This window comes from Lissotriton helveticus, chromosome 7 (assembly GCF_964261635.1).
Source record: "Lissotriton helveticus chromosome 7, aLisHel1.1, whole genome shotgun sequence".
Classification (NCBI taxonomy): Eukaryota; Metazoa; Chordata; class Amphibia; order Caudata; family Salamandridae; genus Lissotriton; species Lissotriton helveticus.
In genome coordinates, this window is record NC_136068.1 from 1,774,158,853 (window position 1) to 1,774,696,523 (window position 537,671).

A 537,671-nucleotide genomic window follows, 5' to 3' on the forward strand; every position below is an offset into this window, starting at 1 on the left:
AAGCCTTCACATCAAACCTAGAGGGTCAGGGAGGATCTTCTATGCCCCCTTATGGTCATTTCCCCCTTTGTTTTGGCCTCCTCTTGTCTCTCGATCCTACCGAGAGACAAGATGTCGGCCGCTGCAGACTGTTTAGAATGTTGACAGACACCGGAGAGCCAATCAGCTTCGCTTCGCGAAGTTCCGTTACGTGTCAGGTACGCGAACCGGGGCGCTGCCCGGAGCGCGCTTACAGATATATATATTTTTTTGAACGTTAATTTCTCAAAATCCACTGGAGCACATATATTGAGACCTAGCAAAGGCACATCGGGCTACCAGTCCCTACAATTTTGCCAAGTTTCGTGGAAATCCATTCAGCCGTTCGAGCTAAAAGTGAGGCCAACCGCCCTATGGAAATTAACATGGGAAAAACGCGTTTTGGGACCCCCCTTTTTTCTCGGCTCCCCCTTGACGAACCCCCCCCAAATTTTCAGTGGCTGCTCAAAAACAAAATGTTCCATTTTCCTGAAAATTTCAGCCAATTTTGTCCACAAACGCCAAAGTTATTAGACATAGAATTTTCAAAAATCCCATAGAGAAAAAATCCTAACTATATATACCTACTGGCGACCGCCAGTAGGTAATATATATATATATATATATATATATATATATATATATATATACACACACACATATTACCTACTGGCGATCACCAGTAGGTAGTTATAGTTAGAACCTAGTTTCCATAGGAAAAGCATTTTTGATTTGCTAATAACTTTGGCGTTGTTTGACGAATCTTCGCAAAATTCTCACAAGAAAAAAGTCTATCCAGGTCAGCTCTTATCCTGGAAGTTTTGGGGTGATACGTCAAGCGGGGCTGAGAAAAAAGGGAGGGGTCCCAAAACGCGTTGTCCCCATTGTTAATTTCCATAGCAAATTTTGAGACGGGCTACAGCCCAAACTGCTGAACGCAATTACCCCAAATTTTGGAACACGGTAGAGCTTGGTTGAGAAAGAGACCTTTTTTTTTTAAATGGTGTAAATCAGTTCAGTAGTTGCTGAGAAATTAAAAAAATAAGAGTCAAAAAATTAATTTCCTATAGGAAACTTTGGGCAAGGCTACAGCCGAAACTACTGAACGGAATTACCCCAAATTTGGCAAAAAGGTAGTGCTTGAACCAGAAAGTGATCTTTTTTTAAAATGATGTAAATCCATTCAGTAGTTGCTGAGAAAATAAAAAAATAAAACTTTTGATATCTGGGGCAGCGGTGGATTCGCAACCCCTCCCGACCACAAGCTTTATTCTAATTGGCTGTCAACACTCCAAACCAGGATGTGTTGGCAGTCATCTTGTGACTCCGTAGAACCGAGTCAAAAGAAAACAGAAAAGCAAAGGTGAAAAAAAGAAAGGGGGGCAGGGTAGAAACACCCTGACCCCCTAGGCCTGCTCAGGTGGTCCCACAAGGACCCCCAGGGCCCAAAAAAGCATTACAAAAAAAAAGATTGCCCGAATTCGTGCTGGGGTCGCAAATCCGTCCGCGAAAATGAAAAAAAACTAAGCGCGGGGTACTGTGCTTCATTGTATTTAAGCCCCTGGGTGGGCCAGGTCCAGGGGGCACTGAAAAAAATGTGTGGGGAGCCCCAATCCCCTCACACTGCCCCGGGGACCGCCACCTCCCCAGGGCAAGATTTATGAGTTGCGGGGGGCACACAGCCCCCTGCAGCCCCGGGGACCGTCACCTCCTCTAGGCTCATTTCAATATTTAAAAATAAAAAAAGCATGGGGGGCCCCCAATCCCCCCATGCTGCCCCGGGGACGCCACCTCCCGGGGCAAGCGTTATATGTTGCTGGAGGCACACAGGCCCCTGCAGCCCCGGGAACCGCCACCTCCCTGGTGCTCAGTTTTAATATTAAAAAAGGTTCGGGAGGGCACAAACCTTCCCACATGCCCCGGGGACTACCACCTCCCCGGGGCACTGTATATTTAAATTTGGGGGACTGTTACGGACCCCCAGCCCCGGAAACCAGCCCCTCCCCGGGGCTTTTAACTTCTAGGGAGGGGGGGGCGTGGAATGTAGATGAGAGCTGAAGAATTCAGTTGCATCTGACTTGATCCATCTGATGGATGGGACATTTCCTACCTCTTAATAAACTTATCCTTTACTCATCACCTTTTGAGATTCTTACTTGATTTTACACTGGCGACAATGGTCTGAAACCTACCCAGGCATTTCAGGATATTTTTCCTTCAAGGATTTGTCTCAACATCATATTTTACAAGATCTGCAAGTCTTAACTCTGCTCTACAAAGGAACTAGTTTCTTCATGTGAGTAATTATTTTATCAACTCCCTGAGCATCGCCACATGTCTCACCCTGACGAACTTTCATATATAGTTTAAGGGTTGGGAGGCTTCGATGTGGGCTCTTGCTGAGTGCTTGGATTTTAATCAACTTGCATAAATTACTTACTAGTTTCTTGGATATTGTAGTTGCAGCAGTGTCACACAGAAATGTTTCTGTTGTTTCTTGTCCATTGAGATATCTTAATTAAAAGCACAAGCGTTTGATCCTGTTGAAGCTCTAATCAAAATTGCACCAGCTTGGAATTAATCTCTTTAACAGGGAACTCCTTGGCAATTTGAACTGGCTCATAATTTTTAAGGAATTGTTATTTGCTAAACCATAACAAGTTATGGATTACAGCGTGTTTTTATTTGAACTATTTAGTCTTTCCAGTGAGCCTCGATTACAAGTACCTTTGTTGTGATCCATCGTGCTCAACCTGTGTTTTTCCTTGTTCTGTGTATTGTGGGCAGATGAGAGAAGCTAGAATTCAAAACTGCTTGCGCTAAAAACTTATTATTTTTGAATTACATTGATGATTTATATTCCATACTAAAGCACCACTGATACGAACAAGCTACTCAGTAGAGTGTGAAGCGTGAACAGCTGGGAAATCTTCTAAGACTGAAAATCCCATTTCGAACGTTTCATCGTTTCCTCATGATTTGTGTTTAATTAAGGGCTTGAGACTGACTGTGGAGTGTAATTGGAGAAATTACGGTGACGTTATTTTTTTCTTCTTGAAAGTGTGCTGTCATCTCAACTTTCCATCCTCTCGCTCACACTTTGAAAATCAACATGCCTCTACTCACCGGTTGCCATGTCACGGCATTATTCCTTCAATTTCACTGTCCCCGTTCGCGCTTCATTTGAAGTTGGGCTTCTAAAGATTCTCTTCACGTCACTCAATAGTGTATGTCATTGCACTCTGTGTACGTGCGTAACGTCACTGTTATGTCGCGGGCCCTAGGCCCTCATTATGGTAATGACTGCACACGGACACAGGCTGGCTGGTGGGTTAATGAGACTAGAGCACGTGCGCTCGGCTCCTTTTATTATCTGTGTCACGTGCCTCGTGACATCAGTGGTGGGTGGGTGTTTAGTGTAGGCTTACACTTTTAACAACTAGACTGTGTCCACTAGGACACAACATTCCTCCCAAAATTTGATAAAAATTAAGGAAAGACAAAAGTCCGAACCTGTGGGAGGAAGTACATGAATATACAATAATTACAAATTTACAATGAGTCTCTTCAGCCGCTTGCTTGATGACGAGGGTGGAAATTGCTGCTGAAACGTTAACTTCTCTTGGGCTCAACGTCCTGGTTCTCGGTGGGCGTGCTCTTCTGCACTTGCGCCGTGGAAGTGTGTTGGTCAGTCCACTGAAATATTGCTTTTGAGGGTGACGCCAAACAGGATGACCAGATGTTAGACTTGAAGGATGTTGTCTTCTACTGGTCTGTCGGTTTCTTCACTGTAGGCAGCTTGGCTTTACATTACAAAGGATGGAGTGTTTGAAGGACATTCTTCTCACTAGGACGCCCCTCTCTCGGGTGTTCTCCTGCCACAAGATGTCCCAGAGGCCAATTTCATCAGGTTTCCACTGGGCCGGGTGTTCTTGACAGCGTTGCTCCAACTCCACAGTCTGCGTGTGAATGGAGGAGACGATGAGAGTACTACCTCACAGAGTCCGTAGTTCCACCTGAAGGGTTGTTGTTGACTCCTGCCTTCGCGCACAAGTTCCTCTTCTTCCTGGGATGTGCAGGTTAGATGGCAATGGATCCATCTCTCTTGTCGGGACCCTCTGCCACCGGTGTCCCTGAGGCCTTTGCCCCTTGGATCTCCACGGGCTGGTGTGGATTGTTCAGTTCTCCTTGTTCAGGTCGTCGGAGCTCCCTCGGCATCCAGGTTTCCGCTCGATCCCAAAGGTGGGTGTTGTCAATGGTCCGGCCTGTGCTCTCCAGTAGTCGACTGGTCGTCGGGGTCTTGTGAATAGGTGCCTGTTCTGTTCCTGGTGCCATCAGTGTTCTCCTGGACGTGTGGGTCACTGTACACGATGTTGTGATGTGTGTCACCTCTTCTTCTTGTAAGTGTGGAGACCTCTCCTCACCTTTTCCAGATGTTGTTCTTGGCGTCGTGCCACATGACTTCTTTCTTCATTTTCCTTTTCACGACATGGTGCTGTCACCTTTCTGTCTTTGTCTTCCTGACCAGGCTTCTTCAAGCAGCGTGTTTCCCTCTGGTCTTGTCCTGGCTTTCGGACACTATCTTCTTCTCTTCTGTTACTGGACCGGTCGTTACGATCTTTTCTCTTGCCTCCATTTTACTTCTTTTCTTCAGGTCGGTGTCATCAGACTTCTTCGTGGTCCCATCCCTGGACCTCTTCTTGATCTTCACATCGGACCTTCTGACATGACATCTTCATCCTGACTTCCTGGCAGAATACCTTCGCTGCGCCTTTATGGCGGGTCAGCATTCCGGCGACCTATTGGCAAGTCGGCTTCTTCTTTTCCTTTTCAGGCAAACATCTGACTGGTCGGCTTTTTCTGTGTGTGCGCATCTGGCTGGTCGGATCATCCTTTTATTCTTAGGCGATCTTCCTTGCTACCAGATGGGGTGGACAGCTACCTCTTCGTGAGTCTTCTCGCTATCCGCGATCATTGGGATCGCTATTTGCTTCTGCTGCAGTGCTTTTGCGTTGGCGCAGTTTCATCTGCGCTCTTCGTGTGCTCTGCTGTTTCAGGAGGGTTACTTCACTGCTCCATGGACCTTCTCTGGTGGGTGCACTTCTCGTGCACGCTGCTGGTGAGGCTCTTTAACTTCTTGACTCTCCACTATTGCGTCTTGTGTTTGTTTGCTTCTTTTGGATTTAATTCCAGGGTGTGATTCCTTGGCTTGTCACAGGCTTGTTTGTATCCCCTCCTGCAGTACCTGGTACAGTCCAATTTCTTTTCTTTTCTCTTTGGGGCAGTAGGGCACAACAGTGTTTATGGTGCGAAGGGGGGGGCAGACTCCTTGCATTGTCCCCACCGCTTTACTTGCTGCTGCAGGGCATTGCGTGTATACTTGCAGGGGGGGCACTGCTCATTGTTAATGTGGGTGGGCTCCACTTCCTGTTATCAGCGCCCGGCAGCTCTCTGAATCTCGGCGTTGGGCTGGCCTCCTGCTGGTTCGCAGCCACTCCGGTTGTACTGGGGCCACCCAACAGGCTCTGTCCTTGGGGCGGGCACCGTTTGTCAGGAGCTGCTCCTCTCGGCCACACTAACGCCCGCGGCTGCCTCCCGGGGCGTTACTCCTCCATCGGCTCTCCTCCCCAGCAGCCTCCCTCAGTGTTCATGCTGTGCAGGTGGCAGGGGTAGATTCGCTGTGCACCGGGGCCTCTTTTCGTCTGCTGGTGAAGGGCTCACCTCATGCCTCGGCAGTTCAGCTCACGGTCACTCCATACAGCGGGTGGGCTCCGCTTGTCATGCTCTCTTGCCCGGCAGCTCCCCACACGCTGCGGGCGTTTCGCGCCTTAGTTCAGTCACCCAGCCCGGGCGGCAGCCTCAGTCACTCGCTGCACGGCGGGGGGACAGGGGATGCTTCGGGCAGGCCGGGGGCAGGCTCCGCTGGCCCTGCTGCACTGCACAATTAGTTTCAGCCGCATAATCATGCGGGTGGGCTCCGCTTTCTGTGACAGCGCCCAGCAGCTCTTCACACGCTGCGGACGCTCCCTTTTAGGTTTTTTCACCCCGCTGCCACAGCCTTAGATTACACACGCTGCGCGGCGGGGGAGGGGACGCTGCAGGCAAGCCGCGCGTGGGCTCCGCTGGCCTTGCTTCGTCCATGGGCCGCCGCTCCCACACTGGCTCACCTTCGGCCTGCGGGCCTCTTCAGGTGGGGCACGCTGCTGGGGCCGACTCGGGTGGGCTCCGGTCGGTCCGCTTCATTCGGGGGCACAGTTGCGGCAGGTGCAGGTGGGATCTGTCCGGTCCGCTTTCTCCGGTGAGGTCGCCGGGTTGCGGCCACCGCGGGTGGGCTCCGCGTGGTCAGCCCTTTCTCCCCTGGGACGGACTCACCGAGGGGCAGTTCACTGCAGGCATACGAGGTGCGGGGTGGGCTCCCGGTCACCTCTTCATTTGCATAAAGGCCCGGGGCACAGCACACGCCCCACGGGCTTCTCGGCGGCCGGCGCCGATCGTTGCAGGGGGTGCCCCTAGGCGGGCAGCATTCTCTCCCCCTTCATCTTTGGCTGTTGCACGCTGGGGGCACAGCCACTCCTCATCGCCATTGTTATGTCGCGGGCCCTAGGCCCTCATTATGGTAATGACTGCACACGGACACAGGCTGGCTGGTGGGTTAATGAGCCTAGAGCACGTGCGCTCTGCTCCTTTTATTATCTGTGTCACGTGCCTCGTGACATCAGTGGTGGGTGGGTGTTTAGTGTAGGCTTACACTTTTAACAACTAGACTGTGTCCACTAGGACACAACATTCCTCCCAAAATTTGATAAAAATTAAGGAAAGACAAAAGTCCGAACCTGTGGGAGGAAGTACATGAATATACAATAATTACAAATTTACAATGAGTCTCTTCAGCCGCTTGCTTGATGACGAGGGTGGAAATTGCTGCTGAAACGTTAACTTCTCTTGGGCTCAACGTCCTGGTTCTCGGTGGGCGTGCTCTTCTGCACTTGCGCCATGGAAGTGTGTTGGTCAGTCCACTGAAATCTTGCTTTTGAGGGTGACGCCAAACAGGATGACCAGATGTTAGACTTGAAGGATGTTGTCTTCTACTGGTCTGTCGGTTTCTTCACTGTAGGCAGCTTGGCTTTACATTACAAAGGATGGAGTGTTTGAAGGACATTCTTCTCACTAGGACGCCCCTCTCTCGGGTGTTCTCCTGCCACAAGATGTCCCGGAGGCCAATTTCATCAGGTTTCCACTGGGCCGGGTGTTCTTGACAGCGTTGCTCCAACTCCACAGTCTGCGTGTGAATGGAGGAGACGATGAGAGTACTACCTCACAGAGTCCGTAGTTCCACCTGAAGGGTTGTTGTTGACTCCTGCCTTCGCGCACAAGTTCCTCTTCTTCCTGGGATGTGCAGGTTAGATGGCAATGGATCCATCTCTCTTGTCGGGACCCTCTGCCACCGGTGTCCCTGAGGCCTTTGCCCCTTGGATCTCCACGGGCTGGTGTGGATTGTTCAGTTCTCCTTGTTCAGGTCGTCGGAGCTCCCTCGGCATCCAGGTTTCCGCTCGATCCCAAAGGTGGGTGTTGTCAATGGTCCGGCCTGTGCTCTCCAGTAGTCGACTGGTCGTCGGGGTCTTGTGAATAGGTGCCTGTTCTGTTCCTGGTGCCATCAGTGTTCTCCTGGACGTGTGGGTCACTGTACACGATGTTGTGATGTGTGTCACCTCTTCTTCTTGTAAGTGTGGAGACCTCTCCTCACCTTTTCCAGATGTTGTTCTTGGCGTCGTGCCACATGACTTCTTTCCTTATTTTCCTTTTCACGACATGGTGCTGTCACCTTTCTGTCTTTGTCTTCCTGACCAGGCTGCTTCAAGCAGCGTGTTTCCCTCTGGTCTTGTCCTGGCTTTCGGACACTATCTTCTTCTCTTCTGTTACTGGACCGGTCGTTACGATCTTTTCTCTTGCCTCCATTTTACTTCTTTTCTTCAGGTCGGTGTCATCAGACTTCTTCGTGGTCCCATCCCTGGACCTCTTCTTGATCTTCACATCGGACCTTCTGACATGACATCTTCATCCTGACTTCCTGGCAGAATACCTTCGCTGCGCCTTTATGGCGGGTCAGCATTCCGGCGACCTATTGGCAAGTCGGCTTCTTCTTTTCCTTTTCAGGCAAACATCTGACTGGTCGGCTTTTTCTGTGTGTGCGCATCTGGCTGGTCGGATCATCCTTTTATTCTTAGGCGATCTTCCTTGCTACCAGATGGGGTGGACAGCTACCTCTTCGTGAGTCTTCTCGCTATCCGCGATCATTGGGATCGCTATTTGCTTCTGCTGCAGTGCTTTTGCGTTGGCGCAGTTTCATCTGCGCTCTTCGTGTGCTCTGCTGTTTCAGGAGGGTTACTTCACTGCTCCATGGACCTTCTCTGGTGGGTGCACTTCTCGTGCACGCTGCTGGTGAGGCTCTTTAACTTCTTGACTCTCCACTATTGCGTCTTGTGTTTGTTTGCTTCTTTTGGATTTAATTCCAGGGTGTGATTCCTTGGCTTGTCACAGGCTTGTTTGTATCCCCTCCTGCAGTACCTGGTACAGTCCAATTTCTTTTCTTTTCTCTTTGGGGCAGTAGGGCACAACAGTGTTTATGGTGCGAAGGGGGGGGCAGACTCTCTGCATTGTCCCCACCGCTTTACTTGCTGCTGCAGGGCATTGCGTGTATACTTGCAGGGGGGGCACTGCTCATTGTTAATGTGGGTGGGCTCCACTTCCTGTTATCAGCGCCCGGCAGCTCTCTGAATCTCGGCGTTGGGCTGGCCTCCTGCTGGTTCGCAGCCACTCCGGTTGTACTGGGGCCACCCAACAGGCTCTGTCCTTGGGGCGGGCACCGTTTGTCAGGAGCTGCTCCTCTCGGCCACACTAACGCCCGCGGCTGCCTCCCGGGGCGTTACTCCTCCATCGGCTCTCCTCCCCAGCAGCCTCCCTCAGTGTTCATGCTGTGCAGGTGGCAGGGGTAGATTCGCTGTGCACCGGGGCCTCTTTTCGTCTGCTGGTGAAGGGCTCACCTCATGCCTCGGCAGTTCAGCTCACGGTCACTCCATACAGCGGGTGGGCTCCGCTTGTCATGCTCTCTTGCCCGGCAGCTCCCCACACGCTGCGGGCGTTTCGCGCCTTAGTTTAGTCACCCGGCCCGGGCGGCAGCCTCAGTCACTCGCTGCACGGCGGGGGGACAGGGGATGCTTCGGGCAGGCCGGGGGCAGGCTCCGCTGGCCCTGCTGCACTGCACAATTAGTTTCAGCCGCATAATCATGCGGGTGGGCTCCGCTTTCTGTGACAGCGCCCAGCAGCTCTTCACACGCTGCGGACGCTCCCTTTTAGGTTTTTTCACCCCGCTGCCACAGCCTTAGATTACACACGCTGCGCGGCGGGGGAGGGGACGCTGCAGGCAAGCCGCGCGTGGGCTCCGCTGGCCTTGCTTCGTCCATGGGCCGCCGCTCCCACACTGGCTCACCTTCGGCCTGCGGGCCTCTTCAGGTGGGGCACGCTGCTGGGGCCGACTCGGGTGGGCTCCGGTCGGTCCGCTTCATTCGGGGGCACAGTTGCGGCAGGTGCAGGTGGGATCTGTCCGGTCCGCTTTCTCCGGTGAGGTCGCCGGGTTGCGGCCACCGCGGGTGGGCTCCGCGTGGTCAGCCCTTTCTCCCCTGGGACGGACTCACCGAGGGGCAGTTCACTGCAGGCATACGAGGTGCGGGGTGGGCTCCCGGTCACCTCTTCATTTGCATAAAGGCCCGGGGCACAGCACACGCCCCACGGGCTTCTCGGCGGCCGGCGCCGATCGTTGCAGGGGGTGCCCCTAGGCGGGCAGCATTCTCTCCCCCTTCATCTTTGGCTGTTGCACGCTGGGGGCACAGCCACTCCTCATCGCCATTGTTATGTCGCGGGCCCTAGGCCCTCATTATGGTAATGACTGCACACGGACACAGGCTGGCTGGTGGGTTAATGAGCCTAGAGCACGTGCGCTCTGCTCCTTTTATTATCTGTGTCACGTGCCTCGTGACATCAGTGGTGGGTGGGTGTTTAGTGTAGGCTTACACTTTTAACAACTAGACTGTGTCCACTAGGACACAACATTCCTCCCAAAATTTGATAAAAATTAAGGAAAGACAAAAGTCCGAACCTGTGGGAGGAAGTACATGAATATACAATAATTACAAATTTACAATGAGTCTCTTCAGCCGCTTGCTTGATGACGAGGGTGGAAATTGCTGCTGAAACGTTAACTTCTCTTGGGCTCAACGTCCTGGTTCTCGGTGGGCGTGCTCTTCTGCACTTGCGCCATGGAAGTGTGTTGGTCAGTCCACTGAAATCTTGCTTTTGAGGGTGACGCCAAACAGGATGACCAGATGTTAGACTTGAAGGATGTTGTCTTCTACTGGTCTGTCGGTTTCTTCACTGTAGGCAGCTTGGCTTTACATTACAAAGGATGGAGTGTTTGAAGGACATTCTTCTCACTAGGACGCCCCTCTCTCGGGTGTTCTCCTGCCACAAGATGTCCCGGAGGCCAATTTCATCAGGTTTCCACTGGGCCGGGTGTTCTTGACAGCGTTGCTCCAACTCCACAGTCTGCGTGTGAATGGAGGAGACGATGAGAGTACTACCTCACAGAGTCCGTAGTTCCACCTGAAGGGTTGTTGTTGACTCCTGCCTTCGCGCACAAGTTCCTCTTCTTCCTGGGATGTGCAGGTTAGATGGCAATGGATCCATCTCTCTTGTCGGGACCCTCTGCCACCGGTGTCCCTGAGGCCTTTGCCCCTTGGATCTCCACGGGCTGGTGTGGATTGTTCAGTTCTCCTTGTTCAGGTCGTCGGAGCTCCCTCGGCATCCAGGTTTCCGCTCGATCCCAAAGGTGGGTGTTGTCAATGGTCCGGCCTGTGCTCTCCAGTAGTCGACTGGTCGTCGGGGTCTTGTGAATAGGTGCCTGTTCTGTTCCTGGTGCCATCAGTGTTCTCCTGGACGTGTGGGTCACTGTACACGATGTTGTGATGTGTGTCACCTCTTCTTCTTGTAAGTGTGGAGACCTCTCCTCACCTTTTCCAGATGTTGTTCTTGGCGTCGTGCCACATGACTTCTTTCTTCATTTTCCTTTTCACGACATGGTGCTGTCACCTTTCTGTCTTTGTCTTCCTGACCAGGCTTCTTCAAGCAGCGTGTTTCCCTCTGGTCTTGTCCTGGCTTTCGGACACTATCTTCTTCTCTTCTGTTACTGGACCGGTCGTTACGATCTTTTCTCTTGCCTCCATTTTACTTCTTTTCTTCAGGTCGGTGTCATCAGACTTCTTCGTGGTCCCATCCCTGGACCTCTTCTTGATCTTCACATCGGACCTTCTGACATGACATCTTCATCCTGACTTCCTGGCAGAATACCTTCGCTGCGCCTTTATGGCGGGTCAGCATTCCGGCGACCTATTGGCAAGTCGGCTTCTTCTTTTCCTTTTCAGGCAAACATCTGACTGGTCGGCTTTTTCTGTGTGTGCGCATCTGGCTGGTCGGATCATCCTTTTATTCTTAGGCGATCTTCCTTGCTACCAGATGGGGTGGACAGCTACCTCTTCGTGAGTCTTCTCGCTATCCGCGATCATTGGGATCGCTATTTGCTTCTGCTGCAGTGCTTTTGCGTTGGCGCAGTTTCATCTGCGCTCTTCGTGTGCTCTGCTGTTTCAGGAGGGTTACTTCACTGCTCCATGGACCTTCTCTGGTGGGTGCACTTCTCGTGCACGCTGCTGGTGAGGCTCTTTAACTTCTTGACTCTCCACTATTGCGTCTTGTGTTTGTTTGCTTCTTTTGGATTTAATTCCAGGGTGTGATTCCTTGGCTTGTCACAGGCTTGTTTGTATCCCCTCCTGCAGTACCTGGTACAGTCCAATTTCTTTTCTTTTCTCTTTGGGGCAGTAGGGCACAACAGTGTTTATGGTGCGAAGGGGGGGCAGACTCCTTGCATTGTCCCCACCGCTTTACTTGCTGCTGCAGGGCATTGCGTGTATACTTGCAGGGGGGGCACTGCTCATTGTTAATGTGGGTGGGCTCCACTTCCTGTTATCAGCGCCCGGCAGCTCTCTGAATCTCGGCGTTGGGCTGGCCTCCTGCTGGTTCGCAGCCACTCCGGTTGTACTGGGGCCACCCAACAGGCTCTGTCCTTGGGGCGGGCACCGTTTGTCAGGAGCTGCTCCTCTCGGCCACACTAACGCCCGCGGCTGCCTCCCGGGGCGTTACTCCTCCATCGGCTCTCCTCCCCAGCAGCCTCCCTCAGTGTTCATGCTGTGCAGGTGGCAGGGGTAGATTCGCTGTGCACCGGGGCCTCTTTTCGTCTGCTGGTGAAGGGCTCACCTCATGCCTCGGCAGTTCAGCTCACGGTCACTCCATACAGCGGGTGGGCTCCGCTTGTCATGCTCTCTTGCCCGGCAGCTCCCCACACGCTGCGGGCGTTTCGCGCCTTAGTTCAGTCACCCGGCCCGGGCGGCAGCCTCAGTCACTCGCTGCACGGCGGGGGGACAGGGGATGCTTCGGGCAGGCCGGGGGCAGGCTCCGCTGGCCCTGCTGCACTGCACAATTAGTTTCAGCCGCATAATCATGCGGGTGGGCTCCGCTTTCTGTGACAGCGCCCAGCAGCTCTTCACACGCTGCGGACGCTCCCTTTTAGGTTTTTTCACCCCGCTGCCACAGCCTTAGATTACACACGCTGCGCGGCGGGGGAGGGGACGCTGCAGGCAAGCCGCGCGTGGGCTCCGCTGGCCTTGCTTCGTCCATGGGCCGCCGCTCCCACACTGGCTCACCTTCGGCCTGCGGGCCTCTTCAGGTGGGGCACGCTGCTGGGGCCGACTCGGGTGGGCTCCGGTAGGTCCGCTTCATTCGGGGGCACAGTTGCGGCAGGTGCAGGTGGGATCTGTCCGGTCCGCTTTCTCCGGTGAGGTCGCCGGGTTGCGGCCACCGCGGGTGGGCTCCGCGTGGTCAGCCCTTTCTCCCCTGGGACGGACTCACCGAGGGGCAGTTCACTGCAGGCATACGAGGTGCGGGGTGGGCTCCCGGTCACCTCTTCATTTGCATAAAGGCCCGGGGCACAGCACACGCCCCACGGGCTTCTCGGCGGCCGGCGCCGATCGTTGCAGGGGGTGCCCCTAGGCGGGCAGCATTCTCTCCCCCTTCATCTTTGGCTGTTGCACGCTGGGGGCACAGCCACTCCTCATCGCCATTGTTATGTCGCGGGCCCTAGGCCCTCATTATGGTAATGACTGCACACGGACACAGGCTGGCTGGTGGGTTAATGAGCCTAGAGCACGTGCGCTCTGCTCCTTTTATTATCTGTGTCACGTGCCTCGTGACATCAGTGGTGGGTGGGTGTTTAGTGTAGGCTTACACTTTTAACAACTAGACTGTGTCCACTAGGACACAACATTCCTCCCAAAATTTGATAAAAATTAAGGAAAGACAAAAGTCCGAACCTGTGGGAGGAAGTACATGAATATACAATAATTACAAATTTACAATGAGTCTCTTCAGCCGCTTGCTTGATGACGAGGGTGGAAATTGCTGCTGAAACGTTAACTTCTCTTGGGCTCAACGTCCTGGTTCTCGGTGGGCGTGCTCTTCTGCACTTGCGCCATGGAAGTGTGTTGGTCAGTCCACTGAAATCTTGCTTTTGAGGGTGACGCCAAACAGGATGACCAGATGTTAGACTTGAAGGATGTTGTCTTCTACTGGTCTGTCGGTTTCTTCACTGTAGGCAGCTTGGCTTTACATTACAAAGGATGGAGTGTTTGAAGGACATTCTTCTCACTAGACGCCCCTCTCTCGGGTGATCTCCTGCCACAAGATGTCCCGGAGGCCAATTTCATCAGGTTTCCACTGGGCCGGGTGTTCTTGACAGCGTTGCTCCAACTCCACAGTCTGCGTGTGAATGGAGGAGACGATGAGAGTACTACCTCACAGAGTCCGTAGTTCCACCTGAAGGGTTGTTGTTGACTCCTGCCTTCGCGCACAAGTTCCTCTTCTTCCTGGGATGTGCAGGTTAGATGGCAATGGATCCATCTCTCTTGTCGGGACCCTCTGCCACCGGTGTCCCTGAGGCCTTTGCCCCTTGGATCTCCACGGGCTGGTGTGGATTGTTCAGTTCTCCTTGTTCAGGTCGTCGGAGCTCCCTCGGCATCCAGGTTTCCGCTCGATCCCAAAGGTGGGTGTTGTCAATGGTCCGGCCTGTGCTCTCCAGTAGTCGACTGGTCGTCGGGGTCTTGTGAATAGGTGCCTGTTCTGTTCCTGGTGCCATCAGTGTTCTCCTGGACGTGTGGGTCACTGTACACGATGTTGTGATGTGTGTCACCTCTTCTTCTTGTAAGTGTGGAGACCTCTCCTCACCTTTTCCAGATGTTGTTCTTGGCGTCGTGCCACATGACTTCTTTCCTTATTTTCCTTTTCACGACATGGTGCTGTCACCTTTCTGTCTTTGTCTTCCTGACCAGGCTGCTTCAAGCAGCGTGTTTCCCTCTGGTCTTGTCCTGGCTTTCGGACACTATCTTCTTCTCTTCTGTTACTGGACCGGTCGTTACGATCTTTTCTCTTGCCTCCATTTTACTTCTTTTCTTCAGGTCGGTGTCATCAGACTTCTTCGTGGTCCCATCCCTGGACCTCTTCTTGATCTTCACATCGGACCTTCTGACATGACATCTTCATCCTGACTTCCTGGCAGAATACCTTCGCTGCGCCTTTATGGCGGGTCAGCATTCCGGCGACCTATTGGCAAGTCGGCTTCTTCTTTTCCTTTTCAGGCAAACATCTGACTGGTCGGCTTTTTCTGTGTGTGCGCATCTGGCTGGTCGGATCATCCTTTTATTCTTAGGCGATCTTCCTTGCTACCAGATGGGGTGGACAGCTACCTCTTCGTGAGTCTTCTCGCTATCCGCGATCATTGGGATCGCTATTTGCTTCTGCTGCAGTGCTTTTGCGTTGGCGCAGTTTCATCTGCGCTCTTCGTGTGCTCTGCTGTTTCAGGAGGGTTACTTCACTGCTCCATGGACCTTCTCTGGTGGGTGCACTTCTCGTGCACGCTGCTGGTGAGGCTCTTTAACTTCTTGACTCTCCACTATTGCGTCTTGTGTTTGTTTGCTTCTTTTGGATTTAATTCCAGGGTGTGATTCCTTGGCTTGTCACAGGCTTGTTTGTATCCCCTCCTGCAGTACCTGGTACAGTCCAATTTCTTTTCTTTTCTCTTTGGGGCAGTAGGGCACAACAGTGTTTATGCTGCGAAGGGGGGGGCAGACTCTCTGCATTGTCCCCACCGCTTTACTTGCTGCTGCAGGGCATTGCGTGTATACTTGCAGGGGGGGCACTGCTCATTGTTAATGTGGGTGGGCTCCACTTCCTGTTATCAGCGCCCGGCAGCTCTCTGAATCTCGGCGTTGGGCTGGCCTCCTGCTGGTTCGCAGCCACTCCGGTTGTACTGGGGCCACCCAACAGGCTCTGTCCTTGGGGCGGGCACCGTTTGTCAGGAGCTGCTCCTCTCGGCCACACTAACGCCCGCGGCTGCCTCCCGGGGCGTTACTCCTCCATCGGCTCTCCTCCCCAGCAGCCTCCCTCAGTGTTCATGCTGTGCAGGTGGCAGGGGTAGATTCGCTGTGCACCGGGGCCTCTTTTCGTCTGCTGGTGAAGGGCTCACCTCATGCCTCGGCAGTTCAGCTCACGGTCACTCCATACAGCGGGTGGGCTCCGCTTGTCATGCTCTCTTGCCCGGCAGCTCCCCACACGCTGCGGGTGTTTCGCGCCTTAGTTCAGTCACCCGGCCCGGGCGGCAGCCTCAGTCACTCGCTGCACGGCGGGGGGACAGGGGATGCTTCGGGCAGGCCGGGGGCAGGCTCCGCTGGCCCTGCTGCACTGCACAATTAGTTTCAGCCGCATAATCATGCGGGTGGGCTCCGCTTTCTGTGACAGCGCCCAGCAGCTCTTCACACGCTGCGGACGCTCCCTTTTAGGTTTTTTCACCCCGCTGCCACAGCCTTAGATTACACACGCTGCGCGGCGGGGGAGGGGACGCTGCAGGCAAGCCGCGCGTGGGCTCCGCTGGCCTTGCTTCGTCCATGGGCCGCCGCTCCCACACTGGCTCACCTTCGGCCTGCGGGCCTCTTCAGGTGGGGCACGCTGCTGGGGCCGACTCGGGTGGGCTCCGGTCGGTCCGCTTCATTCGGGGGCACAGTTGCGGCAGGTGCAGGTGGGATCTGTCCGGTCCGCTTTCTCCGGTGAGGTCGCCGGGTTGCGGCCACCGCGGGTGGGCTCCGCGTGGTCAGCCCTTTCTCCCCTGGGACGGACTCACCGAGGGGCAGTTCACTGCAGGCATACGAGGTGCGGGGTGGGCTCCCGGTCACCTCTTCATTTGCATAAAGGCCCGGGGCACAGCACACGCCCCACGGGCTTCTCGGCGGCCGGCGCCGATCGTTGCAGGGGGTGCCCCTAGGCGGGCAGCATTCTCTCCCCCTTCATCTTTGGCTGTTGCACGCTGGGGGCACAGCCACTCCTCATCGCCATTGTTATGTCGCGGGCCCTAGGCCCTCATTATGGTAATGACTGCACACGGACACAGGCTGGCTGGTGGGTTAATGAGCCTAGAGCACGTGCGCTCTGCTCCTTTTATTATCTGTGTCACGTGCCTCGTGACATCAGTGGTGGGTGGGTGTTTAGTGTAGGCTTACACTTTTAACAACTAGACTGTGTCCACTAGGACACAACATTCCTCCCAAAATTTGATAAAAATTAAGGAAAGACAAAAGTCCGAACCTGTGGGAGGAAGTACATGAATATACAATAATTACAAATTTACAATGAGTCTCTTCAGCCGCTTGCTTGATGACGAGGGTGGAAATTGCTGCTGAAACGTTAACTTCTCTTGGGCTCAACGTCCTGGTTCTCGGTGGGCGTGCTCTTCTGCACTTGCGCCATGGAAGTGTGTTGGTCAGTCCACTGAAATCTTGCTTTTGAGGGTGACGCCAAACAGGATGACCAGATGTTAGACTTGAAGGATGTTGTCTTCTACTGGTCTGTCGGTTTCTTCACTGTAGGCAGCTTGGCTTTACATTACAAAGGATGGAGTGTTTGAAGGACATTCTTCTCACTAGGACGCCCCTCTCTCGGGTGTTCTCCTGCCACAAGATGTCCCGGAGGCCAATTTCATCAGGTTTCCACTGGGCCGGGTGTTCTTGACAGCGTTGCTCCAACTCCACAGTCTGCGTGTGAATGGAGGAGACGATGAGAGTACTACCTCACAGAGTCCGTAGTTCCACCTGAAGGGTTGTTGTTGACTCCTGCCTTCGCGCACAAGTTCCTCTTCTTCCTGGGATGTGCAGGTTAGATGGCAATGGATCCATCTCTCTTGTCGGGACCCTCTGCCACCGGTGTCCCTGAGGCCTTTGCCCCTTGGATCTCCACGGGCTGGTGTGGATTGTTCAGTTCTCCTTGTTCAGGTCGTCGGAGCTCCCTCGGCATCCAGGTTTCCGCTCGATCCCAAAGGTGGGTGTTGTCAATGGTCCGGCCTGTGCTCTCCAGTAGTCGACTGGTCGTCGGGGTCTTGTGAATAGGTGCCTGTTCTGTTCCTGGTGCCATCAGTGTTCTCCTGGACGTGTGGGTCACTGTACACGATGTTGTGATGTGTGTCACCTCTTCTTCTTGTAAGTGTGGAGACCTCTCCTCACCTTTTCCAGATGTTGTTCTTGGCGTCGTGCCACATGACTTCTTTCCTTATTTTCCTTTTCACGACATGGTGCTGTCACCTTTCTGTCTTTGTCTTCCTGACCAGGCTGCTTCAAGCAGCGTGTTTCCCTCTGGTCTTGTCCTGGCTTTCGGACACTATCTTCTTCTCTTCTGTTACTGGACCGGTCGTTACGATCTTTTCTCTTGCCTCCATTTTACTTCTTTTCTTCAGGTCGGTGTCATCAGACTTCTTCGTGGTCCCATCCCTGGACCTCTTCTTGATCTTCACATCGGACCTTCTGACATGACATCTTCATCCTGACTTCCTGGCAGAATACCTTCGCTGCGCCTTTATGGCGGGTCAGCATTCCGGCGACCTATTGGCAAGTCGGCTTCTTCTTTTCCTTTTCAGGCAAACATCTGACTGGTCGGCTTTTTCTGTGTGTGCGCATCTGGCTGGTCGGATCATCCTTTTATTCTTAGGCGATCTTCCTTGCTACCAGATGGGGTGGACAGCTACCTCTTCGTGAGTCTTCTCGCTATCCGCGATCATTGGGATCGCTATTTGCTTCTGCTGCAGTGCTTTTGCGTTGGCGCAGTTTCATCTGCGCTCTTCGTGTGCTCTGCTGTTTCAGGAGGGTTACTTCACTGCTCCATGGACCTTCTCTGGTGGGTGCACTTCTCGTGCACGCTGCTGGTGAGGCTCTTTAACTTCTTGACTCTCCACTATTGCGTCTTGTGTTTGTTTGCTTCTTTTGGATTTAATTCCAGGGTGTGATTCCTTGGCTTGTCACAGGCTTGTTTGTATCCCCTCCTGCAGTACCTGGTACAGTCCAATTTCTTTTCTTTTCTCTTTGGGGCAGTAGGGCACAACAGTGTTTATGGTGCGAAGGGGGGGGCAGACTCTCTGCATTGTCCCCACCGCTTTACTTGCTGCTGCAGGGCATTGCGTGTATACTTGCAGGGGGGGCACTGCTCATTGTTAATGTGGGTGGGCTCCACTTCCTGTTATCAGCGCCCGGCAGCTCTCTGAATCTCGGCGTTGGGCTGGCCTCCTGCTGGTTCGCAGCCACTCCGGTTGTACTGGGGCCACCCAACAGGCTCTGTCCTTGGGGCGGGCACCGTTTGTCAGGAGCTGCTCCTCTCGGCCACACTAACGCCCGCGGCTGCCTCCCGGGGCGTTACTCCTCCATCGGCTCTCCTCCCCAGCAGCCTCCCTCAGTGTTCATGCTGTGCAGGTGGCAGGGGTAGATGCGCTGTGCACCGGGGCCTCTTTTCGTCTGCTGGTGAAGGGCTCACCTCATGCCTCGGCAGTTCAGCTCACGGTCACTCCATACAGCGGGTGGGCTCCGCTTGTCATGCTCTCTTGCCCGGCAGCTCCCCACACGCTGCGGGCGTTTCGCGCCTTAGTTCAGTCACCCGGCCCCGGCGGCAGCCTCAGTCACTCGCTGCATGGCGGGGGGACAGGGGATGCTTCGGGCAGGCCGGGGGCAGGCTCCGCTGGCCCTGCTGCACTGCACAATTAGTTTCAGCCGCATTGCACCCGGCCGGGCTCCATAATCATGCGGGTGGGCTCCGCTTTCTGTGACAGCGCCCAGCAGCTCTTCACACGCTGCGGACGCTCCCTTTTAGGTTTTTTCACCCCGCTGCCACAGCCTTAGATTACACACGCTGCGCGGCGGGGGAGGGGACGCTGCAGGCAAGCCGCGCGTGGGCTCCGCTGGCCTTGCTTCGTCCGTGGGCCGCCCCTCCCACACTGGCTCACCTTCGGCCTGCGGGCCTCTTCAGGTGGGGCACGCTGCTGGGGCCGACTCGGGTGGGCTCCGGTCGGTCCGCTTCATTCGGGGGCACAGTTGCGGCAGGTGCAGGTGGGATCTGTCCGGTCCGCTTTCCACGGTGAGGTCGCCGGGTTGCGGCCACCGCGGGTGGGCTCCGCGTGGTCAGCCCTTTCTCCCCTGGGACGGCCTCACCGAGGGGCAGTTCACTGCAGGCATGCAAGGTGCGGGGTGGGCTCCCAGTCACCTCTTCATTTGCATAAAGGCCCGGGGCACAGCACACGCCCCACGGGCTTCTCGGCGGCCGGCGCCAATCATTGCAGGGGGTGCCCCTAGGCGGGCAGCATTCTCTCCCCCTTCATCTTTGGCTGTTGCACGCTGGGGGCACAGCCACTCCTCGTCGCCATTGTTATGTCGCGGGCCCTAGGCCCTCATTATGGTAATGACTGCACACGGACACAGGCTGGCTGGTGGGTTAATGAGCCTAGAGCACGTGCGCTCTGCTCCTTTTATTATCTGTGTCACGTGCCTCGTGACATCAGTGGTGGGTGGGTGTTTAGTGTAGGCTTCCACTTTTAACAACTAGACTGTGTCCACTAGGACACAACAGTCACGTCAGCGCCATTTTTTGTATCCACTTTCAGCATTACCAAACGGAAAGTGCCGCTGGATTCTCTGTGAGCCTCGATTAAATGCTTGTAAGCATAGTACTTCTCTGAGAGAGCATCGTAAGGATATTAATAGCACTCCTTGTGCTTTAACTCTGCTTTCAAGTAAGATTTTGTTTTTCTTCAAAGAACAAACTGATGAATTCAACGAAGATTAGAAGCATCTTGGCATTTTGGAACTCTTTTACAACATCCTACAGTGCCATCTAGTGTCTTGTTGTTTTATAACCTTTTACCTTTTCTCATAGACTTTTCATTAGCAAGTTTCTTCGCAGTTTGCATTTATGTTTTGAGAATTATTTGGCCATTTTATTCTTACGTTCCAAGGTTATATACGCTATTATAATTGTGTAATAGTCTTATTTAACTGTTATTTTCCTTTCAGGTGGGAACTTTTGCATTTGATTCTGGAAAAACTACTCTGCTTATCTTACACTTTAAATTATCATAACTTTTAGATATTAAGCTACATCTTAAGCTTTTGAAGTGTATTTGTTCGTACTTTACATTTGTTTTTTTTTAACCTGTAAACATGAAAAATTTTGCTACACCACCTTTTTTCCTTTCAACACCGGGAGATCCACCTATAAATTGGCAAAAGTGGAAAAAGGTGTATTAAAGATATGCTAAGATGTTTGGTACCAATTTAAGTGCAGAACGTAGAACAGCACTTTTGCTTCACTGTCTAGGTTCTGAAAGGCAGGAAGTATTTGATCATCTCCGTGAGGTCAATGATCAAACATTGAATGAATATGAAGTGTGCATTGCAAAGTTGGATAAGCATTATTTGCCTAAAGTGAGCACCATCCTGGAGAGGTATCACTTTGGGCGGAGAACGCAAAAGGAAGGTGAAAGTGTAGAGAATTACATTACAGCTTTGCGGAAGTTGGGATCCTCTTGCAAATTTGATGCGCTCCTTGAGAAGAGAATTAGAGACCAGTTTATGCTTGATTGCAACATTCAGAAAGTAAGAGATGATATTTGGCAGAAAGACGAACCCACCCTAGATGAAGTAGTTAGTATAGCTTAACAGATTGAGCACTCATTGAAATGCGTAGAGGTAATAACTAAAGAAGAAAATAAGGGTGGTAGTTTACAAGAAGTTAAGGTCTCTAAAGGGAAGAATTACAAGAAAAATGCCAAGCCAAGTGGTGGTAATCAAACTTTGAGTAAACGTTCTAGTTTTCAAGGGAAATGCTTCCGTTGTGGGAATAGTGGTCACTTAGCCAATGATAAGAAATGCACAGCATTAAAAGCCACATGTACTAACTTTAAAAAGATTGGACATTTCACGTCTGCTTGTCATGCAAAAAAGAATAAGGCAAAAGTGAGTTTGGTGTCTCCTCAGGATGTGTCAGACTGTGAGTCTGATTCAGATGTAGATTGTGGTCAAATAATTTCACAGGTATCTGATAGTGATAAGAAGGGACCTGTTGATTGTATACTGGTAGATGGCAAGTCTACCAGTGTATTGTTTGATTCGAGGACAAAAATAGCAATAGTTTCAAAACACTTTTACACTCATCATCTAGAAGGTAAAGTAAAAATGTTGAAACCTGACATTAAACCCAATGCATATGGTGGAGAACCTATCAGACTTGTTGGGTACTTTCAGGGTCTGATTGAGTATAAAGGGAGGTTAGCTTCTAGAAAAGTTTATGTGTCTCTCCCCCTTTTCTGAATCGTTTTGGCCACTATAGGAGTGGAAGGGTATGCTCAGACATGAGTCCCTTGCTCACTGCACCATCAGGATTCAAGCAAGCCGGGCCGAAGACGGCTGTAATGCCAGAAACAGGTCCCCGGAAGCTTGTTTCCTTTCCAGTAAAGAATTGGCTTGGTAGTTTGGTCTGCCCTGTTCCCATGATGCACTGGGCCAGGGTCGGACTAATTTGCATATAGCCAGGTTCTGAGCTGGGATGGTGCAGTGAGCTAAAAAACGGTGATGGATCAAGCCCTGATCTTTTGACTGGGTAGAAGTGTTCTGCTTGATTCAGATGCTCTGTCCATCACCACCCCCTTTTCTGAATCGTTTTGGCCACTATAGGAGTGGAAGGGTATGCTCAGACATGAGTACATTGCTCACTGCACCATCAGGATTCAAGCAAGCCAGGCCGAAGACGGCTGTAATGCCAGAAACCGGTCCCCGGAAGCTTGTTTCCTTTCCAGTAAAGAATTGGCTTGGTAGTTTGGTCTGCCCTGTTCCCATGATGCACTGGGCCAGGGTCGGACTAATTTGCATATAGCCAGGTTCTGAGCTGGGATGGTGCAGTGAGCTAAAAAACGGTGATGGATCAAGCCCTGATCTTTTGACTGGGTAGGAGTGTTCTGCTTAATTCAGATGCTCTGTCCATCACCATCCCCTTTTCTGAATCGTTTTGGCCACTATAGGAGTGGAAGGGTATGCTCAGACATGAGTCCCTTGCTCACTGCACCATCAGGATTCAAGCAAGCCGGGCCGAAAACGGCTGTAATGCCAGAAACCGGTCCCCGGAAGCTTGTTTCCTTTCCAGTAAAGAATTGGCTTGGTAGTTTGGTCTACCCTGTTCCCATGATGCACTGGGCCAGGGTCGGACTAATTTGCATATAGCCAGGTTCTGAGCTGGGATGGTGCAGTGAGCTAAAAAACGGTGATGGATCAAGCCCTGATCTTTTGACTGGGTAGGAGTGTTCTGCTTAATTCAGATGCTCTGTCCATCACCACCCCCTTTTCTGAATCATAGAGGAGACAGCATTTTAAGCTGGTTCCATCAGCGAGATTTGGGGGTCATGTTGGACCCCAACAGCAATCCACCTATAATTTTGAAAGAGAGAGTGCAGGTGAATGAGATTAATGGGGTGATGATACAGCATACATTGAACATCTTAAGAATATGTTTCCCAGTGTTTTTCAAAACAAGTTAGGTTGCTTGCGTGATTACGCTCATAAAATTAAGTTGCTACCTGATGCTGTGCCAGTTACCTGCAAAGTTCGTGGTGTACCTTTTTCTGTACGAGAAGAGATGAAATGTCAATTAGATAAATTAAAGGAGGAAGGCATCGTCGAAGAGGTTGAAGGTACGCAGTGGTTGGCACCAGTGGTCGCCGCCAAGAAATCGGACGGCAGTCTCCATCTATGCATAGAGTTACGCACACTTAACAAACCAGTGGTTCTGGATAGGTATCCCCTTCCGAAAATCTCACACATGCTTATGTTACTTAAGGATGCCAAGATTTTCTTTACAGTTGACTTAAGGTCAGCCTATTATCAAGTACAACTAAACGAGAATTCTAGAGACCTAATCTCTTTCATCACTCCTTTTGGAGCTTTCAGGTTCCTTAGATTACCCTTCGGTCTTGTCTCAGCACCGACAGTTTTTCAGAAGGCTTTAGAGAAAGTACTGAAGGATGTGAAAGGCGTAAAGATATATCAAGATGATTTCTTGATTTTTGCCTGCGACATGGAGGAGCATGATAACATTGTGAAGGAGGTTTTAGGAAGGTTCTGTAAAAGTAATCTTACAGTTAAGATAGAAAAATGTAAATTCCGGAAGACCTCCATAGATTTTTTGGGTCACACCATTACTGGAAGGGTTGTTGAACCAAAACGTGAATTAATTGAGACAGAATCTAGCGTCACCAAGCAATAAAGAGGAAGTTATGAAAGTAGTTGGTACGACAGAATACTACAGCAAGTTTGTAGAAGGTTTTGCTGAGAAAACAGCCAACATTAGAAATTTGTTACACAAAGGTGTTGAGTTTCATTGGTCTGAGTTGTGTGAGAAGGAATTCATCTTTTTGAAAGACAGCCTTAAGAAGACGCCAAAACTTCTGAGCTTTGATCCTGGACAGAAATCTGTACTTATTACAGACGCAAGTATGAAGGGGCTGGGAGCTCTGTTACAACAAGAGCAAGGTGAAGATGTGAAGGTTATTTTATTTCTCTCCCGAAATTTGAAAGGTGCAGAGCTGAGATACTCTTTGATAGAAAGGGAAGCTTTGGCAGTCCATTGGGCTATTAAGAAGCTCAAGAATTTACTTTGGGGTACAACATTTTCTGTGAGGAGTGACCACAAACCTTTGTGTGAGGTCTTTAATAAGAAAGGTTTTGATGCTATTTGTAGCAGAATTTCAAAATGGATTGTAAGTTTGCAAGCTTATGATTTTAATGTTGAATATTTGCCGGGGGAGCGTAACTGTATTGCTGACACGCTTTCCAGATTGGTCAATTTGGATGAAGGTGAAATAGACTCCAAAGAAGAAGACATGACTGACTGACTGAACAGAAGACAGAAGATGGCTGCCTGAGGAGGAGCTGCACTGGGAAGCTCCTGGTTTTGGGATCACCTTCGGGTGTAAATCCCTGATAAACCATCCAGCCTGCCCACCCTCCGTCCAACTTCCTCAACCGGAACATTGATATTGGCGACACATGACTACAAATTGGAAATTCGGAACGATTCTTACTGCGATCTCCTGTCTGGTCACTGGGCAGCTCGGCATGCGGCGAGTTTGCTGTGGTCAAGGGGTCAGCCGAATGGAGTGCTGAGGAGCGGCTCTGAGACCAGGCGACGGACCACTGATGCATTTACGAAGCTGGTTGCGGTGTGCCGGGAAGCGGGACCAGAGGAAAAAGACCTGTGTTCAGTGGGGGTGAATTACGGCATGAGAGTGCCGCGACGGGGGACCTGGAGCAGGGCTCGTGACTGGAGCGGCTGTGCGGGAGCAGGCGTAGGAGCAAGGGAGCGGCGCGAGGAATAGTGAGTGCGCCACCGGAGCGGCGGGAGGAATACTGGTTACGCTACCGGGAATCCGGCACCGGAGAGGAGCATGGACACAAAGGACGGACAAGCGATGGCGAGGTGAGAGAAGAGTGAGCCCCTTTAGAGGTTCTGGATCTCCCAGTCGGTGTTTCCAGCAGAAGGGAGGGCAGGACAGGGAAGGTCTCCCCATTCTGACTACACACGGATGCCGGGGAATACTCATAAAACAGAAGTTGTGAGACTGATGCGGCATGCCTGACCCTAAGATGGCGGCCAGATCAGACAAAAAGTGACGAACAGCGAACTGGCAACTGGAGATTTTCACAGAGAGGCAATAAATAGAGAAAGGAATGTCACAGTCCCTTATCGGAGGAGGAAAGGGAAGCTGATAATTGAGGGAAATTGAGAAAGGACAATCGAAGCTGATAGTTGAGGGAAACAGAGAAAGGACAATCGAAACCGTGGACATATTGGAATAACTAAAGTTGCACCAGAATACCTAAGACTCAGCTTAAAAAGAGCGATTAAACTAACGAATCAACAGAGGAGAGTCACTTCAAGTCCACTTAACGCGGAATTAAGATGGATGAAAGGCACCTAGCAGCGGCTGGCTCCAATGCCTTGAACATAGAATACCCTGCTAGACTATCCAAAGCTGCTGCAAAAAAATTCAAACACAACACCCTGAGAAAAAATCCGGACACATTGTTTTACGACCCTTATTTTAATATAGCTAAAGGCATAATATTGAACGACCTGATATTCTACACAAAGAAATCTGCTCAATGGCGTAATGCCATCACAAAAACGCTCTCCATAAAATCTACGAAAAACATCCCACATGGAACAAAAATAATGACCGCATCTACAATAAGATGCAGAGCAGACCTATGCATAACCATTTACAAAACTGGAATAGTGCTAATACAAGCTGGGAACAACGAACTAAAGAAGTTTGAAAAGATATTTCAAACAGTAAAAGAATCACTGGAGGGGCCAAGATATCCACAACACCAGTCACCAGCAGGAGACACCCCTGACAATAACGCCTTTAATACGGCCTGGGACGCCAATAGATATGAAGGCCTACACGAACAAACCAATAGCCCGAGAGATATAATCGAAGATGACTTGAGATTACCAGAGAATGAGGTTGAAGGGACAGAGGGAACAATTAATCATGCAATTGAAGAGCATGACCAGCGCCGAAAGGAAGAACAAACGCCACCGCCAAAAGATGAGACATCACGTCTAGAGCGTTCACGGACCCAGAGTGATTCAATCTATGGGAACCGAGAATTGAAGAAAACAGAAGAAACCATCACTCTGCCACATACCTCAAGCACAATACTGGAGGTTTGTAGATTCTCTCCAACAAAAACATCACCACTGGCTTCACCACCAAAAGATGAGACATCACGTCTAGAGCGTCCACTGACCCAGAGTGATTTACTCTATGTGAACCGGGAATCGGAGAAAACAGAAGAAATCAACACTCTGCCACATACCTCAAGCACAATTCTGGAGGTTTGTAGATTCGCCCCAATAAAAACATCACCACTGGCTTCACTTAAACCTGAAACCACTCTTGTCATCCCAAATAATCTCGAAACTAGCAGTATTTCAAGGGAGAGAACTGTGGCTCGGAGTGCTGATCTGAAACAGAGAAGAACAGAATACAAACCCCGGATACGCAGGCCAAACATACCTAAGATATCGGCCCGAAACCTGAAAGATAATAAAGAGCTCCAGAATCTGGTTAGCAACCTAGCACTAGAAGCTAGTAACACCTCCCAAGCAATTAGAAGAATCCTGGAGATAACGGCAAGCACCCACTCTAAGATCACGAATATCCAGAATGTCCTACACTCCTCAAATATAATGTTTAATGGGAGGGCCTTGGCACTAGCGACCACATAGGACGAAATCCTTGACACAAGAGGAAATACTTGCGCTACTCCAAACATATGAACCATCTGACCCCGGGAGTGAGGAGATAATCAAAACAGTAGCAATCGATCCCAACAGAACATCCAGAAAGAACAACAGAAAACCCAACCTCCTCAATTTACAACAAGTCCAGTTAACAACAACTGAATCCAATGATAGGGACTTCAGTAACTCAGGGAAACCCCTGTCGTGCCTCCTACTCAATTGTCGATCGGCAACAACTCATGCATCAGATATAGCAGCCCTCATCATCAATAAGGAAATTGATCTGGCAATCCTGACTGAAACCTGGTTAACGGAATCATCTGCTCCAATCATGGATCTGTTAGTACCACCACAATATAACATTGTGAGACGAGACAGACCAAGAAAAACAGGAGGAGGTATAGCCTGCATCCACCGCTCGGAGATTGAGGTCAAAGAAATTCAAGCTGACCCCTTAGAATCATGCGAATACCTAGGGCTTAATATAAAAGCGGCAAGCAATCAAACATGCAACTTGCATGCGTTTTACCATCCACCAGGTGACAACGCAAAGTTCTCAGAGCAGTTAATGGAAATCATAACTGCCTACCCCAATACTGATGTCAATAACATATTCCTAGGCGATTTCAACCTACATTAGGACGACCATAATGACAAGCTGGTTAATAAGCTTAAAGATTTCCTTGACGAGCTAAACCTAACTCAAGCATGCGCGCTACCTACACACCTGAAAGGATCGACCTTAGACTGGATTATTGCAAGAGACAAAAATGCATCGATCCTCTCAATAGACCCTTGTGATTGGTCTGATCATCACGCAATATCATTTGCGATACCCACAGTGAGAAAGGGCACGACTGTGCAACCCTTCAAGTACAAAAAATGGATTCGTGACACGAAAGAGGCTAATACTGAGCTACTGGTTGAAAGATGTGAGAGAGACTTAAAGCCACCTAACCATCTACAGAATGTAAATGAGCTTACAGATCACTACCTTACATCAATTGAAAATATCGTCAACAACACCATGCCACTAAAACTGAAAAGAGTCACAGAGAAGACAAAAAATCCTTGTTTTAGTGGATCACTGAATGAAGACAGAAGGAAACTGAGAATGGGCAAAAGGAAATGGAGACAACACCCCTCATCCCCGGAGCTGAAAGCTCTCAGAAAAATCAGAAGCCAGTATAACAAAAAGATCATCAATTCCAAGAAGGAATTTATCCGATCAGAACTGGACAATGCCAAAAACAGACCACGAAAACTCTTTGAAATCCTTAAACAACAATCAAACAAACTAGCCAAATCCTCTCAAGAGAACATGATTACTCCGTTAGGCTGTGAAGAATTCTCCACATTTTTTACAGAGAAGGCAAAAGCGCTGGAAGAAGAGCTCACAAATGTGGCGACCAACCTCACTATACATTCTTTGCCCCCGAACGATGACATCCAGTCATTAGAATGTACCAAGACAAAAAATTAGGCAAACTGGGACACATTCAAACTATACGACGAGTATAAGATCGCCAAAACGCTCTCGGAAATTAAACCTAACAACCACTACCAAGACCCTCTACCCGGAAAATGTGTAAGAGATATCAGCCACATCCTGGTTCCAATATGAACCAAAATAATAAATGCATCACTATCACAAGGGATCCTCCCTGACTGCCTGAAAACAGGTCAAGTGGTTCCCATAATCAAAAAACCTACAGCGGACGCAACAGATCCGAATAACTTTCGCCCAGTGACTAACATTCCTCTACTGGCCAAACTAATCGAGAAATGTGTGCAGGGTCAACTAAGCCAACACATCACCAAGTTCTCCTTACTAGATGACTGCCAATCAGGATTCAGAGCAGGACATAGCATGGAAACGGCTATACTACATATTGTGGACGACGCGCTACAAGCCCTAGACCAAAATCGAGCGTGCCTGCTGATTCTCCTGGACCTGTCATCTGCATTTGACACGGTAAATCACGAAGCCTTACTGGCTAGACTTCGAGATAGGATGGGATTAACTGGAAATGTGCTGAAATGGTTCGACTCTTTCTTACGGAACAGGACACAAAGATTCCTGGTCAATCATTCTACCTCAACTCCATGTCCCAACTCAATAGGAGTCCCGCAAGGATCGACACTCTCCCCAGACCTGTTTAATTTGTATGTCGAACCACTTACAGAAATTCTCCGAGAATCACAGATATCCTACCACATGTATGCGGATGATACGCAAATTTACATAAAGGTCGCCTCCGTTGAAGACATTGATCGGATGAACGAGTCATTGGGAAGGGCACTGCAATGGTTATCCATCAATCACTTGAAGCTAAATGCTCACAAAACAGAGTTCCTACTAATCTCACCACCAAAGTGCCATTCGGAAATAAGGGAATGGACCAAACTAGTGTCTGCACTAAACTGCACCCCAACACTAGTCGAATCAGCTAAATCACTTGGAATCACCCTAGACGAGAACCTCGACATGAAAGCTCACATTAATGCAATGGCTAAAAGTGCCCGCTTCCACCTTAACTACTTAAGGAAAATGAAACCTTACATCTCTAAAGCTGATCTAAAATTAGCAATCCAATCTCTTGTTATCTCTAGGATCGAATATGGCTGCTCCACCTTAGCAGGTTTACCAAAAATGTCTACAGCCCGCTAAAAGCCTGCCTCAACGCAGCTGCAAGACTGATCACAGGATCAAGGAAATTTGATCATATATCCCCTCACTTGAAAGCATTAAACTGGCTTCCTTATGAAGCCAGAATACAAATGAAGTTAGCATGTATCACCCATAAAGCGCTTCGCTGCAACACTCCTAGATATCTAGCCAAGAAAATTAAGATATCTGGAGGTGACAGACCAGCTCGGAGTGCAGTTGAACTGCTATTGCGGCCAGCCAGATTCCGAAAGAAAAAGACTTACGACAGAGCGTTCTCTGGAACTGCCCCTAGAATCTGGAATTCTCTTCCTCCAAGCATTAGGAAGATTCGCAATATTGCATCATTTAAGCGGGAAGTGAAGAGCCTCTTGATGAGCAAATACCTTGCATAGATACGCTGACCTGATCTAGGGCTGCTCTCAGAAGGAGAAGCTCCAACTTGAATAATATGAAAGCTAATTGTTGGCTCAAGACTGGCGCTTTATATAAGACGCAGATGTACCCTTACTTAATGCCCTGAAGGGCGATGTGATAATATATCTGTATCTCACAGTCTAAACCTTACCCTTTCCTACCTCACTCCTGTCGGGGTATTTGACATATGATATAAGCCTTACCCCACCTATTAATGTGAATTGCATGATGTCTGTGTTTCACATATATATTGTCTCACATAATCATAGCCACACTATTATCTACCTCTTTACGGTTTTGTTCTTAGAAAGGTTAACATTTTGTTAAGCCAAATCCTGACCATCGCCTACCTCACTTTTGCGATGCATATGGCATATGATTTAAGCTTAGCCTTACCCCACCTCTTAATGCGATTTGCACATGTGTTTCTGTTTGCATATATATTGCTCACACAATCATATTCATGCTATTATATACCTCATATCTGTTTCTTCTTTGTAATGTCAACACTTGTGTTAGTTAACTATTCCGATGTTAAGCGCTCTGATACCCACGGGTCTTGTTCGCGCTATATAAAACTCTACAATAAATAAATAAATAAAATGGGTATGCAATATACATCACTATGGGATGAAAGAGGACAAATGGTGTGAAGTAAGTGATTCAGATGTAGACTTTGCTGAGTTGCGCCTTTTAGTCAGGAAAGGTTGGACATGTAAAACTGGTGGGAGCGTGGATGATTATTGGAATGTGAAGGATGAATTGTCTTTAAGTGGAAGCTTAGTATTTAGAGGACCAAGGCTAGTTCCACCTAAAGTGCTCCGTGAAGAATTAATAAATCTAACACATGAAGTCCATCAGGGTATTTCAAAGACTAAAGAAAGGCTTAGGCTTAACTACTGGTGACTGGGGTTAGAATTACAGGGGTTGTATGTCAATACAACGCGGTTGTTACACCGCACTACCATTACAACGTGGGCTTTATCACGACTTGCGCTGTAGGGTGCTGGACTTAGGAATAGTAAGATTTACTATTCCAACACCAGCCTACGTACAGTAGGGAAGGTGTTGGAATAGTAAATCTACTATTCCTTAGCCTAGAGCGCCCTCCAGCACAAGTCGTCGTAACAACTTGCGTTGTATTGCCCGAGTTGTAATGATAGCGCGGTGTAACAACCGCTTCGTAATAGATGTTCTCCCTTACAGGTTGACAGGGTTGTTAGAAATTGTTTGCAGTGTGTTTTGAGTGAGAAATCTTTAAAGCCTCGGGTTCAACCTATGATAATTAGAGAACGACCTCAAGGTCCATGGTAGGAACTTGCTCTTGATATATTAGGACCTGTTATGTTTAATGGATGTGAAATGTTTATATTTGTCCTTATAGACATGTTCTCGAGATGGCCTGAGATAAAATTTACAAAGTTCATTGACTCTAAATAGGTCATAATATTTCTTAAGGAAGTGTTCTCACGGGAAGGTTTACCTGGATCGCTTTTGACAGACAATGGTGTCCAGTTTGTATCTTGTGAGATGAAGGAGTTTTTGCAATCCTGTTCTATACACCACAGTTATGTGCGCTTTACCACCCAGAGTGCAATGGTATGGTGGAACACTTTGTACGTGTACTCAAAGAAACCATAAATATGTCTAAACAAAAAGAACTAGATTTAAAAAACGAGATGGTGAAAAAGGTTGAAGCGTATAGGTTCAGTCCCCATTCCACCACAGGATACAGTCCTTTCATGCTTTTGAAGAGCAGGCAACCTAACACTTTGGTGGCTCCATTTTGGGTGAATACAGCAGAGTCCAAAATAAAAAATGGTGTTCCATCTCAAGAAAAGCATGAAGCAAATGAGAGTTTTGATTCCAGAAAATCTACAAGACTACAGTGGTCTAGGTAGGAGACTTGGTCATGATAAGGGCTCCTGTGGGAAGGAAAAATCCAGGGTTATTTGCTAAACCCCACAGGGTAATCAAGATCTTTAGAAATGCAATAAAGACTGAAGATACGTGTATGTGGAATTTGAATAGGGTTGTAGTTTTGAAAAATAACATTGTTTGATGACAAAAATGACAAAAACAATGTTGATGTGACTGAACCTGGTACCACATCTGATGTTCCCACTCATACTCAAAGTAGCACCAGGGATAGAAGAATACCTTCTAAATTTAAAGATTTTGAGATGAATATTTAAAAGAGAATGTTTTTTTTTCTTTTACATGAGAAATTGTAACCTTTATGCCTCACACAGAACTGAGGTAGCTCATATTTATTTTTTAATTAAAATGTTTTTTTGTGTAAGTGTATTCCCATGGTTTTATATAGAGGGAAGATGTGTAGTATTGTGTAGTTCACTTCTTGCTTACATTATTGTTTATACCTATTTCTTTAAGAGCTCTGGTTATTGTTTAAGTAGCTCCATAGCAATAGAATGTAGATGAGAGCTGAAGAAGTCAGTTGCATCTGACTTGATCCAGCTGATGGATGGGACATTTCCTACCTCTGAATAAACTTATCTTTTACTCATCACCTTTGGAGATTCTTACTTGATTTTACACTCCCCAACCCCGGGAGACTGCTGTTTGCTATCGCAGGGCGGGAGCCGTGCGGCTCCCGCCCTGTCATAGCAAACACTGGTTTGGATTTTGTAAGCGAGAGCAGGTTTCTGTAGTATGTTGATCAGCCAGTAAAAAAAAAGTCCAAGACCAATTCAGATGAAATTGTCTGAAAGACTGATTTAATAAGGTAGAAGTAAAAACCCACGACAGGCTTCACAAACCATCCACGTAAAATGCATTATACAAAACACATTCTAGAATCAACTATGTCATTAAGGAATATGAAGAGCTGAACACTCTTTAAAGAAATATACACGAATAGTAAAGCTTACTTACATGCATACTACACATCCTCCTTTTATCAAGGAAAAGAAATTAAAAAAACAACTAAAAAAACAACCTAATACAGGCAAACAAGCAAATAACGTAATAAAGAAAAAGTAAAACAAAATACATTAATTCATAACATAGTTTTGAAAACGAACAGGAGCATTTCTGATCCTGACTGAATTCCTTACTAAATTATTAACATAACCTCCACCCTCTCCTTCCCCTCTAGTAGGAGAGACAAAATGTGAAGTAGGTTGAGCAGAAATGTGCCCAGAATCACCACAATCCGTCAAAGGATTGGAAACAATAACAGCTTGTGACTGACAACAGGTATCCTGATTGGTAGGAGCAGAACAATTAAAAGGAACATCCAACCAATCAGAACACGAATTATCACAAACATTATAATTATTTTTAGTTTTACAGATTATGGCCGCTTGTTTATCAGTAATTTTAATAGGAGCATTTTTATTCCACCAACCTCTGTCTTGTAGCATTACAGACATACGAGCAACTTTTTAAATTTTAACTGGAGAAGAAAATTTAGACTCTCCTTTAGTAACTTTTACAGGTTTTCTATTGATGACCCAATCACCTGGAACAAACTGTCTATCAGCAACATGCATGTGTTTGTCATAATTTCTTTTTAAACATTCTTGTTTTTTACCAACAACATCTCTAATTTTGTCCACATCAATTAGCTTTTGATTAAAATTTTCCAATAACCAAGAAGGATTAAATTTGGAAGTAGGCATGCGACCTCGCAATAAAATAAAAGGCGAAACACCTGTAGTAGTCTGAGGTGTACAATTATAATTCCAAATTTTTTGACACAAAAATAAAGGAATGTTCAATCCACTGGCAATGGCTGTTTGAACAGCATCTTTCAACAAACGGTTAGCCCGCTCGACCAGACCATTTGAAGAAAGACTGTACAAAGCAACTAAAGTGTGCTTTACATCTATACTTTTAAGAAACGATTCAACATCTCAAGCTACGAAATGTGAACCATTGTCAGTAACGACCTCGTCTGGAGTGCCTTCATTGCTAAATATACTCTGTAAAAATAAGATAACAGATATGGCATCAGCTGACTTAACAAAGGAAAAATAAATCCATTTGGAAAAATAATCAATTGCTACAATCAAAAATTTATTTTCAAAATCAAAAACTGAAAATGGACCTGCAAAGTCAACACCAATCTTCTTCCAAGCCCTACTAGGCCATTCTAGTGGTCATAGTGGCATGGTTTAAGACTTCCAATGTTTGTCTGAACACAAACACTGAGGACATTGATAAATATAATTTTTCACTTGACTGTCTACACCTGGCCACCAATAAGTTTGTTTTATTTTATTGACGGTTGCGGTGATACCAGGATGTTCCTCATGCGCTAAAGATATTATTTTGTCTCTAATACCTCTAGGAGGAATGAATTTATCCTGCCGCATTAAAATGTCATTGTTACAAGACAACTCAGAAGCTACCTGTGCAAAATTATTTTCTTCCATAGACAAACTCCTATCTGTAGGCCAACCATTTATTAAAAATTTCTTAACATTGCACAAACAATCATCCTCCCCAAACTTACTAATCCACTCATTATGTGTGATTTTGAAATGCTGAACGGCATCATCAACAGAAAAAACACACTCAAATTCATCATCCTGACTAACAGTATTTAGATCAGGAAGAGAAATACGTGACAAACTGTCCGCTCTTACATTTTTACCCCCTGGAAGATATTTAATCTCAAAATGAAACTCCTGAAGTCTAGCAAGTAACCTGACAAGATGCGAAGAAGCTTTATTAAAAGAACTATCAGAAAGCATATCAACTAAAGGTTTATGGTCTGTAAAAAGTTGAAACTTCATATCCCAAATATACATGCGAAGATTCTCCACAGACCATGTACAAGCTAACGCTTCCCGTTCAATAGTGCTGTAGTTTGATTCAGCAGATGATAAATATCTAGAAGCAAATGCAATAGTGTGTAGTATGCATGTAAGTAAGCTTTACTATTCGTGTATATATCTTTAAAGAGTGTTCAGCTCTTCATATTCCTTAATGACATAGTTGATTCTAGAATGTGTTTTGTATAATGCATTTTACATGGATGGTTTGTGAAGCCTGTCGTGGGTTTTTACTTCTCCTGTATTAAATCAGTCTTTCAGACAATAACATATGAATTGGTCTTGGACTTTCTTTTTACTGGCTGATCAACATACTACATATTTTGGCGACAATATTTTGGAGTTGGTATGTTTATTTTTTGAAGAATTTAATTTTTTTTAAAAATACGGAGGAAGATTTTCAACAAACCCACCGACCTATCAGGAAATTCTTGTCAAGGAAGTTGCTTTTCACCTTTGGATGTATCCGGTGCCACTGTGAGTGACAACATTTTTTTCCAATTTCTTTTATCGTGAAGTGAACTTGGAAATCCTACCGTTTGAGACTGCTTTATTTCAAATTGCTGTCATGTACGCAGCGCGAGCTTTCTTCCGACTCTGCAGTCTTTGTTGTCATGACGTATGTTTCTTCACGCTGATTACGAGCGCAAGACACGTTTTAACGTCATCTCGTACAACGTGGCGGCCATCTTAACAAGTTGGGAAGTATATTTTTGACACTATTACATTATCACGCATAGCGTGGCGGCCATTGTCACTCACAGTGGCACCGGATATTGAAAATCTTCCTCCGTATTTTAAAAAAAATTAAATTCTTCAAAAAATAAACATACCAACTCCAAAATATCGTCGACAAAATATGTAGTATGTTGATCAGCCAGTAAAAATAAAGTCCAAGACCAATTCAGATGAAATTGTCTGAAAGACTAATTTAATACAGGAGAAGTAAAAACCCACGACAGGCTTCACAAACCATCCATGTAAAATGCATTATTTATTTATTATTTATTTATTACACTTGTAAAGCACGCTATCACCTCGAAAGGCATCCTGGCGCTGGCAGCATCGAAAAAGTAAAAAAAAAAAAAGGACGGCTAGTGGCAGGCTGAGAATTTAAGAAGAGAGGGGAAAAAGACAAGTTTTTAGCTGCCTTCTGAAAGCAATAAGGCAGTTGATTTGCCTGAGTTCAATGGGCAGAGAATTCCAAAGCTTGGTCGCAGCCACACTAAATGATCTGCCTCCCGCTCTAGATCTGGGTACGGCCACCACCCTGGCCGAGGAGGAGCGCATGTTACGGGCCGGTACATACCACGAAAACATCCTTTGTAGGCAGACCGGGCCCAACCCGTGAAGGGCTTTGAAGGTCAGACATAGGGACTTAAAGGTCACCCTCTCCCTATACAAAACACATTCTAGAATCAACTATGTCATTAAGGAATATGAAGAGCTGAACACTCTTTAAAGATATATACACGAATAGTAAAGCTTACTTACATGCATACTACAGCTTCCTGCTCTCACTTACAAAATCCAAACCAGATTGCTTTTCCACAAGGGGAGCTGCATGTCAGCAGCTCCCCGTGTGGAAAAGCAATGCCGGCTTCTGCATGAGGTGGGGAGCCGGCGGGGCCGTTGGGCAATTGGGGTCCCGCCACAATGGAAAGGCCATGCCCCAAGGGATGGGGTCCCCGGGGTCATAAATGGCCTAGGAGGGGGGCCACGCGGCCACACTCCCTCAAATAGAAAGAAAAAAAAGAGGCACAGCCCCGGAGAATGGGGTCCCCGGGGCAAATAGAAGCCTCAGGAGGGGGGCCACGCAGCCCCCCTCCTACATTAAAAAATAAATAAAAATTATGGCCATGCCCCGGGGGATGTGGTCTCAGGGCAAAAATTGGCCCCTTCCCGTTTACATATATATATTTTTTAAAGGTGTCAGGCCCTGAGGGATAGGGTCCCCAGGGCCCCAAATAAGGAAAAAGAAGGGCAGCCACACAGCCCCCCTTCTTATTTTTTTTTAAATAGCCGGCAACACAGCTAGACCCCACTCCCTCCCTGCAGCACTCAGCAAATGTGCCCCCGGGCACGTTGTAAGTTGGGGTATTAATTTCCCTTGAATACGGAGGGTCCCTGGGGGCCAACTAGACCACAAGGTACCTCCAGTATGCACCACGGAGCTGCATTGCAGAGGTGTTCAGAGGGTATGCTCCTTTTTACACCTCTCTGCAACGCAGCTCTGTGGTGCTGACTGGAGGTAGCTGGTGGGCTAGTTGGCCCCCAGGGACCCTCAGGACTCAAGAGGACTTAATCCCCTAATTTACAATGCATCAGGGGGTGTGGTTGCACAGTGGTGCAGGGAGGGGGCGTGACCTGATGTGACAAGTGTGCAAACGACCCCTGTGGCGGGTTTTAAGTTGGGGAATTAAGCCCCCTTGAATCCTGAGGGTCCCGGGGGGCCAACTAGCCCACCAGCTACATCTGGTAAGTGTCACAACCGCGCTGAAGCGGTACCGGGTAGTACGCTAGCTGCGTGATTACCAGGAGAAGAATTCGCACCTGAGCACACGCGAGATGCGGGGGCTACGGCATCACAGAACCCGTAAAAGACTACGTATCCCATGGCGCTTAGCGAGAGTCGCGCTCGAGCACCAGGTGGGAATCAGACGCGGCGTCGCACAGACACACCCAGAAGGCTACAAAAGGCATGAACGCTAAGGAGCGCTGCCGATAATTGTTTCTACGTGCTTTTGGGTCCACAGCGGCGAGTTTGTTCACAGCAAGATTACTGGCGGAGACGAGATTACAGGTCCTCGGTGTCGGGAGAAGGCAATTGCAACCGTCAACTTCTCGGACCTCGTCTCAGGTATCGGAAGGCAACTAGGTATTCTCCTCTGTTGGCAGAGACGCTTTTCCAGCGTACTCGTGCAGAGGAGGAGTGCGCACCTAGGGGCGCTTCGGCAGTTGTTCTCTCTGTTGGCGGAGACCGGCTGGTCTCTTGCAGAGAGGTTAAAACGCCTGCAGTCTCCTCTGTTGGCTGAGTCGCATTTTCCTGCGAACTCGTGAAGAGGAGGAGTGCGCACCTAGAGGCGCTTGGGAGGTTTTTCTCTCTGTTGGCTGAGACAGGCTTGTCGCGTGCAGAGAGGTTAAAACACCCATTACCTTGTCCTTCAAGTTACCTCATGTTTTCAGTTCTTTTCATGACTAATGTGTTATCTAAGGAATATTAGTAGCACTAGGTTATATTTTCCTCCACAGCTGCAACGTATTGGCTAGCTGAGGAGTCCTGCAGTACAAGGATTCCTGTAACTATTATTTCTTTGACACTTGGGATTACCCGAAAAGTAATTGCCACTGTTTGTTATACTTTGATATCGTCCCTATATAAAGTAGGTAGAGATATTGAACTCAGAGCGTTGAATCTATCTCTACATAAGGAACTCCAGAATATAGGAGATATCGTTTTACCAGTAGGTATGAGAACAGAACAAGTCATATATCGAGTGAGCTCAATAGAATAGGGAAGGTTAAGGTGTTGACCGTTTGTTGTCTGCTTTTGTCTCCCTTGCAGGTCTACATCCCCGCAGTCCCCTTCCCTGTTTCTTTTTCCCCCCGCTCAATCGCTCCCAAAAGTGTGTGCGTGTTGCAAACCGGACTTGGGTCGATTCAGAGGTGGGCCCCCATAGAGCATCACACAACCCTGAGGAACGGGATTCGGACGGCTTTGACAGTAAGTGCCACAGAGTTGCATTGCAGAAAGGTGTAAAAAAAGGGCGTGGCCTCGGACCACCTCTCTGCAAAGCAGATCTGTGGCACTTACTGGAGGTACCTGATGGGCTAGTTGGCCTACAGGGACCCTCAGGATTCAAGGGGAATGTGACATGTGTATACTTATGCAATTACTCCGCAAAAACCCATGCACTTATAAATTCACCATGCACTCTAATCATCCAGTCACTACCATGCACTCATTCAATGACCCATGCACTAACTCATGCACTGCTACAGTTTGTATTTCTTTATTTCTTTATGTGTTTTATAGAGCGCGAACTTGACGCGTTAGGGTGTCAGAGCGCTTCACAGAGTCATAGAGTTGTACAAGAGGCATGGGATCACAACAGTATACCATAAACTAAGGAGGGTGTGGGGGGTGCTGAGTAGAAGAGGGATGGAAGTATACAAAGTACAGTTAATACTGAGTGAGAAGTGTGGCTCAATGGTTAGAGCGGCAGACCTTGAGGCAGAAGTCTGGCCCGGGACCAGGGTTCAATTCCTGACGCAGCAGGGTCTTGGGCTCAAAATTCCACTGACCTGAAAATTCTTGCCTCGGTGCCTATTCCAATCATGGAGTCCCACTCTGCAACTCTGGGCGATAGCTTGCTTAATCTCCACAACGGCCCCCACAACGCTAAGGATGCCTGGCCTCCACCTTGGGGGTGCCCAGGAGTAGACACCTCACAGGGAAAGCCAGGATGGGTTCCACAGCGGTATTCGTACAAGCGCCTTGAGACCCTTGCGGGTGAGTAGTGCGCTATACAAGTATCAATTTACGTTAATATTACAGTTGCTGAGGAACGGCCCCAGGGTTCTTCGTAGGGCGAAAGGTCGACAGAGGAAGGCAAAAGTCACTGTGGTGGTTGGGGGAACGGGGTTTAGCCGAGGAATTTACCCATGAGGAAGGATTTGTCCTCCTTTTTGAAATGTGCAAGAGAGGGGATTCTTCTGATGGCAGGTGGGAAGGAGTTCCATATTCTTTGTGCAGATCCAGCAAATGCCCGATTATAGGTTTTTTTCTTCTGAAAGCGTGCAGGCTTCAGTAGGAGGTCACTGGCAGGCCGTGAGTTTCTGATTCCTCCGGATACCACAAGTTTCTGTGCAAGATATGCAGGAAAGTTTGAGTGTAGGGCCTTGTGTGTGATTCATGCTAGCTTAAGTTATATTCTGGCCTCGAGAGGAAGCCACTTGAGCGCTTTCAGATGAGGAGAAATGTGATCAAATTTCCTAGTGCCGGTAAGTAGTCTGGTGGCTGCATTGAGGCAGGCTTTTAAAGGTGCTAGGGAGATCTGCGGTAAACCAGAGAGGGTGGAACAGCCATATTCCAGTCTAGAAATGACTAGTGATTGGACTGCCAGTTTTAGGTCAGGAGCATTAAGGTAGGGTCTCAGTTTTAATAGGTAGGTAGCTCAGGTGGAATCTGGCAGATTTGGCCACTGAGTTGATGTGGTCTCGCATGTTCAAGTTGCAATCCAAGGTTATTCCCATCGATTTGGCCGAGTCCACGATGGTCGGTAGACAATTTAAGGCTGTGATGGCTTTAATCCATGTCAGGATCTCAGGGTCTGTTTTAGGAGGGGAAATTAGAAGAAATTCTGTTTTCTTTGCATTTAGTTTATGTTGGTTGGAGGAGAGCCATTGGACGGTCAGCTTCAGTGCCTCATTCAGGGAGAGAATCTCCTAGAGAGATGAGATTTTGATGTATATCTGAGTGTCGTCAGCGTACATATGATAGGAGATATCTGCGGTGCGAAGGACTTTGGCAAGAGGTTCTAAATAAAGGTTGAAGAGGGTGGGGGACAGCATTGATCCTTGAGGGACTCCAACCATGACTGAAGAGGGATCTGACAGGTTACTGTTAATTAGGAATCTCTGAGATCGGTTTTGGAGGAAGGATCGAAACCATTCAAGGACAGGGCCATCTAATCCCATCCTAAATTTGAGGCGTTTGAGTAGCTTCCCATGGTTGCCCGTGTCGAAGGCCGAGGATAGATCTAGGAGGATTAGGAGACAGGTTTTGCCTTGGTCAAGGGCTTAGAGGGCATCATCAACGATGTGGAGCATGGTGGTTTCAGTGCTGTGTCCAGGTCGGAATCCAGATTGGCAGTCATTGAGTAGGTGGAAGTTGTTGATGTGATGATGACTTAGCTGCAGTTGCACACAATTCTCCAGCACTTTGGCTAATAGAGGAATGTTGGAAATAGGTCTGAAATTGTCTGGAGAGGCTGGATCCAGCTACAGCTTTTTGCAGAATGGGGAGGACTTGGCCCGCTTTCAGGGTGTCAGGGAATGATCCCTGCCAGAGAGAGGCATTAATTATCGCATCCCAGCTAGGAATAATGGATTGGGCGGTGGCAGCTAGACAGTTAAAGGGGAGCGGGTTGTTGAAATGGTTGTTCGGGTTTAATGTCGAAAGGATTTTGGCGATAGAGTCTTCATCGTAGAGAGTGAAATTGGTCCTCTAACCACCTACACAGTACTGATTCACTCCTCCAATTACCCAGGTTGTACCCATGCACTCCTGAAATCCCTCTGTCATTACCCATGAACTCCTCAAATCAGCCATCCAGCATCATGTACTTATCCAATCACTCCGCCAAAACACAAGCAGTTAAAAAATCACCATGCACTGTCCTTGCAGCACTCATCCAGTCACTGCCCATGTACTCATGCAATGACCCAGGCACTAACTCATGGCAAAAACAGAGGAGGTCATGCTAATTACAGGGGTACCCCAAAGCATAGTGTTCGTTAGTGTATGTAGGTGTTTTCACTGTATTCTAAGTGTCTTTTAGCATAGCACTGGCTCCGGTCCTGGTTAGTCAGATTCAGTTACCACCAGTACCCGTCACTAAAACGTTGGGGGCCCAGGAGGACTTTCTACTCTTCTGTTGGTTCTTTATGAACTTCTCTTGCTTCATCCTGAACTTTTCTTCGTCTTTCTCGACTTCTGTAGCCTCTTTATGCATTTGCCTTTCTTCTTCTGCCCTTTTCTTCCTTTTTCTTCACATGTCCTAACTTTGTAGGTATAGTTAGAAATTAGCATTTAAAAAACCATTGAAATTCACTGAAAAAACCATAGGTTTCAGGCACGTTATAGTTAGAAATTAGCATTTTAAAAACCTTAAAAATTCACTGAACAAAACATAGATTTCAGGGACGTTATAGTTAGTTGGACATTTCATTCGTGCAAAACTATAGAAATTCCCCCATTATAGTTGGTTCAGATAACTATAACTCGCGCCACCTCAATGCACTGCTGATGACATCACATATTACATCATTAATGACATGGTCAGTGACATCACTGATGACATCTCAAATGACATCACTCATGACATCATCCACATCAAAATCTGATGCACCTCCTCACACTCTAATTTAAACTTTGATACACCCACTGTAAAATACAGACTACCATTTTCAAAACCATTGACACACCAACACCAGTTACTACATATGCACTCACTGATTCCTAGGTCTACACCCACATCCACTCATTCACCCATACAATCACTCATACATACTGTCACTCATCAATACAACACAATCATATCCACTCATACACCTATACAGACACACACACACCTCCACTCATCCATGGAGGTACTCACACACTAGTCAGTCATGCAAAGAATCAATCACACTCCCATTTCCTCACCTATACAGTTATACACACACCACCTCACTTATTCAAACATATACTAACACATACTTACGCTCATATACAATCACTGATACAAGTGCACACTCATCGTTACAGCCACTCTCGCATTCACTGACTCTCACGTAGAGTCATTTATATACTCCAACTCTCACATACACTGCCTTTTGCATATGTAGTTACTTGGACATGTACTACTGAGACATCCAATCTCTCAGCAACACACCCATACACACACTCACCCGCCCATACAGCTGTTTCCACATGCACTCTTGAACCCATACACCCAGTAAATCAACCACTCACACATATTTGCACAGATTTACACATCTCCCACCCACCCACACACTCAGTCTGCCCTACAAATACCCAGGCAACCAATCAATAATCCATATAGACACTCATGTAGCTTCTGACCAACACATGCAGCAGCTTACATAACAACAGACATACTGATACACACATTCAGTTTAGTCACTAACCCATGCATTCAGTAAGACACATTTAATCACTCACTTATACAGTCAGTCAGGCACCTACTAAATTCTTCATCCAGACACTTATACACCCACTCATTCTTCAATACACCTTGGCATATATATATAAGACATATTTGAACTTTACAGAAACACAGTCACTGGATGATGTCATCAGTGATATCATTTGAGATGTCATCAGTGATGCCACTGACCATGTCATGAATGATGTAATATGTGACATCATCAGTAGTGCATTTCGGGGGCGTGAGTTACAGTTAGCTGAACTAACTATAATGGGGGAATTTCTATGGTTTTGTACGAGTGAAATGTCCAACTAACTATAACGTCCCTGAAACCTATGGTTTTTTCAGTGAATTTCTAAGGTTTTTTAAATGCTAATTTCTCACTATAATGGACCTGAAACCTATGTTTTTTTAGTGAATATATATATATATATATATATAAATATATATATGTGTATATCTATATTATAAAGTACATCCATGCTTCTAAATCTAAAGTAGGAAAGTAGGCACCACACTGCTTCACTCTGTTAACATTTCCAAGTTTGCACCCTTAATTTGTTTGCCACCTTAGCAATCAACATGGATGTCTATACAGCTATTTATATAGCATGAACAGTTGACTAAACTATAACTTGTGTATTTCAGTAGTGTGTGGGTTTTTAAGCTTAGAATTTGAACTTGAATCTATTGGCTTTCATATAGCGTGCAGCGACTGCGTGAGTGTCCCGGCGCTCTGCACAAAAGCACTGGTGAGGAGGGGGAAAATCCCATACGTGACCACGAATCCCTAAAGTTTTTAAAAAAAACATCTTCAGGGCATTTTTGAAGGATGTTTCTTTGGTTATTGATCTCAGGCTGCCAGGCATTTTATTTTTCTTGGATGGGTCAGTATTTTTTTTTTAAGTTAAAGTTTAAAAACTATCAGTTTTAGTAAGTGCTTCTCATTGCAGATTTAAATCTGATATTTTAAGTTACAATGGAAATGGTTCCACATGCTTGCTACCCTGACCATGAGTGAGGTTCCCCCTCTCAGTTGCTTTTTAAAACAGGGGATTGTTAAGAACCCAGCATTACCGGAGCATAACAACCTTCCTGGTCTGTACTCCTTGATCTTCTTATTTATGTATGAGGTAGCCCTGTTGTAAAGGGCTTGAGGGGCCAGTATCAAGGTTTGAAACATTATGCACTTGTGCACTGGAATCCAGTGAAGCTTCTCACTACAGTGAGATACTGAGGAGTGTTTAGGTAGCATATAGATTAGGCGTACTGCCATGTTCTATATTACTTGTAGACACTGAACTAGATAATTGGGAAGACCCACGGACAGTACATTGACACAATCCAGCCTAGATAGGGTCAGTGCCTTCACCACTGTTACCAAAGATTCGTGTGGGAGAAGGTACACGAACATGCGTAGGATCGAGTGACATGATTCTACCACTGCCGAATGGGCATTTAAGGAAATTTGGGAAGCAATCATCATGCCCAGAATTCTATCCACTGCCAAAGAGGGAGGTGTCCCAGAGCTGGGGGCCATTGGGAAGTTTAAGCAAGCTATTGCCCAGAGTCACATGGTGCTGGGCTAACCTGCCACCAGATCCAGGGATCGAAATGTGAACCCAGTGGTCCGGAGTCAGGCACCCTGGCCGCTGCATCACACCTCTTCCACAAGATGGCAATGCCATTGGTGAACACTAAGAGGCTAGTCAGTTGTCATATGTGCCCTAAATTATTATAGGTAGAGCAACTTTATTGCTTATTAAATTAAACGCGAGGTTTTTGTACAATGCATATGCTAAACACACATTTGAAGGTGTTCTCCTATGCGATAATGAAGAAAAGGCATCACAGGGAAATAAAATATTTGCCTAGAATCACACAATTTTTCTCAAATGGGGAAGCCGGGATTGAACCCATGTTTTATATTTTCACGCTGTGCAATTCCCCTGCTAGATAGGAATCTCTTCCTCCTATCTGTCTGTTTTACATCAATGGTTAATGCTTTGATGTTAAATCCAAATTCTGGAAAGCAGAGGAGTTTCCCCTTAAAATATCAGATTATATACCTGCATTGAGGGGCATTTATTAAAACTGATAGTTTTTAAAATTCAGCTTGTAAACATTCCTATCCCTCTCAAAGAGGGCAGTGCCAATACAATGCAAGACTGTTATGATATGTGCCCCTTGTTCTTATTACATTTGGAGAAATATTATATTGCATTAAATCCAACACAATTTTTGTACAGCGCACATCCTGAGCTCATCTATTTTAAGGTGTTCCCATATGTAATGATAAAAATAAAGGTGGCACATTGAAACAAATCTTTGCTTAGGATCACACAATTTGGTCAAGAAAGGAAGCTGGGACTTACCCATAATTTGTAGTTTCACATTGTGCAATTTACTCTCTAGATAGGAATTTCATTATCTCCTGTTTTAAAGCAAAGGTTAATACTTTGACTTTAATTCTTGGTGCCCGGACTTAGAACATGGGGGAGGCAAGCAGCCACATTAAATGCCATTTCGTTTTGATTGCAAGGGTCCAAGAGGAACTCCAGCTGAGCTACAGCACACATCTGGCTTGATCTTTCAGTGGCTTGCTTACACCTATTTTCTCACTTGCAACCTACAGTGGTAGGTAGTGTCACTGAGCTGGTTAGCCAAGTTCAGTCCTAACATGGCTTACTCTGCTGTTTGTTAAATTAGCACCATCTTCACAACATGCTCATAAGCTATTACATATTGTGTAGAGCTATACAAGTGTAGCGATTCAAACTGAGATATTTGCTGGATTTGGTGGTTAATTTGGAAAAGAATAAGTGCTGGGGCTAGAAGGTTTGCTCAGAAGCTCACGAGTATGCAGAGTTCGCCTGTCGTACTCTTATTTTAGAATCTCCCAGTGGGGCTTAGGCCACATTCTATTTCTGGTGACTGTAGTGTGGCAAGGCTTTCAAACCAAAAAACCAGGACAGCCAGTAAGTGTTAGCATAGAAATACAAAGATGAGTCACTGCTATAGCACTATGGTATCACAGAGCTTCAAAGATATTGCTATTGCTGTTGTTTTTGTGGTGATTAAACACTATAAAAGAAATCATAATGTTGGTCTGCACTTTAAAATTGCTCATTTCAGTGCAGACATATGGGGCTGTGAGTGGATCTGGGCTATGGGGATCTACTGATCCTGGAATAGTATGGTATCTGATCTGGCTTGGTGTGTGTTCACATTCTACCGTTTTCGCCAGAAATCTCTCACTTGGCAAGCATTGCCCCTGTTCTCTCTCTGTCTTTCTCTTCTGTCTTTCTTTCTCTTGCTATCTCTGTCTAACCCCGTCTCTGTGTTTCAATGTCTCTCTTCTTCTTTCTGCTTCTTTCTGTCTATATATCCTTGTTTTCCTGTCCTCCCATGTCTCTATTTTCTCATATCTTCTTGACTTCATCTGATTTCTTCACTCCCTATGTTTCTCTTTCTTGTCTTGGTTTATGTCCCAGTCCATCTCTCTTCCTCTCACTCTCTTTCTCCCTATCTCTCTTTTTTCCTCTCTATCCCCATGTTTTCTTGTTTTTTTATCTGTCTCCTTGTCCTTGGACATTCTTAATGTCATTGGATGTGCGTCTTTTGCAGTCTCGTAACCAACTGGACCACATGGGAGGCCAGATCTATTAGGACTTCAAGAGGGCCCTATTAAATGTAATTCCTGGCTCCTTGGCAGTTCTACCAAAGCTAGGATATGCACAACAGCAAAATGATATTTGTTTTAGGTAAAGCATTGTCCAAGTTTTATTTTTTTTAAACTTGTTTTTGGAATTGGTGCTTCATTATATATTATTGAAGAAAGAAAGTAAAATTAAAAGTAGAACACTAGTTACATGATTGTGCTGTATTCTTTAAATGTTTCATGGGTTGAGAAAGTTCATACCTTCCTACATATTCTTGGTCTTTTGTATGCCTTATATTTTCAGGCACTACTTTGTATTCATTTTAGACATTTCATGTGGATGTAGCTGAAATCTTCCTTCAGTTTTCAGGTCATCTCTATGTGCTTGCCTCGATTCCGTTTATGTATTCAATTATAGCCATTGTTTGTCCTTTCTGTTAATTAAAAGAAGACCTTAGTCGCTGGGTGAACCTGCAGGCCTTCACTCAGTCCTATTAATCTTGGAGATTGTGAGCCACGCAGGGCTTAATTTGTGCCGGTGCTTTCCGGTGCTTAGCACCGGCACATATTTCTCAGGGCCGGGTCTACGTCATAAAATATTTCACATTGAATGCCTCTTTGATGCATGCCTTGTTAAGAGGCACATTCCGCCTCCCTGGGGAGGAACTGCCCGAGACAGAGAGCATACAGTGGAGCAGTGCCTGCCCGTGATAATGATCGTTCTTCTCCCAGGCTGTAATCACGTACCTCCTGCCTTAAAAAAACAACGCAGCGCAGCCTCCAGAATAGATCAGCCTTCTTCTCAAACAGGCACCTTCCCCCACGCTCTAACTTCCACCGCCTCTCTGTTTCCGCTTCCTGCCCCTGCCATAGTCCTGACCTTAGGTCACTCGAATAGCAGCAAAAGGCGGGCATTTTTACTGAAGGGAACGTTTGAAAAGAAATAATACTGTGACTCCTGACTTGCTCCTCCTGAACGTCTTGGGAAGGTAATATGAACTTTCCGTTAGATTTAATTTCTGCTCATGTCGGGTGTGATTTGTTTACTTCTGCCTAACAAATGGCCATGCGATTTACAACCCATAGCAGGCAAATCGGATTTAATCCTATTTCAGAGCCTGGAATATTTAGCGTGTTTATAATTTAAAAATGTCTTCTTAGAGCGTTACATATTTGACTTTTGCTGGGTTGGGGTTCTGTTTTTGGAACTGTGTGGGAACTAGAATGAGCAAAGGATGCAGATCACATGTACAGCACGAAGGGCTATGTACAGCAAGGATGATTGCATTTAAAGAATAAATGATGGCTCAAGCCGGAGAATAAATAATGGCTCCAGCCTGTGCCCGCAAAACACCTGTTGTTTGCTAAATTATGTCACCAACACACTTATCTCAAATTAGAAATCCGGCAGGGCTGACACAGCACTTCATCCCGCTAATCGCCATAAAGGAATCCTATTTAGCTTGCAAGACTGCAGCCTCTTCTGTATGCCATACAAATGGTCAGTACCCTGGAGGGCTGTAGAGCCCAACCACCCGTGGCTTGCATTACTCCCAGACACCCAGCTGCTTTCAAAATGCTGCAGATAAGCACTTATTTAAAAAATGCAGTTAATTGTACATGCTTTAAGTCGGTAAACCTCATGCATTGCAGGCTGCCGTTCTCACCTTACATCTGCGTTAAAAGCCCACACCTGAGATAATCAACCAATAAGAAATGTATTTCTCACACAACTTCGTCCTATATTAGTTTTATAGCACTAAATACCCTCACCAAAGTATATTGCCAATTCTGACCTCTTTCAATGTGCACCCCTACAATAATTACATTTCTGCTCGCTGTGGGTTATTTGTACAAAAAGCAAATATATCGTTCTCTACCTAAGGTTTCTTTTTTAACACCTTAGGAGCTTCGTAAATATACCTCCCCAGTGCTGCGCTGTCCATTATCCAGTGCTGAATGGACGTCCAACGGTCGCACGCAGCACTGGGGAGGTAGTGCCCGTGACGACCGTTGGCCGACGGCAGCACTTAAAGGGTTAAGGCAGACTTTAATTTGATTGACATTTTTTTTTTTACATTAGTGCACTCCCTCAGTAGGTTATTACATACATGCACGCTTGCAGGTACTTCCTTTCACCCGGTGGAAAAACCTTGCACATATTATGCACTTGCAGGTATTCGGCATGGTCCTAAACTATAGGGTTTTTTTTACAGCAAGAAATGGATATTCATTTTTTGGATGCAACGACTGTTCTTCAATTCAAGTGCGTGTTTATCACTAACAACATATTTAGTACAAGTAACTGTGCAGCTCATTTGAATACTTTTTATATTAACAGAAAGTTCAACTAAAAGTTAGACAATTCATAAGCTGCATCTCTAACCATACATCCTTAACTGCGGTCAACCAGTCAATAAATTCAGACTATTAGACCTCACCAATTTTTACCAAATATCTCATATTGGTAGTCTTGCCACAGTACATGCCTTTTGTGTTTTTTATCATATTTTAAGCACTGACTTGCTTATTTATGCAACTGTTTTCTAAACAACTGCCTGCTGCCATTTTTAGGCAGTTATTAGTAATTAATATGTTCCCTCTGTACAGTTGTAGGGAAGTGGGTGGCAGACGTTTTCTCTTTACCACCGTCACCCTCGCTCTCTTTGTCAAGATGGTGTAATCGTTAAACCATTATTATGTAAACCTGCTATCTGCCCAAAATCTGATCTTCTTTTTGAAGTAACTGGACCTTTTTTGGGTGAACGCTTTTTGTCAGTCCTGATTGCCGCCCCCAACCACTCTCCGATTTACCGACAACCCTTCCTTACCTTCACCACCCTCACCCGCACTCCCTTTCCCTATCCTCCAGTTCACCTCCCCCGCCTGCCCTTCAGTTCACCACCCCCACCCGAATGTGAAAGGCATTAGTTTGTCCATAAGCGAGACCGATTGGCTTTGTCAATGCTTGTCATCTTTAGTTGTTTAAACTATTGTGCCAGCCAGACATGCTGCAAAGATGCTGAACAAGTTCATAGAGTAGACCGGTCACAGCCAGGGAGTAGTGGGGGTTAAAAACAACAGATAAGTTTGGTATGAGACAAACACAGAACATCTTGGGTAGCTTAGGAAAATATAAGAATGTATGCAAGATCTGTGAGATTTAGGATGGTCTGGTAACTCCTGTGTGATACTTATTGCAGTGGAGCATGTCTGTCTTCCTAGTTGAAATGTCCTCTCTGTGTCCTCACCACCCTACAAGGCTGCTTGTGTATATGTTTTATTTACTTAATTTCTTAACACAGTTTAAAAATGTGACCTTAACAGGTAACGGGCCTTTTGTTCCACTGCCGCCCTTTGACACTGCTAGCTGACATTAAAACAGGTATTCTTAAAATATTGCCTGTGCCGTCTATGCTTTGAGAAACCACTTCAACTTTTCAGACAAGGTCAGCTGGTACAGAATCTTTCTGAAGATGAATCATGTCACCAAAAATGTTTAAAAACTTAACATCTGCAGAAGCCCATGCAGCAAAAATATCTTTATTGACCCTGAAAAGTTGGCTCTGCGTTTTCGCATCTATCGGCCTTAGGATTGCAATGCGTCACTGGACTAAAATTTGCACTCAAAAACAGCAATTAATGTTATGATGGGAAACACATAAAAATTTCTGATTCCATGTCAGGGGAAGAGGATGTGGCATACTAGTCACAGCTGCCCACTTTGGAATGGGTGAACCAGGTCCAGCTTCGAGTCTCGGCTCAAAAGCCTGTGATTCTGGGCAAATCATGTCATCCTCCGGTGCCTATCAAGCAAATGATTGTGTCCTAGGGTAACGTAACTGGTGCTCATGTGAAACCGCTATAATACTCTGAAAAAAAAAAAGGTGAAGACGTGATGGAGAGTAAAGGTGCAGGGAGAAGCCTGGGCCATAATCCAGAGAAGAAAATTACCTCCCAAGTAGTCAGCAGTGCCAATTTAGGATGTGGTTGGAGCAACTACAGTAAGTGGGTGGAGCCACTGGTGGAAGTTGGTGGAGCCGAGGGAAGTGGGTGTGGCCTCCTCAAAAAAATTGAGCACCTGCACTTCATATTTTACAAATTAAGCACTGGAGCCACGGAAGTAGAGCCTCAGCCATGTGAGGGGTGGTGTAATACTGTGGTGCTAAGGCTTGGACATTAATGGTTACCAAACATGATATATTCTGCAAGATGGGAACACATCTGTGTTACCCTCATTTTCCTAATACAAGTTTGGGAGTGAAATGTAAGGATTCATCTGTGTTGTGCTGTACAGGTCCAACGTCATCAACGAAAACATACATAACACACAGTCTATATTTGGACTTTTTAATCATTCATACTATATGGTGACAGAACATTCCCCGTAATGCAGCCAGTCTCATGTCTTTAGTCTCCTTTCTGTAAACATGTATTTGTTGAGATCCCTTGAGTCTGCTCAGAAATATAGGTCATTTGTTGGAGTCCTTGACAAAGCCAACTCAGCCTCTCATCCTTCTGAGGAAGATAATTCAAGTATGGTTAAACTGGGTAATAGCAATATCGGATATTTACAATGCTTTGGATTTGGAACTGCAATATGGATGCATTTCTAAAAATATGCAAACAGGAGAAATCATCTACAGACATCCAGGCACACAAAAAACAAAACATGCATTTTCACCAAAAATCCACTGAGAAGTGTATAGTATAATCATAAAATTCAAATGAAAACACACTGACTGCTTTATGTTTTTGAATCACATTAATACAGCAGATGTGGCTCAAATATTTTAAGGCAGTACAACCAGGCCAGCCGGAACGCCCTCCAGATGTTGTCATTACAGGGGCCATGCCCACCTCAGCCAAATATTCCTGGCTACGGGCCTGTGACATTTAGGGGTCGATTCCGATCCGGTAAAATCGTACGATTCCCAACTGGAGCCGTTTCCGTACGACTCGTACACACACCGTACGACTCGCCGAGTACGATCCGGGCCAGGGTATCAGGACGCGATTCGTACGGTCCACGTCAGGTAAGGGCGATTCGTACGGAAAAGCGCACATTCACATACACACCGAACGGTGCGTACCCCTCCATGATCGCAGGGGTACGCACCAAACCCCTGCGATCATGGGGGGTACGCACCGTACACCCACCGGACAAGGGGTACGGTGCGTACACCATGAGATCGCGGGGTACGGTGCGTACACCCAGTGATCGCAGGGGTACGCACCGTACCCCTGCGAACATGGGGGGTACGCACCGTACCCGGGAGGGGCCGTTCCGTACCTGTTTCGGGGCGAACTCTGCTTTTATGGCTGTTTTCAGCTCCCGTAGGAAAAGGGTCATACGGCACGTACCCAACACGAATCGTACTTGCCGGTTCAGAAAAAGCAGCCGCGAACCGTACAGATGTCGCGTACAGCGGGTTCCGAGGGAGAATCGTACGGGGATTTCATTCGCACGGAGTCCAGCTCCCGGTACGGATCGTACTTCGTCGTACGTATGGGGGACGTAGCAGGGTACGTTTCGTACGGGAAAAACGCTCCGAGCGGCAATTCGGAGCGCTTTTTACCAGATCGGAATTGACCCCTTAATATAATAATTTATTGACGCATAGGCTTTAATACAAAGAAAAAACAATCCACCCCTTAAGTATCTATTAGTCATATGCATTTCATAATGAATCTGTGAGGCCTACTGCATTCACCATAACTTTTCATAATAGGTCAGATCTCGGGCATCGGTAATTCTTTCCCTAGTGAACTAATCAGGACTCTAGCTGTATCACTAGCTTGTCGTTATAGCCAACTCAGACCTACTATGTTAGTTTTAAACCTTCCCACAAGGTAACCATAACGTACACCATAATAAAATCACCATTATGTCAAACATGCAGTTGGACCCTAGTAAGGGTTACAATAGTGTAAAAGTGCAAACCATCTGTTCCAATGGTTTGTTCAGGAGAGTCACCAATACCAACACCCTTGCCTTCTAAGGAAATCTGCAAGATGCCATGTAACAAAATACCTGCCTCCAGGCTTTTGAACAGTGTAATACCAATTTTCTTATTGATAACAGTTCGTAAGATGTCAATTCTAATGATGCCATTAATTCTGCTAAAAAGGAAAACACCCAACTTGACAATGTTACCTGTTGTTTTCTGGCTTAGGATTGGGACTCTGTTTTTCACACATTCCTATTACCTCAACACTGGGATATGAGTTTGATTACGGTGAATATTTATAAGAGGCACAAAATGAAATGTTACTAAAATGTTCTTAATTTATTTTTAGATTTTCAGAACCAAAACCAAACTTTCAATGGTCTCAAGTGTTTCAGCTGTGATGGAAGGGGCACTGATTGTTCCTCTCAGAATCAGACCATCGTCGAGTGCTTCGAACCACTGTCGCATTGTATGGATTATGTGAGTTATGCAGGTGAGGAGATGAGGCAGAGGACTGAGATCTGACTATCAGGGTGCTTACACTGGAAAGGAAGTCATAACCCTCTCATCTCCATCCCTTCCTAGGACCCGATTCACAGAACTAACTTAAGACAATATCCTAAACTTACTACCATTTTGGTATTCATGGAAGGCACATACTCATTTTGGTATTCACAGAAGTTAGGAGTCCTAATTTTAGGACTCCTAAGTGCCTTCTGTGAATACCGAAAGTCTTAAAGTTATGATTTTTCTCAGTTTAGGAGTAGTAAAGTAAGGATTCCTAACTTTAGGACTCCTAAACTGAGAAAAATCCTAACTTTAAGACATTCGGTTTTCACAGAAGGCATTTAGGAGTCCTAAAGTTAGGAGTCCTAACTGTACTACTCCTAAACTGAGAAAAATCCTAACTTTAAAACTTTCGGTATTCATAGAAGGCTTTTATGAGTCCTAAAGCACCCGTAGCACCACCCACAACTTGTCACAGGATACTAGATCAGAAGCTGTTTTTAAATCAATGAAGTACCACTGTTCACCAATATAACAGGACAAATCTAAAAACCTGGTCGATAGTACTTATGTGATCACGAAACCCTGCCTGAAGTGGAGTTAAAATATCATTGTCATCTATCCACTCTTGTAACTTGCCAAGGGCAAGGTATGCCACCACCTTTTGGATATGGTCAATAAGGCTAATGGGCCGATAGTTCCCGGGGAGAGATCTGTACCCCTTCTTGTAGACAGGTATAATCTCCTCCCCCTTACACGAATCTGGAATGGGGGCACCCTGAGAAATGGCATTTGCCAAAAACATAATGTACCTACTCCACTTCTCCTTGTCATAAAAGAAGGCTTCAGCGGGGACACTATCAATGCCCGGGGCTCTTCCTCCAGTAATTGCATTGAGGGCCACCGTTACATCTGCTAATTCAAAAACCAGGCCTGATGGATAGCTAGGAACCTGTACTAGGGGTTCACAGTCCTCGTTGCCTTAATGCAATACTAGAGGGAGAAGTGTTCAACCCATGACCCCCAGGGCCAGATAATTATCAGGGGGAGTGGGATATGCACTCTTACCCCATTTAACAAGAGCCCAAAAATGTTGCAGACTACGACTAGTGCATATGGATTTCAGTTCCTGCCATTTGCCTTCGTCCCACTCTTTTTTTGCTTCTACCTGGACAGTTTTATAGGCCTTTCTGGCGTTCCTAATTGCGCTAAGATGTTTTCTTCTAATAGTTCCCCCAAGGCATTTACGAGCTTGCCCACACTCTTTATTAAAGCAGTTGTGTTGTATTTGGGGATGCTGCATTTACATGGTCTCTCGAAATGTAATTGCATTTTATCAGAAAGAGATTCATGAATTGTGGGTGTTAAACCTACCGGAAGAGTACTAGTCCGTGGGGCCTCTATCGTGGCAACTGCAACATCCACGTCCCTACTGATAGGGACAATGTGTCTGATTATCAATTACTTTGGCCCACTTTACTGGAGATAGCTCCAGCTTTGGGATTGATACTCCAGGCAGCGTCCTCTTCCGCTGTAAGGTCACAATCCTCACTGTCCAGTGGCTCAAAGGTTGTGTTAAAATCCCCATCTAATATAGCTACGGATTCCCCTGACCTTTTGCCTAAAAGTTCATAGACAGCTGCAACGGTGTCTGATGTCCTCCTGCCTCTAACCCCTCTTGCATATATGTTATAGATGTCAATATTGCCTTGGGGGTGTTAGTCAATCAATCAGATTGCTATAATGTCAGAACTCCCCGTCTGGAGGTCCATAACCATAAGGCCAATACGTTAAGACCAATTCCTTGGCGAGTCCAAACAGTCAGCCCCCCCGAAGGACAACCCTTTCCTACAGAGATGGCCGGGGTGTAAAAATGTAAGTAGCCATGACAGAAAACTGGATCTATCGACCAGGTTCCCTGGAATAAGCAAACGTTATTTTGTTCAATAAAGGTATTCCATTTTCAGAGGCAACCTTGGACCTGAACCCTGCACTGTTCCATGACAGTATGGATGTTTGGTGTTGTAAACAATGAACTGTTATGGAATGCAACCTCTGATGTCCAAGATCCCTGAATATGTTCTCGTAAAGCTCCATCTTGTAATGTCGCTTGAATGCTCCGGACTAAGAGTTGCACTTACTGATTGGATGATAGTGCTGCCTGGCTGCACAAGTGGTAGGGGCTGCTTCATAATGCAAGAGGGGTCAATCTATTCCCCTTAACGGTGATGATCTATTAACAGAGGATTCGGGAGCTGAAGGATTAACCAGTGGGCTTTCCTCAGGGAGCGTGTCCTTGATGCAAATGTTAGATTTAGTTAGGTAATGGGTGCAAAGGTCAAAAGCAACCAAGTTCTCAATTATGACTTGGCAATAAAATGAGAATGCTATCAGGTTTACCGAGGCCCCCCTTATTGAGCATCAATTAGCCCCTTTTACATCATCCCTGATGACCGACCCGCAGCCTCTCACCTGTCAGATCCATTGGATACTCTTGTTAATTAAAGAGGTCTCACTTTCTCTCGGCATGTTAGATGGAAGTTTTGGGACACCGGTTAGGAAAATTACCTTGCCATTATCGGGGACCCTGGCTGTGCTTTGTGTGATGTACGGTGGTTTTTCTACAGGAGCAGGGGAAACAATCATGGGTAGGATTGCAATGTCAAAGTTAGGGCGATGCCTTAAGGCACCTTCCTTACTTACAGGCCTGCTCGCGGTAGTAGGTAACTGGGGGCCATGTTGGTTGGATGGTGCCAAGCGAGATGCGCCCTGCCCTTATTATCGTGTTTAATGATCCCCACTGGTCTCCCTTCCCAGTTCACGCTTCGTTGTCTTGAGCAATTCACTATCCTTTTTCTCCCACTAAGCTTGCAGGTATGCTGCTCATTTGTTTTTTCATGTGATGGATCTCAAAAGAGTGCCATAGACAAGGAGTCAGAGGGACTATTAACAAGAGCTTTTAGATCTGTGACTTCCTGGACCAGATCCGAGATCTGTGACTTGGGGAATTTATGAGGGAATTCTTTGTCCGGCTTCCGGTAGTCAAGGGGTTAGGACACAAATCTCTGTCTAAGTGCATAATTAGATCTGTTGCCGGAGAGGTAATACCCTGCCATTGCTCTACGTTTTCAGCTGGAGTACAAATTTCCCCACCCTTAGCTGCCACTAGGCCGCCCAGATTATTCCCTGTAGCCTCAGTGCTAGAGTGGGCCTAGAGTACTATAAATCTATTGCTACAAGGGAAATCATCAGAAAGCGAGAAAATAGGGCTATCATTAGAAGTTGTATTAGTGGGATGTGAAAGAGAGTTTTCCAGCTGGGACCTCTGTTTTTAGCCTTTAACATAGCAGGAGCCCGAGTCCTAACATCAAAATGACTACAAATGACAGGTTGTACAATTGATGTTGTGGATTTGCTCATGGTAGCTTGATTGAGCAGATCCTCACATTCAGTTCACAACGCGATCCTGTCCAGTGCATGAGAAGCCATAGGTAGGGCAAGAAGACATACCCATTTTGTTAATGGGACATAGGTTGAGGTCCGGTCCTTCTCATAGGGGAACTGCCTCCAATATACATTCTGGGTGTCTGGGGATCCCTCTTATTCTGGAATTCAAATTCCTTAGAACATATCCATCCCTTTTTCAATGCCTTTGTGGTCATCTCTAAAATTTGATATGATGATTCCCTTGTGGGGTCTACTTGAATTCTTCAATAGCGTTCTTGAATATGTAATCATCAAAGGACTTCTTCGTGATAATCTTCACTGTCCAATATGACAATTCCACCACCTTTATCTGCCAGTTTGATCGCTATGAACTCATTCTTGGAGAGGTGGTGCAATGCTCCCAATTCAGTTTTGGGGAACATTTTACTGATTACATTCTCTTCTTATTGTTGTGTGCAGAAGAGGGGGTATATGGCTGATTGGTGTGCGCCTAATCTTTTGTTCTGGCCTCTCCTCCTGAACATCCACCTCTGTTTGGCTATTTGAGCTGGAATAGCCTCAGATGGTGGTGATTGCGATGCAGTAGCCGGGGCTAACCCTAAATAGGCTTCCAGTACTTGGTGTTTGAGTGATTGTGGTAGCAGGTAACTCCATGCTTGGCTTCTTAGGTGTAGCTGCTCTCAAATCAGAAGCATCTTCCCTGACTATGGGCTCCTTTTTGAGTTTGTCCAGGAGATTGGTGAGCGTGAAGAGTAGATAGCATTTCAACAATCGGCCCGCAGCTGCAGATCAGTTTTGCCTCTGACTGAGCTTGGGTTGTTAATCAGTTAAGGTTCCCCAACTTCTTGTCAATGCCTGCAACATATAAGGCCAAGGTGTTGAAGAGTGTCAGTTGTGTGCCCATCTTGTTGGACTGCTATTGGAGGGCCTCCCCTGTCTGCTGCATGGTGTTTAGCAGGGAAGACCATGGATTGTCTGTCTGCGTGTGGCTTGGAGTGTCTTGCAACTAATGACCACATCTGGCTCTTCTCTGTGACCTTGGGCCATGGTGGGGGTCGGGGGGCGGGGTGGATCCCTGTGAAGAGTCCGGTGAATAAGATGCCAGATTGTCAGCCCACTCCTGGGTGACCAAGGAAGAGAGGACTTCCTGCTCATCCTCCTGGAATTCTTAGTCCTCAGTGCCCATTTGAAGCTTAGGGTGTTCTCCGTGTTCAGGTGGTAGCGGTGGTGAGCTGATTATACCTTGGGAGGGACTTAAGGGGGGTGCACTTGAGACCTGGTAAGTGGGGTCCACCTGGGTCTTGGCTCTGCTGTCAGACCATGTTGTGACAATGTGGGCCTCTGTGATATAAGTCTGGAGTTCAATTTGGTAGGGTCAGTGTGCCAGCACCGGGCCCATCTCCTGAGTGCCTTCCTTGTTTGACCACTGAGCAGGGGGAATAAAGGATCTTAAGGCAGTAGTCCCCATCCCCTTCGTAGCTGCTTCTGGTACTACATGAGTCACAGAGTGATTAGCAGGCTCGTCCATCTGAACTCCTGCCAGTTTTGGTTGTGGTGGCTGTGCAGGCTGAAGTGAAGTATGTGTACTCTGTATTGGTGGAAGCACCAAACCTCCCTGACTCTGAGATCAGTCCTCCCTCATGTGATGATCTGGCTGCTTTCTTTACTGAGAAATCAAGACTCCTCAATGTTGACCTGGATACCAAGCGGGCTCTACTGCTATCCAAAGGGTCTACTCCCCGCCCATCCCTAACGGACAAGATCAAACCGATGAGCCTGGGCATAACAAATAACACCTCCTGGGTCACGTTTACCCCCCTCGGTTAAGGAGACATTAAAAAGGTTCTTCAGAGTATGAACCCTTTCTAATCACTTCAGCAACCCGTTGCCACCTTCCATCTTCAAAGAAATCAAGGATGTCGTTTCTCCCATCTGGACAAAGATTGTCAATGCGTCTTTGTCACAAGGCACAATCCCGGAGTGCCTAAAAGCAGCTCAAATAAACACCATGTTAAAAAAAAACTACCGTAGACAGCTCTGACCTTAACAACTTCTGCCCTATCTCTAACATCCCCACCCTCGCCAAACTCCTAGAAAAATGCTTCCAATTGCAACTCTGTGATCACATCAAAAATGTCCTTCTCCTGGACCAACATCAATCTGGTTTTCGTAGTGGGCATAGCACCGAATCGGCTCTCACTCATGTTATGGATGACATTCTAAAAATGCTAGATCAAAATTAATCGTGCCTCCTTATCCTCCTTGACCTTTCTTCTGCGTTTGACACTGTTAATCAGAACAACCTCCTATCCATTCTTGAGCACCGGATGGGCCTGTCTGGTTTGGTGTTGCAAAGGTTCTCGTCCTTCCTCCAGCACAGACCCCAAAGAGTGAAGGCGAATCGCTCTCTCTAACATACACGTAGAGGGGTGGAGAGGAAAGGATTACATATAGCGAAGCGTACAAGCAGTGACACGCTAGTGTATTTGGAAAAACTGCCCTCACTCACACACAATGTGTGTGACATGCTTCATCATCGTGTCTGCTGCGATGCCCAGGCGTAGCCACGCACAGGGCGGAGCAAGGGAGGGGGAACATAAAACACAAAGACAAAATACAATGCAAGGATGGAAGTGACAACAGTGTTCACAACAGAATGTGGCAGTCCACGACTGGGTACAGTGATAGAACAAAAAAGTGCAGTCAGAATAGTGAGATTAAAATTGGCTTGTGGATACCTAATTTAGCTTTTTAGTAGGTTCCAAGTTCAGGGTTAAAAGTAAAATACGGATGGTGGTGTTAAAGCAGGAAATTAGGACCCCCTAACACCCCTCCTCAACTGCTAAAGTCAACATGTTTTGACCTAAGCGTGCCCTCAAATAGTCGGTCACATCGGTCTTCTTCCGGACGTCTGGCTGTCCCAGTCTCATACAGTAACCCCCCTTACCTTAGTCTGGTGCTAAAGAGGTACTAGTAGATTTATCAATCCTTTAGGTCCATGTGGAGGGAATTCCGCCAACACGGATGACATATACGAGCTTATTAAGTGATTAAACACGAAATGACATCTGGGGGGTGGAGTTCCAAGGAACACAACTGTTCCGGCGGATAGCTCCGTCACTATTTGTGCCCCTCTCAAAGACGCCGCGAAGGTCCGCGAGGAGGGGTGTTACATTCTGTTGTGAACACTGTTGTCACTTTCATCCTTGTATTGTATTTTGTCTTTGTGTTTTATGTTCCCCCTCCCTATGCTCCGCCTTGTGCGTGGTTACGCCTGGGCGTCGCAGCAGACCCGATGATGAAGCATGTCACACACATTGTGTGTGAGTGAGGGCAGTTTTTCCAAATACACTAGTTTGTCACTGCTTGTACGCTTCGCTATATGTAATCCTTTCCTCTCCACCCCTCTACGTGTATAATATATTGACTTTAGGGGGTTCAGGGTGGTAGAGTAGTGTGTTGACCCTCTCCCCTCCCATGTGTAAGAGAATCACTCTCTCTCTCAGCCATCTCCAGTATCCATGGGTGTCCCCAAGGGTCCTCCTTGTCTCCCATACTCTTCAACTTGTTCTTGGAACCATTAACTAATGCATTAAATTCCATGGACATTCTCTTCCACATGCATGCGGATGACACCCAACTCTACCTGAAAATCTTCTCCCTGCTCAACACCTCCAAAACAGAATTCCTGCTTATCTCGCCTAAAATCACACTCCTAGGCCAGATCTCTGGATGAATCACTTCACCGCCTTCAACTGCTACCCCCTCATTATCGATTCAGCTAATTCCCTCGTAATCACTCTGGACAAACGCTTGAGCATGAAGACTCATTTTGGCAATGTGTGCAAGGGAGCTAACTACCTGTTGAAGATACTCAGAAATCGCAAACCTTTCCTCCCACAAGCTGACTTCAAACATGTGGTCCAAGCGTTTGTTTTGCCAAGACTTGACTATGGCAGTGCTATGCTCTGTGGTCTCCCCAAATATACATTGGCCCCATTAAGGGCCTCATTGAATGCGTAGGCCAGACTGGTTACGGGTACCAAAAGAAATGCACACATCTCCCCAATCTTGAAATCCCTAAATTGTCTGCCCTACAAAGCAAGAATACGGCTAATGATTGCTTGCCTATCGCACAAAGCCCTCCATTTTAAACCCCCAGTTATCTAGCACAAAAGCTAGAACTATCCGGAGGGATTAGACCTTTTAGGAGTGCCAACTCTCTCCTCCTGAAACCTCAGATCTTTTGAGCAAAAAGAGCACATGCCACCGAGCTTTCTCTGGCTCATCTCGGAAGATCCGGAACTCTCTCCGACCGGAAATATGTAGAATCTCCTCCAAGGTTACCTTCAAATTGGAAGTAAAAAATATTCCTTATGAATAAGTTCTTACCTTAATAGGTTGTTGGATCGTCTGCTCTAATGCATTGGACTTACACCTTTAAGCCCTGTGCTGGATGCTATTCCATCTCGTTATGCACCAGTTATTTTCTTATTATTTCGCTAACCCCGTGTACTTGTAATAGTACTTTTCCTGTGAGTTCTATTTTGATATGTTTTTCTGTTTGTATTCCTATTTGACACTTGTTTTGCAACTGTTACCTTCCTTTCCCCACAATTGTAAAGCGCTCTGATATCCCTCGGGATTATGTTCACGCTATATAATACTTTATAAATAAAATAAATAAATAAATAAGGCGGTATTAGATGGAGGGAGGGTGGTTATCTGGTAGGGGGTCTTCTGAGCGTGCAGCAGATAAAGGAGGTTAGTGCAAACAGCAAACTGGGGATGCGGCCCTCTCCCCTTCTGTAGTTGCAGATTTCTAATTACCTTTGCCCTGGTCGCTCAGGTAATGGGGAGCGCAGCATCCTGGAGCACCTGATCCTCTGCTCCGGTCGGGGACTGTCGTGACCACCAAGGGGTCGCCCTCACGAGCAGGGCCCTCATAGCTGGAGCACCGGCCTGTGGTGTCGTGGGCCCAGGGCCCAGATGCTGCATAAAAAAGGCACACAGAGGCATGCTTAGTGTACTGGTAACTTGCCCAGGGCTGGTGCGTTGGACCCATTTTATTAGCTGGGTCACCTGACTTGTGACGCCTGTGATGCATGGGTGTTAGTGTGTGTGTAATACAGAGCGAAACACTAGATCGTGTCCAGCAGGACACTACACGGCCCACCTGCTCGGGCCCTTGCTGCTCTTGTCGCAGCCTCTGGACGCGCCCGCTCCTCTGCCCTGCTGCTGCACGGGATGGGGCCACGCTGGAGGGGTAACACTGCACTTGCCGGCCCACAGAGCTTTCCTTGACTTTCTGGAGCTTCGCGGCGTCCTCATGGCCTCATGGCGTCACGGCGTCCAGCACCAGCTCTCCTGCTCTCCGGCACACCCTGCGAGTTCTATTGTCGTCTGACCTGCCCTCTGTGGAGCAGAATCACAACCTGCGCATGCGTGCACTCACAATCTGCATATGTGAAAGCTTTGCGAAGGCCCACCCCTTACATTCTCATGCTCTCAGTGCAAGTTACTGGAGACGGATGGATCCTACAATGCCTTCTCATCCTCTCTCAGTGCCTGTCACAGGGGAGGCTGTCCTGTCCCTTTGTCCTGGCGCACTAATCCTCAACTTCTTTCAATGCCCACCCATGGGTGTGAAGGCCCAATCCCTTGACTCCTCATCCTCCCCTCCCCTCACTTCCCCTCCCCTCCCTTCCCCTTTCCCCTCCTTTCTCCTCTCCCCTCCTTTCTCCTCTCCCCTCCCCTCCTTTTCCCTCCCCTCGTCCCTTCCCCGTCACAGAGGGTTAACAGCATCCGCTCTCCTCTAGCTCTCTTCCCTGTCACTGGAAGTTTAGCTTTGCCCCTCTCCTAATCTACATCTCAAGTAACACAGAACTGAAAACAGACCACTCTCCTCCTCCGCCATGATGGAATCAGGGTACACAATTACTGCTGAGTAATTCAGAATAAAACAGTGAAACTCCTGCAGTCAGATTTGAGAAAATGGGGGTCAGAATGTAACATTTGGAGACATTGTACTGCTAGAGGGCAGAAGGTTTCATGTTGGGCTAATTAGTCTACAGAGTACAACTACCGATTGGGCAGTGCAGTCTCCCATCTCAAGGGGATGAGGCAATTGGGCTCATAGATTTATATTATTGACTGACACAGTAGTTTGCGGGGTAGTCAAAGAAATAAATACGTTTCAGTGATGTTCTGCATCTCATTTGTTACTTTCTCTTCTATCCCAGGGGGGCAAAGAACCACCGATGCTTTCAAAGGATGTGCGACCCCAGCATCTTGCCAGGAGCAGGCTAAAATAAGTGCCCTTCACGGCGTCCAACATCAGCTACACTGCTGTCAGGAAAGCTTATGCAACGGGCAGGTGGGCAACAGCACAACGATGGAAGAGGCAAGCACCATGTCCACCACCAGGGCCTCAAGCAAGTCCACTGCAAGAAGCAAGACAAGCAGAAATGGCGGCACCTTGGTTCTGTTCCCCGCTGCACTTCTGATGATCTCTGCAAGCTGGAGTCTGATGATGAACCCCAGCTTCTGAAGGTCAACACGCGGGGCAAGGTCGTGGCAGCTGGCCTCAACAAAGAACCAGCTGCTACAATGATGCAGTACTGCTCAACACATCATTGTTATTTGCTAAATGCTTTGAAAAGCGCAATAAAGGTCTGCAGGCATTTGAAATGTACAGTTGTGTCTGGTGGAAACCCCCCTTGCTCTACTGGCCTCAGTGATTGACCATAGGTTTAGGGGCTGGGCCTTTGGATGGTGGTCCTTATTAGCCTATAGGTCTTTATTAGCCCATAGGGTTGTGGTCCAGTGTTTGCTGTCAGGATGCTCTTAAAATAGTAGGTCCAAGAGCAGTAGCATCAGTGCTAGGTCCTAGCTTTCTGGTCTTGCTCTTCGGCTCTAGAGCAGTGATCTCAATGTAAGCCCACAGGATGGTACCCTCAGCGTCAGGCCCTAGCATGGTAATCTCAATGTTATGCAAAAGTGTGGTTAGAGTAGTAATAGAATCCAGTGCAGTGATCTCAGTGTTGAGCTGCAGGGTGGTGTGACTGTGTTAGGATCTAGAATCATGGTCCCTAGATCTGGCTCGTGAAAGGAAAAAAAGTGAAAAGAAGGATGAAAGTGTGAAAGAATGACTGGATGGAAGGGTGAAAGGATGGATAAATGGAAGGTGAAAGGTTGGATGGAAGAGTGAAAGGATAAACATGAAAGGATGGATCGATGGAAGGACAGCAGAATGTACATATGGAGAAGAGCGGACGGATGGAAAATGTATGGTTGGATAGGGCAAAGACTTAGGGGGCATATTTATGACATTAGTGTCTGAGGCCAGTGCAGCAAGCCACCCTGCTGCACTGCCCTGCGTCACAGGGAAAGGGCAAGAATGCTCGGTATTTATGCAATTTGGTCCATTCCTGTCCTTCCCCCTTGCACTGGAGCCATTTTGCCAGCCTAGCGCCAAAGCAGGCACACTTGCACCATGGTGCCAGGGTGCCTGTGTTGTACGCAGGACCGTGTTTGTTGCAGGAAGGAGAATCCTCCTGCAAAAAAAACAATCCTGAGAGGCTTTTTCATCTTTCTATGTCTGCTGCAGAATGCAGCATACATAGAAAGAGGAAAACATGAGGATTAATAAACACATTTCTCCTTGTTACTCCTCCCATGGGAGGCATATCTTTTTGGTGAATTCCCAAGTTTACCAGGTTTGTGTAAATCTGGGAATGAATCATAAACAATGGGAGTTGCATGGGAACGCCCACCTCAACACCCATGGAACACCTCCCTAGCGCAGAGAAAGGCAACACAGCGATTTGTGGTGCATCGCATTACTCCATGTTTCTGTAGCCATTCAAAGCCATGCAAAGTGGCTTTGAGTCGTTTTAAATATATGACTTAAAGGTTTCTGTCACACATGTACCCCATTGCTTAGTGTAAGCATGACATAAAGCGCTCATAAAAATGCCCCTTAGTGGGTTACATGGTGAAGACATGGTGATGGATGGCTGGATAGATGGGAGCGTGAATGGATGGATAGATGCATTGAAGGAGGATGAAAGGAGCTAGTTCAAGGAGGGTTCGCTTTGCAAACTTCTCGTTTTCTGTGTCATTAGAGATATGTTTCAAGTGGGGGGATTTTAATTTTCTGACAACTCCCTTGTGCACTGTGAATAGGTTCCCTAAAAGTATTATAGGGGGTTTGATGTCAAGAACTGATGCAATTATGATGTAGCCTACAATGCAAAGGGGGACAAGATAGTACATTTTACTGAAGCCAACTGTGATCAGTTACTAGCATTTAGGAAGGCCTTGGAAGCTTCTTTATCCGCAGTAGCCTGGTATGTTATCTGTCTATTTCACTTAATTCTGCTTACTTGGGGCTTCTCTCCTCAGGGCCAAGATGCCATTTACTTTTTAAATGTTTTTTACGATATTTTACGTTACAAGAAATGCATCTGAGAGTTAATAAAGCTGGTATGTTGCATGTCACAAAGTGGATATTATTTTAGTGAACTTTTCATTACTATATCGGTCTCACAGTTTGTGCCACATCACAGATGGCTTTGCTCTGTAACAAGAGAGGCCAAGCAGTGAACTAGTACACAAGCAAAACATCTAACACCAACTAGAGAGGACTTTTACACTCTCACCACTATCCTCGCAGAGGGTCATTTCAATAAATGGGCATGAAACAAAAGTCAATTTTACCTTTATATAAGAGTGGTCTCCCTAGAGATAATTGCATGAGTGGCCATGGATACCAGGGGCCTCATTTATGAGCCCTTGCGTCACTTTTACGCAGCCGGTGCGTCACTTTTTGTGACGCACCAGTGGCGTAAAAAATGCGCCTTGTTGTGCCATATTTACAAAGTGATGCATTTACGTAGATGCGTCACTTTGTAAACCCATGCGCCACATTATACCTGCGCCAGGTATAATGTATGCAGGGGGGGGCGTATTGACGCAAGAAAGGTTCGTAGAAGTGACACAGTGAAATCTATGAAATTTCACTGCGTCACTTCTGGACGCCGTTGCATCAAAATCTTGCGCCTGCCTCACAGCAGGCGTAAGACTGACGCAGGCCCTTTCACATGGGACTTGTCCCATGAGAAAGACTGCATTGCTGGAGTTGCGTCACTTTTGCGCTTACAGATACGTCAGAAATACTGTAGCTCCTTGCGCAATAATGCGTCATAATGTAAATATGACACATCATTGGTGTCGCAAGGAGGGCACAATAAAAAGTGACGCATCACTGTTTTCACGCAGCGATGCGTCACTTTTCATAGATGAGGCCCCAAGAGCGCGCATGGAAGCGCAGGTCAGTCTTTTTCCGATTGATCTTTCTAGTTGACCGAGAGGCAAGGGTTTACAACTAATTAGCAATTTAACTTGTTGTGTAACCCATTTGGCGACAAAATGAGGACCTGGAATCAGTAGGTAACGTTTAGTAGATTTATTACAATTTAGTAATCAATCCTAATATAGGTGCATATCAAAATCACATTATAAAGATACAAAATCATAACCAGCAGACTAAAACGCTGGAATAGGTTCAGTTTCAGTAATATAAGGCATTTATAGAATACAATAACGGAAATACAGATATTAAGAAAAAGCAATTGGCACCCCTTAAAGGAACGCTGATCGTCCTTTGTAAACATGAACAAATTTAAGGGTTATTTAATCCGGGCTCTAAGCTAGAATGAGCATGATATAAAATAGAAGATCTCAATGGATTCGGAAATCAAGGAAACAAGGTGTCAGCATAGTGAAAACTCCAGTAAAGGCTTCTGAAAAGGAAATCAGTTTTTTGCATGAAGCTATACACTCACAGATACAAAAGGAAGTGGAGAGGTCTGTACCTCCCTAAGTCAAACAGCCATCTTACTAAAGTCTAACAGTGTGAAAACTAATTAAACCAGAAAATTCCAGGAGTTTCCATATCTTTTTAACAAGTCAGCAGAAACCCCAATTATTCCTCTTTCCCACAGTGTGCGTTGGAAAACATCCGTTGTTTGTCACCTCCCACAGATCTCGAACGACCAAGTTAACCATGAGCACCTTTCCTGACATGCTATGAATAGGAGGCTTCTTCTATTCATTAAATCCTCCTCTTCTTGCCAAGATTTCTCTTGTCAGGTCTCACTATCTCTAATACACAATACTCCTTTCTCCAATTATGAAATTATGAAAATGCACCTGCAAAGGAAAAGACACCCAGAGCAAGGAAAAACAAATTTCCAAGTAAAAAATAAAGGCCTAGTCAAGCTGACTTTAGTTAATCAATCAAAGCTTTATTACAACAATTAAGTCTTAAAGCACATACATATAATAGCAAAAGAAGGTCAATATACATTAAAAAGTCTTAAAATTATAAATTGTTAAAAAATACAACGTGTATATACAAAATAGAGATTAAATATAAAAATATTTAAAAAGATCCGGTCATAATACAGAGTAATTCATTGGGGCTGTTTAATATGTGCAAAAGGATTTGGATATTACTAATTAATTGGGGCTGATTAATATGTGCAAAAGGATTTGGATATTACTCAGCTTGAAAGTCCACCAACATGGCACATACGTATGCAACATAACCAACTAAGGAATTTGGCTATTGCTATGGCGATGAATGGTGTGGAATCAGAGCAGAGTACTCTCATTGCCGGGGCACAGTTTCTAAGGCCCATTGATTTACATATCGGTCTTAACCATGCACGCCGAGGGATGGTATATGCGGGGCAAACTAGTAGGACATGTACTACTGTTTCAATTTGCTCTTGACAAAAGGGGCATTTGTCATATTCAACTTTGCCCCACTTTGCAGTGAAAGATCTAATTGGCAAAGTGCCTGCCTGTAGCCAGGTGGGGAGGGAGCCGACCCCTGATGACTGGTGGGTCGCTGACGCTGAATCCCCTCCTTCCCTCCAGAGAGACTGGGAACCCTGGCAGAGTGACGTCGACACTGCTGAAAAGGAGGAAGGTGCCTTTAATTGGGCGTTCTATGACAAAGACGAGACCACGCCCCCTGATGACGTCCCTGAGTCCGGAATGGTCAAGAGCCAGGAAATCCTCTACTCGTTGTGCATCGTCACCCCAGAGGAAGAAGGCGGTCGGAGCGAGGAGAGCAGAGTACGGAGTTCTCGAAGCGTGAGAAGAGGCGAGGAGTCCCGTGAGCAGAGGAGTGAATGAGAAGACGGCGAGATACAGCCAGGAGGCCAACGTCCCCGCGAAGCGCCGTGCCACACTCCCGAGTGAGGAGTGTGCCTTCAGCAGGTACGACGACGTTTGTCGACCTGGGTGGGGAGGAGAGGTGGCCCTCTTGTGTAGATTTGTAGATATCTGTATATATTCTTCCCCGTACCCGCGTTCCGTTCCTGTGTCCCTTCCTCCCTACGTTCCTACCCTCCCTTACCTGCCTTCCCTTCCCTTACCTTTCCCTTCACACTTCCCTCACGCTGCCCCATCACTGTAGATAGCCTGTAGAGCACTTTTCAGCGGTGTCCCCGGCACTCCGGTCTCCCCCCCCCCCCCAAGGGCAATCAGTGTTAATACACTGAACTAACGGCGGTCCCTCTTGTTGGTTCTCTTTTGGCTGGATGACGACGGGAGGTGAGGAGAAGACTCCCGAAGACCTGCCTACGTCCAGCAAGGGTTCCCCTCACCAGAACCGGCGACACCCACCGCAGCCACGGACCAATCCGGATTCGCCAGGGAAAGACTGGCCTCATGCACCAGAAGAGCCTTGTTAAAAATAAAACCCAGTTTACCCAAGAAAAGTCTCCAGTCTGTTTCTGACCCCGAACCCATTCTACACTGCCCGAAGCTGGAAATATAATTTCCGGTCAAAGGGTTTTGTGATTATGTCCCAGTATTCCTCAAAACGGGGGGACGGTTTAAACTCCATAAATTTACCCGTTAATGATGAAGAGGAATGGCTGCGATATGTGTTACAGAACACCATTTCCCAGTACTTTGCCTTTAATGCTTCTTTAGAGGGAAAGGAGGCATTGGCAGGATCTGTCCAAAGGGCACTCATACCCATCATTTGGAGAAGAGACTTAATTTCCCGAAACCATTTAATTCTGTGTTGGGTATCTGTCAAGATTACATCATAATACCTGACGCATAGTGTTCTAATTCCTTTGTGGTCCATAGCCTCCGTCAATATAAAATCAGACAAAGTCTAGCCAGGTCCACTACGGATTTTCTACCAAGGTCATACAGCAAGGGGCCGGAAGGAGTACTTTGTGGGACGCCTATAATTTTCCTTAAAAACTTTGTTTCTAGGACAGAGATCGACCTAGGATTCTCAAAGGCCCACAATTCTGCCCCATACAGCGTGGAACTCAAACTTTTTTAATCATATATTTGTATGACCGAGCTTATGGGTTTGGTGTATGAAAGCCTATGCTGGGTATTAACAGCGCCAAGCGTTTTGACGGAATTTTAGAGCAGTCATGTCCAATTGACCCTTCCATCCCATATCTTTTTGTAATTTGATGCCCAGGTATACGAAAGACTTAACCTGTTCCAGGGGGACGTTCTTCATTGTTATACCACCCCTGAAGGATCTGTGCTGGTTAAAAGACATACATTTCGTTTTATTGTTATTGACTTCAAGGCCCCCCGATATGCAGAAATCGTTAAAGCACCCCAGGGCACGTTGAAGACCACTGGGGTTTTTTGATAAAATAAGGGTATCATCAGCAAATATTAAAATAGGTGTACGGATACCAGCCACCACCGGGGCATCTGTAGCTACATGCATAAACGAGTCCACTATGCCATTGATATAAAGGGAGAATAGTGTTGGCGCTAGCACGCATCCTTGGCGGACACCTCTGACAACAGGAAATGAATCTGTGACGCTACCCTGATCAGCCCATCCTATGTGAGCAAAGTTATCTTCGTGCAAACGTATAATTAATGTTAATAGGTCTGCTGCCATCCCCAGCTCAGACAGCACAGACCAAAGTTTGCTACGAGGAACTAGGTCAAAAGCTGACCTGAGGTCGACAAAAGCGACATGAAGCGACCCTTTTCCCAGGATCACGGTGCGCCAAAATAGCGTAATAAAACAAAAGATCTGGTCCATTGTGCTTATTTTTGCCCGAAAGCCTGCCTGGAAGTATGACAAGATTGAATGCTCATCTATCCACACCTGGATAATATGCAAAACCATGCGGCCCACAACCTTTTGTGAACAGTCTATCAAGCTTATGGGCCTGTAATTTTCTGGTCTCGACTTATCCCCTTTTTTAAAAATGGGTAACATTTCAGCCCCTTTACATGAAGTTGGGACTTGGGCACCTTGGGCGATGGCATTAGCCAGAATAATGATATACTTGACCCAATTAGATTTATTGTTTAAAAAAAGATCCGCGGGGATTCCATCAATACCCAGAGCTCTACCCTCGGATACAGCTCCCAGCGCTCTCTCTGCATCTACCAGTAGAAAGGGAGCATCTTTAAAAAATATGAACTCCAATACCTCGAATGCCCTCGCACTATCTTCCTTACTGGCGTACTGAGGTTTCAAAAAGTCCACCCACTGGTGTTTGTCAACATAGTTCTGAGGGCGTTCCGGATGGCCCCCATTGCCCCATTTGACAAGTTTCCAAAATGGTTTAGTGTCTCTATTTGTGCACGCCGCTTTTAAGTCCTTCCACCTGTTCTCATCAAACTCTTTTTTAACTAAAGCCAGGGCCCTGCTATAGTTATTACGTTCCTCTCGGACTCTCTCGGGGTTCCTTAGTTTCAGCTCAAACCCTAGTCTATCCCGTGCCACTCTACAGGGCTCATTAAACCATGAAGTCTGCATCTGTGCAGTGGTTTTTATACTTGAAGTTCGTCTAACAAAATGGGTGCGTAGCCTTGAGAAGAAGATATTATGGATTACAGTAATTGCACCCAAAAAGTCTACACTCTTTTGTCTTCCAGCCTCAAGGCTGGCTAAGGTACTAATCAAATCTTCATTAATGGCTGTCAATGTTTCTGGGCTCGCGAAAAGTTTTGCCTATTTCAAATGGCGGGTGTTATTCGAGCAGAACAGAGCAAGGGGTTCATTATGATGGAGGATTTTCCGCATCCTCCGGGCCGGCGGAAGCCACCGCCGGCCCGGAGGATGCGGAAAATCCTCTGCGGACCCACCAAAGACCCACCGCCACATTAGGATGGCTGGTGGGTCCTGGTTTCGGTCCGCCGCTTTTCTGCTGCGGTTGACTTACAACCGCGGTGGAAAAGCTGTAACATGGCTGGCTGTGTCTATCAGACACCACCAGCCATATTAGGATGGCGTAAAAGAGATGCTTTTCCACGGCGGCTTTTCCGCCGTGGAAAAGCATGTGTAACTTCACTGCGGGGGCCCGTTGTGGGCCCCCTGGGTGAAGGGGGGGTGGGGGGTGCACATGGGGGGTACCTATGGTACTCCCCGCATTTGTATGCAGTAATCGGCAGACACCGCACGGTGCCTGACACTTTCTGCATACAAATGCAATGTATGCATTTTTACCTTTGCGGTGGCTGCAGCTTGAAGCCGCACCCGCAGCAATGGTAAAAATAGAGGATGTGACCGCCAGGGTGGCGGTCACATCCTAATTGGACAGGAGGGAACTCCGCAGGCCATGCGGAGGTTCCCTCCTCCACTATGGTCGCAGACGGACTCAAGTCCGTCCGAGATCATAATGAGCCCCTTAGTGCGGTGGTTCTGTCTCCATAATTATTTAGATTATGGTGGGGCTGGAGTTCAAAAGTGGAACATAAAGGGTTGTGATCACTTTCGATGCGATCCTCTACAAACATATCCTTTAAGAGGTGCCAAAATGTAAGATTCACAAACAGATAGTCTATTCTGCTTTTAAATCGACCATTATTAAAGGTGTAAGCTCCATGGGAGTCCGAGGGTGTGCGCCCATTTGCTGCCCTTAACCCTTTCTCTAAACAGAGTCCCTTTAACTGGATAGCTGCATCTGTCCATTTACGCACGTGGGGTAAGTTCAGACTAGGAATACCCCACCTTTCATCCTCATCACATACAAGATCAGATTCTCTAGGGCCCTGTGGTTCAAAGTTTGTGTTAAAATCACCTGCGACCACGACCACTGGGTCCTGGGAATATCCATCAAGTATTTCCTCTAGAAACAATAGAACATTTGAGCTTTTTCCCCCGACCATACCCCTAGCATATACGTTGTAGATGTCTATATTGATTGTAGGACTCACAATAAGACATAGCGCAAGGATATCATTGATCGGGGTAGCCAAGGGATGGATTTTAAAGCCAAGATCTTGCCATACCCAGATAGTGAGTCCTACTGCCGGGCGGCCTTTACTTCCCTTAGTGGCTACTAAGTGAAAGTTGAGGTAGCCTGGGTAATACATTGGGGTGGGTAGCCACGTCTCCTGGAAGAGACATATGTCATATAGTTCTATAAATTGTTGCCAATCGGGGGAGCTCATCCTGCCACTCAGACCAGCAATATTCCATGATAGTAATGAAAGTTTCCTTAGGTTATGGGTGGTTTTAACACTCCCAGGTGGATCAATCACTAGAGGGGGTGCAGATGTAGATACGGCCATAGTGGTGCCTTGTTGAGTACTTAGTTTGGCCTCAGTGGGAAATCCATTAGGTGTGCTCAGTGGACAAGTTGGCTGCAATTTGGGCTCCTGCTCGTAAGCCGGCACTCGCGATTTTATTTCTATGTTTGTCTCAGAGGAAGCGCCGGTCTCAGTGTTACTTAAGTGAGGTGATTTGTGAATATTTTGTTTTATAGGGGGACAGACCAAATGTACGTTCAGCAAAGGACTACAACTCCTACCCGCTGGTAGTGAGTCAATCAATCAATCAAGGCATTTATAGAGCGCACTACTCACCCAGAGGGTCTCAAGGCGCTGGGGGGGGGGGGGTGCCGCTACTGCTCGAACAGCCAGGTCTTGAGCTTCTTCCTGAAGGAGAGGTGGTCTTCGGTCAGGCGGAGGTCGGTAGGGAGGGTGTTCCAGGTCTTGGCGGCCAGGTAGGAGAAGGACCTTCCGCCTGTTGTCGCTCTTCGGATGCGGGGGACGGCGGCGAGGGCGTGGTTGGTCGATCGGAGGTGGCGTTTGGGAGCGTAGAAGTTGAGGCGGTTGTTGAGGTAGCTCGGGCCTTGGTCGTGTAGGGCTTTGTGTGCGTGGGTGAGGAGACGGAAGGTGATTCTCTTGTTGACGGGGAGCCAGTGCAGGTCTCTCAGATGTCCGGAGATGTGGCTGCGTCGGGGGATGTCGAGGATGAGTCTGGCTGAGGCGTTCTGGATCCGTTGGAGTCTCTTCTGGAGCTTGGCGGTGGTTCCGGCGTAGAGGGCGTTGCCGTAGTCTAGTCGGCTGGTGACGAGGGCCTGGGTGACCGTCTTCCTGGTCTCGGTGGGGATCCACCGGAAGATCTTCCGTAGCATGCGCAGGATGTTGAAACAGGACGCGGAGACGGCGTTGACTTGTCTGGTCATGGAGAGGGAGGAGTCCAGAATGAAGCCCAGGTTGCGTGCGTGGTCTGTCGGTTTGGGTGCGGTGCCCAGGGCGGGGGGCCACCAGGAGTCGTCCCAGGCGGAGGGCGAGGAGCCCAGGATGAGGACTTCCGTCTTGTCTGAGTTCAGTTTCAGGCGGCTGGTCAACATCCACTCGGCTACGTCTTTCATCCCTTCGTGGAGGTTGGTTCTGGCGGCGGCGGGGTCGTTGGTCAGGGAGAGGATCAGCTGGGTGTTGTCGGCGTAGGAGACGATGTTGAGGTTGTGCTGGCGTGCGATGGCCGCAAGGGGGCTCATGTAGATGTTGAAGAGGGTGGGGCTGAGCGAGGAGCCCTGAGGAACGCCGCAGATGACTTCCGTGGCTGCAGATCTGAACGGTGGTAGGCGGACTCTCTGTGTCCTTCCAGCGAGGAAGGAGATGATCCACTCCAGTGCCTTCTCCTGGATTCCGATGTTGCTGAGGCGCTGCACTAGGGTGCGGTGGCAGACAGTGTCGAACGCCGCGGAGAGGTCTAGGAGGATGAGGGCCGCTGTTTCACCGTTGTCCAGCAGGGCTCGCATGTCATCGGTGGCAGCGATGAGGGCGGTCTCGGTGCTGTGGTTGGCTCGGAAGCCATTCTTCAAGAGATGATAAGGCCTCAAATCTGTTGCCCAAGGGAATGGCCCCTGATATCGCAGGGGTTGCATGCCTCCTCCCATCATGCCAAAGCTGTGGAATAATATCCCTATTCACTCTAGAACTTTGAGAGATGGAATTATCATGGAAAAACTCTAGTGTTAGGGGGATTATCCGTGAGTTCCTGTGCTGTGGGGGATAGAGATTAGGCAACAAATTGGGCAATACATCAAGATGAGCAAAATTTATAATAATACAGTCACCATAAAACTGTTTTTTTTATTTCCACCCAATTTGCTCTCCTTGCCATGATTATTTAATTGGCCAACATACGTGTCCCCTTTTCGGTGATGTTCATATTGTTTAAAAGCCAATGGAGACATTTATTCATTAGGTTTATAGTAGACTCAGACTGCTCTCTTCTGAGTAGGGGTACGTTTGCCAAAACGAGGGCCAATGTAGCGGCTACTGGAGGAGGGTTGAGAGTCACAGGAGAAGATTGCTCAGGTTGATTCTGGGAAAGATTAAATTTTGCTGGCCTGCACCCATTGCGACTGGAATTGTCAACAACTGTAGGTAGATGGACGTTGGGACCAGTGGTGGATAGATTGGTACTTAGAGCCTTAAGAATATTGGCTTGATCTTGTCCCGGCTGAGTTGCTAAGGGTACATGGCTAATGGGAGCTACCCCAGCTGCTCCCGGCATGTCTATGATCTGGGGACGAGTTTGAAAATCGTGAGTCTGTGGCCTAGATAGGGGAGCCGGGGGTGTATCGACCTGGGATTGCATTGACTTTTATCCAAGTTCACTATCCTCTTCGCAATTAGGCTAAGTTTTTCCAATACAGGTGCCATGACGGAATACATTTTTAATGCAATGTCCGCCCATTTAGATGACAGATTCTGGGGGGAGAGCGCAGAATGTTTTGCCGAGGTAGAGTTGCTAGCGCTTACTGGTAATGTTTTTTTTGTTTGGGCCTTGGGCCTTGCAGCTCGTGATTTCTGGGGCTTGGCTTTCCCAGGCTCAGATGGGCCTCCAGTTCTAGTGTGTTTCCGAGTCCGCGGCGATGTTATTAATTCCTCTGATTCATCTTGCGAGATTGCTACTATGCTTCCATCTGGTACGGCACTAGTTTCCTTACTGATTTCCAGAGAAGCATTGGTGGATTGAATCAAGTCACGAGGAATGCCGGGTGATAATGATTTTGAAAGCGGGGATGGGGAGATAATGGGGGCAGATGATAATCTTCGGTGCACTGATAATTCACCCGATCCTAGTGATAGGTGCCTTTCAGTCATTTCAATTTCATAGGATATCCCACATGCTGCTCTAGTGAGGTAGGAATCCAAAGTTGTGACAGCCCACCGCTGACCCTATCTTTGATTCCCCTTCTCCTTGCCAACGTTCTAAACAGTTTGTGGAGAGGAATAGAAACAGATACCTTGTGTTATGGCAGATAAAAGAGATGTAGCCCAGCCCGGCCTCTTCCGCTGCAGGTGATTTAAGGCGCCCCTTGGCGCAGAGAAGTAACGCAGTGGTGATGTGCCTCCCAGGGGACTCTGGGAAATTGAGTCCCGGGCGCGCGGGTCGCCGAAGGAGCCCTCCGTGGGCAGCAGGTAACGTGCAGGCAAAGGGTGAGATTTCTGCGTCCCGCGGTGCGGGAGTACTGCAGGTGATTTAAAGCGCCCCCTGGCGCAGAGAAGTGACGCGGTGGTGATGCGCCTCCCAGGGGACTCTGGGAAATTGAGTCCCGGGCGCGTGGGTCGCCGAAGGAGCCCTCCGTGGGCAGCAGGTAACATGCAGGCAAGGGTGAGATTCTCTTCAAATACATGATTATATGTGAATGCATAATGTCAAAATAAATGCAGAGTGTAAATAACAAATTCATGATTACATATGCAATGTGCCTTAAATAAATGCAGTATATCTTGAAATACAAATGTAAATGTGAATAAGAACTACAAATCTTCATGTTCGGCTAAACATTTGAATAAACACGTACATAAATCTCTAGTTTGTACTGTGAATACACCTCAAAAATATGTTTTTAGTTCTTCACTTTACATTAACACACAGAGTATATAGTGTCAGGTACACATATATATTGCTACTGTGACATGTAAGGGTGGAGCCTTCAATACGCTTCTCCAATCCCCCCTCTGATGGTGAATTTAGCCATCACAATCAAAATAAGACTCATATCAGATGGACCAATCAAAACCTCATAGGTTTAATATATTTATGGCTGGTCTCTTCCAAATGTTTCAGTTTATCATAGTATCTACTCTGACTCCCCTCTAACTCCATAACCTCTCTTTTTCTTTTCATTCCCCTTTTGCTTGTATACTCCTATACACCTTAAAGATCACAACTCGAGATATTGCACAAACAGCAATTATCACAACAGGTCTCAAGATGAAACCCAATGTTCCACTCCTTAGGTTTCCAAACCATCTACCTACTGTTCCAAATCCATTTCCAATTGCTTCCCAAGCACCAGTAGCTTCTAACGCTTTCAAATCTTCCTTTAGATCAGCAATGTTTTTAAGATATTTCTTAAGTGTTCACTCTTATCAAGGATGTAAATACAGCACTGGTGAAGCTTTAATATCCTGCAGACTCAGCCATTTTTCAGAAGAAGAATGTCTAAATCAAGTTGATTTAGCAAAATCATGGGTCTTATAACCACCATCTCAGTATCTTCAACCAATAAAGGTCCTGCTGTACAGGTAGACAGTTTATCCACTTTGGTAGACAACTTTCTAATCTTCATATTATTTAAAATTACATCTACAGATGGAGTCATTGCACCAAACCTCTCCCACACCAGCACCTTCTTTAGGTCTGGAATTGCTTCCCATACAGGATCATTAAAATGTTCTATATGATTTATTTTCAGGAAAACTACACCTAAATTACATACCCCATGCCATCCTTTGGGCAACTTGAAATATGTAGTAAACTCCAGGAATAACATGATCTATACCTGCCAAAAATTGTTTCCAATTTCCCCTAACCTCAAATGTGTGATCACAGTCACTCTTTTCCATGAATTAGTGTTGAGTGAACATTTGTCTGTAAGTATGCATAATTTCCCTCTATGTTTCTAATTCAAGGTCAATGCTGCATGATATCCTGCGGCTGGATGCTCAATGTCTTCTTTAGCCCACTTGTGTTCATTGGTAATATTATCTCATTTTGACCCAGATGCCATATCTCTCCTCCTGTCTTAATGTAAATTTAGAGATTTCTTCTCAACATCTGGCAAAATGCAGGTCAAATTGTTTTGTTGAGCATAGACACTGTCTAATGGTGGGTTTAAAGAACCTTTCATGTATCCCTATGTCTTTCGCATTAGGTAGGCAATTCAAATGCTCAAGTGTGGGAATTTTCTGAAACAACTAAATCATAATTCGAAAAATAATACTGAAAATAACCCTGTCCATAGAAAAGTATCATCAAAGGACTACAAGTAACACCATACTTCAAAGGGATATGATAGTACGTGATACCCTCAGCAGCAGATGCAGGTAATTGCATGCAAATGTAGCAATCCCTTGCATCCATAGTGTCATAAGCAATTTAGGATAAACATTTCATAAAAAACATATCTTCTAGATGTGTCTACAAGTAATTCTTTATCATCAAGTGAATGCAAACTACTATCATTAGGAAGGAGTGTTTTAGGGGTTATTGTAGGTCTAGTCTCCCCTAAACTAGAAGATGTCGGGGAATACAATCCCACAAGTAAAAAGAACAGTATTACAACTACCGCTAATAACACACGTACTATTATGTACATATCTACTATGGTTATTAGTTTCCATAACTCCTCTAAAATGAGAACGTTAGGCAGGAAATAGCAGCAGCAGAGTGTTCTCTGTCAGTTTCCACCTGTGCAAATGGCAAAACAAAGTTCAAATGATATGCAATTAAATTATTTACAAAATCTTCATGAGTCTTCTCTAACCATACTTGGTGTTCCACTAAATGACAATCTTACGCGCCTTCTTCAGCCTCTGGCTTTTGTAATCTTAACTGCCTAACAACGTCTGTTTAAATGTCTCTAATAAGTGCATCATTCAGATACCACACTACTAGCAAATCAGATCAGTCCATTCAGTGGCAAAATATATTCAAAACACTGTTCAGCCACAATATTCAGTTCAGGGAGGTTCAGTTGGTTTTGCACTGATATCCCAAAAGTACCAAACGTCTCTCTCTCGCTGTCATTGGCAGCAAAGTATGTCCAATCAGATAAAGAGTACCTGTGACAGGGTACCCTTGCTTTTTCTCGACCTCCTTATTGCAGGCTCCTTGTCCTCAATGTCAGTCAGGCCAGGATCCTCAGTATTCTCTGGAATAATGTTGGGCAAATATCCCTCAAGCAGTCTCAGTCTATCTCTCTCCTGCCTTCTTGGCCAGTGGGCTCCAGCTCCCACTTGCATTTCCACAGCAGCAGGCCTTTCCTAATGGGACTCATTCACCACCACAGGACAAGACTCTCTTATTTCAGCTTCAGCTTTTGGCTCATCCAGACCCTCCTCAGGCAGAGCATGTGCTGTTCAGACTCTTCTCGGTCCGCAACAGCTTATCTTACCTGGCTCCTGCTGTCTCTCTGTTACAAATGCCACTTCTGGGAGAGCTGCTGTCACATCATCAAGAGGGCACTCAACTGTGCGGGGCTGATTCACAGAACTAATCTAAGACAAAATCCTAAACTTACTACTTTTGGTATTCACAGAAGGTATTTAGTAGTAGTAAAGTTAGGATTTTGTCCTAAATTTGACTTAAGTTTGACTTAAGACAGACTTAAGACAAACTTAGGACCGACTTAAGACAAAATCCTGACTATACTACTACTAAATGCCTTCTGTGAATACCAAAAGTAGTACATTCAGGATTTTGGCTCAGATTAGTTCTGTGAATCAGGCCCTGCGAGTCTGGACATCATGGATCCAGTTGGGGAGACCTTCATAATTGACAGCAGCAGTTGTCACCAAGATGACCTGGTAAGGGCCACACCAACTGGATTACAAGCATACTTTCTGAACATGCTTCTTCACCAAGACCCAGGTGCTAGGACTGAGGTCATGGCACTGCTCCTGATGTGCTGGGGCTGTGACTGCTCCAACCTGGTGAGCACAGAATGCCCCACGCCAGTCAGTCCTTTTAAGTAATCAAGAATCATGTCATCTGTAATGTTCACAACTACATTTGGAGGTACAGCTGGCAGCCTCATCACTCTGCCCATGATTATTCCATGGGGGGACAGTCCTGTCCTCCGATCAGGAAAACTGCGAAGGCTCATCAACACAAGAGGCAAAGCATCAGGCCACTTCAAAGACGTTGAAGCACACACTTTGGCTAATATGGATTTTATCGTGCTATTCAATTGCTCCACAATGCCAGAAGCCTCTGGCCGATAACTGCAATGTAACCTTTGCTCCACTTGCAGAAGTTGTGAAACCGAACCTGGGGATCAGTTCCCTCAACAACAATGTAGCTACTGTGAGAGTGTCATTCCTTCTGGTTGGGTAAACTTCAACCCACTGCGAGAAGATGCACACAACCACTAGGACATATCTCAACACATTGCACACAAACATTTGAATAATGTCCAACTGCATCCTGTTGAAGGGACCACCTGATCTTCCTATGTGGCTCAATGTCACTGCAGTTCCATACCCGAAATTCATCTGTTGGGACACAACACATCTGTGACACTCAGCCATTAACCTGAACCATGCCTGTCAAAACAGTCTGACCATAGCATCTCTCCCTATATGAGTCAGGCCATGATAATGTCTAGCCATTGGAGGCAACAAACTATCTGGCAACACAGGCCTCCCATTTGCTGAAACCAAATGTCATCTTCTCTTTTGACGCAACCTGCTGTTATATTCTCTGTATTTTGCATGCTATCTCTTTAAATGCTTGGTTTATTTACCCCATTCTGTTCAGAACATTCAGCCTGATTTGCCTTGCTATGTTATGTGTAGAGTTCTAAGTTCCAGTTCAGTTTTTCCTTGAAGCTGTTACTTACATGCTGTGTCGTGCTGGACTTCTTACATTAAAACTATTATTTTATAATAATCTTGCTTACTACCTGGATTCAACATTTTGGTGATGATTGAAGACACTTCTGCCACATTCATCCATGTATCCAGCACAGGAGCCAGTGTCTTCATGGATGAAAGAACCTTTTACTGCTGTTTTCTTGTGTGTTACTACCTACAATTTCTGGATTTCCAGTAACAACACTTCAATTATTTTTTTGACTTCTTATCACGATTTGGACTTTCATGAGTACATTGTTTGAGATCTGAAGGGCAGTTTGTGTTTAGGACTCTTCCACTGATTGACGGTGGTGGGGACAGAAATGTTTTTGAAGATGTGTTACACAGGATAGAGGTTAGATTTTAGCCTCCTTTCAGTGTTGCGTTAATCAGATATACATTGTATACTAGGGCTCAGGAGGAGAGTGAGACATTTGATGACTTTCTTACTGGATTACGTGGTTTGTCAATACATTGTAACTTTGGTCCTTTGACGGATTAAATGATCCATAATCAAATCATCGTACATATTAAAAGCAGGAAAATCCAAGAACAATTTTGGATCATGGGGGATCCTAATCTAGGTGATCTCATAAATACCACTAAGGCTATGGAACAATCAGAAAAAGGGGTCAAGTGTTTACATAAAGAAAGTAAGGGTACGGTAGATGAAGTTCGTGCTGTCAAGGGAGAACCACAGCGTTGGAGTAGATGCATATCAAACAATTCAAAGAAATTTTAAAAGACCTGACAAGGGTTTCCATTGTTTTGGATGTGGAAGCCCAAACCAAGGTGCTTCATTTCCTAAATGTCCTTCTTTGAATAGAGAATGCAAGAAGTGTGGTAGACATGGACATTTTGCCTCTCTCTGTAGGGAAATCGAGACAGTGGAGGTACCAAAATTAAAGTTTCTTATGTCAATTCTGGGAATGAGGAGGGAAATATTGAAGGTTGTGTAGGGGTATGATTTTGTCCATAGGAGCTGATGGAGGAAATATGGATGCTAGTAGTCTGAGACCCCCAAAGTGTCTTGTACATGTAGAGAATATGGAACTGGAACTCATGGCTGACTCAGGGTCTCCCTGGACCATTGTAACAAGAGAACTCTTTTTGGAACGTTTTAAAGGTAAGTTTTCTTTAGAAGATTTGAAGAGATCTGATATTGTTGCGAGGGCATTTGATGGTTCTGTGATTGACATGGATGGTTTTGTTGAGACTGTGCTAGAATTCAAAGGTTCACAGCTGATATCAAAATGTATGTTGCTGTCAAGGGAGTGATGTATTAGGATGGAGAGACCAATGGTCGTTGGGAATAATTCTTAATCCCAGGAGTTTTGATCCTGTTTTATTAGTGTCTCTTGTGAGTGGAAGTCTGGATATTAAAAGTGTAATGGATGTTAAGAATGAAAGTGATGCCATAATTAAACTCTTTCCTAAAGTTTTTTCATACAAATTGGGAAGACTCAACAATTTCTCCCATAAGATTAAATTTAAAGATGGAACATGTCTGGTGAAACAAAAACTTAGGCCTGTTCCTATATATGTGAGGGAAGATTTAAAAAAAACGTTTGCAAACTCTTATTGATGAAGATATCATAGAGGAAGTAGAATCCTCTGAGTGGGTTTCTCCCTTTATTCTCGCAAGAACATTGGACAAAAGTTTGAGACTATGTGTTGATTTGAGAGCGCAAATTTAATAATGGATTGTCATCCCTTACCTAAGATAACTGAGGTGGGTTCCATGCTTGATGGAGCTAAAATATTTTCTACGCTTGATTTGCGCTCTGCTTTTCACCAGATTTTTCTTACAGAAGATTCGAAAAATTGTACTACCTTATTGACGCCCCAGGGATTATTTCAATGCAAGAGAATGCCTTTTGGGTTAGCCTCTGCAGCAGCAGATTTCAGAGAGCTATGTACCATATATTTAAAGACTTTGATGGATTTGTAAGATGTTTTCAAGATGATATTCTTGTGTTCTCTCCTAACCCTGAAAAACGTGCTGAACACATAAAAGAAGTGTGTAATTGTTTAGAACAAAAAGGTTTGACTTTGAAACAAGAAAAGTGCAAAATATTTTGTGAGTGTTGAGTATTTAGGACATACTCTATCTGGGAATGGTTGAGTTCCGAAGAAATCTTTGGTAGAAGCAATTGTTATAGCCCCTGCTCCTGACAACAAAGAGAAACTTTTGTCTTTTTCAGGACTTTGTGAATACTATAGTTAGTTTGTAAAGGATTTTGCCACCAAAATGGAACCTTTGAGAGGGAGCTTACGCTGCACAAAGTAGAATTTTGCTGAACACAAGAATGAAATGGTTAAAGCTCCCACCTCAGTAGAGCGGGTAGGATCAGTATGAATCAAAAATGATATGGGAGGCCATTCACCTCACCATCTACAAAGGGACCACTCTGGTCTACCTCTAGGGTTGCACCAAGCATGCAATCCTCCTCACCCCACAGGCACCATCATTGTGACAGCATTTTGTTGTGACATGGGTGCTTGGGGTACCTGTATTACTGGAGGTTGAGCACATTAAACCTTTGCATCCTAGGTCTCTGTACAATCTATGACTGTACATTCTGTTATTTTTTTAACACATTTTTTTATAGCTACACTGCAAGATATCATATTACATGTCAACCATACAGTTTACTAACGTGTTACATCGCAGCAGTCTACTTCGGTGCCAGCATGGTCCACTCAATATCTGGGCGTATGATAACTACATGGTATATAAAGCCTTCCCAACCCAGGAGAAATGTGTGCAGCAATACTCATTATAACTTACAATAAGAGAATGGAGATAACAAAAAGAACCTTGGCAGCGAATAGTGGGGGAGACCCATCCCATAGGTAACAGAAGTAGGATATCTAGAGCAGGACTATCAAATGGCCAACAGAGGTTTCCAAGAAAGCAGTGGCTGAGTTCTTCTGCCCTCTGGAGAAGGCTATTTATATTAGTGAAAGCAGGGGTTCACTCCATTCTCTCGGTTCGGTGTTGGGGTGGTATGACTCAAAGTCTGCGTCAAGGCATCTCCTCCCTCTCATTCTGGCCCTCTGTCAACAGCAATTCCTCCAGCATGTATCCCTACTCTTCCAGATCACGCTCTGCATTCTCGTTTGTACACACAACTCGCAGACAGCACTCTTCAGCCACACCCCACTCTCGCAAGTCCATCCTCCATATGCCTAGTCATGGGAGGATAGGGTGAGCCAAAGTATTGCAATATGATGTTTAGCCAGGACATGGCCTAGAAGACTGCTTAACTCATGCCTCTATCCGCACAGCTGTAATCGTTCAGAGCACCTGGATCACTTGCTTCCAATGCAATTGCAGGTGGATGCAGGTCCAGGTCATATGTATGAATGTCGCCGTGCCTATCCCACAGTGGGGGCACACCAACGAGGCATCGGTTTGAAGCGTGCTAATTTCTGAGGTGTTAAATAAGTGTGGTGTAGGTAGAAAAACTGAGTGAGTTTAAACGTTGCATTACTGGCTACCTCATGTACTTGCACAAGCGCCCTCTTCCACTCTCCCTCGTTGAGTGGAGGCGGTAAACCTACTATCCATCTGTCTTTTATCATGGATACCTCAACTGTGCGATCTTCTTTCAAGGCTTCTATATGTGAGATTCTTCCTCTAGTAGACCCTGGATCAAGTAACAACACTAATGTCGGTGACTCCTCCGGCTCATGTGGAAACGAGGTCAATATTCCGCAAACTGTGCGTGATAGTTTCGCATACTGTAGGCAGTGACCATCTGCCACTTGAAAACACTCCCTTGCCTCGTCGAAGGACAAGAATGTCCCATTCATATACATGACTCTAGCCTTTGTGCAGACCCCTCATGCCATTTATTGATATCCATAACAGACTGAATTTGATAGAAACCCTGTAGCTACCGAAGTGGAAGTGAGCTAGTGTGTGGAGCACTATTAGATAATCGGAGTGACAACTTGCTCCCAGGCCTTTGCTACCTGCCAGATTATGCACAGGCATTCCCCAGGGGTCCGGGAGCCCATTATGAGATATCTTGGCAGCTCTGTCCTGCTGCCCCAGTCTGCCAGCAGTACCTTTTCTACATTACGGCCCTCGGCGCACCTCTGACCTGCATACTCCATCAGCCTGCAAATTAGTAGAGTCTGAAGTCTTGGAGTCCCAGTCCCCCAAGTTTGCATCTAACTTAAGTATCTTAAGTTTTACTCTACAGCATCCTCGGGTCCACACCAACGATATATGAAGACTGTTCAAGGTATCGAAAGTGGATTTCGGGATACTGCAGAACAAGTTTTGGAGGGCGTAGAGACAACAGAGGAGCATAACCACCCCCGATGGCCACACGCCCGATAACCGAGAGCAGAAGTCCGTTCAAGAACCGGGCTGATTCCCTCAGACCCATAAAAGCCTCTCATATTCAGTGCATATTGTGCATCTGGCGAATTAGCTACCTGAATGCCCAAGTAACAAAAATGATCACTCTCCCAACTAAATGTCACCTCAGGGAGATCTGAGATGTCTCCCCGTTCTGACACTACCAATAGGAATGTGACTGACATTCGGTGATGCTGATCCTAAAGAGGTTAATATGTCCAGGAGCGCTTCCTCTGGTCAGCGAATATAGAGTAGTGCATAGCCTGCATACAGTGCAATTATATGGGTGCGACCATCAATGGTAATACCCCAAAGGTCCATGTCTCTTTATCGTTGAATTGCCAATGGTTCCATCGCCAAGGTGCAAAAAAGCAGGGATAGTGGATACCCCTGCTTTGTGCCCCTCTCAATGGGTATATTCTCTGATACCAGGCCACCACTGCAAACCCGAGCACTTGGCTGATAACAGAGGAGTTTGACCAAGGCCATGTACTCGCTAACTAATCCCATTCTCCTCAGGACCTCCCACATATGCTCCCAATGCAGAGTGTCAAATGTTTTCTCAATATCCAGGGCAACAACTGCCACCCGGATATCTCTATCTGCCACTGAGTGTAGCAGATGTGAGAGGCGGTGTATATTCATGTGTTCCCTTCTCCCCGGCATGAATCTGCATTGCTCTTCATGAACCAAATGCGTTAGCACTCTACCTAGACACATTGCCGGAACCTTGGCGAGTAGTTTAGCGTCTACCCCCAGCATTGCCATGGGTCTGTATGAGCCGGTGTCACGTACATCTCTGCCCGGCTTCGGGTGCATGACAATCTGCGCCCCTCTCATGGATTGTGGCAAGACTCACGATTGTTTGGTCTCTTGCAAAGTTTCCAATAGTTTGGGGAGTAATAGATGGGCATATGTCTGGTAGAATTCCACCAAGAGGCCATCTGGAACCGGGGCTTTACATAGGGCCATACTTTTCACCACCTCGCGAAATTTATCAAGTTAGATCCCTGCATGCAAGTCCGCCACCTGTTCCCCAGTGAGGCGAGGGAGAGGTAAAGCCTTTGGCAGCTTTCGACTTGACACACACTATTTGTTTTATCTGATAATCAATTATGATTATACTCTTTTGTACACATTTTATTTGTAAGCTGATTACTTTTTTTATATGATCACTTTTGCAATGGATTTTAATTATGCTGTACATTGTATCTATTGTATATGGAGTGCTTTTAAGGCCCTGGTCACCGAAATAAAGGAATTTTAAATGAAATAAAATGAAAAATTTCATATGTTTATTAATGTAACATTTTTCCTCGTCTAGTGCATTTTCTGCATATTATTACATGTAATTCTATTTTAATTTTGTTAAGGTGTAGTGCATATGTGTTTATTAATATCACTTATCAAGCTCAAATAAATACACCTGTATGAACACTTTAAATAAAATACAACAAATAGTATTTTAGTATCCATAACATTATGAATACTTGCACCAAATTGTAAATTTCCATCACATTCTTTACTTGTTTATGAACTTCACAAATTAGACATTTAAAAACAATGTTGCATTTCCTGTCAAACTTGTGTTGAAAAATTAAGCAATTCAAATGTTCAACGTTAGCATGAATAATAAAAGAAAAGGTACGTTAGGACAAACTTTGTCAAAATATTGTATTTTTATTAACAAATGGGATACTTATCCATACATTATTTATTTAAAACAAAACATAAAAGGGCAACAAAAAGCCTTTCAAATTAACAACAGGCTGCATCAGTGTTGCTCAAAACCTGCCTCTTACACATACTGCAAAATGGTAACTTCCCCAGGAAAGGCATCCATTGGGCATAGAGGAGGCACTTCGAGAATGTGTCCTGGGAGGGGTGGGTTTGCCAGGGGTTAGAGACAGATAAGAGACACATTTTTCTTGAGGAGTACAGGAAGGAGGGGTAGGTGAGGATTGGGCGTGGGAGCTGGAGGGTGCTGGAGTGGGTGATATGTGTGTATGTATGTTTAGCAGTTGCATGTGGGCCTGGTGTATGTTATTATGTAGTTTAGATGTGTGTTTTTGGCAGGTGTTTGAGTGTGTGCATGTGGTGTTGGTTGGTATTATTTTGACTATAGGTGTGCTTTTGTGTGAGTGTGTTGGTTTGGATGAGTGTGCTGTTGAGGTGGTTTGTGTGGGTGTGGTGCATTTGTCTGTGTGTTTTGCAGGTGCATTCGAGTCTGGTGTATGTTGTGTATGTTTGGATGCTTCTTTTTTAGCAGGTGTTTGGGTGAGTGTGTGTGCATGGGTTTGATTGATGTTGTTTTGCATGTATGTTTTAGGGGGTTGGTTTGGATGAGTGTGCTGTTGCGGTGGTTGGTGTGGCTGTGGTGCTTGTGAGTGTGCTGGTGGTTGTGGTGTTGGTTATAGTGCTTGTGGACGTGCAGGTAGGTGTGGGTGTGCTAATGGTTGAGGTGGTGGTTATGTGGTTTGTGGGTATGATGACGATGTGGTTGTGGTGGTGGTTGTGGGTGTGCTGGTGGTTGTGGTGGTGGCTGTGGGCGTGTTTGTGGTCATTTTGCCTGTGAGTGTAGTATCAATATTATGTGTAAGTTGTTTGTGTTTCTTTGTGTGTTGTTTGGTTATCTGTGTGTGTGATTGTGCTGCAATTGTCTGTTGCAGTAGGTGCCTGCAAAGAAGTGAGTGTGTTTAGGATTGGGATGGCATTTCGGATTTGGGTTGAGGATGGGGACCTGAGTTGGGGCACCAGGTTGGGCTAGTTGGGACGGTGCAGTGAGTGAGGAGAATACTTTTGCAAGCAATCTCTACATGCAAGACATTAAACTGTGATTAGCTCCCAGAAATGCAACCATTTGTTGCCATTCACTATTGCAATCTGGCCTACAGATAATCTACGTAAGAGGTCAATGTCTTCCACACTCAGCACAGCTGGAGTGAGAGGGCCAGGGAGGGAGTGTCTCTGTGGCGAAGAAGACCTCAGCCCTTTTAAGGGATCTGGTTTGTTCAACTTGGGGGGAACAAGAGGGAGGGTGGTGGAGATGGGTATCTGGGTGGTGGGCAAGGATTCAGTTGGTACAGTTCCTGTACAATCCACCACCAGTAGGGACTGGTTGCTTGTGGAGGCCTCCAAAGATGATGAAGACATGGTGGTCTCCATTCCAGTGCCCTTACCCTCCATGCCACTGCGTCTATTGGTGTCCGATGTTTCATTAAACGAAAACACAGCAGCCAGCCACTTCCCCGCCTTTTTGGCCAATGTCCCCTTTACCTGCACTCGAAGAAGCTGAAAAGACATATAAGATAATTTAATTGTATCTGTGTTCATAGAACTGATTTTTCTCAGAACATTTTCTACATTTTCAGATTTCTCCTGCTTCATGGCTTTCAAACTTTGGGTTAATTTCATCATTATCACATGCATATGGGGAACATCTTCAGAAACCATTGGGCCACAGTTTTGCAATTCCACATTATTGCTCCTACTTCATTTTTAATCATTTCTCTTAACCATTTTCAATTCTCTCTAGGAACTGTTTTAACATTTCTAAGTGGTTATCATTGGTTGTTGTGAAAAGCATATTTATGTCACAAAAATCAATATAAAGTAAAAATAGCTTAGTACATTCTGGGGCTCATTACGATTTCAGCTGGAAAGCCTCTGCCTGACAGTCAAAATCTTCACAACTGTATCGCAGCCCTTTCGACTGACTCAGTCGGTTTACAGTCCGACTGTCCGATTACTATGTTTGCGGTCGGAACGTAAACCAGCTGGTTATTCTGACTCGGTTCTGACCAAATTGCGGAGTGTTCCTGTTGGTCGGGACCGCACCTTAAACCCCTATGGACGATGTTTACGCAATCGTGATTACGATGTTGAGTTCAACAGCTTTTCTGCGCCGGCCTGTCTGACACGGAATGGCTGTTGGAAAGTGACTTTGGGGGCACCTGGCAGCGCGAGGGGGTACCTAAGGTACCTCCCTGTGGAACCTTGCACTGTGTGGCAGGCACCATGGGGTGCCTGCTACAGGGTGCAGGGTTTTCCAAACACACCCCATTTCCCCATTGGAGCCAGTATTACAGCTGGATCTCTGGCATTACATAAGCTCTTATAGGAAACAATGGGAATCCAACCGAACAGTGTTCGGTCTCATCATAATCCAGTGGTTGGAACTGCTGTCCGCAAGTTGGGCGGTTCCAAATACGAGACAGTGTGTCCTCCCGACATCTTAATGAGCCCCTGTGTGTAAAAGGCAAAAAAAGCTGAATAATTTTTACTTAAAAAATATATATATTAATCAATGTGTGTAGATATTTACTGCAAAGTTGTAGAACTATTTGTATAAACTGAAAGGCTGTTTTTATGAGAATTTCACAATGGTAACACTTACTTTAAATACCTTAAGTATTTTCCAAATGTAAAAATTATTTTATGGAATCAGTACTCAAGTTGCTGAATTTATAATGCTATATTTATATTATTATGCTGTTGAAGAAATTCACAAATACATTTGTTGGTATTTAAAATTAGTTCTACAGCATATGTAAATGGCGTATCCACTTTACGCTGTAAACGGGGCTTATCCACTTTATTACTGAAGGGAAAAAAATCATTTGACTCCAAAATATCTTAAGCCATTTTTAGTTTGTTTTCACCTTTCTAAAAAAAAATAATAAAAATCTGGGTTTAATTCTAGGCAAAGATTGGTACAACATTACAGGAAATGTAAAACACACTTAATCAGATATATGTTTTTTCAAAATTTAAATACAAATAGAAATGCACATCACAATATGTAAAATATTGAGCCTTGATGCATTTCTAAAATTTTCCTAATGAGTTATTTCTTGTGACTGATTTAGAGTTTTCCAGATGGGATACTCCAACATATTTGTGTATTTTTTATGTATACCTATAAAATAGATTTTTCAAAAACCGGCTGATTTACATGCACATTTGTGAATGAGCAAGATGATGAAAATCTTTCACTTTTAACATAAATACAATTGTATTTTTAAAAAAAACCATATTTTAATAGGTTTTTAATAAAATATTTAGCCATTTATTCCTAGTTTTCTAGTCATTTGGCTCACAGGCTCACTGTTTTTTATTTATAATACCTACTCACAAATGTGAGGTTAGGAACATCAACTGTATAATAAGTGCTTTTAATGCTATGGCTCCTGTGATAGGGCTAAAGTAACTTCCTTCCCTTTGTGACGGAGCATCACACCTGACACAACTATACATTTTGGCCTGTTTGGTACAATTGTCCCTTATCATATCATCCTACACCTTGTGCAAAACTAACACCTTCAAGAACTCTTTTTTTGTGCGTTGGACTTGTGTCGACCTGTATGTTGATGCCATCATTTGTTGCTGTAACAAATTAAAAAAATAACGTACCCCTTTGCTGCTGCTGTTGGACTCTCAGCTGCCTATCAAGATGGGGTATGCCACTGCAAGTATGTGGACCATTAGGGGGTGGTCGAGCTGGTCTTCAGCTGACTTTGTCCAGCGTCATAGGTCCTGCCATCGCTTTCTACAGTGAGTCCGGCACCGCTTGTAGAACCCTGGTATCCACACCTTCTCCGTGATGGCCTTAGATATGTCCTTCATTTGATGGGAGTTGACCTGTATAGACACAATAAATGAAAAAACGAAAAAATAAATTGTGACCTTTTGTTTTTTTGTATTGTTGGAGCACAATTTTGTGGAATCATTGACAAGCATTTTAAAAAACTTACAACAGTAATAATGTTTTTTTAAATTATTATAAAATAAAATAAAATTGTAGTACCCTATTGAGTACCTTTACCCCTTGTTATGTTCTTCTTTTTCGGATCCAGGCTAGTGATATCTAGGCTGAGTTATTTGTAGGATAATACAAACATCAAAAGCAAAAATCTTTGTAATGTAAAATTAGTAATAATATTATAATATATTTTCTAATTGAAAATAAAATTTGTTTTGTAGATTTCACATGGAATTCTCAAATATACATATATATATATTCACTGAAAAAACCATAGGTTATAGACCATATATAGTTAGGAATTAGCATTTAGAAAACCTTATTTTACTCACACAAAACCATTGAAATTCCATATATAGTTAGTTGCACTAACTATATATCGCGCACCCGCAATCCACTGCTGATGATGTCACATATTACATCATTCATGACATGGTCAGTGACATCACTGATGACATCACTGATGACATCTCAAATGACATCACTGATGACATCATCTAGTGTCTGTGTGTTTTTGTAAAGTTTAAATACGTTTTACATATTGAAGAATGACTGGATGTATGGAAGACTGAGTGTGTGTGTGGCTGGCTGGGAGGTGTGTGACTCTGTGCATATCAATGTGTACTTGTATCAGTGATTGTATAAGAGAGTAAGTATGTGTTAGTATATGTGTGAAAAGTATGGTGTTCTGTGTTTAACTATAGATGAGGAAATCGAAGTGTGATTGATTCTTCACAGGACTGACTAGGTGTATGAGTGCATATGATAGTGTTCTAATTATAACTGACTGTATGTATGAGTAATTGTATGGGTGAATGAGTGAATGTGTGTGTAGACGTACGAATCAGTGAGTGCGTATGTAGTAACTGGTATTGGTGTGTCATGATGTCATCAGTGATGTCATTTGAGATGTCATCAGTGATGTCATTTCAGATGTCATTAGTGATGTCATCAGTGATGTCACTGAAGTATGGTGTTCTGTGTTTAACTGTATAGATGAAGAAATGGAAGTGTGATTGATTCTTTACAGGACTGACTTGGTGTGTGAGTAACTCCATGGATGAGTGGCAGTGTGTGACTGTCTGCATAGGTGTATGAATGCATATGATAGTGTTGTAATAATAAGTGACTGTATGTATGAGTTATTGTATGGGTGAATGAGTGAATGTGTGTGTAGACGTAGGAATCAGTGAGTGCGTATGTAGTAACTGGTATTGGTGTGTCATGATGTCATCAGTGATGTCATTTGAGATGTCATCAGTGATGTCATCAGTGATGTCATTTGAGATGTCATCAGTGATGTCATCAGTGATGTCACTGACCATGTCATGAATGATGTAATATGTGACATCATCAGCAGTGGATTGCGGGTGCGCGATATATAGTTAGTGCAACTAACTATATATGGAATTTCAATGGTTTTGTGTGAGTAAAATAAGGTTTTCTAAATGCTAATTCCTAACTATATATGGTCTATAACCTATGGTTTTTTCAGTGAATTTTCAAGGTTTTGTAAATGCTAATTCCTAACTATATATGGTCTATAACCTATGGTTTTTTCAGTGAATTTCATTGGTTTTTTAACAGCTAATATCTGTAGCTGTAAAATGTATTCTTCTTTAAATCCCAAAATATATTTTATATGTTTATGAATAATTTTTTTTTTTAATATTTTTTTTTCTTCGTTCCCGCTTCGCGAATCGGGAAGCTTCCCGTTAGCTGACCTTGATGCCGCGAAATAGACCGCGAGCCGGTAAACGTTTCTTTACCGCAAGTGCCGCGTTAGAAAACAACATCGTGACGCCTCCCGTCCGCATGACGTTTCACGTTGTCGCGTGATACGTCATATGACGTGCTACGTTAGCGAACTGGTACGCGAAGCGAGTCGCAAAGCGCAGGTTTCTGGAAGCAAACCGGGAGGCCCTGCAAAGCGCTTAACGTAAACACAGCAAGTCATGTGACTTGGTAATAACACTTTTCATTGGTTCATTTCACTTTTGGTTTCCTAATGATGTAAGACTAGGTCATATAATCTAAAATGAACACTTTTGATTGGTTGAGAACTCTTGTTTTTCCCAAATGATGAAAATCCCTCCTTCTTTCCTCACTCTGACTTTCATCATTGTGAGAGAAAGACCCTTTGTGATCACTGAGCAATGGCTTCTTTAGTAGCTTCAGCTGGTGCTTCCCCACCACCTCCACCACATCCAAGGAAGAGTGGACCACCTGCTCAAGTTATAATTCAACAAGAAGAGGAAGAAGAGGAACAGGACGACGAGCACGAAGAGAGGCAGTTTTTGCCTGAGCAGCCCAGGACGTCTCACCGGAAAGAAAACTTCATTTGGCAATTTTTTAAAATTCCCAAAGGTCAGAAAAAAGTAAATGCAAGATACGTAACTTGCCTTATATGTCAAGATAGACTGTCCAGAGGAACCGAGAAAAAATACAGTTTCGGAAACTACACAATGCATCGCCATATGACTAGGTGGCATCCTCACAACTACAGTGCTGCACAGTTTCGGAACGACCTAGATAATCTCCCTATTATGGCCAGAAGATCTGTTGTACCGGAAGTAACGGGACCAGAGGGCAGGGAGATGGTGCCAAATATACAAATGAAATTTGGTGAAGTAAAACACATCTGCGTATTTTGCGATGGATTCATTTCCTACGGAGAAAGAAGCATCACTCTGATCAACAGAGCTATTGACTATCATATGCAAGTTTGTACGAAACGCCCAAAATAATAAATACTTCTTTTTTTGTTTTGTTGCTCCTGTTGAGCCCTTTACAATGAATCGTTTTCATTGCCCCCTCCAAGAAAAACCCAAAAAAATATAAAACTGTTCAGAAAAATTCAAAAAAAGTAAAAAAATGTTCCGAAAAATAATAAAAAAAATATAAAACAACAAAAACAATAAAAAAAAAAGTTCTTTTCAGAACTACCTCCCCGTTATTAAAAAATTGGTACAATATTTGGAACTGTGCCAACCTCTATTTCTCTTAGTTCGCTTCCCAGTTCGCTCGCCGGTACGCGAACCGGAAGCGAACCAAAAACAGTAAGTATAAGGGAAGGAAACAGACACTTATGTTAAAAGAAAGACAGCTATAGGGGAGTAAACTAGAGATACTATTACCCGTAATCCACTGCTGATGATGTCACATATTATATCATTCATGACATGCTCAGTGACATCATCAGCAGAGGATTGCGGGTTTTTTGGCAACTTGCCTTATCCACGGTTTAATAACGCTGCCTTTTGCTTTATATAAGTTTTCAAATTGTATGAAATATATACCAATAGGTCGTTATGAACCTTTAGGTAGTGCTTTTCTTCATGAGGTCTGGTCGCTTCCATACACATACAGATGTTTCAAAGATGATCAAGAAGTTTATCTGAATGGAGAGGAATGCACTGAGACGCCAGATCATTCACTAATGTGTAGGCACATACAGTTACACGGTTCATGCAACAAACACCGACCAAATATGGCTTGCGTGTTGCAAGGCACGCCAGTTCCTGCTATCATCCCCACGTTCAAGTTGTTGGAAAATGGTAGTTATTTGATGCTCAATAATGAAGATTGTTCTGAGTTAATTAAAAGTATTCCTTTTATCGTAACAGTAAGTGAACGGGTTATTTGCTGCAGAAATGTTCTATTTTCTCCCACACATGAACATAGGGAGTTTTCAATCTGGCCACAAATACCAACCTTGGGAGAGATTTCAACGGCATGGCAAGAATAAGAGCTCTTTTGTCTCAGAGAGAGGTGGCCTTGAGTTCGGCCCGTGAAACTTTCGTGCTTCACATAGCGAACACCCGTACAGAGGTGCAGACCCTTTTCAATTCAGATTTGCCTTTCAATTTCAGCAAGATGGTTCGGACTATCTTTAACGCATCCTCCACAAAGGCCCTGGCGCACTTTTTTAAAGTTGTTACCAGTGGTCTCGTGACTTCATTTGAGAAAATCTTTGGAGTCATCCCTGCTTTCTTTCATTCTATTTTCTCCACTCTGCTTCGTGGATTGGCATTTTTACTTGCATTACCAGCGGACGCTCTTGTGCTTTTTTACATTTTTAAATATGGATGTCCCTCCTATGCAACCTCCCACCCTGCAGCTGCTGACACTGTTCCGCAATCGCATGCTAGAATATTATGGCACAATGCCGTTGGCGATATTAAGCACGGCATATGGATTATCTTTTCGATTCTCCTACTTCACCTGTGTCCAGCCTGTATTTCACTGCCTGACCTGTGATTTCGATTGGGCCATTGATTTGTGTCTCTGCGGACCGGTTTCTCCTGACGTCGACTTTAATCAGCTGATGACTCCTATCATTACTCACGAGTTGGTTTGTCCTGGCGAAAGGATTATGGCTGTGGCATTGATGCATGGACTAATTGGTCCCTGGAATTTATTGGCGGCAGCACAGTCTTTCTTGGAACAGAGCTTTCTTGAAAACCCACCGAGCTGTCCTCTGATGGTGATAGAGGATCCGGTGCTGGGAGAGCACGTATGTTCTTTTCCGCTTTTAAATTGGATGGCTGAACTGTTTTCGGATGAAGACGGTGACTTCCTATTGGAGGCTGTTGCAGCTTATTTTGCATACACAGTTATGTCATAGACCTTTTTCATGTTTGATATGCTGAGTACTAGCATTTCATTGACAATTCATTGACTTATTTGTCAAGTTTTTATTATTTACCTTGCCTATTGGCTTAAGACTCGATAAAGTACTTGGCTGTTTTATTTTTCTTTAGCATTAAATTTTCCTAGTTTTTAATGCTTTACCTTGCGGACCGTCCACATATAAACTTGCAATCTGCTCTCATGAGATGGCACTTCTATTATCTTATTCAGTTCGTTTCCGGATCATGGGGAGGTGTCATCTAGGTCCTGGATATCTTTACACCGTGTTAAGTTAGCATGGGCTCATTACCGGTTTAAACGCCATTTTTCCTTTTTTGCAACTTCTGCACACGACACTTAGTTGTTGCTTTAGCTTTCCACCTAGTAGTTCATCGTGGTTTACATGAGACTAATATGTTATTGCTCTACTATCTGCTTTGCTTGTTAAACTATATCTGTACAGCGAGTGCTAAAGTTTCAAGAACAACACGATACAGAATTGTTATGAGGTCTGATCTCCACGACTTCATACTCATCACATAAGTGCAACTTCTGCCAATTCTGGGCATGAGGCGGGTTTTATATTGCTTTGCCGAACACACATACACAACAGTTGATGCGGTTCACATGAAGAGAGAGCTGGTGTATGCTGATGTGATTCCTTCAAATCTAAGACACTAAAGTATGGGCACGCCCTAAACCAACACAAAGAGACCTTCTTAGCAAATAATATAATATGTGTATTAGGGAGGGTGAGATATAAGCAGCCGCGGGCCGTGGAGGGAGTTACGGTGAGGCAGGGAGGCGGGGAGGGGGAGAAGCAGGGTGGAGCCCTCTCTACCCTGCCCCTCCCCCTCCCCGCCTCCCTGCCCCACCGTAACTCCCTCCACGGCCCGCGGCTGCTTATAAGTGTTGCTAACTCTTATTCATTTACAGCATGTTAACATACTGTCACCATTCGCTTTTTATGTACTAGTAACTATGCTGGTAATTTTGCTACTGATAATATGTGTACTTGTATTCTCCACCCTGCTTCTCCCCCTCCCCGCCTCCCTGCCTCACCGTAACTCCCTCCACGGCCCGCGGCTGCTTATAAGTGTTGCTAACTCTTATTCATTTACAGCATGTTAACATACTATCACCATTCGCTTTTTATGTACTAGTAACTATGCTGGTAATTTTGCTACTGATAATATGTGTACTTGTATTATCTAAGATACTACGCCTGAGAAGACGGCATTAGTAAATAAACATTTCAAATACACATGTGTTCTTCTTAACTCCATGTTCTGGTTTCTAAGAAATATATAACGACCGACTGTTCATGAGTTCCACGTATCCTGAGGTACTATAAGTTCATATTCTGGATTGTCTAAACATTGAGAGTTTGTTATATCCAATGTGACACTGTACCTAGCTTGCTAAGGAGTTTTTGATTACTAACGTGAGTTTTGGGACACCCTAATTCGCCGAGGTTCCAATCCTCTGTCCACAGTTCTGTGTGAGAACAGAAACCCTGCGACAGGGGCACCCCCGACCCTTGCTGGAGCTTCATCACACTTGCGATACAACTCCAGCAATGCGCCACCTTTACGGCACAGATACATCACGCATCTGTGCTGTTTTTGCCCCATGATGCGCCGCATTGTAAATGCAGCACACCATAGGTGACGGAACAGCGGCACAGAATGACTAACACATCCCTGGTGATGCGCCAGTCATCATAAATGTATCCCTATGCTTCTTATCTTGTTAGAGATGAACCGCCATATGTATCATCAAAGTTTTTTGCATTTCCTAAATAGCGAACTTTAAGGAATAAATAGCGATTCTTTACCATTCCTAGTTTGCGATTAGCTATTTGCTAATTACAAATTACCCATTCATTTCCTTCATTTCCATAGGGCGGTTGGACTCACTTTTAGCTCGAACGGCTGAATGGATTTCCACGAAACTTGGCAAAATTGTAGGGACTGGTAGCCCGATGTGCCTTTGCTATGTCTCAAGATATATGCTCCAGTGGTTTTTACGAAAATTAACTTTGAAAAATATATATTGGGCTACATTGGCCTATATATATGTTGGAGCCCAAATGTAGCCCAATGTAGCCCAATGAAGCCCAATGTAGCCCAATGTAGCCCAAAGATGGCCGCCAGACACACAAAAAAACAAATGTAGCCCAAATATCAGCCAGATGTAGCCCAACTATAGCCCAGTGACAGAATGACCAATCAGCTTCGCAAACCTCCGTTACGCGAAGCGGAGCGCTGTTACAGATATATATCTTTTTTTGAACGTTAATTTCTCAAAATCCACTGGAGCACATATATTGAGACCTAGCAAAGGCACATCGGGCTACCAGTCCCTAATATTTTGCCAAGTTTCGTGCAAATCCATTCAGCCGTTCGATTATTATTATTATTATTTTTTTTGCCCCGCGGGGCCCTTTTAAAACCTCCACATCAAACCTAGGGGGGTCAGCGAGGATCTACTATGCCCCCTTATGGTTATTTCCCCCTTTGTTTTGGCCTCCTCTTGTCTCTCGATCCTACCGAGAGACAAGATGGCGGCCGCTACGGACTTTTTGGAATGTTGACAGACGCCAGAGAACCAATCAGCTTCGCTTCACAAAGCTCCGTTGCGCGAAAAGTACGCGTCCTGGGACGCTTCCCGGTCCGCTGTTACAGATATATATCTTTTTTTAAACGTTAATTTCTCAAAATCCACTGGAGCACATATATTGAGACCTACAAAAGGCACATCGGGCTACCAGTCCCTACAATTTTGCCAAGTTTTGTGCAAATCCATTCAGCCGTTCGGGCTAAAAGTGAGGCCAACCGCCCTATGGAAAACTCAATGTTAAAAACACGTTTTGGGACCCTCCTTTTTTCTCGGCCCCCCCTTGATGAACCCCCCCCAAATTTTCAAGGGCTGCTCAGAAACAAAATGTGCCATTTTCCTGAAAATTTCAGCCAATTCCGTCCACAAACGCCAAAGTTATTAGACATAGAATTTTCAAAAATCCCATAGAGAAAAAATCCTAACTATATATACCTACTGGCGACCGCCAGTAGGTAATAAAGAGATAGAGAAATACACACCCACAAAAAATGCATACGGTGTCAAACACACAACATTTACTAATGCTGTGGTATTGTCTAACTATAATGTGTTTAAAAATACACACCATAACATTTTCTATGTAATTTAAAAATAACTTTAACTTCACTTCCATCAGTACACTTCACCCAGGAACTATAAAGGGACATTCAAGCCTATTTGTAAAAAGTTAGTTAGAATGACATTTTCATTTTAAATATTTACTTGTTCCTCTGGTGAGCCATACAGATAGCTGTACACAGACTGGACCTTAGTAACCAGAAACTCCAGCTCCTCTGGCAAGCTTTTGGGCCCTGGAATTATGGCTCCAAGAGGTAAGAAATAACAGCAAATGTTGAAAAGGTATTGTTGGCTGCAAAAGGTATTGTTGGCTGCAGTGTTAGGAGGCAAGTGAGCTTTTTTTAAACTCATCCTACGTCAACATGACGTGCACGATTGTCAATGGAGACAGACACATCCGTTGGCTTTAAGTCAAGTCAAGTCAAGTCATAAAATTTATATAGCGCACTACATACCCAGAGGGTTTCAAGGCGCTTAGGAAGGGGGGGGGGGTGATTATTTGTCAAATATCCACGTTTTAAGCTGCTTTCTGAACGCTAGGTGATTCTGGGTGAGGCGAAGGTAAGCGGGGAGTGAGTTCCAGGTTTTGGCAGCCAGGTAAGAGAAGGATCTGCCTCCCATGGTGGTCTTGTTGATGCGAGGTACAGTGGCGAAGGCTTGGCTGGAAGAGCGGAGTTGGCGGGAGGGGGTGTAGAAGGACAGTCGAGAGTTGAGGCAGTCTGGTCCGATGTCGTAGAGTGATTTGTGTGCGTGGGTGAGCAGTCGGAAAGTAATCCTCTTATTGACGGGTAGCCAGTGGAGATCTTTAAGGTGACCAGAGATGTGTTCGTTGCGTGGGATGTCTAATATGAGCCTGGCTGAGGCGTTTTGGATTCGTTGTAGTTTATTCTGGAGTTTAGCGGTGGTACCTGCGTAGAGGGTGTTTCCGTAGTCCAGTCGGCTCGTGACCAGAGCATGGGTGACTGTTTTCCTTGTTTCGGTGGGGATCCAGCGAAATGTTTTTCTGAGCATGCGAAGAATGTTAAAGCAGGAAGACGATACGGCGCTGACTTGTCTGCTCATTGAGAGTGAAGAATCCAGGATGACGCCAAGGTTCCGTGCGTGGTCTGTCGGGGTGGGAGCATTTCCGAGGGCTTCTGGCCACCAGGAGTTGTCCCATTTAGTATATGTCCCATTTAGTATATGTTATCCTATGGCTGTGTTCATTGTGGGGTTTCCCACCCACTACACAGTCAACTTCTACCGGTGTTTATTTAATTGCAATTGTCCTGATGGCGAGGTCAGACGCTCGCCATTTTGGAATATGAAATAATGTGTTTGTGAATGTTAAGTCCATCACCACAACTCAGAATGGTGGCTAATTCGTTTAAATATACAAAATTCTAGCGTCATTAATGTGTTTGAAACAAAAAAATATTATGTAATGTGTTACGGTGGTTAAATGCAATAGTTGCGCATTTTGCTTATACTTACATTGACTGACTTGATAAAATTTTTCAAATCTAATGTTCACAAATAGAATGCAATTGTTTGCCTCCTTTTTTCCATTTCATATAGGAGACTCAGCTTATCCTAAGTGAGCATGGTTGCTAATACTGCTGAGGAATCCAACAATGTCAGGGGAAGTCGGCTTCAGTGATGCTCATGAAAAAACACAGGGATGTTGATGTCTGTATAAGACTGATGGAGCCCTCCTTTACTCACCCAAATGGTGTAAAAATCACTATGGAATGCTGCATGTTACACAACATAGTCCTGAGATAGAACATCCCATACATTGCAGAAGAAGAAAACTATGATGAGCCTCCGGGTGAGGATGTTGAAATGCCAAATGAAGATCATAGTAGTGAAGAGGATGGAATTGACTTACGTCAAGATATAATTGACAACTTCTTCATGAGTGTAAGAATATATTCACATATTATTACATTACATTCAAAACCAACTTTTCATCTAATGGGAATAAAAGTCTGTGGTATACATTTTTTTGAAAGGGCAAGTTATAGTAAATCCAGGGCAAAGATGTTTGTTGATCTAAGTTTTGACACATTAACCACCGTGCTTTTAAATTGATTAGCTTTGATTGTCTTTAGAAAATTCGTCCTCAAAATTTCCCACTTGTAATGTGTCTATTGAGTAATGTCATAAAAATAAATATATTTTTGTTTTTATATGTCTTAGGTTCCTTCACCATGTGATTTTCATTTGGAAATTTTTCAATATTGTGACATTTGCAGTAATATGTTGTTGTGGCGAATTACAAGGGGAACATGGGTTGATCCTGTGAAAGACACACAATTTCGATATACATACCTTATACAAAGACAACTTGCACAGTGATTGAACTGACATTTTTAAGATTGCATTAGGCTTTCTTTGTGTTGAATGTTACCACTAAGGCAAAATGTGTGCCATCAATTGTTCCAAACACATGTGTCTTTTGGGGTCCCCCTTCTCCTTTGCCCTCAGGCACAGGTTCTGGGGGGCACCTACGGTGCCCACATAAACATCCCTCTTAGAAACGAGGCTTGTGCTGCAGCCCTTTTTTGGGTTGCAGCACGAGCTTCAATGGTAAGAGGCATGTTTCTGACTGCCTTTATGGCAGTTTAGTTGTAATTTGTCTGGTTGGACCACTGACTCCCTGTCAGCAGGTCTGGTGCCAGACAGGATGGTGGTCAGACGCTCGTCTGACCGCCATCATATTCAGCCCCTTGATTCAGGAAAAGTGCTGGACAATAAAATCTAGAAAATTGTTATTCCGACTTCAAACTGTGAGAGCCTGGCTTAGGATATGGTGCTCACTTATGTAAGTGTAGCACCCTGCACTAATCCAGGCGCTAATCCAGACAACCCTTACGGTGATTTTAGTGGTCTTAGACAATCTTAGAAAGCTCTCTAAGGGGTAGCTGTAGAAAGCAGCCTTCAGACTTAGTCCAGAAGTAGTGTAAAGAGCTTTTTTGCCAGTACTTAATCTTACGGTATGGGTTAAGTGAAAAAGAATCAAACAGTCTAGTTATAAAAATAGGAATGTTATTACAAACACTCACTAACACAATGTATTATGTCCTGCCCAGAGAAATAACACAATACGCACAATACTTAGGAAATAGCACATGTAAGTAGCACACATACACAGTGGTCTCCAGGAGGAAACCAAACCATATACAAAAATAGCAAAATACAAACCACGACTCAAGTCAAGAATAGACCTAGAAGACGTAGAGCAGCTGGGGACACAAGGAACCACTCTAGGTGAGTATCTAGGAACCACACGCAGGTTGTGTGCCAAGTGGGAACATGAGCGCATGCTCAATGTTAGTCAATGGGTAAGTAGTGGTTGCAATTTTACAGAAGAAGGACCCTTTCCAGTGGACCTGTAAGAAACCCAGTGAAAGATGGAAGGTGAGAGAGTCACCCCTACTGTGAATACTCCAGGAACCAGGATACCTACACCAGGGAAGCCGGGTGCATAGGTGTCAAGTGACGTCAGAAACCACGGTAGACCACAGTGGATGACTTCAGGAAAGATGCACTGGAGAAGAAGACAAAAGAGTCCAGTGGAACCCAAAGGTGGATTCAAGATTAGAGGTAAATGCAAGACGAGGGGACAGAGTCTATGCAACTCAGGAGTGACCAGGAGGCACGGAAGACGAATGCCCACCGTTGTCGGAGATGCAGGAGAGGTTGATGGTGCCCTTGAAGTTGCAGCGGTGTGGACCAGGTGATGCTGTAGGAGACCAGACGATGTCCCATGTCGGATGACAAGGGGTCAGTGTTGGGCAGGGGTACCAACATGCCGCAGCAAACAAGTGACTCACCACAAGTAGGTAAGTTAGGCCAGTCCCAAGCAAGCAGGGTAGCCCACTGATGCCCAAGAAGACCCTTAAGATAACCCATGGGCCAATGGCACAGGAGCCGCAAAAGGACCTCAAGCCGCTCACGAATAAAGAAGGGCCACAGTGCAGAGGAAGCGGTGAGGGCAAATAACTTGGCTGCAGGAGTTGCTTGAGGTTAGAGCTTTTGGAACCTGAGGAGAGATTCAACAAACCTTGGCAACAGCAAGTTAATTCAGTGCAAGGGGGTTTTGTTCCAGCATTCTGACGAGGGACACTGGTCTCAAACTTGATATGAAGACAGTGCAGACCTCGAGAAAGTTGCCAAACCACTACCTGTGTTGCTGAACCTTTCCGAGTCCGTGGGAGCTCAGGACCAGCAGACCGGTCAGCTGAGATGCAGTGCCTGCAGTTGCAGGGGAGTGACTACTTCACTCCAAGGGAGATTCCTTCAGTGTTTTGGATGCCACAGGCCTGATGAAGAACCTGTATGGAGCACAGACACAGACATTGCAGAAACTCATGAGGAAAACGAGACCAGGAGCAGCAGGAATCTTTCCTGTTGCATTCTCGGTTCCCAAGGCGAAGTCCAGAGAAGTCCAACAAAGTCCAGAGTGTCCAGATGGTCAAAGTTGAAGATGTGTATGATCTGAATCTTGAATCTTGTCCCCCGTCGAATCTAGGGAGCCACCCACAGGTTAGCCCTTAAGTACCCTGGGGAAAGGGTTGGGATGATTCAGGGGTCCCTCCCAGAAGAGGGGTTGGACAGTGGGGAGGATACTCCCATGTTCTTTGACAAGGTTTGCACCAGAGTGGGAGCCAATGGCTCCCTGAACTGGTTTGAACTGGAGTAAGCAAGGAGGGCAACAAATGTGCCCTTCAAGCAATTTCAGTGGTGCTGGCAAGTGCTCCTATCCTGTCCCAATACACAAACCCCTGTCACACCCCCCTGTGACAGTATACCTATTGTTCTGCCTTCCACTGCTCGAGCTTGGCTCAGTAGCAGGAGCGCTGGCAGCAGCCCTATCTTGCTGTCCTGAGCATTTAGGGCCTCCTGGAGGAGCTTTACAGTGCATGGAATTATACCTCCCACACCGTGGGAAAGAGTGTGGAGGACAGATCCTGATGGGAGATGTAATCAGGGCAAACACTCCTCCTCTCACCAAGCCCTCCAAACCCACCTGGAAGTCTGCTTTCCTGAGAGTGAGTGGAAATGTACTGACAAGATGGCTGACATTGGCGGCTCCTTTTTGGAGCACAAGGCTATTATAGGAGTTGTGGTCAAGTCAGATACCAGGCATAAGTGTCAGACATCTTGATAGTCCATTTCCACTTACTCTCAGGAAAGCAGAGTTCCAGGTGGGCTGGTTAGGATGGCTGGAAAGGTATGTGGGGGACAGGGCCTGATGGGAGATGGATTCAGTACAAATACTCCTCCTCCCAACCAGCTCAACAAGCCCACCACGAAACATGCTTTCCTAACAGTCAGTGGAGAAGTACTGGCAAGATGGCTGACACTGGGGACTGCTGTTCAAAGCACAAGGCCTAGATGGGAGTTGTGGCAAATTCAGACACCAGGCACCCTTGTCAGACATCTTGCCAGCACATTTCCAAACACATTCAGTGTTAGACCTGACACCTTTTGGCGTGGTTTTTCCCCCATCTTTTTGCCTCTGACTCATGTATTTTTGATGCTGTGCTGGATTTCGTTTTTGCTGGTTTAGATGTTTTGCACACTTTGCCACTGCTGATCAGTGCCAGAGTGTAAGTGCTCCCTCTGTAAATTGTCATATTGATTGGGTATACCTAATTGGCATATTTGTATCACCATGAAGTCCCTAGTAAAGTGCACTGTGTGTGCCAGGGCTGGTGATGACAGATGCTACTAGTGGGCCTGCAGCGCAGATTGCGCCACCCACATGAGTAGTCCTAAAATGGTGACTCAGGCCTGCCAGCGCAGGGCCTGTGTGCAGTCAGTGACTGCCATGTCCGCCTGGCCAGTGTCCCCACTGGCTGGGCCTAACCCTTCCCTGTCTGTGCACATCAGTCACCCCTATGGAAGGCTCAAGGTACCCCCCTGGGCAAGGTGCAGTGTATGGATAAGGTAGAGCATGTACTAGTGCAGGTCACATGCTCTGGTAGTGAGCGGCAGCCATTTTGTGTGCTCACTGCTGTAAGGCTATCTTGCTCCTTAGAGTAACATGGGGGAGGCTGGTCCCATTGGATACCAGCCTATCTTCCAATAGGAACAAGATGGGACATAAGTGAAAGATATCCCTGAACTCAGAATTTAATAACACATCTTTTAGTGAAGGTTGTTTTTAAATCCTGTGTTTGAGAATAGTACTTTTAGAAAGTGGCTGTTCTCTTGTCTAACTTTTCTGTGTGCCTGGGCCTGTTTGTGGATTGACTGTCTGGCCTGAGTGTGACAGGGGCTGCAGAGCCCCCAGGGGATTGTCTGAGTCAGCCCGTGGATGAAAGGCAGCATCTGCTGCCAGGGAAGTGGGAGGAGATCACACCTGATAGTGACATGGCTGTGCCTGCCTGACCACAAAGCTGGCTCCACCCCCATGCTGGGCGACTGTCACCTCTGTCCCTGATACTGAAAGTAAGAAGGAAGCCAGGAAACCCCCAGTGCCTCAGCTACACCCAGAACTGGTTTAGACCGGGCTCAGGGCCCACTTGCACAAAGACTTCAAAGACTTTTTGGGGTATAAGAGAAGGACCCCTGACTACAGAAAATTTACATTCTACAATCAAGAGGAACCTCTGCCAGAAGAAGGACTGCTGGAGGAGCTGATGGAAGATTGCCTTGCTGTGTGCTTTAAGGGCTGACCTATCCTGCGATCCAACTGAAGGAGAGGAGAAGAAAGGGACTTTGCTGTGTGCTGTGACCCTGCCTGCTTGAAACTGCCAAGACTTTGCTGTGTGCTGTGTCTGCAACTTGAATCTCCAAGGGCCTGAGAAGAGCTGGCCTCCTGTTTTGCAACCCAGGAACATAAAGGTTGTTAAGGACTACAATACTGCTGTGTCCCCTGAAGCTGCTGTGGGCCGAGGAGATCGTGAAACTGCTGTGTGCAGTGAACATCGGGGACTGCTCGACTAAGCCCTGCTGTTTTGCCCCGGGTAGCGCGCTGGCTGCTCTCTGCTCTGATTGAGAGTGCCGCGCTGACTGCTGCCTGCTGTGCCCCAAGATCGGCGTGTTCATCGACACGTGCTTGTGGGGGCCGAAGGGTTCTGAAGCTTTCCCAGCGCGGCGCGGGTTAGTTCAGCTTCACCCGCATAATCACCGCCGCGGGCCCGGGCCCTGAAATCGACCTCGAGGGTCTGCTCCTAGCCACGAAGGGGCCGCGCTGTGGTTGGCTGCTGCCGGAGGCTGGTCGAGAAGTGCCGCGACCTGATTGGCCGATTCCCCCAAAGCTGCGGTGACGTCACGGAGGGCTCGGCAGAAGTGCCGCGACCGGATTGACCGATTCCCCCAAAGCTGCGGTGACATCACGGAGGGCTCGGCAGAAGCGCCGCGACGGGATTGGCTGGCTTCGCAGAAGCTGCTACGAGAGCCGAGGAATTGCCGGGATCACCGCCGGGACCGCGGAAGACTGACCTGACCTCGCCGAGGGAATCTAGAGCGTCCCGCACCCCCGGCCTGCCGTCCCCCACATGGTGAGCAGCACCACCTCCCCCGCCGCTCGTTGGATTGTCGAGAGCGGGCAGGAGAGGAAAGGGGACCGGCCGGGGCAGAGACGAGCGAGATCTGCTTGGCGCGGTGCGCCTGAGGCATAAGAAAGAGTGAGGCGGTACCGGGGGAAAAGAAGAGTCCCTGGGCCTCGCGAGGAAGCGCATTTGCAGCGCTTGGAGCCCACAGATAAGACTACACGTGGGCAGTGTTTTTAATGCTCGTTTTTGAGAGCACATTTTCCTGAAGTAAGTCAGTAGTGCTTATTTTGAACGCTGATTTCCAAGAGACCTGAGACTATCGTTTATTTAACAAGAACTTCCTGAAATTAACTGCAACCATCAAGATTAAGTACCACATGTTCCTAAAGAAGTGAATATCGTGCAACTGCTTATTTACCTTGCTGAAACTAGATAAAGATATATATTTTTATAAAAATATAATTACCTGTGTGGTCTCAGTTTGTGGTGGATTGGGAATTATTGTTGTGTTAAGTGCAAATATTATACACATTGCCTTGGGGATAAGCCTGCCTGCTAGCGCCAAGCTACCTAGAGGGAGAGCGGAGGTTGTCTACTGTGTGTATTCCTTTACCCTGACTAGAAGCAAGGGTCCCTACTTGGTCTAAGGTACTTACCTCTGTCAACTAGAGACCCCCAGATCTAACATTGGTGGACAGCGGTGCGGATTCTGAACTAATAATTGCACTTGACCTGCAGTGATCTCTTGTACATCACTAGTCTAGTTTAGCAGCACAGGTTGCGCAAGATTTTTTCTTTTTGGTGAAACCTTTTTAGTTGAAAAGGTTAGGAAGCATCATGTCTCAGAAAGCGCCAAGCGTGAGTGTAGAAGTGGAAGTGGAATTTGAAATCCAGGAGTTGTTCATCTATAACAAGGAGCAACTGAAAAAATTCTGCAAACAGCTTGGATGCCCAGCGAAGTGCAGCGCAAACAAGGAAGAGCTACAGAAAGCTCTGAGGGCCTGGTGGGAGGCCAAACATGGTGATCCAGAAGCTGCTATTGGAGAGGGAGGCACACAGGAGAATGCTTTTTTTGTCCAGTGAGTTGCCAGTGAGGAAGCCAGCATCTAGGGCTGGCAGCAACCACTCCAGTAGGATTATTTCTCCAGAGGAGCTGGAGGATAATCAGAGAGCTAGGGCCCATGAGATTGAGCTTTTTAAGCTCAAAGCACAAGCAGATGAGAGGAGACTGTGCATTGAAACTGAGAAAGAGGCGGAGGAGAGAAGAAATGCTCTCGCTTTGGAGGAGAAGAAACTCCAATTGGCTCATGAGGTGAGCATGAGGGAGCTGGACATTAAATCCAAAAAGGTGGAGTCAAGTTCTAATGGTGGCAGCGCACAACCAGTACAGGCGGGCAAGGTATACATACCAAAGGATCTGGTACAGAATTATCAGAGGGGTGAGGATATTTATGCGTGGTTTAGAGCGTATGAAACTGCCTTGAAGATGAATGAAGTGCCTGAGAAGAATTGGGGGGCAGGATTGTGGAAGCATTTTGAGGCCTCTGGGAGGAATGTCTTGGCACCCTTAGAAGCAGCAGGTACTTTATCCTACCCCGCTATGAAGGAGGCTTTGTGCCTCAGGTATGGGCTCACTTCAGAACAGTACCGCCAGAAGTTTAGGAACTTCAAGAAGCTTGATTCAAGTACTTGGGTGGAGTGTGTGAGTATGTACACGCGTGCACTGGAAGGTTGGATAAAGGGCAGCAAAGTTACTGATTATGTGGGGTTGTGTCACTTGATTAGTTGGGAGCACTTAAGTAGTTTATGTGTTCCAGAGCTGCGCCAGCATCTTTTAGATAGCAAGTTAACTGATCCCAGTGAGCTTGCTAAAGAGGCGGACCGCTGGACTAGCACCAGGGTTTACAAGGGGGTGGTAAGTACCCCAGCCAAAGGCGGACAGGGTCCCCAGCAGAAGAGTGGGGGGGACACGGGTAATCAAAAGGAGTCTTCTAAAGGGCCCCAAAATAGTTCCCAGGAGAAGGAGTCTCAACCCCCCAAGTCTAAGAAGTCCTGGCCCCATAAGGGCAAGCAGGACAACAGGCCCCCACCTACTTGCTATGCCTGTAGAGAGGTGGGGCACATTGCCCCCAAATGTCCAAAGAAACCTCCAGCACCCACTGGTGCTCCAACTCCGGGTTTAGCCAGTGTAGCTTTGAGAAGGGATTTCATTTCCAGTGAGGGGGAGGGGTTAGCAGTGATGACCCTTGTCTCTTTAGGAGACCAAGAGATGGCCCAGGAAACCTTGCTGCCCCAAAACACTAAGAAATATGGGCAGAAGGTGACCATCAATGGAAAAGAGATAGAAGCTCTGAGAGACACAGGGGCCAGCGTGACATCTGTCAGGTGTCAGTGGGTGACTGAAGAGCAAATTGTTCCCAAGGTACTCCGGCCTGTGGTGGCATCTGACAGTTCAGTGCGCTACTGCAAGTTGGCAAATGTTCCATTTGAATGGGGAGGAGTCTCCGGTATTTTGGAGGTTGTTGTAAGTTATGCCTTGCCTGTAGATTGTCTATTAGGTAATGACCTGGAGAGCTCTCCATGGAAAGAGGTGGAGCACAGGACTCACTTGGAAATGTTGGGTTTGCCTGCGTGGATCTGTGTGTCCACCCGTGCAATGACAGCCAGAGAGGGCGGTCTAGCAGAACTGGAGCCTGGAACAATGGCCCAGGGACCTGCCAAGAGAGGAAGGGGTAGAGGGCGCGGCAAACCAGCCCCCACCTTTCCCACGGTCCAGGAGGAAGCAGACCCTGAGGGGGATGCCCTGGAACCTACAGGGGAGCAGGTGGCCGAACTGGGGGAGTTGCCTGAGCTGTCCCAGTGGCAGCAAGAGGGTGGTCCCTCCAGGGAGGAATTCTGCCAGGCTCAGAAGGAGTGCCCTTCTCTCATTGGTGTGCGGCAGCAGGCTGCAGACCAGGCAGCAGGCCTGGGGTCCAAGGAGCATTGGATCTACTGGGAGGATGACTTACTTTATAGTGAGCCTAAGTTCGCTGAGCCCGGTGCAGCCCGTGTGCTGGTAGTACCCGAGCGCTTCAGGAACTTCCTACTGGGTCTGGCTCATGACGTGCCTCTCGCAGGACATCTGGGGCAAGACAAGACCTATCACAGGCTTGTCACCCATTTCTACTGGCCCCAGATGAAGAAGCACGTCGCTGCCTTTTGTAAATCTTGCCAAACTTGTCAGTCCAGTGGCAAGAGCGGAGGGAAGTGCGTGGCACCCCTCCAACCCTTTCCTGTGGTGAGCACCCCTTTTGAGCGGGTTGGCATTGATATCGTGGGGCCCCTGGACCCCAAGACAGCCCTAGGCAACAGGTGTATCCTGGTCTTGGTGGACCATGCCACTCGGTACCTGGAAGCCATCCCGCTCAGGACAGTCACAGCCCCAGTGGTGGGCCGTGCCTTGATGGGAATCTTTTCCCGTGTGGGGTTCCCCAGAGAGGTGGTCTCTGACAGGGGGACAAACTTCATTTCTAAGTATATGAAGTCCCTGTGGAGTGAGTGTGGGGTGACATACAAATTCACCACTCCTTACCACCCTCAAGGAAATGGGCTGGTTGAAAGATTCAACCGCACATTGAAGGGCATGATTATGGGCCTAGAAGATCCCATGAGGCGGAAATGGGACGTCTTGTTACCTTGCCTGTTGTTTGCCTACAGGGAGGTGCCTCAGAAATCCTTAGGGTTCAGTCCCTTTGAGTTGCTGTATGGCCACCCTGTCAGAGAGCCTATCACTCTGGTGAAGGAGGGGTGGGAGAAATCCCGCGGGAAAACCCCTCAGGATGTGTTCAGCTATGTGCTGGCCATTCACAACCAGACCAAGCGCTTCAGGAAGCTCGCTCAAGAGAACCTGGAGGCTAGCCAGGAGGAAATGAAGAGATGGTATGACCAGAACACTTCTCTGGTTGAGTTCCACCCTGGTCAGAAAGTGTGGGTGATGGCGCCAGTGGAGCCTTGTGCGCTCTGTGACAAGTGGTCTGGGCCATATGAGGTGGTGGAGCGCAAGAGCGAGGTTACCTATTTGGTTAACCTGAAGACTCCCAGGCAGCCCCTGAGAGAGCTACATGTGAACCGCCTCAAGCCCCACTTTGAGAGGTCTGAAGTGACTATGCTCATGGCTACAGATGCTAGAGGGGAGGAGGATAGTGATCCTCTCCCTGACCTCCTGGCAGTCAAGGAGCAAGATGGGTCAGTGGATGGTGTGGTCCTCTCTCCCACCCTGACCCCAGAGCAGGAAAAGGACTGTCGCCAAGTCTTGGGTCAGTTCGCCCCCCTGTTCTCCCTGACCCCAGGTGTCACCAAATGGTGCGTCCACGATGTGGACACTGGAGATAGTCTGCCTGTGAAACAGAAGTTTTACAGGGTGGCTGAAAAGGTCAGAGCCAGCATCAAGGAAGAAGTTTCCAAGATGTTGGCGCTAGGGGTTATTGAGCCCTCCAGCAGCCCCTGGGCTAGCCCAGTGGTCTTAGTGCCTAAGAAAGCTGCTACCCCAGGTGGCACCCCAGAACTCCGGTTCTGCATGGACTACCGTGGGCTCAATGCGGTCACCAAGACTGACGCTCACCCCATTCCCAGAGCTGATGAGCTGGTGGATCGGTTGGGAGCTGCCCAGTACCTGAGCACTTTTGATTTGACTTCAGGGTACTGGCAGATTGCCTTAACTGAGGGGGCAAAGGAGAGGTCAGCATTTTCAACGCCAGAGGGGCACTTCCAGTTCCGTGTCATGCCCTTTGGGTTGAAAAATGCCCCTGCCACATTTCAGAGATTGGTCAACCAGGTACTGGCGGGGCTGGAGCAATTCAGCGCAGCCTACCTGGATGACATTGCTGTGTTCAGCTCCACTTGGGAGGAACACCTGCAACACCTCACTGAAGTGTTGAAGGCTCTGCAGAAGGCAGGCCTCACTATCAATGCCAGTAAATTCCAGATAGGGCAGGGATCTGTGGTGTACTTGGGACACCAGGTGGGGAACGGCCCGGTGGCGCCCCTACAGGCAAAGATTGATACCATTCTGGCTTGGGAGCCCCCCCAAGACCCAGACTGAGGTGAGAGCCTTTTTAGGTCTCACCGGGTATTACAGACGGTTTGTCAGAGGTTATGGCTCTATTGTGGCCCCTTTGACAGAGCTGACATCTAGAAATCAGCCCAGGAAGGTGAATTGGACTGAGGCCTGTCAAACTGCTTTTGACACCCTCAAAGCTGCCATGTGCACAGCACCGGTGCTTAAGGCACCTGTTTTTTCCAGTGAGTTCATTGTGCCAACTGACGCTTCAGAGCAAGGCGTGGGAGCAGTACTCTCACAGATCAATGATGAGGGCGGAGACCAACCAATGGCTTTCATTAGCAGGAGGCTAATCCCCAGGGAACAGAAATGGAATGCCATTGAAAGAGAAGCTTTCGCTGTGGTCTGGGCTCTGAAGAAGCTGAGGCCCTACCTGTTCGGGACTCACTTCTGTGTTCAGACCGACCACAGGCCCCTCAGATGGTTAATGCAGATGAGGGGTGACAATCCAAAACTGTTGAGGTGGTCCATTTCCCTACAGGGGATGGACTTTACGGTGGAGCACCGCCCTGGTACAGAACACGCCAATGCTGACGGTCTGTCCAGATTCTTCCGCCTTAGTGATGAGGACTCCCAAGAGGTTGGGTAGTTCTCCCCACTTTCAGCTGGAGAGGACACGTGTTAGACCTGACACCTTTTGGCGTGGTTTTTCCCCCATCTTTTTGCCTCTGACTCATGTATTTTTGATGCTGTGCTGGATTTCGTTTTTTGCTTGTTTAGATGTTTTGGACACTCTGCCGCTGCTGATCAGTGCCAGAGTGTAAGTGCTCCGTCTGTAAATTGTCATATTGATTGGGTATACCTAATTGGCATATTTGTATCACCATGAAGTCCCTAGTAAAGTGCACTGTGTGTGCCAGGGCTGGTGATGACAGATCCTACTAGTGGGCCTGCAGCGCAGATTGCGCCACCCACATGAGTAGCCCTAAAATGGTGACTCAGGCCTGCCAGCGCAGGGCCTCTGTGCAGTCAGTGACTGCCATGTCCGCCTGGCCAGTGTCCCCACTGGCTGGGCCTAACCCTTCCCTGTCTGTGCACATCAGTCACCCCTATGGAAGGCTCAAGGTACCCCCCTGGGCAGGGTGCAGTGTATGGATAAGGTAGAGCATGTACTAGTGCAGGTCACATGCTCTGGTAGTGAGCGGCAGCCATTTTGTATGCTCACTGCTGTAAGGCTATCTTGCTTCATAGAGTAACATGGGGGAGGCTGGTCCCATTGGATACCTGCCTATCTTCCCATAGGAACAAGATGGGACATAAGTGAAAGATATCCCTGAACTCAGAATTTAATAACACATCTTTTAGTGAAGGTTGTTTTTAAATCCTGTGTTTGAGAATAGTACTTTTAGAAAGTGGCTGTTCTCTTGTCTAACTTTTCTGTGTGCCTGGGCCTGTTTGTGGATTGACTGTCTGGCCTGAGTGTGACAGGGGCTGCAGAGCCCCCAGGGGATTGTCTGAGTCAGCCCGTGGATGAAAGGCAGCATCTGCTGCCAGGGAAGTGGGAGGAGATCACACCTGATAGTGACATGGCTGTGTCTGCCTGACCACAAAGCTGGCTCCACCCCCCTGCTGGACGACTGTCACCTCTGTCCCTGATACTGAAAGGAAGAAGGAAGCCAGGAAACCCCCAGTGCCTCAGCTACACCCAGAACTGGTTTAGACCGGGCTCAGGGCCCACTTGCACAAAGACTTCAAAGGACTTCAAAGACTTTTTGGGGTATAAGAGAAGGACCCCTGACTACAGAAAATTTAGATTCTACAATCAAGAGGAACCTCTGCCAGAAGAAGGACTGCTGAAGGAACTGATGGAAGATTGCCTTGCTGTGTGCTTTAAGGGCTGACCTATCCTGCTATCCAACTGAAGGAGAGGAGAAGAAAGGGACTTTGCTGTGTGCTGTGACCCTGCCTGCTTGAAACTGCCAAGACTTTGCTGTGTGCTGTGTCTGCAACTTGAATCTCCAAGGGCCTGAGAAGAGCTGGCCTCCTGTTTTGCAACCCAGGAACATAAAGGTTGTTAAGGACTACAATACTGCTGTGTCCCCCTGAAGCTGCTGTGGGCCGAGGAGATCGTGAAACTGCTGTGTGCAGTGAACATCGGGGACTGCTCGACTAAGCCCTGCTGTTTTGCCCCGGGTAGCGCGCTGGCTGCTCTCTGCTCTGATTGAGAGTGCCGCGCTGACTGCTGCCTGCTGTGCCCCAAGATCGGCGTGTTCATAGACACGTGCTTGTGGGGGCTGAAGGGTTCTGAAGCTTTCCAAGCACGGCACGGGTTAATTCAGCTTGACCCGCATAATCACCGCCGCGGGCCTGGGCCCTGAAATCGACCTCGAGGGTCTGCTCCTAGCCACGAAGGGGCCGCGCTGTGGTTGGCTGCTGCCGGAGGCTGGTCGAGAAGTGCCGCGACCCGATTGGCCGATTCCCCCAAAGCTGCGGTGACGTCACGGAGGGCTCGGCAGAAGTGCCGCGACCAGATTGGCCGATTCCCCCAAAGCTGCGGTGACGTCACGGAGGGCTCGGCAGAAGCGCCGCGACGGGATTGGCTGGCTTCGCAGAAGCTGCTACGAGAGCCGAGGAATTGCCGGGATCACTGCCGGGACCGGGGAAGACTGACCTGACCTCGCCGAGGGAATCTAGAGCGTCCCGCACCCCCGGCCTGCCGTCCCCCACAAGGTGAGCAGCACCACCTCCCCCGCCGCTCGTTGGATTGTCGAGAGCGGGCGGGAGAGGAAAGGGGACCGGCCGGGGCGGAGACGAGCGAGATCTGCTTGGCGCGGTGCGCCTGAGGCATAAGAAAGAGTGAGGCTGTACCGGGGGAAAAGAAGAGTCCCTGCGCCTCGCGAGGAAGCGCATTTGCAGCGCTTGAAGCCCACAGATAAGACTACACGTGGGCAGTGTTTTTAATGCTCGTTTTTGAGAGCACATTTTCCTGAAGTAAGTCAGTAGTGCTTATTTTGAACGCTGATTTCCAAGAGACCTGAGACTATCGTTTATTTAACAAGAACTTCCTGAAATTAACTGCAACCATCAAGATTAAGTACCACATGTTCCTAAAGAAGTGATTATTGTGCAACTGCTTATTTACCTTGCTGAAACTAGATAAAGATATATATTTTTATAAAAATATACTTACCTGTGTGGTCTCAGTTTGTGGTGGATTGGGGATTATTGTTGTGTTAAGTGCAAATATTATACACATTGCCTTGGGGATAAGCCTGCCTGCTCGCACCAAACTACCTAGAGGGAGAGCGGAGGTTGTCTACTGTGTGTATTCCTTCACCCTGACTAGAAGCAAGGGTCCCTACTTGGTCTAAGGTACTTACCTCTGCCAACTAGAGACCCCCAGATCTAACATTCAGGAAAACATTCTCCCTGGTGGCCTTGTTAAGCAGGGTGGGAAGAGTGTGTGTAGTACAGGTGTTGTAATTTTGCAGCAATTAGGTTAGCATTAACTGAAGCCATCTTGCTTCTAACGATTATCTTGTCCGTTTTGCGGAATCCATTTTGTATTTCTGTCGGCCATTTTGTTTACCATGTGCTCGCCATGTGCTCTGTCCTACCTTCCTGTTAACTGCTCAGGAAATCTGCCTAGAGACGAGATATATTTAGTCTCCTGTTTCGCACATGCTCAGCAGAACTTACAGCTGTCCCCAACTTGTAACTCTCAGGATGTGACCAGCAAAATTAGTAACTGTTAAGCCCCTCCCACTTATTGACTGTACATTCTCTGTATGACCTCATATGTACCTAAAACGAGCATTTGTGCTTGTACTGCCTTCATTTGAGTCCCTGTGTGGGTATAAAAGGACCAAGCTCCTTCCAGTCAGGGTGCTACGTCATACATTACCGAAGGGTGTTTTGTGAATGTAGTTCCACCTCATGAGGTTTAATAAACTCTGTTTTTTCAATTCCAGTTTCTGTGTCGACTTCTTCCTATTGGTCTGAGGACTCTGTGCAGAGAAGGGCGAATCCCTTGCATCGGTTGGCATGCTGAGGCTCACCACCACAAATTGGTGCTTCCAAAGTGGTGCTCATCGGCGACTCAAATGCCCGAAGGAGTGGTCGAGACGAAGGATTGGAATCTCGCTTTGGACGCGATTGCTGCCTGAGGAGACCCGAGTCTTGGCACCCACCGCGTTTTTCCTTTCTTTCTGATCTGACCAACCAGGTGGCGCCGGTCCTCGACTGAGATCTCTAATGTTGATTCTCCGTGTAATGACTATTTGGTCGATTTGAGAACTTGGCAGTTGGAACCTGGACACCATTTAATTGGTAAGAGCCATTCTGCTGCACTTGCTGTTGGTTTGATGCCTTTGATTGGAAAGGTAGTTTAGTAACACTCGCTGCGGCTTTGTTTGTACGATTGGCCAATATTGAACTTTGTTTGACAATTATATATGTATTGCAATCCATATAGGCAGGTAATGAGGAGATTTTTCTCTATTTGAATTTGTTTGGACGGTGCAACGTACGAAGAGTACCTTAAGCACTTCTTTGATTATAATACCGCATATTTTGCCCTATTTTTGGCATGCCTGTTTTCAGCACACTTCATAGGATGTGTTGCTTTTGTAGTGGTACCAATTTGAGACTCGATGAAGCACAACCGCCCCCCCCCGGAGGGGACGCATATTAGGGTCATGTATATTAAGTGTGGTATTTCTTCCATAATGTACAGCACGTTATGGAACAAATACACTCGTAAAGATCCTGAGTTGCGTTGGCCTATGCATGGGTCCTTTGATTTGCGAAAGATTCAGTATGTGGAGCAACGAATGTTTAAGCAAAAGGCTAGGCAAGATATGTTTGACTGTGTGCGAATGTGGGAGAAAGAAGTGCGTTAGCGAATGAAGTGTGAGCAGGCCTTGATTAAAAAAGGACAACGTAAGAGCATTCTTGCGAAAGCATTGGAAATGTAAAATAGAGAAATGAGAGAAATTAAAGAGAGGGAAGATAGGGAGCGTCAGTTACAGGTGAATGGCCAATGCGCTGTTCCTAGGCCTCTTTATCCAATTCTTAATAAACCACAGGAGGATTCTCTCTTATTAGATCGTTGTCCACCTCCGTATACTCTTCCTACCGCTCCTCATGAGTCGGATGAGGACTCTCCTACAGACCAGGACAATGTTCAAGAAACTCGCAGAATGTTAACTGGCGGACGTGCGCCTGACATTAGATCCGCGGCGCGTAAAGCCGTTCGTAGTACTATCACTACTTCTGAACGTCTAGATAGTATTAAAGATTGGCTGGAAAGGGAGAAAAAATATTTTACCGAGATATTTGCCGCAGAGGCTATTGAACGATACAGGAAATATTCTGTGGAAATAGAGCCCGATGATGTAGCAGCTGATTGTAAACAATTACCTGATGGTCTTTTTGTCCTCTCCCAGGTGGCAGACACGATCAGACGTTTGGTTAAACTGTGCGTTGAAACAGCCCATTTGCGAGAGGAGAAAAAGGCAGCAGAAGCAGCTGCACCAACATCTCAGATCAGCATTGCACAAACTTTTACTCCTGAAACAGATAAGAATGTTGTAATTAATGTGAAACCCATGCGGGAAGCAGCGCCTTTATATGTTCCTCCTAAAGGAACGGGTACAGATGATGATAAGACTTCTACCGATGCGAAAGGGTACTTTATTTATAATTGGGTTTACACTCCTTGGAATAGAGCAGATGTTATGGCCCTTAAAAATGCATTGCCTGATCTGTGAAAGAATCCAGCAGCCTTTTATGAGGAAGTTGAGGGTGCCATTAGCTCTTGTACTATGACTTTGCCTGATATTGATTTGTTTTTTGGACTAATATTACCACCTGATATGTGGAGAACTGTGCGTAAAGTTGATGATCGTGCGGCATTTGGAGCATTGTAGAAAGAATTAGAATGGTTAGACGAAGATAGAGAACCTGCACAGAAACCGTGTCAGTTAATATTAAATCTTCCGGCAGCTATATTGGTTAAGTTAAAGAGAATTATCCCCCCTAAAAAGATAGATTGGACTGTATTAGCGTCTTGCAAGCAAAAGGTAGATGAATCAGTCTCCGACTTCTTCACATGCTTTGAAGAAGCATTCCACACTTTTAGTGGCCAGTCATTGACAGATGACACGGGTAGGCATCTGTTTGTCGATAAATATGTCACAAACATTTTTCCAGGAATAGCTAGTCACCTAAAGGCCAGTGAAAGTTTATGGACTATCTCTTCTCCAGTTTCTCTCTTAACTATGGCTCAGTATTCCGAACGACAGTAATTAGAAGCTAAAAGTAATGAGGATAAAAAGTCTAAAGAGTTAAAAACAAAGGTTATGATGGCTCAGGCTTATGGCCCGCCTTCTAGAGGTAATGATAGAGGTGGACGTGGATCTTATGGTTAGTCCTTTCCTTCCTGTACTCGTTTGAATTTGTCTGTTGATCAGTGTGCGTACTGCAAGAAACTTGGACATTGGCTTACTGATTGTCCAGTACTGCATGCTCAGCAGGGTTCACGTGGTCGGGGGCAAATGAGAAATCGTTCAGGCTATTCAGGGCCTAGAGGACGCACAAATGATTGTGCTAGGTTTGATGCTAATACACGTGGGCAAGATGGGTTTAACACTTTTGATAGACGGAACCAATATCAAATGTCCGACTATGTGCCATCTGATTTGCAAGATTCTACTTATGCATAGGATTGCCTAGAATGGGGTAAGGAATTAGTTGAAGTTCCAGTAGATCAGAGGGGTCCCTATGTTACAGCACAAGCTTTGGGTTCTACTGATCAGTTTCTGGTTGATACAGGTGCTACTTGTAGTGCCTTGTCTAAACACATGGTTCCTAGGGCTCCCCTGTCAGGCTTAACTATTACATCAGTAGGTTTTGTTGGAACACATTCCCTTAGCCCATTGTCACAACCACTTGCATTCCATGTTGATAAGTTTACTGCTCCATGTCCGTTTTTGCTTTCTCCAAACACACCAGACAATATTGTGGGTCTTAACATGCTTAAATATTTCAGGGCTAAGATACGATGTTCTCCGGAAGGAGTACGGGTTATTTTAAATGACAATTACCCCATGATTGAGAGATCCTGTATTGTTAAAGAGGACATTGCATTAGCTTCACTCCCTAGTACCTTGTGGGCTACTTCAGACACCGATGTAGCGCAAATGGTTATTCCACCAGTACATATTAGTGTCAAGGAGGGTGCTTCATGGCCGAGACTGCCTCAGTATAAAATTTATCGAGAGGGAGAAGAAGCACTCACACGTATTGTACATGATTTGATTAAGGTGGGGGATGTGGAAGAAGTTCCTTACAATGTTTGCAACAGTCCGATTCTTCCCATTTTGAAAAGAGATACTGACCCTAGGATTTATAGATTTATCATCGATTTGAGAGAAGTCAACAAGATTGTAGTACCACAGTACCCTGTAGTATCTGACATAACGACATTGCTTACCCTGGTCCCTCCAACAGCAACTACATTTTCTCTAATCTATTTTAAGAATGCTTTCTTCTCGATTTCTATTCATCCTGATAGCCGATATTTGTTCGGTTTCAGATTGAATAATAGATCATACAGATTTTGTAGAGTTCCTCAAGGGTACACTGAGAGTCCGAGTATTTATAGTTAAGCCTTAAAACGACAACTCGATTCCTTTACTTTGTCTGAAGGAGTGGCTCTCATACAATATGTCGATGACATCTTGTTGGCAGCTGATACACCTGAGCAGTGTGAAAAATGTACTTTGTCCTTGCTTTCTTTTCTTGCTACACACCATCATAAAGTATCACGGAATAAATTGCAATATTGTAGACCGAAGGTAACCTATTTAGGTCACCTTCTGTCTAAGGAGGGTCGTGCATTGACACCAGATTGCATTCAAGCAATTTTAGACACCCCAGCACAGAAAGATGTCCGTGCATTCATCGGTTTGACTTTATTTTGTAGGCAATGGATATTGGGTTTTTCACACATTGTTAAACCCCTGCTAGCACTTTTGACTAAAAACACTCCGATTCCCCTTCCATGGACAGATGAATGTCAAAATGCTTTCCGTCAGTTAAGACAAGCTCTTTGCTCTGCACCAGTGTTAGCCACACCAGTTTACACAAAGGCTTTTACGCTCTATGTACACAAGAAAGATGGGTGTGCACTGTCAGTTTTAGTACAGACACACGGTGACAAGCAGAGTCCATGTGCATATTTTTCTGCAGTTCTTGATCCTGTTGCTCGTGCGTTGCTTGGATGGTTCCATTCATTTGCAACGACAGCTGTGTCTATACGTTAGAGTGAAGGGATAGTTTTGTCACACAAACTGTTGGTGCTAGTACCCCATGCAGTAGATGCCCTTTTGAATCAGACTAAGACGCAGCATTTAACTAGTGCTCGCCTGACAGGATACGAATCGACACTGTTAGCACCGCATATTACATTGAAGAGGTGCGCAACACTGAACCCAGCCACTTTGTTGCCATATCCTGCGACTCAGTCTCAGTCAAAGGAGCATCACGATTGTATATTCCTTACTGAGGAACAGACAAAGGGTCGCATCGACTTGCAAGATACGCCCCTTCCAGATGTAGATGGGGAACTGTGGGTTGATAGGTCCTGTTTGAAGTTACCAGATGGCACGACCTCACTTGCATATACAATCACAACACTTGAGACAGTAGTAGAAACAGCTCGTATACCACAGAAGTCGGCTCAAGCAGCTGAATTAATAGCTTTGACACGAGTGTGTGAGCTGAGCACTGACTTGTGTGGGAACATCTACACGGATAGCCGCTATGCTTTTGGAGTGGTTCTTGATTTTGGCCTACTCTGGAAGGAAAGAGGTTTTCTTTCATCCCATGGGATGCAGATAATGCACGGAGAATTAGTGCATAATCTCTTGACAGCACTTACATACCCAAAGTAAGTTGCTATTATGAAGTGTAGCGCGCACAAGAAAATCATTGACAAAATAGGACAAGGCAATGCCTTTGCGGGCCGCGTAGCCCGTGAGACTGCAATGCAGTGAAGCACCACATCCATGTACGCCGTAAAATCACAAGCTGAGCGTTGGCATGATGCTAGAGAAAAGTATTGGATACACAGAGATCTGCCTCTGTGGAAGAACTTGAGCAATGGTCTAAAGAAGGAATGTTAGATGATGAGGGCTGTTGGCGTAACAAACAAATGAATACGTGGAAATTGCCTGCAGCCTATTTACAACCTATGGTCCAAATGGCACATGGGCTGGCACATGTTGGAGCTCTAGCAATAACAAAATTGCTTACACAAGTTTGGGGGCATCCTAAGAATCGCCAGCACAGCTAAAAGAGTAGTACAGTGTTGTTTGATCTGTTGGCAGTATAATCCTGGAAAAGGGACACAGACTACTACAGGGGGGTTTGCTACACCAACCGCACAATTTGAAGTCTTGCAGATGGATTACATCTAACTTGAACGCTGCAATAATCTGAAATATGTCCTAGTGGTGGTATGTGCCTTCAGCAAATGGATAGAGGCATACCCTACAATGGATAATACTGCTCTCACCACAGCAAAGTTGCTTCTAAAATAGGTTTTCCCTAGATATGGTGTTTGTAAGCTTTTGTGGGGTGACAACGAACCTCATTTTATTTGGCAAGTAGCTGGGCATGTCCTGAAGGGTTAGGGATCAAACAGAAATTTTATACAGTCTTCCACCCGCAGTCAGCAGGATTGGTGGAAAGGTATAACGATACTTTAAAATTGAAGCTGGCAAAAATACTGGCTTCCATGTCCCTAAAGTGGCCAGATGCACTACCTTTGGCACTGTTATCCATAAGATCAGTGCCACACTCACGGTCAGGCCTTGCACCATATGAGATGGTATTTGGGAGACCGATGAACATTTTGGGAGTTCCTAAGCCACGCCCCATACATGATGTACCTTGTGTTCTGTTGAATGATTATTTGGCACAGTTAACCGACAGTTTGATCTCTATTCATCAACAGGTTCGAGAAGCACTTCCTGACAGATCTACAGGTGAGGCCCATGAACTCCGTCCCGGCGACTACGTGATGGTCAAGGTCTTCAGCAGATCGAACAGTTTGGAACCGAGGTGGTGAGGTCCAGAGCAGGTCCTCTTGGCTACAAGGACAGCAGTTTGAGTGATGAACAAAATGAACTGGGTCCACAGCACGCATTGCAAACGCGTGTTGCCTGCCTTGGTGGAACCTGCTGTGCTTATCGACCATCGGGAGATTCTGGAGACGGAGAAAGGTTAAGCTATCTCACCTGACGAATCTGCGGAGGTTTTCCCAGACCACACGATTCCTGGAGCCTCACGATATAACTTGAGACCGAGGAAAGAATCTGCAGTGCTGAACGAGACTGGTTGAGTCACCGCCCTGGGTTTGTGAAACGGAGAGCCGATGTGGCAAGGGGGGGATCAGCCGTGAGTAGTGTAGTGACACCCGTCTTGGCCTGTGTTGAAGAAATCAATGGCTGACCAGGGAGAAGAGCTCCAACAATTGTTTTCAATGAGTTTTAGAAAGATCAATCATCGCTGTTGCGGAAATGAATAACAAAAGAATCATTTGTGCTGTAGGGTTTATTATTGCCCTGGTGGTTATGGCAATAATCACCTGGTTCTTTGAGAAAGTGGCTCCTGCTTGACAGCTTTTCGTTGCCACTACTCCAGCTACAGTGAAACACCACTATTTCACGCTTCCCTATCATGAGAGGAAGCATCGACAATCCTACCTGAATAACACATTCATCCAGATGTTGCATCATACACACAATGCCCCGAATACTACCAATTGTTGGGTGTGTGGGATGATACCTGCCCACCAAAAGAAAGGAGAAACACCTTTTATTCCTCTATTGTTTTCCCACAATGGTTCATGTCAAGCTTGGTATGCCCTTTTGTTTGCTTCTGGAAAGCCCTCAGTAGGGGGAATAATTTTTCGGTTTAATAAAGTATGCTACCAAGATGAAAACGATTATCCTCAAGCTAAAGGGACTAAATGGGAATGGGAAGAGTACCAACCGGACAATATTTCGACACCATATGTTTTCACAAATATAAGAAACATTAGGAACATTGGACCCTTTTTTATTTCTGTGACCAGAGCTAACGCAGATTTATGTATTGGCAGAGCTGGGAGAATTCCAGTAGGATGGGGTGAATGTATTTTAACATTAACTATTGAAGGTGCTAATAATAGTAGTTTTACATCGTGGCAGAATACATACTTCGTATGTGGTAATGGTAATAAAGGATACTACCAATTGCCTGTTGGGTGGTCCGGGGTATGTTACGTATCATTTTTGTTACCCCCTGTGTTTTTAGCACCTGCGTCATATCACCTCGACCTAAAGTTGTATAATGACATTTCCAAAAAAAGATACAAACAAACAATAAGTACACATGAGGTTGACCAGACAGATACCCCTTTGCAACAATATGTCGATTTCAATTTGGGTGTGTGCTTCTTTGTGGGCGCTGCATTGAATAGCAGAAAGATCAGGCGGCTGACTTGTGTTGTGGAAGCTGTCACCAATCAGACAGCTATGGCACTTGCGAACATTACCGAGGAACTGCAAATTGCAAGGATTGTAGAACTCCAGAATAGGATGGTGCTTGACGTGATTCTGGCTGATCGAGGTGGTGCATGTCATATCATCGGTAGCAGTTGTTGCGTATTTATACCGGATCATTCACCTTCAGTCTATGATGCAATCTCTAAACTGCATAGGATTGCTGCAGAAATTCACCCAGAGACTGGTGCATGGACATGTTTAAACTGGCTATGGACACTCTTTGTTATTTGGGGCTGGACGCTACTGACTAATCTATGTAGACTACTGGTGATACTATCGACATGCTGTACTTGTATACAATGTGGTCATATGCTTTGCTCCATGTGTATCACTGTTTGTAAACCTGCCAAAATAAATATTGCAAACATGAAGGAACAACAAATGTTGAATAAAGAAATAACTAACATCATAAGCATCAATATACAGGATGCATAGCTAGATTACCCCAGATAAACGAATGTCTTCAGCTAAATGCTAAAAGGGTTGTCTGTTGTAATTTGCAGCGATTAGGTTAGCATTAACTGAAGCCATCTTGCTTCTAACGATTATCTTGTCTGTTTTGCGGAATCCATTTTGTATTTCTGTTGGCCATTTTGTTTACCATGTGCTCGCCATGTGCTCTGTCCTACCTTCCTGTTAACTGCTCCTGAAATCTGCCTAGAGACGAGATATATTTAGTCTCTCCTGTTTCGCACATGCTCAGTAAAGCTTAGAGCTGTCCCCCAACTTGTAACTGTCAGGATGTGACCACCAAAATTAGTAACTGTTAAGCCCCTCCCACTTGTTGACTGTACATTCTCTGTATGACCTTATATGTACCTAAAACCAGCATTTGTACTTGTACCACCTTCATTTGAGCCCATGTGTGGGTATAAAAGGACCAAGCTCCTTCCAGTCATACATTACCGAAGGGTGTTGTGTGAATGTAGTTCCACCTCATGAGGTTTAATAAACTCTGTATTTTCTATTCCAGTTTCTGTGCCAACTTCTTCCTATTGGTCTGAGGATTCTGTGCAGAGAAGGGCGAATCCCTTGCACCGGTAGGCCTTGCTAAGGCTCACCACCACACAGGGCCTGATGGGAGATGTAGGCAGTGTGAATCGTACACTGCTATGGTGACAGTTGCGGGTTTTGTATTTTGTCCGCATCGCATGGAAACCGACGTGGTAAACTCCCATTGTTAATTTATCAAAGTCTTTTGCAGTCCGATATTTTTCAATCAGGCCAGACAGGATGGACTGCAGACCGCCTCTGCGGTTTAGATATAAGGCTATTGGTTCCCTAGAGAGTACACTTGCCAGCACTAACTGCATGATCCCTGGACCTCCCCATCTCTCTGCTGCTGTCCACAGCCTCTGGGAGCTACTATGGCACGCTGTACAGAGCACAGGGCCTCAGCTTTCATCCAGGAGGAAAAAGAAATGCTGCTGGACACACTCCTGCCTCTGTACAGGTAGCTATTTGGCAAACTAGAAGAGCAGGTGAGGGATGATCACGCAGCATTGCGATTTGACATGTCCAATAACCATGCACTACTGGCATTAAGATTCTTATAGACAAACATGTAAACTGTTGTTTGGAAAGTTTCAAAGTGTGTATATGGCTGTTCTTGGCAGGTACACAGCTTTAGAAGTGTATGCACTGGGGTAAATATCATCTTACTGTTCTCATGGGATAGATTCTAAATTGAACACTGGTGAAGTGCACAGAATACCACTTTGATCACCTTGAGACATTGTGGGTAACCTGCTCATGGCCTATATGTACTAGTATTTGTCTCTGTGCATGTTGCATGTGAACTAAGGGCCTGTCACCTTGTCATCCTTCAGGTCTACTCCCATCAGAAGGCCAAGCTGTGGAGGACCATCGCTCAGAAGGTGCACTCTGTTGGGGTTTCCTGTCAGCACAGTCACCATTGCAGGAAACAGTGGCAGGACTTGAGAAGCTGGACCAAGAAGAGCACAAGAGTCCAGCTGGGCCTGTCACCTCCATGCAAGTGGGTTGCGCACTGCACCCTAACTCCGCACATGCTCCTCATCCTTGGAGTGGTCTTCCCTGACCTGGATGGGATGTTGAGAGGCAGACAGCAGCAAGAGGGGGGTGATTATTTGCCTTTCTGAACAACATTTTAACCCATGCATGTTTAAGTATCTTAGCCTGCTGGTCCCTTTTCAGCTTGTATAACAGAGAAAACCACTGTTCAGTGTTAAACGATGCCTATGCACAAGGATAAGTAGATGCATGGTTATGCACCTTTCTTCTGGAACATGTGAGGATAATATAGTCAGGGTATTGACAGTAGTGCAATGCTCATGTGATCTGAATGCATTACAACATGTGCATGGCGATAACCTTCTAGAATATTGTGATTGATCAACATGTGTCAGCACATTGACTAATGTCTGAACTGCTCTCAGTGTGGTCACACCAAATCTGTAAAGTATGTTGTTGTTGGAGCACTCAAGTGTAAAAGCCCATGTTATACATCCAAGTAGCAGGGGATGTCTATATTGAGGCTTTGGTGAGTATTGATTGGTCATTGTGCCAATGTTTGGTCCCAGCCCTGGTGCCCAGTGTATACCAATGTATCACATGGGAAGATTACTGGTTTGCTAACTCATGTCACCTGTTACACTGGCTTTTCACATGATTTGTTATAAGCTTCCACTCTCTCTATCTATCTATGACTCTGCAATAGTGACAACACATGCCGTTCTGTGGCAAACAAAGTTGATCACTGGTGAAAAAAGTGATTTGATTGTAAGGGATGATGTTAGATATACAATCACAATTGTTCCCATGTGTGTAAATGCTCATGGGTTCAATGCATCACTGTTAGATTCATAGATGTCACATGAGCATCATTTGAAAAGTCAGTTAAGAAAATTAGATAATAAGCAAGAAGATTTAAGCTGTACAGAGTGTGCACAATGGCACAGAAGTGAGGGATATTCAGACTCTGACTTTACTAATGTAGACTTCCTGCAGCCTGGACAAAATGGTTCATAGTGTTGACTAAGAATCTGCAAACATGATGTGCCGGGCTAATGGCCTGTGGAGACAATGCATCCAGATGGCTCAGGGGCATAGTGATCCACATGAAGCATTGTGAAGATGCAGTCCTTGGACTTGGCAGTGTGCTGACCACTGTTCACATGTAAAAATGGTGAAATGATTCCAATGTGGACAAAAATCTGATTCATCTTTCTAACACTGTGCATAAATGACACAAGACTGTGGAGCACGTACCTCTCACTCTAGCTATGGCTACTACCTTGGTGTATCTACGATAAGAGTTAGATATGTGACCTGACAGACAACAACTTAAGGTACAGGACAAATGAGCTCAATCAATGTTATCTGTGTGATATGGCCTATGCAATGACTTCGCCAGCTTGATTTATGACAAAAAAGGTACATGACCTATAACACTAGACCTGATGGTTCCCAAATGGATGAATAGGGACTGCAGAATCGTTTCCATGTCTCAATTCAATTGCGTGACTCCTGTTCCTATGTGAGGTCTGAAATCCCTTGCATTAGATGAGACAGGTATGTCATGACACAAGGTCATCAATAGAGAAAGACAACACATCAGCTGGTAAATAGTGAAGCAGTTGACATTGTGGTTGTGGACTTTTATTTTGCTACATAGAATGTCACTGACATCATCATGTGTGAGGGTGTGTAGGTTTACTTGCATACTAATGTGGTGTTTATGGAAAAGTATAAAAAATGTATTGCAGAAGTCCAATTAATGTAGTTGTGCAATTTCGGAAGAGTTGTGATGAAACCTGTCTGTCAAGTACATATGGACAGCTCATGTGATTCATTTTACTTCTTGTCCAGAGCATCAGAACAGGCCAGTGGAGGAAGCAGTGGCAAAGAACTTGGGGAAGCAGCTGGCAAGACTAATTCCAGTAATGAGTCCGAGCAAGAAGGTACCAGTGGCACGGAGGGTGAGGGGAGCCTCACTGCGGGGACGTTAGACTTAACATCTGTCAGATCCACGACGAGCTCAAGCTCCGATGAGGACTCTCATGTGGTGGTTGATGACCAAGGAACCGGATCCACTACATCAGAGTCCCCCACAACCCATACTGTCTCCACCCTCCGAGCTACTTCCCAGCCCATTGTCTGTTGCAGCACCCCTAGAAGGGGAGGTGTCTCCTTTGCACCAGGCACCTCACCCCCTTCAACTATCTCCCCTGCTGCCCTTAGTGTGGAGGCCACAACATCCTAAGGCAGATGTCTGTGGGACAGACAGTGGTGTTGAATGTCCTCCAGGTGCATACCAATCATCTTACACAAATGGTATAATCCCGGAGGACATTAACTCGGACATGTCTTCCCTATAGAGATCCAATCAGGCTCTGGCCTCCACACTGATGGCAGCATTATCCCAGAACCAGCTGCCCCACCCCCTCCTGCCTCTTCCTCATCCATAGTCCCATCTACCCTCCCTGACCTAAGCTCACACAAACATGAGCATGCAGCAACCTCAATAGCCACACGCAGCACAGAAACACACAGAAACATGGAGAAACACACATGCACGTAAACTCACAAGACAGATGTCACACTCATCACCACAGACATACCAACAGATACCACAACAGCATCCACAGACATGCCTCCGACCTCACAACCCTCTGCCTCCACGACCCCTACCCTTACCTCTCCTTGCACACACTCTGCCCAGAAACTTCACCTCTTTGCCCTTGACCTCTTTCATACCCAAACCTACCAACCCCTTCCAAAAAGAAAAAATCCATCCTCCCATCCCTTCCATTCACATCGGACCCCCAGGCCCACTGCTACAAAAAATAATAGCCCCAAACCTCCCACCATAAGAAAATCTCCACGGTCTAAGAAGGGCGGCTAGTTTTTTTAAGAAGAATAACATCTGAATAAAGGAAGACATGAAGACTACTTACTTCTCAAGACTCATTTGAAGAACTGTATTGTCTCTTGTTTTTTATCTCAGGATATATTTTGCTTATTGTAACTTATATGGGTTTGTCTTGACATTACCCATATTTGGTTGTTGGTGGATGGCCATCACCTTATCCTTGGAGCTTAACAGATTGTGATTTTGACTTTATCACAGCTCAGCACAACTATCACTCAACCATCCTTCATTCTCTGTCTTCTCCACGGTCTAAGAAGTTCCAGCCCCCTCCAGAAACCCATAGTTCACCATCCCAGCCCCGTACCTCCACACCCAAGAAATCCAGCCCCAAGAAAGAAACTGCCCTCCCTATTTCCTTGCAGAACCTTACCTATTACAGAAATCCCACTCATCAAGCCAAGCCCATCCCCCCTCCATCTGACCCTCCCTCTGCAGTTGACCCATCCCCTCCATCATCTAACCCTCCCATTGCAGTTGATTCACCAACTCCATCTGACCCTACCACTGAAGTTGACCCCCCTCCATCTGACCCTACCATTGCAGTTGACTCACCCCCTCCTGATTCTATCCTTACCAAAACCCAAACCCAGTCCTCCTTAGTCTTGTCCCCTTTTTGCCTAGCCTGCACCCTAGACGCCCCTCCCATGGGAAGTGTTGCTTTGCAGGAATAGTGCAGGCAAGATCAAATGGGTTTGGCATTTGTGGACCATAAAAACATGGAACATTATTGCACTGGCTTTTGGTCCTTTGAATTCTTTTTTATAGTCCACTTTATTGTGCTGAATAAAACATGTTCCAATTTTGAATTCAGAATTGTGTGTCCCTAAAATGGATTGGCGGTCAACTGTCATTCATGTGTGAGTTGTAATATAAGTATATAATGATGTTAGTATGACATGGATTGCATTTGGTCCATGGAGTATGAGCATTTGGTCAGTAGCTAGTCAAGAGTTTGGTTCCTAAATTGTCTGGGTGTCAATGTCAACATTAGTTTTGGCTATGAGTGTGACATAAACTCACAAACCGTTTTATTTTTTAAACACACTTCCACATACTTGATGCTTTCAGAAGTCAACATAGTGCAAGTGTCGCAAAGTGCATCAGTTGAGAAGAAGCATGCTGCATATGTTAGCAATGTGCAGAAAGACACCTGTCTCATCAATACACCTGGATACATATGGACTTTAATTACATGATAGTGACTTCGGACACACTCATGTACACAAAGTAATGGTACGATACTTGTATGTGACTTGATAGTGGTGGACCCATGTCTGTGTCTTCAATAGATCTGGTAGATTAGTGGCAATGATAACTTTGCCACAGGTGACATGCCACTGTAGGCTAATACCCTTCAACCCTTCATTGCTTTAATTAATATCTGTGCCAGATTGTGCCCCCGATCTCGTCCTGCATTGTTTTGTTTTCACTGTGGTGCCATTTTGTTGTGCCTTCTAGCCCGATCCCCTCCCCACTCTCCACCCCGCTCCCGCCTCCCAGCTGCTCCTCCCTCCCACTGACAACATAAGGGAAGACCCGTGTAAGGAAGAACTGTGACAGACCTGACCTGGTCAGCATCCGGTCGCTCCACCCGCTCCTTGGCTCACTGGTATCGTATCGTCATTGCTTTAATTAATATCTGCGCCCGATCTCTGTGCCATTGCTTTAATTAATATCTGCGCCCGATCCCTGTGCCATTGCTTTAATTAATATCTGTGCCAGATTGTGCCCCCGATCTGGTCCTGCATTGTTTTGTTTTCGCTGTGGTGCCATTTTGTTGTGCCTTTTAGCCCGATCCCCTCCCCACTCGCCACCCCGCTCCCGCCTCCCAGCTGCTCCTCCTTCCCACTGACAACATAAGGGAAGACCCGTGTATGGAAGAACTGTGACCGACCTGACCTGGTCAGCATCCGGTCGCTCCACCCGCTCCTTGGCTCACTGGTATCGTATCGTCATTGCTTTAAATAATATCTGCGCCCGATCTCTGTGCCATTGCTTTAATTAATATCTGTGCCAGATTGTGCCCCCGATCTCGTCCTGCATTGTTTTTTTCGCTGTGGTGCCATTTTGTTGTGCCTTCTAGCCCGATCCCCTCCCCACTCACCACCCCGCTCCCGCCTCCCAGCTGCTCCTCCCTCCCACTGACAACATAAGGGAAGACCCGTGTAAGGAAGAACTGTGACCGACCTGACCTGGTCAGCATCCGGTCGCTCCACCCGCTCCTTGGCTCACTGGTATCGTATCGTCATTGCTTTAATTAATATCTGCGCCCGATCTCTGTGCCATTGCTTTAATTAATATCTGCGCCCGATCTCTGTGCCATTGCTCTAATTAATATCTGTGCCAGATTGTGCCCCCGATCTCGTCCTGCATTGTTTTGTTTTCGCTGTTTTGCCATTTTATTGTGCCTTCTAGCCCGATCCCCTCCCCACTCGCCACCCCGCTCCCGCCTCCCAGCTGCTCCTCCCTCGCTCCGCCCCCCTCCATTCTCCACTTATGGCAGAGTGGCAAACGCGGAGCGTTCACGCGCACCGGGCGCGCCCTATGCGTGCCAAAGGCGCGCCAAAGGTAAGCCCGTCTACGCCCATCCGCGCCTGGACCGCGCCCAGCACCAGACCCCCTTGCCCCCGCAGAGGCCACCCCACCCGCCGAACGTACGACGCTGCCACCCTCACTGCACTAAACACCGGCCGACTCCCCGACTGCCACCGAGCCGCCCCAGGACGCACCCATGGACCCTTCACCTGCCAATCCTGCAAGTTCTGCTGCACCAGTACCTACACTACAACCACAAACAGCAAACAGAGCTCCAACAACAACCACCTGAAGTGCATCCTGCTCAACACCCGCTCGGTTCACAAACACGCCATTGAACTATGGAACCCACTCGACACCACAACTCCGGACGTCGCCTTTCTCACGGAAACCTGGATGAACGCCTCATCAGCACCCGACATCGCCATAGCCATCCCGGACGGCTACAAGATCATCCGAAGGGACCGTATCAACCAAACAGGAGGTGGCATCGCGATCGTCCACAAGAACACCATCCGCATCTCGACCAGCTCCGACGACACCCTCACAGCCGCCGAACACCTTCACTTCCAGATACACACCGACCCCAAGACCACACTCAGGGGCACCCTCATTTACAGACCCCCAGGACCTCGCACACAATTCAGCGAAAACATCACTGACTTTGTTAGCCCACACGCCCTCACCTCCAATGACTACATTCTCTTAGGGGACCTTAACTTCCACCTGGAGAATAACAACGACAACAACACCACCACTCTTGCCAATCTCGGACTCAAACAACTGGTGAACACCCCCACCCTCTACGCTGGACACACGCTCGACGCAATCTTCTCCTCCAGCAAGCACATCTCCTTCAATCACACCACGGGACTCCACTGGACGGACCACAGCTGCGTCCACTTCAGCTTTAGTAAGACCACGACCCACCACCACCCGCAACAGATTCCCTGCAGAAACTGGAACAAAATTACCACCGACCACCTAACCACATTACTGAACCAAAACCCACCCGCCAGATCAACGGACCCAAATCAAGCAGCCATCAATCTCGCACAGTGGATCACCCACTGCGCTGACGAACTAGCACCTTTGAAAAACCATCCCAACAAGCCAAGAAGCAAAAAAGCCTCCTGGTTCAACGACGACCTCAAAAACTCCAAAAAGAACTGCCGCACCCTATAGAAAACCTGGCGAAGAAACCCAAGCACAGACAACATGACCGCCCTCAAGAACGCCACCCGCAAACACCACCAGCTGATCCGCACCACCAAGAAATCAGCATTCAAGGATCGATTAGACAACAACGCCCACAACAGCAAGGAACTCTTCAACATCGTCAAAGAGCTCACCAATCCCAACGCCGGCAACAACGACATCACTCCCTCTCAAGACCTCTGCGACTCTCTAGCCTCATTCTTCCACAGCAAAATCGCAGACATACATAACAGCTTCAGCGACAAATCCACTCCTCCCACCACTGAAACGAAGCCCCCCACCACCACCCTTCGCGCCTGGAACCCGATTAGCACCGAAGAAACCATCCGCATGATGAACTCCATCCACTCCGGATCGCCAACCGACCCTTGCCCCCATCACATCTTCAACAAGGCCGACTCCGTCATCGCACCCCAACTTCGGGATATCATCAACTGCTCCTTCAACACCGCTACCTTCCCGGAAAGCTGGAAGCATGCCGAACTCAGCGCCCTCCTGAAGACACTTTGATACAGCCTATTTTAAGAGGACTCTATTTAAGACCATCATGGCAGCATATAATATTTGGAAGGCCTTTAGTAAAAAATATGGTTTGGAGAAGATTAATAGCTATACAAGAATGAGGAATAACCCAACATTTCCTCCTGATATTTTCTCAGATGCAGTTTTTGCGGTATTTATTTATTTAATTTATTTATTTATTTATAGTGTTTTATATAGCGCGGACATGACCCGTGGGTATCAGAGCGCTTAACATATGGAAAACAGATTGACATAGTGATACCATTTATAACAGCAAGACATATATAGGGGTAGGGCAGTATGCTTAGAAAAGGGATTACCTAAAGACATAGAAGAATTAAACAGTTGACATTATAATAGCAATTATAGCAGCAAAAACAAATCAGGTGTGGGAGGTAGTGTGCTGTCTACGGTGATTAAGGTAAGATATATTCCTAAGGCCTAAGTTGTTAGTATTAGGGTGTGCCTATGTTTAGGTAGTGTCCTAGTCATGCAGTCAAGTTCTATGAGGTAGTATAGTATATTATTAACAAGTCAATATCGGCGTAATAAGCCATAAGAGTAGTATGGGTATCGTTGGGTGCATCAAACATAAATATTAACAGGTTCAGGTATGGGTGATATCTTCCGGTGAGTGGTATGGAATAGATATCACCTAATAATGAGGTAGCAATAGATTGTAAAGCCGATGCTTGAGTGGCGTCAGTCGTTTGTCTAATTGGTCTTCCAAGAGTTCGTGGTGACTCCAGTCCTTTTTGGCAGAGAAAGGGAACTACGAGCGTTGGAGATTTGATGGACTCCCAGGGTATGATGCAGTTTGCTGAGATCCAGGCGAAGTATGGTATAGAAACAAGACATTTTTTTAAGTATCTTCAAGTGAGAAGCTTCCTGGTAAATAAAAGGGGGGGTCCTAGTGGATTTGAGAAAAATACCATACTGGAGGTGGTACAAGAGGGTGTCACTTGTACAATTAAAAAGTTCTATGCTGAACTAATTAAAACAAGACAAGATGATATGGATAAGTGGGGGGAAAGCTGGGCAAGTAAGCTGGAGGTAGAAGTGGAATGTTTTAAAATGCCATTAGAGCTGGGCCAGAATGTTCTGTGTTCTGCAGCCCTGCAGGCACAGCATTATAAGACTCTTTATCGCCTTTATTATACTCCGGCAAAAATTGCACAATGGGGGGCGGTTACTGGAATTAACTGCCCAAGATGTGGAAGTCTCCAGGCTGACATAGTACACATATTCGCAACGTGTCCGCATTTATCCACGATACTGAAAGAAATAAAGAATTTTGTGCAAGGAGCCTTAAAAATAACAGTTAATTTAACTCCTTCGATAATATCGCTGGGGGTGAGTTCAGATGGTATTCAGAGAGAAGGATGTTATTTTATCTTTGTAGCAATGGCTGTATTGAGATTATGTATCGCTTCAGCGTGGCTCGATCAGGCACCACCGACATTCCAACAGTGGTTAGCCAGGATTTTAAATATATGCAACTTGGAAAAAGCAATTTATGCTAGAAAAGGTAAAAGGGGGAGGAAGTTGGGATTGAAAATATGGGAGCCAATATCTAATTGGAAGGAGGAAGCATAAGTTACTATGCTGGTTTAGGGGGATGGACTGATTAGTGGTATATGATGCAGGGACTCGTAGGTCTGTATTAAGTTTAGTGTCTTCTTTTCTTTTATTGTGTATTGTTTATTGGACATTAATTATTCTTTGTATGTATTGTAGATGTTTCTCTGTAGAAAATTATGATTAATGAGGCTTTGTTTATAAAATACGATTGATTGTATATAATGATGTGCTCCACACCCCTGGTTCAGGGGGAAAAAATGTGTCAAAAATTTAATAAAAATATATAAAAAAAAAAAAGGAAAGTCGGGATACAAGATAAGGCATTGGACTGGATCATCTCGTTCCTCGCCGGAAGAACCCAGAGAGTCCGCCTCCCCCCTTTAGGATCAGAGGCCACCAAAGTCATCTGCGGCGTACCACAAGGATCATCGCTCAGCCCCACCCTCTTCAACGTCTACATGAGCCCCCTCGCATCCATCGCACGCCAACACAACCTAAACATCATCTCCTACGCTGACGACACTCAGATGATCCTCTCCCTCACCAAAGACTCAACCACCGCCAAAACCAACCTACACAAAGGGATGAAAGACGTAGCAGAGTGGATGAAGAACAGCCGCTTAAAACTGAACTCAGACAAGACGGAAGTCCTCATCCTAGGATCATCCCCCTCTGCCTGGGATGACTCCTGGTGGCCCCCGGCTCTAGGCAGCGCACCCAAACCAACGGACCATACCCACAACTTGGGATTCATCCTAGACTCCTCCCTCTCGATGACCAGACAAGTCAACGCCGTCTCGTCATCATGTTTTAACATCCTACGCATGCTCCGAAAGATCTTCCGATGGATCCCCACCGATACAAGGAAGACGGTCACCCATCTTTTGTCACCAGCCGACTGGACTACGGAAACACCCTCTACGCCGGAACCTCAGCCAAATAACAGAAAAGACTTCAACGCATCCAGAACGCCTCCGCTCGACTCATCCTGGACATACCTCGACACAACCACATATCCGAACACCTGAGAGATTTGCACTGGCTCCCGTCAACAAGAGAATCACGTTCCGTCTCCTCACCCACGCACACAAGGCCCTCCACGACCTAGGACCCAGATACCTCAACAATCGCCTGACTTTTTACACCCCCACCCACCAACTACGATCGTCCAACCAAGCCCTCGCCACAATTCCACGTATCCGAAGAGCCACCATGGGGGGAAGATCCTTCTCCTACCTGGCGGCCAAGTCCTGGAACTCCCTCCCCACCCACCTCCGTCTTACCCAGGACCACCTCTCCTTCAGAAAGCAACTCAAGACCTGGCTGTTCCATCAGTAACAAACCCCTCTCCCTTAAGCGCCTTGAGACCCTCTGGGTGAGTAGCGCGCTATACAAATTTCTGATTGGATTGGATTGGACCCATCTGATCCATTTCCTGTTCCCATGGAGAGTGTATGGTAGGCGTTATACTGACTGTGTCCCGATCCTCTTGCCTCAATGGGCTCCACTTTCAGCAGATATTCTTGTTAGGCAAGGTGTCTGTGGTCTCTCAGTCATTCCATCCTGAGTTTGTTTGGGGATATCATGTGGATGGTGTGTGTCCAGGACATGTCTCAGTAAGTTACAGTGTTTTCCAGTCCTTACAGAGACACAATTGTTGTAAGTGTTAGTTGCATGTGTACATAGTGTATGGTGCATGGATAGTAGGCATACAGTTAAATGCTATGACATGTGGTGATAGTAGATTTGCACAGTACCTAGCATTGTATTGTGCATCTCATAGTCGCCTTATGCCACAGTTAGAGTGTGAGAATCTGGGCATTTCCCAATTCGGGCAAATGTACTTTGGGGCAGATTTACAATCCCCTGGTGTCACCGGTGCATCACGTTGTGCGATGCACCAGTGGTACAGCCTGCTAAGTAATATTTACAGTTACAGGTAACGTCACCCTATGTGACTTAACCTGTGCTTGTAAATATTGCTGTGCTCACGCAACACTTTGCGTGTTAGGGGTGTGACGTAACAACGCCGTCGTTGTAAAGACCGCGTTATAATCGCATGTGTTGTAAACGCATGCGATGTAAAAGCTATATTCCCCTAGAACAGTCCCTATAAAAGTGTGTGTCACCTATTCGTGTACCCCACTAAAAACCTAAGCACGCTGCCCAAACAACAGCTGCATCCGTATGTTTTGTCTAAGGGCTAAGGACTCGCCAGAACAAAATAACCAGGGGCATTGTTGTTCGACCTTGCACATAATGTTCAGTCAAAATCCCAGGAACATGCAGACAGCATACAAAGCAATGAGTTCTCATGTGAAAGTAGTCCTGGAAATTATTGCAAAACAAAGACGTGTAGTAATGTCTGCAAAGCAGCAGGCAAGTTGTAGCGTGCACAGTCTAAGTTAGTGAAAAACGACAATGTCTCTATGGACCATGTGACAAGAGTTGAATATGTTGCTGCACATTGAGATACAAGTGCAGCCCAAGCCATTAGTGAGGGTAAAATGAGGATGAGAAGTGTACATTTGACATAATACGTTCAACATCTGCTACGGAGGTGATGAGTACAGTACATTGTGTATATAGCATGAATGGGAGAGGTGTTGTGTACATAGTGATGAGGAGTGGTGCTTTGAATGTAGATGTGGATGTAAAAGGAGCAGCACGAGGTTAAGAATGTGAGAGCCTGGGTTGAAGAGTTAGAGTAAAAGGATGAAGCTGGGAGGGCAGAAATTGTTATAAGGATAGCTGCACCAGAGGGGGATTATGAAGAGCTTGTATATGAGGCATAGGTTGAGGGATGAGCATGTACTTTGAGGTGGATGTGAGGGTGATCAGACCAGCAAAATAATATTGAAATGTACACATGCAGAGATTAGGTGGATGTAAGTATGCAAAATCAGTTACCAGATAAAAGTTGAGGATGTAGAATGTGTTAGTTGCAGCTTCCTGTTTGCCACTGATTGTTCATAATAGATTACTGACATGGCCGCTAGGAGAACACTAGCAAATGCAAAACCTATTGGCATTACAGGAAACATTCCCTCCACCTAGCCTTGCCTTGTCGGAGTTCTTTCTGGGCATAATTGCAGAGGTTGCCCTTTATATGTAGATGTTCTCACTGATTGCTTATTCTTTCTTTTGGATACTGCCCTGGGATGGAGGTGTTGATGGTTCATATTTTACGTTCATGATGTAGAAACAATGAATGGCAGTCCATTAATTAGAGGGCCACATAGCCCCCCGAAGTGAAAATGCCAGGAGGTGTGTTGGTGGGCCACATGCCAGCAGGCTACTCCTGAAAGACCTCTCCATGCTTCCCAGTACACTACACACACATGGTTACCCACAGCATTTGGTCTTTGAATGTCAAAGTTATGGGGACACCAAGGGAGAGACACGCATTGTATTGTGAGGATATCTCTGGATGTGCAGGGAAAAAAACGCTGCACTGTTACAAGAGACACATGTGACACTGGAACATTAGATCCAGTTCCAGAAATGATGGCATTGCCAATATTTTTGCCTCTTCTACTCTGGTTTGGCATGGGCAGCTACTCTTTGGGTCCATATGGGGGTTCCATTTAGCCTATTAGACACTGTCATGGAGCCTGAGGGCAATGTCTTTGTAGAAGGTCTCCTTGATGTTTAACAAGATTAGGGGGCAGTGTTTCCGTGATGAATGTGGACAGACCAGACTTCATTCTGCACATATCCCTCATCCTCACAAGGTGTACCTGTATCGCCTGGCTTCAGGATGGCAATGTCAATTGTGTCCGAGAGCCACAGATTAAGCGTCCCGACATCCTCTCCAGTGCTGGCAGCGTTCCTTACACAAAGGGCTGCACACTGGTCCCTCCGACACTGTTGGTGGGTCCTACATCCTGTGACTCATGAGTGCTCCTAATACTCTGCAGCACACAATCTGCACATTCGGAAAGGAATTATTTGTCAGCAGCTCACACTACAGCCTGAGGTGCTGAATGCTGAATGGCTGTGAACAACACTCTCAGATGATAACCTAATACGCATACACATTGCGTGTAGTGTGAAGTGCCCCTCAGTCCAAACATGGTGACTGCATCCTACGTTGTTGTTGACCCATGCATTTTGCTCATTCCTTAGGGATTCTGTCTCAAAATATTTCACAGACTACTGAGAGACAACCACTTCTACGTAGTTTGAGTGGGAAACACTGAAAGCAGGACTGAGTGGCGTGCCCTCGGGGCTTGGGTGGTGTCTAGGGCCAATATCCACAGGGGTTTGCTGTAAAGGCATTACTGGGTCATCAATAGACTGTGGTCCAGTTGCAGGCTGTGATATATCCTACGCTGACAGATGCTCAAACACAACATGACAAGCTGGAATGCATTTGGAGGGAGATAAGTCCTGTCCTGCCTCCTCTGTTGCTTAGCAACAACCCCGAAGATTTTAATGACAAATATGGATTTTATTTATTTATTATGGATCACCTGCCCCAGATTGACAATAGTCAGGCAGCGATCCATGAATCCTTCATGGTGTATTGTTGTGGCCTATAAATTCCCCACTAGTCTGAACGCCAGGTAGATGTTTCTTAATTCCTGTGTGGTAAATAAATAAATAATACCCTATTTTTGACTAAGCATATAGTATAACAGATAGCTCAATAAATAAGAGTCAAGATTCGAGGTAGTAGGAGTTTCTGCAGGTTTATTACAGCATAAGGACAGGATCAGGACAACCTGCATGGGAACAGAGTGACAGGGCCCAGCAGGACAACTGGGGCCCAGCAGGGGAAAAGAGGCCCAGCAGCTGCTGGGGCTAGGTCTGGGATGAGCGCGCTAACTTTTAATAACAATACATTGACTTATATACATAGCGCAAACACATAGCATTACATTGCAGTAGGCGTAACAGTGGGTGGAGCAGAAGGCGTGACGTGTAGCAGTCGCGAAAGATAACAGTAAAAAGAGGTGTAACTGGGCGTATACATAGACATGTGGTGCAAACGTAACAGAATATGTCATGAATGGGCGGAAACATTGGAGGGGGCTACCTAAGGAGCCGGGACCTCTAACCTAATGGTGCGCGAAAATTGGCAATGACGTGTTACTAGGAGAAGCTGGGGCTACGAACTCTGTGCTAGGAGCAGAGACTAGAGTCTGGAGGGTCGGAGCGACATGTACCTAAACCCTATCTGGTATCTGATGTTTAGGGAACATGTTGATATAAACTAGAAGTCATGAGGGGAAAAGCTAACTTGATTCTAAGACTGGACCATGCATTATTCTACATGTAGTGCGTGATGAAGAATATTAAATGACCATTAATACAGTATTTCTCTAACGTGGAGCCGAATAGGCTAGACAATGACGGAAACTATTGATGCAGTTCAGTAGCTTAGGAATGCAGAGAAGAAGGACTGAACTGATAGCTGGAATCATAACAAACTCTTGGCAGACTCAGAGGCAGAGCCAAGCTGCACCGGGCACTGCGAGGCAGGAAGTAAGTGAAGGGTCGAGGATACAGGTGGGGGCTGTACCGCTCCTCAGCGAGGCTTTCAGGAGACAGGAGCTGAATCCAGGGTCCGGGCCCTTTTGAGGCCTGGAAACGGGGACTTTATAATGGAATAACGTGCACACTGGGAAACGTGGCAACATTACTTTACATATGCCTGATATTCGTAGTATTCACGAAGACTGGAAACTAGCATACTAAAGGTGGACACAACTGGAACTGCGTCATTAATCGGACATGGGGAATAACATATGCATATTGGTCATGCACACATAACATATGATGGATGAGGCGTAGGGACACAGAACATGGCAAAATTTACTTTTCCACATTCCCTCCTTGTCACTACGTTTCCATCAGGAAACATCAATATTCATGATACCGTCTATCATTTCATACAGTACCATTTGCTCGTCTCGAATTGTCTTGGAACGGGATTTAGAACGGGGCTTGGGACTAGGAATACAAGAGGTAGCACACATGCTGCAAATCGCAGGGCCACATTGTATACAGAGGCAGCAGCTAAATATGATCGCTACTGCTATACTTAGAAAGGACAGGACTTTCCATCCCCAGGCGGAAATTATATTCCAGAACCAACCGGACCATGTCCAGGTGCCTGGATCTTGGTGTAACAGATGGGCAATTTTATGGAGTCTGGTTATAGCTGAATAAACAGACGGCGCGTTATTTGGAATGAAAATGCAGCAACTAGATCCGATGACTCTACAGGCCCCGCCCCTATCGGCCAGTATGACGTCAAGGACGAGACGATTTTGCAAAACGACAAATCTCATAGCAGATTGTTCTTCGGTTAGGTTACCTAGAGCAGAGGCAGTCTCATTTACTACAGCTTCAAGGGTTCTTGTTAACCTACGGATCAGTTTACTATTCTGGACAGGTCCTACAAAGAAGAAGAAACCTTTATTGAAATCTGTATACTGTTCTAGAGTAGTTTCAGTATAATCGACAATTGGGGACTCCCTTCTATGTCTAATGTGTACTAGATGTGTGTTTCTGTGATAATCAGATGGGGCTAGGAAAACAGGTGGCAGTAGGAAAGCAATGTAACAGGTTCCCTCCCAATCGAGGGGCAGACGGACATATGCAGTTTGACCACAAATAAAATAAGAATGACGTGAAGCTTTGAAAACAGATTTCCCGCTGTTACTATACTTGATAACAGTAGTACAGTCACTATGACCTACATGTATGGAACCATAACTACGGACACATAATTCGCCTTTGACTGGTAATACTGAAATAGCAGGTAAGTCTGGAGTAGTATCAGACTGAACATTCAGGACCATGAAATTCGACGAATAATTACCTAAATTATATACTTCGTTTTCTAGATCTAAACCTGTTCTGTGGGGAAGACCTTGCTTGTCTGGGAAACATGTACTGTTAAGAAAAGACATATCTGTTGAGGATGACGTTAACGTGGACCATGCTCCACACGAACCACTATGTGAGAATGGATAAGGAAAGAGTGGCAGAACTCCCTTCGGTGTCTGGAAAGGGGGGAGTCGACCACACACCCAACAATTAGTGGCATTGCTGGTCTGGTGTGAATAATGTAACATACGGATGAAAGAATTGTTGCGCATAGCAAGGCGGTAAGAATATTCGTGAGGAGGCAGATCACTAAACGTGTGCTCTACTGTAGCATTAGCAGACATATTTACATGAGGAACTGGAAAATACAGATAGAATGCATAGCTGGTGCAGGAAATCATAATACTGATGAATAATACGAAACTCAGAAAAACGATACATCTGATTGAATTTTGACTGACTCTCTCACTATGGGGGTCTATTTTATACATGTCAGAAACAATCTAACCGTTTCACCTAGGGGAGGACTTATACAATCAAACTGACTGACTTATTTTACTAGACCTGAGCTTTAACTTATACTCCTGTTGCGGAGTTTTCTCTAACAAGGGAGGGGTTGTAATAATGTCTTTTGCGGGACAGTCCTTTAAAACAATGTCTTGACAGTTTTTAAAATCCTGGGAATCCTGGGAAATGTTCTTGGAGACGGGTTTCAATCCATTGAAAAGTTTTACATGAGAAAGGTGGACCCACCCCTTCCTGCCTTCCAACTTGACGGCAGTACGGGTGGTCAAGAGGACCTGACGTGGCTCCTTCCAACGTGGTTCCAGCGGACTTGATCTGTCGAAATTCCGGACCATCACTAGGGAGCCTGGAACGATTTCGTGCGGTGCCACCTCGGTATTGTCTGGAAATGCGGCGGCAACCTGTGAACGACATGAGTTGAGGGCAGACATCAAGGAAGCTAGGTAATCTGTCAGCATATTACATGAAACATCGGTAATACTTCGGGGTCTAGGAGTACCCCACATGTTAGGGGGGCGGCCGAATACGACCTCATACGGGGACAGACCTGATCTGGAATGTGCAACCATGCGCATATAAAATAAAGCGACTGGCAGAGCTACTAGCCAGTCCACACCTTTTTCCTTACAGACTTTTGCAATGCGGATTTTCAGAGTCTGATTATGTCTCTCTACGAGACCGGCTGCTTCAGGATGGCGTACACAATGAAACTTCCACTGGTACCCTAACAAAAGGGAAACGTGCTTCATGAGTTCAGATGAGAATGGCTGACCGTTATCAGAATATACGACTCTAGGGAGTCCGTATCTAGGGAAAAATTCACGAACCAACTGCTTGGCAGTGGTCGCGGCTGTGTAATCTGGGACTGGATATGCTTCTGTCCATCTGGACAAAGCGCATACAACTACAAGGACATACTTGAAACCTCGACATCGCTCCATCTGAATATAATCCATCTGGAGGACCTCAAAAGGGTGGTCAGGGGGCTGGAAACCACCTTGTTCCACCGGGACACTTTTACCTGGATTAAACTGACAACATATCATACAGGTACGGACTTTCTGCTTGGCTGCAGCTCGTAAATGCTTGTTGAACCAAATGTTCTGGATACTGTCTAACATAGCTTTTTCTCCTAAATGTGCTGGACTATGTGCGGTATTGATAATGACTTGAACCATAGAGTCGGGGAGAAACCATGTGGCTCTACCCTTCGTTAACCATCCTTGATCTGTCTGGACCCCTCCTTGTTCAGACCATTTCTTGATTTCATCGGGGGTAGCATGTAACTGGATATCTATGACATCTTGTGTAGGGTCCTTAACTGTCATGCATTTAATCGGATCTGGAGTATGTGTCTGATTAACTGGAATGTCTGGAGTCTGTGCTGTAAGCTTGGCTGTGCGGTCTGCTAGATCATTACCTTGAGAAATAATGTCAGTAACTTTCGTATGTGCTTTGCATTTCATGATAGCGATGGATGCCGGTAAATGTATGGCATCTAACAGGGCTTGAATAAGGAGACCATGCTGAATCTTGGTTCCATGAGAAGTCATGAAACCTCTCTCCTGCCAGAGCACTCCGAAGTCGTGTACAACTCCGAATGCGTAACGTGAATCTGTGTAAACATTAACTTTCAGGTTCTTGGCGTGTATACAGGCTTGTGTCAGAGCAACTAGCTCTGCTGCTTGAGCGGACAGGGTATCAATACGGTGTGTTTCAATAATTTCAGTGTCAGTAGTCACTGCATACGCGGCGACTAGTTCTCCTGTACTAGTTCTCATACATGAACCATCCACATAAAGTGTCAGGTCAGGATCTGGTAACGGAATGTCTGTCAGGTCTTGTCTTGGCTTTGTCGTAATATTAACTACTTCCACACAGTCATGTGGGTCAGAATTTGGACTAACTGATGGTAACAGTGTAGCAGGATTCAGGACGTTGCAGCGTCTAATTTCTATGTGTGGCTGGAACAGTGTCAATTCATAACCCGTTAAACGTGCAATTGTCAAGTGCTGAGTTTGTGTTCGGTTTAAAAGAACTTCTACTGAATGTGGGACTTGTATTGTCAGGGAATGTCCTAAAACTATGGAATCACTTTGTCTGATAGCTAGTGCTGTAGCTGCAACTGACTTGAGGCACGCAGGCAACGCCTGGGCGACTGGATCTAATGTGCTCGAAAAATAAGCACAGGGCTTGTATTGTCCTGCTTGATCTTGTGTGAGAACAGATAATGCTGTACCTTCACGTTCAGTAACGAAAAGTGTAAAAGGCTTACTGTAGTTCGGTGTAGCTAGAACTGGAGCTTGACATAGGGCTTTCTTTAACTCGTTGAAACTAAGTGTATGTTCAGATGTCCAAGGGAGGACAGTCGATACGGCTGCCTCCTGTGTCGTTAACTGTATCAGTGGCTTGGCTAGAAATGCATACTGGGGAATCCATTGTCTACAATAAGAAGTAAGGCCGATAAAGGCTCGTACCTCCTTCTGGGTTCTGGGCTGGGGAAGACTCGCTATTAACTGGATACGGTCAGGTGTCAACTGCCTACCCCTCTTGGACAGCAAGTGTCCTAAGTATACCACTTGCTGGACACAGAATTGAAGCTTCGAAGGTGACACCTTGTGCCCCATCTCGGCTAGAAAATACAGAACTGTAAGGGATGCTCGCTCGCAAGCACGTTCAGAACGGGCTGTGATCAGTAGATCATCGACATACTGGAGCAGGGCAGTGTCAGTTGGCATGTGAATGTTGTCTAGTTGTCTCTTAAGTGCTTGACTATAAATACTAGGACTTTCTGTGAAACCTTGAGGAGCGCGTGTGAACATATAGCTCCTTCCATTTAAACAAAATCCGAAAAGAAACTGGCTGTCTGGATGAATTGGAACACTAAAAAATGCATTCTTAAGGTCTATGACAGTGAAAAACATGGCTTCGTAATCAATAGCTGTTAACAGGGAAGAAATATCTGGGACAACTGGGTACTGAGGAATAATACATTTATTAAGCTCTCGTAAATCAATCACTAATCGATATACTGGGGGTGCATTTGGATCAGTACGTTTCATGACTGGAATGATCGGAGAATTGCATACATTGGAGTCAGTTTCTACAACTACTCCTTGAGCCATGAGCTCGTCAATAATTTTGGATAAGGCTGCTACAGCCTCAGGTGGCAATCTGTACTGTCTGATTCGGGGTAACACTACACCTGGCTTGAGAGTCACACGATAGGGTGTGATTTGCATGTAACCTACATCAGTTGGACCTTGCGCCCATAAGTGCTGCGGAACATTAGACAATCTTGAATCAAAATCTCGTAATACATAGTGACCCTTAAAGTCACGTAGGAACAGACGTATTCCCTCTGGGGAACAGCAAATAACTGCACCTAATTCTTTCAGTGTCTTAATGCCTAACAGGTTTTCTGGACATGACTTAGTAAGTAACAGATCAGTAGTACGGGACAATGGACCTACTTCTAGAGTAACTGGCTTTGATATCTCGTTAACTATTGGTTTTCCTGAAAATCCAAGGGAAACATTTCTTGAGCCTGAGAGCGGATCCCCTGGAACTTCGGCATGACTAATTGTGGTCCTACTTGCCCCTGTATCAATCAAAAACTTTCTGTCTTTCCCTAATACTTGACTGTGAACATAGGGACCTTCTTGATCTACAGGTATCTCGATGAGAGGCAAGCCTACCTCCCTCTCTAGGCTATTTCATGAATATGGCTGGTACTCTGGATACTCGGACTGTGCATACTGGTACATCTGCGATGTAACGTGCTGTGTTGCAGCTATAGGCTGCGGTGCGGGAACTGTCTGTTGTGCATTCTGTGACTGAGGAATCTGTGAAACTTGTTCTTGTCTAGGCGGACGTGGTCTTTCTTTAGTCTTACCAGTAGCTATGTTATGTTTCAGAACTGCACACTCATTTATAAAATGACCTGGCTGTTTACAATAATTGCAGTTCCCTTTAACGGGAGCTGCAGGATGACTGGCTTGATTCGGACCCCTCTTCTGACTGTCTTGAGGAACAGATTGTGCAACTAGCACTTTCATTTTCGTGTCTTTCATACGTTTTCTTTCGTGCTCTTGCTCTTCTCTGATTCTATTCTGGTGGTACTGGAGCATCTGGAGCATCTGGGACGGAGTATTTGCTTGCCAGGTGCTTTCGACTTTCAAAACTCGTTTTTTAATTTGTGGACTTGAATTCTCGACTAATTTGGTAACGAAAAGGTGAGGGTATGACTCACTACTTGTCTTGAGACCACTATTGATACTGAAACATTTCTCAAATCTAGAATAATAATCACTAATATCTTCATCTTGTTTCTGTTTACAGGCTGAGATTGCATCCCAGTCTTCTTTTCTCGTTGTCAATAATCTGGGTAAAACTTGAATCAATAATTCTGGTAATTCTTTACATTTATCTCCAAGACCGGTACCTGGTACTCGTGCCTTGTCTTCAGCTTCTAGAGCTGTCCAATCGATCTTTTTCTCTCCCACCTCCCATTCTTTTTCCTTTAACTTTTCATACACCCCTGCGGGTAACAGGACCTTTAACATTTTAATGATATCTGGGTAAGTGTATTCTCCCATACGGAGCATGTCTTTTAATTCTCTATGGAACCCTGCTGGATCTTTGTCATGACAGGGAATTAATTTCTTCATTTCAAGAAGTTCCATCTTTGAAATCGGAGTGTATACAAACACTCGTTGCATTTCGCCACCCGTCCCTCTGACTGGGTGGACTTCTCGTAACGGATTCTGTCTGTCTATGTAAAATGATTTATTTTCTGGAGGTGAGACATGAACAAAATGCGGGTTCAAGAACGTTCTATATTTGTGGCGCTGTTCTAGAATTACACTAATTAAATCGGTACCTAGACCTCTCCATTTGTACTGGAGTAACTCGTTCAGAACATCATGTAACGGACCTGGATCAGAGTGTTGACCCTCATACAGAGTAATGAGGTACTGGATCATATACATACCCACCAGTCATTGCTCGGCTGGGGGCAGTTTCAGAAACATTTGTGCCACTATTTCGTCTGGAAAAGTGGTAGAATCAGTAATCCATCGGACTGCTGATCGGGCTAGTTCTTGTTCATGCATAGTACTTAATTCGCTATAACCGATTCGTGATTTCAGAATGTGATCGGTAGCTTGAAATACTTGTTCTAGAGAACCTTGTTCTGGTGCTGGATGATGAAAAATAGACTTGTGTTCTAGACGTAAATGGCGATCTGGAAATCTAGATTTTCCTACATACGCTATTCTGTCGGAATTCTCGTCTTCCTCTTCAGGATCAGAGATACTTTCTTTCTCGCTTACTTGTGCTGTTTTACGCTGTTCGTGTAACCTTATTATTTCTTTACGAATTTTCTTGTACATACTCTCCATGGCACTAACGGTCTTGTGCTTACCCTCGGCTATATTATCACTCCACCTTGTCAGGATTCTCATTTCGGCGGGATCTTTAGACGGGTAATCTTGTTCTCTTATTAGACAATTGATCAGGAACTTTAATATCATGAGCTGGATCTCGGCTTTCCTTTGAGACATAATCTCGCCAATACTTTCTGGATCATCCCCTGTACGGATGAAACGGTATATTCTGTCTAGATCTTCTTTCATATTCGGTAAGGTGACTAGATACTCGGTCACTCTCCTTACACGTAAGGAATATAAAACCATATTATATTCGCCTGGAACTGGATCATAGACACATTCGTTAAGGGCTTGTCTGATTTCTGTGACAGACTTATTACTTTTAGGAGTACGCTGTGATGCTTGAGCATGTAATTCGAGTGCTGATAAACGCTTGTGTGGCGGCGGGGTTTGAGGAGTAGCTCCTCCTGCGGCCCCTAGACTGGAGTCGTCTACTGAGGCTCTACGTCCTGGCAGAGTGGGAAATGGAACTGTAGGCTGGACCGGGGGTACCGTAACAGGTACTCCGGTGTCTGGAGGAGCGGGAAGTGCCTGATTTGCAGGGACTGGCGGAGCGCGAACAGGATTTGCATATTCTGGGACTGTGTCGTCCAGATAGGACGAAATAAAAATATCAGCTGCGGTCGGTTTGTGACGTAGCTTGGTCGGAACTAATGGTGGCGGGAGATTACTAGATGCCTCTGGGGTCGCTTTTTGCACACCTTCGGCAAGAAGAGGATACATACCCTTAATGAGGGCATGCCTCTGTCTGTCTGACTGTTCGGCTTTGACTTGTTCACCTATCTCGATTAATTCTCTTTCTTGGGCTCGTTCTTGGGATTCTCTACTTAACTCTGACTTTCTGACTTCCTTTTCGGTTCTTTTATGAGCTTCTTTACGCCATAACTCGATGGCATCTTTCTGTGACTGTCTGGCTTTCTTTTTCCATAATGCTTCTTCTACTCGCATGATACATTCGGCATCCCATGTACCCGATACGGGCCATCTATACTTTTCTTCTAACTGTTTGGTATACTCTACCCATAAATTTAGATACAGTATGGCGCTTATGCCATGTTTCTGATACATAAAGTGACCTGGACTGTCCCTAGGTGGGACAGGAACCGCTTCCTCTAACAGACCCTTTCTAGTTTTTAACTGTCGTAATCTTGAAAAGAGCGGCATTGTAAACTTGAATCGGAACACAATACAATACACGAAGAACAATAACAATTGGGAAAACAATTCAGGCATACCACGACATTGGAAATACATTAAACAATATCATAACATAACAGTTCGAACAGAATATTACCTGAAAATACTGAGAACAGAAATACAAGAATTTTCTCGAGAACGGAACAGACTAGAATTACTGGATGCACTGCTGTAACAGTACGGAACATACCGGTCCCATAAAGGGACGCATCAAGACCCGTATCCACCTAGGTGAACACTTCGTTTGTGAGTCTGGGCACCACCAACCCACGGACCAGGAGTCAATTTAGATTGGTCCTGTCTAGATACTACCCCAGCAATGGTACTCACCGGGCAGCACGGAACGGAAAGCCTCGGACGGGACTGGACTGCTACGACGACGGACTTCGGACTTCGGACTTCAGTTACGGGTGGGCCTCCGGATACCTCGGACCTTGGACTCTCGGCTTGGGCTCTGGTCGGGACTCGCCGCGTTCCTCCACCGTCTCGTTTGGATGCTGGACCGCCTCCTCCGTCTCCTCCGTGGGCCTGAGGGATACTTGAAGCAGAAATATCTGCACGTGGCCGGTATGGTTCCGTCACGGCTGCAGAGGGTCAGGGGGTCGGCGTGGCTTCACCGACGCGTGGGGAAAGGGCAAGTCCCTGTTCGGGCGCCATTATGTGGTAAATAAATAAATAATACCCTATTTTTGACTAAGCATATAGTATAACAGATAGCTCAATAAATAAGAGTCAAGATTCGAGGTAGTAGGAGTTTCTGCAGGTTTATTACAGCATAAGGACAGGATCAGGACAACCTGTATGGGAACAGAGTGACAGGGCCCAGCAGGACAACTGGGGCCCAGCAGGGGAAAAGAGGCCCAGCAGCTGCTGGGGCTAGGTCTGGGATGAGCGCGCTAACTTTTAATAACAATACATTGACTTATATACATAGCGCAAACACATAGCATTACATTGCAGTAGGCGTAACAGTGGGTGGAGCAGAAGGCGTGACGTGTAGCAGTCGCGAAAGATAACAGTAAAAAGAGGTGTAACTGGGCGTATACATAGACATGTGGTGCAAACGTAACAGAATATGTCATGAATGGGCGGAAACATTGGAGGGGGCTACCTAAGGAGCCGGGACCTCTAACCTAATGGTGCGCGAAAATTGGCAATGACGTGTTACTAGGAGAAGCTGGGGCTACGAACTCTGTGCTAGGAGCAGAGACTAGAGTCTGGAGGGTCGGAGCGACATGTACCTAAACCCTATCTGGTATCTGATGTTTAGGGAACATGTTGATATAAACTAGAAGTCATGAGGGGAAAAGCTAACTTGATTCTAAGACTGGACCATGCATTATTCTACATGTAGTGCGTGATGAAGAATATTAAATGACCATTAATACAGTATTTCTCTAACGTGGAGCCGAATAGGCTAGACAATGACGGAAACTATTGATGCAGTTCAGTAGCTTAGGAATGCAGAGAAGAAGGACTGAACTGATAGCTGGAATCATAACATACTCTTGGCAGACTCAGAGGCAGAGCCAAGCTGCACCGGGCACTGCGAGGCAGGAAGTAAGTGAAGGGTCGAGGATACAGGTGGGGGCTGTACCGCTCCTCAGCGAGGCTTTCAGGAGACAGGAGCTGAATCCAGGGTCCGGGCCCTTTTGAGGCCTGGAAACGGGGACTTTATAATGGAATAACGTGCACACTGGGAAACGTGGCAACATTACTTTACATATGCCTGATATTCGTAGTATTCACGAAGACTGGAAACTAGCATACTAAAGGTGGACACAACTGGAACTGCGTCATTAATCGGACATGGGGAATAACATATGCATATTGGTCATGCACACATAACATATGATGGATGAGGCGTAGGGACACAGAACATGGCAAAATTTACTTTTCCACACCTGACTGGATTGAATCTATCTGTAGTTGCTCTGGCAGCACATGCAGTGATCAACAACCCGTTGGCTGGTACAAGAGATATCCAAGGTGATTATGCGCACTACCACTTTGACAAATCATGCGTTGGACAGCCTCCCACCCAGTCTTGATAGGGTCAATGATCTTGTACTTGCCCACAGGTAACTGTAGCTCTCTACAGCCACCTTGAGTGATTGGATAGACCCACAATCTATGCGGTGAACTCTTCTGTGTACATTGTTAAAACCCAACATTGACTTAGCTGAACTGACATCCAAAATATCCTTTGTCCATTCTTGCAAGGAATTGTTTAAACTTTAGTACAGTAGTCGTGCCCCGCCTGCTGGTACACATACAGCATCTAGTGCCAGGTATCCAAAAGGTTTCAATCCCTGATAGATCCACAATGCTTAACATTCATATGCTAAATAGGGTTCTGTAGCTGGTCAAGGGGAGGTGTCCCTACATAGCCTGCTTAGTGCTGGAATTTGTGGAAGCATTCAATACAGTTAAATGTGTATACATGTTTACCACTCTGTCAAAACTGGACATAGCAGGGCAGCTGCAAAAGAACATATGTTTTTTTTTATACCAAGACAACCGCCCAAGTTAATTGTCAACCTCATTTAGATTGTGAAGGGGGACTCGTCGGGGCTGTCCCCTTTTCCCACTAGTCCAGCAAATTTGTTAGGTGTGTTAAGCATGGTGCGTTCCACTGGGTGATGAAGTACATGTAGTATCCATTGATGCAGACAACATGCTGCTCTAAATTCAGGCCATCTGCAGGGACATTCCAGATATTTCTGTGACACAATCAAATTTGCAGGGTACGTCAAGTTTGTGTCTTAACTGGGCCAATTGTGTTTATCTCCTCGCTGGGCAGTATCCTCCACAAGAGGTGATGGCGGGTGAGCAGAGTGTGATGCATGAGCTTCATGTTTTTTGGTACTTAAGGATCTGCAACTTTCAGGATGCAAACTATCTCATTGTGTGAGTCTTAGTAGGTCCACAGATGTTTTTTTCATCACTCTCCCAGTTACAGGCCAAGGCTGTATTTTACTTTCTAGGAAGATAATGCTCTCCTGCATCTTGTGTTTTTGCCATCACCTAGCAGTGGCACTGCCTTGTGCCACTTCCAGGGATTTGGACACCACACTGCTAGGGTTGATCTGCAATAGTGGCATGATAAGTGTGGCTTTGTGGAGGCTGCATCTGCCAGAGTGAAGGCTGTCCAGGATATGCATTTTAAGAGGAATGTTATCTGGCAGGACTACTGCAATGGCTGGTGTGAAGTTGTACAAAGTGGGTGTGTTCCCAACATGCAGGGTGCAGGAGATTTCAGAATCAATATTGCTCCCTAAAGCACAGCTCCCTTGTGAAGTTGACAGCGCAGTGAAAGTCTATTTTTGGGTTAATAGGGCCTGTGGCTACTGAGGAACATGAGCCCGTACTCTCCATCTGTTATTCTGCACTTCCTAGCAGTTTTCCATGGAGGCATTGTAAATCATTTGAAAATCATTCTTTTTTTAATTTCCACAAATATTTTGAACTGTTAATTTATTTTTTTCATAAATTCAAAATTTATACATTTTTGTTACATTTTTTAAAAACAGAAATTATTTTTTTTATACATTTAAAATGTATACATTTTTGTAAAAATGATAAAATACACAACTGTATTTGTTTTTCACTTAAAAATATAAAATCTTCGGAAACATTTTTTAAAGACATCAATTTCAACTACTAAACATATTGTATATATATTAGTCATAAAATAAACTTGAATAAATTAAAATATTTAAAATACAAATAGAACCAACATTTGTTTTTATTACAACACATTTTTAAATCATAAAACTAAAATATTTTCATTCAAAAATGTTTTTTTATCAACCCTTCACAACCAAACAAAAAACTATTAAATCCCCAAAATCTTTATTTTTTAATATTATTTATAAATTCTTATTTTTTTTTTTTTTTTAATGAATTGCAAAAATAAATTGAACATAAAATGTTATAAAAATTATTTATTTCAAACAAATATATTTTAAAATACTCTCCACACTTATCCTTTAATAACCCAACATCCTGCTCCTAAAAATATAAATCATCATTTTTTTAAAATATATTCTTTCCTAAAAATAAATAAATAGAAACATAAAATAACTACAAAGAGCATCAACCAAAAAAACTTATATACTATACTTCAAAATAAAATTACCAAAAAATCACTTTATGAACAGCTATATTTTTACATTGATGTTTTTAAATTCAATATTTCATACTTACTCAAATTTCGATATTTTTAAAATCAATATTAATTTACCTTGATATTCTTATTCCACGATATTCTTGATTCGATATCCATGTCACTCATTATTTATGGCTCGATATACTGTCTCTGCACCCCAACTATGATTTAGGTGATAAGTAGTCAAAATTGGATATTAAAACAGAATATTTGCTTTTACATCCATCGAAGCAGTAACTTTCTCATTTGATGGCTTGTAGGAACTGAGGATGAGCTAAACCATTTGTTCATTTTTTGAAAAATATATATAGTAAATTGTTTCTTTAACTTTTCTATTGTTATCGTTTTTGGCAGTCCTAGAAACCAGTTTTTCCTAGTGGCTTTTCTTAATCTTTATAGAGGTGGGTGGGGAGGAGGAGATGTGCTTGGGCCTGTCCTTGGAATGTCACTGATCAAGTATTGTACCAGTGAAGATCCAAGGGCACCTGGGCACTGGGTGGAAAGTTGTGGGGGAGTCAAAGGAAGCATAAGAGGGTGTCTCTGTGTGTGGAGTAAAGATCTTGAACCGCATCTCCCCAGGTTTCTAATTCACTAATGGGGAGCCTCTTTTATTTTGTTGACCGGGCACATGTTCTGCCTCATTCGGACGCTGCTTCCATACAAGTGTGATTACATTTGCAATATTTTTCTGCTCCGCATCGGAATTTGCTCTCATGTACTCTGCAATGAAATAACACTTCTCCCAACCCTATGGCAAACTTTTTTTTTTTAGAGTTTTATATAGTGCGAACTAGACCCGAGACATCGGGTATCAGAGCGCTTTACATGAGCACCAGTTTTGCTACAGAAGGACACATTTATTTTTGTTAGGGGCAGGGAGATTTGGTGATCTGCCCAGGATCACAAGATGTTGAGCGTCCTTCCCGAGACTCGAACCTGGTTCCCCAGCTACGAGGTCGACAGTTCTAGCCTGTTTCCTCTCCTCCCTGATTTGAACTTAAAGCACAGAATTGCCAAGCCAGGCTGAGTGAGAGCTGCTCTGGAGCCATGGATAGCCATGGGGACATGTATAACCAGTGTCGCAAGCTATTTTCACCCCTGTTTAGTTCAAAGTAGCAGGGAGCTGTTCCAGGTCTGAAGTTGGCTGACCGCCTATTGTTCGCCCTGACACCGGGCCAAGTGACAAAGGCGGGCAGAATTGCAGGTGTTTTCATACTGTTTCCAAACCGTTGCATTGCGCAAAATGAGGGATTCCAGATGTGTAACTAGTTAGGTGCAGGTAACAGCTTTTTTATACGCGCAATGAAGTGTCACACACATAAGGGTTTGGAATGAACCACGTTAGAACACTCAAAAGATGGAAAAGTCACATTAAAGTACATGGCCGGCACTAGGCATGCCCAAGAGCCCACGTTTGCCCGCAGCCATGGGACCTCCCACTTTCAAAAAACTCCAGAGTTTGGAGGCCCAGGGGGCCCCCTAAGAGTTTATATTTTTTCTATGTTTATCTCAATCAGGAAGGAACGTGAAAATACAAAACAGATTCATATAATTCAAATATCACATTAGCATTAGTAGAATCAATTCCATAAACAGTCTTCCAGACTGACGTTGTGTGATTCGTTTTCTTTATTCAAATCATATGCTGTTATCAGTCAGCTTTGTATTGGTTTTAAGTACAAAGTTAACAGCCGACACGTTTCGTCCCCATCTGGGGCATCATCAGGGCTGTGGACAAGGAAAAGAACATACAATCACTGTACAATAGTGTTTTTCAGGAAAATCAAAAACTCAACATTTTTACTACTTATACCAGTAGCATGCATTCCTATTGATGATATTTACACAAGAAATATATATGCTCTGCTTATTGAACAATTTAACAGAAAATATCAAGATGCCACATACATCATTGAATCAAATAATCATGTTGAAGTGTGGAGAAATTAGACCAATTGCAAGGACAGCTCAAGATAAACAATAGACCATACTTTTATACATCCTTAATTCAAACGTATCCCTTACTCCTACGTCATCAAGGGACCATCTGTTTAAGAAAATATTGTGCCCTGTCGCCAATCCAGAAAAAGGCAAAAAAAGGTGTCCTTAGCTCACCTTCCTCAACGATCCCCATAGATCAAAATCTCCATGCAATCCTTCAATATCCGCACAATCCTCGGTGATGATCATAACAGTGAATACCCTTCATCATAAGTAAAACCAGATCTCTATAAGGAAAAGGTGAAGATTTTGACTCTAGTGCCCTAATATGAAAGTTTCCTCAAAATTTACTGTCAATCAATCTTCATGACGTGACTGTTGGGCAAAGACCAATTCCCATCCCCAGGTATTAGGCTAGTCCCCCAGTAACATTGTGTAGTTATGGGTATTGATCTAGAGCACCTTTGAAAAGTCTAATACTCATAGAATATCCCGAGGTTAACACCCTGCAAGAATAGAAACCCCAATACAAACTGGGTTCACAGTTTTACTCACCTATATAAGTTAACTCGTAACCTTATGGAGTGCAACCACATCGATTATTCCCTAAATCTTCAATTCTATTCACAATCCTTTTATCCAGACAATACACCGACTGAAAAAGACAATTCATAAAAGATATTATAAGATAAAGTCAAGAGGGATAAGCCCTGTTTACTGTAATCTCCTACATGGGTCCCCTGTTCGCCCAACTGAATCGCTCTTACCCTTACAGGTGTCCATTACACAAACCAATTATATTTCATTTTCAATCAATATTAGCTCCAAATACTCTTGCTCCAACAATGACTAGCTTCAACGAAAAAAATGTGAGAAAACTTGCTTAAAATCCATTCTCCTAGCTTCCCATGGACGTGATGGGACGCTAGCCTTGTACAAGAGAGTGGGCGGATGTTCATATTGGCGGGAGGCCTCTATGCTCATGATTGGTGAACGGGAACTTTGAAAGGACAGGGAAACGGGTCTCCCTTGCATTCTGGAATTATCGGGCCAGGAGCAAGGAGTGCGTCACGGATTTCAAATACTTGAATCCGGTAAGAGACGAAAGTAATAAGGGTGGTGTGAGAAGTTGGCCTGATAGGTGATGTTTCCAATTCTGGAACCACCTGTTATCAGACCAAACAGCCCCTTATGGTGTCTGGTTGTAAGTCAACCTTATTAGACAAGCTATCCTAGGGGTAGCATGGACTAAGCAGCCTAAAGGCTTAACTTAAGAGGTCGTGTTAAGCGAGCTGTTTTACCACATACAATCCTGTAATATCAAATGAAAGGACACCACACAAGTATATATTATAAAAATATATGTATTTATTACTAAAAACAATCCCCAGTATTCTTTATGAATAAAGGGGCACAAGGGTTAAATCAAAAGCACAGTTTAAACATACAAAGTTGCACAATTATGGATGAGGGCGGGGGGCCACTCAAACCATATACTAAACAAGTGGTATAAGAGATACCAATCGAACAGTGGTTAGGCCTAGGGCCTAGGGAATCGCTGGGAGCAGTCGGGACAAGCAATGCTGAAGTCGGGAGAGGCCCATGGGATTCGGGTGCAGTGCGGAAAGCGCACGCATGCACCAATGTTAACCAATGGTGCGTAAAAGTTGTAAAGTTAAAGTTTAAGGACACTTCCGCTGAACCTAGAGGAACAAAACTTAAGACACAGACCCTAGAGATGTGTACCAGTGTGGGAACACCGGCGGAGCAAAGTTACCTCACCCACAGGAAGCGGGTGCACAGGGTCGAAGTTGAGTCGGGTTTCGTCACGCAGGCTCTTGGTGCTTGAAGCTGAAAGGGCTGCAGGCGGGGTGAAAGAGAAGTGTCCGGTGGAGTCCAAGGGTGGACTCAATTCGAAAAGTACCTGAAAGCAGAGGGGACAGAGTCTGGGTCACTCAGCAGTGACCAGGGTGGAACCAGGACGGAACCAGGCAATGTCGGGCGCAATCAGGTGGTGGTCGAGGAGCTTCTCTCCGCTGTCACGTGGGCTCTCGGGCATCTACGACGTCCAGGAGCAAGTCACGATCTGTCCCACACAGGCTCTCGCCGTCGGCGCTGTTGGCTTCAAGATTGGAGCAAACAACACTTGGCAAAAGCAATCCACGCGGAACCGGGAGATTGCTTCTCACTCGAACCACGAGGGTCAGAGTGGGGGCTCCTTTTCAGGGTAGCTGGTGCAAATCTGGAGCAACCAGAATCGCAGGTCGAATTTCAAGTTTCGTCGACACAGGGGCCACAAGCCAGCTGGCAAGTGACCGGGCCAACGCGTTGAGCCAAAAGAAGCAGAAGGGCCCCACGCAGCACTCGTCGAGTGTGGAGGGCTGAACTTTGGTGCAAGTGTGGCTCAGGGTTGGGGCTTCTCAAAGCCCGGTGTACAGCTTCGAGGGTCACTCGTGGGCTGCACGGTCAGCGTCTCGTGGTCTTTCCAAGATGGCATGCCCCACGCTTCCGGTCGCCTCCACGGGTCTCAGCTCTGCAGGGACTGTGGATCGGGCTGTTGGAAGGCAGGCAAGCTTGATCTCGTCGATCTCTGTTGCTCGACTTTCGGCGGGAACTGCGACAGAGCAGACGTCGATGGCTGGATGGTGCCTGTTTGCACAGGGTGGTCACTCCTTGACCACAAGGGAGATTCTTCGGGCTTCTACGTCGAGTAGGATGTCGAAGGGTCCAGAGTTTCGTTTCTTATGTTTCATCAGGATAATCTGAAGTGCATTGGCACTGCTCCCAGTCTTATACTAATTTTGGGGGCTGGATTACCTGCTAGGTCCCCTCCTATGGGTGGGACCCAGGAAGGGGGTGGACACACCCCCTTCCTTTGATCCAGGCCGCCCTGGCACGAGGGCTGGAGTGCCCCAGAACCGGTTTGGCCGGATTATGCAAGGGGCAGCCTTGTGCTCCCCAGGCAGTGTCTGGTTTCTTTCAAACCTCCCCGCTACAATCCACTATCTCCTGTCTGAGGGGGTGTAGCACCTCCCTGCGACAGGAAACCCTTTGTCCAGGCCCCATTTGGCTGAGTTTCGGTCAGCTTCAGGGGGTCAGACTCGTGTCTGTGGCAGAGGCATCCATTTTGTGGATCCAAGGTCCTTTTAGAAATTAACCGCATTTAAGTAAAGTAACATGTCTTACCCCTCTAGAGGGGTGGAATGCTATCCCCGTCGCCAGAACTGGCGAGGGGATAGTATTCCAAATCGTATGACACCTTACACGACATGTTTTGATAAAGCCAAACCAAAGTTGCTATATAACCGCGAGGATTATAAGGCGCTTAAGAGTATATGGTATGGCATTATCCTGAAACAGCTTAGGGAGTTGTTCCCGACAGCTGCAGACAGGCTCAGCTCATGCTAGAGCTCCATCTCACATTAAACCACGCACTCTGCCTCCAGGATTGATGAGGCCTTCCATAGGAGTGGCTCACAGGTTAATATGTGTCCAGATATAGGTTTAGATATAGGTATACTATATCTAAGTAAGGGGTGATTACACCACCTTACCCCAGCTGAGTGATCAGCCAGTTGTGTCAATTTAAGAACCAGCCAGGGGTGGCAAAAGATATGCTGCAGCCCCTGGTAGGCCTTGGTGGCCCCTATGCCCTGGGCACCTATAGTGCATTATACAGGGGCTGACAAGGAGTCCATTTCCAATCCATTTTACAGAGAGAGCAGATGGCCTGGGGCCCTGATTAGCAGGGAACCAGGTCAACTAAGTCAAAAACCAGCTAAACACAAGGCAAAAAAATCTGGGGTAACCATAGTCAGGTAGCCACCTTCCTACACAACCCCCCCCCCCCCCCCAAACGAAAGGAGATAAGGCTATCCTTGGCCAGGTAAGCCTATATTGCCTGAGTGGCCATATAAGGAAGTACCTGCACTAGCATGGGTACCCCCTGTCTCATGGTCCACTAAGCAGTCCCTCACCCTTGGGGTATTAGAGGGTCTCCACCATAGGGAATCACTACCTTGGGTGTGTTTATGCAAAGTTAAAGGCTGGTTTGGATATGGAGTATTGAAGTGAGGCTCCACTAATTTTGGGCTCAGCTTCCTCCAATTATCTTCCACCATGTGTGCCTTTCTTTCTTTAACTGAGTTGCACTGTGCTCTCAGGGTCAACCTCTGGCTACCTAAAGCTGGAGGCTGGGTCCCTCTGTTTGGCTTGCTGGAGGGACAGTTCAGGTTTGGGCCTGTTGGGTCCCAGGTTTGGCTGTGCCCAACAGAATCCATCTGTGGGAGGTCCCTAACTACTTTTAAGGGGGCTCCCTCAGGAGTTTTTAAAGTTTTCACCTCACTAGGGCTACTAGGTTTGGTGCCCCTAATCTGTTGATGGGGGTGCTTTATTTGACAGGGGGCCCTCTGGGTCTCACTGTCCTTCTTGTCCTCTGCAGCCCAGGGCTGAGTAAGGCAAGGTAGAGAGGGGCAGGTTACCTGCTCCAGACTGGGTCCCACCTGAGAAGGGTCCACTGACATCAGAGGCTCTGTCAGGCTAGGCCTAACCACCTCTGGGGCAGTTCCTTCATCAGGGGTAAGATCAGTTCCCTGAGGAGGCTGATCCTTTCCTAAAGTCTGGTGAGGGGGAGATTTCTTGTCCTCCTCTGTGCTCTCAGTTTGTGTGGAGTTATCCATCAATTCAGGCTTTACAACACACATATCAGTTTGAGTTTGGGCTTTGGCCATCACAGCCCCTCCAACCTTTTCAGGAGGAGACTCAGTTTGGGTTTCTGCTGTTATCATAACAGCTTTGCTATTCTGTTCAGGAAGAGCTTTTGCTAGAGATGGGGCAGAGAGTTGCTCAGCCCTACCAACCTTTTCAGGAAGGACATCTTGAATTGGGGCTGTAGCCATTACAGCCCCACTAACCTTTCCATTGGAATTTACCATTCTAGAATGGATTTCCTGTTCAACCTCAGCCCAGGCTGAGATTTCCAAATCATTACCAAGTAGACAGTCCACAGGCAAGTTTGATGACACTGCCACTCTCTTTGGGCCAGTGACACCTCCCCAGCTGAGACTTACTACTGCCATGGGATGATTTGTTTGGATGCCATCAATGTTTGTTACCTGGTATGTGGCACCAGGTCAAAGTTGCTTAGAGGGGACTATACAATCAGCCACCATGGTGATGCTAGCCCCTGTGTCTCTAAAAGCTTCAACTCTCAAACCATTGATGATGGGTTCTTGTCTATATTTGCTCAAAGTATTTGGGCAATCAGAGAAGTTGGCAAACCCCATGCCAGTCTCGTAAACAAGATTATTTGGGGATGGGGACCTGGATAGGCCAGGGTCCTCCTGGGCTCCAAAAGTAAACCCACCCAGATTCCTGGGTGTGCTCCCACTTCCTGGGGGATTACTGCCGACAGTAACAGGAGGTGTTGGAGCTGGCTTTGGAGGTATATTTTCTTTATTGCCATTCTTGGGACAACAGTTGTCTGTTTTGTAATGCCCAACCTGCTTACAGACATGGCAATAGGGCTTTTTCTCAGTTGAAGAAGTGTCTTGGGACCCACCCCCATTCTTGGAGTTTTGGGGCCCTGGGGAAGTCTTTTCCTTACTTTTATCCCCACCCTTTTCTTGGGGCTTGGTAGACTCCTTCTTCTGGTTACTGTCCTGATTCTTAGGCCTAATCCTGGTTCTGACCCATTTATCTGCCCTCTTTCCCAATTCTTGGGGAGAGGTCAAATCTGAGTCCACCAGGTGCTGGTGTAAGAGCTGGTTCTGACAATTACTTAGGATCTGCTCCCTCATAATCAAATTATACAATCCTGTGAAGTCATGTAATTTGCTGCCATTTAGCCAACCCTCCAGAGCCTTAGTAGCACAATCTACAAAATCAGTCCAGTCCTGTGTCTGTGTCTTCTGGGTGTCTCTGAACTTCAACCTGTACTGTTCAGTGGTTAAGCCAAACCCATCTATTAGCACACTCCTCAGGACTTTGTAATTGTTTGCATCCTCATGTCTAACAGTGAGGAGCTTATCTCTCCCTTTCTCTGAAAAGGAGTACCATAAGATTGCTGCCCACTGTTCCTCAGGAACCTGCTGTACCATGCAGGCTCTCTCAAGAGCAGTTATCCACTTGTGGATGTCATCCCCTTCCTTGTAGGGGGGCACAATCTTTGTCAGGTTTCTACTATCATAGGACCTGGGTTTCTCTTTAGGAATATTGCTGCCACCAGTGGCATCTAAGCCACACAATTTCTGCTCTCTTGCCAAGGCAAGTGTAGCTTGAGCCAAGGCTACCTCCTCCCTCTCTATTTGGAGTTTGACAGCCCTCATTCTGGCCCTATGCTCTATCTTCTGAGAGGCAGTCATTCCTCTCTGAGATTCTCTTGAGGCACTAGAAATATGAGAGTCCCCTGAGGGAGATCTCACTCTTCTGTTGCCTGGGAGAATGACATAGGGGGATCTGGGGAGGTGCTGGCCCTCTCCATTTCCCAGCAGGTCTAAGTTGGCCTGGTTAAGCCTGGCAACTAGGACCTGGCTACCCCTCTGATCCTGTTTTTCTGGGTCCTCTACATCTGAGTCCTCCTCCTCCTCCTCTTCCTCCTCTTCTTCTTCTTCTGGAGGGGTATCAGTTACAGGGGGGTTCACTCCATCTCCTGACTCTAAGGAAACTGAATTCGCCTTCTCTAAGTCATCCTGTTCTAGAATGGCTATCAGGATAGGACTGGTGGGACTTCTGCCCCTTTTTAACCCTCTTGAGATGCACAAGGCAATCAAGTCCTTTCGGGTTAATTTGTCATAGCTGGAAGTTGCCTTGGTAAGGTCAACTGTCACAGGAGCAGACCCTGAGGCTTTTCCTGTGTCAGACATGACTCTAGTGTGGTGTAAGTGATGCACCTACCTACACTAAGTGTTTCCCTACTGTACCTTGCTAGTGAGTTGTAGTCAGGGTGTGCTAATCCCTTTAATCTACAACTACTAAGTTCAGTAGAACTTAAATATGCTAAGCTTTTGATTTATATGTACCTAGAGGTACTTGATGTGATCTTTCAATTTGATAAAAGATTGCAATGGTAAAACAACAGCAAGCTCAAATCCGCACCGCTGCTCACCAATGTGAGAAGTTGGCCTGATAGGTGATGTTTCCAATTCTGGAACCACCTGTTATCAGACCAAACAGTCCCTTATGGTGTCTGGTTGTAAGTCAACCTTATTAGACAAGGTATCCTAGGGGTAGCATGGACTAAGCAGCCTAAAGGCTTAACTTAAGAGGTCGTGTTAAGCGAGCTGTTTTACCACATACAATCCTGTAATATCAAATGAAAGGACACCACACAAGTATATATTATAAAAATATATGTTTTTATTACTAAAAACAATCCCCAGTATTCTTTATGAATAAAGGGGCACAAGGGTTAAATCAAAAGCACAGTTTAAACATACAAAGTTGCACAATTATGGATGAGGGCGGGGGGCCACTCAAACCATATACTAAACAAGTGGTATAAGAGATACCAATCGAACAGTGGTTAGGCCTAGGGCCTAGGGAATCGCTGGGAGCAGTCGGGACAAGCAATGCTGAAGTCGGGAGAGGCCCACGGGATTCGGGTGCAGTGCGGAAAGCGCACGCATGCACCAATGTTAACCAATGGTGCGTAAAAGTTGTAAAGTTAAAGTTTAAGGACACTTCCGCTGAACCTAGAGGAACAAAACTTAAGACACAGACCCTAGTGATGTGTACCAGTGTGGGAACACCGGCGGAGCAAAGTTACCTCACCCACAGGAAGCGGGTGCACAGGGTCGAAGTTGAGTCGGGTTTCGTCACGCAGGCTCTTGTTGCTTGAAGCTGAAAGGGCTGCAGGCGGGGTGAAAGAGAAGTGTCCGGTGGAGTCCAAGGGTGGACTCAAGTCGAAAAGTACCTGAAAGCAGAGGGGACAGAGTCTGGGTCACTCAGCAGTGACCAGGCTGGAACCAGGACGGAACCAGGCAATGTCGGGCGCAATCAGGTGGTCGTCGAGGAGATTTTCTCCGCTGTCACGTAGGCTCTGGGGCATCTACGACATCCAGGAGCAGGTCACGATCTGTCCCACGCAGGCTCTCGCCGTCGGCACTGTTGGCTTCAAGATTGGAGCAAACAACACTTGGCAAAAGCAATCCACGCGGAACCGGGAGATTGCTTCTCACTCGAACCAGGAGGGTCAGAGCGGGGGCTCCTTTTCAGGGGAGCTGGTGCAAATCTGGAGCAACCAGAATCGCAGGTTGAATGTCAAGTTTCGTCGACACAGGGGCCACAAGCCGGCTGGCAAGTGACCGGGCCAACGCGTTGAGCCAAAAGAAGCAGAAGGGCCCCACGCAGCACTCGTCGAGTGTGGAGGGCTGAACTTCGGTGCAATTGTGGCTCAGGGTTGGGGCTTCTCAAACCCCGGTGTACAGCTTTGAGGGTCACTTGTGGGCTGCACAGTCAGCGTCTCGTGGTCTTTCCAAGATGGCGTGCCCCACGCTTCCGGTCGCCTCCACGGGTCTCAGCTCTGCAGGGACTGTGGATCGGGCTGTTGGAAGGCAGGCAAGCTTGATCTCGTTGATCTCTGTTGCTCGAGTTCCGGCAGGAACTGCGACAGAGCAGATGTCGATGGCTGGATGGTGCCTGTTTGCACAGGGTGGTCACTCCTTGACCACAAGGGAGATTCTTCGGGCTTCTACGTCGAGTAGGATGTCGAAGGGTCCAGAGTTTCGTTTCTTATGTTTCATCAGGATAATCTGAAGTGCATTGGCACTGCTCCCAGTCTTATACTAATTTTGGGGGCTGGATTACCTGCTAGGTCCCCTCCTATGGGTGGGACCCAGGAAGGGGGTGGATACACCCCTTTCCTTTGATCCAGGCCGCCCTGGCACGAGGGCTGGAGTGCCCCAGAACCGGTTTGGCCGGATTATGCAAGGGGCAGCCTTGTGCTCCCCAGGCAGTGTCTGGTTTCTTTCAAACCTCCCCGCTACAATCCACTATCTCCTGTCTGAGGGGGTGTAGCACCTCCCTGCGACAGGAAACCCTTTGTCCAGGCCCCATTTGGCTGAGTTTCGGTCAGCTTCAGGGGGTCAGACTCGTGTCTGTGGCAGAGGCATCCATTTTGTGGATCCAAGGTCCTTTTAGAAATTAACCGCATTTAAGTAAAGTAACATGTCTTACCCCTCTAGAGGGGTGGAATGCTATCCCCGTCACCAGAAATGGTGAGGGGATAGTATTCCAAATCGTATGACACCTTACACGACATGTTTTGATAAAGCCAAACCAAAGTTGCTATATAACCGCGAGGATTATAAGGCGCTTAAGAGTATATGGTATGGCATTATCCTGAAACAGCTTAGGGAGTTGTTCCCGACACCTGCAGACAGGCTCAGCTCATGCTAGAGCTCCATCTCACATTAAACCACGCACTCTGCCTCCAGGATTGATGAGGCCTTCCATAGGAGTGGCTCACAGGTTAATATGTGTCCAGATATAGGTTTAGATATAGGTATACTATATCTAAGTAAGGGGTGATTACACCACCTTACCCCAGCTGAGTGATCAGCCAGTTGTGTCAATTTAAGAACCAGCCAGGGGTGGCAAAAGATATGCTGCAGCCCCTGGTAGGCCTTGGTGGCCCCTATGCCCTGGGCACCTATAGTGCATTATACAGGGGCTGACAAGGAGTCCATTTCCAATTGTGGTATGTACCTAGGGTACATGGAATCCATTTTACAGAGATAGCAGATGGCCTGGGGCCCTGATTAGCAGGGAACCAGGTCAACTAAGTCAAAAACCAGCTAAACACAAGGCAAAAAAATCTGGGGTAACCATAGTCAGGTAGCCACCTTCCTACAGGTGGGGATACATTATCTTGTATACTGGAGGAGAATGGATTTTAAGAAAGTTTTCTCACATTTTTTTCGTGATGAAGGGTATTCACTGTAATAATCATCGTAGAGGATTGTGTGGATATTGAAGGATTGCATTGAGATTTTGATCTACGGGGATCGTTGAGGAAGGTGAGCTAAGGACACCTTTTTTTGCCTTTTTCTTGATTGGCGACAGGTCACAATATTTTCTTAAACAGATGGTCACTTGATGACGTAGGAGTAAGGGATACGTTTGAATTAAGGATGTATAAAAGTATGATCTATTGTTTATCTTGAGCTGTCATTTCAATAGGTCTAATTTCTCCCCACTTCAACATGATTATTTGATTCAATGATGTATGTGGCATCTTGATATTTTCTGTTAGATTTTTCAATAGGCAGAGTATATATATATTTCTTGTGTAAATATCATCAATAGGAATGCATGCTACTGGTATTAGTAGTAAAAATATTCAGTTTTTGATTTTGCTGAAAAATACTATTGTACAGTGATTGTATGTTCTTTTCCTTGTTCACAGCCCTGATGATGTCCCAGATTGGGACGAAACGCGTCGGCTGTTAACTTTGTACTTAAAACCAATACAAAGCTGACTGATAACAGCATATGATTTGAATAAAGAAAACGAATCACACAACGCCAGTCTGGAAGACTGTTTATGGAATTGATTCTACTAATGCTAATGTGATATTTGAATTATAAGAATCTGTTTTGTATTTTCACGTTCCTTCTTGATTGAGATTCATGTAGAAGCAACGGGTCATTGACGATGCCCCTTTAGGAAGTTGAGCGTGACTTTTTCATTTTAAAGTATCCAGTACGAGATTTTATTTAATAATTCTCAGTGCACATAGTAGTAGACCCCACATCGTCAAGTCGTAGAGTAGTCGTTTTTTCTATGTTTATCAATTTCCGCCGGCTGGCCCCTCTCTCTGGGCCTCATTTCCGCATCTGCAGGAGGATAACTGTGATTAAACAGGTAATTAAAGAGCCCTTAGTGTGACCAGGGTCAACGGACTCGATAATTCTCGCCTCAGTGCCTACTCTAACCAGGGAACACACTCGGTAACTCTGGGCATTAAGCTTGCCTCATCTCTACAACGGCCCCCCACAGACGCCGGGGATGCCTGGTTTCACCCTGGAGATACCCAGAAAGGGACCATCTCACAGGGAAAGCCAGGACGGGTTCCCCAGCGGTCTACAGCGCCAGGACACTCGGGTAGAGTAACAGTGCGCTTTACAAGTATCCCACAAGTGCTCCCTGCCCCTGTTTGAATGGAAAGAAGGATAGCCTGCAGGGCGCAGAACAAAAGGTAGAATGACGGCGCTTCACACTGAAAACCGCTCAGCTCACCCAGGATGAGGGAAAGGGAGCACAGAGGTGAATGAAAGGGGTATGACAAACAGAATAAAGTGAGAGGGGCCGGGGGAGAAGATAGGTGCGAGTACAGCAGCCAGACAAGTGGTGCACGCACAGGAGCGCAATCAAAATGTAAAAGTGGCTGGATCAGGGCTTTAAGTGTGCTGGGTCCCTCGAGTCTTTACCTGGTGATAAATTAAAACGGACATTGAAACAGGCTCCTATCGGACCCTCACCCTATATTAATTTCCTTTACTTTACCTGCAAAAACAATGATCCAGTGTCTGCACAATTTGTAACACAGTTGTTGGCTTGGACTGGCCTATAGGGCAATCAGGCAGTGGGTGATGGTCTAATCTGTCAGGTTAGTATGTAGGTTTAATGGGCTGTATGTTGGCCTGCTTCATAGACAGGTGAGCAAATTTTACTGTTGATTTTCATGATATGAAAACAAACATTAAAATAAACATTGACTGCAGCTAAATCAGACCTATGTAGTCTCCCATACCTTACAAAAAACGTAAACAGCATGTCTTTGAAAGTTAAAAACTGCCCTCATTTGGAAACATGTGACACTTTTCTAGCTAACTAATTCACTAATGGGAGCCTTTTCTATTTTGCTGCCCGAGCCTATTTCCTGATCCAATCTCACTGCATGATAGGGTAATCCATGGCAGTGATTTTGCTTCTGTTTATATTTTACATGATTCACTAAATCTTGCCTTCCCTTAGAGTGTTAGCTATGTCTAGGATGTGTGTTTCTGTATTTAATTTCACAGCATAATATTCTTGTATGGGGCACACATCGTAGTGAGTCACCTCCAGGTGTTTATAACAGGCTACAGTTGAGTGATTTGGGGTTGAGGCTGAAGGCAGTACAACGTTCTCACCGTGCCTGTCTGTGGGTCAAAAACGGTGCTCAGAATACATGACCATTCAATACATGGCCTCTCTGCAGAGCACACAGAGCAACGGTCCGGTATTCCAGTTGCAGTTGGTGTTCTGTGCAAATGTGTGTGAAGGATGTACTCATTGGTCAAAACAGTGACAGGGTGAACATAGTGAGTTTATGGATCATATGTGTGGATATGAGAGACAGAACCAGCGAGGGAACATAAGCAGAGTGGAGAGAGAAGTATTGGTGAGAGATGGATGGAAGAAAGCAGGACCACTGAAAGATGTCAGAGGTAGGGCGGGATGAGACAGGAGGGGAGAGGTGGAGGTTAGAAGGGTCCGAACCAGCAAGAAAAATTTGAATCCTAGAAAAAATAAGTTAACTTCCCAATCTCTTTCATAAAACGTAATTTACTCATTGACAATGTGCCGGTTTCTGACAACTCTAGGAGTTTGAAGTAGCATTTGTGCTGTATCAGATGATTTGAGGCTGACTCTTGCTCATTGAGTTAGAGCAGCCTTAATACTACTTAAACTTAGCACCACATTTGACACTGTTTCCCAGCCAGTACTTATAAATCAACAAGTACAACCTCATATTTAAGTATCCCCCTGGTGTGGATTACCCCTATCTGATTTGAGAAATCTAAAACAATCCACTCACTACCCATTTCTATTATGTACTAAACCTCTGACTCATGGAATTTATCGGGTCTCCACTGTTTAATCTATATCATTCCCAGTTGGTCTTACTCATACAGCACTTTGGCTTCTTGCTGATATCTTGCGCATATTGATACCCAAACATCACTTCCCTCAGAGGCAATCTGTTCTCTGCCCAAAAATATGTTTGGACTTTTATGCTAACAGTTGATTACTGAATAAAGATAAATTCATTAAAGCCTTAAAGTGACAAATCAAGCGTTCTCACTCTAAAGACTCTCATGCCGTATGGTGTTCTCTACGGTGGCTGGTGGAGCTGGGTCAATCGCCCACCTTGATGGAGTCAGCAGAAAAAACTTCGACTTATTTTCCAGCATCTTCTCTTTTTTAATTCGGATCAGATTAACTATGTTTCATCCACTTGCTTTTACTACATCCATAAGCAACACAAAATCATCCTTTTTCTCCCCTCTCAATACAGTGAAGCTGCTGTGCAGTCAGTTATCTTCTCACTAGATTATGCAAATGCCCTCTCTCGTGGGCTTCCCGCCTTTTAGCATTCAGTTCCCTTCAAATCATGCAGGACAGTGCTAGGCTCCTCATCTGAGACTGCTGCATCACAGTGCTATTTCTTCTCACCTCTCTGCTGTCTGCTGTGTTTTTGATTTGAAACCCTACATCTGCAAGACATTTTCCATTTGTGATTGTGCACTGCATTAAAAAGGTTCTCTCTTTCGACAGCACTCCATACTGTTCATTCTAGAATCCTATACTCTGTACAATCCAAACTCCTGTGCCATCCTAACATTTAGATGCTTCTGATTGGAGACAGATCCTTCCCCTTTCTAGTTGTGCTGGACTGGGTCTCTCTCCCTCTTGAGCTATGGTGTGACTCCAATTTTTGGGAAAACACTTAAAACTGTCCTTTCACCACATTAGTAAAGTCTACACCTCTCCTTTGGAGCTCTTTTAGTGTCAGAAAGCCCGATTTGCATATTGTTTTCATTCATCCCTTTAAGAGAACAATAACTAAGTTAAATTAATTTAATGTATTTCCATTTATTAGCGATTTAAAATGTATGTACGTATTTTATTAGGGTTATTAATTCTATTTCTAACCATTTTACTTATATAAAAACTAGGTAAGTAGCTTCTTGCAAAGCAGCTTCAAACAATGCCATATAAATAATGTCCAATTGATATTACCTCCTATGAGGCGGTCCCTTCCTGTCAGGTTAAATCTTAGGCAAATTATAGGGACCTCGCATGTTCCTATTCTGCACGGGCCCCACAAATACTAGGACAAGCCCAGCTTGAGAACACTAAAACGATGGAAATGTCATAAGCAAACCTACAACTTGTCATCTATGCAGGGCTTTACGTGGGATGAAAAAACTGGGGGGTCTCTCAAAGGAGCGTGATGGATGTAATTAAAAGCGTGGCTTAAAAACACGTAAACTGAAAATCTGTGCATATTGTGCCACCTGACTAGTAGTTTGCCGCTTCTGTCAATGCATCCATATATAATACGTGTTCCATTATGCCTACAACATCCCAGGACTATTGGCTTTTTCATGGTTGTTAGTTGCATAAGATAAATAAGCAACAACTATGGTTTTGTTGTGTAGAATACTGAACATGCTTCAGTTCTGAAATGCTGTGACTGAAAGAACGGAGAGCCTGATAGGGACCCATCTCGGGCACCTGCTTTTCAGAAATGTTGGTGCTCAGCACCGGCAGGACCTGGCTCACTTAAAGCCCGGCATCTATGTACCATACATATCATTTTAATGAAATCAGATGGTCTTAGTTAACGCAGGACCTAAAAATCTAGGTTCCTGCACTTTCTTCTATTAAAGTTGAGCACTTGTTAGACGGGCCAAAGGAATGGATGTCTTCGGCGACTGACAAATGAGCCGAGTATACTTCACAATTTTCAACGTGCATCGGGTTAACCAGCAGCAAGGGCTCCGCCCTCTCCGTTTAAGCAACACTGGAGCGCAGTCAGATTAGAACAAACACTCCCTAGATGTTTCCCTTCTTGCTCAATGCAAGCGCGGTACAAGGACAGGGCAGATATGGAATTGCTTTGTTTTTAAGTCACCTTCCTCCCCGCTGGCGGTGGTGGGAGGGGCTCTGTCAAACGATGCGCCCTGATTCCCGGATCGCCAGGAGTCTGAGGGAAGTCTGTTATGTCACCGGTTGATTTTTAAAGCGGTTTTTGCGCAAGGTGCTGTTTTGAAGGCGTTGTTTCCAGAACATGAGCCTAGTGTTTGCCAAGTTGCCTAAAAGAGACTGGAAGAACCGCGTCCAGCACCAGGTGTGGAAACACATGTGTGTGCGGGTGGGGCGTTGCCAGGGCCAAGAAGGGAAGGGACCGGAGGTACCCAACAGGTACCGGGCTGGCAAGTGTTTAAAAGAGCCTCCTCAAACCAGGTCTTGGCTCGACTCTGACACCACCTTTTTTCCTCGGTAGACGAACAAGAAGGGAAGCGCAGGGAGGGAGGCGGGAAAGCGCGCGCAGGTTTTGCGAAAAGTGGCCTTGGCGGGAATCGTGTCGGCTGTCCTTTTGGCTCAAGGAGGTATATTGTGTGGTGAATATGGTGTGTCTGCTGCCATGTAATAGATAGGGGGGGCGGAGGGGCAGGGCATGTGCGCACCGGACTTCTGGCAGAGACTCTCGATTACCAGCAAGGCGCTCTCAGCAGACAGTATAGTATGTGTGTGTTGTGGCAACTATTAATAGTGCGTATCTACAGATCCGCTAAAATTAGCCTGAACTCTCTGGTGTGATGCACGAGCCGTGCCTCTCTGCCACAAATCCAACATCTGCACCAGTGGAGTGCCCCAGGTCGCGGCTGGATCCTGAGAATTGCTACTAACTCTTGAGTGCACCCACCCAGTGAGGTCCAGACGCATCCTTAAAGGTTGTGCTTGTGTGTAGGGAGTTGTATTCTTGAAGTGTTTTGGCCTGTTACATAACGCTACTACTAAACACTTAACGAAATAACGTCCCACTCTCTTCGAATACAAGTCACAAATAACAGGTCCTGAAAAACATAAACACAAAGGCAAGACTAATAGAAAGGAGGAGTTAGTTGGAGAGTGCAAGAGTCTAAATTGTGGGCGCTGCTCACCCTTTAAATGGAAAAAGAGCAGAACCTGCCAGAAGGCTAAAGTTAACTTCACACCTTTCTCCCCAAGCTCCTGTCTGATTAGAACTGTACGTGCCCTCATTTAGAGAAGGTTGAAAACTGATGCCACGAATCAGGCAGGCAACCAGAGCCAAATTTCGGGGGGGGGGCTGAAAAATATTTCGGAGGGGGGCTAATTCTTCCAACCATAGACAGAGTGGCTGTAAGAACAGGTGGACACACAACAAAAGCTTCATTTACAAGTAAATGGTCTTATAAAGACCTGTTAAGTACTCAGGTGCGGCTGCAAGTAGATGCTCGCCAGCCCGCGAAGCTGTCTCTGCCCGGGCTGACACACATGACCGGGAGGGGGGGGAGATTGGGGGGGTGCTGAAGCCCCGTGAGCCCAATGGGTGTTGCACGCCTGCCACGAATAGGTAACTGCATTAACACACTTGTTAACCATGTTATTCCAGTTGCTTTACATTTCACACACCTTTTTATGTCTGCTGTGTCTCAAGGACATATTGCTATCAGTTCTTACAGAAGTCGGACCCGCATCACACCCCACGTCAAGAAGCTACACTGGCTCCCGATCCAGAAGAGATGCCAGTTCAAGATTATGACCCACGCATATAAAGCTCAGGACAACGAAGGACATACATACATCAGCAGATGGCTGACCTTCCACCAACCGACTGGACACTCACGCTATAGCAACAGTAGCGAACGCTTCTTCTCACACCTGGCCGCCAAAGCTTGGAACGACCTTCCCCTGCACCTCAGGACAGCCTCATCGCACTAGCAATTGAGGAAAGAACTCAAGACCTGGCTATTCGAATGAAAAGATCACCACGAAGCAGTTAGCAATTCCAGTTCCTTGAGACCCTCACAGCAGGGGCATAACAGAGGCCCATGCGGTGCAGGTGGGGCCCCAAGCTGCAGGGGGCCCCTTCAGCACAGTACTTTCGCCCAGGAGTTCCTGCTAAAGTTCGGAGCGGAACACTGCTCCAAGGCACATTTTATTGTTATAGGAATGTGTGCATCAAGTCGAATGCAAATAGCTGAATCCCACCAGATCAACAGATTCACCTCCTTGTCCTCCATATGTACAGTGCTTGTTGCTTCCAACCTACATTGTGCTTTGTAAGCGCCAACATCTACATGTTGATTCCTTAGCAAACTTCAGACAATAAAAAATGCCGCACCTGCACAATAAGCTATTTTATATAGCGAGTCAGAAATTCCGCAGTTTCTGAGCTCTGTAAAACAGGCGCTACTGTTAACCAATTAAAATGTAACTTTTTGCTTGGAAAGGAATCCTCAGCTATGGGCGAGCTTTCTTGAAAACCCCAACATTTCTCAGTGTTTTCATAGTGAGAGGGCCTCCCATCCTCGAGAAAAAAAAGATAGATATGCGCACTACGAGGGGGACATCCTCATTGGACGACTGTGCAGACTATGTGGGGCACTCGGGCACCGTTTGCAGAGCAGCGGAAAGAGCTTCGAGAAAGAGACGGTGGGGTTCATACTAGTAGGAAGACACAAACACTGGTCTAAACCACAGCTCCTCCACCCACGCAACCATGTGATCTCAAGCAGACTGCATCAGTTCAGTGTCACTGTGTAAAGCGCTCTATGCCCTTGAGCCAAGTTCAATCGCAGAGAGGTGGTATTAGGCGTCTTTGTTCAACCCCGGATCAGGGGTTAAAATCCGGACAGGTCCTCTCAAAGTTTCATCATTCTGAGGTCTATAAATAAGTCCCATTTTCTAACAAAAACATTTCTAATCTTTTGGTTACGTTTTCGGTACTCCTTGTGGTGCGTGCTCGTCTTGCAAATAGACACTTTATTGTGTTTATAAAACTGCCTGTCAAACTGCGAACATCCTCTGTACATCTATATACACTTTGCAGGGGGAGGCCTCAAGTTTCGTTCTGCTACTGGCTCTGTGCTGTGTACCCATTGTGAGTTTTTACCATATTTATTGTTTTAGGTATTATGAAAACAAACATCGTTTTTAATTTCAGGAGACTGCATGTCCTATGTTTACAAATTAACGTTCCTCCACTGAGACAGCTCAGTGGAGTAACACACACAAAGCATGGTTTACCAGTGTGTGGCGAGGTTGTGTTCAGGTTGCTACCTTGTGATCTGTTGTGTTACTTTGAAGGTGGTGAGGGAGGTAGAGGATGGCGGGAGAGACAAAGGGAAGTCTGCCCAAAGACCGACTGGGTAGGTGACGTCCAGGGAGGGAGCCTCAGCCCATCACCCCTACAGCTAAACAAAGTAGCTCCATCGGTCATCAGTCAATTAGCTAGGTCTCACCTGACGAGGGAGAGTTCACATAAGGAAGTCCAGTGGATAAACATGGTGGTAACTATAAGCTAGGACAGGTGAGGGCAGGGGTCACTAGCTGGAAAGAAGAGAAGAATCGAGCAGTAGGGGGTAAGGTGAAGGGGGAGGAGGGGGATAAGGTCAAGGAGAGACGCAGGAGAGTTTGCCCAAGGACCGGCAGGGTGGGTGATGGCCAAGGAGGCAATCCATAGCCCATCTCCTCTTTAGCTCGCGAGGTAGCTCCACTGGTCGTTAGTCAAAATGGGTCTTAGCTGCCGATGGAGGGTTCACAGAGTCAATGACTGAGGTGATCGTCGTGAGGGCAGGCGGGGGGATTAGTCCTTGATGTATGAATTCAGAGGATTCCCATAATTTTCTATAATCCGGATGAAAGTGGGTGCAAACAAAGCAGAGAATCAACATGATGAACAGAGGCAGGGTCAGCATGTCTTTAGGGGGAACGAGTGAAGATGAAGGAAACAAATGCCATTAATTAGGAGAACCTCAGTTTAGAGTTCATTTGCCGCAGCAAGGTAAACCATGATTATTAGCGAAGGGAATGGACAGTGAACTCACTGGAGTACTTGACCGGCTGAAATCAGATTGTCAGATGGCTTATAAGCAGGTTCCCGAGGATAGAGAAAAACGTAATAGGGGCTGGGCACCATTTTGTGAATCTGCGAAGGCGCTTGCACTCTGTGGGCACAAAAGAGGAACGAAGCGATGCAGGAGGAGCTCCCAATCGCATGGGATGTGGGAGACACAGTGGATTGAGAGTGAAACGCTCCTAACACTCCACAGACAGTTAAAACGATGGGTGACTATGCGCAAATGTCTCTATTACGAGTGTGTCTATTATGGCCGCCATCATAGGGTCAGGCCAAATCTGAAAGAAGCTCGATGTGATGATAAAATAAGCTTGAATTGTTAAAAAGTGGTGGTACCTTAACCGGAGACTGCCACCAGACTCTCACCGCCACCCCGGCCTCCAACACTGCGGACGCCAGCACCTGCAACACCCTAAAATGCATCCTCCTCAACGTACGCTCGGTACACAAACACCCCATGGAAATCTGGAACCTACTCCTCTCTCTCACCCGAAATTGCCTTCTTCACAGAAACCTGGACCAATGCATCCTCCGCCCTCGACATCAGCACCGACATCCTAGACGGATACAAGATCCAGAGGAAAAACCGCCCCACCATCCAGGAGGGACCCTCACCATTGCCCACAAGAGCACCCTCTGCCTCACCACCTCCAGCAAAACCTTTCCCTCCGCCGAACACCTGCACTTCCAGATCCAGACCACCCCCAAAGCCAGACTCCAAGGAACCCCCCTCTACAGACCCAGAGCCCCCAAACACCCTTCTCCACCACCATCACCGACTTCATCGCACCCCATGCCATCACCTCAAAAAACTACATACTCATTGGAGACCTGAACTTCGACAACCCCAGTGACCCCAACTCCACTATCCTTCATGACAACCTCGCCAGCATTGGACTTAAACAACTCGTCAAGAGACCAACCCACAAAGCAGGACACACCCTCGACCCCATCTTCACGGCAGGAAACAGCGTCCAAATCAGCCACACAATGCAGCCGCCATGGACCGACCACCACTGCGTACACTTCGCCATCAACAAACCCAAGCCACCCACACCAGCTCCACGCCCCCCAAGAAGGAACTCCGACTGCGCAGAAGAGCTTGCCCCGCTGCGCAACCCTGACAGACAACGCCACAGGAAGTCTGCCTGGTTCACCACTGCTTTCCAAGTAGCCAGACGCACCTGCATATGCCTTGAGAAGAACTGGAGAAACAACCAAAAACCACACCACATACAAGGACACCATGACGGACTACCACAACCAGATCAGAGCCACCAAAAGGAACTTCATCCACAACAAAATCCTGGCCAACTCCACCAACTCCAAGGAACTTTTCAGTGTCATTCAAGAATTCACCAACCCACGTAGCGAAGCCACAGACTTGACCCCATCCCAAGACCTCTGCAACAAGCTTGGAACCTATTTCCACCTCAAGATCAAAAACCTCTATGACAAACTTCATCGACCAGCCACCAGGTGCCACAGACGGCCCCCGCCCCCCGCCCCCCAGAAACACCAGCCTGGCCACCATCTACACTTGGACACCGATCACGGCCGAAGACATTGCCTCGACAATGAAAGGCATCCACTCCGGGCCCCCACTCACCCCTGTCCCTGTAACATCTACCACAGAGCCGCGGCCACCATCGCACCCTAACTACAACGCATCATCAACACCACCTTCAAAACAGGCACTTTCCCAGATGACTGGAAGCGCGCAGAAGTCAGACCTCTGCTCAAGAAGCCCACAGCTGACCCCACCGAACTCAAGAACTCTCGGACCATCTTGCTCCTCCACTTCACAGCCAAAGTTGCAGAGAAAACAGTCAACAGGAAACTGACACAATTTTTTCAAGAGAACGCTGACTTCGACCAGTCCCAATCCGGATTCCAAAGCAACCACAGCACATAGACCGCCCTACTCGCCGCCACAGATGACACCCGCACCCTCCTGGACCAAGGCCACTCCGCAGCTCTCATCCTACTCGACCTATCAGCAGCCTTCAATAATGTCTCCCACCGCACACTAGTCACCAGACCACAAGACGCAGGCATACAAGGAACAGCCCTGGCCTGGATCCGATCATTCCTCACTGGAAGAAGCCAAAGGATCAGACACCCACCCTACCTCTCCAACCCCACAAAAATCACCTATAGAGTCCCAGAGGGTTCATCCCTAAGCCCCACCCTCTTCAACATCTACATGGCCCCCCTGGCAGCCATAGTCCGACAACATGGATTCAACATCGTATCCTATGCCGACGACACCCAGCTCATCCTCTCCCTCACCAAAGAGCCCAACACTGCCAAACACAACTTCCAGAAAGGAATGCAAGACGTTGCAGTCTGGTTGACCATCAGTGGCCTGAAGCTCAACGCCGAGAAGACAGAAGTCTTCGTCCTCAGTACCACCCCTTCTGCATGGGACAGCACCTGGTGGCAACTACCCTCGGAAGCCCACCTACCCCCTCAGACCACGCCAAGAACCGTGGCATCATACGCAACTCATCACTCACCATGAACCGACAGCGCCTTCACCTCCAGCTGCTCCAACACCCTCCGCATCCTCCGCAAGACCCTTAAGTGGATCCCCCTGAGTCAAGGAAGACAGTCACCCACGCACTCATCACCAGCAGACTGGACTATGGAAATGCACTCTACGCCGGCATTAACAAGTCCCTACTACGCAAACTCCAGACAATACAGAACACCGCCGCCAGACTCATCTTTGGCATCCCCCGACACAAACACATCAGTCAACACCTACGAAGTCTCCACTGGCTCCCCGTGGAGAAAAGAGTCACTTTCAAAATCCTCACTCACGCCTACAAATGCCTACACAACAATGGACCCAAATACCTCAACAACAGAATCAACTTCCATGTATCCAAAAGAAACCTCCGATCTTCCAACCTCACACTGGCTGAAACCCCACACATCCACAGAGCCAGAACAGGCGTAAGATCCTTCTCTCACATTGCAGCCAAGACCTACAACGAGCTACCGGCAGACATCAGACGCGCCCCCTCCCTGAACACCTTCAGGAAGACCCTTAAGACCTGGCTCTTTGGCTAAACAGATCTGTGGACCCCCTCAGCTCCTTGAGACCCTCATCGGTGAGTAGCGCACTTACAATTTCCTGATTGATTGATTGATTGATTAATTCACAGACCCACTAACACACCCACACAAACCTACTTAAACAATTATGCCCCCACTCACAGACCCACTCAGACTCATGCACTCAGTCACAGATGCACTCAGAGACTCATGCACCCGCTCACAGACCCACTCAGACTCATGCACTCAGTCACAGATGCACTCAGAGACTCAAGCACCTACTCACAGGCCCACTCAGACTCATGCACTCACTCACCGGCCCACTCATATTCACACACTCACTTAGAGACTCACACACATACTCAAAGACTCATGCACTCACAGGCCCACTCACAGACTCATGCACTCACTCACATAACTACTCACAGACTCATGCACTCACTCACAGACCCACTCAGAGACTCATGTACTCACTCACAGACCCACATACCCAATCAAGTACTCACTCAGAGACTCACACACCCAATTACAGACCCACTCAGACACTCCAGCACTCACTCACAGATTTACTCACACACACTTATGGATGCACTCACAACACACTCAGACACTGTGACACCCAATCACAGACCCGCTCAGACAATTACGAACCCACTCACACACCCAGTAAGACACTCTCACACCCACTCACAGACCTACTGAGACACTCATGAACTCACTCACACCCTCACTGTCAGAGGTTACTAGTAACAGTTAAAAAGCAAATTAAGAAAACCTTAAAAATTCACTTAAAAATCCAAAGGTTACATGTATGTTATCATTAGGAAATAGCATAAAAAAGGTTAACATTCACAAAAAAATACCCCAAGATTACAGGGACCTTATAGTTTGGAAATATAATTGTTTTTAAACTTAGAAATCCACTGAAAGAAGCAAAGGTTACAGGTACTCTTAGTTAAGCTCAGGTTCACTTGTACAAAATCATAGAATTTCAGCAGTTATAGTTACCTGAGCTAACTATAATTTATGTCTCTGCAATGCATTGCTTATGACCTCACATATTACATAACTTATGACATGGTCTGTGTCATCAATGATGACATCTTAAATCACATCACTGATGACATCATCCACAGAACCACTCACTCACCCATACACACACTCACATCCCATTTACAGACCCATATAACTATTCACATACTCACTCATGCATAGAGCCACTCAAACACCCATTCACTCACTCAAACATACAGCCACTCAAAACCATTCTCTCACCCATACAACTACTCACACACCCACTTTTATACCCATAGAGCCACTCGCACAACCACACACTCCCCATACAACTACTCATACCTCACTTACTCTCTTATACAGGCACCCACTCAACCATACACCCCTTACTCACTGAAACAACCACGCACACTCCCAGCTATAAACATACGGAGATCCACACACCCACTCATACACCAAAACAACCACATAGCCACTCATTCACACATACAGCTATGTACACACTCACTCACTCAGCCATTCAGCCACTCACATAGCCACTCGCCCGTACAGATAATCACACACCCACTCGCATATACAGATACTCCATGTGTACCCCTTCACCTAAACAGTCACTGAGATGAGCATTTACTAACCCCTACAGAATCTCACACACTCATTTTTTCACCCATACAGCTACTCACACATTGCTCCCTTACCCACACAGCCACTCACACACACACACTCACCCATACAGCCACTCAGTTACTCATACAGCCACTGACACACCATTACACTCACCTATACAGCTACTTACAGACCAACTTATTCACCCATACAGCCAGTCACATTCTCACGCCTACAGCCACACACTCACTCACACACAGATTCAGTTACACAGACACTCACAGTCTGTTTAAAAATGTAATCACTCAGTAGTATACAAACTATATTAATTTAACTTTTGTAGTACCTTAGTAAATATGTTTAACAATCATAAATGTTTAGAAATCACTCACATTCACTACATGATGTCATCAGTGATGTCATTTTAGGTGTTATCCAGTGATATTATCAGTGATGTCACTGACCATGTCATGAGTGATATAATATGTGAGGTCATAAGCAATGCATTACATGGGCGAATGTTATAGTTAGCTCAGGTAACTATAACTGCAGAATTTCTATGATTTTGTACAAGTAAAATCTGAGCCGAACTATAACATCCTTCTAACCAGTGATTATGTTTAGGGAATTTCTAAGCTTTTAAAAAAAATTCTATTTCCTAACTACTATAACATCCATGTAACCTTTGTTTTTTTAAGTGAATATACAAACATAAATTGTATGGCCTGCCAAAGATGCATTATAGAATCATTCATTTCTTAATTTTTCTCAATTAATTTACCTTTCTTCTTTTGTTAAGATTCATCTATAAATGTTACTGATTGGCGGTGCCTATAAACTTGTGCCTCTGTTTGATGTCCAATGCCTACCAGCATTTATGCCTCTTTTGGTATTTTCGCATCCCTGAGACAAACCTGGTGTGTGTATCGCAGTGAGTGGTTCATATTCCTGAGTTATACCCTGATTAGAGAAGTGTGTAAGGACTGGTGCACATAAATGTGTGCCTATGTTGGAGGCCCATTGCCTCACCGTCTCTTTGCCTCCATAGAAGTGTTTCTATCCCTGAGTGTAACCCTCAGTGTGCATTAAAGTGCGTGGTGATGTGTCTAAAATTCTGCCTTTGATGGATGCCCCTGCCTCTAATAACATTTGCCTGCAATAAAGTGCTTACATCCCAGAGTCTATCCCCAAGTGATTATTGGATAGATTTGTGGTGCACATAAGCTTGTACCTCTGTTGCATGGACACTGCCACACTGCATCTTTGCCTTCATCTGAGTGTCTAATTGAGTGTAAATGTGTGCCTGTATTGGACACCTCCCAGCTCCTTTGAATCTATCAGAGTATTTGAATCTCTCAGTCAAGCCCTGAATGCCTAATGGAATGATTGGCTCTGTGTCTGTGCTGTACCTTTGACTCCATTGGAGTGTTCTTGTCCCTCAGTGACCGCCTAAGTGTATAATTAATTGAATGAAGTATGGTTGTGTGAGTGGCAGTGGCAGAACAAAAGCCTACAGTTTTTCGTACTGTAGTAGTTGAGCCACAGAAGATTTGAAGTCAAGCACAAAATAGCTTTCAAATTAAGCCACTATAATGGCTGTTCTCATGTCTCTCTAATCTTGTCTAAATGGTGAACAAACGACTCGATGTTGGAGTTTTTTTGTGAGGGAATTGTGTTTTCCACTACTGTGGGCACTCTTCAGCATTCCCCAAGGGTTACCACCTCTAAGTTTGTCACCCTCTTTGGCAGTGCGAAATGTTTCAATCACAAAAGATATGAGTTTCAAGATGTCCGCAAAAAGACCTTATTCAGTTGTTATCCAGCCAGTCACATTTATTATAAATTTTAAATTGTGATTGACAAGTTTTGCGAGTCATGACTCTCAAGTTCAAACTGCAGACACCTACAACGGGGCCCTCTCAGAAACATTTTAAACACAAATGCCTCTAAAACTACTGGATGGATTTACACCAACACAGTAAAGGATCATGCTCTGAGCAGAGCTCTACTTTCATTCTGAATTCTGTGCTCTGTTCAACCATTGGAGCTGTAGATGCCAGTAAACTTTCCTATGAAATATAAAATGGGAACTCACATTTTTCTCCACTGTTTCCCCTCATTTACTTTGTTCACTTAGATGAATTTTCACAGAACCTGGAATGCCAAAACTTAGCTGACACAATGAATAGATTGACAAGATCTGTGGAAAACTGAGTCAAACGTTAAATTAAAACATGATTTTGTAATGAAAAGTGCCGCTGACCCATATCTACATAGGCCCCGATTGTCAAAGGTAAACTTAGACATGATGTCTAAGTTTAGATTCGAAGTCTGAGGGCCTGACTAACAAAGGTAATGTTAGACCAAAAGCCTAACAGACAAAAAGCCCAACTTTACTACTTTTTGGTGTTCACAAAAGTAAGTTAGATTGTTGCTCTAAGTTAGATCTTTGGTCTAACTTTACCTTTGTGATTCACTTTGTGATCAGGCCCTTAGACTTCAGGTATAACCTAAGGTAAAGAATGGTAAAGTTAGACCAAAAGCATAACATATACCAAAAGTCTAACTTACCTTTGTGACTAACGAAAAGTAGTTAATTTTTGGTCTATCTTGACCTTTGTTAATAAGGCCTACAATGTATATATTATATTGGAAATTACCATCTTTTGTTTGGTATTCACCAAGATTTTTGCCTTCTTTTTCTGAACTAGTTTTTTTGGCCAAAGGACTCTGTGCACTTTACTCCTGCTAACCAGTGGTAAAGAGCTTGTGCTCTCCTCTCTCAACATGTTAAAATTGGCATACCCCTAATTGTCACATTTAATTGACTTACATGTTATTCATATTAACACAAGAGGCACATTGATCACTAGTAGTTATTTTCCTACTAGTCGAGCCCTGCCAACAGTAGGGGCACAATGATCAAGAGGGTTATTCGTCTCATATTAACAAGTGCACTCTTCACACGCGGTGTTCTCCACTGAACTGTCCGCAACCTAGGCATCATGCTCAACAACAAGCTTATATGGAAGCTCAAGTCATGAAAACGCAGCCTGCTGCTTTGCAATTATTAGGTCCTTTCGGAAAATCTTTCCGTTACTACCATTTCAGGCGCGGGTACAAGTGGCAAGGTGTACGATTCTCAGTAGGCTTGACTTTTGTAATGCCCTTCTGCTTGACTCCCCCAATTTTCTGTGGGACAGATTACAAAGGATTCAGTCAGCTGCAGCCAAGCTAGTCTTAGGACTGCCTAGAAGATCCTCTGTGTCTGCAGCTCTGGCAGAACTTCACTGGCTCCCCCTGAGACAGAGAGTGCTATTTAGGTCTCTCTGCCTCGTCTTTAAAGCCCTCCATGGGATAGGACCAGTGTTGATGCAAAACAAATTTGACTGGTACACCCCAACAAGACTGCTCCGCTCCTCATCGGCTAGGCTGGTGAAGGTACCAAGGTTTAGAAAAGTTAGGTCAGGGGGCAGATCTTTTGGGGTGGCAGCAGCCAAACTGTGGAATAGACTCCCCTGGGAGATAAGACAAATTAGGGAGCTCCTTCCATTCAGAAAAAGCTTAAAAACCTGGCTGTTCCCCAGGACCTAGTCGTGTGACCATGCTTTGATATATCCCTCCTGCCTTTTTGAGCCACCAGCGCCAGAATGCCTGCAAGGTGATAGTGCGCTTTACAAGTTGTATAAATAAGGTATGCACTGTTCACAGAAGGGCGTTTTTAACAAGCAAAGTTCATGGGCAGTGCTTCTCTCCATTATGACCGTTGGAGCACTGAATACAACTTTTGTAAATCACTGTGCAGGAAGAGTGATTATCAGATTTTCTTTTCTTTCACGGGTTGCCAGCCTGCGTTGTTACTCCTGCATGGATGTTGGTGGTGGAGGATGTGCAGCGGACCTCATCAAGATAGAGCAATGCACCGCACCTCAGAACATCTGTCTAGAGGCCATTTCTGTTGTAAGTGTAGGTAGGTAACTGCAATTGTTTGAAGTTTACACTACCAGGAGATACTTGATTACGCTGTAATGGCTGAGAAATGTACTGTCTTCTCATAACTCATCACATTAATGCATCTAATGCTGGGAACTGTGTATGACTTAGTTTTCCAAAAGTTGCTAAAGTACCATCTAGTTGGCCAGTAATAACTTTGTTTCTTACAGCGTCTAGATAGTGTCTAGGTTCCTGTTGTATGTAAAAGACCATATGTAAGTGCATGATGGAGAATTGTGTCTATTTTGATTGCAGAATCCAGATTGGATTGTTGTGCCAGGTAAGACTACAGCAACAGATAATAAGAGAATCATTTACCTAAAGTATCTCATTAAAAATTCCAAATTAGATTGATCCATGGCCATCCGCAGATTAAGGCTTTCTAGTATGCTGCATGTAGTACTACAGATAGTTGTGCAGTAATAACATTACTTTCCTATCATTTTGTTGGAATAGAAACTATGTGCTCTTTGCCGGTGTCTGATAGTTGAACATCCTTGAGTCTCACTGCTACACTCAAAGCCTATCCGAAGCCATTAACCATTCCCCACTGAGTAAGTCACATCAAAATCGAATGCCCCCAATTCTAGTTACTTTATTATTCAAAGGAGAATTGCACTGGTGTTTGGAACATGGATCCCTTAAGTATGGGCCTGAATTCGCAAAAACAGTTATTGCCACTGGTAGTGTAAGTGAATACCAATAGGGTATCTTATAGGGTGGCGTCATTATTAGCTTTTGCACCTGGGTACTCACTTCCCTAGGTGAGTGCCACCTCTGTCTGTGGGATGTGGTATGCCCGCATACTCACATTTAAAAAAAAATAAAAACCGATGTTTTATGTTTCACTGTGTTCCCTGCCGCTTACATTGTAGTTACCTGCTCGTGCTTGTTGCTTTAGACCACTTCCTGGCTACCCATGGTGCTGCTGAGAGACACCATTTTGGTAGTCAGTGCTCTAGTTCTTTGGCACACGGGGACATTTAAACATGAAATGCGCAAACGAGCAGGTGGCCCACTGAAGGCGCGCCTAAGGCAAGCCCGTCTGCGCCTGTCAGCGTCCCGGAAGCAGCCAGCGCCAGCCATGCTGCTTGCAAGTCTCCAGGGGCTGAGTTCGGAAGGAGCTACTCTGGAGTCACACTACGGTCTCTGGATCTTACCACATGCTGCCATTCTTGTAACTGGGATGTGGCTGTGGGATCTAAAGATGCTTCCTCAGCGTGCGGTTATAAACTAGGATGGGGGCTTGCTTGTCTGGCTAATAAGGATAGCTTCGCCGGCCAGCTGGTCAAGGACCCTCCTATTCTGGCAGCTATGATTAATGCTCACTTTCTTAGAAAATATTATGCTGTTGTATTTGACCTGCTGTAGGACAACTCTCTAGATCTGTTGTTCCTGACTGACATGGCTTGATTCTACTTCAGATCCGATTTTCTCTTTTACCATTTCAGTGGGCTATAAGATCTCTAGAGCTGACCGCCCAGAGGGGAGAGGGTGCGGTGTGGCCATTATTTATAAGAACAAGTGGGAACTTCGATTGGGGGACACTACTGCTTGGGGAGGCTGCGAGGTGCTTGATTTCAGCATCCGCGTCTCAGCTCATTTTACCCTGGCAGGCTCCTTGATCCATAGGCCCTATGGCCCAGTGGGATCATTTTTTCAGACCCGTGGGGATGCTATTCCAGGGCGGTAAGATTTTCCCACTACATGGTTTTGGGTGATCGTAATATCCACCTGGATCAAGCAGACACCAAGGAGGTGAATTACCTGTTGGACATACTACATCTGGCGCAACTTGATCAGCACGTCGGCCTGCCCACTCATCAGGCCGGCCACCTACTTGACCCCATTTGTACCAACTTCCCTATTGCTCTAAGGGATCTTTCCTGGTCGGATCATTTTATATCCTACTTTTCTTGGCAAGTGTATAATGCCGGAAGCCAGCTTTTGGGAAAATTGATCCACTCGAATTCAAGCTGGCCTTGGAAACTTCTAGGCCCATTCTATCAGGGGAGCTTGAGGAGTGCTTGACGGGGTTTACTGGCTGGGTGTCTCGGACGGTGAACACGGTGGCCCCCCATCGGCCCGTCAGGCTGGCTAGGGAATCTCCCTCTTAACACTGGTTTAACATGACCCTTAAAGCTGCGAAGCATGATTGTAATACTGTTGAGCGGGCCTGGCGCAGGAGTGGATACTGCCCAGCAGCCAAGCGGAAGCTCAGAGACATGCAAAAAACATATTATGAAGCCATCATACTGGCTAAAGGGCAATTCTATGCAGCCCGCATCGAATCTGCCAGTAACAAATCCAAAGAAATGTTTGCCATTGTTCAGAGCTTCACGTCCCCTTTGGCCCAAGCGAGTGTGACTCCATCTTCACTACCCTGGTGTAACACTCTCTCTCATGCTTCTTCAGAGATAAGATTGGGACTATCCAGGCGGCGTTTACACCCTGCGACGGCAGCAGGAGGGAAATTCTAGTGGTTCAACCTGCTGATTCCAGCCACTCATTGTCGGTATTCAAACCGGTTGATCCTTTGGAATCTCTTAAAATTCTCAAGGGCCTTAAGTCTGGTTCGGCCAGGCAGCAGTGGCAGAGAGTAAGAACATAGAAGTTAACTCCATTATCAACATGTCTCTCCAGAAAGCTGTTGTACCTCAGGTCTGGTAGCAGGCTAAGATCCTGCCACTCCTTGAAAAGCTTTCTTTGGACCCCCTTAGCTCAGGGAACTACCAGCATATCTCCCTCCTTCAGGCTCTGGCCAAGGTGTGCGAGAAGGTGGTTAATAAACAGCTTACAGAATTTGTAGAAAGAGAGGCACTCTTACACCAGGTTCAATCAGGGTTTCGGGATCTCATAGTACGGAGTCTGTTCTAGTGGAGGTGTCAGAGGCCATTCGGGAGTGTCTTGACGCCGGCGGGAGAGCGACATTAATTTTGCTGGACATCTCGGCAGAGTGCGACCTGGTTACGCATGCACCTCTCCTGGCACGACTGGCCAGGATTGGTGTGTCGGGGGCTGTCTGGGGTTGGCTTAGGTCTTTCCTGGAAGGGCGGGCTGAGCAGATTTGGCTCCCACGGTCCTCCTCCTCCCCTCAGTCAGTGACTACTGGAGTTCCACAGTGATCCTCCCTTAGCCCTCTCCTTTTTAATATCTATGCCACTCCAGTGATATATCTGGCAGAGGAGCTTGGGGCTAAGGTGATGTCCTATTCAGACGATACCCAGCTGCTCTTTACATGGGACAAAGATGCGGACTCTGTTTCATTGGCGCAACACTGCTTAGCTTCTATTTTTAAATGGCTAGCAGATTCACAGCTCAAGTATAATGAATAGAAGTCTGGAATCTTGTTATTTGGTAGATTCCCTCCCAATTTCCGAGAGCTGCTGTGGCCACCTAAGTTTCCGCTGCCCTCCACCACAGGAAGCCCGTCAAAAATTTGGGAGTATGGTTCGATGAGAGTCTCTCTTTCTCAACACATATTAAGAAACTGGCCAGTTGTTGTTTCGGTCTTCTTAAGGCTCTCAGAAATGTTTATCCTCTACTACCTCAGACGGCAAGGTAAACAGTCACATGTGCACTGATTCTGTCACGGCTGAATTACCCCAACGCCCTTTATGCTGGTATTCCTGGCAACCTGTTGAAAAGGTTATAGGTGGTTCAGAATACGGCTGCCAGACTGCTATTGGGCATTTCGGCAAGGAATAGTGTTCACCATCAGCTGCGATCTCTCCATTGGCTCCCCGTGGCGGACAGAGTTAAATTTAAATCATTTGGTTCTTGGCCATCGTGCTCTCCACGGGTGCGGCCCTTTCTATCTGCAGAGACGGTTCTCTTTTTATGTTTCTTCGAGAGCCCTTCGATCCATGTCCCTTTGCTTTGCCCCCTTTGCTTTGCCCAGGTCCCTCACTTCAAGTATCAGAGATTAAGGGGCAGTTCCTTTGCTGTGAAGGCTGCTGTGGCTTGGAATGCCCTGCCTCTTGTCCTTCGGTCTATTCAGGACCCAGTAGTTTTTAAAAGTAAATTAAAGGCACACTTATTTGCCAGATAGTCTCTCTCCATACCCCTTTAGGCTTTGCGCCGGGACACTCATGAGTATCCATGCGCGTTATAAATATATGTAACATAAGATGTGTGCAGTGACACTTAAAATTACCTCCTATACCTGAAAGATGAAATTTAATGTGGCAGAAAATTCTAGGGGAAAAATTAAAAAGTGAAGCGGTGATGTTTTTTGGGCATCCTGACTGTCCTTAGCATCACACGTTAGTGGTCAACATGTTTCCACCTTCGTTGCCCTAGGTCGGGGCCTTCATCAGGACCTAGGTAATAGTAGTCAGATCCTTCTTTTTTTGTTTGTAATATGCACAGTAAGTCTACTATACTCAAATGCCTCTTGTATGGTAGTTATACAAGCTTGCATTGAGCCTGTAACCCCTGATTTTTAGGTGGGCCCTTGGCGTTTTCACCTAGATCATCCTCACCAGTCCTGAACATCTCATTTAAAAATCCAAATAAAATAGTATTACTTTCTAGAAAGCCTTAATCCACAGATTAAGGCTTTCTAGTATGCTGCATACAATACGACAGAGAGTTGTGCAGTAATAACATTACTTTCCTATAATTTTGTTAGAATAGACATTATGTGCTCTTCAACAGTGTCTGATGAACATCTTTGAGTCTCTCTGTTACATTAAACACCCTATCTGACGCCCATTAGCCATTCTGCACTAAGAAAGTCAAATCAAAATCTAATTCCCCCAATTCTTGTTACACCTGAAATGCTAGCGGGCACCCAACCTTCAAACTAGAAAAGACCTTGTTCTCTTACACTCCTAAATGTATCCTAGCAAACTAAATCATCTCAGAAGCAAACAACAAATAAACACACTCTTCAAGATAGGGGACAAATCCTTTCATCCACCATTGCACTGTAAAATGAAGCACTTTTTCCTCAGCAATATGAACAACATTTCATTAGGTAGGAAAGGATATCAGAGGTGACTGCAGTCACCTCTGATACCCTTCCCTTCCCGCTAAGGCCAGCCAGGTCTTGGCCAATTGTGGCCATGTCGTCTCACCCGATACTCCCAGAATGTGCCACCTTGTTTCTAGTAGGACACTCTCATCCAGACAGCCAGCAGTTCCAGTGCCAATGCAAATAATATTGGTGACAACGGGCAGCCCTGCCGAGTGCCCTGATGAAGTATAAAGGGTCTAGAAATATTCCCATTGACGCTAATGTGCTCCATTGGGCTGGCATATAGAAGGCGGATCCATTGCTGTAGATTTGGACCTAGCCCGACTTATCTAGAACAGCGAATATTGTCGAATGGCATTTTCTCATCGAGTGACAGGAGAGCAGCATTTACATCCGTTTGTTTTGGATCATCTGCATTATGCCATAAAGGCGCCGCAAGTTGAGCCAGGAGCTCCTGTGCGGCATAAAGCCTAATTGATCTGGATGTATTAAGGACTGAATGACTAGACTCAAACAGTTGGCTCTAACTTTGGACAATACTTTGGCTTCAAAGTTCCAGAGGGAGATAGGTCTGTAGGAGCTACAGAGACCGTGTGGTTTTCCTTTTTTAAGGATGACCACTATGGTTGCCATCCTAAAGTCCTCCGGGAGTCTGCCTTTGTCTCTTGCTCCTTGGAACATATTGAGCATATGCGTGGTGAGCTAACCTGCCACACATTTACAAATTTCTGTGGGGAGCCCATTGGGACCTCTACTTTTAAGTATACCGGTAAGAGTCCTGGTACTGAAAAACAAACTCGCAAATTCATTTTTCACTATTTCAAGACCTACCTCTCCTATAGGATAACATTGGGTTACGTTATTACATTTAATAAGTTAAAGCTCTGATTGTGAGCAGGTAGTAAAGTCATTTTTGGAGCCTGAAAAATTGTAATTTAAAACCCTCTTTAATGTGCCTTTCCTCCTAAAACCCTCTCTGTCTGGTCAACCTGTTTATATAAGGTAATGATTTGTCTGACAGGAAATTTCCCATTATGTCTATGTAACTGTATTCTCCCTCTGTTCATACCTTGACTTTGCTAGATGCTGAACTAGTGTTGGGCAGGACCACCTCAGAAAGATGTGTAAATCACCCTGTAATTATGCAGGCCTTTTAGACTTTTTGGTGTGTGGTAAAACAGGTGAGGGCCTCTGACTTTACCCCTGTGAGTTTTGTCATGAGATGTCTCCATTTCACCCTTTTTTTACACTGAGGGGTGAAGTCTACAGCAAAACCAAAGTTTACATAAGTAGTATTCTACTACACCATGCTTTGGGCGTAACAAATAAAGCATTCAATAACTTTATGCAAAAATTCATATAGATATTGTTATATTTAGTATGTAGAAGCTTTACATTTAGACAATTGTCTTATATTAAAAGCCATTTCTATCCTGTAGGGGGTTATGGTAGCACAGAATAAGAAACCTTCAGAAGAAAGAATGGCTTTCCTTACCAGACATCTTCCCTCGACATCTAGTGCTCTACATTTAGTCATTCAGTATTTCCTCTAGTACCTAACCCTTTAACATCATTCTGATAACTCTTGAACTGAACCTAATGGATCCAGCTAAAACGTCCACTTTTGTCTACTTGTCTGCCAGTTATTAAATCCGTTGATTCCCGGTGGGACCATCTCAACGCATCCTAATTGCTGGAGCCATTAATGGTATCTAATTTCAGAACCATCACACAACTCCTGTGATGACTAAAATTCTGTAGAAGAGTATTGTTACATAACAACAACCAATCAATCAAGGATTTGTAAAGCAATGCACATCACCCATGAGGGTTTTTAGGCACTAGAGTTGCCAGCTGCTCTGTGGCGAACTGCTCATTTAAACAGCCAGGTAGGTCTTGAGTCCTTACCTGAATTGCTGGAGCAATGAGATGGCCCTGAGGTGCACGGAAAGGTCATTCCAAGATTTGGCCGGCAGGTGTGAGAAGGAATGTCCTCCTCTGTTGACTTAAGGGGGTGTCTGCAAGGATCTGTGCAGCCTGTGTTCCCATTTCCTGTTCCCTCTCTTCTTCAGCTGACAAAAAAAAATAAGCCAATGGCGCCGACCAATCATTCAATCAGCATTAAGCTAGTGACAGCACTCTGCTTCCACAACAAAACAACATCAAAGCCGTCAAATACTCATACTCAAAATAGTCAATTGTATCAAAAACAAGCTCAGCTCAAACAGTTAAAGTTAAATAGAGAATCTTAGGGGCAGATTTACTAACCTTTTACTTAATACAATGCAGCAAGGCACCTTTCTGAACTAGCTTGTATGAAAGGTAGGGATCATAAATGTGCCATATCTAATAAAATATACTGCAATTCTGCTTTCTCATAGAGCTGGCACACTTCAAGGAGCCTAGGGCCAACACACACGCCGTTACCCATGCTCCACCCATGTAACGCCTACCCGAAGGAATGTAACGCAAGGCAGCGCTATGTGCCAAGCCATGCAAAGATTTGAGGCTTTTATTATCCCAAAATGGATTTGGCGTCAGGGCTGCGCTACAAATGTGGTGCAACCATGACACAAAATGTTAGTATATCTGTCTCAGGTGCAGTCTCTCTCGTCAGGTACCTCTATCCTTCCTGAATATGTTCTAAGGCTGTGTGGAAATGGTCCACCTCTTTCATTTGTATTTTCTTTGCTTTTTCTTACATAAACTATGTACATTTACAAAAATGAATTGTCTGTAGAAAGTGGCATAGTAAGTGTTCTAATAGCCAGATGAACGATTCCCAATTTTATTTAATTCTGAGACTTCTCTTGCAGTATTTGGACCACGATTGTGACAAAGAAAACATAACTCCCAGTCTGCCTTTGCTGGATTGAGGAAAATTGAATTTTGCCTTGTCATATGTGCCTACGTGTTCCCCATCCTATGTTATATGTGCATGATCGATATGCATGTATCCCCCTATGATCGATTAAAGACGCAATTATAGTTGTGTCCAACGCTAGTATGCCAGTATCCAGTTCTCGTGAAAGCAACGAGTATTAGGCCTATGTTGCCACGTTTTACAGTGTGCACGTTAATTCATTGAATTGTCCCCGTTTCTAGGCCTCAAGGGGCCAGGACACCAGATTCAAGCTCCAGTCTCCAGAACTCACTCCGAGGAGCGATGCAGCCCCCACCTGCATCCCTGACCCTTCACTTACTTCCTGCCGCGCAGCGCGGTGCCCGGCCTGGCTCTGCCTGCCTGTCTGCCAAGAATATGTTATGCCTCTAGTTATCAGTTCAGCTCTCCGTCTTCACATTCCTAAGCTACTGAACCGCTTAAACATCTCCAGCCCTAGTCTAGTCTTTCTGTCTCCATGCAAGAGAATTACTTTATTAATATTCATGGAAGATTCATAGCACATGCAATACATGTAGAATATATGCATGCACCAGCCTTAGTGTCAAGTAGCCTTTGCCCTGATAACTTTTAGACTCTATCAACATGTACTCCAAACACCAGATACCAGATATGCTATAGGTACATGTCGTCCTGACACCGCAGACTTTAGTCTCCTCTTCTAGTGCAGAAGTCGTAGCCCTCAGTTCTCCCCGGTAACACGTCATGGCCCGTTTGCGCGCACCACTAGGTTAAAGGTCCCAGCTGCTCAGGTAGCCATGTTTCCGCCCATTTATGACACTTCTGTGACGTTCTCATCACATGTCTACGTGCACGCCCTATGCACGCCTTCTTTTCACGCCCATGTGTTCTTATCTTACGCTTGTCACTAGTTACGCCTACTGTATGTAATGTAATTGTGATATTTTACTATATATACCTTGTACTGTTGATGAAACGTTGCAGCTGCCTCTCTATTTGATTTCAAGTTGTCCCGATCCTGTCCCTTCCCTTTTGCCTGAATAAAGCCCGTTCGACTCAGATTCCTCGGATGCTGCCTCTTATTTATTGAGCTATCTGTTATTATTAATGTATTCAAAAATAGTACCGGTAATTAATTATTTATTTACCACATAAATGGTGCCCGAATAGGGACGTGCCCTTTCCCCACGCGCCGGCGATGTAACGCAGGCCCCCTGACCCTCTACAGCCGTGACGGAACTCTACCGTGCACGTGCAGATATTTCTGCTTCAAGTCTCCCTCAGGCCCACGGAGGAGACGGAGACTGCGGTCCGGCATCCAGACGAGGCGGTGTGGAATGCGGTTCGTCCCGACCAGAGCCCAAGCCGAGAGTGCAAGGTCCGAGGTATCCGGAGGCCCACCTGTTCCTGAAGTCCGAAGTTCGTAGTCCGACGTCGTAGCAGTCCAGTCCAGTCCGAGGCCTTCCAGTTTCTGCTTCCCGGTGAGTACCGTTGCGGGGGAAGTATCTAGACAGGATCATTAGTTTGTTCCTGGTCCGATGGGTTTGGGTACACAGATCCAGTCCGAAGTTTTCACCTAGGTGGATACGGTATGACGTATCTCTTTATGAGACCGGTATGTTCTGTACTGTTTTAGCAGTGCATCCAGTAATTCTAGTAAGTCCGTTCTTGAGAAATTCAAGTGTTATGTTTTCAGTGTATCAGGTAGTATTCTGTTCAAACTGTCATTAATGTATTTCTATGTCGTGGTATGAGTGATTTGTTTGCCATTTCATTACTGTGATTATTGTGTATTGTGTTCCAAGTATAATTCAGTCATGCCTCTGTTCTCGAAATTACGTCAGATAAAAACCAGAAAAGGGTTACTCGAAGAAGCAGTTCCTGTCCCTCCTAGGGACAGTCCTGGACATTTCATGTATCACAAGCATGGCTTAGATGCCATATTATATCTAGACTTATGGGCGGATTATACGAAAGATCTTGAAGAGAAATATAGATGGCCTGTATCAGGTACATGGGATGCCGAGTGCATCATGCGAGTAGAAGAAGCATTATGGAAAAAGAAAGCCAGACAGTCCCAGAAAGATGCCATCGAGTTATGGCGCAAAGAATCTCATAAAAGAACCGAAAAAGAATTCAGGAAAACAGAATTAAGTAGGGAATCCTCAGAAAAAGCCCAAGAAAGGGAATTAATCGAAGAAGGTGAACGAGTTAGAGCAGAACAGTCAGACAGACAGAGAGATGCCCTTATTAAAGGTATGTATCCTCTTCTTGCCGAGGGCTTGCCGAAGGCGACGCCGGAAGCACCCTGTAATTTACCGCCACCATTGGTCCCGATTAAGCTACGTCATAAACCGACCGCAGCTGAAATTTTTCTTTCGTCCTACTTGGACGACACAGTTCCAGCATATGCAAATCATATTCCGCCTGCTCACCCTCCGCATCCTGTAAATAATGTAATTCCTGTTCCTCCAGCCACTGGTCCCGGGGACCAAGTTAATGTGCCAGTACCCCCGGACCAGCCCACAGTAAATGTACCCGCTTTGCCAGTTACTTTACCAGCACGTACAGTATTAACTGACGATTCTAGTTCAGGAGCAGTGGGGGGAAGTGCTCCTATCACCCCGCCTCAAGTAAGACGACTGACGCCGCGAGACGCAGCGTTACAGCGTACGCCAAAACTAGCTACATACGCAGACCTCAAGCGACTTCTTACGGAATGTATATATGATCCAGTTCCAGGCGATGATCACATGGTATTATATTCAGTACGTTTAAGACGGGTTGCCAACTTTTTGGTCACCCTGCCCGACATGAAGGACCATCTAGACAGAATATATCGTTTTGTCCGTACAGGAGAGAATCCAGGAAGTATTCACGAAGCTATGGCACACAGAAAAGTCGAGACTCAACATATGATTTTACAGTTCTTGATTAACTGTTTAATAAGAGAGAAAGATTATCCTGATAAAGATAAAGACGAGATGAAAGGTCTGACTAAGTGGAGTGACAATATAGCCGAGGGAAAACACAGGACACAAGGTAGTGTAGAAAGTATGTACAAGAAAATTCGTAAGGAAATTATAAGTATACACCAGAAGGAGGAAGCAAAAAGAGCAACCGAGAAAGAGTATGACTCTTCCAGTGAAGAGGTAGATAGCGAGAATCCCTCCAGAATAGCGTATGTAGGTAGAACTAGACTTTCCGACCGACATTCACGCCTAGATTACAAGAAAGTTTTTCCTCCACCAGTAACCGAACAGTGTTCTCTTGAACAAGTATTCCAGGCCACCGATCAAATTCTGAAATCACGAATAGGTTATAGCGAGCTTAGTACAATGCATGAACAAGAACTAGCCCGATCAGCAGTCCGATGGACTAGTGATTCTACCACTTTTCCAGATGAAATAGTGGCCCAAATGTTTCTGAAACTGCCCCCAGCCGAGCAACGTCTGGTGGGTACGTATATGATCCAGCACCTCATTACACTGTATGAGGATCAGCATTCTGATCCAGGTCCTTTACATGATGTACTGAACGAGTTACTCCTAAACAGATGGAAAGGTCTAGGTACCGATTTAATTAGTGTCATACTAGAACAGCGCTATAAATACAGAACGTTCCTGAATCCACATTTTGTTCCCGTTCCACCCCCAGAAAGAAAATCATTCTACATAGATAGACAGAATCCGTTACGAGAAGTACATCCAGTTAAGGGGGAGGGGGGTGGTCTAGAACGAGTATTTGTTTACACCCCTATCACGAAAATAGAACTTCTGGAAATGAAAAAGTTAATCCCCTGTCACGATAAAGATCCAGCAGGGTTCCACCGTGAATTAAAGGACATGCTCCGTATGGTAGAATACACGTATCCTGATATCATTAAAATGTTAAAGGTCCTGTTGCCTGCGGGCATATATGAAAAACTCAAAGAAAAAGAATGGGAGGTGGGAGAGAAAAAGATAGATTGGACCGCATTAGAAACTGAAGATAACACACGAGTTCCAGGTACCGGTCTTGGGGATAAAGCTAAAGCATTGCCCGAGTTACTGATACAAGTTTTGCCAAGATTACTAGCCACGAAAAAGGAAGATTGGGATGCCATCTCAGCCTGTAAACAGAAACTAGACGAAGATACTAGTGATTTCTATTCTAGATTTGAGAAATGTTTCATTATTAATAGTGGTCTGAAAACAAGTAGTGAATCGTATCCCCATCTTTTTGTTACCAAGCTAGTTGAGAATTCAAGTCCACAAATTAAAAATCGAGTACTGAAAGTCGAGAGTACCTGGCAAGCTAATACTCCGTCACAGATGCTCCAGATGCTACAGTACCACCAGAACAGAATCAGGGAGGAACAGGAACATGAAAGGAGACGCATGAAAGACACGAAAATGAAAGTACTAGTTGCACAGTCTGTTCCTCAAGACAGTCAGAAGAGGGGTCCGAATCAAGCCAGTCATCCTGCATCTCCCGTTAAAGGGACATGCAATTACTGTAAACAGCCAGGTCATTATATAAACGAATGTGCAGTTCTGAAACACAACATAGCTACTGGTAAAACAAAAGAAAGACCACGTCCGCCGAGACAAGAACAAGTTTCACAGACTTCCCAGCCACCGCAAAATGCACCACAGACAGTTACAGTACCGCAGCCTATAGCTGCAACACAACACGTTACACAGCAGATGTACCAGTATGCCCAGTCAGAGTATCCAGATTATCAGCCGTATTCATGAAACAGCCTAGAGGGGGAGGTTGGCTTGCCTCTCATCGAGATTCCTGTAGATCAAGAGGGTCCCTATGTACACAGTCAAGTATTAGGGAAAGACAGAAAGTTTCTGATTGATACAGGGGCAAGTAGGACTACCATCAGTCATGACGAGGTTCCAGGGGCTCCACTCTCAGGCTCTAGAAATGTTTCCCTTGGATTTTCAGGAAAGCCTATTGTTAATGAAATATCGAAACCAGTTACTCTAGAAGTTGGTCCATTGTCCCGAACTACAGACTTGTTACTTACGAAATCATGTCCAGAAAACCTATTAGGCATTAGGACCCTGAAAGAATTAGGAGCAGTAATATGCTGCTCCCCAGAAGGGGTGCGACTGTTTCTGAGAGACTTTAAAGGTCATTATGTATTACGTGATTTTGATCCAAGATTATTGAATGTACCACAGCATTTATGGGCGCAAGGTCCAACTGATGTAGGTTGTATGCACATCACACCCCATCGTGTTACTCTGAAGCAAGGTGTTGTATTACCACGAATCCGACAGTACAAATTGCCACCTGAGGCTGTAGCAGCCTTATCCAAAATTATTGACGAGCTTATTGCTCAAGGAGTGGTTGTAGAAACTGACTCCAATGTATGTAATTCTCCTATCATTCCGATCCTGAAACGTACTGATCCCAATGCACCTCCAGTTTATCGATTAGTGATTGACCTTCGAGAACTTAATAAATGTATTATACCCCAGTACCCAGTGGTTCCAGATATTTCTTCCCTATTGACAGCCATTGATTCCGAAGCTACGTTCTTCACTGTTATCGATCTCAAGAACGCATTCTTTAGTGTCCCCAGTCATCCAGATAGCCAGTTCCTTTTCGGATTCTGTTTAAATGGAAGGAGCTATAAATTTACACAAGCTCCTCAAGGTTTCACAGAAAGTCCTAGCATTTACAGTCAAGCACTTAAAAGACAACTAGACAATAGTCACATGCCAACTGACACTGCTCTGCTCCAGTATGTCGATGATCTATTGATCACAGCCCGTTCTGAACGTGACTGCGAACGTGCGTCACTTACAGTTTTGTATTTCCTGGCCGAGATGGGGCACAAGGTGTCCCCTTCCAAATTACAATTCTGTGTCCAGCAAGTGGTCTACCTTGGACACTTACTGTCCAAGAGGGGTAGGCAGTTGACACCTGACCGTATCCAGTTAATAGCACATCTTCCACAGCCCAAGACACAGAAGGAGGTACGAGCTTTTATCGGCCTCACTTCTTACTGTAGACAATGGATTCCTCAGTGCGCATATCTAGCCAAGCCACTGATACAGTTAACGACACAGGAGGCAGCCACATCGACTGTCCTCCCTTGGACCCAGGAACATACACTTGTTTTCAATGAGTTAAAGAAAGCTTTATGTAATGCACCTGTTCTAGCAACACCGAACTACAGTAAGCCTTTTACACTTTTTGTCACTGAACGTGATGGTACTGCATTGTCTGTTCTCACACAAGATCAAGCAGGACAATACAAGCCCTGTGCTTATTTTTCTAGCACATTAGATCCAGTGGCCCAGGCTCTGCCTGCGTGCCTCAAGTCAGTTGCAGCCACAGCTCTAGCTATCAGACAAAGTGATTCCATTGTGTTAGGACACTCCCTGACAGTACAAGTTCCACACTCTGTGGAAGTTCTTTTAAACCGAACCCAGACTCAGCACTTGACCATTGCACGTTTAACAGGATATGAACTGACACTGTTCCAGCCACACATAGAAATCAGACGCTGCAATATTTTAAATCCCGCTACACTGTTACCCTCAGTTACCTCAAATCCTGCCACACATGACTGTGTGGAAGTTGTTAACACCGTGACAAAGCCAAGACAAGACTTGACAGACATTGCATTACCTGATCCCGACCTGACACTTTATGTGCATGGTTCATGTATGAGAACAAGTACAGGAGAACTAGTAGCCGCGTATGCCGTGACTACTGAAACCGAAGTTATAGAAACACATCGTATTGACACCCTGTCTGCTCAAGCAGCAGAGCTCGTCGCTCTGACTCAAGCCTGCATACGAGCTAAGAACCTGAAAGTAAATATATACACGGATTCACGTTATGCATTCGGAGTCGTACACGACTTTGGAGTGCTCTGGCAAGAAAGAGGTTTTATGACTTCTCATGGAACCAAGATTCAGCATGGCCCCCTCATTCAAGCTCTGTTAGATGCAATACATTTACCGACAGCCATCGCTATCATGAAGTGCAAAGCACATACGAAAGTCACTGACATCATTTCCCAGGGTAACGATCTAGCAGATCGAACAGCCAAGCTTACAGCTCAGACTCCAGACATTCCAGTTAACACGACACAGACAGACATTCCAGATCAGGCTACTTGTATGACAGTTAAGGACCCTACACAAGACGTAATAGATATACAGTTACATGCTACTCCCGATGAAATCAAGAAATGGTCTGAACAAGGAGGGGTCCAGACAGATCAAGGATGGTTGACGAAGGGAAAAGCCACATGGTTTCTCCCCGACTCTATGGTTCAAGTTATTATTAACACCGCACATAGTCCAGCACACTTAGGAGAAAAAGCCATGTTAGACAGTATTCAGAACCTCTGGTTTAACAAGCATTTACGAGCAGCAGCCAAGCAGAAAGTGCGCACCTGCATGATCTGTTGTCAGTTCAATCCAGGTAAAGGTGTCCCGGTGGAACAAGGTGGATTCCATCCTCCTGACCACCCTTTTGAAGTCCTCCAGATGGATTATATTCAGATGGAGCGATGTCGAGGTTTCAAGTATGTCCTCGTAGTTGTATGCGCTTTGTCCAGGTGGACAGAAGCATATCCAGTCCCAGATTACACAGCTGCGACCACTGCCAGGCAGTTGGTTCGTGAGTTTTTCCCCCGCTATGGATTGCCTAGGGTCGTGTATTCAGATAACGGCCAGCCATTTTCATCCGAGCTCATGAAACAAGTATCCCTTCTGTTAGGGTACCAGTGGAAGTTCCATTGTGTACGACATCCTGAAGCAGCCGGTCTCGTAGAGAGACATAACCAGACTCTGAAAATCCGCATTGCCAAAGTATGTGCAGAGAAAGGTGTAGATTGGATAGTAGCACTGCCAGTTGCCCTTTTCTATATGAGAATGGTCGCTCACTCCCGTTCAGGTCTGTCTCCTTATGAGATAGTGTTCGGTCGTCCCCCAAACATGTGGGGTACACCTAGACCACGTACAATTACAGATGTTGACAGTAATATGCTGACAGATTACCTGGCCTCCTTGATGTCTGCACTACAATCTTGTCGTTCACAGGTTGCCGCCGCTTTTCCAGACAACACCGAAGTGAAACCGCATGAGGTCATACCAGGCGACTTCGTTTTGATTCGTAACTTTGATCGTTCAAGTCCGCTGGAGCCCCGCTGGAAGGAGCCCCGACTTGTACTACTAACAACAAGGACCGCCGTGAAGATTGAAGGAAGGAAGGGGTGGTTGCACTCCAGTCATGTAAAGAGATTCCATGGACTCAAACCAAAGACTTTTCTCAAGGACTGCCCCGTTCTCAAGGACTGCCCAGACACTGAATCTAAATTTCCCCTGTTAGAGAAAACTCCGCAGCAGGAGTATAAAGATAAGCTTCGGTCTAGTAAGTCAGCCAGTTTAATTGTCTAAGTCCCTCTCGGGTGAAACGGTTAGACAGGTTCCTGACATGTATGAGATAGACCCACACAGTGAGAGAGTTAGTCAAAACTCTAAGAGAATACGTTATCAAAAGAATCTCCGAAGTAGATGCATTGTTACTCTGTTTTTTCTGTTATTTCTGAGTCTTATGGTTACCTGCATAAGTTATGCCTTACATTTATGTTTTCCTATTAATTCACACGTACATATGTTTTCTAATGTTACAGTAGAGCACACTTTTAGTGACCTGCCTCCTCACGAGTTATCCTATCGTCTTGCTATGCGAAATAATACTTTTATCCGAATGTTACACTATTCACACCAGACCAGCAATGCCACTAATTGTTGGGTGTGTGGTCGACTCCCCCCTTTCCAGACACCGAAGGGAGTTCTGCCACTCTTTCCTTATCCGTTTTCACATAATGGTTCGTGTGGAGCATGGTCCACGTTAACGTCATCCTCGAATGATATGTCCCTTCTGAATAGAACATGTTTCCCAGACAAGGAAGGTCTTTCCCATAGAACAGGGTTAGATCTAGAAAATGAAGTATATGATCTAGGTAATTATTCCTCGAATTTCATGGTTTTGAATGTTCAGTCCGAGACTACTCCAGATTTGCCTGATATTTCAGTTCTACCAGTTAAAGGCGAATTATGTGTCACAAAGAATGGTTCCGCACATGTAGGACATAGTGATTGTACTACTATGGTCGAGTATAGTGACAGTGGAAATCTGTTTTCAAAGCTTCACGTCATTCCTATTTTGTTTGTGGTCAGACCGCATATGTTCGTCTGCCCCTCGATTGGGATGGAACATGTTACATTGCCTTCCTACTGCCACCAGTTTTTCAAGCCCCATCCGATTATCACAGAAACACACATCTAGTACACGTTAGACATAGAAGGGAGATCGAGTCCCCAATTGTCGATCAAACTGAAACTGCCTTAGAACAGTATCAAGATTTCAATAAAGGTTTCTTTTTCTTCATAGGTCCTGTCCAGAATAGTAAGTTAATACGTAGGCTAACCAGAACCCTTGAAGCAATAGTGAATGAGACTACTTCCGCTCTAGGTAACTTAACTGAAGAGCAATCTGCTATGAGATTTGTCGTGCTCCAAAATCGTCTCGTCCTTGACGTCATACTGGCCGATAGGGGAGGAGCTTGTAGAGTCATCGGATCTAGTTGCTGCATTTTCATTCCTAATAACGCGCCGTCTGTTTATTCAGCTATAACCAGACTTCATAAAATTGCCCATCAGTTACACCAGAATCCAGGCACCTGGACATGGTCCGGTTGGCTCTGGAGTATCATATCTGCCTGGGGATGGAAAGTATTGTCATTCCTAGGTATAGCAGTAATGATTATATTCAGTTGCTGTCTCTGTTTACAATGTGGCCCTGCGATTTGCGGCTTGTGTGCTACATCTTGTATTCCTAGTCCTAAGTCCCGTTCCAAGACAATTCGAGACGAGCAAATGATGCTATATGAACAGATAGATGGTATCATGAATATTGATGTTTCCTGATGGAAACGTAGGGCACAAGGAGGGAATGAGGAAAATTGAATTTTGCCTTGTCATATGTGCCTACGTGTTCCCCATCCTATGTTATATGTGCATGATCGATATGCATGTATCCCCCTATGATCGATTAAAGACGCAATTATAGTTGTGTCCAACGCTAGTATGCCAGTATCCAGTTCTCGTGAAAGCAACGAGTATTAGGCCTATGTTGCCACGTTTTACAGTGTGCACGTTAATTCATTGAATTGTCCCCGTTTCTAGGCCTCAAGGGGCCCGGACACCAGATTCAAGCTCCAGTCTCCAGAACTCACTCCGAGGAGCGATGCAGCCCCCACCTGCATCCCTGACCCTTCACTTACTTCCTGCCGCGCAGCGCGGTGCCCGGCCTGGCTCTGCCTGCCTGTCTGCCAAGAATATGTTATGCCTCTAGTTATCAGTTCAGCTCTCCGTCTTCACCTTCCTAAGCTACTGAACCGCATAAACATCTCCAGCCCTAGTCTAGTCTTTCTGTCTCCATGCAAGAGAATTACTGTATTAGTATTCATGGAAGATTCATAGCACATGCAATACATGTAGAATATATGCATGCACCAGCCTTAGTGTCAAGTAGCCTTTGCCCTGATAACTTTTAGACTCTATCAACATGTACTCCAAACACCAGATACCAGATATGCTATAGGTACATGTCGTCCTGACACCGCAGACTTTAGTCTCCTCTTCTAGTGCAGAAGTCGTAGCCCCCAGTTCTCCCCGGTAACACGTCATGGCCCGTTTGCGCGCACCACTAGGTTAAAGGTCCCAGCTGCTCAGGTAGCCCCCTCCATGTTTCCGCCCATTTATGACACTTCTGTGACGTTCTCATCACATGTCTACGTGCACGCCCTATGCACGCCTTCTTTTCACGCCCATGTGTTCTTATCTTACGCTTGTCACTAGTTACGCCTACTGTATGTAATGTAATTGTGATATTTTACTATATATACCTTGTACTGTTGATGAAACGTTGCAGCTGCCTCTCTATTTGATTTCAGGCTGTCCCGATCCTGTCCCTTCCCTTTTGCCTGAATAAAGCCCGTTCGACTCAGATTCCTCGGATCCTGCCTCTTATTTATTGAGCTATCTGTTATTATTAATGTATTCAAAAATAGTACCGGTAATTAATTATTTATTTACCACAGGATGGCAGAGCAGATTTCTAATTGCTATCTCAACTTTGGGACTTAAAATAATGACATAGTCAAGAATATATATATTACCCACCGGCGGTCACCAATAGGTAGTTATAGTTAGGACCTATTTTCCATAGGAAATCAGCAACATTCTATTCCCAATAACTTTAGCGCCGGTTGACAAATCTTCGCGAAACTTATAAAACTTTTGGCCAGCTCCGATCCGCTTCTATTCTGAAAGTCTCGGGGTGATTCGTCGATTGGGGACTGAGAAAATAGGGGGTACCCAAAACATCTTTTCCCATTGCAATTTTCCATACAAACCTTTAGTCGCAGCTACAGCCCGAACTGCTGGAGTTGGAATTACACCAAATTTGGCAAAAAGGTAACCCTTGGTTCAGAGTCATGCCTTTTTGTTAAATGGTGTAAATCCGTTCAGTAGTTGCTGAGAAAATCAAAAGTAAAATATATATATCATTGGCCGCTCAGGAATGGCGCACCCTCCCGATGACAAGCTGTATGCTAATTGGCTGTCAACACTCCAAACCATGAAGTGTTGGCATCCATCTTGTGCCTCGGTAGAACCGAGGCACAAGAAAACAGTAGAGAAAATGCACAAAATGCAAAAAGGGGCAGGGTAGAAACACCCTGACCCCCTAGGCCTGCTCAGGGGGTCCCACAAGGAACCCCAAGGCCCCAAAAAAAGATATATTTTTTTTTAAACAGCAAGATCTGCGCAGGGTGCGTGTCATTGGTAATTAGCCCTTGGGGGGGGGCAAGTCCCGTGGGCATAATCAAAAAATGTGTGGGGGGCCCAGTCCCCCCACACTGCCCCGGGGACCGCCACCCCCCGGGGCAAAGCATTAATAATTGCGGAGAGGACATGGCCCCCCGCAGCCCCGGGGACCACCACCTCCAGGGCTTCTTAATATAATGATGGGGGCCTCTAAGGTCCCCCCAAGCCCCGGGGACTGCCACCCCCGGGGCTCGACTTAATTTTGATTGCGGGGGCACACTGCCCCCCCTGCAGCCCCGGGGACTGCCACCCCCGGGGCTCTATTTTTAAAAAAAATACCCTGTGAGGGGGGTACAAGCACCCCCACACGCCCCGGGGACTACCACCTCCCTAGGGCTCTAAATATTTAAATTGGAGGACCCCCCAGTCCCGGGGACCACCACCCCCCGGGGCTTTGGAAATAGTGGAGGGGGGCCACGGGGCCCCTACTCCAGGAACCTTGTTGTGGCCCTGGGGACCGCCACCCCCCAGGGCCAGCTCCTGCAGTGTCCTTGGGTGCCCACCCCGGGATACTGTTGTTTGCTATGGCAGAGCGGGAGCCTCACAGCTCCCGCCCGGCCGTAGCAAACTTGGTTTGAATTTTGAAAGAGAGAGCAGGAAACTTGCTCTCTCTTTCAAACTTTAAACCTAATTGCTTTTCCACACAGGGAGCTGCATCTTAGCAGCTCCCCATGTGGAAAAGCAATGCCGGCTCCCGAGGGCCGTGGGGAGCTGGCTTGAACATGGGGGGATTGGGGACCCCCCCACGGTCCCCACCGCAGAGGGCCAGCCTCGGGGGATGGGGTCCCCGGGGCTACAAGTGGCCCGGGAGGGGGGCCATGCCGCCCCCTCCCCCAAAATTAAAAAAATAAAGAAAGAAAATAGAAAGGCCGGCCCAGGGGGATGGGGTCTCAGGGGCCATAAGTGGCCAGAGGAGGGGTCATCGCAGCCACCCTCCAAAACTATTTTAATAAATAAAAAAAGGCCATGCACCGGAGAGGTGTAAAAAGGGGCACAGCCTGCACCACCTCTCTGCAATGCAGCGCACTGGCACTTACTAGAAGCACCTGGTGGGTTAGTTGGCCCCCAGGGTCCCTCACAATTGAAGGGGAATTCTTTCCCCAACTTAAAACGTGCCACAGGGCGTGTTTGTGCACGTCACCTCAGGCCACGTCCCCTCCCCTTACCACTGTGTAAATGCGCCCTGGAGATACCTGTTGGGCTAGTTGGACCCTAGGGACCCTCAGGATTCAAGGGGACTTAATCTCCCAACTTCAAACGGCCACAGAGCGTGTTTGCACAGTGGTGAAGGGAGGGTACGGGGCCTGAGGTGATGTGTGCAAACACCCTGTGGCGCGTTTTGAGAGGTAGTTTTAACCCCCCTGCCCTATTATATACTAGGGCAGTAGTTCCCAAACTTTTTGACATGTGGCTCCCTTGACTAAATTGGCAGTTGGCCGTGGCTCCCCACCATTTCTATACCGGTTGCCAGTAGGCCGGGTGATGCAGTGACAGTCACATGCCATATCACTGTGCACGGGCAGAGGCAGTCGCCTAGTAAAGTTAGTACAGTAGGGATTGCAAAGTCAGTTGGGTGGCAGACTGGGAGGGATAGTGAACAGCTAGTAACATACTGTCAGTGGCGCCAGGTCGGTGAGCATTGGCAGAACTAGTAGGCACACTCCAGGTCACAGGGGCTGAGGCAGGGCAGGACAGTAAGGTTGGGTGTAGAACGAGATAAATGGCAGAAGACAGGGCTGTGTACAATCCAGCCAGCTCAGTGGGGCTGGGGTAGAGCCAGTCTCATGGCACAAAGAATGGACGGGCAAGAGGCAGTTTTGTAGCATGCTGGTATGGATAAGGTAGAGTCAGTTGCACAGGAGGTGGTAGACCCAGTTGCATCCCAGGTCAGTGTGGGGCACAGGACATGAATGACTTTGAAGATAGGTCTGCTGCCCCACGCCTAACAGCCCACTCCAGCTTCAACGCTACTGTCTGTCATCTGTCAAAATTGATGTGACACTAGCAGCGCTTCCTTATGGATACATACTTCGGAGATGTCTCAGAGAAATATTGCTTTTGATGCAAATTGACTTTTTATTTTCGAGCCAGCTGTGAATTGATTCTAAAACTTGCATTTTTTTTTTATTCAGAAACATTTTTGAGGAAATAGACGGTGAGTGATAACAATGTCCCTTAAATTGTGTTCAGGGGTTACAAACTTGGTTTGCTACTTAATAAATCCATTTGTCAACCTTATCTTTATTGCAGGATTGGCTAACAACTCGTGAATTGCAGACTGCACGCACCTTTTTAGAAAGTGCCTAGTTCACTGGACTGTAACTTGCGACCTGCAGTTCGCAGAATGATCTCCGCAGCAAAGCATATTTTATAGCTATCTTACACTGAGCTACCTTACACAGACTAGAAATGCTTGACGCGTAGGCGTAAACACGGTTCTATGCCACAGCTATGCTCAACCTCTGAGCTATTTTATGATCGTTGGAACCTGTTAAAGATTTCATTAAAGTATTTCCAAGAAGTGAGTTAGCCACTTTATTTCAGAATATTATATCCTGAAACTGGACGTAAAAACTGATGTTTGCTGCAGATGGCTAGCCCTCAGAAGTGTAAGAAATATGGACAGTACCAGTTCCAGAAAAAGCTTTATACATGGAGTAATATACGGAAGGTCAGACTGGGGCCAGGAAATTAATTTTGGTTGCAATGCGGCCTATTTCCACAGCCTCGGGTTTGCCCACTGGAATTTCTGATTTTTTAAATCAGGCACGGTGTTTCAGTTCACACAAAGTGCGGGAACAGCAGCCAGGATATAATTTAATTTATACATGGGCTGTATTTTACATTTACAAGTTGTATCTATATTTGAATTCTTTATCTTGTTCTGTGAGGAGCATACTACGTGTTCATGAAGTCAGATGCTGTCCTGTTTTCTGACAAGAATTTGGGGGCCACTGTACATGTGTAACTTGTCCCTTTCTAACTTGAGTTCTCGAAATAAATAAAAGAGTTAATGAGCAAGCAGAATAGTCTTACCTATTTGTAACTTGTGAAGAGGGCCCCACGAGGCATGGCATAACAGGGCGGGCAGCAATAACTCTTAAAAGACACATAATATTTTACTGCCAACACACGCTTAATGGCACACCCAACAGCTGTGGTTTCCACATCGTGCGTGGTGCCCCTGGCAACTCATAACGGCGCACAGGGGCGCCACGGCGCACAGTTTGGGAACCACAGTACTAGTGGCTTACAGAGGAGGTCATGCTAATCACAGGGGGACCCTAACGCATAGTGTTCCCTAGTGTATGTAGGTGTTTTCACTGTATTCTAAGTGTCTTTTAACATAGCACTGGCTCTAGGACTGGTTAGTCAGACTCAGTTACCATCAGTATCCGTCTGAAAAAGTTGAGGGTACAGGATGATTTTGCAACAAGGCTTCTTTCTGCCTCTCTGTTTGTTCTTTCTGCACGTTTTCCTTCTTCCTAATCTTTTCTTCGTCTTTGAGGACTTCTGTTGCTTCTTTCTGCATTTCTTTTTTTTCTTTCGGTGCATTTTTCCTTCTTTCTTCACATATCCTATCTCTGTAGGCATAGTTAGAAATTAGCATTTAAAAACCTTTGAAATTCACTGAAAAAAAACATAGGTTTCAGGCACGTTATAGTTAGGAATTAGCATTTAAAAGACCTTAGAAATTCACTGAAAAAAACAAAGGTTTCAGGGGCGTTATAGTTAGCTGGACATTTCACTCGTATATAACCATTGAAATTCCCCCGTTATAGTTAGTTCAGCTAGCTATAACTTGTGCGCCCGCAATGCACTGCTGATGACGTCACATATTACATCACTCATGACATGGTCAGTGACATCACTCATGACATCACTGATGACAACTCAAATGACATCACTCATGACATCATCCTTGTGATAGAGTGGCAGACCTCCTCTCACACTAATATAACCTTTGATACACACACTCATAAATAGAGACCAACATTTTCAAACCAATGTACATACCAATACCGCATACAACACACCTATTTAGTAATTCCAAGACCTACACACACATCCATTCATTCACCAACAGTCCTATACAGTTACTCATACATGTACTCATTCATCATATGTAATCATACACCTATGCATCCAGTTACACACTGACACTCATCCATAGAGTTACTGACACACATATTCACTCATGCTTATAAAGAATCAAACATCCATTTACTTGCATATACACACACCACCACACTTACTTCTACAGAAACGTACACATGCTTACTCTTTTGAACAATCACTTATAGAAACACATACTTATTCATACATGAACTCTTCCAAACTCTCACTCTCACATATACTCACTTATATACATCAATACTCACATATACTAGTTTAAAATATATGTAGTTACTTATAAATACACTATTGAGACAGTCATTCACTCACTAACACACCCATACACACACTCATCCACCCATACAGTCCTGCACACATACTGTCTTCAACACATACAAATAATGACTCACTCATTCATGCATGTATGCACTAAGTAATACTCCCCACTGAGCCATACAGACACTCAGACACTCATACTGATACTCGAAAAACAAAGTAATAACCCATATAGACACTCATTTAGCTACTCACCAACCCATGCAGCCACATATACACAAAGTGAGAGACTGATACAGATATTTATATATTCAAAGATTACTCAGTAACCCATGTATTCACTAAGATACACTTAATCAGTCAGTCATACAATCAATTTTTCATTAAAGAAATCATCCATTTAGACACTTATATACCAATTTATTCTTCCATCGAACTTGAGATATACATATATAAAACATATTTAATTTTCTGAAAAACACACATTCACTGGATGATGTCATCAATGATGTCATCAGTGATGTCGTTTGAGATGTCATCAGTGATGTCATGAGTGATGTCACTGAGCATGTCATGAGTGATGTAATATGTGATGTCATCAGCAGTGCATTGCGGGCACGCTAGTTATATTTAGCTGAACTAACTATAACGGGGGAATTTCAATGGTTTTGTACGAGTGAAATGTCCAGCTAACTATAACGCCTCTGCAACCTATGCTTTTTTCAGTGATATATATATATATAGATATATATTCGCCAACAGGTACTGTGCTTCGTAGTCCCCAGCCTCCGGCGTCGGTGCCTGCAAACGGTGGCAGTAGCCGTTAAAATTGCAAATGAGTTCTTGTGTTCTGCCAAAATAACAAAAGGACAAGGTGTGGCGCTCCAGAAGAGAGCACAAAATGTTATTGTGTACCGACAAAAGGGCGACACGTTTCAGCATTAATCATTTGTCAAGCAATTTCCTGTATCTCTATCGACTATATAAATATGGCTGAACAGTTGCAAAACATAGAAAAAATACTATACCAATGCTTCACAATAGCGTATTGTTAAATGGCTGGTAAATTTAAGGAGTTGCATATACCTGAATTATACAATTGAAATTTTGCATTTGTACAGTATGATATAGATAGAGAGATATAATTGACATCATTGAACTTTTCACCAAGGAAAAAGATCCACAATATCCTTGCTCACCGAGACAGTGGGAACTTCCCCTTCCCTCTTTTCCCCTTCCCTTTAAAAACTTTATTCACACATAATGGGCACTTAATACTTAATACTTTTTGCGGTTATGATGATTAAATAACGCAAAAAACGACATAGACCACAATGCACCATGTGAAGACATAGGAAGTCACTATGATCATAGAGAATAAAATAAGGACTTTAACATTAGCTCAACATCCCGTGAGCAAGCCTTTTGTAAAGGTGAAACGCGTTGGGTTACTGGCCGAAATAAAGCTGCTGTAAATCTTGGAAAGCAAACACGAGCAAGTGCGTTTTCATTCCTATGGACCTAAACGTATATTGAACGACTGATCCTGTCGTAGGAAACGCACCGCGCTGAAATTGGAGCGCCGGCGTACAAGGGTCAAAATCTGCTGGATGTATTTATTTATATATATATATATATATATATACTGAAAAAACATAGGTTTCAGGCACGTTATATTAGAAAAAAGCATTTAAAAAAACCTTAGAAATTCACTGAAAAAAACCATAGGTTTCTGGAACATTATAGTTAGTTGGACATTTCTCTCGTACAAAACCATAAAATTCCCCTGTTATAGTTAGTTCAGCTAACTATAAGTTGCGCACCCTCAATGCACAGCTGATGACATCACATATTACATCAATCATGACATGGTCAGTGAAACCCCTGAAAACATCACTGATGACATCTCAAATGACATCACTGATGTCCAATTAACTATAATGTCTCTGAAACCTATTGTATTTTAGTGAATTTCAAAAGTTTTTTGAATGCTAATTTCTAAATCTAACGTTCTTAATACCTATGATTTTTTCAGTGAATTTCAAAGGATTTATAAATGTTAATTTCTAACTACAATGTCCCTGAAACCTATATTGTTTTTAAGTAAATTTTAAAAAGACGTGCATACTTTTGTAGTGAAAAACTAACTGTAACAGGAGGCTTTTATACGTTCTAATTTAATGATGATTAAAACTTAATTATCAATAATTAAGATATAAGTGTGGAAAAAGTGTGATGCAGCAGCTATGATACCTGACTTCGAATAACAGCGTTCACAGTTTGATTCCCGGCTCTGGCGACATGTTAGCCCACCACTATGTCACTGTGGGCAATACCTTGCTTAATCTCCCCGACGCCCCCTAGCGCCGGGACACCTCTCTGGACGTTGCTGTACGCTTTACAAATGCTAGCATTTTTTAAATTTAAAACCATAGTGATGAGAAATATCAGCACAGATTTTTTCTTCTTCTATTCTGAATGATATATTTTATATGTCTTCTGTTTAAAATTAGGGCAATTAATAGATGTTTTTAGTCACGAGAAAGGAAATAACACGGTTTGCCAGTTAACAGTTTTGAAGCTCTCCAATGTATTTGCATATTATGCTACTTATACGTGTGAGGATCGAAACATTTACCGATTCACATTTTGCAACTTTTCCCAACACGTTAAAACGTGAGCATGTGTCAACTGTAAAACGTGACATCTAAAAGGGTGGACCCGCATGTTCCTTCCATAGACTACTCAATAACCTAAAAGTATATAAACCACTCCTGTTGATAGATTAGTTTTGTTTTAGTGAGTTATTTACGCGTGTCCATTCTGTGATCGAGGTTCCGATTTAAGGTCATATATACCGTGACTATGTATACTATAATAATCAAAGTATTGCGGACCTCGGAGGTGTTGGTGGCCTGTTGACGCAAAGACTAAAGATTTATTTGTAATGTGAGCAGCTTCTGGTTCTTATTCTGTTTTCCCCCTGGGATCATATAGTGTGAGTGTGTATATTGTAATATTCGCGCTATATATGCTCTCAGAGGCGTTACTGACCCATCGGCACAAAGACTAAAGATTTCGAAGTCCCGGAGAAAAGAAGCTTATAGATAGTGCTTTATTTAATGTTTTGATGAAGCGTACATGTATATGTAATATGATGATATTTGTGTTTAACAGTTTTTTACTTGTTAATGTTGTTGTGGCTTAAGATGATGTAGTGCGGGAGTGTTTGTTGTAGCACTTCTTTTCTACTTTATCTAAAAGTAACTGATGCCCTCTTATATTAACAGGAATATGGGGCAACAATTTTACAAACTATAGGCGAGAAAAAATATAGCCAGCAGGGAAAAAAGATAGGGTGTAGCCACGCTTAAGGGATATCTAATGAAATGTCTTTTTTATTTGTTACCCCTTTGATATATACAGCTACACGTTCCTAAGAAAGTATATTTGTGATTGCTTAATAAAAACTATTTCAAATCTGGACTGAAATTTCTGCAGCGCAACCACACCTACTATTTTGCTGCAAGGAAGTAGCACTCCCCGCGACAGAAGTAAGCACCGCACTATAAGTATACACTATAAATAAACATTGCTCCAGAGAAGTAGCCTACTCAGATCCTTATTTAAATGAAGACCGCAAAGGCACGCTTTATTTTTGCAACCCCCTCCTCCATATTATAATATTTGCTCCAAAGATGTAGCACTCCCCGTCAGAAAAGTAAACACCACATTATAAGTAAATAGTACATCTGGGAAGTATCCCACCCACAAACTTAAAAGGAAAACCGCAACACACACTGGTTTTTTCCTGGGGTGATTTGTTGGCGCCATGCAAATTATATATATTGCCCTTAAAATATATAAAAAACATTTTCTACCTTCACAGTTCCTGTCCATCACCATGTGACCACTGTACAGACTTAATAGTGTTCCTACCCTCCCCTCTACTACTTTTTCTCCCCGTACTCCTTTGAAGTGCGTCAGAAAATGGCTGACAACAGTGAACCGTTCCCAGCCAATAAGGAGCAAACTTGTACTGGAAACACTTTAGCCAATAAAATGTCCATGGTGTTCCGCAGAGTGGAAGGGGATGGCTGCCAACACTTCTACTTTTAATGATTCACAGGCAAGGAACATTAAGCTTGGGAAGGTGCTACTTGGAACACGTCAGCCAATCAGATGTCCCTGTTACTCCACGGAGGGGGAGGGAATGGCAGGTAACACTTCTACCTTCAATGGTTCATTGCCAATCAACATTAAGCTCGTTGTTGGAACACCTCAGCCAAATAAACGTTAAATTTGTTCCGCGCACAGAGACAGAACACGCCCTCCCACATAATATTAAACTTCCTCCAACAAATCGACACTATCCATGATAAAAGTGAACACTGCATTATAAGTTAACATTACTGCGCATTATATTAAAGGAAGGCCGCAATACGGCGCATTTTTTTTCCCCAATATGATTTCCACAGCCTACGCAACATTGCCACAATACCGCAATCATTTTTTTGTGGACGTGATTTCCACGGCCTACGCAACATTCACACTACCTGTGTGTGCACCCTACACACTGCTTGCCGCAATATGGTGCATTGTTTTTCAGACGGGATTTCCACAGCCTACGCAACCTTGCCGCAATACGCACACCGTTGTTCTGCGGATGTGATTTCCATGGCCTACGCAACATTCCAACTCCCTGCCTCTGCACCATACACACAGTGTTCCTACTATACGCTCTTATACAATTTTTCTCTTTTTTTCAACTGAGTCATAAAATGGCTGCCAACACTTCCTAGTTTCAACCGTTCAGAGTCAATGAGCCAGAAGCTTGTGTTTCTAACGCCTTAGCCAATCAGATGTCAGAATTCTCAAATATCGCTATCTGTAAATTTTGATATTTCTCAAAAACTACTGAACGATTTAAACCATTTCAACAAAAGCGTGCTTTCTGGACTAAGATATTTCTCCCTGCCAAATTTGGCGTAATTCCGTTCAGCAGTTTGCCCTGTAGCCTTGTCTAAAGTTTCCAATGGAAATTGCATGGAGAAAACACGTTTTGGGACCCCCTTTGTTTCTCAGCCCCCCTTGATGAATCACCCCCATACTTACAAAATAGAAGCTGATCTAAAAAAAGATTTTTGGGGGAAATTTTCATCAAATTTCCCCCAATGATTCGTCAAACGACGCCAAAGTTATAGGCAAATCAAAAAATGCTTTTCCTATGGAAACTTGGTCCTAACTATAACTACCTACTGCCAGTAGGTTATATATATATATATATATATAAAAATATCCTAAATGTATTTACTGTAATACGGCTAGTAGCCCCATTGGCCAGTACAGGGTTACACTCGGGCAATTTAGCTGTGCTTTCCCCTGAATGGGACTACTAAATGTAGTACTTCAAGGTATCAAATGCAGCATTAAACCTGAGCTGATGCTCAAGTCAAATTTATATATAACTTTTAGGTAAGCGACCAGTAGGACAATGCCTATTAGGGCGGAATCCAATAAAGAAATAAAGAGAAACCGAGAAGGAAGTTCCTCCTGCTGGACATCCTATTGGCCAAATGCAGAATTGCCATTAGATGGATGTCCACAGTAGGTCCGACGATTGCAGGATGGTGAGAGACATGGCAGAATGGGCGTGATAAAGCGCAAGGCAGTTTAATCTTTAAGGGGTGCATTAGGCTCATGACATAATTGCATCCACATGTATTTGTGTGTTGTAGTGATATTAAGACATTCTAATGAAAATTTTTAAAATCATGTAAGCAGAACATTTTGTAACCAGAGAATTAATGAAGTAGAAATGCATGTTAGAGGAACTATATGTGTAGAAAATATATATTTTGTAATTTTTCATTGTAATGGCCCATATGTTAATGGTGTATATCGTTCTTATGTTAGCCGAAATGAGCAGGCCTAACTTTCGTTTCTCCCTGATTGGTCTTGTAATAGAAACTGCTAATTAAAAGTTATGTCTGCAATATATTTTCTTTTTTTTCCTTGTTATATGTGTTTGCTGCAGGTGCAAGAATTTGACCTTGTTAGTTAGAATTATTTCTTTGTTTAAAAGTTGGTAAACAGTGGGGATTAGTTGCTGCCTTTAGAAGAAGCGGAACTGATAAGGGAGGAGAATGCTATTGGGAATGGTCTGCTATTGTCGGAAAGGGATTCCCAATTTCTCATTGAAGGTGAAGCCCTCGTTGAAACTGACCCACAAGAATGTGAGCGATCGGGTACTATGGGATAACAACTGTTTGGTTGCCTCCTGGAGCTGAGGGAGAGCTTGTGTCATGCTCTGGCTCTAGGAACGCCTGATTACAAGAAAGCTTTTTCGCTATTTTGTTGGGAGCTGGAGGGTTGTGCAGTCGCAGAACTCACTCAGACACACGGGGGTGACCGTAGACAGTGGCTTATTTTTCAGCTGCATTACACCCCATAGCTTCTGCATTGCTTGGGAGTCTCGGATCCATTGCTGCAACTGAGGTCCTCTTTGAGAGATGTGAAAAGTATTGTGATGGGTCATACACTTACTGTTTATATTCCACAATCAGTTGAGCTCCTGATGACAAAAACCGAAACCCAGCACTTGACTAATATTAGGTTAACCCACTATGAACAGGTGTTCTATGTTAAACCCTGCTACTTTGACGCCTATTCCAAACCCTAAAGGAGAAGATTGTGATGACCATGGCTGTCTGGATGTGACTGACCTTTTTACCAAACCAAGACCTGACATTGTCTATGAACCATTACATGTATCAGATCAAGTTCTTTTTGTTGATACTTCATGCTTAAGGAACAATGAAGGCTGCCTGAGAGCAGCATTTGCTGTTTGTAGCACTTTTAGAGTTGTGGAAGCTTCTTGTTTACAGGGAATATTCTCCGTACAAGTAGCAGAAATCATTGCCTTGACTCGTGCATGCCTTGTTTCTAATCAAATCCAAGTCATTATCTACACCAATAGTCAATACGGGGTTGGTAAGATTCATGACTTCGGACAGGTATGGTCAGAGAGGGGTTTCCTAATGTCATCAGGATCTCCCATCAGGAATGGGAAATATGTGAGACAATTGTTGGAACCTTTACTACTGTCCAAGGAAATACTAGTGGTAAAACGTGCTCATGGGAATGAGGAGGGAGCTTGTCACGCAGGGAAATTGTTATGCTGACGAAGTTGCTCATTTTTGTGCTGTACATGGTTGCATTTTCAATGGGGAATATTCAGGCGAGACCACAGAAAAGACTGAGCTCAGCATGATGTTTGCCAAAGCAGACACCTGGGATGAGGTCACTCGTCTGCAGGAAGAAGTGACAAAGCAGGAAAAAGCAGTTAGGCTTAAAGTGGGCTGTGAGAAGAGAGAGGATGGCAGAGCAGTATTGCCAGGTTATTTGCTGAGTTCTATGGCAAGACAGATTCATGGAGCAGTACATCCTAGAAGAGATGCTATGGTGTGGGTGTTCAAGCAGACTTGGTACAATACTAGATTCTGTGTGAATGCTGAGGCAGTGTGTATAGGTGGGTTACATGCCAACACATTAAAGCTGGAAAGAAAACTGTGGTTGCTTTGAAATGCCCAGGTTCAATGGGCTCAAGTATGTCTGGGCGATAATTTGTGCCTTTTCACAGTGGGTTGAAGCATACCCTACTAGGAGGTGTGATAGTGTTACGGTAGCAAAATTGCTGGTCAGGGAAGTGGTGCCACAGTTCAGATTTTGAACTTCATTGGAATCAGATAGAGGAACCCATTTTCATAATGAGATCATGAAAATGCTGTGTGCTGCCTTACAAGTAGACCAGAGACTGCACGGTAGTTACAGGCCAGAGGCTCCTGGCTTGGTAGAGCAAGTGAACGGAAGTATCAAAATGAGGGTGGCTAAAGTGTGTTCATTGACTTCTTTGAATTGGCCTGATGGCCTGCCCTTGGTGCTGATGAGTCTGCGTAGCACCCCAGATTGGAGAACAGGACTCTCACCCCATGAGAAATTGATGGGGAGGGCGATGCGCTTGCCTGCGCTGCCAGCTACAGCATTGATAAACATCACAGATGATATGATCCTTGATTATCGCAAAGGATTGGCTGATGTGGTTCGTTCTGTATCTCATCAGGTTGAAGTTATGACCACACCAACCTCATGACCTATGCCCAGGGGACTGGGTCTTGGTTCGTAAATACCAGAGGAAGAACTGTCTTGATACACAGTGGAGAGGTCCATATCAGGTGATGCGGCTGTGAAGTGCAGAGGTTTGCCGAATTGGATCCATACATCCCATACCCACAAGTGCCAGACAGAACCCCTGGAAGAAAGAGCCTCCCTCCCAGAAGAGAGTCCAGCCGAGATCGCAAGATTGTTGGAAAAGACAAGCCAAACTGTGGGGGTTCCTTTGGAGTCCATACTAAGTCGAGCTGAAGAGGGTCGAGCAATACCACACCCAGGCATAGATAGGAAGTTGGAATATCGCAGGTGGAGTAGAGTCGGATGCAGCTAGAGAGACTAGTGTGGAAAATGGTCAGGTGTCGCTAACAACCAGGAAAGCTGAAAAAGAATCGTGGCCGGCAAGACAAGGACAATTGAACTTAAGACTTACATATGAGAAAGACCTTGTTCTAATCTCTGAAACGTCTGAATCAGACCAAAGCGACACAGAAAAAAAAGACAAACTGAGGAGATAAAAAAGAGTGAGAAGACATGTTGCAAATATGCTGCTCCATATTGGACATACATGGTTACTGATGCAGGAACCAGAGAGGTCCGGGAGGCTGAGGTCCGGACTAATGATACAGGGTGTTGCCACACTGATAATTGGAATTGAACTGTTGGTTCCTGGAGTAGAAGCCTATGGGGTTCTGACCCCTACTGTACTGGATCCTTCAAGATTGAGTGGCTTGCAGAACCTGATACTAAGCGAATTTTCATTTCCAACTTATGGGCTTCAACCTAGAATGCAATAAATGGCAGCTTTCCGTAAAGAAACTTTGCAGTGTGTAGTTGAAGCGCTTAGTTTTGACCTCATAAATGATGTGAACTGAAGTGTGTACCAAAGCTGCTATTCTAAGAAGATACATTTTGGGACTTTCCAATAGAAGAAGAAAGAGGTTTAGGGAAGTCTTTGTGTTGTGTAAATAATTCAGTGGCAAATCAAGTACGAAGAAGTTCCAGAACTCCAAGTGATCATGTATGAACTTTCAGCTTAACAGGTGGAATACAAGAAAGAGACTTTAGTTGATCCTTTTGCAAGCTGTTATACAAACTTGATTCAAATGGAGCCTGGAACTATGAACCGCAGTAGGAATGTATAATAGGTACATTCATAGTAGGTGTATTTCTAATCATAGCTGTTGTTATTGTCATATCCATTGTTGAAGCAAATACCACGGAGATCAGAAGGGTGGGGAATCAAAGTATGCTTACACCTTTGGATGCAACAACAAAGAGGGTTACACTAGAATCTGATAGAGCTATGATAGAGGAGACTAGTCCCCTATTGCATGTTGATCTATCTAAGGGTGATTATACATTGAATGCATATGCAAAGCTGCTATATGAGTATGTGGATACAATGGATGTGGGAGATTGTTATGTGAACAAGAAGTTTCCAGCCTCAGTAGAGGAGGGGATAAGATATCACCATCTGCACTGACATATGGTATCACTTGTTGTATATTGCTCAGTATGTTCTACGGTAAAGGACATAATGAATATTATTTTTTGTACAACAATCTATTTTTTCCAGAAGTCCCGATCTATAAGCACTTGAACAAATATGATTATTATAAGCAAGAAGAAAGAAAGTCAAAATATTTTGTGCCTATAGTCAATTTAGATACAGCCTATGCACACAGACATATTCTGACATGCATGCTATCAGATATCAAAAAGAAATGTGTTGATCAAATAGTAGACATAGGCAATCAATATTTAGACCTAACAGTAAGGATACTACAATTGAGTGGGCCAAGGAAGAGTTGCCCCAAAGGGCAAAGGGAAAATATGGTCCAATTGCTTTAGATTTGCAACAAAAAGGGAGGCTCTGCATTAGCCAGACACTGACATATTATGATAAAATATTTGTTGGCAAAAGTGTGTGTGATCATATCTTCCTGATTGAAGAATCGATTAAGAAGGCTTTAATAGAAAGGGGTGCCAAATGTGTGTTTTGTGTGTGAAAGAAATACAAACGTTTGATTACCACAAGATTGGTATGGAACACGATATGTGGCTGTAGTATTCCCTAAAATCTATCACAAGGAAGATCTGTGGTCACTGAAAGGAAAATCTCCTCAAAGAGAAAAGCGAGATACAAGTCCAGGAGAAATTGTAGGGGATGTGTTCGGTGCTATGATACGAAGTCTAGAAGTGGTTCTGAATGATGTAAATATTAGAAAGTTATCCACCCTATTGGATAGGCTGTCAGCGAATACAGCTCAGGCCCTATTACTTGTAGATTGGGAGATGGCATCGATAAGAGCTATGGTAACCCAGAATTGGCTTGCCTTGGATGTACTATTGGCAAAGGAAGACCGAGTTTATTTATTTTATTTATCTGAGTGGCTTTATATATCACTGGCTGGATCCGTGGGTATCAGAGCACTTTAGAAGAGTGCTGCTTCCTACAGAGAAGACAGTTGTTTGGTAGAATAAAAACATAGACTGGTGGATAAAACAGAAAAACATTCCACATCATTATTATTATTAAATGAAATTTGTAGAGCGCGCTGACACCATGGGTTTCCTGGCGCTGTAAGACATCGAATTCCAGAACTGAGGTTAGGTGCAGGGTTAGCAGATTGGGGGAAAGAGAACGGTTTTTAGCAACTTCCTAAAATGAAGGAGGGAGCTGCTAGATTTAATATTTAAGGGAAGGGAGTTCCAGAATTTCGGGGCCAAGAAGGCAAATCTTCGTCCACCGAATTTATTAGTTCTAATTTTGGGTGTGGTGAGTGATTTGAGATGGGTAGAGCGGAGGTTTTGATTTGGGCAGTAGGGAGTGATCAGGGAGGACAGGAAGGCAGGACAGGGGCAATTGAGGGCTTTGTATGTAAGACAGCCTAGCTTGAAGGCCGCCCTTTGTTCGATTGGGAGCCAATGAAGTTTGTGTATCATAGGTCTGGCAGATTGCCATTTTGGAGATTTAAAAATGATCCGGGCTGCCTGGTTTTGGATCACCTGGAGGCGGTGGAGAAGAGTTTTGGGGAGTCCATGGTAGATGCTGTTGGAAAAATCCAGACGGGAAAGCACATCAGAATCTTTTATTTTTATTTTTACAGAACAAACAGTTTTACAATAGGCTACCAACCTAGACGTCACAGAGTAAAAAAGACAATATAAATTAACATGAGTCCAAAAGAGGTATTTACATAGGGGTAGGGTTATCTTGAAATGCTTTTTGGCGTAAGAACGGTATAAAACTAACGGGAGAAAAATGACATGAGTCAAGGTTCTCAGGCGAAACTGTTTTGGAGCGTTGACAAATACACAGAACACGGCTCTTCGTTGAGTGCAGAGAAGGCGACAAAGAACGCGTCTGGTTGGCGAGGGAGAAGGAAAAGATTGATAAGTACAGAAGGAGGAGGACAGTTTGGGAGGCAATGAAGTGAAGTACTAAGGGAGATTCGGGGGGGGAGTCAGGAGGACAGATGGGTGAAAACCAGGGTTAGAGGGCTTGAAAGAGGGGTCAGAGGCGAGGATTACGGACCCCAATATTTATTGAGAAGGTGCAATTTGAGGTATTTTTTAAAGCTGAGGTAGGAAGGGTTCCAGATTCCAGATCATTGGGGCATTTCTGGAGAAAGACCGAAATTGTGTGGTTTTAATTTTTAATAGAGGGGGGACAAGGAGTAGGGCATTGGTGCTTCTCATCATACGGGAGCAGCCTGCTTTTTTGAGTTTGTTTGTAAGGTACATGGGAGTTTGTTGGTGAAGAGATTTGTGTGTAATGCATGCAGTCTTGTAAGAGGCTCTTCCTTCTCCAGGTAGCCAATTGAGGGCTTTGAGGCATTGGAGGCATTGTTTGTCAGCTGTACGTTGGATATGTTGAAATAGCGCAGTGTAGAAGTGGGTCGGTGAGTTTGAAGATTAGAAGGAAGGGGTAGGGTCAGCAGGGGAGGTAAGAAAAGGGGAACATCATCAGTAAGTCTGGGGGATGGAGGTGGAAGGGTGGCAAGGAAAGATTGATCAATTTCTAAATTTTATCCGAGAAGAAGTTAGCAATTTCTTCACATCTTTCGGTTGAGGCCATCATTTCAGGGGGAGTGGACGATGTTTGTTTCCTAACAATAGTAAACAGTTATCTGGGCATATTTTTGGCACCCTCTAGTTGTGATCAAAGGAAGGTTGCCTTTTCATTGAAGATGTGCTTCTCGTAAGTAGCTCTAGCGGATCGGAGGAGGGCAGTCTGTGAGAGCATCTTTTGTTGTTGAGATCTGCTTTAAACCACGATTTGGATGGAATATTTTTATTTATTTTTTAGTTTAGGAGGGGCTAAATTGTCCAAGACATCTTTGACGGTCTTGTTGAAATGTTCAGTGAGTTCATTGGCATTATGTGGGAGGCGGGTGAGAAGGAGAAGGGCTTGGAGTTTAGACGCAAGGACGTCTGGAGGGATTTGACTCTGGTTTCTGGTCCATTTCGGGGATTGGTGATTTGTGAGGAGGGGGAGGGCAATTGGTTACAATCTTAAACAGAATGAGGTAATGGTCAGACCAGTCAATGGGGATGATGTGAGATAGGGAGGAAGTGTCCTGATTGGAAATGATGGCATCGAGAGTGGCTCCTTTAATATGGGTTGGACTTTGGCATATTTGTTTGAGGTAGTTTTTCTCAAGGAGGTTTAGGAGGCGCATGACTTTGGGATACTCAACATTATTTCAGTAAACGTTGAAATCACCTAGGACGAGATTTTTGGTGGCAGACAGAGCAGATTGTGAAAAGAAAATTGGAAAATTTGTCGGCGAAGAGAAGAGGTTCACCTGGAGGGTGGTAGATATTATGCAGTCGGATAGGGGGTGAAGCCTGGGTAATGAGTTCAGCGCCAAGGTATTCAAAGGTTAGGTAGTCTGAGTCTTTTAATAGGGAGAGTTGCAGTCTAGTTTTATTGTTATAGCTAGCCCACCCTGAAGTCTAAAAAATGTTGAGGGTTCAACAGTTTTGTACTTATATCCCAGATTATAGCAGAAATCTGCGGAAATATACAAGTAAAATCACTGATATCCACAAAGAAATACATAATCTGGCAACAGAGGGAATTTGGGATAAGGTTGGAATAGGATCTGGACAGATTGGAAGTTGGCTTGTCAACCTCAGAAATTGAATTATTGGTTATATCCTAAAGCCTATTATCATAGTTGTGATTTGTGGTATTGTTTTATTGGGTGACATCCGAGCTTGCAAGTGGCACAGAGCAAGACATGCTGAGAATTCTCTTAGCAGACAGGAGAGGAGGTTGGGAAGACTGCAGGGCAGTCACTATGAGAATCTCAGGGAAAACTGGCTACAACTTCGGTTTAGGTCGGTCTTTTCTGCAGGGAGATGTAAGCCGTGGAAAAAAAGTTTTGATTGTGATAACACTAGTCATCAAAGGGAGGGCTGATAAAGCGCAAAGCTGTTTGATCTTTAAGGGGCGCATTATAATCATGATTGAACTGCATCCACATGTATTTTTGTGTTGAAGCGATCCTAAGACATTAAAATGAAAAGTTCTGGACTCATGTTAACGGAAAATTATAAATATTACTATGTAACTACAGAATTAATGTTGTAGAAATGCATGTTAGAGGAACTATATGTGTAGAAAATATATATTTTGGTAATGTACCATTTTAATGGCACATATATGACCATATGTTAAAGGTGAATACTGTTCTTATGTTAGCCAAACTGAGCAGGCCCAACTTTCGTTTCTCCCTGATTGCTCTTAAAATAGACACTGCTAATTAAAAGTTATATGTCTGCGGAATGCTTTCTTTTTTCCTTCTTTCATGTATTTGCTGCAGGTGCAAGAATTGGACCTTATTAGTTAGAATGATTTCTTTGTTTAAAAGTTGGTCAACAGTAGGGAGTAGTAGATGCCTTTAGAAGAAGCGGAACTGATAAGGGCGGAGGATGACTCTGGTGTCTGGAAGGGCTTGAGAACCAAGGTTATCAAACAAGAGACTGAAGGCACTCTTACTTCATGGAAAATTACCTACGAGGAGGTGGTCAAGTACAGAAGGCGATCATGTGATGTAATTGGGGGGGTGTTTTCTGATTTTATTATGAAGAGGTAGGGAAAGAGTCCTTAGATTTATACTTACCTGGGAATAAGAACGAGCTCTGTAGCTTTGCGCTATGTGACCCGACAACATGAATGTATTTCTTAGGGAGTCTATTTAGCACGGGGACACACTGTCATAAGTGTAACCAGGCGCTTTATAAGTGTTTTTATTATTATTATTATTACATGTCCTGACACCTTATGGGACAAGCTTGGGATAGCGTAGAATAGGGATGTCCTTTAGTGATAGATTTGGGACCGATTAGGATACTTCTATTGATTTAAATTGCCAACGGAGAAGGCTCTTCATGTGATTTCTATTATTGGTTGTATCGTGATATTAGAATTAGTTATTCTTTACATTTTAAATTTTACAACAATTGAACGTGGTACGCAGGTTTGGTTTTGTATTAGTGCTTATCTATTTTTAAACTTTTGTAATGAGATGTCTATATGTCCTATTTTTCTTGGCCTTGTAATAAATATCTGAATATAAAATAGGAGTTGGAGTTCTTTGCATCATGGCTGGTAAAAATCTAAAAATGTGTTGATGATTTTCACCTTTACACTTGCAAGCAAGTAAAAAGATCTTCGAACAGAGGTTCCAGATTAAATCTAAAACTTGCAATCTGTCGTCATCAGGCGAATGGAGAAGAATATCACATGCGCAAAATGCATAATACACTTGCAGATGACCCCACAGATGCCTTACCTCTTTGAGCAGGATCGTAGAATGGAGGTAAAGAGAGCACGATGTCTAACTGAGGAAAGGGACGAGGAGGGTTCCACAGTGTTAATTCAAATGAGTCGAATATACCATCTTTATGCTTTCTACATAATGTAGTGTTAAATCGAGCATGTGGGTAATTGATTGAGCCTATGGGGAGAGGAGGAGGGATTAGGCTGTTGTCGAAATTGTCCATGACATTGTGAAGTGTTCTTGAAATGTGCTTATATTGTTATGTTTTTTGTTGAAATGCTAATAAAAACTGAGACAAAAAAACATTCAGGTAAAAAGCAACATTGTAAAGTTGCCACTCTATTACCCAAAGTTCCAGTGACCGTTTGCGATTGCTGGTCTGAAAACAGCCTTCTGCCCTCCTCGGGGAGGTGTGAACGACTCTATGGAAGAAACACATTTTGCCTGATGGTTGATGATGCTGCAGATGGACAGCTAAACAGATTCAGCTGACAGGAAGCTGACAGGAAGAGATGTGTCCACTCAGCAGAGCAGTGGAGTGAGCAACGAGCAGCCAAGCTACCGTGCCACAGCTGGTATCATCGCGGAGACACCCCTGACAGCGGGGAAGTTTAAGTGTTTGCGGGGGATTCAAGAGACCTGCCGGAGCTGGGACCGGGAGCGGGAGCTGGGACCAGAACTCCTTCGGCAAGCGCGGCCGCCATTAGCCGGCGGCTGCAGTGAGTGTGTGCCCTTGGCAAATCGCGGAGGTGGCCCAATTAAATCGGGTGCAGCCTGCGATTCTGCCTTGTGTGCCCCGCTTGCCTGCCTGACTTCCACCCGTTTTTTCATCTGTTCTCCGCATTTCCCCCTGCATTTGCTGGCCTGCTACCGCTGCGCTCACTTCATACCAGTTGCCGCTCACTGCTGCACACCTCAGCCACTATGTGTCACCCTGCAAAACCACCACACCGAAGCAAATATCACCGCCACTGCTGCTACTGTTGTCTCCATCAAGGTGTCCAAGGACGACACTCAGCTCTACATCAAGAACTCCTCCATTGAAGACATAATATTGATGAACATGCCACTCGAAAAGACCGTCCACTGGCTAACAACCAACTTCGTATCATCAATTGGTGGAAGGAGAGAGAGTAGAGATCCTTTCAATCTCCTTTCAATAATTATAAATCAATGTGGAAAGGATCACTGGTCCTGCATAACCAAGGTCTGCAGGTGGATCGGTAGGTGTCTCGCAAATAAAAGACCCTCATACACGTGTTTCTTCAGAGTCTTGTAGCGGTATATGATGTGTCCCCGCTTCTTGTAACACGTGTCCATGCGTAATCCTTGGGTCAGTTTTTGTTTGCACCCTCCGCCAGGAGGTTGTACCATTGATTAAAACAGTAGTGATGGTGAATAAGTGAAATAGTGCTATGAAGGTGTTCTAAAATACCCAGACAGCCAGAGGTTCAACTTTAATATTTCTGGATTCGGGTAGAAGGTTAAGGCGTGTCGCTATGGAATTATTTAGGAATTCTAGCGCATTAATCTTGTGAGGTTAAAAGTGGTCGACATGTTTCAGCCTTATCTGCCTGTTGGTCAGTCGGCTTTCCTCAGGACCATAAAGTGATTAAGTGAAAAAAAAAAGGAAAAGGTAAATTTGTAACCTGATTCGTTTTGTGGTAGTAGGTCACATTGTACCTGTAGTAAGAGAAAAGGGAGATAGTGCAACCACATTTGTAGCGAATAAGTGGGAAAAGACACTTCAGCAATGTACAATGACATAGACACACAGTTGTGAATTATGAAGCATATTATTAAAAAAACATATAATTAAAAGCGAGTTGTGCAATACTAGATTCAGAGTCACATTCATATTAAGCGTCAACTAACTTATTCTCAAAATTCTATGCGGAACATTGTGATGTATAAATCCCAAAGTCGTATTTAGGCGTCATGAGATCATTTCTTTACAGTGCCCTGATATTAAAAGCGCTATTTACTTTAAGGCGCAATTTCATTGTTACATTACCATGACGTCAAAGGCGCTTATCAATTTTACTGTGTCATCACGATTATCTTAGACATTGGTATAACGATGTAATATCTGTTCGAGTATAGACTCTTGCTATTATTTCAAAGTACATGCATTCGTTATTAGACGGTACCAAGCACTCGTTCTACATGTATTCTGAAAATCGAACATGTGCATACTGCCGCTATAGTATCTTTAAATGCGCACTCTGGAAAGCCTATTCAGAAAGAGATTCTATTCGAAAAGTAGGCACTACTAACAAAAGTCTAGAACTAAGCAAAACTCAGTACAGAGCAGGGTCTTCACATGCGCTTATGCGTAACTGGACCTTATGGAATGTACCTCTACATTATGTAAGACTTGTCTCCTCGGGAACCACGGCAGTTAGGGGGAGGCTTCACTGTTTTGGAGTGAGGAAAAAAGAGTTTAGTAAAGGGGTTTTAATACTTGCGGTTTACTCCATAACGAAAAGGACAATGCTCCTCGATACCTCTAGCCTTCAAACACCCGTCTAGCAGCTTGTGCTGTCTCTGCCCTTGGTGACCCGGAATCAATCGCCAGTGTGTAACCTGTCTTCTTTTATTGCATAGTGATGGAAACTGAAGAGTTACTCAAGTGTTTGTACTTATTAGTTGTACTAAATTGTTATACCTAATTTTCAGATGAGAATTGTAATCATTTCTAGCTTGGAAAAAGATGACAAATGGAGTTTATGAGAATGTACTCTTTAGGCGCTCATTCTGAATTTTCTCATAGTTAAAGAACGTTAGAAAATTCGTAATTCAGGCAAAATATCAATTATTTGTTAAGACATAACCACTGTGCACCCAACGTTGCTCTTTTTCAAATAAAATTTTAGCTGCATTCCTGTCCACAGTTTCAAGGGTTTCCAGGATGACCCACTGTAGGTCATTCACAGAGTGCCCAGATTCTTTGTAGTGAGTTGGCATTTTTGTGGTTGTTTTTTTACAGTTCACATTGCTGCGGTGTTCGCAGAGTCTTTGTTTTGCTTTACGACAGGTCATGCCAATATATCTCATTTGACACGGGCAAGTTATCATGTAAATGACATGGCTTGTGTTGCAGTTCGTATGTCTTTTTAATTTCCAATTGAAGTTGGGAAGCAGCTGTAATTCCTTTGTGGGTTTTGTAGTGTCACAAACTGTGCAGTTTCCACATGGGTAATGGCCTGTTACTGGGCTGTTATTCCACAGTTCAGGTGTGTCTTTCTTTTTCTTAGGTGGGGGTCTCGTGTGCACCAGCAAGTCTTTGAGGTTGCAGCTTCTCTTGTTGGCAAACATCGGTTTAGGCCAATTCAGATTGTGAGATGTTACTATTCTCCAGTTTCTGTTGATTATTTTCTTCACTTGGTTGGTGACTGGGCTATAAGTAGTTACACATGTGATCCTATCTTCCTTCAATTTAGCACACGTCTCTAGGAGTGCCTCTCTTGGTTGGTTGCGGGCACGTTTCTTGCATGTGTTGATCACCTTCTTTGGATATTGACGAACCAGTAGTTTGTCACATAGGTCATTCGCTTGACTTTTGTAGTCAGTAATTAAGCTGCAATTTCTCCTCAAGCGAAGGAATTGGCTGTACGGGAGATTTTCCCGTAAGGATGAAAGCTTTGAAAAGATAGCAGGCTATTCTTGGCCGTCGGTTTAAAGAAAGTATGGGTGTGCAAAGTATTGTCTCTAGAAAAGATGGTAATGTCTAAAAAATCTAAAGTACTTTCATTGGCAGTGTATGTAAATTTCAAGCATTCATCTTGGGTATTAAGCCAGCGATGAAAGTCCGTCAAGGTTTCCTTATCACCCTTCCAAATTAAAAAGATATCATCTATATATCTCTTCCAAAAGAGAATATGATGAAGAAAGGGATTGTTCTCATTCTGAACGAAGGTGCGTTCAAAGGTGCTAACGTACAACCCCGCCACACTTGGGGCAAATGTACTGCCCATTGATACTCCATGGTGTTGAAGGAAGAGGGTGTCTTTGTACTTGAAGAAATTTTCCATTAGAGCTAATCTACAGCACTCCAAAACAAAATGTCTGGGGGTTTTGTTTGGCCAGTCAATGTTAAAGAGAATTGTTTCAAGAGTGTCTAGTGTTTTTTGTTGTGGCAAACTAGTGTAGAGACTCTCTACATCTAAGCCCACTAAGAGCATTGTTCCTTCCGAGTACTCAAAGTTTTGTAACATGTTTAGGAGGTCTCTTTTATCCTCCAGATAGGTGGGTGTCTTTTGGACCAATGGTCTTAAATATTGGTCTGCAAATTCTGACAGTGGTTCCAAAATTGAATTGATTCCGGACACAACTGGTCTCCCTGGTGGTGGCATTTTGCATTTATGCGTTTTTGGTAAGGAGTAGAAGTATGGTGTTACTGGTGTTTTTACTTCCAGATATTCTGCCTCCTTTTTGGACACCCAATTGTTGGCTTCCGCTTCTTCCACCATCATGGATATTGTTCTTTGTAGACGGGCAGTTGGGTCTCTTGTTAGAACCTCATAAAATGTTGTATCTGCAAGGAGGTCCATACATTGTTTGTTATATCCAGCTGTTGTTAATAAGACTACTCCTCCCCCTTTGTCCGCCGGTTTGATTACGATTTCTCTATCGTTCTTGAGTTCAGTGACAGCCAGTTGTTCCGCCTTGGTGATATTTTGAAGGTTTCTGTGGTTGATTATGCAATAGGTCAACTTCCTTCATAATTGCCTGTTCAAAGGTGCATATTTCAATTGGGACTTGTGAGTTGAGGGGGCAGAATGTCGATTTATTCCTCAGTGTTGTATCTCCTTCTTGTGTCAATTGTTGGTTGTCTTTAAAAAAGGCTTTTAGTTTCAGGGTACTGCAAAAGGCTGCGAGATCGCATTTTGTTTTGAAGATGTCAGTTCTTGGAGTGGGGACATACCCAAGTCCTTTGTTCAGGACGCTGAGTTGATCCTAAGCTAAGCTAAGCGTGAATATCTCCAAAAGCTAACACCTGCCCTGAGCAGTTCTTATCCATGTTATCCAATGGGAGGTGGATAACATGGCTAAGAGCATTAGCTCGGTAATGCATGAATATCGCTGACTTTTCAGCGATATTCATGCATTGCGGCCGTTTTTTATCGCATTTGCGATAAACCTTGGTAATACCAAGGTTTATCTGCGATAAAAATCGCCGCAGCTCAGCGGTAAAATTTTGTCTCTAACCAAGTAATAGCGATAATTATCGCTATTGCTTGGTAATATGCCCCTGAGTCCTCAACTGCCGAAATTCACAATCTAGCCACCCATAGAAATTAGACAAAATTGCTGTTAACACCTGAGTATGTCTCCCAAGGCCCGCATAACATCTTAAACCGCTGGAAAATAATCCGGCTTTTCAAATTGAACCAGGATCTGTGTAGTCTGGACTCCACGGATATAAAGCCATCGAGTTCAAACCTAGTAATGGCCTACAAGCAGGAAAATCGGCCCTAATTACATTAGCATCCACCGTCATAAGGGAGCTGGTTCAATCAAAAACCGACCAATTTAAAAACTGGGGAATAATTATAGCAACGCGTTGCGCTCCCCGCTACCCTTCAGTACTTGTACCCATCCAGGCTCCAGCTTCCAGTACAAGTTCTGCTCCTTTCTCTGTGTTAAAGTCAGCCAGAAGCTGCTCTCCAGTCTGCAACGTTGAACGCAGTGCCGAATCGCAAGCTACCCGAAGTGCAGACTGGGCATGGCTGCCAGCAGCCCCATCCCAAAATCGGATTGATTGAAATAACACTGACCAGGGTTTAACAATTTTCTCCTGGAACGGTCTTCTGTCGAAATCTTAATCCCCAGACACACTAGGATTTTTTTTTAAAAGCACAACATTATTCTTCTCCAGGAAACTTGGTTAGTAACCAGCACCCCAATCGAAGGGTATCTAGAATTCACATTGCCCGCTACAAGACAAGAGCAAGTACGGCAGACTGCGTGGCGGACTTTCAATCTATACTGTCGGCACGCATCAAACAGCTCAAATTTGAAGTTGACTGGGATGCTGGCATCGTGGTTGAAAGTCCTATTTCAGCTAGCCAGTTACTCCTACTAAATGTTTACATCTCTCCGTGCACCACTGACAAAAAATACAAACTGGACCGCCTGACTGAAATTTTATGCAACATCCTAAGTGCAGTACACCCTGTTTAATTTCTGGAGATTTTAACACAAAGCTCTTCCACAATCCGTTCGAGGACCTATGAATCATCTTTCCAGCGGTTCTCCCACATCTTGCCTCACAAACATTACCATTAGGACTTAAACCTTCCAAATTCTGCGAATTTCATGTCCTCCAATTCAGCAGAATAGGCTACAATGTAATAAATGGTCGTTCACCTACTGATACTCCTCCTTTGCCTAGACTAGAACAAACAGCCAAACCCACTCATTTCTGGGCTTTACATTAGGAACAAATAAAATCTTACCCCTAAATGAGTCCCATCACATCGCAACACAAGGGGAGAGCGACCATCGACCTCAAATAGTAACCTTATCACTCAACATTCCCCACCACCAGACAGTGGCACACACGCTATCAGGTTGCCACTCAGAGAACCTAAGGAGAATCAAATGGACGTCCAGCTCTGTCTCCCCCGTTATGGAGAAATGTAGTACTATTCTACATCTACTAAGTGAAAAAGACGTACCCATTATCAACGGCTGGGAAGCACCTGTAAACCGATTAATCAACAAATTTCCGTCCAAACACGTACCTGGCAAGACACATCACAACCTCGCATCTCATCTGCGTCAAAAAAGCTAAAAGTTCAAAGAAATTCCGTCTTACGCTGGGCCAGGAAAAACCCAGGAGACGCAGCCCTATTCAACCACTACTAGCAAGCTCAAAAAGCTTTCAAGACATCTGTACACAGAGACAAAAGACTGCATCAGACCAGTTTTGGTTGAAGTTAGTCAATGCTAGCAAGAAGTCTAACACAAAGTTATTCTGATCACTTGAGAATAGAGGCCCACTAGGAGGCAGAGAACACGGTATCGCAAACATAAGTGCCGATGACTGGACCCAGTTTTTATCCAATCACTTCTGTGAACATTCAAGCAGGTCGGCCCATCCCAGCCCCCATCCATCACCTAAATCTGGGTCAGCACCCATTGAAGTTCACTGCATCGGTAACACCGGGTCCATCATCTTAGTCAAAGATGCTCTGGATGAATAAATAATTGAGAGAATGGAGGGGCAAAACGAGTCAACATTAGAGACGCTGACAACGCCAGGAGTATTAAGAAATACCATTGCTCAGGTAATCAGGAAAGGTAACGTCAGATGGAGCTCCTAACCCTAATGGACTACTCCAGGCCCTGTTCAAGTCAGACGTAACCTTGTAGTCAGGCCATCTCGCACCCCTGTTTTTATATTGCAGACTTAACTAAAACATCCCGGATTCCTGGAAAGGTGCCATAATCCCTCCCATCTACAAGAGTGGTAAAAGAAATGACCCAAATAAATATAGAATGATGGCTCTACTTGACATCGAATCTAAATACTATGCCAGCATTTTACTGGAAGAGCTGTCAGGCTGGGCAGAATCAAAATGGCGGCTCCTCTTCAACCAGACTGGCTTTGTGGCCAATTCAGGTACAACCAGCAACCTTCTGGCACTAACCGTTCTGATGGAGAAAGCAGCAGTTCAGCGTATTTAACCTCACTGCTGCTTCATCGACTTCAAGTTGGCTTTTGACCGGGTGCCACATGACCGCTTATGGCAAAAACTAGAGAGCTGGGGTATACCTCCGGCTCTCTTATAAGCCATACTCCAACTCCATCCACGAACTTGGATAAGAATAAAGTTGGGAAACAGCTCTCATGTCTCAAAAAAGATTCAAACAGGAAGCAGTGTTAAACAAGGCTGCATGTTGGCGCTCCTCCTTTTTAACCTGTTCATTTCGGACCTATCCTCCACACTTGACAAGGTTAACTCCCACCCGCCTTAACTAGATGGAACCCGCATCAGCAACCTTTTATACGCTGACGACCTTGCGTTACTTAGCCACACCAGGGTAGGCCTGCAGAGGCTACTAGCTGAACTTCTTCCCTACACAATAAACAATGCCCTTGAACTGAATCTGTCAAAAACAAAAATAATTCATTTTGGCAAACGGAAGGAGCAGAAAGGTGAATGGTTTTTCAACAGCAAAAGCATCGACACAGTGGCACACTATAAATACCTGGGAATTCTCCTGGACTCCAGAGGCTCCTTCACCAAGCAAAAAGACGCTGTTAGGCTAAAGCACTGTTACTTGAGGTCACCTCGGTAAAACTTTCAAAACAGGTACTTGGTCTAAGCCTTACCCCACTGGTCAAGGTGATGAAGGCTAAGATCACCAACTCGCTATCATACGGACATGAGATTATGATAGGTGCAACAAGCTCCTTATCAAACAAATTAACCACTAGAATCTTTAAACGAGCATGGCGTCTGCCAAGGTCCTCATCCCCGATACAAAAGGGGATGATGGACGGAGCGTTTGAACAAATCAAACCCTCACCCCCAGTCAACTGATCTGGGTTCAATCCATCACCATTCTTTAGTTCACTCAGCCACCCCAGTTCAGACATGGCTATATGCAAATCAGTCTGACCCTGTGCCTCATGGGAACAGTCCAGCCCGAACTGCCAAGCCATGTCTTCCCTGGACCGGAAACAAGCATCCTGGGACCGGTTTCAGATTCATAATCCTCATCAGCCAGGATATCTTCAATCCAGTGGCCAAGTGAACAAGGGACTCACGTCTGAGCATACCCTGCCACACTTAGGGCGAACAAAGCAATACAAAAGGGGATGATGGACAGAGCGTTTGAACAAATCAAACACTCACCCCCAGTCAACTGATCCGGGTTTAATCCATCACCATTCTTTAGTTCACTCGGCCACCCCAGTTCAGACATGGCTATATGCAAATCAGTCTGACCCTGTGCCTCATGGGAACAGTCCAGCCCGAACTGCCAAGCCATGTCTTCCCTGGACCGGAAACACGCATCCTGGGACCGGTTTCGGATTCATAATCCTCATCAGCCAGGATATCTTGAATCCAGTGGCCAAGTGAACAAGGGACTCACGTCTGAGCATACCCTGCCACACTAAGGGCGAACAAAGCGATACAAAAGGGGATGATGGACAGAGCGTTTGAACAAATTAAACACTCACCCCCAGTCAACTGATCCGGGTTTAATCCATCACCATTCTTTAGTTCACTCGGCCACCCCAGTTCAGACATGGCTATATGCAAATCAGTCTGACCCTGTGCCTCATGGGAACAGTCCAGCCCGAACTGCCAAGCCATGTCTTCCCTGGACCGGAAACAAGCATCCTGGGACCGGTTTCGGATTCATAATCCTCATCAGCCAGGCTATCTTGAAGGTCCTCATCCCCAGCGCAAGTTAGGCTAGAACTCGACCTATTAGACCATTATGGTGTCGAGGCAGGCGCGTTCATTAAGCTCTGTAACAGACTGCACAATTTGCGGGAAGGCATTCTGGAGGCCAAACTCTGGAATGAAATAACGACCAGCACATCCAGTCAAAAATACCAGCACCACCTGGCACACTCTCTACAGTTACTCTGAGTCACGGAATACTGGGGAATAAACCCATTACAACAGGCATTAAAGAACGTAATCAAGCGAACTGTCCAGCTTTGGTCTTTTCAATCCGACAGGGCAAAACTACCTAGAAGGAAACACGCCTGGGCCATTATTTCCGACCTCAAACTGGGGTTGAGTCATCATATTTATCAAGGACGTTTTCACTCTTCTAGAAGCCAAAGTTTATGGCTCTAAGGTTGGGTACATGCCTTTTTTAAAGCATCTGCCAGAATGGCGGCGCCCCTGCGTTAGCATCAAATGCAGGGAGTGTGGCTACCACACTGAAAGCATGGAGCATATAGCCTGAACATGCCCAGCCTTGCTCAACAATAGGAGGACCTTATTGCGGGAGGAGTAAAATAAACTTGGATATTGCACAAAGTTGAACATCTGGTTCACTAAATATGTTAGTAGAGCAGCTAAATTGCTGGGGAAAGACGGGGCAGCAAATCCTCTGCTGGATGGTCGGGCCGCTTCATCACCATAAAACCATTCAGCGACCTCCAGCTTATCAAGCGTGGCTCACCCCAACATGGTTCTCATTTCTTAAATTAACTGTCATGTTCACCCGCCTCCCTTTTAGATTTTTTAAAAGCGATGCTGTGACTGTTCTGTTATCTAAGACCTCAAACTATATAGGCTACAACCTCAACACTTGGATTCTCTTAACCGTAACCCATTTCAAAGCATGATTATTGCACTGTTTTTGTATTAACCTGGGTTCTTTTTTAAGTTTGCTCCATTATACATGAATTACTTAGTTTTTAACATTTTTATTATGGTTTTTATTAATCAAACAATAAACTTTGAATTGATTTGAATTCAAAAGGCCTGCTGTTGGAAGAAATGTTACCTCTACTCGTAGTACCTCTACTCGTAGGATGAACAAACATAGTGTGAGCCCATAGTTCGCGCTTTAAAGGGGAAGCCAGCTATAAAGGGTAACTGGTGGTCACACACAAGAGGGGCACACCGTTTGTTCCAGTAGGCAGGTTGGCATGGGGACAGAGGGGGAAACAGTTGCCAAAACCAGTTTTCCATGGATGCGTGGAGCCATCAGAGAGCCACACCTCTAGGGTGGGCTACCAAAGTCCACACACTGAGAGAGGGGTTCTGCCATCTTGGGAGGGGGCAGAACATGGCATCATGGGATATCTAGATGCCACATATTGCAGGAAATTGTCATTAGGTGGGTGGAGACATGCTAGCCCTTTGGCTAGTAGTAACTGAATCCCCAGAGGACAGGTTCTGGGCATAAATATGCCACCCCTGTCACCCAGACCTTAGACCATGTCTGCACTTGAGGAAAAGCCAAATAACTGACCTGCTGATCCCTGGCCATGGCAAAGAGAGGCCGCACCAAAGATTGGATGGCACCTGCTGCTCCTCGGCTCACGAAGAGAGGACAGGTGCCTGTGGAACCCTGATCGAGGAAAAATCATCCATGAGCCCCAGACTGAAGAAGTGACTCCAAGAGTTAGTTGGCTGAGATCCTGTTACAGTCACAGTGCCACAAAAGCTGAAGAAAGCTGCTTGGGTGAGTTGGTAGCCATAATCGTTTAACTGCTAATAACCTCCGAAGTGCAGCCTGGGAGAACCCCACCCCTCAAAAGTTGGATCCAGAAGAGTCACTGGAATTGACTTTGGTCACCCAAGACAGACCAAGGCCTCAGTTAAAAGGAACCAGTGGTTATTCTGTAACCAGACACCAGTAGACCAGTGGCACCTGGATTTTGGCAGGACTTCAACGAAGAACAACCCTTGTGGCCAAAGTAACCACACTACAACTGTAGATCAAGGAGTAGCCACAGGAAAACCCCTGTCTCCAGATCAGCATCCTGCTGCATTCTGTATCCCTTACATCAGGACAGCAAAACAAAACTTTATACAAGTTTTCAAAGTAACCGCAAAGCCTGGTAGTTGCCAATGCATGTATGTGATTTGAGTGAAAAGCAATGATTTAGTATTTGTTTATTAATTTATATATACAAGACCCACCAGTAAATTTTGTTCATTTTGATGTCTGAAAACTCAAAAAATAAGATTTATATTTACAAATTGGTGTTGGATTTCCTTTGTGTCAGGTTGGATTTCCTTTGTGTCATGTTTCTTTCTTACACAACTGCTTTGGTACTTCCAATGCTTTGCACTTGTTCTTTGTTAAAGCCTTATTGTCCAAAGCGACAGGCACCCAGGGTTGAGCTAAGGCTTTGCAAACGCGCCTGACTAGACCCAAACAGATGTGTGAGTTTATTACACGGCAAGGCCGCACAACCACATCAGTCTTGCATTTTTGCTACCTTCCCTGTTTATGGCAGTCTCCTTGATCAGCAGATAGCCAATATCTCCTCAGTATTGTCAACAGGTTTGCACAGAATAGGCACAGTATGTTCTTCCAGCTGCCTCTCTCACGTATTCCCAGGTGCAGACTAGACCCCGAATCTCACTACTGTACTCCAGAATGTTCCTGACATTTATCTGCATATACTTACATTTGTGAAAATCTTTGCAGTTGGGGTGATGACCTCTGCCCAGAAATCGTAGGAGAGGCGGAGGCATAGACCACCAGAATGTTGTGTATGTTAGTACTATTGTAATACTCCTATGCGGACAACAAAATATAGTCAAGTCAAGTCAAAAAGGTTTATTGCATAATTAATTAAAATTATTACAATTTTCACATGAAAGATAATAATACAAAATGTAAATATGTTCACTTAAATTAAGTCTCCTACTTTGTTAAAAAAAATAGTGTGGAGCAATGTTTTAAAACTTTCTTCCTGAGATACTCCTGCTGTCTTGGAATATCAAAAATGTTTTTGTTGTTTGTACGAATTTTACCAATCTTTAAAATAAAGGCAGCCTTGTTGTCCTGCTTCTTAACCTTCTCATTGTTCTACTTGGCTCAAAAATGTTTTCACTTCTGCCAAGAATTTTGTTCCCCGGCAAGCCATAATGATAGAACTCCCTCCCAACCAGCAAGTTACTGCTTGTCTGCAGGTGCGGATATTTAGCTCATTGCAAATACCTTTTAACAGTCGTTGCCGTTGTGCCATAAGTGCCGGACAGACACACAGAAAATGGGCTAGTGATTCTGTTTTGTAACCGCATAGTCTGCATTGCTCAGTCTGGTGGTTACCTTTCCAGGATGGTAATAGATCCTTCGAGATGTGCATGCCCATCCTATAATCGGTAAATGCTCTTTTTAAGTGCACGTTGAAGTGGGAGGTTAAGTAAGCGTGTGGTGATCCTGCTTTGAAGGAATTGATAATGGTCCAGCCATGCCGCCGTTTTAGTAGTGTCCTTTTGTCTTCATGAAAAGATTTCTTCCTTGCTGCCATGTTGACCAATCTACTTATGCTTGCTTTATCCGTCGCGGATTCCCATGCGGCTTCCAACTCCAGCTCTTTTACACAGATTTTCAGATAGTTTCCCCAGGAGCACGGGGTTCCGGTCTCCCCTTGATTTTTTATAACTTCCCAGCTTAGCCAGTCCATGGATTCCGGGTCTGCAGATCTAAGTTTATAGCACAGTTTTACGAAGCCGCTCATGCTCCTGTATTTCTGGTTTTGCAGACCAAAATCAAGCCTAACTTGCGAGGCTGAGGCACATCTAGGAATATTAAAAACCACTTTGTAGATTTTGGTTTCGAGATCATTTAGTAAGTCTGTTTCCTTGCCACACCAGGTGACTAGACCATAAGACAGAGAGGGTAAAATTTGTGCCGACATAACCTTCAGCAGATGTTTGTGATTTGGACAGTCCATCTTTGTTTTTAGTAGACGGTAAGCGAAAATTAGAGTTTGGGCTTTTGCGCGTATTATAGTTTTATGCTCCATTTGTTTAACGACCTGAGATATTGTAATTCCGAGGTACTTGTACGACCCTTGCTCTTTCACCTTTGTCCCGTTCACCATCCATGTGTATCTTAGCTTTTTTGGGTCTACCAGACGGACCACTTTTGTTTTTTCTTTGCTTATGTCCAGACCCTCTTGCTTTAAGTATGCTGCTAGTATGTGTAGAGCTCTTTGTAGGCCAATTGGGGTTTTACTCAGCAATACTATATCATCTGCATATTGCAGGCAAGGAATTCGGTGATTTGCCAATGATGGTGGGTGAACTTCGTCCGTCTCCAGCGCTTTTGCGAGGTCGGAAAGGAAAAGATTAAAAAGGGTGGGTGCTAAAACGCAACCTTGTTTTAGACCCTGTTGCGTTGGTATATTCCTCGTGGTATAAGCTCCGTTTCCCAATTTCACCTTTGCCCATGTATTTTGGTATAAAACTTTTATTGCCTTTAATAGTTTGGTCGGCATCCCCCAGCACTGTAGTTTGCCCCATAAACGCTCTCGGTTGACTCTGTCAAAGGCCGATTTAATATCGACGAAGCAGGCGTACAACCGTGCACCCTTTGCTGCCATTCTGTCCGTTAGTAATGACAGGCAAGTTAGGTTGGTGATTGTTCCCATTTTCCGCCTAAAGCCTGTCTGGAACCAAGGGATTCTGTGTGATTCTTCAATCTAGTCTTGCAGCTTTAAGAGGATGCAGGAGGCGTAAAGCTTTGCTTCTACATCCATCAAAGATATAAGCCTATAATTTGTTGGATTACGCTGATCGCCATGTTTGAATATTGGGTGAATGACGCTACCCTTCCAAGACGCAGGTACCTGGGCATCATTATAAATGAGATTGAAAAGTGGCATTAGGATGTCTGCCCAGAATTCCGGGTCGTGTTTGAAGATGGCGTTGGGCAGCCCGTTCGGGCCTGGTGCTCCTTCAGCTTTTAGTCTTGTAATGATTTTACAGAGTTCTCCTCTAGTGGTTAATTCCGGGAATACCGTCTCCTCTTTTGAACCCCCCTTCGTCCCTCGTTCTACCTGTGTTGTTAATTCCCGTCAGATTATCCTCAATTAAATTTGTTGGCCTTATGTCATGCGAGAGGCCTGCTGTTGTCGTGCATTATAGGGTTTGTACATGCTGGGACCAAGCATCGGCTCCTACTCCTAATTCCTGATGGAGTTTTGATCCTTTATTTAGCTCATTAATAATGCCCCAAAAGTCACGACTGTTAGGTTGTTTTCCTGCACTTAGGAGTTTGTTCCATATCTTTTCCTTATAGGAGGTTTTTGCGATGCTCAGTGACTTTCTATAAGCGCTTCTGGCTTCAATCAAGTCTCCCTTGTTTGTTTGTAAGCCCAGTCTTTTTTGTCGTGCTAGATCTCGGGCCTCTTTAGCTACCCTCCTTTTTTTTGTTCTTAGTTCCATGTTAAACCAGGGCTCCTTTTTGAGGGTAGACTTGCTCTGTATCCCTGATGTTGCTGGAAATTTATGGAGAAGGTCCAGGACCAATTGTTCCCAGTTTTTTACAAGATCTTCCTTTTTTTGCAACCCTAACTCAAGTTTTCGAGCTATGACGGCGGACCGAATTTTTTCCAGCCCTTCTCCTCGCCATTTTAATTTCTTTAGGTTGAATTTGGATGCTTGATGAAGTAGACAAGACATGTTCTGTGCCAAAGTGGGCGTGGTGTTTAAGGTAGTTATTTGGGGGAAATGGTCACTTTCTGGCCGTTGAGCAATTTGGAAGGTCTCGATGCCTGCAACTAGGTCGTCGCTTACTATTGTATAGTCTATTGTTGAGTGGGCCCTTCCACACAGGTACGTAATACCTGCCGGCCTGTCCCCCCTCATGTTGCCGTTCAGAATCGTCAGACCTAGTTCTCTTAGGTTGGAGACTAACCTCGGACCTCCGTTGGACGGTGGCATGTTTCCTTTTGCCCTGTTGTTGCCGATTAGGTTGCAGTTGAAGTCCCCGGAGATTAATAATGGACATCCTGAATAGGTTTTTTGCATCAGTTCTATCAGGGACGTTAGGCTTGTTTGTTTTTCTTGGTGTAACTTTCGTTCTGGGTGGATGTAAACGTTGAGAATTATGATTTGCCACTGTTCGGGCCCAATTGTCAGAGTTTCTGTGATTCTGGTCACTTGCACCCAATTAAGACCTACGTCCAATGCTTCCGATGTCCAATTATATTTTTGAGTTATATGTGTTGATAGGCCTCCCCGGGGGTGCCCAAAGTTTGAGAGTCTTTCTGCCAAGATGTGGTGGGCCTTAAATCCTGGTATTACTGTAGGTGATAGTTTCCATGACTCCTGAATCAGGATTATGTCTTGTTGGGAAAAGAAGGCTTGTGTGTCATGGTCCAGCTCCATTTCTTGGAAGCCATGTACGTTCCATGAACAAACAGAAAGGTTTGTTGGTTTTTTAACACTCTGCATTTCCTCCCTCCTGCATGAAGTCATTGAAAATGTTTTCTCCATGTTAGGGGCCCTTATTACTCAAGACTGTGGGAATCCAGGACCAATCCATTTTGTCCCGGCCTTGCTGACTGGTCGATTGCTTGTTTACTTTCAAGATTACCTCATCCATTGAACTTGATGCAACTGGTGAAGTAGTGCGTGCTCCTAGTAGACAGGAGAAGGGAGAGCCTTTTTTTTTCCGTTCCCCTTTGTTTCTTTGCGGGTACTTTTTTGTAACGGGAATGGATATCTTGGGCGTGTTTTCGTACAATCGATATTCCCCATGTTTCGAAATGGTCTTTTGTGGAGAATATCTTATCTGTGATGGCCTTTGAGGCCCAAGTTGTGACGGTGTCTTCAGAGTCTGTGTGACGGTTTCTTTGAAATTCGACAACCAGAAGATCCTTTGATGTTATCTCCCTTAGTGCTGGTGTTTCATGAAACAATTTTAGCAAGTTACCTCGATTAAGAATATCCTGTGGCCCCTTTGATGGATATTCTGGAATAAAAATTAGCTTGTGATATGGAGATTCAGGGTGATGGGAGAGTTCGTTGGAGACTTGCGGGAAGCCTGTTTTGGTCAGTTGAGGCTTCGTGGATTCATTAAAGTTGCTACTTTTGGAGGGGGAGTCTCGTTCCTGATCTTTTTTCACTGGCTTTGTCGAAGTTATTGTGCTTTGATTTTGTCCAGGATTGTAATGCTCGTTTGGCAAAGGATTGGGCCGCATTTGGAATAGGGCGCAGGTGCGCTCATTGTCCGAAACACTGACGCACATGCGGGCAAGTGTGGCGTTCGACTTTGGTCCTGAAATTCCTCCCAGATTTTCGTTTAAAGGTGTTACCAATTTCATGGGGCTGAACTGTGTTCTGGGGGGAATCGGACCCTGATGGTTGACCGATTTGGACAGACTTTGTGTGCCAGGGTTTTCTCCCATGGCTTGTGTGGGCTTTATTTACTCAGGGCCTCCATTATCAATGATATGGGTAGAGTCGATGGTTCTTTGCCTTGGTTTGTGGTCTTTCGTTAAGACTGAACTTGTTTCTCTTTGGTCACTGTGGGCTGTAGCTGATACGAAATTCGTTGTGCACGATTGATTGGCGGATATTGTTGTTGCTCTCTGCCTTGATTCTCCGTCCCTCAAGAGGATTTGGGTGTCTAGTTTGTCTGGCAGCTGGTTTGGTCCCTCCTTGCCACCTTGCGGTGTGGTCAGTAAGGTGGAGTTGGGTTCCTGGGGGGCGTTTACTTTAAAGATCGGAAACAAGTTGCCTAGTTCTGTGTTTTGTTGCTATTTATACTTTAATCTAGCTTTCCTGGCCTTTTTCTTTTGTCTCTTGGTTTCTATTCTTTCCTCTTTAAAGGATTTTTGGGTAAGCTGTGTTATTTCCAGGTCTTGTGCTGATCTTTCTGGCCACACTTCCCTCGGGTTGTGTTCTAAATCCTTTTGGTGGTTGCTGGTTGAGTGCTCCTTTGTGCGTAACCTATGGAGAGCGTGTGGTTTTTCCAAAGTAAGATTGGTTGTTTTTTCAGCCGGATTGCGAGAGTGTCTTACCTCCCCTAGGATATCCATCAGGATGGCCGGCAAACTTGCTAATTTTTCAATTATGAGACCACAACCACAATAACACTCTTGTTTATTAGGGCCGGTGTCGGCATCTGCTTTCCCCTGTTTTATTACTATTGATGAGAGTGCGTCCATTTTTTGTGTTTATGCCCGCGATATGGCCCGCCACTAAGGTGATAAGGTCAATCTGCACCTCCATTTTATTTGATTGATAGTTCAGGACTTTTATGGCTTCATCTAAAGAACTTAATAAGGTCTTGATCCATGCGGACGGCTGATCTCCTTGTGTCTTACTTGACTCATTGGTATCTGTGTCCATCGAGCTACCTGATGAAATGGTTATTGGTGCGATTTGATTTGAGTGATTTGTTGACATGATGTTGCTGTCATTTATAGTAAGGTTATGATGAATTCTTTTTTCCACTGTGCAGCGTGGGGTAGACATCGCCAAACCTAGATTCGGATACTGATTTTTCAGACTCGGCTCAGTTCGTAGTGCTCTACCTTGAGTGTCTAGGTACGTAGATATTCTCTCCGTTAGTTCTTCCAGTTCGGAGTCGTTCGATAAAAACAGCGGTTTTTGCCATGGATCTCCGTCACGTGAGGATGCTAAAGGAGAATTGCTGTGGCTTGCCGGTCCCTCGTTAGGCCTTGTTGGTCCTTTGAGATCCATTACTTCCACCAGATCGGTAAGTGTTGTGCTGTTCTTTATATTCGGACTGCTGTCCTTTGTGATGGGGTCAGCCACAATGTCCACAATGTCCTTTGGGGTTTCAGCAAAGTAGGGGTTTGAATGATGTACTTGTGCAGTAACAATCGCTGAGTTTCCCTTGGGTGTGGGGCCCTTGGATTGTGGTTGGGCATTTGGCCCTTGTTGATTATCCGTCATGTTAGGCGGGCATTTATCCGGTGTAGAGAGTACATTAATTGGGAAAATAGGATTTGGCAAGTTGCTGGCCTCAACTGTTAGCGCGTAAATTGCAGCAATAGGATCCTTTAGATAAAAGAATTTTAGGAGCCCCGATTTTCTTGTGAGATTTGATGTCATTTCGGGGGTTGGTACTGAGACCAACCTCTCCCTAAGACTGGGTTTGGCCCCTGAAGGGTTGTCTTCTGCGTTTGACTTCTTTAGTTTTTTGGGGGGCTTTTTGTTTTCCACCGGGTGTCTCGTTCTTCCTGATCTCATTTTTCCCCGGTTGGGGCTCGGGCCCACTTCTTTCGGCTCCTTGCCCCCCTGCCCGCCTGAAGTTTAATAAGGGGGTACTAGGGGCTTGGCGTCTTGCCGTGGTCCAATGCGGGTCAGTACGGGTCAGCACAGCACAGCAGTGTGTGAGGAATAGACGGCGAGGTTGTAAAATTCTTAGCCAGCTAGTGGGAGAGCTCGCTTGGCTCCCTCTTCCTTTTCCCCCCGTCCTTGTGCCTGGTACTTCAGTTTGGTTTTCCTCGCTGAACGTCTGCCGGTCTGTGCCAGTTTGTGCTGGTCCACTGAGCTGCAGGCTGTCTCTCCCCTGAACTCCCCCGCAGCGCAGCACAGGGCAGGGTGAGGGTGGTGCCCACCTACTGACTTGAGCGACTCCTTACTCCCTTTCTCTGAGCCCCTCTGAGCCCTACTTGGTCCTGGGGCTAGCTGTTGGTCACAGTGGGTTGTTACTGATACCTGGGGAGTGCTAAAGGAGTCCGCTGTGGACTGTGAGTCTGTGGGCAATGACTACGATGCTGGCAGTCCGGAGCAAATGCAAGAGGGCAGTGATGAGTACGGGTGAGTACGGGTGAAACTATTGCGGGGCTGCACTCTCACCTTACTCCATCGACACTTCCTGCCCACTGCTTCGCTTCTCTGCTTGCCTCTGCTCTCTTCTGTCCTCCTTCTATCCTCCTCCCTTCAGGATAGGAAGCGCAGGAAATTGCTGTTGTCTGATGCGAGCCGATTAGCTGGGTGCCCGATTGTTCAGCAAGTGCCTCTGGAGCCAAGGGAGCCAAGGGTCAGGGAGTCTGTCGCCGCCACTACCGCTTGGCACTCGACCTCCCCCAGCCAAGGAAGGGGGGGGAGCGGGGGGGGGGCACTGTGGAGTCCTAATTCGATTTGAGCGGACTCGGGCTTGGCTTGGCGTGGGTGCAGGCGTGGATGTAAACGTCTCCCGAATTTTCTCCCGAATTTTCTCCCGAATTTGCCCGAGTTTGCCCGAGTTTGCCTGACCTCTCCTGGGTCGCCTGGGTCCCTCTTGCAAGGTGGCTATGGCCCGCAGCTCTCCCGCGACTTCCGCTGCCTCTCGGGCTTCTCGGGTCTCCCGACCCTCCTTCTCTTCTCAGCTTTCTCGGCACTCAGGGGCCGGCGTAGGCTGGATTGCCGTGCTCGCTGCTCACTGCTACTGCTGCTCACAGCTGCTGCTGCTGCTCACTAGCGCCACCGGAAAAACAGCATGAAATATAGTTTGTGAATGGCCCCACTAGTCTTTAACTCCTGTGAATTTCAGTTTTTAGATCTGCTGTCTAGTATGTCTATGGCAACTAGTATGTTGAGTGCACCAACCGCTCAAGAAAGAACCAGTAGGTATATGTTTCAGTGTGTGTGTGTGTGCGTGTGTGTGTGATCACTTTTATTTGCCTTTGCCCTTAACAATTCTGCCTTATTGCAAGTAGGTAAAAGGGCGGGGTGCACAAACCTAGTGTTGATTTTGGTTAAAAAATGTTATCTCTTCTTCCTATCCTATAATGAATATGTCTGACTCTGTTTTTTGCTATCCACTCCATTGATGTTTGTTTTTTCACCCTTGTCTTTCTGTTACATCAGGTAAACAAAATGTGTCAGCGACAATAAGGGGGTGTGACGTTGGCACTATCAGCAATGTGACGGTTTCCACAGACTCATCTGTCACCTCATATGACCGTCACAAACTTCACGCCTGCTCTGAAGACCTCTGTAATATGTTGGTGACTGAAGACTTCTTGCACAAGCCACAAGCCAACCAGACTGGTAATTCTCTTTGCAGCTACAAAATTCCTACATGGTCGAAAAACAAATACAATTAGATTATGCCTAACTAGTCTCCTTTATAAAAGGGCCATTAACTGTGGCTCTTAATTGGACTTATGTCAGTGAAGAAAAACTAGTTAAAGAACCGACACATGGCGTCTCAACATGCAGGTCTAACTCAACTAGAGAAAAGTTAACTCAAGCTGAAAGGTCCAACAGAGCTAAGCACTACTGTATGGAAGGAATTCATTGTCTTAGTCCATTTCTAGATTGCTACAATCTCCATATGTTCTTTATTTATATTCATGTATATATAAGAAACATAAATGTCAACTTAAAACATGGTGTCAGTAGCTTAAACCAAATAGTTTTTAAGGTGTCTTTACATATTGTACATTTGATAAAATATAACAAGGCTAGACTTAAAGCACACTCATACTTTTGTTCACGCCATATTTATTAAACAAATAAACACAAGCTACAACAGTTCATTCTAAAATCATCTACTTTTAACAAAACGTAGATTGTAATAGAAATTAAGCTTTCGTGCAAGCAGGGTGCATTAGGTGACTTTGTGGTATAACTAAGTGATTATTATAATATTTTGTTTACCTACTTTATATGGACACTAGACTAAAATATGAGTAACTGAAAAGTAAATCAAATGAACTTCGTGTTATCATAAACAAAAAATGGTACTACTTCTTCAGAGAGTAAAACCTTTAACAAATATCAAGAAAGTGGATCAGGTCTACTCCGACATTGCTAGTAGTATAGGTTTTAAGTATTTAGGGCCAGTTTTACTAAGCACTTGTATTGTCCTTACACCACATAAGTCGACGCAAGGCAGTGCAAGTGCTTTGGTGACATTTACAAAGCCACGCAAATCATATAAACTAGGATTTACCTCAGCAAGTCAACCTGAACTAGCGCCAGAATGGTCCATTGCACAACAAAGCGAGATATCTATACTACTACATGTTGCTTTCTCTTTGTATGTGTGCTCCATTCTGCATCACACATACAAAGAGATTAAACCTTGAAGAATAGTGTTTATCCAGGAAGGTATTTCTTCCTGCACATCAGCTAGCTTGACCACAATGCATGAACCCTTGCGGTATGATGGAAGGTTACCTGTAGGATGCCACAAGTGTGCCAGCACAGAGAGAGAGCAGATGTATCTTAGTAAATATGGTGAATGTCTGCTCTCTTCCTTTCACGCAATACAGCACAGTAAGATCCCTTGCTGTGTTGCATGAGTTTAGTGTGGAATAAAGCCTACATGATCGCTGAAGAAAAGAGTCTCTGGAGAGGTTCTGTCGCACACACAGAATTATGGAAAACAAGCATATGCCTTACTATAGCCTTGTAGCCCGCCGTAGTGGGCTATACCGACCATTAAAGGCCCGCTCCAGCGTTAAAGGCCCGAGCCGAAGACAAGGGCCTTTAACAAGGGAGTGGGACTTTAATGGCCGGTATTGCCCAGCTACGGAGGGCGATAAGGCTATTAGAACATTCTGCCACTAGAGGGCAGAATGTTCTAACAAATAAAACAAAGACCTCTTGGAGTTCGGGTGGGTTTTATTCCACTCCGGCTCTGAAGGGCCTTTGTAAAACAACATTGGAATGTTGCTTTGCGGGCTTTTACCAGCCAGTAGAAGCATGGAGCACTCCATTGTATTTAATGGAGTGCTCCACATTCCAATGTTCAAATACTTATTAAACATCTTGCTAGAGGATATAACTCAAAGAAAATGTTTTTAAGTGACTCATTTGCAAAGTTTGAATGTTCAGCAGATACAATTTGGAGCCCTGCGAAACATTGTGGCATGTTAAGATGGACCTGACATTCTACACATTTCCCAGAAATCCCTCAGTTGAAACAGAAAGTGTCCTTCAGAGATGATGTGCTTTGGTTGATGAGGAATGAGTTGTTACGCAAAGTATACTAGAACACATAGTGACAAAACGTTTTCAATCACAAATTTGAACCAATGGATTTGTGAATAGTTGTCTATTCGGACCATATTCTCTAAGACACCATGTGTAACAGTTTTGATTGAACTTGTGTAGGATGCATAATGAAAGTGATGCAATTACATCAGTACCAGGAATGTATGAGAAGCATCAAACTAGTCTGGAGAATAAATAGATGTTACTTAAAGGTGAACCATATGTTTCTGCCCTGTTCTACAAAGATTTGTTTCTTAATGACATATTACTGAATTTCCAGCAGTAAGCCACACCTAGTCATAGAAAGCAACTTTGTGGACCTTTGTAAGGTTAATGTGGATGTAAAGTCCTGCAGCAATGAGAGTGCACATCTTGGTACCAATTCTATATGTAGCCTGGGAAATAGAATTCACTGTATGGACCTTTAACATTAGGGCCACCATGTTGTCCATCTATCTTCTTCCTATTTAGTGTTTCTGTGTTTGGGTGTCGCTGATATAAACATGCTATAATAGTTTGGGATGATAACCAACATGTTTCCTTTTGTTTCCTTTCAGGCAATAGTGCTTCTGTCCCTGGCGATCAGGAATGTTATTCCTGCATCAGTACACTGGAGGATCAGTGCTCCTCTCAGAAAGCTGCTGTTGTGAGATGCCCAAAACAATCTGGTTTGTGTTATCAAGGGAATGGCACTGAGAAACCTGTTGCTGGAAAATGCCCGGAATTCTCTACTTTCTGTTATCATGGGACTGGCACAGTAACTCTAGGTAAAACATCTATGGTTCACTGACAGAATATCGATGTAAAAAACATATGTAAAAAATATAGAATTAAAAAATATTGATGAAAAAATATAGAATGCAAAAATATCGACTCCTTCTCCTTAAACAGGTAAGTACAAAAATATATAGAGAAACAATATTGTCGTTACAAATCTAGTTGTACAAAATATCGATATATATTTCGATATATATATTTCGATATATATATATATATATATTACCTACTGGCGGTCGCCAGTAGGTATATATAGTTAGGATTTTTTCCCTATGGGATTTTTGAAAATTCTATGTCTAATAACTTTGGCGTTTGTGGACGGAATTGGCTGAAAGTTTCTGGAAAATGGAACATTTTGTTTCTGAGCAGCCCCTGGAAATTTGGGGGGGGTTTGTCAAGGGGGGGCCGAGAAAAAAGGGGGGTCCCAAAACGTGTTTTTAACATTGAGTTTTCCATAGGGCGGTTGGCCTCACTTTTAGCCCGAACGGCTGAATGGATTTGCACGAAACTTGGCATAATTGTAGGGACTGGTAGCCCGATGTGCCTTTTGTAGGTCTCAATATATGTGCTACAGTGGATTTTGAGAAATTAACGTTTAAAAAAAGATATATATCTGTAACAGCGGACCGGGCAGCGCTCCAGAACGCATACTTTTCGCGCAACGGAGCTTTGTGAAGCGAAGCTGATTGGTTCTCCGGCGTCTGTAAACATTCCAAACAGTCCGTAGCGGCCGCCATCTTGTCTCTCGGTAGGATCGAGAGACAAGAGGAGGCCAAAGCGAAGGGGCAAATGACCATAAGGGGGCATAGTAGATCCTCGCTGACCCCCTAGGTTTGATGTGAAGGTTTTAAAAGGGCCCCGCGGGGCAAAAAATAAAAATAATAATAATAATCGAACGGCTGAATGGATTTGCACGAAACTTGGTAAAATATTAGGGACTGGTAGCCCGATGTGCCTTTGCTAGGTCTCAATATATGTGCTCCAGTGGATTTTGAGAAATTAACGTTCAAAAAAAGATATATATCTGTAACAGCGCTCCGCTTCGCGTAACGGAGGTTTGCGAAGCTGATTGGTCATTCTGTCACTGGGCTATAGTTGGGCTACATCTGGCTAATATTTGGGCTACATTTGTTTTTTTTGTCTCTGGCGGCCATCTTTGGGCTACATTGGGCTACATTGGGCTTCATTGGGCTTCATTGGGCTACATTGGGCTACATTTGGGCTCCAACATATATATAGGCCAATGTAGCCCAATATATATTTTTCAAAGTTAATTTTCGTAAAAACCACTGGAGCATATATCTTGAGACATAGCAAAGGCACATCGGGCTACCAGTCCCTACAATTTTGCCAAGTTTCGTGGAAATCCATTCAGCCGTTCGAGCTAAAAGTGAGTCCAACCGCCCTATGGAAATGAAGGAAATGAATGGGTAATTTGTAATTAGCAAATAGCTCATCGCAAACTAGGAATGGTAAAGAATCACTATTTATTCCTTAAAGTTCGCTATTTAGGAAATGCAAAAAACTTTGATGATACATATGGCGGTTCATCTCTAACAAGATAAGAAGCATAGGGATAGATTTATGATGACTGGCGCATCACCAGGGATGTGTTAGTCATTCTGTGCCGCTGTTCCGTCACCTATGGTGTGCTGCATTTACAATGCGGCGCATCATGGGGCTTGACATCGATCTCAGTGTCTTGTTACGGACATATGTGATGAGTGTTTCTTATTATTAGGCTATTTTCTTCCTTTGTGTGTATGTCCAATTTTTTTCATCATGTACTTTTTTATTGGTATTTTTTTCGCTGAAATCATAGAAAGTCATTTTTCCATGTTCCTGAAATACTTCAGTCGCTGGGGCATAGGGTTGGGAGAGTGATAAAGAACAGCAAACAAATAGAAAGTCATATTTAATCTAACAACAACTGTGTGTAAAACCAGCTGTAATATGAAAAGATTGAAGGAGACATTTTATTTTCCCAAAAGGCTGAAATTCTCCATAAATCAAATGTTTTATTTCTATTGTTTCAACAACTAATCAACTTTTAATAGCCTTCTGTGACGGGAGAGCAGAGTGCCAAAGTGGCACCCGTCAAACTAAAAACCTATTTACTTCACCAAACTAATGGCCTGATGAAAGAACAGCGCTGATGGAGGAAGCTGGGGGACCAGGGGAATACACTGCAGTTTAGTCCTCAGATTTACCCAAACTCCACAACACACCATCTCTTGAACTACTAACCTGGCCAGGTTTGGATGGCAGTGGGCATGTTGTGTACTCAAGGTCCTTTGTAGGAGGAGTGTCACAGTACACAGACTAAGAAATGCATTTGTGGTTGTTTGATGCATCTGTGAGAAGCAATCTGTGACTCTGAACTTTTCTTTAACCCTAAAAAGAAGGCGATACTTGTTGAAAATGTATGCAGTTTTTCTCTTCTGCCTTTGCCTCATTTCTACTTGAAATCTCGCGATGAAGGGTTTTGGAGTACTGCGGCGATTACAAAAAAGACACCAGGTTTTCTGTTTTGACTGTTTTTAATGCAAAAATACCAATCTGTTTCTCTGTCATTGTTTTGGTTTAAATGCAGGGGAAAAATGTAATTAGTACTTAATTGAGAGATTCCCAGTGAAGTAAATTATAACTGTCAGGCCAGTGGTTGTGCTGATCGAGAGTATCGCTGTTTACAAACAAACATAGACAAAGCCAATAATTCTACACATGTTGGCACAGGTATTCACAAATCCTATTTAGAGGTGGTGTACACACAAATTATTTTTATTACACGAAAGGCTGTCTTATTGGCTTTGAAAATGCTGGCAAAAAAGTAACTAAAAAGTATTGGTTTCTGATGATTGTGTATACTTTTTAGATGTTCAGAGCCCAAGATCTTACTCTTTCGGAAACTTCTGAAGACTCATTTGTTTCCACTGTAGTGATCGAACTGAGCCTCTCCTGTTTCCTGTTTTCTGCGCCGGGATGCTCCCGGGTAACTGAGCGCATTATAAATTTTATATAATAATAATAATAATAATAAAACAGCACAGATGCGTGATGTATCTGTGCCGTAAAGGTGGCGCATTGCTGGAGTTGTATCGCAAGTGTGATGAAGCTCCAGCAAGGGTCGGGGGTGCCCCTGTCGCAGGGTTTCTGTTCTCACACAGAACTGTGGACAGAGGATTGGAACCTCGGCGAATTAGGGTGCCCCAAAACTCACCTTAGTAATCAAAAACCCCTTAGCAAGCTAGGTACAGTGTCACATTGGATATAACAAACTCTCAATGTTTAGACATTCCAGAATATGAACTTATAGTACCTCAGGATACGTGGAACTCATGAACAGTCGGTCGTTATATATTTCTTAGAAACCAGAACATGGAGTTAAGAAGAACACATGTGTATTTGAAATGTTTATTTACTAATGCCGTCTTCTCAGGCGTAGTCTCTTAGATAATACAAGTACACATATTATCAGTAGCAAAATTACCAGCATAGTTACTAGTACATAAAAAGCGAATGGTGACAGTATGTTAACATGCTGTAAATGAATAAGAGTTAGCAACACTTATAAGCAGCCACGGCCCGTGGAGGGAGTTACGGTGGGGCAGGGAGGCGGGGAGGGGGAGGGGCAGGGTGGAGAGGGCTCCACCCTGCCCCTCCCCCTCCCCGCCTCCCTGCCTCACCGTAACTCCCTCCACGGCCCGCGGCTGCTTATATCTCACCCTCCCTAATACACATATTATATTATTTGCTAAGAAGGTCTGTTTGTGTTGGTTTAGGGCGTGCCCATACTTTAGTGTCTTAGATTTGAAGGAATCACATCAGCATACACCAGCTCTCTCTTCATGTGAACCGCATCAACTGTTGTGTATGTGTGTTCGGCAAAGCAATATAAAACCCGCCTCATGCCCAGAATTGGCAGAAGCTGCACTTATGTTATGAGTATGAAGTCGTGGAGGGGAAACATCCATTACAATGCAACTTTTACCACGCAGTGCTATTACAACGTAGGTTTTACAACGAAAACCATTACAACGCATTGCGCTAGGGGGCGCTCTAGGATAGGGAATAGATTTAATTTACTATCCAACACCTTCCCTAGTGTCCACGGGGACTGGAGTTGGAATAGTAAATTAAACTATTCACTATCCAGCACCCCAAAGCGCTATGCGTTGTAATGGAATGCGTTGTAAAAACTGCGTTGTAACAGCATGCGTGGGAAAAGCATGCGTTGTAACGTCATACATCCGTCGTGGAGATCAGACCTCATAACAATTCTGTATCGTGTTGTTCTTGAAACTTCAGCACTCGCTGTACAGATATAGTTTAACAAGCAAAGCAGATAGTAGAGCAATAACATATTATTCTCATGTAAACCACGATGAACTACTAGGTTGAAAGCTAAAGCAACAACTAAGTGTCGTGTGCAGAAGTTGCAAAAAAGGAAAAATGGCGTTTAAACCAGTAATGAGCCCATGCTAACTTAACACGGTGTAAAGATATCCAGGACCTAGATGACACCTCCCCATGATCCGGAAACGAACTGAATAAGATAATAGAAGTGCCATCTCATGAGAGCAGATTGCAACTTTATATGTGGACGGTCCGCAAGGTAAAACATTAAAAACTAGGAAAATTTAATGCTAAAGAAAAATAAAACAGCCAAGTACTTTATCGAGTCTTAAGCCAATAGGCAAGCTAAATAATAAAAACTTGACAAATAAGTCAATGAATTGTCAATGAAATGCTAGTACTCAGCATATCAAACATGAAAAAGGTCTATGACATAACTGTGTATGCAAAATAAGCTGCAACAGCCTCCAATAGGAAGTCACCGTCTTCATCCGAAAAGAGTTCAGCCATCCAATTTAAAAGCGGAAAAGAACATACGTGCTCTCCCAGCACCGGATCCTCTATCACCATCAGAGGACAGCTCGGTGGGTTTTCAAGAAAGCACTGTTCCAAGAAAGACTGTGTTGCCGCCAGTAAATTCCAGGGACCAATTAGTCCATGCATCAATGCCACAGCCATAATCCTTTCGCCAGGACAAACCAACTCGTGAGTAATGATAGGAGTCATCAGCTGATTAAAGTCGACGTCAGGAGAAACCGGTCCGCAGAGACACAAATCAATGGCCCAATCGAAATCACAGGTCAGGCAGTGAAATACAGGCTGGACACAGGTGAAGTAGGAGAATCGAAAAGATAATCCATATGCCGTGCTTAATATCGCCAACGGCATTGTGCCATAATATTCTAGCATGCGATTGCGGAACAGTGTCAGCAGCTGCAGGGCGGGAGCTTGCACAGGAGGGACATCCATATTTAAAAATGTAAAAAAGCACAAGAGCGTCCGCTGGTAATGCAAGTAAAAATGGGAATCCACGAAGCAGAGTGGAAAAAATAGAATGAAAGAAAGCAGGGATGACTCCAAAGATTTTCTCAAATGAAGTCACGAGACCACTGGTAACAACTTTAAAAAAGTGCGCCAGGGCCTTTGTGGAGGACGCGTTAAAGATAGTCCGAACCATCTTGCTGAAATGGAAAGGCGAATCAGTATTGAAAAGGGTCTGCACCTCTGTACGGGTGTTCGCTATGTGAAGCACGAAAGTTTCACGGGCCAAACTCAAGGCCACCTCTCTCTGAGACAAAAGAGCTCTTATTTTTGCCATGCCATTGAAATCTGCTCCCAAGGTTGGTATTTGTGGCCAGATTGAAAACTCCCTATGTTCATGTGTGGGAGGAAATAGAACATTTCTGCAGCAAATAACCCGTTCACTTACTGTTACAATAAAAGGAATACTTTTAATTAACCCAGAACAATCTTCATTATTGAGCATCAAATAACTACCATTTTCCAACAACTTGAACGTGGGGATGATAGCAGGAACTGGCGTGCCTTGCAACACGCAAGCCATATTTGGTCGGTGTTTGTTGCATGAACCGTGTAACTGTATGTGCCTACACATTAGTGAATGATCTGGCGTCTCAGTGCATTCCTCTCCATTCAGATAAACTTCTTGATCATCTTTGAAACATCTGTATGTGTATGGAAGCGACCAGACCTCATGAAGAAAAGCACTACCTAAAGGTTCATAACGACCTATTGGTATATATTTCATACAATTTGAAAACTTATATAAAGCAAAAGGCAGCGTTATTAAACCGTGGATAAGGCACGTTGCCAAAAAACCCGCAATCCTCTGCTGATGATGTCACTGAGCATGTCATGAATGATGTAATATGTGACATCATCAGTAGTGGATTACGGGTAATAGTATCTCTAGTTTACTCCCTTATAGCTGTCTTTCTTTTAACATAAGTGTCTGTTTCCTTCCCTTATACTTACTGTTCTTTTTTTTAAATAAATTTTTTGGTTCACTTCCGGTTCGCGTACCGGCGAGCGAACTGGGAAGCGAACTACGAGAAATAGAGGTTGGCACAGTTCCAAATATTGTACCAATTTTTTAATAACGGGGAGGTAGTTCTGAAAAGAACTTTTTTTTTAATTGTTTTTGTTGTTTTATATTTTTTTTATTATTTTTCTGAACATTTTTTTACTTTTTTTTGAATTTTTCTGAACAGTTTTATATTTTTTTGGGTTTTTCTTGGAGGGGCAATGAAAACGATTCATTGTAAAGGGCTCAACAGGAGCAACAAAACAAAAAAAAAGTATTTATTATTTGGGGCGTTTCGTACAAACTTGCATATGATAGTCAATAGCTCTGTTGATCAGAGTGATGCTTCTTTCTCCGTAGCAAATGAATCCACTGCAATATACGCAGACTTGTTTTACTTCATGAAATCTCGTTTGTATATTTGGCACCATCTCCCTGCCCTCTGGTCCCGTTACTTCCGGTACAACAGATCTTCTGGCCATAATAGGGAGATTATCTAGGTCGTTACGAAACTGTGCAGCACTGTAGTTGTTAGGATGCCACCTAGTCATATGGCGATGCATTGTGTAGTTTCCGAAACTGTATTTTTTGTCGGTCCCTCTGGACAGTCTATCTTGACATATAAGGCAAGTTACGTATCTTGCATTTACTTTTTTCTGACCTTTGGGAATTTTAAAAAATTGCCAAATGAAGTTTTCTTTCCGGTGAGACGTCCTGGGCTCCTCAGGCAAAAAGTGCCTCTCTTCGTGCTCGTCGTCCTGTTCCTCTTCTTCCTCTTCTTGCTGAATTATAACTTGAGCAGGTGGTCCACTCTTCCTTGGATGTGGTGGAGGTGGTGGGGAAGCACCAGCTGAAGCTACTAAAGAAGCCATTGCTCACTGGTAACAAAGGGTCTTTCTCTCACAATGATGAAAGTCAGAGTGAGGAAAGAAGGAGGGATTTTCATCATTTGGGAAGAACAATAGTTCTCAACCAATGAAAAGTGTTCATTTTAGATTATATGACCTAGTCTTACATCATTAGGAAACCAAAAGTGAAATGAACCAATGAAAAGTGTTATTACCAAGTCACATGACCTGCTGTGTTTACGTTAAGCGCTTTGCAGGGCCTCCCGGTTTGCTTCCAGAAACCTGTGCTTTGCGACTCGGTAAGCGTACCAGTTCGCTAACGTAGCACGTCATATGACGTATCACGCGACAACGCGAAACGTCATGCGGACGGGAGGCGTCACGATGTTGTTTTCTAACGCGGCAGTTGCGGTAAAGAAACGTTTACCGGCTCGCGGTCTACTTCGCGGCATCAAGGTCAGCTAACGGGAAGCTTCCCGATTCGCGAAGCGGGAACGAAGAAAAAAAAATATTTAAAAAAAAGTTATTAATAAACATATAAAATATATTTTTGGATTTAAAGAAGAATACATTTTACAGCTACAGATATTAGCTGTTAAAAAACCAATGAAATTCACTGAAAAAACCATAGGTTATAGACCATATATAGTTAGGAATTAGCATTTACAAAACCTTGAAAATTCACTGAAAAAACCATAGGTTATAGACCATATATAGTTAGGAATTAGCATTTAGAAAACCTTATTTTACTCACACAAAACCATTGAAATTCCATATATAGTTAGTTGCACTAACTATATATCGCGCACCCGCAATCCACTGCTGATGATGTCACATATTACATCATTCATGACATGGTCAGTGACATCACTGATGACATCACTGATGACATCTCAAATGACATCACTGATGACATCACTGATGACATCTCAAATGACATCACTGATGACATCATGACACACCAATACCAGTTACTACATACGCACTCACTGATTCCTACGTCTACACACACATTCACTCATTCACCCATACAATCACTCATACATACAGTCACTTATTATTACAACACTATCATATGCACTCATACACCTATGCAGACAGTCACACACTGCCACTCATCCATGGAGTTACTCACACACCAAGTCAGTCCTGTAAAGAATCAATCACACTTCCATTTCTTCATCTATACAGTTAAACACAGAACACCATACTTCAGTGACATCACTGATGACATCACTAATGACATCTGAAATGACATCACTGATGACATCTCAAATGACATCACTGATGACATCATGACACACCAATACCAGTTACTACATACGCACTCACTGATTCGTACGTCTACACACACATTCACTCATTCACCCATACAATTACTCATACATACAGTCAGTTATTATTAGAACACTATCATATGCACTCATACACCTAGTCAGTCCTGTGAAGAATCAATCACACTTCGATTTCCTCATCTATAGTTAAACACAGAACACCATACTTTTCACACATATACTAACACATACTTACTCTCTTATACAATCACTGATACAAGTACACATTGATATGCACAGCGTCACACACCTCCCAGCCAGCCACACACACACTCAGTCTTCCATCCATCCAGTCATTTTTCAATATGTAAAACGTATTTAAACTTTACAAAAACACACAGACACTAGATGATGTCATCAGTGATGTGATCAGTGATGTCACTGACCATGTCATGAATGATGTAATATGTGACATCATCAGCAGTGGATTGCGGGTGCGCGATATATAGTTAGTGCAACTAACTATATATGGAATTTCAATGGTTTTGTGTGAGTAAAATAAGGTTTTCTAAATGCTAATTCCTAACTATATATGGTCTATAACCTATGGTTTTTTCAGTGAATTTTCAAGGTTTTGTAAATGCTAATTCCTAACTATATATGGTCTATAACCTATGGTTTTTTCAGTGAATATATATATATTCATTGAAAAAACCATAGGTTATAGACCATATATAGTTAGGAATTTGCATTTACAAAACCTTGAAAATTCACTGAAAAAACCATAGGTTATACACCATATATAGTTAGGAATTAGCATTTAAAAAACCTTATTTTACTCACACAAAACCAATGAAATTCCATATATAGTTAGTTGTACTAACTAGATATCACGCACCCGCAATCCACTGCTGATCATGTCACATATGACATCATTCATGACATGGTCAGTGACATCACTGATGACATCACTGATGACATCTCAAATGACATCACTGATGACATCACTGATGACATCTCAAATGACATCACTGATGACATCACTGATGACAACATCCAGTGACTGTATTTTTCTGTAAAGTTAAAATATGTCTTACATATTTAAGAATGAGTGGATGTATAAGTGTCTGGATGAAGGATTTAGTAGGTGCATGACTGACTGTATGAGTGAGTGGTTAAATGTGTCTCACTGAGTGCATGGGTTAGTGACTAAACTGTCTTAATTTGTGCATCATTATGTCTGTTGTTCTGTAAACTGCTGCATGTGTTGATCAGTAGCTATATGAGTAACTATATGGGTTATTGATTGGTTGCCCAAGCATTTGTATGGGAGACTGAGAGTGTGTGTGGGTGGCTGGGAGGTGTATGACTCTGTGCATAGATGTATGGGTTCAAAAGTGCATGTGGAAACAGCTGTATGGGTGGTTGACTGTGTGCATGACTGTATTGGTGAGTGAATAGATATCTCAGTGCTACATGTCAAAGTAAGTACATATGTAAAATACAGTACATGTGAGAGTTGACATATATAAATAACTGTGCATAAGAGCCAGTGAATGTGTGAGTGGCTGTATGGATCATTGTGCTCTTGTATCCAGGATTGTATAAGTGAGTAAATATGTTTTAGTATATGTTTGAATAAGTAAGGTGTGTATAACTGTATAGTTGTGAAAATGGAGCTGTGATTGATTCTTTGCATGACTGACTAGGTGTGTAAGTAACTCCATGGATGAGTGACAGTCTGTGAGTGTCTGTTTACACTGAGTGTATCTAAGGTTATATTAGAGTCTGAAGAGGTTCATCGTATTATCACATGAATGATGTCATCAGTGATGTGATCATTAATGTCAAATGAGATTTTATCAGTGATGTCATCAGTGATGTCATTTGAGATGTCATCAGTGATGTCATCAGTGATGTCATTTGAGATGTCATCAGTGATGTCATCAGTGATGTCACTGACCATGTCATGAATGATGTCATATGTGACATGATCAGCAGTGGATTGCGGGTGCGTGATATATAGTTAGTACAACTAACTATATATGGAATTTCATTGGTTTTGTGTGAGTAAAATAAGGTTTTTTAAATGCTAATTCCTAACTATATATGGTGTATAACCTATGGTTTTTTCAGTGAATTTTCAAGGTTTTGTAAATGCAAATTCCTAACTATATATGGTCTATAACCTATGGTTTTTTCAATGAATTTCATTGGTTTTTTAAAAGCTAATATCTATAGCTGTAAAATGTATTCTTCTTTAAATACAAAAATATATTTTATATGTTTATTAATAATTTTTTTTAAATATTTTTTTTGTTTCGCTCCCGGTCCGCGAACCGGGAAGCTTTCCGTTAGCTCAAATAGATGCCGCGACCCGGTCCGCGAACCGATAAGAAATCAACATAGTGACGGTATCGCGTTGCCGCGTAATGCGTCTTATGACGTACTGCGTTAGCGCACCCGGAAGTGCCCCGGGGCGCGGACCGAGGCGCGAAACGCAGCTCCCCGGAAGCGATCCGCGTCGCGAAAGCGCGACGTATCGCGTTGCCGCGAAATGCGTCTTGTGACGTATCGCGTTAGTGCACCCGGAAGTGTCCCGGGGCGCGGACCGAGGCGCGAAGCGCAGCGACCCGGAAGCGATCCGCGGCGCGTCGCGAAAGCGCGACGTATCGCGTTGCCGCGTAATGCGTCTTGTGACGTATTGCGTTAGCGCACCCGGAAGTGTCCCGGGGCGCGGACCGAGGCGCGAAGCGGAGCGACCCGGAAGCTAACCGGGGAGCGTTCCGCAGCGCGTAACATGAGCGTGAGAGGTCATGTGACTTGGTAATAAAACTTTTCATTGGTTCATTTCACTTTTGGTTTCATAATGATGGAAGGCTAGGTCAGGTGACCTAAAAATAACACTTTTCATTGGTTGAGAACTTTTGCTTTTCCCAAATGATGAAAACCCCTCCTTCTTTCCTCACTCTGACTTTCATCTTGGTGAGAGAAAGACCCTTTTACATTCTAGAGAAATGGCTTCCATTGTTGCTTCAGCTAGTGTTCCCCCACCACCACCCCCACCTCCTCAAGGGAAGAAAGGACCACCTGCTCAAGCAATCATAGAAGAAGAGGAAGATCAAGAAGAGGAGCAAGAGGAGGAAGAGCCTGAGTTTTTGCGAGAGGAGCCCAGAAGATACAATAGAAAAGAAAACTACATCTGGCAATTTTTTAAATTTCCAGCAGGGCAAAAAAAAGTCAATGCCAGATATGTGTTTTGCCGTATTTGCGACGATCGACTTTCAAGGGGCACTGACAAGAAATACAGCTTCGGAAATTATACAATGCACAGGCATATGAGTAGGTGGCACCCAAATAATTATAGTGCTGCCCAGCTTCGTGATGAACAGCAAAATCCCCCGGCAATGGCGAGAAGATCTGTTGTCAAAGAAGTATCGGGACCAGAGGCGAGGGAGGTGATCCCGAACATTCAAATGGACATGGGGGAAGTAAAGCAAGTGTGCGTGTGGTGCAACCAAACACTTTGCTACCGAGAAAGTAGCATTACTCTTATAATGAGAGCTATCAATAATCATGTTTGCCCGAAACGCCCCAAAAAATAAATTCTTCTTTTTTTCGTTGCTCCTGTTGAGCCCTTTTCAATGAATCATTTTTGTTTCCCCCCTCCCCCCAAAAAACAAAAAAATTACAAAATGTTCAGAAAAAACAAAAAAAATATAAAAAATGTTCAGAAAAATAATAAAAAAAATTTAAAACAACAAAAACCCAAAAAATAAGTTCTTTTCAGAACTACCTCCCCATTATAAAAAAAATTGGTAGAATTTTTGAAACTCTGCCAACCTCTATTTCTTTTAGTTCGCTTCCAGTTCGCACTCCGGTACGCGAACCAGGAGCGAACCAAAAATTTTTTTTAAAAAAAAGAACAGTAAGTATAAGGGAAGGAAACAGACAGTTATGTTACAAGAAAGACAGCTACAGGGAGTAAAGAAAACATACTGTTACCCGCAATCCACTTCTGATCATGTCACATATTATATCATTCTTGACATGGTCAGTGACATCATCAGCAGTGGATTGCGAGTAACAGTATCTTTTGTTTACTTCCTATAGCTGTCTTTCTTGTAACATAAATGTCTGTTTCCTATCCTTATACTTACTGTTCTTGTTTAAAAAAAATTTTGAGATCATTCAGAAACAGTAACATTAATAGAGACAGAATGAGTGAATAATAATGAAGAAGTATGAGAAGAGAGGGACTGAGAAAAATACTGGAAGGAGTAGAATAATTAAGTAATAGAGAAAGGAATGAGAGAAGTAGCAAACGCAGGAAAGTAAGGATTAAAGAAATGAAGCAGTAGAACTAATAGATGTTAAATGTGATAGATTAAATGATTGATTCAGGATGACGATAAGGTGTGTCCTCTCCAAAAGTTTGTTTAAGATGAGGCCTACTCAGGGTTGCATATCAAATTTATGCTTGTTGAAGAATACAGAGGAGATAATACATGTGAAGGCCTACCATTGAAGTAAAACATGTCCACTTCACTCTTGAACAACGGCCAGACCTCTTCTGTGTCCATAGACAGACCTAAAGTTCATCTGCACAATGTCATCCATAAACTTAGAAAACACAAGTAATGTAATTGAAAAACGTGGAGTTTCTTTTGCTCATTTCACAATCACATCACCTGTGTTGCCTTTGCTTAGGTATCTCATAGTGCAGATGTAGTTCAGCATATGAAACAGTACGCAGAAGTGCAGCAGTGTATGCATTAATACATGTGAAGGCCTACCAATGAAGTAAGTCATGTCCACTTATTACATCATTCATGACATAGTCAGTGACATCATCAGCAGTGGATTGCGGGTTAAAAGAGTAGAAAACATTTACCTTATAATTCTTGTTAACTTTTTCAAATATTTTTTCATACTTTCAATCTGTAAAAGAGAGAAGAAACATTTCAAAAATATTAAAACATGTATTTAAAAATTTGAAAAGACAAGGGAAAAGGTTCAAGAAGAAACAGTTTTTCAAAAACTTTGAGATTTACAGAAGCCTCTGCTGCTATACGTCCCCTACACAATCCTAAAGATATACATTTTAAACAAACAGTATCTTGATGCTGATGAAGTGAGGCCTATTTTGGAACATGGTGCATCTTTTGCACTGCTGATGTCTCACAATAGTGATGCAATAGCAGCACAAAAAAGATGTAAAGCCATCATAAAATTGTGTCTAACATTTTAAATGATTCTTTCAGGATACAAATAAGATGTGTCCTTTCAAGAGGTTTCTTTAAGGTGAGGCCTATTCAGTTTTCAAAAAAAAACAGTACCCAGAAGTGCAGCACTGTAAGCATTAACTTTGACACTTACAGAAGCCTCAGTTTCTCCATATCTACCTCACATTTCTAAATGTATATCATAAGTACAAAAAGTAGAACATTAATTATACATGTTAAATGGTTTATTTTTGCTGTTCTCAGAATGTATCAAATTTCACTTAAATCAGTGACTTGAAGGTATTCATCATGTAACAGCGGGGAAAAAAAAACACAATCAAAATGATTGTGTTTAAAAAACCCATACAACATAAGAAATCAGAATTCAGAACTCCTTAAAGTTAACTTACTTTCCATGACGTCAAAGGATGTCCTATGAACAGCTTACACTCTTTTGTGCTGTTATTACTTTCAGCCCGCCACTTTCTGAAAGAAAATCTCCATCGTTTTTAAAAACACGTTACATGCAATAAATGACTTCTTGCTCTCTACCACAAGTTTCCACAAGGCCAAATCTTGTCAGAGCCATTTATAACTCTTGGATTTCTTGTAAGCCAATCCCGTCATTTGGCATTTCCGCAACTTTCAGAATTAAAATGTTGAAGATCATTTTCACAATCCTGGAATAGTAATATCTTCCCCTTCTTGCTCAGTCATGTTCTACATTTCCTATGACACTGATACTGCTTACTATGAAGCAGACTTACACTACCTCTATGACTACTACAATTATTTAATTCTCTACATCACTTTTAATCACAAAGCAATGTAAAACAGTAGACAGCATTGCAGACTTACATTCCCTCTACTCCATGTTTTGATTGGCTGCTTCAATTAGCTTATAAAAAGAAACAGTTTTTCTGAACTCATTCAAAGTGCACGTATTTCTCCATGACGTCCAGTCTTATGGTTAGAAGTTATGTCTCTGAACTACACTTATCCTCAAGGCCAAATTGTGTAGGAGCCATTAGAACTTCTTGAAATTCCACAGAGCACATCCTGAGATTATTTCCCTAAAATGTTGGTTTTAAAAACACCAGGTAAGAGTTTTTAAGGTCATACGGCAATTTTTTTTTGAAAATTAAAACAGAATCATTGCAGAATGACCAGCCATTTCTAGACTTTAAATAAGCTGTGTAATGTCCTGATGTTATTGAAGGGCCGTCATGATATATAATTGCTGCAGTTACAAAAGTCCTTACTGATATTGACAACTGCGAAGCTACAAAATTTTTAATTAAAGTTGTCAATTTTGTTCCATCAGGCCTACATCGTTGGAACATTAAAATTACATACTGGCCATATGTTCGTATAAATAATGTGGACATCATTTCAGATTTACATTGGCTACACTCCATGTTGTGATCAGCTGCTTTTAGTAGCTTATTAAAAGAGACTGATTTACTGTCTGGCAAAGTTAAATATATAAATCTTTCTGAGTCTACACTAGTAGTACTTGATACCATACAGTTCTCGCAGTCATGCTGCCATTGATAAGAAAGCCCAAACAGCTGATCTACATCTACACCTTCAGAATGTAATACATCAAGCATATACATTAAAAACTCCTGACAATCTTGCTGAATATTTTGAGAGAATTGTGTTTGCCCTGAACATCTGTCTAACAGATTTCGAATTTCAGACACACTTTCTATGTTTCTTCTATCAGTGCTACATTTCTCTAACACAGAATTTAACAAACTGCAAAATCTTTGATCAGAATTGACCACAATCTCTTCTTTTACATTTTCTAGAGAAAACAAAACATTAACCACTACATTAGCATAGCAGTTGACACCAGAACTGTTTTCAAACTGAAAACCAACAACATCTTCAACAGAATCCTTTTTGTTTCTGCTTGTAATTTTAGGTTCATTGACTTTTTGTCTTTTTGCTACAACCTCCCCAGTATTGGTCACATTTCTTCGTTTCCGGCCTACCACACGTTTCTCAAACAAAGGATACTGAGGCAAATGTGGCGCATACTCTCTTCTTAACCTATTGTATTCCTTAACACAATCTAGATCCGCACAAATGTTTGTGACATCACACTCAATCAAGTACAATCCCGATAAAGTTCTAACTCGTGACAATGCCACATATGCCATACCCTCCTTGAACACAGAACTGCCAATATTCACCAATGCACTGTCTACACTTAAACCTTGCGATTTATGAATTGTCACCGCATATGCCAAGCAAACAGGAAACTGCTTACTGCGAACATATAAGTCTTTTACAAGCAAAAATCTAGCAGAACAACGACCAATTAGCTGTACTTCCTCAATGCCATCAAATTTAATTTTTAAAAATTCAATTCCATCTCTATTTCTGTATTTCACAAAATCAACAACATTACCCATTGATACATTTACCAGACCTCTTTCAACATGTAAATTCCTTCTTAAAATTATACGGCAGTTCAAGCACACATTCAGAGTCTTTTCAAAACCTGCAGTTTTAGATATACTCTTCTCTAATGAATCCAATTTTGTTTTCAGATTCTCAGACAAAATAATTGTTGATCCCATATGCTCTACTCTATCAATAGCTTCCAGTTTCACAATCTCTTGCTTTTCTAAATGCAACATTTTGTTGTTAAATTTGGCACATTCTGCAAGAGTTGGCATCAAACATATTCCAGATTTCTTCTCAGTAATTTTCTGAAAAATATTCTCAGGCACAACATCTTGTTCTGGATATAAATTTGACAGTAATCGTGCATGTAAAGCTTCTTTCCCATGCTCGGTCACTTTTCCAATTCTAACATCTTGTAGAATAGTCTTGTAAACTTCATCCTTCGCCTGACGCATATTTTCATGCAGTTCAGCATAATTGAAGTTTAACCATATATTGACGTTGCCAATGCTGCCTAGGCACTTCCTGGTATCTTCATGCGTGAGCATTTTGAACACAGGTTGCCCTTTCACTGGTGTCAGCTGCAGAAGATCTCCGAAAACAATGATGTGTTTGCCACCAAATAACACATCATACTCTGTTTTGAGAACTTCTTGCATCCTCAAATGCACAAAGGCAAGCATGACATTGGAAACCATGCTTACTTCGTCAATGATAAGAAGTTTCATTTTCCTCAAGATTCTTGAAACTTCAAAACAAGCATCTCCAGATAGCTTGTGATATTGTAATTTGTTGTCATGCTCCACTGGCAGCATCAGTAAACGATGTAAAGTAATCCCTTTAATATTATGTGCTGCCAGTCCAGTTGGAGCAGTGACAACACAAGACAGCGATGACTCTGTCCTTTCCTGCAAATAGCATGAAATTGCTTTAATGAGGAAACTTTTTCCAGTTCCCGCTTCTCCACTCACGTACAGTCGGACAGGCTTCAACGACGTACATGAGCACTCTTTCTTATCATGACTTAATCCATGATCAATTTGCATGGTAACTTCGTCATATATTTTCCTCTGCTCAACGTTGAGTTGTCTTTCCAACTCTTCTAAGTTAACCGCATCCTCTTGAGCATGTGCCATGGCTCTTTCCACTTCATTCATAGCAGTGGCAGCTTCATTTTCAATAACAGGTCCTCCTAGTGGATCCTGACTCAATGAAGCAGAACTCTGACTGTCCTGAGAACTGTCTCTGGCAATCTCGGCTGCAATCGTTGCTTCCTGCTCAATTTCCGCATTCAACATTTCTACATATTTGGGAAAAGCAGGACATTCTATGGTCTCCTTGGCGGCATTGAAAGAGTCTTCGTAACAGAGGAAATCTCCAAGCAGTTCCTCTTCTGCACGCCAAGGCTTGAAAAGTTGCAAAAGTGCTAAATAGAAAAACTCCTTTTTTTCAGGAGATTCGCCACTCAATTTTCGATGGTTTACCAAGTGGCATTTTCTTTGCTTGACCAGACATCCCTCACTTCCTATTACAGCATACACTCCTTTCTCAGTATCTTCTTTGATGTTCCTCTTGAATATGTAATTTTGAAGAACCTCATACAGACAAACATTCTCGAGGTGAATGCTTCGATTTGGATAATATGTATCCAACATGTTGGTCTTCAAAATGTCGGTACTGTTTGGCTCCTTTTCCGCCAAATACTCAATTTCCCGCACAGGTTTGAGAACTCGATTACGCGTTGCAGCAAGACCAAGACTCGCCCAAACGATACTCCTGGACTTGGCATAGAGACTTGCTGAAGACAACCGGTCAGAACATTCGTACGCTCCGATTTCTCGATGCGACAACATCTTCAGACTGAAACTGTACAACTTCTTGCTGAGGCTCTTTTCATGGGAAATGTCCTCCCACATATCCTTCAATTCTGTCTTCTCTTTTTTGGTGATGTAAGACGTCACATACCGAGCCACAGCCATACAGTTATCAGCCACAAACTGTATTTCCATGTTAGCATTCCACATGGACAAAATCACCGGGTTGTAGTCGTTGATGTACTTGGACTCTTCGTTCCTCTTCAAATTGTAAGTGTTTTTAGGTGATTTCTTCATGACATTGTGTCGCAGCGAAGACATCAAACTGTTTACTCTTCCTTTAGAAATCACCGGTCGTGGAAAGCCGAAACGACATTTAGTGTAGAACTTGTCCTTGTTTCGGAATTTACGACGGCAGTACTTTCCACATCGATGGCTTTGGAAACGCAGAACTTTTTCTCTTAGGCTTTTCTTCTCCTTTGCGTTTGGAACAGCACACGTAGAATACTGTTGGATGAAACTCATCACTGAGTCTTCTGGATCCGTTCCAAATTTAGGTGCATCCTTGATCCACAGCAACATATGTATATGAGGAGCTCCTCTTGCTTGGTACTCCTTTCTCCAGAAGAAATCCAACACCTCTCCAAGAGGTGGATTCTTCTTATTCATGATGAAAGACATCATAGCTTCAAATCTATGATTAAAGTACCTACATACATTGACTGGATCCAAAGAGCACAGTTCTCCGGGTGTCTTGAATTCGATGTTATCTACGTTAGCATTTGCCTCTCGTAGAAATTCAAGTAAGTCTTCCCAGCCATACTCGGCACAGCTCAGAGTGAGGAACCATGTGGGAGTACCTAAGTTCCTCAGCATACATTTTAAATCACCATGACGACGGTACCAGTACTCATTAGTACCACGCTGACACGCCATGAGATTAATCAGGTGAGAATCCAAAATACTGTCTTGGACATTGACTTTATCCATAAAGTCACTTGCCGAGATGTTTTGCATGTGTATACCACTTTTCAAGATGTGGTTCACTGCATATGACAGTCCAGACAGATCGCTTTCAAACAGGAGATGAAACAAATAAGGAATGCATTGTCGAAACCTAGCATCTCCTGCATACAATCGCAAAGTCCGGTATTCAGAAGCAGGAATTTGATGAGGTCGCTCATCATATCTTCCTCCCTGGCCTGTTGGAAAAAGCTGTGGGAAACACCGAGCTTCCAAACTTTCCTCCCAAACACTAATGGGACTCCCTTTGGCTTGTTTCATTTGAAACAACTCAATAGCATTCCCCATGACTTCCTTGGAATGCAAAGGATGAACACTATAATGTTCATATATTTCTTCACTAGTAGAGGGTTCTACTTTCTCAATTTGACCAGCACACAAATCGCTATCCTCTTCCTCACTTACTTCCTCTTCTGCAACATATACATTCTTATAGTATTTATTATTTTCTTTCAAATACAATGTTGCCTTTTTAACTTTCCTAACATCTACTAAATCTTGCCATATTTTCTTATTCTTTGTCAGAACCCCATTAACTAAGATAACCAGAGGTTCCTCTTCCACTTTTTCTACTCCAATTGTGTTAATGTTTTTCTTCAAATCTAGAGGCAAATAAACAACTCTTCCCTTTAATCCTCTCTGTAAATCTGATGGAGGCAATTTCCCTGTCTTTGGCTCCATTCTTACAATAGCCTGAAAGGGATGGATACTTTGAATCAAAATAGATTCATAAGTATTTAAATCCTTCAATTCAGAAGGAATCTCAACCAATTCCAGATTATTATGAACTGCTCTAGCAGGCATCTGGTTTTGATTTAATTTGCAACAACAATAACTACACACACGTTGATCCAATCCCAAATCAAAACAATTTTCTACCATCAATTATGTTGCGAAATCCTTCCATTCACTATTATTTTCCCTTTCACTTTTTGCATATAAATCCACTAACTTAGTCTGATTCTTATAATAAGTGCGTCGACAACACACAGAAGTGAAATTAGGCCTCTCACTTGATTTCACCTCAAACGTCGCAATTTCCCTCTGGAAATTATCTGTACTGGAAACCTGTACACTATCTTCCACATGACCCTCTTCTTCTTGCTCAATTTCAACATTCTCCTCTTTACTTCCAAAGTAACAAAACTCAATTTCTTCACATATATTCTTCACATCTATTTCAGAACCATGCAAAAGAGCAGCGCATAATTGTTTAAGCATAATTGCTGGACTCTTAGCATAATACAACATTCTAACTAATTTCCTCACTTTATTATGATGCACTGCTAGCATCCTGAAATGATGAAAAACACTCTGGCATACTCTCCTGGAAAGACAAGCCAGTGAATGACCATGCAAACCTGTCACTTCTCTTACTCTGCAAGGATCTAATTCTTGCAACAACCTTATTTTCTGCTTCAAACTTTTCTTATTAAATGACCGTACAAAATCACAAAGCAAATTGATGGAATCCTGTCGCACACTGCAAATACTACTACACTTCCAGGTGTACACAGGACCCTTAGCACGTCTTCCTAAAACCTCATTACCTAACACCTCTTTGCCTCTGTTGTCACAAGTTTTTCTTTTTCAACTGGACAACCATCTTTCACTTCATAAGCACGACCACTGGTGTCAACTGCATGCACCAAATCATTATCCTGGAAATAACTCTCCTCATTAAAAAATGCCTCACAGCTTGAACTATGCATCCATTCTCCAGAAAAAACTTCACAAAAATTACTACGATTAACTATTCTCTTCCATCTACTATTTCTTTTGAAATCATAAATTGCCTTGTTTAGCTTCCTAATTCTATTGATTATCAAAATAAATAACTTACGTTTAATTTCAAATGCCTGATCAATAACTTTCTCAACTTTTTTTTTTCTCTTATAAAAAACCAGTTTCTGTTGACCTTTCTTAATATTTTTTAACAAATTGCCAATTATCCTGTTGCGGAACATTCGTTTACGAATCTCCCTAAACTGTTGTTTCCTTCTACTATCATGCACAGAGTTATCTCTTGCTCTAGCAGTAACATTTTTGATTGGCCTTTCCTTTCCATTTGAATTCCTTCTCGTTTTATGGACTGAAACATTTTCTGTAGTAATATTTTTTTTACTACACATATTTCTTATGAAATATTTTGTGCTCTTACCCGGTGCTTTCTTCGTGACTTGACAAATCTTTTTGTTAGAGGACTGCTGCTTATTTTCTTTCACCTGCTGTCTTTGACGTTTTGCAGCCTTTCTCTGTCTTTCTATTGTTGGCATGGTGAAATCTTGAAATGATCTGCAGTTGAATCTGTGGTAAAATATAATAAAAAATGTTATTAACCATTATTACCAAACAGTAAAACAATAACAGTGATCAAAAACTTAACACACTACTTGACATTTTAAATAGAAGATTTTTTAGTCCTTGCAAATTTACAATACAGAAATAGCAGAAAAGAAATGACATTTATATTTATGTTACCTGTGCTATTTTATATGTGAATCTGATCTAATTTTATGAGCATATTTTAATATTTTATTGAAGACACTACACATAACCTGCTTTTGAAGGTGTCTTTATTTTTAAATTAAACGGTTTACCTTTTTACTTTTTATTAATTATAAATTTTAAAAATAAATGTTTATATTTCCATAGGCTCAAGCAGGTCAGCTTCCCATCCTATGTCATATAATTCGGACAAATCTGCATCCTCATCACGCTCTTCTTCATCCTCAGGATTTAAATCATCCAAGGGATCAACATCCACTGATGTTTCAATTACAAGTTCAATGATGAGGTCAAAATCAACTGATTGCAGATTGTCGCTCATGTTGAGGTTGTCTTTATCTTTAAAGAAAGATAACAACAATGAGATGTTGCAGAGTAAGAGACAAATCTCAGAGATTATAATAGTAAAATTGTTTAACAAGAGTAATATTTTGCAGCTATTATTTAGCCATGTCCAGCAATGCTGAGCAGGTGAAGACTATGTCTAAATTTTCAGTGAACAGGACTCATCTCTTCTTAACCTTGGATAAGCCTCACCGACTCTGTGTGTCCTGCACATACTTAAATGTAAAGGGGCAGATTTATGTTAAATGGCACATCCCCAGGCATGCACCAGTTAACGTGCACCACTACTCTGCCACCCATGGTGTGCCGTATTTACAATCAGATAGGAGAAAGCTTCGTCAAAACCCTGCGCCTGCTTTAAGCAGGCATAGGTCTTGACGGAACATTGTGGAGATGGGGCACCCCTGAGCCTTGCTTGAGCTGCATCGCACTTGCGATACAACTCCAGCAATCACTACCTTTACAGCACAGATACGTCACGCATCTGTGCCATTTTTGCCCCATGATGCCCCGCATTCTAAATGCAGCACACCATGGGTGGCGGAACAGCGGCGCAGGATGACTGACACATCCCTGGTGATGCACCAGTCATCATAAATCTATCCCTAAGCTTCTTATCTTGTTACAGATGAACCGCCATATGTAGCATGAAACTATTTTGCATTTCTTAAATAGCGAATTTTAAGGAATAAATAGCAATTCTTTACCATTCCTAATTTGCAATGAGCAAATTGCTAATTGCAAGTTACCCATTCATTTCCATGGGCTAGGAGGCTCACAGGAATGAAGGTTTAATTTGCGATTAGCAATTTGCTCATCACAAATTAGGAATTTTTCCAAGGGTGCAGGGGTGTCTCAAGAACACCCTGCTGCACCCCTGAAAAAGAAATTTGGGGGCATATGGCACACATACATGCCCTAAGGGCATGTGTTGGCGTCATATGGGACCTTTTGTTTTTTTGAAAAAAAGCTTTTTGAAAAGAATTCACAAATTACCACCAATTTACCACAATAGTTTCCAAATCCTTAATGTCATTTTTTACATATTTTTTGTTTGATACATTGCATTTAAGTAGTCACAAAATTTGCAAATCCTTCAGTGCAATTGCAAAATAAGGAATAGCAAATTTTGCTACTCCTTATTTTGCATCAAACTTGTTTGATACATACCATTTGTCTAATTAACATTCGCAAAGGCCGAAATTCGTAGAATTTTGATCTTTGCGAATGCTAATTAGCTTGATACATATGGCCCCAAGTGAGGCCTGTCTTGCGACATGGTGCATCTTTTGCATCACTGCTGCATCGGTTTCATGTGGTACGTTTTTTTTACACCATGACATATCTGCCTAAATGCATCAATTTGTAATGTTGTCGCCTCATAGCAAATCTTTTGCACCGCTGCTGCATCATAAAAGTGACGCACAGTGGCACAAAAGAGGCATACACCTATCATAAATCTGTCCCTAGCATTTTAAATGATTAATCCAGGATGACGATAAGGTGTGGCCTATCCAGAGGTTTGTTTAAGGTGAGGCCTACTCAGGATTGCAGATTAAAGTTACGCTTGATGAAGAATACAGAGGAGATAATACATGTAAAGGCCTACCAATGAAGTAAGTAATGTGCACTTTATTGCGCCAGTCATCATAAATGTATCCCTAAGCTTCTTATCTTGTTACAGATGAACCGCCATATGTACCATCAAACTATTTTGCATTTCCTAAATAGCGAATTTTAAGGAATAAATAGCAATTCTTTACCATTCCTAATTTGCAATGAGCAAATTGCTAATTGCAAGTTACCCATTCATTTCCATGGGCTAGGAGGCTCATAGGAATGAAGGTTTAATTTGCGATTAGCAATTTGCTCATCACAAATTAGGAATTTTTCCAAGGGTGCAGGGGTGTCTCAAGAACACCCTGCTGCACCCCTGAAAAAGAAATTTGGGGGCATATGGCACACATACATGCCCTAAGGGCATGTGTTGGCGTCATATGGCACCTTTTGTTTTTTTGAAAAAAAGCTTTTTGAAAAGAATTCACAAATTACCACCAATTTACCACAATAGTTTCCAAATCCTTAATGTCATTTTTTACATATTTTTTGTTTGATATATTGCATTTAAGTAGTCACAAAATTTGCAAATCCTTCAGTGCAATTGCAAAATAAGGAATAGCAAATTTTGCTACTCCTTATTTTGCATCAAACTTGTTTGATACATACCATTTGTCTAATTAACATTCGCAAAGGCCGAAATTCATAGAATTTTGATCTTTGCGAATGCTAATTAGCTTGATACATATGGCCCCAAGTGAGGCCTGTCTTGCGACATGGTGCATCTTTTGCATCACTGCTGCATCGGTTTCATGTGGTACGTTTTTTTTACACCATGACATATCTGCCTAAATGCATCAATTTGTAATGTTGTCGCCTCATAGCAAATCTTTTGCACCGCCGCTGCATCATAAAAGTGACGCACAGTGGCACAAAAGAGGCATACACCTATCATAAATCTGTCCCTAGCATTTTAAATGATTAATCCAGGATGACGATAAGGTGTGGCCTATCCAGAGGTTTGTTTAAGGTGAGGCCTACTCAGGATTGCAGATTAAAGTTACGCTTGATGAAGAATACAGAGGAGATAATACATGTAAAGGCCTACCAATGAAGTAAGTAATGTGCACTTTATTGCGCCAGTCATCATAAATGTATCCCTAAGCTTCTTATCTTGTTACAGATGAACCACCATATGTACCATCAAACTATTTTGCATTTCCTAAATAGCAAATTTTAAGGAATAAATAGCAATTCTTTACCATTCCTAATTTGCAATGAGCAAATTGCTAATTGCAAATTAGCACCGCCGCTGCATCATAAAAGTGACGCACAGTGGCACAAAAGAGGCATACACCTATCATAAATCTGTCCCTAGCATTTTAAATGATTAATCCAGGATGACAATAAGGTGTGGCCTATCCAAAGGTTTGTTTAAGGTGAGGCCTACTCAGGATTGCAGATTAAAGTTACGCTTGATGAAGAATACAGAGGAGATAATACATGTAAAGGCCTACCAATGAAGTAAGTAATGTCCACTTTATTGCGCCAGTCATCATAAATGTATCCCTAAGCTTCTTATCTTGTTACAGATGAACCACCATATGTACCATCAAACTATTTAGCATTTCCTAAATAGCAAATTTTAAGGAATAAATAGCAATTCTTTACCATTCCTAATTTGCAATGAGCAAATTGCTAATTGCAAGTTACCCTTTCATTTCCATGGGCTAGGAGGCTCATAGGAATGAAGGTTGCAATTTGCGATTAGCAATTAGCTCATCACAAAATAGGAATTTTTTCAAGCGTGCAGGGGTATCTCAAGAACACCCTGCTACACCCCTGAAAAAGAAATTTGGGGGCATATGACACACATACATGCCCTAAGGACATGTATAGGCGTCATATGGCACCTTTTGTTTTTTGGAAAAAAATGCTTTTTGAAAAGAATTCGCAAATTACCACAAACTAGAAGTTGGTGGTAGTTTCCAAATCCTTAATATCATTTTTTACATATTTTTTGTTTGATACATTGCATTTAAGGAATCGCAAAATTTGCAAATCCTTCAGTGCAATCGCAAAATAAGGAATAGCAAATTTTGAATTAAGGACATTTTAAGTAATTTCCACATGTGCAGTGTTTTCAAATTATGATTTGAAAATCGTTTTTGGGGAAAAGTAATGGTTTGCAAATTTATGACAAGGACATAATGGTGTATGCTTCTCTATAAGGCATTTCAGTGTCTCTGATGTCATTTTTCCCATATTACATTATAAGACCTTTCCCCATAGAGCACATTCCTTGTAAATATGCTCCCACCTGTGCATGGTGAATTTAGATTTTGACTGTTTGAGTCACATAGCCATGTTAAAAGTCACCCCACAAAATTGCAAACGCTTTAAAAAAACACATTCATGTGTCTTAAGGACATTTTAAGTCATTTCCCCGTGGACAGTGTTTTGTAAGTGGCGCAAAAGAGGCATACACCTATCATAAATCTGTCCCTAGCATTTTAAATGATTAATTCAGGATGACGATAAGGTGTGGCCTATCCAGAGGTTTGTTTAAGGTGAGGCCTACTCAGGATTGCAGATTAAAGTTACGCTTGATGAAGAATACAGAGGACATAATACATGTAAAGCTCTACCAATGAAGTAAGTGATGTCCACTTCATTGCGCCAGTCATCATAAATGTATCCCTAAGCTTCTTATCTTGTTAGACATCAACCGCCATATGTATCATATAACTATTTTGCATTACCAAAATAGCGAATTTTAAGGAATAAATAGCGATTCTTTACCATTCCTAATTTGCGATGAGCAAATTGCTAATTGCAAATTACCCATTCATTTCCATGGAGCAGGAGGCCCATAGGAATGAAGGTGCAATTTGCGATTAGCAATTAGCTCATCGCAAATTAGGAATTTTTCCAAAGGTGCAGGGGTGTCTCAAGAACACCCTGCTGCACCCCTGAAAACGAAATTTGGGGGCATATGGCGCACATAAATTTTAACAACATTCCTTTACCTCAAAAACGATTTTCAATTCATAATTTGAAAACACTGCCCACAGGGAAATGACTTAAAATGTCCTTAAGACACATGAAAGTGTTTTTTTATTGCCTTTCCAGCATGGTTGGGTCACTTTTAACATGGCTATGTAACACAAACATTTAAAATCTAAATTTCCCATGCACAGGTCGGAGCATATTTACAAGCAACTTGCGCCACAGAGAAAGGTCTTACATTAAAATGGGAAAAATAACATCAGGGACAGTCAATTGCCGTATAAAGAAGCATACACCATTATGTCCTTGTCATAAATTTAAAAACAATTCCTTTTCCCCAAAAACGATTTTCAAATCATAATTTCAAAACACTGCACATGGGAAAATTACTTAAAATGTCCTTAAGACACATAAAAGCGTTTTTTGATTGCCTTTGCAGCATGTTTGTATCACTTTTAACATGGCTATGTAACACAAACATTCAAAATCTAAATTTTCCATGCACATGTGGGAGCATATTTACAAGCAATTTGCGCCACATAATTCATAATTTTCTCCTTAAAGCACACTATTCTCTATCTAAATTAAAGAAATATTTTCTCACCTTAGCAAATACTTTGAGTTTGAAAACAGTCTCAGAAACACACCAATTTGTCTTCAGCAGAGCAAAAGGTATGCACTCCAGAGTCTGCAGCTATCAAAAGCACAGAAATGCTGTAATTCTTCACACATATCTCTCATGTCACCCAATCAAAACTCTTCCCTCACTTTTTTTCAAATGAAAACCCTTCCCCCCTCTGCCCTTTCTGCCTTTTCTGCATGGCAACCACCTCTTGGAAGACTTCTGGTGTTTGCAAGTTCACACAACAATGTTGCAATTGAACTCTGAACTCTCAGTGCACCTGCATATCCAGTGCATTCTTTCATTTAATGATTTTTTATTGACCATTCAAAATACATCTTTCAAAGAACACATCCGTGCACCCTAACTTTCTGTTTTCAGCAATCAAAATCCACCAATCACTGTTACTGCTTCATGAACACAGAAACTCCACAGTTTTTTTAATTTTAAACTCTCATTTTTTCAACTGCCATTTCATTGCCACACTTCATCTGACTGCAGGAGAACCTTCTCTCACCATGTTTTCTGTCTGGATTGTTGGACATAGTTATATTCACTGGGCTCAAAGGTACGTTGAAAACAGGAAATTACCTAACCTCAATTTACAAGATGTGGAAATTAAGTGGTTTGGCCACAGAGGATTAAAATGTCACCAATTGATACCATTGGTGAAAACCTTTATGCATTTGCCCAAACCTGACCTGTTAATTGTGCACTGTGGAGGTAATGACTTGGGCACTTTGACTGGTGTAGGTCTGGAAATGCTTTTAAAGGACACCTTTGAGCAATTAATGGCACTTTTTCCTCAGACTGCCTTGGTATATTCAAATATATGCCAAAGACAGAAATGGAGGTGGTCAAACCAATTTTGTCCACAAATTGAGAAGTCGAGGAAGCATGTAAACAAATCTGTTTCAGCTTACATGAGAGACCATGGAATGGGCTCCCTGTACAACAATAACTTGCGTTACTACATGCAAGATATCTACAGAGGAGATGGAGTTCACTTCTCAGATGAGGGCAACAGAATTTTCACTCTGAATTTAAGAATGTGCATTGGTACCTACTTATAAGTACCTAAATGTACCATAAACCCAAAAGCTCTTCTCAGAGCTACCCTACATCTAATCACTCACAATTATTATTTTACTCTAACATTTTTCACTAATTTTCAACAAAGTACGCTCCCTGGGGCGCTACCCGGTACGCGAACCGGGAGCTAACCTCGCGAAATTTTTTTTTAAAATGTTTTTTTTTCGCACATATAAGCCTCCTCAGCCACCCTCAGAAAACCTAGGGGGTCAAGATAACTCTACCCTGCACCCTTCTACCCATTCTGAACATTATTTGCCCTCCATCTTGTATCTTAATTCGACCGAAACACAAAATGGTGGACTCCCGGAACGCTTAAGGTTCGCGAACCGGGGTGCTCAACGGTTCGCGTACCGGGTCGCTCCCTGGGAAGCGCACCATCAAAAAAGGTGGGAAAGTAGTTCACAGAAAAGCCACTGGAGACAATTTCACCAAATATAGATTAGCTCATACTACATACCAATCCCTACCATTTTCACAAATTTGATTGGAATTCCATTTAGTCATTTAGCCTGTAGACCTCTCTAAATACCCTGAGGTAAATTACTTCACAAAACACATCTGAAGTGTTGGAATTGACAACCAATGAAAATGTTACTTTCATTTTCTACTTTTTTTACCTGACATTTCATTGGTTATATACCTGAATATATATAAAGGAAGAGAAGAAAACACAGCCATTTTGACTACTACTTCTTGCTGTACATTTCAATAGTATTTTCACTAATTCCTTCAACTTCTTTCTAAAGGTAAGTTTTTATTTTTAAAACTGAAGTATATTGTGCACTATAAGTTAATATGGTAAACTTTTTCTGATAGATATATACTATCCCTCTGTAGTAGTTATAGATTTAGAGAGACTTCTATGTTATAGTTATGGATGGAGTTAGGCTTCTCTTGTATAATTATGAATTTACTTACGTTAAATCACATACACTTTTTTATATTCCTACTTCCACTCTGATACTATACACTGCCCAAAGATAAATTCACTGATAAAAAATGCCTATCTAAAATTATTCCCAACATTGCCCTATCTCTACTAATATATATTTTTTTAATCCAAATTTCAGGCAAAATGGAAGGCGAAAACCAAGTTTCTTTTGAAATGGACCTGCAAGAGAGCAGCCAAGAATTGATTTATACAATTGATCACATTGACATTGAATTTTTCGATGAAACTTGGGACAATGAACTACTGCAATGTGTACAAGCAGTAGATAACCTCCTTGCAAATGAGGACATTTTACACCCTCAGAGACTACAATGTATATTCCATGATAATTATGAAATTTCTGACAATGAAATGTTAGAAAGTTTAATAAATTATGAAACACAATCACAATGAAAAAAAAATGCTTAAAAAATAAAGAAATTAAAAAATAATCAACAAAACCAACAATCAATTAACATACTGCATTTGAAAAGTCTCTCATTCATTTTTCATTGTAGTACGCTGCCCAGAACGCTTCCCGGTTCGCGGACCGGGCGCTACCCACGCAAAAAAACAAAAAAAAATTATTTATTTTTTTGCCCCGCGGGGCCCTTTTAAAGCCTCCACATTAAACCTAGGGGGTCAGGGAGGATCTACTAGGCCCCCTTATGGTTATTTCCACCTTTGTTTTGGCCTCCTCTTGTCTCTCAATCCTACCGAGAGACAAGATGGCGGCCGCTCCGGACTGTTTAGAATGTTGACAGACACCGGAGAGCCAATCAGCTTCGCTACGCGAAGTTCTGGTACGCGCCCCGGTCCGCGAACCGGGGAGCTGCCCGGTCCGCTGTTACAGATATATATCTTTTTTTAAACGTTAATTTCTCAAAATCCACTGGAGCACATATATTGAGACCTACAAAAGGCACATCGGGCTACCAGTCCCTACAATTTTGCCAAGTTTCGTGCAAATCCATTCAGCCGTTCGGGCTAAAAGTGAGGCCAACCGCCCTATGGAAAACTCAATGTTAAAAACACGTTTTGGGACCCCCCTTTTTTCTCGGCCCCCCCTTGACGAACACCCCCCAAATTTTCAAGGGATGCTCAGAAACAAAATGTTCCATTTTCCAGAAAATTTCAGCTAATTCCGTCCACAAACGCCAAAGTTATTAGACATAGAATTTTCAAAAAACCCATAGGGAAAAAATCCTAACTATATATACCTACTGGCGACCGCCAGTAGGTAATATATAAATATATATATATATATATAAATAACGCAAGAATAAATATTGAATACTAAATTTATTTTGAAAAAATAAAGTAGATTTATTACCATTTCCCGTGAAGTAGCGTTGGGAGGAACTTACTTTGCCAGTGTGCGCTCGTTCGTGACTTGGGAGAAGGAAAGGTCACATGCTGGGAGATATTTACTGTGATTTGTGTCCGTCTTTGATTTCTTTTCTCTGTATGTAAATGGGAATGTTTCATTAACCAGTGAGTGAGCAAGACTGCTTTACTGTTGAAATGGAGAATGGTGAAAAAATCTTAGAGACCAGTTGGTAATAATGTGCTCTAGAAATCCCAATTAACAATAACAATAACAATAGGCTGTGGAGTACTATCCTCTGAGTGCATGTTTATTTTGTTGGAGAATGTAATTTTGTGTCCGGTGGCCAACACCGGCGAAACGCGCCAACTACCAGAGGGCTATTGGGAGCGGAAGGAGCAAGCAGTGAAAAAAATAAATATATATATATTACCTACTGGCGGTCGCCAGTAGGTATATATAGTTAGGATTTTTTCTCTATGGGATTTTTGAAAATTCTATGTCTAATAACTTTGGCGTTTGTGGACGGAACTGGCTGAAATTTTCAGGAAAATGGCACATTTTGTTTCTGAGCAGCCCTTGAAAATTTGGGGGGGGTTCGTCAAGGGGGGGCCGAGAAAAAAGGGGGGTCCCAAAACGTGTTTTTAACATTGAGTTTTCCATAGGGCGGTTGGCCTCACTTTTAGCCCGAACGGCTGAATGGATTTGCACGAAACTTGGCAAAATTGTAGGGACTGGTAGCCCGATGTGCCTTTTGTAGGTCTCAATATATGTGCTACAGTGGATTTTGAGAAATTAACGTTTAAAAAAAGATATATATCTGTAACAGCGGACCGGGCAGCGCTCCAGTACGCGTACTTTTCGCGCAACGGAGCTTTGTGAAGCGAAGCTGATTGGTTCTCCGGCGTCTGTAAACATTCCAAACAGTCCGTAGCGGCCACCATCTTGTCTCTCGGTAGGATCGAGAGACAAGAGGAGGCCAAAGCGAAGGGGCAAATGACCATAAGGGGGCATAGTAGATCCTCGCTGACCCCCTAGGTTTGATGTGGAGGTTTTAAAAGGGCCCCGCGGGGCAAAAAAAAAAAATAATAATAATAATCGAACGGCTGAATGGATTTGCACGAAACTTGGTAAAATATTAGGGACTGGTAGCCCGATGTGCCTTTGCTAGGTCTCAATATATGTGCTCCAGTGGATTTTGAGAAATTAACGTTCAAAAAAAGATATATATCTGTAACAGCGCTCCGCTTCGCGTAACGGAGGTTTGCGAAGCTGATTGGTCATTCTGTCACTGGGCTATAGTTGGGCTACATCTGGCTGATATTTGGGCTACATTTGTTTTTTTTGTCTCTGGTGGCCATCTTTGGGCTACATTGGGCTACATTGGGCTTCATTGGGCTTCATGGGCTACATTGGGCTACATTTGGGCTCCAACATATATATAGGCCAATGTAGCCCAATATATATTTTTCAAAGTTAATTTTCGTAAAAACCACTGGAGCATATATCTTGAGACATAGCAAAGGCACATCGGGCTACCAGTCCCTACAATTTTGCCAAGTTTCGTGGAAATCCATTTAGCCGTTCGAGCTAAAAGTGAGTCCAACCGCCCTATGGAAATGAAGGAAATGAATGGGTAATTTGTAATTAGCAAATAGCTCATCGCAAACTAGGAATGGTAAAGAATCGCTATTTATTACTTAAAGTTCGCTATTTAGGAAATGCAAAAAACTTTGATGATACATATGGCGGTTCATCTCTAACAAGATAAGAAGCATAGGGATAGATTTATGATGACTGGCGCATCACCAGGGATGTGTTAGTCATTCTGTGCCGCTGTTCCGTCACCTATGGTGTGCTGCATTTACAATGCGGCGCATAATGGGGCAAAAACAGCACAGATGCGTGATGTATCTGTGCCGTAAAGGTGGCGCATTGCTGGAGTTGTATCGCAAGTGTGATGAAGCTCCAGCAAGGGTCGGGGGTGCCCCTGTCGCAGGGTTTCTGTTCTCACACAGAACTGTGGACAGAGGATTGGAACCTCGGCGAATTAGGGTGTCCCAAAACTCACCTTAGTAATCAAAAACCCCTTAGCAAGCTAGGTACAGTGTCACATTGGATATAACAAACTCTCAATGTTTAGACAATCCAGAATATGAACTTATAGTACCTCAGGATAAGTGGAACTCATGAACAGTCGGTCGTTATATATTTCTTAGAAACCAGAACATGGAGTTAAGAAGAACACATGTGTATTTGAAATGTTTATTTACTAATGCCGTCTTCTCAGGCGTAGTATCTTAGATAATACAAGTACACATATTATCAGTAGCAAAATTACCAGCATAGTTACTAGTACATAAAAAGCGAATGGTGACAGTATGTTAACATGCTGTAAATGAATAAGAGTTAGCAACACTTATAAGCAGCCGCGGGCCGTGGAGGGAGTTACGGTGGGGCAGGGAGGCGGGGAGGGGGAGGGGCAGGGTGGAGAGGGCTCCACCCTGCCCCTCCCCCTCCCCGCCTCCCTGCCCCACCGTAACTCCCTCCACGGCCCGCGGCTGCTTATATCTCACCCTCCCTAATACACATATTATATTATTTGCTAAGAAGGTCTCTTTGTGTTGGTTTAGGGCGTGCCCATACTTTAGTGTCTTAGATTTGAAGGAATCACATCAGCATACACCAGCTCTCTCTTCATGTGAACCGCATCAACTGTTGTGTATGTGTGTTCGGCAAAGCAATATAAAACCCGCCTCATGCCCAGAATTGGCAGAAGTTGCACTTATGTTATGAGTATGAAGTCGTGGAGATCAGACCTCATAACAATTCTGTATCGTGTTGTTCTTGAAACTTCAGCACTCGCTGTACAGATATAGTTTAACAAGCAAAGCAGATAGTAGAGCAATAACATATTATTCTCATGTAAACCACGATGAACTACTAGGTTGAAAGCTAAAGCAACAACTAAGTGTCGTGTGCAGAAGTTGCAAAAAAGGAAAAATGGCGTTTAAACCGGTAATGAGCCCATGCTAACTTAACACGGTGTAAAGATATCCAGGATCTAGATGACACCTCCCCATGATCCGGAAACGAACTGAATAAGATAATAGAAGTGCCATCTCATGAGAGCAGATTGCAAGGTTATATGTGGACGGTCCGCAAGGTAAAGCATTAAAAACTAGGAAAATTTAATGCTAAAGAAAAATAAAACAGCCAAGTACTTTATCGAGTCTTAAGCCAATAGGCAAGCTAAATAATAAAAACTTGACAAATAAGTCAATGAATTGTCAATGAAATGCTAGTACTCAGCATATCAAACATGAAAAAGGTCTATGACATAACTGTGTATGCAAAATAAGCTGCAACAGTCTCCAATAGGAAGTCACCGTCTTCATCCGAAAAGAGTTCAGCCATCCAATTTAAAAGCGGAAAAGAACATACGTGCTCTCCCAGCACCAGATCCTCTATCACCATCAGAGGACAGCTCGGTGGGTTTTCAAGAAAGCTCTGTTCCAAGAAAGACTGTGTTGCCGCCAGTAAATTCCAGGGACCAATTAGTCCATGCATCAATGCCACAGCCATAATCCTTTCGCCAGGACAAACCAACTCGTGAGTAATGATAGGAGTCATCAGCTGATTAAAGTCGACGTCAGGAGAAACCGGTCCGCAGAGACACAAATCAATGGCCCAATCGAAATCACAGGTCAGGCAGTGAAATACAGGCTGGACACAGGTGAAGTAGGAGAATCGAAAAGATAATCCATATGCCGTGCTTAATATCGCCAACGGCATTGTGCCATAATATTCTAGCATGCGATTGCGGAACAGTGTCAGCAGCTGCAGGGCCGGAGCTTGCACAGGAGGGACATCCATATTTAAAAATGTAAAAAAGCACAAGAGCGTCCGCTGGTAATGCAAGTAAAAATGGGAATCCACGAAGCAGAGTGGAAAAAATAGAATGAAAGAAAGCAGGGATGACTCCAAAGATTTTCTCAAATGAAGTCACGAGACCACTGGTAACAACTTTAAAAAAGTGCGCCACGGCCTTTGTGGAGGACGCGTTAAAGATAGTCCGAACCATCTTGCTGAAATGGAAAGGCAAATCTGTATTGAAAAGGGTCTGCACCTCTGTACGGGTGTTCGCTATGTGAAGCACGAAAGTTTCACGGGCCGAACTCAAGGCCACCTCTCTCTGAGACAAAAGAGCTCTTATTCTTGCCATGCCGTTGAAATCTGCTCCCAAGGTTGGTATTTGTGGCGAGATTGAAAACTCCCTATGTTCATGTGTGGGAGGAAATAGAACATTTCTGCAGCAAATAACCCGTTCACTTACTGTTACGATAAAAGGAATACTTTTAATTAACCCAGAACAATCTTCATTATTGAGCATCAAATAACTACCATTTTCCAACAACTTGAACGTGGGGATGATAGCAGGAACTGGCGTGCCTTGCAACACGCAAGCCATATTTGGTCGGTGTTTGTTGCATGAACCGTGTAACTGTATGTGCCTACACATTAGTGAATGATGTGGCGTCTCAGTGCATTCCTCTCCATTCAGATAAACTTCTTGATCATCTTTGAAACATCTGTATGTGTATGGAAGCGACCAGACCTCATGAAGAAAAGCACTACCTAAAGGTTCATAACGACCTATTGGTATATATTTCATACAATTTGAAAACTTATATAAAGCAAAAGGCAGCGTTATTAAACCGTGGATAAGGCACGTTGCCAAAAAACCCGCAATCCTCTGCTGATGATGTCACTGAGCATGTCATGAATGATGTAATATGTGACATCATCAGCAGTGGATTACGGGTAATAGTATCTCTAGTTTACTCCCTTATAGCTGTCTTTCTTTTAACATAAGTGTCTGTTTCCTTCCCTTATACTTACTGTTCTTTTTTTAAAAAAAATGTTTTGGTTCACTTCCGGTTCGCGTACCGGCGAGCGAACTGGGAAGCGAACTACGAGAAATAGAGGTTGGCACAGTTCCAAATATTGTACCAATTTTTTAATAACGGGGAGGTAGTTCTGAAAAGAACTTTTTTTTTATTGTTTTTGTTGTTTTATATTTTTTTAATTATTTTTCTGAACATTTTTTTACTTTTTTTGAATTTTTCTGAACAGTTTTATATTTTTTTGGGTTTTTCTTGGAGGGGGCAATGAAAACGATTCATTGTAAAGTGCTCAACAGGAGCAACAAAACAAAAAAAAAGTATTTATTATTTTGGGCGTTTCGTACAAACTTGCATATGATAGTCAATAGCTCTGTTGATCAGAGTGATGCTTCTTTCTCCGTAGCAAATGAATCCATCGCAATGTACGCAGACGTGTTTTACTTCACCAAATCTCATTTGTATATTTGGCACCATCTCCCTGCCCTCTGGTCCCGTTACTTCCGGTACAACAGATCGTCTGGCCATAATAGGGAGATTATCTAGGTCGTTCCGAAACTGTGCAGCACTGTAGTTGTTAGGATGCCACCTAGTCATATGGCGATGCATTGTGTAGTTTCCGAAACTGTATTTTTTCTCGGTCCCTCTGGACAGTCTATCTTGACATATAAGGCAAGTTACGTATCTTGCATTTACTTTTTTCTGACCTTTGGGAATTTTAAAAAATTGCCAAATGAAGTTTTCTTTCCGGTGAGACGTCCTGGGCTCCTCAGGCAAAAACTGCCTCTCTTCGTGGTCGTCGTCCTGTTCCTCTTCTTCCTCTTCTTGTTGAATTATAACTTGAGCAGGTGGTCCACTCTTCCTTGGATGTGGTGGAGGTGGTGGGGAAGCACCAGCTGAAGCTACTAAAGAAGCCATTGCTCACTGGTAACAAAGGGTCTTTCTCTCACAATGATGAAAGTCAGAGTGAGGAAAGAAGGAGGGATTTTCATCATTTGGGAAAAACAAGAGTTCTCAACCAATGAAAAGTGTTCATTTTAGATTATATGACCTAGTCTTACATCATTAGGAAACCAAAAGTGAAATGAACCAATGAAAAGTGTTATTACCAAGTCACATGACCTGCTGTGTTTACGTTAAGCGCTTTGCAGGGCCTCCCGGTTTGCTTCCAGAAACCTGCGCTTTGCGACTCGCTTCGCGTACCAGTTCGCTAACGTAGCACGTCATATGACGTATCACGCGACAACGTGAAACGTCATGCGGACGGGAGGCGTCACGATGTTGTTTTCTAACGCGGCAGTTGCGGTAAAGAAACGTTTACCGGCTCGCGGTCTATTTCGCGGCATCAAGGTCAGCTAACGGGAAGCTTCCCGATTCGCGAAGCGGGAACGAAGAAAAAAAAATATTTAAAAAAAAAATTATTCATAAACATATAAAATATATTTTGGGATTTAAAGAAGAATACATTTTACAGCTACAGATATTAGCTGTTAAAAAACCAATGAAATTCACTGAAAAAAACATAGGTTATAGACCATATATAGTTAGGAATTAGCATTTACAAAACCTTGAAAATTCACTGAAAAAACCATAGGTTATAGACCATATATAGTTAGGAATTAGCATTTACAAAACCTTATTTTACTCACACAAAACCATTGAAATTCCATATATAGTTAGTTGCACTAACTATATATCGCGCACCCGCAATCCACTGCTGATGATGTCACATATTACATCATTCATGACATGGTCAGTGACATCACTGATGACATCACTGATGACATCTCAAATGACATCACTGATGACATCACTGATGACATCTCATTTGACATCAATGACCACATCACTGATGATATCATTCATGTGACAATACAATGCATCTCCTAACATTTTAATATAACCTCTGTTTCACCCAGTGTTAAATACAGAGTATAATTTTTGAAACCATTGACACACCAATACTAGTTACTACATACGCACTCACTGATTCCTATGTCTACACACACATTCACTCATTCACCCATACAATCATTCATACATACAATCACTCATCTTTACAACACTATCATATGCACTCATACACCTATACAGACACTCACAGTCTGCCACTCATCCATGGAGTTACTCACACACCTAGTCAGTCCTGTAAAGAATCAATGACACTTCCATTTTCTTGTCTATACAGTTAAACATAGAGCACCTTACATTTTCAAACATATACTAACACATACTTACCTTCTTATACAATCATTGATACAAGTACACATTGATCTGCACAGAGTCACACACCTCCCAGCCAGCCACACACACACTCAGTCTCCCATACAAATACTTGGACAATCAATCAGTAACCCATATAGTTAATCATATAGCTACTGATCAACACATGCAGCAGTTTACAGAACAACAGACATAATGATGCACAAATTAAGACAGTTTAGTCACTAACCCATGCACTCAGTGAGACACATTTAATCACTCACTCATACATTCAGTCATGCACCTACTAAATCCTTTGTCCAGACACTTATACTTCCACTCATTCTTCAATATGTAAGACACATTTTAACTTTACAGAAACATACAGTCACTGGATGTTGTCATCAGTGATGTCATCAGTGATGTCATCAGTGATGTCATTTGAGATGTCATCAGTGATGTCATCAGTGATGTCACTGACCATGTCATGAATGATGTAATATGTGACATCATCAGCAGTGGATTGCGGGTGCGCGATATATAGTTAGTGCAACTAACTATATATGGAATTTCAATGGTTTTGTGTGAGTAAAATAAGGTTTTGTAAATGCTAATTCCTAACTATATATGGTCTATAACCTATGGTTTTTTCAGTGAATTTTCAAGGTTTTGTAAATGCTAATTCCTAACTATATATGGTCTATAACCTATGTTTTTTTCAGTGAATATATATATATATATATACATATATACATATATATATATATATATATATATATATATATATATATATATATATATATAAAATTAATATATATATATATATATATATATATCTATATATATATAGATATATATATATATATATATATATTCACTGAAAAAACCATAGGTTAGAGACCATATATAGTTAGCTGGACATTTTATTGACATAAAACCAATGAAATTCCATATATAGTTAGTTGCACTAACTATATATCGCGCACCCGCAATCCACTGCTGATGATGTCACATATTACATCATTCATGACCTGGTCAGTGACATCACTGATGACATCACTGATGACATCTCAAATGACATCACTGATGACATCACTGATGACATCTCAAATGACATCACTGATGACATCGTGACACACCAATACCAGTTACTACATACGCACTCACTGATTCCTACGTCTACACACACATTCACTTATTCACCCATACAATCACTCATACATACAGTCACTCATTATTACAACACTATCATATGCACTCATACACCTATGCAGACACTCACACACTGCCACTCATCCATGGAGTTACTCACACACCTAGTCAGTCCTGTAAAGAATCAATCACACTTCCATTTCCTCATCTATACAGTTAAACACAGAACACCATACTGCAGTGACATCACTGATGACATCACTGATGACTTCTCAAATGACATCACTGATGACATCTCAAATGACATCACTGATGACATCATGACACACCAATACCAGTTACTACATACGCACTCACTGATTCCTACGTCTACACACACATTCACTCATTCACCCATACAATCACTCATACATACAGTCACTCATTATTACAACACTATCATATGCACTCATACACCTAGTCAGTCCTGTGAAGAATCAATCACACTTCGATTTCCTCATCTATACAGTTAAACACAGAACACCATACTTTTCACACATATACTAACACATACTTACTCTCTTATACAATCACTGATACAAGTACACATTGATATGCACAGAGTCACACACCTCCCAGCCAGCCACACACACACTCAGTCTTCCATACATCCACTCATTCTTCAATATGTAAAACATATTTAAACTTTACAAAAACACACAGACACTAGATGATGTCATCAGTGATGTCATTTGAGATGTCATCAGTGATGTCATTTGAGATGTCATCAGTGATGTCATCAGTGATGTCACTGACCATGTCATGAATGATGTAATATGTGACATCATCAGCAGTGGATTGCGGGTGCGCGATATATAGTTAGTGCAACTAACTATATATGGAATTTCATTGGTTTTATGTCAATAAAATGTCCAGCTAACTATATATGGTCTCTAACCTATGGTTTTTTCAGTGAATTTTCAAGGTTTTGTAAATGTAAATTCCTAACTATATATGGTCTATAACCTATGTTTTTTTCAGTGAATACATATATAAACATATATAGTCTGAATATCTATATAAATATAAATGCATGCATACATATACATATATGCATACATATGCATGTTATTTACATGAAAGTTTTAAAAACACTAATAAAAGCAAAGCTAAAAAGCCACCTCATTACAAACAGAATGGCTTTAACTTAAACGAGGGCGAGATCTATTGCATTTTCAATGCTTGTTTACTTTGGTTCTATCAAGAAGGCATTCAGATGTGTCACACATTTGCCATAAATTCTGAATGTTAGCACTCTAGTTGCTCATTAGATCACTGTAGTAAAGCTAGTGCTCACCAGGGAAGTCTGCTGCTAATCATGGTTTGCAGCCATTTTCCTGCATTTTTTATCCCGCAGACTTTCAGTCCGCATACCATTATCCCGCAAGGTCATTGACCTCGCATACCATTATCCCGCATTTTTTCAAAACGCATGTGCATTTATCGCGCATGCCTTTACAAAGAATTACGTTTTAAAGGCATGTATGGTAAATGCATTTGCGTTGTGAAAACCACGATGACGAGAGAGGTAAGTGGGTTTGTGTTAATTTTTTCGTGGGTTAGTGATTGTGTAGTGTAGTGTAGTGTTGTGTAGTGTAGTGTTGTGTTAGTGTAGTGTAGAGTTGTGGTGGTTGTTTAGTGTAGGGTCATGCTGGGGGTAGTGTTTTAGGGTATAGGGTTGTGTTGTAGTATTTGCGTAGTGTAGGGTCATGCTGGGGGTAGTGTTTTAGGGTTTAGGGTAGTGTTGTAGTGTTTGCGTAGTGTAGGGTCATGCTGGGGGTAGTGTTTTAGGGTTTAGGGTTGTGTTGTAGTGTTTGCGTAGTGTAGGGTCATGCTGGGGCTAGTGTTTTAGGGTTTAGGGTAGTGTTGTAGTGTTTGCGTAGTGTAGGGTCATGCTGGGCGTGGTGTTTTAGGGTTTAGGATAGTGTTGTAGTGTTTGCGTAGTGTAGGGTCATGCTGGGGGTAGTGTTTTAGGGTTTTGGGTAGTGTTGTAGTGTTTGCGTAGTGTAGGGTCATGCTGGGGTGTAGTGTTTTAGGGTTTAGGGTAGTGTTGTAGTGTTTGCGTAGTGTAGGGTCATGCTGGGGGTAGTGTTTTAGGGTTTTGGGTAGTGTTGTAGTGTTTGCGTAGTGTAGGGTCATGCTGGGGGTAGTGTTTTAGGGTTTTGGGTAGTGTTGTAGTGTTTGCGTAGTGTAGGGTCATGCTAGGGTGTAGTGTTTTAGGGTTTTGGGTAGTGTTGTAGTGTTTGCGTAGTGTAGGGTCATGCTGGGGGTAGTGTTTTAGGGTTTTGGGTAGTGTTGTAGTGTTTGCGTAGTGTAGGGTCATGCTGGGGGTAGTGTTTTAGGGTTTTGGGTAGTGTTGTAGTGTTTGCGTAGTGTAGGGTCATGCTGGGGGGTAGTGTTTTAGGGTTTTGGGTAGTGTTGTAGTGTTTGCGTAGTGTAGGGTCATGCTGGGGGTAGTGTTTTAGGGTTTTGGGTAGTGTTGTAGTGTTTGCGTAGTGTAGGGTCATGCTGGGGTTAGTGTTTTAGGGTTTATGGTAGTGTTGTAGTGTTTGCGTAGTGTAGGGTCATGCTGGGGGTAGTGTTTTAGGGTTTAGGGTAGTGTTGTAGTGTTTGCGTAGTGTGGGTCATGCTGGGGGTAGTGTTTTAGGGTTTAGGGTAGTGTTGTAGTGTTTGCGTAGTGTAGGGTCATGCTGGGGGTAGTGTTTTAGGGTTTAGGGTAGTGTTGTAGTGTTTGCGTAGTGTAGGGTCATGCTGGGGGTAGTGTTTTAGGGTTTAGGGTAGTGTTGTAGTGTTTGCGTAGTGTAGGGTCATGCTGGGGGTAGTGTTTTAGGGTTTAGGGTAGTGTTGTAGTGTTTGCGTAGTGTAGGGTCATGCTGGGGTGTAGCGTTTTAGGGTTTTGGGTAGTGTTGTAGTGTTTGCGTAGTGTAGGGTCATGCTGGGGGTAGTGTTTTAGGGTTTAGGGTAGTGTTGTAGTGTTTGCGTAGTGTAGGGTCATGCTGGGGTGTAGTGTTTTAGGGTTTTGGGTAGTGTTGTAGTGTTTGCGTAGTGTAGGGTCATGCTGGGGGTAGTGTTTTAGGGTTTAGGGTAGTGTTGTAGTGTTTGCGTAGTGTAGGGTCATGCTGGGGGTAGTGTTTTAGGGTTTAGGGTTGTGTTGTAGTGTTTGCGTAGTGTAGGGTCATGCTGGGGGTAGTGTTTTAGGGTTTAGGGTTGTGTTGTAGTGTTTGTGTAGTGTAGGGTCATGCTGGGGGTAGTGTTTTAGGGTTTAGGGTAGTGTTGTAGTGTTTGCGTAGTGTAGGGTCATGCTGGGGTGTAGTGTTTTAGGGTTTTGGGTAGTGTTGTAGTGTTTGCGTAGAGTAGGGTCATGCTGGGGGTAGTGTTTTAGGGTTTAGGGTAGTGTTGTAGTGTTTGTGTAGTGTAGGGTCATGCTGGGGGTAGTGTTTTAGGGTTTAGGGTAGTGTTGTACTGTTTGTGTAGTGTAGGGTCATGCTGGGGGTAGTGTTTTAGGGTTTAGGGTAGTTTAGTTGTTTAGTGTATGCCAAAGGCATATTCGTTCTAAAAGTTTTCGTTATTTTAATTTGCGGCCTAATAGTACATGCGGGATTTTTTTTGCGGACTGATGGTATGCGGGATTTCGTCATATATTCGCTAATCATACTTTCTATGGCAAAATGAACCCCCTCATTTTGTTCCTTTTTAAATTAAATGTTTTAAGAGTTACCACTTTATTCCAATCAAGATGGCTTCAGGTGTGCCATACCTTTGTAATAAGTAGGACTGTTAGCACTCTAGTTGTTCTTTAGAACACTCTGGGACATTCTGTCATTGGGCTATAGTTGGGCTACATCTGGCTGATATTTGGGCTACATTTGTTTTTTTTGTCTCTGGTGGCCATCTTTGGGCTACATTGGGCTACATTGGGCTACATTGGGCTACATTTGGGCTCCAACATATATGTAGCCCAATGTAGCCCAATATATATTTTTCAAAGTTAATTTTCGTAAAAACCACTGGAGCCTATATCTTGAGACATAGCAAAGGCACATCGGGCTACCAGTCCCTACAATTTTGCCAAGTTTGGTGTAAATCCATTCAGCCGTTCAGGCTAAAAGTGAGGCCAACCGCCCTATGGAAAATTGCATGGGAAAAACACGTTTTGGGACCCCCCTTTTTTCTCGGCCCCCACAGTGCTGCGCAAGTACGTGACCTGCTCGATAACCCCCGTCCTGTGGCCAGTACATCACATCAACAGGCACTGACGGGACCAGAGGCGAGGGAGACGGTCCCAAATATTCAGCTGAAGTTTGGAGAAGTGAAATTTGTATGCATTTATTGCGAAAAATTGATTTGCTACAGGGAGAGTAGTGTAAAAAAATCAATGCTGCAATTGACAATCACAACTGTCCAAAACGCCCCAGAAAATAAATTATCTTTTTTTTTTTTGCTCCTGTTGAGCCCTTTATAATAAATCATTTTTGTTCCCCCCCAAAAAAACCAAAAAAAAGATAAAATCTTTCAAAAAATACAAAACAATTTAAAAAAAAATCAGAAAAATAATAAAAAAAATATAAAACAACAAAAACAATAAAAAAAAAGTTCTTTTCAGAACTACCTCCCCTTTATAAAAAAAATTGCTAGAATGTTTAGCACTCTGGCAACCTCTATTTACTTTTTGTTCGCTTCCCGGTTCGCTCGCCGGTACGCGAACCGGAAGCCAACCAAAATTTTTTTTTTTTAAAAAAGAAGAGTAATTATAAGGGAAGGAAACAGAGAGTAATGTTAAAAGAAAGACAGCTATAGGGAGTAAACCAGAGATACTGCTTAATAGATCTATTTACCGAAGAAAAGATGGAAAAGGGTATAATTGTGAAAAACAAAATAGATAAGGAAGTGAAAGAAAAAAATGGAGAGTAGAAGAATAATAAACAAGAGTTTCTTAGAGAATGTGAGTGAATGTTCAAAATAAGATTAAAACATGTGGAATAACAGAGAGAAAAAACAGAAAGCAGAAAAGAAGAAGTAACAGAAAAGGAATGATTGAAACAGCAAAGAAATGTAAATAACATAGGGGCATATTATCAACATAGGCGATAAAATTATCGCTGCTTTTATCGGCAGAAATCTGCCGCTAAAGCCGCTTTTGCGGCAGAAAACTGCCGCTAAAGCCGCTTTTGCGGCAGTTTTCTGCCGATAAAAACAGCGATAATTTTATTGCCTGTGTTGATAATATGCCCCTTAGTGTGCTTGAACTACAGGGAGTAAGCATAATGAACAAGTAGTGAAAGAGTGATCAGTCAGAGACAGTGAGAGTAATAGAGACGGAGTGAGTGAAGAAGAGTGAGGAACTATGAGAACAGAGGGACTGAGAAAAGGAGTGGAAGGAGTAGAGTAAGTAAGTAATAGAGAAAGGAATGAGGGAAGTAGCAAAGGCAGGAAACTGAGGGTTAAAGAAATGAAGCAGTGGAACTAATAGAAGTTAAATGTGATAGAAATGTAACGAAAAGAGTACAAAACAGTTACCTTATAATTGTCGTTAACTTAGTCACTTGTTATTTTTATACTTTCAATCTGTGAAAGAAACAACAAAAATTTGAAAAATATTAAAACATGTATTTAAAAATTAGAAAAGACAAGGGAAAAGACTGACAATCATCCAATTTTACAAAGAAATAAAGTTAGAGTTAAACATGCAGAAAAAAAGAGAAAGAAACGGTGATAGACAGTCAGAGACAAAAAGAAATTTAAATAGAGTAAATTACTTAGAAAGAAAAAAAGAAGATACTTTCAGTGACAGAAAAGAAGGATAGAAGAGTAAACTAAATTGAAGTTGTGTAAGCTACTAAAAGAAAGTGAGTAAGGTAAACTATATAAGGAAAGGGTGAATAATGAAAAGAGAGTGAGAGAGAGAGGAGACAGAGGAAGTGAAGGAAAGAGTGTCAGATACAGACTGAGTGAGGCATCTACACAATCTGATTCGTAATGTTAGGAAACACAGGTAAGGTATTTGAAAAACGTGCAATTTTTTTTGCTCAATCCACAATCACATCACTTGTGTTTCCTTGCTTAGGTATCTCATTGTGCAGAAGTAGTCTAGCATATGAATGAGTACGCAGAAGGTGAGCACTGTATGCAACAACTTTGACACTTACAGAAGCCTCAGCTTCTCCATGCCCCCTACACAGTCCTAAATATATACATTTTAAATTGACGGTATCTTTTTGCAGATGAAGTGAGGCCAATCTTGCAACATGGTGCATCTTTTGCACCGCCGCTGCGTCACAAAAGTGACGCACAGCGGCGCAAAAGAGACACACGGCTATCATAAATCTGTCCCTAACATTTTAAATGATTGATTCAGGATGACGATAAGGTGTGGACTATCCAAAGGTTTGTTTGAGGTGAGGCCTACTCAGGGTTGCAGATGAAATTTACGTTTGTTGAAGAGTACAGAGGAGATAATAAATGTGCAGGCCTACCAATGAAGTGAGTCATGTCCACTGCACTCTTGAACAAAGGCCAGACCTCTTCTGTGTCCCTGGACAGGCCTAAACCTCATCTGCACAATGTGATTCATAATGTTAGGAAACACAGGTGATGTAATTGAAAAATGTGGAATTCTTTTCCTCATTTCACAATCACATCACCTGTGTTTCCTTTGCTTAGGTATCTCATTGTGCAGATGGAGTCTAGCATATCAAAGACTACGCAGAAGGTGAGCACTGTATGGAACAATTTTGACATTTACAGAAGATTCAGCTTCTCCATGCCCCCTACACAGTCCTAAATGTTTACAGTTTAAACTGACGGTATCTTGTTGGAGATGAAGTGAGGCCTATCTTGCAACATGGTGCATCTTTTGCATCACTGCTGCATCACAAAAGTGACGCAACAGCGGCACAAAAGAGGCGCACGGCCATCATAAATCTGCCCCTAACATTTTAAATGATTGATTCAGGATGACGATAAGGTGTGGACTATCCAGAGGTTTGTTTGAGGTGAGGCCTACTCAGGGTTGCAGATTAAATTTAGGCTTGTTGAAGAGTACAGAGGAGATAATACATGTGCAGGCCTACCAATGAAGTGAGTCATGTCCACTGCACTCTTGAACAAAGGCCAGACCTCTTCTGTGTCCCTGGACAAGCCTAAACCTCATCTGCACAATGTGATTCGTAATGTTAGGAAACACAGGTAATGTAATTGAAAAACATGCAATTTTTTTTGCTCATTCCACAATCACATCACCTGTATTCCCTCAGCTTAGGTATCTCATTGTGCAGATGTAGTCTAGCATATCCAAGAGTATGGAGAAGGTGAGGACTGTATGCAACAGAGCAATGTACATTACTCACCTCCCTTGACACTTACAGAAGCCTCAGTTTCTCCATGCCTCCTGCACAGTTCTCAATGTATATCATAAATACAAAAAGTACAGAATTAATTATACATGTTAAATGGTTTATTTTTGCTGTTCTCAGAATGTATAAAATTTCACTAAAAACAGTGAGTTGAAGGTATTCATCATATAACAGCGGGGAAAAAAAACACAATCAAAATGATTGTGTTTAAAAAACCCATATAACATAACCAATCAGAAATCAGAACTCCTTAAAAGTAACTTACTTTCCATGACGTCAAAGGATGTCCTATGAACAGCTTATACTCTGTTGTGCTGCTATTATTTTCAGCCCGCCACTTTCTGAAAGAAAAGCTCTATCGTTTTGACAAATATGTTACATACAATAAATGACTTCTCGCTCTCTACCGCACATTTCCTCAAGGCCAAATCGTGTAAGAGCCATTTATAACTCTTGGAATTCTTCTAAGCAAATCCCGTCATTTTCTTTTTCCGCAACTTTTAGAAAGAAAACGTTCAAGATCACTTTCACAATCCTGTACTAGTAATATCTCATCCTTCTTGCTCACTCATGTTCCACATTTCCACATTTAACTTTTTACTCTGTACTACACTTATCCTCAAGGCCAAATAGTGTAGGAGCCATTAGAACCTCTTGAAATTCCTCAGAGCAGATCCCGAGATTCTTTCCCTAAAATTTTGGTTTTAAAAACACCAGGTAAGAATTTTTAAGGTCAAAAGGCAATTTTTTTTTAAGTTAAAACAGAATCATTGCAGAATGACCAGCCGTTTCTAGACTTTAAATAAGCTGTGTAATGTCCTGATGTTGTTTAAGGACCGTCATGATATATAATTGCTGCAGTTACAAAAGTCCTTCCTGATATTGACAACTGCGAAGCCACAACATTTTTAATTAAAGTTGTCAATTTTGTTCCATCAGGCCTACATCGTTGGAACATTAAAATGACATACTGGCCATATGTTCGTATAAATATTGTGGACAGCATTGCTGACTTACATTGGCTACACTCCATGTTGTGATCGGCTGATTTTACTAGCTTATTAAAGGACACTGATTTACTGTCTGGCAAAGTTAAATATATAAATCTTTCTGAGTCTACACTAGTAGTACTTGATACCCTACAGTTCTCGCAGTCATGCTGCCACTGATAAGAAAGGCCAAACAGGTGATCTACATCTACACCTTCATCTTGCAATACATCAAGCATATACATTAAAAACTCCTGACAATCTTGCTGAATATTTTGAGAGAATTGCGTTTGACCTGGACATTTGTCTAACAGATTTCGAATTTCAGACACACTTTCTATTTTTGTTCTATCAGTGCTACATTTCTCTAACACTCAATTCAGCAAGCAGCAAAAACTTTGATCCAAATTGATCACAATCTGTTCTTTTAAAGGTTCTAGAGAAAAGACAACATTAATTACTACATTAGCATAGCAGTTGACACCAGAACTATTTTCAAATTGAAAACCAACAACATCTTCAACAGAATCCTTTTTCTTTCTGCTTATAATTTCAGGTTCATCGACTTTTCGTCTTTTTGCTACAACCTCCCTACTATTGGTCACATTTCTTCGTTTCCGGCCTACCACACGTTTCTCAAATAAAGGATATTGAGGCAAATGTGGCGCATAATCTCTTCTTAACCTATTGTATTCCTTAACACAATCTAGATCCGCACAAATGTTTGTGACATCACACTCAATCAAGTACAATCCCGATAAAGTTCTGACTCGTGACAATGCCACATATGCCATACCCTCCTTGAACACAGAACTGCCAATATTCACCAATGCACTGTCTACACTTAAACCTTGTGATTTATGGATTGTCACCGCATATGCCAAGAAAACAGGAAACTGCTTACGGCGAACATATACGTCTTTTACAAGCAAAAACCTAGCAGAGCAACGACCAATTAGCTGTACTTCCTCAATGCCATCAAATTTAATTTTTAAAAATTCAATTCCATCTCTATTTCTGTATTTCACAAAATCAACAACATTACCCATTGATCCATTTACCAGACCTCTCTCAACATGTAAATTCCTTCTTAAAATTATACGGCAATTTAAGCACACATTCAGAGTCTTTTCAAAACCTGCAGTTTTAGATATAGTCTTCTCTAATGAATCCAATTTTGATTTCAAATTCTCAGACAAAATAATTGTTGATCCCATATGCTCTACTCTGTCAATAGCTTCCAGTTTCACAATCTCTTGGTTTTCTAAATGCAACATTTTGTTGTTGAAGATGGCACATTCTGCAAGAGTTGGCATCAAACATATTCCAGATTTCTTCTCAGTAATTTTCCGAAAAATATTCTCAGGCACAACGTCTTCTTCTGGATACAAATTTGACAGTAATCGTGCAAGTAAAGCTTCTTTCCCATGCTCGGTCACTTTTCCGATTCTAACATCTTGTAGAATATTCTTGTAATCTTCATCCTTCGCCTGACGCATATTTTCACGCAGTTCAGCATAATTGAAGTTTAACCATATATTGACGTTGCCAATGCTCCCTAGGCACTTCCTGGTATCTTCATGCGTGAGCATTTTGAACACAGGTTGTCCTTTCACTGGTGTCAGCTGCAGAAGATCACCGAAAACAATGATGTGTTTGCCACCAAATAACACATCATACTCTGTTTTGAGAACTTCTTGCATTCTCAAATGCACAAAGGCAAGCATGACATTGGAAACCATGCTTACTTCGTCAATGATAAGAAGTTTCATTTTCCTCAAGACTCTTGAAACTTCACAACAAGCATCTCCAGATAACTTGTGGTATTGTAATTTGTTATCATGCTCCACTGGCAGCATCAGTAGACGATGCAAAGTAATACCTTTAATGTTATGTGCTGCCAGTCCAGTTGGAGCGGTGACAACACAAGACAGCAATGACTCAGTCCTTTTCTGCAAATAACATGAAATTACTTTAATGAGGAAACTTTTTCCAGTTCCCGCTTCTCCACTCACGTACAGTCGGACAGGCTTCAACGACGTACATGAGCACTCTTTCTTCTCATGACTTAATCCATGATCAATTTGGTTGGTAACTTCGTCATATATTTTCCTCTGCTCAACGTTGAGTTGTCTTTCCAAGTCTTCTAAGTTAACCGCATCCTCCTGAGCATGTGCCATGGCTCTTTCCACTTCAATCATAGCAGTGGCAGCTTCATTTTCGATAACTGGTCCTCCTAGTGGATCCTGACTCAATGAAACAGAACTCTGACTGTCCTGAGAACTGTCTCTAGCAATCTCGGCTGCAATCGTTGCTTCCTGCTCGATTTCCGCATTCAACATTTCTAGATATTTGGGAAAAACAGGACATTCTATAGTCTCCTTGGCGGCATTGAAAGAGTCTTCGTAACAGAGGAAATCTCCAAGCAGTTCCTCTTCTGCACGCCAAGGCTTGAAAAGTTGCAAAAGTGCTAAATAGAAAAACTCTTTTCTTTCAGGAGACTTGCCACTCAATTTTCGATGATTTACCAATTGGCATTTTCTTTGCTTGACCAGACATCCCTCACTTCCAATTACAGCATACACTCCTTCATCAATATCTTCTTTGACGTTCCTCTTGAATATGTAATTTTGCAGAACCTCATACAGACAAACATTCTCGAGGTGACTGCTTCTATTTGGATAATATGTATCCAACATGTTGGTCTTCAAAATATCTGTACTGTTTGGCTCCTTTTCCGCCAAATACTCAATTTCCCGTACAGGTTTCAGAACTCGATTACGCGTTGCAGCAAGACCAAGACTCGCCCAAATGATACTCCTGGATTTGGCATAGAGACTTGCTGAAGACAACCGGTCAGAACATTCGTAAGCTCCGATTTCTCGATGCGACAACATCTTCAGACTGAAACTGTACAACTTCTTACTGAGGCTCTTTTCATGGGAAATGTCCTCCCATGTATCCTTCAATTCTGTCTTTTCTTTTTTGGTGATGTAAGATGTCACATACCGAGCCACAGCCATACAGTTATCAGCCACAAACTGTATATCCATGTTAGCATTCCACATGGACAAAATCACTGGGTTGTAGTCGTTGATGTACTTGGACTCTTCGTTCCTTTTCAAATTTTATGTATTTTTGGGTGATTTCTTCATCACATTATGTCGCAGCGAAGACATCAAACTGTTCACTCTTCCTTTAGAAATCACCGGTCGTGGAAAGCCGAAACGACATTTTGTGTAGAACTTGTCCTTGTTTCTGAATTTACGACAACAGTACTTTCCGCAACGATGGCTTTGGAAGCGTAAAACTTGTTCTCTTAGGCTTTTGTCTACCTTTGTCTTTGGAACAGCACATGTAGAAAACTGTTCTATGAAACTCATCACTAAGTCATCTGGATCTGTTCCAAATTTGGGTGCATCTTTGATCCACAGCAGCATATGTATATGAGGAGCACCTCTTGCTTGGTACTCCTTTCTCCAGAAGAAATCCAACACCTCTCCAAGAGGTGGATTTTTCTTGTTCATGATGAAAGACATCATAGCTTCAAATCTATGATTGAAGTACCTGCATACATTCACTGGATCCAAAGAGCACAGTTCTCCGGGTGTCTTGAATTCGATATTTTCAATGTTTCCATTTGCCTCTCGTAGAAATTCAAGTAAGTCTTCCCAACCATACTCGGCACAGCTGAGAGTGAGGAACCATGTGGGAGTTCCTAAGTTCCTCAGCATACATTTTAAATCACCATGACGACGGTACCAGTACTCATTAGTACCACGCTGACACGCCATGAGATTAATCAGGTGAGAATCCAAAATTTTGTCTTGCACATTGACTTTATCCATAAAGTCACTTGCCGAGATATTTTGCATCTGTACACCACTTTTCAAGATGTGGTTCACTGCATATGACAGTCCAGACAGATCGCTTTCAAACAGTAGATGAAACAAATAGGGAATGCATTGACGAGACCTAGGATCTTCTGCATACAATCGTAAAGTCCGGTATTCAGAAGCAGGAATTTGATCAGGTCGCTCATCATATCTTCCTCCTTGACCTGTTGGAAATAGCTGTGGGAAACACCGAGCTTCCAAACTTTCCTCCCAAACACTAATGGGACTTCCTTTGGCTTCTTTCATTTGAAACAACTCAATAGCATTCCCCATGACTTCCTTGGAATGCAAAGGATGAACACTATAATGTTCATATATTTCTTCATTTTTAGAGGGTTCTACTTTTTCAATTTGACCAGCACACAAATCGCTATCCTCTTCGTCACTTACTTCCTCTTCTGCAACATATACATTCTTGTAGTACTTATTGTTTTTCTTCAAATACAATGTTGCCTTTTTCACTTTCCTAACATCCACTAAATCTTGCCAGATTGTCGTACTCTTTGTCGGAACCCCATTAACTAAGATAACCAGAGGTTCCTCTTCCACTTTCTCTACTCCAATTGTATTAATGTTTTTCTTCAAATCTAGAGGCAAATAAACAACTCTTCCCTTTAATCCTCTCTGTAAATCTGATGGAGGCAATTTCCCTGACTTTGGCTCCATTCTTACAATAGCCTGAAAGGGATGGATACTTTGAATCAAAATAGATTCATAAGTATTTAAATCCTTCAATTCAGAAGGAATCTCAACCAATTCCAGATTATTATGAACCGCTCTAGCAGGCATCCGGTTTTGATTTAATTTGTTACAACAATAGGTACACACACGTTGATCCAATCCCAAATCAAAACAATTTTCTACCATCAAGTATGTTGCAAAATCCTTCCATTCACTATTATTTTCCCTTTCACTTTTCGCATATTAATCCCCTAACTTAATCTGATTCTTATAATAAGTGCGTCGACAACACACACAAGTGAAATTAAGGCCTCTCACTTGATTTCACCTGAAACGTGGCAATTTCCTTCTGAAAATTATCTGTACTGGAAACCTGTACACTATCTTCCACATTACCTTCTTCTTCTGGGTCAATTTCAACATTCTCTTTACTTGCAAAGTAACAAAACTCAATTTCTTCACAAATATTCTTCACATCTACTTCAGAACCATGCAAAAGAGCAGTGCATAATTGTTTAAGCATAATTGCTGGACTCTTAGCATAATACAACATTCTAACTAATTTCCTCACTTTATTATGATGCACTGCTGCCATCCTGAAATGATGAAAAACACTCTGGCATACTCTCCTGGAAAGACAAGCCAGTGAATGACCATGCAAACCTGTCACTTCTCTCACTCTGCAAGGATCTAATTCTTGCAACAACTTCATTTTCTGTTTTAAACTTTTCTTATTAAATGTCCGTACAAAATCACAAAGCAAATTGATGGAATCCTGTCGCACACTGCAAATACTACTACACTTCCAGGTATACACTAGTCCCTTAGGATGTCTTCCTAAAACCTCATTACCTACCACCTCTTCTGCCTCTGTTGTCACAAGTTTTTCTTTTTCAACTGGACAACCATCTTTCACCTCATAAGCTCGGCACTGGTGTCAACTGCATGCAGCAAATCATTATCCTGGAAATAACTCTCCTCATTAAAAAATGCCTCACAACTTGAACTATGCATCCATTCTCCTGAAAAAACTTCACAAAAATTACTATGATTAACTGTTCTTTTCCATCTACTATTTGTTTTGAAATCATAAATTGCCTTGTTTAGCTTCCTAATTCTATTGATTATCAAAATAAATAACTTTCGCTTAATTTCTAATGCCTGATCAATAATTTTCTCAACTTTTTTCTTTCTCTTATAAAAAGCCACTTTCTGTTGACCTTTCTTAATATTTTTTAACAAATTGCCAATTATCCTGTTGCGGAACATTCGTCTACGAATGTCCCTAAACTGATTTTTCCTTCTACTACCATGCACAGAGTTATCTCCTGCTCTAGCAGTAACATTTTTGATTGGCCTTTCCTTTCCGTTTAAATTGGTTCTCTTTTTCTGGACTAAAACATTTTCTGTAGTACTACTTTTTTTTCTACAAATGTTTCTTAGGAATGATTTCGTTGTCTTACCTGGAGCTTTCTTGGTGACTTGACGAGTTTTTATTGTAGAGGACTGCTGCAAGCATTTAGTAATCTGCTGTCTTTGATGTTTTGTAGCCTTTCGGTTTCGTTCTTTAGATGGCATTATGTACTTTTGAAATGATCTGCAGTTGAATGTGTGGTAAAATATAATAAAAAATTTTATTAACCACTATTACCAAACAGTAAATCAATAACAGTCGTCAAAAATTTAACACACTACTTGTCAATTTTACATACAATAATTTTTAGTGCATTGGCAAATTTAGTAGTCACAAATAGTAGCAAAGAAAGGAAATGCTTCTACATTTGACCTGTGCTCTTTTATATGTGAATCTGAAGTAATTTTATGAGCATATTTGACTATTTTATTAAGGACACTACACACAAGCTGTTTTTGAAGTTGTGTTTAATTTTAAATGAAACGGTTTACATGTTTACTTTTCATTTCCAGTAACTTTTAAAAATAAATGTTTATAGTTCCATAGGCTCAAGCAGGTCAGCTTCCCACCCTATGTCATACAATTCTGACAAATCGGCATCCTCATCATGTTCTTCATCATCCTCAGGATTTAAATCATCCAAGGGATCTACTTCCACTGATGTGTCAATCACAATTTCAATGATAATATCGAGATCAACAGATTGCTCATTATCACTCATGCTTGATGTTGTCGTTATCTTTAAAGAAAGAGAACAACAATGAGATGTTGCAGAGTAAGAGAAAAATCTCAGAGACTATAATTGTAAAATTGTTTAAAAAGAGTAACATTTTGCAGATATTATTTAACCATGTCCAGCGATGCTGAGGAGGTGAGGCCTATGTCCAATTTTTCAGTGAACAGTACTCATCTCTTCTTAACCTTGGATAAGCCTCACCAACACTGTGTCCCCTGCTAATACTTAAATTTAAAGGAGCAGATTTATGTTAACTGGCGCATCCCCAGGGATGCACCAGTTAACGTGCGCCACTGCTCTGCCACCCATGATGTGCCGCATTTACAATGCAGAGCACCATTGAGCAAAAACAGCACAGATGCGTCACGCATCTGTTCCACAAAAACGGCGCATTGCACGAATCACGTCGTAAGCGCGAAATGTCTACTGCAATGCACAGGGGCAAGCCACACATTGCAGGTGCATCACTCCTTATGCCTGTTTCAAACAGGCGTAAGGATTTGATTCAGCAATGCCATAAATGTGACTCAGGGAAATCTTCTTAATTTTACTGTGTTAGTTTTACAGGGCTTTCATGCAAATGACTGGCCACCCTACAACAAAACGCTCACATGAAATCTGACGCAGGTTTCATGTGGCACAGGACTTTACAGCATGACACATCTGCCTAGATGCATCAAGTTGTAAATATGTCGCAACATAGCAAATCTTTTGCACCGCCGCTGCGTCACAAAAGTGACGCACAGCGGCGCAAAAGAGGCACACGGCTATCATAAATCTGTCCCTAACATTTTAAATGATTGATTCAGGATGACGATAAGGTGTGGCCTATCCAGAGGTTTGTTTGAGGTGAGGCCTACTCAGGGTTGCAGATGACATTTAGGCTTGTTGAAGAGTACAGAGGAGATAATACATGTGCAGGCCTACCAATGAAGTGAGTCATGTCCACTTCACTCTTGAACAAAGGCCAGACCTCTTCTGTGTCCGTGGACAGGCCTAAACCTCATCTGCACAATGTGATTCGTAAAGTTAGGAAACACAGGTGATGTAATTGAAAAATGTGGAATTTCTTTTCCTCATTTCACAATCACATCACCTGTGTTTCCTTTGCTTAGGTATCTCATAGTGCAGATGGAGTCTAGCATATCAAAGAGTACACAGAAGTTGAGCACTGTATACAACAATTTTGACATTTACAGAAGATTCAGCTTCTCCATGCCCCCTACACAGTCCTAAATGTTTACATTTTAAACTGACGGTATCTTGTTGGAGATGAAGTGAGGCCTGTCTTGCAACATGGTGCATCTTTTGCATCACTGCTGCATCGGTTTCATGTGGCACAGGACTTTACAGCATGACACATCTGCCTAGATGCATCAAGTTGTAAATATGTCGCAACATAGCAAATCTTTTGCACCGCCGCTGCATCACAAAAGTGATGCACAGTGGCGAAAAAGAGGCACACGGCTATCATAAATCTGTCCCTCAAATTTTAAATGATTGATTCAGGATGACGATAAGGTGTGGCCTATCCAGAGGTTTGTTTGAGGTGAGTCCTACTCAGGGTTGCAGATGAAATTTAGGCTTGTTGAAGAGTACAGAGGAGATAATACATGTTCAGGCCTACCGATGAAGTGAGTCATGTCCACTTCACTCTTGAACAAAGGCCAGACCTCTTCTGTGTCCGTGGACAGGCCTAAACCTCATCTGCACAATGTGATTCGTAAAGTTAGGAAACACAGGTGATGTAATTGAAAAATGTGGAATTTCTTTTCCTCATTTCACAATCACATCACCTGTGTTTCCTTTGCTTAGGTATCTCATTGTGCAGATGGAGTCTTACATATCAAAGAGTACGCAGAAGTTGAGCACTGTATGCAACAATTTTGACATTTACAGAAGATTCAGCTTCTCCATGCCCCCTACACAGTCCTAAATGTTTACAGTTTAAACTGATGGTATCTTGTTGGAGATGAAGTGAGGCCTGTCTTGCAACATGGTGCATCTTTTGCATCACTGCTGCATCACAAAAGTGACGCAACAGCGGCACAAAAGAGGCGCACGGCCATCAAAAATGTGCCCCTAACATTTTAAATGATCAATCAATCAATCAGTGACACTTATAAAGCGCGCTACATACCCGTAGGGTCTCAAGGCGCTGGGGGGGGGTTGCCGCTACTGCTCGAACAGCCAGGTCTTCAGCTTCTTCCTGAAGGAGAGGTGGTCTTGGGTCAGGCGCAGGTCGGACAAGAGGGAGTTCCAGGTCTTGGCGGCCAGGTAGGAGAAGGACCTTCCTCCTGTAGTCGCTCTTCAGATGCGGGGGACGGCGGCGAGGGCGTGGTTGGCTGATCGGAGGTGGCGTTTGGGAGCGTAGAAGTTGACTCGGCTGTTGAGGTAGCTCGGGCCTTGGTCGTGAAGGGCTTTGTGTGCGTGGGTGAGGAGGCGGAAGGTGATTCTCTTGTTGACGGGGAGCCAGTGAAGGTCTCTCAGGTGTCCGGAGATGTGGCTGGATCGTGGGATGTCGAGGATGAGTCTGGCTGAGGCGTTTTGGATCCGCTGGAGTCTCTTCTGGAGCTTGACGGTGGTCCCGGCGTAGAGGGCGTTGCCGTAGTCCAGTCGGCTGGTGACGAGGGCCTGGGTGACGGTCTTCCTGGTCTCTGTGGGGATCCACCAGAAGATCTTCCGTAGCATGCGTAGGATGTTGAAGCACGCCGAGGAGACGCTGTTGACTTGCCTGGTCATGGCGAGGGAGGAGTCCAGGATGAAGCCCAGGTTGCGTGCGTGGTCCGTCGGTTTGGGTGCGGTGCCCAGGGCGGGAGGCCACCAGGAGTCGTCCCAGGCGGAGGGTGAGGAGCCCAGGATGAGGACCTCCGTCTTGTCCGAGTTCAGTTTCAGGCGGCTGGTCGTCATCCACTCGGCTACCTCTTTCATCCCTTCGTGCAGGTTGGCTCTGGCGGCGGCGGGGTCGTTGGTCAGGGAGAGGATCAGCTGGGTGTCGTCGGCGTAGGAGATTATGCTGAGGTGGTGTTTGCATACGATGGCCGCGAGGGGGCTCATGTAGACGTTGAAGAGGGTGGGGCTCAGGGATGATCCTTGGGGGACGCCGCAGATGACTTCGGAGGCCTCTGATTTGTATGGTGGTAGGCGGACTCTCTGTGTTCTTCCGTCGAGGAAGGAGATGATCCATTCCAGCGCCTTGTCCTGGATTCCGATGTTGCTGAGGCGCCGTACTAGAGTGCGGTGGCAGACCGTGTCGAATGCCGCGGAGAGGTCTAGGAGGATGAGGGCCGCTGTTTCTCCATTGTCCATCAGGGCTCGGATGTCATCGGTGGCGGCGATGAGGGCGGTCTCAGTGCTGTGTTTGGCTCGGAATCCGGACTGTGAGGGGTCGAGGGATCCGTTCGTCTCGAGGAAGGCGGCCATCTGCTTGTTGACGGTCTTCTCGATGACTTTGGCTGGAAACGGGAGAAGCGAGATGGGGCGGTAATTCTTGAGGTCGGTGGGGTCCGCTGTTGGTTTCTTGAGAAGAGCGCTGAGCTCGGCGTGTTTCCAGCTTTCAGGGAAGATGGCGGTGTCGAAGGAGGTGTTGATGATGTCTCGCAGGTGGGGTGCGATGACAGCGTCGGCTTTGTTGAAGACGTGGTGAGGGCAGGGGTCGGTCGGTGATCCGGAGTGGATGGAGTTCATCGTGCGAAATGATTGATTCAGGATGACGATAAGGTGTGGACTATCCAGAGGTTTGTTTGAGGTGAGGCCTACGCAGGGTTGCAGATGAAATTTAGGCTTATTGAAGAGTACAGACAAGATAATACATGTGCAGGCCTAACAATAAAGTGAGTCATGTCCACTGCACTCTTGAACAAAGGCCAGACCTCTTCTGTGTCCCTGGACAGGCCTAAACCTCATCTGCACAATGTGATTCGTAATGTTAGGAAACACAGGTGATGTAATTGAAAAATGTGGAATTTCTTTTGCTCATTTCACAATCACATCACCTGTGTTTCCTCAGCTTAGTTATCTCATTGTGCAGATGTAGTCTAGCATATCCAAGAGTACACAGAAGATGAGGACTGTATACAACAGAGCAATGTACATTACTCACCTCCCTTGACACTTACAGAAGCCTCAGTTTAATATTTCTCAGTTCAATATTTATTTAAAGAAGCAGACACGAATATGACCTTCTCATAAATGTGAAAAGTGTTTTGTTTTTTTTAAAAACGATTTTCTGGTCATAATTTGAAAACACAACACAGGTCCTATGTAGAAGCACACCCTATCAGTACTTAAATTAGCCAAGCACACATGGGGGCGTATTTACAAGGACCTTGCACCACGGGGAAATGTCTTAAATTAAAATGGGAAAAATAACATCAAAGGGACTCAAAGGCCTTGTAAATATGCCCCAAGCAACCTATGAAACTCTAGCAGTACATATCAAGAAACCTAATTGATTTCAAAAAACGTTTTTAAACACATCATGTTAAGCAATTATATACCTACATTCATGGGGAAGTGACTTAAAATGCCCTAAGACACATGAAAGCGTTTTTTTAAGGCCCTTGCACCATTTTAGCGTCACTTTTAACATGGCTATGTAACTCAAAGAATCAAAATCTAAATTTGCCAAGCACACATGGGGGCGTATTTACAAGGACCTTGCACCACGGGGAAATGTCTTAAATTAAAATGGGAAAAATAACATCAAAGGAACTCAAAGGCCTTGTAAATATGCCCCAAGCAACCTATGAAACTCTAGCAGTACATATCAAGAAACCTAATTAATTTCAAAAAACGTTTTTAAACACATCATGTTAAGCAATTATATACCTACATTCATGGGGAAGTCACTTTTAACATGGCTATGTAACTCAAATAAACCAAATCTATTTGTAAAACACTTGACACAAAGCAACATTTTAAATACACAACTTTCTTCATAATTTTCTCCTTAAAGCATACTAATCTCTATTTAAATTAAATGAATCTTTTCTCACCTTAGCAGATACTTTTTGAGTTTCAAAACAGTCTCAGACACACACCAATTTGTCTTCAGCAGAACAAAGGGTATGCACACCAGAGGCTGCAACCAACAATGGCACAGAAATGCTGTAATTCATCACACATATCTCTCATGTCACCCAATCAAAACTCTTCCCTCACTTTTTTCAAATCAACACCCTTCCCCCCTCTGCCCTTTCTGCCTTTTTTGCATAGCAACCACCTCCTGAAAGACCTCTCATGTTTGCAACTTCACACAACAATGTTTCAATTGAACTCTGAACTCTCAGTACATCTGCGTATCCAGTGCAATCTTTCATAAAATGATTTTTTCTTGACCATTCAAATTACATCTTTCAAAGAACTCATCCATGCACCCTAACTTTCTGTTTCCAGCAATCAAAATCCACCAATCACTGCTACTGATTCATTAGCACAGAAACTCCACAGTTTTTTTCATTACATACTCCTACTGTTTCACTGCCATTTCATTACCACACTTCATCTGACTGCAGCAGAACCTCCTCTCACTATGTTTTCTGTCTGGATTGCTGGACATAGTTACATCCATTGGGCTCAAAGGTATGCTGATAACAGAAATTTACACAACCTCAATTTACAAAATGTGGAAATCAACTGGATTGGCCACAGAGGATTAAGATGTCACCAATTGATACCATTGGTGAAAACCTTTTTGCATTTGCCAAAACCTGACCTGTTAATTGTGCACTGTGGAGGAAATGACTTGGGCACTTTGACTGGGGTAGGTCTGGAAATGCTTTTAAAGGACACCTTTGAGCAATTGATGGCACTATTTCCTCAAACTGCCTTGGTATATTCAAATATATGCCAAAGACAGAAATGGTGGTGGTCAAACCAATTTTGTCCACAAATTGAGAAATCGAGGAAGCATGTAAATAAATCTGTTTCAGCTTACATGAGAGACCATGGAATGGGCTCCATCTACAACAATAACTTGTGTTACTACATGCAAGATATCTACAGAGCAGATGGAGTTCACTTCTCAGATGAGGGGAACATAATTTTCATCCTCAATTTAAGACTGTGCATTGGTACCTACTTGTAGGTACCTACATCAGCCACAGGACCCAAAAGCTCTTTTCAGAGCTACCCTACATCTGATCACTCACAATTATTGTTTTACTCTAACTTTTTTCACTAACTTTCACCAAAGTACGCTCCCCGGAGCGCTACCCGGTACGCGCACCGGGCGCTAACCGCACGAAAATTTTTAAAAAATGCTTTTTTTCGCACATATGGGCCTCCTCAGCCACCCTCAGAAAACCTAGGGGGTCAGGATACGTCTACCGTGCCCCCTCCTACCCATTCTCAACATTATTTGCCCTCCATCTTGTATATCAAATCTACCGAAACACAAAATGGAGGACTCCCGTAACGCTGCCGGTTCGCGTACCGGGGCGCGCACCGGGAAGCGCTCGCTCAAAAAAGGTGGGAAAGTAATATACAGAAAAACGACTGGAGACACTTTCACCAAATATAGATTAGCTCATACTACATACCAATCCCTACCATTTTCACAAATTTGGTTGGAATTCCATTTAGCCATTTAGCCTGTAGACCTCTCTAAATACCCTGAGGTAAATTACTTCACAAAACACATCTGAAGTGTTGGAATTGACAACCAATTAAAATGTTACTTTCATTTTCTACTTTTTTTACCTGACATTTGATTGGTTATGTACCTGAATATATATAAAGAAAGAGAGAGAAACACAGCCATTTTGACTACTACTTCCTGAACTACATTGCAAGATCATTTTCACTGATAACTTAAACTTGTTTTTAAAAGGTAAGATGTTATTTTATAAATTTGAAAACATTTTCAGATAGTTATATACTATCCCTCTGTAAGAGTTAGACATTGAGAAAGGCTTGTTTATTGTAATTATGGATTGATTTAGGTTTCTGTGGTATAATTATGAATTTACTTAGGCTTTTTCACAGGCACTTTTTAATAGTACTACTTCACGCCTGAAAAGTACCTGTCTGAACTTAAACCCAACAGTGCCCTATTTCTACTGATATATTTATTTTGTATGCAAATTTCAGCACAAAAATGGAAGAACAGAACGTTTCCTTTGAAATTGTCCTAGAGATGAACAATGAGGAAATCATTGAACCCATTGACTTGGAATTCATGGATGAATCACGAGAACATGAACTTCTACAATGTGTAGAATCTGTGGATTTCTTACTTCAATATGAGGACGGTCAAATGTGGGAAGTTATGTTCAGTCAAAAAGAAGACATATCGGACAGTCAAATGTTAGACGTTCTATTAAATTTTGAAAAAGAATCAGAAAAATAAATGGATATTTAATAATCAAAAATTTTTTGAGTCTTTAATCATTTTTATATCTAATTCATAAACTAGTACCAAATTGATTATAATGTAAAGTCAGACTTATAGTATACTGTGCAACTTTATATTATCTCCAATGTGTATTTAACATCTCTTTATCATCTCCTGCCTCCATATTGTTTCTGCTTTCCTGACACACTATGGTATGAATTCCATATTCCACAATAACTTCTGAAACAACATGCAAGATATCTACAAAGGAGACGGTGTATATACATTTTTTGACTCTGCATTGGTACCTACATATTGCTACTTAAATAAAAAAAACGAAAAGAAAAACAACAAAACGAACAATCAATAAACATACAATATTTAAAAAGTCTATCATTCTTTTTTCCTTATAATACGCTCCCCGGACCGCTTCCCGGTGCGCGTACCGGGCGCTCCCCACGCAAAAAAAACAAAACAAAAAAAATTTTCTTTTCCCCCGCGGGGCCCTTTTAAAGCCTCCACAGCAAACCTGGGGGGTCAGGGAGGATCTGCTATGCCCCCTTATGGTCATTTACCCCTTTGTTTTGGCCTCCTCTTGTCTCTCGATCCTACCGAGAGACAAGATGGTGGCCGCTCCGGACTGTTTAGAATGTTGACAGACACCGGAGAGCCAATCAGCTTCGCTTCGCGAAGTTCCGTTACGCGTCAGGTACGCGAACCGGGGCACTGCCCGGAGCGCGCTTACAGATATATATATTTTTTTGAACGTTAATTTCTCAAAATCCACTGGAACACATATATTAAGACCTAGCAAAGGCACATCGGCTACCAGTCCCTACAATTTTGCCAAGTTTCGTGGAAATCCATTCAGCCGTTCGAGCTAAAAGTGAGGCCAACCGCCCTATGGAAAATTGCATGGGAAAAACGCGTTTTGGGACCCCCCTTTTTTCTCGGCCCCCCCTTGACGAAACCCCCCCAAATTTTTAGGGGCTGCTCAGAAACGAAATGTTCCATTTTCCTGAAAATTTCAGCCAATTCTGTCCTCAAACGCCAAAGTTATTAGACATAGAATTTTCAAAAATCCCATAGAGAAAAAATCCTAACTATATATACCTACTGTGAACCGTGATCAAGCAGTCGGTTTGGCTGCGAAACGCGTTGGTAACTTACACAGAGTATAATGGAGAAATAAAGAATTGAAAAGTCAGATCCTGCGAGTGCGTGTTCATTTTCCTGAAAAGGAGGTTTTGGACTATTGAATTCGGCGGGGCTCTGCCGTAGAACACGCACCGATCATAGAAGCGCCAGGGGTCAACCAATTCGAGCCAAGTTGTGGAGATATATATATATATACAAGCTCTCCTTTCACCTCCCGCCGTTTAGACGTCTGAATGGAGCACGGACCCAATTTTGCGCTGTTGAAGTATTTTTTATTTAACTCCAACAGGCAACGACAGCCAATATATATATACATATTCACTGAAAAAACCATAGGTTATAGACCATATATAGTTAGGAATTAGCATTTAAAAAACCTTATTTTACTCACACAAAACCATTGAAATTCCATATATAGTTAGTTGCACTAACTATATATTGCGCACCCGCAATCCACTGCTGATGATGTCACATATTACATCATTCATGACATGGTCAGTGACATCACTGATGACATCACTGATGACATCTCAAATGACATCACTGATGACATCACTGATGACAACATCCAGTGACTATGTTTCTGTAAAGTTAAAATATGTCTTACATATTGAAGAATGAGTGGATGTATAAGTGTCTGGACGAAGGATTTAGTAGGTGCATGACTGAATGTATGAGTGAGTGATTAAATGTGTCTCACTGAGTGCATGGGTTAGTGACTAAACTGTCTTAATTTGTGCATCATTATGTCTGTTGTTCTGTAAACTGCTGCATGTGTTGATCAGTAGCTATATGAGTAACTATATGGGTTATTGATTGATTGCCCAAGTATTTGCATGGGAGACTGAGTGTGTGTGTGGCTGGATGGGAGGTGTGTGACTCTGTACAGATCAATGTGTACTTGTATCAATGATTGTATAAGAGAGTAAGTATGTGTTAGTATATGGTTGAAAACGTAAGGTGCTCTATGTTTAACTGTATAGAGTAGAAAATGGAAGTGTGATTGATTCTTTACAGGACTGACTAGGTGTGTGAGTAACTCCATGGATGAGTGGCAGAGTGTGAGTGTCTGTATAGGTGTATGAGTGCATATGATTGTGTTGTAAACATGAGTGATTGTATGTATGAATGATTGTATGGGTGAATGAGTGAATGTGTGTGTAGACGTAGGAATCAGTGAGTACGTATGTAGTAACTAGTATTGGTGTGTCAATGGTTTCAAAAATTATACTCTGTTTTTAACACTGGGTGAAACAGAAGTTATATTAAAATGTGAGGAGATGCATTGTATTGTCACATGAATGATATCATCAGTGATGTGATCATTGATGTCAAGTGAGATGTCATCAGTGATGTCATTTGAGATGTCATCAGTGATGTCATCAGTGATGTCACTGACCATGTCATGAATGATGTAATATGTGACATCATCAGCAGTGGATTGCGGGTGCGCAATATATAGTTAGTGCAACTAACTATATATGGAATTTCAATGGTTTTGTGTGAGTAAAATAAGGTTTTTTAAATGCTAATTCCTAACTATATATGGTCTATAACCTATGGTTTTTTCAGTGAATTTTCAAGGTTTTGTAAATGCTAATTCCTAACTATATATGGTCTATAACCTATGGTTTTTTCAGTGAATTTCAATGGTTTTTTAATAGCAAATATCATAAGCTGTCGAATGTCAAGTACGTGGTAAGTAAAAACATTTTCGTGTTTATGCACACTGATCTGCTTTGAATGCTGCCCCCCACCCCTCATTTCTATTAGGAGTACTCTCTCTTTGCAGATAGTGAAGGGTAGTTAACGCAGCCCTTTGCCCCCTTTGTAATCCGTCGTGCCTGCTTCTCTCTCCATTTGATTGATTGTTCTCTTTGGTTCATTCTCTATTTACAAACAAGCACAGAGTCAAAATACTCTGTTTAGTCTTTGCAGATAGCGAAAAACCGTGTAAAAAAACAAAAGGAATCGAGCAAAATCAGTAGGCCACTAATGGGATCTCTTTTTGACCTCGCTAAAATAGAAACATTAGGAACAACCTGTTGAAAATAGCAATGCGTATGTACATAAGCGGCGTTCATTTGTGTTCACAGTACCCCTTGTTGATTGTTTGAATCGAGCATTGAATTGTTCGAAGTTGGTTCTCTTAAGGATCTTCTCTGCCTGCAAACGAGGAAGAATAGGAATATTCTCTCTCCCTTTGCAGATAGTGAAGGGTAGGTAACGCAAGCCTTTAACACGTCGTACCTATTTCATTCCTCATTGATTGATTGATTGTCCGAACATTGACTGTTTGGGAATTAGTTCTTTTTGGAGGTATTCCCTGTTTGCAAATAAACGTAGGAAAATCTTTGCAAGTAGTGAAAGGGTACGTAATGCGGACCTTTCTCCCCCGTTGTAATCTGTCATGCCTATCTACTCCCCACTGATTGATGCACCTGTTTCACCCGGACCATTTACTAGACATACGTCATCTGGCCCGACCAGAGAGCACCCCTAGTGAAAAGGACATATGCAATAATAACGAAGTGATCACTGTATCCTGTTAACAGAAACTTTAGCATGAAACAACCTGGAAAGAAAAGAATAGGAAAACGAAAATCAGTAGGCCACTGATGAACATGAACTTTTATTAAACAACGAACAAAGAAACGATAACATAACGTAATGATAAAACCTATTAATGTCCTAGAAACAAGAAAACGTTAAAATATGCCAGTGGTGAGAGACCAGAAAAACAGTAAGAGAAACCAAATCACCCCTCGCTGTCCCACCGCCTGCCACGCCAAAAAAATCGATAGACTAGGGAAAATGCAAGTCAGTAGAACATCCGCCCCCACTCTGGAAACTTCCAAGGTGGGGCAGGGTTCCGGCTACGCCCAGCCGGGAGCAGCCCATATAAGGCAGGTCCTGCTGCCACGCCTCGGCCAGGAGATCCTAACGTAGGGTGTAGCCGGAGGAGAGGCCGAGACCAACGGGACCCGGCCAGGGGATTGCCTTTACAACGCTGAACAGTTGCAGGGGGGGGGAATGTCTCCTCGACCCTCCCCTCTCTCTCCCAGTCCGGCCGCGGTGGCCCTTGAGAGTTGCAGGTAGTCCCGCCACATGCTCTTCCGGTCCGGCCACCAACGGTCGGGGGGCCGAGGCCGACGGAATCCGGCTGCAGCCGATAAACCAAGAAACCCGTTCATGGGGCCAGAGCCAGGGGCGTCCGGCCGACATCTACCGGAAGCCCGGCCCGAAGACGGACGGGACACTTCTTCTTTCTTGTATAATTGCTGCAACAACCCTGGGGGGGGATGTCTTGCACATGCCTCCGACCCCCCCCCCTCGTCCTCATCGCCTGGTCCGGCCATAACAAATCTCAAGCGAGACGCCGTGGGGTGCACTGGGAGGGAGAGACGGTGCGAACAGGCCTCTCCCGCCTCCCCAGTGGAGGCTTCCCAGCTGCACCCTCAGCGCTCCAGGCGCCCGGAAAAGAGTTCTTCCACTGTGGCCATGCTGCAACGTCTCGCCCGGCAGGGTGGAGCCCGTCCGCTCATTTGACCCCGCGATCGCCAGTAGCTACCGAACTCTCAAAATGGCGGTCGACCTGGCAAGAGCGGGCCCAGCATAAAGAAATGGCCCGGTCACTGGTTGACTCCACCACCGTAGTCCTCCACGACCTTGAAGATTCTAGAGGAGCCGCGGGAGTCTCCGACCCCCGATGGGGAATGACTGCCATGATCACCCGTGGAGTGACGAAACTGTATCCGCGGGACGTCGGCGCCAGCCTCACTTTGAATTACTAGAATCCTGCAGACCTCACTTCCGGTGAAAGCACAGTGTGACCCGGTAGGAAAAATTGTTGCACCCCCTCCCCTTTTTGACTGATAGTTCAAACCACCGATCCTTTCCTTTGCCCTTTTAACGGAACTTTGGACTGCCTCCCCCTCTTTTACATTTTCTAGAGAAAACAAAACATTAACCACTACATTAGCATAGCAGTTGACACCAGAACTGTTTTCAAATTGAAAACCAACAACATCTTCAACAGAATCCTTTTTGTTTCTGCTGTGACCCTGCTCCAGCACAGGCATTGTCCCCAGCAGTAATTCTGCAATGCCGGTAAGAATAGCTGTGGTGCCTACTGGACTCACTCACCCCCGCGGCGCCCCACGCCGTTATTTGCTGGGCGGCAACTTGCTAGACATCACTTTCGTGCCATCTAGATTTCAGCGCGTTCTGCTGCCTTGGAACTATTCGCACAACAGACCGCTACTGACAAGAATATTTCATTATTGGTGCTGTCAATTTCAATAAATCTATTGGATAATTCAAAAGAAATTGCCACGGTCTCTTCGTTGTTTAAATGTTTTTACTGTTTTTGTTTTGTTGTATATATTTATATGTTATTAAAGTTTTATATTCCTACTACTTTGTTGGAGTGCTATATATTTTTTATGTGACACATAATTGTAAAAACTTTGATGTACAAAGAGTCATTCCTGGAATCTTCCGCTTCAGGCTCGGTCCCCTCCCCAATCACAATACAGGATAGTTTTCAGATAGTGGGAACACGTGTGGTGTGACGGATCTCATCGGGTGTGGGCCTTGATCTACTATAACTCCTTTGAAGAGGGGTGATTCTTTACAGCTGGGGCCATAAACTACATCTGCAGGGCTAGCTGATAGCCTGGACAATCGGACACAGAGGAAGAGGAGTGTCAGAGGGTGCGGTAGTGAATAGGGCGAAAGGGAGGTGTCGGGCGGGCACAGTGTGATTCTCAGGGAAGAGCAGCGCAGATGGTGGGAGGTTTATTGCCCATGCATAAGACAGAGAGCGGGGGTGACCAGTGCCTGGGGAAGATGCTTGCGAGGGTGAGGAGCCATGCTACGAATCGACAGCGTGCAGAGAGTGGGTCTGGTCAAGACATCTAAAATGGCTGCCGTGCACGACAAAAGTGTGGCATTTCAAAAAAGGCAAGATGGCGCAGACAATGTTTTTCAACACTTCCTCATTTCCTTCGAATCGAACGTTAACAGACGTTGGGGCATATTACCAAAGTTAAGCGATATTTATCGCTAACGATGCTTACCAACGAATTTTTTACCGCTAAGCATCGTCAGAAATTATCGAAGATAAACCTTGCTATTATCAAGGTTTATCACAAATGCGATAATAAACGGCCGCAATGCATGAATATCGCTAAAAACTCAGCGATATTCATACATTACCGAGCTAATGCTCTTAGCCATGTTATCCACCTCCCATTGGATAACATGGCTAAGAACTGCTCAGGGCAGGTGTTACTTTTTGGAGATATTCGCGCTTAGCGCGAATATCTCCAAAAGTTGGTAATAGGAGATAGATATCTTGCATGTTGTAATGCAAGTTATTGTGGTATATGGAACTCATACCATAATCTCTCAGGAAAGCAGAAACTGATCCTTTTGGGACCGCCTAAAAAGGCCTAGGGGGTGAGGAGTACTCTACTTTGCCCCCTTTTCACGTTCCGAACTATTTTATTTTACTCTCTTCTGTAATTACACAAAATAGCAGCGATAAGATGCATCGGAGACACACAGTGAGAGAAAGGAGGCCGGAGATGAAGAAGAGATGTCAAATACACATTGGAGATAATATAGTGGCAGAAGGGAAGTAAATATGAGTAAACTTACCATGTAACATAAAAATGTTGCACTCTATACTATAAGTCTCATTTTATACTACAATCACTTCGCTACAACCTCATAAATTAAAAATAAAAATGAATAATGTCTCAAACAATTTTTGATTTCTAAATATAAATTTATTCTTCAGAATTTTCTAAATTTGAAAGAACTAGTAACATGTCCTCATCAGCAATGTCCTCATGAAAAGTCTGCAATAATGATTCTTGTAACTCTATGGTCTCCAAACACTCGATAAATTCGCCATCAAGAGATTGATCAAAAAAATCATTCAAGTCATCTCCTCCTTCTGACAATATTTCATTATTGGTGCTGTCAATTTCAATCAATGTAGTGGAATCATTCAAGTCATCTCCTCGTGACAATATTTCATTATTGGTGCTCTCAATTTCAATCAATGTAGTGGAATCATTCAAGTCATCTCCTCCTTGTGACAATATTTCATTATTGGTGCTGTCCATTTCAATCAATCTAATGGAATCATACAAGTCATCTCCTCCTTGTGACAATATTTCATTATTGCTGCTCTCAATTTCAATCAACGTAGTGGAATCATTCAAGTCATCTCCTTGTGACAATATTTCATTCTTGGTGCTGTCCATTTCAATCAATCTAATGGAATCATACAAGTCATGTCCTCCTTGTGACAATATTTCATTATTGGTGCTCTCAATTTCAATCAATGTAGTGGACAATTCAAAAGAAATTGCCACGGTCTCTTCATTGTGAGCCATTTTATTTTGAAATTGCTTGCTGTAAATTGCAGAAAAAAATAATCACTTTCATTTATCGTTTTTAGTAATACATAATATAAAACTAACTTTATCAAGTATTTAGTATAACAGAAGGACTGCAAATAAATAACAGAAAACATTTTTCAAATTATCTTCAAGTGTACAACATAGTTCCCCTTACAAATTAACAACTCACCTTTTTAAAAGTAGGAAAAGTGTTAGTACTGTGTAAATCAAACACCAGAAATTCACCACCAAAAATTCCTCACAAATGTACCTCAGACAGTAGTATCACAAAATGGCTGTGGTTTCCTCTCATTTGACATATATACATAACCAATTAACTTTCATCACACACAAATACAAAACCAAAGTAACATTTTAATTGGTTCTAAATTTCAACACTTTCAAATGTGTTTTCCCCATGCAATTTTCCATAGGACATTTACATACGTCTACAGCCTGAATGGCTGAACGGAATTACACCAAACTTGGCAAAATGGTACATCAAACCTAAGAGGTCAGGAAGGATCTACTATGCCCCCTTATGGTCATTTCCCCCTTCGCTTTGGCCTCCTCTTGTCTCTCAATCCTACCGAGAGACAAGATGGCGGCCGCTACGGACTGTTTGGAATGTTGACAGACGCCGGAGAACCAATCAGCTTCGCAAAGCTCCGTAACGCGAAAAGTACGCGAAGCGGAGCGCTGTTACAGATATATATCTTTTTTTGAACGTTAATTTCTCAAAATCCACTGGAGCACATATATTGAGACCTAGCAAAGGCACATCGGGCTACCAGTCCCTAATATTTTACCAAGTTTCGTGCAAATCCATTCAGCCGTTCGATTATTATTATTATTTTTTTTTTTTGCCCCGCGGGGCCCTTTTAAAACCTCCACATCAAACCTAGGGGGTCAGCGAGGATCTACTATTCCCCCTTATGGTCATTTGCCCCTTCGCTTTCGCCTCCTCTTGTCTCTCGATCCTACCGAGAGACAAGATGGCGGCCGCTACGGACTGTTTGGAATGTTGACAGACGCCGGAGAACCAATCAGCTTCGCTTCACAAAGCTCCGTTGCGCGAAAAGTACGCGTCCTGGGACGCTGCCCGGTCCGCTGTTACAGATATATATCTTTTTTTAAACGTTAATTTCTCAAAATCCACTGGAGCACATATATTGAGACCTACAAAAGGCACATCGGGCTACCAGTCCCTACAATTTTGCCAAGTTTCGTGCAAATCCATTCAGCCGTTCGGGCTAAAAGTGAGGCCAACCGCCCTATGGAAAACTCAATGTTAAAAACACGTTTTGGGACCCCCCTTTTTTCTCGACCCCCCCTGGACGAAACCCCCCCCAATTTTCAGGGGCTGCTCAGAAACAAAATGTGCCATTTTCCTGAAAATTTCAGCCAATTCCGTCCACAAACGCCAAAGTTATTAGACATAGAATTTTCAAAAATCCCATAGAGAAAAAATCCTAACTATATATACCTACTGGCGACCGCCAGTAGGTAATATATACATATATATATATTCATTTTTTTATATATATATATATACATATATATATATATATATTACCTACTGGCGGTCGCCAGTAGGTATATATAGTTAGGATAGTTAGGATTTTTTCTCTATGGGATTTTTGAAAATTCTATGTCTAATAACTTTGGCGTTTGTGGACGGAATTTGGGGGGGTTTTGTCAAGGGGGGGCCGAGAAAAAAGGGGGGTCCCAAAACGTGTTTTTAACATTGAGTTTTCCATAGGGCGGTTGGCCTCACTTTTAGCCCGAACGGCTGAATGGATTTGCACGAAACTTGGCAAAATTGTAGGGACTGGTAGCCCGATGTGCCTTTGCTAGGTCTCAATATATGTGCTCCAGTGGATTTTGAGAAATTAACGTTCAAAAAAAGATATATATCTGTAACAGCGGACCGGGCAGCGCTCCAGTTCGCGTACTTTTCGCGTTATGGAGCTTTGTGAAGCGAAGCTGATTGGTTCTCCGGCGTCTGTAAACATTCCAAACAGTCCGTAGCGGCCGCCATCTTGTCTCTCGGTAGGATCGAGAGACAAGAGGAGGCCAAAGCGAAGGGGAAAATGACCATAAGGGGGCATAGTAGATCCTCCCTGACCCCCTAGGTTTGATGTGGAGGTTTTAAAAGGGCCCCGCGGGGCAAAAAAAAATAAATAATAATAATAATCGAACGGCTGAATGGATTTGCACGAAACTTGGCAAAATTGTAGGGACTGGTAGCCCGATGTGCCTTTGCTAGGTCTCAATATATGTGCTCCAGTGGATTTTGAGAAATTAAGGTTCAAAAACAGATATATATCTGTAACAGCGCTCCGGGCAGTGCTCCACTTCGCGTACTTTTCGTGTTACGGAGCTTTGTGAAGCGAAGCTGATTGGTTCTCCGGCGTCTGTAAACATTCCAAACAGTCCGTAGCGGCCGCCATCTTGTCTCTCGGTAGGATCGAGAGACACGAGGAGGCCAAAGCGAAGGGGCAAATGACCATAAGGGGGCATAGTAGATCCTCCCTGACCCCATAGGTTTGATGTGGAGGCTTTAAAAGGGCTCCGCGGGGCAAAAAAAAAAAAAAATCGTTTTTTTGGTGGGGTGCGCCCGGTTAGCGTAACGGGAAGCGGACTGGGGAGCGTACTACAAGGAATGAAGAATGATTGACTTTTAACTTATTGTATGTTTATAGACTTTTTTTTTTCTTTTTTTTCTGCTGAGTGACGTCTCGGCCTATCTTCACGGGATGCAGTCCCTACCATCTCGGCGTTTAAGCCCAGGGGGACCGGTAGTGTGGGAGAGATAACGGGGCATATTATCAAGGGGGTTTATCTCCGCTTTTTGGCTTTAAAAGCCAAGAAAGCGGAGATAAAATTATCTCCGTATTACCTAGCTGTCGCTAACACCAGTTAGCGACCGCTAGTAGGAGATAGCGACCATCTTGGGCCCCACTTTGCATGTCAGTGATATTTATCACTAATGACATGCAAAGTGGGCATGCCAAGATGTTAGCGACTGGAAACAGTCGCTAACATCGCTATCTCCTATTACCAACTTTTGGAGATATTCGCGCTAAGCGCGAATATCTCCAAAAAGTAACACCTGCCCTGAGCAGTTCTTAGCCATGTTATCCAATGGGAGGTGAATAACATGGCTAAGAGCATTAGCTCGGTAATGCATGAATATCGCTGACTTTTCAGCAATATTAATGCATTGCGGCCGTTTTTTATCGCATTTGCGATAAACCTTGATAATAGCAAGGTTTATCTGCGATAATTTCTGACGATGCTTAGCGGTAAAAAATTCGTTGCTAAGCATCGTTAGGGATAAATATCGCTTAACTTTGGTAATATGCCCCAACGTCTGTTAACGTTCGATTCGAAGGAAATCAGGAAGTGTTGAAAAACATTGTCTGCGCCATCTTGCCTTTTTTCAAATGCCACACTTTTGTCGTGCACGGCAGCCATTTTAGATGAGTTGACCAGACCCACTCTCTGCACGCTGTCGATCCTTAGCATGGCTCCCCACCCTCGCAAGCATCTCCCCCAGGCACTGGTCACCCCCGCTCTCTGTCTTATGCATGGGCAATAAACCTCCCCCCATCTGCGCTGCTCTTCCCTGAGAATCACACCCTGTGCCCGCCCGACACCTCCCTTTCGCCCTATTCACTACCGCACCCTCTGACACTCCTCTTCCTCTGTGTCCGATTGTCCAGGCCGGTCCCAGGCTATCAGCTAGCCTTGCAGATGTAGTTTATGGCCCCAGCTGTAAAGAATCACCCCTCTTCAAATGAGTTATAGTAGATCAAGGCCCACACCCGATGAGATCCGTCACACCACACGCGTTCCTACTATCTGAAAACCATCCTGTATTGTGATTGGGGAGGGGACCGAGCCTGAAGCGGAAGATTCCAGGGATGACTCTTTGTACATCAAAGTTTTTACAATTATGTGTCACATTAAAAATATATATCAAAGTTTTTACAATTATGTGTCACATTAAAAATATATAGCACTCCAACAAAGTAGTAGGATTATAAAACTTTAATAACTTATAAATATATACAACAAAACAAAAACAGTAAAAACATTTAAACATTTTTAGGGAAAAAGAAGGAACAATGGTCAGTAGCGGTCGGTTGTGCGAATAGTCCCAAGGCAGCACAACGTCCAGATTTCTGGACGGCACCCAGGTGATGTTGCCTGGGTGCCGCACTGATTTGGGTATCCGGCGTGGGGCGTCGCGGGGGGTGGGTCATCAGTAGCGGTCTGTTGTGCGAATAGTTCCAAGGCAGCAGAACGATGGCACCAAGGTGATGTCCAGTAAGTTGCCGCCCTCCGAATAACGGCGTGGGGCACCCCGGGGGGGGGGGGGAGGCGGCGTGAACGGGCCTCCCCAGGTGGAGCCTCGTCTGCTGTAGTGGGGCGCCCCATTACCGTTACAGTTGCCATTCCGTCCGCTTTTGGTCCACTGTGTCAAAATCCGCAATTCAGCTGAGTTGCGCCCACTCTTGCGGAGCAGCGATAGGCGGCTGTCACAGGACTCTCAAAATGGCGGCAGGCTCTTTCCTTTTTGGGCCTGGTCCACTGGAATGGCCCTGTGACACCTTGGAAATCGGACGCTTGTCTGCTAGGTCTTGGACCCCATTCTCGAAAGCGTCCCCTCCGCCTTGAGGATTCTACAAAAGTCTTGGGGGCCCCCGACTCCTGCAGGCTTCCGGTGGGGAGCGGCTGCCATGATTGCTCGCGGAATGACCACGACGGAGCCACGAGATGGTGGTGCTTTCATGCTGATGCCAGCTTCAGTCTGAAACATCCAGAAACAAGGTGGGGCTTTCAGCGTTTGGGAAAAAAAAATAGTTTTCATCCAATGAAAAGTGTTATTTTTAGGTCATATGATCAAGCCTTCCATCATTAGGAAACCAAAAGTAAAATGAACCAATGAAAAGTTTTAAAAACAAGTCACATGACCTGTTATGCGGCATAGGGTATAAAAAGCGTAGAAAATCCGTTGGCACGTGAGGCGGCGTCAGTAGCGGACCGATGTGCGAATAGGCCGAAGGCAGCACAACGCGCCAAGATCCGGATGGCACCGAGGTGGTGTCCAGCAAGTTGTCGCACTGGTGTGGCCATCCTACAATGCTGAAAGTCGGCGTGGGGCGCCCCGTTGGCCTGTGAGATGGCGGCAGTAGCGGACCGATGTGCGAATGGGGCCAAAGGCAGCGCAACAATATTTTCTGAATAGAAGACACCACAAGGCGCTGAGATGCCAAGATCCGGATGGCACCGAGGTGGTGTCTAGCAAGTTGTCGCACTGGTGTGGCTATCCTACAATGCTGAAAGTCGGCGTGGGGCGCCCCGTTGGCCTGTGAGATGACGGCAGTAGCGGACCGATGTGCGAATGGGGCCAAAGGCAACGCAACAATATTTTTTGAATAGAAGACACCACAAGGGGCTGAGATGCCAAGATCCGGATGGCACCGAGGTGGTGTCTAGCAAGTTGTCGCACTGGTGTGGCCATCCTACAATGCTGAAAGTCGGCGTGGGGCGCCCCGTTGGCCTGTGAGATGGCGGCAGTAGCGGACCGATGTGCGAATGGGGCCAAAGGCAGCGCAACAATATTTTCTGAATAGAAGACACCATAAGGCGCTGAGATGCCAAGATCCGGATGGCACCGAGGTGGTGTCTAGCAAGTTGCCGCACTGGTGTGGCCATCCTACAATGCTGAAAGTCGGCGTGGGGCGCCCCGTTGGCCTGTGAGATAGCGTCAGTAGCGGACCGATGTGCGAATGGGGCCAAAGGCAGCGCAACAATATTTTCGGAATAGAAGACACCACAAGGCGCTGAGATTCGGTTAGCACCGAGGTGGTGTCTAGAAAGCTATGCAGCTGAGTTGCGTACGCACTTGCGGCGAATAGGTCGAAGGCAGCACAACAATGTTTTCTGAATAGAAGACACCACAAGGCGCTGAGATTCGGTAGGCACCGAGGTGGTGTCTAGCAAGTTGCCGTACTGGTGTGGCCATCCTACAATCCTGCTCCGAATAACGGCGTGGGGTGCCCGAAGGGGGGGGGGAGGCGGCGTGAACGGGCCTTCCTAGGTGGAGGCTCATCTGCTGTAGTGGGGCGCCCCTTTACCGTTTCAGTTGCCATTCAGCTGAGTTTCGGCCGCTCTTGATGCTACAGCGACAGGCGGCTGCAACAGGACTCTCAAAATGGCGGCCTGTTCTTTGGATTTGGGCCTGGTCCACTAAAATGGCCCTGGGACACCTTAGAACTCGGACGCTCGAATTTTTTTTCCTTTCCTCTACATGCAAAAAAAGGTAAATGCCTGGTACGTTACACGCTTCATCTGCCACGATGTACTCTCCAGAGGAACCGAAAAAAAATATAGTTATGGTAACTATACCATGCATCGTCATATGGAGAGGTGGCACCAATTAATTATAGTGCTGCATAAAAGAGAGATTTGGAGGAGAACCCCCGACCTGCCAGTACATTCATCAAAGAAGTGGCACTGACAGCATCAGAGGCAAGGGAAACGGTCCCAAATATTTAGAAGAACTTTGGAAAGATTAAAATGACATGTTTAGATTGTGGCAAATTAATTTCATGTGGACAGATGAGTGTTACTCTAATAAATACAGTATATGAACATCATCATAGTCGATGGTTGGTAGAGACATTTTGACTATATCCTGGACCTGCCCGTCCTCGCCCAAAATGGCGCCGGAATAAATGGGACTCGTAACTCCTTGTTGTGTACTGGTTGCACAACCTTGATATCACGAGATACGTATGCAGTTTTGAAGCACATGGCGGGCGGGGACGAGAATAGATTGAATATTTCGATATCCCTATTCATATTAAGTTCTGATGTGTTATTGATTACTGTACTATTGAAAGTTCGAATTAACGTCACCCATGGTACTTGCCCGCAAATGTATATCTAGATAATTTTATTGTAACTGGCCCTGTCGTATTTTAATTATAAAATGTACGTCCACCGATTCCGCAACTGTTAGACACTTTAGTTCTTGCAACCTAATGGCCCGCCCGTTACGTTCCTCTACAGTGTAAATGTCTACTCATCATATACGATTACAGTTTGCTCCGTGGCCGGCCCACGTGGTTATAGGCCCGTATTTGTATAATGACATTTTCACAATAAAGGTTTTTAAAAGAAAACATGGTAGTAGTATATACATTGGTAAAGTTTTTAATAATAGTCACTGTTTTAGAATTAGTAAAAGGCAAGTGAAATAAAGCAGACCAATTACATGAAGGGTAAAAGGTATAATACGCAGGAACGCAGTAAAGATAAATGGTCAAGGGCTGTTGTGTTTTCTACTCCTGCAACATAAAGTGATCGATAAGAATCTCATATTCAGGCGTATCGGCGACTAAGACAGCAGGCCGACCCTCTTTTGCTCAACGGCTCCGTCATGGGACGAAGAAACGCCCTTTTTCTCGAAAAAGGAATATATTTTACTTGCAGGACAGTTGTAAATTTTCCGGGAAAGTACATCAGCCTGGAACATTATAACATATATTTAAGAAAAAATAATGTTCGAAAGTAATAAAAAGCGTAATTTTTAGGTCATATGACCAAGCCTTTCATCATTAGAATAAGAAAAGTAAAATGAACCAATGAAAAGTTTTATTAACAAGTCACATGACCTGTTATGCTTACGTTACGCGCTGCGCGTCGCGCCCCGGATCACTTCCGGATGCGCTAACGCGGCACGTCATATGACGCATTACGCGACAACGCAGGTCCAGAATATAGTCAAAATGTCTCCACCAACCAGCGGTCGGAACACAACCCCTTTCAGCAGGCTAAATAGTTCTGTTAAATGACAACAGAAGGGACAGGCAACAAGAACCATCAGTCAAAGAGGGGAGGACTAGTTCTTCTCTACCAGGTCACGTTGGGGCGCTACCGGAACTGATCGAATTGGTAGTCTACAGTGTTTCTGGATGTTATTGTTATTGTTATTGTTAATGGGATTTTATAGCGCGCCTAATCACCTACAGGCCTCTAAGCGCCAGGAAAGATGGTAGTAACAATAACTTAGCAAGATGGGAGCTGGATTATACTGTGCTCATGCTTTTTCTGAACAAGAGTGTTTTTAGGTTCTTCCTGAATCGTAGTAAGTTCCCTTCCCGACGCAGTGCCTCCGGCAGCCTGTTCCATAACTGAGGGACTAGCACTGAGAAGGCTCTCCCTCCCTTGGTCACTAGCCTGTAGCGGGGGCAGACCAGTAGTTGGGAGTCTGAGGATCGAAGTGTTCTCGTGGGGCAATAAAGTTGCAGACGATCTTTGATGTAAGTTGGGGCTTTCCCATAGATTGCCCTATGGGCCGTGCATAAGTTCTTAAATTCCACTCTTTCTTTGATGGGGAGCCAGTGCAAGCTTTGTAGTAGGGGAGTAGCTTTAGATCTCCTCGGTAATCTGAAAATCAACCGGGCAGCGTCATTCATTATGACCTGGAGTCTACTGGTCAGAGTTTTCGGTAAGCCAAGGTACAGGGCATTCCCGTAATCAATTCTGGAGATGATGGTGGCCGTTACTATTGATCGCATCATGGATTGTGAGAGGACAGGGATTAACTTCCGCAGTTGCCTAATGATGTTCGTGCAACTTCCCACAACCACAGAGATCTGAGGGGCCATTGACAGATCGTCATCCAGTTTGATCCCCAAGCTCTTTACAGACGAGCTTGGTTTTGGAGCCGGGCCCAACTCTGTAGGCCAATAGAGATCACCCCAAGGTGAGGCAGTAGATGGAATCACTAGTACCTCGGTCTTGTCAGGGTTGATTTTTAACAGATTATCTGTCATCCATTGCACTGTGAACCGCAAGATGTTCTGAGTTTGGAGTTGCGCGGCCGTGGTGTCATCGACACTTAGCAGCAGTTGCGTGTCGTCCGCGTAGTTATAGACTTTACAGCCCATAGTGGCCAGAGAAGCAATCAATGGTTGCAGGTAGAGGTTAAATAGAAGCGGGGACAGGGCGGACCCCTGTGGCACCCCGCACTCTAAGATCCCCACCTCAGATGTTTCGTCCCCCAGTTGTATCTTTTGGGTCCTTCCTGTAAGGAATGATTGCAACCATTGAAAGGCCTGGCCCTTAATCCCAAAGTCCCTCAGTCTGTCCAAAAGCAAGGCATGGCTGACAGTATCGAACGCCGCTGATAGGTCCAGCAAAATCAGGGCGCTCGGTTTCTTGCAGTCAGCCATGCCTCTTAGCTCATCCAACACCGATAGCATCACCAACTCGGTACTGTGATGAGCACGAAAACCTGCCTGTCGCTCGTGGAGTAGATGGTGAGTTTCCAAATAGAGGGACAGGGACTTTAGTATATGCTGCTCAAGAACTTTAGAAAGGAAGGGCAACTGGGAAATAGGTCTGTAGTTCTTTAACACCGCCGGATCAGATCCAGGCTTTTTTAATAAAGGTCTTACACGCGCCTCCTTCAGTTCAGCCGGTAAGTACCCCGTATCTAAAGATCTATTGAGGAGGGAGATGATACGCTCCTCCAGCAAGGGGCGCGCCACACGGAAGATCTCAGGTGGGCACGGGTCAGCTGGGGAACCAGATTTGATTTTCCTCATCAGTTGTTCTAGGATCAATGCATCCATCTCTGGGAATATTTCAAGGGAGCAGTCGGTCACGATCTCAGATGCTGATGTTATAGCAGTCCCTGATCCCACCCCACTCTTTATCTCCTGGATGATGAGCTTCACCTTCTCTAAAAAGTAGGCCTGAAAGGTGTTGCAATCCATAGGAGCCCTAGAATTGTAGTTTTTTTTGCTCAACTCTGCCAATATTTTAAAGGTCTCTTTCTGAATATTCGCTGCCTGACTTAGGCGGGACTCGAAGTGGTCCGCTTTAGCTTGGGTCATCAAGTTTTATATTGTTGAAGGGAAGCTTTATAGCATTTCTTGTCAGAGTCCTGTTTCAGACTGAAGCTGGCGTTAGCATGAGAGCACCACCATTTCGTAGCTCCGTCGTGGCCATTCGACGAGCAATAATGCTAGCCGCTCCCCACCAGAAGCCTGCGGGAGTCGGGGGCCCCCAATACTTTTGTAGAATCTTCAAGGCTGAGGGGACGCTTTCAAGAATGGAGCCCAATCTCTAGCAGACAAGCGTCCGAGTTCCAAGGTGTCGCAGGGCAATTTTAGTGGACCACGCCCAAATCTGAAGAGCCGGCCGCCATTTTGAGAGTACTGTGGCAGCCGGCTATCGCTGCACCGCAAGAGCGGGAGCAACTCAACTACATGGTGAGTGAGACGCTGTAGTCGAAAGAGCGGGCGGTATACAGCTGAATAGCGGAAGAGGCACAGTGTAGCAAAAGCGGGCGGAATGGCAACTGAAATGGTAAAGGGGCGCCCCACTACAGCGTGTCTTTAGGTGAAACGGATTGTGGGACAAGGTCAAGAATGGAAGAGTTACCAAAAGGCAAAAAGTTCCGCTTGATCCCGGGAGCCGGCCACCTATGTCGGGGGCGATCTCAGGCTACACCAGGAGAACACGACTTGGGGAGGGAGCCGGAGCCAAGCGCCCCCTCCGAGTCCGCGCCATCACACCGTCCCTCGGGGGCCTCCGTCAAGCGGTTCAGGGTGGCACCGCATTACATTGTTCACAAATGCAGTCACGTCCTCAAACAGCCCCCACTTTACTTTGAGAATAGTGAAGCTGAAGCAAGTGCAAATAGGCTTCAGACAGTGTTACAAGCACTCCTCAAAACTTTGAACCATCAGAGTGCATGAGTTTCATGCTCGATCGATTGAGCTTGCCGGATCGGGCAACAAAAAGTATAAAATAGTTATGTAAATAGTTGTTTAATAAAATGGTTTACCCTGTTACTTTGCTGGTGTGTTGTATATATTTGTAATATTTGCATAGAGTTTATCGTTATTTTGGGCGGGGTGGGTGGCGGAGCCGAGCTGTATTGCAGCCATCATGGTGTGGAGTTCAGTTCATCTCAATAGTTTCGTGTTTGTCATGAGGGGTTGTTCCTAATGTTTCTATTTTAGCGAGGTCAAAAAGAGATCCCATTAGTGGCCTACTGATTTTGCTCGATTCCTTTTGTTTTTTTACACGATTTTTCGCTATCTGCAAAGACTAAACAGAGTATTGCGACTCTGTGCTTGTTTGTAAATAGAGAATGAACCAAAGAGAACCAATTCTAAAACAGTAAATGCTTGGATAACAATCAATCAAATGGAGAGAGAAGCAGGCACGACGGATTACAACGGGGGCAAAGGCCTGCGTTAACTACCCTTCACTATCTGCAAAGAAAGAGTACTCCTAATAGAAATGAGGAGGAGGGGGGGGCAGCATTCAAAGCAGATCAGTGTGCATAAACACGAAAATGTTTTTACTTACCACGTACTTGACATTCGACAGCTTATGATATTTGCTATTAAAAAACCATTGAAATTCACTGACAAAACCATAGGTTAGAGACCATATATAGTTAGGAATTAGCATTTAAAAAACCTTGAAAATTCACTGAAAAAACCATAGGTTATAGACCATATATAGTTAGGGATTAGCATTTAAAAAACCTTATTTTACTCACACAAAACCATTGAAATTCCATATATAGTTAGTTGCACTAACTATATATCGCGCACCCGCAATCCACTGCTGATGATGTCACATATTACATCATTCATGACATGGTCAGTGACATCACTGATGACATCACTGATGACATCTCAAGTGACATCACTGATGACATCACTGATGACATCTCAAATGACATCACTGATAACATCTCAAATGACATCACTGATGACATCTCAAATGACATCACTGATGACATCACTGATGACATCTCATTTGACATCAATCACCACATCACTGATGATATCATTCATGTGACAATGCAATGCATCTCCTCACACTTTAATATAACCTCTGTTACACCCAGTGTTAAATACAGAGTATAATTTTTGAAACCATTGACACACCAATACTAGTTACTACATACGCACTCAGTGATTCCTATGTTTACACACACATTCACTCATTTACCCATACAATCATTCATACATACAATCACTCATCTTTACAACACTATCATATGCACTCATACACCTATACAGACTCTCACACTCTGTCACTCATCCATGGAGTTACTCACACACCTAGTCAGTCCTGTAAATAATCAATCACACTTCCATTTTCTAATCTATACAGTTAAACATAGAGCACCTTACATTTTGAAACATATACTAACACATACTTACTCTCTTATACAATCATTGATACAAGTACACATTGATCTGCACAGAGTCACACACCTCCCAGCCAGCCACACACACACTCAGTCTCCCATACAAATACTTGGGCAATCAATCAATAACCCATATAGTTACTCATATAGCTACTGACCAACACATGCAGCAGTTTACAGAACAACAGACATAATGATGCACAAATTAAGACAGTTTAGTCACTAACCCATGCACTCAGTGAGACACATTTAATCACTCACTCATACAGTCAGTCACGCACCTACTAAATCCTTCATCCAGACACTTCTACATCTACTCATTCTTCAATATGTAAAACATATTTAAACTTTACAGAAACACACAGTCACTGGATGATGTTATCAGTGATGTCATTTGAGATGTCATCAGTGATGTCATCAGTGATGTCACTGACCATGTCATGAATGATGTAATATGTGACATCATCAGCAGTGGATTGCGGGTGCGCGATATATAGTTAGTGCAACTAACTATATATGGAATTTCAATGGTTTTGTGTGAGTAAAATAAGGTTTTTTAAATGCTAATCCCTAACTATATATGGTCTATAACCTATGGTTTTTTCAGTGAATTTTCAAGGTTTTTTAAATGCTAATTCCTAACTATATATGGTCTCTAACCTATGGTTTTTTCAGTGAATATATATATATATATATATAAATATATATATATATATCTATCTATATATATACATATATATATATAGATAGATATATTACCTACTGGCGGTCGCCAGTAGGTATATATAGTTAGGATTTTTTCTCTATGGGATTTTTGAAAATTCTATGTCTAATAACTTTGGCGTTTGTGGACGGAATTGGCTGAAATTTTCAGGAAAATGGCACATTTTGTTTCTGAGCAGCCCTTGAAAATTTGGGGGGGGTTCGTCCAGTGGGGGCCGAGAAAAAAGGGGGGTCCCAAAACGTGTTTTTAACATTGAGTTTTCCATAGGGCGGTTGGCCTCACTTTCAGCCCGAACGGCTGAATGGATTTGCACGAAACTTGGCAAAATTGTAGGGACTGGTAGCCCGATGTGCCTTTTGTAGGTCTCAATATATGTGCTCCAGTGGATTTTGAGAAATTAACGTTTAAAAAAAGATATATATCTGTAACAGCGGACCGGTTAGCGCTCTGGTTCGCGGACTTTTCGCGCAACGGAGCTTTGTGAAGCGAAGCTGATTGGTTCTCCGGCGTCTGTCAACATTCCAAACAGTCCGTAGCGGCCGCCATCTTGTCTCTCGGTAGGATCGAGAGACAAGAGGAGGTCAAAACAAAGGGGGAAATAACTATAAGGGGGCATAGTAGATCCTCGCTGACCCCCTAGGTTTGATGTGGAGGTTTTAAAAGGGCCCCGCGGGGCAAAAAAAAATAATAAAAATAATAATTGAACGGCTGAATGGATTTGCACGAAACTTGGCAAAATATTAGGGACTGGTAGCCCGATGTGCCTTTGCTAGGTCTCAATATATGTGCTCCAGTGGATTTTGAGAAATTAACGTTCAAAAAAAGATATATATCTGTAACAGCGCTCCGCTTCGCGTAACGGAGGTTTGCGAAGCTGATTGGTCATTCTGTCACTGGGCTATAGTTGGGCTACATCTGGCTGATATTTGGGCTACATTTGTTTTTTTGTGTGTCTGGCGGCCATCTTTGGGCTACATTGGGCTACATTGGGCTTCATTGGGCTACATTCGGCTAATTAGCAAATAGCTCATCGCAAACTAGGAATGGTAAAGAATCGCTATTTATTCCTTAAAGTTCGCTATTTAGGAAATGCAAATAACTTTGATGATACATATGGCGGTTCATCTCTAACAAGATAAGAAGCATAGGGATAGATTTATGATGACTGGCGCATCACCAGGGATGTGTTAGTCATTCTGTGCCGCTGTTCCGTCACCTATGGTGTGCTGCATTTACAATGCGGCGCATCACGGGGCAAAAACAGCACAGATGCGTGATGTATCTGTGCCGTAAAGGTGGCGCATTGCTGGAGTTGTATCGCAAGTGTGATGAAGGTCCAGCAAGGGTCGGGGGTGCCCCTGTCGCAGGGTTTCTGTTCTCACACAGAACTGTGGACAGAGGATTGGAACCTCGGCGAATTAGGGTGTCCCAAAACTCACGTTAGTAATCAAAAACTATTTAGCAAGCTAGGTACAGTGTCACATTGGATATAACAAACTCTCAATGTTTAGACAATCCAGAATATGAACTTATAGTACCTCAGGATACGTGGAACTCATGAACAGTCGGTCGTTATATATTTCTTAGAAACCAGAACATGGAGTTAAGAAGAACACATGTGTATTTGAAATGTTTATTTACTAATGCCGTCTTCTCAGGCGTAGTACCTTAGATAATAAAAGTACACATATTATCAGTAGCAAAATTACCAGCATAGTTACTAGTACATAAAAAGTGAATGGTGATAGTATGTTAACATGCTGTAAATGAATAAGAGTTAGCAACACTTATAAGCAGCCGCGGGCCGTGGAGGGAGTTACGGTGAGGCAGGGAGGCGGGGAGGGGGAGAAGCAGGGTGGAGAATACAAGTACACATATTATCAGTAGCAAAATTACCAGCATAGTTACTAGTACATAAAAAGCGAATGGTGACAGTATGTTAACATGCTGTAAATGAATAAGAGTTAGCAACACTTATAAGCAGCCGCGGGCCGTGGAGGGAGTTACGGTGGGGCAGGGAGGCGGGGAGGGGGAGGGGCAAGGTAGAGAGGGCTCCACCCTGCTTCTTCCCCTCCCCGCCTCCCTGCCTCACCGTAACTCCCTCCACGGCCCGCGGCTGCTTATATCTCACCCTCCCTAATACACATATTATATTATTTGCTAAGAAGGTCTCTTTGTGTTGGTTTAGGGCGTGCCCATACTTTAGTGTCTTAGATTTGAAGGAATCACATCAGCATACACCAGCTCTCTCTTCATGTGAACCGCATCAACTGTTGTGTATGTGTGTTCGGCAAAGCAATATAAAACCCGCCTCATGCCCAGAATTGGCAGAAGTTGCACTTATGTTATGAGTATGAAGTCGTGGAGATCAGACCTCATAACAATTCTGTATCGTGTTGTTCTTGAAACTTTAGCACTCGCTGTACAGATATAGTTTAACAAGCAAAGCAGATAGTAGAGCAATAACATATTATTCTCATGTAAACCACGATGAACTACTAGGTTGAAAGCTAAAGCAACAACTAAATGTCGTGTGCAGAAGTTGCAAAAAAGGAAAAATGGCGTTTAAACCGGTAATGAGCCCATGCTAACTTAACACGGTGTAAAGATATCCAGGACCTAGATGACACCTCCTCATGATCCGGAAACGAACTGAATAAGATAATAGAAGTGCCATCTCATGAGAGCAGATTGCAAGTTTATATGTGGACGGTCCGCAAGGTAAAGCATTAAAAACTAGGAAAATTCAATGCTAAAGAAAAATAAAACAGCCAAGTACTTTATCGAGTCTTAAGCCAATAGGCAAGGTAAATAATAAAAACTTGACAATTAAGTCAATGAATTGTCAATGAAATGCTAGTACTCAGCATATGAAACATGAAAAAGGTCTATGACATAACTGTGTATGCAAAATAAGCTGCAACAGCCTCCAACAGGAAGTCACCGTCTTCATCCGAAAACAGTTCAGCCATCCAATTTAAAAGCGGAAAAGAACATACGTGCTCTCCCAGCACCGGATCCTCTATCACCATCAGAGGACAGCTCGGTGGGTTTTCAAGAAAGCTGTGTTCCAAGAAAGACTGTGCTGCCGCCAGTAAATTCCAGGGACCAAGTAGTCCATGCATCAATGCCACAGCCATAATCCTTTCGCCAGGACAAATCAACTCGTGAGTAATGATAGGAGTCATCAGCTGATTAAAGTCGACGTCAGGAGAAACCGGTCCGCAGAGACACAAATCAATGGCCCAATCGAAATCACAGGTCAGGCAGTGAAATACAGGCTGGACACAGGTGAAGTAGGAGAACCGAAAAGATAATCCATATGCCGTGCTTAATATCGCCAACGGCATTGTGCCATAATATTCTAGCATGCGATTGCGGAACAGTGTCAGCAGCTGCAGGGTCGGAGGTTGCATAGGAGGGACATCCATATTTAAAAATGTAAAAAAGTACAAGAGCGTCCGCTGGTAATGCAAGTAAAAATGCAATCCACGAACCAGAGTGGAGAAAATGGAATGAAAGGGAGCAGGGATGACTCCAAAGATTTTCTCAAATGAAGTCACGAGACCACTGGTAACAACTTTAAAAAAGTGTGCCAGGGATTTTGTGGAGGATGCGTTAAAGATAGTCGGAAACATGTTGCTGAAATTGAAAGGCAAACCTGTGTACGGGTGTTCGCTATGTGAAGTACGAAAGTTTCACGGGCCGAACTCAAGGCCACCTCTCTCTGAGACAAAAGAGCTCTTATTCTTGTCATGCCGTTGAAACGTGTCCCAAGGTTGGTATTTGTGGCCAGATTGAAAACTCCCTATGTTCATGTGTGGGAGGAAATAGAACATTTCTGCAGCAAATAACCCGTTCACTTACTGTTACGATAAAAGGAATACTTTTAATTAACTCAGAACAATCTTCATTATTGAGCATCAAATAACTACCATTTTCCAACAACTTGAACGTGGGGATGATAGCAGGAACTGGCGTGCCTTGCATCACGCAAGCCATATTTGGTCGCTGTTTGTTGCATGAATCGTGTAACTGTATGTGCCTACACATTAGTGAATGATCTGGCGTCTCAGTGCATTCCTCTCCATTCAGATAAACTTCTTGATCATCTTTGAAACATCTGTATGTGTATGGAAGCGACCAGACCTCATGAACAAAAGCACTACCTAAAGGTTCATAAAGACCTATTGGTATATATTTCATACAATTTGAAAACTTATATAAAGCAAAAGGCAGCGTTATTAAACCGTCGATAAGGCATGGTGCCAAAAAACCCGCAATCCTCTGCTGATGATGTCACTGAGCATGTCATGAATGATGTAATATGTGACATCATCAGTAGTGGATTATGGGTAATAGTATCTCTAGTTTACTCCCCTATAGCTGTCTTTCTTTTAACATAAGTGTGTGTTTCCTTCCCTTATACTTACTGTTTTTGGTTCGCTTCCAGTTCGCGTACCAGCGAGCGAACTAGGAAGCGAACTAAGAGAAATAGAGGTTGGCACAGTTCCAAATATTGTACCAATTTTTTAATAACGGGGAGGTAGTTCTGAAAAGAACTTTTTTTTTTATTTTTCTGAACATTTTTTTACTGTAAGGTTCCCGATTCGCGAAGCGGGAACGAAGAAAAAAAAATATTTAAAAAAATAATTATTCATAAACATATAAAATATATTTTTGGATTTAAAGAAGAATAAATTTTACAGCTACAGATATTAGCTGTTAAAAAACCAATGAAATTCACTGAAAAAACCATAGGTTATAGACCATATATAGTTAGGAATTAGCATTTACAAAACCTTGAAAATTCACTGAAAAAACCATAGGTTATAGACCATATATAGTTAGGAATTAGCATTTACTAAACCTTATTTTACTCACACAAAACCATTGAAATTCCATATATAGTTAGTTGCACTAACTATATATCGCGCACCCGCAATCCACTGCTGATCATGTCACATATTACATCATTCATGACATGGTCAGTGACATCACTGATGACATCACTGATGACATCTCAAATGACATCACTGATGACATCTCACTTGATATCAATGATCACATCACTGATGATATCATTCATGTGATAATACAATGCATCTCCTCACACTCTAATATAACCTCCGTTACACCCAGTGTTAAATAGAGAGTATCATTTTTGAAACCATTGACACACCAATACTAGTTACTACATACGCACTCACTGATTCCTATGTCTACACACACATTCACTCATACAATCATTCATACATACAATCACTCATCTTTACAACACTATCATATGCACTCATACACCTATACAGACACTCACACTCTGCCACTCATCCATGGAGTTACTCACACACCTAGTCAGTCCTGAAAAGAATCAATCACACTTCCATTTTCTCATCTATACAGTTAAACACAGAACACCTTACATTTTTGAAACATATACTAACACATAGTTACTCTCTTATAGAATCACTGATACAAGTACACATTGATCTGCACAGAGTCACACACCTCCCAGCCAGCCATACACACACTCAGTCTCCCATACAAATACTTGTGCAACCAATCAATAACCCATATAGCTACTTATATAGCTACTGATCAACACGTGCAGCAGCTTGCACAACAACAGACATACTGATGCACACTTTTAGACAGTTTAGTCACTAACCCGTGCATTCAGTAAGACGCATTTAATCACTCACTCATACAGTCAATCACGCACCTACTAAAACCTTCATTCAGACACTTATACATCCACTCATTCTTCAATATGTAAAACATATTTAAACTTTACAGAAACACATAATCACTGGATGTTGTCATCAGTGATGTCATCAGTGATGTCACTGACCATGTCATGAATGATGTAATATGTGACATGATCAGCAGTGGATTGCGGGTGCGCGATATATAGTTAGTGCAACTAACTATATATGGAATTTCAATGGTTTTGTGTGAGTAAAATAAGGTTTAGTAAATGCTAATTCCTAACTATATATGGTCTATAACCTATGGTTTTTTCAGTGAATTTTCAAGGTTTTGTAAATGCTAATTCCTAACTATATATGGTCTATAACCTATGGTTTTTTCAGTGAATATATATATATATATATATCTATATATATATATATATATATATATAGATATATATATATATATATATATATATCTATATATATATATATATGTACATACAAAAGCCTGACAGCTTAGGAGGTCACACGCAGCTCACCTTCCATCCGGATTAAAAGATCACCTTGCAGCCACGCTCCCACTTTTAATTTCATTTGCCAACGCGTTTCGAGTCTCAAGGACTCTTCTTCCTGGGCTGTTATGTAAAATGAGATGCAAACTCGTTTCCCAAATGGTTCAGTTCATTTATTTCAGTATTAAGCCTTCTGATTGGCCTTGCTCATGTGTGTGAGCCACTTTGCATACTGGGATTCGTAGTCTTTGTAAAACACGAGATGCACTTCACTTTACTGCATTTTTAACATTATTTTCATTTATAAACCTTTGAGTAAGGCATGGAAGCCCGGTGCAAGTTCATTATTGATGGCTCACTGCGCTGTTGTCACCAGAAGCAGTTTCCGATGTTAGCCTCCCCTTCCAGTAGCAGGGATGGTGCCCCTCCTCACGGCCCAGGCAGCCGTGTAGAAATGTACATACAAAAGCCTGACAGCTTAGGAGGTCACACGCAGCTCACCTTCCATCCGGATTAAAAGATCACCTTGCAGCCACGCTCCCACTTTTAATTTCATTTGCCAACGCGTTTCGAGTCTCAAGGACTCTTCTTCCTGGGCTGTTACGTAAAATGAGATGCAAACTCGTTTCCCAAATGGTTCAGTTCATTTATTTCAGTATTAAGCCTTCTGATTGGCCTTGCTCATGTGTGTGAGCCACTTTGCATACTGGGATTCGTAGTCCTTGTAAAACACGAGATGCACTTCACTTTACTGCATTTTTAACATTATTTTCATTTATAAACCTTTGAGTAAGGCATGGAAGCCCGGTGCAAGTTCATTATTGATGGCTCACTGCGCTGTTGTCACCAGAAGCAGTTTCCGATGTTAGCCTCCCCTTCCAGTAGCAGGGATGGTGCCCCTCCTCACGGCCCAGGCAGCCGTGTAGAAATGTATATATATGTGTATATATATATATATATATATATATATTTTTTTTTTTTTTTTTCACTGCTTGCTCCTTCCGCTCCCAATAGCCCTCTGGTAGTTGTCGCGTTGGTGTTGGCCACCGGACACAAAATTACATTCTCCAACAAAATAAACATGCACTCAGAGGATAGTACTCCACAGCCTATTGTTATTGTTATTGTTAATTGGGATTTCTAGAGCACATTATTACCAACTGGTCTCTAAGATTTTTTCACCATTCTCCATTTCAACAGTCAAGCAGTATTGCTCACTCACTGGTTAATGAAACATTCCCATTTACATACAGAGAAAAGAAATCAAAGACGGACACAAATCATAGTAAAGTCCACGTAATAGTGGCATCCATCTTTGTATGTGCATATCAAACATGTATACTTCAATTTGTTATAATGAATGCATGCAAAAACACAAAGCATGTAGTCTATATTGTGTGAGGAGGGTATTGTCGTTATAGAAATTGGTAACTCAGGAGAGGTGGAGATGGGGGCTTCCCTGCAAGAAAGCTTGGTGCAGCCACCATGGGTACATAAACTGGTGAAGGACATGCAGGCCCAAATGAGGGTCATTGTAAAGGACAAACTTAATAATCTGTTGGGGAGGGTTGACAAGCTCTTATCCTTGGTTGAAAGCTGGGCTGGTAAGACCGAGGCATTTTTAAGCAGGAACAAGTCTGCAAAACATTCAAAATCACAGTCCCCTCCACTCTTAAGGTGGAGCCTACACTATCAAGTAATACGCCCCCCTTCTTAACCCAAAATCACACTAGCCAGGAAGGAGTGAGCAAATGGTTGAGTTACTTAGCTAGGTCAAGGATTGATGACACATCGGTCAGCCAGGAGTAAAATCAGGGGCAAGTGGCAGGGAGAGATACAGCGAGGTCACCGGTTTGTGAATATCTTCCACAGGTGTCCAGTTATAAAGGTGGTGCGAAATCTGCCCCACGTCAAGAAAGTGTTGAAGCAAGTTCAGCCTTGCCATTCATTAACCTCCCCCCGGCCTCAACACCATATGTAATTATTCTAACTGATGTCCCAGGGCTGAAAAAGGGTTCTAGGGAATATCACTCGGCACTTAAAAACAAATGTATATTTTGGTTGGATAAGCATCAACATTTCTCCTACAAGAACACAGATGAAATACTCATGACTTGCAGGTTAGGATGGGTAGGCTGCAGGCCAAAAGCGTTCCTAGGGGACTGTGTTGTGATTAATTTTAGGGCTCCAAATGTTGTACAAACAGTCCTAGAATGGAACCTACGGCAGGGGAGGGGGGTGTAGGGTCTCTCCCACTGGGCTATTTTTATCCCCCAGGTCTTATCCCATTAAATAGAAGGCAGGATGGCCATTAGAGGGTGGGGTGGAATCAGACTGGGCAACACTCCACTAGGCGACAGAATCGGCCCAGCCCATTACTCTATAATTTATGACTCTCCAATAGATTTGACTCACTGGAACTGGTGGATTGACTCATATGTATTGGGCACCCACATGGGAGCTCTGAACTCCAACTTAAGTGTGTGAGGGGTCTAACTCAACAGGGGCTGTTGATACAGGGGCAGGGGCACCTCAAGCAGAAAGGGGAAGATGTTGTGGTCCAGGTGGAGGGAGAGAGTGGAGTAGAAAACAGAGGATGGAATGTGGTCTCTAACATTCAAACTGCTCCCGACCACCCCATGGAGACCTCATGGGCATCTAAAGACCAACAGAAGGTGACTGCAAACCCCTTAGACAATACCGCTGGCCCACTCTACCATCAGTAAAGGCCCACAGTTAGCTGGGTTGAAGGCGACTAATCTACCATCCCAAAGCCTCGTAGCGAAGCAGGGTGCTCACCTCCCAAACCCAGAAGCTTGCAAGGGTCCTCCCATGTTTCAGTGCCTTTTCTTGGAACATAGCAGGACTCTCCTCCAAACTGGATAATCCAGAATGGGGATTATTCATTGGTCAACATGAAATTTGCATGTTCTAGGAAAGCTAGGACGGTCAAACACAGAGTGGGCTATGCCATATTCAGCATAACAGCCACTAGCGTTGGTAGGGGAAGGCCTTGGGGGGACTATCTACTTGGGTTGGTGTGCACTTGGGATGTGTTGTGAAACAGTTAGAGACATTATCTTGTGACTTTCTCTGTATCTTTCTGATATTCCCCACAAATTAGAATTGCCTTGATAAATGTCTATTCACGTCCAGTCTGTCATGGCCTAGAGTCACCAACCCTTGACTGACTGACCGCCTTTCTCCTAACAATTCCTGACAACATTTGGGTTATAATTGGTGGGGATTCCAACTGCCAGTTTGAACCACTGAATGGCTGGTTCACTGGTAACCCAAGTGATGAGGACCTCCACAGAAGTCTATGGTTAACTGTACCAAGACGAAACACGTGTTGGCGGCTAGTGTGGTTTATGAAGAAAAACGGAATTAATAAGCAGAAGATCTGAAGATTACTCATCTTTTGGAATTTGTTCACCTGTATTGATATACTGTTGCTTAGATCAGGATATAATTTGTTTATCAAGCATCTATTATAGATTATATCCTGGTATACACAAAAGCATGGCATCGGTTGCTAGATTTTAATATCATGCCCTGCTTTGATAGTCACCATAAAGTTCGTATACTAGTGGTAACTTCACCTTGTGATAAGAACGCATCTGAAGTATCATCACGCTGGGGTGACTTTTGCCAATCCCAAGAAAAGCTGTACTTATTATATCAAATAATTATCCCCTTCTTAAAACATTGGAACAACTCACCGTGAATGATGGGATTCCAAATTCCCTCTCTGAAATCCATAACAATCATCAAAATTTAGTAAAGAGTTTGGCTAATATTTTTAACTTCAACAAAAGAACGAAGGGGGCTGGAAGTCTTCAACACTCATTGTACCGTAGGGCTAAGACAGATTTAATTGCCAAAATTAAACATAATGACAGGGCATTAATTAGAGAGAAAAGGGCAGCCCACAAAAAAGCCATTATGGAAGCAAAAAAAAGCTGGGAAAATCAGAAATGGGATACCCTGGGAAACGCCTTACGTACGCATGACATGCGTTTTTTTTTTTTTAACCTAACATTGCGGAAAATGAATGGAAGGCAAATTTTTAATCACTATATGTGAAGGGGGTGGATGATGAGGGGTCAGTGGGCAATACTTACACTTCATATGAGACAACTGCCCCTCCTATCACCCTCAAAAAGATAACAGAAGCAGTAATAAGGATCATACCTTCCAAGGTCCTAGGGCTTGACAAGATCCCCGGGGATCTTTTTCGCTGTGAACCCGCTATTTGGACCCCTTACTTGTGGTCCTTGCTCAATGCCATTCTTTGAGGAATGGTGATTCCCACCACCTGGGCGGGGGCCAAAATTATACCCATTTTCACAAAGGGTTCTCTGCTTCTCCCTGCTAATTACCATCCAATCAGTCTTATTGATGTAAGTTAAAAAATATTTGTGAACATCTTTCTCTGGCGGTTCCGGAGCTGGATGGTTGAGCATAATGTTCATAGCCCCCTCCAAACTGGGTTTAGAGCAAAGAGTTCTAGTTATTCTGGAAATACATTCTTATAGAGGGTGGCAGCCTCTATTTGATCTTTGTGGTCCCAAAGTCCGCATTTGATGTGATTCCGAGCATAAGATTGTGGGTACTCCGACTGGACATGGGCGTCCGACCATATCTTTGCCACCAGCTGGAACGTCTTCATGAAGGCAATTATGCCCAAATTCGGTTTGGAAAAAATAGTGATCTAACCACCCCTCAGCAGGTAGAAAGAGGTGTTCGCCAAGGTTGCGTCTTGGCCCCAACACTTTTCTGCCTCTTTATCAATGGCCTAGTAGAGTCACTGACCGCAGAGACTGATATTGACACCCCCAAACTTCCTAATCGCAAAATTCCTGCGATGATGTTTGTGGATGATACCCTCCTCCTTTCTAAATCACCCATGGGTATCCAAAGGGCCCTTAACATCTTGAGTATCTTTTGTAGGTACTGGGGCTTGGAGATAAACCTACAAAAAACCAACTACATGGTATTTAACACAAGCAATAGAACCCGGCCCAATCCCCGCTTAGAAAGGAACTTGCTAGAGAGGGTGTCCATCTTACCCCGGGATCACACTCACAGAAAAACTGGACTGGGAAGCCTGCAAATCCAGAAAGCAAGCTTAAAGCTGGCACAGCCGACGAGTGTGTCTAACAAAGGTATTTAGGAGCTGTACCCATAAATCCATAGGCCAAGAAGTAGAAATATACAAAGCACAAGCCAGGGGCACTGCACTGTACGGTGCCGAGATCTGGGGCAAACGCCCCCTGGGCCCTCTAACAAATATCGAGAACTCTTTTGCCAGGCAACTGTTGGGTCTTTCCCCTAGCGCCCCACTCACACCTTTCAGAATGGACCTGGGGATTAGACCAATTTCTGATGAAGCCACCCTCAGACCCTTTCTTTTTTGGCAGTGCCTGTGGAGCACCCCATAGCTGGCAGCATATAGGGAGAAGCTGAGTAAAGTGTTGAGGCTACAGGGTGCAGGCAAACTCGCTTGGCTGGCACACATTAGGAACACCTGTGACGCCATAGGGAGGGGCAACCTGTGAACCAACACATAAGAAACCTGCCTGGCTACCCCTAGGAAGGTCCTGGTAGAGAGCTATAGGGAGTACAAATGAACCCAGGTTCTAGGGAGTCCCCTAGCTGGGTGATTAACACTCGAGTTTTTAGAAGTTAAAGATTAGAATCAGCTCTGGATGATATTCAACCATTTTTGGCCAAGAACTATTCCTTCAGTTCAGACATGTGGTGCTCCCGTTCCGTGCATTGACCAGTAAGTGGGCGGACTCACCTGATTGGGGTTGCCCAGCTTGCAGTAACACAGAGGAGGCAGATATCCATGTGATTTTTATCTGTCAAGGATATAAAAGGGCAAGGACTCACTGGCTCTGCCAGTTATGCAGAAATTTGGGATTCAGACATTGTAGAGAGGCTAACAGGGTATTGAAATATGACACATATCCACCCATTGTGTTTTTTGTCTCACATTTCCTATTTTCAATGTGGTGTATTTGTAGTGCCAGTTTAAAGATGACTGCCTTGTCGAGTAGTTCCTATAGTACCCATGCAGGACCTACGCGTTTGAATAACATAATCTGTGGGAATGGTGGCAGGCTGGTTCCGTACACCCGCACCGAGAAATCTGTTAGATTGTATTCAGAAAACAGAGACGTACTGTTTATGAAACGCTAAGGCACAAACCCTGCACGCAGTGTCCAGCTTAATAACATGATAGATTGTAATTGAGGATGCCCGTGTTGTAATATGGTCAAATCTTGTTTTAGGATGTCTAGCGCCAAGGACACAATGTTGCCTAAAGAATACATTCTGGAGGACAAAGTGGTTAACCCATTGTCTACCACAGCTAATGATTTTTCTAAGTTAATACGGTCTATTTCCAGTATTCTTTCTGCGGCCTCTTATTGGGATATTTTCCAGATTTCATTATAGGCAGAGTAAATGCCAGCATATATGAAACAGTTCTAACGTGTCTTTCTGGGACCTAATAAAAAAATTTCCTAAGATCCATGTCTTGTGAGAGTAAAAATAAGCGTTGTTTCATGTCTGTGAGTGTTGAGGTCTCTAGCCAATCAAGGCACAACTTCCCAACACTGTAGGAGGTCACTACCCCTGGGTGTTTTCTTTGTACATAACATGGGTATGGCCTATGGATACTAAGTCCTTTGCTGATATTCAGGAATCTCTTATGACATATGTTCGTGCCACAGGGCCAAATCACCCATTCTTTCCAATTTTGGTCTGTTCTATTGTACTGTAAAATGTCATCAACTTTTTCCCCTTCCTTTGTAGTTGAATTCACCCCCCACCTGTTTTTGGTGTTGGAAAATGAGGTGTAGTAAGGTCCTTTATCTTGGCTAATCCAAGACAGGATGTCTGTTGCACACTTTCGTTAGGAAATATCATCTGCTGTGGAATGAGCCATGCTCTGAATAGTGCTTCTGTTCACTGGACTTGCCAGTCACTAGAACCCTAGACTGACTTTAAGTCTTTTGTGTCCTTCCATAGGTCAAAACCCTGTTCAGACAGTTAGGCAATAAAGGAGGCAGAGTACATCTGTTTGGCGTTAGTCAGCATAATTTTCAGTGCTGATGTTGGTGTAACCTTATAATAATATGAGGTCGGGTCTTTGGTGTTAGGACCTGAAAAGTATGAAAATTTCTGTGCAAAGGTAAGTGAACTACTCTTTGGTGGTGTAGGGCAATGCTCCCACCGATGGTATTCAAACACATTTCTAGGTGAAATAGATTTGTGCAGGAAATGATGACCATAATGCCTGTAACAGTACAATGCGTCATAGTCTGAAGTACCTTCTAACATTCCAGTATTAGAAAATACATCCGTTTTTTTTCTAAATCAAACAACCTGTTATTAACAGTTTTCAGTGTCCCAATCATCAGCAAAGGTACTGGAGGTAATGATATCACTTAATGAAATTTTAAATAAATGAGGAATTTTTAAAAGTTCAGTCGGCTGAATATATCGAAATCAACATTGTCCCATACTATACTGTCCGGTATAGGAACTGCTGTAATGTTCACTGATGACAAGTCTCTTTGTTCACGGTGTGATGATTTATGTGGCTTTAAAATCAAGTTGACTTTTTGGGCTTTAGAGCTCTGCTGAAGGTAACTTCCATTAATAAACATGCTAAAAGTTATTGCTAAGCCTAGCAAGAAAAAACAGTATCCCAGTAATTACCCAGAGTTCTACCCAAGGTGATAATAGGTATGTCTTTTGAAGAAAGTGAAAAAAGTTCTAGATTTGTTGTTTGAGAGGTGTTTTGGCTGGCGTCGTTTGTTTTATTTGGATCCATTTGCATCGGAATTTGTTGATATTGTATTTTGCTCTCGCCGAGGCATATTGATGTAGATGTCTGTATTTGGTCTGATTTTAGCTTGTGTGTTGTCTTGAGTTTGATGTTGAAGTTTGTGTTCAAGGGGAACAAGTTCCATAGCATTGTTGCTTAGTCCTTCATTCCTTACAGGGGGCTCCTCAAACGTGATGACGTTTTGCGTCTTTCTGTTTGAACTTCTTAGATAGTAGTGAGAGGAGGACGTCTGCTATTGTGGAGTCCATGAGGCCTACTGTTCAGTATTGGTCACATATGTGGTTTGATTAAGTCAATTGAGAGAAATCTTTTCTCCTTTTTTCCGGCAAGAATCGGGAGCAGCACAGTTCTTGTTCCTTGTACTGCGAGGGCAGGTACAGGTGTTCTGTATGATGGTCCAAATTATTTTTTGTCCACTAGTTTCTCTCTGGCCAGATCCCCAACTGTTGGGATCCAGACAGGTCTTGCCATGACTGCCTTGACTTCCTCAGTGGCGGTCTGTTTTGGAAGGACATTACATTGTCTTGTCCTGGATTCATTTAGATCCTGCTAAACAGCCAAACGGATGTCAAATGGTTTCCCATCCACCACTGTGCCTTCACAATCAAGATCAGGTACCAACATTCTCATCCCAAATAGGACCTCATATGGATTGACACCCCCTAGAGAACTTCTTGGCTGGTTATTAAGTGCTCTCTGTACCCTATATAAGTGATTGACCCAACTACCACCCTTGAATAATAACCTAGCTGTTAAAGATTGCTTTAAGTCCCGGTTTTTCCTCTCCACAACCGTATTTCCCTCAGGATGGAACAGAGAGGAGTACTGCAATGCTACGTCCAAACTTTCCATGGCCTCTTTGTAAGCCGGCGAGCAAAACGCCGGGCCACGGTCCGAATGTAACGTGCCAACTACGTATGTCCCTATAAAGACTCGCAAATCTTTTATAACAGTTTGAGCGACAGCGGAGTGCTGACGCCAAACCGATAGGAATCTAGAGCATGAAACCACTGCAACCATGATATACTTTTTAGCTCCATCAGATTGCAGAGGGCCGCAGTGATCCAAATACACACATACGAGGGGTTTGTCTGATTTTAATAACCGTGTCTGTGTTAGAAATGCGATCCCGGGGGAGGCAGAAGATGTCTGACTGACCACCCCTAGGTCCACCTCTCCGCGGAGATGTAGCCGAGCGTGGTCGAGAGCCCTCCTGGGTGAGGGTCCCCTCCTAAGATCGTACAGCCGAGTAACCACAACACTACAAACGGACACCACACAGGAAGATAAGTTCTTAGGCTTTATCAAGAGTAAAGGGATGCTTGTTCTCAGCAGTATGTACAGGCAGATAGAAAGATCTGGAAAGTCTCGTAAATCAGGGACAGGGTAGCGGGACAGTCTCAGTACGGGAGTAGGAAGGGATACCCTACGCACAGCTCTCAATCCTCGAGCCAGGGGGTTCCGAGGGATCGAGCCGCGGCAGCGCCAGCAGGCTCTCGAGATGGATCAGCGAAGATAGGCCGCGGCAGCGCCAGCAGGCTCTCAAGATGGTTCAGCGAAGGTGGGCCGCGGCAGCGCCAGCAGGCTCTCAAGATGGTTCAGCGAAGATGGGCCGCGGCAGCGCCAGCAGGCTCTCAAGATGGTTCAGCGAAGGTGCGCCGCGGCAGCGCCAGCAGGCTCTCAGGATGATTCAGCGAGGATAGGCCGCGGCAGCGCCAGCAGACTCTTAGGGTACTTCGGGTTTACAGGAAATGAGTTCTTCTGGTGTCGGCCGCGAAAGCGTCAGCAGGGCTTCCAGTCCAGGATACAACTGTCGTCCTACTCCGGGGCTGGCCCAGATATAGGACTGGAGTCCTTTGATGTCCGGACCCTCGCGCCTGGGGGCCAGAGGGGCCGGGATGATGGTGTCCAGACACCCAGCAGGGGGGTGGAGCCAGCGCCCAGGGAGGCCGGAGGGCGATCGATACCAGGCGTCCGGGGACGGCTGGAGGGCCATCGAAACTCCCCTCCTCTTGGATCGGTTGAGTGGCCACTTTGTGGTAAATAAATAATTAAATACCGGTACTATTTTTCAGGATACTATAATAACAGATAGCTCAATAAATAAGAGTCAAGATTCGAGGTAGCTGGAGTTTGCAGGTTTTAATACAGCATAAAGGACAGGGACAGGACAACCTGCACGGGGAAGATCTGGGATGGCTAGCGCTAACTTTTTAATAACAGTGCACAAGCATATATACTTAAACAAAATACATGGTATTCAATACAGTAGGCGTAGCAGTGGGCGGGGTTCGTAGCAGTCGCGAAAGATAAGGCAGAAAGTAGGTGTAACAAGAGGCGTGAACAGGGCGTATACATAGACATGTGATGCAAACGTAACAGAATATGTCATAAATGGGGCGGAAACATGGAGGGGGCTACCCAAGGAGCCGGGACCTCTAACCTAGTGGTTTATGCGCAAACTGACAATGACGTGTTACTAGGAGGAACTGGGGGCTATGACTTCTGTGCTAGAAGAAGAGACTATAGTCTGGAGAGTCAGAGCGACATGTACCTAAACACTATCTAGTATCTGATGTTTAGAGAACATATTGATAGAATCCAAAAGTTATCAGGGTAAAGGCTAACAGACTCTAAGACTGGTGCATGCATTATTCTACATGTAGTGCGTGTTGAGGAATATTAAATGACCATTAATACAGTATTTCTCTTACATGGAGACGTAAAGGCTAGACCATGACGGAAACTATTGATGCGATTCAGTAGCTTAGGAATGCAGAGAAGGAGAGCTGGACTGATAACTAGAATCATAACATACTCTTGGCAGACTGGCAGGCAGAGCCAGGCCGAGCTGGGCACTGTGAGGCAGGAAGTAAGTGAAGGGTCAGGGATACAGGTGGGGGCTGTATCGCTCCTCGGAGAGGGTTCAGGAGACAGGAGCTGAATCTGAGTCCGGGCCCTTTTGAGGCCTAGAAACGGGGACTTTACAATGAATTAACGTGCACACTGAGAAACGTGGCAACGTAGCTTTACATAGGAATAATACTCGTAGCTTTCACGAGAACTGGAAACTGGCATATTAGAGATGGACACAACTGTAATTGCGTCTTTAATCGATCATGGGGAATACATATTGCATATTAATCATGCACATATAGCATAAGATGGGGAACACGTAGGCACACAGAACATGGCAAAATTTACTTTTCCACATTCCCTCCTTGTCACTACGTTTCCATCAGGAAACATCTATATTCATGATACCATCTATCATTTCATACAGTATCATTTGTTCGTCTCGAATTGTCTTGGAACGGGATTTAGGACTAGGACTTGGAATACAGGATGTAGCACAAATGCCGCAAATCGCAGGGCCACATTGTATACAGAGGCAGCAACTGAATATGATCGCTACTGCAATACCTAGAAATGACAATACTTTCCATCCCCAGGCAGAAATTATACTCCAAAACCAACCGGACCATGTCCAGGTGCCTGGATTCTGGTGTAACTGATGGGCAATTTTATGAAGTCTGGTTATAGCTGAATAAACAGACGGCGCGTTATTAGGAATGAAAATGCAGCAACTAGATCCGATGACTCTACATGCTCCTCCTCTATCGGCCAGTATGACGTCAAGAACGAGGCGATTTTGGAGCACGACAAATCTCATAGCAGATTGCTCTTCGGTTAAGTTACCTAGGGCAGAGGCAGTCTCATTCACTACTGCTTCAAGGGTTCTGGTTAATCTACGTATTAATTTACTATTCTGGATAGGTCCTATAAAGAAAAAGAAACCTCTATTGAAATCTGTATACTGTTCTAGAGCAGTTTCAGTTTGATCAACAATCGGGGACTCGATCTCCCTTCTATGTCTAATGTGTACTAGATGTGTGTTTCTATGATAATCGGATGGGGCTAGGAAAACTGGTGGCAGTAGGAAAGCAATGTAACAGGTTCCCTCCCAATCGAGGGGCAGACGAACATATGCGGTCTGACCACAAATAAAATATGAATGACGTGAGGCTTTAAAAATAGATTTCCCACTGTCACTATACTCGACAATAGTAGTACAATCACTATGTCCTACATATACGGAACCATTATTTCTGACACATAATTCGCCTTTGACTGGTAGTACTGAAATAGCAGGTAAGTCTGGAGTAGGATCAGACTGAACATTCAGGACCATAAAATTCGAAGAATAATTACCCAAATTATAAACTTCATTTTCTAGATCTAACCCTGTTCTGTGGGGAAGACCTTGCTTGTCTGGAAAACATGTACTATTCAGAAGGGACATATCTGTTGAGGATGACGTTAACATGGACCAGGCTCCACACGAACCATTATGTGAAAACGGATAAGGAAACAGTGGCAGAACTCCCTTCGGTGTCTGGAAAGGGGGGAGTCGACCACACACCCAACAATTAGTGGCATTGCTGGTCTGATGTTAATAATGTAACATACGGATAAATGTATTGTTGCGCATAGCGAGACGATAGGATAGTTCGTGAGGAGGCAGATCACTAAAGGTGTGTTCTACTGTAGCATTAGAAAACTTATTTACACGAGAAATTGGAAAACATAAATGAAATGCATAACTTGTGCAGGTAACCATCAAACTCAGAAACAATATAAAACTTAGAAAAACGATACATCGGATTGAGTTTTGACTAACTCTCTCACTATGGGGGTCTATCTCATACATGTCAGATACCTGTCTAACCGTTTCACCCGAGGGGGACTTAGACAATTAAACTGGCTGACTTATTTTACTAGACCGGAGTTTCTGTTTATACTCCTGCTGCGGAGTTTTCTCTAACAGGGAGGGCTTGGAATCAAAGTCAATAGCGGGACAGTCCTTGAGAATAGGGCAATTTTTACACTCGGAAGTGTCCGTAGAAGTATCACTGAACGTTTTAGTTCTTAGTCCATGAAATTTCTTGACGTGAGACAGGTGCACCCAGCCTTTTCTGCCTTCCAACTTCACGGCCGTGCGGGTGGTCAGAAGGACTAGCTTCGGCTCCTTCCAGCGAGGCTCCAGCGGACTCGAACGATCAAAATTCCTGATTAAGACCAGGGTGCCGGGAAGGACCTCGTGTGGCTTGACTTCAGTATTGTCGGGAAATGCAGCGGCAACCTGTGAACGACAAGAGTGTAGGGCAGACATCAAGGAAGCTAGGTAATCTGTCAGCATATTACTGGAAACATCTGTAATACTTCGGGGTCTAGGTGTACCCCACATGTTCGGGGGCGGCCGAATACGACCTCATAAGGGGACAGACCTGATCTGGAATGTGCGACCATGCGCATATAGAATAGGGCGACTGGCAGGGCTACTAGCCAGTCCACACCTTTCTCTTTACAAATTTTAGCAATGCGGATTTTTAGTGTCTGGTTATGTCTCTCTACGAGACCTGCTGCTTCTGGATGGCGTACACAATGGAACTTCCACTGGTACCCTAACAAAAGGGAAACGTGCTTCATGAGTTCGGATGAAAATGGCTGGCCGTTATCAGAATACACGACCCTAGGGAGTCCATAGCGGGGGAAGAATTCACGAACCAACTGCTTGGCAGTGGTCGCGGCTGTATAATCTGGGACTGGATATGCTTCTGTCCACCTGGACAAAGCGCATACAACTACAAGGACATACTTGAAACCTCGACATCGCTCCATCTGAATATAATCCATCTGGAGGACTTCAAAAGGGTGGTCAGGGGGCTGGAATCCACCTTGTTCCACCGGGACACTTTTACCTGGATTGAACTGGCAACATATCATACAAGTACGGACTTTCTGCTTGGCTGCAGCTCGTAAATGCTTGTTGGACCAAATGTTCTGGATACTGTCTAACATGGCTTTTTCTCCTAAGTGTGCTGGACTATGTGCGGTATTGATAATGACTTGAACCATTGAGTCGGGGAGAAACCATGTGGCTTTTCCCTTCGTCACCCATCCCTGGTCTGTCTGGACCCCTCCTTGTTCGGACCATTTCTTGATTTCTTCAGGAGTAGCATGTAACTGGATATCTATGACATCTTGAGTGGGGTCCTTAACTGTCATACAAGTAGTCTGTTCTAGAGTGGATGTCGGTGTCTTGTTAACTGGTATGTCTGGTGTCTGTGCTGTGAGCTTGGCTGTTCGATCTGCTAGATCATTTCCTTGAGAAATAATGTCTGTGACTTTCGTATGTGCTTTGCACTTCATGATAGCGATAGCTGTCGGTAAATGTATTGCATCTAACAGAGCTTGAATAAGGAGACCATGCTGAATCTTGGTTCCATGAGAAGTCATAAAACCTCTTTCTTGCCAGAGCACTCCAAAGTCGTGTACGACTCCAAATGCATAACGTGAATCTGTGTATATGTTAACTTTCAGGTTCTTGGCACATATGCAGGCTTGAGTCAGAGCAACTAGCTCTGCTGCTTGAGCGGACAGGGTGTCAATACGATGTGTCTCTATAACGTCAGTGTCAGTAGTCACTGCATACGCGGCTACTAGTTCTCCGGTACTTGATCTCATACATGAACCATCCACATAAAGTGTCAGGTCGGGATTAGGCAAGGCAATGTCTGTCAGATCTTGTCTTGGCTTTGTCATGGTGTTAACAACTTCCACACAGTCATGTGTGGCAGGATTTGAAGTAACTGACGGTAACAGTGTAGCAGGATTTAGAACGTTGCAGCGTCTGATTTCTATGTGTGGCTGGAACAGTGTCAATTCATAACCTGTTAAACGTGCAATTGTCAAGTGCTGAGTCTGTGTTCGGTTTAAAAGAACTTCCACGGAGTGTGGAACTTGTACTGTCAAGGAGTGTCCTAATACTATGGAATCACTTTGTCTAATAGCTAGTGCTGTGGCTGCAACTGACTTGAGGCACGCAGGCAGAGCCTGAGCTACTGGATCTAATGTGCTCGAAAAGTAAGCACAAGGCTTGTATTGTCCGGCTTGATCTTGTGTAAGAACAGATAATGCTGTACCATCACGTTCCGTGACAAAAAGTGTAAAAGGCTTACTGTAGTTCGGCGTAGCTAGAACAGGAGCTTGGCATAAGGCTTTCTTTAACTCATTAAAACTAAGTGTATGTTCAGATGTCCAAGGGAGAACAGTCGATACGGCTGCCTCCTGTGTCGTTAACTGTATCAGTGGCTTGGCTAGAAATGCATACTGAGGAATCCATTGTCTGCAGTAAGAAGTGAGGCCGATAAAAGCACGTACCTCCTTCTGGGTCTTGGGCTGAGGAAGACTCGCTATTAACTGGATACGGTCAGGTGTCAACTGCCTACCCCACTTGGACAGTAAGTGGCCTAAGTAGATCACTTGCTGGACACAGAATTGAAGCTTCGAAGGGGACACCTTGTGCCCCATCTCGGCTAGGAAATACAGAACTGTAAGTGATGCCCGCTCGCAAGCACGTTCAGAACGGGCTGTGATCAGTAGATCATCGACATACTGGAGCAGGGCAGTGTCAGTTGGCATGTGAATATTGTCTAGTTGCCTTTTAAGTGCTTGACTGTAAATACTAGGACTTTCTGTGAAACCTTGAGGAGCTCGTGTGAATTTATAGCTCCTTCCATTTAAACAGAATCTGAAAAGGTACTGGCTGTCTGGATGAATGGGAACACTAAAAAATGCATTCTTGAGGTCGATTACAGTAAAAAATGTAGCTTCAGAATCAATAGCTGTCAATAGAGATGAGATATCTGGAACAACTGGGTACTGGGGAATGATACATTTATTAAGTTCTCGAAGGTCAATCACTAATCGATATACTGGAGGTGCATTTGGATCAGTACGTTTCATGACTGGAATAATAGGAGAATTACATACATTGGAGTCAGTTTCTACAACTACTCCTTGAGCCATGAGCTCGTCAATAATTTTGGATAAGGCTGCTACAGCCTCAGGTGGCAATCTGTACTGTCTAATTCGTGGTAGGACTATACCTTGCTTGAGAGTCACACGATGGGGTGTGATTTGCATAAAACCAACATCAGTTGGACCTTGTGCCCATAGATGCTGCGGAACATTAGACAATCTCGGATCGAAATCTCGTAAAACATAGTGACCCTTGAAGTCACGCAAAAACAAACGTATTCCCTCTGGGGAACAACATATGACTGCACCTAATTCTTTCAATGTCTTAATACCTAACAAATTTTCTGGACATGACTTCGTAAGCAATAGATCAGTAGTTCGGGACAATGGACCAACTTCTAGAGTAACTGGCTTTGATATCTCGTTTACAATAGGCTTTCCTGAAAATCCAAGGGAAACATTTCTAGAGCCTGAGAGCGGAGCCCCTGGAACCTCGTCATGACTGATAGTAGTCCTACTTGCCCCTGTATCAATCAAAAACTTTCTGTCTTTCCCTAATACTTGACTGTGAACATAGGGACCCTCTTGATCTACAGGAATCTCGATGAGAGGCAAGCCTACCTCCCTCTCTAGGCTGTTTCATGAATACGCTTGATACTCTGGATACTCTGTCTGGGCATACTGGTACATCTGCTGTGTAACATGCTGTGTTGCAGCAATAGGCTGCGGTGCTGGAACTGTCTGTTGTGCATTCTGTGGTGGCTGAGAAGTCTGTGAAACTTGCTCTTGTCTAGGCGGACGTGGTCTTTCTTTAGTCTTACCAGTGGCTATATTGTGTTTCAGAACTGCACATTCGTTTATAAAATGACCTGGCTGTTTACAATAATTGCATGTCCCTTTAACGGGAGCTGCAAGATGACTGGCTTGATTCGGACCCCTCTTCTGACTGTCTTGAGGAACAGATTGTGCAACTAATACTTTCATTTTCGTGTCTTTCATACGTCTTCTCTCGTGTTCTTGCTCTTCTCTGATTCTATTCTGGTGGTACTGGAGCATCTGTAACATCTGGGACGGAGTACTAGCTTGCCATGTACTTTCGACTTTCAAAACTCGATTCTTAACTTGTGGACTTGAATTCTCGACTAATTTAGTAACAAAAAGATGAGGGTATGACTCACTACTCGTCTTTAAACCACTGTTTATGATAAAACATTTCTCGAATCTGGAATAAAAATCACTAGTGTCTTCGTCTTGTTTCTGTTTACAGGCTGAGATTGCATCCCAGTCTTCGTTTTTAGTGGCTAATAACCTAGGCAAAACCTGTATCAATAATTCTGGTAATTCTTTACATTTATCTCCTAGACCGGTACCTGGTACACGTGTCTTATCTTCAGCTTCTAGAGCTGTCCAATCGATCTTTTTCTCTCCCACCTCCCATTCTTTTTCCTTGAGTTTTTCATATATGCCCGCAGGCAACAGGACTTTTAACATTTTAATAATATCTGGATACGTGTATTCTCCCATACGGAGCATGTCTTTTAATTCTCGGTGGAACCCTGCTGGATCTTTGTCGTGACAGGGAATTAACTTCTTCATTTCTAAGAGTTCCATCTTGGTAACTGGGGTGTAAACAAATACTCGTTGCATTTCACCACCCGCTGTCTTAACTGGGTGTACTTCTCGTAACGGATGCTGTCTGTCTATGTAAAACCGTTTACTTTCCGGGGGTGAGACATGAACAAAATGCGGGTTCAGAAACGTTCTATATTTATGGCGCTGTTCTAGAATGACACTAATTAAATCGGTACCTAAACCTTTCCATCTATACTGGAGTAACTCGTTCAGGATATCATGTAACGGGCCTGGATCAGAATGTTGACCCTCATACAGTGTAATGAGGTGCTGGATCATATACATACCCACCAGTCGCTGCTCGGCTGGGGGCAGTTTCAGAAACATTTGTGCCACTATTTCGTCTGGAAAAGTGGTAGAATCAGTAATCCATCGGACTGCTGATCGGGCTAGTTCTTGTTCAAGCATGGTACCTAACTCACTATAACCGATTCGTGATTTCAGAATTTGATCGGTAGCTTGAAATACTTGTTCTAGAGAGCCTTGTTCTGGTGCTGGAAAATGAAAGACTTTCTTGTGTTCTAGGCGTAAATGTCGGTCTGGAAATCTAGATTTACCTACATACGCTATTCTGGCGGGATTCTCGTCGTCTACCTCTTCAGTAGGAGAGTCATTTTCTTTCTCGCTTCCTAGAGCTTACAGCCCCAACCTGTATCCCTGACCCTTCACTTACTTCCTGCCTCACAGTGCCCGGCTCGGCCTGGCTCTGCCTGCCAGTCTGCCAAGAGTATGTTATGATTCTAGTTATCAGTCCAGCTCTCCTTCTCTGCATTCCTAAGCTACTGAATCGCATCAATAGTTTCCGTCATGGTCTAGCCTTTACGTCTCCATGTAAGAGAAATACTGTATTAATGGTCATTTAATATTCCTCAACACGCACTACATGTAGAATAATGCATGCACCAGTCTTAGAGTCTGTTAGCCTTTACCCTGATAACTTTTGGATTCTATCAATATGTTCTCTAAACATCAGATACTAGATAGTGTTTAGGTACATGTCGCTCTGACTCTCCAGACTATAGTCTCTTCTTCTAGCACAGAAGTCATAGCCCCCAGTTCCTCCTAGTAACACGTCATTGTCAGTTTGCGCGCACCACTAGGTTAGAGGTCCCGGCTCCTTGGGTAGCCCCCTCCATGTTTCCGCCCCATTTATGACATATTCTGTTACGTTTGCATCACATGTCTATGTATACGCCCTGTTCACGCCTCTTGTTACACCTACTTTCTGCCTTATCTTTCGCGACTGCTACGAACCCCGCCCACTGCTACGCCTACTGTATTGAATACCATGTATTTTGTTTAAGTATATATGCTTGTGCACTGTTATTAAAAAGTTAGCGCTAGCCATTCCAGATCTTCCCCGTGCAGGTTGTCCTGTCCCTGTCCTTTATGCTGTATTAAAACCTGCAAACTCCAGCTACCTCGAATCTTGACTCTTATTTATTGAGCTATCTGTTATTATAGTATCCTGAAAAATAGTACCGGTATTTAATTATTTATTTACCACATAATGGCGCCCGAATAGGGACTTGCCCTTTCCCCACGCGCCGGTGAAGCCACGCAAGCCCCCTGATCCTCTGCAGCCGTGACGGAACCATACCGTGCACGTGCAGATATTTCTGCTTCAAGTATCCCTCAGGCCCACGGAGGAGACGGAGGTTGCGGTCCAGCATCCAGACGAGGCGGTGGAGGAACGCGGCGAGTCCCGACCAGAGCCCAAGCCGAGAGTCCAAGGTCCGAGGTATCCGGAGGCCCACCCGTAACAGAAGTCCGAAGTTCGTCCGTCCGTCGTCGTAGCAGTCCAGTCCAGTCCGAGGCCTTCCGTTCTTGCTGCCCGGTGAGTACCGTTGCTGGGGTAGTATCTAGACAGGGTCAATTGCATTGTCTCTGGTCCGTGGGTTTGGGTACACAGATCCAACACGAAGTGTTCACTTAGGTGGATGCGGGTCCTGACGTGTCTCTTTATGAGACCGGTAAGTTTCGTACTGTTTTAGCAGTGCATCTAGTTTCTGTTCTAGTCTGTTCTGTTCTCGAGAAATTCATGTATTCTGTTTTCTGTTTCCAGGTAGTATTTTGTCCGAACTATTATCTTAAATGTCATTCATGTATTTCAATGTCGTGGTATGAATGTGTTGTTCTTCAGTAATTATCGTGTTCGTTGTGTATTGTATTGTGTCTAGACTCCAACCCAGTCATGCCTCTATTCTCCAAGTTACGTCAGTTAAGAACTAGAAAAGGTCTGTTAGAAGAAGCAGTTCCTGTCCCGCCTAGGGACAGTCCAGGTCATTTTATGTATCATAAGCATGGCATAAGTGCCATATTATATCTAGATTTATGGGTGGAGTACACCAAACAGTTAGAAGACAAGTATAGATGGCCCGTATCGGGTACATGGGATGCCGAGTGCATCATGCGAGTAGAAGAAGCATTATGGAAAAAGAAAGCCAGACAGTCACAGAAAGATGCCATCGAGTTATGGCGCAAAGAATCTCATAAAAGAACCGAAAAAGAAATCAGAAAGTCAGAATTAAGTAGAGAATCCTCAGAAAGAGCCCAAGAAAGGGAATTAATCGAAATAGGTGAACGGGTTAAAACCGAACAGTCAGACAGACAGAGGAATGCCCTCATTAAGGGTATGTATCCTCTTCTTGCCGAGGGCTTGCCAAAAGCAACCCCGGAGGCATCCAGTAATTTCCAAGCTACGTCACAAACCGACCGCAGCTGATATTTTTCTCTCGTCCTATTTGGACGACACAGTCCCAGAATATGCAAATCCTGTTCCACCAGCTCCAGTAAATAATGTAATTCATGGTCCTCCAGCCACCGGGGCACCTGTTACAGCACCTGTTACGGTACCCCCGGTCCAGCCCGTAGTACAAATTCCCGCCACATCAGTCACTTTGCCAGCACGAAGAGTATCAGTCGACGATTCCAGTTCAGGGGCCGCGGGAGGAGGTTCTCCTGGTACCCCGCCGCCAAATAGACGTCTAGGGGTAGTCGAGTTACATGAACGTGCATTACAGCGTACGCCCAAATATCAGTCCATTGCAGAAATCAGGCGAGCTCTTACTGAATGCTGTTATGATCCAGTCCCAGGCGAGGATAGTATGGTTATATATTCCGTACGTATAAGGCAGGTGTCCGAGTATTTGGTCACCCTACCGAATATGAAAGAAGATCTAGACAGAATGTATCGTTTCATCCGTACAGGAGACGATCCAGAAAGTATTGGTGAAGTCATGTCTCTCAGGAAAGCTGAGATCCAGTTCATGTTATTAAAGTTTCTGATCAATTGTTTAATTAGGGAACAAGATTCCCCGACTAAAGATCCGAACGAAATGAAAATTCTGACAAGGTGGAGTGATAATATAGCCGAGGGTAAGCACAAGACACTCAATAGTATAGAGAGTATGTACAAGAAAATACGTAAAGAAATAATAAGGTTACACGAACAACGCAAAGAAGCTTAGGAATGCAGAGAAGGAGAGCTGGACTGATAACTAGAATCATAACATACTCTTGGCAGACTGGCAGGCAGAGCCAGGCCGAGCCGGGCACTGTGAGGCAGGAAGTAAGTGAAGGGTCAGGGATACAGGTGGGGGCTGTATCGCTCCTCGGAGAGGGTTCAGGAGACAGGAGCTGAATCTGAGTCCGGGCCCTTTTGAGGCCTAGAAACGGGGACTTTACAATGAATTAACGTGCACACTGAGAAACGTGGCAACGTAGCTTTACATAGGCCTAATACTCGTAGCTTTCACGAGAACTGGAAACTGGCATATTAGAGATGGACACAACTGTAATTGCGTCTTTAATCGATCATGGGGAATACATATTGCATATTAATCATGCACATATAGCATAAGATGGGGAACACGTAGGGACACAGAACATGGCAAAATTTACTTTTCCACAACTTGACCACCTGGGGGGATCTTGGTGCCTCGATGTCGGGGCTTCGCTGGGGCCTTGGTCGGGACCGAGGCCACGTGTTCGTGACGTGGGGTGCCCAAGATGGCGTCGGGCGCGGCCTCGTATTCCGGCCGTGGTTCGTGGTGGTGGTCCGGGATGATAGCCGGACCGGCAGTGATGGGGCGTGAAGGATCGGGCAAAAAGGGGCCGCCCGGGGCTCGTCGGAGGGCCGATGTCGTTCGGAGCCCGCCATGCAGGGGGGAATAAGGCCACGCCATGAGGCCGGGTCCAACACGTGTCCCCCCCAGCTGAAGGCAGGGGAGAGTCACCCATCTCCTTGGGGGTTCTCCTCGCCGAGGCGGAAGAATCGGGACAGGCCGTCAGCGTTGGCGTGGTCGTTGCCCGGGCGATGTTCCACAGTGAAGTCCATCCCTTGGAGAGAGATGGACCATCGCAATAGTTTCGGGTTTTCTCCCCGCATCTGCATTAGCCACCGCAGGGGCCGGTGGTCGGTCTGGACCCTGAAGTGGGTGCCGAAGAGGTAGGGCCGGAGCTTCTTTAAGGCCCATACGACGGCGAAGGTTTCCCTCTCGATGGTGCTCCATCGTTGTTCTCTAGCCAGCAGCCGCCGGCTGATGAAGGCCACAGGATGGTCAACCCCCTCGGGGTTAACTTGCGATAGGACCGCCCCAATGCCGTGCTCCGAGGCGTCGGTTTGGACCACAAACTCTCGGCTGTAGTCGGGGGCTTGGAGCACAGGGGCGGTGCACATGGCAGTCTTTAGGGTGTCGAAGGCGACCTGGCACTCGGGGGTCTAGTGCACCTTTGGCGGTAGTCTCTTGGACGTTAGTTCTGTGAGGGGCCCCACAATGCTCCCATAGTCCTTTATGAAGCGCTCGGACTGCTGTTTGGGTGACCGGGGGCTCCCAGGCCCGGATGGCGTCAATCTTTGGCTGGAGGGGAGCCACCTGGCCGCTCCCTACTTGGTGTCCCAGATAGGTCACGGACCCTTGGCCTATCTGGCACTTGCTGGCTTTTATTGTCAGTCCGGCCCGTCGGAGGGCCGTCAGGACCTCCCAGAGGTGGGTCAGGTGCTCATCCCAGTGGAGGCTGTATACTGCAATGTCGTCTAGATAGGCAGCACTGAACTCTTCTAGCCCGGCCAGGACCTTATTTACGAGTCTCTGGAATGTGGCCGGGGCGTTCTTCATGCCGAAGGGCATCACCTTGAAATCGTAGTGGCCATCAGGGGTCGAGAAGGCCGATCGCTCCTGAGCTCCAGGGGTGAGGCCGATCTGCCAGTATCCGGCCGTGAGGTCGAAGGTGCTGAGATATTTTGCGGCCCCCAGGCGATCGATCAGTTCATCCGCCCGGGGGATGGGGTGGGCGTCGATCCTGGTGACTGCATTCAACCCCCGGTAGTCGACACAGAACCGGAGCTCTGGGGGTGTGCCGAGGGCGGCGACTTTCGGGACCAGGACAACGGGACTAGCCCAGGGACTGTCGGAGGGTTCGACTACCCCTAGGGCCAACATCTTGGCCACCTCGGTCTGGATGCAGGCCCGAACTCGGTCAGGCACGCGGTAGGCTCGGTGTCGCACAGGCGGGCTGTCTCCGGTGTCTACATCGTGGACACACCACCGGGTGACCCCCGGAGTGAGGGAGAACAGATCTGCAAATTGCCCCAGCAGCTTCCGGCAGTCTTGGTGTTGTTCTGGGGTCAGGGTCGAGGAGAGCGTGACCCCTTCGACGGAGCCGTCTTTCTCGGTGGTGCTCAGGAGATCGGGTAGGGGTTCAGAGTCGTCTTCCGCTCCGTCATCGGTCGCTAGCAGCAGACTTAGTTCAGTGCGGGCAAAGTGCGGCTTGAGCCGGTTAGCGTGTAGAACCCGGAAGGGGTTCCGGGGGGACTCCATGTCCACCAGATAGGTGACGGGGCTCCTGCGCTCCACCACCTTGAAGGGCCCCGTCCATTTGTCCTGGAGGGCACAAGGTTCAACCGGGGACATGACCCAGACCTGCTGGCCCGGCTCGAATTCGATGGATGAGGCGTTCTGGTCCTACCAGCGTTTCATCTCCTCCTGACTGGCCTCCAGGTTGGCCTCGGCCAGTTCCCGGAACTTCCGAGTTTGGTTGCGGAGGGTCAGGAGGTACTGGTAGACATCTGGCGGAGCCCCTCGGACAGCCGTCTCCCAGCCTTCTTTGACCAGGCTGAGGGGGCCTCGGACCGGATGCCCATACAATAGTTCGAAGGGGCTGAACCCCAGGGACTTCTGGGGTACCTCGCGATATGCAAACCAGAGGCAGGGCAGCAGGACATCCCATTTGCGTCGTAGCGGCTCTTCGAGGCCCTTGATCATCCCTTTCAGTGTTCTGTTAAACCGCTCTACAAGTCCATTTCCTTGGGGGTGATACGGGGTGGTGAACTTATATGTGACCCCGCACTGTTGCCACAGGGACCGCATATATTTGGATATAAAGTTGGTGCCCCGATCACTCACGACTTCCCGGGGGAAGCCGACTCTGGAGAAGATCCCCATTAGGGCTCGGCCGACTACTGGGGCCGTGATAGTTTGGAGAGGGATGGCTTCCGGATAGCGGGTGGCATGGTCCACCAGGACGAGGATGAAGCGGTGCCCTTGAGAGGTGCGGGGGTCCAGGGGCCCCACTATGTCGATCCCCACTCGCTCGAAGGGGGTGGTGACCACGGGAAAAGGCTGGAGCGGAGCCTTGACTTTTCCCCGCTCTTCCCGCTGGCTTGACATGTCGGACAGGATCGGCAGTGATTACTCACGTCGTTGCGCATTTTCGGCCAGTAGAAATGGGTCACCAGGCGGCTGTAAGTTTTGTCCTGCCCCAGGTGCCCGGCGAGGGGCACGTCGTGTGCCAAGTTCAAGAGGAAGTCTCTGAATCGGAGGGGGATGACCAGCACCCGGCTGGCCCCTAGTTCGGCAATCTTCTGCTCGCTGTAGAGAAGGTCGTGGTCCAATAGACCCAGAGGGGTCCCCCGCGGCTTGAGTGGCGGCTTGTTGTCGGATTCCCTCAAGGGAGGGACAGGTTTTCTTCTCTTGACGGAACTGTTCGCGGGTGGGGCCACCTTCTTGACGCCATTGAGTTAGTTCGGGAAGGTGGCTGAGCTCGGTGAGGTCTTCATGGCTGGGCCCCGGGGGGTCGAGTTCCGGTTCGGCGTCCTCAGGGACGATGGCCGGTGGTGGTGCGGGCCACTCCGGTTCTCCCGGTATGGCATCTTCGATCGGGGTGGAGGCCCGGGCGGCCATGGATCGAGTGGTCGCACAGGCCCACTCGGGAAGGCCTAACATCCCCAGATGCTCTCTCCGCTCGACTTGGGCCCAGGCGGAACTCTCTAGATCGTTCCCGAGGAGGCAGTCCACGGGGGCATCATCTCGGACGGTTACTTTCAGCGTACCCGACACCCCCCCCATTCGAAGGGGATACGGGCCATTTGGCACAAAGTCTCGGAGTTATCCGCTGACCGGACTGGGCACTGAGGTTCCGTGACAATTTTACTCGTGTTTGTAACATTGTCGTAAATACATAATTTTGGTATCAGTGAACCGCAAATGATCCATTTAGTATATCCTGGTGTTTTCGCTATGCTACGAGCAAGAGCACTCCAGTTACAAACACATTTCTGTTCTACCCGTGGCATCCATCTTAGAACACGGAAGCCATTTTGTATTCCTTGCCCTCACATAGCCAATGGACACGCAATGACCTCTTTTTCATTAAAGGACACGTAGGCTTTAACCGGCGATTCACCTTGCTAGTGACACGTGCACCTTAGGCCAGCAACGCTGTGGCAGCATGACTCGGCAAGAACTGCCTCCCCAGCCTGAGGCCAGTCCTGCTATACTGGTTCTTGTGTTCGTTAGCCTGATCATGATTAGGCGGCCGAAGCTGGTAACCGTGCCCATTTACGACCCACAAACATTTCTTATCCTGTCTTTCTATCTTCTGCACCTGGCTCTGCTCCTTTCCTTCTGGGTCTTTATTAGGGGGAGGTAACGAAATTTACGATGAGGCGGTCCGGGTCTTGAATGAAGAATTGACATGGGATTATGATGGACTAGTGGGAACCCCTCATTTGTAATGTTTTGACATCAGATACTGTTGACGATTCCTGTGCAACGCCAAATATTTATTGTTTAAGACACGAATGTTTAGAACTGTGGTAACATGTAAAGAATTTGCCTGAAGCCCAATATTTAGTATATAAGGAGCAACCCTCTTTGTACAAATCGAACAGGCTCCTAGATACTGCCCATGTGTAGTTTCTGTGACTTCTGTGTCCCTGCAGTAATAAACCTTTGGTCTTTGACGCCACCATCGAGAAGCCCGTGTTTCTGTTTGTTTGTGCACCGAGACAGGTGGAACTCCGGGGTCTTCGGGTGTTATCCCTGACACCTCTGGACGGAACCAAAAAGTCCAGAACTCCAGTTGGCGCCCAACGTGGGGCGACGTCATTCGGTACCGGTCCAAAAGCCTGAAGAGTTCGAGGAGCTTCGTGTGAAGATTTCAGAGGGAGGCGCCCCACTTCATCGATCCCGGCATATCGCAAAAGTGGCCCCGACGTTCTCTTCCACGAGGGTTCCCGTTCAGACGGCTGCAGTGGTCCGTTGCCTTGACCGTCGCCCTGTCTTGGACCCGAGGTGCAGTCCTCAGTACGGCGAAACGTGACGGGTTTCTCCTTGGTGACGTCTTCAGTGCCTCAGTTAAGTATTCAGTGGTTGCTAGTTGGTTATTTTGTAAGGGTTGCTCCTATTTGGATAATCCTTTTAGTTCTCAGTTCAGTTCAGTTCTGTAAGGTTATCACTGGTTATTCTGGTTACGATAATCATTCTGTTCAGTTCAGGTATCGATACATTTGTCAGTTCTGGTAGGCCTAAGTTCTTGGTTCGAGTGCGCATCTTTTCTGTTTGTGTCTTGTTTGTTTTGTGTTCCGGATTATAAAATGGTAAGTCGGAAAAATTGTATGTTGTCTTGTTTTAGTTGCAACAGTGATTCCCAGTTGGAGGACTCGTGTTTGGTTCCTCCGATTGGAACTCCCCTTTATGATCTATATTGCAAGTTTGGTGTGGGCCCTATCTCTTATAACGAGATATGGATCCGCTACACAGAGAAAGATGGTGTCCTTAGTTGGCCACTACATGGTAGTTTTGAACCCGAAGTTCTCGATAATCTAGAAAGAAGGTTGTTTAAGAAGAAAGCCCGGCCGGCAATGTTTGATTCTTTCCGTTATTGGCGAAAAGAATCTAAACAGAGAGAAATTAAAAAGTTGAAGAAAGAACAGAAAGAGCAAGAGTTGACTTTAGAACAGTCTGCTAGGCAGCTGCAACTCAACGAGTCTGAGAAAGCGATGGAGGTGGCCAATAGAGAGCGTAATTTAGCGATAGACAAGTGCTATCCTGCTTTGCCATCGAGTACGGCTAAGATAGTAGAGGACCCTGAAAAGGATCCCCTGTTGTCTTACTTGTTACGATCACCCCCACCGTATGCACAGGGTGCTACGGCTCCACCTATACCGAATGTTCAATTACCGGTTGCTGGACAACCTGGTGTCCCTGTTCCCGCTTCCCTGAATCAAGTTCCTGTACCTCCTGTGGTCAATATTAATGTTCCTTCGACAACCCCTCTTCTAGGGTTGCCGGCTTCTTTACCTATGCCTGTGTCGCTCACACCTGCTACTTCACAAGCTATTTTTCCTGCTACTCCTACTGTTCCTGATCTATCTGTTCCAACTGCTACTCTATTCACTGCCTCTGCTAATATTATGACTCCGCTTTCTGTTCGTCGAAGAATCACTGATTCTGTCTCTAATATTCTATCTCCCTTCTATAAAACTCTGATTAAGACTCCTACCTCTGACTCTGTGCAGAGACGTAGTCAGCTTCCCAGTACTGAAGAAAAAGGAATATTAGATTCCACTGCACTTAGATGGGTTTCGAAAGTTGGAAGATATAATGTACAAAATGTATTAGATACATTTATGCAATGGAACGAACCGACACAACGATATGTGTTCGATGAAATGTGTTTCCTTCTACGTGAGGAATTGGAAGAGGATGACCCTGAATCAAATCTAGGAGAATTAATTAATGTTCAGAAAGAGTTTGCTGCAGGTATGATAGTTGGACAAAATATAAAAGAAGCGATGGAACTGATTTTAAGTTATAGGAATGACCCATCCCTTCGTTCACCGAGAGAATTAGAGAAACGTAGTACGAAACGAAATCGTCAATATCCAATGAGAGAGGTTCCACCAATTTGGCGTGAAGCTGTGCAAGCTAATGCAAACCTTGGTATTGCAGCCGCTCCGGCCCAATTCCAGAGAGTCTGGATACATATTCCATGGAAGCGAGCTGAAGTATTAGCAGTGAAACAGGCCTTGCCAGATCCGCGTAAAAATCCTGCAGGGTACTACAAAGAGTTGGCTCAAACAGTTGACGCTTGTGTATTGAATCTTGCTGACATAGATCTGCTATTTGGTAATGTAGTACCGCAACCAATTTGGGCTAAAATTCGTAAAGAGAATCATCCAGTTGCCCTAGGTGGTGACTGGGCAGCTATAATTGCAGCGGATGGTCAACAAATAGGTGGTTCCAAACCTGAACCTTTAATTGCTAATTTGCCTGGTAGAATAATCGATTTAATGAAAACCTTGATGCCAGCATTGCGCGTTAACTGGGACAAATTGTCCGCGTGCAAACAAAAGAAAGACGAAAGCGTCTCCGACTTTTTCACAAGATTCGAGGAGACTTTCGTGGATCATAGTGGTCAGGATATGAGCACAGAAGGAGGCCAGAGATTATTTGTTGATAAATTTGTGCACAATCTGTTGCCAGAACTTAGTAGTAAATTAAAGAATTCTGAAAGTGCGTGGGCTGTCTCTACGACTGCGCAAATACTTGCGACTGCTCAGTACTATGAAAATAGGGATAAAGAAGAGAAGGAAAAATCAGATAAAAAGACGAAAGATTTAAAAACTAAAGTACTTTTACAGCAAGCTTATCCGCCTCGCATGAATCAAACTAATATGCAGCAAGGGTCATATCAAAGAACGGATTATAATTTTCAAAGGCCACAATACCAATGGAATCAATGTGCTTATTGCAAAAAGGAAGGTCATTACAAAAGTGAATGTCCAGTTCGAACGCAAAATAATGCTGCGGCAGCTCAGAGAGGTCATGGTAATTCTATGCAAAACTCTAGAGGTCGAGGACGAGGTGCTATGCCTCCGCAAACGAGTGATCGCCCCTCTAATTATTTCGATCAGCGAAATGGACAATCTGCCCAACAGAATAGGTCTCCACAGTATCATGTCGAAGACTATTATGAAACTAGTGAGGAAATTCAGCAAAGTGAGTACTAGGACAGCCATGGACAAAGAGAGGGAGTAGTATCAGTTCCAGTAGATCAGAGTGGGCCTTATGTCGCAGTAGCAACATCAGGTATAGTCGAACCGTTTCTGTTGGATACTGGTGCAGCAAAAAGTTCTATCATACATGCGAAACTCCCTGGCGCACCTTTGTCTGGCTCAACAAACGTTTCAGTAGGTTTTTCGGGCGCCCCTGTTCACAACCCTGTTTCTGGTCCTTTGTCTATTTCAGTTGGACCCCGTCAATTGAAAGCACCCCTGATTTTGACGACAGGTTGTAACGAAAAATCTGCTTGGTTTAGACTTGTTAAAACGCCTGTACGCGACATTGTACTGTTCTCCAGCAGGAGTACAGCTTACGTTGGGTAAAAGAATAATATCCCCGATGTACTTGTCGATGGATGCGCTCCCACCAGAGCTGCGTTCACTCCCTGATACTCTTTGGGCGACTGGTCCTAATGATGTAGGTCTATTGGAAATTCCACCCTATGTAGTAACTTTGAAAGCAAATGTCAAACTTCCACGAATTCCACAATACAGAATCTCTAATGAAGGTGAGCGTGCGCTCCTACTGATAGTACAAGACCTGATCAAGAAAGACGTTATAGAAGAGACTAGAGGTAATGTCTGTAATAGTCCTGTACTGCCTATTTTGAAACGAACTGACCCTACAAAGCCTCCAGTATATAGGTTTGTAATTGATCTCAGAGAGGTTAATAAAATTGTGATCCCACAGTTTCCTGTGGTTCCAGACATTACTGCATTGTTAACGTTGATTCCTGCTACAGCAGCATGGTTTTCAGTTGTCGACTTGAAAAATGCCTTTTTCAGCATTCCGATAGCCGAGGAAAGCAGAGATATCTTCGGTTTCTCTCTAAGAGGACGAAGTTTTAGATTTAAACGCGCTCCACAAGGTTATTGTGAAAGCCCATCCATTTACAGTCAAGCATTAAAAAGCCAGTTAGATTCCTTCGTACTTCCTAGTGGTTCTGCTTTAGTACAGTATGTCGATGATCTTCTAGTGGCTGCCGATGACAAGGAAACTTGCAAAACAGCTACGATTTCTTTATTGCATCACTTGTCAGATTTGAATCACAAGGTGTCACCTTCAAAAATGCAATACTGCTGCCAAGAAGTGACCTACCTAGGTCATCTCTTGTCAAAGGAGGGAAGGAAGTTGACCCCAGAGAGAATAAAAGCAATTACACAGATGAACGTTCCTAGCACGCAGAGAGAAGTACGTGCCTTTTTAGGTATTACCTCATATTGTAGGCAATGGATCCCAAATTTTTCTCTTCTAGCAAAACCATTGGTAGCCTTGACTGGGAAAGGTGTTCCGAGTCCGGTACCATGGTCTGCTGAATGTCAGCAGAGTTTTTCTGAGTTACGAAATGCACTGTGTTCAGCACCTGTATTGGGTACACCCGACTACAGTAAACCATTCACACTCTATGTCCACGAGAGAGAAGGTTGTGCATTGAGTGTTTTGACGCAGAAATTTGGTGATAAACAACGCCCTTGTGCGTATTTTTCATCAACATTAGATCCAGTAGCTAGAGCATTGCCTAGTTGCTTGAGAGCTACAGCCGCAGCTGCAGCTTCCATTCGACAATCTGCTGGTTTAGTAATGAACAACATGCTAGTAGTTATGGTTCCTCATGCTGTGGATACACTCATGAACCGAACCAAGACGCAACACCTTACCAGTGCTAGATTATCAGGTTATGAACTGACACTGTTAGCTAGTCATATTCAGATCAAAAGATGCAATGTATTGAATCCAGCAACATTGTTGCCGACTAGCCAAGAGTCGAGTGATTCCGAACCACACGACTGTTGTTTCAGAACCGAGGAAGAAACAAAAGGACGAATCGATCTAAAAGACACTCCGTTGTCAGATCCAGATGGCACGTTGTATGTTGACGGGTCGTGCTTCAAATTGGAGAATGGTGATGTGACTGCTGCTTATGCAGTAACAACTTTGAGTACGATTGTGGAGACTGCAAGAGTGAGTCAGAATTCTGCCCAGGCTGCAGAATTGATCGCGCTAACAAGAGCGTGCGTTTTAGCTAAGGGAAAGAGAGTGAATGTGTTCACAGATAGTCAGTACGCGTTCGGCGTGGCCCATAGTTTTGGCCGTTTGTGGAAAGAAAGAGGTTTCATTACGTCCCATGGGACTAAGATTCAACATGGTCAGCTAGTTAATGACTTGTTGGAATCTCTAACCTTGCCGACTGAAGTTGCGATTGTGAAATGCAGTGCTCATAAAGCAATCACGGATGATGTTGGTCGTGGGAATGCTTTTGCTGATGAGATTGCAAAACAGACAGCTAGAAATATGATGAGTAGAATGTATGTTGCAACGTCTGCAAGATGGATTTCTGAGTCTGGAATGTGTGAGAACACAGTGGAAAGCGCGAAGGAAATTCAGAAAGAGGCGACTGAGGAGGAAAAACTTGCATGGAGAGAGAGCACGGGTAAATTGGACTCGAGTGGGTGTTGGATTGATTTGTCGGAACAACAGCGTTGGATGTTGCCTGATGCGTATGTGCTTGCAGTAGTAACGATGGCACATGGAACAGCGCACATCAGTTCAAAAGGGATTTGTAAGATGTTGGCTCCGGTCTGGAAGAACGACGGGATTAGTAAGTGTGCAGAGAGAGTGGTGAGGAATTGTATGGTATGCTTGATGCATAATCCTGGCAAGGGAATCCCCACACCTGCAGGTCACTTCGCTCCTCCTTCCTGCCCCTTTGAGGTGATCCAGCTAGACTTCATTCACATGGATCGTTGCAATAATCTGAAATACGTCCTAGTGGTAGTTTGTGCTTTCTCCAGATGGATCGAAGCATACTCACTGAAGGACAATACTGCCTTATCCACTGCCAAAATTCTTCTTAAAGAATACTTCCCCAGATACGGAATGCCACGGATTGTATGGTCAGACAACGGAAGTGAGTTCGTAGGGAAAGTTATGCAGAGTGTGTGTGCCGGCCTAGGGATTAGACAGAAATTTCATAGTGCGAATCATCCCCAGTCCGCGGGTTTAGTCGAGGGTTACAATGGCACCCTTAAACTGAAACTCGCTAAGATACAAGCATCCACGGGTTTGTCCTGGCCAGACGCATTGCCTTTGGCTTTGCTATCAACAAGAGCAACTGTACATTCTAGAGTAGGGCTTAGTCCTTACGAAATAGTTTTTGGCCGTCCTGCAAATGTTTGGGGGGTACCTAGACCGAAAGAATTTAAGCAGCTGGAATACCCAATGTTAATTGATTACCTTTTCGACTTGACTGCTAAATTGAGTCTTATTCACCAACAGGTTTTCGATGCATTGCCAAAGCCACCGGAGAGTCCAGGCCATCAGCTGAAACCGGGTGATCAGGTGGTCATCAGAAATTTTGCAAGAACAAAAAATCTTCAGCCCAGATTCATTGGCCCATTCCAAGTCCTGCTAGCAACGAGAACTGCTATTCGTGTGGCCGGAAGGAAAAACTGGATCCATACGACACATGCTAAACGTGTGCCTCTGCCACTTCCTTACGACAACTGGGTAAAGAAAGGAATCGGTGCCTCTGAAACGGAACAAGTCCCCAGGTTCATACCTTTCAGCGATGCAGAACTGATCACGGATTCACCAAATTCTGACTCTCCTCCTGAAACTGCTCTTTTGAACCCTGAACATTTGTCATCCACACCCAATGAACATTTGCCATCTGCACCAAAAGAACATTTGCCATCTGCGAACGTGAACATTGCAACGTCAGCTGAAAATACATTGTTTCCAGATCAGACAGCTCCTGCAAAACTGAGATACAACTTACGTTCTCGCAATATGGACAAATAAAGCAGGAAACTGCCTATTTTCAGATTTGAATTTGCTATACATTGCCTCCAGCCAGGAAGTTTGCTAATACTTTGTATTGTTTCTTTTGTTTTAAAATTGCCTTGCCGTCTGGGTAGCCGTAGGGTCGTGGCTGTGTGCCTAGTTGAATCTGCGGGGGTCAGACACAAGGTCGATCTTTCTGTTAGTTCTGGGAACTCCCAGGGCTGATAGAGGCATTTTCATCTACGTACACATCATCAGTGGTCGCGAACGGTCGTAGAAGATGGAGCTTCCTGAGCTACAACGAGAAAATGTAATTTATGTTCGCAGAAATAGACTGTACAGAATACTACACAGCAAATGCTTTCTAATGCAATGTGCAGTTACATTTTTAATTGTTTTGATAACGTTGGTGGGTGGAATCGTCTTTGGTGTACATTTGATTTTTATGCCAGTAACTACAGCACCTTCCCTTGATCCTACTACTTCTACGGTTTCTTCTATGCATTCTTTTCACTCATTTCCTGAACACGAACAAGCTCGACGCTCAGAATTTATTAACAATACATTTGTACAGCTATTGCATCAACACCAACTGATAGTTAATACTACAGACTGCTGGGTGTGTGGCTTGATACCTCACACTATGGATAAAGGCATTCCCTATCTAGTCTTGCCTTTCAGCTATAATGGATCATTTCAGGCCTTTCAGACCATTTTTTCATATGCCCTTGAGACCTATCCTCCGCGTCCACCACGGTCCACTAAATACAACTCAGCCAACAAAGCTTTAGTCCAGGGAATTATTGATATGATTAAAGACGTCAATAATACTCCATCTTATCCTAGAGATGAATTACTGATGTATTTGAGTTGGAACTCTACAGAGTATCGCCTTAGTTTGGGAGAAAGCAAGCGTAAAAGCTCCACTTCAGTTTGGGTCGTGCCTCACCGAGGTCAGGTCTGTTTGCAAGGAAATGGGAGAAATCCGAGAGCTCAACTAGGGAGGAGTGAGTGCGTTGAGACTTACGTATTTCCGTCTAACTCCTCCCCTGCCTTTCTGACTGCTAGGGGTACCTACTTCATTTGTCAGGACAGAGCATATACATGGCTGTCTGCTGACTTTTCAGGTTCATGTTATATTGCTCGATTGTTACGCCCGACATACACTGCTTCTTCAGATTATCACAAAACCAGAGTAGCAAGAGGTGTCTTCAGCAAGGAAGATACCGCTGGTCAAGAAGCTGGAGACTTTTTCAAAGGTTTCCTTCCGTTTTGGGGGCCTATGGCCAATAGTAGAAATCTACGTCAACTAACACGGGTAGTTGAATCTACTATTACAGAAACTGCTGGTGCCCTTAGTAACTTAACAGCGGAGCTTCAGGCGGATCGTCTCATGACGTTGCAGAACCGTATGGTTCTAGACGTAATACTTGCAGATCGAGGTGGGGTATGCAGAATGATCCAATCGAGCTGCTGTGTCTTTATTCCAAATAATGCTCCAACAGTCTATGAAGCAATCTCTAAGCTACATAAGATTTCCGACTCTATACACGTAGATAAGGGAAACTGGTCCTTCATGGAGTGGTTTTGGACTCTGGTATCAGCGTGGGGATGGAAGGTTCTGATGGTCATTGGTGTCATCCTAGTATTTCTGTTCTCGTGCTGTCTTATTATCCAATGTGGTCCCGCTCTGTGTAGCCTCTGTGCTGCAACCTGTTTCAGAAAACCACCTGCATTAGGAGAAAAGGCACGAGACAGGATGATGATACAACAACATGTCACTGACCTAATGAGCATAGAATTAGACTCTGACTCTGATATAGACTGAGTAATTGCCTATGTAAGGGCAAAAGGAGGGTCTGAGGTTCCGTGACAATTTTACTCGTGTTTGTAACATTGTCGTAAATACATAATTTTGGTATCAGTGAACCGCAAATGATCCATTTAGTATATCCTGGTGTTTTCGCTATGCTACGAGCAAGAGCACTCCAGTTACAAACACATTTCTGTTCTACCCGTGGCATCCATCTTAGAACACGGAAGCCATTTTGTATTCCTTGCCCTCACATAGCCAATGGACACGCAATGACCTCTTTTTCATTAAAGGACACGTAGGCTTTAACCGGCGATTCACCTTGCTAGTGACACGTGCACCTTAGGCCAGCAACGCTGTGGCAGCATGACTCGGCAAGAACTGCCTCCCCAGCCTGAGGCCAGTCCTGCTATACTGGTTCTTGTGTTCGTTAGCCTGATCATGATTAGGCGGCCGAAGCTGGTAACCGTGCCCATTTACGACCCACAAACATTTCTTATCCTGTCTTTCTATCTTCTGCACCTGGCTCTGCTCCTTTCCTTCTGGGTCTTTATTAGGGGGAGGTAACGAAATTTACGATGAGGCGGTCCGGGTCTTGAATGAAGAATTGACATGGGATTATGATGGACTAGTGGGAACCCCTCATTTGTAATGTTTTGACATCAGATACTGTTGACGATTCCTGTGCAACGCCAAATATTTATTGTTTAAGACACGAATGTTTAGAACTGTGGTAACATGTAAAGAATTTGCCTGAAGCCCAATATTTAGTATATAAGGAGCAACCCTCTTTGTACAAATCGAACAGGCTCCTAGATACTGCCCATGTGTAGTTTCTGTGACTTCTGTGTCCCTGCAGTAATAAACCTTTGGTCTTTGACGCCACCATCGAGAAGCCCGTGTTTCTGTTTGTTTGTGCACCGAGACAGGTGGAACTCCGGGGTCTTCGGGTGTTATCCCTGACACCTCTGGACGGAACCAAAAAGTCCAGAACTCCAGCACAGGACGTTGGGGAGGATCTGTTCTGGTGTCACTAAGTGGCAGCGGACCGCCGTCACACTGGCCCCAGTGTCACGGAGGGCTTCGGCCCGGCGTCCATTGATGGTGACCCATTGGCGGTACTTCTGGGTATTGCTTGGGATCGGGTCTCGGGGGATCATGTCTCGATCACCCAGGCATGCCAACATCATAGCGGCGGGCTCCCACTCGGCCTGCTCGGGGTAGATGTCTTCTTCTTCGCCGCCTTCGGTTCCCAGGGCGGCGGCCGCGATCTGGCGGTTCGGCGGGCCGGTGGTGCCGGGTCGCTGGTTCATCGGACATAGGGGGTCGTTAGCATAATGACCCTGTCGCTGGCATCTGTGGCACGTAACATTCGGGCGGGGCCCGGGTCGGGCTAGGGGAACCCCCCTTCTGCCCAGGGATGGCGAAGTGGAGGTAGGGGAGGACCCCGTGGGGGCGTCCCGTCCCCTGCTCAGGCCTCCTCCGCCGCCTCGTGGTCGGTGGTTCCCCGGAGATCCCCGGCCGTAGTCTCCCCTCGGGCTCCGGGGGACTCGGGTGCTCTCCCATCTATCAGCCTCGACAGCGAGTTTTCGTGGCTCTGTCAATTTGCTGTCGAGGAGATGCTGCCGGAGTTCGATGAAGCAGTTGTTGGAAAGGTGTTCCCATATAATGAGGTTGACCAACTGCTGATAGGTGGTGACCTGGCTGCCTTTGATCCACCCCTCGAAGGCTCTGCTGTAAAAGTTCACGTACTCCACCCAAGTGGTACCGGGGATTTTTTTACAGTCTCGGAATCGCTGCCGGTACATTTCGGGGGTGAGTCCGTAGCGAGTGAGTAGAGCGGTTTCATATGCTCATACGAGGTCATCTCGGCGTCGGGAAGCTCTAGCAGGGCGTCTCTCCCCTCGTTGACGAACTTCCCCCACAGGCCGGCGCCCCAGTCCTTGAGGGGTACTCAGTGGGCGGTCATGGCGACTTCATACGCTTTGAACCACTGTTGGATGTCGTCGTTCTTAAAGTACTCTTTGACGACATCCTTGGGTATGTGCACCTTCGTGTCCCACAGGCGAAGTCTTGCCCCCGGATGTGTTGGCATCGTTCGCTTTGGCCTTGAGTTCTATTTCTTTTAAGCCGCGCTCGTGCTCGAGCATGAGTTTTTTTTCCTCGAGGTCTCTTTGCCTTCGTTTCTCCTCCAGGTCTCCTTCTAGCCGTAGTTGCTCGAGGGCTAGTTTTTTCGTTGTCAGCTGGAGTTCTCCGTCTAGCCGGAGTCAGGCGAGCTCCAATTTGTGGAGTCGGTTCCTTTCTCGTTCTCGGGTGTCCTCGTGGGGAAGGCCCATGTCTGGATTTGTGGGCCTCTCCCCCGCTGGGTTCGTGTTGGTCTCTGGGCTTCCGTTCGGGCCCGGGTTATCTTCATTTTGGGGTGGCGTGTCACCGGCGTCCACCCAGGCTTGTAGGGCCGATTTAAAGTCCTCCTTGGTGCTTAGGCCAGTGGTAGCGATGCCCAGGTCTTTGCAGAATTGTTTCAATTCCTTGTGGCTGTACTCTTCCATTTTCTCCTTTTGGAATTCCGTAGTTGGTCTTGTTTCCTGTGTTGTCATGGTCGTAGTATGTTTTTCTTGGTAGTGGGTGAATCACTCTCTGTACGATCTGCGTCGGCTCGGATCCCGTCGCTTGCCAACAATGTTAGAAAGGCGATCCCGGGGGAGGCAGAAGATGTCTGACTGACCACCCCTAGGTCCACCTCTCCGCGGAGATGTAGCCGAGCGTGGTCGAGAGCCCTCCTGGGTGAGGGTCCTCTCCTAAGATCGTACAGCCTAGTAACCACAACACTACAAATGGACACCACACAGGAAGATAAGTTCTTAGGCTTTATCAAGAGTAAAGGGATACTTGTTCTCAGCAGTATGTACAGGCAGATAGAAAGATCTGGAAAGTCTCGTAAATCAGGGACAGGGTAGCGGGACAGTCTCAGTACGGGAGTAGGAAGGGATACCCTACGCACAGCTCTCAATCCTCGAGCCGGGGGGTTCCGAGGGATCGAGCCGCGGCAGTGCCAGCAGGCTCTCGAGATGGATCAGCGAAGATAGGCCGCGGCAGCGCTAGCAGGCTCTAAAGATGGTTCAGCGAAGGTGGGCCACGGCAGCGCCAGCAGGCTCTCAAGATGGTTCAGCAAAGATGGGCCGCGGCAGCGCCAGCAGGCTCTCAAGATGGTTCAGCGAAGGTGGGCCGCGGCAGCGCCAGCAGGCTCTCAGGATGATTCAGCGAGGATAAGCCGCGGCAGCGCCAGCAGGCTCTTAGGGTACTTCGGGTTTACAGGAAATGAGTTCTTCTGGTGTCGGCCGCGACAGCGTCAGCAGGGCTTCCAGTCCAGGATACAACTGTCGTCCTACTCCGGGGCTGGCCCAGATATAGGAATGGAGTCCTTTGATGTCCGGACCCTCGCGCCTGGGGGCCTGAAGGGCCGGGATGATGGTGTCCAGACACCCAGCAGGGGGGTGGAGCCAGCGCCCAGGGAGGCCGGAGGGCGTTCGATACCAGGCGTCCGGGGACGGCTGGAGGGCCATCGAAACTCCCCTCCTCTTGGATCGGTTGAGTGGCCACTCGACCACCTGGGTGGATCTTGGTGCCTCGATGTCGGGGCTTCGCTGGGGCCTTGGTCGGGGCCGAGGCCACGTGTTCGTGACGTGGGGTGCCCAAGATGGCGTCGGGCGCGGCCTCGTATTCCGGCCGTGGTTCGTGGTGGTGGTCCGGGATGATAGCCGGACCGGCAGTGATGGGGCGTGCAGGATGGGGCAAAAAGGGGCCGCCCGGGGCTCGGCGGAGGGCCGATGTCGTTCGGGGCCCGCCATGCGGGGGGGAATAAGGCCACGCCATGAGGCCGGGTCCAACAGTCTGTGCCGGGCGTGTTAAGGTGGACTCCTTCCTCTGCTGGCAGATGTCACATTTCAAGACATAGTCCTTAGTTTGTATTGTTAGACCTAGCAATCAATAGCGCTGTTTCAATAAAGAAATGGTCGCTGTAACGCCTGTGTGCACAGACCGCAAACCCTCGTATGCTGCTAGTATTAAATCTTGCCTACGATCCATATTTGGTTTTACTCTATCCCCCACTCCAGGAATCTGAGCATATGGAATGTTTTGTGCATCTAACTTGTAAGTACTTGAGTTTAAATGTTTTAGGTACTGTTGAGCTGCCTTTGCGAGAAGCATTTACAGCCACCATAATTTCACCGTCTAGTCTTGTTTTAAAATGATTGATTGCAGCTACGGAAGCCATTCATACAGCCCCCTTTGCAGCTTCATCAGCCAATGAATTACCTTCAACGTGAACGCCATCACGCTGATGACTCAGTGTTTGAATCACGTGAGCCCTTGGTAATTCGTATTTCAACTCTACTACCTGTTCCCAAAGCATTTTATGCTTAATTGTGCCACCTTTTGCATCTTTAAACCAGTTTTGTTCCCAATGTTGTAAATATTTATTGTATGACTGCACACAGTAAAAGGAATCATGCACAATTAGTGTGGGCAATTCATGTTCCGTATTTACAAGTGCCACTATCAGTGCTTTTAACTCTGCCAACTGTGCCGTGCAGTCTCCTAGAGATTGCGTTTGGCGCAATTTGGATAGGACTTTCCATCCTGCATGCAACCTTTAACAATAGCACATGCCGCACTGTATTGTTGCTTACTCTCTATGGCTGGTTGCGTGGATCTGTCAGTGTAAATAAGGTATTCAGACTGATCTAGGGGCAAGATTTTATTTGGTAGAGGATATTCTTGTTTGCATTGCAGAAATGCTTTTATTTTTAAACTTGTATCAAATCTATATTCAACATTCGTTGCAGTAAGAAAATTAGCCCATCTCAGATTTAAAGCTTTTGCATTTGGAATGCTAGCGTTAGAAACAGCTTTGAAAGCCGGTACCCATGTTACGACAATTATGCGATTCCCCTGAGTCAGTGCTCTTTCTCTTGCTACAGCGGTCTGAACTGCTGTCAGGATTTTCTCTGTTGAAGTGAAACGCATTTCTGCGTTTGTGTACAGTTGTGATTTCTTTGCGATTGGTACTGTTTCGCCTTCAATGAAGGTTAAGTAAGTGTACCGGCATCGACCTGCTAGTACACGGATCACCAAGTGGCGTACATTTACGTGTGTTTGGAAGTGTTTGGAAGCAATCATCTCTACTTGTAATGAACGTAGGATATTAGAATGTTCCTGTGTCCAATGTTTGACAGAAAAGTTTCAAGTTTCAAGTTTCAAGTTTCAAACATGCTTTATTCGGTAAGTATAAATACTACCATGTAGCAACAATCAAAATAAATTACAATACATCATTCATTTACTTCGACTCTGATTTGCCAAGCGCCTTCAATACTATGTACAGTATACATTTAGCCACACATGCAAATGAGCAGTCTTAAAGTGCATGTTAATACCGTCGCCTGATGATACATGTGCAAACTAGCAATAAAGTGCAATAGGTGCTGGAGGTACTCATTTTCTGGCACGTGTGCAAATTAGCAAAATTAAAGTGCATATAGGTACATACAACCAATATTCGTATACAAGCTAGCAGTAATAAAGTGCATAAAGTCGAGGTTGTGTTTTGAATTCATACAATGATTGATTTACGTGAAAAGATGCATTTTAAAATATAGGTGGCCATATGAAAACATATATCTGGGCTCTCCAAATTGAACATCAATTGCATTGCTTTCTTTGTATTATGAATGTTATACTTTAAAAAGATGGGTTTCAAGTAAAAATGTCGGTAAGAAGTATAAAATTTACAAAACAACATAAAAGGACAGCCACTCTGCTTAGATGCACCATCACAGGGGCATAAACATAAACCAGGTTTCTTAATTTTTGGGAATGCCACAGGGTGGTGCACAATCCCCAAACGTAGGCGAGATAGTACAAAGCGGTGGGAGCTTTTGCTCACAACAGTGAGGTATGATTGTAAACCTTCGTTAATATTGTATTCTAGATAAGAGTTAAACTTGCTTTGTTTTATATATTTAATCATCCTAATACTACCTATGTGTTTCAGGAAAGTGGCTTTAAGCTCCTTCTTTGACAACCCTGTCCCCAATGATGGTTCTTCAAAAATGTCGCAACCATAAAGTGTCTTATACCAAGATTGGTTGTGACATAACCAAGGAATTTTTGAACAGTGGTCAAGCTTTAGACAGTCGTTAATCACATCCTGAGTAAATTTTGTCTCTTCTTTTGACCAAATTGATCGCCATAAGGACAGAGGGCGTAGGGCGATTAAATCGTTGACATGATTTAAACCGACTTCCTTATGTATTAACTCGTTTGAGGCCGAAGCCGGGGCACAAAGCAAACGTTTCAGGAAAACATTCTCCTCATGCTGAATTAGGTTAGCACTCTGGGAATGGTATCTCCATATCCCAGCCCCATACAGGGCTGATGATATGCACCTAGAATTATATATTGATACCATCTCTTGAATTCTACGGCCCCCTAATTTCGCTGCAAATCTAAAAACGCAACCTGTGTTTCTTGCCATTTTAAAACGGACACTGTCTGGTTCATTGGTCCACCTCCCATCTCCTGAGAATGTGATGCCCAGGTAACAAAAATTCCTTACAGATTCTAATTTCTCCCCATCTAGATAAAAGGGCCTGCTTTTTCTTGCCTTCCTACCACACGACATTGTAAGGGTCTTTCCTTTGTTGATTATCAATTTTCTGCTCTTAGTGAAGGTATGAAATTTATTAATCAGACATTGCAGGCCATTTTGGGTCCGAGAGAGAAGAACCACGTCGTCCGCATATAAAAGAATTGGGACTGAGTTACCATTAATAGTGGGGGCATCTGCATGAGTTCTTCTTAAAATGTGGTCTATCTGGTTTATAAAAAGCGAAAATAGGAGTGGGGAAAGCACACATCCTTGTCGGATACCTCTGTTGGTTCTAAAAAAGGGTGTGCATTCTCCATCAGGTCCGTATCTAACTTTACTGGACAGGTTTTCATACAATCTGGCCAGGAAGTGTATGATTTCAAGCGGGGCACCCATTTCCAACAAAACTGGCCAGAGGAGCGAGTGTTCCACCAGATCGAATGCTGAACTCAAGTCAGCAAAGCACAAAAATAAGTTGCCCTCTTTGGCTTTTGTGTACTTGCTGACTATAAGTTCTAGATTCACACACTGCTCCATTGTTCCCCTCCCCTTTCTGAACCCGTACTGCACTGGGGATAAGATGTTATTTTCCTCTACCCAGGCTTCCAGTCTTTCTAAAAGAACTCGACTGAGGATTTTAATTGACGAGTCCAGGAGTGAAATGGGGCAGTAGTTTCGTGCCTCCGACCTAGAGCCTTTCTTGTAAAGAGGCACGATGATGGACTGACCCCATGTTGGTGGAAGCCTGTCTTCTGTAGCTGCGTTAAAATATCTTGTTAGTATTGGGGCCCATAAGGTCATTTCAGATTTGTAAAAGTCCATAGGCACCCCATCAGGCCCCGGGGCTTTACCGCCTTTACTATTTTTTATTGCTTCAGTAACCTCGGTTAGGGTCACAGATAACTGCATTTTTTTCCATTTAAAACTAGACTCTATGTCTGTAATTATAATTGGCCCATCTGGGTTAGAATCCGAATTAAAAAATCCCAGTAAAATGGGCAATCCAGGCGCTGCAACTGACATGGGAGGTAATTTCAGGAATGTATCATTCTTTAAAAATGGGCTATTTACAATTTCCCAGAATAATTTGTGATTTTTTGTTTCCGCAGCCATATCCAGATTTAGCCAAGCCTCGTTTTGCAGATCTTTTTTTCTAGCTGCTATAGCAGTCTTATAGTTAAGACGCTCCTCTCTAATTTTATCTATATCCCTGGGCTTGGTATCAAGTGCTATTTTAAGTTTATTTAATGACTGGGCACAATGCTTATCAAACCAAACCACATGGATTCTCCTCAACTTACGACTCCTTCCTTTAAGTGAGTTATCAATTACTTAGGTTACTTTTTTAAAGTTGGCAAGTAAAATGCCGGGGATCACTTTTGGTTCTAGACAGTAGCCTATTTCCCTGCTGCATTTTAGAAATAGGTCCTCCATAAATTGGGTAGGGTTAATTCTGGTCCACTTAATTCTCATGCCGTTAGGTCTTTCAGCTGTAATCCCTTGGACAGGTCTTCCATATATTTGAGATTTTTGCCCCCAACCTGTTAATTCCAGCGATATGCTGTTATGATCGCTCACTGTTTGCTCTATTACCCAAACATTAGAATAGGCACATCCATTAGATACCAAAATGCGATCGATATTAGAATGGGCGTCTCTCCCTCTAAATGTAGGGCACGCTTCATTATCTTTATTCTTTGTACAGTCTAATATACCAGATCTAATTTGGCTACCAAATTATTCAACACACTCCCATAATTGGTGTGCGGGAAATGGTTAAAAACAGTACTACCTCCATTGAAATACTCCTCACGGTGGCCACAAATCCCCTTCTGTGCATGACTACATGCTTGAATGTTAAAATCACCCACCCAGATTATTACTGGGGGATCACGTGATAGCACAAGTACTCCCTCTATTGCCCGCTCTGTCAAGTACAATCATGCCCCGGTTGGGTCCATCAATATTATTGTAAAAATGTACTATGACTAAATCCCTACCTTTACCATGCACTAGACGTAAGATTGATGCATACGGAGCCACCTCCACATAACCACCAGGACTAAACTCAGTTAGGGTAGTGGATACCAAGGTCAGTAGACCGCCTTTTGCTCTTCCTGCTCTTCCTACTAAGGGAGCTATTGCATCCACACTGTATGATGTATACCCTTCAACTTGTATTTGGGCTCTGTGCCACGTCTCCTGGAGACAAATTATATCGTGGCCTTGCTTAATAAAGTTATCCCAGAACGGCGTAGTTATTTTAGCAGTAATTCCCGCTATGTTCCAGGTAATAACCTTTAAGCATTCAGCAGAGCTATCAGCTAATAAGTCATAGTGTGTGGTCACTTCAAATCTCACAGGACTCACATTCATAGTCTTTTCCATACAGGGGATAACATCAGACTGGGCTATTTCATTAATTTTATATTGGTCACTACTTACTAAGCTCACATCAGTGTCCCCTTCTGCCCTGTTTATACACAGCAGCCCTTGATCAATTACAGCCATTCCCCCAGATGTGGTTGCTTCAGATTGTGATACTATGGATTGTTCCCTCAGTCAGTCATTCTCTTCTAATGAACCAAACACCTGGAATCTGTTGTAGGTCGGAATTGTAATATCATCCCATAGATTATACAAAGGTGCTGGTTCATAGGCTACATTGAAGAGGTTAGGATGGACAGCTCTAGGACAGTCAACAGTTCGTGTTATAGCTTGTTTCCCTGTCTGACTCCTATAGAAATAGTCTAGGGGGAGCAAGGTTGTATTATATTCATGTTTGGAGGGTATGGGTGCATTTAAGATGGAATCTCTGGCCCATTCAGGAATCCTAAAATGTATAACTATGCAGTCCCCATTTATCTCCTTTTTGCTAGGTCCCAACCAACCTACTCTCTGTGTAGAAATATTTTTGTTTGCCCCACGCATTGGAAACCCACAATTTTGAGCAAGCCAATACAGGGTTTTATTCTTAAGGGTTTGCTGGTTTTCAAATTGGGTGGGCTTGAGCTTTGGTACGTTAGCGAGAATAGCTACGTACAGACTACACTCTGGTGGGAGATTAATCGTTGCCGGGATTATGTTATTAATATGCCGCCCTGGCACTGTCCTGTCCCTGTTGTTAGGTGTACAACCCCCTTTCTCCCTTTGTCCCACATCAGGTTTCTGTCCCATTATATTAATGGAGGTATTGGTAGGTCATATTTTTGGGGCAGTGGCTACTACAACCGTAGGCGAAGGGCTAGATGCTCTTATTTCGCTGTTATTCTGGTTATTACCGGGTTTACCCTTTGACACATTACTTGTGGTCAGCTTGATTTGTGTATTAAGATGTTCTAACAAATCTAAATTAGCTATACCCAGCTTCTCAAGAGTCTCCACTTTGTCTGTTAGGACCTTCAGTCTTTCAGCCATCGGTGTAATGTGAGACTTTACCATTAGTTCTAATTGGTGTATGAGACCTTCCATGTTAATGGGTGGTGAATTTTGCTGGGCAAAAGCATAATTTTCATTCAACATTAGATTTCCGCTCTGCTGCGGTGTCTCTCCCACCCTCCCTTGTTTCAATGTGGTTTGGATTAATCTCTTCTTTTTACTCCTGTGTCTCTTCCCTTGTCTATTTGCGACTACCAGTTTCCTGCTGTGGGCAGATTTATGTTTAGACCGACCGGTTCCATAATCACTCATGCAACTTGTTAGACTGGTGTTAGCTAGCTCAACTATTGAGTTAGTGTCATTGGTACCACAGCCACCTCACTCCACTCTAACACTGGGCACCTCAGTTGCTGTAGATGGATAAAGAATCTCACTAGCTTTTAAATTAGGAGTTATTGACAGCCTACTCTCCCGGGAAGCACACACGGTAGATGGTGACTGTTGTGGTGCCTTGTCTAGATCTTGCACATTCCCTGGCAAATCTGCATAAGAGTCTAGTAGAATGGAATCCTGTGATATGGCTGTTGTAATAGAAGTATTTACAGGTAAATTAACTCCTTGTGTGGACGGGGTTATCAGGCACATACTCGGTGGTATTGAGAGGCGCCTTTCGGTGTTTTCTATAGCGGCAACTACAACCCCGATTGTTTGTTGCAACATTATATCAATGGCAGTTAGAGTTGGAAGCGGGTTTTGGGCTAGCGTTAATTTCCTAGTAGTCGCCCGTGTGGACATTGGAGTCTTTTTAACCATGGTTCTACTTGATGCCACAATCAGTTCTATAGTGAAAGCGTTCACCCTCCTACAGCAATAGTTACCTTACACTATGCTTTATCTGTGGAGCCAAGGGACCCGGCCCAGCCCAGTCTCTTCTGGCTTCTGAGGGCCTAAGAGGGCCCACCCTTTGCCCGGGCTTCGCCCAGCACATCCCGCGCGCGGTCTCGCGAGACGAGGAAGCAGGCAGAGTTTTATGCGCCTCCAGGCGCTGGAGAGTGAGGGGGGCTGTGTCCTGGCGTCAAGGCTGCTCGGAGTTGTGGTTCCGTCCCGACCGGCGGAGCCAAGCCCGGCCAGTCAGGGCGAGCAGGACAGCGCAGCAGAGCCAAGCCCAACCAGTCAGGGCGTGCAGGGAGTCACGGCGGAGCTAAGCCCGGCCGCCAACGAGAGCAGGGAGCTGTGGAGACGCCTCAGCGGAGCAAGGTAGGCTCGGCCGGCGTGCAGACCCCTTTCAAAACTGCCACCAGGTCCTCGGCAGCAGGCAGAGATTTATGCGCCTCCTGGCGCTGGAGAGTGAGGGGGGCGGTGTCCTGGCGTCAAGGCTGCTGGGAGTTGTGGTTCCGTCCCGACCGGCGGAGCCAAGCCCTGCCAGTCAGGGCGTGCTGGCCAGCGCAGCGGAGCCAAGCCCAACCAGTCAGGGCGTGCAGGGAGGCACGGCGGAGCTAAGCCCGGCCGCCAACGAGAGCAGGGAGCCGTGGAGACGCCTCAGCGGAGCAAGGTAGGCTCGGCCGGCGTCCAGACCCCTTCCAAAACTGCCACCAGGTCCTCGGCAGGAGGCAGAGTTTTATGCGCCTCCTGGCGCTGGAGAGTGAGGGGGGCGGTGTCCTGGCGTCAAGGCTGCTGGGAGTTGTGGTTCCGTCCCGACCGGTGGAGCCAAGCCTGGCCAGTCAGGGCGTGCAGGACAGCGCAGCGGAGCCAAGCCCAACCAGTCAGGGCGTGCAGGGAGGCACGGCGGAGCTAAGCCCGGCCGCCAACGAGGCAGGGAGCCGTGGAGACGCCTCATTGGAGCAAGGTAGGCTCGGCCGGTGTGCAGACCCCTTTCAAAACTGCCACCAGGTCCTCGGCAGCTGGCAGAGTTTTATGCGCCTCCCGGCGCTGGAGAGTGAGGGGGGCGGTGTCCTGGCGTCAAGGCTGCTGGGATTTGTGGTTCCGTCCCGACCGGCAGAGCCAAGCCCGGCCAGTCAGGGCGTGCAGGACAGCGCAGCGGAGCCAAGCCCAACCAGTCAGGGCGTGCAGGGAGGCACGGCGGAGCTAAGCCCAGCTGCCAACGAGAGCAGGGAGCCGTGGAGACACCTCAGCGGAGCAAGGTAGGCTCGGCCGGCGTGCAGACCCCTTTCAAAACTGCCACCAGGTCCTCGGCAGCAGGCAGAGTTTTATGCGCCTCCTGGCGCTGGAGAGTGAGGGGGACGGTGTCCTGGCGTCAAGGCTGCTGGGAGTTGTGGTTCCGTCCAGACCGGCGGAGCCAAGCCCGGCCAGTCAGGGCGTGCAGGACAGTGCAGGGAGGCACGGCGGAGCTAAGCCCGGCCGCCAACGAGAGCAGGGAGCCGTGGAGACGCCTCAGTGGAGCAAGGTAGGCTCGGCCGGCGTGCAGTCAGGTTTTATTCATTTGTAGAAAGGTTTTACTCTTTCTGCGTAATCCAAAATGTATGTTCTGCCGAAATGTAGGAATTCCAGTATTGATTGTAAGTTTTTTATTGTTTTTGGAGGTTGGAGCAGCGCAGACTTTTATAAAAAGTTAGCTGCCAGTTTTTTTCCTTCACTTAAAAGCTTGTACCCCAGAAATAGGACACCGAGGTGGGCTATTTTTCATTTTTTAAAGTTAAATTTTTAGCCCTCAGAGGCAAATCCCATAATAATGGTGCTCACCCTGGTTAAGTGCCTTTTCAAGTCATTGTCCGTCAGATAAATATCATCCACATAGGACAATGCTAACTTATCAAAATGTTGGAGTAACTCAGTTACTCATATTGAGAATACCCCCAGGCTGTTCTTATACCCTTGGGGAGATGACCAAATTGCAGCTGGGACCACAATGCTTAGAATACAGTCAGATACCTGCTTTCAGGCACTATACTTTGGCAGAAAAATCCATTTGAGATATCAAGTGTAGTTTAGCATTTTTTCCACACAATGTTATTCATTGATTCAGCACTGTGTGCATCTTGGACAGCGGATGTCTTTGTGCAAGTGTTTAAGTGTCTGTAGTCTAAAACTAGACGATGAGAATTATCTGGTTTCGATTCTGGAAACAAAGGATTTTTCATTGGTGAGGTGCAATTTTCGATCACCCCTTGGTATTTAAGTTGATATAAGGTCTCCCTGACCTGTTTTTTAGCTTCTTGCTTTATATGGGGTATTACCTCTGAGCATTTGGTAAAACTTTTAACGGTAATACGTGGTGGGTTGACTCCTCATTCAACCCTGTATGATTTTTATACAATGCTGGAACTAGGGCTACTGCCCACTCCCATGCATATGCATGTGTAAGATGTATGGGAACAAGTTCGTAAAATGCTGGAAATATTATGTTTTCCCCCCTAGGGTACTACATAACGAATACTGGCGGACAATCTTGTTCTGCTAATAGGTAGTCATACCCAGATGACAGATTTTCCCAAACGAGACCTTTAACTTTCCTGGGCTTGTCCTCCTTTATTTGGAGTGTTATTTCATGTAAATTAGGTGGGACGCTCACTCTTGTGTCTGTTGTTTCCACCGTGATGTAATCATTCAAGTGTTTGCGATTGGTACTGTTTCGCCTTCATTGATGGTTAAGTAAGTGTACCAGCATCGACCTGCTATTACACGGATTACCAAGTGGCGTACATTTACGTGTGTTTGGAAGTGTTTGGAAGCAATCATCTCTTCTTGTAATGAACGTAGGATATTAGAATGTTCCTGTGTCCAATGTTTGACTGAAAAGTCAGGTTTTATTAATTTTTTAATTTAATTTAATTTAATTGCGGGTTTATATAGCGCTAGGAATCGACTCCCGGAGGAGTATCTCCACGCTTCGACCGCTGGGGAACCCGTCCTGGCTCACCCTGAGAGATGGTCCCTGATGGGTATCTCTGAGGTGCGACCAAGCATCCCCGGCGGTCTGGGGGGGCCGTTGTGAAGATGAGGCAAGCTGATGCCCAGAGTTGCCGAGTGTGGTTTCTGACTAGAGTAGGCACCGAGGCGAGAATTATCGAGTCCGCTGACCCTGGTCCACGACCCTGCCGCGTCGGGAATAGAACCCTGGTCCCGGGCCGTTCTCTGCTTACGGGTCTGCCGCCTCTAACCAGTGAGCCACACTTCTCCAAGGTTTTACTCTTTCTGCGTAATCCAAAATGTATGTTCTGCCAAAATTTAGGAATTCCAGTATTGATTGTAAGTTTTTTATTGTTTTTGGAGGTTGGAGCAGCACACACTTTTATAAAAAGTTAGCTGCCAGTTTTTTCCTTCACTTGAAAGCTCGTATCCCAGAAATAGGACACCGAGGTGGGCTATTTTTTAATTTTTAAAGTTACATTTTTAGCCCTCAGAGGCAAATACCATGATAATGGTGCTCACCCTGGTTAAGTGCCTTTTCAAGTCATTGTCCGTCAGATAAATATCATTCACATAGGACAATGCTAACTGATCAAAATGTTGGAGTAACTCAGTTACTCATATTGAGAATACCCCCAGGCTGTTCTTATACCCTTGGGGAGATGGCAAAATTGTTGCTGGGACCACAATGCTTAGAATACAGTCAGATATCAATCAATCAATCAATCAATCACGAAATTTGTATAGCGCGCTACTCACCCGGAGGGTCTCAAGGCGCTGGGGGGGGGGTCCCCTACTGCTCGAACAGTCAGGTCTTGAGTTGCTTCCTGAAGGAGAGGTGGTCTTGGGTACGACGGAGGTGGATGGGGAGGGAGTTCCAAATCTTGGCTGCCAGGTAGGAGAAGGATCTTCCTCCCATGGTGGCTCTTCCGGTGCGTGGGACCGCGGCGAGGGCGTGGCTTGTCGATCGCAGTTGGCGGGTGGGAGTGTAGAAGGTCAGGCGGTTGTTGAGGTACCTGGGGCCCAGGTCGTGGAGGGCCTTGTGTGCATGGGTGAGGAGACGGAACGTGATTCTCTTGTTGACGGGGAGCCAGTGCAGGTCTCTCAGGTGTCCGGAGATGTGGCTGTGTCGGGGGATGTCCAGGATGAGTCGTGCGGAGGCGTTCTGGATGCGTTGGAGTCTTTTCTGCATTTTGGCTGTGGTTCCGGTGTAGAGGGTGTTTCCGTAGTCCAATCGGCTGGTGATGAGTGCTTGGGTGACCGTCTTCCTGGTTTCGGTGGGGATCCATCGGAAGATCTTTCGGAGCATGCGTAGGATGTTGAAACACGATGATGAGACAGCGTTGACCTGTCTGGTCATCGAGAGGGAGGAGTCCAGGATGAAGCCTAGGTGCGGGCATGGTCCGTTGGTTTGGGTGCGCTGCCTAGGGCCAGGGGCCACCAGGAGTCGTCCCAGGCGGAGGGAGATGTGCCAAGGATGAGGACTTCCGTCTTGTCTGAGTTCAGTTTCAGGCGGCTGTTCTTCATCCATTTGGCTACTTCTTTCATCCCTTCGTGTAGGTTGGTTCTCGCGGTGGCAGGGTCGTTGGTGAGGGAGAGGATACCTGCTTTCAGGCACTATACTTTGGCAGAAAAATCCATTTGAGATATTAAGTGTAGTTTAGTATTTTTTTCCACTCAATGTTATTCATTAATTCAGCACTGTGTGCATCTTGGACAGCGAATGTCTTTGTGCAAGTGTTTAAGTGTCTGTAGTCTAAAACTAGACAATGAGAATTATCTGGTTTCGATTCTGGAAACAAAGAATTTTTCATTGGTGAGGTGCAATTTTCGATCATCCCTTGGTATCTAAGTTGATCTAAGGTCTCCCTGACCTGTTTTTTAGCTTCTTGCTTTATGTGGGGTATTACCACCTCTGAGCATTTGGTGAAACTTTTAACGAAAATACGTGGTGGGTTGACTCCTCAATCCACCCTGTATGATTTTTATACAATGCTGGAACTAGGGCTACTGCCCACTCCCATACATATGCATGTGTAAGATGTACGGGAACAAGTTCGTAAAATGCTGGAGAAATTATGTTTCCCCCCCCTAGGTACTACATAACGAATACTGGCGGACAATCTTGTTCTGCTAATAGGTAGTCATACCCAGATGACAGATTTTCCCAAAAGAGACCTTTAACTTTCCTGGTCTTGTCCTCCTTTATTTGGAGTGTTATCTCATGTAAGTTAGGTGGGACGCTCACTCTTGTGTCTGTTGTTTCCACCGTGATCTAATCATTCAAGTGTTTGCGATTGGTACTGTTTCGCCTTCATTGAAGGTTAAGTAAGTGTACCAGCATCGACCTGCTATTACACGGATTACCAAGTGGCGTACATTTACGTGTGTTTGGAAGTGTTTGGAAGCAATCATCTCTTCTTGTAATGAACGTAGGATATTAGAATGTTCCTGTGTCCAATGTTTGACTGAAAAGTCCGGTTTTATTAAATTTTTTAGAAAGGTTTTACTCTTTCTGCTTAATCCAAAATGTATGTTCTGCCAAAATTTAGGAATTCCAGTATTGATTGTAAGTTTTTTATTGTTTTTGGAGGTTGGAGCAGCACACACTTTTATAAAAAGTTAGCTGTCAGTTTTATCCTTCACTTGAAAGCTCGTATCCCAGAAATAGGACACCGAGGTGGGCTTTTTTTTAATTTTTAAAGTTAAATTTTTAGCCCTCAGAGGCAAATACGATGATAATGTTGCTCACCCTGGTTAAGTGCCTTTTCAAGTCATTGTCCGTCAGATAAATATCATTCACATAGGACAATGCTAACTGATCAAAATGTTGGAGTAACTCAGTTACTCATATTGAGAATACCCCCAGGCTGTTCTTATACCTTTGGGGAGATGGCAAAATAGCTGCTGGGACCACAATGCTTAGAATACAGTCAGATATCAATCAATCAATCAATCAATCACGAAATTTGTATAGCGCGCTACTCACCCGGAGGGTCTCAAGGCGCTGGGGGAGGGGGGTCCGCTACTGCTCGAACAGTCAGGTCTTGAGTTGCTTCCTGAAGGAGAGGTGGTCTTGGGTACGACGGAGGTAGATGGGGAGGGAGTTCCAAATCTTGGCTGCCAGGTAGGAGAAGGATCTTCCTCCCATGGTGGCTCTTCGGATGCGTGGGACCGCGGCGAGGGCGTGGCTTGTCGATCGCAGTTGGCGGGTGGGAGTGTAGAAGGTCAGGTGGTTGTTGAGGTACCTGGGGCCCAGGTTGTGGAGGGCCTTGTGTGCATGGGTGAGGAGACGGAACGTGATTCTCTTGTTGACGGGGAGCCAGTGCAGGTCTCTCAGGTGTCCGGAGATGTGGCTGTGTCGGGGGATGTCCAGGATGAGTCGTGCGGAGGCGTTCTGGATGCGTTGGAGTCTTTTCTGCAGTTTGGCTGTGGTTCCGGTGTAGAGGGTGTTTCCGTAGTCCAATCGGCTGGTGATGAGTGCTTGGGTGACCGTCTTCCTGGTTTCGGTGGGGATCCATCGGAAGATCTTTCGGAGCATGCGTAGGATGTTGAAACACGATGATGAGACAGCGTTGACCTGTCTGGTCATCGAGAGGGAGGAGTCCAGGATGAAGCCCAGGTTGCGGGCATCGTCCGTTGGTTTGGGTGCGCTGCCTAGGGCCAGGGGCCACCAGGAGTCGTCCCAGGCGGAGGGAGATGTGCCAAGGATGAGGACTTCCGTCTTGTCTGAGTTCAGTTTCAGGCGGCTGTTCTTCATCCATTTGGCTACTTCTTTCATCCCTTCATGTAGGTTGGTTCTCGCGGTGGCAGGGTCGTTGGTGAGGGAGAGGATACCTGCTTTCAGGCACTATAGTTTGGCAGAAAAATCCATTTGAGATATTAAGTGTAGTTTAGTATTTTTTCCACTCAATGTTATTCATTAATTCAGTACTGTGTGCATCTTGGACAGCGAATGTCTTTGTGCAAGTGTTTAAGTGTCTGTAGTCTAAAACTAGACAATGAGAATTATCTGGTTTCGATTCTGGAAACAAAGAATTTTTCATTGGTGAGGTGCAATTTTCGATCATCCCTTGGTATCTAAGTTGATCTAAGGTCTCCCTGACCTGTTTTTTAGCTTCTTGCTTTATGTGGGGTATTACCACCTCTGAGCATTTGGTGAAACTTTTAACGAAAATACGTGGTGGGTTGACTCCTCAATCCACCCTGTATGATTTTTATACAATGCTGGAACTAGGGCTACTGCCCACTCCCATACATATGCATGTGTAAGATGTACGGGAACAAGTTCGGAAAATGCTGGAGAAATTATGTTTTCCCCCCCTAGGTACTACATAACGAATACTGGCGGACAATCTTGTTCTGCTAATAGGTAGTCATACCCAGATGACAGATTTTCCCAAAAGAGACCTTTAACTTTCCTGGTCTTGTCCTCCTTTATTTGGAGTGTTATCTCATGTAAGTTAGGTGGGACGCTCACTCTTGTGTCTGTTGTTTCCACCGTGATCTAATCATTCAAGTGTTTGCGATTGGTACTGTTTCGCCTTCATTGAAGGTTAAGTAAGTGTACCAGCATCGACCTGCTATTACACGGATTACCAAGTGGCGTACATTTACGTGTGTTTGGAAGTGTTTGGAAGCAATCATCTCTTCTTGTAATGAACGTAGGATATTAGAATGTTCCTGTGTCCAATGTTTGACTGAAAAGTCAGGTTTTATTAAATTTTTTAGAAAGGTTTTACTCTTTCTGCTTAATCCAAAATGTATGTTCTGCCAAAATTTAGGAATTCCAGTATTGATTGTAAGTTTTTTATTGTTTTTGGAGGTTGGAGCAGCACACACTTTTATAAAAAGTTAGCTGTCAGTTTTATCCTTCACTTGAAAGCTCGTATCCAAGAAATAGGACACCGAGGTGGGCTTTTTTTTAATTTTTAAAGTCAAATTTTTAGCCCTCAGAGGCAAATACGATGATAATGTTGCTCACCCTGGTTAAGTGCCTTTTCAAGTCATTGTCCGTCAGATAAATATCATTCACATAGGACAATGCTAACTGATCAAAATGTTGGAGTAACTCAGTTACTCATATTGAGAATACCCCCAGGCTGTTCTTATATCTTTGGGGAGATGGCAAAATAGCTGCTGGGACCACAATGCTTAGAATACAGTCAGATATCAATCAATCACGAAATTTGTATAGCGCGCTACTCACCCGGAGGGTCTCAAGGCGCTGGGGGAGGGGGGTCCGCTACTGCTCGAACAGTCAGGTCTTGAGTTGCTTCCTGAAGGAGAGGTGGTCTTGGGTACGACGGAGGTAGATGGGGAGGGAGTTCCAAATCTTGGCTGCCAGGTAGGAGAAGGATCTTCCTCCCATGGTGGCTCTTCGGATGCGTGGGACCGCGGCGAGGGCGTGGCTTGTCGATCGCAGTTGGCGGGTGGGAGTGTAGAAGGTCAGGCGGTTGTTGAGGTACCTGGGGCCCAGGTCGTGGAGGGCCTTGTGTGCATGGGTGAGGAGACGGAACGTGATTCTCTTGTTGACGGGGAGCCAGTGCAGGTCTTGTCGTGTATTTCTATAGGTTCTGATTCGATCCCCCTATTCCTGACCCTATTCTGGTTAAACTTACTAGCTAGTTAACTAACAGTCAGCCCATGAGGCAAGAAAACCCCCATGATGCAGATACCGTTATCTGACGCAGTCACACTACGGCACAGGAACGTGTTATCTGATTAGGTCATAACGCTTGAGATCTAATTAGACAAGCGATATTCCTCCAGCCCCTGATAAGGCATACGACGTTCTCATAACAAATCAAACCTATGACAACCTGGATAATCCGTGCGGCCATTGTTTTGATTTCACAGAGAACTTTAGTAAAGAATGTGCTAACGAGCAAGTCGTATGACATCTTTATTGACGTACCTATGTCCATCCTTACGTCAATCCCGGCACCTTTAAGGTATAAATATTGCCGACCTTGCCCTATGCAAACACGCGCGTGGTGACAAGACGGAGCAGCCATACTTGCCGAAGCCGAGAGCAGAAGCAGACCCCGCAGGCAGCAGCCCCGCCTTCCTGACGCGCTGAGAGACGCGCTGCTATCTCAAGCCGAGAGACCCAGCACCGGCGCTTCTGGGCAGCCCTCGCAGGCAGCCTGGAATATCGAGAGCAGAGAAAGAGATACCATTCCTCATTCATCCTAAATTCCAGGTACAGAACTGAATAACCCCTCCTAGAGAATTCTTTAGTTATTCACTTGGCAAAAACAAACTTAAACTAAACTGTAACTTTCTATTCCCGCCCACGCATTAGACTTAGGTCAGGTACACGGGGTAGGCGTATTTAGAAACACCAGTTGAGTACGTTTAGTCAAATGTATATGTGTATGTAAATATATTTTAATCATTTTAAACATCATATGGCTCAGAAACCATATCAATGTTTTTACAGTATTATTTTATACTATTGCTTCTAATGTATGCACTTTACTTAACTATAAGTATTGCAATAATATCGATCCATTTCTCTTGTACGAGAAAAGAGACTGATCAATAAATAACATCTTTTATTGAACACGCCCGTCTCTTCCTTTTCTCTACATTCTGATGAGACTAAGAATGCACGTACTGACTGAGTAAAATAATTGCCTTGTGCTCACACGACTCTCGAGATTGACTCTTGATTAGGGGAGAGCAAAGTTGTCATGTTCTATGGTTGTCAGAAACTAAATCCCTTCTTGTCTAATCAGGGGAGTTAATCCTTCCTTGAACATTCGAGAAAGTTTCTAGCGAACTCTGAGCTTAGCTGGCAAACCCAAAAATTAAGTCTAGTATCGACAGTAGTAGACCTAGTTAACGTCTGGCCTAGGCCTTTACTGCTGTAGGTACTATTCCAATGCGCAGAGCCTATTGGGAAAATAGGAGCTACACTACATGGCGCCCAACGCGTTTGGAAAGGGCGATAAAACTAACGTAAGACATTTAGAGTAACTCAGTCGTGCTTTCTCACTCAGACCCCTTTTCCCAAATACTCCAAAGACGTCTGGAGTGGGTGAAAGGTTATAATATCCTCCAAAACCTCGCAGGAGGGAACTCCTATGTATGGTTCTTGGTCTAGTCAACGTTGAAGGATAAAACAGTTCCAGAATATTGTGCATCTAATCTCTGTTTCCATAAAGAAACCTGATCTGCAAACAAAAATAATACCATCCTGTCAGTAAAATGGGAGACAGTGATGGAGAAAGAGAGGCAATTAGAATAGCTACTGAAATAGCAGATGCTGATGCTACCATGCAAGCAGCAGACGCGGATATAATACTTATTCCGGTCATTAAAAGGAGATCTATAACCTTAAAACTTATAGAAAATGGACTGACACCTAGAGGTGGCACAGTCATATTCGTAATTGAGGCACACGAATATCGGCAGACAGAGGTATACTATACATGGATACATTTTCCAGCAGCAAATGCTGTAACAAAGTACTTCCACTATTACAAAGTAGAGGAACCTCCTGAAACGTACACTCCTTTCGAGGAGGTGGAAGTACCACTCAAATTCCAAGAGCATTTGCTCTTATTTGATGGCGCCCTAATACATAACAATCACATTACAAGGCTCGGTCCTTTAGGAAGACCAGGAGCAACGTGGCCGGTCCTAGCCGGATACACACCACATCCAGACATCGAAAGAATGCCTGCAGCAGAGCTGTTAATACAGCTAAAACAACTACTAAAAATTCACAGACAATTAGTTCAGTATGTAATGCGGACTTCAACAATTCAGCCAGCGATTAAACTTCCACAGCTGACCCCTCACCAGGGGAACACAAATAAAATTACACCACAGAACATCCAATCCTGCCTAGGTAAAGTTCCAGCTAAACGGGAACAAATACCATTCTGGTTGGCACAGAAAATTACCCAAATAGAGGCGGTGTTTCCTGACACCACCCCATTAGAAAAACACAGGATTCTGACTATATGTCTCCCAATGGGAATCGCACCACACATTGAGGACTGTGACACTTGGGGTACAGTCTTTGCTTCCATCTATACAAAAACGCACGGTGTTCCATCCATTTCGGTGATACCAGATGTGCTAAAACAAATTCAAGATGAATACGGTCCAGAACCTGCTTTAACTCTTGGTATGAAATTACTGAAAGACTTCAAGCAAGTCTCGGCTATATTACTAGCCAACATAAAAGGTGAAGCAGCAAACGTGGCGATCCGCCAGAGGTTAAAAGAGACAGATATAGCAGACCAACCAGCTGAAATTGCCAGAATCATAGAAAAATCCTATGAAGAACTAGGCAGAGATAGTCTAGGTGGAATACCAGTAAAACCGCAACTGACTACAAGTCCAGAAAAAATATTTTTTAATAATAATTCACCAAAAAAGAACTGGGATGGAAATAACCAATCCAATCCTAAAGAAAAGAAATTCCAGTCCAGAGGAAGGTCTCCTAGGCGAAGAGAGAAATCTCCAAACCCGAGACAAAGGTCACCTCAGAGTGAACCCTCTGGGAATAGATATAACCTTAGAAATAGGGATAATATTAAAAAACCTGATAGATATCAAGACATTGATACACGTCCCTCTCAATCTTTTCAGAATTCCTCGCAGAAATCGGAAAGAAGAGGACGATCAGAAGAGCACGCCAAGTCCAAAGACAAGGAACCTGCTCAACTGAAAAAGAAATCACAATTTCCAAAAAAGAAGGTAGCCAGTATCAAGGTAGTTAACAATGCCGAGAATACTGAGGACACAACTGAAAAACGGAGAATGGGCTCAGACAATGCTAGACAGCGCAGCAGAGGTGAGCATAGCTCGCAAAGTCCTTATGAATCATCTGGAGACAGTGGACACAAATGAATACCTTCAAGTGGAAACTGCAGATACCAGAGTTAGCAAGCCCCACAAAATATACGAGATAACATTACGTATAGAGGGAGATAAGACTAGGAAAATAAGGGGACTATTTTGGGATAACTTATCCAAAGGCTATGACATCCTTCTAGCTGAAAAAGACTGGCCACCAGAGTTTGTCAGGGAGTGCCCTCATGGCGAAGAAGTAATTATGCCTGCCTTCTCGAATCAAATACCGATTCATAAAAAATATACACTTGCTAGAAAGTGGGCAGTGGCCTTAGCACCTGCTTTATATAAAAATCATGTAGGATGGGATGAGGATTCTCCTCCTCACAAAATCCAGTTAAAATCACAACCTACTGCACAAAGGCAGTACCCAATTAAGCAAGAAGCTAAAAAACAGGTAAATGAAATACTAGATCAGCTAGAATACCAAGGGGTGATTGAAACTTGCACCTCACAAATGAACAATCCTTTATTTCCGGTCTCCAAACCAGACAATTCGTACCGTCTAGTTTTGGATTACCGACACCTTAACACATGTTGCAAAACTTTTGCAGTGCAAAACTCACACAGTGCTGCACTAATGAATAACATAGTGCGCAAAAAATACAAAACAACCTTGGACATCTCCAACGGATTCTTTTGTCAAAACATAGCACCAGAGAGCAGATATTTAACTGCATTTTCAGTAAATGGCACTCAAAAACAATTCTGTCGGTTAGCCCAGGGGTACAAGAACAGCCCGGGGGTATTCTCAGCGAGAGTAACAGAATTACTACAACTATATGATGATGAAGCATTATCTTATGTCGACGACATTTACTTAACAGATGATGACTTGGAGACTCACTTGAAAAGAGTGAACACCATAATACTTGGTTTCGCTGCAGAGGGTTACAAATTCAACTTCAAAAAGTCCAGAATTGCCCATCTGACGGTCCTATTCTTAGGATATGAGTTATCAAGTGAAGGCAAAAGCCTGGCAGACAATTTCCTAGAGAAATGTGCCGTAATCCAAGCTCCTAAAACACTAAAAAACCTACAGTCAATTCTAGGCTTCCTAAATTTCGGAAGAACATATATTGCAAATTACGCAGAAAGGGTCAAACCCCTTTATGATCTAATTAAACCAGACTTTAAAAGATCCAGTTGGACTCAAGCACACACAGAAATTTTGAGATCCTTACAAACAGACATGCTAATTAAAACAAAATTAGAAACCCGTGATAATACACGCAACCTTGTGATCCGAGTCATCCCAGGGAGATGCGGATTCACATACCTAACCTCTAATGAGGGAGATAAGGTACCAATTGCATTCAAATCACATTTGTACACAAAAGCTGAACAGAGATTCAACAACAAAGGAAAAATTGTTCAAGCAGTTCAAACCGCAATAGCTAGAGAAAAAGACATAGCTGACGGTAGACATATCACAGTCAGAACAGCAGAATCAGCCTTTGAGGCATTAACAACACCGTGTAATTTACCAACAACAACATTGGATCCAGAATGGTTACAATGGGTAAATTCAATCACAACGGACAAAGTATATTACTTCTTTGATCCAGAACTAGAAGAATTAAAAAATCTAAAATATGAAAAAACGTATCCTCTGCCAATCGACATTCTGCCTCTACGACATTACGCCTGTGTAATCTATACAGACGGACATGCTCAACCCTCCGTTTGGGGAGAACATGCATACAATCCCACATGTGAGATTACAAAAGAAGTGTGGCACGGAGGTAAACTAAGACCTCTGTTAACAAAATCACACTCAGTAGAAACTAATTCAGAACTACAAACTGAAATATTAGCTTTGAAAATGGCGCTAGATAATGCGGATCGCGAATTCCCGACACTTATAGTGTCAGATTCATATTTCTGCGTCAAAGCATATAACAAGGATTTGCAGACCTGGATTCAGAACGATTACAAAGATGACACGGATGCACCAATAAAGCAGAGACTGCTCTGGGAACAGGTAGCTCTTTTGAAAAAAGAACTACCAAAGACTCACGTGACACACTCACTGAGTCACCAGCGTGATGGCGTTCACGTTGTAGGGAATTCATTGGCTGAAACAGCCGCAGCGGCAGCCAGTAAACCGGCTCCCGTAGATCGAAAAAAGCGTACATTAAAATACATTGACGGCGAAACATTGCTGGCAGTAAAAACGTCATCAAAAGGCGACTGCTCGGCGTTACCGATCAACTATCCACTCAATTACACATACATCATAGATGCAAACTCCATTCCTTTTGCTCGAATCCCTGGAGTGGGGGATAGAGTGATTCCAAACATGGACAGGAGAAACTTGTTAATCGCAGACGCACACATGGGCGAGGGTCTCAGACACCTTAAATTAAAAGATTCTCTGGAAGAATTACAATCACGGTACTGGTGGCCAGGCATGAGCCTGCACTACACCATGTTTGTAAAAAACTGCCCAAACTGCAACAGAGATCGCAGTGGGGAGAGAAGCAGTTTAATACCTCGTCGTATCAAGGCAGATAACATCACCACTAAAAAGAATGGCTTGCGATTAACATATACAGGCTAGTTCCCACTTATAATGTAGATCCACAGCACTCGGCTGACGTCCGGACTGTTATACAAGATTTGCGAGTCTAAATGGCATATACGCTAAGAGCATGCTACGTTCGACCATTTTTTTTCCTTTTCTCAGGCAATCCAGCCTGGGGGGGGAAAGAATGGCCAAATGAGCACAGCCCAGCGGGAATCTTCTCACTTCCTTCCTGAGGGTATGGGATGGTGTAAAGAAAAAACCAAGACAGAAAGCAATCTATAATAGAAAGGGTATTAGGTTCGGGAGCTGGGTGGGTCAAACATCTAATAAGTGTCCAACGTAGTCTAAATAACTTGCCAAGAAATTCTCTGAAGGGATTCAGTCCGTACGAATTATTATTCGGAACTAGGATGTTGATCTCTGACCTTGATAGTCAGACTTCAGTGGTAACAGAAAAAAGCTTTGATGTCAAAGACCGTTTGGCTATTTTGCAGGACTTAAACAAAACAAGAAAAGACCTGAGCAACATACAGTTGAAAGAACAGCCAACGACCACTGAAGAATCACCACCTGTCCCAGCAAGACCTGTCTGGATTCCAAAAATCGGGGATCTAGTCAGGGAGAAGATCGCGGTAAAGAAGGAATTTGGGCCTTCTTACAGAAAAGCAGTTCCTGTCTTGTCTGTCAACGGGACAAGATCAGTTGTACTACCGCCACTTGCTGGAAAAAAGGAGAACCGAGTTGTATCCATCGACCTGGTAAAACCACAACATGTGGCCGATAACCAACAGTAGGCCAAGTGGACTCCCAATAAGTAGCAGAACACCAAGGTTTGCTACCAGTACAGAGGTCCTATCAAAGAGGCTCATCACATTCGAAACGCCTACAGAAGAACAACAAGGACTATGCAACAATGCAATAGAACTTAGACCTCTGAAAACCCAAATAAAGACATTTAGCAGAGACACACCAATCTATACAGAAGTACCAAGTGAAAATGCAAAAAACAAAAATCCTGAACCAATTGGAACAATTGATAGAACTGCATCCGGTTACTTCATCAACTTCGATGATTCCTCTGACGGCTTCAGCGAACAAAAGACACAGCCATCATCAAAATCCTTTAAAGACAATGCTAAGGAACTTTTGAAACAACTGAAAGAAACATATCTGGTTTCTCCATGGATTGAATTTTGGGTGGGTTTTGGTGCATTTATCCTCATACTTTGGCTCATCATGGTATTTACCTTGGGACGCTTCATTGAGGGAAAATATGCTAAAATGGACACAGCAAGTCAGAACATCAACTTGGTCCTCAAACCACACACATCTTCACACGTCGAGAAAAGAGAACTTTCTTCAGAACTTTCTTCAGCCAACTTCACAGCAATTCCAATATCTGGTGGGGTAGCCTGGGACAACACTGACTATGAAATTTATGGTCCGGTCGAGATCCTGAAATATCCACACCAAATCAAGATCTCCTTGAGTGACTTTGCAAAACCAAACTCATTTGCTGATGATTGGGACTTTGAAAGTATAAACAATATGATGTCTGACTTAGTAATGTCTGCTAAATTTACAAAACATGATTATTTGCAGGGTTCTACAAATTATGACAGCATGTACTGCTATAACCATTATGGTAACCATTTCTTGCATAAATCTGCACAACCTAGAAATGTTTTAAATTTTAATCAATGGGAACATTGTGCTACACCTCCAAAAGGGAGCTCTAGAACCGTGTATGGCAAATATTCATATTTTTCAGGTTTTAACATAACTAATGCTGAAACATTTTATTACAAATTGTCAAACAAGACAGGGATGAAAACCATGATAACCAACACAAAATTGATTTATTCTGATTCATTCTTTGAAAAAATGAATACTTTTGGATTCGATTATTGGGACAAAAATGTTGATTTGAAAAGTGTTTGGGGCACAAAAGAATGGCAAGTACAGGGTTTAGAAGCTTTGTTTAGAGCCTGCATGATCCCAGAACAAATGATATTTTTAAATGACACCGTTCAACAAACCACCTGTCTTGGCTTAGCCAAAATCAAAGATTTAAATAACCTGTCTATTCCAAAGCCAACAATGTTTAGCAATAACTCTGAAACAGATGAAGAAATAGACATAAACCATATACTTAACCAAAACAGAACACATCCTGATTGGAAACAATGGTTGATCTGGCCCACAGATACAAATAACTGTCAAGATAGATTCCTGAATAAAACACAGGGTTTCAAAATGACCAGGCCAGACCCTAGATATCCCCAAAGACATCACCCAGGGATAATAACAACCTACAGTGTGGGCAAATTATGCCTCCAATGGCTACAAACTTCCACACTGCCTGAAATTAAGCAACACCTAACTTTACTTACTGATGGTGCTGACTTGCGTGATTTCATACTGGGACCACGCAAACAGCGTCATAAGCGTTTCATAGCAGCCTCTGTATATGCAGCATACAATGAGGCCTGGAAGGTTACTCAAATTGAAACAGCAGAAAGAATACGGGAAATTGACCGTATTAATTTGGAAAAATCACTTTCTGTAGTGGACAATGGGTTAATGACTCTGTCCTCCAGAATTTTTTCTTTGGACAGCATTGTGTCTTCAGCAATCGATATATTATCACAAGACTTACTGTTATTACAACATGGTCAGTCACAATTGCGTTCTATTGTACAGCTTGGCTGGACGTTACAAAATCTGCGTTCAGGCTACGTGCCTTGGCGTTTAATCAACACAACGTCACTATTCCAAATCTTTAACCTTACTGATAGACAAATCGGTATGGCGCAGAAGGGTGCTGATTATACAATCTTGAGCATTGAAAAACTAGAAAGATTACCGTTGACAATGTCAGAACGACCTGTCAGTGAATGGATAATCCACGGAATCATAAACATTCCAATCTCAACCTTCAGGTTTCAATACTGCCAAAAATATATACAGGCTGGCATGTACGAGAAATTGGGAAAGGGGTACCTTAAAACAACATGGAACCTGCCCTATTCACATGCATGTGTCAGTAACAAAGGACAGAAAGTGTTTCTTAGTGGCAACAATTGTGCTATGTCACTAAGCGGCACGCTTCTGTGTAACGGTATTAGTTTGCACGGAGCCTGTGAAGGGAATTCATACAACCTTTCATGTCACCAGCAAGGCGCACCTGCAACTGAAATAGAACCATTCTTTCAAAGACTCTATAATGGGAGTTACATTCTTATTGTAGACCGCAGATGCTGTAGTCTTATGCCCGGGACTCCTTATCTCGTCACTACGACGGCGAAGGTCAAGTGCTGTGGACGTTCTTTGTTCCCCAGCTCCTTTCCAGACAGGGAGGCGAGGGCATGGCCCAGTTTGAAAATTACTTCTATTCGAATAGACACTTTAAGCAGAATGAAAACAGTGCTTCTTCAGACGCCTACAAGGCTCACGTCATCAAAAGAAACGTATGATCTACAAGTCGCAAGGACGACTGCAGAGATACATACATTATTATCAACTAATTCCCCCGTACATTTCGCGGAAATCCTGAGCGAAATCTTAAATATTTCTGATACCACTGGGGTCTCAAAGGTATTTAAGACAGTATTTTCGATGGCATTAACACCATTCAAAGCCATACTGGGTATTTTTCCAGACTTCGTCCATTCAATTTTTGGCGGACTTCCCCTGATCCTAGGACTAATTGCAGGAATCCTATTCCTAGTCCTTATTTTTCGTTATGGCAACCCATGTCACAGATCAAACTCTCGCGACAATGGAAGATACGATCCTAGCCATTGGATACCGGGACCGGATATCAAAAATCCTGGGACTATCCCGGCTTAGAGACCTAAACATGACTTGGTTTCTATCATTTCGACCAATGTGGCAAAGGTGTGTTTTACCTGTACTAAGGTGTCTGCTATGCGGAGAAGAATGCGTGTTAGACACCTGTCTGACGCTACAATCGGATGCGCCGGTGGATGCAGATACACTGTTGGTTCCTACCAAGGTTCACGCACGGTGCTGCCCTCAAAGGCTGCCAATTCTGATGACGGCATTCCTGGAATCTTCACCACTGCGATTGAAGAGTAGTGAAGTTCAAGATGAAAGCAGCATCGAACAGGTACGGCCTTCTGTCAGCAATGCAACTCAGAATGTCAATGGAGACAATCATGCGCATGAATGCATGGTTACCCCTATTTCCGACTTAGAGGAACTTTCCCATGAAGCTGTTGACAGTTTTTTCGAAAGCCTGAATGATATGATGTTCTCTCCGGAACAGAAATAGAGACTTTTGAGTAAACTCGCACACGGCGTTCCCTGAATTCGGCCTTCAACTTTAAAAATAAAGTCACATGAACAATTACAATCCAGTTCACGGACAGCAACTTTTTTCAGCAAGCCCCTAAAATATTTTTCTATATATTTTTCCCGGGACACTGATTTTCTGCTTAAAGTAAGAGACTATTCCAAGAGAACTAAGATTTCTATTTTAGATAATTTATAGACTTTATAGACTTTAGCTGCCCGCTGGTATGTTCGCAATAGATTTTATGTGATGAAATGGTTTCGACTTTTTTTCTGTATAGCCATATTAAGAGCCATTTCATGTGTATTTCTCATATACCAACAAGCAATAATGCATAACGATGCGTGTTTACTTTTGCATTTAATTCATAGCTTAAGTGCATACAATATATATGACTGCAATTTTTCAGTATATTTGAAAATTTCAAAATGCATTTATGTATTTTGGGGTGGTAAGGTATACACTATACTCTATAGTATGTTGTACTATGTTATACTATGCATAGATTAGTAGATATGACCATAGTTAGCGTGGAGTGGGTGTCGTGTATTTCTATAGGTTCTGATTCGATCCCCCTATTCCTGACCCTATTCTGGTTAAACTTACTAGCTAGTTAACTAACAGTCAGCCCATGAGGCAAGAAAACCCCCATGATGCAGATACCGTTATCTGACGCAGTCACACTACGGCACAGGAACGTGTTATCTGATTAGGTCATAACGCTTGAGATCTAATTAGACAAGCGATATTCCTCCAGCCCCTGATAAGGCATACGACGTTCTCATAACAAATCAAACCTATGACAACCTGGATAATCCGTGCGGCCATTGTTTTGATTTCACAGAGAACTTTAGTAAAGAATGTGCTAACGAGCAAGTCGTATGACATCTTTATTGACGTACCTATGTCCATCCTTACGTCAATCCCGGCACCTTTAAGGTATAAATATTGCCGACCTTGCCCTATGCAAACACGCGCGTGGTGACAAGACGGAGCAGCCATACTTGCCGAAGCCGAGAGCAGAAGCAGACCCCGCAGGCAGCAGCCCCGCCTTCCTGACGCGCTGAGAGACGCGCTGCTATCTCAAGCCGAGAGACCCAGCACCGGCGCTTCTGGGCAGCCCTCGCAGGCAGCCTGGAATATCGAGAGCAGAGAAAGAGATACCATTCCTCATTCATCCTAAATTCCAGGTACAGAACTGAATAACCCCTCCTAGAGAATTCTTTAGTTATTCACTTGGCAAAAACAAACTTAAACTAAACTGTAACTTTCTATTCCCGCCCACGCATTAGACTTAGGTCAGGTACACGGGGTAGGCGTATTTAGAAACACCAGTTGAGTACGTTTAGTCAAATGTATATGTGTATGTAAATATATTTTAATCATTTTAAACATCATATGGCTCAGAAACCATATCAATGTTTTTACAGTATTATTTTATACTATTGCTTCTAATGTATGCACTTTACTTAACTATAAGTATTGCAATAATATCGATCCATTTCTCTTGTACGAGAAAAGAGACTGATCAATAAATAACATCTTTTATTGAACACGCCCGTCTCTTCCTTTTCTCTACATTCTGATGAGACTAAGAATGCACGTACTGACTGAGTAAAATAATTGCCTTGTGCTCACACGACTCTCGAGATTGACTCTTGATTAGGGGAGAGCAAAGTTGTCATGTTCTATGGTTGTCAGAAACTAAATCCCTTCTTGTCTAATCAGGGGAGTTAATCCTTCCTTGAACATTCGAGAAAGTTTCTAGCGAACTCTGAGCTTAGCTGGCAAACCCAAAAATTAAGTCTAGTATCGACAGTAGTAGACCTAGTTAACGTCTGGCCTAGGCCTTTACTGCTGTAGGTACTATTCCAATGCGCAGAGCCTATTGGGAAAATAGGAGCTACACTACAGTCTCTCAGGTGTCCGGAGATGTGGCTGTGTCGGGGGATGTCCAGGATGAGTCGTGCGGAGGCGTTCTGGATGCGTTGGAGTCTTTTCTGCAGTTTGGCTGTGGTTCCGGTGTAGAGGGTGTTTCCGTAGTCCAATCGGCTGGTGATGAGTGCTTGGGTGACCGTCTTCCTGGTTTCGGTGGGGCTCCATCGGAAGATCTTTCGGAGCATGCGTAGGATGTTGAAACACGATGATGAGACAGCGTTGACCTGTCTGGTCATCGAGAGGGAGGAGTCCAGGATGAAGCCCAGGTTGCGGGCATGGTCCGTTGGTTTGGGTGCGCTGCCTAGGGCCAGGGGCCACCAGGAGTCGTCCCAGGCGGAGGGAGATGTGCCAAGGATGAGGACTTCCGTCTTGTCTGAGTTCAGTTTCAGGCGGCTGTTCTTCATCCATTCGGCTACTTCTTTCATCCCTTCGTGTAGGTTGGTTCTCGCGGTGGCAGGGTCGTTGGTGAGGGAGAGGATACCTGCTTTCAGGCACTATAGTTTGGCAGAAAAATCCATTTGAGATATTAAGTGTAGTTTAGTATTTTTTCCACTCAATGTTATTCATTAATTCAGCACTGTGTGCATCTTGGACAGCGAATGTCTTTGTGCAAGTGTTTAAGTGTCTGTAGTCTAAAACTAGACAATGAGAATTATCTGGTTTCGATTCTGGAAACAAAGAATTTTTCATTGGTGAGGTGCAATTTTCGATCATCCCTTGGTATCTAAGTTGATCTAAGGTCTCCCTGACCTGTTTTTTAGCTTCTTGCTTTATGTGGGGTATTACCACCTCTGAGCATTTGGTGAAACTTTTAATGAAAATACGTGGTGGGTTGACTCCTCAATCCCCCCTGTATGATTTTTATACAATGCTGGAACTAGGGCTACTGCCCACTCCCATACATATGCATGTGTAAGATGTACGGGAACAAGTTCGGAAAATGCTGGAAAAATTATGTTTCCCCCCCCCTAGGTACTACATAACGAATACTGGCGGACAATCTTGTTCTGCTAATAGGTAGTCATACCCAGATGACAGATTTTCCCAAAAGAGACCTTTAACTTTCCTGGTCTTGTCCTCCTTTATTTGGAGTGTTATCTCATGTAAGTTAGGTGGGACGCTCACTCTTGTGTCTGTTGTTTCCACCGTGATCTAATCATTCAAGTGTTTGCGATTGGTACTGTTTCGCCTTCATTGAAGGTTTAGTAAGTGTACCAGCATCGACCTGCTATTACACGGATTACCAAGTGGCGTACATTTACGTGTGTTTGGAAGTGTTTGGAAGCAATCATCTCTTCTTGTAATGAACGTAGGATATTAGAATGTTCCTGTGTCCAATGTTTGACTGAAAAGTCAGGTTTTATTAAATTTTTTAGAAAGGTTTTACTCTTTCTGCTTAATCCAAAATGTATGTTCTGCCAAAATTTAGGAATTCCAGTATTGATTGTAAGTTTTTTATTGTTTTTGGAGGTTGGAGCAGCACACACTTTTATAAAAAGTTAGCTGTCAGTTTTATCCTTCACTTGAAAGCTCGTATCCCAGAAATAGGACACCGAGGTGGGCTTTTTTTTAATTTTTAAAGTTAAATTTTTAGCCCTCAGAGGCAAATACGATGATAATGTTGCTCACCCTGGTTAAGTGCCTTTTCAAGTCATTGTCCGTCAGATAAATATCATTCACATAGGACAATGCTAACTGATCAAAATGTTGGAGTAACTCAGTTACTCATATTGAGAATACCCCCAGGCTGTTCTTATACCTTTGGGGAGATGGCAAAATAGCTGCTGGGACCACAATGCTTAGAATACAGTCAGATATCAATCAATCAATCAATCAATCACGAAATTTGTATAGCGCGCTACTCACCCGGAGGGTCTCAAGGCGCTGGGGGAGGGGGGTCCGCTACTGCTCGAACAGTCAGGTCTTGAGTTGCTTCCTGAAGGAGAGGTGGTCTTGGGTACGACGGAGGTAGATGGGGAGGGAGTTCCAAATCTTGGCTGCCAGGTAGGAGAAGGATCTTCCTCCCATGGTGGCTCTTTGGATGCGTGGGACCGCGGCGAGGGCGTGGCTTGTCGATCGCAGTTGGCGGGTGGGAGTGTAGAAGGTCAGGCGGTTGTTGAGGTACCTGGGGCCCAGGTCGTGGAGGGCCTTGTGTGCATGGGTGAGGAGACGGAACGTGATTCTCTTGTTGACGGGGAGCCAGTGCAGGTCTCTCAGGTGTCCGGAGATGTGGCTGTGTCGGGGGATTCCAGGATGAGTCGTGCGGAGGCGTTCTGGATGCGTTGGAGTCCTTTCTGCAGTTTGGCTGTGGTTCCGGTGTAGAGGGTGTTTCCGTAGTCCAATCGGCTGGTGATGAGTGCTTGGGTGACCGCCTTCCCGGTTTCGGTGGGGATCCATCGGAAGATCTTTCGGAGCATGCTTAGGATGTTGAAACACGATGATGAGACAGTGTTGACCTGTCTGGTCATCGAGAGGGAGGAGTCCAGGATGAAGCCCAGGTTGCGGGCATGGTCCGTTAGTTTGGGTGCGCTGCCTAGGGCCAGGGGCCACCAGGAGTCGTCCCAGGCGGAGGGAGATGTGCCAAGGATGAGGACTTCCGTCTTGTCTGAGTTCAGTTTCAGGCGGCTGTTCTTCATCCATTCGGCTACTTCTTTCATCCCTTCGTGTAGGTTGGTTCTGGCGGTGGCAGGGTCGTTGGTGAGGGAGAGGATACCTGCTTTCAGGCACTATACTTTGGCAGAAAAATCCATTTGAGATATCAAGTGTAGTTTAGTATTTTTTCCACTCAATGTTATTCATTAATTCAGCACTGTGTGCATCTTGGACAGCGAATGTCTTTGTGCAAGTGTTTAAGTGTCTGTAGTCTAAAACTAGACAATGAGAATTATCTGGTTTTGATTCTGGAAACAAAGAATTTTTCATTGGTGAGGTGCAATTTTCGATCATCCCTTGGTATCTAAGTTGATCTAAGGTCTCCCTGACCTGTTTTTTAGCTTCTTGCTTTATATGGGGTATTACCACCTCTGAGCATTTGGTGAAACTTTTAACGGTAATACGTGGTGGGTTGACTCCTCAATCCACCCTGTATGAATTTTTATACAATGCTGGAACTAGGGCTACTGCCCACTCCCATACATATACATGTGTAAGATGTATGGGAACAAGTTCGGAAAATGCTGGAAAAATTATGTTTTCCCCCCTAGGTACTACATAACGAATACTGGCGGACAATCTTGTTCTGCTAATAATTAGTCATACCCAGATGACAGATTTTCCCAAAAGAGACCTTTAACTTTCCTGGTCTTGTCCTCATCTATTTGGAGTGTTATCTCGTGTAATTTAGGTGGGACGCTCACTCTTGTGTCTGGTGTTTTCACCGTAATGTAATCATTCAAGTCCGCTGTCACTAGAAATTCCTTCAGGTTCTTGTGAGCTATGCTAATTCTGCCACACTGTCTAGCATCGTCAGAGCCCATTCCCAACTCAGAAGCTGCCTCCTCAGTATTCTATAGTATCATAACCTCATAGTATATCATTCCACAGGAACACTGTTTTTCCTATATAACTATTACCTTGGTTCCTTAGTGAGTAGGGTTCCCCTGTTTCTCTTGAACTCCTCAATATTCTGGGCATGTCTGTACTTCAGACCTGCAACTTTCTTTTTCTTAAATTGAGGTTTTGATTTTGGCTGCTCTTTTTTTTGGAAGTATAGTCTTGAGCGTGCTTCTTGTCTCTGGACTTTATACGCTCTTCTTTGTGTTCTGACCGTCCTTCTCTCTCGGATGTTTTTGTCAAGACCTGAAAGGAACAAAAGGAACATGTAGCAGTATCCTGATACCTGTCATTTTTCCTAATATGATCCCTAATCCTGAGATTATACCTGTTTTCACAGTGCTCCTGTGGAGGAGATCTACCTCGGGATTGAGATATTTTTTCTGTAAATTTTAATCGTTTTTTTCCCACTTCTTTTTAGAAGAAGAGGAAGGTATCTGCTTCAAAGTGTCCTTTTCTGGACTGCCCATCAGTTGTGGTTTTAAAGCTTTCCCACCCAAACTGTCCATGCCTAATTCTGCATATGCAGTTCGATTATTTTGGCTAGTTTGTGTTGTTGATCCAATGGATCGAACTCCCTTAGGCGCTGGCGGATTGTCACTGATGTTGCTTCCCCTTTAATGTTAGCTAGTATTATGGCAGGTACCTGGTCGTATTTATTTAATAACTTCATCCTTAATTTCAGAGCAGCTTCTACTCCATACATCGAGTATCACTGCTAAAGAAGGAATACCATGTGTTCTAGTAGATGTGGCAGCAAAGACTGTACCCCAAGTGGTACAATCCTCTAACTGTGGTGTTATCCCCATAGGAAAGCAGATTGTTAACATTCTGTGTTTTTCAAATGTGGTAGTGTTTGGGAAAACAACCTCAAGCTGAGTTATTTTCTGAGCTACCCAGAATGGTATTTGTTCACGTTTTGTGGGCATTTTGTCCATTACTGCGTGTAATGTTTGTGGAGTTATTTGCTGTACCCTGCAATTGAGTTATATTTGTTGCAACTGTTGTTGGTTGGATTATGAAAGTCCTCATGACATATTGCGCCAAGTTTCTGTAGATTCTAATTAAATCTTTGTGTTGATTAAGTTTTCGTGTGGCATTGTATCAATGTCAGGATGTGGTGTGTAGGCCGCCAAATTGACCATGTTGCCCCGTCTCCTCCGAGCTGGCCTAATATTACTCTGTTTCTCAAGTGGGGGAGGGTGCCTTTAAACCAGTAAAAATGTTCCTGGTCCGTGAGTAGAACTTTTATGTCTTCGCAAGGACCATATTCTGCTGGTGCATCTCCTTCTTTGTAAGATTGAAATGTGTGTGTTCTAGCATCTGCTTCTGGGAATGTAACCCACAAATAGAATACTTCTGTTTTGTTTGATTTGTGTGCCTCAGTCACAAAGGCTACTAAGCCACCCCTTCCTCATAAACCATGTTCTAGTAGTTTCAGGGTGATAGTAGATCTGAATTTAGGTTTAATGAGAATTCCATCCACCTCTTCTTCTCCTGAGAGGTGCAAATCTACAACTGGTTTTTTTCAGCCGCTGTCTCAGTCATTTTAAAACCAAGAAGTTTGTTCATGGGAACTAGGATAATGTGTTATGCACAATTTAGGAAAAATATGTCCTTCAAGCTTGATTAACCAGCAGCCAATAAATAGGATATCTCATCTACTCAGCTGTGGCACCCACTCCAGACATCTCTAGTGTTTGTGAATAGGGGTCTCTGTGAATTAGCACAACTGAACTACTCAGATTCTACTGTGAAATAAGTGACCCCCATGTCGTGTAGTTCCTATAGTACCCATGCAGGACCTGCGCGTTTGGATACCATAAACTGTGAGATTGGTGGCAGACTGGTTCCGTACACCCCCACGAGAAATATTAGCCTGTTTGCATATAAGCTAGCTCACAGTGCCACTAATGTCTCCTCTTATCTGGGAGAGATTAGTTTCTGGCAACCTTAGAACATGACAACCCTGATCTCTCAAGATTGTGGAAACAATATACTACTTTTCGCTCAGTCACTCGTGCTCATTTAGTTTATCTCAGAGAGACACAGAATAAACAGTCTGAGCATTTCATTAAAGGTTATTGAACAGTTGTCATTCTTGTGTAAAATATATGAGCTGCAACAACCATTAGACAGTAGCAGAGATATATGATTAGCAGCACTATGAATATAAAAGGATAGTACAGTTCTACCATTTTGCAATAGTCATGAACACATACATGGATATAAAATACATTTATGACAATGTGCGTACTCCTACGATGCCTATGTAGATGTACCTAAGTGTACCTAGCATGTGAGTAGGTATAAAGCCAAGAGTCCCTCTAGGATTTAGTTGAACCCCATTACCTGAAGTGTGAGTATGTCGGAGCCCTTCTTGGTCTCGAGTTGGACACCCCTCAAGGGATGTGTTAGACCGCTGTCAGCTGAAGCTACTGCATGAAGGAGCCTCAGCGTCTCTGGTCAGTGTGTCGGCCTGGAAGTCTCAGTTCCCTCTAACTACTTCTAGCAAGAGATGCTATATTTATACAGAAAAGTATATAGAGTCCCTTTGTCCCTTGTTCTTGTGTTAGCCATTGTTGGGTATGAGGATGACTTAAGTGATGAACCTTGTGCATAGATATTAGGAAGATGGTGTAGTGCCCCAGCCTGGTTTCCAAGTAGCCTTACGAATATTCATTCATACTGTGTCAATCTAAAGATGAAGTCATAGAACACTATTGTTCGGGGAAACCCTCCTTCTCAACCCAGGCCTAGAACTAGGTAAAAGGTTCAGTTCATAAAAGGCATTCAATCCTTAAAAGGCTCTTTACTGTTTAATGTAGGGGAGGTGATGTAGGTGGAAGGGTATGCTGTTCCCTGGGTCTATATTAGGGTACCTATATGAAACATAACACCCTAACTCTGGACAACGCATTGTGCTATATCTCCCACAATGGGCCCTGCCTACTGTTTTATTTCCAATATTTTTTTTAATTAAAAGAAGTCATCATAGGACCCTGTTAAAGATTTTGTTTTTTACTATAATGCTTTTATAAGTAACTGCTCATTCTTCTTTGTATGACTGTCTGTTAATGCTAGATGAGGGCTATTCTGACTGCAACACAATTGCTGAGAAGTATTTTATTGGCCTTGTCCAGTGTAGGATCTGTACATGCACTTTCAAGAGCATGGCTGTGGGACAATGCAAAGAGTAGTTGTTTCTGATGTAGCACACAAAGCACCTTATTAAATTATTTTTGATGTTTTTTGCTCAGAATAGAGTTTTCTGGATTTAATGAAATGGACACACTTTGTTCACGTGCAGGCACGTTATTGAATCTAATTCCTCAAATAATGCAATAGCCTCTTAACTGCCTGTATATCACACATGCACTTTATGAAGCCGCAAGATGGCCGTCTGGTAGGAGCTCCTGTGAAGAGCTCCCAGTGCTTGGGACCCCGCCTCGGGCTTTATCCCGATTAGCACCCATCAGACTCATCAGAAGCGGAAAGAAAAGTAACTGGATAAACAATACAAGTAACAGGATATTAAGAGTAACTGGATTGCTGACCTGATCGACGGCGGAGCCTGGAGCCTGGGGAGCACCGACCTGCGGACACACTGCGACGCTGGGACTCTGGACTTTCCCCCCGTCGCGTCATTGGGATTGGGTGGCTGGGACTCCGGGAGCCTGCTGAGTGCTCCGTGATACCTGCGCACCACAGAAGAGGTCTCGCAGCGGCTCTGGGGAGGTGAGTGAGGCCCCCCGCCCCCCCGATGGCTCCATGGCAGAGGCGCGAGTTGGTCCCCCGGCTGCCGCTCCGTGCTTCCTGCACACCACAGAAGAGGTCTCGCAGCGGCTCTGGGGAGGTGAGTGAGGTCCTCCGCCCCCCGACGGCTTCAAGGCAAAGGCGCGAGTTGTGCGCCGGCGGCCGCGACTGGCGGGGATTTGCAGAGAGGAGCCGCCAGTCGCACGCACAGGGAGTACTTCATTGCCCGCGGGAGGGCTCCTGAGGGCATCTGCAGCAACACCGGAGCGGTCCTGAGGGGACTGAGCAGCGGGAGGACCCCAGGGACTGCACCGGTCTGTGGTGTCTCGAAGCTGCGAGCCCTGTACTACCTGCGGGGGTCGTTCTGAGACCAGCGGGAAATAGAACATCATAGGAACAGAACCGCCGGCACCACAGCAGAATAGGTGGCGGCTGCAGCGGCTGATCGGCTGATGCGGTAAACTGTCGTCAGCATTACAACTACTCTTTGCTGCCTAACTCAACAGGCGTAAGCGGGAAAAGGTGGCTAACTCGACAGGCGAATGTTTGGAAAAGGTGCCTACTCTGCCCCATTCGTCTGATGAAAAAGGTATTTACTTTGCCCCTTTCGTTTTTCGTTTTTTTCGTTACTGTTTTTGTGCAAGACATCTTTGCTCAAAATGGCCGGAGCCATACACTGCAATTAATTGCCCCCTCGCACCGCCTGAGTCCACGAGGCCCCTCAGCAGCGCATCCTGAGATCACTAAGATAACCAGATTGTAGATAACACTCCCCTGGAATGCAAGGTCCGAGCCAACTGGAATAGAATGTGAAACTGCTTTCCCTGCCTTGAAAACAGCAACAACCAAAAGAGGACTAACGACTCAACCCCCCTACTTGGCGGCCGCTTTGGCGGCCATCTTGGACTAGTCATTCCCACCAGTTGAACATTAACCTAAGAACTGGCCATTTATACCAATCCCACCCATCACAGTCTTGCATAGCACTGCATCTAATTCTTCATGTGACTAACTGTCTGCCTTTTATTGCAGTATTATATATTTAATGGTTTTTGCACTTCTTACGTAACCTGCTCTCATGTTTTACTGTCTGCCTTTTATTGCAGTATTATATATTTAATGGTAGTTTACACACTGTATATAACCTGCTCTCATGTTTTACCGGTTAAACACTAGAATCTTAGTCTCTATTGTAACCTAAGTTTGCACCTATAATGGTACTAGTATATCGTTAGCATTTAGTCCAGCAGGTATTTAGTACTCTATCCCTATTTGCATAGTGTACATTTTGTAAGCTGTTGTTTTGTAAGCATTTTTGTAAGCCGATCCCATCTCACTTTTATCCCTATTATGCACTGAATGCTACATCATATACCTCATTAATTTGTAATCTACACCCAGTCACTTTATACTACTGGATTACATTGACGCCACCCTTACATTTTGGGTACTTCTGGACACTCAATAGCATCACGATGGGGTCCATTTAACTGATTGCTACCTCATATTTCCTTTACTTCACGGTGAGCTGCAGCTACTCGCTGTTTACTCCCGGACGACACCGACTGCTACCCCACATTTTGGATAATTGGCCACTCACTAGTGTCCTATTCATTCATTCTATGTAAGCTACGGTTGACATTTGCTTTTGCACACATGTATTACTATTATGCCCCTCGGATTCAGTAATTCAATAGTAGCTTGCCCCATTTGTATATTGTATATGCGGTAAGCCACACCTATCTCACCTTCATCCCTATCACTCACCATTTTTTGTTCGCTACCTCATTCATTTATTTGTTGGTTCTTCGTTATAAGCTACCTCACGATGTTGCACTGACTACTACTACCTCAAGGTACTCTGCGCATAGCATTACTGTGCATGCACCAGTATCACTTTAGGCCCTTGCAACTGTTTAGGACAGTGCACCCTCCCTCCTACACCCTCCCTCCTACACCTACCTAGATTGTCCTCCCGTCATGGAACCTGTCGGCAACCACACATACAAAATCAACTACCCACCCTCACTCACTAAAAAAGCCGCTAAACGTTTTAAACACAGCTTCCTGAGGTCCCACCCTGAAACTCCTTGTGCAGACACCTACTTCTCACCAGTCAATGGTTCACTGAACATTGATATTATCTTCCACACCACACGCAGAGCCCAATGGAGAAACACGTTCCGCACCTTACTCACCGTCTCCACCTCCAGGAATTTCGCGCATGGCCTAAAACTCTTCATCACTCCATCACAACTCTTCCCGGGCAGAACAACCATAACTATATACAATAACGGGGTTATCCTAATTCAATCCACAGACAAGAACCTGGAACTACTAGACAACCTGTTCCCCACGTTCAAACAGCACCTGGCCAGTCAACGGACCCCCACTCATAGCACCCGCAGGCCTATCACCCCTGAATTCACAGCCCCCAACCACAACCCTTCTAACCTAGCTCAACCACAAATCGACACGCACCTTCTCTCCACCCCCGGCACCTTAGACGTTCACCCACCTAATGTAGCTACCTCGCACTCCACATTTACAAACATAGATCCCTCACCCACACATTCCAGCGGCACCCTCTCCCCCCCTACAACCTCACATTGTCACCCTCCCATACCACACTCATTCCCGTCACCCCTGACACCACAGCCTCAAACCACATTCACTCTAACCCAGCCCAACGCCAAAACAACATGCACCTCTCCGTTACTCCCGACACCCCAGTCACTCACCCATCTACCCTCTCCCCCCCTACAACCTCACCTTGTCACCCTCCCATACCACACCCATTCCCGTCACCCCTGACACCACAGCCTCAATCCACATTCATCCTAACCCAGCCCAACCCCAAAACAACATGCACCTATCCCTCACTCCCGACACCCCAGTCACTCACCCATCTACCGTATCTACCTTCCTCCCGTCGAGCACAGACATAGATTACTTACCCTCTTGCACCATCCACCTCACCCCTTCCCCCCACACACCAGCCCTCATCCCCTTCACCGCCCCTGATACCACAGCCCCCACCCAAAAAGACATGCACCACCCCTTTACTCCCGGCACCTTAGTCATTCTCCCACCTACCGTAGCTACCCCACATCCCTCAAGCACAGACATAGATCTCTCTCCCTCTTACAACAACCACCCCACCCCTTCCACCTACACACCAGCCCTCATCCCCGTTCCTATCACCCCCGTCCCTCACACCCCTGATGCCACAGCTCCCTCCCGCAACCGGCCTATTCTAGATCAACAGCAGACCGACACACACAAAGGCAAACCCCACCCTTTACCCCCACCCATTCTCAGCCCCCACTTCCTCCCACTAACTAATCACACAGAACACGCCACCTCCATCAACTCAACTCGACCCCATCTACAATCCCACTTCCCCCCCAGGCTCACCCCCCATTACCCGACATCCACCCCCGCCACCACAAATAAACGCCCATCCTCCACCCTGCACTCTACGCCCACCACCAATACTCTCCCCCGCACCAACAACCTCTCCCCTATGTCATCCACGCCTGACCCTCCCATCCCCACCTCCAACACATGTCCCACTGCGGACCACATTACGGCCTCACTCCTCCAACTCAAAGAAGACATGTACATCATCAAACAACAACTACTCTGTCTATCACACTCCAGTCACCCCTCACCCAACACCCTCCACCAGATCAAACAAGACATCCACATCATCAAACAACGGCTCAGCACACACCCCAGACATCACTCACGCGCCTCCACCATCACCTCCCCTCCCAACTGGTCCCCCACCCGGGCGGCGAACTCTCGCACTCGACCCCCACCGCACTGGACCTCAATCCCTGTTCTCAATCGTGAAAACCGCCCCCATCGCTCCTGCAACCCTCTCTCGGACCTAGACACAATCATCCTCCTCCGCTCCTATGACTCAGCTCCCCTTAGCAACACACCCGACACTCTCACTGCCATACCTACGATTCACTCCAAATCCCCTTAGACCCCCCACACTGAACAACAGAGTCGCTATACACAGTAACCTGAGTAAAGTCCCCCTCGCTCTAGAACACCCTTCCACCCTCGACACACCCCGTCTCAAATGCACTCTCCTAAACTGCAGATCAGCCGCTAGACACTCCGCCGCTATCGCTGATCTCATCCTAAAATTGGATCTTGACTTAATGATCCTGACTGAAACATGGCTAACAGAATCTTCTACACCTATAATGGACATTCTGGTTCCCCCCAACTACCACATCACTAGACTTGACAGGTCTGGCAATAAAAAAGGTGGCGGAATCGCATGTATATACAGGAGCAACCTCTCTGTCCTGAAAGTACCTTCCCCTCCCCTACCCTCCCCAACGTCCTGTGAATACATCAGCCTAGATATTATCAGTGAGGGCAAACCGATCTGCACTCTTCACGGCGTCTACCACCCACCCGGTGACAACCTCACCTTCTCCCAACAAATCATGGACATGATCTCAACCAACTCAGGGCGGCAACTCACGCAAATATACCTTGGGGACTTCAACCTCCACTGGAACGATCATAATGATGCGGTGGTAAAAGGTCTGAAGAATTTCCTTAACGCCCTTGACCTTACACAAATTTGCAACAGCCCAACACACAAGAAAGGCTCTACCCTCGACCTTATCATCTCCAAAGAGGCCTCTATCCAACTCGAATCTATCCAACCCTGTGACTGGTCGGACCATCATATTATCACGTTCTTCATCAATGAAAAAGTTAAATTTAACCCTATTCAATCCGCCAGGCCCAAAGTCTGGAAAAGAGACATGAAAAAGCTAAACTCAAACTCTCTGACCCCCAACAGCTGCAACCTACTACTTCCTCCGGCTGGCGTTAAGGACGTCCAATCCTTGACTGATCACTATCTTAACAATATGACCGCAATAATTAATGAAGTCGCACCCTTGCAGCTAAAAAAAGCCACCACAAAAATCTCCAATCCCTGGTACGACGGGAGTCTCAATGACGATAGACGCGCCATGCGAATGGCAGAGCGTTCCTGGAGATCAGCTCCCTCTGCACTGAACTTAAAAAACCTGAAGAAAAAGAGAAATGCCTACTTCAGGAAAATAAAACGATCAAAATCAGTCTTCTTCAGCCGTCAGCTCGACCAAGCCAAAAATCGTCCGAGAAAGCTGTTTGAGCTTATCCGAACACAAACCAAAGAACAACCCCAACCTCTCAACACTATATGCGATGCTCCCTCCTGCGAAGACTTCGCCTCTTTCTTTAACCAAAAAACTGACAACATAAAGAATGATCTCCTCATGGACGCAAGCAGCTATCCCAAACCCCACCGCATAACACCCACTAAAGCAAAAAACAATGCAACCTGGTCAACCTTTGTCACCTACACGGAAGAAGAAATTGGCAAACTGCTCAGCACTCTGAAACCATCCAATCACCTCACGGACCCCCTTCCTGCTAACGCTGTCAAAGTCCTTACCCCGTCGCTCCTTCCACTCTGGACCAAAATTATCAACAGCTCACTTCAACAAGGGATCATTCCCGACTCCCTCAAAGTTGGACAAGTAACACCCCTGTTAAAGAAACCTACAGCCGACCCCTCTGACCTAAACAACTACCGTCCCATTACCAACATTCCGACTCTGGCCAAACTGCTGGAAAAATGCGCACAAATACAATTGACTAAACACATTACTCAATTTGATCTCCTCAACTCTCATCAATCAGGCTTCCGAGCTAATCACTGTACGGAAACTGCCATGATTCACATAATCGACGACGCCCTCCAAATCCTAGATCATAACGATACCTGCCTCCTCATCCTCCTTGATCTCTCCTCCGCATTTGACACCGTCAAACATGAGAGCTTACTCGAACTATTAAACACAAGAATGGGCCTATCTGGAACTGTGCTCAAATGGTTCACTTCCTTTTTGCAAAACAGGTCGCAGAAATTCAAGAGCAACAACCTGATGTCCGCACCAAGACCCGTATCGCTAGGCGTACCACAAGGATCCTCCCTATCCCCAACTTTGTTCAACCTAGTTATGGAACCTCTCACCACCTTGCTGCAAGAATCCAATGTACACTTCCACATGTATGCTGATGACACCCAACTTTATCTCAAACTACAATCACCCAAAGACATCACGCTCTTGAACTCAACGATCAGAAGCACCCAATCTTGGTTGGCCGCTAATCATCTCAAACTCAATGCCCTAAAAACAGAGTTCCTTCTGATCTCACCTCCAGCGAAGATCACTACTGCACAAATGTGGCTTAAAGACCTAACGGCGCTCAATGTCCAACCCACCATCGTGGATTCAGCGAAATCTTTGGGCATAACACTTGACACCAATCTCAGCATGCAGGAACACATCAACAAAGCAACTAAGGGAGCAAACTACCAAATCAACACCCTTAGGAAACTTAAACCTTTCCTTCCAGCCAAAGACTTCCACACGGCGGTACAATCACTAGTCATACCTCGAATAGAATACGGCAGCACCGCCCTCTGCGGTCTCCCCCTAGCTACTACGGCACCCATAAGAGCCTCTCTAAACGCCGCAGCGAGACTTATCACTGGATCAAAAAAACACTCACACATTTCCCCTGACTTCAAATCATTGAACTGGCTGCCGTTTGAAGCCAGAATACACCTGAAAATAGCTTGTTTGACCCACAAGGCTGTCCACCTGAGCTCACCTAGATACCTCGCTCAGAAGCTGACGATTTCTGGAGGCTCCAGAAACACTAGAGGCACAAACAACCTTTTGCTAAAGCCTAAAAGATTCCGCAAGGAAAAAACCTTTAAACGCTCTTTCTCAGGAATGGCTCCCAGGATTTGGAACTCGCTCCCCCCTGAAACAAGGCTTATCACCTCTACCATACTCTTCAAGAGAGAAGTGAAAGCGATCCTCATGGCTAAATACACTTGAACGACTACTGAGGAAAAACTACAAAGACTCGATACTCATCTGTACTACTTGTTCGAACCCTTGTACTTTTATTTTTGACTTTGAAATTGACTTACTTGACTGCTTTATGATATCACTTCAATGTACTGTTAACATGATTGATGTATCTGCGTATACATGCTCCCCTCCTCTGTAAAGCGCTCTGATATCTGCGAAGATCTTGTTCGCGCTATATAAAACTTTCAAAATAAAAAATAAAATAAAATAAAATGATTCCCGCACTCAAATAACAGCTTGGGGTTGTGGGGTAAGTTAGTGGGACAATGAAGATGACAATGTATCATGATTATATGTTTATATTTTTAATGTGGCAGTTGGAGCCTCTTCCACTGCAATGGTTATGCTACTGTAATGGCTTTGGTGCTCAACTCTTGAAATACTCTTACTATAGGATGTCTTTTCAGAATAGAGCTGTATGGGTTCACCGAAATGGCAACCCTTTTCTTGCGCACAGGTCTTTCATTGAAACTAATTCCCCAGATAATGTAAAAGTCATTAGATTGCCTGTATAATGCACAAGCACTTTATAATTTCTTCACTTAAATAATAATTGAGGCTGTGGGGCGAGCTAGTGGGACATGTAAGATGGCAATGAAATATGATAGTAAATTATACCTCTAGTATGCTAGATGTTGTCCCTCCCAGTGCAATGGTTATAATAATGAACTAAATGTAATGTAGCCTATTTTAGCCTATTTTAGCTGTGTTTATATAGAATGCAATGTTGTGTATTTTATTTGTGCTTTTATGGCCTGTATGGCCGAAATAAAGTTTTTCTGATGATGATGATGAAATTGGTAACTATATTATAACTTTCTGCTCCAACTGTAAATTAGGGTGTGTATCTTATGTTGACAACCTGTGTATAGTGTCTCCGAATCCACAGCGATATTGGAATGCTAGATTCTATAAGCGTGCCCATCCTGGTCTCTTCTTCAAATAAGGATGAAATATTTAAGCCCCTTGCTTGAATATCAGCGCTACTTGGAAATCCAGTAGCGTCTATGTGATGTATTTCGTGACAAAGTGTCAGAAAATTATTGTCAGAAAATTGTGAATACACCAAGTGGGTGAGAAACTTCAACAATGGTGAAAATCATCATGTAGTGCTACAATGTAATTATAGTAGGAATATTCACGACCAAGTGTCCCCTTAATATTAAGTCAGGTAAGGACAGTGAAGTCCGCACAGTTAATGTCCACATTCTACTCCACTCCCATAAGAAACAAGCACTGGCATAGCCAATAGGTCTTGCTTTTGGGACCTTCTAAGTATTTAGTTATGCAGCACAATATCCTTGGTGCAACAAGATCAACTGTTCGTGGCTAAACACTTATAAGACCCCAAAGGCGAGACCTATTGGCTATCCCAATGCTTGTTATTTTTTGTTCCTGGGGGAACCGGGCTAGTGCCAGGAGGGTCAAGGGTGAGTGGCAGGGAGGTGAGAAATGAATGCCAGGAGGGAAAAGGGTGACTGTCAGGTAATGGGGATGAAGGGTGAGTGCCAGAGAGGTGAGGAGTGAGTGCCAGGGAGATGAGACATAAGAGTCAGGAGGGTCAAAGGTGAGTGCCAGGGAGGGGAAGGGTGAGTGCCGAGAAGGGAAAGTATGAGTGCCAGGGGTGAGGGGTAGCTGCCAGGCCAGGGGGGTGAAGGGCTAGTGCCACGGAGGTGAAGGTTGAGTGCCAGGTCAGGGGGATGAAGGGTGCTCCCTCTGCTCCCATTCCAGGCGAGGAGGGTCATGGTCCAGGCCTTGATACTCTCCCGCCTGGATTATGGGAACGCTCTTTATATGGGAGCCCCGGCTTCCGTTACACAGAAGCTTCAAGTTACACAAAATAGCGCTGCCCGCCTACTTTACAACCTGCCCCGCTGGCAGTCAGCGAAGAAGGCCCTAAAGGAACACCACTGGCTCCCAGTGGCGGCAAGAGTGCAATTCAAGGCCATGTGCATCTTGCACAAGTCCTTTCATTGAATAGGCCCCGCAATTCTACATTCCATAGTCACGCCTTATGTCCCATCCCGCCCCCTTCGCTCTGGTACCCTCCAGCTGGCAACCTCCATCAAAGTTAACAGAGCCCGCTGGGGCGGCCGCTCCTTCTCCCATACGGTGGCCAGACTTTAGAATTCTCTCCCTTTCCCTCTTCGAGGAAACAGCAATCATATGTCCTTTAGGAAAGCTCTGAAAACGCACCTGTTTGCCAAAACCTGCTGAACTACCCTGAGCTCGCGTTAAGCAATCAGTCACAAGCGCTGCGAGGCCTCCGGGTAGTTATGCGCTATACAAGTGCAATTTTCATTTCATTTCATGAGTGCCAGGGAGATTAAGGTTGAGTGCCATGGAGGTGAGACGTAATAGTCAGGAGGGTCAAGGGTGAGTGCCAGGGAGGGGAAGGGTGAGTGCAAGGGGTGAAGGGTAGCTGCCAGGCCAGGGGCAAGAAGGGCAAATACACTGGAGGTGAAGGGTGAGTGCCAAGGGGGCGAGTAGTGAATGCCAGGAGGGACATGGGTGAGTGTCAGGGAGATGAAGGATATGTGCCAGGGAGGGGAAGTATGAGTACCAGGAGGGTTGAGGATGAGTGTCAGGAAGGTGACAGTTGAGTGTCACAGAGAGTCAATGCTGAGTGCCAGAGAGGGAGAAGGGTGAGTGCCAGGTGCAAGGAGTGACTGCCAGGCCTGAGATGTGAAGGGTGAGTGCCAGGGAGGTGAAGGGTGAGTGACAGACTGCAAACAGTAGTGAGCTGGGGTCTAGAAGGAGGTGCAGAGATCATCACCCGGTGTGTGCCAGGATGGGACGCACCAGTGCCAGGCCAGACTTGGGTGGATGCAAGAACCTCTGAAAGGCGGGTGTCAGGTCACTTAGTACAGGAGTGGGGTGCACAGGAGAGAGTAACATCTTCAAACAAGAAACTATTCAAAATCCTGAAAACTCCACTTTATGCGCTTGCAAACTTATGTGGAAAATAATTAGCAAATGAATGGGCTTCCATAGGGGACTTGCTGCTTGTTACAGCAACTTATTGAAATAAAGTTTGCATTGCAAATAAACCAAAACTAACACAATTTGAATTAGTAACGGTAAGATTTGCAATGAACTAGAGGCAAGTTAAAAAAGCACCCCAGTATTGAACCGAGGGTACAGAATAAAAATGGGGGCAATATTGGTCTCCTTTTCACAGCTGACAGCCAAAAAAGTAGGGTGTTGTGGAGGACTCGGATTCTGGTGGAATCAGAATTTTTAAAAGAGTCAATTTTTCATAAAACTTTATTTTTTTAAACAACTCTTTTGCACACAATAGCGTATAGTGCCATGCGAGTGCCATAGCCCTTCTCCTAAGAAACAACCTCTGTGAAACAAACCGATTAGAAGAACTGTTTGCTGTTTTAAACTAAGTGGGGCACGAATGCAGTTTAGCATTCTGGTTATTGCTTGAAGGAAGGATAAGAAACCTGGTTACCTTTGTCTGTACCACTGATATCTATGTGGATCAGAGAAAATGCATGGAGTGGTATGGTTGACAGAAGACGTGCAGGCTGCTTAAATATTGTAGAGATTGGATTGTCAAGCACTAGGAAGCAAGAGTGAATGCTTAATAAAACTAGAAACACAAACACTTTCACGGTGAACGCGGCAGTAAAAGTGAAACTGATTGCGTGAAAGTGAAACTGATCGTGATCGTTCTACCTGGCTGAGTGGAGGCTGATAGGCAGTGAGTGGCTGGGGGCGGTGTGTGTGTGTGTGTGTGTGGTTGGTTGTGTGTGTGTGGTTGTGGTTGTGTGTGTGGTTGTGTGTGGTTGTGTGTGTAGTTGTGTGTGTGTGGTTGTGGGTGTATGGTTTGGTGTGGTTGGGTGTGGGTGTGTGGTTGTGTGTGGTTGTGTGGGTGTGGTTGTGTGGTTGTGGTTGTGTGTGGTTGTATGTGTGGTTGTGGGTGTGGTTGTGTGTAGTTGTGGTTGTGTGTGGTTGTGTGTGTGTGTGTGTTGTTGCGTGTGTGGTTGTGTGTGTGGTTATGGTTGTGTGTGTGGTTGTGGTTGTGTGTGGTTGCATGTGTGGTTGTGGGTGTGGTTGTGTGTGTGTGTGTGTGGTTGCATGTGTGTGTGTGTGTGTGTGTGGTTGCGTGTGTGTGTGGTTGTGTGTGTGGTTATGGTTGTGTGTGTGGTTGTGGTTGTGTGTGGTTGCATGTGGTTGTGTGTTTGTGTGTGGTTGGGTGTGGGTGTGGTTGTGGGTGTGATTGTGGGTGTGGTTGTGTGTGTGGCTGGGTGTGGTTGTGTGTGTGGTTGTGTGTGTGTGGGATTGTGTGTGGTTGTGGTTGTGTGTGTAGTTGTGTGTGTGTGGTTGTGTGCATATGGTTGGGTGTGTGTGTGGTTGGGTGTGGTTGTGTGGGTGTGGTTGTGTGGTTGGGTGTGGTTGTGGTTGTGTGTGGTTGTGTGTGGTTGTATGTGTGGTTGTGGGTGTGGTTGTGTGTAGTTGTGGTTGTGTGTGGTTGTGTGTGTGTGTGTGTGGTTGCGTGTGTGTGTGGTTGTGTGTGTGGTTATGGTTGTGTGTGTGGTTGTGGTTGTGTGTGGTTGCATGCGGTTGCGTGTTTGTGTGTGGTTGAGTGTGGGTGTGGTTGTGGGTGTGGTAGTGTGTGTGGCTGGGTGTTATTGTGTGTGTGGTTGTGTGTGCAGTTGTGTGTGTGTGTGTTTGTGTATGTGTATGTGGTTGTGGTTGTGTGTGTGGTTGCGTGTGTTGTGGTTGTGTGTGTTTGGTTGTGTGTGTGGTTGTGTGGGTGTGTGGCTTTGCATGTGTGTGTGGCTGTGAATGTGTGTGAGGTTGTGTGTGTGTGGTTGTGTGTGTGTTATTGTGTGTGTGTGGTTGTGTTTGTGTGTGTGGTTTTGTGTGTTTGTGGTTTTGTGTGTGGTTGTGTATGGTTGTGGTTGTGTGTGTGTGTGGTTGTGTGTGTGCGGTTGTTTGTGTGTGGTTGTGTGTGTGTGGTTGTGCGTGTGGTGTGTGTGGTTGAGTGTGTGGTAGTGTGTGTGTGGTTGTGTGATTGTGGTTGTGTGTTAGCGTAGTTGTGTGTGTGGTGTGTGTGGTTGTGGTTGTGAGTGATTGTGGTTGTGGGTGTGGTTGTGTATGTGGTTGTATTGTTTGGTGTGGTTGTGTGTGGTTGTGGTTGTGTGTGTTTGTGTGTGTTTGTGAGATTTTGGTTGTGTGTGTGGTTGAGTTTGTAGTTATCTGTGTGTGGGTGTGTGTGATGTATGGTTATGGTTGTGTGCGTGGTTGTGTGTGTGGTTGTGGGTGTGTGGGTGGTTGTGTGTGTGGTTGGTTGGTTGTGTGTGCTTGTGTGTGTTTGTGTGTGATTGAGGTTGTGTGTGTGTGGTTGTGTGTGTGGTGGATGGGGTTATCTGTGTCAGTGTGGTTGTGTGTTTGTGGTGTGTGTGTGTGGTTGTGGTTGTGTGTGTGTGTGGTTGTGTGCGTGGTTGTGTGTGTGTGGTTGTGGGTGTGGTTGTGGTCGTGTGTGGTTAGGTGTGTAGTTGTGGTTCTGTGTGGTTGTGTGTTTGTGTGGTTGTGTGTGGTTATGTGTGTGTGTGGTTGTGTTTGAGTGGTTGATTGTGTGGTTGTGTATGTGTGGTTGTGTATGTGTGGGTGTGTGTGTGGCTGTGTGTGTGTGGTTGTGGTCATGTGTGGTTGTGTGTGTGTTTGTGGTTGTGTGTGTGGTTGTGGTTCTGTGTGGTTGTGTGTGTGGTCGTGGTTGAGTGGTTGTGGGTGTGGTTGTGTGTGTTGTTGTGCGTGTGGTTGTGTGTGCGGTTGTGTGTGTGTGTGTGTAGTTGTGTATATGGTTGTGGTTGTGTGTGTGGTTGCGTGTGTTTGGTTGTGTGTGTGGTTGTGTGGGTGTGTGGCTGTGCATGTGTGTGTGGCTGTGAATGTGTGTGAGGTTGTGTGTGTGTGTGGTTGTGTGTGGTTGTGTGTGTGTGGTTGTGTGTGTGTTATTGTGTGTATGGTTGTGTTTGTGTGTGTGGTTTTGTGTGTTTGTGGTTTTGTGTGTGGTTGTGTATGGTTGTGGTTGTGTGTGTGGTTGTGTGTGTGTGGGTGTGTGGTTGTGGGTGTGTGGGTGGTTGTGCGTGTGGTGTGTGTGGTTGAGTGTGTGGTAGTGTGTGTGTGGTTGTGTGATTGTGGTTGTGTGTTAGCGTAGTTGTGTGTGTGGTGTGTGTGTGGTTGTGGTTGTGAGTGATTGTGGTTGTGGGTGTGGTTGTGTATGTGGTTGTATTGTTTGGTGTGGTTGTGTGTGGTTGTGGTTGTGTGTGTTTGTGTGTGTTTGTGAGATTTTGGTTGTGTGTGTGGTTGAGTTTGTAGTTATCTGTGTGTGGGAGTGTGTGATGTATGGTTATGGTTGTGTGCATGGTTGTGTGTGTGGTTGTGGGTGTGTGGGTGGTTGTGTGTGTGGTTGGTTGGTTGTGTGTGGTTGTGTGTGTTTGTGTGTGATTGAGGTTGTGTGTGTGTGGTTGTGTGTGTGGTGGATGGGGTTATGTGTGTCAGTGTGGTTGTGTGTTTGTGGTGTGTGTGTGTGGTTGTGGTTGTGTGTGTGTGTAGTTGTGTGTGTGGTTGTGTTTATGTGGTTGTGGGTGTGGTTGTGGTCGTGTGTGGTTAAGTGTGTAGTTGTGGTTCTGTGTGGTTATGTGTGTGTGTGGTTGTGTTTGAGTGGTTGATTGTGTGGTTGTGTATGTGTGGTTGTGTATGTGTGGGTGTGTGTGGCTGTGTGTGTGTGGTTGTGGTCATGTGTGGTTGTGTGTGTGTTTGTGTTTGTGTGTGTGGTTGTGGTTCTGTGTGGTTGTGTGTGTGGTTGTGTGTGTGGTCGTGGTTGAGTGGTTGTGGGTGTGGTTGTGTGTGTTGTTTGGGTGTGGTTGTGTGTGTGGTTGTGTGTGTGGTTGTGTGTGCGGTTGTGTGTGTGTGTGTGGTTGTGTATATGGTTGTGGTTGTGTGTGTGGTTGCGTGTGTTTGGTTGTGTGTGTGGTTGTGTGGGTGTGTGGCTGTGCATGTGTGTGTGGCTGTGAATGTGTGTGAGGTTGTGTGTGTGTGGTTGTGTGTGTGGTTGTGTGTGTGTGGTTGTGTGTGTGTTATTGTGTGTATGGTTGTGTTTGTGTGTGTGGTTTTGTGTGTTTGTGGTTTTGTGTGTGGTTGTGTATGGTTGTGGTTGTGTGTGTGTGGTTGTGTGTGTGTGGTTGTGTGTGTGTGGTTTTGTGGGTGTGTGGTTGTGGGTGTGTGTCTGGTTGTGCGTGCGTGTGTGTGGTGTGTGGTTGAGTGTGTGGTAGTGTGTGTGTGGTTGTGTGGGTGTGGTTGTGTGTGAGCGTGGTTGTGTGTGTGGTGTGTGTGGTTGTGAGTGATTGTGGTTGTGGGTGTGGTTGTGTGTGGTTGTGTATGTGGTTGTATGGTTTGGTGTGGTTGGGTGTGGTTGTGGTTGTGGTTTTGTGTGTTTGTGTGTGTTTGTGAGATTGTGGTTGTTTGTGTGGTTGTGTTTGTAGTTATCTGTATGTGGTTGTGTGTGGGTGTGTGTGTTGTATGGTTATGGTTGTGTGTGTGGTTGTGTGTGTTGTTGTGGGTGTGTGGGTGGTTGTGTGTTTGGTTGGTTGGTTGTGTGTGGTTGTGGTTGTGTGTGTTTGTGCATGTGTGTGATTGTGGTTGTGTGTGTGTGGTTGTGTGTGGGGATGTGGTTGTGTGTGTCAGTGTTTTTGTGTGTGTGTGTGTGTGTGGTGTGTATGTGTAGTTGTGTTTGTGTGTGTGGTTGTGTGTGTGGTTGTGTGTGTGGTTGTGTGTGGGTGTATTTGTGTGTGGGTGTGGTTGTGTGTGTGGTTGAGTGGATGTGGGTGTGGTTGTGGGTGAATGTAGTGTATATGCGTTTGTGTGTGGTTGTGTGTGTGTGGTGTGTGTGTGGTTGTGGCTGTGTGTGGTTGTGTGTGTGTGTGGTGTGTGTGGTTGAGTGTGCGGTAGTGTGTGTGTGTGGTTGTGTGGGTGTGGTTGTGTGTGAGCGTGGTTGTATGTGTGGTGTGTGTGGTTGTGGTTGTGAGTGATTGTGGTTGTGTGTGGTTGTGTATGTGGTTGTATGGTTTAGCGTGGTTGTGTGTGGTTGTGGTTGTGTGTGTTTGTGTGTGTTTTTGAGAGTGTGGTTGCGTGTGTGGTTGTGTTTGTAGTTATCTGTGTGTTGTTGTGTGTGGGTGTTGTATGGTTATGGTTGTGTGTGTGGTTGTGTTTGTGGTTGTGGGTGTGTGGGTGGTTGTGTGTGTGGTTGGTTGGTTGTGTGTGGTTGTTGTGTGTGTTTGTGTGTGTGGGTGATTGTGGTTGTGTGTGTGTGGTTGTGTGTGTGGGGATGTGGTTGTATGTGTCGGTATGGTTATGTGTGTGTGGTGTGTGTGTGTGTGTTTGTGGTTGTGTGTGTGGTTGTGTGTGTGTGGTTGTGTGTGTGGTTGTGTGTGGGTGTATTTGTGTGTGGGTGTGGTTGTGTGTGTGGTTGTGTGGTTGTGGGTGCATGTGGTGTGTGAGCATTTGTGTGTGCGGTTGTGTGTGTGTGGTGTATGTGTGGTTGTGGCTGTGTGTGGTTGTGTGTGGTTGTGTTGTGTGTGGTTGTGTGTATGGGTGTGGTTGTGTGGGTGTGTGTGGTTGTGTGTGTGTGGGGTGTGTGTGTGTGTGTGTGGTTGTGGTTCTGTGTGGTGTGTGTGTGTGGTTGTGTATATGTGTGTGTGGTTATGTGTGTGTGTGGTTGTGTATGAGTGGTTGATTGTGTGGTTGTGTAGGTGTGGTTGTGTATGTGTGGTTGTGTGTGTGGTTGTGTGGTTGTGGTCGTGTGTGGTTGTGTGTGTGTTTGTGGTTGTGTGTGTGGTTGTGGTTCTGTGTGGTTGTGCGTGTGGACATGGTTGAGTGGTTGTGGTTGTGTGTGTGGTTGTGTGTGGTTGTGTGTGTGGTTGTGTGTGGTTGTGTGTGTGGTTGTGTGTGTCTGTGTGGTTGTGTATATGGTTGTGGTTGTGTTTGTGGTTGTGTGTGTTTGGTTGTGTGTGCAGTTGTGTGGGTGTGTGGCTGTGCATGTGTGTGTGGCTTTGAATGTGTGTGAGGTTGTGTGTGTGTGATTGTGTGTGTGTGGTTGTGTGTGTGTTATTGTGTGTTTGTTATTGTGTGTTTGGTTGTGTTTGTGGGTGTGGTTTTGTGTGTTTGTGGTTTTGTGTGTGGTTGTGTGTGTGTGTGGTTGTGTGTGTGGTTGTGTGTGTGTGGTTTTGTGGGTGTGTAGTTGTGGTTGTGTGTGTGGTTGTGCGTGTGTGTGTGTGTGGTGTGTGTGGTTGAGTGTGTGGTAGTGAGTGTGTGGTTGTGTGGGTGTGTGTGAGCGTGGTTGTGTGTGTGGTGTGTGTGGTTGTGGTTGTGAGTGATTGTGGTTGTGGGTGTGGTTGTGTGTGGTGTGTATGTGGTTGTATGGTTTGGTGTGGTTGTGTGTGGTTGTGTGTGTTTGTGTGTGTTTGTGAGATTGTGGTTGTGTGTGTGGTTGTGTTTGTAGTTATCTGTATGTGGTTGTGTGTGGGTGTGTGTGTTGTATGGTTATGATTGTGTGCGTGGTTGTGTGTATGGTTGTGGGTGTGTGGGTGGTTGGTTGTTTGGTTGGTTGGTTGTGTGTGGTTGTGGTTGTGTGTGTTTGTGCGTGTGTGTGATTGTGGTTGTGTGTGTGTGGTTGTGTGTGTCGGTGTGGTTGTGTGTGTGTGTGGTGTGTGTGTGGTTGGGTGTGTGGTTGTGTGTGTGTGTAGTTGTGTGTGTGGTTGTGTGTGTGGTTGTGTGTGTGGTTGTGTGTGGGTGTATGTGTGTGTGGGTGTGGTTGTGTGTGTGGTTGTGGGTGTGGTTGTGGGTGCATGTGGTGTGTGTGCGTTTTTGTGTGTGTGGTGTGTGTGGTTGTGGCTGTGTGTGGTTGTGTGTGGTTGTGTTGTGTGTGGTTGTGTGTGTGGGTGTGGTTGTGTGTGTGGGTGTGGTTGTGTGTGTGTTTGTGTGTGTGGGGTGTGTGTGTGTGTGTGTGTGTGGTTGTGTGTGTGGTTGTGGGTGTGGTTGTGGTCATGTGTGGTTGTGTGTGTGGTTGTGGTTCTGTGTGGTTGTGTGTGTGTGTGTGGTTGTGTGTATATGTGTGTGGTTATGTGTGTGTGTGGTTGTGTATGAGTGTATGTATATGAGTGGTTGTGTGTGTGGTTGTGTATGTGTCGTTGTGTATGTGTGTGTGGTTATGTGTGTGTGTGGTTGTGTATGAGTGGTTGTGGTTGTGTGTGTGGTTGTGGTTCTGTGTGGTTGTGTGTGTGGTCGTGGTTGTGTGGTTGTGGGTGTGGTTGTGTGTGTGGTTGTGTATGAGTGGTTGTGTGTGTGGTTGTGCATGTGTGGTTGTATATGTGTGGTTATGTGTGTGGTTGTGTGAATGTCATAAACATTACAGGCACGTTGGTCTGAACTTGGAGGTGTGATTTGCTCATGCAAAAGCTGTGGCCAGCCAGGCCATCGGAAAAGAAAACAGGAGCAAGGTGACTTTAGACCAAAAATGATATTTTCAGAGTGGATCACTTTCCTGCGTCGAGTGGAAAAAGACTGCAGATTGAATTAATCGGTTTGGAGAACAAGCATTGGCATAGCCAATTGGTCTCGCTTTTGGGACCTAATAAGTATTTAATCATGCAGCACAATATCCTTGGTGTAACAATAACTGTTGCATGGCTACACACCGATAAGGTCCCAAAGGTGAGACTAATTGGCTATGCCAATGCTTGTTTAAACATATGCTGATACAATTTTGTACAATCTCACGCATACACACATTCAAATACACATACACTGGTTAAGGCTCATAGACACACAGAAACAATATGTACATGCTCTCAGACATACACATCAGGTGAAACTTACCCGAGGAAGGCCTTGACATGCACTTGTGTGTGAGGTTTTGTTGGTGTTTGGTTGCACCTAGTTCCGGGATGTAGTTGAAGGAAAAGAGTGTACAGAATAGGGGCATTGGGGCAGAATGAAGAGGCAGGACAAAATGGACAGGGTAAATGTGAAGAGAGGGCAAAGAAGGGGGAATGGATTGAGATTCAGATAGAATACAGAATAAGGAGGGTGAAAAGAAGGAGAGAAATAATCCGAATAGGTAGAGGGGAGGAATAAGAGAAAGAGATAGGTTGGGTGAAGGAGATTCAATAGAAAACCCGGGAGAACAAAAAGGGCAGAGTTAGGGGAGAAGACAACAATGAAACAGAAGAGGACAGGAAGCGTAACCGAATGGGAGAAGAAAACTCAATAGAGAGCTATGGCAGAATTCGAATTGGGGTCAGAAGCTAAAAAAAGAAATGGCAGAATGAAATAGAGACAGAATACATACAAGGCAAGCCCAAAGATTTCCAGAAGAACACCTCATAAGCTGCAACAGTTCTGGGATTCAAGGAGTATTTCTGGAAAACTGTTGTAAATTTCTATTTGCAAGAATGTGGGGGCATTTCAGCAAGCATAATTGCACATGCCTCACAGTTTTGCATAGTGAAATAACATTGCCTCTGGGCAGTGGCACGTTGTTTCCTTCCACGTAAGAATATACATATTTCCATGGACATATCTGGAAATGTGTATTCGAATTTAGGAGTGCAGGTCACCTTTTGGGAATACCTTGCAGTCGCTATTTGATGCATTTGCATTGTAAGATCAACACCTGCAGTGGATGCGGATTTGGGCCTCTGGAGTTTTCTGAGAAGGGTGCAGGGGATGAAGGCGTGGAAGGTTTTTGGGGTCTCTCTTGTGACACAGACTAGGAAGTGTTCTAGGTCCATGTGCCAGAGGGATAAGAATGGGTTAGTCGTTACCAAAATCCATATTTCGGTTTATTGGAGAAAACGTGTTAAATGTGAATGAAATAGGATTGGGAAAACTTAGCGTGTGTTTATACTTCTATCTATCTTTTTTTTTTTTAAATTATAAATAAGACTACAGTTCACTTGGGAATCTTGATTTTCTTGGAAGTCAGTCGAGCGGCTGGAAAGCCACGCTCCATCGGGAAGTGTGCTTGGCGCTCCGGCTTCCAGTTGTTTCTGTCTTGTTTGAAGAGGAATACAGCCCGTAGGCCCATAAAAGGGGCTTACTGTTGCTTGAGGGTTAATGAGTGGCGGATTAAGGTGTCCTGCTTTGATGTGCCTGAGAAGGGTCAGCGGTGGTTCTGGCAGCCTCGGCAACAGTATGAAGCAAGGAGATTTACCTGTGAAGTCTAACAGATGTTGATCCGGGGTCAGTTCTTCTCGTAAATTAGTTCTGAAAGGATGTGTTACTTCTGGGTAAGCAGACACTGCAAAAGAGCAAAGCGAGCAACCAAAAGCAATAACTTACAAAGCAAACACTGTCTGGAACAAGCAACACAGATTTTGTTTCTTGTTTTGCAAGGTGTGTGCGTATTTCAGACAGATGGGGGCTCCGCCGTTGTCTGTCTTTGGGTTAGGAAACACTTTAAAACCAGAGGCTGGGAGCGAGGCAGGTATTTTAGACAAACCACTTCAATGTGTTTTGTGTGGGGGATTTTTTTTAAGTACCAACGTCTTACTGAGTTGTCTCCCTCTGATAATGTCATCCTGGGCAGTAAGTTTTTTGCATACGAGCTTGAAAACCGATCCATCAAGGCTGCCGAAAATGGGCACCCTGAATTCTTGAGCCCAGGGCTGAGATCAGACAAGCAAAGGGGTCGGGGTGACGACAACGGCAAGCATGCGACTGGTGCGCACCCAAAGTTAAACAAGCATGGCCACGCGGCCGCGGGCCAAGACATGCGCTGCTGACGAGAGAGGAAAGCCAGATGGCTCCTCTGCTCGTAAGCGCGCGCCCGCGCACTTAACCGCAAGCTCTAGGCTACAAGGTAGCATTTTCTGAAACCTGTTTACTAAAAGTCTCACCAGCCAGCGCATGCGCTGGCTCAGGCGAGAACTAAAAATGACTCCAGCTTTGACCACAAATTATTATTATTATTATTACGTGAGTGAGAATTGTCAGGAAAGTCCAGCTCTTTTACTCAAGCCTAGTCTCAAACATACAGTCACTGTTTAATAAAGAAGCTGTTTTGCAATCCTGCTAAACCTGGACTGTTTATGGTTTGAATATCTATGTTCTGAAGAAGCTCCCTGCATATCATGCACATCCCTGCACAGCGGCTGTACAGGCCCCAAGTACAGCCTGCAGGCCTCACCTTTGCTTGTACAAGGGCGGTAACAAAGACATAGTGAAATTCGTACTGGCTGACTGCCGATGAGGACGATACCCAGCTACATCCAGTGTAAGCAGCACTCTCTCTGCACCTATCAGTGCATTGCTTTGCACGAGTGACACAGCATTTCTTTTTTTTTTTATATGCAATGGCCAGTATCGTACAACTGCCCCCCTTAAAACATAATCAGTTAAGCGGAAGCGTTTTTAGGAGGGTGAGCGGTACAACTGTCCCTACCTGTTTGCAGGCTTGGAGTGCTGCCTGCTTGTTTCCTCCCGTCGGTCATTCTGCATTTTTCTTGGTGTGGTGTGTATGCACAGAGCCGCCTAGCGGTCGTCTGCTCCCATGCAAGGCGAGAGAGGGAAGAATGCTCTTGTTGATGAATTGCGGTTCACTACTGTGGAAGGAGAAATCAGTAATGTTCAACTTGAAAAAGGGTTTTTGACAAATGCAGTATGAAGTAGAAATATGAGGCTGTGAAGAGAAGTTGGCTACTACAGTATAAAGCGTGAGTGCGCAAGGGCTGGAAATTTACATTTTGAATCGAGCACAGATGAAATAAATGATAGCTTTAAACTTGCTAACTTAAAGTGCAAAAAAGAACATGATCAAGCCAAGGTGGAAACGTAATGTGATCGTGTGTGATACTCACTGCTCAGCTAAAACATCCTCATGGTCAAAATGCTGTCACTTTGCTATCGCCTTCTGAACAGGCATGCAGCTAAATGAGTTAGGTGGGTGAGGCCCTCTGGCCTTTGGACTGGTAGGTCTCGCCTACGCAGTACGCATGCATTGCATAGGAGGAGACCTTTAGTGATCGATTCCGTTTTTGGCCCAAAAACATGCACCAGTTGCATTGCTTTCAATGGCAATGTGTGCACATCAGGCGATTCCCTTGCGGGAGCGAGCTTTGGAACCATCTGTTTGTAATTAACAGATTGTTCCTGCTTGCTCCCGCAAGGGAAAAAGGCACAGGCCCCCTCCTCTCTCCCCTCCCCTGCTGCCTCCTCCTCTTTCAGCATGAGGCGCGCACACTTATCTATTTCTACCTCCTCCCCCTCTGACTGACCGCCCACTTGCATTTAAAAAAACAACTAAGAGTGACAAGTGGTATATGTGTTTAAGTATGAACTACGTTTTACTGTTCCCTGCCTTGCTTTTAAGTATTGTCGGGTCTGCTTTTCTCACCTTGGTAGAGGGGCTGCTGTGACTCAGCTCACCACCGCTCCTTCGGCGTTTCCCCTCACCACTGCCGTCCCCGGAAAACCCTTCTGCAGAACCATGACTCTTTCGCTTCTTTTCCTTGGAGGATTTTATGCCCGCCCTGAGTTCACTGTTTCTTTGTGCAGCGTGGGAAATGAATATGCACGTGAGAAACCGCTTCTCTTCTTGAGGGATTATCAAAATTACACTATTACCCAAGGGGGTGAGTGGGCAGGTTTGCGTTTCTTTGAGGGGAAACGGGCATAACACTCAGCATCTGTGGCCTGTTTCCCTCCAGCACAGGTGGATGCGCACAAACCTAAACGAGCTTGCCCATGGGGGAGTTTTCAGGATGTCATAAATTGCATCTGCTTATGTTTGAGCCACATAGCCGTCTCCGAGGGAACGGTTTACTTTTTAATTTTACGCCGCTGTTTGCGCGATAGAGATCTAGGACACCTCACGAGTACAAGGAGGGAGTCTTGGGATGATTCTTGGGACATAAGAAGCTTAAGGCATATGCGTACCATCTTTTTCCTCGAACAGCAGGTAGCGGTGCGAGGGAAGGAGTGAGGTACTTTACAGTGCTCTTCTGGTTATATAGCATCAACTCCATGACGCATGCACACTGGTTATGGTTTTAAAAGATAACAGTTCCTTGTGTTTGTGATGTCACCTTTTTAGATTGCCTACTACAGAAACAGAAAGTAGCAACATGGATTGATAATTGCCCTGATTTGTCGCACACTAAGTTCACTGATGTTTTAAAAGTGAACAATTGCTAATTTTAAAATGGGGAAAAGGCTGCGCATACCAGTAAGACTGGTGACCGGGTCTGCCAAACAGTGACAGGTCACTGACATGGAAGAGGGACTCCAGCTACAAGACCTCAAACATAGAAGATGGACTTTGTAGGACTATGGTAATTGTTCTCTTGGTTTATTTCTAGAGGTTTGACTTGGCTCTACGAACCCAGAAAAATCAGTATGGGAACGATAAAAATGTAACTCACAGCTTCCAGCCCAGCAAAAGCTGAAGAATGAGCCGGTCAAGTTTATTATATGGTAATTAACATAGCCCTCCACCTGGGGTATTGGTCTCGGGGGTACGGGAGTCCAGGAAATTGTTTACCTGGTTGCTGTGTTGATGTACTAAAAGGCAGTGCAGGCATGCGGATTAAAAAGTGATTAGCAGAGCTTAAACCACCTCCCCTCCCCCCCCCAACTGTGGGGCATTGGTTTTGGGGGGTCAGTGATGAGGTGCTGAAAGACAATCTTCTAGAGAGGGGATGTTTAGGTCTTGCCTACGCAGCGTGCATGCGCTCTATAGGAGGGCCTTTAGCCGTCGCTCTGCTCATTTTCAAGCACACACTTGTGCTTGTGGCGGCATCCACCTTGTGGGAGCGAGCAGGGGCGCGCCACAAGCACGAGTGCAGTGCTTGAAAATGAGCAGACTGCGCTCACACGCACGCACCACTCCAGGGCTCACTTCCTGCTCCCCCTCTCTCTCACGTGCATTCCTTGTTCTTGTTTTAGCAGCAATCCGCGCCGCTCCGAGGGAGCTACTTGGTTCTGGATGTGTTGAGAGGGAATGAATAATCTGTGATTCTGGTTAGTTGTGAAAAGCACTTCATGAATTCTCCAAAATCTGAAGCTGCATTACATTGCATTCCTGAAGAATCGGGGTAACCTCTGTAGCGGAGGCACAGACAGACGGGGAAGCTCGAGGGGTAGAAAACCAGCCTCGGTGCTACATTCTAGGTATTTCAACAGCTGCCACCGGTGTCATCCCCAGAGGGGGCCAGAGTAAAACATACGGCCGCTTTGTTGAAAGAAAAGCAGCAAAAGTTAATTCCGCAGCTGCTGGGGGGGCTGTACTGGGCAGGGTGTTGGCAGTTTTATCTCGGGGGTGCTGCGTCTCCTGGGTTCAGTCTCTGAGTGCAGACACTGGTTGCTGTGTGCCTCTTCAGTCTCAGCTTTCCTAAACACCTAATAGACAGTGGCGGCTCCTCTATAGGGGCTTTTGGGAACCACCCCCCTGCTATCTCGCCGTGGGAGAAGGCAGAAACATAAATGGTAATAACTACCATTTGTTTCTGCCTTCTCGCATGACGAGAAAGCAGTAGTTCCTGGTTGGGGGTGGGCGGTCCTGCTCGAGGGCAGGGGGAGTGGCTTGCCCACTGTTGTTTATACTGAAAGTTTGGGCGGCCTCAGTCTGCCCAAACAGTCCGTATGAACAACAGTGGACAAGCCACTTCCCCCCTACCCTGGAGCAACACCAGCCACTGTCCCTGTTCTCTATGTATGTTGTAGCATACATAGAGAAAATGGTCCGGCTGGGGCAGCGGCCTCACCAATCACAACGCTGCTGCAGCGTTGTGATTGGCTAGGGTTTTGTATTTACAGTCACCCTGTTTTATGAGCGCTCCTCAAAAATAGGGTCAGCGGCGGGCTGAGGTCCCTACCCTGACAAAAACCGTAGTGAGCGCGCCCTACGCCACGCACACAGAGCTACATTCTGATCACGCCTCGGAACCCCCAAAAGAACCAGATGTGGTCGTTGTATCCCCTCACATAAACTGAGCAGCACCCCTAAGCACACATCGGGATTCAGTGAGAGTCGTGCCCCTACTTCTTTAATTCTGTAGATTCCGTTCCCCTACTTCTTTATTATGAACATTCGTCCTTGGACGTCAGAAATATTCTGTTCGTGGACGGGCGGGGAGCAGAGAAGGAAAAGGTCTCTGTCTCTTACTTCCTGCCCAGACAAGACAAGGAAGGTGTCCGCTTCTGCTCTGCCGCTGGCAGCTGCCCCCTCTTTCTTACTCCTATTCCCTCTCGTTCTGTCTAATTCCGTCTCACTTTTCCGAAAATCATGAATCAAGAAATGGTTCTCACCGTCTCTTCCTGTCGTCCATTTGTACCCCTGTGAAATGGATGCAAAAAAGAAAAACACTTTTGCTGGAAATACCGTTTTGACATTTTTCTATTCCAAAGTGCAGCCTCGGAAACAAAATGTTCAAACTCTGAAAAATAATTAAATAAAGCAAGATGGAGTGTTCTTAAAGTGGCCAGATAATTTTTTTCAATCCCCAACACATTAGCGCCACTTTACAGAGTTTCCCAGTAAAGCGCTACGTTTGTTTTCTTGTCTTTCTATGAACAGCATTGTTTTCCTCCAGTACCTCCTACCTGGAGGCAGGGCCGGCACTAGGCTTGGTCAGTGTGGGCAGCTGCCCAGGGCCTGGCCCTCTGCCTGCCAGGATGGGGCCCCCACAATGGCAATTAACACCCCACTAGACCTCGTGCATGTCTGCCGATCAGAGTGAAAGAAATGCTTCACAAACGGGCTCATGGGAGGGGGTCCCCCCTCCTGGGGCCTCTAAGGGATGGTGTGGGAAGGCCTAGGGGAGGGTACACCTCTCAGGCAGCCAGTTCAGAGACTCAGCAGGGCGCCCATTGTCAGCACTTTAGCCCACACAGGTTTAACACATCCCCAAAGCAATTCTCACACCTTCAGCCCGAAATGGGCTGCACAAGAGTTGCTTGGGGTGGCTGAGAAGAGGAGCTGTGCCCAAGTGGAACATGCACAAAGCACCTTCCCCGAGATCAGAAGGTGTCACTTTTGTAGATTTCAGGGGCCTCCCACATTCCCTTTTGACCAGGGCCCCGAAAATCCTAGGACCGGCCCTGTCTGGAGGTACTGCAATACCTGGTTGATGGGTGGATTGGAAAACAAAATGTCTACGGCGGCTTTGTGTTCACAAATGTGGTCTTTTGAAACCATACTGCTTACGTTTTGTAAGCATATAAGCACTGGACATTGAAATGGGTCATTTCTGGGCCCTGTAGTTATGTCCTTAACTTTTCAGGCAAAAATACTTGTTGATTTCTGAATAATGATTGTAAAAGCGTTAAGTTCCCCAGTTTCCTGCTTACATTTTACATGCTTTATTAAATCTTTCATTCCTTATGAGTGTTTGCTTTTTCCAGGATGTTGTTACCTTTTCTTTTAGGCAGCATATTGCTCTTGCCTAGTGTGTATTTGAATTTAGTCGCATCCAGTTATTTATAGCAGGTCAAATTGGATTGTAGCTGACGGCAGTATGAGTTTCTCTCAGTGGGGCAGTATGGTGTCAGTGAGGGAGCAGATGTAGCACTGGGGGCAGAGCTGCTAAATTTAGAACTGGGGAACCAGGTTCAGCCTTCATGAACAGTCCCCCAGACCCCTCTCCTGAGGGAGCACATTCCCATGCCAGACCTTAGAAGGCACCAGAAAAACCCTGGTGTGTTAGCACCAGCAGGTGGACCCTAGCAGTGGCAAGTGTGGGTTCACCTTGAAGGCTTGCCCACCACAATCCATACTGAAGTTCACCTCCAGTCGTGTGGGCAGGCCTACGAAGTAGCAGACCATAGAGCAACAGTGACTCTGTCACTGAGGTCACAGGACCCCTGAGAAGAGCTTCCTCTAGGGCGGTGCGACTGCTGTGACCACAACGTGTGCTGACTTTGAGTGGGGACGTCGTATATTATGGTTTTAAAAGCACTTGCTGCCTCCTTCCTGGCCGCCAGCTATTTTCGGCAATAATAAAAATGTCATGATAACTCCGATGAATAAACTTCTTCCTAGAGCGAGATCGGAGATTTGTCTAGTGGAAGTTTTGACTCATGGAAAGATAGCGCAGAGGGTTAATGTGCCTGCTGCAAAGAAAATGTACCAGGCCAATCACAAAGTGCACATATTGTAAATAGGTCAGTGGGTTACTGCTTTTGTCAGTGAGATCCTTTTGCTACTTACAGTTTATAAGTTAAAATCCTAACAAAGAACAGTGAGCTATTAACTTTCATCTAAGAGCTGCATACAAACTGCAAGGTATAAACTAGAGCGTTATGTTTTTTTCCCTAAGCCTTTGATTATCCTAATGTTGCAAAAAGTGTTATTTTTTATACAAATCAATAATGATTTTTAAAGAGAACCCCCAATCATGGTATTAAGTTTTAAATTCTGAGTTTGTGTTTCTCCAGGCCAATCACTCCTACACCTTGTAGTCCTTTGTCTTATGTAACATTTACTATACAGTCATTTACACACGTAAAATTGATTGTCTCTGTGTATATTGCTGACGACAGAAACTTCATGGCTCGAAAACAAATGGCTTGTGCTTCTGCTTTTAAGCATTTTTTAGACATTCTGTGATTAAAATAAATTCACAAAGTGGAATATGTTTCTAATTTCAATAGCTCATATTAATCGTTAAATAATCATGTGTATACATTGGTTGAATTACATACCATAATAAGCTGTAACTGGTCAGTGAAATGCCAAACAAATACTAAAGATTGGGATGTTTTGCGCATCCTGGCCACACCTCTAACTCCGCCCACTGGTCCAATGCTCAGGTTATTCCCGCCCTCTGATTCTCCGCTCACAGTTCCCCTACTTTTTTTTCCCCACTTCGACCACTGAGCAAAGGAGGTGAAAAGAAGCGCTAGGGGACGGAGGCACCCATCTGCTGAGAAAGGCACAATACGCCCCCAAGAGGCTGGCAAATACTGCTCTGTTTGAGGACTGTTTAGAAGGGATGCCAGTTTCTTGTATTACGGGATTCAACCAAAGTTTGAAAGTGCCTGGAAAAGAAAGGATTGATCCTAATGGGGTTTCCCGTTATAATTACATATTAAATTACACAAAGGCTTGGATTGGTGTATGTGGAATCTATTCACTTTTTTTACATTGCTGCATTGTTGACTTTGTTGAGGATGAGGGCATACGCCTCTGGTGGCATGTGGCCACCGCTTAAAGAGAAAGGGAAGTATAGCCTAACTAGTCGCAATAAATTAACAGGCCCTGGGCAGATGGAATGCACTCCAGTAGGGATTTATAGCTAAATTAAATATGCCGAATTTAGAAATGTCACTCAAACCATGTTTAGCGGAGAGTGCATATGTGTTTTAGCACTGGTTGGCAGTGGTAAAGTGCTCAGAGTCCTAAGGTCAACAAAACAAAATCTGCAAAAAATGTGAGGAAGCACAAAAAAAAATTGGTGATGACCCCGCTAAGGCAGTCAGGTCTAATTCATCAGTTTTACAAGTTTTCAAATTGAAATGCCCCATGTATTATTGTGCTTTTTCATGTTGCTTGGATCCCACTGGGACAAGTGAGTGACTGGTTGAGAGGTGGTCTAAGACAGGCAGTTTTCAATAAAACATTCACTTGCATTCCCAAACGCCTGTATTCTCGATGCCCTTCGAACAGATGGCAAATGAAAATACTTCAATGCAGTAACCATTCTGGAATATGTAACATCAGCAGGTCTTGCATTTTAAAATGACTACACAGGATATATTAGCTATTGATGAAGACCCCATTATACCATCGACAGAAAAAATAGTAGTTAGCCCTATCAATGTTTTAATATCGGTATTTCAATATCCTTTCTGTGCTATGCAAGCTTTCGTTTTGTGTTCACTCAACTGAGTTCCCATGCCCATCGGCTACACTTCCAATATTTTAGTTATTACATGTAAAGTTCTCTGAAAGGACATCTTGGTGTTGGGGTCAGTGAAGCCAGATTCAATCACAAAAGGCACTTACTGTGAGTACATGCATGTAATTATTTGTCCAGAATGAAGCTAGGACCAGTCCCATGATAGGCTGTATACCCCCTACATAGTGCATTGAATCACCCTGACCCGTCATAGGGGACCAATGAGCCTGCAGTGCTGGTATGATTTGGTCTGTGGAACTTTTGCTATGTAGACATCTTGCATTTCTGAAGGCCCAGATGGACACTGTTGCAGTCTTGCCTGCCAACAGTGTATGTGTTTTCGCTGCGAGGGGTATTGTGTTTCACAAGGGGGCTGGAGACTGCCAATTGCTTACCATTTGTTACCTTCATTGTCACTCTTTTTTGTTGCCTCCTAATTGGCCAGCATGTGTCTGCTTCACGTCCTGCTCTTTCAGCTGAAACAAGGGCCAAGTACTGATGTATTGATCTTAATTGCTGTCCTCCCACTGCTCGTGCTTGTTTTTGTTTCCTCTTCCTCGTTGTCCGTGATTCTTCTTTTTTTCTTCGTCCTCAATGTCCATGTTACTGCTTCTTCTTTCCTCATTTCTTCTTGTCTATGTTGCTTTTTCTGTTTTATCTACCTCCTTTCTCCATTGCTTGTGTTGATTCTTCACTCCCAGTTCCCACCCTCTCATCGTCTGTGTTGGCCTCTTACCCGCCATAAGAAAAAAGAACTATGATGCTGCCAGTGCTGACCGCATCATATCACTTTTATACAACTTTTAGCCATGCTGCAAAGCCACCTCGCTGCTCTGCAACATGGCTAAAAGACATTGGCGAAGCCAATAGCTCTTGCATTGGCAAGATCTATTGGCTTTGCTAATGCTTGTTTTACCATTGCTTTCTCTCTTTCCCCGATCCAAGACTGTGCAGCTGGATCCCAGTCTGGCACTTCACAAACAAAGATTTAAATGGATAGATTCAATTCAATTCAAAAATTCTTTATTTCGGCACTTATGGCCATAAAAGCACCTACAATAAGTATTACAGCATAATTTGCACACATGATTCGTGCAAAGGTAAAGTGCGCGTGCATTGCAACATTCGGAGAAAGAAGAGTTCTAAATATAAAAAGGAGCTAGTTCAGAGTTAATATTTTTAAAACATTTAAAAAGATAGTTAAAAAGTGTTAATAAGTTTTGTTTGCATTTAAAGACTAATGGATATAGAACAAAAGGTATTTGTACTAGAAAAATACAGCCACCAGGAATTAGTTTCATACTGTTGTCAAGCTTCATTGATCTTGTGGGTACATTTCAAGTGCCAGTAGCTCTCTGAAAAGCGTAGGGCTTTCCAGCCCATGCCCATGGGTACTTTATGGAAGCATGTTGGATATATACTTTTCTGACATAGATCATGATTAAAACTACTTTTCTTTCTGACCCATTCCTGCAGGTTTCCACCACAACATCACCCTATCCTTCTTTATAAGGGAATGTTCCGGCTGGGGGTGCTCTGGAGGGCTCGGGGTTTCCACCCAGTTTCTTGATTACAAAAAAACAGGCTCCTGCTGTCTGGGGAACCTCTGCAATGCAGCCAGGCCAAATGGTGGCCTCCGCGAAGCCACATATGTTGTCCCACTCATAATGGCTGCCCTGTTGGCCATTACCAGTTTATAGAGGACATCTGAAAACACAAGGAACTGAACATACACATTGAAACTTTTTTTAAGAAGATAATCCCATTTTAACCAGTAAAACGCGAGCTGAGACCAGTGAAGAAGATTCGGGCAATCGCACTGCAAGGAAAGCTAGATGTCAGGACCCCAAGTCCCCTAACCTAGTAGGACTCTTTCCTTTAAACGTGTGACAAGGCCAGCAAGATGAACATTACAGCACGTTCCTGGGTTTCATCGCCACTGGCACACCAATACATAATGGACTTGACAGATTTATCAATGAGCAAGTGCATTTGAAAGGTTCATGCCTAAGGATGAAAGGCTGAGATTAACAGCCTGATTCATCAAGCAAAATTGCGCCCGCAATCGCTGCGAAAATGCAATTGCGGGCGCAATTTACGTAATTGGCATTCAACAACAAAATAGCGAATTCGCTAACACATAATAGCGAATGCGCTAACACATAATAGCGAATTCGCTATAAAAATCGCAGATTCCCGGTAGTCGAGCATTAGCGATTCGGAAAAAGCGACCAACCACGGAATCTGCGAAATAAATAGCGAAATCGCAATATATTCTCTATCGGCATTCATGAAAAATCTCTATTAGCGAGAAACCCCAAAATCGCTATTTGCGCGGCGCAAATTAAGGACAACTCAAAGCAGGTGGTAACCATAAAAGCCATGAATTAATTACATTTGAAAAACCGTTGGCCAATCAACAACAGGTTCAGGCCTGACCAATCACACATAAGGACATGCAGCAGCAGCATTAGGCGTTCCACAATGCCAGGAATGTACATGGTGGTGAGGCGGCGAAGGCTACAGCGAGCAGCACGGAGGAGACGCATGATGCAGGAAAGGATTTTCCGCCAGCGGGTCACCTTGCTGGGCCAAACCAGAGAGCAGATATTTGCTAAATACAGGCTGAATGGGGAAATGATTATCCAGCTGATACATGACCTTGACCCCCTCATGCAGCACCAACAAGGCGAACCAATGCGGTGCCTACACATGTGCAGGTATTGTGTAGCCTGCACCTCCTGGCCTCCGGGAGTTTCCAGGGCATAGTAGCGGCTGCTGGGGGGATATCCCAGCCCACCATGTCACGCTGCCTCCACACTTTCGTTGACGCGATGCTCACCCAGCTACACCGTCACATCACATTTCCCACGAGCCAACAGGAATTGGACTTGACAAAGCTACAATTTTACAATGTAGCCCATTTTCCCCATGTACTCGGATGCATAGACTGTACCCACGTCGCCATCTGCCCACCAGCTGCCACGGAGTATATGTTCCGCAATAGAAAGTCCTACCACTCCCTCAACATACAGATGGTCTGCAATGCCAAGACCTACATCACTGACATTGTCGCCCAGTACCCAGGGAGTACCCATGACTCCTTTATCTTCCGGCACTGCGGACTCCACACACGACTGCTCAGGGGAGAGTTTGGGGAAGGACACCTACTTGGTAAGTACACTTTGTCGACAATGTCACATTGCTATGAAGTAACTGCGCAGCACAGGCAATCAACATCTGCTCCTCTCATTCAGGTGACAGTGGCTACGCCCTACGGGAATACCTCCTGACCCCTTACCTCAACCCTGCCACACCTCAGCAACGGCGCTACAATGTTGCGCACATCCGAACAAGGAACTGTATAGAAAGGACATTTGGCCTGCTCAAGAGCAGGTTCCGCATACTGCACAAGACAGGTGGGGCCATGTATTACAGTCCTGCAGTGTGCTGCCGCATTGTGGCTGTCTGTGCTATACTTCATAACATTGCAACCAAGCGCCGGATACCTGTTGACATCTCTGGCAGTGAATCAGAAGGGGACGACCGGCCACCTGCACATGCGCACCATGCACGCGGGGAGAACCCAGCTGAAGGCCACAGACGTCGCAACCACATCACAGAGAACAATTTCTTGGCCACCCTCTTCCCTCACCCCACAAATCACAATTGCATGCAAAATATAATGATGACACAACGCTAATGTGTGCTGCAAAATAAATATATTTGTTTCATTCACAAAAAATGTCACCAGTACAACTATTTTCTACTAACAGTATTACTTCATACTGCAGTGTCAAAGGACAGGGCAGGCTTATAGTCAGCCTGTGCCTGTAATTGTCTGAATGAGTCAATTGCGCCTCCCGCGCGTTACGCCCAAGCGCCTCTGAGGCTCTTCCTCTTCCGGGGCACCTGTACCTGGCGTTGCCCTGGTGCTGCGCCTGAGTGGCGGGACTAGTGTGGCAGAGTGGCTGCTGATGCTGGATGCCCCCTCACTGCCATCATCACCCCCAACAGTGGCAGGTAGAGCAGGAGGGTGTAGTGCCGTAACCGCCGTGGTGAGGTGCTCCAGGACCCTGGTCATGTCCTCACAGCACTGTACGAGTTGGTGCTGCTGTATTAGTGACCGCCGCGAAAACTGTGAAGTGGCATTTGCTGCCACATTATTGGACCTGCTGTAGGAGGCCAGCCGGCTCATGAGCTGGTGGTGGCGCCGGCGTGCTGCACTGCGCTGCTTAGTCATCGCAGCGGTGTTGGCCTCCATGGCTGCAGTCATGCGGGCCATTCCCTCCCCCACACCTGCCATGGCTGCAGTCATGTTGTCCATGCGATCCCCCATACCTGCCATGGCCGCCGTCATGCGGTCCATGCGGTCTCCCACTCCGGCCACATTGCGCCCAATCTTGTGCAGATGGAGCTGAATGGCACCTTGCTGCCATGCCTGGCGCTGATGAATTCTCAACATGTGTCTTTCGATGCTCATACGAGCATTACTCTGTCCATTGCCCCTCCTGCTGATTGCAGCAGTGGTGTGATGGCGAGACCTCCCACGCCTGCTCTGCTGGCCTGTCACTGTGGCTGGCCGCTGTGTTGGCGCTGTCGCAGGCCCAGATGTTGTAGCACCAGCTGCTGGTGGTGTCACAGCAGGCGTTGCTGGTGCGGCAGGGACTGGAGGCACAATAGTGGCGGGCCTGGCTGTGACTGTCGGTGGTGCGCCTGATGCAGGGGGCACAATTTTGGCGGGCCTGGCTGTGACTGTCGGTGGTCCGCCTGATGCAGGGGGCACAATTTTGGCGGGCCTGGCTGTGACTGTCAGTGGTCCGCCTGATGCAGGGGGCACAATGGTGGGGGGCCTGGCTGCTGGTGTTGTAGCAGCGGCAGGGGCTGGTGCCTGGGTTTGTGGTGGAAAATCCTCCTCCTGGGCCTCCTCATCTATTTGCAGCCTTTCACTGTCGCTGCTTTCTGCGCCACCTGTGAGGGTAAGTGGACACTCATTAGTTGCATGTGACTGTCAGATGTGCAGTTGTTACATGCATGCTGGGTGACAATCCCTGAATGGCTGTGGATTTGCGTACTTTGGAACCTGTCTGGCTGCATTGTGGTACTACTACATTGTGGCCACACTACATCTCCCACAATGCTTCAGGGCATTTCCTGATGTGCAACAATGGCATGACTAAGGGACATTATGTGAGCCTATTTGGTCAGGGACGGTCATAGGGGACAGGGTCGCAGTCGCATGCCACTTACCTTGGGTGTCTTGGGTGGGGCGGGAGGAGTCCAGACGTGTGACGCCAACGCACGCCTCCCTCTCAAGGGTGTTCTCCACCTGGTCCTCCAAGGGTGTGTTGGGAGGGACTGTAGGTCCGCCACCTCCAGTGCCCGATGACTCTCCAAGGCGCTCCGCCACCCTCTCCTTGGCACGACCTCGGAGGTCATACCATCTTTTCTTCAGCTCCTCAAGTGACCTATCGGCCACACCCACGGAGTTGACAGTGGAGGCTATTCCCAGCCAGATCCTCCTTTTTTCTTGCTCCGGGACCTTCCTGGAGTCTTTCCCAAAGAGTTTTTCGTGGTTGGCCACCACCCCTTCAATCAAGTTTTCGAGCTCCTGCTCAGAAAATTTGAGCTTCCTCTTCCGCCCTGTGTTGTTGCTGGGGCCAGGAACAGGTTCCTCTGACATGGCAGCAGAGTAGTTGCAGTCTACAAATCACTAGCAGCAGCTTTCACACTTGCTCCCTCCAGGTCTGCCTCACTGTGGTGAATGGGGGTGGGAACTGCCTGCTTCCTGGTTGTGATGTCATCACTGTGCTCGAAATGCGACTTCCTGTTTTCCCGATCTCGCGAGATTGCGATTCGCAATCCCGACGCAGGTAGCCGGAAATAGCGATTATTCTGCGATTTTCGTTAATCGCTAACGGAATAATCGCCCGCGTGCGAATCGCTATTTTTTACCGGAAATCTTCATGAATTCAGATTTGCGAGTTCTCAATAGCGGTTCGCATTTTATCGCTATTTGAGACTCGCAAATCCCGTTTTTCATGAATCAGGCTGTAAATTTCGGGGATTTAAATTCATTACCTGCAAGCCACCGCAGATGCCAGCATTACATTTTTGGTCAAGCATAAAACATCTGCAAATTATTCAGTATTGAGTATTCTAGAATATTTTAGGCTAATCATAGTTAAATCATCCATTTAAGTATTATAGGTTAAGCTCTTTGCTTGTCAGTTCCTTTGAATGTCTTGCAAACCTAAAGTGTATTGCTGTATGGTACAGTATTTATGGTACGGTATATTGAAAACTGCAGGGAACATAGAGACTAATTTGTTTCAAATCGCTTTTTGATCTTAGTTTTAAAGTGTATTCCTTTCCTTTTGCAGTCTGATTGTAAGAAGTGTAACACATTGTTTAACATGTTTACTTTTTTTAAGGTGTATACGTCATTGCAATTGAATAATTCTTTACTGTCAAAATACATAATAATGAGGCAAAGCTTTGGCACTGTATGGGTCTCCCTATCAATAAACATCAAAAGCCAGAAATTTCTTTTAAATTTCAATTCGTCTGATTGTTTTGATATGAACATGATGGCTTATCTGAAAAGTATAGTAATGCATATGCATGAGTCACATATCTAACACTTCTATTCCCATAGTTCCCGAGTTTTTTAAGTCTTTTAATTTTATTCCACGACAAATGCAATGCAATGCCACACAACCCACCATCCCCGACAACCAAGAACTCCATGATGCCCACTGGTTACTCTGGCATTCATTCAATCAATCAGTCAAGTGTGATTTATAGAGTGTGGTTAATCAATCAATCAGGAGTTTATAAAGTGCGCTACTCACCTGTGAGGGTCTCAAGGCGCTGGGAGGCGATGGGGGGCGGTGGGGTTCAGCTGCAGATCAGTCGAATAGCCAGGTCTTGAGGCTCTTCCTGAATGTGTGCAGGGTGGGGGAGCATCTGAAGTTGACTGGGAGCTCATTCCAGGTCTTTGCTGCAAAGTAGGAGGGTCAGGGCCACTGTCTCTCCTCCGTCGAGGTGGCTTCTGATGTTTTTGGTGGCAGCGATTAGGGCAGTTTCACTGCTGTGGTTGGTGCAGAGTTCAGATTGGGAGATGTCAGGAAGATGGCTGTTCTACAGGTGTTCTGTGAGTTGGTGGTTGAGGGCTTTTGGAAGTACTTTGGCAGGGAAAGGGAGCAGAGAGATGGGAGTGTAGTGATTCTGACCCGTCATTTGTACCTATCAACCTACAAAACCATTGCCATATCGACTTTTACTATTACCTCATTCTAAAGGCAACAAATGTGGGTAAAGTGAAGTATTCCCCCAGCAATATGAAGGAAGGTAAGGTGGACTGCATGGCAGGGGCATAAAACAGGCCCTAGTAGCCGCTGCAGTGAAGGGGGCCCCCTTTGTTTCAGGAGCCCCCAAATCCTTCAGGAAGCCACCATGCAGCCCAACACATCGGTGAGATATGGGATACTTATGGGGGCCCAGTGAGATATGGGAGACTCGGGGTCCCGCATCACATTCTGCAGGGGGTCCCCTTCAATTTGTGTAATGCCACTGCTTCATGGGCAGGATATGACTGTCAAATATGAATAGAGTGAGTGTGCAATTGATCAATGCCTAAAGGTTGCCGGGTGGGTTTACTCCGCATGAAAAAGTTAGTTGTTGAGAGTTTGACGAGGCAGGTGCGAGAGAAGGAAGCCTCCTATTTTTATGTTTGTGAACTGTTCCACCTGTGGGACTGTCCAAGTGGTGTTCCCTAAATGGACCCTCCGCTCTGACGCCACCGGTGGATGGCAGCAGGGGGAGGTGAAAAGGAAATAGGGGAGACCCGGGGAAACTGCATCATGGTTCATTCTCCACTACCAAACACATGTGTCTGCATCATCATTGTCTGGGGGCCTATTTGCTACCAGGCTTGCTGCCCCGACAATCCAGCACCTAGGAGAACAGAACTTTTTAGCCCTTATGATGCATCCCAGCAGGAGATCACACCTGCTTTGTGTCACCCAGGATAGAGTCAAGCCATAACAGTGGCCAACAGGCTACATAGATGAGAAACAGGCTCAGCCAGTGTTGCTGTTGGGATTTCACCAAGGGTGCCTTGTATCGCCAACCACTGTGAGATGAGATGTGCACCACCCATCGTCAACACAGCACCTTGGAATAAATAAAGATTGTGGGAGGAGGACACGAAATGGAAAGATTATGATCACCATTTCATTATGCTTGTAGTATGACCAAAGACTTGGTAGGGTTACCCATGCATTTCCTCATGTGATTTTAACCGGCCACGACAGCTCCTCATAGGGAAGTCTGGTTCACTGAGAAAGGTGTGTTGGCTAATTTGGGTGGGAGAATACTGGATGGTCACAATACCAGGTGGATGATGTACTAATGTTCTTAGATCTTGCCAACCAGACAGCGCAACCTCTCTGGTTGAAAAAGTTTTATTTTGAACTTACAGCACGTCCCCTCCGAGGACTACATTCTACTGGGAGACCTCAACTTCCACCTGGAAAAGAAAAACAACAGCAACACTACCACCCTTCTGGACAACCTGGACAACCTCGGACTCAAACAACTCGTCAATACCCCCACCCACTATGCCGGACACACGCTCGACCCAATCTTCACCTCCAGCAAGCACATCTCCTTCAATCACACCACAGCTCTCCACTGGACTGACCACAGCTGCGTTCATTTCAACTACAAAAAGACCTCGACCCACAACCCCCCACAACCTATTCCCCGAAGAAACTGGAACAAAATTACCACAGACCAGCTCTTCACATCGCTTCACCAAAACCCCCCCGCCAAATCATCGGACCCAAACCAAGCAGCCACCAACCTCACACAATGGATCACCCACAGCGCCGACGAACTAGCACCCTTGAAAAACCATAAAATCAAGCAAGGTAGCAAAAAAGCCCCCTGGTTCAACGATGACCTTAAGAAATCCAAGAAGTTCTGTCATACCCTCGAGAAAGCCTGGAGAATAAACCCAACCACTGACAACCTGACCACCTTCAAGAACGCCACCCGCAAACACCACCAACTGATCCGATCCACCAAGAAATCAGCATTCAAGGATCGCCTTGACAACAACGCCCAAAACAGCAAGGAACTATTCAACATCGTCACAGAATTCACCAACCCCACCGCCGGCACCAACGACATCACTCCCTCCCAAGACCTCTGCAACTCCCTAGCCTCATTCTTCCACAACAAAATCGCCGACATACATAACAGCTTTGGAAACCAATCCGAAGACCAGTCCACTCCACCCACCTCCGAACCTAAACCACCCTCTAACATCCTTTGCGACTGGAACCCAATCACCACTGAAGACACCATCCGCCTGATGAACTCCATCCACTCGGGATCGCCAACCGACCCATGCCCCCACCACATTTTCAACGTCATCAACTGCTCCTTCAACTCCGCTACCTTCCCGGAAAGCTGGAAACATGCCGAACTCAGCGCCCTTCTAAAAAACCCCTCAGCAGACCCCACTGAACTTAAGAACTACTGCCCCATTTCGCTCCTCCCATTCCCTGCCAAAGTTATTGAGAAAACCATCAACAGTCAGCTCGCCGCCTTCCTCGAATCCAACAAATCCCTCGACCCCTCACAGTCCGGCTTCCGAGCCAAACACAGCACCGAAACCGCCCTCATCGCAGCAACAGACGACATTCGAACTCTACTGGACAACGGAGAAACAGCTGCCCTCATCCTACTTGACCTCTCCGCAGCCTTCGACACAGTCTGTCATAGCACCCTCATACAACGCCTTCACAACTTCGGAATACAAGGAAAAGCATTGGACTGGATCATCTCGTTCCTCGCCGGAAGAACCCAGAAAGTCCGCCTCCCCCTTTTAGATCAGAGGCCACCGAAGTCATCTGCGGCGTACCACAAGGATAATCACTCAGTCCCACCCTCTTCAACATATACATGAGTCCCCTCGCATCCATCGCACGCCAACACAACCTCAACATCATCTCTTACGCAGACGACACCCAGCTGACCCTCTCCCTCACCAAAGACCCAAACACCGCCAAAACCAACTTACACGAAGGAATGAAAGAAGTAGCCGAGTGGATGAAGAACAGCCATTTAAAACTGAACTCGGACAAAACGGAAGTCCTCATCTTAGGCTCATCCCCCGCTGCCTGGGACAACTCATGGTGGCCACCGGTCCTGGGAACCGCACCCATACCTACGAACCACGCACGTAACCTGGGCTTCATCCTGGACTCCTCCCTCTTGATGACCAGACAAGTCAACGCCGTCTCATCATCATGCTTCAACATCCTACGCATGCTCAAAAAAATCTTCCGCTGGATCCCCACCGAAACAAGAAAGACGGTCACCCACGCACTGGTCACAAGCCGACTGGATTACGGAAACACCCTTTACGCCGGAACCACAGCCAAACTACAGAAAAAACTCCAACGCATCCAAAACGCCTCAGCCAGACTCATACTGGACATCCCCCGTCAAGCTCACATTTCCAGTCACCTGAAAGACCTCCACTGGCTCCCCGTCAACAAGAGAATAACGTTCCGTCTCCTCACCCACGCACACAAAGCCCTTTACGACCTAGGACCCGAATGCCTCAACACGCGACTGTCCTTCTACACCCACACCCGCCAACTACGATCGTCCAACCAAGCCCTCGCCGCAATTCTGCGCATCCATAGATCCACCATGGGTGGAAGATCCTTCTCCTACTTAGCGGCCAAGACTTGGAATTCCCTCCCCACCCACCTCCGCCTTACACAGAACCACCTCTCCTTCAGAAAGCAACTAAAAACTTGGATATTCGATAAGTAAAATACCCCCCTCCCTCAAGCGCCTTGAGACCCTCTGGGTGAGTAGTGCGCTATACAAATTCTCGAACTTGAACTTGAACTTAAATTGCTTACCAGTGGTTGGCATTATTACCATTCTCTTTGGCTTGCTTCTTATTTGATGACTGTCTTCCTTTTCTTGTCTTTGTCCCTCCTTTAGATCATAGCCTCTTTATGATCCTTTAGATTGACTTGTATCCTTCCACTACTCACAGTAAGGGAAATCATTTTTTTATTTTTCATTCAGAACTTCAGGAGAGTGCATGTATTATCTAGCTCTCTCCCGCGTGTTGTAGCTTGGCTCACGAAAGCACACCGACATCTGTATTGTTGCTCGGGTGTGGCTGAAGAGCAGACTTTTCTGGGTCGTTTTGGTTAATCTCATGTATTCCACAAATTGCATGAAAGCACAAACGTTGGCACATCGAAAGGCTTTTATTGTGCTGGAGGAAGGGCCTTCTGGTACACTCATTGGCATCTAAGGCTGAAGGTGTACTGAGCATAATAATTCTGATGGAGACACAATAATCTCCCTGTGCTCCTACAAAGTGGCTGAATCCTGTGGAAAGTAAATCAGGCACTAGAAACTGTTTCGCTTTACATTCTGACACCCACCGAGTATCTTTATTTCTGTTCATTTTCCACAGGGAATGGTTTTCAGATATTATAAGATATATTTGCTTTTCCTTTAGTATTTTTACTTTTTTAAACAATACCTTACAGGTAAATACTGACAAAGCTAACAGTTTGACATTTGTGTTAAAAATGCAGGACTTTGCCAACACTTGCTGTTTTGGAACTCCGGACAGGTGATTAAATAGATGGATGAAGGAGGCACTCTCTTGCACTGCATCAGCTTCTTCTGGGGAGCCGAGGAACTATGCTCTCGGAGAACTGACTGGACATCCATAGGATATACTTTCAGTATAATACTAAGGGGCACAATAATTGAAGGTCTTATTCGCTGAACTGCCCCTGAGAAAAAGGTTGAAACATTTTCTTGGCCAACAAATTACCACCATGGTATGAACCTAGAGTGAGGCTAGCTCTAGGTACCTAGGCCTCATTTATGAGAAATGACGCATCGCTGCGTGAAAGCAGCGATGCGTCACTTCTCAGTGCGCACTCCTTGCGACATGATTGATGCGTCATATTTACTGTATGACGCATCATGTCGCAAGGAGTTGCAGATACGTCAGTATTTCTGACGTATCTGTATGGGGCAAAAGTGACGCATTGCTGGAGTGTGTCACAAAAGTGACGCAACTCCAGCACTGTGTCCTTTCACATGGGGCAAGACCCATGTGAAAGGGCTTGCATCAGTCTTACGCCTGCTGTGAGGCAGGCGTAAGAAATTGACGCATTTGTGTCCTAGAAGTGGCGCAGTGAAATCTTACAGATTTCACTGCGTCACTTCCATGACCCTTTCTTGCGTCAAAACGCCCCCCCTTGCATGTATTATACCTCGCGCAGGTATAATGTGGCGCAGGGGTTTACAAAGTGACGCATCTACATAGATGCATCACTTTGTAAATATGGCGCAACAAGGCACATTTTTTACACCACTGGGGCGTCACAAAAAGTGAGGCACCGACAGCGTAAAAGTGACGCACAGCCTCGCCCCTAGGGTGCACCTGTAAGGATTCTTGTTTTAACAAACACATGCATAGGGTGTTGTACCTCTCTTTCATATGAGGTGTATAGATGAAGGACAGGTGACTGTGTTCATGCATGGAGGAAGGTGTATGACATGTTGGAGGCAAGAAGCAATTCTACACACCTGCCCCTGCTGCTCCGTCACCCATGCACTCACCCACTGATCTATTCATGTATCCAGTCACTTCCGTATTCCTGCCACTGCAACCAGGTCCACCTTCCTTCATACACGCCCAGCCGTACAATGCCTCCCCCACAAACACACTCACAGAGTCATCCTTCGAATAGCAGGCACTTTTTAGGTAAAGCCTGGCAGCGCATGTTCATTATCTCTTAGCTGCGCCTTTAATTTAACCCACGTTGAATTTTTTTAAATATGTTTTTCCATCATCAGTTTCAAAAGTAATTTTATTTAAGAATATCAATTAATCAACAATACTTCGTACAGAGATAAATACAAAAGTAGATAAATAAAATAAATAAAAAGTACTGATAATATATAATTACATTGGAATGGACAATACAAATATATTGAAAGGTATATAATTCGAAAGGCTAAGAAAGTCTGGTTCATGTTAAACAGCAGCAAAGAAAACAAGCATTGGCATAGCCAATAGGTCTCGCTTTTGGGACCTTATAAGTATTTAGTTATGCAGCACAATATTCTTTGTGCAACAACATCAACTGTTGCATGGCTAAACACTTATAAGGTCCCAAAGGCGAGACCTATTGGTTATGCCAATGCTTGTTAGGTTTGTAATAGAAGTTCTCACACTGGCATTAGAAACAAACTCTCGAATTAGATTTTGAAAAGAAAAGAGCCAAGCATCAGTAAAATACTAGCTTAATTAACTTGCTTGTTTGAAAACAGCACTAAAATGACATTCAGTTAGACTGTGGAAGACCTGAAAAACTGACACACAAAACGTTGTAAATCAATGGACATACCACAACTTGTTATTGAGTCTTTACTGTTTGATGATGTTTACCAGAACATTTCTCGCAGAAAGTCTTGCCACAGACAGATTAAACTGATACATGCAGCTTAGGGTGGACAATGTGGCTTCATTGAGAAAATAAATGATGAAAAAATGTTTTTTTTAATTCACGCTAGGGCTTAATCACTGTTATAGTGGAATGCAGTTCAAGGCCAACCAGAATTGCTACCTTTTTTGGTGCTTAGCAAAAACAATGGTAAAAAGTAACATAACATGACTGGCTTCTACAAAGACCCCAGCCAGAGAGCAGCAATGTCTTATTGATTCAATGTATACTGCAGTAAATAATCATGCACCAGTGGTATATAAAAGCCTCAAGGCAGCATATCATTTTCATTTAGCTGTTTCAGCTTTAATGGGTGACCCAACTGCCCAACACAATAGCAATCCATTTATCGAGCTGGATGAAAGGCCGAGTAGGCCCCACCGGGATTCGTTTCTGTGACCACAAAGTAACAAATCAATCTAAAAGCCACATTAGCCCAGCTGAAATAGATTACGGATGGCGAATGTTCATTTAATGAGTACTAGAAAAAGAAAACAAATCTGGAAGAAAAAAAACTTTAAATGTGAAGTAGTCAGAGAGCACCCTTTAAATGATAGATCTACTTAACAGTTCAAAAATTGCATTGTTTAACATAATGTTCTTGTATTTAAAAAAATAAAAATAAGATTGATAAATGTGAACACTGTCTTGAAATGGAACACTGCTCAGTCCTAACTGCTCTTACACACTTATCCCCACTATGCAATGCATAACAACCTAGATGTGCAAGGTAACCTGTGTACAATGGTTGGACTGGCTGGGGGAATTTGGGCTATAGCTGGGCTAGTTTTGGGCTTCTTGGGCTGGTAGTGTATTTAACCGGCTTTATCAGGTCACTGTCCACCATTTTAGGGACAGTGACACGGCAGCCGGGGTTTTAGGCAGGAGCGTTTTTGTGTTTGGGTAGGAGCATTTTATATTGTGCTTCTAGGCTTTGGAGGGACTGTAGTGCGAGTTTGTGGCTCGCATTCTCTACCTATGGCGGCGAGGCTGCAGAGCAAGAGGCAGTGGGAGGAGGAGCGCGGTGTTTGTGGCGGTGACTGGGCGTTTTGGTGGAGCAGCATGGCGGCCGATGCGACAGCGGATCCGCGGGTGAGGGAGGCCTTACGCCTCCTTGAGGAATCCGGTCGTCTCGACATCGTCCGGAGCGACGTCCGGGTTAGGCCCCCGCGGCGCACAGCCAATGGCGCCGCGGTGGCAGTTATCGCGTGTGAGCCGCCGAAGTCCTGGCCGAGGCGGGAGGAGGGTGGGGGGAGGCGGGGTGGCAAGACGAGTGGCGGCGGCCAGCATAGGAGCGTGGCGGTGGTGTCGGGGGGAGGAAGGCGAAGGGGAGTAAAGGCAAAGGCGCGAGGAAGGAGGCACCAGGGAGGAGAGGGGGTGGTCGGTGGGGGGGTCAGATGGGGGGGTCGCCGCTCTTGATTGAGGAGTCGGAGGTGGAAGGGGAGGTGCCAGGGGAGGGGGGAGAGCGAGCTGTACTGGGGGTCTTCGTCGTGTGGGGAGGGTGGCGTGGTGGGGCCCAGCAGATCGCCGTCGCCGAGGGGGGCGCGGGCGGCTGGGGGGTGGGGGTTGGGGAGTGGCAGTGGGGTGTGGGGAGTTGGGGGGGAGAGGGGGGTTTGGCAGTGGTGGATTCGGGGAGGTGGGGGCGATCAGGAGTTGGGGAGGGGGTCCGAGGGGGTTCGGGGCCTGCGGGGGTGGGGGGTGTGTGGGGTAGTGCGGGAGGGGATGGGGGGCGTTGGGGGGAAGTTGGGGGGGCAGCCAGCGAGGTGGGGAGGTCATTCCGCAGCATGGGGGAGGGGTCCCCCGGCATGCTGGACTTCCCCACTTTTTTCTTGGCAGGAGCAGTTGGCCGGCTGCTAGGGTGAGCAGCATGCCGCTCCTACCCACCGAGAGGATGGGCCAGCTCAGCCTTGTACGGGCGGTCGCGCTCCAACGAGGGACACCTCGCGAGAGCGCGTCGGATGGCGGGGGGGTAGGTCCCCGCCAGCCCCACCCCGATTGCTCGAGACGCCCGCCGGGGGCCGGGGATGGAGTGTGAGTGTCTCAGAACATGTGGATTACCAGGATGAGGGCGGGCGGAGAGAGAGTGTGGAGTTGGGAGCTTTGATGAGGACATGTAGGGAGAAGGCGGGGCTCAGCAGGATGAATACGGTGGGGGGCTAGGCGAGGCAGTGGTTGGACGGATTGGACAGCAGGGACATGGAGTCGGAGGAGGAGGGGGAGATTCGGGAGGGGGTGGGGGAGAGGAGTAATGCTGTTGAAAGTGTATTACAGGTACTTCCCCGGCAGACAGCGCCGAGAGTGACAGCGCCCTCAGCGGACCTGGTTAGGCCGTGGGATCCAGTTCGGACGCCAGCCTTGACGCCAGGTAAGGATGGTAGCAGAGTGGGGTGTGGCATGGACACGCCTCATGGAGGCCAGGTGTCAGTTGGTACGGATGCACGACTTGGTGAGGCTGGTGAAGGGCAGGTATGTGACGGATGCCGGGGTGGGTACGGGAAAGGAAACGGTGAGGGTGGATACAGTGTCGGCGGGTGCCGGGACAGGGGGGATTGGTGTAGCGACGGCGGTAGCGGTACAGCTGGGGGTAGTTGCGGTGAATGGCGCAAGGACAAAGGAGAGTTGCGACGTGCCGGTACGAAAGCTCCCGTATTTGGGGTTGACGAAGCCACTAGGGGCACATTTGTCATTGACGACCAAGGAAAAGATTTGGAATGGGGAATATGTGGAACTCTTGAAGTTGCTCCACAGGGAGCTGATGGCTAAAGAGGGTTCGAAGGAGGAAGAACAGGAGCTAGCCAGGTGTCCCAAGGTGCCAGTGACCATCGAGAATTGGTCGGCGGCTTTTCTGATACACGCCAGCGTATATTATGAGAAGTACCCAGATAGGTCGGTCGCTTTATTTAAATATATGGATGTGGTGCGGCGGGCTCAGGTAACGTATGGAGGGTATGCTTGGTCTCATTATGACGAGGAGTTCCGGGCCCGCATGGTGTCCGATCCTGAGGCCAATTGGGGGAAGCTGGATGCGGATCTGTACCAGCAGACGATGAGTGGGGCAAAGTTTGGCCGCACCATTTACACGGCTAGCAGGCTTCCGCTTGCACCGACCCCCTTTTCGGCCTGCCCCACCCGCGGGGGGGGGGTGGGGTCTGGAGACGCCACGGGTCCAACCACAGTCGGTGCCTGCTGGGACTTTAATAAAGGATCCTGTACAAGGCAGGTGTGCGTTTCTGGCACGAATGTTCCAAATGCTGGAGGAGACACCCAGTGGTGCGCTGCTGGGGGGGTCGGAGGAGGGCCCGCACAGGGGCAACAGCCAGCGACGGCTCCGGCTGGTGGGAGGGGGGCAGCAGAGGGGGGGCCGGCAACTTGGGAAAGGGCTAATACACCGGTTAGGATAGATCGAATGGAGCCTTTGTTGGCGGTTTATCCGCGAGCGGACGATGCGGCCGTGCTGCGTCAGGGTTTCAGGGAGGGTTTTCGATTGGGGTATGAGGGTCCACGGATCGCTCGGTGGGCTGACAACCTGTCCGTGAACGCTCACAGAGGCATCGTCCGGGGGAAGCCGTTCAAGAAGGTAAAGGAGGGAAGGATGGTAGGCCCCTTTCAGGAGCCGCCCCTGCCTGACTTGTTCATTTCCCCGATTGGGGTTGTTCCGAAAAAAGACCTGGGACAATTCCGTTTGATTTAGCACCTGTCGTGGCCGGAGGACGCGTCGGTAAATGACTACATTTCGGCGGACCTGGCATTGGTGTCGTACTCGTCGGTGGATGTGGCGAGGAGGTTGGTGACGGTGGCGGGACAGGGTGCCCTTATGGCGAAATGTGACATCAAATCAGCATTTCGGTTGCTGCCGGTACATCCAGCGGATCACCAATTGTTGGGGATTCAGCTTGACGGGCTCATCTTTGTGGACAAAGCACTTCCCATGGGGTGCTCGGTTTCCTGTGCATTGCTCGAGAGGTTCAGTTCCTTCTTGCAGTGGGCTTTTTTCTGGCGCACAGGCTCAGAGGCAGTGACGCATTACCTGGATGACTTCGACTGGTGGGAGGGCCCGGGTCGACGGACTGCCAGCGGCAGCTGGATGGTTTTACGGCCCTTATGGGTTACCTGGGGGTTCCCTTGGCACCAGAGAAGACACAGGGTCCCAGCACGGTGCTGTCTTTTCTCGGTATAGAGCTCGACTCAGCGGCCATGGAAGCACGCCTACCGGGCAACAAGCGGGTGGTGATGGTGGCGATGGTAGGAGGCATGCTGGTGAAGAGGAAGGTGATGGTGAGGGAGTTGCAGGTGTTGCTGGGCCACTTGAATTTCGCGTGCCGTGTGGTGCGAGCGGGGCAGACGTTCTGCCGTTAATTGGGGCTGGCGCTGTCCGGTCTGACGCTGCCACATCATCATGTGCGCCTGTCGGTGGGAGCAAAGGAGGACTTGCGCATGTGGCTGGCCATCCTCGGCCGCTTCAATGGGGTGCCCATGGCGCCGCCAGAGGACTGGGAGTGGGACATCACGATGTCATCGGATGCGGCGGGGGTCGGCGGCTTCGGCGTATACTGGTCGGAGCGCTGGTGCGCGGAGCAGTGGCCGGATTACTGGCAGACGGGGGGAGGAGTATTGCCTTCCTTGAATTGTTTCCGTTGGTGGTGGACGTCACGGTGTGGGCGCAGGACTTGGCGCACAAGCATGTTTTGTTCCGGGTGGACAATATGTCAGTGGTGCAGGTGGTGAACAGGCAGTCCACTAGGGATCCGCAGGTGTTGAAGTTGATGCGCGTTTTCGTGTTGAAGTGCTTGGAACATGACATTCTTTTTCAAGCACGGCACATGCCGGGGGTGGACAATGACATTGTGGATGCTTTGTCTCGTTCACAGTGGCGGAGGTTCCATGGACTAGCCACGGAGTCGGATGAGGTCAAGACGCCGCTGCCAGCGGAGCTTTGGTCGGTGGGAGACCACGGGTCATTCAATTGGTGAAGGCGTCGGTGGCGGCGTCCACCTGGAAGGCATAAGAGCAGGCATGGCAGGAGTTTCTGCGATTCGGAGCGGTAAGGCAGGGGGACATGTGGCAGCGGGAGGAACAAGTGGTGCAGTTCATGCTCGGGTTGATGGACAGAGGGCTGTCGCGGGTGACGATTGTGGGGAAACTGTTGGCGGTGGCGTTCATGGGGAAGCTGTGGTGGGGTTATGCGCCGTCGGCGGGGGAATTGGGGGCGCGTCTCTTGGAAGGGTGGGAGAGGGAGAAGGGAGCACGGGTGCATCAGTGGCGACCGATTACGGAAGGGATGCTGGAGGTGTTGGTGCGGCATTTACCGTTGGTTTGTAGAGATCAGGTTGAGGCGGTGCGGTTTTCCACACTAATGTCTTGGTTGTTCTTTGGTGCGTTCCGGGTGTCGGAGCTGGTGGGGTTGAAGGGGGGGTCCTGGGGTGCTGTGGGGGGACATAGACTTGCGAGGCCGGGAAGTGGCGGTGCGCTTTCGGTGCTCAAAGACGGATCAACGTGGGGAAGGTACTTGGGTGGTGCTGGGGCCTGGGGGGTCAGCGGTGGTGTGCCCAGCAGGATGGGTGAGGCGACTGGCAGGGGGAAAGACGCAGAGAAATGTGGAGGTTTTTGGACGGGGAGGGGAGGGTAGAGTGACAGCGGCTCAGGTGTTGTGGGTCCTGCGTACGCGCTACGGTCTATGGGTGAGGACCCGAAGGAGTTTGGGATGCATTCCTTTTGCATTGGGGCAGCGACGGAGGCGGCACGGCAGGGTTAGGGGAAAGAGGAGATCAAACGGCTGTGGTGCTGGAAATCAGACTGTTACAGGACTTATGTCAGGATGCGGGGGGTAGGCATGGAATGAAGATGGAACTGTTTTGCCCGCCGCTTACATGTGTGTCTTTGCAGGTGCGGTGGCGGGGCCAACTGCTGCGGCGATGAGCATTTACATTGTGGGCCATTCCTTTGTTAAATGAGCGGAGAGGGATGAATGGGACAAACACAAGAACCTCAATTTTGAGCTAGATGACCAGATGTTTCGTTGTCATTGGCGGGGAAAAGGGGGCATGCGCTGGCACGAGTTGGTGCCGGTTTTGAACAATGTTGTGCGGGGGGGAGTTTGCCCGGATGTGGTGGTCATTCATTTAGGGGAAAATGATTTGGTGCAGTGTAAGGGATTAGCGCTGGTGAAGCAGATGAAACAGGACTTGTTGGAGATACGGAAGCAGCGGGCGGGGTGTCATGTAATTTGGTCGGAGTTTGTCCCTAGGCGTTGCTGGAGGGGAGCAGAGAGGCCGGCGGCCATTGACAGGACAAGGAGGAGATTAACAGGGAGATGCGGGGTTTGTGACAAGGAGGGATTGGGTAGGATGGAGCACCCGGAGTTGAGGTATGGCGCAGTGTATTTCTTCAGGGAGGACGGGGTACCTTTGTCACGGTATGGGATGGAGTTACATATTGTGCAGCTGAAGGAGGCAGTGGACTGGGCTATTGGGGTGCGTGTATCCGAGAGTGCAGGTGTCCTAGGGGAGGTCGAAAGCCGTAATTGGGCTTTCGAGTGGTGCTTTTTCCTAGTCTAAGGGGGGTCAGGATAGGAGGATTGAGGTTTCCTGGACAAAGGGGGGGAGTGTACATATGACAAGTATTAACCAGTTAGGCAGGCGTTGTGCTGTTTGCATTTATGTGTATGTTGTTCTTCGGGGGGGAACCATTTTAGGGGTAGAGGTGGGGGTTGTGTCAGGTAGTATATATTTAGTTAGGCCTAGTTTGGTATGGCACAGGCCAAGGGGTTTGGTATTTGTAGGGTGCACCTGCTTCCAATAAAGCGGCCTTGTCACACCTTATTTGGTCTCAGGTTGGTCTGTGTCCCCCCCCCCTCTCCCAGAGGGCCCCAATGGGGCTCTGCAGGGGGGCGGCCGACTGGAGGGAGGCTTGCCCCCCCGGGGTCTTTTGGGGCCCCGGGAAGGAGGGGGGGGCTTGGACAGGCAGGAGAGGGGAGCGAGGCTGTTTTGGGCTGGTTGGGCTGGCTGAGGGGATTTGGGCTATAGCTGGGCTAGTTTTGGGCTTCTTGGGCTGGTAGTGTATTTAACCGGCCATGTCAGGTCACTGTCCACCATTTTAGGGACAGTGACACGGCAGCCGGGGTTTTAGGCAGGAGCGTTTTTGTCCCGCCCTATAGAGAGTTCTAGGGGAAGGGTAGGATGTTAGTAGGGGGTCAGGTGGTCTGGGGGGGAGGTCAGGATGGGTGTTTTCTTGGGAGCAGGTGTGCCCATGGGCTGGTAGTAGGTTTCTTTCGTGTCGCTGGAACAGGTGCTGGTGTGATGGTTACTTTCAGGGCACTTTTTCCTAGTCTAGGTGGGGGGATCAGGATAGGAGGACTGAGGTTTCCTGGACAGAGGGGGGGGAGTGTACATATGACAGGTATTAACCAGTTAGGCAGGCGTTGTGCTGTTTGCATTTATGTGTATGTTGTTCTTCGGGGAAACCATTTTAGGGATGGGGGTGGGGGTTGTGTCAGGTAGTGCATATTTAGTTAGGCCTAGTTTTGCACGGCACAGGCCAAGGGGTTTGGTATTTGTAGGGTGCACCTGCTTCCAATAAAGCGGCCTTTGTCACACCTTATTTGGTCTCCGGTTGGTCTGTGTCCCCCCCTCTCCCGATGGGCCCCAAATTTACACCAAGGCCACACATAATAAATATGTGAAGTATACACTGTTTTAAAACATAACCATGCTTATTTATAGAGATTTGTGCCCTCTTTCTGCATGGTCCAAAATACTTGATATGAATAAAAGAAAAATTGCTGTAACTCACTGCTGTAAACCGGGAGTGAGTCTCGGAGAGGACCAATAGGCCATGCAGGACGAATTTAAGCTGCAAGGATGAACTATATATCCGCACTGACATACAATGAAAGAGCTACCACGCTTAATATGCAGCACTTCTCAGTAGAAATGCTATATTATTCATGCACAGTACCAACACTACTCTGTAGGACTGTGATACCGTTAATGGACAGTACCCAGAATTCTGAGCAGTGTTGTGACACCTTTTATCATATTTCTTGGAAAGTTCCGGAGCCGCTGTATTAGCAATTGAAATAGGTGGCCCTTCTCATCATGACTGCAAAACTTTCAATGGAACACTGCCAATACTTCTCAGCAGGCCTGAAATACATGTAATGGGGAAGAGCTATCACTTCTCAAAGGATTGCCATAGCCATCCATTAGGGTACTGTGGGTCTGACATAATGGACAGTACAGACACTTCTCAGCAGATCTCATAACTTCTTAATTTAGCCTACCAGCATGTCTTTGTAGAAGTACAATACTTTAAGTGGGACAGTGGCAGCACTTCTCAGCAGACTGACATGCCATTAATGGACGGTAAAGTCACTTTTCGGAACACTCCTAACCTGTTAATAGTCAATACCCAGGCTGCTACACATTTCATGCGTTGATACTGGCACTACTCTGTAGCTAGCCCACCTTTTGTGAGAAAGCAACTGCACTACTGTCCCAGCTTCAAGCATTTGGAATGACCAACTACACTAAAACATTATGATGCCCTAAACATCATATTTTCCTATTCTATGGGTGGGAGCAATTGATCTATTAGCATTGCTAGTGGAGAAGTGTGGCTCACTGGTTAGAGGAGGCAGACCTGGAAGCAGAGGTCAGCCAGGAACCAGGGTTCAATTCCCGGCTCGGCAGGGTCTTGAGTCCTAAAATGTCCATGGACTCGACAATTCTCGCTCTGGTGCCTACTCGATTCATGGGTTCAGACTCTGCGACTCTGGGCAATAGCTTGCTTAATCTCCACAACGGCCCCTCGCAGCGGGATGCCTGGCTTTCACCTTGCGGATACCCTGCTGGGGTTATCTCACAGGGGAATACCAGGACGGGTTCCCTAAGCAAGCGCTTAGAAACCGCTCGGTGATTTGCGCTATATAAATTCCTGTACATTTACATTGCTAACACGTAGCCTTTTGAAAAACGTACTTTTCAGGCTCAATAGCCTTTTCATGAAACATCATGAGTATTTAATGAGTCAGCGCTTAAAAATAAATCTACCCTCTTAGGGGTCTAGAGGCCTAACCTTAGTAACTGTGCTCTGCAGAGTATCCTACAGGGTACAAAGGAAGGCACCCAGCAGCGGTCTGAGTGGCCCAGCTCTTTGCACTCCTCTGTGCAGTTAGAAAAAAAAAGATCAGTGCCTGCAACTGGGAGAAAAGGACAGAAGCAAACCAGCAGCCATCGTCTGCCATCAGTATTGTAAAGAAAGCGTGTCACAAGGCAGTGATGACATAACAGAAATCAAACGTAAAGCAAATGTTTATTTTGACTGCTAATTTTGTGATCCTCGTGCTTGAATTGTGCAGGATTCAAGCTGATACATATTAGCTTCTCTATATACGTATATAAGCAGTATTCCATCAGGGTGAGTGAGTGGTTTGAAAAATGATAAGACACGTTATTTGCTTTACCTGAAGTCACAATTGTGTTATACTAAACCAGAATGATCCTCTCTCACAAAGCAAAACTATATTTCTGCCTTATCGCTTCCATTCTCCTATCCTAAAACAGTCCATACGTGTTCTGCGTTCCTCTAGCCATGCAGGTTATCATACCTGCATATTCATTTACGTGCACACGTACTAACCTCAGGGGCAAAGCTGCTTAGAAGTAAAACCCTCTCATTAAACTCAATTTGGAAAAAAAGGATAATATCTCGACACTCTGTATATCATCTGATGCTTCATTACCTCCTCGTCTGTCTTCCTCTCCACAGTATTAACACGTGAGCCTCCGGCTCCCACAGAAACTCCAAGCAAACTTTAGCGTTCTAGTCTCCCTCTCCCTCCTCCAAGATGGCCCCCAGTGGCTACAGCCAATCCCATAAAGGGATATAGAAAACAGCCAAACGACCTGTTTTTTGGTTTCTGCACTGCTCCGAGTGCTGTCTAATGTCTGTTGTACAGGTGAGTGGGGGCTGGGGTCTTGCTGGAGCAGCCCCTTATGGCCTTCGATATCCAGTAGGGGGGAAGTAGTGTTGTTGTGTATATTTTCTTGTTGTTTTTTTAATGTAATGAAATTTCCCCCCCTTCTTCTGCCTGCGCGCTCCGTGTCCTGCTATAGCGGACTTTGGGAGTGTTTGTGTGTGCTGGGTCACTTTGGGCCTCGCTCCGTGTAGAGCACCTGTGGGTTCCTGCTGAGCCTGATCGTTTACTGGGTCGGCTCTTTTCCCATCCACGCATCCTGCTTTGCGGACGTGGCGCGGCCGAGTGCGCTTTCTTGTGGGAGCCGCAGGCTCCCGGTGGCACGCGCTTACCTTTCTGCCGCCTCTATTGTTCGGGGGATGAGGTAGGTGCGTCTTGGCTTCTCGGCTGTTCTCTGACAACGGTGGATTCCGGGCATTATTACTGTGTGCGCGCGGGACTTCCTGCGCTTTTATGCTCTTTATGGGCGTGCAGTGGGAGGTTTATGTTGGTTGCCTAGCAACCTCCGACCCTTTTTTTACCGGGCGTGTGTTTTAGTGTATTGCCTGTGTTTTTCACTCGTGTGTGGCTATCATAGAGAGTTGTTCTTCCGATTTGCCTGCTCCTGGTTCCTTGGATATGCCTTCTGGTTCCGGGGTGACGATTCCTTCTATGGAATTGTTGCAGAAAATGATTAATTCTGCAGTGGCTGCTGCTTTGCTGGATCAGGTGCCGGTTCCTCCTGATAAAAGGGCGAGGAATGATGACGCTTCTGCTCTTGACTGAGACGGAGGAGGATGTTGACATCAAGGGACGTTTTGTGCAGGGTGCCAACCTTAAGTTGGTGCTTGGTCACATTCGCAAGAATTTGGTGTTTCCTGATTCTGTTGTCCCTCTTGAGGATGATTTGTTCTCTCAATATCAGCGTCCTGAGCCTGAATCTTTGCCCCTTCATTCTTCTGTGTTGAAGGTTTTGTAAACGGAGTGGAAGGATGTGGACAAGGGTTCTTTTCCGCGTTTTTTGAATAAACGCTATCCTCTGCAGGATTTTCCTGTGAAGTTTCCTTACTCCGTTAAGGTGGATTCATTGATGGCCACTATGTCCTCTCATGGGACTGTTGTTACTGAGGATTCCTCTCCTGCTGACCCTGTGGATCGTAAGGTGGATGGTGCGGTGAAGCGCACTTTTGCAGCGGCTAATTTTTCCATCCGGGCTGGGGCCTATTCTTCTTACGCAATCCAGTCTTTGCTTAAGGATTTTCAGTCTTTGGCCGAATTATTGGACCAGGGTGAAGATGTCTCTTCTACTCTGGCGATGATGGAACAACAGGTTATGCTGCTCTCCGATGTTTCTTTTGATTCGTTGGGGGCGGCTGCTTCTGCTGCTGGGACTACTATCGCTGCGAGACGGCAGTTGTGGCTCCGCTACTGGAATGCTGATGCTACGCAGAAGGGTCTGCTGATGAAGATCACTTTTTCTGGTGTTAAACTGTTTGGTTCCCCATTGGAGGATATGGTAAAGAAGACGGCGGAGGACCGTAAGCTGCTTGCTCCTGACCATACTGGACGCTTCCGTGCTTTTGGTTCCCAGAGGGCTTTTGGTCCTTCACGGAGGGGCTGTGCTGGTCAGCCCTTTTGAGGGAGGGGGCGTGGCCGGGGTGCTCCTTCCTTTGACAAGTCCCGGTTCTTCGGTGCTTCTGCCTCCTCCTCTCCGGCTTCAAAATCTGGATCGCTACTGTTGTGGGTCCGGTTGGGGGTCGCCTCACTTTCTTCCAGGTCTCTTGGCGCGAGACTGTGTCAGATCAGTGGGTGCTTCGGGTGGTTTCCGAGGATTTGCATCTTGGGTGTACCCAGACTCCCCCAGACTGTTTCAGATCCACTCCTTGTCCCAGGGACGCTCTGAAGATGGTGACGCTTTTGGAAGGCATCGAATCCTTTATTGTGAAAAATGCGGTGATTCCCGTGTCCGGCGATCAGTTGGGGTTGGGTGTTTATTCCATTATCTTCCTGGTGTCCAAACGCACAGGATATCTCAGACCTGTGATGGTTTTTAAGTTGGTGAATACTTTCGTTCCTCATCCAAAACTCAAAATGGTTTTGCTCCAGGTGATCCTTCCTCTGGTGTCTTAGGGGGATTTTCTGGCCTCAATAGACTTGAAGGATGCTTATCTACATGTGCCTGTTCACCCCAACTCTCAGAGGTTTCTGCGGTTCTGCGTCCTGGGTCGACACTATCAGTTCCAGGTATTGCCTTTTGGGCTCTGCTCTTCGCCCAGGGTTTTTACTAAGGTTCTGGCTCCTCTTATTGGCCATTTACATGGGGAGGACATTAGTGTTTTTCCTTATATGGACGATATTTTGATTTCTGCTTCTTCTCTTTCTAAGGCGGAGTTGCATGTCTGGAGGGTGTGCCATGTCCTGGAGCATCACGGATTCCTGGTGAATGTTCCGAAGTCCTCCCTGGTTCCTGCGCAGGAATTGACTTACATTGGGGCTCTTTTCAAAACTCAGTTGGGGATCGTGTTCCTGCCCCCTGCTCGGATTCTGTCCCTGATGTCTGCTGTTCGTTCCCTATTGTTGGGGCCGTCTCATCCTGTGAGCCTGTGGTTGAGGGAACAGGGTCTGATGTCGGCGTCTTTGTTGACGGTGCCGTGGGCTCGCCTTCACATGTATCCTGTGGTGTCTCACATTTTGTTGCATTGGGACCCCTGTTCCCTAGATATGGATGTTTTGATCCCTGTGTCCTCCGAGGTTCGGGTGGTCCTGGGTTGGTGGTTGGACGAGGTTCATCTGTCTCGGGGTCGCCCATTTCTGGTTATTCCAACTCAGGTTCTCACTACAGATGCCAGCCTGCTGGGATGGGGTGCTACTCTGGGGGATTCATCAACCCAGGGGGTTTGGTCTCAATCTGTGATGTCATGTTCTTCCAACTACAAGGAACTGAAGGCTGTTCTGTTGGGTCTATTGGCCTTCGTGGATCTTCTTCGGGGTCACCATGTGCAGGTCCTAACCGACAATCAAGTTGTGATGTCTTATGTCAACCATCAGGGAGATTGCCGGGTTCTTTCCCTCAGTCGTCGGATTTGTTCTTGGGCGGAGTTGCATCTAGCGTCCCTGTCTGCGATTTACCTGCCTGGTCGGGAGAACACTGTGGCGGACTGTCTGAGCCAGGGGTTTCCATCCATGGGGTCTTTATCCCTGACGCCCTTGATGTTCGGGAGGTTGAGGAGGATGTTTGGGTCTCCGATTGTAGACCTCTTTGCTTCCCAGTCGAATGCCAAGATCCGCTGCTTTTGCACGATTATGCCTTTGCCGGGATGCTTGGAGGGTGGATGCTCTGTCATTCCTTTGGCCGAGGGACCTGTTGTATGCTTTTCCTCCTGTTCCCCTGATTCTGGCTGTCTTCCAGAAGATCAAGAGGGAGGGGTCATTTGTCCTTCTGATTGTTCTGGGGTGGTGCCGTCACCCTTGGTATCCCCTCTTGTTGTAATTGGCTGTGACACCGGGGTGGGCCTTGCCGTTTGTGCCTTACCCTCTGTTGGGCCCTCTAATTCCTCTTCCTGTGTTCTGGTCCCTGGGTCTGCGGGCCTGGCTCTTGCGAGGGATTTGCTGATCCATGGGGGTTGTTCGTTGACTGTTGCTGGGGTTTTCCAGCAGTCCAGTAGGCCTTCTATGCTAAAATCCTATGCTAAGCATTGGGATAATTTTGCTTCTTGGTGTGTTCATCGCGGACTGTTGGTGGCTTCTTTGGACCATGCTCGCATTCTTGATTTTTTGAATGATGGTTTTTAGTTGGGTTTGGCCGTTTCTACGCTTCGTGCACAGTGGGCCGTCATTCGGGCATTTTATGTCCTTCCTTTGGTTTCGGTGATCCTTTGGTGGCACGGCTTTTTAAGTCTATGTCTTTCCAGCGTCCCCGTCCTATCCTGTGTCCTCCTCCTTGGGACCTTCCCTTGGTCTTACATTCCTTGCAATTGGCTCCTTTAGATCCTTTGGAGTCGGTTGACTTGAAGTTTTTGACGCTCAAGGTTGTATTTCTTGTGGCTATTGCTTCTGCCAGGCGTATTGGGTAGTTGGGGGCTTTCCTGCGGTCTGCTCCGTTTTTGGTTATTTTGTTGGATCGAGTGGTCTTGCACCCTCATCCTATGTTTGTGCCTAAGGTTGATTCATATTTTCATCGGTCTGCTGAGGTGGTCCTTCCTGTTCTATGCCCTGATCCCTCCTCGGCTGTGGAGTGTCTTTTGCATCTGTTGGATGTTCGGCGTGCCTTGTTGGTATATTTGTCTCGCACGTCTTCCTTCTGTAAGGTGGACAATTTATTTGTCAAGTTTGGTTTGTCCCGTTGGGGCTTAAAACCTTCCCTTTCCACGGTTAGTCGTTGGATTAAGGAGACTATTTTGTTGTCATATGGTTCTGTTTCCGAGGTTCCTTCCCTTCCTATATAGGGCTGTTCCACCAGGTCTCTGGCTATCTCTTGGGCGGCGTTTAAAGGGATCTCCATGGAGGATGTTTGCCGGGCTGCTACTTGGTCATCCCCTCATACCTTCATGTCCCATTACCGCCTTCAGGGTGGGGGTGGGGGCTCTGTTTCCTTTGCCTCTTCTGTGCTGACTGCTGGTGTTCCTTGAGGGGCTTTCTTTTGTTTGTCTGCCTCTTGTTAAATAAACATATGGTTTTGCTGGCTTCATATTTTAAAGATATGCCACAGTCAAAATTGTTTTGCTGGTTCCATAAATTAAAATATAGCAAGGAATCTCTCTCTCTACATTGGCAGTGGCACCCTAGGGTACCTGTGCCCGTGAATTCAGTTGACATGATATTGTGATTATTTATAATGAATATTTATTGTATTTTTTGAATTTTTGTTTTAGGTAAAATATGTCGTGTTTTGTTTGCTCATTGTCCTGATGAGGCCTGAAACTGCTTGACAGGCCGAAACGCGTTGACAGTTTGTCATTGATTTCGACACCTTTTGTTTGACTTAAAAGCAAGAACGGATATATTCCTTAGGAGCTCAGAGTGACTTTGGAAGCCACAAAAAACGTTTAGTGGTGCTTCACTGACTCCTACATATAATTTTGGTGTTCGAAAAAGGAATTAAGGTTACAAAAAGAAATTACCAAAATTTCCTTGTGTTACTAACTTTTGAGCTTCAGACATAACCCATGGAGCAAGGGTCAACGATTGTGGAACTTGATTTATTCTTTGTGTATGTCCTGTTGAAAATTAATTGATATAAGAATATATATTGTGTGTTTCTTTTGATGTGTATGATCGAAATACTGAAGATCTCAAAACGATTCTTTATGGATTAATACATAAAGACTATATATCATTTATGTGTTTGGTTTTTATTTGAATTTTTTCCTTATTTAGAAAAACTTGCCATAAGATGAACATAGAAATGTAACATTGGATTGAATCAGTAAAATATGTATGTTGGAGACAGATAATTGACGGTATCTGTTTCACAAATAATTACGTCTCAATTTGAATTACCTTTGGCATCACCTGTATTTTGTTAGTTGGCTTCATATTGTGAGCTGTTTTTCCTTGCGTGAAGCTGCTATGCTTTGGTACTGGCTCACGTGTTAATACTGTGGCAAGGAAGACGGACGAGGAGGTAATGCCCCGGTTACTTATCGGTAATCTTCATTACTCCGAGTCCTTGTCTTCCTCGCCACAGTATAGTTTCCCTTCCCTGTTGGTGGCTTAATGTCTGCGGCTTGGTTTTTCACGTCGTTTGGCTGTTTTCTATATCCCTTTATGGGATTGGCTGTAGCCACTGGGGGCCATCTTGGAGGTGGGAGAGGGAGACTAGAACGCTAAAGTTTGCTTGGAGTTTCTGTGGGAGCCGGAGGCTCACGTGTTAATACTGTGGCGAGGAAGACAAGGACTCGGAGTAATGAAGATTACCGGTAAGTAACCGGGGCATTACCCCCCACTGTAGCCTCTGGATCGAGAGGAAGGTGCGATGTCACTGGACAACCCTCTGTAATGTGAAAGACTTACTTTATTTATGGCTCCTTTGACTGAATGGAGATTTTTTTTTTTGTTAGTTAGTTAAAACTTTATTCGGATAGAAAAAACATATCCATAAAAGTAAAAAATAGCAAGCGTATTGTACATAATAAAAACCATTTAAAATGTTACAAGAAGGATACATAAAAAATGCAATATAGCAAGACCATTTTTATACATTTAAAAATAGATATCTTTAAGGAACAGATTACTGGGAGCCTAATATATAAGTACTAGAACTAAGAAGCCATACACACTATGGTCTCTAATATTTTTAGGTGGCAGTACAGCCAATCCTTATATGAGTGGTTTAATCATAATCTCTGCGATATTTAATGCAGGATTTTAAAAAACAGGCAATGGGTTTAATGGAGAATTCTGTGTCCAGACATTGTAAGGCTAGGATAGCCGAACGACAGCGGCGCAATCCCATATATTTTATTAAAGGTGTAATCCATTGTCTCCTCGGATCTTCGTAAAGACTACAAAAAAAGGTAACATGCGGAAGTGATTGCTCAGACTGCTCGTCGCAAGGGCAGGGAGGAAGGTTGGCAGACCAGTCATTTTTCTTAGGGAATGTTATTAGTCGATGGAAAATACTGAAACGAAACCGTGTCAGTAAATACTTCTCATAGTCTGTAATAGAAAGTAAGAGATAAGGCTGAATCCCATAAGAACTCTGAACTGCTAAAAGACTGAATGGAGATGTGGCTTCTAAATAGCTCTGTAGTATGACCTCTGGCAGTGGAAGGAACGGCGGGAGGGAGGGGTGGAGAGAAGGAGGTGTGTCCAGGAAGATTGAGAGAGGGTGGATGGATGACTGCAGAGTTGATTGGGAGTAAGGATGTAGAGAACATCAACGGATAGCGAGATGGATGCAGAGTTGGATAACATTAAGGATAGATAGTGGGTGTATGAAAGGTGATGGGGAGAAGAGTGAATGGATGGCTGGAGGAGAAAATAGAGTGAGAGGCTGAAAGAAACAAGGAAGGTACAATGAATGGATGGCAGGATAAATGCATGGACGGGTGGGTGGATGGAAAAGGTACCAAAATTAGATCAAGAAGGTAGCAAACAAGTTATAAAAAGACCAAAAGGAGGATGGTTAGAATGAAGGACAAAAGGCCGAAAGAAGGGTGGAGAAAAGGAAGGAGTGCAGTTTCAGAATTCCCTACCTTCACCACACCCACTCACTCAGAAGTATTCAGGGTGTTATATTTTTCTGGCACTCCCTTGATCATCAACGCAACAAACGAACTGATTTCCCCCTTGAATATGCTGATCCCTTTTTAAGAAGGTGTCTACAGAATATAATCTCGGCAGGTACTATATCCTAGGAAGCTATGGAGCAAACACATGCTAACCGCAAGAAAGTGGCGAGTATTAATTAGCCTTGATAAATAGTAGCCCGAGAATCTTAGAACCATAGGCACTGACAGAGGCCCAGCAAAATCAGTCCATAAAATACCAATAGAATAAAAACAGGGGGAAATGGTGTGTTCATAAGGACCTCAAGCTTAACCAGTAATCAATAATGCTCCCTATTAGTCATGATGGGTAATACTCATATGTTGAGGCATTTAGAGAATCTACATGTTCTACATTAACATTCCTACTGCTGACCTGAAAACCATAAAATGCAAAAGAGGCAGAGTCCCAGTGTTCTCTGGCACACATACATACACGACAATTAAAACAAGCATTTACAATGCAACGGTTTCGCCTTTGCAAAAGTTTAAGCTATTGGATTTGTAAATGACAAACTTTTTATTTATGTGTTGGTTTTGAAAACAGATAAATAAAAGGCATTGTCATTTACAATGCCAATAGCTTAATCTCTCGCAAATGCGAGACCTATTGCATTTCCTAAAACACAGCACGAAGAGAAACAGAGCTATCCGGAGTAGCACTGGATAGAAAGATAGGTTTCAATGGAGCCTTGGTTGAGGCAGCCCCTTGAAGGTTTCACTCACGCGATGGTCCACTGATGGAACTGGGCCTTGCTGGGGTGGAAGAGAGAAACAGCTCCTAGACGCTAGGTACAGGGATGTCTTGTGTGTGTCCAAGGACCACCCAGACCTTTAGTCAAGATTGGGGGTCTAGAAACACAACAAAAATCTACTGGTCACAGTAGAGATTCTGCTAGTGCCCTGGGGATCCAGGGCTCGTGGCCCCTCGTGGTTAGAGTTTGGAGCCCGTGACAAGTAAGAAAGGCACGTATCTCCAAGTCTGTTAGTGGCATAAAAAGAACTCTGTCCACCCTGATCTCGGCTGGCAGGAGGAGACACCGGGATGGTCCATGTTACTGTAGTGACCTGATGGTAACTGTTCTAGTTGTTGTTGTGCCACCCACTCCCAGAGGCTGCCTTACACCTCATCCCACACCCATGGACTTGTGACCCTGCGACCCATGTGCCCTGGGCCAGTTCTACCCACTAACTTCCTGTGTCTGTGTCATGATTATATATGCCTGGTCCTAGGGCCCCAATACATTCCAGTTACCACCGGCAGGCTCTGTTTCAAGCAGGTCCTCGTGCTAGAGAGAGAAGCCCCGGTGTGGTGGGTGGTGGTGTGGATTTGGACTCCGGGTAGCTCCCAACTGGACTTTTTCAACTGTTCGGATTGTTTATGTCCTGGCTACTCTGGCGGAGAGCTTTCTAGCAAGTTCCCACCGGGCAAACTTGGAGAGACTGTCAGAGCTGCAGGGGCGGGGCGGGCACAGGGTTCAAGTGGGAGAGCACCGGAGTTATCAACCCAGCAGCAGTCGAGGTCTCTGCTATGGAACTCTGGCGGCATCTAGTGGCCAAAGAACACAGTGTAGGAGTGCTGACGTATTACAGCCACTTGAAGGCTGGATCCACGTCTGGCAGAAGGGCACGTGGAACCACTGGCATTCTAGAACATTCGCCACCCCTGTACAAGGCAGGTGCAGGGTTGTGCCACTGTGGGCAGTCGCTATAAAACGTGTACAGTTCTGCTGTACTGAGGTTGGAGGGGTAGTGCAGGTTGATGGCATCGCTCTCCCTCGTACCCCCGCGGCATTGCCACTATGCAGTAATCACGTACGGAGGTGCAAATTGAGGGCTTTGCCCCTAGGAGGCAGTCCTTGCATCGGGAACAGGTAGAGTTCTCACCAAAGGAACCAAAGGGCTCTCGCCAGCCACGAGGATGAAGAAGACGCAGACACTGCGGGCAGAGCAGACAGCGAGCGGGGGCTCGAGTCAAACTACAAGGCTTTGAGTTCAAGTCACGGCTCTTCTCCCCGATGTTGTGTAAGTCTGGGCAGGCCATTCGCATTGCTCTTCGTTGACTCACTCCCACATACATGTAAGGGGGGCTGCAAAAGAGAGGGGTTTGGTGCGATAATCGTATTAACATAAATAACCAAGTCACCCAGAATGTGCAGTGCAAACGAGTCGAAAGGGTTTGGGAGTAGCATTATAAAATTAATCTAGCACCCTCTTCTGTCGCACTGCACCTCAAAGCACTTTTAAAACATGCTGCTTTGTCAGCTGGCTTGCTAGCTTAACCAGGAAAACATGCAAATAGGGTGTGGGGGCGAGAGCGTTAAATCTACGCAGAATAGAAGGAAAATGAAATTCCACCATGGTGTTTTTTTTCGAATATATCACCTCGCCTTAACTCGCATATAGCAATGTAACTTGAACAGCATTTGAGCTTATAAATAACTCCATCTGGCAAAATTTAAAAAACAAGCAAATCTGCATTGGACATGTTACGAAGCTCATCGTGAGGTCCGGACAACAGATGTAAACCAAACACAAAAGTACAACAACCTGTCGGAGATGCAGAAAGACACGCAAATGTGTTTTAACCAATATAGCAGTTGGAAAAAAGACCTGTCAGCGGTTGCAAGGAACAACGTGGTTAGATTCCATCAAATAATATATTTGCGTGTTTCTCTTTTCAGATATATTCTTTTGATGTAATCTAACCACGTGGTTCCTTGCACCTGATACCATGTCTTTGCTGACACTGCTGTCAACAAAAGAAGACTCTTAACATGGATCCCCAGAGGGAGAGGGTGTGATACAGCGGTTAGAGCTGCTGACTCGTAAGCTAGGGATCGATGTTAGTCTCGGTGTCGGTCCAACATTCCTGGGATTCTTTTCTGAGAAAATCACTTAATTTCTCAATTGCCAGCCCTATATCAATCTACGAAAATAAATTAAACAAAAAAAGCGGTTATCTCAGAGGGGTGGTGGGGGCAGACAAGTAGTGTTGTGGTAGGGGCGAGGGGATGGAGAGAGACTTCACAGGGCGATTAAGTGACGGCACTACAAATGAAGCGATAATTTAAGTTTTAAGAAAAAAGCAGCAACCTCGGAGCGGTGGCCAAGCAGTGTTGTGAGGGGGTGGCTGGGATGACAAAGGGAGATTACGTGATGGCAGGGCAAATGAAGCTGCCGAAGTTTAATGCATGAAGTAAACCAAACAGAACACTTAACGAGCAGAGTAAGGCCAACAACAACAAAGTCAGGTCCCGGGCCGGCCAGCCAATCACAGCGCGGCCTGGGAATGACGTCATGGGGGTGTCCCGGGCCGGCAGCCAATCACAGCGCGGCCCAGGACAAAGGGGCGGGACTTAAAAAAAGACCGAGAAACGCCCCCGAATCGCGTTTTCAGGGGAAAGCGTGATTGACAGCCTCTGTCTCCCAATGGCTAGCCTCCATTTATGGAGCTAGCCAATGGGAGACAGAGGCGGGACCAAAGTCCATATGTAGGATCATGAGGTTTCGCCGTGTGCGGAGCAACTGCTACGCAGTTGCAACGCCAGGGCGAAACCTATAAAAAAGGGAGGGTCTTGCTGCATGCATGCTAGTGTTCCTGCTATTGTAAATTGCTTTCATGGCATAGGTCTGAATGATCTGCAATGGGTCATTTGACGTCACTTGCTTGCCGACAATGTTGGCAAACAAGTTAATGACTAGTCTTTCAGAAAAAAATGGTTCCTGCCAGCTGTGGGTTACCGTCTTGCATCGCTTGATGTTGCAAAAAATTCAGAGGCGGAATGTGGCTGTGCTGACATTTACAACTGGGTACGTAGCCATAGATTATGCAGCCTGGGAATTCAATCATAAGAAGGGAAAATAAACTACGAACCACTCATCAGTCCTGACATCACCGACACAATTATATAGATTAATACAAGAATAATACCTTACAATGTCTACAGTAAATAAAATATGCTGTGGAAAGCAAACCACCTCCACGCACAAATGATTATTTAAATGCGTGCTCCATATATCAAATTAGATATTTTTCGGGCACTCATTAGACAGTTCACAATCCACAAATTGATGCCACTGCCTATCACCGGGTGCCTGTCACTCCAAGGGGACAGGGACAGTGTGTTCCTCGAGTCTCTGCAAGGCTCCCACCTTCCAACACTAAATGTTCATAAGACATGTTCATAAGAAAATAATGTCTCCTCAAATAAAACGTGCTCTTTACCGAGGGTTTGAAAACAGAAATATGGGTGGGTTTGTGAATCTTCAGAAACACACAGCACCAATGTTTCTGTCAATCGAAGGGGAACACGCCAGATGAAACTAGATCAGCAATCGCTGGAACACTTCCTGCTGCAGACCGACAGAACCAAGATCCACGGGAGCGAAGATAATGTCTCTTCACTCCTGTAGGGTATAGCCACCTCAAACCAATTAGGTACACTGAGATATACTAATACCCCCAGGGAGTGGAGAGACAGGAAAGGACCACCTGGACGTCTTCCTGAAGTAAGGGACTGTAAATCAGATAATGCTGCAGAGGGACAGGGAGACAAAAGTAAGTTATTTTTAGAAATATGAAAGCGGTGCTCAAAGTAAATTCTAAAGGTCAAGATTTCACATTGTATGCTTGCCCATACTTACATTTACTTTAATCACATGAACTTAAATGCGTCTCTCCAGGAAATTTAAAGGAAGTAAAAGATATGCAGTGTTCCTTTAGCAGGGTTTTTTATCAAAGTCCTTTAGCAGTGTTAATTTAGCGCCCAGGAATGAAGGAGTCCAAAGAAAAAATATCAGACAGGTCCACTATTTGCAGCTTGAGCAAAGGTAGAGTCTTTAGTACGATAAGCGGCCCAAAAATATATATTAACTGGAGACAGGAGGCAGGTAGGACTAGTATGGAACAAAGAAAGACAGCAAGTAATTTCTATCTTTGCACAGTGTGTGTGTCAGTTTTAAGCAGGCTGAAATTTAAACGCACACACAAACGTTATAAAAACAAAACAAAGCCCATTACAAGGAAGAAGTGTACTTCTAATTGAAAAGCCCAGCTCCGGCGTAACAAAATCAGGGCTTGAATACTAGCGTGTCTCGTGCTGTGAGGGGGAAAGAAAAGACACGCCTCGCGTCCGAGGCAGGGAAAAAAAAGGAAAGAACCCAAACCGGGTGACTCTAGTGCAACCTCGTGCTGAGTAACAAAAGTAAAGCAGCTTCTTTAAACGCGTGCAGCGCGACCTTGTGATTGAACAATAAATCCGCTTTGAATGCTAGCAGCTCAATATCAAAAAATGAGCCGAGGATTTAACTCTGGGGAGGGAATCCAATAGTAGAAAACAGGTCAGCAGCAAGATAGCACGACAAGGAATCCAAAACTTGAGCAGGCAGGGAAAAGGGGGGTGGTCCAATCCAGGAAGGAAAGCCAAGCACATCTGCTTTGCCATGCTTGGTCCCAGGACGAAAGGTAATGACAAAGTCATATTCAGAAAAAAAAGGAAACCCATCTCATCTGTCTGGGGGAGAGGGCTTTGGCAGACCGAAAGAACTGGAGATTCCTATGGTCGGAATAAATAGTAATGGTGTGTGGAGACCCTAAAAGATAGTGACGCCACTCTTGGAAGTCCATCTTGATAGCTAAGAGCTCTCTTTCCCCTATGGTATAATTCTGTTCTGTTTGTGCTAGGGTTTTCGAGAAATCGGCTACGGGATGGAGGGCGCCTGATTTTATGTCTCTCTGTGACAAGACCCCGCCTACTGCGTACTGAGAGGCATCCGCTTCCACAAAATATGGCTGTGTCTCATCCGCATGTCTCATAATGGGAGCCGATGTAAATCTCTTCTTCAAAGCACGGAAGGCGGTTTCAGCAGCATTATCCCATTCGAACACTACTCTCTTATTTAGTAACCTGGTTATTGGAGCCAATAATTCAGAGAAATGATGTATAAATCTCCAATAAAAATTGGTGAAACCTAAAAAGGATTGTACTTCTTTGACAGATTTGGGGCTAGCCTAGTTGGCGATGGCAGATACTTTAGTAGGATCCATGTGAACACCCTCAGGGGATATAACAAAACCCTAGAAGTCCACTTTCTGTGAATGGAAGAGACACTTATCCAGTTTGGCAAACAATTGATTATCTTGGAGCCTTTGGAGTATTAATCTTACATGCTTCACGTGCTCCTGTTCATTCTGAGAATAAATCAAGATGTCGTAAATGTAGACGATAACGAATATATCAAGTATTTCATTTACAAAAAATTGAAATGCAGCGGGGCATTACATTAGCCGAAAGGGCATTACACAGTATTCATATAGTCCGAACTTCGTGTGGAGCGCCGTCTTCCACTCATTTCCCTCCCCGACTCTGATCAGATGGTAAGCCCCCCTTAAATCAAGCTTAGTAAAAAATCTTGGCTTTACGCACCTGATCCAAAAGGTTGGAGATGAGTGGAAGAGGATATTTGTTCTTTACTGTCACCTTGTTCAGAGCCCTATAATCCAGGCACGCTCTCAATGCCCCTTCTCTCTTAGGGATAAAAAATATCGGAGCGGAAACTGGAGAGGTTAAATGATGGATAAAGCCACTCTTTAACATGCCAGGCAATTCAGCACCAGGAATCAGATCTATCCTACAATCATAGGATCTATGTGGGGGAAACGCAACAGCCTTCACCTCATCAAATACACCTGCGAATTCCAGATACTCAGGAGGCAAACTAGGAGATTCGGTATTGGAAATGGCAAAACACAAGGGAGCTTGCCATAAAGCCGTTTCTTGGTAGCAGTGTAACATACAAGGTGAGGGCCGAAGTGTTACCTTCCTAGCGACCCAATCTATGTGCGGATTGTGCAGTTGTAGCCAAGGCCCTCCAAGAATAGCACCGAAATTTGGGGTGTCAATGAGATCAAAGGAGATTACCTCTGAATGTCCGTTATCGCATACTATGATAAGATCAGGGGTATGGTACTCTATTAATCCAGAGGACAACTCGGTCCCATCTACAGCTTTTACTCTTTCAGGTTGAGCCTTCGAAATAAATTTCAATTCCAGAGCTTTTAGCGACAACAATATCTAGAAAATATTCTGTAGCCCCTGAATCTATCAATATTGACATGTTTTTTCTATGTTGGGACGGTAAAATAAAGACAACTGTGATAGCAAAATGTTTAGGCACAGTAGGAAGAGTGTTTGACGAGGACTGTGAGACCTGTAACAAGGATGGACTTGGAGGAGTGGTCTCTGGACTCTCCAAGTCGATAAGTTTTCCGATGACACAGCTGCCCCATAACTGACGACTGCACCTTTCAGAGTAGTCTTGGGTTTCACAGGGCATTCTCTTGCAAAATGCCCACCTTTACCACAATAGAGACAAAGATTCAGTTTTCTTCTTTTCTCTCGTTCCTCTGTGGACAAAGGACCCCAATCCAATAGTAGAAAACAGGTCAGCAGCAAGATAGCACGACAAGGAATCCAAAACTCGAGCAGGCAGGGAAAAGGGGCGTGGTCCAATCCAGGAAGGAAAGCCAAGCACCATGTACCAGGAGCTGGCAGGCTATATGCTGAAGTAGGTCAGCTGACCTCTACTATTGCAGCATGGGAAAGCATACAAGGTGACTTCCCTCACAGTGAATTCTAGGACTAGTAGTTCCTTTTGGGTGGGGGGACAGTGAAAGGGTGCAAGAGGCCTGGCGGCTGACATGCGCGATTCACTCGCGGGAGCAATAATTGTGACCACATGGGCCGCGCGCTCCCGCGAGTGAATATCTTGACGTGCACGTGTTGCCATTGAAGGCAATGGAACGCGTGCACGTGCTTGGCTGAAAAGCCTAAGCACTTGGAAAACGTTGTTTTCCTTTGCAGCGCATGCGCGCTGCTAAGGCTCAAACTAAAAAGGGAGGAGCAACGTTATCTCAATATATTATCATGTACATAATGTTAAGAGATGATATTAAACAATGTTAATCACAAGATAAAGGAAGTCGAGGAGGCTTTGCAACTTCTTGTAGTGAAGGTTTAGGAGAAAATAATTTTTTCGCACTATCATCCAAAAATTGTATGACCGGAGATCCAGAGGTGCAATCATTTTGTGGTGAGTGAAATTGGATAAAAAAGAGTTGTGTCTAATCTATGGTTATGATAGATAGCATACCACCTGGCAAGATATGAGAATTTGGAGGTGCCTTTCCAAATCTTTGTTATCTGTCGAAAGGTAACTGCTTATAGTAAATCAATGATTTAGAGTTGTGAGTGACTACTCTGCCAGTCAGGAGACAAGCTACCTAAGAAAATATTAATAAAGGAGAGGGGAACTGTTGTTTTAAAAATGGTAGTAATTTGAGACCAAACTTGTTCCCAAAACTCAAAGACATGGGGGCATGCAAATAACATGTGTTTTAGGTCAGCAATGTCATGAAAGAAGGTCCAACATGAACTGGGAGTAGCGGCATGTATCCTATGTAGATGCGTGGTCTGTTTTAGATGAAAAAACTGTTTGGGTGGTGCTTGCCGCTCTAGAAGATTTTCTTATTTTTAGACATATTTTGTTCCAAAAAGAGACGGACTAATCAACACTTAGGTCAGTCTCCCAAGAGAGTTCTGTATTAGACTTATCTCTGTACGTGGGCAGTTGTGTTAAGCGAGAATATATGGTATAGGTCTTCGGATGTACATGGAGAAAACTATTCCAAGTGTAATGAGATATGGAACTTTCTATGTGAAAGTTGAGCACATGCATCGGAAATCGCAATTTGCAAGTTTAAAAATGTGTGTTTGAAGGAAGTCGGTAAGTGATACAACTCCTGTGCTTGCGAAAAGTGAAGAGGTATTCCAAGATCAAATAACTGGTGGACCCAAATGAGGCCTCTATTCTTCCAAGCTTCCCAATATATCAATTTATTTTTAATTAATACAAGCTTTTATGCCAAATTGTGGAATTGAGAAAAGTATCAAGGTCATGCGGGATTAGAGAAAGGGTAGCTTGTAGTAATTTACATGAATGTTTGATTACTGGCGTGAGGTTGTGTTGTGGCTTGCCAGTGAAAGAAAGATATTCTTGAAATCAAACAGGTTCTATAAATGAAGCTTCAAGGTCAACCCACAATGGTCTGTTGGATGTTTGGTCAGATATCCAATGTGATAACTGCTTCAATTGAAATGCTCTGTGATAATTTGAAAAGTGGGGGCAATGAAAGCCTCCTTCTAATTTTGGTCTTGTTAGTTTTTGTAGTGCCATCCTTGGTTTTTTGTTATTCCATAAGAATGCTGTCAATAAAGAATGAATCTTATGGAAGTATTTGGCTGGAATATTTAACGGTATATTAGAAATGATGTAGAGAATTATAGGGGTGAGCATCATTTTGATGGTGTCTAAATGACCCCACCAGGAAAGATGAAGCGGGTGTCATCTTGCAGTGAGCATTTTTAATTTATCTATACATTTGTCTTAGTTGAGAGATATAGATGTTACTATGGAGGGAGAGAACCAAAGACCAAGATATTTTATATGTTTGGAGTTCCATGTAAATTTGGAAATCTGAAAATCTTCCTTAAACATGTATTTGGTTAAGGGCATAATCTCAGATTTGTCAGTATTACATTTATAGCTGGATACAAAACCAAAGGCTGCAACCTCTTGTACAAATGCAGGCAGTGAGGATTGTAGCTAAGAGAGGAAGACTACTATATCATCAGCATACACTGCTATTTTTCTATGTTGGGACTCGGACGTAAAGCCTGTAATGGATTGATTCTGTCGCAAACGAGAAAGAAAAGATTCTAATGCTAGATTAAAAAGAAAAGGAGATAAAGGTGGACACCTCTGTGAAGAGTGAAATAAGAAGATACAAGACCATTAGCAGAAATGACTGCTTTAGGTTCTGAGTATAGTAAAGCAATCAGGGAAATAATTTTTGGGCCAAAGCCGAACCATTTAAGAGCATGGAAAATAAATGGCCTTGAGACTCTATCGAAGGCTTTCTCCGCATCAAGGGCAATTTCAGCTAGTGAGTCTGAGTGGTGGGACATTCTAGAAAGGATACTGAAGAACAATCTTGTATTATCTGTGATGCTACAATCTTTAACTAATCTAGATTGCTTCTTACCAAGCAGTAAGGGTAGATACGGTTCTAATCGTTTTGCTAGTGCTTTCGAAAAGATTTTATAGTCTACATTAACTAACGAGATGGGTCTATAAATTTTGCAATATCTAGAGTCTTTGACATCTTTCGGTATTAAGCATATGAATGCCTCTAAAAATTAACCTGATGAGTTGCAGGAGGAAGTGAATGAGGAGATGAGAGAGTGAGATTAGAGAGTGTAAGTGCGGTATAAGCAGTTGGGCGAAGTGTACAAAAATTCTACTGTAAAACCGTCACTGGGGAGTGTTAAGTGCAGCAGTTAACTCTTTTTGCATAATATCGGTTTCCAAAATATCCAGAAAGGGGATTATCATGTCTTTGGATAGTGGAAAAGTATTGAAGAATAGCGGTATCCGTAGGTGTAATGTCTGGTGCGTAGAGAGATTAGTAGAAATGGACAAATTCCTAAAGAATTTCTGATTATTTATGCTTTGGTGTTTGATTATCAGCTATAATGGAGTCAACGTGAAGCCTATTTTGCTTGATCTTAAGATAATTAGCTAGTAATTTGCCGGATTTATTTTGGCCACCATGATATTTCGCGCTCGTCTTCAATAGAAACAAAGAGGCATTCTCAGTCGAGGATTTATTGAAAGATATCTTTGCATTTATAAGGTCATCTAGGAATGTCTTTGTATTAGAGGTGTAGAATTTGTGTTCTAGTGCTTTGATTTTAGTATGAAGGGTATTTATTAGATGAGTACCTAATTAGAAACCTCAGGCAGTAGCTTTAAAAGCATCCCAGATTGTATAAAATGGAAGCTCTCCAGTTTGATTAGTTTGAAAAAATTCATGGATAAAAGAGGTAAAAGAGGTGTTGAAGTTGGGATCAAAGAGTAAGGAATTGTTGAAACGCCATCTTTTCAAGGATGTGGATTGTTGGAGGATATCTAGTTGAATCATAACGGGAGCATGATCAGAGATGAGGATTGGTCATATATCTGCTGAAAGCAGAGAATGGGAAACATTGCGTGTGATTGTGGTATATAAATAAATAATACCGGATCTAGGTTTTACTGGACATAGCAATAACAGATAGCTCAATAAATAAGAGTCAAGATTCGAGGTAGTAGGAGTTTGCAGGTTTAATACAGCATAAAGGACAGGAACAGGACAACCTGCACAGGAATAGGATGGCAGAGCCCTGCAGGGGGGACAGGGAATGAGCGCGCTAACTTTAATAACAGTACACAAGCATATATACTAAAACAATTGCATTACAGTGAATACAGTAGGCGGAGCAGTGGGTGTGGTCAATAGCAGTCGCGAAAGATAAGGGTGAAAGTGGGTGTAACAGGAGGCGTATACATAGACATGTGATGTAAACGTAACAGAATATGTCATAAATGGGGCGGAAACATGGAGGGGGCTACCTAAGGAGCCGGGACCTCTTATCTAATGGTGCGCGCAAACTGACAATGACGTGTTACTAGGAGAAGCTGGGGGCTATGAACTCTGTGCTAGGAGCAGAGACTGAAGTCTGGAGAGTCAGGGCGACATGTACCTAAACAATATCTAGTATCTGATGTTTAGAGAACATGTTGATATAAACTAAAAGCTATCGGGGTAAAGGCTAACAGACTCTAAGACTGGTGCATGCATTATTCTACATGTAGTGCGTGATGAAGAATATTAAATGACCATAAATACAGTATTTCTCTTGCATGGAGACGTAAAGGCTAGACTATGACGGAAACTATTGATGCGATTCAGTAGCTTAGGAATGCAGAGAAGGAGGGCTGGACTGATAACTAGAATCATAACATATTCTTGGCAGACTAGCAGGCAGAGCCAGGCCGAGCCGGGCACTGTGAGGCAGGAAGTAAGTGAAGGGTCGAGGATACAGGTGGGGGCTGTATCGCTCCTCAGCGAGGGCTCAGGAGACAGGAGCTGAATCTGGTGTCCGGGCCCTTTTGAGGCCTAGAAACGGGGACTTTACAATGAAATAACGTGCACACTGAGAAACGTGGCAACGTAACTTTACATAGGCCTGATATTCGTAGCTTTCACGAGAACTGGAAACTGGCATACTAGGGATGGACACAACTGTAATTGCGTCTTTAATCAAACATGGGGAATACATATGCATATTAATCATGCACATACAACATATGATGGAGGACACGTAGGGACACAGAACATGGCAAAATTTACTTTTCCACATTCCCTCCTTGTCACTACGTTTCCATCAGGAAACATCAATATTCATGATACCATCTATCATTTCATACAGTATCATTTGCTCGTCTCGAATTTTCTTGGAACGGGATTTAGAACGGGACTTGGGACTAGGAATACAAGAGGTAGCACAAATGCCACAAATCGCAGGGCCACATTGTAAACAGAGGCAGCAACTGAATATGATCGCTACTGCAATACCCAGAAATGACAATACTTTCCATCCCCAGGCGGAAATTATATTCCAGAACCAACCGGACCATGTCCAGGTGCCTGGATTCTGGTGTAACATATGGGCAATTTTATGGAGTCTGGTTATAGCTGAATAAACAGACGGCGCGTTATTTGGAATGAAAATGCAGCAACTAGATCCGATGACTCTACATGCCCCGCCCCTATCGGCCAGTATGACGTCAAGGACGAGACGATTCTGGAGCACGACAATTCTCATAAAGGATTGCTCTTCGGTCAAGTTACCTAGAGCAGAAGTAGTCTCAATCACTACTGCTTCAAGGGTTCTTGTTAATCTACGTATCAGTTTACTATTCACAACAGTACCTAAATAAGGGAAGACACCTTTATTGATATCTATATATTGTTCTAGAGCAGTTTCAGTATAATCGACAATCGGGAGGTCTCTTTTGTGTCTGGTATGTACTAGGTGGGAATTCCTATGGTAGTCAGGTGGGGCTAGAAAAACTGGTGGCAGTAGGAAGGCAATGTAACAGGTTCCCTCCCAATCGAGGGGTAGACGAACATATGCGGTCTGACCACAAACAAAATAGGAATGACGTGAAGCTTTGAAAATAGATTTCCTACTGTCACTATACTTGACAATAGTAGTACAATCACTATGGCCTACATGTACGGAACCATTCTTTCGGACACATAATTCGCCTTTAACTGGTAGTACTGACATAGCAGGTAAGTCTGGAGTAGTATCGGACTGAACATTCAGGACCATGAAATTCGAAGAATAATTACCCAAATTGTAAACTTCATTTTCTAGATCTAGCCCTGTTCTGTGGGGAAGACCTTGCTTGTCTGGGAAACATGTACTGTTAAGAAAAGACATATCTGTTGAGGATGACGTTAACGTGGACCATGCTCCACACGAACCGTTATGTGAAAATGGATAAGGAAAGAGTGGCAGAACTCCCTTCGGTGTCTGGAAAGGGGGGAGTCGACCACACACCCAACAGTTAGTGGCATTGCTGGTCTGGTGTGAATAATGTAACATGCGGATAAAGGAATTATTACGCATAGCAAGAAGATAAGAGAGTTCATGAGAAGGCAGATCACTAAACGTGTGCTCTACTGTAACAATAGAAGACTTATTTACATGAGAAACTGGAAAATACAAATAAAAAGCATAACTGGTGCAGGTAGTCATAAGGCTGAAAAACAATATGAAACTTAGAAAAACGATACATCGGATTGAGTTTTGACTAACTCTCTCACTATGGGGGTCTATTTTATACATGTCAGAAACCGGTCTAACCGTTTCACCTAGGGGAGGACTTAGACAATCAAACTGGCTGACTTATTTTACTAGACCTTAGTTTTTGCTTATACTCCTGTTGCGGAGTTTTCTCTAACAGGGAGGGTTCAGTATCATTGTCTTTTGCGGGACAATCCTTAAGAATAGTACTCTGGCAGTCCTTCAAATCCTCGGAAATGTTCTTAGAAACAGGCTTCAATCCATAAAACTTCTTCACATGTGACAGGTGGACCCAGCCCTTCCTGCCTTCCAGCTTGACGGCAGTACGGGTGGCCAGGAGGACCTGTTTGGGTTCTTTCCAGCGGGGCTCCAGCGGACTTGAACGATCAAAATTCCGGACAAGAACCATGCATCCGGGAACGATTTCATGCGGTGCCACCTCGGTATTGTCTGGAAATGCGGCGGCAACCTGTGAACGACAAGAGTGTAGGGCAGACATCAAGGAAGCTAGGTAATCTGTCAGCATATTACTTGGAACATCTGTAATACTTCGGGGTCTAGGTGTACCCCACATGTTAGGGGGCGGCCGAATACGACCTCGTACGGGGACAGACCTGATCTGGAATGTGCGACCATGCGCATATAAAATAAAGCGACTGGCAGAGCTACTAGCCAGTCTACACCTTTCTCTTTACATATTTTGGCAATGCGGATTTTCAGGGTCTGGTTATGTCTCTCTACGAGACCGGCTGCTTCAGGATGGCGTACACAATGGAACTTCCACTGGTACCCTAATAAAAGGGAAACGTGTTTCATCAACTCGGAAGAGAATGGCTGGCTGTTATCAGAATATACGACTCTAGGGAGTCCATAACGGGGGAAGAATTCACGAACCAACTGCTTGGCAGTGGTCGCGGCTGTGTAATCTGGGACTGGATATGCTTCTGTCCACCTGGACAAAGCGCATACAACTACAAGGACATACTTGAAGCCTCGACATCGCTCCATCTGAATATAATCCATCTGGAGGACTTCAAAAGGGTGGTCAGGGGGCTGGAATCCACCTTGTTCCACCGGGACACTTTTACCTGGATTGAACTGGCAACATATCATACAGGTACGAACTTTCTGCTTGGCTGCAGCTCGTAAATGCTTGTTGAACCAAATGTTCTGGATACTGTCTAACATAGCTTTTTCTCCTAAATGTGCTGGACTATGTGCGGTATTGATAATGACTTGAACCATAGAGTCGGGGAGAAACCATGTGGCTCTACCCTTTGTTACCCATCCCTGATCTGTCTGGACCCCTCCTTGTTCGGACCATTTCTTAATTTCATCGAGAGTAGCATGTAACTGGATATCTATGACATCTTGAGTGGGGTCCTTAACTGTCATACAGGTAGTCGGATCTGGAGTATGGGTCTGTGTTGGATTAACTGAAATGTCTGGAGTCTGTGCTGTAAGCTTGGCTGTGCGATCTGCTAGATCATTACCTTGAGAAATAATGTCAGTAACTTTCGTATGTGCTTTGCATTTCATGATGGCAATAGATGTCGGTAAATGTATTGCATCTAACAGAGCTTGAATAAGGAGACCATGCTGAATCTTGGTTCCATGAGAAGTCATGAAACCTCTCTCCTGCCAGAGCACTCCGAAGTCGTGTACAACTCCGAATGCGTAGCGTGAATCTGTATAAACATTAACTTTCAGGTTCTTGGCGTGTATGCAGGCTTGTGTCAGAGCAACTAGCTCTGCTGCTTGAGCAGACAGGGTGTCAATACGGTGTGTTTCTATAACTTCAGTGTCAGTAGTCACTGCATACGCGGCTACTAGTTCTCCTGTACTTGTTCTCATACATGAACCATCCACATAAAGTGTCAGGTCGGGATCTGGTAATGGAATATCTGTCAGATCTTGTCTTGGCTTAGTCATAGTGTTAACTACTTCCACACAGTCATGTGTGGCAGGATTCGAAGTAACTGACGGTAACAGTGTAGCAGGATTTAGAACGTTGCAGCGTCTGATTTCTATGTGTGGCTGGAACAGTGTCAATTCATAACCTGTTAAACGTGCAATTGTCAAGTGCTGAGTTTGGGTTCGGTTTAAAAGAACTTCCACGGAGTGTGGAACTTGTACTGTCAAGGAATGTCCTAATACTATGGAATCACTTTGTCTGATAGCTAGTGCTGTGGCTGCAACTGACTTGAGGCACGCAGGCAGAGCCTGGGCTACAGGATCTAATGTGCTCGAAAAATAAGCACAAGGCTTGTATTGTCCTGCTTGATCTTGTGTAAGAACAGATAATGCTGTACCTTCGCGTTCTGTGACAAAAAGTGTAAAAGGCTTACTGTAGTTCGGTGTAGCTAGAACTGGAGCTTGGCATAAAGCTTTCTTTAACTCATTGAAACTAAGTGTATGTTCAGATGTCCAAGGGAGGACAGTCGATACGGCTGCCTCCTGTGTCGTTAACTGTATCAGTGGTTTAGCTAGAAATGCATACTGAGGAATCCATTGTCTACAATAAGAAGTGAGGCCGATAAAAGCACGTACCTCCTTCTGTGTCTTGGGCTGAGGAAGACTCGCTATTAACTGGATACGGTCTGGTGTCAACTGCCTACCCCACTTGGACAGTAAGTGGCCCAAGTAGATCACTTGCTGGACACAGAATTGAAGCTTCGAAGGGGACACCTTGTGCCCCATCTCGGCAAGGAAATACAAGACTGTAAGTGATGCTCGCTCGCAAGCACGTTCAGAACGGGCTGTGATCAGTAGATCATCGACATACTGGAGCAGGGCAGTGTCAGTTGGCATGTGAATGTTGTCTAGTTGTCTCTTAAGTGCTTGACTGTAAATACTAGGACTTTCTGTGAAACCTTGAGGAGCTCGTGTGAACATATAGCTCCTTCCATTTAAACAAAATCCGAAAAGAAACTGGCTGTCTGGATGAATGGGGACACTGAAAAACGCGTTCTTGAGGTCTATGACTGTAAAAAATGAGGCTTCGGAATCAATGGCTGTCAATAGGGAAGAGATATCTGGAACAACTGGGTACTGGGGAATAATACATTTATTGAGTTCTCGTAGGTCAATCACTAATCGATATACTGGGGGTGCATTTGGATCAGTACGTTTCATGACTGGAATGATCGGAGAATTACATACATTGGAGTCAGTTTCTACAACTACTCCTTGAGCCATGAGCTCGTCAATAATTTTGGATAAGGCTGCTACAGCCTCAGGTGGCAATCTGTACTGTCTGATTCGTGGTAACACTACACCTGGTTTGAGAGTCACACGATGGGGTGTGATTTGCATGAAACCTACATCAGTTGGACCTTGCGCCCATAGATGCTGCGGAACATTAGACAATCTCGGATCAAAATCTCGTAATACATAGTGACCCTTGAAGTCACGTAAAAACAGGCGTATTCCCTCTGGGGAGCAACATATGACTGCACCTAATTCTTTCAGTGTTTTAATGCCTAACAGATTTTCTGGGCATGACTTCGTAAGTAACAGATCAGTAGTGCGGGACAATGGACCTACTTCTAGAGTAACTGGCTTAGATATCTCGTTTACAATAGGCTTTCCTGAAAATCCAAGGGAAACATTTCTAGAGCCTGAGAGCGGAGCCCCTGGAACTTCGGCGTGACTGATGGTCGTCCTACTTGCCCCTGTATCAATCAGAAACTTTCTGTCTTTCCCTAGTACTTGACTATGAACATAGGGACCTTCTTGATCTACAGGAATCTCGATGAGAGGCAAGCCTACCTCCCTCTCTAGGCTGTTTTATGAGTACTGTTGGTACTCTGGATACTCAGACTGTGCATACTGGTACATCTGCTGTGTAACATGCTGTGTTGCAGCAATAGGCTGCGGTGCTGTAACTGTCTGTTGTGCATTCTGTAGCTGAGAAGTCTGTGAAACTTGTTCTTGTCTAGGCGGACGTGGTCTTTCTTTAGTTTTACCAGTGGCTATATTGTGTTTCAGAACTGCACACTCGTTTATGAAATGACCTGGCTGTTTACAATAATTGCATGTCCCTTTAACGGGAGCTGCAGGATGACTGGCTTGATTCGTACCCCTCTTCTGACTGTCTTGAGGAACAGATTGTGCAACTAGTACTTTCATTTTCGTGTCTTTCATACGTTTTCTTTCGTGTTCTTGCTCTTCTCTGATTCTATTCTGGTGGTACTGGAGCATCTGTAACATCTGGGACGGGGTACTAGCTTGCCAGGTACTTTCGACTTTCAAAACTCGATTCTTAACTTGTGGACTTGAATTCTCGACTAATTTAGTAACAAAGAGATGAGGGTATGACTCGCTACTCGTCTTGAGGCCACTGTTAATAATGAAACATTTTTCAAATCTAGAATAAAAATCACTAGTGTCTTCGTCTTGTTTCTGTTTACAGGCTGAGATTGCATCCCAGTCTTCCTTTTTAGTGGCTAATAATCTGGGCAAAACTTGTATTAACAGTTCTGGTAATTCTTTACATTTCTCTCCAAGACCGGTACCTGGTACTCGTATCTTATCTTCAGCTTCTAGAACTGCCCAATCGATCTTTTTCTCTCCCACCTCCCAATCTTTTTCCTTGAGTTTCTCGTATACCCCTGCGGGCAACAGGACCTTTAACATTTTAATAATATCTGGATAAGTGTATTCTCCCATACGGAGCATGTCTTTTAATTCTCGGTGGAACCCTGCTGGATCTTTGTCGTGACAGGGAATTAATTTCTTCATTTCTAAGAGTTCCATCTTTGTAATCGGGCTATAAACAAATACTCGTTGCATTTCACCATCTGTTGTCCTGACTGGGTGTACTTCTCGTAACGGGTTCTGTCTGTCTATGTAAAACGGTTTACTTTCTGGGGGTGAGACATGAACAAAATGCGGGTTCAGAAACATACTATATTTGTGACGCTGTTCTAGAATGACACTAATTAAATCGGTACCTAAACCTTTCCATCTATACTGGAGTAACTCGTTCAGGACATCGTGTAACGGACCTGGATCAGAATGTTGACCCTCATACAATGTAATGAGGTGCTGGATCATATACATACCCACCAGTCGTTGCTCGGCTGGGGGCAATTTCAGAAACATTTGTGCCACTATTTCGTCTGGAAAAGTGGTAGAATCAGTAATCCATCGGACTGCTGATCGGGCTAGTTCTTGTTCATGCATAGTACTTAATTCACTATAACCGATTCGTGATTTCAGAATGTGATCGGTAGCTTGAAATACTTGTTCTAGAGAACCTTGTTCTGGTGCTGGATGAGGAACAGTTTTCTTGTAGTCTAGACGTGAATGTCGGTCTGGAAATCTAGATTTTCCTACATACGCTATTCTGGCGGGATTCTCGTCCTCTACCTCTTCTGTAGAAGAGTCATTCTCTTTCTCGCTTACTTGTGCTGCTTTACGTTGTTCGTGTAACTTTATTATTTCCTTACGAATTCTCTTGTACATACTCTCTATACTACTGATAGTTCTGTGTTTACCCTCGGCTATATTATCACTCCACCTTGTCAGGATTCTCATTTCGGCCGGATCTTTGGTCGGATAATCTTGTTCTCTTATTAAACAATTAATCAGAAACTTTAATATCCTGAGCTGGATCTCAGCTTTCCTTTGAGACATGGCTTCACCAATACTTTCTGGATCATCCCCTGTACGGATGAAACGATATATTCTGTCTAGATCTTCTTTCATATTCGGTAGGGTATCCAAATACCCGGTCACCCGTCTTACACGGATGGAATATATAACTGTACTATCATCACCTGCAACTGGATCATAGCGGCATTCAGTAAGGGCTCGTCGGATATCTGCAACGGACTTATATTTGGGCGTACGCTGTAACGCACATTCATGTAACTCGACTAACGTTAAACGTTGGTGTGGTGGCGGGGTACCAGGAGGACCTCCTCCTGCGGCCCCTAAACTGGTATCATCGACTGATACTCTTCGTGCTGGCAGAGTGGGAAATTGTAATGTGGGCTGAACCGGGGGTACCGTAGCAGGTACTCCGGTGTCTGGAGGAGCAGGATTTACATTATTTACAGGGACTGGCGGAACAGGATTTGCATATTCTGGAACCGTGTCGTCCAAGTAGGACGAAATAAAAATATCAGCTGCGGTCGGTTTGTGACGTAGCTTGGTCGGAACTAATGGTGGCGGAAAATTACTGGATGCCTCCGGGGTTGCTTTTGGCAAGCCCTCGGCAAGAAGAGGATACATACCCTTAGTGAGGGCATGCCTCTGTCTGTCTGACTGTTCGGTTTTGACTCGTTCACCTATCTCGATTAATTCCCTTTCGTGGGCTCGTTCTAAGGATTCTCTGCTTAATTCTGACTTTCTGATTTCTTTTTCGGTTCTTTTATGAGATTCTTTGCGCCATAACTCGATGGCATCTTTCTGTGACTGTCTGGCTTTCTTTTTCCATAATGCTTCTTCTACTCGCATGATGCACTCGGCATCCCATGTACCCGATACGGGCCATCTATACTTTTCTTCTAACTGTTTGGTATACTCTACCCATAAATCTAGATACAATATGGCACTTATGCCATGCTTCTGATACATAAAATGACCTGGACTGTCCCTAGGCGGGACAGGAACTGCTTCTTCTAACAGACCTTTTCTAGTTCTTAACTGACGTAGTCTGGAAAATAACGGCATGACTGAACTGTAATCTGGACACAATTACAATACACAATGAACACGATAATTACACAACTCTCATACCACGACATTAAAATACATGAAGAACATTTAAAATAACAGTTCGAACAGAATACTACCTGGAATACTGAAAACAGAATACATGAATTTTTCGAGAACAGAACTGACTAGAACAGAAACTAGATGCACTGCTAAAACAGTACGAAACTTACCGGTCTCATAAAGAGACACGTCAGGACCCGCATCCACCAGAGTGGACACTTCGTTTTGGGATCTGTGTACCACCAAACCCCACGGACCAGAGACAATTAGATTGACCCTGTCTAGATACTACCCCAGCAACGGTACTCACCGGGCAGCAAGAACGGAAGGCCTCGGACTGGACTGGACTGCTTCGACGCCGGACGGACGAACTTCGGACTTCAGTTACGGGTGGGCCTCCGGATACCTCGGACCTTGGACTCTCGGCTTGGGCTCTGGTCGGGACTCGCCGCGTTCCTCCACCGCCTCGTCTGGATGCTGGACCGCCACCTCCGTCTCCTCCGTGGGCCTGAGGGATACTTGAAGCAGAAATATCTGCACGTGGCCGGTATGGTTCCGTCACGGCTGCAGAGGGTCAGGGGGCCGGCGTGGCTTCACCGGCGCGTGGGGAAAGGGCAAGTCCCTGTTCGGGCGCCATTATGTGGTATATAAATAAATAATACCGGATCTAGGTTTTACTGGACATAGCAATAACAGATAGCTCAATAAATAAGAGTCAAGATTCGAGGTAGTAGGAGTTTGCAGGTTTAATACAGCATAAAGGACAGGAACAGGACAACCTGCACAGGAATAGGATGGCAGAGCCCTGCAGGGGGGACAGGGAATGAGCGCGCTAACTTTAATAACAGTACACAAGCATATATACTAAAACAATTGCATTACAGTGAATACAGTAGGCGGAGCAGTGGGTGTGGTCAATAGCAGTCGCGAAAGATAAGGGTGAAAGTGGGTGTAACAGGAGGCGTATACATAGACATGTGATGTAAACGTAACAGAATATGTCATAAATGGGGCGGAAACATGGAGGGGGCTACCTAAGGAGCCTGGACCTCTAACCTAATGGTGCGCGCAAACTGACAATGACGTGTTACTAGGAGAAGCTGGGGGCTATGAACTCTGTGCTAGGAGCAGAGACTGAAGTCTGGAGAGTCAGGGCGACATGTACCTAAACAATATCTAGTATCTGATGTTTAGAGAACATGTTGATATAAACTAAAAGCTATCGGGGTAAAGGCTAACAGACTCTAAGACTGGTGCATGCATTATTCTACATGTAGTGCGTGATGAAGAATATTAAATGACCATAAATACAGTATTTCTCTTGCATGGAGACGTAAAGGCTAGACTATGACGGAAACTATTGATGCGATTCAGTAGCTTAGGAATGCAGAGAAGGAGGGCTGGACTGATAACTAGAATCATAACATATTCTTGGCAGACTAGCAGGCAGAGCCAGGCCGAGCCGGGCACTGTGAGGCAGGAAGTAAGTGAAGGGTCGAGGATACAGGTGGGGGCTGTATCGCTCCTCAGCGAGGGCTCAGGAGACAGGAGCTGAATCTGGTGTCCGGGCCCTTTTGAGGCCTAGAAACGGGGACTTTACAATGAAATAACGTGCACACTGAGAAACGTGGCAACGTAACTTTACATAGGCCTGATATTCGTAGCTTTCACGAGAACTGGAAACTGGCATACTAGGGATGGACACAACTGTAATTGCGTCTTTAATCAAACATGGGGAATACATATGCATATTAATCATGCACATACAACATATGATGGAGGACAGGTAGGGACACAGAACATGGCAAAATTTACTTTTCCACATGATGAAAATATAATCAATTCTGGATTGCGTTTGATGTGTTGGAGAAAAAATAGGAGTATTCTCTTAAAGGCAGGTTGCAGAGTCAATCAAGTTTCTCTGTTCTATAGTTTGCAGAAAAGCTTTGTGAGACTTGTTTGGGATGAAGTAAGTATTAGAACTTCGATCAAGGAAGGGATCCATTACTTGGTTACAGTCGCCTGCAAAAATTAGATTTTCTCTGGGATGTTGTGGATATGTGGGTCCAAGAGGAGACGTCCCCAGTGGTAGTCGCATATATGTTAAAAAAGGATATGGGAGTTTTTTTCCTATCAAAAATTGGTAAGCAGCCATCTACCCTCGTTGTCTGATTCTAGTGAGATGAGTTTGACATGAAGTGTTTTATGACATAAGGTTATGACACCATTTATTTTACCATCTCCTGGCGAGAACAATATTTCACCTACCCAATTCCTAATAGGGGAATTTAAGCCTTCGACATTCCAAGTGACGATTTTTAGGAACATATATAATTCAAGTAAAATAAAAAATCAATTGAACCATTCATTGTAAAAATATTACCAGATAGAAAATATAGTACATACAAAAATTAAGCATTATGAAACACATTCGGTGAGTGTATAAGCAGGTCATTAATTCAAAATTATAGACTGTAAAAGTCTTTAGAATACATTTTATAATAAGTACAAAGACAAAGATTATAGCAATCAGTAGAACCTTACGAACAGTCTTTAGAAAAAGTACGAAGAAAAGAGATATAGAAACCCTTTGGAGAAGATAAAAATGAGAAGAAAAAGGAAGAAATTAGAAAAAGGAGAAAGACGCCAAGTAAGTATTTGTAAGATAAAAGGAAGGAAAAGAGAGTACAAAAAAACAGTTGAAACCTACAAGAAATAGTAAAACAAGGAGAAACATATCTATGTATAAGTCAAAACAATGGAAAGATGAGGGTGGGAAGACCACATGGAACGATGACGCATCAAGACTCCATGAGGTAAGGTAGGGGAAACTTCGGGATATAGACAACACACAAGACACACAAGTCAGGAGCATGAGATTGGATCCTGTAAGGAAGAAAAAGAGTTAATACATTTCATCAAGATAAAATATAATATTTTAAAACGTTATGATATAAAATTACAACCTGACATGGAAGAGTTAATAACAACAACCAAAACAATATATTGCATAGAAAGCTATTCTAAACTCCCACAACAAGGGCAGCATACTGAAAACTGAAAATTTTATATGTGAACAAAACAAGGAAAGTTATATGAAGCGGGTGCTGGAGGTGTCTATCCGTTCTGGATATTGTGAGTTAAGGAAACTCTTCCATTTTATTGGATCCTCAGATGTCATAGTGTTATTGTTAAGAGTAACCTTGAACAAGCAGGGGTGAAATAGTCCAAATCTTGCTCCAATAGAACGTAGTGCTGGTCTTAAAGCAAGGAACTCTTTGAGCCTGTCAGCTGTGGATTTGGCATAGTCTTGTGAGAAAAACAATTGGTGGCCATTGAATGAAATGTGTTTCATGACTGACACCTCTTGGTCTCTTTGACTCTCAGAATGCCGAAGGTGGTGGCCCCAATCTATGGGCACATTGTATATTGAGAGCAGTGTCTTCTGGTAGATTTAGTAGTGTCGTTAAGAATTTCTTAAAAAAGGAGATGGAATCGGAACCTTCTGTGCATTCCAATAGGCCATAAATGCAGAGGTTGTTGCACCTATTTCTATATTCAAGCTTTTTGACTTGCTTTTGTAGAGAGGTAATTTGGGAATGAAGAACGTCGACTTTAGTATAAGATGCAGCAAGAGAGTCCACATTATGTTCAACTTTGGCGATTCTTTCTTCCATTTTTTCCCAACCATTTGTTAGAACTTGTATTTTGGTGTTGTTCTCTTCAACAAAGGGTCGTAAGGCCCGTATTTCCTCAAGGAGGAGATCCATGGATACAGGTGTGGATTGCTACGGGGGAGATGGAGGGTCTTTTTTTAGACGTTTAATAGATGCTGTGGTAAGTGTGGAAGAGTCATTCACGTTAGCTGAAGAAGTGACATTTTTAGGTGATGAAACCCCAGAGTATTCCATTTGTGTAGAATGGGCACGTATCTTTGACGCGCAATAAACTTGCAACTGGAGGATGTGTGTAGTGGGGAAACTTTCTTCAGTCTGCCCATGTAAGTAAAGAAGTCAGGAATATTAGTTGAGAGGTTTCGGAATTTCACAATATGTCAGTTCGATGAAAAGTACAGCCAATGAGAGTGTATAAAAAATAAAACTGTTGCCGATGTGGTAAAGGAGAAAGTGAGGAGTGGTGCACATTAAAATGAAGATAAGAGGTGCCTCATTATGTAGCCTATAGATTTAACATTTGCTATCTCCAGGCAACAGTGAGTTAAGTCAGATTTTGAAGAGTGATATGCATGAGAAGAGCGCTTCCCCTCAGCCCGTGTGTAAACTAGAGATGGTGCTTGCCGTTAGGATTGTTAATAGCGATGGGGAAGGCAAAAAAAAGGTGTATTGCGCGTAATAATAAAACCAAATGCCTCCTTAACTTTTAGTGTTCACAGAAGCCGATTACAGTAATACAATCCTGGCTTGAATAGATTCGCATAGGTTTTAGATAACGAGACGCATGATGAAAGCGCTCGGCCAGGCGCTAAATGGCGGCTTCCGGTAGAATCTCTTAGAGCATATGAGGTGACAGAAGGTCAGCGAGCATTGTAAAACAGTCGGAATGCACCTTGTTAGTCAGGGGTTAGCTTCTGATCATCGGGGTAATATTTTCCTTCAGTTCCCAATGCAGACGAGACGAGAAAATCTCTCAGATGTTCCCGACTCCTCAAGCGAGTCACAGGAGGGCCACCATCTTCCTCGGCATTAGCCAGTTCCCCATGTTTTTCCATCATAAGCACGGAACCCGCTTGCATTTCCATCAAATAGCGTGTGTAAACAAACTTTCTTTTGTTGCACGGTGCCCGCTTTACGGACCAGTGCAGTGTTTACTGTTTCATTTAATTTTCATGTTTTGCCATTATGAGCAGGGTGCCAGCTTGGTGTGCTTTAATTTTCAAACAAATAGCATGTGTAATAAATGTGTTTGCGTCCCGTGCTGCATTTTGTTGGCCTCTCCTGAATGAGACTCTGAGGAGAGTGTGCATGTGGGTGCGGAGATCAGTCAGGCCAAAGCAATCTAGCCTTTTCTGCTCAGTGCTCTCCATCTAGCCACCAGTGCTGGTAAGAATAAAAAAGCATTTGCAATGCAATAGGTCACGCATTTGTTAGTGCTATTGGCAATGTAAATGGCAATGCCTTTTATGTATGTGTTTGGGTTTGGAGTGGATTGGATTGGATGTATGTAGTTTGGGGTGGAATTATGTGGGTTGAGTTGTCATGACACGGTCTTGTAAATCATGCATCTGAAAGGGCGAGATTTTGATCGATACCTTATATCTATTGATCTAAACCTCGATCTGGTCGACTGAACCTTTGTTGCCTGTCTTGGAGGAAAACAGTACACCCATTTCCAAGTTAGTTCACCCAATAAAAGACTCTGCTCCCAAAGATCACGGACAACTTCTAGTTTTCAAAAGTTTATTGTAAAGATATAATGAGCTGCAAATACAGGCATCTCAGAATGAGATTCACGAGATACACAGGTCCAATTACATACATGTGCTCTCGGAAAGCCCTCAGACGAGCAACAGAAATCACTAACACAAGTTCTAAAAATAATAAAGCTATCAGCATTGACGCATATCTCTCCTTCATTTAGGTTGGAGGAAAAACACACACAGGTTAGGCGTCCCTACCCTGTTCTAGATGGTATCCCTACTTAACCAAATCCCAACCTAACAAAGGTGTCAGCAGTGAATGACCCCCAAGGGAAGTCACCCACTCTAAGTCTCTTGGTGAAAACCTATAGTTTTCCAGTCATGACCCCTCTCTGCCTACCCATCCGCTCTCTAAAGGGTCCTCAGGTCTCTGCTCTATCTCCACCCAGGGGTGCTGTCCCTAATACAAAACAGTCTACAACATTTGAGACGCCCCTTTCGAGACGCCCCTCACGTGGTGCATCTTCTGGCTTTTTCCATGATGCCTTGTATTGGGCCTCAGACGTTAGAGTTGACCTTGCTTCTCAGACTCTTCTCCGGCCCGCTGATACCCCTTTAACATTCCGGAACCCTCCTCCATGTCTGGGCCGTCTACTGAACAGACCTCTATTCATTCATTTATAATTGGATCCCCCCTTATCCCTTGCAGACAGATATCTGCAGCCAAGAACCCAACTCTCATATACTTCTAAAAAGGCTTGCAACATTTCTCAGCCCAGACATGTACGTGTAAATCAATGCTAAAACATTTCAGGCCTACAATATTTCTCATAACGATTATAATATTCAACTTCTTCATTAATTAAAGCATGTTAATACTCTTATTCTATTATTAAGTAAACATTTCTATAAATCATGGCCTATTTAATGCAATGACCAAAAACCTTAATACAATCTGTGTCGTGAAAAGAACCACCTTCCCTTTCCCTCCAGCTCTGGCCCTGAGGCCTACCACGTTCTGCGTTTAACCACCTGCCATCTTACATGTTAACAGCTACACGACATAGATTAAGAAATAATCACGTCTACTAAAATCATATAATGTCACACATTTCTGTATTAGTTCCACTTCTACTTAAATCTCTATATTAGCTATACATTTTTGAATATATTTGCAGATACTATTAGCACTCATGGCATTTCTCTTCATGATTTGTGCTTACTACAGGTAAGTGTGATGTACTCATACATTTAAATCAGTTTGCGCTCTCTCAGTTCCCCCCTTTGATGACCTCTCGGGGTCATCACTAACATTTAAACTGAAGTTATGGGTAGCATTCTCTGCGCTTCCAGAGCTCTCAGGCTCCTGTACTGATTATCTTGTATGGCAGCCAATCTCCGCAGCTGTTCTCTTTGGGCCCTTTCCGACCTTCTTGCTCTGTACCATTTGAATACCCTCACCAATCCCCACAATATGATCCCACAGATCAATATTATGATGATAGGCTTTAGAATATACCATACAAAGCTTTTGCCTAAGGTGGAAAACCACCCTCCAACTGTACTCATTCCGTGGCCCACCTTTTCCCAGACATTTTCTCTACTCAAGTCTTCGATCTCCTTGTGAATATTAGTTATGTTCTTAATAACTTTCTCAAGGGGCTTCGAATTGTCTGGAATGTATGTGCAACATTCCTGGACCTTCAAAGCCTTACAGACTCCGCCCTCTTTTGCTAGTAGGACATCTAATGCAAGACGATTTTGAAGAACCATAGCCCTTATCGATTGCATCTCTCCTTCTACCAGCATTAAGGACTGAGCAGTGCTGGCAGACAACCTGTCGACAACTGTTGCCAGTCGTCTAATTTTAACATCATTAAGGATTATTCCCAAAAGAGGGAACATAGCTCCAAAGACATCTCCAACCATTTCGGCATCACCTACATCTCTCCTTCCCCTCGATGATGTCTGACCCTCAATGATCACTAAGTCTTGTGCATGATATATTTTGGGGAAGACAATTGCCAAGTAACATGATCCATACCAGTTGTCAGGTAGTCTCACGTAAGCATTTCTTCCACATACAAAATACACATTTGGAATCACTTGCATTCCCTTCAGGAAATCCTTAGTGTAATACTCTAAATTAAAAGCATGTTCACAGTCAACTTCTCCAACGTATACATTTTCATAATACGTTTTGGCTCTGTGAAGACATAACTTTCCTCTCTGCGCTTTATCTAAAGCTATTGGACCACTACTACCCTTTCTCTGGTGTGACTTCTCTTCCTCGGTCCAATCTGTTTTCCCTTGTCCTGATTTTTTCAAAATCTTTTGTCTTCTATAACGATCATCCACCTGCCCTATGAACTTCTTCTCGACTTCTGACACCTTGCATGTCAGGTTATTTCTACGGGCATGTGAAGTATCTAAGGTAATCCAAGGAATGAAGAACTTGGCCAATCTGTCTTCACTCTTCCAGTAATCCCATTTATTCATCTGCTTATAATTCGGGACTTCTGGCAACACTGAATCATAATTTGAGAAATAGTATTCAAAACTATCTCTCTCATAAAATATACTAAGCAATAAGCTACATGTAATGCCATATGTCAGAGGGAGGTGATGATAGCGAATTCCTTCATCTACAGACGCCGGCAACTGCATGCAGACGTAGCAATCCTTAACCTCCATGGCATCCACGTATTCATATAAAAGTTTAGCATAAGCATTTGACCTAAAGTCTCCTTGGGACTCGTCCACGTGTAACCTGCGGGCTTCTGCAGCTAATAACGCTTTCTCTTGAGTGTTTTCCCTTTTCTCACCAGCAACAGTGGGTGTAAGTGTTACTACAGAATTCACATCAGTTACCTTCACCTCTTCCTCATGTCCCTTTACATAAGAAATTGTTACCACTAAAGCTATTAATATTATCACTCCTACTATTAGTGTACCTATTATACATTTAGCTCTGCGGTTCGGGGTGCCGGCCTCCATTTCGTCAGACAATCTGGCTCTCTCTTATCTTAGCAAAAAGTTCTTTTCTTCTCGTTCCTTTACAGTCTCTTTTCAATCCTTTTGTCTTTAGAATCCACACAACTGGAGGCTGACAACCTTCTTCGCAAAAGTCCTTTAACAGTTCAAAAAAAAAGACAACCCTAGCCCTTCTCCATCCACTCAAGGGAAGTTCCCTAAAATTCTCTGCTTCCTGGGCGCTAGGTAATCTTCTTTTTCCTGCTTGCTTTATTTACAAAGTCCTTTAACAGTCTACTATCAGATTTGTGGTTGCAGCTTCAATAGCATAGTTCAGTATTTCCAAACGAAGATTGTGCTCTTCATGTGCTGTTATCGTTGTACCAAAGTCGGGGAATTGCAATTCTGAAAGGAACATGTGTTTTAACTTGCTGAGGCGGGGAGGTCTGGGGAGCATGAATGTTAGTGACCCTTCTTGTTCGACACCGGGTACCAACAGTCGTATTTCCACGGTGATAATGGGCTCAGAACTGGACACCACCACCGCTCGGATCCTCCCTGTCTCCGGTTTCACAGACATTTGACGCCAGATATGTCCACTCAGGTGTGGAGTATCTTCTGTTAGGCACACGCACTCTTCTTGACCTTCTTCGGTCCGGTGCTTCAGCGCCCTGAGCACCTTCTTCTAGGTCTGAGTCTTCTGATATCGGAGGAAGGGTTGCTTCTGGAGTTGACCTCAGGCTAGAGCTCCTTCTTTGCGGCCAATTAGCTTCTCCACGTGCCCTTCTACTCCTTCTCCTTCTTGTCTGTTCTCGCTCTCTCTCAGACCTGTCAGGGTCTGACTCGTACTCCCAGCTACTTTCTCCTTCTGTAGCGTCGTCTGTTTCGCTGTTGTACTGACCGTCCTCAGCCTGGTCAGACTCGTTCCCTGCTTCCGCTGGCACCTCTACAGCTTGGCTAGCCCCCTCTATGGCTTCTCGGTCCTCTGCTGGACGTCTATCCGAGAGAGGAGCTGTTTCCAGAGGTGCTGGAACCCTTCGCGTATGTGACGCGTGGATCCAATTGGGCAGGCCTCCCACCTTTACAGCTGTGTTTGTGATCAGGATGACCTGGAAGGGCCCACGCCAACGAATATCCAAGCAGCTTCTTCTCACATGTTTCTTCACCAGGACCCAGTCCCCAGGGTACAGGTCATGGCAAGGGCCCTGGCACGCTGGAACCTCGGCAGCCTGCACCTGAAGGGACACAGAACGCATGGCGTCAGACAGCCCCTTACAATAGTCCAGGATCATATCATCTGTGATATTTAACAGTGCAGTAGCTGGAATAGATGGCAGCCTCATTGCTCTCCCCATTAACACCTCATGTGGTGACAACCCTGTTCTTCTGTCTGGGGTACTACGAAGGCTCATGAGGACCAATGGCAGGGCATCAGGCCAACTCAGGGTCGTTGAGGAACAAACTTTTGCTATCCTGTTCTTGATCGTGCCATTGATCTGCTCCACAATTCCTGAGGCTTCTGGTCGGTAACTGCAATGCAGCTTTTGGTCAATATTTAGTGCTACACAGATCATCTTCACAAGCTCGCTGTTAAAATGTGTTCCCCTATCTGATTCCAAAAAGGCCGGCACCCCGAAGCGAGGAATGAGTTCTCTAAGCAGTAACTTGGCCACTGTGAGGGTGTCGCACCTACGTGTAGGGTATGCCTCAACCCATCTGGAGAACACACAAACAACCACCAGGACATAGCGGAGGTGGTTGCACCTTGGCATTTCAATGAAATCTATCTGCATTCGATTGAATGGACCTCCAGACCTTCCTATATGACTTAGTGCAACTGGTGTTCTTTTCCCTACATTCAGCTGCTGGCAGGTCACACAACGCTGGCACACTGCTTCTGCTGCTATTCTAAACTTAGGATTGTACCAAGTCTGTCTAAACACTCTCAGCATAGCATCTCTCCCTAAGTGTACGGGACCATGTATGAGCCTAGCCATTGGACTCACCATCTCATTGGGCAACACTGCTCTGCCGTCTGCTGAGACCCAAAAATGGGTCTCACCCATTACACATCCTGCCTTTTCCCATGTTTCTTTTTCAGAATCAGGAGCATTTTCTTGCATGGTTGACAGTTCATCCCAAGTATCAACAGTTTCCAGAATCATGGCTAATTCAGTTCTTACATTTATTCCGCCCACTTCCACCTCTGTGAAAGAGTACCCTTGTTCCGCGCAATACCGCGCAACTTCATCAGCATATCTATTGCCTTTCGAAACAAAGTCCTCATTTCTGGTATGTGCGGTGCACTTTACAACTGCGATACTTGCCGGGCATTGCAACGCCTCTAACAACAGGCGCACAAACTCTCCATTGCGAATGGGAGAGCCTGAAGAGGTCATGAACCCTCTTTGAGACCATAACTGCCCGTAATCATGAACTACCCCATACCCATATTGGCTGTCGGTGTATATGGTAACTCGAATTTGATTGCCTGCTAAGCAAGCACGTGTCAGGGCAATAATCTCGGCTACCTGAGCGGAGTGTACTCCTTCCAGGCACCCAGCTTCCACAACTCCTTCAATTGTACAAACAGCATAAGCTGCTCTCAACTGGCCAACTTCGTCTCTTACACATGAGCCATCGACAAAGAAAACTTCGTCTGGGTCGGTCAGTGGCTCATCTACGATGTCGGGTCTGGGTTTGGTGCATAGTTCAGTCACATCGAGACAGTCATGGTCTGTACATTCATCATCATCATCGATATCATTTGGAAGTGGCATCAAAGTAGCAGGGTTCAAAACAGAGCATCTCTTGAGGGTCACATTCTCTGCAGCAAGAATAACTTGCTCATAGCGCGTGAGCCTGCTGTTGGTCAGATGCTGTGTTTTGGTCCTGGTCATTAACAGTTCAACAGAATGTGGCACGCACACCTCTAACGGGTGCCCCATAACGATATTTTCACATCTTTCAATGCTGACACCCGTTGCAGCAACGGATTTGAGACATCCGGGCAACGCTGCGGCTACTGGGTCTAAAGTAGCCGAGAAATAAGCAACTGGTCTACGGGCATTCCCATGGATTTGGACCAACACAGACAACGCACAACCTTCTCTCTCACAACAGTAAAGAAAAAATTGTTTATTGTAATCAGGCATTCCCAATGCCGGAGCACGACACAGGTCCTCTCGCAGCTGTAAGAATGCCATCAAACAGTCTTTGTCCCATGGTACCGGATCACTCACCTCTTTGTGCGTCAGTTTTTGCAAGGGCTTTGCTTTCAGTGAAAAGTTCACGATCCACTGTCGGCAATAACCCACCATCCCTAGGAACATCCTGACCTCTCTCTGTGTCTTAGGCGCATTCATTTTCATGATCGCCTCTATCCTGTCTGGTGACACTTTTCGTTTGCCTTTCTCAATTCTGTGTCCCAAGTACTGCACTTCTGTCAGGCAGTACTGCAATTTTCCCGGGGACACCTTATGCCCATTGGCAGCTAGGTGATTTAACAAAGCAATGGAGTCTTCCCTGCAAGCTTCTTCTGTTTCTGACGCCACAAGGAGGTCGTCTATGTACTGGACCAGAACTGACTTCTGGGGCAGCACTAGACTTTCAAGATTTTTCTTCAAAAGCTGATTAAAGATCGATGGGCTCTCTGTATACCCCTGAGGGATACGACACCATGTTAGGACGCGATTTTCCAGCTTAAATGCGAAAAGAAAATGGCTTTCTTCGTCCAGAGGGATCGAAAAGAAAGCCTGACAAAGATCGATCACAGTGAACCACTCAGCTTGGAATGGAATCTGAAACAGTATCACTGATGGATTCGGTACCACTGGACAACACGAAACGACTATGTTATTAATCTTTCGAAGGTCCTGTACTATCCGAAATTTCCCATTTGGTTTCTGCAGACCCATAATCGGGGAGTTGCATGGACTACCCACGATTTCTTTCAGTATTCCCTGTTTAATCATGGACTCGATCACGGGTTTTATGCCTGCAATCGTTTCTGGAGTCAATTTATATTGGGGTGTTCTTGGGAACTCAGCATGCGGTTTCACTACAATTTTCACTGGGTCCACCCCTTTGACCAATCCAATCTCTTCCCCAGTGAAATCCCATACTTCTGATGCCACTGTCTCTCTCAAGTCCCAGGGGAGCTCCTCTACTGTTAAAGTAGGGTACAGTTCCACGCATATCCTAGAGTTTGCAACTTTGAAATCTGCATCATCATCATTGGTCAATACCTCCACTCCCTGAGGTGTACAGTATATCAATTGGCTGGTTATTCTCCTGTTTGCGACCCCTACCACCTGTATGGTCTCTCCAGACATGGGCAGGTCTGGAACTGCAGCTGATCTGATCGTGGATCTAGTGGCTCCTGTGTCCACCAGAAATGTCGTAGGGCACCCTGCTACTTCTGCTTCAACATAGGGTCCCCTCTGATCCACCTCTAAGGCTGCCCCGAGGGTGCAGTCTTCTCTTTCCACTCTCTGTCCGGTTAATGGGTCCACATAATAGCATTCTTCCCCTTCTACAAACAGGGGCATTTGTCTATAGGTCTTACCCATACTCCCTACTCGAGGAGGTTGCGGGAACTGGGCTCGGGGAGGAGCCCCCCCCCCTTTGAGCACCTTTCCTTGGTATGGCGTTACCCCTCTTGTAGGCGCGCTCTGGACCTCTTCCTCCTCTATCTCTTGTTCTCCTATCTCTACATTGTAGGGGCACTCGCGTTTCCAATGCCCCACCTCGTTGCACTGGTGGCACCTAGTCGTTTTCTTCAAGGTAGCTATGTCTATTCTGGGTCTAAAGGTGGAACTCTCCTCATTACCCTTGTTCTGACTGTACTGCTTCTTTCCTCCTGTACCTGTCCCTTGCTGCTGTTGCTGTGGTCCCCCCTTTCCTGCTGCCTGCATCTGTACCACCATCAACTTTTCTTTTAGTTTCTTAGCCTTGGAGTCTATCTCATCACAGCAGTACCTTGCATATCTCAGTATTTCATCTAGGGGTTTAGTTTGCCAACAAATCGAGTGTTGCTGAATCATTAAACTAATATCCGGTCTCAGTCCCAGGACGAACTTGGACACAAATTGCCCTATGTCTTTTGGATCCATTACATCCAAGCCGCTATACTGTTTAAACGCCTTCAGCAATCTCTCGTAATATTCGTGAACTGTCTCTTTGGGTTCCTGTCTTGTTCGGTCTATTCTGACCCAATCTATGTCTTGCATTGGCACCTTCTCTTTCAGCCAAGTCATCACTCTCTCGAATTTTGCCATCACAATCTCGGACGGCCCATTAGTCTTGGCATCTCTCTCTGGCTCCGTTGTGGGCCACTCAGCGCTAACCTTGCATGCTGTCCACAGATCTCCTGGTACTACAATGTCAAACAGCGTGTTCAGATCTATCCAAAGGACCTTTGAGATTTTTACAAATCTCTCCACTTGCTTGTACCACTCCACTGGGTTCTCTCGTAATTTGGGGAAAGAGGTGGTAAAAGCAGCTAAATCTCCCCTACTCCAAGGGACATGTACATAGTTCCCATTTGCAACTTCACGCAAAGGGTATGCTTCTATTCCCTGCTGTCCTGGTGTCATACCAATCATGCTTCTTCTGCCGGTCCCTTTCTTGGACCACCTCTCTTCCCATTTATCTAGTGCCCTCCATGTCCTTATTCCAGTAATCAGTTCCCTTATGTGTGTTTTCAGCCCAATCGTTCTCCTCTCATCTAGGTCTCGATCTGTGTAATGTAGCCTGTGGTTACCCTGTAATGCTTTGGTTCTTGACAAGTCCACCATATATTTGCCTGCTAGTTCGACTAACTTCTCATGGACTGCTCTCGCTTTTCGAGTAATGTCCTTTGCCATATACAGTATTTCATCCTGTTCATACATTTCCATTCTTTCTAAAGGCAGGGTACCATCTACCATGTCATCCAGATCTGACCTTAAGCTGGCGACATCAAGTCTCTTGGCTTTTATCTCAGCTCGCAATATGTCTTTCGAAGGGGGCTCACTGGTCTCCCTACCATCCCAACTTCGAGCTCTTCGTTTGGGCTCGGGAGAGTTAATGAGTGGTCTCCCTTGCTCCCATCTCTCCAGGTCCCATGCTCGGCCATCCGATCTTGGAAGGTGATGGAACACGGGCCTGTTACCCCTACTCTTGCTCTGCCCACTCTCATCTTCTTCTCTCCTCTCACCGCACATCTCTCTGTTATTTTCCCTCTGGTCGCTACACTCCCTTTGCCTCGTATCGCTCAGTATCCGATACGATCCTTCCTGGTTCCCCATATTCCCTGAGCTGCGCTCATTTCCATCATCACAGGGTCTATGGTGCGACCTCTCACAACTCCCATTCAGTTCTCTGGTGCCGGGCACACAGTGTGGACACTTAAAGCTATTTCTGTACTCTTGCGCTCTCCTCTCCCCTTCACTGAGTATTGGGCGCGCCACCCCTCCACTCCCGGGGCCCCCGTTTTCCAGGTCTGTTCTATCTCCTCCCCGGGCCCAATGGGTGACTCCCCTACTCCCTCTACAGTCCCACTCCGGGCTACTCTCCCCAGCCCCGCAGTGAGTCCGTGCTCTGCTGTCCTGACTTTCCCTTTCTGCTTCCGCAGCGATGATGTTCTTTTGAGCCTTCACTGCCTCATCCCACTGCTTCATGTACTCATTTAACTCTTGAAAGGATTTTCGTCCAGATCCCCTCAAATCCATTGGCCATCTAGGGCCCCCAGGATCTCCTCCTGGGTCCCCTCCTGTGTGCATCGGGGTGCTCCACTCTCTGGGTATCGGCATCTGACTTGGGGAATTAGTGGTATCATTCCTCCTTGCCTCCTCTGCTCTTTCTCTGTCTTTCCGTTTCCGTTCTTCCCCTCTTGCTCTCTCTTGGTCATATATCGATATTATAGGACCTATGGTAACAGGTACCTGTAGTGCATCTGGTAATGGGTAGGATGTGGCGCTTTCCGTTTCCGGCGCTCTTTGTACCACAAACCTACCGACTACCTGTTGCACCTGACTAGGCTGGGACAGCTCTTTCTTTGGCTCAGGATCCCACTCTGAACTGGGAAGCGGTCTATGCTCTCCTGCATTGCCCCCCTTTTCTCCTTCTGTATTCTCGACCTCTCCCCCTGCTCTATTATACGGGGGTGGCCTGTCTGTCAATAATCTGTTTATCAGGCTATCCTCTGTTTCGCTCTCCTCATCTTCTTCTAGGGGGCTTTTATTTACTGGCGCCTCTAACACTGGGTACAGTTTATTTACTTCCATGTTATGCACTCTCCATCTTTTAGCATCCGCATCCCACCTGGCATCCTGTACTGCCCTTACCGATCGTTTCACCCTTTCTTGTCGTCTGTTCATATTCTTTTCATGCGCTGCCCTAAGCCATGCATCAAGAGCTTCAAACTGGGTTGGTCTAGGCAAGGGTCTCATTGAGGTCATGACTGATTTTAATCGATGTAACACCTCTAATCTGAACGTCCCGTACTTCGGGAACGTCAGTTCCTCATTTCCTTCAGTAATCTTACTCCACTCTGATATCCAAAGGATCGTATGCAACCCAACATTTACTGCCATGTAACGAGCTGGCGTACCCTCCGGCGGGGCTTCTTCCCCTTCATACGATCCTCGCTTCTCTTTCTTAAACACCGCTTTCAGCCACTTAAAACACTTCATAATTATGCGCACAAAATCCAGCCTCGCTACTCTGTTTACTTCCTGATGACAATCCACCAATCCTGTCGCGGCTTTGCTAGCTTGGCCTATCGCAGCGCGGTCTTTCTCCGGTCGGCCAATCACGTCGCGACCCTGTCTGACGTGTTCGCTAGCTGGCCTATCACAGCGCGGTCTTTCTCCGGTCGGCCAATCACAGCGCGACACTTTCTGACGTCACTTTTCTCCGCTTCGCAGCAGCACCCCTCCTTTCTCAACTCGTCTCCCGGTTATGCATGCGTCCCATTCATACACCGAAAAATGACTACTTCCGACCAAGCGGTCACTTCTCTCTCGACTGTACGTCCACAGTCTATCTGTAATTGTCAACACAACTGACGAAATGTCTATCGTCTCTCTGATAGGTTGCTTACACACACAGTAACTTCCGACCAGCGTCCGTTACTCACGCACTCACTCTTACGTTCCCCCTATCTCGGTCTTTCGGGTGATCAATGGTACCTCATGACCCCCTTCACTCTAGTTGACAATTACTCTGGGTGTCCGATACACCCGAACCACTTAAGCTCTCCTTGAACTTAAGATTTCCACCGGTTGCGCGCGCTCACAACCTGTTCCACAGCCACTCTACAGACATTCAACTCCGCCAGACATTACAACATAGATACAATACAAAACACCGCAATCTAACACGCATAACCCTTTATACTCACTCTCGACCGATACTGCTGCCTTTTCTGTCTCACGTCATCCGGATCTTCTTCAGCGGGCTGTTCTTCCGATCATCGATCTCTAGGGGCCTTGGGGTAAGCTAACCTGGCCTAGGTCACCGTCCTCAAGAAGGCAACCATCCTCTATAGCTACCAACTGAAAGGGCGAGATTTTGATCGATACCTTATATCTATTGATCTAAACCTCGATCTGGTCGACTGAACCTTTGTTGCCTGTCTTGGAGGAAAACAGTACACCCATTTCCAAGTTAGTTCACCCAATAAAAGACTCTGCTCCCAAAGATCACGGACAACTTCTAGTTTTCAAAAGTTTATTGTAAAGATATAATGAGCTGCAAATACAGGCATCTCAGAATGAGATTCACGAGATACACAGGTCCAATTACATACATGTGCTCTCGGAAAGCCCTCAGACGAGCAACAGAAATCACTAACACAAGTTCTAAAAATAATAAAGCTATCAGCATTGACGCATATCTCTCCTTCATTTAGGTTGGAGGAAAAACACACACAGGTTAGGCGTCCCTACCCTGTTCTAGATGGTATCCCTACTTAACCAAATCCCAACCTAACAAAGGTGTCAGCAGTGAATGACCCCCAAGGGAAGTCACCCACTCTAAGTCTCTTGGTGAAAACCTATAGTTTTCCAGTCATGACCCCTCTCTGCCTACCCATCCGCTCTCTAAAGGGTCCTCAGGTCTCTGCTCTATCTCCACCCAGGGGTGCTGTCCCTAATACAAAACAGTCTACAACATTTGAGACGCCCCTTTCGAGACGCCCCTCACGTGGTGCATCTTCTGGCTTTTTCCATGATGCCTTGTATTGGGCCTCAGACGTTAGAGTTGACCTTGCTTCTCAGACTCTTCTCCGGCCCGCTGATACCCCTTTAACATTCCGGAACCCTCCTCCATGTCTGGGCCGTCTACTGAACAGACCTCTATTCATTCATTTATAATTGGATCCCCCCTTATCCCTTGCAGACAGATATCTGCAGCCAAGAACCCAACTCTCATATACTTCTAAAAAGGCTTGCAACATTTCTCAGCCCAGACATGTACGTGTAAATCAATGCTAAAACATTTCAGGCCTACAATATTTCTCATAACGATTATAATATTCAACTTCTTCATTAATTAAAGCATGTTAATACTCTTATTCTATTATTAAGTAAACATTTCTATAAATCATGGCCTATTTAATGCAATGACCAAAAACCTTAATACAATCTGTGTCGTGAAAAGAACCACCTTCCCTTTCCCTCCAGCTCTGGCCCTGAGGCCTACCACGTTCTGCGTTTAACCGCCTGCCATCTTACATGTTAACAGCTACACGACATAGATTAAGAAATAATCACGTCTACTAAAATCATATAATGTCACACATTTCTGTATTAGTTCCACTTCTACTTAAATCTCTATATTAGCTATACATTTTTGAATATATTTGCAGATACTATTAGCACTCATGGCATTTCTCTTCATGATTTGTGCTTACTACAGGTAAGTGTGATGTACTCATACATTTAAATCAGTTTGCGCTCTCTCACATCCATCCAGGCATATCACTGAAATGAGAGATTTCATGTACTCAAAAATGTCAGACGGATGCAGGTCTACTTTCAATTTACGCTTGTTCAGCACTGCATTGAAGACCTTTCCATTGCTCACTGAAACCTATCAGCCATATGCCAACATCTTAGCACTTTATATGAGCGACCCAGTACCACAGTGGTCTTATACCGGCCTATGAACAGAATTGAACTCAAGTGGTGCCTCCTTCTCCTGGTGGCCAGTGCCAGCTGGGAATCCGTCTGGTGCCAGTGCAAGACTCTATTGACGAGCACGATGCCATGTTGAATGTCACCCACAATGACAGAGACCATGGACCGGGGGCTGCGGGTCATCTTGAGGGCATAGATCTCATTGATGAGCAGCCATTACTGCGCCAGGTTGCTTGGTTGTAGGTTAGCAGTAGGCCCTGGCTGATGACAGTCGGCATTGGTATGCACTTGGCGGACAGCTGGACGTCGAAGGCCGCACCAAACGTGAACAGTGGCAGCAACAAACAGCAGGACCAGTGGCACGTGGCAGGTGGGGGCTATGTTCCTGCTGATGGCTGTGGGGAACGTGCTCTGGGTGCTTGGTAACTAGGTGTGCAATGCTGCAATGGTATGACACCTAGCCGGGAGCTTTCAGTGCATATGCGGCTTGGACCTGTTGTTGCGCGTTCTCTGGAAGTAACAACGTGCATTGGTTGTGAGATTGTTGATGGCTCCAGGCTCCTACATGAAGCAATTGGACTTCGGGTTTTTGGGAAAAAAGATCATTAAAAAAAATATATATATATATATATATATTGTTTCGAACTTGAATGCTCTGGTCGGGTCATTTGGCTGCAGTTGGACGGAGGCCTCTTCCCTTCATCGATCACACAGCGGCCTAGGATCAAATGAGATTGTCTAGCTGTAGGTTCTGCTATATAGTTTCTCCTTAATTGTTGTGAACTTAAGCTCGCTATTCCCGATGGAGGTTGGATGTTTTGGCCTTTCCTTCTGCGCAACATGGGCATGTGATCATCCCAAGTTAACGTCCAAATATATTTACACTAGCCTCAAGCCCCTACCTCAATTCTAGGACTCTTGTCCGCTCCGAGCTTGCTACCCCCGAGCCCAGCTCCCTTTCCGCGCCATTACTGGACCCCCAGCGGGAACGAGGATTCTTTCTTTGCTATTATTCCCGCGTGGATTGAACCTAAGCCCATCTTTGCATTTATTCATCCTTCTTTCCTAGGTGATTTGCCCTCAGCCGCCTGTGGTTAAAGACTCCCTCCCAATCACTGAAACTCCGGAGCAGCTTGAATCCTGTCCGCCCGCTAAATATATGGGAGAGCTCTGATTTGGAGCACACCACGGTAGGTACATGTATACTTACGTACCAATATCTGGCTGCTGCCCCACCCTTCTAAATCTTCATTTTCGAGGGACCATCTAACAGTTAGCTCTATATTTTAGTCCCTGCAGCCTGGATTTGAAAAAGTTTGTGCCTCCTCTAGCGTGACGATCGTATGCAGAGGCCCTCGCTAAAATATAGAACCGGTCTCCGAAATACCCTGTCAGACAAGGCACCGAGGGCTATTCTACGTGGTTCCCTCCTCCATATGTATTGCATGTATTCATTATTGTTCATCACTCCCTTGGGTGTATTTTCAGTCCAATATGTGCACCTTTTACTCCACGCAGGTTGATGTCTCCTATTTTTTCTTTCAATTTTTCTTTCACTTTTCGAGTAAACTTGGTTTCTAATGGTGCTGCCCCTAACTCTATCTTCCTTCCTTTTTTCTAACCCTTTCAGCAACACTGTATTCAACTGCCCATGCCGTCCACCTCCCTAGTGGGCCCAGTTAATCTTTCCTTTTGGCCAAAGCTATTTTTAACCCCTGGAGTTCTCTTTTTAAATGTGTATTTTCTATGATGAGTCTAAGCCTCTTAGTTGCCACATTAGAATTTTCCTGTATGTAACGTGCCCTACTTGCCTCCTATATAGATTTTTTCCTACGCCCTGTGCCCCCCTGTCCACTCCTGCCCTGATGAAGGTGTAACCCCGGCTGGGGTCTCACACCGAAACGCGCGTTGGCACCTTTACCATCTGAGAACCAACCAACTGATCTGGGAGAACATTCCAACTACCCCCACTGATCTCTGATCATTACAGTTCTGCGGAGTGACTTGCGATTGTGATCTTTTCTTTTATTTGGATATGAGGAGTATGCATGTGTATGTCTGGTGAGATTAGATTGTGGTTTTGTTATTTATTCGCCTTTGTTTGTTTCAATAAAGGTTTTGAAAAAAAAATAAAAAATAGATTGTGGTTTTGTGTGTGGGCCATGGTGAGGACATATTGTTTTTTTAATTGATGCTACACTATTTTTCTGTTGAAGAATTACTTGTTACGCTGTGTTATCTCCCCTATTATGAATTCTGTGTAACTCTGCTGTTTTTATGAAATGCATGATTTGAAAATATATTGCTTTGAAAAAATAATTTAATAAAGAAAAATAAAAAACACAATATCTGTTCATATGTCACTAAGTTTCACACAATTTTCTGTGTGGCTTGAGGCTAGTGTAAATATATTTGGACCTCATCTGAGGCCACTGTGTACTCTGCAGGCTGGTATTCTCCTTCCTCTTTGATCTGTATTTTCCCCGTCTACCTGCCTAGTATTGATGTGGGGTCCCCCGTCTTTTTGATCATCCCAAGTTAAGCCTATGTCTTTTGTTCGCAGGCTGAGGTTGGGGATTGCACAATAGGGCGTTCATTGTATGCAAGTGAATTTGTACGGCTGAAGGACGTTGCCTTGGTGGTAGTGAGTAGCCTTTGGGACTTGAGGTTATTGCTCAGGTTCGTTTGAAGCTGGGGTCAAGTTATGCGACAGTTGTTTGTGGCAGCCTTGACAGTGTAGTGGGGAATTTTGGTTGATGGGGCGGGGCTTCCACAGGTACAGTTCCATTATGGCGGGTGTTACAATTTCTATTGTGGGAGGGCTTGTTGCACTGAGCCATGAAGGTTGGCACACACACCGTGGCATTTTGTCAGAGGCATGGACCAGGCATGCTTGCCAGAGGGTTCCCAGATGTGCTTTGCAGTGGTTCTCCAAGCAGAGCAGCGGGCATTGGTTTTGGAGGTGTTGCTTCTAAAAGTCATTATCGGACAGTCACAGTTTGGATGCTTGACCATGTTGTGCACATTTCACTTTGCATCTGCCAGTTTATCTTCGTGTTGGCGCTCATCTATCTTGCGAGCTGGCCACAGCCCAACCTTCCCCTGCTTTCCTAGGTCCTGGGCCACTCTCGGCATTTTTTGTTTTGAAAACTTTATTCATCATTTTAGCATAAAAGTGCAGTACAGACCAATCGGCTCACTCTCAATGATGCATTTAAATGAGTAAAGCAAAAGAATATCAGTGTCATAATGCAAGCACTAAATAGATAGAACAGTGGTTAATGACTGTAGAGATAATCACAATGTCCAGATTCGCTCGCTGAAGGCTATCTTCATCAGCCCCGTATCCAGTTCTCCTGCCATGAGACGTAAATCCTGACATATGTATACAATCAATGAAACACATCACGGAAATGAGCATGTACATCAACGAGCGATTGTGATGCTCAGAGCAACTATCCGACCCCAACCGGGACAATGCCCTGCTCCAGTTGGGAAGTGATAGTTTGGTGGTTGGCCTCCGTGTAGGCCCTGAATGGCCCCCAGATATCTTTGGGACGGGATGATTGCGGCAGCGTAGAGGAGTACGTTTCGCTGTTGGTATTGCAGAATGCTAAGCTATGCAGCCAATCTTGTCACGTGGGGACTGTTTTCCGACCCCAGTGTAGTGCAATTTCCCTTTTGACCAGCAAAAAGGAATTGCGGCAAATCTTCTAATTGTTTTGGGAAAGTTAACCACGTATCCCAATAATGCAATCTCTGGAGTAGGAAGGAGGGTAAGTTCAGTCACGTCTACTAATGTCTTGTGTATCGACTCGCAACATGGCTGTAGTTTGGGACATGTGCACGCAAGGCGAGTGAAGTCTGCGTGGGAGGCAAGGCATTTACGACAATTGTGGGGCCAGGAGGGATCAAGTCTGTGGGACCTGGCCGCAGTGATGTATGCCTGAGACAGGAATTTGAAATGGAGCAGTCTGTGGCGACTATTGAGGGAGACCTCCTTTTACACTGTGCAACATTTGACCCACTGTTTGTCCGTGATGGGGTGCCCCAAGTCCTCCTCCCAGTCTTTGCGAATCTTGTCGTTTGGCACTGGAATGATGACGGAGCAGGCCTTGTACAGCTTGGATATAAGATGCAGCCCTCCCGCTGATTCAATGACTAAAACAACGGGGCGAACAAATCCGGTTCAACAGAAAAGCTAGGCAGGGTAGCCCGCAAGGCCGAACGGATTCGCCCTAAAATAAAGCAATCCATAAATGTGGCATTGCGAAAGTGCTCCTCGTCCGCCACAGTAAAGACGTGTCGGCCAGGGAACAGGTCTTCCACTTTGGTAATGGTAAATTTGGCTAGAGTGCGTTGCACCAGTTTTTCTCCCGTGATTGGGAGCCAGAGCGCGTTTGGGAGGGGGAGAGCTGATGTGTAATGTGTGGACGTGCCGGTCGTCCGCTTCAGTTTGTCCCATGCCCAGCTGGTGGTGGAGACCGTCTGTATATCGTTGGGATCTCCCAGACCCAGAATACTCCTGGGCAGCACCCCGGATAGCTTCTCAGGCAGTACGAAATCTGCCTCAGGACGGAGGTACGGGATTCTAGCATCCGGGTGGTACCAAGCAAAAGCAAAACTACATTGGGCCACTAAGTAGTACAGTTTGAGGTCGGGGACTCCAAATCCCCCTCTTCCATACGGCAGGGTGAGTGTTTGCCAGCGCACCCGGCGTTGTTTGCCTCCCGATACCAACCGAATAAGGTGTGATCGCAGTGTTAAAAAGAAACTGTTAGTGCGGGGGATGGGAATGTTATTGAAAAGGTATACAAATTTGGGGAGCACTACTATCTTGACTATAGCTACTCTGGCAGCGATGGACAGTGGTAATCGTATCCAGCGCTCCACCTGCGCCTCCAGGACGTTGATCGCATGACCGTAATTTAGACGGATGATGTGGGCCGTGTCTGGGTGGATATGAACACTTAACGGATTCATTGCACCATTCAAGGGGGAATTCGCAGTCCCATTGCTTTGGGGAAAATAACAGACTTACGGCAGTTTATGCCTAAACCAGAATGCTGCCCTAAGCAAACTGTTTCCCTTATGAGGGGCTCCAGGTTGGTGCCAGGCTCTCTAACATAATGGATAGTATCATCCGCTAAAGTGAGGCTAACAGCAGCCCAGTATTAAATTGGAGGACCCTGTGCAAGTGCTTCTCCTGGAAGTGCCGGATGAAGGGGTCCATTGCGAGAATAAATAGTGGCAGAGGCAGGGGATAGCCCTGCCGCGTACCGTGGGATAAAGAGAAGAGCCGAGAAAGCGTGCCGTTTAAACGGAGTCACATTGTGGGGTGTCTATATAGCAATTCAGTGGTAGCAATAAATTCCTTCGGCATGCCCATGCAGCGCATGATGGAAAAAAATAATGGCCATTCTAGAGTATCGAATGCCTTCTCAGTGTCAAACAAAATAGCTGCGGCTGGGTCTCCGGGTTTATCTTGTGAAGAATAGAGAAGAGCGTCCATAGATTCAGAGAAGTGGAGCGATGGGGAAAAAATCCTGATTGGGCAGGGGAGATGATGAATTCCATCAGGAGAGATAGGCGCATGGCGAGAATTTTGTAGTCTAAGTTTAGTAAGGACAGAGGTCGGTACGAACCACACAGAGACGGGTCTCTGCCAAGTTTAGGCAGGAGTATGATGACTGCCTCGCGGAAGGCGGGGAGTAGTACTTGCTTTTTAAGGGTTTCAGCATATACCTCAATGAGCTGAGGTGCCAGGAAGTCCTTGTATGTCTTATAAAAATCCCCAGTGAAGTCGCCTAGGCCAGGGGCAGAGGACCCGGGGAGAGCCATGATGGCATTGGTGACATCATCCACCAAGATCGGCTCAGCCAAATACTCCTGCATGTTCATTTCCAAGTATACCAAAGCAATCTCGGACAGGTATGCCTCCTGCACAGTGGGATTGCGCCCTAATTTCAACATGTATAAGGTGGTGTAATAATCGAGGAGTTTGTCACGTATCTGTGAGATGGTAGTGAGTGAAAGGCCAGTGGAGGAAGTCAGTTCAATGATGTAGGCCTTGTGTAAGGTAGGCAAAGCATCTGCGCCAGCACCCGGCCAGGGCACTCACCCTCACCATAACATCGTGCGGAGTGTTATTTCCCTAGGAAAAGAATCTCACGGTCTGCAGTTTCTCTATATTCAGTCAGGAGGGAGAGCCTGCGCGCTGCTGCCTCTGGATTGTGACTGTTTATTGTGGTACTATCAATGTCCCTTGTGTCGCGTTCCAGTCGGGATAATGTGGTTCGCACAGCTTTTATTACCCCGGCTTGTTTGGCAATGCATACTCCCCTGATGTATGCCTTAAACCCTCCCCATAGGGCAGCCCATGTGTCCACAGAGCCTGTGTTGATGGCAAAGTATTCTTCTATGGCCTTGTGTATCTCTGAGTGAAAGAGGTCATCATCAAGGGCACGACTGGGAGAGCTCCATTGTCGTTCGTATCCCTCGGGTCTGGTAACACTAAGGAGGAGATGAACTGGGGAGTGGTCCGAATATGTTCTCCGCAGAGTTGTAAGGGAGCGATACCAGCAAGCTACGCCAGGGAAAATAAGCTAGTAGTCTAACCTGGTCCAGGTGTTATGATAGCTGGCGTAATGTGTATATTCAGTAGTGGATGGATTGCACTTGCGCCATATATTGCAAAGTAATAATTGTTGACAAAAGTCTAATAAAGCCCTGCGAGCTCACGGTTTGATGCTGAGAGAGGAAGCCATACTCTCTAGGGCCGGGTCTTATAGCAGATTTAGGTCACGCCCTATTAACAGTAATCCGGGTTCCAATTTCACAAGCTGAGAATGTAGGGAATGAAAGACTTCCGGGGAGTCTGTGTTTAGGGCACAGACACATAACAAGGTGACGCTATAACCCCTTTAATCAACCAGTGACAATCAGGTATCTTCCCTTGCTGTCCCAAATAAAGGAGTGAAGGCTAAAGGGCACCCGTTTGTGTATCAGATTAGCTGTGCCACGGGAATCACTGCTGAAGTTGGAGAAATATCTGTGCGCGCCCCAACTGGAGACAAACTGTGCGGGGTCAGATTTGGGCAGGTGCGTTTCCTGTAAGAAAGCAATGTCGATGTTGTGACGTATCAAGTGAACAACAATCCTTTCCTTGCGATTATCGTTAAGGCCCCTGACATTCCAAGACAACAGGGACAAATCAAAGGGACCACTGATACTACCTAACTGCTAATGGTCTTGACATTTACAATTAAGATAAACAATCATTGAGAAACTGTTGGAACCGGAGGTCTCTGGTTGGCACAGGTATGCACTTGTGACAAGCAGGGAGCCTCACTTCCAGTCAGGGCAAGGGAACTACTCCTTCGAATAACCCCTGCTCACCCTCTAGGTAGTTTGGCGCGAGCAGACAAGGCTAATCTTCAGGGCGATAGTAAGTTAAGCATTTATGATCACACACAGTAAACCCACTGACCCACCACAAATGGACACCAGTCGTATGGTTGTATCAAAAATACGTATACTTTATATAAAAGATAAATTCAAGCAGGATTATCACAAGACCATATAACGTTTAGCGATTTGAGGCCACAGATTACAATAGGCAATTTAGTCTTTAAATGTTCGTTGTTCAGCAAGGTACGATGACAGGGAAATAAGAACGTTGCGGACCCTGGATCTGATATGAACTCGAGACGGAGTTCAAGTGTACCTTGCTTGTGGAAGTCCGAGGCGTTTCAGGCGCGGCTACTGGTGAGGGCGGACGAGGCCGACGGTTCTCCAGAGGATCTCTCCGGCTCGCTCCCCCTCGAGGAGCGAGGCGGGGGAGCAGGATTGTGGAGGGTTGTGGCGATCTGGTGTCGATGCAGCTCACGGGGCGAGGCGCCGTTCAGGCCTGCGGGACGTACTACTTCTTAGCACGCCAGGTCGTACTCGAGGATCTGTGAGGGGCGTCGCGTTCTCGGGCAGACGGGTGCAGCACCAGGCTTCCGGTACCACAGTACGGGGAGGCCTTTCTTGAGGTGCGGCACGAGCCTTGGTATACAGGAGGGCAAAGCAAGACAGTCGGGTACGTTACGACGTACGGACCGTCCGAGGCTATGGAATGCTCTCCGTGCAGATTCCGGCTGGAGAAGGTGAGAGGCGCACAACGCGCTCCGTTAGCGATGAGGTGACAGGAGAGCGGGCGGCCCGGCACTGGGGCGGAGAGCGACTCAGGGATGAGCGGGGCTCTCTGCAGCGGGGCGACCAGGCTCCGAGCTGTCACGACCTGGGAGGGGGCGAAGGCACCCGAGTCACAACTCTGACGAGGGAATAAGAACTAAGGCCCAACAGCCGACGGGCACAAGCAGAATAGAACCCAATGGTCCTGGGGTTCCGTTCAGGGGGCAAGCTCTCGATCAAGCCCTTGGAGATCGTTTCAGGCACAAGTCTACAAAGTCCTCTCTGGTCCTTTCCTTTCCGTTCTCAGCAAGGCACCACTGCAGGCCAGTCTTACGGGATACAGACTGTTTTCCGTCCTTCAGCTTCTCTTGGTCCTTCTAGTCAGGCAGAGGTTTGTCGTGGTCAAAACTGGATCTGATTTGTAAGGATATGAGCTCCTATATTTATACTGCATTTCTTTTGTCTTTGCAGGCCAGGGGGCCTGAGCCTAGTTCAACCCGGTTTTGGAGTACTCTGTTGACAGGACGCTGCCGTCTTCTTTCAGGGCGCAGGGCAGAGACATCAGACGCTCCGCAGGAGGTGGAGCCAGCATTCTGGTGGTGGAGCACAACCCTATTCAGAGTCAAGGACTACTCCGCCCACCCATCCTGGAGTAAGCACCCTATTCACCACCTGGAGCCCCTGACTGTCCCCGGGAATCTCCCAGCCCTGTCACTCACACAAACCCAGACAGCAGATACACATCCTGGCAGAGGCGGGCTGAAACAGTTAGGCCAGCAAAGGCTAACTTTCTAAAAGTAGCATTTGCAAACACAGGATATTAAAATAAACCTTACTAAAGGAAGTATTTTATTATTCTGAGTTCAGGCATACTAAACTCGATGTGCTACCGTGTTCCCTGAGCCTGCCGGGACTATAGCGTGTAATAGTTCCGGCAGCTCATCTGGCCTAAGAGAACAGGGAGCCCTTCAATAGTGAAGAACGTAAAAGGGCGGTAATTCACTACTAGGACATGCCACACTCTAGGCTTGTCCTACCTTACGCTTACCATGCACCCTGCCCGTAGGCCTACTATAGGGGTGACTGATATGAAGGTTAGGGAAGGTTCAGGGACTGGCAAGTGTGGGCACTTGCGCAATCAGCGTGACAGTACGAGACCATACACGGGGTCTGCAATGGCAGACCCGAGACACATCTTACAAGGCCGCTTCTGTGGGTGGCGCAACCAGCGCTGCAGGCCCATAAGCGGCATTTGTATCTTCAAGCCCCGGCACTCCTTGTGCACTTTACTGGGGACAGACAGTAAACCAAATAAGCCAATCGTGGAAATCAATTACATATACACTTTACATTGGGAGCACTTGCACTGCGGCACGGATTGGCCGTGGCGCAGTGCCCTGAGCATCGAATACAAGCAAAACATCTGAGGCACATCAGCAAAAAGTGGAAGGGAGACTCACGCCAAGGTGCCAGGTCTAACAAAAACCTTAAAGTAGACAGTGAGCAAAACAACAGTTACTGCAAAACGTCTCCACCCAACCTCGCCCCAAGAAAAGCAAGGCAAAACCTCCATCTTACAACAAAGGATGATACACCATGCTGATTTGGTGTATCAGTATTACTAGAAACAAACCAAGGGTGTACACCATGAGGGGTGGCAATGCACCGTCAGTCAGCCAGCCCATTGAAACATTTCATGATGATGAGTGATTAATATCCTAATCTAACTAGAATAACACATGAACAATATGCCATTGGAATAAGTCAGCCAGTGGGAGACTCGAAAAAAGCTCCATGCTTGCATTGGAGCCGCTGCCTTGAGGAGATTATCTGTCCCCATTCGCAACCGTGTGGTTGTTTTTGCACTTGTAGGAGTAGCAGAATTCCTGCACCTCAGTGGGGGTGTCGAAACCTGGGACTTACCGCCAAAATCGACTCGCAGTCTGGCCGGATAAAGCATGTCATACCTTAGTCCCGTGGTTCCCAAACTGTGCGCCGCGGCACCCCGGTGCCCCGTAATGAGGAGCCAGGGGCGCCGCGACCACAGTGGAGAAAAGTGAAGCAGCCACCCAGGTAATGCGCCATCCAGCGCCCTGGGAGGAAATGCCTGCTCTGGTTGGTGCAAAATGCGAGGGGCATGAAACTTCTCTTCACCCCCACCCCAAAACCATGGGAGATTGCTCAGAACTGGCATGAATGTTTTTGCTAAATCATGTGAGTCATAACCAATGCCTCAGCATATCAATCCACTGACAAAAAAAGAGGCCTGCAATGCACATCACCTTGCACATAGGCGTCATCTTTGAGCGGGATACTCTCCTTTTGTTTAGTCCAATGTTTGACTTTTGACGAGTGCAGTTTTGTAGAAGACGTTTCACTTTAGGAATCAATAATGATAAAATGGGCGCTGTGCAACTACATCATGTGCGGCGCCCGTGCATTTTAAATTAAGAAGGCACCTTGATCTTCATGCGCAGTGCCCATGCAAATATTAAACAAGTGATAGGCTGCTTGTAAAGTGCAAGCACGCATCACGCTGAATGTTGCAGGAAATCCTGTTGTGCCTGTAGTAGTAAAAAACGAATTAAAGAAAGTAGTGCTTACATACTTAAAAAGACTACCGTGTAGCAACCACAGAAAGGGGCCAGTAGCGATGGGATGTTACAAATCAGGGGGATGAGAGGAGGCCATTGACCTGCACTAACTGACTGACCAAAGGCAGTATCCGGTAACTGCAAACGTATCCACAGACACCGGATCTTTCAAATTCTTCTACGGGGGCGCTGGTACACACATGATCAGCAGCTACCTGGTACAATAAATGGAGAAATAAGGTGCAGAAAAGACGCAGACCCAAACCCTGAAGAAGTTGCCGGTAAATTGAAATAGGCAATGAAACATGTTGGTTTTAATAGAGCAGGCACACAGCAAGGAATAAAAGTAGTATAGCCAGTACAGCTTAGCTCCTTTTAACTGATAGGTGCTCCAAATCTCATGTACAGAGTTTGGTAAACCTCTTTGGGTCACTTATACAAAGCACTTATATGGTTATTATTTGACCTGCACTGTTTTCTACCTATCCCCTTCCTTTTTTTTCAGTTGGCAGATGCTGATGATGAGAACGTGAGGACACAGGCGAGTACCAGTCTGTATGTTCCTCCTCGGGTGTTACTCCCGTGAGGGACTGCCAACTTCCCCTCACTTTTTTCCTACAACCCTGTATATTGGTTCTTTCACATGGATTGAGGGTACACAGGTTACCGCAGCTCCACACGTATTTTACACACTTAAAGTTATGACTCGTTAGTATATGTAAACAGATGTGCAAATTTGTCCACCGTGGCTGATATCTTAAAACAGGTATCTGTTAAACCATATGGAAGACATATGTTTTCACATAGAATAGGGGCAGGTCTATTAGTGGTGAAATGTTACAAATCAAGACAAGGCTGTACTAAAGAGGGACTAACAAGCCAATTACTGAATCAGAAGCCAGCATTTACGAAGGACAAAGACATAAGCCTGTGGTTCTCAAACTCAGCGCTTCCTACAGTGGAAATACCTGGCAGTGTTTTCCTACAGTGCAGCCACATGAAGGACAATGCATATCACTGCGGTAATTCATGTAGACATGACCTCAATGGATATAGTTCTGGAGCTGTGACAGTATGCCCAGACGTGGTACTTACGTCCGATTTATAGAGCTGACATCTCTGATGTCTCCGGTATTGTGTGTGAACAGACATCATCTTTCTTAAGGGCAGCCTTCAGCAGATCAGGGCCAAGCAATAGGATGTGAGCATGTTTTCAGACATGTAACTGCATACTAATGGTAGCAGTATGCAGGCGAGTGCATTTGAGAGTTTTCCTGATAGAGCATGGAACAATGCCCAATATCAGGCCCATCCGGCATATGTATGTAGCTACAGACATAGAAGATAGTTGGAAGGTTTTGTGGGAGCTAAATCGTATGACCTTGAGCAACCGCGACTGGGCTTTCTAAGCTTGTCTGCATTGAGAGCAACCTCTGTGGAGCCAACCCAAATTGATTTGTCCCGAACGTGCAGAGAAAACTCATCCAAGGGTTGCAAATTCAGAGAGGAAACTAGAGTTCTACAAAACAGGCACAAAATTGCATAAAATTCGGATAAATAACATTTATTTTCACTAGATTGCACTGCAACAGTGATTGCATGCAGGGACCCTAATGCCTCCTAGTGCACCCTTCATTGTTTTTTTGTATTTGGGATTTGTTCACTACTCAGAGTTGCCTCTAGCTAAAATGCATCAAACTCCAGGGCAAGGCTGACTTAAATGGGATGAATGATACTCCTCTCTGCTTGTCACTAGTCAGACAATCAAATGGCTGGCATAAAGGGAGAGTGCTTAAGTCTGGGTTAGAAAGGAGAGGATACAAGCGGGCCCAGGTCTTATGACCTAGAGCAGCATCACTTGGGCCTTCCAACCTAGATTGCCATTTGTGGAAAACTGGCAGCTAAACTATTGCATGTAAGTAAGAAGTGACACCAAAAACCATCTGTGATAATGCTTACACTGACAATTTGACATAGCAATCAAGCTTTTGTTAGTCATTAGTCTGGCCTACGTGCTAATTATCTTATATTATCGGATACCTCCGGGTCTAGCCAGCGCTATATAAAACTTTTCAAATAAATAAATAAAATAAGTCAAAGTAGGAAAATTAAGTGCATCCATCTCACTTGGATTTTTACTGTAAATTTCAGACTCTGTTGTTTTACCTGTTCATTGAAAATATTTTATTATACAGACATTTTTGAACTATTGTGTGGTTGAAAAAAGTTGCATGGAAACATATTTGCGTATTAATCTTGTATCGTTTCACACTCAACGAGTTGTTATTAAACAACTGCTATCTTATTTTGTTACACATGATTATTTTACCTTCATTGCAATCCAATTAGTTTAAGGAAGACAACAGGAAGTACTCCCGAGGTCGGGCTTACATCGTCCCCCACCCGCCCACCGGTAAAAGAATGGTGGGGAGCCACGGCCAACTGCCAATTAGGTCAAGGGAGCCACAGGTCAAAAAAGTTTGGGAACCACTGCCTTAGTTCCAAATTCCTGAGTGTGGCCTTAACGGCATTGTAATTCCGGCGGGCCTCTTGTACCATGAGTGTAAAGTCCGGATATAACGCCAGTTCAGAGCCCTGACACATGGTGTCACCGCTATCCCTAGCAAGGCGCAAAGCTGTGTCACAGTCTCGAAAATTTAAGATGCAGGCAATTGTAGACCGTGGGGGGCAACCTGGTTTGGGTCGGGGCCTAGGGTGTGGTGTGCACGCTCCTTCACAAATCCGGGGGTAAAAGAGTCCCTTCCAAACATGTCTGCAAGCAAAGTCTCAAGAAAATGATCGAGACCGCCAGTAGCAGTGGTCTCCGGCACCCCAAAAATGCGGACGTTGTTGCACCTACTGTGCTCTTCGATGTCTTCATTTTTGATCGCCACATCTTTGAGTATGCGCTCCACGAGCTCTAATCTTTTGAGGGTCTGTGCAGTGCCGTCCTCAAAGTCCGATATACATGCCTCTGCTACATCCAGGCACTTGGCGTGTGCCTCAATTTTGGCCCCCATATTTTCAAGGCGTTTGTCTAGAATGTTGAAGCGACCATCCAGCGCCCGAAAGCCCGCCCTCATCTCCTTGAGCCTTGAGGTGGATTGCGAAGCTGGATCGTCCACCCGGCCCTTACCCTGGGGGTCCTCTGCCATATTGGAGCTGTCGCCTGATCGTTTCCAGCCACTTTCTCAAAGGGAAGGGTCCTTTGTTTTGGGTCTTTGCAGCTCATGCTGTACTATGACCACCCAAGGGGGCTGCCTGCAACTCAGGTCGCGATCCACGGGCGGGTAGGGAGTGGGCCAGGAGAACCGACCAGTGGTGTAGGAGGATGTGCAGGCCTCAGACACAGACGTGCCAGTGATCCGGGGTTTAAGCAGACAGCAAGCAGGGGGAAGGCATGGCACCCTGTAGAGCCAACACAATGTTCTGATCCCTCAGTGATAAGAGGATGGTGGAGCCCTCACTGCTGCGCAGGAGCTGGATGTCGTCGTGCCCCACAATGTGCAAACGGATGGGGCTGGTGAGGGTTTTGATGCAGCCCGTGGTGAGGTGGACAAGGCAGTTGGTATGGCTGGCTGTGGCGCTGTAATGCTGAGAGAGCTGATGGTTGCAGCAGCTACTCGAGACCAGCAGCCAGCATGTGGGGCCCGGTGGAAGCAGGCCGATCCGCTATGAGGCAGTACAGGGGCAGCAGCCAGACGCAGGGAATGATGGAGCTGCCCACGTCCCCCCCAACCCAACACACAGGTGTCCGGTAGCTAGTTACCCAGGCCCGAAAGCAGGTCCTGTCCCCATGGGGCCGTTGAGAAGGGGCAGGAGCAAGCAACACAGGCTGGGCGCCACCAATCATGGTGGCGCCCTAGCAAAGGAGGTGACTAGGCAGTGGGGAGCCCAGAAAATGACCCACACATGGAACACTCACCCCCATAATAGCTATTGACTCCAAGCGGGTGATGGCCACAGTGTGGGACTCCGCCTCGGCCATGCCTCATAGCAGTGGAGACTGGCGTGGGCCCGTGCACGTCACGTCCCGGGATCTTACGAAAGCCAGGAAAGCGGTCCAATCGTCTTCAAGCCGTTGTTTGAGGGGGTCAATGCATGCACCACCGGAGCTGCTATCCATCGGTGTTATGTTGTGGGGGGTTAGTGTCACATATCTGGTTGATATTTCGGCTGGGCTGGGGCGGCTGGAGGAGCTTCAATGACACATGGTCATCTTGGTCAGCAGCTTGGCCACCCACTCTCTGCATTTAAGCTGGCATGTGAGAGTCACTGGACTGGTCTCATCTGGGATTTACTGGTTCTTTACTCAGTTTCTAATTCTTGTCAAGCAGGGTTACATCTTTGTAGGTTAGTCTCAGGGTTTAATGGTTTTGTCCTTGAAACTGCTGAGGGGAGGGACTCGCTGGGCAGGCCCATTGACGATGCACACCTGCCCGCGTTTTAGCTGAAGAAACTAAGGGGCAGATTTACAAGCCCCCTGCCCCACCAATATGTCACTTTTTGTGATGTACTGGTGGGTATTTCAAAACTCCATATTTACACCCTGCGTGGCTTTTCCTGTCCTTGTAAATATGGGCCTTTTTACACACAACACTTTGCGTGGAAGGGGCGTTCCATGGGTGTTGCGGTGGGTGTTCCCACGCAACACCCATGGAACCAGACACATTTCCAGATTTACGAGGAATCGTAAATCTTGAAATGCATTTGAATGCTACACCTCCCCTGTGGAGGTGTTGTTGCGGGGATTCTGCTCATACACAGAACTGTGCACAGAGACCCAGGACCTCAGTGAAATGTGGTGTACCAAAAAACTCACCTCAGTACCTAGAACCCCTAACCGACTAGCATCAGTGTCTCATTAGCTCTTCGTCCTATAGCAAAGTTACTAATGAATAGACAACCCAGAACATGTGACTTAGGATACTCTCAGGAATGGTGGGAATCAAGAACACTCTTTCATTTATATTCTCATACCAGTCCACAACGTGCGTAAATAGAGACACGGAACATTTTTAAATGTTTATTTTAACAACGTGCTCTAAGAGGCAGTATTTTTGCTAACATAAGCAGGCATATGATTAAAAATAATACAATCAGCATTGTTACAATTCCATAAAACACAAAGGGAGAAATCATGTTATAATGTTAGTGGAAACAGGGTCTATAGTGCCTTATGTACCACCCTCCACAGCTTGGAAATAGGTTTTATAATAATAATAGAAGGTCTCTTAGGCTTGAGTGGGGAACCCCATACCTCCAAGATCGGTAGAAGTGGATCACATCAGGATCTGAAAAAGCTCTCTCTCTGGAAGAGGATTTTCTCCAAGTGCCCTAATCGGGCATGCAGTGCAATATTAAAGGCGCTAGAATTTCAGTTAGCTGCAGCTGTGTGCATGTTGTGTCTAGAGCGTGGGCTGAGCAGCCCGAATAAAAGCTAACATTATTATGGTAACCTTGGAGGCTTCTTTACTCACTGTGCATACTAAGGTCGCGATGTAAGTATAGGGGTGTTGTAAAAAAGCTGTTCTCATGTGAAGAAATTCAATCAGCCTAACTTACAATAACAGTTACATGCAGTGTCGTGTGCAAAAGCAGCAAAAAGGTAAAATGGGATTTAAACCTCTAATAAGCCTATGCTAACATAGCAATGGTTGCAATCAGGGCGCTGCCTTCACTCCACCCTCCCTTGACTGGAACACGCACAAGAAGGGAGGCAATTTAGAAACGCAGAGTTCAAGTTCGAGTGAGACAGAACCAAGTTCAAAATTTGCCAAACTGGATAATTGGGAGTAAAAAATTCCGAAGCAGTCCAAAATTTTTGGGAAAAAGCAACAAAGGAGAGTGCAATATCCAAACTGTAAAGTTTAAAAACAGTAAAAAATAGTTCAAGCACCGGACGTGGTGTAGATGGATCAATGCCAAATCAGTCCAGCAGTGTATAGGCACAGTACTTGCAACAGCCTCAAAGAGGAAGTCATTGTTATCATCAGAGAACATTTCAGCCATCCAATTAAGTAATGGGAACATACATGTTCTTCGATAGCTGGAGCCTCCAGCACCATCAGAGGACATCTCAGGTGTTCTTTATTATAACTGCGTGCCAGGAAGTCATGTGTCGCCGCACATATATCCCAATTCCCTTGGACGCCATGCATCGCTGCAAAGGCCATAATCCCGATACCAGAACATTCCAACTCATAGGAGTAACTAAGGGACTCATTAGTTGATCATAATTCGGGTTAGGAGACACCGTATTGCAGAGACACAAATCCAGAGCCCATTCAAAACAGAAATCTAGGTAATGGAAGACAGGCTGAACGCATGTAAATTATGAGAACCGGAGCGATAATCCATAGGCTACACACAAAGTGGCCAGAGGTAGCGTTTCATAGTATTCAAGCATCCGGTTGTGAAGTTGAAGCAGCCAGGGCAGAAGGTCTTGTGACACAGGCTGTGCAGCCATTTTTGAGCAAGCAAATTAACAGCAGAACACTGGCAGCCAAGGCGAGAATTAACAGTAAACCGCCAAAGAGGCTTGAAAAAATAGAATAAAAAAATGCTGGTATCACGCCAAATATAGTTTGGAATGAAGTCACAAGGCCAGACCTTACTACTTTAAAAAAATTAGCCAAGCCAGTGGTCGACGAGGTATTGAATATAGTGTGAATCAAAGCCCCGAAATGTAGGGGGAGATCAATATTTAAAAGGGCATGTACCTCGGTGCGGGTGTTTGTCACGTGAAGGACAAATGTTTCACGGGAAGAAGTAAGGGCGACTTCTTTCTGGGACAATAGAGCCCTTATTCTACTCATATTGTTGAGCTCTGCTTTCAAGGTCGGAATGGAAGGCCAGATTGACACATGGATACTCCCATGCGGAGGCAGGAACAGCACATTCTTACAGCAGACTACACGTTGGGGGACAGTTACAATTTATGGAATCCCTGCCAGCAAACCACAGCAATCTTCATTATTTAAAAGCAAATAACTATTGTTTGCTAGCAACGTGAAAGTTGGTGTTATAGCCGGGGTGGGAGTACCCTTTAAAATGCAGGCTAAATTTGGCGCGTTCGAATTACAAGAGCCGTGCAATTGTATATTCTTGAAAAATAGTGAGTGATCAGGTGTGGAAGTGCATTCTTCACCATTTAAATGAACTTCTTTACCCTCACTCAGGCACCTTTAGGTAAATGGCAGAGACCACACTTTATGGAGAGAGGCACTACCCAATTGTTCATATCTGCCTATGGCATAGTGTTTCATGCATGAACTGAATTAGAACCGGGGGAAGGGCAGTATTATTAACCCATGAATGATCCAAACTGCTGAATTGGATTCGCTAACAGCACTAGGTAAAGGTTCCAACTTTTCAATATACAAAAGTGAATATGCAGTATCCTTTGTAGACTTTATCACTTTTGAAAGTTTGCAAAGTCCAGGCAAACTGCATAATAGAACGTAATTGATTTGACCATGATACAATACAGACACTACATCCTGGACAATATCAACAACATATGAAACAATATTATCTAATGTGTAAATTTGGGAAGAAAGTGTATTAATGCTATTATCAACAACTGCAAGCACTTTTTCTAAATTGGCCTGATCAATATCCGTTAATCTAAAAGCAGCTTCGATTTGAGACAGTTTCCAAACTTCGTTGTAAATAGCATATATCCATCTTTTTAGCCCGCCTCCCACTGGGCCCTTAACAAAGTCATTTAAATCAACATCGTCAATCAATTTGGACAAATGAAGTTTAACTGACACTAAAGTGGAATGTTTGAGCCAGTCTGACATAATTTGCTTACTGAATACGTAGTAACAGAATGTTCGCTTTCAAAACAGGGATCCACCCTAACCTGTGTGTAGCCAGAGGCCAGACCCAGAAAACGATGTTGGCATGTATCTGAAATTTTTTGCCATAATAACCAACCTTGGCAATCGAAGCTGGACACATTAAATGAGGAATTTTGTATCAGGGACAGTGAATCATCAATGGACCTATCGGTGTGATTGTACCATGTAGGGTATTTTCCGAAATCAGGAATGGAAGGAGCATTTAATTTTTTAGACGTAGCCAATCCAAAGTAAGTGGTTTCAGAAATAGTCAAATTCAAAAACAACATATCGTTTGGTCTGAGACAAGCATGATGAAAAGCCTCAGTGCCTATTTTGTGTTGGTGAGTCTAACTTTGGAAGAGGACTTAGCAGTCATCTTAAAAATGTGTCAGGATTAGATTAATTAAAATCAGTAAAATAAGTAAACTTTTTAAAAAGAGTTTTTGAGCTGCTTTCAACAGGAGCTGGACAATGTTCCCATTGTGTGTAATTAACCACATTTCTAAATGTGTTTGCTTTATGCAGAAAATGATTGCCATAATGTTAGTAGCAGAATAAGTCTGCACAATTGGCTGAGTCTAAATACAACTCTTCAGCATCATAAGCAGCATAATATTTCAAATCAGAAAATAAAGCTTCTACGGCTTGGACATCCAATCATCAGAGCGTATGTTTTGTTTCACTACATCCCCAATTGAAACACGTAGTACATTGGGAACATTTATAACCTCTGTAGGGCTGTGGATATGAAATTTGACAGCACCCAACACAAGCCCATCTAAGACAGGCCAAACTGTGATATTTACAAATGTCTAGTCTCTCTTCATGATATGAGAGGAGGAGTAGGGTGCCAAAGTTCTAGCAATTGATCTAATTGAAGTTCTTTCTTTAACATAATGTCCATTTACTAGATTAAAAAACATAACTACAAGTCCAATTGCCATGAACAAAAAGATTGAAAAAAGCACCAGCTAAATGTAAGTCCGTGGGGTATCACAAAATTTCTTTTAAACCAAAGAGCAAGAATAGAAACTTTTAATGGGGACTTTGATGTAGTAGAGTCAGTGTCAAAAGAAAAGCGTGACTGGTTAACAGTACTTCTTTTCATATCAGACAACGTCAAATCTATGGGGTAAGTATACTCAGTATCATCAAGGGGATCACCAGCCAGTGGATTCAACAAAGGATTAGTAACTGTATGCATCTCGATGGCAACGTCAGGCCTGTTGGTAGTTGCCAGAGCCAAAACACAATTTCTCAGCATCGCTGGACAAGAGAGCGCTGGTGTCATACTAAGAAAAACCGGCCACTCGTTGTAGTTTGACATTGTCAATAGAGAAGTAGCGGTTATCCTTGCGACCAGGAAGTGGAGGTAAAATGACTGTTCTTGTACCCTGCACTCCAAGTACAGGTACAGGTGCACGATATGAGGGGCCAAACTCCTTCTTGTTCTCCACCTTCTCACAGACCAGGTAAAAGACTCGGGGTAGCCAGCCAACTACCGGAATCTGAAGTGCAGCATCAGTTGTGGAGGGCAAGTGTTCCTTTACAAGACTGTCACAAGTCTTTTGTAGGTTCTGTAATACAGCAGAATGATCATCTATGTCAAAGGGTGCGGCAGACACCGCCATGTCTAGACCCTCAAAGTCCGAAACAAACATTTTGATGCCAAAGATAATTTCGTATGATCCACCCAGAGACCTTCTAGGGAGATTATTAAGTGCACGTTGAACGCTATAGAGACGGGCCAGCAAGTTCCTGCCAGTACCTAAAACCCTATCTGTCAAGGATTGCTTTAAGTCACGGTTGATTCACTCCACAACACTATTACCCTCAGGTCTGTATGGAGACGAAAATTATACTTGGACCCCCAATGAACTCATGGCATCCTTGTACGCCTTGGAGGCGAACGCTGGACCCTGGTCCGTATGAAGGGTGCCGCATGCAAAAATTCCCACAAAGACACGTAAATCCCTGATGACAGTTCGGGCATCAGCACTTCATTGCGGCCAGAGCCAAATAAAGCATGTGCACGAATCCACTGCAACTAAGATGTACTTATACGCAGTATCTGAGGAGAAAAGACTGCAGTGATCTAAATAAACACACCCAAGTGGTTTATTAAATATGTGCAACTGTGTCTGGGCCGGGCGCGCAGAAGTTGAAGGTTTGATCTTCTGGCAAATGTCACAATAAAGGACATAATTACGCGTTTGTTTGTACAATTCGCACCACTAGTAACACTGCTGTAAAAGAGATACAGTCGCAGAATTGCTGGCATTCGCCGAGGCCAGGGCCTCACGAGCTGCTGTTATAGTATTTAGAAGGGAAACCTCTCAGGTAATTACCTCCCTTCTCTGTTGCAGCAATGGCTGCCAAGATGTCATCATTAATCTTACTTTTGGAACATGTAACTGCTGCAACTACATATGTCGCTACTGCTGTCTTCGCTGCTTCGTCAGCAAGATAGTTACCAACAGTGTGTACCCCAAGCATTGGTGACCAAGAGTATGAATTACAAACACGAGCGGCAGGCGTTCTTTAAGCTCTACCACTCAAACCCATAGCATTTTGTGTTTGATTGTGCTACCTTTGGAATCACGAAATTCATTCTGAGTCCAAAAGTATAAATTGTCATTGTAAGGCTGAACACAGTAGTAAGAGTCACTCACAAAAAGAGTTGTCACACAAGGGTCAGCGTACTCCAGTGCAAGCACCAAAGCAGTTAGCTCTGCCAATTGGCCGATACAGTCCCCTAATGTCTGTGTATGCACGTCATCGGACTTGAACTCTCCATTCACCATTGTACCCAGCACTATTGCGCAGGCCGCTAAATAAGCATGTTTTAAACCCGACGCCGGCTGCGCCGATCTTTCAGTGTAAATGATACAATGGAATTCCTCCAGGGGGCGCAAGGTCAGAGGAGCCGGATGAACGAATTTATACTGCAAGTACTCCTGAATTTGCAAAGAGGAATCAAAAATAAATGTTACATCCGGAGACATCTAAGATGTGGCCCATTGTATCTAACAAGGATGCAAAGCTTTTGAATTAGGAACACTGGCTTTCGTCACTGCCTCCAGTGCAGGATACGGTATAACAATCAACATGTGTTCCCCCTGCGACAGCGCTCGTTCCTTTAGAATCGCCATCAGCAGTCAACTTTTTTTCGATAGTGGAAAAATGCATTTCAGCGAAAGTGTACAAGTGTGACTTGTAAGCAATAGGGTCTGTGTCACCCTTATTAAAAGTCAGGTGCGTGAAACCCACCGCCCCAGGCACAATTCTTATTACCAGGTTGGTGTGGTTATCACGAGTCAGTAAGAACTTCGATTCAAGAAGATCAGCCTGCAAAGATTGCAAGATAGCTGAATGTTCAGGCAGCCAGCAAGACTTGGTAAAAGTAGGTTGTATCAAGGCATATAGGGGCTTGATACGCTGGGCATAATTTGGAATATAAGTATGCCCAAAGATCAAAACACCCATTAAAGATTGTAGTTTTTTCAGAGTTGTAGGAGTGCTCAACTGTGCGCATTTCTCCAGGAAGTGAGGTGCTAAACTTCGACCTTCATTGTTGAGCTCATAGCCCAGGAACAACACTGTGTACTCTGCAATGTGTGATTTTGCAAAGTTAAATTTGTAACCGAAGTCCGTAAACATGCAAATGATGTGGTCAACTTGTCACAGATGCGGCCATAATTAGTTGTCTGTGAGATAAATGTCATCAACATACGAGCACGCTTCAGGGTCGATCCCTCTAAAGGAGAGACTATACGAGCGGCAGTTTTTGTAGCCCATGGCCAATCTTCTGAACTGTTTTTGTTTGCCACCACAGATGAACGCTGTCCATTGACTACTAAGTGAGGCAGGTTATGGCTAAAGAAGCCATTGGAAATGTCAAGTGTGGTCTTAAACTGTTTACGCACGAGACTACCACAAGGGCAGAACTGTGAGTATTCTGTACCGCACAGGTCCGATAATGAGAGTTCAAGTGTCGGTAATCCAACACTAGATGGTACGAGGCATCAGACTTGGTCACAGTAAAAAGAGGATTATTCATCAGCGACAAATCACACCTTGATATTCCAATTGTTCAAGAATTTCTGCAACAGGAGCTTTCGCCTTACATACCAAAAGATATTGGGGTTGAGACTGTGGCATAGATCGCAATGGAATCTCATGTCTGAGTGAAAGTTTATCCCATCCACATTAAGGACGGTACAAAGCAGGTGCAAGCACCGTAGCCCACCCTTCTGCAAAATTCAGTGCCTGCTCTTTCGGCGCAGTATGTGCGAAACAAGGGAGGATTACCTTCTCCCCTCTCGGAGCGGCCAGAACGAAGGGTGGGGGCCAGTCTGCCTCTGCTAACAATATGTCATAGGTAGAAGTTAGATTTCCCCAAAAAATCCCTTTTATTTTACGTTGTGCATCACCGTCAACTAAAAGGACTATTTCATAGAGTCTTTCAGCGGGAGCACTCTAGTGTCAACTGTCTCAACAGCACCGAATGTGTTGGTTGCTGTCGCCTTCAGATATGGACGCAATGCTTCCCGCACTACTGTCATTTCTGCCTCGCTGTCTAGCAGCGTCAGCGTCCATGTCAGGTTCCGAAGCGGTGTTCTCACTATTCTTGGCATACCTTGCAATCAAGGCGGCAACTTTCTTTTTCTGAAACTGGGGTCATTGACGTTGAAAGTTGTCCTGCTTGCCTTTACCTTACATATGATGGGGCTGCTCAAATCCTTGGGGGGCGCCCCTGCCTCTGCCACGGTCTCCTCCACCGGTTTGTGAGACCGATGTTTTCTGGAAAGAGCGAGGAGAACATTGATCAGGAACCTGAAATCGATCAGGTGGCTTAATATTAGCGCTGTTGCGCAAATCATATGTGCACTCAGTAGACACAGGTATTGGTGATGTAGGACATGACCCCTGTTTTTGTTTCCCCTATTTTTTATTATTCCAATTCTTTTTTGGAACATATTGGCGATCATCTTTAGAAGACTTTGCCATCTGAGTTTGTGGTTGAGCTGTTATTTTAGCAAAAGGCTTAACACCCAAACTTTTGCGGCCAATTGTCTTATATGCCTCCGCAATGATTTTCGGTAACTGCTGGGGTTTATCGGCATCGCTGTCATCGCGTAAAGCATTAGACACCTGAAAGCTCACCGCATCCCCCTTGACATTACAAAGGATGAGATTGGAAACTATGTCAAATGCCCCAACGAGTCTCATTCCCAATTCAACAGCCGCCTCTGGACCGTGTTGATCCTCCTGAACACGTTTGATCATGGAGGGCAGGACACACATGGACTGGGTGCCGAAGCACTTAGCGTAGACTGCCCCAAATATTTTACCCCAGGTCTCACAATCTGTGACCTCTGGTATTAAGCCTTTCTGCAAACTAATAGTTAGAATCCTGTGTTTCTCAACAGGAGTCGTAATAGGTAATACTGCTTCCAGCTGGTCAAATTTCTCAGCAAGCCAAAAAGGCACATCATCCTCATCTTGGGGCGCATGCCCACAACTGAATTTACCATGACAGGATTCATTTTCATCCCGGCCGGTTCAGCTCGTTGCGCCGCAGCAGCTGGTGGCCCCACCTGGACATTGTGGGATACGTATTGCACTAGAGCCCGATGCACTCTAACCAAGGAGGAGTAGAGTACACGGAACTCAGCTATAGTGACTGTCAGATAACGCGGATGTGGTGTAAACCCGGCCAAAACTGGCCAAGTAGCCCCGGGAATGGACAGGAGACCTAACCGAACCACCATTACCGAGTGGGAAAGGGCGCCATCAAACCAAACTCTATGCTGTCAAGCCGTAATAGGAATCTCCAGTGTACTATATGGAGTGTAGTCCATGGGCACGGCAGTGGGAGAGTAAACATGAGACGTACCACTAGCTGCATTAACTAGAGCTCGAATGGTTATGCAGCTTCAACACTCACCACAAAAACAACCGCCATGCCTTCCAAGGTGACGCCAAACGTCTGCAAATGAGTGCGGACGGCCACCCTACTATGCGGTGGGATCTCAACGTCAGCCATGAGGACACAGTAGAGAAAAGACAATGCAAATGAACTGTAGCACAAACTTCTTGCAATTCAAAGTAAGAACCTTTTTAAAATATCAAGCTTGAATAAACCTATTTAATATAGGTAGGTTAATCCGTCACCACCGTCAAACGGAAACAGTAGTGAGGGTGTCGTGGACTGTTATAAGCATTACTCGAGAGTCTCAAATATAAGACCACATTGTTAGGTGCGCCATGTTGGAGGGATTCTGCTCATACACAGAACTATGTATAGAGAACCAGGACCTTAGTGAATTGTGGTGTGCCAAAAAACTCACCTCAGTACCTAGAACCCCTAACCGACAGCTATCAGTGTCTCATTAGCTCTTTGTCCTATAGCAAAGTTACCAATGATTAGACAACCCAGAACATGTAACTTATGATACTCTCAGGAATGGTGGGAATCAAGAACACTCTTTCATTTATATTCTCATACCAGTCCACAACTTGAGTACATAGAGACACGGAAAAGTTAAAAATGTTTATTTTAACGACGTGCTCTAAGATACAGTATTTTTGCAAACATAAGCAGGCATATGATTAAAAATAATACAATAAGCATTGTTACAATTCCATAAAACACAAAGGGAGACATCATGTTATAATGATAGTGGAAACAGGTCCTTATGTACCACCCTCCCCAGCTAGGAACTAGGTTTTATAATAATAATAGAAGGTCTCTTGGGCTTGAATGGGAACCCCATACCTCCAAGACCAGTAGAAGTGAATCACATCAGGATCTGCAAAAGGTCTCTCTCTCTGCAAGAGGATTTTCTCCAAGTGCCCTAATCATGCATGCAGTGCAATATTAAAGGCGCTAGAATTTCAGTTAGCTGCAGCTGCGTGCATGTTGTGTCTAGAGCGTGGGCCGAGCAGCCCGAATAACAGCTAACATTGTTATGGTAACCTTGGAGGCTTCAGTACTCACTGTGCAGACTAAGGACGCAATGTAAGTATAGGGATGTTGAAAACAAGCTGTTCTCATGTGAAGAAATTCAATCAGCCTAACTTACAACAACAGTCATTTGGTATGCTGTTGTGGTTCGAAGTTGGCATGGGCGTTCACGCGCACAAGTCAACTTGGAATAATATCAGCGGTGTTGTTTTGAATGAGTCACGTGTGAGTTGAGTGGTTGTTGTGTTGCCGCGTGCGTGTTGTATGTATTTGAAGGTGCCGCGTGTGTGTGTAGTGTGAGTGTATGTATTTAAATGTGCCGTGTGTGTGTGTAGGGAGCGAGCTGGCCGCTGAGAGTGGCCGCGAGCAATGTATAGATTTGAATGGACAGGCAGTAATATAGGAATCGGGGGAGAACAGTTACTGTCATTTGTTGGATACCTGATTTCATGCTGGATGCACAATGAACGCGTCTTTGGAGCAATTATCGTTTCTTCTTCATTTCTGCGTATTTATTAGAAGAAGTGTCTTCTCAACACTGGTGACGATCGGGGAAGCACCCATACGGAAGGAAACATTGTTTTGGATCATTACTTTCTCTATTTCTGTGGATTTGTTTTCTTAAAGACTATTGGTTGTTTTTTTGATTCAGCAAACCTCTTCCTGGGCAGCCATTGATATTATTGGACGAGCAACATCCATTCCACAATATTATATTAAATTGAACTCTACTCTGAGTGGCTGGAATTTACTGGTTTCACGAAGGCTTTTCACGGAGAAGTATTGTGATTGGGCAGACAAATGCAAGTTCAAAAAGAAGGAAGTGGAGTATTTGGGACATTGCATCAGCGCAGACGGTATCAAACCTAAAGCGTCCCATTTAGAAAACATCAGGAAAGCTCCTATTCCAATAAACAAAGAGCAATTAGTAGCTTTTCTAGGCTTTTAATTCTATGCTAAGTTTTTTCCAAATTATGCTACTGTCATTGAACCATTTAGAAGTCTTTAAAAAAAAATGCTAAATATGTTTGGACTGACGATATGTCCACGACCTTTGCTATTGTCAAAGAGATGATTATCAAAGCTCCATGCCTTAAACCTTTTGTGATTGGTAAACATTGTGTGGTGATGGTGGATGCAAGTATTTGTGGACTAGGTGCAGTACTTATTCAAGAGGAATGGGGTAAAGAATGGATTATAGCCTATGCATCAAGAACATTGAGAGAATCTGAATGTCATTATTCCGTGATTGAGAGAGAGCTTCTGGCGTGTGTTTGGGGTGCTGAGCACTTTAGGCAGTTCTTATGGGGTTCAAAATTCACAATAAAATCTGACCACAAACCCCTTGTACACATTTTATCACCTGGTGGAGGACGAACTCTATCCTCCAGATTGGCAAGACTTTCGTCAAGGTTACAGAACTTTCAATATACATTAGAGTATGATCCTGGGAAATCTAATGTACATGCTGATTGCATGTCAAGACTTCCATTACCGTGTAAAGATTCTGACAAAATAAAACGATACTGATGAGTGTGAGGTTGCACATGTGGTGTGTGACGTGAATTTAATCTTTGGGGAGAAACCTGTGGTTCAAGAACAAACATGGAATAATGAGATGGATAAAGATTTAGAACTCAAAAGGGTGAAAGAAATTATATTACATGGATGGCCTAGTGAGGAAGAGCGCATTGGGAGTTTGATGAGTTATCACAAAATTAAAGATGAGTTAAACATAGAGAATTTAATAACTTTAAGGGGTGACAAATTTGTTCCACCTTTTGGACTTAGGAAACTGTTTCTTGATGTTGCACATGAAGGTCATTTTGGAATTTCTGTAACTAGGAGACGCTTGAAAGAGAGTTTCTGGTGGCCTGAGATTGATTCGTATGTTAAGCATCAGGTACGTCTTTGCAAATTGTGTAATAATAGTGATAAATCAGCTAAAGCCTTGTCAGCTTCTCCACAACGTGTGGAATTACGTATCTCACCATGGAACAAATTGGGATTTGATAGTATTGGTCCATTTAGCATTCTGCCACACCAATTTTCATTTGGTATTGTTCTCATAGATTATTTTTCGAAGTGGCCGGAGATAAAGATGGTTAAGGAAGTTACATCTGATGTCATAATACAATTTTTAGATGAGATTTTTTGTAGAGAAGGGATTCCTCAAGAAATTGTCACAGACAATGGGCCGCAGTTTGTAAGTAAACAAATGGAGAATTATTTGGCAACGTGTGGTATAATTCATAGAAGAATTGCTGTGTTTCATCCTGAGGCAAATGGTCAAATTGAGAGGTTTAACAGGGTTGTTAAGGAGGCCATTCAGTTATCTGTTAAAGGTGGATTATGTTGGAATAAAGCTCTTCAATCGATGTTGCTTTCATATAGAACAACTCCCAATGCTGTGACACAATTATCTCCTTTCGAGTTACTTAGGGAGTGCAAGCCAAGTACAGAATTAGTGCCATGTGGCTAAAGAAGAAGGATAAGACATGGTCTGATTTAGCTGAAATTGATTTTTAAAGAAATTCGTAGGAAGGTTGAGGCTTACAAAATAAAAATGAAAGATGATTTATTGAAGAGCAAAAGTATAAGTGATGTCTCTGTTTATGTTGGAGACTTGGTAAGGTTGAAAAAGGGTACTTTTGTGTATAGAGGGTTGTCTAAATGGTCTGATCCTGTGGAGGTGATTGAAGTATTTAAGAATGCTGTTCGTGTGGAAGATGGCAGCATTTGGAACTTTAGCAGAGTATCTAAATTTAGGGGCAAGAAAGATACTGACAATGATGAGTCTTCAAATGTGTTTTTAGATGTTCCAAATGTAGATATAAATACTTTTGATAATTCCAATTCCAATTCATTTAATGTATCTGGTACTTCAAGCCATGCTGGATTGGTGAGGAATTCAAGGACCCGTAGATTACCTATCAGATTTAAAGATTTTGTGCTAAAGTAAAAAAAATATATATATATATATATATAATATCAACAAGGTTGCCTGTCAAGGAGAAGGGAGCCTCACTCGAAGATCAAATTCAGCCACTTTTATTCAATGCAGAAAGCAGCGTGCACAAACCACAGCTAGCAGCAAGTATAGTCCTGCCTGACGCGTTTCATTCGATATGCATTTCATCAGAGGCGCTGGACTGTCCTTAGAGTAGCACGACATTTCCTGGTACCATATTTAACTTCCTTGAGTCACGCCCCAAAGGGGCGCGGCCATTCCTGTGGCCTGATGGTACTTGTGGTACCTATCTTGCGTTGATGTGCTGTCGTAACTATTCATGGTTATGAATTGTTTAATCCCCAGTGGGTGTTGCAGCTTAGTTTGTTTTCACGCTACTGTCCTCTTCCCACAGAGAACCGGCATCTTCTTTCCTTCGCACAGCGTCGTTAAACGTCTCTGCAGGAGGGCCGTTCAAAGCCCTGGGGCTCCACTTCGCAGCGGAGGCATGCCGCTAGTAATTCCAACAAGGTTGCCTGTCAAGGAGAAGGAAGCCTCACTCGAAGATCAAATTCAGCCACTTTTATTCAATGCAGAAAGCAGTGTGCAGAAACCACAGCTAGCAGCAAGTATAGTCCTGCCTGACGCGTTTCATGCGATATGCATTTAATCAGAGGCGCTGATATAGGGAGCGGGGGAGAACAGTTACTGTCATTCGTTGGATACCTGATTTCATGCTGGATGCACAATAAACGCATCTATGGAGCAATATCGTTTTGTCTTCATTTCTGCGTATTTATTAGAAGAAGTGTCTTCTCAACAAGTTACATGCCGTGTTGTGTGCAAACACCCCATTTTGTACCGCTTTTGGCCGCCATAAGTGTGGCTGGGTATGCTCAGACGTGAGTCCCTTGATCACTTTGCCACAGGATTCAAGCAAGCCGGGCTGAAGACGGCTGGAATGCCAGAAACCGGTCCTCGGAAGCTTGTTTCCGGTCCAGGGAAGACATGGCTTGGCAGTTCGGGCTGGACTGTTCCCATGAGGCACAGGGTCAGACTGATTTGCATATAGCCATGTTTGAACTTGGGTGGCAGAGTGGGCTAGAGAACGGTGATGGATTAAACCCAGATCTTTTGACTGGGTGTGAGTGTTTGATTGATTCAGATGCTCCGTCCATCACCACCCCCTTTTGGACCGTGTTGTGTGCAAAAGCAGAAAAAAGGTAAAATGACCTTTAAACTTCTAATAAGCCTATGCTAACATAACAATGGTTGCAAGCAGGGCCCGGCCTTCACTACAGTGTAGGGAGGCGCAACGAGGAGAAAGGTTTTTATTTCTACTCGTTTCTTCCTCTTTCAATGCTTGCTGCATTCTACAGAATGCATTGAAAGAGAAAAATGCCTGTAGTGATTGTTTTCGTGCAGAAAGGTGCCCCTTCCTGCACAAAAACAATCCCCCCATGACGCAGGCATCCTTGCACCATGGTGCAAGGGTGCCTGCGCCGGCACATGGGAGAGCACAGGAGTACGGCATATTATTGTAACTATGTCACATTCCTGTGCTCTGAAAGTGACTCAGTACGGCGCAGCCAAATGGCTTGTGGAGTGCACTGAGTCACTTTCTCGTAAATCTGCCCCTGAGTTTCAAAACACATAAATACCAGAATTTAATTATCACCCACCCCCAATTTGACTTCTATTGCAGCATAAGCAGTCTCGGTGGAGGCAGCCAAAATAAAGTCAACTTTGGCCCCAGAAATTGGGCACCTCCTTAATCAGGTTGTGGTGCAGGCATAATTCTGACCCATACCCTGATCTTATGGAGCCACATTAAGGTCACATTGCCACAGCAACTCTACATTTTTTTCTCCTCATTTAATCTTTCTGCCACCTGTTATGGGGGGGTCCACTGCTTGCTTCCCTGGGGCATAGTTTTGGATCCTTATTGGCCAATAGTTACTTGTTAGTGGCTGTTAGATTTGGGGGTCTCTAGTTGACAGAAGTAGGTAGCTGTGACCAAAGAGGGACACTTGCGTCTAGTCAGGGTAATGGGGGGTACACTCCCAAAATACCCCTGCTCACCCCCTTGGTAGCTTGGCACAAGCAGACAGGCTTATCTCAGAGGCAGTGTGTAAAGCATTTGTGAACACATACAGTAATCCAGTGACAACACTACAGATGGACACCATACAAGTTGTAGTAAAAAAATAAGAATTTTTATATAGACTTAACACAAGACCACAAACGACAAGAATCCACAATACTGTACTTCAAAAATGGTAGATGTCTCACAACTCATGGAGTGAGACGCACGCCATTAGAGCTCCGGGCCGCCACCGCCGTTAAAAGCTTTTGCCAGCATTGCTACGAGCTAAAAGGGGTTTTGAATGAGGTGTACTCACTGCGGAGTGGTGGGTGCCCCTCAGTGGGGGCTTGGAGATTCTGGGTGACGCCTGTGAACGGAGACCCTGCCGCTGCGGGCAGCGCAGCTGGGAGAAGACCGGTGGGCCCGCCATCTTGAGCACCCGGGGCTGATGTGGTGCTTGCCTCCCTCTGTGTGGATTGGGGACACTGGGACCCCTCCCGGGAGTCCCTGAGGAGGCTGGATGTGACCCGGGGGGCCCCTGATGCTGACACTTCCACAGCGGCTTTCCGCCGGGAGAGGTGACGGCCTGGCTGGCTAGGACAGACTACGAGATGAGGCACCCGCCATTATCGCTGCCCAGAGCCCGTGCTGCACTGCCCTCCCCCCCGCATTTGATGCTCCGCTGTGCCGGGACCTGCCGCTTGCCCAGGGCCGCTTGAGGGTGAAGTCAGCGGCTGCCCCTTCCCTCACAAAGCGCGCGCCGGTTTTGGCGACCGGGACCCATTCTGCACTATCGGCCCCGTGCTGCAGAGGTGCTGGGGGGGCAAAGGAGGCTTGCTCGAGGTGCGCCAGGAGGCCTGCAATAGACTCAGGGCAGTGGGATCCCCCACAACCCCCTTCTTGAGGCAAGGGCATAGGCGGCTGCCTGGCGGGAGAGGTGGCAGATTGAGGATTGAGGCGCCCGCCCTTATCGGCGCCCGGAGCCCACACTGCGCGGTCTGCCCCACATCGGATGTCTTGCTGTGCTGGGGCCTGCCGCGCTGCCCAGAGACACGCGAGGGGGCCTGCGGCTGACTTAAAACAGTACAGTTAGCGGCGGCGACCTCTTCCACAAAGCGCCCACCATTTTTTGGCGCCCAGGACCCGCTCGGCGATATCGGCCCTGCTCTGCAGGGGGTGCTGGGGTGCCGGGACCGGCTGGCGCATGAGGGCCTGCTGCGCGGTGATTAGAGAAGGCCTGCCATTTGCGCCCTGAGCACTGCGCTGGCCCTGCCTCCTCTTTGGTGACTGCGACGGCAGGGCTCAGGAAAGCGAGTCCTGTACAGGTACGGGGGCAGGGGGTGTTGAGGTCTCCGCTGGGGGGGGGGCAGCATCTTGGCAGGAACTGTGTAGGTCCCCTGAGCCCCCGATAAGCCCCCGTGCCTAGCCTTGGGCTCTAGCGGTGACACTCTTCCCCCACTGGAAGAGTTAAACCTAGTATTTACAAACTGCCCCTGTATGTGCCTGCTGCCCTGAGACACTCTGCTTCTGCCATTCTGCCTGTGACCCTTGATGGAGTTACGCGCCACCTTCATCCTCTCAGCTATCAACATCGCCTTGTGCTGGTAGCCGACAGTGGGAAATTAGCACCACGGATGGAGCCCCCTCCTCCCCTCTTCCTCTGTGCCAGCCTGATTGATCTTTGTGGAACTGGGGGTAGTTGCATACGTTTCCTGAGCACCTGCTTGTCTCAGCGGGGCAGATGCTTGGGGCTCATCTCTTGGCTGACAATATTGTCTCCCTGTTTGCGCAACTAAACCACAGGACACAAGGGTGCCGGTTCCTTCGTAGATAGAGGGGCTGGTCATTGGCCCAACATCTCTGCAACCCTCCTTCCACCTTCCCCCCTTTGGGCGGGGCCCTATCCCCTGCTGGCCGCTATATCTGGACTGTGTACAAGGGGGGCACCTCTTCTGCTGTCTGCGGTGACAGGACACTACTTTGCCACAACCATGACTTGGTCAAGGAACGGGAAGGACCCTTCAGTCACCCCTAAGGAGGCTGCAAACACAGCCCTGGGGGAGAAACCATGAACGACACCGGCTACTGGAGAGTTCTGGCGATTGGGAGCCCCTCTGGGCCGGTCACGCAGGCCTTTATGGCGCTTTTTATGCAAGAACTTACAACCGAAATAGGGACCCTGCGGAATTAGGTCCAGACCTGCGTCAAGGATCTCCGGAAAGATGTGGGAGAGCTGGGCGACAGAGTGGATGACCTTGAAAGAACCATGGACACTCGCACGGAGGATCTAGAACACCTATGGCAGAGGCTGGCCACCCTAGAGGAACAGCACATTGAGTTGCAAATCAAACAGCAAGATTTGGAAAACAGAGGGCGCCGGAACAACATGCCCATAAGGGGGTTCCGATTGGTGCAGAAGGTACAGATATAATGACTTTCGTAGCTGACTTGCTCCGTGACATCAGGGGAGACGATGACGCCCCTTTGCCTGCCTTGGACCGTGCGCATAGGGTAACTGGACCTCCTGGGAGGCCTTGCCTTGTTCCTGACATCTTGACTCGAGTTCATTTTTTCATGGAGAAGGAAGCCATCCTCAAGGGGGCTCGAGATAAGCCTGAGATCAGGCTCAACGATGTGCCCATTCAGCGTACACATTGCAAAGGGTGAGTGTGCGATGCCCTCTCCTTACCTCCACCTTAAGGAATCTGCCCTCCTTGGCGTTGGGAAGCCTGAGCGCTGAGGATGCCCTTCGGGGGTCAACCACTCCCAGGGGCAACTCGCTAGTTGCAGCAGCGTCATCTGACAGTAGCTGCCTATGACCTCTGTTCAATGCTTGAAGATCCTTCCTCTCAATGTGAAAGGGCTTCATTCCCCCAATAAGCGCCGCGAAATTTGGCGATACTTACTATTGCAGAATCCGGACATCATACTCTTACAAGAGACCCACCTCCTTAGGTGCAATGTCCAGCTCACGTTCCACCCAAGCTTTCCACACCAGTTCTGATCCTCAGCATCGCCACCAAGACAGCGGGTGTCGCCATTTTTTGTAGAGCAGGCCTTTCACAGGGCAGCACTGAAGTAGTTCGGGACATTGAGGGCAGATTCCTTAAGGTGGAGGTAAGGAGAGGGCATCACACACTCACCCTTTGCAATGTGTACGTGCCAAACCAGGGACAGGATGCTTTTCTGCATAGGGTTCTTCGCGAGCAGGTAGGGCCGGTGAATGCGGACCTCATAGTTGGGGGGACTTTAACTTGGTTTGGGATGCGGAGATGGATCATAGCGGGGGTGCCTTCCATGGGGTGGGCGCTATGTCAGCGGCAACAAAAAACTCCCTCACTGCTTTGAATCTTATAGATGTCTGGCATTACCATTCGCCGGAGGATCGCGGTTACACTTATTACTCGCACGCGCATACATTGATTTTCTCTTCGTCTCCCACTTGCTGATTGGGGACACCCTCTCGGCTGACATCTCCGACATCTCAATCTCCGATCATGCACACGTGGAGATACTTCTTCACGAGCGTTTCGCGCATCCCATGCGGCCTACAAGATGGCGGTTTCTGCCCCATATTCTTAGGGACCCTGTAGACAGGGAAGAACTCCAATCAGCTATCATATCTTACTTCGAAAATAATGACCTCCCTGACACACCCTTTTCTGTGTTGTGGGATGCGTTTAAAGCTACAATACAGGCGTGCTCACTTCCCTTGCTATTGCAAGGGCGCGAGAAGCTCGCCTGTTCGAAACCAAACTTGCGCGTGAAATCAAAACGTTGGGAAAGCTTGACCAGAAGCGGCCCTTGGCGAGCCATAAGTGACATTTGGCGGTCCTTAGGGGTCAACTTAGGACTCACAGGACAAATGCAACAGAACGTGCTTTGCTTGCGTTACGACAACACTATTATTATGGAGGTGACAAAGTGGGAACAGTGCTGGCGCGTCGCCTGCAGGTGCGGTCGGCCAATGCCCACATCGCAAAACTAAAACTAGGAGATGGATCATGGGCTACCACGGAAGTTGCTAAGCATCGTACGTTTCAGGATTACTATGCATCACTTTACGCTCGAGAATCGCCCTCGCCAGCCCAGATATCCGCTGCCTTGGATGCCTGCGATTAGGGTCCCTTGGACACCTACCACTCCGAGCGTCTGGAGGAACCAATCACTCTGGAGGAGGTAACGAGTGCCCTCAAGGAACTTCCGCTTGGGAAAACGCCGGGCCCTGATGGGCTCACGGTCCTGTTTTACCGCACCTTCCTGCCGTATCTCCAAACGTACCTGCTGCACCTTTTTAATTCATTCATGGACACTGTCGGGCCATCCCCTGATATGGCAATGGCGGAAATCGCCCTCATACCGAAGCCTGGTAAGGACCACATGCTGTGCTCTTCTTACTGCCCCATTGCCTTGTTAAATAGGGACCTTAAACTATACACTAAAATTCTGCTCAAACGGCTCAGCGTCCACCTTCCTTATCTCGTTGGACCAGATTAAGTAGGCGTTATCCAACAGCGCCAGGGGGCGGATAACGTGCGGCGAGTGGCGCATCTCGTAGGGAAGGCGCGACATTGGAGGTCTCCGGCTTGCCTGCTCTCGATAGACGCCGAGAAGGCATTTGACCGGGTGGACTGGGGATTCCTTTGCGCTGTTTTGCAGAAAGACGGTCTAGGACCGCTTATGATAGCGTGCATCATGGGCCCTTACATTTCTCCCCTTGCTAGGGTACGCGTTAATGGGCAACTCCTGCTGGGGTGGAAAGGTGTGATTGCGGTACTTGTCTGCTGGGGTGGGCAGATGTGATTTGCGGTACTTGTCTGCTGTGGATGGCAGGTGTGATTTGCAGTACTTGTCGTCTGTGGAGGGCAGGTGTTATTTGTGGTACTTGTCTGCTGCGGATGGCAGGTGTGATTTGCGGTACTTGTCTTCTGTGGTGGGCAGGTGTGAATTGTGGTACTTGTTTGCTGTCGATTACAGGTGTGATTTGCTGGACTTGTCTGCTGTGAATGGCAGTTTAAAACTGCACACTCTGTTTACATTGGCAGGCCTCAAATATGTTTAAAGGGAAACTTAAGTGGGTGGAACATTCAGTGCTGCAGGCCCATAAGTAGCATTTAGCTCACAGGCCCTGGGCACAGGTAGTAACACTTTACTAAGGACTTACAAGTAAATGAAATATGTCAGTTGGGTAGAAGCCAATTTTACCATAGATAGAGCAGACAGCACAAGCCATTTAGTACAGGTTACCTGTGGTAAAGTGTGCATAGTCCAAGGCAAAAAAACGAATACAAAAAATAATGGGGGAGAAAGGAAAAAGGTCTGGTATTAACCGTTCAGAAAGGGCCAAGTCCAACACGGTTCTCCATAACTACTCCCCCACCATGACTACCAACCCTCTGCTATTACTCATTAACACATGTATATATTATACTATGCATTTGCCATGGTGCAGCCTGAACAATGCATGAAGCTCTCGGTCCAAACAAAGCGAACTGGACCCTTTAGAAACGAGCTCCTTACAAACCTAGTTTTGACCCTGGACTCCAACCGCTAATGACTCACACTCATGTGCTTGTCAACACTCACCAGCAGGGTGAGCCATCAAGATTGAATTTAAAAAGTCTTCGGGTTTGGCTGGTTTACTTTAGTCTGGCATTTATCCTGGTGCTTACATTGCTAAGAGATGTAGGTGCGATGGGGACCCCACGACTTGGGCAATCCAGCCCTGCCAAGCATTCCACATTAGAGGTTAAAATAACACACTTCAAACAAATCCCCCCTGAGCATAAGATTTGTCATGCTAATCAGCCGAGGACTGATCGCCTGTCCTTCCTTTTATCAGCACCATTGTGGCTCCCTGACCCTCCACGCGCTAGTCAGTTTTGGTGGAACAGATACCATCCTGCTCATGTGATTCCTACTCCCGGCTAACACACCTTCCCCCCACCCCCCACCCACACGCACACACCCTCTTCCGGCCAGGTGCATGCTCCAACCTGTTTGCTGTAGTCAGAATACAGTGCTTGGCTGCTATCAACTGCACCAGGCCACAGCTGGCGAACTTCCACCGCTAAATAGCATTTTTAGGTCTGGCGTTTGCCAGGATTTTTTAAATAACTAAAATGTTCCGTCATCATTCATATTTCCCATT

The 537,671-nt window shown here is 45.1% G+C and overlaps 2 protein-coding genes across 2 annotated transcripts in view; both read left to right on the forward strand.

Moving 5' to 3' along the window:
* LOC144770763 (urokinase plasminogen activator surface receptor-like) overlaps positions 1–64,728 on the forward strand; it is a 266,472-nt gene extending 201,744 nt beyond the window's left edge. Inside the window, exons 6-7 of the mRNA XM_078655511.1 lie at positions 52,618–52,761; positions 62,465–64,728. Of these exons, the coding sequence (XP_078511637.1) occupies positions 52,618–52,761; positions 62,465–62,772 (452 nt within the window). The 3' untranslated portion in view covers positions 62,773–64,728. The remainder of the gene's footprint in view (positions 1–52,617; positions 52,762–62,464) is intronic.
* A 32,873-nt stretch (positions 64,729–97,601) lies between these two features.
* LOC144769706 (uncharacterized) lies at positions 97,602–432,861 on the forward strand. The gene is made up of 10 exons (XM_078653887.1): positions 97,602–97,614; positions 99,144–99,262; positions 115,336–115,479; positions 123,333–123,499; positions 125,353–125,462; positions 179,765–179,929; positions 239,352–239,534; positions 242,045–242,176; positions 298,241–298,255; positions 432,615–432,861. Exons 1-10 carry the CDS (start codon positions 97,602–97,604, stop codon positions 432,836–432,838), a joined length of 1,272 nt encoding a protein of 423 aa, XP_078510013.1. The 3' UTR covers positions 432,839–432,861.
* Positions 432,862–537,671: the final 104,810 nt, after the last annotated feature.

What these genes read in the sequence shown, in the direction of transcription:
- LOC144769706 (XM_078653887.1), top strand. An exon ending in TTGACAACTTCTTCATGAGT is followed by an intron (nt 99,263 to 115,335) that starts GTAAGAATATAT and finishes GTCCTCTCCCAG; the next exon opens with GTGGCAGACACGATCAGACG. An exon ending in GGCCTGTCACCTCCATGCAA is followed by an intron (nt 123,500 to 125,352) that starts GTGGGTTGCGCA and finishes CTTCTTGTCCAG; the next exon opens with AGCATCAGAACAGGCCAGTG.